At 45.4% G+C, this 576716-nt stretch overlaps 2 protein-coding genes and 1 long non-coding RNA gene across 7 annotated transcripts in view; all 3 read right to left on the bottom strand.

Annotated features, from left to right (window-relative positions):
• Positions 1-25852: 25852 nt before the first annotated feature.
• Positions 25853-58183, bottom strand: LOC134338195 (uncharacterized). The gene is made up of 3 exons (XR_010016165.1): positions 58150-58183; positions 33033-33119; positions 25853-25881 (listed from the first exon to the last, which is right to left on the bottom strand). It is a non-coding gene; the product is annotated as an uncharacterized LOC134338195 (long non-coding RNA).
• Positions 58184-174679: 116496 nt separating this feature from the next.
• map7d1a (MAP7 domain containing 1a) lies at positions 174680-437312 on the bottom strand. 4 transcript variants are annotated; one of them, XM_063033949.1, is made up of 18 exons: positions 436910-437312; positions 263652-263846; positions 240522-240590; positions 233579-233742; positions 230305-230419; positions 225668-225778; positions 214654-214776; positions 213782-213924; positions 209756-209913; positions 207519-207784; positions 201941-202076; positions 198160-198328; positions 196649-196753; positions 194170-194220; positions 187855-187921; positions 182630-182762; positions 176251-176537; positions 174680-174773 (listed from the first exon to the last, which is right to left on the bottom strand). In XM_063033949.1, the coding sequence occupies exons 1-18, from the start codon at positions 437061-437063 to the stop codon at positions 174763-174765; spliced, it is 2457 nt and encodes an 818-aa protein (XP_062890019.1). In that variant the 5' UTR covers positions 437064-437312; the 3' UTR covers positions 174680-174762. The 4 variants fall into 4 exon arrangements, with proteins under 4 accessions (XP_062890019.1, XP_062890022.1, XP_062890023.1 ...); XM_063033952.1 differs by lacking the exon at positions 436910-437312 and adding an exon at positions 337394-337894; XM_063033953.1 differs by lacking the exon at positions 436910-437312 and adding an exon at positions 284347-284476.
• A 28342-nt stretch (positions 437313-465654) lies between these two features.
• Positions 465655-576716, bottom strand: part of si:ch211-1i11.3 (mitogen-activated protein kinase kinase kinase 5) — a 192447-nt gene continuing 81385 nt past the window's right edge. For both annotated transcript variants that reach the window (XM_063033924.1, XM_063033925.1), the window contains 22 exons: positions 552404-552516; positions 545652-545811; positions 543151-543304; positions 541999-542106; positions 540465-540514; positions 537955-538050; positions 529932-530016; positions 526290-526423; positions 520859-520986; positions 518805-518941; positions 517382-517487; positions 513962-514119; positions 511705-511870; positions 510055-510220; positions 509792-509951; positions 508070-508252; positions 506297-506402; positions 498131-498368; positions 494689-494801; positions 486837-486937; positions 482431-482507; positions 465655-466617 (listed from right to left, as the gene is read on the bottom strand). In XM_063033924.1, coding sequence (XP_062889994.1) covers positions 466533-466617; positions 482431-482507; positions 486837-486937; positions 494689-494801; positions 498131-498368; positions 506297-506402; positions 508070-508252; positions 509792-509951; positions 510055-510220; positions 511705-511870; positions 513962-514119; positions 517382-517487; positions 518805-518941; positions 520859-520986; positions 526290-526423; positions 529932-530016; positions 537955-538050; positions 540465-540514; positions 541999-542106; positions 543151-543304; positions 545652-545811; positions 552404-552516 — 2824 coding nt within the window. In that variant the 3' untranslated portion in view covers positions 465655-466532. The remainder of the gene's footprint in view (positions 466618-482430; positions 482508-486836; positions 486938-494688; positions 494802-498130; positions 498369-506296; positions 506403-508069; positions 508253-509791; positions 509952-510054; positions 510221-511704; positions 511871-513961; positions 514120-517381; positions 517488-518804; positions 518942-520858; positions 520987-526289; positions 526424-529931; positions 530017-537954; positions 538051-540464; positions 540515-541998; positions 542107-543150; positions 543305-545651; positions 545812-552403; positions 552517-576716) is intronic.

The following is a 576716-nucleotide window of genomic DNA, read 5'->3' as shown; positions in this document are numbered from 1 at the left end:
CCTGATGAAGGGACTCGTCCTAAAACGTCGACCAGTTGTTCATTTCCATGGATGCTGCTGGCCTGCTGAGTTCCTCCAGCATCTTGTGTGTGCAGCTTTTGTTTACTTTCTCCCTCTCTGATCTCTCTCATGACCCTATCAATCAGTTGGCTTCATTGGCATCGAATCCTCACAGCGACCCTGGCCCCACCCTACTAAAGATATTCCATTTAATTTAGCTAATCCGGCCACCCCACTCCCATCGCCACCACTTTGATGTGTCTTCTATTTCCCAGTTCTGATGGAGAGTCTTCAGCCTGAAGCATTAACCCTGCTTCTCTCTCCTCAGATGCTGCTCGACCCATTGTCTATGCTCCACATCTTCTTCTCCAAGCTCGGGTGTGTGCTTTGTTGGTAATGCCCTTGATTCTTCAGTTGAGGAGTAGGGGTGGTCTGGGGGACAGTGCACACTGCGAGGCCAACGGAGCCACAAGATTCTGTAATGGAACAGAGATAAGAATGATATAAATCCAAAATGACGTCTAAGCTCAGAGCCCCATGCAACACAGGGTTTCATCACCTGAGTGGACGTAAGAACATGAGAAGCAGAAGTGGGTCCTTGTGCCTAGTCAATGATATCATGTTTGATCTTTTATTTCAGGGTCATTTTCTGGCAGTAACCCACATCTCTCTATTCCCTAAATATCAAAAAAAATCTGTTTTGAATGCACGCAGCAAGTGAATTTCTACACCCTCTCAGGCCAGGAATTCCAGGGACTGGATGAAGAAATTTGCTCTCACTTTTGTACAGAATGGTCAAGCCTTCATTTTCAGACTGGGACTCCTGGTGTAGACTTCCCAGCCAGGTTCACGTTGACTCTGCATCTACTTTAACAGGCCCATCCATAATTTTTGTGCACCTCTTATTTTCTCAAACCCGAGAAAGTATTGCTTCTCTCCCCTCACGGAACAAAATTGCCAGCTCAGTAATCAATTGATGAGTCACCTCTCAATGGAAATTATAGTCCTCCTCATGAAGGGGCTCCAGTACACATTGTGTTACGTTATACTTCATATAATTCGAGTGAGATGTCTCTCCGCTTGAACTCGAGTACTCTCTCACTGAAGGCCACCATATTGTTTGCTTCCCTAATAGTTTTCTTTATCTGCAGGTTCACTTACAGAGATTGATGAATAAGGACCCCCAGGTATCAAAGAACATGAACACCTTTCAGTATCTCACCATTTAAAAATCTTCCCGTTTACCAACAGCTGTATTACCATGCTCACACACAGAGGACTAGTTATACACACCCCTCATGTACATTCTCAAAGTCACGGTAAATTTATTATCAGTGTGTCAATATCCTCAGTGGCCACTTTATTAGGTACCTCTTGTGCATAATAAAGTGGCCGCTGTTACGAGAATACACATAAAATTAAGATGTTTGCTGGCCTGGGCTAGCATCAGTGGCATCAGCAGTTGGTCTGCCACCTGCCCTCAGGGGAAGGAGAGATAAGGAACAATGGAGCAGCGTCTGGAGATGTGTAATGAAGGGACGTGGGAGAGAGAGAGCTGTCTGGAGCGGCTCCCCCTTTGAACCCTGAACTGTTTGAAGTGATGGACAGGCGATACCCCAGCAGGGGGATAAAAAGGGACAGGTTCGCTAAGACACACACACACGCCACCCGAGGTAACGAGACCCTGGAAGCGGTGCGCCTCTCACGAGTGGGTGAGAAGTACCAGACAACGACCAAGGTGGAAAGGTACGATCAGCGGGAACCCGGTGTGTGTCCGCCCTTGCCTGGGTGCCGGGTTCACTGCAGAGGATCGACCACATCTGGAGGAGGGGTCACAGTCGGTGACCTCAGGTGACATCACCAAGGACCCGCCCAAAAGCTGCTTGTGAGCCATCTCGCCGGTCTGTGAGTGAAGCCGTGTCTGAATGATCAGTTGTTCCTGTTCCATCTCTCTCTTCCCCCACGTTGTCCATCGCCATGGCAACGATTACTGCGAACTAAACTACTAACTGGACTGAACTTTGAGTCACTTTAAATTTGGTCATTTACCCCTAGACAACGATAGAGCTTGATTGATGCTGTTATCTTAATTCTGTGCACATGAGTGGTTATCATTGCTGAACTGTTGCATTTATTATCCTTTCGATTACTGTGTTGCTTATTTCTTTAATAAAACTTTCTTAGTTCTAGTACTCCAGACTCCAACTGAGTGATCCATTTCTGCTGGTTTGGCAACCCAGTTACGGGGTACGTAACACCGCTAACAGTCTGTGCGTGGTCTTCCGCCACTGAAGCCCATGGCTTCAAGGTTTGACATGTTGCGCGTTCAGAGATGCTCTTCTGAACACCACTGTTGTAACATGTGGTTATTTGAGTTACTGTCACCTTCCTGTCAGCTTGAACCAGTCTGTCCATTGTCCTCTGATCTCTCTCATTAACAAGGCATTTCTGCCCACAGATGTTTTTTGTGTGTCACACTATTCTCTGTGAACTCTGGAGACAGTTGTGTGTGAAAATCTTGGAAGATCAGCAGTTTCTGAGATACTCAAACCACCCCATCTAGCACCAACCATCACTCCATGGTCAAAGTCACTTAGATCATATTTCTTCCCCATTCTTTGGTCTGAACAACAACTGAACCTCTTGACCACGTCTGCGTACTTTTAGGCATTGAGTTGTTGCCACATGATTGGCTCATCAGATATTTGCATCAACGAGCATGTGTACAGGTGTACCTAATAAAGTGGCCACTGAGTGCACGTCACCGTATATTACCTTGAAATTCGTTTCCAGGAGAATAAAGAAATACAATAGTCATGAACCTCAGTAGAAGAAATGAAAGGATTAACTATTTTCTGAATGGAGAGAAGATGCAAAAAAATCTGAGGTACAAAAGGACTTGGAAGTCCTTGTGCAGGATTACCTAAAGGCTAATTTTCAGGTTAAATCTGTGGTGAGGAAAGCAAATTCATTTCAAGAGGACTAGAATACGAAAATCAGGGATATAATATTGAGACTTCTGGTGAGGCCTCTCTTGGAGTATTCTGAGCAGTTTTGGCCTCCTTATCTTAGAAAGGACGTGCTGAAGCTGGAGAGGATTCAAAAGAGGTTTACGACACTGATTCCATGTTTGAGCGGCTTGTTTTATGAAGAGTGTTTGATGGCTCTGGGCCTGTATTCACTGGAATTCAGAAGAAAGAGGAGCGACCTCATTGAAACCTATGGAATGGTGAAAGGCCTTGACAGAGTGGATGTGGAGAGAATGTTTCCTACGGTGGGAGGGTCCAAGACCAGAGGACACAGCCTCAGATTAGAGGGGTGTCCTTTTAAAACGGAGATAAAGAGAAATTTCTTTAGCTAGAGTCTGTGGAATTTGTTGCCACAGGCAGCTGTGGAGGCCAAGTCATGGGGTATATTTAAGGCAGAGGTTGATAGATTCTTGGTTGGTCAGGGAATGAAGTGATACGGGGACAAGGCGGATGATTGGGGCTGAGAAGAAAAATGGATCAGCCATGATGAAATGGCGGAGCAGACTCGATGGGCCGATTGATATAATTCTGCTCCTATGGTCTTATGGTCTTACATGTGATAATAATAAGCAAATTCACAATTTCAACCTACATGAATCAGTCACATGAAGGAATGCTGAGCATGCATTAGCAAAGAACCGATGCAACCTCAGCTTTGAATGTACTGCAACGATGGAAACACTGTATGGAACATTATGTACTGCGATCAGTTCTACACTACACTCCAGTCCAGTAGAAACATGCAACACGTAACTGAATAAGCCAGTAAGGCCCCTACAATACAGTTCACTGCAGTCAGCTACCAAAACCAACTACATTTAAATCTCCGTACTGGCACTTGAACTCATAAACCTTGTGGTTCAGAGACAAGAATGTCACACTGCAGCCAAGGAAATATCACCGGCCTTTTATTTTAATGATTTATGTGCAATTCGTGGAACAAGTCTACATGAGATTACTGTCCTGATATTCAATGAAATTTGAGCTCATTCAGAGTACTCATGAGAAATATTGTGGTGTTTTTGCTCTATTCCTTGAAACAATTAATCTATTATTTGGAATATAGGTAGGTCGTGATTTTTTTAAACTTTCCTTATCCCCCGTTAGAACCATTGGCTTCTTCTGATACTGGCTTGACCGGCATTTATTCCGTAGTCATCCACAAGTTTGAGGCTTTGGAGAGGGTGAAAATCAGGGATAGCAGGACGCTGCCTGGTTCAGAGGACATGTGCTATCATGAGAGGCTGGGTAAACTTGGTTTGTTTTCTCTGGAGTGCTGGAGGCTGAGGGGAGATCTGATTGAGGCTTTCAAGATTATGAGAGGCATAGACAGAATGACAATAGACAATAGACAATAGGTGCAGGAGTAGGCCATTCAGCCCTTCGAGCCAGCACCGCCATTCACTGTGATCATGGATGATCATCCACAATCAGTGCCCTTTTCCTGCCTTCTCCCCATATCCCTTGACTCTGCTATCTTTAAGAGCTCTATCTAACTCTTTCTTGAAAGAATTCAGAGAATTGGCCTCCACTGCCTTCTGAGGCAGAGCATTCCACAGAACCACAGCCCTTTGTGTGAAAGAGTTTTTCCTCAACTCCGTTCTAAATGGTCTACCCCTTATTCTTAAACTGTGGCCTCTGGTTCTGGACTCTCCCAACGTCAGGAACATGTTTCCTGCCTCTAGCCTGTCCAATCCCTTAATAATCTTATATGTTTCAATCAGATCCCCTCTCATCCTTCTAAATTCCAGTGTATACAAGCCCAGTCGCTCCAATCTTTCAACATATGACATTCCCGCCATCCCTGGAATTAACCCAGTGAACCTACGCTGCACTCCTTCCATAGCAAGAATGCCCTTCCTCAAATTTGGAGACCAGAGTGGATAGAGAGTATCTGTTTCCCAGGGTTGAAATGTCTAATACTAGGGGGCATGCACTGAAGGTTCAAGGGGATGTGAGGGATAGGTTTTTTCACTCAGAGAGTGGTGGATGCCTAGAATGCACTGCCTGCTATAGTGGTAGAGGTAAATACATTAGAGGCTTTGAAGTGCCTTTTGGATAGGCACATGGTGAGGAAGGCAAATACATTCCAAGTGTACTAGAGTGTAAAAGCAAGGATGTATTGTTGAGGCTTTATAAAGCTCTGGTGAGGCCTCACTTGGAGTATTGTGAGCAGTTTTGGCTCCCTTATCTTAGAAAGGACATTCCGAAACTGAAGAGGGTTCAAAGTGAGTTCACAAAAATTATTCCAGGATTGAATGGCTTGTCATATGAAGACTGTTTGATGGCTTTGGGCCTGTATTTACTAGAATTCAGAAGAATGAGTGGTGACCTCATTGAAACCTATTAAATGGTGAAAGGCCTTGATGGACTGGATGTGGAGAGGATGTTTCCTATGGTGGGAGAGTCTAAGACCAGAGGACACAGCCTCAGAACAGAGGGGTGTCTTTTAAAATGGAGATGAGGAGAAATTTCTTCAGCCAAAGAATGATGAGTCTGTGGGTTTCATTTCCACAGGCATCTGTGGAGGCTAAGTCTTTATGTAATTTTAAGGCAGAGGTTGACAGATTCTTGACTGGACAGGGCATGAAGGGATACAGGGAGAAGGCAGAAGACTGAGGCTGAGAGGAATAATGGATCAGCCATGATGAAATGGCAGAGCAGACTCGATGGGCCAAATGGCCTAATTCTGCTCCTATATCTTATGGTCTTATGGATGTAAAGAAGATGGAGGGATATGGACATGGTATAGGTAGGAGGAATCAGTGTTTGGGTGTTTTGATTTGCCTTTTAGCTGCTTCGAAACAACATTGAATGCTGGCTGGCCTATTCCTGTGCTGTACTGTTCTGTGTTCCATGTTCTATGTCAATGTCACTAAGCAGACTGTGTTGAACTTCTTCAGCACCCAGAGTCAATGGATGTTTTATTCACGGTCCATCTCAGCAGAATTCTATAGTAGTTTGATTATTAGATTAAAAAGTGTATCCTCCATCTGTTCTGCTAAGTCATGCTTCCTCATTAGTTGGGTATTTAACTTTCAAGAATTACTAGATTCTGGAATGATTCCAGAGGACTGGAAAATTGCAAATATCACTCCATTCTTTAAGAAGGATGGGAGGCAGAGAGCAGCAAAGTAAGAGACAGTTAGCTTTAGTGGTTGGCAAGATGTTGGAGTCCATTATTAAGGATAAGGTTTGGGGTATTTGCAGGCACATGATAAAATAGGTCAGAGAGTGTGGTTTCCTTAAGGGGAAATCTTGCTTGACAAATCTGTTGGCATTCTTTGACAAAATAACAGACAGGATTGACATATAAGAGTCAGTGGATGTTGTTTACTTTGATTTTCAGAAGGCCTTATGACAAAGTGCCACACATGAGGCAGCTTAACAAGATAAGAGCCCATAGTATTACAGAAAAGATACTAGCATGGATAGAAAATTGGCTGGCTGGCAGGAGGCAAAGAATGGGAATAAAGAGGGCCTTTTCTGGTTGGCTGCCAGCGACTAGTGTTGTGTTGCAAGGGCTGGTTTTGGGACCATTTCTTTTCACATTACATGTCAATGATTTGGATGATGGAAATGATGGCTTTGTGGCCAGGTTTGAGGACAATACGAAAATAAATGGGGCAGAGTTGAGGAAGCAGCGAGTCTACAGAAGGACTTAGACAGATTAGGAGAATGGGCAAAGAAGTGGTAAATGGAATACAGTGTCAGGAAGTATATGGTCATGCACTTTGGTAGAAAGAATAAAGACATGGGTTAATTTTCTAAGTGGGGAGAAAATTCAAAAATTAGCAGTGTAAAAGGACTTGGGAGTCCTTGTGCAAAATTCCCTAAAGGGTAACTTGCAGCTTGAGTCAGTGGTAAGGAAGGCAAATGTAATGGTAGCATTTATTTTGAGAGGTCTAGAATGTAAAAGCAAAGAGGTAATGCTGAGGATTTGTAAGGCATTGGTCAGACCACACTTGGAGTACTGTGAACAGTTTGGGGTTCCTTATCTAAGAAAAGTTGGGCTGGCATTGGAGAGGGTTCAGAGGAGATTCACAACAATGATTCCAGGAATGAAAGCATTAACGTATGAGGAAATTGTATGATAAGAAAGGGAGGGGGATCACATTGAAAGCTATCAAATATTGAAAGGCCTCCATAGAGTGGACACAGAGAGAATGTTTCCTATGGTGGCCGAGCCCAGGACCAGAGGGAATAGCCTTGGAATAGAAGGACGTCCCTTTCGAACAGAGATGACAAAGAATTTCTTTAGCCAGAGGGTGGTGAATCTGTAATTCATTGCCATAAGTGGTTATGGAAGCCAAGCCACTTGATATATTTAAAGTGGAGGTTGATAGGTTCTTAATTAGTAAGGGCCTCAAAGGTTACTGGGAGAAGGCAGGAGAATGGGGTTGAGAGGGATAATAAATCAATAATGATGGAATGGTGGAGCAGACTCAATGGGCCGAATGGCCTAATTCTGCTCCAATGTCGTATGATCAAACGTCGCAGTGGTCCCATTCCAGTGGATGTTGTGAGCTATTGTGTCCCAAGGTGTATACCTTGGTGCTTCCATGGGTCAGTTACAAGGCCCAGGAAGGACGAGTGCAGTATTGCACCACAGGTCCTGAGTTAGGATGTTTTTCTCCAATAAATTGTTTCAAGCAGATGATACTCAACAACACAATTTGAAGACACAGTAAAATTTCTATCTCTAAAGGTACAGTTTTTCGGATATAATTTAAAACTATTCGGAATCCAAATCAGGTTTAATATCACTGGCATATGTCATGAAATTGGTTAGCTCTACGGCAGCAGTACAATGAAATACATGATAAATAAATGTAGAGAAAAAATTGAATTACATTAAGTATATACATGTCTATTAAGTAGATAAATTAAAATAAATAGTGCAAAAAAAACTGAAATTAAAAAGTAATGAGGTAGCGTTCGTGGGTTCAAAGTCCATTTAGGAATTGGATGGCAGAGGGGAAGAAGCTGTTCCTGAATCACTGACTGTGTGCTGTCAGCCTTCTGTACCTCCTTCCCGATTCTAACAGTGAGAAGGGGGCATGTCCTGGGTGGTGGGGATCCTTAATGATGGGCACCACCTTTCTGAGTCACCACTCCTTGAAGATGTCTTGGATACTACGGAGGCTGGTACCCATGATGGAGCTGAGTGATTCTACAAGTTTCTGCAACCTACTTCGATCTTGTGCAGTAGCCCCTCCTCCCCCACCCCCCGATACCAGGCAGTGACGCAGCCAGTCCACGGTACACCTGTAGAAGCTTTTGAGTGTCTTAGTTGACCAACCAAATCTCCTCAAACTCCGAATGAAATATAGCCATTGACTTGCCTTCTTTATAGCTGCATCAATATGCTGTGTCCAGGTTATGTCCTCAGAGATATTGACATGCAAGAACTTGAATTTGCTCACTTCTGATCGCTCTATGAAGATTGGTCCTTGTCTTACCCTTTCTGAAGTCCACAATCAGCTCTTTGGTCTTGCTGACATTAAGTGTAAGGTTGTTGCTGCGACAGCACTCATCTAACTGGTATATCTCACTCCCTCATGCCCTTTTGTCACCATCCGAAATTCTGCCAACAGCGGTTGTATCATCAGCAAATTTACTTACAGATGCTATTTGAGCTATGCCTAGACACACAGTTGTGGGTGTAGAGAGAGTAGAACAGTGGGCTAAGCACACATCCCTGTGGAGCGCCAGTACTGATTGTCAGCGAGGCGGAAATGTCATTTCCTAGCCACATAGATTTTGGTCTTCCAGTTAGGAAGTCGAGGATCCAGATGCAGAGGGAGGTACAGAGCCCCAGGTTCTGTAGCATTTTGATCAGGACTGTGGGAATGATGGTGTTAAACTCTGAGCTATCGTATATAAACAGCATCCTGACATAGGTATTTGCATTGTTCGGGTGATCCAAGGCCACATGAAGAGCCATTGAGACTGTGTCTGCTGTAGACCTATTGCGGCGATAGGCAAACTGCAGTGGGTCCAGGTCCGTCTTGCGACAGGTATTGATTCTAGCCGAGGCAGCGTTGCCTCACTACCAGACAAGCTCAACACCTTTTATGCTCCCTTTGAAAGGGAGAATAAAACCACAGTTATGAGGATTCCTGCAGGATCTGATGACCCTGTGATCTCTGTCTCAGAAACCGACATCAGGCTGCCTTTCAAGAGGTGAACTATCACAAGGTGGCAGGCCCAATGGAGTGCCTGGTAGGGCTCTGAAAACTTGTGCCAACCAACTGGTGGTGATATTCAAAGACATCTGCAATATTGCATTGCTACGGTTGGAAGTTCCCAAAGGGGCAACAAATACACCAGTGTCCAAGAAGAGCAGCGTGAGCTGCCTTAGCAACTATCATCCAGCAGCACTCACGTCAGTGGTGATGAAATGCTTTGAGCATTTGGTCACGGCTAGAATCAACACCTGTTTCAGGCAGGACCTGGACCCACTGCCATATACCATCGGGAAGGAGGTACAAAACCCTGAAGGCACACAGTCAGTGATTCAGGAACAGCTTCTTCCCCTCTGCCGTCTGATTTCTAAGTGAACATTGAACCCTTGGACACTACCTCACTGCTTTTTTTCTGCATCACTCATTTTAACTTAACTATTTACTAGACATATATATATACAAACACACAAGTGTGTGTGTGTGTGTGTGTGTGTGTGTGTGTGTATACACACTCACTGTAATCATTTTTTTTCCTCTTTATTTATTTATCAGCTATTTCATTAGTCATAGTCATACTTTATTGATCCCAGGGGGAAATTGGTTTTCATTACAGTTGCACCATAAATAATAAATAGTCATAGAACCATAAATAGTTAAATAGTAGCATGTAAATTATGCCAGGAAATAAGTCCAGGACCAGCCTATTGGCTCAGGGTATCTGACCCTCCAAGGGAGGAGTTGTAAAGTTTGATGGCCACAGGCAGGAATGACTTCCTATGACGCTCTGTGCTGCATCTCGGAGGAATGAGTCTCTGGCTGAATGTACTCCTGTGCCCACCCAGTACATTATGTAGTGGATGGGAGACATTGTCCAAGATGGCATGCAACCTAGACAGCATCATTATGTTGCTGCTGTAAAGTTAATGAATTTCACGACATATGCCGGTGACATTAAACCTGATTGTGATGACCAACTTCTCAAAACGTTTCATCACCATAGATGTGAGTGCGACTGGATGGTGATTGTGTGCTTTTTTTGACACTGGTACAACTGTTGCCCTTTTGAAGCTGGTGGGAACTTCTGATGGTAGCAATGCAATTTTGCAGATGTCTTTGAACACCCCCGTCAGTTGTTTGGCACAGGTCTTCAGAGCCTTACCTGGTACTCCATCAGGCCCTGCTGCCTTGCGAGGGTTCACCCTCTTGAAAGACAGCCTGATGTTGACCTCCGAGACAGAGATCACAGCCTCTAACCTCTCCCGGAGTTGTTTCTTGGCTCGTGAAATAGCTATCCTCGTCATACTTAGTTTTCTTATACAGACCTGGATCACCAGACTTAAATGCCACAGATCTAGACCTCAGCAGACTACGAACTTCCTGGTTCATCCACGGCTTTTGGCTTGGGAATGTCCAGTAAGTTTTCGTATCCACACAGGTGTTAATGAAGTTGGTGACAACTGCGCCACACTCATCCAGGTTCGAAGATGACCCCACCAATTCAAAGCAGCCCTGGAAGCGCTCTTGTGCCTCCTGGTCCATACCACCTTGGTCCTCATTACTGGTGCTCCAGCCCTCAATCTCTGCCTGTACTCAGGGAGTAGACGTACACCCAGTGCTCAGACTTACCAAAGTCTGGGTATAGGATAGCACAGTAGGCACTCTTGAACTTAGTGTGACAGTGGTCCAGAGTGCTATTTCCTCCGATATTCGAGGCGATTTGTTGATAATGCCAAGGGAAGGGCTTAGATTCCCTATTCTGGTGATGATCATCATCTTGTACTATATTTGATGACCACGTTACCTGCCACCTTCAGTCCATACAGGCAGGAACTACTCCATTTGTTCCCGATGTAATTGAAAGTCCCGACTTATGGTGCCAGGAAGCAGCTGATGGTGGTTGGGCCTATGACACAGCCTTGCGGAACTACTGCAGTGGTGTCCTGGGTCTGGGTTGATTGTCTGCCAACAACCACAACCATCTTCTTTCACCTGACGTGTACCTTCAACCAATGCAGTGATTCAACCCTTTGAAGCTCATTGACTTCAATTTTACCAGGACTCCTTAATGCTACTTTTGGTGAAATCATGTCAGAGACAATCCTTGTCACCTCACCACAAACCAAGTTTGGACCAACTTGTGATAACCCAAGTGAACCCAGTGAAAACCAGTTGGGGCACTGATTTTTGAGTAAATACTGCTTCACAGACCCGCTGGTGACAGCTTCCATCAAAGTCAAAGTAAATTTATTACCTAAGTATATATTTGTCACCATATCCTACACTTTGGTGAAAGCACCAATCAGTAGCATTTTAATTAGATTTGTCCTGCTTTTTTTTTGTGAATGGGATATGGCTGGGCAATTTTCCACATTTCTGGGTCTAATAAGTGTGTTGTAATTGGACGGGAATGGATTGCCTGGAGCTGCAACTAGTTCTGGAGCAGGGATCTGCATTTCCACATCTGGGATATTGTCTGGTCCCATAGCCTTTGCTGCGTCCAACACTCACGGCTGTTTCTTGATATCATTTGGAGTGAGTCAAATAAACTGGAGTTTAGCTTCTGTGGTGGTGGCCATCTCAGGGGAAAGATGAGATGAGTCATCTTTTCATTCACTCTGGCTAAGCATAGCTGCCAATGTTCCAGCCTTGTCTTTAGAGCTGGTGTACCTGATCTGGCCAACTACTGGGGCCTTTCTACTGCCAGCTGCTTGGTAATCCACCACCCTTCACAGCTCGATGTGTGCAGTTTCATTTATTGGTTGAAGGGCTGCCCAGCTCTGACTGTTGAATGTTCGTTATTGCTGTTCAGTATACACGGAGTGCAAGTCTTCAATTTGAGACGCTTGACACTTCGATTTTCGGGAGAGTTTGGTGCCTTCTGCTGCATTTTGCTCTGCACTCCTCACTGAACCAAGGTTGATCCCCATGGAGTGAAGAACATGCAGAGCCAGGAGGCCGCAGGTTGCGTCGGTGTACATTTCCGCAGCTGCTGATGGTTCACGGTGCCTCAGAGATGTACAGTTTTGAGCTGCCAGATCTGTTTTTTTTAGATTATGAGGACACGCAGTCCTCTTTTATTGTCATTTAGTAATGCATGCATTAAGAAATGATATAATATTCCTCCAGTGTGATATCACAAAAACACAGGACAGACCAAGGCTAAAAAACTAACAAAAACCACATAATTATAACATATAGTTACAACAGTGCAACAGTACCATAATTTGGTGAAGAACAGGCCATGACAGAGTAAAAAAGTGCAAAGTCTCTCGAAAGTCCCACATCTCACGCAGACGGGAGAAGGAAGAAAACTCTCCCTGCCATGCCCGACCACAATCCGACTCTGAGTCGTCCGAAAACTTCGAGTCTCCGATCAGCCCTCCAGCACCGAGTACCGAGCACCATCTCTATCCGAACAATTCGACCTCAGCTTCGGTCGCCAGCAGCAGGCAAAGCCGGGGGTTTCGGCGCCTTCCCTCCGGAAGATTCTCTACTTAACACGATCAAAGTGACACAAATATAATTTGTGGAAAACGGGATTTTGTCTCTACAATGAATAGGGAGGTAATGATTTCTATCTGTCCTATCACAGCCATTGTTAGATAGGAATGTAAATTACACTTGCTTATAGTGTATGTATAATTACCTGTTTGTACATATTCAGTGGACTTTCAGTCATTTGCAGTATAGCTGGTTCTCTAGTTTTGTAGTTTATTTGCCTGTAAGCCTGTCTCAAACCTGCAGAAACCAGTGGGATCAACTATAGTTCAATGAGGAGTAGAGCAAGATGCAGGGAGAAGCACCAGACTCTCCAAACAGTGAAGCACCAAGTGTATCAAGTTAAGGGCTGTTCTTATCAAAAGAATTTTCTTATCTATCCAGTTTGAGCTGGTTTTCAGTATAAAGACAACCATGAGGTTAGGCTCTTCGTTCTTCTTTTGGGTCTTTCTGTGTTTTTCTTTACTCTTACTCCTCCTTCCTTACAGTAAAGTGAGCTGTTTATTTCTTTGTATGAACATTTAATGGCATGGCTGTACTCACAATATCTGCACCCCATGGTTGACATCTGGTGATCCTCCTGGACGATACATTTTATACTTTATTGTCGCCAAACAATTGATACTAGAATGTACAATCATCACAGCGATATTTGATTCTGCGCTTCCCACTCCCTGGATTATAAATCGATACTAAATATTAAAAATTTAAATTATAAATCATAAATAGGAAATAGAAAATGGAAAGTAAGGTAGTGCAAAAAACCGAGAGGCAGGTCCGGATATTTGGAGGGTACGGCCCAGATCCAGGTCAGGATCCGTTCAGCAGTCTTATCACAGTTGGAAAGAAGCTGTTCCCAAATCTGGCCATACGAAGCTTCAAGGCTCCTGAGCCTTCTCCCGGAGGGAAGAGGGACGAAAAGTGGGAAAAGCTGGGTGGGTCGTGTCCTTGGTTATCCTGGCAGCACTGCTCCGACAGCATGCGGTGTAAAGATCATCTTCAGATCCAACAAAATCTTCCACAGGTATATCAGTGTGGGAGAGATCGAGCAGACTGATGTGCCTGTACGGAGTTTGTACAGTCTCCCCGTGGCCGTGTGGGTTTCCTCCGGGTGCTCTGGTTTCCTCCCACAGTCCAAAGACGTACCGGTTGGTAGGTTAATTGGTCATTGTAAGTAGTCTGGTGATTAGTCTAGGGTTAAATTGGGGGATTGCAGAGCAGTGCAGCTCGAAGGGCCAGAAGGGCCAATTCCACACTGTATCTCAATAAGTAAACACGATTCACTCACTACCTGTCATACCCGTGTCCTTCCATCTCTGCCAGTCTGGTCAGCCATGGTACAACTAGTTGCCTCACTATAGGAAGGATGAAGAAGCTTTCGGGAGGTTGCAGAGGGTATTCACCAGGATGCACAGGTACGGAATGTACTTTGGGTGGGGAACTTCTGGTCCATTACCATCGAATTGTTTTATTGATGAGAGAATGTGGATCCTGCAATTATTTCCTTAAGTGAGTACAGTTTCTCCCCAGGTTACGCCTGTCCCAACACATGATTGAGTGTCCAGGAGGAAGTCAGATGGATTTGCCAGCTGCTGTGGGGGACCTCAATTCAACACAATATCACTGCATCTTGCGGAGATGCACAAGAACATAAGAAACTGAAGAGCTGTGTATTCTCCTCAGTACGTCACAGGCATACCCCTCTCCACTATCAATTGCATCTACATCCATAAGAGCATAAGATATAGGACAGAATTAGGCCATTTGGCCCATCAAGTCTGGTCTGCCATTCCATTATGGCTGATTTATTATCCCTCTCAACCCCAATCTCCCGCCTTCTCCCCATAATCTTTGAAGCCCTTACTGATTAAGAACCTATGAATCATTGCTTTAAATATACCCGATGATTCCACCTCCACAGCTGTCTATGGCAATGAATTCTACAGATTCACCAGCCTTCGTTTCTTTCTTTTTCAATCTTTTTATTAGTTTCATAGAATATAAACATAGCATAGTAATAATATAAAGTTATTGGGAATACATTGTTATACTTAACATGAGTAATTATAAAACCAAATAGTATTTAATTGACAAAACTCCCAATCATATAGGATACCAATGAATAATATAGGACAGAAAGAAAATATCTAGACAAAAATCATGAAAAAAGAAAAAAAAATATATAACCCCCTCAAAAAAAAACCTAATCTAAACAGAATTAATCAACTAAACTAAAAAAAGACCCGGGCTATTTTAACAAAGTAAAAAATGGGAGAAAAGAAAACCTTAGTGTCAACAACTCCATTCCTCTCACCCTTTGGCAAAAGAAATTCCTCTTCATCTCTGTTCTAAAGGGACATCCTTCTATTCTGAGGCAGTGCCCTCTAGTCCTAGACTCCTCACTATAGGACACATTCTCTCCACGTCCACTTTATCTAGACCTTTCAATATTCAATACGTTTCAATGAAATCTGTCCTCAGTCTTCCAAGCTCCAGTGAGTACAGGCCAAATGCTTCTCATACATTAACTCTTTCATTGCTGGGATCATTCTTGTGAACCTTCTCTGGACCCTCTCCAGTGCCAACACGTCCTTTCTTAGGTAAGGGACCTAAAACTGCTCGTAATACTCCAAGTACGGCCTCCAGAAAACCATCTCACGTGCGAGGTGGCAATCCCAGACGGAACTGGAATGACAGAAGGATGCTACACTTGTGGTAGGGCTTGAATGCTATCACATCCTACAAAGTAAAACCAAGCAACATATGTGAAAGCAACACACACAAAATGCTGCAGGAGCTCAGCAGGCCAAGCAGTATCTCTGGAAAAATCAGCGTTTCGGGCCGAGACTCCTCAGCATGACAGTTCAAATGGGACAGGGAATCTAAAGCACTCCAAGCTGCAGCTCCAGCTGCAAACCCACGCAGATTTTCTCTTATTTGTAACATATGTGGAACAAGGCTTTGCTCCCAGATGAGCTCAATGCCTTTCAATCGTGCTTTGACTGAAAAAAAGCACGTAGGTACCTTCATGAGCCCTCACCCAATGATCCTGTGATTTCAGTCTCTTGAGGCCAACGTAAGAGCATCCTTCAGAAGGGTGCGCCCACGGAAAGCATCCAGCCCAGAAGGGGTACCGGGCCGGGTTACTGAAGACCTACGCTGATCAGTTGGCTGGAGTGTTCACCGAACAGCTCGCTTCGGCAGTCTGATGTACCTACCTGCTCCAAGCAGGGTTCAATTATACTGGTGCCCAAGAAGAACGTGGTAGTCTGCCTCAACGACTATCGTCAATTAGTACCTACATGAGCAGTGACAAAGTGCTTTGAGAGGTTGGTGATGAAACATATAAACTCCTGCCTGGGGACTGACTTGGATCCAACCCAGTTTGCCTGCTATCACATCAGGTCAACAGCGGATGCCATTTTATTGGCTCTTCTCTCAACCCTGGAACGTCTACAGAGTGAAGATGCATACATCAGAATGCTGCTAATCGACTACAGCTCTGCGTTCAGCACTACATTCCCTCAAGACTAATCAATAAGCTCCAGGACCTAGGCCTCAATACCTCCTTGTGCAGCTGGATCCTCGATTTCCTCACTTACAACGTGTAGAGTTCCAGTCAGTTTGGTTTGGCAACGGCATCTCCGCCACAAGCTGCCTCAGCACGAGTGCACCAGGAGGGAGAAGTACAAGGTGATCAGTGAAACCGGGAGGGAGAGGGGTGAAGTAAAGAGCTGGGAAGTTGATTAGTGATAGAGATACAGGGCTGGCATGTGGCCATGTGGTTAAGGGGTCGGTCTAGTGATCTGAAGGTCGCTAGTTCTGCCTCAGCTGAGGCAGCGTGTTGTGTCCTTGAGCAAGGCACTTAACCACACATTGTTCTGCGACGACACTGGTGCCAAGCTGTATGGGTCCTAGTGCCCTTCCCTTGGACAACATCGGTGGCGTGGAGAGGGGTGACTTGCAGCATGGGCAACTGCCGGTCTTCCATACAACCTTGCCCAGGCCTCAGTCAACATCGAAAATCGATGGACAGCCAAAGAAGAAGGAGACAGGGCTGGAGAAAGGGGTAATCCAATCGGAGAGGACAGAAGGCCATGGAAGAAAGGAAAGGGGGGAGGAGCACCAGAGGGAGGCGATAGGCTGGCAAGGAGATAAGGTGAGAGATGGAAAAAGGGATGGGGAATGGTGAAAGGGGTTGGGGAGGGGGGGACATTACTGGAAGTTCACAGAATCGATGTTCATGCCATCAGGTTGGAGGCTACCCTGTTGGAATATAAGGTGTTGCTCCTCCAACCTGAGTGTGGCCTCATTGGGACAGTAGAGGCCTCTCATTCAACATCAGCAAGACCAAGGAGCTGATTATTAACTTTGGGAGGAGGAAACTAGAGGTCCACGAGCTAGCCCTCATCAAGGGATCAAAAGTGGAGAGTGACAGCAGCTTTAAATTCCTTGGCGTCATCACTTCCGAGCGTCTGTCCCGGATCCAGCAACGTGCTTCTACTTCCTTTGAAGTTTGTGAAGATTCAGCTTATCATCTAAAACTTCAAGAAACTTCTATAGATGTGCGGTGAGGAGTGTACTAACTGGTTGCGTCATGGCCTGATAGGGAAACAGCAATGCCATTGAATGGAAAAGCCTATAAAAAGTAGTGGATATGGCCTCGTCCATCACAGGTAAAGCCCTCCCTATCAGGAGCACATCTACAAGGAGCAGTATTGCAGGAAAGCTACATCCATCATCATGGACCCCCAACATCCGGGCCGTGCTCTCTTCTCACTTCTGCCATCAGGAGTAAGATGCAGGAACCTCAGCACCCACGTTACCAGTTCAAGGAACAGTTATTACCCCTCAACCATCAGGCTCTTGAACCAGAGAGGATAACTTCACTCAAGTTCACTCGCCCTGTCACCGAACTGTTCCCATAGCATTTGTGCTCACATTCAATGACTCTTCACCTTGTCTTCTTGATATTGATTGTCTATTTACTTTTTTTTCTTCTTGTACGTGCACTGTTTGTTGTCTTTTGCATATGGGCTGTTTGTCTTGGGTGCATTGTGTCCATCTTCACTGACTTTAAGATGTTCATTGTATCTATTGTGAATGCCCACAAGACAATTAATCCCAGGGTTGCCTATGGCAACACATATATTCTTTGATAAAAAACTTACTTTGAACTTTGGTCCCACTCCACTCCACCCAAGGGCAGCTCTTGTCTCGGTTCTGGCACCTCATGGATTTGGAATTCCAGGTGGCATTGTACCAGGTGCCACACTGATGACTGGCATTGAGCATTCCTATCCGAGTGGAGTCACACAAGTTCACCTGAGACTCGGAAAGGCGTTACCTCTGGCTAGTCCCCTACAAGACAAGCACCTTGGAGATCACTAACAATCAGGGAACAAAATGATCCACAGTGCCATGTGCTTGAGTTACTTTCAGAAATACGAGGGGTGATCGATAAGTTCGTGGCCTACGGTAGATGGAGTCAATTTTAGAAAACCTAGCACATTTATTTTTCAACATTGTCCCCTCCTACGTTTACACACTTAGTCCAGCGGTCGTGGAGCATACGGATCTTGAACCTCCAGAGCCGGGGTGATTGATAAGTTTGTGGCCTAAGGTAGAAGGAGATGAGTTATACAGCTCTCGTTACATACACGTGCAGTTCAACTCTTTGAGTGATTACGCAGAAAGTTTGAAGTTAATATCTCATCTCCTTCTACCTCAGGCCACAAACTTATCAATCACCACTCGTACTGTCACATGACTGGCTCTATGTTCCAATTTCAGTGACATTGCTGTAAAAACTCATGTTTCTTATCTGCTCCATGCTACAACCCACGTGGGACCCAATGTAGGACAGAGGCAAGGCAGCTTGTTCAGTATCGGCAAGGGAATGACCTCTGATCTCAGGAAGCTGCTTCTCCATTACCAACGCCAGAGTTGAACACGCGAGAATTCCTTTGGAGATCTATGGACACTGGGAAAAGAAGTCATAAACTCAGGAGATTCTGCAGATGCTGGAAATTCAGAGCAACGCACACAAAATTGGAGGTGTGGTGGGTATTCTGGAGGGATGTCAGAGGTTACAGCGGGACATTGATAGGATGCAGAACTTGGCTGGGTAGTGGCAGATGGAGTTCAACCCAGGTGAGTGTGAAGTGGTTCATTTCGGCAGGTCAAATGTGGAGACAGAATATAATATTAATGGTAAGACTCTTGGCAGTGTGGAGGATCAGAGGGATCTTGGGGTCCGTGTCTGTAGGACACTCAAAGCTGCTGCGCAGGTTGACAGTGTTGTTAAGAAAGTCTATGGTGTGATGGCCTTCATCAAGAGCCATGAGGTAATGTTAAAGCTATGTAAGACCTTAGTTAGATCCCACTTGGAGTACTGTGTTCATTTCTAGTCACCTCACTACAGGAAGGATGTGGATACTATAGAGAGAGTGCAGAGGAGATTTACAAGTTTGTTGCCTGGATTCGAGAGCATGCCTTATGTGAATAACTTGAGTGAACTTGGCTTTTTCTCCTTGGAGCGACAGAGGATGAGAGGTGATCTGATAGAGGTGTATAAGATGATGAGAGGCATTGATCATGTAGATAGCCAGAGGCTTTTTCACAGGGCTGAAATGGCTAGCATGAGGGGGTGCTTGGAAGTAGGTACAAGAGGGATGTCAGAGGTAAGTTTTTCCACACAGAGGGTTGTGAGTGTTCAGAATGCACTGCCAGTAATGGCAGTAAAGGCAGATAGAACAGGGTCTTTTAAGAGACTCTTAGATAGGTACATGGAGCTTAGAAAAATAGAGGGCTATGCGGTAGGGAAATTCTAGTCAGTTTATAGAGTAGGTTACATGGTCAGCATGACATTGTGGGCTGAAGGGCCTGTAATGTGCTGTAATCTATGTTCTCCGATCTATGTTCAAAATGCTGGAGGAACTCAGCAGGTCAGTCAGCATCTGTGAAGAGTAGTGAAGAACCAATGTTTCAGGCCAAGGCCCTTCATCTGGGAAAAGATGTCAGTGTATTTCCAAGGACAAGAACCGGATGCGTCCCCCTATCCAACAAGTGCACTGCTGGAGACACTAAAGATGCTCATTCTCATTCAACGCGATAGTGGGTGCTGGACTGGTGAAGGTTCCTGGTTTAACACTGGTCAGTCACAGAAGTGCTGGTCTACACAGAATGACATAGGCTTGTGGAAGCATCCTCCCCGTAATATGGAAAGATCTCACCCAAACAACCTTAAAAGCCAATGTCAGCTGCTGGCAGTGTGTGAGAACAGCTACAGTCTAGATCCCCAGTCCCACAACATCCACACTTGGAAACGCTTCTACACTTCCTGTGAGGTTACAGCTGGCTGTCATGGCAAGTGTATGAACTTTGTCTGCAACACATTACTAACGTTTGGGAAATAGTCCCATTAATCAGCTGCTCACCAACACCCCCTCCCCATGGTTCCTAACAACTCAGTGCAACTGATTAAAGAAAAGACAGAATACACTCGATGACTTCTCCTCACGACGGAGTTCTCTGTTCAAAATCGTTTCACTGTCCCCTCCAAGTTATGCTCCTGGGCCAGAGATGGATTTATCCTGAGAGTTCCGGGAGGTCGAGTGTGATGAGGGTCTGGCAGGAAATGAGGTCAAACATCAGGTCAGTCAGGGCATTATTAGTTGGTAGAACAAGGTAGAGGGATCCTGGCATCCTCTCCTGCTCCTTATGTTTTTCTGTTCCTGTAACCAGAACCAACTGATTCATCAACACAATCGGTTCTGCAGGTGTGAAAATCTAAGTAAAACACTGAAAATGCTGGAGGTAAGGCAGTGTCTGTGGAGAGGAATAAACAGTCAACATTTCAGGTTGAGACCTTTCAGAAGGATTGTTGAAGGGTCGTGCCCCAAAATGTCAACTGTTTATTCCTCTCGGTAGATGCTGCCTGGTCTGGTGAGATCCTCAAGCATTTTATGTGTGTGTTGACAACTGATTCACCATTAACATTGTCGTGTATGGTATCACAACATTACTTAACACGAAAAGCTCCTGAATCACCCTTATCTATCTCCTTTGTGCTTGGCCTTTAAGTGCCTTTACCGGAAATACTAAATCCCAGTTGTTTTGTCCATGGCCCCAGTGAAGACACTGGATTCAAGTTCCTTGTAGTGGAGGAAGCCACAGATACCTGTCAGAACTGACTACAATCTCCTCTGGTCCTAGGTGAAGTGAACTGTCTATCCATGGGCCTCCATAGTCTAACTCTGAAGAAGCACCACCAGAGTGATGGGGTCACAATTGGCTTGATCCAAGGAGACGGCACCAGATGTTACTCCTCACACCTATCGACATTCAGCCAGTCCCTGTATTTTGTAGACCTACAGTCAGGTGATGCACAGAACCCAGCACCGTGGTACCAGTGTACAGAACCGGGGTGCTTTCCCCTGTAAGCAGAGGTTGGACAAACTAGGGTTGTTTTCGCTGGAGTAGCAGAGGCTGGCGAATTCCTGTTAGAAATTTCTAGAATTATGAAGCAAAAGGTGAGAGTAGAGAGCATGTGTCCTTTTCCCAGTGTTGAAATATCTAATACTAATCTAATATCTAATACTGCATGCATTTGGGATGAGGGAGAAATTTCAAAGTAGATGTGTGGGGCAATTGTTTACCCAGAGAGTGTGTCTGGAATGCGCTACTAGGGATGGCAGAAGCATATATGATAGAAGTTCTTAAGAGGCTCTCATACAGTCATAGACCTGAGTGTTTGGTGGAAACCACCTATGCCATTGGACCTGGACTTCTGAGCTCAAGAGAGTGGGACTGCCCCTCTGCAACAGTGTTTCCACTTTAAAAACGCTCCCGTACAGGTTTCTCTGTGCAATTCAGCACAGCAGAAGAAATGAACAAATCTGTCGTTGGCCATGGATGACCAATCAATCAACACCAGATAGACACATAAATGTGCAGAAAATAGAGAGATATGGAACATGAGCAGGCAAAGAAAGGTTCAGGTACCCATTAGTGTAATTAGTTTAGCACAATGTTGTGGGCCGAATGGCCTGTTCCTGTTCTATGTTACATGTTTTAAAAAACTTTTAGTGACCTGTTATCTGGGAAGATATAAACACAGCAGTAAAAATATTTTCAAGTCAATTTGATTGTCATTTGACTTTTTCCAGACCAGGGTGTAAAGCACAGTATTACACTTAACACATATATAATACAGAATAACTTAGGAAAGCATGAATTAAATCTACAAATGAATTATGCATAAATAAACAAAATAAAGTGCATAAATTAAACATTGTAGGTTACACAACAAATTAACTGGTGACACTTAGAATGTGATGCGCAGGGTGTTCAGAAGCCTAATGGCCGGAGGGAAGAAGATGTTTTGTTTTGCCTTTATGCTGCCTTATGGTAGAAAGCCAAATAGTGAAAAAAAAACAAATGCTGGAAGTTATGCGTAGGAACAGGAAATTCGCACCAGGTCAGACAGCATCCAAGAAGAGAGAGAAAGGAGTTAATGTTTCAGGCTGAGGAAAAGTTGGAGTCAGCCCTGTTTTGAGTTGCAGAAAAAGAAAGCAATGAAGAGCACAAAGGATGTCTATGTTTGGGTGGAGACCAAGGGACATTGGTAGGCACAAGTCGAGGTGGTGCCTGGTGAGAGATGGTGGGGAGGGTTGTTAACTATAGCTGATTTGTCCTGAGGAGGTGTAAATAGAGGGGGATGGATGAAAACAGAAAAACATGTTTCAGTATGAACTTACTTCTGTGTTTAAAACAAAGTGGGTTCTGCAGCAAGGCAGACGTGGAACTCACCTGCAATCAGCTACAAGTTTAACTGAGTAAAGCCTACGCTCAGAGTAAATAGGGCACCTTTAGCTTGTGGTATGCCAAGTATCGGATACCTCCAGCTACACATTGGGGCATGTGCTTGTCTCTTGAAGTGATGTGAAAGGTGCAAGATAGAAGACACAGTAAAATAAGCAAGTGTGAGGCTTTGCACTTCAAGAGATAATAGTACCGTATAAATGGTGAAACAAGATTTATGGTGGTACAGAGGGACCTTGGTGCATTTGTTCACAAAATACACAATGTAAATAGACAATTAGCAAACAATTACGAAACTGAATGTTAGCCTTCACTGCAAGAAGGTTAGAATGCAAGATTAGAGAGGGGCATGCTGAGGTTGTGCAGCAGGTTAGTGACACCAACTTCAAAGCTGTTGTCTATAGTTTTGAGCAACACACACAAAATGCTGGTGGAATTCAGCAGGCCAGGCAGCACCTATAAGAAGAGGTACAGTCGCCGTTTCAGGCCAAGACCCTTCGTCGGGACTAAATTCCCCGTCTCTCCTTCCCCCACCATTACTCTGCAACCCCGTCTCCCTCAGATCCCACCGTTAGCTCCTGGGGCCTCAGAGGCTCCATCTTCCTCTCACCCCAACCCTCCCCTCTCCACTGACACCACCAGCCTCCCTCCCCCTCCCCCCTCTGATCCAGCTGTCAACCGTGCCGGGTCTTTACCATCCCCTCCGACCTTCAACTCTCAGAGGCAGAGTGCTCTGTCCTCAGTAAGGGCCTCACCTTTGTCGCCCTTCGCCCACACCTCAGCAAGTTCCGCGTGCGCCATGACGCTGAACTCTTCTTCCGCCATCTCCGTCTCCGAACCCATTTCTTCGGCAAGGACTCTCCCACCCCCACCGATGACCCCTTCTCCCATCTTCAAACCTCCTCCTCTTCATGGACACCCCGGTCTGGTCTTCTGCCTGCTTCAAACCTCCTCCTCTTCATGGACATCCCGCTCTGGTCTTCTGCCTGCTCTGGATCTCTTCATTGCTAACTGCCGAGAGGATGTCAACCATCTCGACTTCACCACACCTTGTTCCAATTCCAACCTCACTTTTTTTTAAAGCAGTCAGCCCTGACAAAGGGTCTCGGCCCAAAACTTCAACTGTACCTCTTCCTATAGATGCTGCCTGGTCTGCTGCGTTCCACCAGCATTTTGTGTGTGTTGCTTAAATTTCCAGCATCTGCAGATTTCCTCGTGTTTGCATCTGTAGTTTTGATCTCTTTACCTAAAAAAGTTTACCCTGGAGACAATTAGTGGATTCACTAGCCTAGAAAGATTCTGAGGAAGCAGGGGATATCCTTTGGGGAAAAGACTGGGTGAGTTTCATCAATGTTTTCTGGAATTTAAAGAAATGAGAGATGATATCATTGACAAAGACACAATTCTCCATGGGACTCCTGAACTGTTTCCAGTGGCTGGAGATATTTGGAAAAGATTCCTTTCACAGAGTTGGAATTTTCTACTTTGGAGAGCCGTGGATGCTCAGCCATATTGTATATTTAAGAGCGAGACCAACGATTCTTGTGACAACAAGGACCTGAGGGCTAGACAAGGTCTGTGGGATCGGCCATGACCTCACTGAACGATGGTGCAGCCTCAGGTTCAGAATGGTGACTTGGTTATGGTCCATTTCACTTTGGGCTAAGGGAGATAAATCCATGGATTCACTGTAGTGGCCCTACCATCTGGAATTCCTTCCCCTATCTCTCCCTCCTTTCTTAATGAATTCCCTGAAATCCACCTTTCCTGCCCTGATATTTCTTTCTTCACTGTTCTCCTGGCTGTGCTTCTGATCCACTGTTGGGTGCTCTGCAGTTAAAGGAACGCTCCAAATGCAGGCTGATCCGGTGGCTGATTCTGACTCCAGGTCGAAATGTGTTATGAGCTCTGATCATTAAAGTTACCCACACACTGAATGGTCCGTGCATGCTAACTCATTATTGGCACTATTTATTTATTTTGTAATTTGTAGTAATTTTTATATCTTTGGACTGTTCTGCTGCCACAAAACAACAAATCTCACATCAAAAATCAGCGATAATAAACCTGATTCTCATTAGTATTCAATTATATTTAATCTGTTAACACAATGGGTTTGTTGGAATCCACTTATGGGAACATTTCCACTGACAAATTAATTGTATATGCACAGAAGAGCAAGATGTATTCACTTATCAAGTTCCAGCATTCTATTAGATTATTGATTTCCTTAGGGCATAAGAGACCATTCATCCCATTGAGTCTATGCCAGCCTTCAAAGAAATCCCATTAATCCCATGCCACGACTCATTTCCTTGAAACCTATTCTCTTCCACATGTCCATCAACACTACGCTGGGAGGCCTAGCAAGGATGGGAAGGACCCAAGTGCTGGAGGATCCGGGACTAAAATCAAGACGCGAGATTTCAAGACTGAGATAAGGAAAGGGCCCTTGAGTCAATGCTAGACAAGAACCTGATGAGACTAGACGGGAATCCGAACGAGACAGGAATTCTAAACGCAATTGCAGACTGAACCAAAGTTGGGCTGGCGATTGAGTACTGAACGTGAGTTCAAGTGCTCTTTAAATGTCCAAATCTTGGCGCCAGGACATGGCTGCCAATCAACAGAGTGGGCAGAATCTTTAAGGAACCATGCCAGCTATCCATACTATGGAGAATCAGAGCGTCTAAACCTCAGAGGCTGGTCCGGTCAGGTGCATACCACAACAAACATTCATTAAGTTTCCTGCCACCAAACCGAAGTAAGCTGCAGAGTTGTAAAATTGGTCAGCTCCATCATTGGTGCTAGTCTCTGGAGTATCCAAGACACCTTCAAGGAGCGATGACTCAAAAACGATGGCATCCATCATTAAGGACCCCCACCTCCCAGGACATGCCCTCTTCTCATTGTTACCATCAGGGAAGAGGCACGGAAATCTGAAGGCACACACTCAGTGATTCAAGAACAGCTTCTTTCCCTCTGCCATCCGATTTCTAAATAGACACCGAACCCATGAACACTACCTCACTACATTTCCAATTCTGTTTTTGCACTACTTATTTATTTTTACAATTTAATATACACACACATATATATAAAAATATATACTTATTGTGATTCACAGCTTTTTTCAATTATAATATACTGCACGTACTGCTGCCACAAAGTTAACAAATTTCACCACATGAACCTGATTCTGATTCTTACCCAAAAAATACATCTAGGAATAGAGTCAAAGTTAATTTGAAGGTCAAGATTACTCCCCTGTGCACAAGTACATGTGGGCACAGGTGTACTGAGATGACAGCATCGCAGGCTCATGGCGTCAGATGTGTAGCCTGAAATAAAATAAATTATGCAGAAATAATTGGAACAAAAGCAAAATAAGTAAATGATTTAGCACCATGAAATACATAAAATAAAGTACTTTATGAGTTACTTCAATGTTTTCTTTTATATAATAGGAATGGAATTAATTTATTAAGTTTACATTGCAAACTCCCACTTGAAGAGTTCGGGATGCTTTGTGATACTGCTGACCCTAATTTATCAGGATTAAGTTATACAAAAAAAATGTTACCAGATGCTTCGGCACCATGAAATAGATAAAATAAAGTACTTCACAGCAAGTCATTTTTTTGTTCTATTGGCAAAGAAATTAATTTATTCAGTCTACAACTACCCATTTAAACTCTTTGAAAAAGTTTGGATGCTTTGTGATGCTGTTGGCTCTGACTTCTCACAAATAAGTTGTTCAATTAGATCAATGATAACAAATAACTTAGCATGATAAAGTACTCTCAAACAAGTTTCTTCATTGTTTTTTTTAAAATGATGGTAATGGAATGAATTTATTCAGTCTATATTGCAAACTCCTGTTTGAAGAATTTTGGATGGTTTGTGATACCATTGGCTCTAACTTCTCAGGGTTAAGTTAGGATGTGGGAGGGTGCCACAGCGTTCGGGTGAAACTCATGTGCTCATGTGAAGAATGTGCTAACCCCTCAAAGACATCACTGGAGAGGGAACAGTGCACAGCTTATAGAGCCACTGCTTCACAGCTCCAGTGACCCAGGTTGAATCCTGACCCTGGGTGCTCTCTGTGTGGAGTTTGCAGGCTCTCTCTGTGACCATGTGGGTTTCCTCCGGGTGCTCTGATTTACGAACACATTCTGAGGTATATATTTACCGTAATTCATAGTTTTTTTTCTATACTCATTATGTATTGCATTGTACCACTGCTGCAAAGTTAGCAAGTTTCACGACATATGCCAGTGATATTAAACCTGATTCTGATTCATGCAGGTTGGCAGGTTATTTAGTAAGTTGTCCCCAGTGTGGAGGTGAGTGGTAGAGACTGGGGGAGGGGATGTTGAAAGCAATGGGGGGAGAATGGAGTGCAACTAGCAGAGGACTAATGTAACTAGTAAGTACTTGGTATTCAGAAGGACCTGTTTCCACACTGTAGGACTCTGTGGGTCAACATCAAATCTGGGTCAGTGGTGCATTATCTCTGAACCCTTGTGACTCCCCATGCTGACTTACACCTAACTTTTCTTCTCAGACTTAGTATTAATCTACGTCAGTTCTCCTGTCTATGATTTTTCTTTGGAGAACTGAGTGCTGAGATTTCCATGCTTCCACTACCCAAAGGGTGCGGTCACAAGAAACTGCCGATTCTGGAATCTGGAGTGACAGACAACCTGCTGGAGGAACTCAGTGGGTCGCGCAGCATCTGTGGTGGTGGTGGGGAGAGGGCGCATGATAAGGAATTGTTGTTATCCCAGATCAAAACCTTACATCTGCAAAATCGTCTAGAGTATTGGTCAATGACAAATAAAGAGGTGTGATCAGGCCGGGTTCCAGTAGAACAAGCTCCTTGATGCCCAGGTTGACAGCTGTTTTGACCTTAGCTTTCTGTAGTAGGATTACTTTTACAATGAGTAAAAGGCATTATATACAACCCAGTACATAGCACATCACAGCACAATACAGGCCCTTCAGCCCACAATGTTGTGCCGACTTTCTAACCCACTCTACGATCAACCTAACCCTTCCCTCATAGTTTGCCCTCCATTTTTCTATCATCCATGTGCCTCTCTAAGAGTTTCTTAACTTCCCTAATGTATCTGCCTCTTAGCAGGGCATTCCACACACTCTCCACTCTCAGAGCAAAGAACTTACCTCTGACATCCCCCCTATTTTTGCATCCAATCACTTTAAAATTATGACCCCTACTATTAGGGGTTTCTGCCCTTGGGAAAAAGCCTCAAGCCATCCACCCAGTCTATGCCTCGCAACATCTTATGCACCTCTTTCGAGTTACCTCTCATCCTCCTTCGCTCCAAAAAGAAAGGCCCATGCTCACTCAACCTATCTTCACAAGACGTGCTCTCTAGTCCAGGCAGCTTCCTGGTATATCTCCACTGTACCCCCTCTACGATTGTTGATAGGTCCTACCCTCACCCTATTGTAATAGCCTGCACTATTACAATATTTTAAAAAAATTTTTAAATTTCAAGATATACTTTATTCAAAAATAAAATTATATACAATAAACCATTCAATGACTCTGAATCCTTAACATATGTTTCCCTTATCGTCTCTACATATCCATACTTTTGGCCACCCACGTGACACTCCGTTGGTTCACCTTACCACACCATTGTTGAGGGGTATACTCCTCACCACCCGACCCCTCCCACTCCCGCGGGAGAAGAGCTCTAAATCGTGGTCCTTCCCCACCGGGCCCTTGCGGTGGCTGCACCGAGTTTCAGTGCGTCCCTCAGCACGTACTCCTGCAGTCGAGAATGCGCCAGTCAGCAGCATTCTCCCACGGACATCTCCATGTGCTGGTAGATCATCAAGTTTCGGGCCGACCAAAGAGCGTCTTTCACCGAACTGATGATCTGCCAGCAGCACTGGATGTTGGTCTCTGTGTGTGTCCCCGGGAACAGCCCGTAGATCAGAGAGTCCTCTGCTAAGCAGCTGCTGAGGATGAAACGTGACACTAGCCCGTCCATCCTCCTCCACACCCTCTCTGCGAACTTGCAGTGACATTTATTTAGTCAGGGTAATTTCCCAAATTTTCAAAATATTTTGACCCTAAGAAAGAGGAGCACAATTCAGCCCATCAAGTTAGCTCCACCAATCACGTGTGGTTGATTTTTTTTCTCAACCCCCTTTTCCCACCTTTACATGTAGCCCTTAACCCCACCCCCCACCCAGTCAAGAAGCAATCAATCTCTGTCTTACATAATACCAATATGTGGCCTCCACAGACTCAGTCCCCTCCCCCTTCCCCCAGTGGCAGTGAATTCCACAGATTCGCCACCCTCTTGATTGCAATGCTGAGCTTGTAATTTCGCTGTCAACAAAGCAGTGCGTCATCAGAATTAAATCTGCTGGAGGGTCAGCAAATTGCTCCAGGATTGGCAGTGTACATGGGTTGACCTGTTGTTGGTGGTGACTGTATTAAGAGCCCAGACATTAATTGAGTGCCATTCTGGTCATCTATTTAAAGGAAAGATAATAACAAGATTGAAGAAGCATATACAGTTGAAAATGTTTAAGACAGCTGCCGGGACTTGAGGGTCTAAGGAAAGGTTGTATAGGTTGTGACTTTACGCCCTGAGCATTGGAGAGTGAGGGGAGATTTGACGGAGGGATACAGAATTACGAGATAGGATCAGCACAAGCAGGCTCTTTTCACTGAAGTTGGGTGAGACTAGAACTAAGGGTGAAAGGTGAAACATTTAAGGGATCCTGAGGGAGTGCTTCTTCACTCAGAGGATGGTGAGAGTGCCGAACGAGCTGTTAGCAGAAGTGATGAATGCCAGTACGGTTTCAGCAGCTAAGGTAAGTGCATGGATGGGAGGAGTAAGGAAAGTGATGATCCAAGCGTGGGTCAATGTAACACGGCAGGTTAGCAGTTTGGCACAGGCTAGATGGGCTGAAGGGCCTGTTTTCGGTGCTGTGGTGCTCTAAGACGCTATCACTGCATGACCAGAGCTGAAAACAACCCAGTGAGAGTTCTTTCGGGAGGTTTTATACATCAGGTCCTGTCCTCACTGCAGGCCAGCCTGCTGATCTACACGGAGTGACATCCACCATCCAGGCCGAGGTCTCTTCTCACTGCTGCCATCAGGAAGAAGGTACAGGAGCCTCAGGACCCACACCACCAGGTTCAGGAACACTTATTACTCAACCATCAGGCTCTTGAAGCAGAGGGGATGCCTTCAATCAGCTCGCCCTGTCACTAGTTTGTTCCCATGACATATGGAGTCACTTTCAAGGACCCTTCATCTCATGTTCTCAATATTTATTGCTTATTTATTTATTACCATTTTCATTATTTTCTCTCTTTTGTATTTGCAGTTTGTTGTCTCTCGGGCATTGGTTGCTTGTCTGTCCTATTGGATGCAGCCTTTCATTGATTCTATTGAGTTTCTTGGATTTATTGTGTATGCTCGCAAGAAAACGAGACTCAGGGTTGCATGCGGTGACATATACGTACTTTGACGATATATTTAGTTTGAACTTTGAATCTCATGAATGGGGAGCTGTTTACTCGCTGGAACAATCTGATGACATGCGGATCCCATTAGCTGGGCAGGACATCAAAGAAATCCACTAGCATCTGCATGATGACGTGCGGCTGACAGAGCCTGGGGATGGTAGTTTGTTTAAAGCTGGAGCTGTTCCTCTTCTGGAAAATAACACTTGGAATTTAAAAGTTCCCTTTGTACCTTTGCCTGTGCATCTGGAAAACAGACTGTTTCTCTGCACTGGTTATCCCGTGTTGAATTCACTTCGTCCCTTTCAGCAGGTGTATGGAGTGCTTGCTGTTCCTCAGGTTTGTGGACAGATACTTGGACCTTTACAATATCTAATATCGCTGGATAATGGACAGATAGACTGACAAATCAGGCAAATTAGAGATCTCAGGAGATCCGATGGGGAGCTGAGTGTGATGGTCACCAGCACACCTGGAACTGGACAGTGTGATTTGTGATCTACCTGAAAGTGACTCCATATGTTATGGGAACAATTTAGTGACAGGGTGAGCTGATTGAAGGCATCCCCTCTGCTTCAGGAGCCTGATGGTTGAGTAATAAGTATTCCTGAACCTGGTGGTGTGGGTCCTGAGGCTCCTGTACCTTCTTCCTGATGGCAGCGGTGAGAAGAGACCTCGGCCTGGAAGGTGGATGCTGCTCTGTGTAGATCAGCAGGATAGAAACAGGGCCAAGGATATATGCTTGTGAAGCAGTGTTAGTAAGAAAGAGAAGTCCATAAGACCATAAGACATAGGAGCGAAATTAGGCCACTTGGCCCATCGAATCTGCTCCTCCACTCCCCCATCATGGCCGATCCATCATCTCCCTCAACCTCATTTTCCAGCCCTCTTCCCATAACATTTGATGCCCTGATTAATCAAGAACCAAACAACCTCCACTTTAAATACACTCAGTGATCTGGCCTGCACAGTTGCCTGTAGCAGTGAGTTCCACAGATTCACCACCCTCTGGATAAAGAAGTTTTTCCTCATCTCTGATCTAAATGGACATCTTTCACTGTGCCATCTGGTGCCAGCCTTCCCCACAAAAGGAACTATCTTTTGCACATCCACTCTATCCAGACCTTTCAATATTCAAGGAGATTCCCACCCGCCCCACATTCTTCTAAACTCCAGTGAGTCCAGGCACAGAGCCATCAAACACTCTTCGTATGTTAACCCTTTCATTCCCACAAACCTCCTTTAGACCCTCTCCAATGCCAGCACATCTTTTCTTGGATGAAAGGCTTAAAACTGCTTACAAGTGTGGTCTGCCCAGTGCCTTATGAAGTCTCGGTGTTACATCCTTGCTTTTGTATTCTAGACCTCTTGCAATGAATGCTAGCATTGCATATGCCTTCCTTACCCCAACTCAGCCTGCAAGTTAACCTTTAGGAAATCCTGAATGAGAACTCCCAAGACTCTCTGTGCCTCTGATTTTTGAATTTTCGTCCCATGTAGAAAATAGTCCATGTCTTTATTCCTTTTGCCAAAGTGCATAACCATGCACTTTCCTACATTAGATTCCATCTGCCACTCTCCGCGCCCATTCCCCCGATCTGTCTGAGGCTTTCAGCGGACATCTTGCTTCCTTAACACTACCTGGCCCGCCACCTATCTTCGTGTCGTCCACAAAACCATCAATTCCTTCACCCGGAAGAATCAGTCCCAGCCCAACCCCTGCGAAACACCACGAGTCACCACCAGACAACCAGCAAAGCATCCCTTTATTCCGACCCTTTGCCTCCTGCAGACAGCCAATCTTCTGTTCATGTTAGTAATGTTATAGGCTCTTCTTTTTTTAAACAGTCTCATAGTCATAGTCATAGTTTATTGATCCCGGGGGAAACTGGTTTTCGTTACAGTTGCACCATAAATAATAAATAGTAATAGGACCATAAATAGTTAAATTGTAATATGTAAATTATGCCAGTAAATTATGAAATAAATCCAGGACCAGCCTATTGGCTCAGGGGTCTGACCCGCCAAGGGAGGAGTTATCAAGTTTGATGGCCACAGGCAATCAAGAAGTGAGTGTGCTTGGCTATGCCCGTACCTCAGGTTTTACCAGCTTGAGCTGAGAAAACAAATATCATAAATATCGAGAACATGAAATGAAGTGTCTTTGAAAGTTTCAAAGGTTTCAGAGTTTTCAAAGAAATGTATACAATATACATCCTGAAATGCTTCTTCTTTGCAAACATCCAAGTGAGTCCATAGGTTACGGGAACAGTTCACTGATGTGGCAAATGAAGTTGGGATGCTGCTTGACTCACAGATTGGGAATGAATGAGATAAATTTAATTCACGCAAAGATTCTACAATCATAGTGAAACAGATGGGATTTGATATGTTGAATATATGCAATGAGAATATAGTGGGAATAATCCATTCAACTTTATTTAATTACAGAAAATCAGGTGAGGGTTACCCTGATTATTTATGTTGTATTTCTTGGATTTACTGCGAATAGCTTGCAAGAAAATGAATTTCCACATGTAGCTCAAGTACTCTAAAAGAATGTGTTGAGTTCAGCTACGAACATACACAATAACTGAGCACACTTTGGACTGTAAAAGTAGGATGATGGGGAAAACATTCCAAGTAATGAATGTTCTTTGCAACTTATAAGAATTCTATAAAGCAAATTTTCGTTGCCAGAAGCACAAAACGCTAAAATAACTTCACAATATAGTCTGAAGACAATCCCATAGATACAACTTAATTAGGTTTACATATCAATATTCAGAAGTTACATACATTAAATAAATTGATCCATTGTGCTATTTCACAATATCGATCGATTAAAAACTAAATTTAGAATGAAGTTGGTTAGCATTGACCTTAACTGCAACTGGGGGAAAAGAGAAGTTTTGCAAGATGGCAGCCACTCTGATTCTAAGCCAACCTAAATTAAAAGTCAGACGTACATACTTTAATTCTTCAGTTTGCAGATTGATAGGATCATGAGTCTCACTGTCCATGTGAAATCGGACTTCTGGAGAAGATAACGTGAGAACACTGAAAACAAAAAGCAGATCTTATTAAAAGTTCATTTAGATTCTTATAACTCAAAATGGGAAAAAATACAGTAATAAGCCGTGAATGAATTCATTATTTTAATTACTACTTAAATTATTACACCTCAAACAGCCATATAAATTTCTAGTTATAATTCAGGAGCCAAGTTTGGATACTTGGCTGGACAGAGGGAAAGGAAGTGCACTCATTTGTCTTTACTATAACAGACCTTAGCAGGAAGAAAGCTTATCATTGTGCGTGCACAAAAGACATGCAAGGCATTAGAAATGACTGTTATTCAGGAACTCATTATAAGCCAAATAGAACTTGCAGATAAATTCATTAAAAAACTAAATAACCTGCTAATTGTAGTAGAAATTCTGACTAGATATTGGACCATCTTTGCTGCTTTTCTTCATTGTGTCTTGTAAATTTTTAAAGCATGAGACATGGTCCGATTTAATATCGCATTGAAAAGACAGCATTTCTAACAGAAGCACACTCCCTTAGCACAACACTAAAGTAACTCATTGGTTTTATGATGGAATGGAACTTGAGCACATAATTTTTTTATGTCTTACATTTTATGGTGGCATATACAGTACTGTGTAAAAGTGTTAGGCACATATGTATAGCTCTGGTGCCTAAGACTTCTGCACGGTATCGTAGTAATTTTATGTATTGTACCGTATTTCTGCTGCAGAAAAAAATTCATGATGTATGTGAGTGATGATAAACCTGAGTCTGATATGTGGACTGAGAGTGGGAAGGGAGCAGGGAGAGGAAAATCACGGTTGGGGAAAGGGGAAGGGAGAGGGGAGGGAGTACAAAGCACCAGAGAGATATTCTGTAATGATCATTTAACCAATTGCTTGGAATCAAATGACCTTGCCTGGTGCCTCAGAATTGGGTGTGCCTGCACCTGTGCCAACCCCTGCCCCTGGCACTCCTTCTTTGCCACCTGTCCGAAACCCCTCCCGTGGTGCTCCACCCTCAATATTCCCAACATCCATTACCCCTGCCAAATTTACAAACTTGCTCTCTGCTCTACGTTGACAAATATAATACTGTGCAGAAGTCTTAGACACCCTAGCTATATATATATATATATATATACACACATGTGCCTAAGACTTTTGCCCCCCGTATTCTATGTACATTGATAATAAATTGACTTTGAACTTTTTGAGCATCCTTGATCCTTATTACCTCAGTGTAAAAGAGGATCAAATCCCTCGCCATTCATTCATTCATTCTCTCTAGATTTGCTCCCCTATGTCAATAGACTAGATTGTTTCTCTGATCATTAGAGATCATTCCAGATACACATAGCCTGGAGAAATCTGTTGTTTTTGCCTTTAGTCTATATTTCTGTTGCTTCCAGCTTTTATTGGGTTAATAAACAATAAAGGGTAAAGAACATAAATTTGCAAAGTGGATCTTTTTATGCCAAAGCCTGGGGAATGGTGATGCAGGCAGAGCAACTTTTGCCAGTGTAACCATGTGTTTCTCAAAGTAACAACTTTTAACTTCTAGTCCGGAAGCAAATCTCATCTGGTGGGGTCCCACATCGACAATATACTATACAACCACACAGTTCCTGAACTGTTTGAAGCACAGAGCACAATCAAAATCTATTCACTCATTCACCGTTTTTCCCACTTCCAATACTGTATTTTAAGTAGTATCCAAGGTAAAACTTTTCTGATAACACTTCCAAGTTCTTCTGTCCATTGGTCTCACTTCTTTCTCTAGCAGGACTGAAAGACTGCAGGCATACTGATCCACTTAATTTGAGTCCTCAGATGTCCCATTTATCCAGCTACTCAACCCACTTGTCCATATAATCATTCTCATTATAAATATTTATTCTGCTTAAACCTTTTAACAGCCTGTTTGGTTCTCTATTTATTAAGACTGTCTGTTTGTCTTATCCTGAGGAATCAGATTAATTTTGTTGCCAATCTACTTTGTTCAATAATTCCACTTCACTTAATGACCTAACCTAATGAATGGCACTTCACTTTGAGTCCTCAATCTTTTGGACAACAGAACTTTGCATGGCCTCAAGTACATTCTGAAACAAAGGCAGAAAATGAATGCTCAGCATGTCAGGCAGCATCTGCAGAGAGAAATGATCAGTGAAACTTTCACATCAATGACATTCATCACTTTAGATAAATGCTAATGAACCCCTCACACTTACTGGAAAATGTTTTTTTTCCTACATCTCTTGCGACGAGTGGGATGCTTCCTTTACTTCTCAGTGCCCCCTAAACAACAGAAGTGTGGAGGTTGTTTAGGGAGAACTTACATGGGGTTTTGGATAGGTTTGAGGAGGATGGTCGGGTGAGTGGACCATGGTTGACAAAAGATGTGGAAAATCTAGTCAAGAGGAAGAAAGAAGGTTACTTAAGGTTTAGGAAGGAAGGATCAGACAGCACTAGAGAGCTACAAGGTAGCCAGGAAGGCATGAATTAGAGTGAGGGTATATCTCATTTAAGTCAACGCCAAGTTAGACTAGCATTTCACTCTCCTGTGTCTTCCTTTGAATTAGTTTAATGTTTTGAAGCGAGTGCTCGATGGTGGTGGTGCTGGACTGGGTGCAGACTGTGTTGCTGCCTGCTACAGGAAGGCATCAAAGGCATCGAAGTTGGTGCGCAAAGGCTGCGTGCAGTGTAACCATTGTTGATTGTCTTGGACATTTCTTTTGCGATCGTAAGACCCTGTTGGATGTTGATGATGTAAGATGCCGCAGTCCTGATTCCCTTGTTTGGTGGCGCGACAGACGGCGGGTGAGCTGCGTGGCCTCGATTGTAGCGAGGACCAGGCCTCAAGCCGTGGGCTTGGCCTGCTGCTGCAGTCCAGGAGAGGAGATGTAGGAGGTGGTGTAACGTGGCTTCCATGCTTGGTTGGGGGCTGGCCTCTCCCTTCCGTGCTCAATTGGTGGAATGACAGGCTCAATTGTATGCGTATGGTTTGTGCACTGCCAGGAATTGCACCATCAGTTTGCGGGACATGTTGCTCAGGGACTTGGGCTATATATATATATATATAAAATGTGTTGTGTATGTTTTGAACTTAGGCCCAGAGGACCACTGTTTCCTTCGGCCATATTCATGTATGGTTGAATGATAATTAAACAAATTTGATTTGATTTGATTTGATTGAACTGCTGCAACCAAACGAACAGAAATTAGCTTTGCTAATATTGTTAAAGTAATGCAGGAATACTTAAAACTGAAACCCTTATTGATGGCGGAACACTTTAGGTTTCATATGCAGAATCAAAAGGAACGTCTGTCCATTTTTGTGTACGTGGTTGAACTGAAGAGATTGTCTGAACATTGTCAGTTTGGTAATGGGCTTAATGATGCACTGAGAGGTTGTTTTGGTGTGGAATCTTGCATGAAAGCATTCAACATGGCTTCTAACTGAAGCACAACTTACATTTAAAAGAGCAGTTGAAATCACTGTTTCAATGGAAACCACAGACAGAGATATAATTGGGATGAAAGTGAGCAAGGACAAAATTGCAGGGTCTAAACAGAAACCGGCCTGGATGAACAAATTGTGTTACTGTTGCGGCGGGGGCTCACATTCACCAAACAAATGCAGGTTTAAAGGTGAAGCTTGCAGAAAATGCAACAAAGTAGGACACATACAAAGATAAATGGACCTCTCAGGGAAGAGGAATGCTAAAAAGTCAAGTTGCAGTTTCAAAAAGAGCACTAATCTGCACACCGCTGATAATGAGGAGAGTGACACGGGTCTGTGTAGCCTTGAGATTAATGGTGTGAAAACTAGAAATAGACAAGCAATATGGCTTACATGAGAAGTGACTGGAAAATTAATTTAAATGGAATTGGACACTGGTTCTGCTGTTTCAGTCATTCCACAAAATTAGTTTGAATGACATTTCAAAGATACTGAAATGAAGGCTGTAGACATCAAACTAAGAATTTAACTGGAGAAGAGGTAACTCCGTGGGAATGAGAAGAAGGTATGGGAAGGTGAGAGAGGAAAATGGGAATGGGGAATGGTGAAGGGAGGGCATTACCGGAGGTTTGAGGAATCAATGTTCATGCCATCAGGTTGGATGCTACCAAAATGGAATATAAGGTGTTTCTCCTCCAGCCTGAGTGTGGCCTCATCGTGGTAGTAGAGGAGACTGTGTTCTGACATATTGGAATGGGAATGGGAAGTAGAATTGAAATAGGTGGCCACCGGAAGATACTGCTTTTTCTAGCATATGGAGTGTAGGTGCTCGGCAAAACTATCCCCAACCATTGAGTCTCACCAATACACAGGAGGCCACACCGGGAGCACCAGATACTCTAGGTAACCCAACAGACTCACAAGTGAAGTGTCGCCTCACCTGGAAGAATGATTTGGGGTGAGGGAGGAGGTGTAGAGACACTTGTTCTGCTTGCAAGGATAAGGTCCGGGGGGAGATCAGTGGTGAGGGACAAATGGACAAGGGAGTCACATATGGAGTGATCCCTGTGGAAAGCAGGAAGTGGAGGGGAGGGAAAGATGTGCTTGGTGGTGGGCTCCCGTTGGAGATGACTGAAGTTACAACCAATTATGTGTTGTATGCAGAAGCTGGTAGGGTGGAAGGTGAAGACAAGAGGAATCCTATCCCTGGTGGATGGATGGGGCAAGGATAGACATGCATGAAATGGAAGAGATGTGGTTGATGGCAGTGTTAATGATGGAGGAAGGAAAGCCCCTTCTGTTGAAGAATGAGGATACTTCATCAGTTCTGGAATGAAAAGCCTTATCCTGAGAGCAGATGTGGCAGAGACGGAGGAACTGAGAGAAAGGGATGGCATTTTTACAAGTGACAGGGTAGGAAGTGGTGTGATCCATGTAGCTGTGAGAATCAGTGTGTTTATAAAAAGTTATCAGTAGATAAGCTGTCTCTAGAGTTAGAGATAGAGAGATCAAGAAAGGGGAGGGTGGTGTCAGAAGTGGACCAGGCAAATTTGAGGACAGGGTAGAAGTTGGAGGCAAAGTTGATGAAGTGAATGTACTCATAGTGGGTGCAGGAAGCAGCACCAAAGCAGTCGTCGATGTAGCTTAGAAAAAGTTGGGGAATGATACCAGTGTAGGCTTGGAACATCGACTATTCCACATAGCTGACAAAAAGACAGACATAGCCATGACCCATGCAAGTGCCCATGGCTACACCTTTAGTTTGAAGGACGTAGGAGGAGCCAAAAGAAAAAATATTGAGAGCGAGGACGATTTCTGCAGACAGAGGAGAGTGGTGGTGGAGGGGAACAGGTTGGGTCTGCTGTCTAGAAAGAAGCAGAAAGCTTTAAAGCCCTCCTGTTGGGGAATGGAGGTGTATAGGGATTGGACATCCATGGTGAAAATGAGATGATCAGGCCAAAATGAGACCAAGGAAAGACCACGCTCCTCAGAGGAAGTGTGACAGTGACCAAAGCCATGGTCCGACTACAACAAGAAGTTACTTGCAAAATACGGCTTAGTTTTAAGCAAGAAGAGAGTTCAAGGAGCTTCAGGAAAGTTGCAAGCATTCAGCACTTGTGAGTGTAAAGAACCACTGTCTTCTCTGTGTGCATTAAGGTTATTGCATGAACTTCAAGTGGGAGACAAAAAGCTGCTTGTAAAAATAAATGTGACCAAAGGCCAGATGGATGATTGGAAGGACAAAAAGGAAGGTGTCAATAGTGATATGAAAGCAGACGATTCGTCAGACGATGTTTTGGATGAGCAAACCAAGAGGAGAGATCAGATCGCCAAGGGAGCAAAAGAGAATACTCCAATGAACTAAATGGACCTTCCCAAGATGCACAAGCTTGAAGAAGAGAGGTTTCTAGAGCTGTCAGAGCCACTTTCTGCGGTCTCAGAGTCAAATCCTACACCACCATAGAGGAGCCCCCAGAACCTGACATTGCTTTCACAGCCGTTAAGTCTCACCAGTCACGTGGAGTGGTCTCCCTTGTCAGGAAAGCCGCCATCCCACAACAGCAAAACATCCTCCACAGCGATTAAATCTTCAGGCCTGAATGGGACAATTTAAAACTTGCTATGCTGTGAATATCTGTATATAGTAATTGTATTATATGGTATACTGTGTATATAGCTGAGATGCATTCTCTATTGAGCTGGAGTTTATAGCTAAGCAGGGAGTAGTGTTGTGTATTTAATATTTTAATAATATTTGAGCAATCTTGTTTGATTAAGCATCTTTGTTCATTTCACTAATTCTTTACAGGTATAAATGTGTGAATTACATACATCGTCATGCTACCACGTGATACCTGCACGCCTTCCTTAAAGTAGACGCAAAATTAGCTAATATTTCAGACTCTCGTGTCTTCCTTTGAATTAGTTTAAGGTTTTGAAGTTACAATACTTAACAGGACCAGTCGGGGATAGAACAGGAACCTTGGGCCTGGGGTCGGAGGAGGCCGGGGAGGTCCTTAATGAAGACTGTGCTTCAGTATTCACCAGTGGGAGGGACTTCGACGAATGTGAGGACCGTGTTAAACAGGCTGATATATAGGAACATGTCAAAGCTAAGAAAGAGGATGTGCTGGAACTTTTGAAAAAAAAATTAGGCTAGCTAAGTCCCTGGGGCCATTCGGGATTTACCCCAGGATACTATGGGAAGCAAGAGAAAGATTACTGTACCTTTGCTGAGATTGCTGTGTCCTCACAAGCAACAGGAGTAGTACCAGAAGATTGGAGCGAAGAAAATTTTTATCCATTGTTCAAGAAAGTAATGAGAATCATCCTGGGAATTATTGACCAGTGAGTCTCACTTCAGTGGGAAACTATTGGAGAGGATTCTTGGAAATATGATTTTACAAACATTTGGCGAAGCGTAGGCTGGTTAGGGATAGTCAGCATAGCTTTGTGAGGGCAGGTCATGCCTCACAAGCCTGATTGAATTCTTTGAGGAAGTGACAAAACAAATCCATGAACGTAAAGCAGTGAATGTGGTGGATATGGATTTTAGTAAGGTATTTAACAATGTTCCCCATGGTAGGCTCATTCAGGGAGTCATGAGTCATGGGACTGAAGGAAACTTGGCTGTGTGGATTCAGAATTGGCTTCTCCATAGAAGATAAAAGGTGGTATGAAATAGAACATTTTCTGCGTGGACATCATTGACCAGTGATGTTCTGCAGGTATCTATTTTGTTTCCACAGCTCTTTATGATTTTTATAAATGACTTGGATGATGAAGTGGAAGTGTATGTTAGTAAGTTTTCACATGACACACAGGTTTGTGGTGTTGTGGATGGCATAGAAGGTTGTTGTAGGTTACAATGGGACATTGACATGATGCAGAGTTGGGCTGAGAAATGACAGATGTAGTTCAATACTGAAAAAGTATGAAGTAATACACTTTGGAAGACAGAGTATAGGGTTAATGGCAGGATTCTTAGCAGTGTAGAGGAACAGAGGGAACTTGGGGTCCATGCCCATAGATCCCTCAAAGTTACTGTGCAATTTGATATGGTGGTTGAGAGTTGTATGGTGTGTTGGCCTTCACTAGTTGAGGAATTGAGTTCAAGAGCCACAAGGTAATGTTGCAACTCTATAAAACTCTGGTTAGACCACGCTTGGAATATTGTGTTCAGTTCTGGTTGCCTCATTATAGGAAGGGTGTGGAAGCTTTAGAGGGAGTGCAGAGGAGATTTACCAGGATGCTGTCTAGATTAGAGGGCGTGTCTTTTGAGGATAGATTGAGCAAGCTAGGGCTTTGATCTGTGGAGCAAAGGGGGATGAGAGGTGATTTGACTGAGGTGTACAAAAGGCATATATAGAGTTGACAGCCAGGGACCTGTTCCCAGGGCAGAAATTTTAATAGGTGGGGACATAAAATTAAGGTGATTGGAGGAAAGTCAGAGATAGACAATAGACAATAGGTGCAAGAGTAGGCCATTCGGCCATCGAGTTTTTACATAGTGAGTGGTGGGTGCAAGGGTGGTGGTAGAGGCAGCTACATGAGGGACATTGAAGAGACTCTTAGATAAGATCATGGATGAAGGTAAAACGGAGGGCAATATGTGAGGAAAGGATCAGATTGGTGTTATAGTAGATTAAGTGGCTGGCACAATGGTCCAAAGAGCTTGTACTGTGTTGTAATGTTTTAGAGTACGTTTTAAGTTCTAACTAGTGTTGGAAGAGAATAAAGGATTTAAATGCTGAAGGCAAAATGTCATGTATTTCCAACTATTTCACATATAATGAGGGACTCTGTCATGCAGTAACTGTCATAAAGACAATGCCAATATTGAAAATTGCTGGTGAACGCAACAGGCCTGCTGCCTTCACCAGGAATTTTGATGTGTGTTGCCTGAAATTCCAGCATCTGCAGATTTCCTCGTGTTTGCCAATATTGAACTTTTTTTTTTAGTGATCTCAGCTGTTGCTAGCATTTGTGCCTCATTATGGATCTAATTGTCATTCCCTTTCCTGTTGTTCTTTACATTAATTCAGCGGAATTTTTCTGATTGCTGGAGACAGAATGAAAGTGCTGGTCTTCAAGACAGCTGTTCATTGCCTCTGAGAGATTAGCACTGGTGAACCTCCAGCAGTTCCCAGATTTAAACCTGACTAATATCTAACAATTAATGAGGGCCACACAGGCACGAAAGCCCCTGTTCCAAGAATGCAAATTGTCCTATGGCCCTCCCAGAGCAAGGGTTTTGAGAGTATAATGTTTAAAAGCATGAGCTCTGGAAATTTACGGACTGACCCAGAAGGGGAAAGAGATCAAAAGAGAGCAACATTAAATCAATATTTTGCTGCAAAGTGTTCCTTGTTCCCATCTTTGTGGGCATGTTGTGGGCAGCTGGTTCTGTATCAGCAACCTTGCAGCAGCAATATCGACAGTTACAGGTTTCCCCCGCCATCCGAAGGTAGACGTTCCTATGAAACGGTTCGTAAGCCGGAATGTCGTAAAGCGAAGAAGCAATTACCATTTATTTATATGGGAAAATTTTGTGAGCGTTCGCAGACCCAAAAATAACCTACCAGATCATGCCGAATAACACATGTAGCCCCCCTGACCACCCTCAGGGTCGCTGGGCTCGCTGTGGTCTAGGGAAACAGCCTCGGCCCCGCCAAACTGGGAAATTTGTTTGTGTGGATGCTGTGTGAGGTACCCCACCCCGCCCAAATAACAGACAATACACCAGATGCAATTAAATGATATACAGTTTATAGATATTACTGGAACTATATAATTAAAAGAGAATAAAATATAAAAGGAAAATAAAAGGCGCCACACTTATCAAAGTTCAATCTCTTCGTGCACAAAAACCGTTGGAGCTCAAGGACCTTCTTCTTCACCCTGCGACCTCTCGGACCACCTCGACCGGCCGCCTGGGACCAACAACGGTGGTCGACCAGACGCTCCACACGAATCCGTCTCCGTCTCCTTGCCGAACGTCCCGCTCGGGGTCCAACCACGTTAGTGGACTCACAGCACCTCGTCCATCCTCTGTCTCGCTCTCCCGCCTTCTGCCCCCAAAACCCCCTAGCAAACAGTATCTTCAAATAAACCAAAACCATAACAACTATCCCAATTGGTTAATAACGTATTTCTTATCACCCTCTAAACCACAACAAGCTGCTAGCACAAACTTTCTCAGCGTTTAAGACAAGAAAGCCGCATTCCCCAGATTAACATAACAAAGACGCCATTTTAATTAGCCTCCGCAGTAACATAAAAATCGAAACCCCCTTACACATAAAACCTAAAATAACAGTAACATATAGTAAAAGCAGGAATGATATGATAAATACACAGCCTATATAAATTAGAAATACTTGTCTACAACGATTGCCTGCACTGTTCTCCATAGCGAAAATCTCATGCCAGCGCTGTCGGCAGAAACACGGCGCAAGCGCTCTCCAGTAACCTTTAAACTATGAAGCTGTCAAATCATACCAAATAACACGTAAAAATACACAGCCGATATAAAGTAGAAATAATGTATGTACAGTGTAGTATCACTTACCAGAATTGGGACAATGCCGAGCACACTGATGATGGTGTGTTAGGCTGAGTCGCAGGTTGGGTGGTGCAGTGGCCCCCACCCTCCAGGCTGCCGACCGATACCGATCCGCGAAGCATGCAGGAGTACAGCGGTAGCCGGGAGGCACCAAGCACATCTTTAAGAAAAAAACCGAAACAAGCACGCTAATTAATTAGGTGCCGCCCGGCATGTAAATGTCAGCCCAGATCAGAGACGACTGCCGATTACATAGAGCAAGTGAAATTGGCAATTGCTTCTGATGTGGGCCAACATTTACGTGCCGGGCGGCACCTAATTAGTTGGCTTGTTTATTTCGGCTTTTTTCTTAAAGATGTGCTGTGTGTCTCCCAGCTACCGTTGCATTCACCGCGAATTGGTATCTGTCCGCGGCCCGGGGTTTGGGGTGGTGGGACACTGAGGTTTCGATTGTTATCCTTTCCTCTTCCAATTGTATCAGCTCTTCATCTATCAGTTCTTGGTCATGAGATGCCAAAACCTCTTCAACATCATCTTCGTCAACTTCCACAAGCCAAACTCACTTCGTCCTTACTTCGTTCACCACGATCGAAATGCTTAATTACGTCTAGTTTTACGCTAAGTGTAACACCCTTACGAGATCTTCAGGCTTTTCCAATACCTTAGAACTCATCTTGCTAACCTGGTGTCAGATCAATTTAAGGTGGAAGAGAGTTACTTCGATGTAAGGAACATGGAAGTCAAGTAGCTGAAGTCAGTCAGCATCAGAATCCTTCTTTTAAGTGCATCAGGAGTCCTCTCTCTCGAAAGCTTCACAATCTTCTCACTTTGATCATGCTTACAATCTATCTCACATTCCAGAGGGAATGTCGGTACCTTTCAAACCAGCACCAGCTGTGAAACATCTGAAGCTGTACTCTGCTTTGAAGACACAATAGGAATAGATGTCATAGAACACTGAACATTACAGCAGAGAACAGACCCCCGGCCCTCAATGTGGTGCCAATATTTTAACCTACTCTAAGATCAATCTAACCCTTCCCTTCTACATTGCCCTCCATTTTTCTTATCTGTGTAGTTATGTTCTGTAGCACTAAAACATTAAGCTAATTAAAAGGAAGGCACAGGAGTCAGAAATGAGGGTCTAACTTTGTGTTTACTTTATATTACATGGTAGCGTTGTGACATATGCAGTTCACTTATTTTTATATACACCCAGAAATTAATAATTTAAGTGAACAAGAATGCTAAATCAACAACATATGTGCAATATTACTCTAATATTACTGAAATATTAAATGTACAACACTCTTCCCTGCTTTGCTATGAACTCCAACTCAATATAGAATGCATCTTAACTATGTACACAGTACAGGCAACTGCTATACAGACATCCACAGCATGGTAACTTTTTTTTAATTGTCCCATTCAGGCCTAACGATTTAATCGCTGTGCAGGCTCTCTTACTCTTGTTGTATAACATGATTCCTGATGGTGGTGGTTGGGGGGTGTGGTGGTCACTCTGCTTGGCAGGTGAGGCTTCTGGCTGTGAGACAACCTCAGGTTCTGGGGCCTCCTCCTTGTAGTTGTAGGAGTTAACTCTGGGACTGCTGGAAGTGTTTCTAACAGCTCTAAACTCCTTTCTTTTCCTTTTCTTAGCTTTCTGCTCAGGATCTACTTTGATTCTTGCTTCACTCCTGGCCATGGCTTATTTCTCTTTTTTTTAACTTTCTCACATTCCTTCTCTCTTTCATGCCTTTCTCTTTCTTGCTTGTGTTCTCTTTCTCCATTTCTGCTCTTCTTCTCAACTTCCTTTCCTTCTTCTAGTTTGTGCATTTGACCGTGGGAAGATGCATTTAGTTCACTGGCTTATTCAAAGGTTCAAAGGTTGATTTAATGTCAGAGAAATGTATACAATGTACATCCTGAAATGCCTTTTCTTCTCAAACATCCACAAAAACAGAGAAGTGCCCCAAAGAATGAACGACAGCTAAACGTGAGAACCCCAAAGTCCCCCCTCCCGCGGCAGCAAGCAACGAACTCCCTCCCCATCAGCAAAAGAAAGCGCATACGTACCGTCACCGAGCCCAAGCGTGTGCTAAGCAATAGCAAAGACACAGACCAAAGTTACCCCAAAGGCTTCGCATTTCATCCACCACTCGACAAACCACAGGTTCTCTCTCTCCCTGGCAAGGGAGAGCGAGGTGTCCCCCATTTTCACAGTGAGCGGGAGACATAACGACAACCCGCTGGTTTACGATGTTAAAAGTCCGTTTCATTGCTTTTTTCGAGCTCTGTGTCCGAAGACTGCAAAGACCTTGGGTCTTCCGGCTGACAGAGGAAGATGTTCCGGCCTCCTCGACGACACACGAGTCTCCTGCCATGGCACCAATCTTCGATCCGCCCGTCTCCAGAGCCCCGAGATCTTAGGCTTCCGAACATGATCGAGACTCTTAGGCCAAGCCCTTGACATGTCGAATAACAACCATTCGTGGAACCCCGAGAATGGGTCCCATTCCCGCAAAGAACTGAAGCCTGCGTGTAACTGTGTGTAATTCTGTTATTAATCCTACTATTGCTCCCTTCATGATCTGATCTCTCCTCTTGGTTTTCTCATCCACAACATCATAAGACCATAAAATCATAGGATACAGGAGCAGAATTAGGTCATTTTGCCCACCAGGTCTTCTCCGCCATTTCATCATGGCTGATCCATTTTCCCTCCCAGCCCCAGTCTCCAGCCTTCTCCCCGTATCCCTTCATGCCCTGACAAATCCAAGAATCTATCAATCTCTGCCTTAAATTTTTCCAGTGATTTGGCCTCCACAGCTGCCTGTGGCAATCTATTCTACAGATTCAAAACTCTCTGGCTAAATAAATTCCCCCTCATCTCCGTTTTAAAAAGACGCCCCTCTATTCTGAGGATGTCTCCTCTGGTCTTAGGCTCTCCCACCATAGGAATCATCCACTCTGTCGAGGCCATTCAACATTCAATAGGTTTCAATGAAGTCCCTTGTCATTCTTCTGAATTCCAGTGAGTAAAGGCCCAGAGCCATCATATGACAAACCTTTCAATCACTGAACCATTTTTGTGAAACTCCTTTGAAACCTCTTCAATGTAAGCACATCCTTTCTTGGAAAAGTGGCCCAAAACTGCTCACAATACTCCAAATGAGGCCTCGTCAGTGTATAATAAAACCTTAACATTACATCCTTGCTTTTATATTCGAGTCCTCCTGAAATGAATGCTAACATCGAATTTGCCTTCCTCACCGCTGACTCAATCTGCAAGTTAATCTTTAGGGCAGTGGTCCCCAACCACCGGGCCGCAAAGCATGTGCTACTGGGCCGCGAGGAAACGATATGATTTGGCGATATGAAACAATATGAGTCAGCAGTACCTTTCCTCATTCCCTGTCATGCCCACTGTTGAACTTGAACGCACGCGAGGTCATCAGTGACCCAAGATGCAAATGACCCAAGATGTGCAAAAGAATGGGTCCGTGACCCATTTGTGAATGTCCCCGGTGAATCTTCCATGTCAGCGCGGGAAAAAGATCAACTCCTCGAGCTTGCAAATGACGGTGGGCTGAAAAGTATGTTTGACATAACATCTCTGCCGGCATTCTGGATCAAAGTCAAGGCTGTATATCCTGAGAAAGCCATGAAAGCACTGAAAACGTTGCTTCCATTTCCAACATCTTATCTCTGTGAAGCGGAGCTTTCTGCAATGAATGCAACGAAAACTAGATCGCGGAATAGACTGGACATAAGGAACCCCCTTCGAGTATCACTGTCTCCCATCACTTCTCGATGGAATCGTTTTGTTGCAGGGAAACAAGCCCAGGGCTCCCACTGATTCAGCGATATTGGTGCGTTGCAATGATTTTATACGTTCATATGAGGAAAATATGCACTGTGTGTTTAATACCCAAACGTTACTTAAAATATTATGATGCTATTGACTTATAAGTGACTTATAATTCAGTGGTCCCCAACCTCTGGGCCGCAAAGAATGCAGCGGTAGCCAGAATGCACCCAGCACATCTTTAAGAAAAAAGCCGATTTTTCTCTCTATTTACAAAATAGTCTACACTTTTATATCTTCTAACAAAGTACACAACATCAACTCATCTCCTTTGTCTATCCCGCTTGTTATTTCTTCAAAGAATTCCAATAGATCTGTCAGGCAAAACTTTCCCTTGAGGAAATCGTGCTGACTACAGCCTACTTTATCATGTACCTTCAAGTACCCTGAAACCACATCCTTAACAATTGATTCCAACATCTTCCCAGCCACTGAAGTCAGACCAACTGGTCTATAATTTTTTTTTCTTTTGCCTCTCCCCCTTGTTGAAGAGTGGAATGACATTTGCAATTCTCCATTCCTCCAGAATCATGCCAGAATCAATTGAATCTTGAGAGATCATTACCAATGCCTCCAGAATCTCTTCAGCCACCTCCTTCAGAACCCTGGGCTTTAGACCACCTGGTCTAGGTGACTTATCTATCTTCATACCTTTCGGTTTCCCAAGAACCTTCTCCCACTTCACACACTTCTGCCCCCGACACTCTTGAACTTCCAGCATATTGCTCATGTCTTCCACAGTGAAGACTAATGCAAAATATTTATTCAATTCATCCACCATTTCCTTGTTTCCCATTGCTACCTCTTCAGTATCATTTTACAGTGGTCTAATATCTACTCTTGCCTATCTTTTACACTTCATCTATCTGAAGAAACTGTTGGTATCCTCTTTAATATTAATGGCTAACATATCCTCCGACAAATTTTCTATTTTTGTATCTCCATTGACTTCCTTTTTTTTGGCCTTCCTTTCATTCGGCTGAGCTTTGATCTTTGCATCTACTTTTACAAGCAGCTTTTTATCTCCCTTTTGATGGCCATGCAATAACCTTACTGCGCACAGAGTGAATTCTGGTTCTTTATATTCACAAAAGCTGAATGCTTCCAAATTTCCTGAAGCTCTTTGAATTCTCTTCCAGCTTAAAATTAGCTGGAATGTACATACTCACGAGAGCAATTGCTGAACCTCTGGCAGCATCTAGATACCTTGGCAGAGTCCGTTTTTGTCATACATACTCACAAGAGCAATTGCTGAACCTCTGGCAGCATCTAGATACCTTGGCAGAGTCCATGTTTCTCATACATAATTTTTGTATGTTTCCTACCTTTTTTTTGCATTTTCTGCAAGTTTGGCCTTTAAACCTGCATTGAGCCCCTGGCGCAATAGTATCACAATGTTTTCGGCCAGGCCAATTTCTCTCAGTGCATCATTAAGCCCACCATTGAACCGACCGTGCTTAGGCAATCTCTTCAGTTCATCCACATAAACTGAAATGGACTCCCCCTCCTTTTGATTCCACTTTTGGAACCTAACACATTCTGCATCAACAATAGTTTTGGTTCTGAATGAATCTGCCTTACTTTCACAATATCAGCAAAGCTCATTTCAGCTGGTTTGGTTGAAGCAGTCAAACTCCTAAGCAAACTCTATGCCTTTAAATCCAATGCACTTAGAAAAATTAGTACTTGTTTCTCATTGGTTGTGAAGGTACTGCTCAGTTCACTCTGTATACGATACACAGTTATCTGTTGTGCAGTGGAACACATCAATCTTTTCGATGTAGTATGACCTGGAACTCATTGTTTAGGACCCACAAATTCTTCCATTTTCTCGCATTTTTAACACGAGCAAGTGCTGTGCTGCCTTTTTAAAACTTGATCATTTCTCGCTGTGCTTTCTCTTTAATCCAAACATCTTATTGCTCTTCAACTGGTAGGTAGTCGTCTTGGGTTTGTTTAAAACTTTCTCATCACTACTGTTATGTTTTGTCACTCCAAAACGTTAAACTATTTAAAAGGGAGACACAGGAGTTTGAAACGCGAATCTAACTTCGCGTTTATTTTAAGTGAGTTGCGCACGTTCCACATGGTAGCGCCTTGACGAATGCAATTCACTTATTTTTACATATTACCTGTAGCGAATTATTTAAACAAAAATGCTCAATCAACAACATACTTACAATATTATTCAAACATTACTGAAATATTAAATACATAGCACACATGCCTCTCTAATTGTTTCTTAAATGTTGCTAATGTATCTGCCTCTACAATCAGCCCTGGCAGGGCATTCCACACACCCACCACTCTCTGTGTAATGAACCTACCGCTGAGATTCCCTCCTGTACTTCACACCATTTGCGATAAAATTAAGCCCTGTTACGTCATTAACATTCTGCCCGTGTTCCACTTCATCCAGGCACAAGGAAGGTGATTGACAAAGCCCAGAGTGTTAACATATACAAGGCTATGATCATCCTTTACAGGAATATGTGGTGGTGGAGTGGCCAGTGTCCTACTTTGCGAAGATTGGGGTGCCAGATATAGATGTGGAGGTAACATCTCAAGGTCAGCCAGAGTGTAACGTTTCAATGTTTAGTGACTGTAACTGGAGTGGTTTGTTTCGCAAGCTGTGTGAAGGTGTGAAATATGCTGCTCCAGAAACGGTTTCAGCAAATATTTTCCGCGTACCCATTTGCCATTTGTGTTTTAAATAGAGCAGACAATGTAGTGCTCCTTCCTGTGCCGTCACTTAGCGACGGTGGCAGAGAACGGAGCCCAATTTTCCATGGGTTTCTTGTGTTACAATCGCTGCCTCTAAAATTATCCCAAGTTCCTCAAGTAATCCCAAAGGCTGGAAAAAAATCATCGTTTGAATGATGAAGCTTGCAGCTTAAAGCACACTCACATAGCTTTCTGTTCCCAGTCCCTCCATTGTAACCTGGGCAGGACTACCAGTCTGCCCCAAATCTTCTCAGTTCTGGCATCTTTAACATCCTCTGTTCCTTCTCTCCAACACGCTGACAGCTACATTACACACTTCCCTTTACTATATATACAGTATAAACAATATACTTTTATATGATATAGTATGATATACTGTATATCAAAATTATAGTTTATTATGATTATGTGAAGCATTTTGGGATCTTTTGTTAATGTCAATGCAAGTCAACGCTGTGACAAGCAAAATCAGAGAATCACACCGTTCTCTGATTTTGACAAAGGATGGAAGAGACTATGCAGGCCACTTCTGACTGACCTGTTCAGTAAGTCAGCTGACCCATATCACGGCAAACCTTTCCCCTTTAAGTATTTACCCAGCTGTCCTTTGAAGAGCAGGTGGCAAAGTGAAATGTTGAGGAGGATGGAGTGGAGGGAAAAGGAAGAAGATGCAGAGGGGAGGAGAGGAAGTGGAAGAAGGGAGGAGAGATGCAGGGTGAGGAGTGGGGAGAAGAGGAAGGAGAGGAAGGGGAGGAGGAAGAGAGGGGGATTAGGTGGGGAGAAAAGATGGAAGAGAAGGGGAGAGGAGGAAGAGGCAGAATGAAGGAAAAGAGGATGAGGAAAGGAGAGGAAGGAAGAGGAGGAGGCACACAAGGAGGAGGGGAGGAGGAAGAGGTGGATGACTAGGAGAAAGAATTGGAGGAGGAGGACAAGGGGAAGGAAGAATAGGAGGGGTGTGAAGGAGGAGGGAGGAGGGGTAGGAAGAGGAGGATGAGGAAAGGAGATGGAGGAAGAAGAGAAAGGACATGAGGAGGGGAGGAGGAAGAGGTGGATGACTAGGAGAAAGAATTGGAGGAGGAGGAGGACAAGGGGAAGGAAGAATAGGAGTGGTGTGAATGAGGAGGAAGAGGAGGAGGGGATAGGAAGAGGAGGAATAGAAGAAGAAGGAGGAAGAATAGAAGAAGGACTAGGAGGAGGAGGAAGAATAGGAAAAGGAATAGGAGGAGGAGAGAGGAGGAGGAAGGAGAATGAGGAGGAGGAGAAGGAAGTGGAGAAGAGGGAGGAGCGAGTCCAGCTGGAAATATGAGAAGGATTGTTTCTCTAGGTAGCTATATGGAACTGCCTGATGCTGTTTCCACATCTGCACAAACTGGTACCACCACACTTGGCAACTCAACTGGTCCTACGGGTATGAGCAATGGAACCCAGCTGAATCAGAGGTGACAGAGACACTTTACTTATGGACAGGTGGTTTCAGTCTGAAATGCCCGCTTCGCTGCCACTGCTACTGTGTGGTAACCGGAATCTCCGGAGCTCAAGGCCTCAAAATCCTCGGCTTTGCGTGTTTCAGCGGCTGGGGAGAGATCAAAGGCGCTCGGCAGAGGATGGCATTTGGGAGGCTGTATCGGAGAGGCTGCTCGGAAGCTCTGAGTTTTCTGATGGATGGACTCAGGGTCGGCTGTGGTCGGCTGCTTCCAAGGTATCGGCAGTTGGCGGTGCCTGGAGGTTTATGGCAGGGAGTTTCTCCCTTTTGCCGCCTGCTATCGGGGACTCGGGAGTCGATCGACTTGGGACTTTGAGACTATTTTTTACCATGCCCATGGTTTGTTCTTCATCAAATTATGGTATTGCTTTGCACTGCTGTAACTATATATTATAATTATGTGGTTCTGTCAGTGTTAGTCTTTGGTCTGTCCTGTTTTCTGTGATATCACTCCGGAGAAACATTGTATCATTTCTTAATGCATGTATGCATTTCTAAATGACAATAAAAGAGGACTGGGTGTTCTCATAATCTAATCTCCTCAAGGCCCCAGCGCAGAGTGTAGAAGTGCAATGGGTGCACAAGCACTCTCATTCCCTGAATGGCAGTTGTCAGGCAGTACGAGAAAGAAGAGGACAGCTAAGACAGTAGATCTGAGCAGAGGTCCTGACTGGTAGAGGGAGGAACAACATCTGACCATGCTCTTGAGAAGAACTGTGAGACAAGTGATCTGCACTAAGAGTGAAGCTGTCCTTAGCCTTGCAAGAAGACTTGGATCACATTAAACAGCAAGAAAATCTCCTGCTACACCTGTAGTAGGCAATCAACATCTCCATCAAGGGAAACCACCTCCACAAAACATTGATTGATGTCAGCATACACCAAAGCGGAGACAGCTGGAGCCAGGCCTCCCTCGGGCAAAGGAAGATGGTTTGATTGTTGGAGGGCTGCCATTCCAGGGCATCCCTGCAGGAGTTCCTCAGGACAGTGTCCATGGCCCAACCATCTTCAGCTGCTTCGTCGATCACTGTCCTTCCATCATAAGATGAGAAGCGGGGCTGTTTGCTGACGATTTTCAATTCCATTCACAATGGACAGTGAAGCAGCCCATGCCTGCATGTAGCAAGACTCAGACATCATTCAGGATTGGGCTGATAAACGTCTTGCACATCCATGATTGAAATGCGACCATCTCCACCATGAGAGAGGTTATTAATCAAGTCAAGTCAAGTCAAAAGTCAAGTGACTTTTTATTGTCATTTTGACCATAACTGCTCGAGCTGTGTGTTGCAGCGCAGTCGTGGGTCAGCAGAGTGAACAGCAGTGGACTGAGCAAACAGCCCTGGGGGGCCCTCGTGCTCAGTGTGATGGTGATGGAGAAGCTGCTTCCAGTCCGGACTGACTGAGGTCTCCCAGTCAGGAAATCTAGGGTCTAGTTGCAGAGGGAGATGTTCAGGCCCAGTAGGCTCAGATTTCCAATCAGTTTCTGAGGAATGATTGTGTTGAATGCTGACCTGAAGTCTATGAACAGCATTCGAATGTACGTGTCTTTTTTATCCAGATGGGTTAGGGCCAGGTGGAGGGTGATGGCAATGGCGTCATCTGTTGAACAGTTGGGACGGTACGCAAACGGCAGGGGGTCCAGTGAGGGGGGCAGCAGGGTCTTGATGTGCCTCATGATGAGCCTCTCGAAACACTTCATGATGATGAATGTGAGTGCAACAGGACAATAGTCTTTGAGGCAGGACACTGACGACTTCTTTGGCACGGGGACAATAGTGGTGGCCTTGAAGCACGTAGGAACGATGGCGCTGCTCAGGGAGATGTTGAAGATGTCAGTGAGAATATCTGCTAGCTGGTCTGCGCATCCTCTAAGCACCCTGCCAGGAATATTGCCAGGTCCAGCAGCCTTCCGTGGGTTGACCCTGCACAGGGTTCTCGTCACATCGGCCACGGTAAGACACAGCACCTGGTCATTTGGAGGTGGGGTGGTCTTCCTCGCCGCCACGTCATTTTCCATCTCAAAAAGAGGTGTCCTGAATGCCCTTCCACATGCACTGCGTGTCGCCGCTGTCCTGGAAGTGGCTGTGGATTTGCTGGGCGTGTGCACGCTTTGCCTCTCTGATGGCCCGGGACAGATTGGCCCTCGCTGTTGTTCGGGCTGTCTTGTCGCCTGCTCTGAAGGCGGAGTCACGGGTCCTCAGCGGCGCACGCACCTCCACGGTCATCCATGGCTTCTGGTTAGCGTGTGTAGTGATGGTCTTGGCCGCAGTGATGTCATCGATGCATTTGCCGATGTAGCTAGTCACTGATGCCGTGTACTCCTCTAAGTTGGTAGAGTCGCCATCGGTTGCAGCCTCCCTGAACATGTGCCAGTCAGTGTGCTCAAAGCAGTCTTGAAGAGGAGAGATGGCTCCTGCTGGCCAAGTTTTCTCTTGCTTCTGAACTGGTCTGGAGTGCCTGACGGGCGGTTTGTATGCTGGGATTAGCATAACAGAGATGTAGTCTGAGTAACCGAGGTGGGGGCGGGGCTCCGTCCGGTACGCATCAAGAAAGTTTGTGTAAACATGGTCCAACGCGTTCTCCCCTCTCGTTGCAAAGTCCACATTCTGATGGAATCTGGGGAGCACTGACTTAAGGTTTGTGTGGTTAAAATCTCCGGCGACAATAAACAGTCCATCAGGGTGTGCGTTCTGCAGTTCGCTAATAGCCCCATACAGTTCACAGAGCGCCTCCTTAGCATTAGCACTGGGGGGTATGGATATTTGACATTCAATAGCACTATTGCTATTGAATCCCCTCCATCAACATCTATAGGTCACCATTGATCAGAAACACAACTGAACTGGATGCATAATTGCCAAAGTTATAAGAGCGGGTCAGAAGCTGTGTTTCTTGTGGCAAGTAACTCATCTCCTCACACCCTAAAGCCTTTCCACCCTATACCAGGCACATCGGGACTGTGATGAGTGATGTCCAATTGTCTGTATCAGTCGGAACCAACAGCTCTCATGATACTCAACACCTGTGGGCAGCACAGTGCCAGGGCGAATAGACCCACTGTCCTGGGAGCAACCCCGACCTCTGGTGCTGTCCATGTGGAGTTTGAACATCTTCCCTGTGATTGTGTGGCTCTCTGCTGGGTGCTCTGATCTCCTCTCACAGGCTGCTAGTTACATTGGCTGGTTGTAAGTTGTCCATAGCAGTTGGATGTGCGGTAGGATCTGGAAGGGGCTGAAGAAAATGCAAAGAGGATAAAATGAGATTAGTGTAGGCGGGTACTTGATGGATAGCATAGAATCAATGGGCCGAAGGGCCCATTACTGTGCTGTAAGACTCTGTGACCATCCAGAACAAAGCACCTGCTTGATTGATTCCTGTCTACTACTCTAAATATTCATTCCCTCCACCAGCACTGCACTGTGACTGCGGTTTGAACCATCTACAACATGTACTGCAATTCCTTGCCTAGGCTCCTCCGAGAGCACGCGCCAAACCCGTCGGCTCCAAGATGGACGGGGGCAGCGGGTACGTGGAGGATTACCTTCAGCAGATTCTACCAGGTAACAATGGCCATTGGGAGAAATTCAAGATTCAGGTTTATTTATCACGTGTACATTGAAACATACAGTGAAGTGTGATGTATGTATTAACAACTAATGAATCCAAGGGTGTGCTTTGAGCAATCCTAAGTTTTGGCAGCGTACCAGGCCCAAAATGTTCGGCAGAACTGCGCAGTGAACAGCAAAACAGAACACCACAAGCAACAAAACAACAGTAAAATAAGCCCAACAATGACTAGCAACATACATCAAAGTTGCTGGTGAACTCAGCAGGCCAAGCAGCATCTGTAGGAAGAGGTGCAGTCGACGTTTCAGGCCGAGACCCTTCGTCAGGACTAACAATGACTATGTAACTTCAGTTTGTCAAAGGGTGTGGTTTGCTGTTGTACTGGTTAGAGAATGGTGAACTTTTGACTACTTCCCCTCCATAGATGCTGCCTGACCCGTTAAGTTCCTCCAGCATTTTGTGTATGTTGCTGTGGATTTTCAGCACGACGGAAGCTGTTGTCCACACTTCATCATCTATCAATGGTTTCTTTAGGAATACAAACCCTGCACTAACTGGGTAACTTCCATCAGGAGAAACTTCTGAATGTCCCATGGTCGATGAACACTGTCTCACTATTTCGCTTCTGCAATATTTATTTATCATTGCAATGTGGTTCTTTAAAGGTTGTCATAGCCGGGGGGTGGTAGTGGGAATGAGATCCCACTACCTAGACAATGCTCCCAATGGCGTGCGTCTGAAATAGCCTCTGACAACCAAGTCCAGCTCCCGGCCTTCACGTGTGGCTTAGCTACTAAGCCCAGCGGAATCATTTCTACTGATAGGAGAAGGGACAAAGGCGCATTACTGGCACCTTAAAACCAGTCACTTCAGGCAGATGAGACTCTTCAGCCATAGTTGGCAGCTCATCTAGGAGAAGAAAACTCTGATCTTAAACCTCTTCCACTTTGTGCCACTCATGGGGAAGGCGTTGGAAGTAAACGCTGAGGAAAAATCCAGAGCTGGAGTCGCTCAGGCTGTCCTACGTTGAGTTCAATGCTGTCAAATCCTGCGACGCTGCTGGTGCCAGACCGTATTGGTCTCTGCTATATTCATCAGCTGTGTGGAAGGGGAGAGGCCGCTGCATGACAGGCAGGAGAATGGGGTTGAGAGGGATAGTAAGTCAGCCAGACTTGATGGGACGAATGGCCTAATTCTGCTTCTATGTCAAATGGTCTTATGGTTTTACGATCTTGTTTCCGCTGAGGCTCGTTGCTATGAGACTGTAACCGAGGCCAGTCGGCAGGATCACTGGCAATGGCAGACATCCCACCTCTCCTGGAACTTCCAGGAGTCTCCCGCATATTAATAGTGGCTCCCTGATGCCCCCAAATTGTGTACAATATCACAGAAATCAATTTTTTTGAGAGCGAGAGAGAGCACGAGAGCAACCACGAGAGAGAACGAGAGAGAGCGAGAGAGAGCGAGCGAGCGAGAAAGCAAGCGAGAGCGCTTGAGAGCGCGCGAGCAACCACGAGAGAGAGAGAGCGCGTGAGCGAGAGCACGTGAGCGAGAGCGCGTGATTGCAGGGTGTTCCCAAAAAAATAAAACGTACGTCACCCCAGACTACACTAAAGTGTACCCCTGCCTAATAGGTGTCAAAATAATGACAGTGTTGCTCACTGCACTGTTTGCAACAGTGACTTTTCTATTGCCCATGCTGGGTTAAGACTGTAAAAGTCATGTTGAGGTGAGTTTAACAGGTGTCATTCGTTCATTAACATAGCTAACGTTATTTAAACTAGCTGGCTAGCTGCTAAAGAGCTACTCTATTGCAGACATCCCACCTCTCCCGGAAGTCTCCCACAAATTGATGGTGCTACCGCCCTGAAATGAGTTTTTGCAGGGTGGGATGCCTGCAATGGGGTGGTGGTGGAATCGTGAATGCTGCCCTCCTGGAGATGTTGGGGAGCTCAGGCTGGGGATGGACTATTGGAATTCTGGGGCACACTCTAAAGCACTTTATACTGTGGCAGCCAGGTGAGTGACGACAACAGCCGGTGTCTGGGTACCAGAGCCACCCCCCGCCTCATGGCTGTGGACTTTATGAAGGAGCATACTGACCACTCCTCACTGCACGCAAACAGCTCCTCTGGGGAGAGGGTTAGGAGCACTGACCTTCTGGGAGTGCACAAAATGGACGCTCTCACCTGGTCCCTCAACATCACCTTTTTAGTCAAGAAAGCACAGCAGCGTCTCCACTTCCCGAGGAGATTGAGGTGAGTGAGGCCTCCCCCTCCCTCCCATTCCAACCAATGTTTTGCAAGAGCAGTATAAAGAGTGTCCTGACCAGCTCCATCACCAACTGGTATGGGAATTGCAAGGCATCTCACGACAAGACCCGATAAAAGATAGCGAGGACAGCTGAGAAGATCATTGGGGTCCCTCTTCCGTCCATTCAAGGTCTTTATCAGGAGCACAGGGCCCTTCGCATTGTCAATGATCCCTCCCATCCATACAGCAATCTCACTGACCTCCTACCACAGCGTTATGGGAGGTACTGCAGCATTAGGACAAGGATTTTATACATCAGTATAAAGTATAAAGGACTGTTAGGCGGGGAAACTGTTTCTTTCCCCAGGCTGTGAGGTTACTGAACTCCCTGCCACAACCCAAATGTTAGAATTGTACCCAACTTTATCGCCTCCTCTGGCAACTCGTTCCATGTGCTCACCACCCTCTGACTCATTTTTCTCTTCACTGTCTGGTCTAACTTTGTTCTGTGTGTTGTCTGTACCTACTTGCCAGTGATGCTGCCGCAAACAGGCTTTTCACCGTACCTGTCCCTCACCATATACGATGTGATGATAAACCTGGCTTGACTTGACTTCACTGAGCACGCCCCAGCAAACCTCCTTGGTAAGTTACCCTGCCAATGCCCTCAGCTGATTCACCTGGAGGGCGGACCTGTGGGGACCTTGCCAATTCCGGAGATGGCACCTCCCTGACCTGAATCGGTTGCCTTTGGCCATTTGTGTCCTATGACCCATTGTGTAGATCCTGCACCTGGTTTGGTTTAGAACACAGAACAGTACAGCACTGTACAGGCCTTTCGGCCCATGATGTATGCTAACCCTTTAACCTTCACCAAGATCAATCTAGTTCTCCCTCCCACATAGCTCCCCATTTTTTCTATCGTCTGTGTGCCTTTCTAAGAGTCTCTTAAATGTCCCTAATGCATCTGCCTCTCCAGCACCCTCATAGCATGTTCCACTCTCTATGTAAAAAACCTACACTGACATTCACCCTATAATTTCCCCCAGTGATGTCCCCTCATATTAGCTATTCCTGTCCTGGGAAATCAGCACTGGCTATCCCCTCAACCTATCAGGTTTTGCTGTACCTGAGCTGTGGGAGGCCAGTGTCGGGACGAGCTTTATGGCACCCTCCTCGTCCACTGTCCTCTTCCTCACTGGCAAGGCGGGAGATCTAGTAGACCTGAAGAAACAAAAGGGGTCATGCTGGAGTTCCGGGGAAGGGAAGCAATGTATTAGCCGTGCATGGTTGCACCATCCACAGCTGAGGGGTCAGTGAGTGTGTGGTGACATGCGAGAAGGAGGATTAAACAGAAGCATTTATCATCTACAATTATGACTGTGCCAAGGTTAGCCACACATATACACACACACACACACACAGTGGCAGTCACACCATTAATCACCAGCCCTCTCTCTTCTGGGTTGAGAAGATAATGGATGTTTTGTCCTTGAGTGACTTGCTGCGGAGTGGTGCAAGTGAGTGTGTTGCCAGCCTCAGAGTATCAGTAAATGTGGGAATTATGACTGATTGGCTTCGGAAGTGAGTGAAGGGTGTACAACAGCTGGCCAAGGGTGGGATCGATGACACAGTGTGCGGAAACAAAATCTAATAATCATTGAGAGAGATGAAGAATGTGAGATCATAAAACTTATATTGGCACTGTCTTTAGATCCTTGAGCATTGACCTGGAGTCTGACATCCTCCATTCTGTTTAATTATGAGCCTGGGCTCCTTTCTGTCCTTATCTCCACCTTGGTTAAAATAGACCATCTGATCTCTTCTTCAGTCTGCCACATCCTGCTCCAAACCTGAATCCGGTGAGCAACTGTCGAAGCAAAGGGCTGACCACCCTTTCCTTGCAACACAACACACACAATGCACACAATCTAAAGACAGCCCTCGCCAAACAAGACTCATGGAGTAAAAACAGAAAATGCTGAAGAAAAAGACTCAGCTGGTCAGACAACAGTTGCACGAGGAGAAGTCAGTGTTCTTGGTCAAACGCGTCAGATGTGCGTTAGGGCGGCTTGTAGAGTAGTGAGGCATCATTTCAAAATGGGTGCACAAATTTTGAAGAAAGACAAACAGGTGCAGTCTAGTGAGGATTATGATCGCTCCGGTGTGATTTCAAGTGCCGTCCTGTTTACTTTCCAGACCCCTCAATTTCCAACACGTGAAAATACACCATGTAACATTGACCTATTGTTGTGGATGAAGTGCCCAGAGCTATGGATGTAACAGGTCCTTATTCAATACAAGCAAGCACGCAAGGAGAGTTTAGGTGGAAGAATTTCCAAAAAACTCAAGTATATCAAGTGTTACACTTAATAAATACATGTTAGATACTTGTCAGATATGATATGTGATTGAGAGCCCATCAAATGAGACCATAACCATTTTTTTTGGTGAGACTAGGTGGCCAGATAGCCAATTGGAGCATCTCTTTGCCATGTTAAGTTTCAGTCAGCGAGTACCGTCGTGCCAGATTGTCGTGTGGTTTTAATGCCGGGACCAATCATCTATTGTTTCTCTGTGCCAGTGTGTCTCCCAGCCACTTGATACATTAGAACAAAGAACATAGAACAGTACAGCACAGGAACAGGCCCCTCGGCCAACGATGTTGTGCTGAACCAGCTGCAAAGTAAATCAAAAACAATCAAAAACTAGATCCTCCTACCCACACGATATCCATATCCCTCCTTCTTCCTCACATTCATGTGTCTATCTAAACGTCTCTTAAAAGCCTCTAATATATTTGCCTCTACTACGACACCAGGCAGTGTATTCCAACATCCACTGCTCTCTGAGTAAAAAACTTAACCTTCACATCCCCCTTGAACCTTCCCCCCTGTCACCTTCAATGCATGCACCCTCGGGTATTAGACATTTCTGCCCTGGGAAACAGATACTCCCTGTCTACTCTGTCTGTGCCTCTCATAATCTGATAAACGTCTGTCAGATCTCCCCTCAGCCCCCGCCACTCCAAAGGAAACAACCCAAGTGTGCCCAGCCTCTCATTATACCACATGTCCTCTAAACCAGGCAGCATCCTGGTAAACCTCTCCTGCACCCTCTCCAAAGTCTCAACGTCCGTCCTATAGTGGGGTCACCAGAACTGTATGCAATACTCCAGATGTGTTATAAAGTTCCAACATAACCTCTTGACTTTTGAACTCAGTGCGTCAACTAATACAAGCAAGCAGTCCACAAGTCTTCTTCACCACCTTATTGACTGGTGCAGCTATGAACTTGGACCCTAAGATCTCTCTGCTCAGGAACACTGTTGAGGGTCTTGCCTGTAACAGTGTACCGTCTCCTTTCATTTGGAAAAACCCTACCCAGGTACAACACTTCACATTTATCTGGGTCTAACTTCATCTGTCATTTCTCTGCCCATATCTGCAACTGATCTATATCGTGCTCCATTCTTTGCCAGTCTTCTACACTATCCACAACTCCACCAATCTTGGTGTCATCCGCAAATTCACTAACCCACCAATCTACATTTTCGTCCAGGTCATTTATGTACATTACAAACAGCAGAGATCCCAGCACAGGTCCCTGTGGAACTCCACTAATTACAGACCTCCAGCTGGAATAGATCCCTTCAACCACTGTCATCTATCTTCCATGCGCACGTCAGCTCTGAAACCAAACAGCCAATTCGCCATGGACCCCATGCATCTTAATCTTCTGGATTAGTTTCCCATGAGGGATTTTGTCAAACACCTTACTAAAATTCATGTAGACAGCATCCACTACCCTACCCTCGTCAATCTCTCTTGTCACCTGGCCAAAAAACTCATTCTGACCTGATCCACACAAAGCCATGCCGGCTCTCCCTAATTAAGCCATGGGTTTCCAAATGCTCGTATATCCCTACAACTGATATGAGACTTATTGGTCTATAGTTCCCAGGACTTTTTCTTGTTCCCTTATTAAATGAAAGGACCTTGCCTGTACCTAGAGATGACATGAAGGTACTAATCAAGACCCCAGCAATCTTGTCTCTTGCCTCCTTCAATAACCCAGGGTAAATCCCATCAGGTCCTGGGGACTTATCCACCTTAATACTCAATAGGAGACCCAACTGCCTCCTCTTTGGCCTCTAAAGTATTTATACACTCAGCATTGATTTCCTGGTCCTCCATGTCCTTTTCCTTGGTAAATACCGAAGCAAAGCCCTCATTAAGTACCTCACTCACATTCTCTGCATCAAAGCAAATGCTCCCCCCTTTAACCTTGAGTGGTTCCACCCACTCCCTAGTTATCGTCATGCCCTTGATGTATATGTAGAATGCCTTGGGATTCACCTTAATCCTACTTGCCAAGGACTTTTCATGGCCCCTCCTGGATTTCCTAATTCCCTTCTTTAGTTCTGGCTTATTCATACTCCTCGTGTAGTCCATTTGATCCTAGTTTCAGAAGCTTTACATACTTTTCCTTCTTCTTCTTGACTAATTTCATCACCTCTCTGGATGTCCAAGGTTCTCCTATCTTTCCATCCCCTCCTTCCTTCTAACAGGAGCAGGCCTTTCCTGTACTCTGTGCAATTGATCCTTAAACACCCTCCACGTGTCCAATGTGGACTTGCCAGAAAAAAAGGTCTTCCTAATTAACTCTTCTTAGTTCCCACCTAATGCCCTTATAATTTGCCCTACTCCAATTTAAAATTCTCCAACAAGGACCATACCTATATTTATCTATATCTATCCCGAAAGTTAAGGAGTTGTGGTCACTGTTCCCTTACTGATCACCCAGTGAAAGGTCAGTCACCTGGCCAGGCTCACTACTCAACATCAGGTCCAGTATCGCCCCACCTCTCATTGGACCATCCACATATTGATTTAAGAAACCCTTCTGAGTACACTTCACAAATTCTGCCCCATCCAAACCCCTTGAACTAAGGTGGTCCCACTTTATGTTAGAGAAATTGAAATTCCCCCATGACAACAACCTTATTATTTTTACACATTTGCTTAATCTGATTACATACCTGTTCCTCAATGTCTTCAAACTCTCCACCAGAAATTGCTCATTAATCTTAATTGTGTTAGTGTGTCATGGTTTGGGGTTTTGGCTTGAAGGGTGAATACATCTATATCGGAGTTCATTGGAATCCATTGACTTTGACAGGTTACACTCGAACACCAAGTATGAGTTCTGCAGTTACAGAATGGCATGTTCAGTTTCCCTTGGCAAGCCATTCCAAACCCACTGGTCCTCGTAAAAAAAGCAGAAAATACTGAGAAGAATCATTGTGTCAGGCAGCATCTGTGGAAAGAGAAACAGAGTTATTTTTTAATGTCCATGACTCTTCATCAGAATTGGATCATATTCTGGATCAGGAAGAGATGAATAGCTCTTGTATTTTGTGTGTGGATTGAGGAAGAATAATTCCTGTCCCATTACCTAATACCCAAACTAGAATGCTCAAGTTAAATAAGGACTAGGCCCGGCTACAATTTCTCCCACCCGGTGCTAACTAGTCTTCCAGCCCTTAGGAGATATAGATGAAATGTGGCCAGATGAATGGACTGCGGCAATCACTGAATGGAGCCACACTTTTTTCCCCAATATAAATCATCAACTGCAGGGCAATGGAGCAACTGTTGAGAAGAATATAATCTGAGGCAGAACTGTTTTTTTTCAGGTTGGTTCATGAACTTGATAGCAGCAGAGAAGAAGCTTAAGGCACGAGTCTTCAGGTTTCTGTACCTCCTGTCTGAAGGAAACAATGAGAGGAGGTCCTGGCCTGGGTGGCGGAATGACGAATGTAGCCTTCCTGGGACATCACCCTTGTAGATGTCCTCTGCGTGTGGGAAGAGCTGTACCTGTGATGGAACTGGCTGAGGCCTCCATTCTCTATAGCTCCTTGCCTTCCTGTGCCTCAGAGTTCCCATACTAGGCCACAACAGACACTTAATAACAGGACAGCACAGTAGGGTAACACTTCATAGCACCAGCAACCAGGGTTCAATTCCTGCCACTGTCTGTAAGGAGTTTGTACGTTCTCCCCACGGCCTTGTGGGTTTCCTCCGGGTGCTCCAGTCTCCTCCCACGCTCCAAAGATGTGCGGGCTAGGAAGTGGGTGTAATTGGGCGGTGTGGGCTCGTGGGGCCCAGTGAAGCCTGTTATTGTGCTGTGTCTCTGCACAAAAAACACAGGGACAGGAGTGTCCCGCAAAACGAAATGATACCCAGAGCTGCTGCTTGGGGCAGGCAGGCCTGAAGTCAACTTTTATATGCTCATTTCATTGTGTTCCTAAAAGTCTGCGCATAGTTATATTTCTGGAGCCCTTGCACAATATATACGGCTCAGTAAAAATATGCCAATTAGCTAAAGAACAGACTCAGGAAGTTAAACTGTGTGCTCCCCTTCCTGCGATCCCAGGGTTTCAACTCATTCATGGCATCTGGTGCTTTGATGGTTCTTTTACAGGTGCCTCAGACGAAAGGAACTCCTGCTTGTTATCAAGACAGACGTAACCAGTGTCAGCCCAAAGACCTGTTGGGACAAAGGCTTCCTGTCGATGAATCCAGCTGATGTCCTGTCTATGGTGAGGGACCACCAGAAAGGTTAGATACTTTATACTTTATACTTCATTGTCGCTAAACAATTGATACTAGAACGTACAATCATCACAGCGATATTTGATTCTGTGCTTCCCACTCCCTGGATTACAAATATTAAATATTAAAAATAGTAAAAATTAGTAAATATTAAAAATTTAAATTATAAATCATAAATAGAAAATAGAAAAATGGAAAGTAAGGTAGTGCAAAAAAAATCGAGAGGCAGGTCCGGATATTTGGAGGGTACGGCCCAGATCTGGGTCGGGATCCGTTCAGCAGTCTTATCACAGTTGGAAAGAAGCTGTTCCCAAATCTGGCCGTACGAGTCTTCAAGCTCCTGAGCCTTCTCCCGGAGGGAAGAGGGATGTAAAGTGTGTTGGCTGGGTGGGTCGTGTCCTTGATTATCCTGGTAGCACTGCTCCGACAGCGTGCGGTGTAAAGTGAGTCCAAGGACGGAAGATTGGTTTGTGTGATGTGCTGCGCCGTGTTCGCGATCTTCTGCAGCTTCTTTCGGTCTCAGACAGCACAGCTTCCATACCAGGTTGCGATGAACCCTAGAAGAATGCTTTCTACGGTGCATCTATAAAAATTAGTGAGGGTTTTAGGGGACAGGCCAAATTTCTTTAGCTCTCTCAGAAAGTAAAGGCACTGGTGGGCCTTCTTGGCAGTGAACTCTGCTTGGTTGGACCAAGTCAGGTCTTTTGTGATATTGACCCCGAGGAACTTAAAGCTTTTGACCTGTTCCACTTGCGTACCACCGATGTAAATTGGGTCATATGGTCCACTACTCCTTCTGAAGTCAACAACCAATTCCTTCGTCTTGCTGACGTTGAGGGATAGGTTATGTCTTCGCACCATGCCACCAGGTTCTTAATTTCCTCTCTGTACTCAAACTCATTACCCGAGATAGAGCCTACAATTGTTGTGTCATCAGCAAACTTTTTATATTGAGTTTGATGGAAACCTGGCTACACAATCATGGGTGTACAGTGAGTACAGCAGGGGGCTGAGTACACAGCCTTGTGGGGCACCGGTGCTCAGAGTGATTGTAGAGGAGAGCTTGTCCCCTATTTTTACAGCCTGGGTCATGTCTGTGAGGAAGTTGAAGATCCAGCTGCAGATCTGAGCGCTAAGGCCCAGGTTCCGGAGTTTAGGAATCAGTTTATTTGGAATGATGGTATTAAAGGCAGAGCTGTAGTCAATGAAAAGGAACCTTACTTATGCGTCTTTATTCTCCAGGTGTTCCAAGGAGGAATGTAGGGCCAGAGAGATGGCATCTGCCGTTGACCTGTTGCTGTGGTAGGTGAACTGCAAAGCATCGAGGTTGACCGGTAGGCTGTGGTTGATATGTGCCATAACCAATCTATCGAAGCACTTCATAGCAATTGATGTCAGAGCCACAGGTCGATAATCATTCAGACATGCCACCTTGCTCTTCTTTGGCACTGGGATTATCGTTGCCTTCTTAAAACACGAGGGGATCTTAGACTGAAGCGAGGAGCAGTTGAAGATGTCAGCAAACACTCCAGCTAGCTCACTTGCACAGGCCCAGAGAACCCGTCCCGGGATGCCATCTGGGCCCGTCGCCTTCCCTGGATTTATCTTCAGGAAGGCCCTTCTAACGTCCTCCTCGGTGACGATGAACCTCTATGCCACCAGGTCTGGTTCATCCTGAGGGAGCGGGATGCTCCTCTTCCGTTTGAATCTTGCGTAGAATACGTTAAGTTCATCAGGAAGAGAAGCGCCGCAGTTATTGATATTCCCAGACTTTTCTTTGTGCCCAGTGATCTCATTTAGACCCTGCCATAGTCTACTGGCATCCCTCTGGTTAGCCTGGGCTTCCAACTTGGCTCGATATTGCCTCTTGGTGCCCTTAATGGCTTTCTGGAGTTCACGCCTGAGTTCTGCCTGATCCTGGTGTTTGCAGAGTCTATTAAACCCTGTACTGATCTTTCACGGGGTAAGCTGGCCCGAAGAGAGAGCTCTCATAACTCTTTGTCTGTGGCAGACTGAACAGTTCATTCTTTCAGTCTCGTCCCTGCACACATTGTAAGACCTATCCCTTATGAATAGAAACCATAAACGGCCCCATTAGTTTTCTAGCATGAGAGTGGGCTGGAGATTTTTGGTTCTTTTATAATAATTGCGCTGTATCTTTGCCCCAAAACTACTGCAAGAGGTGAGATTATCACCACATCAAACCTGAACTGAACTCAGGTTCATAACTACTTGAAAGACCGAGCTGCTCACTCCCCTACTGTTCTGTAAGCAGATGACTGGCAGAACAGGAATTCTCTTCGTGTTACTGTCTCATTTGCACAAAGCCACAGAACAGTGAAAGAGCAGCATCTCACAGGAAACCATCGCCATAATTAGTATACTGGGCACGATAATGATCTCATGCAATATGCCTGCGAGTCCCACTAAACTTTGACCTGGCTGGAATGTTTCCTCAGATAATCCCATTCCTGTGTTGAGTAAATAGTCTCATCAACATTATCAACTTGGCCAAACTCAAACACTTTGGAAGCACACAAAACTCCGATACAAGAGCTGCGTTTTCAAAATAAAACTGGCTGCCATTTTAGTTTTGCCACTGTCTAAATTTAAAAGATAATTTAGATTAACGTGCAATGCCAGTTCATGTCCAAATGCTATTTTCTTTACGGTGGCCCTTATGAAATTTGGTTCTGGATGCTGGTTAAGGGTTTTCCAGCAACATGGTTAATCAGCCCTTCCTGGCTGTACTACCCTCACATCATAACTTATCTCCACGCCAGTTTCATTTACCCATGTTACTTGATACTCTTTCTCAACATGAGAGGTTACTGATCTAAATTTTAAGACACACGAGACACGTGATTTACCTCATGAATATCTGAACTCAGAACTAAAACACAAGAAACACTGGAAACACTCAGCAGATCAGGTGGCCTCTTCATCAGACCCACCATCTTGCAACTGAAACATTAAGTCTGTTTCTCTCTCCTTGGATGCTGACCATCCCACTGAACGTTCCCAGAATCTTATATTTTATTCTCAGATTTCAAGCATATGCAGCTTTTTGATTTGCACTTACTGTTGAATTCACTGCCACTCAGGATAATACAGCATGTCTTTGGCCCATAACCTGCTAAACCTTCCTATCTGTGTACCTGTCCAAAGACCTTTTTAATTGTTGTTAATGTACTTGTCTCAACCATTTCCTTTGGTAGCTCATTCCATACACTGATCACTCTCTGGCTGAAACAGTTTGAATGAATTTGAATGAGTTTGAATGAAATTGAATGAATGAATGAATCTACTTAAATTTTACATCCATTCCACAACGTGAGGGAATAAAAATCTTTGCGTTATGACTCTGTTGCAATGTACAGACATGTGAATTTAGAAGTCTAATGGCTTGTAATAAGAAGCTGTCCTGTAGCCTATTGGTCCTGGCTTTAGTACTGTGGTATCATTTGCCAGACGGAAGCAGCTGAAACAGTTTATGGTTGGGGTGACTGGTCTCCCCGATGATCTTCCAGGCCTTCTTTACGCACCCGCTGCTGTAAATGTCTTCAGTGGAGGGAAGTTCACATCCATAGATGCGTTGGGCTGTCCGTACCACTCTCTACAGTGCCCAGTGATCAAGGGTGGTGCAGTTCCTGTACCAGGCAGTGATACAGCCAGTCAGGATGCTCTCAATGGTGCCCCTGTAGAAGGTCTTGAGGATTTGGGGGCTCATGCTGAACTTCTTCAGTCGCCTGAGGTGGAAGAGACACTGTTGTGCTTTTTTTTTGCCACGACAGCTGTTGTGTATAGTCAGTGATGTGTTTACCGAGGAACTTGAAACTACTCACCCTTTCAACAACAGTCCCCTTGACGTTGATGGGGGTGAGCCTGTCTCCGTTCCTCCTGTAACCCACAATCAGCTCTTGATTTTTGGACAATGTAGGAGAGGTTGTTATCTTGGCACCACTGTGTCCTGTGTCAGGGTGGTAACTCTGTAGGCTGTCTTGTCATCGCTAGAAATAAGTTGCCACTTAGGTTATTAAATCTCTCCCCTCTCACATTAAACCTATCCTTTCTAGTTCTTGATTGCGCAACCATGGGAAAATGACCAAGTGCATTAACCATGTCTATGCATGGTGATACGCCTCTGTAAGATCACCCGTCATCCTCAAGAGAAAAGCCCCAACCTGCTCAGTCTCTCCATAATTCAATCCCTCATTCCTGGCAACATCTTCATAACTATCTCTGCACTTTCCAAATCTATGGAGTCCGTCCCATAGCAGGGTGACCAAAGCTGAACACACTATTTGAAATGCAGCCTCACCAATGTCATAACACACTAACTTCTGAATCCATTGCCCTGACTGATGCAAGGCAGTGTGCCAAAAGCATTTTTCACCAAGCAGTCTACCTGCAGGGCCCAGTTCAGAGAACCATTTGCTCCTAGGTCCCTCCGTTCTCTGTTTCTGGAGAGTTCAACTGTACACTGTGAATGTCTACCCTCACTTGTCTTCCCAAACTAAAGTACTTATCCAAATCAAACTCCATTTGCCATTCCTCGGCCCATTTCATAGCTGGCCAAAGTCACTCTGTAAATGCTGATGAGTGTCTTCACTGGCAACACCACCATTTATTTTAGTATCGGAAATGCCATCCTTGAAGAAGTTTCACTCTTCTCTGATGGGAACTTCATCTGTCCCAGACAAAGAAAGGGTCATCAAACTGAAAGATAAACTGCTGTTTTTCTCTTCACAGATGCTGCCTGACTTGTTGAATATTTCCTGCATTTTATGTTTTTATTTTAGACTTCTAGCATCTGTATTTCTTTTACAAACAGAAGAAAATCTGCAGATGCTGGAGATCCAGAGCTGGAGGAGATGAGAAGACCAGGCTTCATCGATGAAGAAGAATAAACGGTCAGCGTTTCGGGCCGAGACCCAACATCAGGACTGGGAAGCAAGGGGAGAAGTCAGAGTAAGAAGGTGGGGGGAGGGGGGGAGAAGGAGGTGGTAGGTGATAGTTGAAACTGGGAGGGGGTGGGGTGAAGTAAAGAGCTGGGAAGTTGTTTGGTGTAAGAGATATACAGCTGGAGAAGGGGGAATCTGATAGGAGAGGGTAGAAGACCATGGAAGAAAGGGAAGAGGAGGAGCACCTGAGGGAGGTGATGAGCAGGTAAGGAGATAAAATGAGAGAAGGAAACAGGAATGAGGATAGAAACATAGAAACATAGAAAATAGGTGCAGGAGTAGGCCATTCGGCCCTTCGAGCCTGCACCGCCATTCAGTATGATCATGGCTGATCATCCAACTCAGAACCCTGTACCCTCCATACCCCCTGATCCCTTTAGCCACAAGGGCCATATCTAACTCCCTCTTAAATATAGCCAATGAACTGGCCTCAACTGTTTCCTGTGGCAGAGAATTCCACAGATTCACCACTCCCTGTGTGAAGAAGTTTTTCCTCATCTCGGTCCTAAAAGGCTTCCCCTTTATCCTCAAACTGTGACCCCTTGTTCTGGACTTCCCCAACATCAGGAACAATCTTCCTGCATCTAGCCTGTTCAATCCCTTTAGGATTTTATACGTTTCGATAAGATCCCCCCTCAATCTTCTAAATTCCAACGAGTATAAGTCTAGTCGATCCAGTCTTTCATCATATGAAAGTCCTGCCATCCCAGGAATCAATCTCGTGAACCTTCTTTGTACTCCCTCTATGCCATGAATGTCTTTCCTCAGATTAGGGGACCAAAACTGCACACAATACTCCAGGTGTGGTCTCACCAAGGCCTTGTACAACTGCAGTAGTACCTCCCTGCTCCTGTACTCGAATCCTTTTGCTATGAATGCCAGCATACCATTCGCCTTTTTCACCGCCTGCAGTACCTGCATGCCCACTTTCAATGACTGGTGTGTAATGACACCCAGGTCTCGTTGCACCTCCCCTTTTCCTAATCGGCCACCATTCAGATAATAATCTGTTTTCCTGTTTTTGCCACCAAAGTGGATAACCTCACATTTATCCACATTAAATTGCATCTGCCATGAATTTGCCCACACCCCTAACCTATCCAAGTCACCCTGCATCCTCTTAGCATCCTCCTCACAGCTAACACTGCCGCCCAGCTTCGTGTCATCCGCAAACCTGGAGATGCTGCATTTAATTCCCTCATCTAAGTCATTAATATATATTGTAAACAACTGGGGTCCCAGCACTGAGCCTTGCGGTACCCCACTAGTCACTGCCTGCCATTCTGAAAAGGTCCCGTTTATTCCCACTCTTTGCTTCCTGTCTGCCAACCAATTCTCTATCCACATCAATACCATACCCCCAATACCGTGTACTTTAAGTTTGCACACTAATCTCCTGTGTGGGACCTTGTCAAAAGCCTTTTGAAAATCCAAATATACCACATCCGCTGGTTCTCCCCTATCCACTCTACTAGTTACATCCTCAAAAAATTCTATGAGATTCGTCAGACATGATTTTCCTTTCACAAATCCATGCTGACTTTGTCCGATGATTTCACCGCTTTCCAAATGTGCTGTTATCACATCTTTGATAACTGACTCTAGCATTTTCCCCACCACCGATGTTAGGCTAACCGGTCTATAATTCCCCAGTTTCTCTCTCCCTCCATTTTTAAAAAGCAGGGTTACATTAGCCACCCTCCAATCCTCAGGAACTAATCCAGAATCTAAAGAGTTTTGGAAAAGTTATCACTAATGCATCCACTATTACTTGGGCTACTTCCTTAAGCACTCAGGGATGCAGACCATCTGGCCCTGGGGATTTATCTGCCTTCAATCCCTTCAATTTACCTGACACCACTTCCCTACTAACATGTATTAATCTCAGTTCCTCCATCTCACTGGACCCTCTGTCCCCTACTATTTCCAGAAGATTATTTATGTCCTCCTTAGTGAAGACAGAACCAAAGTAGTTATTCAATTGGTCTGCCATGTCCTTGTTCCCCATGATCAATTCACCTGTTTCTGTCTGTGAGGTGGGGGGGGAGTGCAGCAATTACAGGGTGTTCCAGAAATCGATGTTCATGCCATCAGGTTGGAGGCTACCCAGGCAGAATATAAGGTGTTGCTCCTCCAGCCTGAGTGTGAGGGTGTTTATTTTGTTTATTTGCCATTTACTTCTGCACTCAGACATTTAGTTCTCTTTCAGTTCCTGTCAGAGGCTGTGATTTCAGTGAATCCAGCCTATCATTACAGACAGATATCATACAGTCATTTAAGGGGCTTTTAGACAGGCAATTTGAAAATGCAGAGGATGAAGGGCCAAGGGCTGGAATGAAGGGATCAGGTGCTATTAGCTTAATGAGCTCTGCATTTTGTAGGAACAACATTGTGGGCTGAATGGCCTGCTCCTGCACTGTACTGTTCTGTGTTCTACCTTCTATCGCATTCTGTTACCCCTATAAACACCTTGATCACAGACATCCCACCCTGCAAAAACTCATTTCAGGGAGGTAGCACCCCTGCCCCGGTCAACCTCCAAGGGTGTATGTAATACTTTGTTTAATGATTTTGTCTAATCTGTAAACCAAGTTGGGTGTATGCAGAAAATGTGACATTAAAATATGTACTTATATTATATTATATTATCATGGAGTCTCTTTTTATTCTATTACAACTTTAAGCAAGTCTACAGGGAGTTTGGCCTCATCACGTAGGACATCAATAGAGTAGCTCCTTAGCAGCTAGCCAGCTAGTTTAAATAACGTTAGCTATGCTAATGAATGAATGACACCTGTTAAACTCACCTCAGCATGTCTTTTACATTTTAACCCACCATGGGCAATAGAAAAATCACTGTTGCAAACAATGCAGCGAGCAACACTCATTGTTTTTGAGGTCGACTGTAAAGCCCGCCCACAGAGAAAACTGATAGATCTACTTAGCACGAAGAGAGACCAATCAGGATGCTCCCTCTCACTCTTCCTCTTCCTCTCCCTCTCCCGCTCAAAAAAAATCGATTTTGTGATATTGTATATAATTTGCAGGCGTCAGGGGGGCCGCTATCAATATGCGGGAGACTCCCGGAATTTCCGGGAGAGGTGGGACATCTGTGATCAGGTCAGCTCTCAATTTCTTTAAGGAATGCCAAACAACTATGGTCTAGTGTCATTTTAATATAATGGTGCCTAAATCTAACAAAATCACTGATTGGGATAGTGTATACTCAGAACAGAGAGTGGACCTCCAGACACCAAGCACAGGAAATTCACCAGGATAACTCAGGGGTTGTCCTATCAAGAGAAGCCAGACATCTTGGAAGAAGGATGGGCAAACTTTTTCAAACATACAAGTTCCTAAGGGGACTTGATCGGGTAGGTGTGGGGATGCTTTCACTAGTTGGGGCATCATGAACATGGGGATATCATGGTCACTTGAACTGTGGCATATAAATTTTTTCTCTCAGATAGTAATGAATCCCTCAAAATCTTTGCTTTTGAAGGTGGTGGAGGCCAAATAGTTAGACATATTTAAGCAACATACATCAAAGTTGCTGGTGAACGCAGCAGGCCAAGCAGCATCTATAGGAAGAGGCGCAGTCGACGTTTCAGGCCGAGACCCTTCGTCAGGACATATTTAAGAATGAGATTGATAAATATTTGAAGGATTGGGGAATTGACAGTTACAGGGAACTGGAACAAGAGTTGAGGCCAGCACAGAGAGGCCTGTGGCCTCCTCCTACTCCTATTTTCTTGTGTTCTGTACAACTCAAGCAAAACTGCCTCCTCGTTGCACTCCAGCCTCAGAAGACTGATGTTGTGTGTCGAATGTGCCTGGTTAGGTTGTTAGTGAGGCCATAATTACAGTGAAAATGACAACGTACATCTATATAATACCCTCAACATGGAAACACGCCTGTGCGTTTCTCAGAGGGTGAACAGATGGAGCCATTAATGAGGTTTGTGTCAAGGAAGGGGTAAGGGAAATGTGAGGATAGGGCCAGTAATAAGGAGAAGGTGCTGGGGAAACTGAAAGGCCTGAAGATCTGGACCATTTGGATTACACACTGAAAGTGGCAGCTGAAGAGATTGTGGTATTACTAGTAATCTTTCAAGGAACACTAGATTCAGGGAGAGTTCCAGAGGACTAGAAAAATTGCTAACATAACACCTCTGTTTCAGAAGGGAGGGAGATAATTGTGGTTAGTTAGCCTGATAGGAACGTTGGTAAGATTTTAAGCATGAGATCTCAGTGTACTGGATAACATAATGTGAAGTCAACGTGGTTTTGTTGCGGGGTGATCTTGCCTGACAATCAACTAGAATTATTTGAGGAGGTAACAAGCAGGTTATTTTTTATTTAGGGGGACTGCGTGGAACAGGATCCTCTTGCCCAAGGAGCTGCACCACCCAGCAGCCCACTTATTTAAACTTAGCCCGATCGCAGGACAATTTACAATGACCAATTAACCTACTAACCAGTATGCCTTTGGACTTTGGGTGGAAAATGGAGCACCCGAAGGAAACCTTCACGCTCTGAGGAAGAACACACAGACTTTCTTACACAGGACGCCTCAGAATTGAAGTCTGAATTCTGACGCCCCGAGCTGCTGTATATAAGACTGCTAAACAAGATAACAGACAGTGTTAGAGGCAAAATGCTGGCACGGTTAAAAGATTGGCTGACTGGCAGAAGTAAGAGAGCAGGGACAAAAGACATTCAGGAAATCCGCCCTTGACTCATGGAGTTCCACAGAGGTCAGTATGGGGATTGCAATTTTTCACTTCAGACATTAATTAGATTAGATTAGATTAGATTCAACTTTTTTGTCATTGTGCCGAGTACAGATACAAAGCCAATGAAATGCAGTTAGCATCTGACCAGAAATGCAAAGAATAGTGTTAATTACAAAATAACTGTGAATAAAAAGTAAGTGCTACAGCATACAAATATAAAAGTACTGAGACAATACAATATGGGTGCAATACTGCTTAGTGCTGTGATGTGAGGTTCAGCAGGGTCACAGCCTCAGGGAAGAAGCTCTTCCTGAGCTTACTGGTGCGGGAGTGGAGGCTCCTGTAGCGCCTACCAGATGAGAGGAGAGTAAAAAGTCCATGGTTAGGGTGAGATGCATCCTTGATAATGCTTTTCGCCCTGCCCAGGCAGCGTTTATGGTAGATGTTCTCAGTGGTGGGCAACTGGGTGCCGATAATCCACTGGGCAGTTTTCACCACCCGCTGGAGTGCTTTGCAGTCTGATACGGGACAATTGCCATACCACACTGAGATGCAGTTGGTGAGTATGCTCTCAATGGTACAGCGGTAGAAGTCCGTCAGTATCCTGGGACAGAGGTGAGCTTTCTTGATGCTGCGCTGGAAATAAAGGCGCTGTTTGATGATGTGCATGAAGGAACTGATGGCTTTGTGGCCACGTTTGGAGATGATGCAAAGATAGGTGGAGGGACAGGTAGAGTCACAGAGGCAGAGAGTCTGCAGAAGGACTTGGGCAGGGTGTGAGAATTGGCAAAGAGCTGACAATTGGAATATAGCACTTGGAAGCAACACACACAAAATGCTGGCAGAACTCAGCAAGCCAGGAGGTGTGGGCTGTGCACATTGGTTAGAAGTGTAAAGCTGTTGACTATTTTATAAAAGGGCAGAAAATTCAGAAAGCAAAGGGGCTTGTGATAGTTCAGGGTTCTATCAAGGTCAGCTTGCTGGTTGAGACTTTATAAAGCACTGGTCAGACAGCATTTGAAATACTGCGAGCATCCACATCAGAGGAAAGATGTGCCGGTCCTGGAGAGGATCCAGAGGTGTTTTACAAGAATGATCCCAGGGATGAAAGTATGGGAGAACCAACTGATGGCTCTGGGTTTGTACTCTATACTGAGTTTAAAGGGATGAGGGATGGGGGGAGGGGGGATCTCATTTTAACCTACCAGCTACTGAAAGAACTGGATAGACTGGATGTAGAGAAGATAGTTCCATTAGTTGGAAAGTCTAGGATTCGAAGACGCAGCCTCAGAATACAAGGATGTCCCATTAGAACTGAAATGAGAAGGAATTTCTTCAGCCGGAAGGTGGTAAAGCTGTGGAATTTGTTACCACAGAGGGATACAGAGACCAAGTCATTTGGTGTATTTAAGGCAGAGATTGGTAAGTTCCTGATTGGTAAGGGGGTTGTTAGTGATTACAGGGAGAAAGAGAGAATGGGTTCGGAAAAGAGGAAAAAGAAACAGCCATGGTTGAATGAGAGAGCAGACTCTATGGACAGACTGGCCTAATTCTGCTGCTATAATTTATGGTCGCATGGTCTTAGAGCATAGAAATCTACAGCACATTACAGGCCCTTCGGCCCACAATGTTGTGCTAACCATGTAACCTACTCTAGAAACTGCCTGGAATTTCCTGAGCACATAGCCCTCTATTTTTCTAAGCTCCATGTACCTGTCTAAGAGGCTCTTAAAAGACCCTATTTTATCCGCCTCCACCACCTCCACTGGTAGTGCATTCCGCGCACCCACCACTCTCTGTGTGAAAAACTTACCCCTGACATCCCCTTGGTACCAATTTCCAAGCACCTTAAAGTTAGGACCCCCTCATGTCAGCCATTTCAACCTGGGGAAAAGGTCTCTGACTATCCACACGATCAATGTCCCTCATTATCGTATACACCTCTATCAGGTCACCTCTCATCCTCCGTCGCTCCAAGGAGAAAAGACTGAGTTCACTCAACCTATTCTCATAAGGCATGCTCTCCAATCCAGGCAACATCCTTGTAAACCTCCTCTGTACTCTCTCTATAGCATCTACGTTCTTCTTGTAGTGAGGTGACCAGAACTAAACACAGTAATTCCAAGTGGGGTCTGACCAAGCTCTTATATAGCTGTGAAAAATATAGCTCACATAGCTGTCTTCTGGGCAGATATGAAGTGGGATTTCTAATGAGTGAGATTTAGTCAGTTGAAGGTACAGCTAATTGAAATAGACCACGGGACAGAGATAAGAAATAGACCTACAAAGTTTATAAAATGTTTAATACCGGAAAAAGAAATTGCCTCCATTATGTAGTTCTGTCTCTGAACTCTGGAGGAGGGAGAAGATTAAAAACAAATGTTAGTTCCTTTGATGATGAGGCTGGGGAATTGATAATGCAAAATAAAGGAATGGTTGGAAAATTTGTATCTTCACATTCGTCTGCAGTAAAAACATCCCAGCAACAGCAGAGGACCCAAGAGAGTAGAAAGGGAGGATCAAGTAACAATCATTCCACTAGAGAAAAGGTATTAATTGAGCTATTGAGGCTAAAGGCTATCAAAGCCCTGACGCTGATGCCCTTGAAAGAAAAGGCTGCACAGATGCATTCATTGTAATAACAAATTTCAACAATTAACAGTGAAGTAGGCCATTTGGCCCCTTGAACCAGTACTGCCATTTCAGCAGAATCATGACAGATCCTCTATCTCAGTACCATAATCACAGACTCTCCCCAAATCTCTGGATACTTTTTAACGCCAAGAAATGTTTCCATCCCTTCTTAACTACATTCACATTCTTGGCCCCAGCAGTCCTAAGCGACAAATAATTCCACACGTTCAGCATGCTCTGAGTGAAGAAGTTTTTCCTCCTCTCCAGAATCCAGAAATGCACACAATTCCCCTGGCGTGTTGTCTCACCAATGTTCTGTGTAATTGCATTATGACATCCTGGCTCCTATACTTTAAATCCTGCTTGCAATATCAGCCAGCTATCATTTGCCTTTCTCTCAATTCCTGGAGATTTGTCTGCTGTATAAGGACACCCCCAGGTCTTTTTGTAGCTCAACACTACCTAGTCTGTGATCATTTCTATAACATCTTAGCTTACTCATTTCTTACCCCAGAGAATAATTCATATTTATTTACTCCAATAACACGTTTGTAGTGCCATACTACCAGACTATCAGATATTACTCTGATTAAGAAATCATTTAATTAATTTATTTATTGAGATACAGTGTGGAATGGGTCCTTCCGGTATTTCAAGCCACACTGCCCAATAACCCCCGATTTGATCTTAGTCTAATCACGGGACAATTTACAATGACCAATTAACCTATCAACCACATGTCTTCAGACTCTGGGAGGAACTCAGAGCACCCATGCGGTCACGGGGAGAACGTACAGGCAGTGGTGGGAATTGAACCCGGGTCGCTGGTACTGGAAAGCGTTGTGCTAACCACTATGCTACCGTGGCACCCAATGTTTACGTCACTGCTTTTACATCTCACACAGCGGTGTAACAACTTTCCCAGTCAGCCTTGTGAGTGTAAAGGGAGCAGGAACAACAGCAGCACTGGAGACCTCTGCTCAGGCCAGAGACCCACCCACGCTCCTGACTCCTGGCGTTCCCAAACCGAAGCCCAGTTCCGGCCGCACAGCCAGCCCACAGTCTGGATTCCCAGCTCTGGTACACCGACACTTGCTCATTGGATCCCTGGCCCATGTTTTGGACTAAGGGCTGAGCCATTTGCTGATTCTAAACAATTACACCATCTAAATCCTGCCAAAACACTTTACATTCATCACACAACTCACTATCCCTTCCAATTTTGTGTTGTCAACAGATTTAGAAATATTATATTCAGTTCCCTCACCTAAGTCATTGATATATGTTATGAATAGTTGGCTTAATGCATTTGGTACTATTTCTAATGTGGGACTTAAAGTCTTTCTGAAAATCCAAGTACTCCACATTCACTGATTTGCCATTACATTCTGCCAGTTACAGATTTTTAAAAAACCTTTCGGTTTGTCAAACACAATATCTCTTTCACAAGTCAATGTCAACTTTCCCAGTGTCCTTTGATATTTTGCTTCTGGTCTGTTAACACATCCTTCATAACAGACTACAGTATTTGTAACACTTGAAGTTCTTTATTCTCTCTCTTCCTCATTTTTAAATAATTCTATTAAATTTGCCACCCCCAGTCTACAGGAACTGTTCTGTAAATTATGAAAGTTTGGAAGGTAACAGCCACTGCATTCACTGTTTCTAAGGCTACCCCCTTTAGGATATCAGGTGCTGGGATTAAAACCCACTCAGTCCCATTAACTTTTTTTCAGTAATACTTATTTCCTTTAGTTACTCCTTTGTGACTCTTGTTGTCCTAGTTCTGCAGTGTAGACAGAAGCAAAGTATCTGTTTAAGGGTTTCAACACTTCTTTGCTTTCCACTATAAATGCTCCCATTTGTCCTCATTCCTCCACTGGTAGAAGCTCTAAGAAGTTGTTCTTGCAGGTTTATTCACAAGCTCTAATTTCGCTCTCACCATCAGAGTCATGATCCTTGCTCCTAAATTCTCAACTATTTTAATAATAATTGAAGGAGCTTGCTACTCTTTCTGGCAACTTTTGTTGTTGTTCAGTCATTAAGTCGAGTCTGACTCACAGGGTCCATGGGGTTTTCATGGCAAGATACGGAAGCAGATTGCCAGGCCTTTTTTCTGCACAGATACTGCTGCTGCCCAGGTTGGGACCCGGGTGGGTTTGAGCTCACGACCATCTGCCTTGGAGTCCAGTGCTGATGCCACTGTACCACCAGCCAGCCCTTCTGGCAACTTACTATAGTACAATTATGATAGCCCCCATCCTGTTGTTTGGAAATCCTAATGGTTGGCCTCTGGCACAACTGGCAATGCTTGCTGTGCTCTCTAAACTCCCCAGGACCCTGTTTCCTGTAGCCCTTTATAACTCACCAAATCCCTGTATTCCATACTACCCCCGTAATTCGCAGTACCCTGTTTCCCACGCCATTCCCTTTTCACAGACCAGGTTCACCTGAAGATTTATTAACTTACTCTGCCATTTATTAAGTGAATTAAAAGTGTGTTGGATATTAATATCGAATAACATCGAATAGTCTGTAAAATCTACTAATCCAACATCACCAATGTTCCAATCCTGCCAAACTAATGGAGTTTATTGTATGACTCATTATCGGATCTAACACCAACCAGAACTTAATCTTTGTTGGCTATGCTTTTAGTCCCTGGGACCTCACTCCAGACTTTCCTAAGTTCCTTGGATTCTGGATTGGCCCCCTCAGAAGTACTGCAGGAAACTGGCACTGGAGCGAAAAAAAAATCAGATGTGATCATATTGATGATATGGGCCTAAGAGACCTACATTTGATTCTAATCCTTGTGTTATTAAGTTTCATGCCTGAAGCAGTTCATGCACGGATCGGATATTGGCTAACCTGCAGAGAGTTGGGATGAGTGGGTAATATTCAGCTTGGCCAAGTTTTATCAGTGGAGTTCACAGGGATCATTTCTGAGCCCTCAAAACTTTATATCAATGACATTGTTGAAAAGAGCATATGTATTGTAGCCAAATGTTGTTGAGGACACAAAGATCGGTGAAAGGCAAGTCATGAATTGGATGCAAACACCCAGTGAAGCAATATGTAGTAGATAGGTTAACTGGAAGACAGACGGTTGGAAGCTGGGGTATAATATGAGGAAATGCATGTTAATATATTTTGGCAGAAAGAATAAAAAAGGATAGAAATGTAGAATGTTGGTTAAATGGAGAGAGATTGCAGATGGTGGTTGCCATTCAAGAAGCATTGAGTAACTCTGTACTGTAAAAAATGAAACACGTGAAATGTTCACCTTTATTTTGAAAGGATGTAGCACAAAAGCAAAGAAGTTCAACTAAAACTACTCTGGTCATTGGTGAGACCATACATGGTCACCATGTACAGTTTCAGGCTCAATATCCAAGGAAGAATGTGTGTGCATTGCAGAGAAGATCCACTGGGTTGAATCCCGCGATGAAAGTATCATCTGTGGAGTTGGAATTAGGCTCTTCAGAGTTTAGAAGACAGGGATGATCTAGCAGCAAGGTCAAGATCTTCTGAGGGATTGAAAGGTCAGTATTGAGAGAGTGTTTCCTCTTGTGGTGTATCTAGAACTGGGGGCATAATTTCTAAAAATCCAGTCGCCTGCTTAAGACAGACTCAAAGAGGAACTTTTTCCCTAAGAGGCACAGAAATGGCAGATGCTGAAACCTGGGCCTTCTTCGCGAGGGCTGTGGTTCTTTTGGAGGACTCTACTCCAAGAGACCTTTAGGGGTGGAGTGCTTAAATAGATTCAAGCTTGAATATAGTTTGTCTACAGGAGATTCAGGTGTTCTAGAAACAGACAGAAGAGTGGGACTGAGGTCAAGATGATTATGTTGAATGACAGAGCCACCTCAAAGGACAAAATGGACAATGCTTGTTTTGAATATATTTTATTTTTATGATTGCATTTAACCAATTATCTGCAGATGGAACAGTGTTACATCTAAAGCTTGCCGTCATATATCCACCTACCAAGGCCCTTCCAGCATCAGTGAGATAGAAGCCAGATGATCTTAGCAAGATTGGTGAAGGATTTTTTTTTTTTGCTTTGTTTCTATTTCTGTCTATGTCCATTAAAATAAGGAAGCACCTACTTGGGGAGATGGGAATCTTTGGGATTATCAATACATTGGTCTGAGACAGTAGTGCATAGATGGGGTTAAGGATTCCACAATCCGATGTCACCCACCATCCCTGTACCGATGGACAATTTCTTAGAACTTCACCATGCTTGTGCGGCCAACCTCCCTGGTGACACAGATACAAGGCGTGAGGGATCCCATCACCACGCACTAGCAGTGATTAATGGATTTTAAAAATGGAGCGACTGAACTTAATCAAATCTCCAAATACTTGTCTATCAATTAATATACACGTCTAACTGCCATCCTGTAATTAAGAACACTCCCTGGTAAAGCAGTATTTGATTAGAATCATGTGTAATGTTCTTATTTATGCTGCACAATGTGGTTTCTTCCTTACAGACACGTAGGAGGTACAAGCCTCTGAAAATGTCTTTGGTCAATCATTCATTTATCAGATAAATAAAGAATTGTAGGAGCTATTTCCTCTGAAACTCTCAGGGTTGTTGGGGCTGCTGCATATTTCTGTTCTCTTGTTTTGGCTCTAAGGAGGATAACTCAGAAAGTGAGAGATAGCGGGGGGAGCTGCGGTGTGGAATTAAGCAGTATTAATTCAAACTTTGTGCTGTCTATCTGTTAACACACCTACAGCAGCAACCTGTGTGAAGTGTGTTTCTGTTGACTCATACATCAGGAAGAAGTCTGAATGTTGTGAGTGGCTTGCAGGCAAGATTTACTTCTGTGTGTTGGGCATATGGGCACCGAGGGTAAGGGCAAAATTTACTGCCCATTTCTCATAGTCCTCGGGATGAGAATGGAGAGATGAATCGTTGCTTCCCTTATGGTAAAGGTGCTCTCACCACCCGGTGAGAGAGGAGAGCCAGGATTTAAATCCGGCCCTCGTGGTGATACAGACTGCGACTTGGAGGGGAATCCAGACCAGGTGATGTTGCCATTCCACAGCTTTGCAGGGGTTCGGCAGCTGCTGTTGGACAGGTCTCGGCAAATAATGTACGTGGTGAACCGACAGTGAAGGGAGTGGTGGACGGTGCCGATCAAGGGGGTCGCTTTGAGGTGGATGGTGTGTGGAAACTGCAAGGAAATCTGCTCCTTGCTTTATAGATGGAGCGAATGCTTTTGGGGAACTCAGAAGGCGAGTTCCTCAGAGCTGGTTACCAGCCTCCAGAACGGACTGTAATGATGTGTTTATCCAGCTCAGTTTGTTGTTCAAGGGCATTGTCACGTGCCGTCTCTCACCCATTGCCTCCCCTCTCACCAGAATGAGGGATAAAACTATGGATGTTGACCAGATCTTCATCCTCCTCCTCCTCCAATCCCAACATTACTCTCCTAACAGTCCTTTCTGATCGACCCTTTTACAAGTTGATAGGTATGAACACGTTGTCAGACCCTGGCAATGGAGTCCTTTGCGCTGCTCTAAAGTTATATTTGTGGCTCGGTGAAGACATCATTTTGCCCAAGCTCCTGGAGTCGGTCGGTGACAGAATTACATTATTGTTCATGAACAACTATTTTTCCAATGTTGCATCAATGTTTAAAAGTCAGGTCCTCCTAACTCCGCAATGGCACACAGCCCCCGCCTCCATCCCTTCCTCCCTTCGGATAGCAAAGAACTTCAAACGGCCCTAACATTCTTTGTAAAAGACAATCAAAGATGAAGACACAGTGCTACTGAATTTGACAGGCCCTGACAGCAACACCTGTGTACTTTTGAAGTTAGTTTGTGGGTGGCACTGTGAACTCTCCCCACCCCTACACCTCTCTCTCGACTTGAAACTTGTTTCCTTTTTCCCAGTTCTGATGAAAAATTGCCAGTCTAGAACACTAAACCTGTTTCTCACTTCACAGATGCTGCCTGACTGGCTGAGTATTTCCAGAATTGATTGTTTTTACTTCAAAGGAGCTCTACATTGGTTTCATTCCCCTCGCAACTGCAGTTCCTTCGTTCGTCCGTTCGTTCTTTCTTTCTTTATCTTTTTATTAATCTAAAAGGAGCATAAATACAATCAAGAGGAGAATTATCTCAAATATATATATCAGTAACAATATAAACTGAGATTAAGATAGACATAGTCAGAATCATAGATATTATTAAACTAGTATAAAATATATAATCAAAAAATGAAAATAGCAATTCTTTTCTTATCAGTTTATGAAGAGAAAAGAAAAAACCTTGAGTTTTAAATGAAGAGGAAAAAAAACACTATGTTAAAAAAAAACGAAAAAAAGGGACTGGGCAGTCCATTTTGAGGATACGACCAAAAAAAGAAAAAAAGACTTTCTGTTCAAATCTAAAACTTTGAAAAAAGATTGAAAGAGTAATAAATCAAATTAAATGAAAATATTGGATAAAAGGTTGTCAGATTTGCTCAAATTTAAAGTATTTTTCTCTTTCATTTTTATTGGTATACAGTGTAGAACAGGCCCTTCTGGCCCTTCGAGCCGTGTCGCCCTGTAACCTCTGATTTAACCCTGGCCTAATCACAGGACAATTTACAATGACCAACTAACCTACCAACCGATAGTCTTTGGACTGTGGGAGGAAAGCGGAGCATCTCGAGGAAACTCAGGCGGTTATGGGGAGAGCGTACGAACTCCTTACAGGCAGCGGCGCGAATTGAACTTGGGTCATTGCTACTGCAAACCATTGTGCTAGCCACTACGCTGCTGTATCGCCCGAAGGGTGCTACGTAATAATCCATTCATCTTTTTAATTGTGTCCATTGTGTGTAAACCCACAGGTTGCCGGTCATTAAATGCAATCGTGAGGACTGTCAGTCAGAAGTATGCTTATAGTTGAACATAGAATATAGAATAGTACAGGCCCTTCAGCCCACAATGTTGTGACGACCCTCAAACCCTGCCTCCCATATAAGCCCCCCACCTTAAATTCCTCCATATACCTGTCTAGTAGTCTCTTAAATTCCACTAGTGTATCTGCCTCCACCACTGACTCAGGCAGTGCATTCCACGCACCAACCACTCTCTGAGTAAAAAACCTTCCTCTAATATCCCCCTTGAACTTCCCACCCCTTACCTTAAAGCCATGTCCTCTTGTATTGTGCAGTGGTTCCCCAGTGGTTGACAAGGGTTACTTCAAGCCACTGGATTACATGAAGCTTTTACATAGTGAGATATTGCTCACATCCAGAACACTTCATTACAACTACGGATGCAACGGAATATATTGAAACTCTGCTGGGCAAAGTCATTCATCAAGCAACACCTCCCTCAGTATGCAAGGTGTTCTATTCTCAAAGTCTGTGTTCATGTAATTCATTAAAATCATAATTTGCAGCCCTATAGTTCACTGGTAAAAAGATACTAGTTCAGTAATTCATTTAAATCATAATTTGCATCCCAGAGTGCTTAAGGAAGTAGCCCAAGAAATAGTGGATGCATTAGTGATAATTTTTCAAAACTCGTTAGATTCTGGACTAGTTCCTGAGGATTGGAGGGTGGCTAATGTAACCCCACTTTTTAAAAAAGGAGGGAGAGAGAAACCAGGGAATTATAGGCCGGTTAGCCTAACGTCGGTGTTGGGGAAACTGCTGGAGTCAGTTATCAAGGATGTGATAACAGCACATTTGGAAAGCGGTGAAATGATCGGACAAAGTCAGCATGGATTTGTGAAAGGAAAATCATGTCTGACGAATCTCATAGAATTTTTTGAGGATGTAACTAGTAGAGTGGATAGGGGAGAACCAGTGGATGTGGTATATTTGGATTTTCAAAAGGCTTTTGACAAGGTCCCACACAGGAGATTAGTGTGCAAACTTAAAGCACACGGTATTGGGGGTAAGGTATTGGTGTGGGTGGAGAATTGGTTAGCAGACAGGAAGCAAAGAGTGGGAATAAACGGGACCTTTTCAGAATGGCAGGCGGTGACTAGTGGGGTACCGCAAGGCTCAGTGCTGGGACTCCAGTTGTTTACAATATATATTAATGACTTGGATGAGGGAATTAAATGCAGCATCTCCAAGTTTGCGGATGACACGAAGCTGGGTGGCAGTGTTAGCAGTGAGGAGGATGCTAAGAGGATGCAGGGTGACTTGGATAGGTTGGGTGAGTGGGCAAACTCATGGCAGATGCAATTTAATGTGGATAAATGTGAAGTTATCCACTTTGGTGGCAAAAATAGGAAAACAGATTATTATCTGAATGGTGGCCGATTAGGAAAAGGGGAGGTGCAACGAGACCTGGGTGTCATTATACACCAGTCATTGAAAGTGGGCATGCAGGTACAGCAGGCGGTGAAAAAGGCGAACGGTATGCTGGCATTTATAGCGAGAGGATTCGAGTACAGGAGCAGGGAGGTACTACTGCAGTTGTACAAGGCCTTGGTGAGACCACACCTGGAGTATTGTGTGCAGTTTTGGTCCCCTAATCTGAGGAAAGACATCTTTGCCATAGAGGGAGTACAAAGAAGGTTCACCAGATTGATTCCTGGGATGGCAGGTCTTTCATATGAAGAAAGACTGGATGAACTGGGCTTGTACTCGTTGGAATTTAGAAGATTGAGGGGGGATCTGATTGAAACGTATAAGATCCTAAAGGAATTGGACAGACTAGATGCGGGAAGATTGTTCCCGATGTTGGGGAGGTCCAGAACGAGGGGTCACAGTTTGAGGATAGAGGGGAAGCCTTTTAGGACCGAGATTAGGAAAAACTTCTTCACACAGAGAGTGGTGAATCTGTGGAATTCTCTGCCACAGCAAACTGTTGAGGCCAGTTCATTAGCTATGTTTAAAAGGAAGTTAGATATGGCCCTTGTGGCTACAGGGGTCAGGGGGTATGGAGGGAAGGCTGGGTTCTGAGTTGGATGATCAGCCATGATCATAATAAATGGCGGTGCAGGCTCGAAGGGCCGAATGGCCTACTCCTGCACCTATTTTCTATGTTTCTATGTTTCTATAGTTCACAACTGGTACCACTGCTCTTTATGCTACTCAGCTCGAATTCTGTGGCAATCAAAAGTATTAGCACTGGTGTGCAAGGAAATTTAACAGAAGACTAGGGGAATTAAAAAGAGGAGAATAGGACTGCCCCTATAATTCCACCAGATGTTTTTAATTTAAAAACTACATGAAGACTCAGATAAGGCTGTAAAATTTGACTGACTCGACTCACTGGTATGTCGGACCGTCTCGGTAAGCAAACAGCCTTGAAAACCTTTGCTATCAATTCATTGCCTTGCTGTGATTTAATTCCTGGGTCAGGGAAAAATCATCCATCATATGAGAGATCTGGAATTGGTCAGCAGATTGAAATCTGACCATTGTCGAGCTTCAGCATTCCCTGGCTATTTGTACTATTTCACCTAGTGGACCCACCCAGCTGAGAATACGGTCCACGTCTGATAAGGAAGGAAGAAGGCTGGAAAAAGGCTTCATCTTGCCAAATCAAAAATACAGTAAGCCTGTTTGTGTAACCTTGGATGCAATATTTTATGGCATGAGCTATGTTAAAAAAATTATTCCGTCATCTTCAACAAACTTTGTTTGTGAGCAGCTGCATGTAATTACAAGTTCTTCCTATCTTTAGGTGGGAGGATAAAGGCAGATCATGGTCGAAGCTATTTTAACTCTGGGGATTTAAGGCTGATAGCATTGACTCCAGCTTAATGCCAGATGGGGCAAAGTGGAGCAACAATCAATCTGCTGGAAGAATTCAGCAGGTGACAAGATATCGCTAGGAAAGAGGAATTGCCAATATTTTGAGTTAAAACTCTACTGTTTCAGGATTTTGACCTGAAACATTGACAATTCCTTTCCTTCCACAGATGCTGCTTGATCTACTGAGTTCTTCCAGCTCATTGTGTGTGGCTCCGAATTTCAGCTCCTGCATGGGGCAAAGCAGAGCTTATGGTAGCAGGATTTCAGTACCTGCGGTCTCTTGTGCCTCTATGGGGCAAAGCAGAGCTTGTGGTAGTGGGATTTCAGAAAGCAACTATTCATTGCTGAGGGATATTTAAGAAAACTTCCTTGTTGGAAGGTCTACAAAACTATGCATGAATGAACAGACTGCTGAACGGCAGATACCAATGATGCTTTGCAGTACGTGTGAAGCATTTGCTGACTTTTACAAAACAGAAGTAGAAATGTCGAAACGACAGGCACTGTGTGATTTACTGAAGAGCGTGCGGGGGTGTTGCCTGGATTGAAGGACTTTAATTTTGAAGAGAGTTTGGATCGGCTGGACTTGTATTCCCTGGAGCAACGGAGCCGGAGGAGTCATCTGATAGACATAGGAGAGGCATAGATAAAGCAGGCAGTCAAAATGCTTTTTCATTTCAACATGTCAAACAAAAGAGGGCAGAGATTTATTGTGAGAGCCAAAGTGGTTGGTACGTTGGTGTGGCAGCGTAAAGCTATTATAGTGCAAGCAATTAGTGACTGGGGTTCAATTCCTGGTGCCATCTATAGGGGAATTGTATACCTTCCCACCCACCCCCACCCTTCCGTGACCACTGGGCTTCCCCTAGGTGCCCCAGCTTTCTCCCCCATTCCAAAGACATGCAGGTTAGGGTTGTAAGCTTTGGGCATGCAATGTTGGTGCCACAAGCATGGCAACACTTGTGGGCTGCCCCTGGCACAAATTTGGAATGTGTTGGGCGTTGACGTAAATGATTCATTTCACTGTATGGGGGTGATTGATAAGTTCGTGGCCCAGGGTAGAAGGAGTCAATTTTAGAAAACCTAGCACATTTATTTTTCATCATAGTCCCTCCTACATGTTTTTCTTCGGCAGTTGAATGGGGCATGACTGCGCAAGCGCGTGTAAGTTGGACCGTGAGGCATCGGGAGCGTTTAAGAGCTAGAAGATTAACGGAGCGGGCGATGGAGTAGAGGGAGACAGAGTAGGAAGGCTTTGGCTTGAGAGGCTTCGGCGAGCAGAGGCTGAGGAGGAGCTTCATTCCAAGTGAGGTAAGGCCGAGTAAGTTCCTTTAATAAATCTAATTACCTTAAGAGTAGGTAATGGAGGCAGCAGTTAGGGCAGTTGAGTGCTCCGTTTGCAGTATGTGGGAAGTCAGGGTGGGCACAATTGTCCCTGATGACTACACCTGTAAAAGGTGCATCCAGCTGCAGCTCCTGACAAATCGAGTTAGGGAACTGGAGCTGGAGCTGGATGAACTTCGGATCATTCGAGAGGCAGAGGCAGAAATAAACAGGAATTACAGGGAGATAGTCACCCCTGAGAGTCAGGAGACAGGTAGCTGGGTGACTGTCAGGAGAGGGAAGGGGAATAGACAGAATGAGCAGAGCACCCCTGTGGCCATTCCCACCAATAATAAGTACATTGTTTTGGATACAGTTGATGGCGATGACCTACCAGGGACAAGTTGCAGTGGTCGCGTCTCTGGCACCGAGATGGGACCCTCAGCTCAGAAGAGAAGGAGGGAAAAGAGGCAAGCAGTAGTGATAGGGGATTCGATAGTTAGGGGGACAGATAAGAGATTCTGTGGACGAGATCGAGAATCCCGGATGGTTTGTTCCCTCCCTGGTGTCAAGGTCCGCGATATCTTGGATCGAGTTCTCAGTATTCTCAAGAGGGAGGGTGAGCAGCCGGATGTCGTGGTCCATGTAGGGACCAATGACGTGGGTAGGAAGAGTGAGGAGGTCCTGAAAGGTGAATTTAGGGAGTTAGGCACCAAGTTAAAGGACCTCCAGGATAGCAATCTCAGGATTGTTACCAGTGCCTCATGCAGGCGGGTTTAGAAATAGTAAGGAAGCGCAGATCAACACGTGGCTGAAGACATGGTGCAGGAGGGAGGGCTTCAGATTTGTAGATAATTGGGCAGTTTTCCAGGGAAGATGGGACCTGTTCCGACGGGATGGTTTACATCTGAACTGGAGGGGGACAAATATTCTTGCACATAGGTTTGCTAGAGAGGCTCCAGTGGATTTAAACTAGATACAAGGGGGGAGGGGAACCAGAGTGTAGGAATAGATGTAGGGGAGAAGGAAGAAAAAGAAAATAGTAAAGTTGTTTGCACCGTTAGTGATAAACAGAGAATAAGAGGTGGAAAATTTCTTAAGTGCTTTTATTTTAATGCTAGGAGCATTATAAGAAAGGTGGATGAACTTAAAGCATGGATTGATACCTGGAAGTATGATGTGGTAGCTATTAGTGAAACATGGTTACAGGAGGGGTGTGATTGGCAACTAAATATTCCTGGATTTAATTACTTCGGGTGTGATAGAATCGGAGGGACAAGAGGAGGAGGTTTTGCATTGCTTGTCAGAGAAAATATTACAGCGGTGCTCTGGCAGGGATAGATTAGAGGGCTCATCTAGGGAGGCTATTTGGGTGGAATTGAGGAATGGGAAAGGTGTAGTAACACTTATGGACGTGTATTATAGACCACCAAATAGGGAGTGAGAATTGGAGGAGCAAATTTGTAAGGAGATAGCAGATATTTGTAGTAAGCATAAAGTTGTGATTGTGGGAGATTTTAATTTTCTACACATAGACTGGGAAGCCCATATTGTAAAGGGCTGGATGGTTTGGAGTTTGTAAAATGTGTGCAGGGTTTTTTTTTGCAGCAATACATAGAGGTACCAACTAGAGAAGGGGCAGTGTTGGATCTTCTGTTAGGGAATGAGATAGGGCAGGTGACGGAGGTATGTGTTGGGGAGCACTTCGAGTCCAGTGATCATAGTGCCATTAGGTTCAATACAATTATGGAGAAGGATAGGTCTGGACCCAGGGTTGAGATTTTTGATTGGAGAAAGGCTAACTTTAAGGAGATGCGAAATGATTTAGAAGGAATAGATTGGGACAAATTGTTTTATGTGAAGGGTGTAATGGAGAAATGGAGTTCATTTAAAGGTGAAATTTTGAGGGTACAGAATCTATATGTTCCTGCAACACACATCAAAGTTGCTGGTGAACGCAGCAGGCCAAGCAGCATCTGTAGGAAGAGGTGCAGTCGACGTTTCAGGCCGAGACCCTTCCTTAGGGTCTCGGCCTGAAACGTCGACTGCACCTCTTCCTACAGATGCTGCTTGGCCTGCTGCGTTCACCAGCAACTTTGATGTGTGTTGCTTGAATTTCCAGCATCTGCAGAATTCCTGTTGTTTGCATCTATATGTTCCTGTTAGATTGAAAGGAAAGGTTAAAAGTTTGAGGGAGCCATGGTTTTCAAGGGATATTGGAAACTTCGTTCGGAAGAAGAGAGATATCTACAATATATATAGGCAGCATGGAGTAAATGAGGTGCTTGAGGAATATAAAGAATGTAAAAAGAATCTTAAGAAAGAAATTAGAAAAGCTAAAAGAAGATACGAGGCTGCTTTGGCAAGTAAGGTGAAAATAAATCCAAAGGGTTTCTACAGTTTTAGTAATAGCAAAAGGATAGTGAGGAATAAAATTGGTCCCTTAGAGAATGAGAGTGGACGGCTATGTGTGGAGCCAAAAGAGATGGGGAAGATTTCGAACAATTTCTTTTCATCGGTATTCACTAAGGAGAAGGATATTGCATTGTGTAAGGTAAGGGAAACAGGTAGGGAAGTTATGGAAACTATGATGATTAAAAGAGAGGAAGTACTGGTGCTTTTATGGAATATAAAAGTGGATAAGTCTCCAGGTCCTAACAGGATATTCCCTAGGACCTTGATGGAAGTTAGTGTGGAAATAGCAGGGGCTCTGACAGAAATATTTCAAATGTCATTAGAAACGGGGATGGTGCTGGAGGATTGGCGTATTGCTCATGTTGTTCCATTGTTTAAAAAGGGTTCTAAGAGTAAACCTAGCAATTATCGGCCTGTGAGTTTGACGTCAGTGGAGGGTAAATTGATGGGAAGTATTCTTAGAGATGGTATATATAATTATCTGGATTTACAGGGTCTGATTAGGAACAAACAACATGGATTTGTGTGTGGAAAGTCATGTTTAACAAATCTTATTGAATTTTTTAATGAGGTGACTAGGAAAGTTGACGAGGGTAAAGCGGTGGGTGTTGTCTATGTGGACTTCAGTAAGGCCTTTGACAAGGTTCCACATGGAAGGTTAGTTAGGAAGGTTCAATCATTAGGTATTAATATTGAAGTAGTAAAATGGATTCAGCAGTGGCTGGATGGGAGACACCAGAGAGTAGTGGTGGATAACTGTTTGTCAGATTGGAGGCCGGTGACCAGTGGTGTGCCTCAGGGATCTGTACTGGGTCCAATGTTGTTTGTCATATACATTAATGATCTGGATGATGGGGTGGTAAATTGGATTTAGAAAGTATGCAGATGATACTAAGATAGGTGGGGTTGTGGATAATGAAGTGGGTTTTCAAAGCTTGCAGAGAGATTTAGGCCAGTTAGAAGAGTGGGCTGAAAGATGGCAGATGGAGTTTAATGCTGATAAATGTGAGGTGCTACATTTTGGTAGGACTAATCAAAATAGGACATACATGGTAAATGGTAGGGCATTGAAGAATGCAGTAGAACAGAGGGATCTAGGAATAATGGTGCATAGTTCCCTGAAGGTGGAATCTCATGTGGATAGGGTGGTGAAGAAGGCTTTTGGTATGCTGGCCTTTATAAATCAGAGCATTAAGTATAGGAGTTGGGATGTAAAATTGAAATTGTACAAGGCATTGGTAAGGCCAAATCTGGAGTATTGTATACAGTTCTGGTCACCGAATTATAAGAAAGATGTCAACAAATTAGAGAGAGTACAGAGAAGATTTAGATTATGAGAACACTCAATCCTCTTTTATTGTTATTTAGAAAAGCATACATGCATTAAGAAATGATACAATGTTTCTCCTGAGTGATATCACAGAAAACAGGACAGACCAAAGACTAACGCTGACAGAACCACATAATTATAACATATAGTTACAGCAGTGCAAAGCGATACCATAATTTGATGAAGAACAGACCATGGGCACGGTAAAAAAAAATCTCAAAGTCCCGAGTCGATCAACTCCCGAGTCCCCGATAGCAGGCGGCAAAAGGGAGAAACTCCCTGCCATAAACCTCCAGGCACCGTCAACTTGCCGATGCCTTGGAAGCAGCCAATCACAGCCGACACTGAGTCCATCCATCCAAAAACTTCGAGCCTCCGACCACTCTTTCCGATGCAGCCTCCCGAGCGCCATCCTCTGCCGAGCACCTTCGACCTCTCCCCGGCCGCTGAAACACGCAAAGCCGAGAATTTCGGGCCTTCTGCTCTGGAGATTCCGGTTACCACACAGCAGCAGCGTCAGCGAAGCGGGCATTTCAGAAGTTTTCCAGATGTTCCTCTGTACTCTCACATCCGTCTCCATCAAATCAGAATTGTGCACGGTCCCCTACTTGACAGATAACAGACATCACCACTGAAGTGGCTGCGCGCACTGCCGTCGCACCGACATCTTCTCCCCCGTCCCGGGAGGATTTACTAGAATGTTACCTGGGTTTCATCACCTAGGTGACGGAGAAAGTTTGAACAAGTTGGGTCTTTATTCCTTGGAGCGTAGAAGGTTGAGGGGGACTTGATAGAGGTATTTAAAATTATGAGGGGGATAGATAGAGTTGACGTGGATAGGCTTTTTCCATTGAGAGTAGGGGAGATTCAAAGAAGAGGACATGAGTTGAGAGTTAAAGGGCAAAAGCTTAGGGGTAACATGAGGGGGAACTTCTTTACTCAGGGAGTGGTAGCTGTGTGGAACGAGCTTCCAGCAGAAGTGGTTGAGGCAGGTTCGATGTTGTAATTTAAAGTTAAATTGGATAGCTATATGGACAGGAAAGGAATGGAGGGTTATGGGCTGAGTGCAGGTCAGTGGGACTAGGTGAGAGTAAGAGTTCGGCACGGACTAGAAGGGCTGAGATGACCTGTTTCCGTGCTGTAATTGTTATATGGTTATTTGTACACACTTAGTCCAGCGGTCATGGAGCATACGGATCCATTCTTCGTAGAAGTCGGCATCTTGGACCTCCAGAAAGTGGTCCACAGCAGGGGTGATTGATAAGTTCGTGGCCTAAGGTGGAAGGAGATGAGTTATACAGCTCTCATTACATGCATGTGCAGTTTTACTCTTTGAGTGATAACGCCGAAAGTTTGAAGTTAATAACTCAACACCTTCTACCTTAGGCCACGAACTCATCAATCACCCCTGCTGTGGACCACTTCTACAAGGAAGGGATTCATATGCTCCACGACCGCTGGACAAGCTGTAAACGTAGGAGGGGACTATGTTGAAAAATAAATGTGCTAGGTTTTCTAAAATTGACTGCTTCAACCTTAGGCCACAAACTTATCAATCACCCCTCGTATGTTCCAATGTTCCAATGTTGCAATGTACATGTGACAAATAAAACTTACTTTTATCATCTGTTAGAATTCTGAAGGATAAGTTCTTTTACACACAGAGAGTGGTTGATGATGGATTTTGATAGAATTACTAAACGTAAGGTACATTTATTCAAGGACTTTAAGGTGTAGACAGAAATGGTCCTAATGTGGGCAAACGAGATGAGTCTAGACGCGATGGGCCTAGTATCTGAGTTCTACAACTCGGTGACTGTAAGCAACATCGGGAGGTTAACATTTCGTAGTAAAGATCAGTTCTTGCTCAGTGTGACTCATTCCGAATTAAGCAGTGAGAGATTCCTTTAGGTTCACTAAGAGATATATATAGGGAGATATTTAATGGTTGCCAAATATATAAATAAGTTTCTCTGTTGAATGATGTTTGGAATACTAAACACAGGCATGTTATCATTAAATTACTAAGCTCTTGCGGTTCATGTTCCATTCTAGAGCGGGGAAAGTACAGGTGCGTGATATAGTGTCTGTTGGCGAGAAGGTCGATGTTAATATTAGTAAGGGAGATACTTGGAGAGATCAGAATTACACCGGGTGCTCATGGGAGATTTTCAATTCCGCAAGATGGGCCAAGTGTTGTTAGCATTTTAGCTGGGCTTTGTGTCCAGTGAAATGGGTCTCTTTCTCTGGAATAAAGTGTGGATCGCAAGAGGATCCAGAGAGTGGCAGACTTAGCCGGTTTCATCACTGGTACAGCTCTCCACACCACTGCCGTCTGAGGAAGATGACATGCATCTCTAGGGTCACCCATCATCCAGGCCTTAGGGTGCCAAGCCTTCTCCTTGCTGCCACCGGGTAGGAAATACAGAAAGCTGAAAGCCAATGCCTCAGGGTTCAACAACAACAGAAACTGCCATCGCATTCTTGAAACATTGTGAAAAGCCAATTCTACCTCAGACTATATTACCCCCAGATTACACTAATATCACACACAAAATGTAAGCTTAGAAAAATAGAGGGCTATGGGTAACCCTAAAGTAAGGACATGTTCAGCACAGCATTGTGGGCTGAAGGGCCTGTATTGTGGGGTAGGTTTTCTATGTTTCTAAAATGCTGGAGGAACTCAACACATCAGGCAGTGTCTATGGAGGAAAGTAGGCAAGTTGACATTTCTGGTCAAGACATTCATCAGGAATTCCCTCCATCTATACCCTTCATCATTCCCCACCATTGACACTGCCTGACCTGCTGAGTTCCTCCAGTATTTTGTGTGTGTTTGCTCAAGATTTCCAGCATCTGCAGAATATCTTGCATACACTCATATCATAATGTTTATTTTTGTTTATTTTGTCATGTAAGTTACGTTAATTTATATTAATTTAAGTTTTCATTGATCTTGCCTGTAATGTAGGGTGCTACAGTTCCAAAAAGCTAAATTTCATGGCATATGACAATAAATTTGACAAGGAATTTGAACTTGCACCTCGACTTGAATTTGGCATCAGAATAGTCAATGAGACAAAACAAGCTAGGTACTACAAACACTTATGAGGCCCCTGACATTAATACATACGTTCTGATGTAGAACAACAAAAGGGGATTTTAATGGTGACTGGAGGAAAGTACAGAGAGTGGTGGGTACATGGTTTAATGGTGACTGGAGGAAAGTATAGGGGGGCTGGGTACATGGTTTAATGGTGACTGGAGGAAAGTATAGTGGGGCTGGGTACATGGTTTAATGGTGACTGGAGGAAAGTATAGTGGGGCTGGGTACCTGGTTTAATGGTGACTGGAGGAAAGTATAGTGGGGCTGGGTACATGGTTTAATGGTGACTGGAGGAAAGTATAGGGGGGCTGGGTACATGGTTTAATGGTGACTGGAGGAAAGTATAGTGGGGCTGGGTACATGGTTTAATGGTGACTGGAGGAAAGTATAGTGGGGCTGGGTACATGGTTTAATGGTGACTGGAGGAAAGTATAGTGGGGCTGGGTACATGGTTTAATGGTGACTGGAGGAAAGTATAGGGGGGCTGGGTACATGGTTTAATGGTGACTGGAGGAAAGTATAGGGGGGCTGGGTACATGGTTTAATGGTGACTGGAGGAAAGTATAGGGGGGCTGGGTACATGGTTTAATGGTGACTGGAGGAAAGTATAGGGGGGCTGGGTACATGGTTTAATGGTGACTGGAGGAAAGTATAGGGGGGCTGGGTACCTAAAGTATAGTGGGGCTGGGTACATGGTTTAATGGTGACTGGAGGAAAGTATAGGGGGGCTGGGTACCTGGTTTAATGGTGACTGGAGGAAAGTATAGGGGGGCTGGGTACATGGTTTAATGGTGACTGGAGGAAAGTATAGGGGGGCTGGGTACATGGTTTAATGGTGACTGGAGGAAAGTATAGGGGGGCTGGGTACATGGTTTAATGGTGACTGGAGGAAAGTACAGAGAGTGGTGGGTACATGGTTTAATGGTGACTGGAGGAAAGTATAGGGGGGCTGGGTACATGGTTTAATGGTGACTGGAGGAAAGTATAGGGGGGCTGGGTACATGGTTTAATGGTGACTGGAGGAAAGTATAGGGGGGCTGGGTACATGGTTTAATGGTGACTGGAGGAAAGTATAGGGGGGCTGGGTACATGGTTTAATGGTGACTGGAGGAAAGTATAGGGGGGCTGGGTACATGGTTTAATGGTGACTGGAGGAAAGTACAGAGAGTGGTGGGTACATGGTTTAATGGTGACTGGAGGAAAGTATAGGGGGGCTGGGTACATGGTTTAATGGTGACTGGAGGAAAGTATAGGGGGGCTGGGTACATGGTTTAATGGTGACTGGAGGAAAGTATAGGGGGGCTGGGTACATGGTTTAATGGTGACTGGAGGAAAGTATAGGGGGGCTGGGTACATGGTTTAATGGTGACTGGAGGAAAGTATAGGGGGGCTGGGTACATGGTTTAATGGTGACTGGAGGAAAGTACAGAGAGTGGTGGGTACATGGAATGTCCTGCCGGGGTGGTAGTCTAGGGAGATACATTACTACACTAGTTATGCCACTACAATAGTTAAGGAAGCACAGCAACGCTTGTCTTTCTTCAGAACGCTGAAGAAAGCCGGTCTACCTGAACAGATGCTGGTGACCTTTTACTGCTGCATCTTAACATACTGCATCTCTCCGTGGTATCTCAGTTGTACAGCAGCTGATAGGAAAGCACTTCAGCGGGTCATCTCTAGCGCACAGAAGATCATCAAGACACAGCTCCCAGCCCTGGAGGACACCTACAGCTCTCGCTGCCTAAGGAAAGCTACAAGCATCTGTAAGGACAATACACACCCACGCAATCATCTGTTTGAACTTCTTCCATCTGGCAGACGTTATAAGATTTTCTATGCCCGCACTTCCAGACTGAAAAATAGCTTTTTCCCCAGAGCTATCATTGCTCTGATCAAGCATCATCCATAAATTGTTATATTGCTACTTTAATACTGGTTTTATGGTGGCTGGTTGTCCTGGCTGGTTATTTGATTTTATTTATTGTTTATTTATTTTATTTGTTGTTTTATAGCATTGAGTATGGGAGTTGCAAACTCATTTTTGCTGTATTGGTGCATGACAGATTGTACTATGCAATGACAATAAAGATATTTCATATTTCATTTCATTTGGGACTTTTAAGAAACTTTTAGATGATAGAAAATTGGAGGGCTATGCAGGTGGGAAGAATTAGATTGATCTCAAAGTAGGTTAATAGGTCAGCACAACATAGTGGGCCGAAGAGCCTGTACTGTGTTATGTTCTACGTTCTGGAATTGGGAGATCTGATATGTCTAAACTGCAGGTACAGGGAGGTGAAGGAACAGCAGCGAATGAAGGAATGAAGAAATTATCTCAAAGCATGTAAGGGGCAATGGGTCCTGTACAGAAATAGCCTGAGAGGGTGAGCAGTTAATATGTCAGGGGCAACAGCTTGAACCATGAAGAAAACAAAAAACTGAGGCAATTAATTCGGGCCAAGGGTGGCAGAACGTGTGAGCAGGCCCACGGGGATGAGTGAGTGGGGGATAAATGAAGCTGAAAGATCGATGGTGAAAGCGGAGAGGTACGGCACTTGTGGAACTAGGGTCTCATGTTCACAATGGGCCAAGGATTGAATTACTGTTAAAAACTGCGACCAGAATCTTTTAGTTAATGATAAAGAAAAATTAGTTTTTTTTTAATGTGGTGAAAAAGCTTAACTTGAAGTAGGATGGGTATTGACAATAATTCAGTGAAGCATCTGACAGTAAGGGTCTCTTTGTCTTTCTCTCTGTATGCCTCAGTTTAGCCCAATAATCCAGTATGGTTATTGACCAGGTTATTCTTCCGGCATCTAACCTTGCTGAAACTACTGATGCAGCCTCCTGTCCGTCGTCGAGTCCAGTCGAAGACCACAAGAGATTATTTCGTGGAGTACCAGAGCTCTGTCCTCAACATCCATCATAGCTGCATTTCAACTGCCCTTCCCATTCCCTCGCCAACCTGTCTGTCCCTGACCCTCTCCACTACCGCGGGGAGGCTAAAGACAGAGCAGCACAGCACTAACCCAGATTCTGCTGAGGTAGCCCGCTGCCCAGTGGTATGAGCATTGAATTTTCCAAATTCAGGTAACCTTCACGCTCCATGTTTCTCTCTGATGCACACAACCCCTCCCCTCTCATCTCCCATTTTGCTCCCCCCCTCCAACGGTCCTGCATCCCTCCGTTATCTGGTTCACACATCAGATTCCAGCATCTGCAGCCTCTCGTGCCTCCTCTTATCACCTTCAAGCGTCTGTCACTTCCTCCCCTCTCCCCACCTACTTACTTTTTTCTCTCTCCTTATTTATCTCTACCTATCACCCGCCAGCCGTTGTCTCCTGACTCCACCTCTTTCTCCCTCTGTCTGTCCATCATCTGGTTCCACCTATCACCTGCCACACTCCTTCCCTTCCCCTCTTCAGTCTGGCCACACTCTTAATCCTGATATCCGAATTTTGACCTTCCCTCTGCTCCAGGATGCCGACTGACCAGTTGAGTTTCTCAGCAGTTTGTTTTGTGTTTCTTGTACTCTTTCTGACTCCAAAACTTCTTATATTTTAGTGTAAACCCAACAGAGTCATAGAAAAATACAGTACACAAACAGGCTCTTCTAGTCTGTGCCGAATCATTTAAACTGCCTACTCCCATTAACCTGCCTTCCATACTCCTACCATGTATGTACTTATCCAAACTTTTCTTAAATGTTGAAATCGGGCTTGCGTGCACCACTTGCGTTGGCAGCTCGTTCCGCACTCTCACTACCCTCTAAGTGAAAAAGTTTCCCTCGTGTTCCCCTTCAACCTCTCACCTTTCACCCTTAACCCATGACCTCTAGCTGTAGTCCCACCCAACCTCAGTGGAAAAAGCCTGCTTGCATTTACGCTATCTATACCACTCATAATTTGGTATACCTCTATCAAATCTCCTCTCCATCTTCTGCAATCCAAGGAATAAAGTCCTAACCTATTTAATCTTTTCTTATAACTCAGGTCCTCCAGACCCAGCAACATTCTTGTAAATTTTCTTTATAATCTTTCAACCTTACCTACATCTTTCCTGTAGGTAAATATAGACACCTCCTCTGGCTATAAATTCCTGTACGAGGGGTGATAGATAAGCTCGTGGCCTAAGGTAGGAGTCAACTTTAGAAAACCTAGCACACTTATTTTTCCTACATTTACACACTTAGTCCAGCGGTCGTGGAGCATACGGATCCCTTCTTTGTAGAAGTCAGCGTCTTGGACCTCCAGTATGTGGTCCACAGCAGGGGTGATTGATAAGTTTGTGGCCTGAGGTAGAAGGAGATGAGTTATTAACTTTAAACTTTCTGCATTTTCACTCAAAGAGTTGAACTGCATGTGCATGTAACGAGAGCTGTATAACTCATACAAAGTATGCTCCACAACTGTTGGACTAAGTGTGTACATGTAGGAGGGGACCATGTTGAAAAATAAATGTGCTAGGGTTTCTAAAATTGACTCCTTCTACCTTAGGCCACAAACTTATCAATCACCCCTCGTAATTGTAGCTCGCCTTTGATCCCAGATGAAATCCAGCTGGATGATATCACCCCACCACCGCCCTCCCCCTGCCACCAGCCTCTCCCACACTGATCTGGGCTAACAGCGGTTAGCTCCCTGGTATCTGCGTCAGTTCTTTGCTAGAATTTTTAATGCAACAGAGGCAGAGTTTTGGGAATGTATTCCAGATGGTCAACCACAGCTTCAGGAGTTAACGGTGGAGTACACTTTAGCAAGTTTCCTAGTGAGGGACCAGCTTCAATGGAATTCAACATTAACCATTAGATACATTTTAGGGCTTATATTTGGGTCTAAATCCCATAATAAAACGAAATGTCACACGTAAACTCTATTTCTAAAAGTATTTTCAAGATGCAAGGAGACATTTCTGATCACGTTATTGCCACACTCTAGACAAATACTAAAGGGGATTCAGATACTTGTCTTCCTTCCTCTATCTCTATTCTCACTACTTTCATCTTTGCTGGAACCTTAATTCTCTCTGTGTACAAAGATGCTAAATGTATGCTCAAAGTCTGCAAATCTAGAGCAAAAACAGCACCTTGCCTGTACATGGCCCATTGACACAGGGACAGTTAGTTGTTCCTCCTGGAACATAGAAGAGTACAGCACAGGAACAGGCCATTCGGCCCACAGTATTGTGCTGAACCAGCTGAAAGCAAATCAAAAATACCTAAGCATTAATCGCTCCTACCTACACCATGTCCATATCCCTCCATCCTCCTCACATCCATGCGCGTAACCTGACGTCTCTTAAAAGCCTCTAATATATTTGTCTCCACCACCATAACAGGCAGCTCATTCCTGGCATCCACCACTCTGAGAGTAAAAAAAAACTTACCCCTCACAACCTACCCCCTCCCACCTTCAATGCATGCCCGCTGGTATTAGACACTTCAACCATGAGACACAGATACTCTCTGTCCACTCTATCTATGCCTCTCAAATCTTGTAAACCTCTATCAGGTCTCCCCTCAGTCTCTGACACTCCAGAGAAAGCAACCCAAGTTTCTCCAGCCTCTCGTGATAGCACCTGCCCTCTAGACCAGGCAGCATCCTGGTAAACCTCTTCTGCACCCTCTCCAAAGCCTCAACATCCTTCCTATAGTGGGGCAACCAGAACCATATACCAGTTACAGCACGGAAACAGGCCATCTTGGCCCTCCTAGTCCATGCTGAACTCTTACTCTCTCCTAGTCCCACCGACCTGCACTCAGCCCATAACCCTCCATTCCTTTCCTGTCCATATAGCTATCCAATTTAACTTTAAACGACAACATCGAACCTGCCTCAACCACTTCTGCTGGAAGCTCATTCCACACAGCTACCACTCTCTGAGTAAAGAAGTTCCCCCTCATGTTACCCCTAAACTTTTGCCCTTTAACTCTCAACTCATGTCCTCTTGTTTGAATCTCCCCCACTCTCAATGTATGCAATACTCCAGATGTAGCCTAACCAGAGTTTGATAAAGTTTGATAACATTTCTGCAGGTGTTGCTAAGAAACTTCAGGCAATGGGGTGATGGTCAGCAACTGAAGCCTCTGGCGGACATTAACAGCAAAGGCAGGGGTACAAACACGGTGAAGAATGATAATTTCAGGGGGAGTTTTAGACTAGTGGAAGGTCCAAGCATGTTGAACAGCAGGTCATGAAAGATCTAAAAGTGAGTATGATCGTTTTAAAATGAGATGTTTGGGAGGAAATATGGATACTCAAGGAGAAAGATCGAAGATGCTTGAATCTAGAACTAATAATGAGTTGCTGGAGAAACCCAGTAGGTCAGGCAGCATCTGTGGAGGGAGATGGACTGTCAATGTTTTGGGTCGAGACTCTTTACCTGGACTGAAGGATAGGAAGGAGATCAGCCTCTCAGAAATCCCATTATGATAGTAAAATCCCTGTTTGCTGGAGAAATTTTTTTTAGATTATGAAGACACACAGTCCTCTTTTATTGTCATTTAGTAATGCATGCATTAAGAAATGATACACTATTCCTCCGGTGTGATATCACAAAACACAGGACAGACCAAGACAGAAAAAAACTAACAAAACCACATAATTATAACATATAGTTACAACAGTGCAACAATACCATATCTTGATGAAGTCCATGAGCACAGTAAAAGTTCAAAGTCTCTCAAATGTCCCAAATCTCACGCAGACAGGAGAAGGAAGAGAAACTCTCCCTGCCATACCTGACCATAATCCGACTCTGAGTCATCCGAAAACTTCGAGCCTCCGATCAGCTCTCCGACACCGAGTACTGAGCGCCATCTCTGTCCGAACGATTTGACCTCCATCTTGGTTGCCAACAGCAGGCAAAGCTGGGGATTTTGAGGCCTTCCCTCTGGAAGATTCCTGACGGTGCAATAATGACAGCAGCGAACGAGTGTTTCAGAAATTTTTCCAGATGTTCCTCTGTGCTTTCACGTCCATCTCCATCAAATCAGAATTGTCCACGGCCCCTATGTAACGGATACGATATCATTTTTCACCGGAGGGCTGTGCACACGCTTCTCTCTCCTCCCGCCAGAGAGGAGATCAAAATGCAAACCATTATCGTATTTTCTGGGAATGCCCCGTTATCAAAGACTATTGGAGTGGGATACATAATGCCCTACAAGACATCTTTAAATGTGAAATACCCTTACAGAGTAAGACCATATATTTTGGGTATATACATCAAGAACGGTTGAAAAGAGGTAAATATTTAATGAATATACTGCTGGTGGCTGGTAAAAAGACCCTTACCAGGAAATGGTTATCACAGGAGAGCCCAACTTTAAACACATGGATGGAAATTACAATGGACATTTACAAAATGGAGAAGATAACAGCATGGTGTTAATCATAAGTTGTAAAACTTTGATTCATACTGGGAAAAATGGTTTAACTACATTACACCTCATAGGCCTGATTTTATTCTCACAAATCAATGAATATGTTGTAAAAAAAAATCACTCCCTATCCTGTACATAGTTTTCTTCTTTCGATTTTTCTTTCTTTCCTCTCCTTTCTATAAGTGTATACCTCAGATAAATATTATATGATGTATATGTACAGTATCTGAAATACATATTATGGAAATGTTTGTTTGATCATAACCTTCAATAAAACATAAATTACCAAACAAAAGGGAGATTACAGCCAGAAGATAGAGGTCGGGGGCGGGGTGGCCCAGAGTTGACAATTCATGGATGGATCCAGATGAGGGATGATTGGTGGATGGAGTCAGGAGGGTGACAGAGGCAGGGAAGTTATAGGTGACAAACAGATACATATATTGGAATCTGATGGGAGTGGAGGGCGGAGTGTGAAACCAAAGAAGGAGGTGGGGCGGGCAGTTGGGGAGAGTGGAGGAGGGTGGGGAAGGACTCCCATTGGGAGAAGCATGTAGGTGACGGGCAGATGGAGAGGGTGGGCAGAAACAGATAATACTGGGCTGCAGGTAATCAGAAACATTGGAAGTATCTGAGTGGATCTGAAGAAGGGAAGGGAGGAGCAGTTTACTTGGAACTGGAGACTTCGATGGTCTGGACATCAGGAAAGCAAGCTCATAACCGAGGCCGTGGAGGAGTTCAGCGAGTATTCTGGCCTCGGACGCCACCCCTAAGGAGCAACGTGTAAATGAGACATGGCTGGGACTTCAGGACAACCTTCGGGGTGGTGGTATGACTGAGGGAGAGAGGCAATTGGTAAGGACTTTCTGCTGAGGATCACACAGAAATGATTGGTGTAAAATAGCCAACAGAACTGGACAAGAGAAGGGAGACTGTGTTGACTGCATTGCAGAGGTTTTGAAAAGTGAAGAAGAATGATGCATTATAGACACAGCAACTTTGATTAGATTTTGACCTCAAATCTTCTTTAATTGTAATTTATATAACCATATAACAATTACAGTTCAGAAACAGGCCATCTTGGCCCTTCTAGTCCGTTCCGAACTCTTACCCTCACTTAGTCCCACCGGCCCGCACTCAGCCCATAACCCTCCATTCCTTTCCTGTCCATATATCTATCCAATTTAACTTTAAATGACAACATCGAACCTGCCTCAACCACTTCTGCTGGAAGCTCATTCCACACAGCTACCACTCTCAGAGTAAAGAAGTTCCCCCTCATGTTACCCCTAAACTTTTGCCCTTTAACTCTCAACTCATGTCCTCTTGTTTGAATCTCTCCCACTCTCCATGGCAAAAAGCCTATCCACATCAACTCTATCTATCCCCCTCATAATTTTAAATACCTCTATCAAGTCCCCCCTCAACCTTCTACGTTCCAAAGAATAAAGACCCAACTTGTTCAACCTTTCTCAGATCTAACATACAGAGAGGCTTTGAGGAAAGGGAAGCAGAATAAACGGTGTAAAGACAATAAGGTAGAAGGGCTGAAATGTGTGTACCTCAATGCAAGAAGCATCAGGAACAAAGGTGATGAACTGAGAGCTTGGATACATACATGGAATTATGATGTAGTGGCCATTACAGAGAATTGGCTGGCACCAGGGCAGGAATGGATTCTCAATATTCCTGGATTTCAGCGCTTTAAAAGGGATAGAGAGGGCAGAAAAAGGGGAGGAGGGGTGGCATTACTGGTCAGGGATACTATTACAGCTACAGAAAGGGTGGGTAATGTAGCAGGATCCTCTTTTGAGTCAGTATGGGTGGAAGTCAGGAACAGGAAGGGAGCAGTTACTCTACTGGGGGTATTCTATAGGCCCCCTGGTAGCAGCAGAGATACAGAGGAGCAGAGGGAGGCAGATTTTGGAAAGGTGCAAAAATAACAGGGTTGTTATCATGGGTGACTTTAACTTCCCTAATATTGATTGGCACCTGATTGGTTCCAAGGGTTTAGATAGGGCAGAATTTGTTAAGTGTGTCCAGGATGGATTCCTGTCACAGTATGTGGACAGGTCGACCAGGGGGAATGCCATACTAGATCTAGTACTAGGTAATGAACCGAGTCAGGTCACGGATCTCTCAGTGGGTGTGCATCTGGGGGACAGTGACCACCGCTCCCTGGCCTTTATAATTATTATGGAAAAGGATAGAATCAAAGAGGACAGGAAAATTTTTAATTGGCAAATTATGAGGCTATAAGGCTAGAACTTGCTGGTGTGAATTGGGATGATGTTTTTGCAGGGAAATGTACTATGGACATGTGGTCGATGTTTAGAGATCTCTTGCGGGATGTAAGGGATAAATTTGTCCCGGTGAGGAAGATAAAGAATGGTAGGGTGAAGGAACCATGGGTGACAAGTGAGGTGGAAAATCTAGTCAGGTGGAAGAAGGCAGCAAACATGAGGTTAAGGAAGCAAGGATCAGATGGGTCTATTGAGGAATATAGGGAAGCAAGAAAGGAGCTTAAGAAGGGGCTGAGAAGAGCAAGAAGGGGGCATGAGAAGGCCTTGGCGAGTAGGGTAAAGGAAAACCCCAAGGCATTCTTCAATTATGTGAAGAAAAAAAGGATGACAGGAGTGAAGGTAGGACCGATTAGAGATAAAGGTGGGAGGATGTGCCTGGAGGCTGTGGAAGTGAGCGAGGTCCTCAATGAATACTTCTCTTCGGTATTCACCAATGAGAGGGAACTTGATGATGGTGAGGACAATATGAGTGAGGTTGATGTTCTGGAGCATGTTGATATTAAGGGAGAGGAGGTGTTGGAGTTGTTAAAATACATTAGGACAGATAAGTCCCCGGGGCCTGACAGAATATTCCCCAGGCTGCTCCACGAGGCGAGAGAAGAGATTGCTGAGCCTCTGGCTAGGATCTTTATGTCCTCGTTGTCCACGGAAATGGTACCGAGGATTGGAGAGAGGCGAATGTTGTTCCCTTGTTCAAAAAAGGTAGTAGGGATAGTCCGGGTAATTATAGACCAGTGAGCCTTAGGTCTGTGGTGGGAAAGCTGCTGGAAAAGATTCTTAGAGATAGGACCTATAGGCATTTAGAGAATCATGGTCTGATCAGGGACAGTCAGCATGGCTTTGTGAAGGGCAGATTGTGTCTAACAAGCCTGATAGAGTTCTTTGAGGAGGTGACCAGACATATAGATGAGGGTAGTGCAGTGGATGTGATCTATATGGATTTTAGTAAGGCATTTGACAAGGTTCCACACGGTAGGCTTATTCAGAAAGTTAGAAGGCATGGGATCCAGGGAAGTTTGGCCAGGTGGATTCAGAATTGGCTTGCCTGCAGAAGGCAGAGGGTGGTGGTGGAGGGAGTACATTCAGATTGGAGGATTGTGACTAGTGGTGTCCCACAAGGATCTGTTCTGGGACCTCTACTTTTCGTGATTTTTATTAACGACCTGGATGTGGGGGTAGAAGGGTGGGTTGGCAAGTTTGCAGACGACACAAAGGTTGGTGGTGTTGTAGATAGTGTAGAGGATTGTCAAAGATTGCAGAGAGATATTGATAGGATGCAGAAGTGGGCTGAGAAGTGGCAGATGGAGTTCAACCCGGAGAAGTGTGAGGTGGTACACTTTGGAAGGACAAACTCCAAGGCAGAGTACAAAGTAAATGGCAGGATACTTGGTAGTGTGGAGGAGCAGAGGGATCTCGGGGTACATGTCCACAGATCCCTGAAAGTTGCCTCACAGGTGGATAGGGTAGTTAAGAAAGCTTATGGGGTGTTAGCTTTCATAAGTCGAGGGATAGAGTTTAAGAGTCGCGATGTAATGATGCAGCTCTATAAAACTCTGGTTAGGCCACACTTGGAGTACTGTGTCCATTTCTGGTCACCTCACTATAGGAAGGATGTGGAAGCATTGGAAAGGGTACAGAGGAGATTTACCAGGATGCTGCCTGGTTTAGAAAGTATGGATTATGACCAGAGATTAAGGGAGCTAGGGCTTTACTCTTTGGAGAGAAGGAGGATGAGAGGAGACATGATAGAGGTGTACAAGATGATAAGAGGAATAGATAGAGTGGATAGCCAGCGCCTCTTCCCCAGGGCACCACTGCTCAATACAAGAGGACATGGCTTTAATGTAAGGGGTGGGAAGTTCAAGGGGGATATTAGAGGAAGGTTTTTTACTCAGAGAGTGGTTGGTGCGTGGAATGCACTGCCTGAGTCATTGGTGGAGGCAGATACACTAGTGAAGTTTAAGAGACTACTAGACAGGTATATGGAGGAATTTAAGGTGGGAGCTTATATGGGAGGCAGGGTTTGAGGGTCGGCACAATATTGTGGGCCAAAGGGCCTGTACTGTGCTGTACTATTCTATGTTCTATGTAACTTAGGTGACTCTGTAACCCAGGTAACATTCTGGTAAATCTTCTCTGTACTCTCTCTATTTTGTTGACATCTTTCCTATAATTTGGTGACCAAAACTGTACACAATACTCCAAATTTGGCCTCACCAATGCCTTGTACAATTTCAATTTTACATCCCAACTCCTATACTCAGTGCTCTGATTTATGAAGGCCAGCATACCAAAAGCCTTCTTCACCACCCTATCCACATGAGATTGCACCTTCAGGGAACTATGCACCATTATTCCTAGATCCCTCTGTTCTACTGAATTCTTCAATGCCCTACCATTTACCATGTATGTCCTATTTTGATTATTCCTACCAAAATGTAGCACCTCACATTTTTCAGCATTCAACTCCATCTGCCATCTTTCAGCCCACTCTTCTAACTGTCCTAAATCTCTCTGCAAGCTTTGAAAACCCACTTCATTATCCACCACCCCACCTATCTTAGTATCATCTTATGTCATACAATTCCAGATAAATTCCAAATAAACAACATATAACTCCTGTTAAACTCCACATAAACTCAGATAAACAACATATAACTCCTGTTAAACTCCACATAAACTCATATAAACAACATACAACTCCAGATAAACAACATCAGCATTTGGGAGACAATGTGCTTGCTGGTGCATAAACATGTTCATCTTTTATTCTTCCTTTGAGAATTCAGTCTTCTCTTTGTAAGATGAGCAGAAACAATGATCTTATTTCATCCTGTTAATGTTCATAATCATTAATGTGATAATTAGCTCAGAGAGGTCAAGGTCAAAGTAAATTTTTTATCAAACTACAGATATGTCACCATATACTGCCTTGAGCTTCATTTTATTGCTGCCTTTAACAGGTAAATAAAGAAATACAGTATAACTTACAAAAATTATACATAAACAAAGAATATAAAATAATTCCTGCTTAAGTCATGAATAAATTATTTTTTCAGGCTTGAGAAAATAGGAGGCTAAAGACAACAGTCGACACCGATGGATATTTTCACTCTGGGGTTTACGGTGCACATGAACCTGTAGCATTTCCCAGGTGAAGAAAGCTGTGGACAAAAGATTTCAACAAGCTCTGCTCGATGACATTCCCACACCTCAATGTGATTGGCGCCACCTATAGGTGATCTGTGGTGTCCAGGAACAGGGAGGTTGCCAGGCAGACTGAGCAGTTACTCTGATTGAAGAATTTTCATGGGGCAAACCAGGAAGTAAATTGCACGAATTGTATGCATTGCTTTCAATAATTTTACATAAGGGATGTAAGATATTGGGAATACAGAAATGTTCTACCATGGTCGCTGGAAATGCTGGAACTACTCAGCAAGCCATACAGCTCCTGTAGAGAGGGAAGAAATACAAACCTGCGCCAAACCTACCATGTTGCTTGGCACTAACTTCCTGGCATGTTCCAAGCATGCCATTGATCATACCCATTTGTAAAGCTTTAGAGGTTAATTCCAGTGGCATGTCCCTGAGGGTGGGTCCACGCAGAAGTTTCAGACGAGGCCATTGATAGGCTGATGGTCTATTGCAGGGAGTTGCTTGGGGCAGTGGCAGTTCTGTCATGGAGTACACGTGTAACATCAAGGAACTAGAGAGCAAATTCTGGTTACTGACACAGCCCGAGCTTTCCACAGAACCTGGAGCAAAGGCTGTCACCGTGGAAGTTTGTAGCCAGCTCCATTTCTCAGAGTGCTAACCCATCCATTATCCTTGGTATTCATTCCCTACACTGCTAGCATACAGCAGCTGAAGAGATCACCATCTACAAAATGCACCACAGTTATGTGTCTAGGCGGCTCTATCATCACCTCCCAAATTCACAAACCCTACCGTCAAGAAGGACAAGGGCTTCAGGTGTAAAAGACCACCACCATCAGAAGGCTCCCCTCCATCCTGACTTGAAAGTACAGTGTTGGTCTTTCACTGATACCAGATCTAATCCCGAGGCAACCTCCCCGACAGCAGTGTGGGAGCACCTTCACTACACAGGCTGCCGCGATTCAAGAAGGCAGACCACCACCACCACTTTCTCCAGGGCAACGAGTAAAAACTGTCCCCACCTATCATGCCCTTATCCTGAGTAACAAATAGTCATAGTAGTCATAGTCATACTTTATTGATCCCAGGGGAAATTGGTTTTCGTTACAGTTGCTCTGTAAATAATAAATAGTAATAGAACCATAAATAGTTAAATAGTAATATGTAAATTATGCCAGGAAATAAGTCCAGGACCAGCCTATTGGCTGAGGGTGTCTGATCCTCCAAGGGAGGAGTTGTAAAGTTTGATGGTCACAGGCAGGAATGACTTCCTATGACGCTCTGTGTTGCATCTCGGTGGAATGAGTCTCTGGCTGAATGTACTCCTGTGCCCACCCAGTACATTATGTAGCGGATGGGAGACATTGTCCAAGATGGCATGCAACTTGGACAGCATCCTCTTTTCAGACACCACCGTCAGAGAGTCCAGTTCCATCCCCACAACATCACTGGCCTTACGAATGAGTTTGTTGATTCTGTCGGTGCCTGCCACCCTCAGCCTGCTGCCCCAGCACACAACAGCAAACATGATAGCACTGGCCACCACAGACTCGTAGAACATCCTCAGAATCATCCGGCAGATGTTAAAGGACCTCAGTCTCCTCAGGAAATAGAGACGGCTCTGACCCTTCTTAAGATAAATGGAAAAAAGAAACTGGAAGCAAATTGGAACCTTTAACACCCAAGAAAAGTAAACAGTTTGCTGATTTTGTACTTGAATACAGTAAGGCACAGGTAGGGTGGCTATGACCCTTATGTACAAGTTTAGGACAATAACAAAGGAACAAAATAAAAACAGAATCATTCAAATTGAGATAAAGGATATAGAACATAGAATAGTACAGCATAGTACAGGCCCTTCAGCCCACATTGTTGTGCTGACCCTCAAACCCTGCCTCCCATATAACCCCCCACCTTAAATTCCTCCATATACCTGTCTAGTAGTCTCTTAAATTTTACTAGTGTACCTGCCTCCACCAATGACTCAGGCAGTGCATTCCATGCACCAACCACTCTCTGAGTAAAAAACCTTCCTCTAATATCCCCCTTGAACTTCCCACCCCTTACCTTAAAGCCATGTCCTCTTGTATTGAGCAGTGGTGCCCTGGGGAAGAGGCGCTGGCTATCCACTCTATCTATTCCTCTTATTATCTTGTACACCTCTATCATGTCTCCTCTCATCCTCCTTCTCTCCAAAGAGTAAAGCCCTAGCTCCCTTAATCTCTGATCACAATGTATACTTTCTAAACCAGGCAGCATCCTGGTAAATCTCCTCTGTACCCTTTCCAATGCTTCCACATTCTTCCTATAGTGAGGTGACCAGAACTGGACACAGTACTCCATGTGTGGCCTAACCAGAGTTTTATAGAGCTGCATCATTACATCGCGACTCTTAAACTCTATCCCTCGACTTATGAAAGCTAACACCCCATAAGCTTTCTCAACTACCCTATCCACCTGTGAGGCAACTTTCAGGGATCTGTGGACATGTACCCCCAGATCCCTCTGCTCCTCCGCACTACCAAGTATCCTGCCATTTACTTTGTACTCTGCCTTGGAGTTTGTCCTTCCAAAGTGTACCACCTCACACTTCTCCGGGTTGAACTCCATCTGCCACTTCTCAGCCCACTTCTGCATCCTATCAATGTCTCTCTGCAATCTTCGACAATCCTCTACACTATCTAAGGATAAAACATTAATATTTCTAAGTTTGTTGGTGATACAAAATATGGTGGGTTTTCAAGTAGATGGTATAAAGAGTGAAATAAACAAGAACAAGGCAGATGGAAGGAATGTGCAGCGGATAAGTAGAAGGGATGTTGTTGGTCTTCATTGGGAGAGGAGCTGATTACTGCAGAAAAGACTCCCCACTACAGTTGTGGAGAGACTTAGTGTGACTACATCTGGAGTGTAGCCTCCTTGTCTATGAAAGGCTATGAGGGAGTACAACGAAGATTTACTGGGTTCATTTCCAGGTTGGTGGGTTTGCCATATGAAGAGAAATTGACTGGATTAGCCATGTATTTTCTAGACTTTAAAGGATGTGAGATTTAATTGAAATGTACAAAACCTTCACTGTGCCCATGATAAAGAGAGAGTATTTCCCCTCGCTGAGGAGTCTAGGACCAGGGGTCACAGTGTCAGTAAGGTTATTTAGAACTGAGATGAAGAGAAATTTATCTTGGAGGCTGGTGAATCTTTAGAATTCTCTGCTCCAGAAAGCACATTCATTATATTCAAGCTATTAATAGATTTCTAGAAATTAATGGATGATCAGGCATGATCATGATGAATGATGGATCTGAAAAAAGACCAAAGAAACATCTCCAAATTCTTATCTACTGGCATAATTTTATAGGAACTACTTATGGATGTGAGGAGAAGATGCAACAATGGGAAACTAATAGATATAGTGCTTTTAGATTTCCAAAACTTCTGTGATGAGTTGCTGCATAACATATCATTTCACAATATATGTATTGTGGGCATGTGGCCAAGTGGTTAAGGCATTGGGCTAGTGACCTGAAGGTCGTGAGTTCGAGCCCCAGCCGAGGCAAAGTGTGTTGTGACCTTGAGCAAAGGTCACTTATTCTCACAGTGCTCTGCGATGACACTGGTGCCAAGCTGTATGGGTCCTAATACCCTTCCCTTGGTGTCGTGGAGAGGGCAGATTTGCAGCTTGGGCAACCGCTGGTCTTCCATACAACCTTGCCCAGGCCTGCACCCTGGAGAGTGAAGTCTTTCCAGGCACAGATCCATGGTCTCACAAGACTAATGGATGCCATTATATGTATTCTGATTTACTGGGGTTCTACTTCCTTAGAGGTTAGAGAAGATTCTACATGACATCTAAAACTTTGGCCAATTTCTTAGATGCATTGGTTTCGTCACAGCCTGGTATGGAAACAGCAATGCTCTTGAATGGAAAATCCTACAAAAAGTAATGGATACGGCCCCATCCATCACAGGTAAAGCCCTCCTTACCATTAAGCACGTCTACATAGAGCGTAGTCACAGAGCAGCATCATTCATCATCAGGGCCCCCAACATCCAGGTCAAGCTCTCTTCTTGCTGCTGCCATCAGGAAGAAGGTACAGGAGTTTCAGGACTCACACCACCAGGTTCAGAAACAGTTATTAACCCTCATCTATCAGGCTCTTGAACCAGAAGGGATAATTTCACTCAACTTCACTGACCTATCATTGAACTCTTCCCACAATCTAGGGACTCATTTTCCAGGGCTCTTCATCTCGTGTTCTTAATATTTATTGCTTATTTGTTATTATTATTTTTTTTAATCTTTTGTACTTGAGCAGTCTGTTGTCTTTTGCACATTGATTGTTTGTCCACCCTGTTGGGTGCGGTCTTTCATTGATTCTATTACGGTTTTTGGATTTTCTGAGCATGCCTGGAAGAAAATGAATCTCAGGTTGGTATATGGTGACATATATGTCCTTCGATAATAAATTTACTTTGAACTTTGAACTTTAATCCATCATCATAGTTAACTGGAAGAAAACAGAATCAGAGTATATGAATCATTTTCAGTCTAGCGACTATAACAAGCAGATTGCAAAACCTATCTCATGCTAGTTGCGATTTATATCAATGACTCAGATGAAAGGACCGAAAGCATTATATCACATTTTGCTGAGAGGTGGGAAAGTAAATTGTACAATTGTTAAATATGTTTAGAAAGTGGTAAATATTGGCTAAACAAATGGACAAATAGTAGCTGGATTATCATTCAGGAAAAATGGGAGGTTTTCCATTTTGATAGGAAAAACAATATGGTGGAATGTGTATAAAAGGGAGAGAGTTCATAGAATGAAGCTTTGTGCTGCTATCTGAGTTCCGAGGAAGAGTCATTGACTTGAAATATTAACAGGTTTCTGCTCTACAGATGCTGATTGATCGGATAAGTCCCCCCGGCATTTCTCTGTATGTTTTGGATCTAGCTGTCACGGTACATCGAATACAAAACTTTGGGAATCAGTTTTAGCAAATCACTTGAAGATAAATGAAACATTTGAACTTATTGTGAGGAGAATGAGGTACAACAGCATGACTTTACAGTGGTTAGTGAGACAACACTTGGAGTACTGCGGAGGACTCCGGTCTCTTTATTTGAGGTAGGGCACACTTGCATTGGCGGCAATGCAGAGCAGCTCAAGCTGCAGACAAGGCAGGCAAGGATAGAGCTTACCCTGCTTACGCTGAGAGTGTGGAGGTGAGCCACACTCTCAAATCACTGCCATCCTTCTGGAGAATTTACTATTCTGTAAAAAGCAGAATGCCATTCAAATCGATTCAAAACTGAACGTGTTGTCTTATGTGGAAAGATGTAATAGATTTGCCTGTATTCTCTAGAGCTTAGAATAATGGGGGATGACCCTTATTTCTAGGGCAGGGGTTCACAGACCCCTTGCTTAATGATACTGGTTATTCACATAAACTAGGTTGGAACCTCTGTTCTAGGGGGTCTGTTAACTTGATGTCAGCAAGCTGTTTCCTTAAGAGAGAGCATCTAGTCCAGGGGTTCCTGAACTAGGATGCATGGCCCCTCGGTTAATGGTGGAGGTCTATGGCACAAAAATGGTTTGGAATCCCTGGTCTGGAGCAAAGGTCAAAGATTCGCTCATTTAATTCTGGAGAGAGGAACCCCTCTCAAAGAATTGTGAATCTTTGATATTCTTAAGACATCGCAGTCTTAAATGAGCAAATCCGACCTTTGTTCAGAAGGGGATATGTGAAACCAGGTGGATGGGGGGGGGGAAGAGGGGGCAACGTGAGAAGCTGCTAAGTGGAAAAAGTAAAGGGAGTGGAGCATGGGAGAAAGGTAAGGAGGAGGGATGCCAGGGGAAGGTATAGTCAGGTGAGGAGGAAAAAGGAGGTAAGAATGGAACCAGAGTGGGGCAAAACAGAAATGGGAATGAGAAGGGGGAAGAATTACCAGAAATATGGGAGGGGTATGACTGTGGTCTGGTTGCAGGTTGATGGGATTAGGCAGTGTAATGGTTTGGCATGGACTTGATGGGCCAAAGGGCCTGTTTTTGTGCTGTAGAGCTCCATGACTAAGTTGGAGAAATTGGTTTTCATGCCATCATGTTGGGGGCTAGCCAAACGGAATAAGGCCTGAGTCTGGCCTTATCATGGCAGTAGAGGAGACCACGGACCGACATGTTGGAACGGGAGTGGGGATTGACACTAAAGTGGTTGGCCATCAAAACATCCATTGATGCTGCCTGACTTGCTGAGTTCCTCCAGCAATTAGTTTGTGTTACTCCGGAGTTCCAGCATATGTAGAATCGCTTGTGTTAGATATCAAAGTCTGTTGTCCCTTAGAACCAAAGAGTCATAGAGAAGTACAGCGCAGAATCAGGCCCTTCAGCCCATCTAGTCCATGCTGAAACCATTTAAACTGTCTGCTCCCAAGAACCTGCACCAGGACCATAGCCCTCCATACTGCTACCATCCATGTACAACATACCTATCCAAACTTCTCTTAAACATTGAAATTGAGCTCACATGCACCACTTGTGCCGGCAGCTCATTCCACACTCTCACCACCCTCTGAGTGAAGAAGATTCCCCTCGTGCTCCCCTTAAATTTCTCACCTTTCACCCTTAATCCATGACCTCTAGTTGTAGTCCCACCTAACGTCAGTGGTAAACGCCTACTTGAATTTACCCTACCTATACCCTTCATAACTTAACTAAAACTAAGTTTAACCAAAACCCGCCCAACAGTTCTGGTCAAGTGCAAGTTCAAGTTTGAGTTTGTTGTCATGCAATCATACACATGTATACAGCTAAATGAAACATTGTTCCTCTGGGGCCAAGGTACCAAACACAGTCACATGCAGCACATATAGTTACGATGCAGCAGGTACTATATAGTTACGATAAAACACATACATTCACAAAATAATAAGACCATAAGATATAAGAGCAGAATTAGGCTATTGCCCATTGAGTGTGCTGCACCATTTCATCATGGCTGATCCATTTCGCTCTCAGCCTCAATCTCCTGCCTTCTCCCTGTAACCTTTCACACCCTGACTAATCAAGAACCTGTCCACCTCGACCTTAAATGCACACAGTGACCTGGCCTCCACAGCTCCCTGTGGCTATGAATTCCACAGATTCACCACCCTCTGGCTAAAGAAATCCCTCCTGATCTCTGTCCTAAATGGGCATCCTTCTGCTTATATTATCACAAGTCCCTGAGTGGCAGAGCCGGAAGTTTGATGGTGCATGTGATGTTGTTCTGGAGCCATGTTTCTGCAATACAAGCATGCAGCAGTTCCTCATCTCGTGCTTGGAGGGCCTGGTCTGTGCTGTAACCCAAGTCTACACAGATCCTCTGCAATTGGTTTTGCTAATGAGCCGGCTTATGGTATTTTACATTATTAATAACTACAGGCCTCCTACCTTCAGGAAAGGTATCAATAAGATTGAAAGAGTACAGGGAAAATTTACAAGGATGTTGCCAGGACTTGAGGACCTGTGTTATAGGGAAAGGTTGAATAGGTTAGTGCTTTATTCCCTGGAGTACAGGAGAATGGGGGGAGATTTGTTATAGGTATACAAAATTACAAGAACAGCAAATGCAAGCAGGCTTTGTCTGAGGTTGGGTGAGACGGGAACTAGAAGTCCTAGATTAAGGGAGAAAGATGAAATATTTAAGGGGAAACTGAGGGGGATCTTCTTTGCTCAGAGGCTGGTGAGAGTGTGAAATGAGTTGCCAGTGGAAGTGGTGGATAAGGGTTTGATTTCAACATTTATGAGATATGTAGATAAGTAAGTATATGAATGGCAAGGGTTTAGAGGGCTATGGTCCAGGTGCAGGTCAATGGGACTAGGCAGAATAACAGTTCAGCATCGACTAGATGGGCCAAAGGGCTTATTTATGTGCTGTAGGGTTCTATGACTCTCTAACTCACCATGACTGCACTGAAGTCAGGCTTGGTGATATAATCTGTCTCTGACTGGTGACAGTTCCAGATCCTCCCAACCTCCTGGCACATGTGTTCAGCAGTAATAGGTTTAATTGGCAGCTTGAGTGGCCTCGCTTCAGATGGAGAGCAGGAAAGGCAAATTATCTGTTTCCTCTTCATGGAGGGGACACGAAAACACATGTTTATTAAACTACATTGAATGAGCTGCATAAAACAGGTTACTTAACCCAACAGTGACAATGTTTAATATTTGATACCAACCCTCTTCACCCAAACACGTCAGCCTAGCTTTCTGTTCCTTCATTCCCCCTCTGGTCATTTAGCTTAACCTGAAATATGCATTGTTCATTCTCACAGCTCACTGAGGAAAGAGGTCTCTCCAGGGTCACCTCATTGATTTTGTTACTGTTTGTCCCTGCTCCTGGTTTTCTGCTCCCCGCAAGTAGAAACATCATCTCTGTGAAGACAACAGATGACAGCTGAAGCTTTCAGAACAGGGATGAATGGAGACATTTGGCAAAAAGAAATGTATCAAGGGATGTAGAACAAAGGCAGGAAACAGACCCACCATGTAGATCACCCACAATCTAACTGAACAGGCTTGTGGAGCTGAAAGTCTTTGCCTGTAATATAGAGTACAGTGGCACTCCTGATTTTTTACAAAGTGATTTGCATTTCACGTAATGAACTATGTAATATGCTATCAAAAAAGAAATATGTACCGTTAGTCCTGATGAAGGGTCCTGGCCTGAAACGTCGACTGTACCTCTTCCTAGAGATGCTGCCTGACCTGCTGCGTTCACCAGCAACTTTGATGTATTCACACTTAATATTAATTTTGGTTTAATTAAATACACACTCAGGTATTTAAACATGAATTACTGCTCAGTTAATTAATTAAGAAATATTGCTTAATCTGGGTATGAAGATGTTCCTCTCAGTTTCAAACAAGAGTTAGGAATCACTTAACAATTTAAGATGTTTTTACATCTGTGGATGATTGCAATGCCTCGGTGCCTAGGTGTTCAGCTTCACTGTGATTGGCTGTGCTATGTTGTGCTGTGATTGGCTGTGTTACGTTGTGCTGTGATTGGCTGTGCTATGCTGTGCTGTGATTGGCTGTGATATGTTGTAGTGTGATCGGCTGTGCTATGTTATGCTGTGATCGGTTGTGATAAGTTTCTGCTCTTATGTCTGCTGCGTTTCAGTGACCAAAACAGAACAAGCTCATGTGGATGGATGGAAATTCCAGCTCTCCAAAACCTCACCCAGACACGAACCTCAGCTGCCAACAGCGTAATTCTCGATGTGTCACATCCCAGTATTTGCTTTGCACCTTCTTCGCAAAAGGTTGCAGGATAACAACATGAAAGGCAATTGTTTGTTCTTTGTTCATGCATCCAGAAAAATCAAATGCCACTTAATTCACTTCCACCCAAGACATATATTCCAGAGGCTTTCTCACATTATACATTCCATATCCGCTATTCCCTATTCCATTCCATGTCTAGGTCCACATTCCATATTCAGGACTCCAATCCATTCCTTCTGTTCCATTCCACAAGAAGGTCTATTCCCCTTCATGATTTTGTTCCTTATTCAGGACTTCATCCCGTATCCTTGAATGCATTCCAATCTCTAGTGAATTACTGAAGATAAATTAATGCACTAATAGGAGCTCAATTATTTTAGTTCCTGTTAACACATTAATTTCTCTTTATTTCAATACTTGATATCTGTCCATTTGATTGCATCTCATTTGTCGCCATAGCATTTGTGAACTTTGACCTGTAATCCTACAATCAAATGGTTCTGTTTATTATCAGTGGGACGCAGGGGATTCGTGGCTACATCTACGACCAGTCTATTGAAGAAGATGGGGGTGAGGGGTCACTCCCTCCAACAAGCAGTCAAGTCCTTGTCAAACGCAGCAGAAGAAAGCAGCAATTGGATTTGGATTAAAAGGAAAGACAACAACTGGGCTGCAAGATGAAGACAGGAGGGTATGGAACTGAGGGGGGTGTGTCTGGGACGCCGGGTAGCACCGTTGAGCCCTCTGGAGACGTCGTGGGCTTATCAACGAAACGTCAAAGAAGGAGGGTGCCCACCTGATGACCCTGATGACATACCTACCCTCCCTCCTTGTCACCACTCCAAGCCCACTGCCAACATCGAGAGTGCCAACTTACCATAGGGATTGAAACATCAAGTCCTAGTAGCTCTACTACAAAGAATGTATACAGTATACAACCTGAAAAACTTCGTCTTCACAGACATCCACAGAAAACAGAAGAACCCCAAAAGAATGAGTGAGAGAAAATGGTAGAACCCCGAAGCCCTCTCTCCCCCATCCCACTTCAGCAAAATGTGCCAGCGCCCATTACCCACCAAACATTAGCAGCACCCAAAGAGAGACCATGATCCGAGTCAGCAAAAACTATTGCTGACCCGGCCATTCGATGCGCCATGGGCTCTCTCTCACTGACAGAGGGATGTCACCCGTTTCACAGTGAGAAGGGAGACTAACAGCTGCTGATTATGATGGTACAGTCTCGGCTTTTTATTGCGAGATTCTACAACTGGAGAATCGTCCGCAAACTCTCCCCACCAGTTCATGCGGATATTAGCCCCGACTGCACCTGTGATGGTGTACACAAATCCGTTTAAAAATGCTGAGTGATTCTGGACTGCCGCCTGGGATGTCTTGATCTGCTTGTCTCTAGATCAAACAACAATTGGCATCAAAACAAGGCATTGTGTAACAATTCTATACTTGTAACATATCTGGAGTGACATTGAGCTCAGCATATAGAAGCAGATCCCTCAGGTCCTTTTCCCCTCGTCCATCCAGATCGCCATCTGCCACCTGAGGGCTTGCATCTAAGTTAGGATTAACCTTGGATTTAGGTTCAAAGAAGATGTGCAGGGCAAGACTTCTAAACAGAGAGCTGTGGATGCCAGAGGCACTGGTGGAAGCAAATACAATTGTGGTATTTAAGAGCCTGCTAGGTGGACATGGGAATGAGATACAGATCATATACACAGGCAGAAGAGATCAGTTTCATTTGGCATCCTGTTTTGCATTGACATCAAACGGCTGTTCCTGCACTATGCAGGAACATACGTTCTATCCTCCAAGTAAATATGGTGCAGTTCAAGCAGTTCCAGCCGGAAAAAAAGTTTTTGTCATTTAGCTATGGTTTTGCCCCTGTGCTTGGGGTGGGGCATGGGAGTGCCAAGATTGAGGGGATGGTTATATACAGTATAAACCAAAGGGAATTAACAGCAGGAAACTGGGATGGCAGATGATAAGATCGTCTTTACTGCAGAAGGAATGGATTATAGGAGTATCGGAGAGGCACAGAAGACTGCTGGTGCTGGGATCTGGAGCAGCAAACAACCCCTGGCCAAGCAGCATCTGTGGGAGGAAAGGAATTGTCGATGTTTTGGATCAAAACCCGACATCAGGACAGTGAAACTGAATGAAATTATAGAAGATAGAACATTAGAGCACAGTACAGAAATTTCAGCCTGCAACGTAGTACCGACTTTGTAGACTACTCTAAGATCAATCTAACCCTTCCCTCCTACATAGATCTCCATTTTTCTGACCACTAACGTTTCCCTATACTTTCCTCCAATCATCTTAAAATTACATCCCCTGGTGTTAACTATTTCTACCATGGGAAAACGTCTGGCTGTCCACTTGATCCATGCCTCATTGTCTCCTCTCATTCTCTTCCACTCCAAAGAGAAAACCCTATCCTCATAAGGTCCAGGCAGATTCCTGGTGTTGCATCCTAAAGCTTTTTCATCCTTCCTCTAATGAGGCCACCAGATTATATTATCGTTAACTAATCCACAGAACTTCAAGTTTAGTTTCATGAAACTCAATTGCATCGAAATCACACTTGAAGTTCTGTGGCCGGGTCTTAGGTGACAGGTGATTTATTTGCCTTTAAGAAGAAGTAATAACTGGTCTGCAGATTAACTCCTGACCTGACAGGGTTGATCTATAAGAGAGAATCAGAAAAGCTTCCTTTCTCTAGGGATAAGAGGTTATCATTTAAAATATATACAACTCAAAGGACAGGACAAGGTGGATTTTGAGAGAGTGTTCATCCCAACTGGGAGATTGAATTCGTCACAACCACGGATTCAGCAGCGCAGCAGATACGGCAATTGCACTCGTGAATATGCACGTGTCAGCTAATTATTATTTCATTGTGATAGTAGTTAACTCCATTCCTTCCATCGTAGTCTTTGTCGAGATTTGAACACAGCAACATTTCACTGCCTGCTTGCATTCGGCCTTGCCTGAGAAAATCGGACTGTTCAGCCAACTGACTCTGAAGATTAGCGGCATTCGTTTTATTCTTAGTTATTCCTTTCAGCCGCAGTGTAGACTTCATTTTCCATTTGAGAGTTTTAGTTAACGGCCCTGTTTGGCCTAGTGTTTATTGTTTTCTTTTCCTTCTAACTCTGTTCGCATTAAAGTCGGTGAACTATCGACTCGTTACAGTGCCTCTCGCTCCGCACTTGGACCATATCCGAACCCAGTGACAGAACTAGAGATTAAAACCTCAGGAAAAGCAGTCAGCTGTTCAGGATTAAGAAGGAAGGGAACTTCTCCCCTCAGAAGTTGTGAATCTCAGAAATCCTGATAGCAGTCATTCACTCTGTTCCGATTTTAGACTGTGCGAGAAGTGGATCGAACAGGCGAATGGAGTCACTGTCAGATCCAGCTCCTTTTTCCTTGATGTAGCTTTGGACCACAGCAGATAGGGTGAACCAGACAGCCTGTGATCTCAGTAAATAGCTCGGAGTCTCAAAGCTTCTACTGTTCTCATTCCTTGCCTCATGCTCTTTTGAAGTCTGGAGAATTTCTTTGATATGACTTGGGGCTAAAGTGCTTGGAAGGACATGGCAGGTTGATTCACGTGTGGAAACCAGGAGCAGGAAACCAGATCAGTAACCAACAGCACAGCACTTTCAAAGAGCCAGCATGGTGTATTGGGCTGAATGGCCTCATTTTGCTCTATGGCAGACAGTACCCTGCTCCTAATTTGTCAAGTGTGTTCAAGAAAGTTTCCTTAATCAATATATAGAGGACCCAATGCGACAGAGTGTGATACTTGATCTATTAGGGAATGAGACAAGGCAGATGACAGAAGATTGTGTAGGGGAGGACTTTGCATCTAGTGATTATAATGTCATTAGTTTCAAAATAATTATGGAGAAGGATAGGTCTGGTCCTTGGGTTGAGATTCTAAATTGGAGAAAACCGATTTTGATCGCATCATAAAGCACGTAGCAAGTGTGGATTGGAACAGGTTGTTTTCTGGCAAAGGTGTGCTTGGTAAATGGCAGGCCTTCGAAAGTAAAATTTTGAGAGTACAAAGCTTATATGTGCCTTTCAGAATAAAAGGCAAGGATAACCTTTGTTTCCAAGAGATATTGAGGCCCTGGTTAAGAAGAAGAAGGAGGTGCAAATCGAGTACAAGCAGCAAGGAGCAAATGAGATACTTGAGGAGTATAAGACCTTTTGCATCAATGGAAAAAAGTACACTTGTCGTTTCGGGCTGAGAAACAATGAATGTTTACTCTTTTCCATACATGCTGCCTGGCCTACTGAGTTCCTCCAGGATTTTGTTTGTGTTGCTTGGACTTCCAGCATCTGCAGATTTTCTCTTGTTTAAAATTTTACTCTAATGTAATCTCAGAGTACCCATTTTGGAATAAGAACTCCGTACAGTTGGGCCTGTCACACCTGAAGTGGTATCATGGTTTCTGCTGAAAGTATATATTTCAGACAAAGAATGACATTATCAAGCCACTTAACCATATATAACCATATAACAATTACAGCATGGAAACAGGCCATCTTGGCTCTTCTAGTCTGTGTCGACTCTTACCCTCACCTAGTCCCACCAACCTGCACTCAGCCCATAACCCTCCACATAGCTGTCCAATTTAACTTTAAACGACAACATCGAACCTGCCTCAACCACTTCTGCTGGAAGCTCATTCCGCACAGCCACCACTCTCTGAGTAAAGAAGTTCCCCCTCATGTTACCCCTAAACTTTTGCCCTTTAACTCTCAACTCATGTCCTCTTGTTTGAATCTCCCCCATTCTCAATGGAAAAAGTCTATCCACGTCAACTCTATCAATCCCCCTCATAATTTTAAATACCTGTATCAAGTCCCCCCTTAACCTTCTACATTCCAAAGAATAAAGACCCAACTTGTTCAACCTTTCTCTGTAACTTAGGTAATGAAACCCAGGTAACATTCTAGTAAACCTTCTCTGTACTCTCCCTATTTTGTTGACATCTTTCCTGTAATTCGGTGGCCAAAACTGTACACAATAAAACTGTATACACTTACATAGTTGTCGTAGAAAACTAAAGATGTGAGGTTGAAGAGAGGCGTTTAGTTAATGAAGTCTTCGTTTTGTCTAGGTTATGAATTTTGTTGGACCTGTTACCAGAACAAGTTCTGTGTAACTTAACCGCAGAGCGAGTGATGCTACTTGTCCACATGATTGGCTTTGGTACGTAAATAGAACAATTACAAGAAAGGAGTATCGGGAGACTCATGGACAGATCCAAATGGTTCAAGTGTCACCATAAAATCTAAAAATGAATCTCAAGTAGTTCCTAACTGACATCGCAGTGCTGAGATTATATCACCCTCAAACTTTCCTGCTCTTGCCTACATTTTTTTCAAACATGCATGATTCTGTTGGATTCTTTTTTCGCTCCAGTCCTGATGAAGGGTCTCGGCCCGAAACATCGACTATACTCTCTGCCTGGCCTGCTGAGTTCCTTCAGCATGATTGGGTTTCCTGCAACTGCAGATTTCCTCTTGTTTGCAGTTCTGTTGGTGTATAATGTAATTCTGGATTTGCTTTTGGATTTCACCTGGTTCTGAGTGTGCGGGTGAAGGGCAGGTGTTCCAAGCAACCACACAGTTTGCTCCATTAAAGATAGAATACAGCATCACAGTTTGTGTTTTATGCTGCTTGCTCTGAAGATTTATTTGTCACATGTACATCAAATCATCGAAACATACAGTGAATTCCATTGTTTGCATCAACAACTGGCAAGGTCTGAGGACGTGCTGGAGGAAGCCTGCAAGTGTCACATTTTTCCACCCACAAGTCACCTAACCCATGTGCTTTTGAAATGTGGGAGAAAACCAGAACACCCGTAGAAAACCCACATGGTCATGGAGAGAACATACAAACTCTGGCGGAATTGACCGGGACCATTGGAGCTGTACTAGTATTATACTAACCGGTACACTATCATGCTGACCTCTCAGGGGATTATGGTATAAACTACACAAAGAATACAACTTGACATCATTTATACCACAATCTCCTAATATGAGGGCCGGCTATTATACCCAAGGGAGAAGGATCGCTTAAGGTTGCAAACTCTGTTTAGATGTAAACAGAGAAGTTTCATCACATGACCTCATGTCTCCAATCACCACAACCATGCTCCCCTCATTGGTCATCTATATTGTGTATTTAATATTTCAGCAATATTTGAGTAATGTACTATATATACATATATTTTATTCGATTAAGTATTCTAGTTCATTTAAATAATTAATTATGGGTTATATGTAAATATTCATTTTGCATATGTCACCATGATACCACGTGATCGGTGCACGCTTTGCTTAAACTTGAGCTACACTCGTATTTTCGGACTCCTGTGAGTTTCTTTGAATTAGTTTAATGATTTGAAGTAATAAAACATAACCTTGGCTGCAAGGCAGTTTTAAAACAAACCCGAGACAGCTACCGACCTGGTAAACACAATGAGATGTTCGAAATGAAGTAAAACGCAGCAGGAGCCATCGGCGAGTGACCCCAGCGTGTGAAGAGACGGCCAAGTTTAAAACAAAAGTAGCCAACACATGTTCTTTGGAAGGAAGGCACGATCAAGTTTTTTTTAAAAGGCAGAAAATGGAAGAATTCAAGGCTCATGGACTGTGAGTACTGGGTAATACTAATCATTAAAATAATCAGAAATGGCTGGCTACATCAAAAAGATTGACAAGTTTGATTACACAACAGGTAATCGGCTCATGTATACTGAACTATTGGAACAGTATTTTGAACCAAGTGAAATAACCAACGAAAAGCAAGTACCAATTTTGCTGAGTGCATTAGGTTTAAAGGCATATAGCTTTCTTCAAAGCTGACTGTTCCAATCAAACCTGCAGGGATGAACTTTGGGGATATTGCCAAGGTAATGCAGGAACACAGAACAAAAGTCACTGTTGATTTCAGAACGCTTTACGTTTCATAAGCGGAATCAAAAAGAAGGGGAATCCATTTCAACCTACGTAGGCTGTATTGAAGAGATTGTCTGAGCATTGTCAGTTCAGTAATGGGCATGATGATACACTGAGAGATCATTTAGTTTGTGGAGTCTTAAACAAAAGCATTCAAAATCGGCTCCTAACTGAAGTACAGCTTTCATTTCAAACAGCAGTGAAATCCAGTATTTCAATGGAAACCACAGACAGAGACGCAATTGAGCTGCAGTTGGGAATGAACAAATTGACATCATCTAAACAGAAACCAGCCCCGCCAAGCAAGTTGTCTTACTGTTGTGGCAGACCTACATACACTAAATAAATAGAGATTTAAAAGTGAAACTTGCAGAAAATGCAAACAAAGTAGGACACATGCAAAGGGAATGTCGGGCAGACAAAATAAATGGTCTGCACAGGGAAGAGAAAATGCTAAAAAGTCAAGTTGCAGTTTCAAAAATAGCACTTACCTGCATACTGTTGATGACAAGTCTGATAACGATGAGAGTGACACAGAATTATGTAGTCTTCAGAAGGAGAAAATTAACAATAGACAAGCAATATAGCTTATGCCTGAAGAAAATAGCAAATTAATTAAAATGGAATTGGACACTGGTTCAGCTGTTTCAGTCATTCCACAAAATGAGTTTGAACAGCACTTTAAATATATTAAACTGAAGCCTGCAGATATCCAACTAAAAACATATTGTAGAAAAGATATCTCCTGTGGGAATGACATCCATAACAGTGAAGTACAACAACCAACAAGCCACATTCAGCTTCTTTGTGGTAAAAGTAGAAGGGCCAGCATTGTGGGAGTGTGTTTGGCTGAGACAACTACAACGTGATTGGAGATCCATCCACCATTTTCTTGTCACAACGCTTGCAATGAAGCCATAAGAAAGCAAATTACGAAAGATACTGGATGATGCCACAACCGTGTTCAAGGATGCCATTGGAAAACTCAATTGTATCAAGGGTAAAATAAAATTACATAAAAATGTTGCACCCAAGGCACGTCCGGTTTCTTATACCATCCAAGGTAAAGTAGTGAGCTAGATCGCATGGAAATTGAAGGAATTCTTTCCCTAAGGTTAAGCGAAGCCTGAGGGGAAAACACCAGTGGACCCAGTAGCCAAGAAGAATGGGTCTGTCAGGATCTGCGGTAATTTTTGGGGTTTATCATTTCCGTGGATGACTGGGGGCAGATTTTACAATTAGTCAATACTTCCTCTATCTGAGCTAAACATTCTCTAATTCAATTTAAAGTTGTTCATAGAGCACATATGTCCAAAGATAAATTAGCTCGCTTTTATTCTCATATTAATCCTTTTTGTGATAGATGTCCGGCGCAGATAGCCTCTTTAACTCATATGTTTTGGTCTTGCCCTACTCTGGAAACTTTTTGGAGAGACATTTTTAATATTATCTCCAAGGTATTGAATATAGATATCTCTCCTCACCCTATTACTGCTATCTTTGGACTACCTAAAATCCAGTAATCTTTCTCCTTCAGCCCGTAGAATGATTGCAATTCTTACTTTAATGGCGAAAAGATGTATCTTACAACATTGGAAAGAGCTTAATGCTCCAACTACCTTTTTTTGGTTTTCTCAGACGATATTATGCTTGAATTTGGAGAAAATTAGAAGCAATCTTTATGACTCCTCACTTAAATTTGAACTACCTGGAGATCTTTTATTCAATATTTTCATTTAATGTAATATATACCCTAACAACAGGAATTCTGCAGATGCTGGAAATTCAAACAACATACATCAAAGTTGCTGGTGAACGCAGCAGGCCAAGCAGCATCTGTAGGAAGAGGTGCAGTCGACGTTTCAGGCCGAGACCCTTCGTCAGGATATATATATAATATATACCCTTCTTGTTTTTTTTTACTGTTTTTAATGGAGGTCGGGATTGAGGACGTGATTTTAAGTTTTTTAACTCTGTTTGGTTTCAAGTTAGCCCTTTGCTTTGCTTTTAGTTAGTTGCACGGTGGGTTTCTTTTGGGGGGTTTTTTTTTCCTTTTCTCTATTGATATATATATAAAAATTAGTATACTATTATGTTACCTTGGTATGTTATGTTTAAATTACATTGTTTGTATCATTTTTTTTGTATTAATATCTTCTGTAATTTTATTATATTCTAACAGTGTATTAGTGCCTATATGGCTTACCTTTTTGTATACTTATTCAATAAAAAGATTTAAAAAGGATCTGCGGTGATTTCAAGGTTATCAACAACTCTGGACTGAAAGTAGATAAATACCCTCTGCCCAGGTCAAAGGATATCATCGCAAGCCTTTCTGGAGGAAAACATTTCAGCAAAGTAGACTTAGCAGAGGCTTACATACAGATGGAGATGGAGAAAGAGTCCAAGGTGTTTCTCACCATAAAGATTCACAAAGGGCATTATCCGTATAATAGGCTTATTTTTGGAGTAGCACTTGCACCTGCACTCTGGAAGTAACTATGGACCAGGTGTTGGAAGGCTGCCCAGGTACTCAGTATTACCTGTATGACATCATTGTTACTGGTTAGGATGACAAAGAACATCTCCAAAACCTCAAGACAGTGCTAAAAAGTTTTGAAGATTATGAGCTCAGGGCACAATGCAACTGGTGTAAATTCTTTAAACCAAGCATCACTTACTGTGGTCACCCCATTGATGCACAAGAATTACACAAGTGTGCTGAGAAAATTCAAGCAGTGGTGGATCCTCCAAGGCCAAAGGACCTGTCACAGTTGTGGTCCTTTTTATGATTTGTCAATTACTGTAACAGATATCTGGCTACTGTGCTCCACCCCTTAAACTCATTACTACAGATCAGGAAGAAATGGCAATGGACAAAGCAGTGTGAGAGGGCTTTCAAAAAGGTAATGGTGACATCAGACACTGTACTGACGCATTATGATCCGTATCACCCTGAGAAGCTTGCCTGTGATGTCTTGCCTCATGGTATAGCTGCAGACATGTCATATGTTATGAGTGATGGAAATGAGTACCCCATAGCCCTTGTATTACATTCTCTTACCACTGCAGAGAAAAAGTACACACATATTGACAGAGAGACCTTGAGTCTGGTTTGGGGTGTAAAATGTTTTAGCCAGTACTTGTATGGGAGAGAGTTTACCCTTGTTACTGATCATCAACCACTGGTGTCCATTTTCAATCCGCAGGAGGGTGTTTCACTAACAGCAGCACAAATGCAGAGATGGGCACCTGCTTCTTGGAGGACACAATTACAAAATTCAATTCAAGAGCGTGATTAGTCATGGAGAATCTAGCAGATTGCCCCATTTACCCCTGGAGAAGGAAGTACTGGAAATTTACTGGGAAGGATACTCCTCTTGATATATTCGCCCTAATGAAAATTGAAAGTCTCCCTATTATGGCAGAGATGATCCAAGGGGAAACCAGAAAAGACCCCACTCAGGTCTACATGGGCAATCAAAATGGCTGGAATGGGCAAGAGAAATCCCATTTTCTCCATTTTTACCAACTCTGGGGTGAATTTGCCCTTGACAGGAGTTGCCTTTAGTGGAGATTGACATTAGTTGGACCATCCAAGCTGAGAGCCAAGGTGTTGGAGGAGCTATATGCCAACCATCCAGATGTGGGGAAAATGAAAGCGTTGGCTCAAAGCTTTGTCTGGTGGCCTGGGATGGATCAGCAGATCGAACAGCTTGCCCTACACTGTGAGGGATGCCACTAGAGTAAGAAATCCTCCACAGTGGTTACATCTTTAAGCCTGAATGGGACAACTTCCAATTTACTATGCTGTGGATGTCTGTATATAGTAGTTGTTTTATAGATTCTACTCTGTATGTGGTTGAGATGCACTCTCTATTGAGTTGAAGTTGAAATTTAAGCAGTGAGGAGTGCTGTGTATTTAATATTTCAGTAATATTTGAGTAATCTTGTATATATATATATATATAGTTTGATTAAGCATTCTTGTTCATTTAAATAATTAATTCTGGGTTATATGTAAAAATATGCTAATTGCATACATCATCGTGCTACTATGTGATACATGTGCACCTTGCTTAAAGTAAACTCAAACTACATCTGTATTTTTGGACTCCTGTGAGGTTTTTTTTGTAGGAATTTAATGTTTTGAAGTTACAAAACATAACAGTGTGATCTTTCACTGCTGCACTGTTCCATCGTCCTATTGATCCCAAGAGGGAAGATCTTTTGTCACCCAATTGGACTGTTGTTCAATCAGCCTTCCTTCAACATTTCCAATATTTTTATAATTAGCTTAACATATCAGTTCATTGAAAACTCAAAAATATATAACTTTTGTTTCACTAATGCTGTGGTTTCTTCTCTCCTGGATAGTTGTAGTAGTATTTTAGCGGTAAATTGTAAATTACTGTAGACCAGGATGATTCTACAGATCTTCGAACTGGAGCAGTAGGTCAAGCCAAACACTTCCATCCCAGGAATGGAAAAGTCAAAGTTAATATTTCCCCTAGCACTCTCTTGTATTCCATTACAATTCCGTTAGATCAAGCCTGTCGTTTGCTATGAGCTTGAATGGCTGACTTTTTAGAGAGGAAAAGTTTCCACAGAACTCCTATGGAAATGAAAGGATATACACAAAAAGGGAAAATGGGCTTATCTGCAAAGAGTAAGGAGAAGAGCAATCTGTTTTGCACTGGGGAAATAATAACTTCCCATTTTATTTTACCCTTGTCTGAAGCTGTCTTTACATCATAAAGGCAGTCCAATTGTCCTCTCTGTGATCTGATCGCTATGTCGTAGACACTAACCTCCTCTGAATTGCGCAGTAAGTAGTTTTGATTTTCACATGCTTTCTCGTGCAATGAAACAGCTGTAACTGTTACAACAAACAGTGATGGCTGTATTATGATTGCAGCCTTCCCCTCAGCCACCAATTGCGTATATCTGTTCCATTCCTTTCTCAAATGAAAGCTGAAAACACCCGGCATATCTGGCGTGATCTGTGGAGAGGGGAACAGTACTGACTGACTTTCTACTTCAATACTATCTTGTCAGATTAGGAAATAATCCTCATTGATTAAGTACACTTAGAGTTATCTCTAGCCAATGCAGCATCTTCAAGATGAAGATAAAGATTAGCTCTATTTGTCACATGGAAACCGGCATAAGCACTGGCCTGATGGGCCACAAGGGCTCATGACAGACTTTAATCTATTTGTCACATGGACATCAAAACATATGGTGAAATGCACCCACCAGTTGTATTTAATTAAAACAGTGATCAAAGTGCTGAGCAGCCCACTAGTGTCACCAAGGTAGTATGCCCACAATTTACTACCTGAATAACTTTGGAATATGGGAGGAAACAGAGGAAATCAACATAGTCATGGGGAGAATGCAGAAACTCCTTACAGACATGGAGGGAATTGAACCCCAATTGCGGCACCATAAAGCAATCGTGCTAACAGCTATGCTATTCCACCTGCCTCCTGTACCATTGCTCTGGGAGCGACACAACCGTCCATCAACTAAGTCACGATGCTGCCACCAAAAACATCTCTCTATCCCTTGTCATTTGAGAGAGTGAATCACTTTCTCCCCATGTTCCTAGTCCATTCTTTCATCGGTCCCAACATCACCCTCCCTTCATAAATCACCTTCTCCTCCAAGTGCACACGATGCACTATTTTTTAAACAAAGATACTGGTAACTTGTCTTTGATGCCCTCCTGGATTTCCCTACTCCTATTGCTGTGAAGAATCTGCCACTTTGCCAATTCTGATCGAAGTTCACATAAAACACTAATCTTGTTTCTGTCTGCAGATTCTCTCTAATCCTTCCTTCAGATTTCCAGCACATGCAATATTATATTTATGTAGTCTTCTCTACCTGAGACAGCTGGGAGATGAATTGGCTGCTATAAGTTACCCCCAGACAGTTGTGGTGGCCAAGTTATTGCCTACATTTAATACAGAGCTTGATAGGTTTTTGATTAGTAAGGGTGTCGAAGCTTACAGGGAGAAGGCAGGAGAGTGGGGTTGAAAGGGAAAATAGGTCATCCGTGATGGAATGGTGGAGCACACTCAACGGGCCAAATGGCCTAATTCTGCTCCGATGTCTTATGGTCTTGTTGCACGAATGAAGTCACCAGAGAGAAGTACTGGCAGATATAAAGCAGGCTCTTTATTCAACAAGGTGAGATACAGCAGGCGTCAGAAGGAGACCGTTTCAGGGGGAAAGGTCTGTTTGGCCCAGCCCTACACAACACTTTATGATCAAAGAAAATTCAGGACGATTCAAACAAATCCATATTTACAATGTTTCCTTTGACCTACATGTAACAGTTTCAAATGCCCAGGTCTTCCCACTATACACCCAAAGTAAGTGTTAGTTACTGTTATGTCCATGCAATGGGATATTGATATGATTTGTGCATATGTAGACTATCAGTTAAGTGCCTGTTTTCTGGTCTAACTGGTCCGCACGTTACTGGTTTGAGCTGCATTTTAAATTTAATTTTTATTGCATATTCGAATCTGAACGTTGGTCGCTGAAGTCAATATTTTATATTGCTATATGTCTTAAATCCAAAAATTGCTCTAATTGTAGATGGGTTGTAAAAGAAATGGGTGGCGTTGATGGGAATATGGGAAGAACATAGTATTAGTGTTAATGGGCCAGCAGGAAATGATGGGGCCGAGGGGCCTCTTTTAGCACCATATGACTCTGCGATGGCTATTGAAGAACAGATTTTAGTCAAGAGTCTGAGCAAAGTCCCCACCCTTGCCTTTCAACAAAATGGTGCCTTGGGATCATTTATGGAAGTATAAAAGGATACACAAACACTTTGGTTTAACAGCATTTCCAAGAAACAACCCTGTTGAATTGTCCTTGCTGAGCAACTGAAGTCCAACCTTTATAACGCGCTCATGTCTTTGAATTGGGAATCGAACCCCTGAGATCCTGATGCAGAAGCAGAGTGGGTGATTGATGGCCAGCCTGGAATCAATGGGCTGAAGGGCCTGTTTCTGTGCTGTAGCTCTCCGTGATCCTGTGAGTGCGGCCATGGATCACACGTCCAGCGTGACGTCCCAACAAGGCTAGCTGGTGCAACACGGAGATGCTGAGGAAGACACACGAGACTGCGGATGCTGGAATTGGCAGCAACAAACAGTCTGCAGGAGGAACTCAACGTGTCCAGCAGCATCCGTGGGAGGGAAGGAACTGTCGCAGCCCTGTATCAGGACTGAAAGGTAGAGGGTTAGCCAGTGGAGGGAGGAGATGAAGAAAGAGCTGAAGAGCGATAGGAGGATCTGGGTGAAGAAGGGTGATAGCCATCTGAGGGAAGGGAGAGTGGGAATAGCTATCGAAGGTGGAAGGTGACACATGGCGATTGCGCAGTTGAAGTGTGGGAGAGCGGGAGAAATCACAGAGTATGCAGCGAGATGTTGTGCCCACTCAGCACGTAGTTTTCCATGGTTTCCACCATCTATCACCGATTCCAGCCAATTCAGCTGCACCACGTTAATGCTCCTTTGGTTTCCCTACAGAGTACAGAACGGGCAGTGTACCCCGCGTCGGGATCACGGGCAGTGTGCCCTGCGTTGGGAGCACGGGCACCAGCAGAGCCCCCAGCAAGGTAAGGAGGGGAGGAATGTAAGCAAGTTGAACGGAATCAGAGTCAGGTTTATTATCACTGACTTACGTCAGCAGGTTTCAATACATAAAATATACTATAACTTACGATAAGGAATGTATAGTGAAAACTGCCCAGTGGATTATCGGCACCCAATTGCCCACCATTGAGAACATCTACCATAAACGCTGCCTGGGCAGGGCGAAAAGCATTATCAAGGATGCATCTCACCCTAACCATGGACTATTTACTCTCCTCCCATCCGGTAGGCACTACAGGAGCCTCCGCTCCCACACCAGCAAACTCAGGAACAGCTTCTTCCCTGAGGCTGTGACGCTGCTGAACCTCACATCACAGTGCTAAGCAATATTGCACCCATATTGTACTGTCTCAGTACTTTTATATTTGTGTGCTGTAGCACTTACTTTTTATTCGCAGTTATTTTGTAAATAACACTATTCTTTGCATTTCTGGTCAGATGCTGAATGCATTTTATTGGCTTTGTATCTGTACTCGGCACAATGACAATAAAGTTGAATCTAATCTAATCTAATAAAAAGATTAAATAACTAGTGCAAAAAGAGAGCAAAAAGTAGTGAGGTAGCGTTCATGGGTTCATTGTCTGTCCAGAAATCTGATGGCGGAGGTGGAGAAGCTGTTCCTAAAACACTGAGTGTGTGTCTTCGGGCTCCTGTACTTCCTCCCTGATGGTAGAAATGAGAAAGGGGCATGTGCTGGGTAGTGGGGGTCCTTAATGATAGATGCCACCATTTTGAGGCATCGCCTTTTGAAGCTGTCCTCAACTGTAGTGAGGCTACTGCCTGTGATGGAGCTGGTTAAGTCCACAACCCACTGCAGATTTTCTGATCCTGGGCAGTGCCCACTTCATGCCAGTGACGCGACCAGTCAGAATGCTCTCCATGGTACATCTGTTGAAATTTGCTCGAGTCTTTGTGACATAACAAATCTCCAAAGGAAGGCTTTATAGGGTGCATTCCAGGAATCTTAGGCAGCCTCTGTCAATGAAACATACAGAAGGACAAGAGGCAAGAAGCTAAGGTCAGACTGCTCTGGGGAATGGAATAGGCACAAGAATGTGGCTTCCACTTGGATTTTCCGAATAACTAGCTGAAATAATACTGTTCTGGTACAAGAGTTCAAGTGGCCAGCTGTCTCTCAGATGTTACTGCTCCCCGGCTACCATGAAGCGTCTCACACTGAGTGAAACAAAACCAGACAATGCTGGTAACACTCAGATGTACCTCAGGCAGCCTCTGTGGAAAGAGGAACAGAATTAACATTCCAACACTCACAACACGCTGGAGGAACTCAGGAATTAACATTCCAGTTTGAAAGCAAGGATGGTGCCTTTGACAATTGTTTGTATTGTTGACTACTTTCTGGACTGTCCCACCTCCTAACAGGCACCAAAGTCTCAAACACTGAGCACTCCCTAACCTAGATAAAATGCCTGACCTGGATAACGACGACAACGGCTTAGTCTCCGACACCACGCCCACAAGCCAACACCTAACTTTTCAGCCAACTTTGTAGAAGCTGGCTTCTCTCAGATGTCAGGGCAAGTTTCCTCATGACCAGTACACAGCTCTGCAAGTGTGGGGAGGGGCATGGAGACTCATATGCAACCCATCTTCTGGGTTTGTTTACTTGCCTAGATGAATCCACGTTAACCATACACACACTAGTTCAAACCTAGGCTGAATACAAAACGCTGGAAACACTCTGGTTAGGTAAAAAAAAAGAGTGAAGGAGCTAACGTTTCTGGTCAAAGAATCTTTGTAGGATGTTAAGCAGTTTAGCAAGATCCAAAATCATGTCCATGTTCTAATGTCTCTTCACTATTGATCCTCACCACTATCTCACCAGGACTGCTGGTAGATTATTACAGTCAGAAAATCTAACACCTCTTACCAGTACGGGAGATTTCTTTGGCCTCTTGCCTCTGAGTAAACAGATTTTCTTCACATATTTTTAGCACCTAGTTTTCAATTCATGTTTATTTGCTGCTAAAAAGTAAGTAAACCATCAAAAGATGACAAGCAGGTATCGCAAGCAACTTATTAGGTATACCTGGTCGTTGATGCAAATATCTAATTAGCCAATCACGTGGCAGCAACTCAATACATAAAAGCATGCAGACATGGTCAAGAGGTTCAGTTGTTGTTCAGACCAACCATCAGAATGCGGAAAAAGTGTATCTAAGTGACTTTGACCGTGGAATGATTATTGGTGGCAGCACGTTGGCTTGAATATCTCAGAAACTGATCTCCTGAGATTTTCTTACACAATAGTCTCTGGAGTTTACAGAGAATGGTATGCAAAACAAAAAAAAAAATCATCTAGTGAGTGGCAGTTCTGTGGGTGAAAACACCTTGTTATTGAGAGAAGTCAGAGGAGAACAGCAGGGACTGGTTCAGGTTGATGGGAAGGTGACAGTAACTCAGATAATTGCCCGTTACACCAGTGATGTGCAGAAGAGCGTCTCTGAACACACAACACTTCAAGCCTTGAAGTGAATGAGATTCAGCAGCAGAAGACCACAAAGGTACTCTCAGTGACCACTTCATTAGGCATGTGAGATTCCTAATAAAGCAGGCACTGAGTGTATATATATAGTATAATGACCTTTATTGCAAAGGGATTCAAGGAGTAAACACATCTCAGTATATAGAGATCTAATGAGATTGGATCCAGGACATTGAGTGCAGCTCTTGTCTCAAATCGAAGGAAGAATTTATTTGCAATAGATAGAGACATCCCTGTCACCAGGTTAATTCCAGGGATGGGGTGACAGTCATCTGAGGGAAGATTAAGCAGACAAGCTGTGTCTTCTCTGTGGTTTGGAAGAATGAGAGGGAATACAACAGAAATAGAAAAGGTTCTTACAGGACTTGACAGTGTAAACGCAGGCAACACACATCAAAGTTGCTGGTGAACGCAGCAGGCCAGGCAGCATCTCTAGGAAGAGGTACAGTCGACGTTTCGGGCCGAGACCCTTCGTCAGGACCAACTGAAGGAAGAGATAGTAAGAGATTTGAAAGTGGGAGGGGGAGGGGGAGATTCAAAATGATAGGAGAAGACAGGAGGGGGAGGGATAGAGCCAAGAGCTGGACGGATGATTGGCAAAAGGGATATGATACACCTTCAACGGGATCCCACCACTAAGCACATCTTTCCCTCCCCGCGCCCCCCCCCCCGCTTTCCACAGGGATCGCTCCCTACGCGACTCCCTTGTCCATTCGTCCCCCCCATTCCTCCCCACTGATCTCCCTCCTGGCACTTATCCTTGTAAGCGGAACAAGTGCTACACATGCCCTTACACTTCCTCACTTACCACCATTCAGGGCCCCAGACAGTCCTTCCAGGTGAGGCGACACTTCACCTGTGAGTTGGCTGGGGTGATATACTGTGTCCGGTGCTCCCGATGTGGCCTTCTATATATTGGCGAGACCCGACGCAGACTGGGAGATTGTTTTGCTGAACACCTACGCTCTTTCCGCCAGAGAAAGCAGGATCTCCCAGTGGGCACACATTTTAATTTCACGTCCCAATCCCATTCTGACATGTCTATCCACGGCCTCCTCTACTGTAAAGATGAAGCCACACTCAGGTTGGAGGAACAACACCTTATATTCCGTCTGGGTAGCCTCCAACCTCATGGCATGAACATTGACTTCTCAAACTTCCACTAATGCCCCACCTCCCCCTCATACTCCATCCGTTATTTATTTATATACACATATTCTTTCTCTCTCTCTCTCCTTTTTCTCCCTCTGTCCCTCTGACTATACCCCTTGCCCATCCTCTGGGTTTTTCCCCCCCTCCCCCTTTTCCTTCTCCCTGGGCCTCCTGTCCCATGATCCTCTCATATCCCTTTTGCCAATCACCTGTCCAGCTCTTGGCTCCATCCCTCCCCCTCCTGTCTTCTCCTATCATTTTGGATCTCCCCCTCCCCCTCCCACTTTCAAATCTCTTACTAGCTCTTCCTTCAGTTAGTCCTGACGAAGGGTCTCGGCCTGAAACGTCAACTGTACCTCTTCCTAGAGATGCTGCCTGGCCTGCTGTATTCACCAGCAACTTTGATGTGTGTTGCTTGAATTTCCAGCATCCGCAGAATTCCTCGTGTAAGCGTAAACGCAGGGCTGTTTTCCTGTGTTGGTGGTCTCTGGAACCAGGGTTCACCGTCCAAACTAGGAGGTCATCCATTAAGGACAGTCAAGAAATTTCTTCACTCAGGTTCTTCACTCCGGAATTCTCTGTGCAAGTGAGGTAAGTCATAGAGTCATGATGCACTACAGCACAGAAACAGGCCCTTTGGTCCATCTAGTCCATGCCAGCCTGCTTTTCTGCCTAGTCCCATCAACCTGCGCCTAGGCCATAGCCCTTCATACCTCTCCATACTCCTCCATATTCCTCCATAACCCTCCATAATCTTCCATTCCCCTCCATATTCTTCCAAACCCCTCCATATTCCTCCATACTCCTCCATTACCCTCCATTCCCCTCCATACTCTCCATACCCCTGAATACCCCTCCATACACTTCCATACCCCTCCATATTCCTCCATACCCTCAATATTCCTCCATACTCCTCCATAACCCTCCATTCCCCTCCATACTCCTCCATACCCCTGAATACCCCTCCATATTCCTCCATACACCTCCATATTCCTCCATACTCCTCCATAACCCTCCATTCCCCTCCATACTCCTCCATACCCCTGAATACCCCTCCATATTCCTCCATACCCCTCCATATTCCTCCATACCCCTCCATATTCCTCCATACTCCTCCATTACCCTCCATTCCCCTCCATACCCCTCCATACCCCTCAATACCCCTCCATATTCCTCCATACACTTCCATACCCCTCCATACTCCTCCATACCCCTCCATACTCCTCCATACTCCTCCATACCCCTCAATACCCCTCCATATTCCTCCATACACTTCCATACCCCTCCATACTCCTCCATACCCCTCCATACTCCTCCATACCCCTCAATACCCCTCCATATTCCTCCATACACTTCCATACCCCTCCATACTCCTCCATACCCCTCCATACTCCTCCAAAACCTTCCATTCCCCTCCATACTCCTCCATACCCCTTCATACCCCTCCATACCCCTCCATACTCCTCCATAGCCCTCCATGTTCCTCCATACCCCTCCCATCCATGTACCTATCCAAACTTATCTTAAATGTTGAAATCAAGCATGTATCCACCAACTCCGTAGTAGCTTGCTCCACACTTGCACTAACTCAGAGTTTAATAGATATTTAGATTTTCTGGGGAATGGCGTGTATGTGATAGTGCAGGAAAGTGAGACTAATTGAAAAATCAAATCACTCACAAACCTATGAAATGGTACAGTAGATGGGAGGGGTCGAGTGGCCTACTCCTTTTTCTGTTTCTGATGCTCTGATATATGAGGCAGCGTTGCAAGTTTTGACACCCAGCGGGATCCAGCTTCTGCTCCCGACAGCTGCCAGCACGTCTCAGGCCTGTAGCTTTCTGCCCCGATGTCCGCTCGCTGCTGGGGCTTCACAGCTCTGCCCCGCCAGCTGAGGAAGGTCAGCGACATTGGCCCAGGTAAATGTGGGCAGGTGCGGGGGATATCACCACAACTTTCTGCTTTAGAATGAAGGGAACAAGAGCCGGCACTGGAAGGTGCCTTTGGCGTTTTCGACGCAAGACCGTGCCAGAGGACGGGACTGAGCTCCGATCTCTAGCATGGAGGCATTGCCTCGAACTGATCTGCCATTGCGGCATTCAGTCACAAACCTATGAAATGGCACAATGTTTCAGAAAACTGAATCAGGGACATTCAAATACAAAAAACAATTGGCTTCATTTGTCACATGTACATTGAAACATAGAGTGAAATGCGTCTTTGGCGTCAAATCAAATCAGCAAGGATTGTGCTGCGGGCGCAAGTGTTGCCGTGTTTCTGGCACTTTCTGTTTCAAAACCCGTCCTACTCAGACTGTCTACGGTCTGCAATCCACAATAAAGACCGACAGGAAGATCCAGGAAAACAGGATCGCTTTGCACACCTTGGAAGTCACTTCTCAGTAAAGACAGACATCAACGGTAAAATTCTCCACCATTGTCGATGTTTGAAAATCGAGACCTCAGGCCAGGCTTTAGGCTAATTTTTCCACCAAGCAGCAGTGGTCTCTGCCATTTGGCGTGCTTACAACTTGGGACTACCCCGAGCAGGGCTTACTTCTTCGTGCTTTGTCACTACTGAGCTCGGACTCTTGGACCTCTGGGGCAGCAGCACTACCTGCTGCTCCGACCTGGCACAGTAATTCAGTCAAAACGCCGGAGTGACACCACAGGTCAGGCAGCGTCCATGGAAGTGAATAAAAATCGATGTTTCCGGCCGACACCCTTCGCCAGGACTGGAAAGGAAGGGGGGAAAAGCTGGAATAAGAAGGTGGGGGAGGTGAAGGAGTACAAGCTGAAAGGTGATGGGTGATCTCAGGTGGGTGGGGGAGGAGGTAAGAAGCAGGGAGGTGATTGATAGAAAGGTAAAGGGCTACAGAGAAAGGAATCTGATAGGAGAGGGGAGTAGCCCGCTCCCCCTCACCTCTCCACTTCTCCTCACCAGTCTATCACCTTCCCCTGCTGCCCCATCCTCCTGCCCTTTCTCCCATGGTCCCCCCTCTTCTCCCATCAGATTCCTTCTTCTCCAGCCCTTCATTTCCATCGGTGCTGCCTGACCTGCTGAGTTCCTCCAGCATTTTGAGTGTGTGTTGCTGTGGATATCCAGCCACTGCAGAATCTCTTGTGTTTATGACACAGTAATTGTTACTCTGACGTTTCTGTCTGCACTCTGTCGCAGCCCATGTGTTCCCTTCACCCCTCCCCTACTCTGTAACTGAAGCCTCACTTACTTTCTCTCTTTTCGACTTCTCCTTGCCCGGACATTTCGTCAGTATTCTGCGCCCACAGATACACGGCATCACTCACAAGAAAATTCAACGTAAACTATGCAAACTTACAGAAGAATTAGAGCGCAACTTGAACAAGGTCCATTGTAGTGCAAAGTGCTTGTAGTGTCGGTGTGGAGACAGTGGTTAAGCTGTGCAGGAACGGACTGTTGAAGGGAAGTAGCCATCCTTGAGCACAAGAGCTACTGCAGATGCTGGAGCTTGAGCAATACACAAAAATGCCAGCCTGATGGCATGAAATCTGCCACGATGAGGTCACTCCCGGGTTGGGGGAGCAACACCTCAAATTCACCTCATGTCTGGGTAGCCTCCAACCTGATGGCATGAACAGCAATTTCTCAAACGACAGGAAATTGTTCTCCCATCCCACCCCTCTTCTCTCTTTTTCCATTCCTATTCTGGTTACCCCCTCACCCCTCCTCTTCTCCTCATCTCTCCCTCCTCCCCATCTGCTTCCCTTCCTCCATCCCTTTCTTCACTGTCACCTGTGCTCTGCTGTCAGATTCCTTCTTCTTCAGCCCTTTTGCCTTTTTCACCCGTCACCTGCCAGCTTTTTACTTCACAATGCCTCCCCCACCCACACACCCACCTCCCCCTCACCTGGACTCACCTGTCACCTGCCAGCTTTTTGCTTCACAATCCCTCCCCACCCACACACTCACCTTCCCCTCATCTGTCACCTGCCAGCTTTTTACTTCACAACCCCTCCTCCCCCACCCACCCACCTACCCATCTCCCCGTCACCTGGACTCACCTGTCACCTGCCAGCTTTTAACTACACAACCCCTCCCCCACCCACCCACCTCCCCCTCACCTGTCACCTGCCAGCTTTTTACTTCACAACCGCTCCTTCCCCCCCCCACCCACCCACCCACCTTCCCCTCACCTGGACTCACCTGTCACCTGCCAGCTTTTTACTTCACAACCCCTCCTTCCCCACCCACCCACCTACCCACCTCCCCCTCACCTGGACTCACCTGTCACCTGCCAGCTTTTTACTTCACAACCCTACCTTCTTATCCCGGCTTCTGCCCCCTGCCTTTCCAATCTCGATGATGAGTCTTGGACCGAGAGGTTGACTGTTCATTCCTCCCCATAGATGCTGCCTGACCTGCTGAGTTCCTCCAGTGTTTTTGAACCTGGTGAAGTGGAATTCAGGCTCCTGTGCCTCCAGTCACACACAGCACAGAGTACATACAGTTACAACAGCACATACAGTCACACACAGCACAGAGTACATACAGTTACAACAGCACATACAGTCGCACACAGCACAGAGTACATACAGTTACACACAGCACATACAGTCACACACAGCACAGAGTACATACAGTTACACACAGCACATACAGTCTCACACAGCACAGAGTACATACAGTTACACACAGCACATACGGTCGCACACAGCACAGAGTACATACAGTTACACACAGCACATACAGTCACACACAGCACAGAGCACGTATAGTTACAACAGCACATACAGTCAAACACAGTGCAGAGTACATACAGTTACAACAGCACATACAGTCTCACACAGCACAGAGCACATACAGTCTCACACAGCACAGAGCACATACAGTTACAAGAGCACATACAGTCTCACACAGCACAGAGCACATACAGTCTCACACAGCACATACAGTCGCACACAGCACAGAGCACATACAGTCACACACAGCACAGAGCACATTCAGTTACAACAGCACATACAGTCGCACACAGCACAGAGCACATACAGTTACACACAGCACAGAATAGATACAGTTACAACAGCACATGCAGTCTCACACAGCACAGAGTACATATAGTTACAACAGCACATACAGTCACACACAGCACAGAGCACATACAGTTACACACAGCATAGAATAGATACAGTTACAACAGCACATACAGTCAAACACAGCGCAGAATACATACAGTTACAACAGCACATACAGTCAAACACAGTGCAGAGTACATACAGTTACAACAGCACATACAGTCTCACACAGCACAGAGCACATACAGTCTCACACAGCACAGAGCACATACAGTTACAAGAGCACATACAGTCTCACACAGCACAGAGCACATACAGTCTCACACAGCACATACAGTCGCACACAGCACAGAGCACATACAGTCACACACAGCACAGAGCACATTCAGTTACAACAGCACATACAGTCGCACACAGCACAGAGCACATACAGTTACACACAGCACAGAATAGATACAGTTACAACAGCACATGCAGTCTCACACAGCACAGAGTACATATAGTTACAACAGCACATACAGTCACACACAGCACAGAGCACATACAGTTACACACAGCATAGAATAGATACAGTTACAACAGCACATACAGTCAAACACAGCGCAGAATACATACAGTCTCACACACCACAGAATACATACAGTTACACCAGCACATACATTCTCACACAGCACAGAGTACATACAGTCTCACACAGCACAGAGTACATACAGTTACAACAGCACATACAGTCTCATACAGCACAGAGCACATTCAGTTACAACAGCACATACAGTCGCACACAGCACAGAGCACATACAGTTACACACAGCACAGAATAGATACAGTTACAACAGCACATACAGTCAAACACAGTGCAGAGTACATACAGTCTCACACAGCACATACAGTCACACACAGTACAGAGTACAGACAGTCTCACACAGCACATACAGTCACACACAGCACAGAGTACATACAGTCTCACACAGCACAGAGTACATACAGTTACAACAGCACATACAGTCGCACACAGCACAGAGCACATACAGTCACACACAGCACAGAGTACATATAGTTACAACAGCACATACAGTCACACACAGCACAGAGTACATACAGTCACACAGCACATACAGTCACACACAGCACAGAGTACATATAGTTACAACAGCACATACAGTCGCACACAGCACAGAGCACATACAGTTACAACAGCACATACAGTCACACACAGCACAGAGCACATTCAGTTACAACAGCACATACAGTCGCATACAGCACAGAGCACATACAGTTACACCAGCACATACAGTTATACACAGCACAGAATAGATACAGTTACAACAGCACATACAGTCAAACACAGCGCAGAATACATACAGTCTCACACAGCACAGAGTACATACGGTTACACCAGCACATACATTCTCACTCAGCACAGAGCACATACAGTTACACACAGCACAGAATAGATACAGTTACAACAGCACATACAGTCTCACACAGCACAGAGTACATACAGTCTCACACAGCACATACAGTCTCATACAGCACAGAGCACATTCAGTTACAACAGCACATACAGTCGCATACAGCACAGAGCACATACAGTTACACCAGCACATACAGTTACACACAGCACAGAATAGATACAGTTACAACAGCACATACAGTCAAACACAGCGCAGAGTACATACAGTCTCACACAGCACATACAGTCACACACAGTACAGAGTACAGACAGTCTCACACAGCACATACAGTCACACACAGCACAGAGTACATACAGTCTCACACAGCACAGAGTACATACAGTTACACCAGCACATACATTCTCACTCAGCACAGAGCACATACAGTTACACACAGCACAGAATAGATACAGTTACAACAGCACATACAGTCAAACACAGCACAGAGTACATACAGTCTCACACAGCACATACAGTCACACACAGCACAGAGTACAGTCTCACACAGCACATACAGTCACACACAGCACAGAGTACATACAGTCTCACACAGCACAGAGTACATACAGTTACAACAGCACAGAGTACATACAGTTACAACAGCACATACAGTCGCACACAACACAGAGCACATACAGTTACACCAGCACAGAATACATATAGTTACAACAGCACATACAGTCACACACAGCACAGAGTACATACAGTTACAACAGCACATACAGTCGCACACAGCACAGAGTACATACAGTCTCACACAGCACAGAGCACATACAGTTACACCAGCACAGAGTACATATAGTTACAACAGCACATACAGTCACACACAGCACAGAGTACATACAGTCACACAGCACATACAGTCACACACAGCACAGAGTACATACAGTTACAACAGCACATACAGTCGCACACAGCACAGAGTACATACAGTCAAACACAACACAGAGTACATATAGTTACAACAGCACATACAGTCACACACAGCACAGAGTACATATAGTTACAACAGCACATACAGTCGCACACAGCACAGAGTACATACAGTTACAACAGCACATACAGTCGCACACAGCACAGAGTACATACAGTCAAACACAACACAGAGTACATATAGTTACAACAGCACATACAGTCACACACAGCACAGAGTACATACAGTCACACAGCACATACAGTCACACACAGCACAGAGTACATATAGTTACAACAGCACATACAGTCGCACACAGCACAGAGTACATACAGTTACAACAGCACATACAGTCGCACACAGCACAGAGTACATACAGTCAAACACAACACAGAGTACATATAGTTACAACAGCACATACAGTCGCACACAGCACAGAGTACATACAGTTACAACAGCACATACAGTCGCACACAGCACAGAGTACATACAGTCAAACACAACACAGAGTACATATAGTTACAACAGCACATACAGTCGCACACAGCACAGAGTACATACAGTTACAACAGCACATACAGTCGCACACAGCACAGAGCACATACAGTTACAACAGCACATACAGTCGCATACAGCACAGAGTATAAACAGTTACAACAGCACATACAGTCAAACACAGTGCAGAGTACATACAGTCTCACACAGCACATGCAGTCTCACACAGCACAGAGTACATACAGTCAAACACAACACAGAGTACATATAGTTACAACAGCACATACAGTCACACACAGCACAGAGTACATACAGTCACACAGCACATACAGTCACACACAGCACAGAGTACATACAGTCACACAACACATACAGTCACACACAGCACAGAGCACATACAGTTACAACAGCACATACAGTCGCACACAGCACAGAGTACATACAGTCACACAGCACATACAGTCACACAGCACATACAGTTACACAGCACATACGGTAACAAAAATCAATATCAGCACAAGTCCCTGAGTGCAAAGACCTGAAGATGCATTCTTGAAAATACATATTTTTAATTCTGTATAAGGTTTATTTTGATACTATAAAGAAAGATTTGTCTAAGACATTGGAGCTGTGTGCGTAACAGTACCCTCCTTCAGTCCATTGAAAGCTGGTGAGAGATTGAACAGTCACCATTGCTGCCTAATTACTGGGTATAAAGCAACACATGGGTTCAGTGTTTATATGATATCACCAGAGGCACAGCTAATACAGCATTAGAGGGGAATTTCAATATGGTCACACTGACTCTTATTTCTTCAGTCTCAGCAGAAGTGTGCATTGTCATCTGATAAACTGTAATTAAAGCAAGCTGCATTCCATTAAACGAAGGAAGTGAATGCTTCTCTGCAATCTCTGGACATCTGAAGGAACTGACGTGGAGATGCACCCTCTCTCTGGTGATGGGAGAGGACTGTTCCTCTTATTCACATTTAAAGGAGCTGACACAGGGACAGAGAGAGGCTGGGGATTAAAGGCAAGGATGTACCACTCCTGCTTTGATGTGTATGTGTACAGAAGCCGACATGAGCTGTTCATATCCAGACACAACTTGAGATGTTTGAAGTGACATTCGGCTGGAAAGCAAGAGTGTGGGCCCCACCATGTGGCCCCATTTTAAACTAAACTTGTAAACTTGTAATCAGTAAGAGGCACCAGTTTTCAGTGCAGAATTAAGGCATTCTCCGTTCAGTCAAGAAAGATTCAAATCTAGCTCAACTCATCTCAAAGACAGCTGTCTCATCCAGAATCAAAATCAGAATCCGGTTATTATCACTGACATATGTCACGAAATTTGTTGTTTTGCAGCAGCAATGTGAAGTACGATAATAAGAAATATATGTAAATCTCCATTTTGATGTTGGGTTCCTCGTTGTAGTTTCACTGTAGAAATGCATAAAAAATTAATTAAAAAAAAGAAATATATATAATTAAGGGGAGGGGAGGGAATGTCGACCCAGACCATGAGAGGCCTGTGTCGGGCATTTTCATGCTTTACAAGGTGCAGATTGGAAGTCTGTGTGGGGCACCACTCCTCGCACAGACACTAGAGCAATGTGTGGTTAAGTGCCTTGCTCAAGGACACAAACACGCTGCCACAGCTGGGGCTTGAACTAGCGACCTTGAGATAACTAGACGAGCGCCTTAACCACTTGGCCACGTGCACAACATATAATTAAAACATTTAACAAGTAGTGTAAAAGTAAAGAGGTAGTGTTTGTGGGTTCATTGTCCGTTCAGAAATCTGAGGGCTACATCTAAGGATGAAATTCTGATAAGGCTACAGACTTCTTATTACATTGTCTTGTAGCCAAGGACACCTTCCTCCTTGACCTGCCACCCAATTTTTCTTGGGTTAATTTTGGGAATATATACAAATAAATGGGATTACTGGGAGGTATTCCAAATTTTCCTCTACTGTCTCATTAGAAAATGAATGTGATGGTATTGGAAAACTGAGTAGTCAGTCTTGCAGTTACACCACAAGCAAACCTCTCTCTGCCTGGGATATGGAGCAACAGCATTACAAATGGTGCAACAGAACTGAAAGGTCAACACTCGTTCTTACTATTAAGTTAATGGAAGCAACAGAAATAGTCAATCCAGAAAAGTAAAGAAGACACACCTAGTATCACGAGAGGGCACAGTTTTAACCTGCTTGGAAGTAGGTACAGAGGAGATGTCAGGGGTAAGTTTTTTACAGAGTGGTGAGTGTGTGGAATGGGCTGCCAGTGATGGTGGTGGAGGCGGAAACGATAGGGTCTTTTAAGAGACTCCTGGACAGGTACGTGGAGCTCAGGAAAATAGAGGGCTATGGATAACCCTAGGTAATTTCAAAGGTAAGGACATGTCGGCACTGCATTGTGGGCCAAAGGGCCTGTATTGTGCTGTAATGTTTCTATGTTTTATATTTTCCTGTAATTCCAGTCCTGGAAGTCCTTCACCACTTAGATGTCTCAGGGAACTCTGACCTGTGGTTTGAGAATCTGTGTCTGCCCGGGGATGAAGGGATGAGATCTCTTCTCCCTCTTTGTACGAATGCAGGCCGCTGTTGCTCCGCTCAGTATTTGCAGAGTGCACAACGTGGAGAATTAGCACCACAAAATGACAGCCCCCAGGGGCCGCAGCGAGGCAAGAGGTAATGGAAAACCAGATAGCAGAACAGTAGGGAGTCACTTTTATTAGTCTGTGCCTCGGGCAGCTTGTATACAGGGAGTAAAAGGAGCCTTGTTCTGAGTCTAACCACAGCGTAACTGATCTCCAAATGTTCAGACCAGACGCCGAAGTGTCTGTAACATACCATCTCCAACCCCAGCACAAACACGATCTTCATTGGTGTTAATGAAGCTTGGTGTCTGATCTTTAGCAACATTCAAAGCGGGCGCCATCTCCTGGAGTCACGGAGACCGGGTCATACATTTATACAGCTTGGGAACGAGCTCCGCTGGTCCACTGAATCCACAGTAACATCAAGCTCTGCCCAGTTACACTAGTGCTGCACCAATCTCAAACACGAGGAAATCCGCGGGACGCTGGAAATGCAAAGCAACACACACAAAATGTTGGAGGCGCTCAACAGTCCAGGCAGCATCTAAGGAAAAGAAATAAACAGTCAACGTTTCGGGCCGAGACCCTGAGCCAGGACCGGAAAGGAAGGGGAGAAGTCAGCGTAGGAAGGCGGGGGGAGGGCAGGGAGAAATACAAACTATTATGTGATAGGTGAAACTGGGAGAGGGGGAGGGCTGAAGTAAGGAGCTGGGAAGATGATTGGTGAAAGAGATAAAGGACTGGAACAGCGGGTACCTGATAGGACAGAAAGCCATGGAAGAAAGGGAAGGGGGAGGAGCACCAGAGGGAGGTGATGGGCAGGTAAGGAGATAACATAAGAGAGGGAAATGGGGATGGGGAAAGGTGAAGAAGGGGTGGGGGCAATCACTGGAAGTTCGAGAAATTGGTGTTCATGTCATCAGGTTGGAGGCTACCGTTAATCTCATCCACGGTAATCTCATTTTAATCTCATCAGCTCCCACCACACCTTCCCATCAGGCCTCCACTCCTCTAAATGTGCATTTTACTTGTGTTGCCTACAACCCACTGGTGCGAACACTGAATGTTCGGGTTTTAGGTAGTCCACACCCCCTGGGGTCATTACTCACTCCCTGCGGTCCACCCAGGTTCTCTTCACACCCCCTAGGGTCCTTACCCACTCCCTCTGGTCCACCCAGGTTCTCTCTCCACATCCTGGGGTCATTACTGACTCCCTCTGGTCCACCCAGGTTCTCTCTCCACCCCCTGGGTTCCTTACTCACTCCCTCTGGTCCACCCAGGTTCTCTCCCCACCCCCTGGGTTCCTTACCCACTCCCTCTGGTCCACCCAGGTTCTCTCTCCACCCCCTGGGATCATTACCCGCTCCCTGCGGTCCACCCAGCTTCTCTCTCCACCTAATGGGGTCATTACGGACTCCCTCTGGTCCACCCAGGTTCTCTGCCCACCCCCTGGGTTCCTTACCCACTCCCTCTGGTCCACCCAGGTTCTCTCCCCACCCCCTGGGTTCCTTACCCACTCCCTCTGGTCCACCCAGGTTCTCTCCCCACCCCCTGGGTTCCTTACCCACTCCCTCTGGTCCACCCAGGTTCTCTCTCCACCCCCTAGGGTCATTACTGACTCCCTCTGGTCCACCCAGGTTCTCTCTCTACCACCTGGGGTCATTACTGACTCCCTCTGGTCCACCCAGGTTCTCTCCCCACCCCCTGGGTTCCTTACCCACTCCCTCTGGTCCACCCAGGTTCTCTCCCCACCCCCTGGGTTCCTTACCCACTCCCTCTGGTCCACCCAGGTTCTCTCTCCACCTCCTGGGGTCCTTACCCACTCCCTCTGGTCCACCCACGTTCTCTCTCTGCCCCCTGGGGCCTTTGACAAGGTGCCACACATGAGGCTGCTTAGCATGGGATTACAGGGGAGTTACTAGTGGAGCTTTGGCTGATCATCAGTGGGAATAAAGGGATCCTATTCTGGCTGGCTGCCGGTTACCAGTGGAGTTCCACAAGGGTCGGTGCTGGGACCGCTGCTTTTTATGATGTATGTCAATGATTTGGACTATGGGATTAATAGATTTGTGGCTAAATTTGCCGATGATATAAAGATAGGTGGAGGAGCGGGTAGTGTTGAGGAAACAGAGAACCTGCAGACAGACTTAGGTAGTTTAGGGGAAAGGGCAAAGAAGCGGCAAATGAAATACAATGTTGGAAAGTGTATGGTCATGCACCTTGGTGGAAGAAATAAATGGGCAGACTGTTATTTCGATGGGGAGAGAATTCAAAATTCCGAGATGCACAGGGACTTGGGAGACCTTGTGCAAGATATCCTAAAGGTTAATCTCCACGTTGAGTCAGTGGTGAAGAAGGTGAATGCAATGTTGGCATTCATTTCTAGAGGTATAAAATATAAGAGCAGGGATGTGATGTTGAGGCTCTATAAGGCTGTCATGAGACCACACTTGGAGTATTGTGTGCAGTTTTGGGCTCCTTATTTTAGAAGGGATATGCTGACATTGGAGAGGGTTCAGAGAAGATTCACGAGAATGATTTCAGGAATGAAAGGGTTACTGTATGAGGAACGTCTGGCAGCTCTTGGGATGTATTCCGTGGAGTTCAGGAGAATGAGGGGGGGATCTCGTAGAAACATCCCGAATATTAAAAGGCCTGAACAGATTAGGTATGACAAAGTTATTTCCCATGGTAGGGGATTCTAAGACAACAGGGCATGACTTCAGGATTAAAGGACATCCGTTTAGAACAGAGATGCGGAGAAATTACTTTAGTCAGAGTATGGTAAATCTGTGGAATTTGTTACCATGAGTGGCTGTGGAGGCCAAGTCATTGGGTGCATCTAAGGCAGAAATAGATAGATTCTTGATTAGCCAGGGCATCAAAGGGTATGGGGAGAAGGCAGGGGAGTGGGGATGACTGGAAGAATTGGATCAGCCCACGATTGAATGGTGGATTAGACTGGATGGGCCAAATGGCCTACATTTGCTCCTATATCTTATGTTCTTATGGTCTTACCCACTCCCTCTGGTCCACCCAGGTTCTCTCCCCACCCCCTGGGGTCCTTACCCACTCCCTCCGGTCCACCCAGATTCTCTCTGTCTTTCTTCACCTTTCCCATTTCCATCCACCCACCACCCACATAACCATTTTGTTTCCATTCCTCTAACTTACCCTACCCCACCAGGCTCCACCTGCCCATCTTACCAAACTTACCTAGTTCCATATCACTTTCTGGCCTCTGTCTCTCCCTCCTGCCACCTGACTCCATCTGCCCGATGTCTTTTCCTCATCTTTCCCCTGTAACGCACCAACCTTTGTCTCTAAGCCCCCACCTCTCCCTCTCTGCTATGCTTTGACGGTATTTTGGGTCGAAATCCCATTCTGATGCTGATGCAGGGTTTCAACCCAAACCCTTGCCAATTCCTTATCCCTCATAGATGCTGGATTTGCGGTGATAGCTGTGGTTAGCCGAGCAACCCTTCAGAGAGATTGCCCAGAGTTAGGTCTGGATTCTGCCGCAAGCATTTCTTGAGAAAGTCCCACATGACATCAGAAACTGAGACCCAAAACCTCAGTTATGGAATAAACGCAAGAGATTATGGAAATCTTGAGGAACACACACAAAAACAGTGCTGGAGGAACTCAGCAGGTCAGGCAGCATCTTGGGAAAGGAATAAATAGTCATCGTTTTGGGCTGAGACCCTTCATCAGGACAGCATCACGGCCCAAAATGTCTATTCTTCATTCTTCTCCATAGACGCTGCCCGACCTGCTGAGTTCCTGCAGCATTTTGAGCCTGTTCCTCGGTTCCAGAATGCTGCTCATCTCATCAATATTTCACAGGAATGAAAGATGGCAACCAACACTTCCTGGTTGTTCCACATAATTCTCTACGTCTGACTGCTGGCCTGAGACACACTTTGGGTGTTTCATTTGGACAATTCCTGTGTCAAAGGACCATCAGCTAACACCATTCCTCATTGCCAGGGACTGGTCTGTGCAATTCAGGGAGGAACCATCCTTGGGTGCCTGGTTTTCCTGCGTTACACTGAAACAATTAAACAGCCATTGTAAGTTGTCCATAGAGGGTAGGTGAGTGAGGGAATCTGCAGGAATGTATGGAGAATAGAATAAAGGGATTATTTTAAGTTTGGTTTAAATGGGTGTTTGAAGATCAGATTGGACTCTGGGTCTAGGTGCTGTATCTCTCTGACTCCATTACCCCAAATATTACCACCATCCCTCGTACACTATGCTGCTTATTGAAACCAGTTGGATAAGCAAGGATCACAGATGTTATCCTCCTCATCTGTACTTGCATATATTATAGAGTTTAGCAAATCTGTCTTCATTTTGCAGAGCCATGAATGTTAATTCTTTAGCCAAGAATAACCATGGCAAGGTCTCACATCAATGTCGGCTGCAGCAGGCGGTAAGTTGTACGGAGATTCACCACACTCAGAATCAGAATCACATTTATTACTGTTGATATGCACTCAGTGGCCACTTTATTAGGTACAGGAGTGGAACCCAGTCTTCTACTACTGTAGCTTCAAGTTACGACATGTTGTGCATCAGAGTTACTGTTGTAACGTGTGGTTATTTGAGTCACTGTCACCTTCCTGTCAGCTTGAACCAGGCCTCTGAACTCCCTCAATAACAAGGCAATTTCAAGCATAAAAATGGCATTCACTAGATTATTTGTGTGTTTGCACCACTCTCTTTAAACTCTAGAGATAGTTGTGTGTGTAAATCTCAGGAGATTTCCACTGAGGTTGGCTGGAGCCACAACCAGAGGTCATGGGTTAAGGGTGAGAGGTGAGAAATTTAAGGAGAACCTGAGGGGAAACTTCTTCACTCAGAGTGCTGTAAGGGTGTGGAACGAGCTGTCAGCACAAATGGTGCAAGCCAACTCCATCTCAATGTTTAAGAGAGGTTTGGATAGGTACATGGATGGTAGGAGGGTATGGAGGGCTACGGTCCCAGTGCAGGTCGAAGGTAGAGGCAGTTCAAATGGTTTCAGCATGGACTGGACGGACCAAAGGGCCTGTTTCTGTGCTGTACTTCTCTAGGACTTTATGACAATATGAGATCAGCAGTTTCTGAGATACTCAAACCACCCCATCTGGCACCAACAATCATTCCATGGTCAAAGTTACTAAGATCACATTTTTCCCCCATTTTGATATTTGGTCTGAACAACAACTGAACCTCTTGACCATTTATGCAATGAGTTGCTGCCACATAATTGGCTGAGGAGGTATTTGCATTAACGAGCAGGTGTACAGGTGTAATAAACAGGCCACAGGTAATATGTCATGGAGTTGCTTGTTTTCATGGCGGCAGTGCAGAGCAGTACATAAAAAGAAACACATAAAAAATAAGTGAATAGTGCAAAAAGAGAGCAAACAGTGAGGTGGTGTTCGTGAGCTCATGGTCCGTTCAGAAATCTGGTGAGGGAAGAGAAAGAAGCTGTTCCTAAAACATTTTGAGTGTGTCTCCAGGCTCCTGTACCTCCTCCATGATGGTAGCAATGAGAAGAGGGCACGTCCTGGATGGTGAGGCCCCTTCATGATGGACGCCACCTTCCTGAGGCATCGCCTATTGACGATGTCCTCGATGGTGGAGAGCCCATGCCCCGATGGAGCTGACTGAGTTTACAACTCTCTCTCTGCAGCTTTTTCCAGTCTGTGCACTACTGCCTCCATACAAGACGGTGATGCAACCGGTCAGAATGGTCTCCACGGGACAGCTATACAAACTTCCTAGGGTCTCATCAAACTTCTGATGACACCTAGCTGCTGGTGTGCCTTCTTTGCAATTGTATCAGTATGTTGGGCCCAGCTGAGATCTTCCGTGTTGTTGATACCCAGGAACTCCTGGCTGCTCCCCCTTTCCATGGCTGACCCCTCCCTGAGGACCGGCATGTGGTCTGCATGTGTGTGCACTGAGTTGAGCTTGTTATCAAAACCATAGTAGCATGTCCTTCCAGGTGAGGCATCACTTCACCTGTGAGTCGACTGGGGTGATATACTGCGTCCGGTGCTCCCGATGTGGCCTTTTATATATTGATGAAACCCGACGCAGACTGGGAGACCGCTTTGCTGAACACCTACGCTCTGTCCGCCACAGAAAGCAGGATCTCCCAGTGGCCACACATTTTAATTCCACATCCCATTCCCATTCTGACATGTCTATCCACGGCCTCCTCCACTGTAAAGATGAAGCCACACTCAGGTTGGAGGAACAACACCTTATATTCCGTCAGGGTAGCCTCCAACCTGATGGCATGAACATTGACTTCTCTAACTTCCGCTCAGGCCCCACCTCCCCCTCGTACCCCATCTGTTACTCTTTTTTATGCACACATTCTTTCTCTCACTCTTCTTTTTCTCCCTCTGTCCCTCTGAATATACCTCTTGCCCATCCTCTGGGTCACCCCCCCCCGTCTTTCTTCCCGGACCTCCTGTCCCATGATCCTCTCGTATCCCCTTCTGCCAATCACCTGTCCAGCTCTCAGCTCTATCCCTCCCCCTCCTGTCTTCTCCTATCATTTTGGATCTCCCCCTCCCCCTCCAGCTTTCAAATCCCTTACTCACTCTTCCTTCAGTTAGTCCTGACGAAGGGTCTCGGCCTGAAACGTCGACTGCGCCTCTTCCTATAGATGCTGCCTGGCCTGCTGCGTTCACCAGCAACTTTGATGTGTGTAGCTTGTATGCATCAGCGCAATGGGGAAGAAAAATTACTTGCAGCAGCCTCTCGGGCACATTCACAAAGAAAACATAAATTGTGCACAATGTGTTCAGTGTACATGTAGATATTGGAGACTCGACATGACCTAATGATGGGGATATATACTGTATGTTTATAGGAAATACAGCACTGTATAATTCTACGCACGGTCTTATCCCTCTCTGGTTGGTAACTTCCAACTGACTTACAAAAAATCAGTGTTCATGATTCAGCAAATCTTACTTCTTATAAGGGTTGAGACTTTGGGGTTTATCTTCAGCTGCCTGGGCTGTAATCGTTGAACTTCCTTCATCCCATCCATCCGCACCCTTCTCGCACTCTCGCTGAAGACAGTGGTTCTGATCAAGCTTTCCTCAGGCAGCCCCAGCACCTCCCGCATTAGTTTCTGGACAACTCTGTTCGTGGCTGGCGCTTTGGAACCTTGGTACTGTTTTAAGTACCAGCTTAGATTGTGCGCGCGAGAGCCTGTGAGTGAGGGTCATACAGCGTTCAGCGTAGAAACAGGTCCTTCGGCCCCACTGCGTCCATGACGACCATCACCCTTATCTCCCGCGTGGCTGCATTGACTCTGTGTCCCTTGATGCCAAGCTTGTTCAAATACCTGTACAGATGCCTCTTAAATGCTCCAGAACAAGGTCAGGTGCACACATCCCAGTCCATCACAGGCAAAGCCCTCCCCTCCACCGGGCACACTTACAGGGTGTGCTGCCACAAGAAAGCAGCGTCCACCCCATCTAGGCCATGCTGTCTTCTCACCACTACCACCTGATCGGACGTACCACTGTAGGTCCCACACCAGCAGGTTCAGGATTGGTTATTACCCTAGGCCTCCATCAGCCTCCTGGACCGGTGTGGGTAACTTCACTCTCCTCAATGCTGAACTGATTTCACAACCTATAGACTCACTTTCAATGACCCTACAACCCATAATCTCAGTATTATTTATTCACTTCCTTATTTTTGTTTTAATTTGCCTTCTTTTGCACGCTGGTTGCTGTCAGTCTTTGCGTATATGGTTTTTCATAAATTCTATTGTATTTCTTCATTTTCCTGTAAGTGTCTGCAAGAAAATGAACCTCAGGGTAGTATATGATGACGTATACGTACTCTGACAATAAATTTACTTTGTCAGTGGCTCCAGCACCTTCTCTGACAGCCTATTTAAGATACCGACTATGTGTAGGAAAACTTTCCCCCTCAGATCCCCTTCAAGCCTCCCCAAACCCCTCACCTTAAGCCGCTGCCATCTGGTTTCAGACTCTAGTTCCCACCCTGTCTCAGAATGATATTGTATATAGCTCTGTTATGCAGACATCCCACCTCTCCCGGAAGTTCCGGGAGTCTCCAGCATATTAATAGTGGCTCCCTGATGCCCGCAAATTATATACAATATCCCAGAAACCAATTTTTTTGAGAGCCGGAGAGAGAGAGAGAGAGAGAGAGAGAGAGAGAGAGAGAGAGAGAGAAAGAGTGAGAGAGAGCGTGAGAGAGAGCAAGAGAGCGAGAGAGAGCGTAAGAGAGAGCAAGAAAGTGAGCGCAAGAGTGACCACGAGAGAGAGAGAAAGCACCATGGCAGAGTGTTCCAAAAAAAGAAAATATAAAACATACGTCACCCCAGACTACACTAAAGTGTACCCCTGCCTAATAGGGCTCAATATAATGACAGTGTTGCTCACTGCACTGTTTGCAACAGTGACTTTTCTATTGCCCATGGTGGGTTAAGACTGTGAAAGACATGTTGAGGTGAGTTTAACAGGTGTCATTCATTCATTAGCATAGCTAACGTTATTTAAACTAGTTGGCTGGCTGCTAAGGAGCTACTCCATTGCAGACATCACACCTCTCCCGCAAGTTCCTGGAGTGTCCCGCAAATGGATGGTGCTACCTCCCTGAAATGAGTTTTTGCAGGGTGGGATGTCTGTGTTATGTCATGACAATAGACAATAAACAATAGATGCAGGAGTAGGCCATTTGGCCCCTCAAGCCAGCACCGCCATTCACTGTGATCATGGTTGATCATCCACAATCAGTATCCCGTTCCTGCCTTATCCCCATAACCTTTGATTCTAGTATCTTTAAGAGCTCTATCCATCTCTTTTTTGAAAGCATCCAGAGATTTGGCCTCCACAGCCTTCTGGGGCAGAGCATTCCATATATCCTCCACTCTCTGGGTGAAAAAGTTTTTCCTCAACTCAGTTCTAAATGGCCTACCCCTTATTCTTAAACTGTGGCCTCTGGTTCTGGACTCACCCATCAGCGGGAACATGCTTCCTGCCTGCAGCGTGTCCAATCCCTTAATAATCCTACATGCTTCAATAAGATCCCCTCTCAGCCTTCTAAGTTCCAGAGTATACAAGCCCAGTCGCTCCAATCTTTCGACATATGACAGTCCTGCCATCCAGGGAATTAACCTTGTGAATCTGCGCTGTACTCCCTCAATAGCAAGAATGTCCTTCCTCAAGTTTGGAGACCAAAACTGCACACAGTACTCCAGGTGTGGTCTCACCAGGGCCCTGTACAGCTGCAGAAGGACCTCTTTGCTCTTATACTCAATTCCCCTTGTTATGAAGGCCAGCATGCCATTAGCTTTCTTCACTGCCTGCTGTACTTGCATGCTTGCTTTCAGTGACTGATGTACAAGAACACCTAGATCTCGTGCTTCCCCTTTTCCTAACTTGACTCCATTTAGATAATAATCTGCCTTCCCGTTCTTACCACCAAAGTGGATAACCTCACATTTGTCCACATTAAACTGCATCTGCCATGCATCTGCCCACTCACCCAGCCTGTCCAAGTCACCCTGCATTCTCATAACATCCTCCTCACATTTCACACTGCCACCCAGCTTTGTGTCATTGACAAATTTGCTAATGTTACTTTTAATTCCTCATCTCTCAGCTTCCCTCGCCCCAGGGGAAACAGACCTAGTCTATCCACTCCCTCCTTGTAACTCAAACCTGCCAGTCCCGGCAGCATCCCTCAGAATGTTTTCTGCACCCTCCCTAGCTGAATCACATCCTTCCTAGAGTGTAGTGATCAGAACTATGCACAATACTCCAACAGCAGCCAATTCAATGCTTTGTACTCTCATAAAATCACTTGCCAAGTCTTATACCCATGCCTCTACTGATGAACACAAGCATGCTATAACCTTCCTGCCACACTGTCTATCAGTGTTCCCATTATTGAGAACTATGTACTTGTCTTTCTGTTCAACAATATTTCCAAGGCCCTCCCAATCGCTGTTTACATTCTGGCCTGATTCAACTTATCAAAATGCATCGATTTGTAGCTGTCCGAGGTAAATTCCACCTGCTATCCCTTTCCTACTTTCACAGATGATCAATATCCTGGACCACCTTAGACAACCTTCTTCACTATCCACTATCCCACCAACTTTGGTCACCAGCTAACTTGTTTCCATCGTTATCAACTCATTAATATATATGCCAAACAACAGTGGACCCAGTGCCAATCCCTGCAACACACCCCTGGTCACAGGCCTCCAATCTGAGAAACAACCCTCCACTATCACCCTCTGACTCCTACCACCAAGCCAGTGTTCTATCCAGTTGGCTAACTCATTCGGGACCCATGAGAACCAATGTTCTGGATCAGCCTACCAATGGGACCTTGTCAAAGACCTTGCTAAAATCTAGGTAGACAGTCCTTACTGCCTTGTACTTCGTCACTTCAAAAAAACTCCATCAAATTTATAAGACATAATTTCACACAGGCAAAGCCACGCTGACCATCCTTGATCATCGTTGTCTTTCCAAATGCAAATAATTTCTGCCTCTCAGAATCTCTTCCATTAACTTTCCTAGTAAGATCATCAGCCCATAGATTCTTCAGAATATTTCTTAAATAAAGGCACAATATTAGCCATCCACCAGACATGTGCTACCTCAAGAAGATACAAAAATATCAGCTAAGACCCCATCGGTACCAGTCAGGATAGTCGGCAGGCTTCAGATTGGTGGAGCCATTGGTTTGTGGATTTTGAGCATGCATTTTGTAAAAGCATGTGGGGTCAGTCAGGACACAGCGGGTTTGAGATCATTGCATAATCGGCACTCAGCAAGGGCCAATACAGCTTCATCTTGATGGGGACAGTGTCCACACCAAGGTGAAGCTGTACCGGAGCCGTGTTCTGTCCAGACTCTTGCACGGGTCAGGATGCCGGAGCATGACAGAGAATAACCTTGCCAAGCTGTCGCCATTCCACACCACGAGCCTCCGGAAGATCATCCATAATTTCTGGCCAAAGAAGATCTTCAACCAAGCCCTGCTCATCAAGAGGACATGGCCACAACCATCACTGCAGATGGATTGGACATGTGGTGGGAAGAGAGACCAACTCCATCATCAAACCAACACTTCATTGGGACCCCTGAAGGGAGGAGGAAACACAGGAGACCAAAGACAACTTGGCGCCAACCCGTAGAGGCCGAAGTAAGTACACTGAACCACACCTGGGCACAATAGTCATAGTCATTCTCATACTTTATTGATCCCGGGGGAAATTGGTTTTCATTACAGTTGCACCATAAATAATAAATAGTAATAGAACCATAAATAGTTAAATAGTAATATGTAAATTATGCCAGAAAATTATGAAATAAGTCCAGGAGCAGCCTATCGGCTCAGGGTGTCTGACCCTCCAAGGGAGGAGTTGTAAAGTTTGATGGCCACAGGCAGGAATGACTTCCTATGACGCTCAGTGCTGCATCTCGGTGGAATGAGTCTCTGGCTGAATGTACTCCTGTGCCCACCCAGTACATTATGTAGCGGATGGGAGACATTGTCCAAGATGGCATGCAACTTGGACAGCATTCTCTTTTCAGACACCACCGTCAGAGAGTCCAATTCCATCCCCACAACATCACTGGCCTTACGAATGAGTTTGTTGATTCTGTTAGTGTCTGCTACCCTCAGCCTACTGCCCCAGCACACAACAACAAACATGATAGCACTGGCCACCACAGGCTCGTAGAACATTCTCAGCATCATCCGGCAGATGTTAAAGGACCTCAGTCTCCTCAGGAAATAGAGATGGCTCTGACCCTTCTTGTAGACAGCCTCAGTGTTCTTTGACCAGTCCAGTTTATTGTCAATTGTCAGTTCATATCCCCAGGTATTTGTAATCCTCCACCATGTCCACACTGACCCCCTGGATGGAAACAGGGGTCACCGGTACCTTAGCTCTCCTCAGATCTACCACCAGCTCCTTAGTCTTTTTCACATTAAGCTGCAGATAATTCTGCTCACACCATGTGACAAAGTTTCCTACCGTAGCCCTGTACTCAGCCTCATCTCCCTTGCTGATGCATCCAACTATGACAGAGTCATCAGAAAACTTCTGATAGAGAAGATGACCAAGGACAGAGAGAGATGGAGGACCTTCATTGCTGCCCTAAATGCTAGCAATGCAATAGGCAGAAACTAACTAACTAACTGAGGCCTGATGAAGAGTTCAGTTTCAGTAGAGCGGCCATTGTGTGAGTGTCACAGTGTTAGAGTGTGGATCTTGAGGCTGTGACTCAGGAGGCTTCGGGGTGGAGAGATGAGGCTAAGGTAAGTTTGCAGTAAGTTCCTTTCTTTCTTTGTCTGTTAGTGCCGAGCTAGTAAGGAAATTACAGGGAGGGATATCAGCGGTAAATTTTTTACACAGAGAATGGTAGGTGCGCGGAAAGGACTGCCATGGGTAGTGGTAGAGATGGATAAGAAACTCTTAGACAGGCACATGGATGATAGAAGAATGAGGGCTATGTAAGAGGGAAGAACTAGATTGATCTTAGAGCTGGATAAGAGTTTGGCACAACAACGAAAAAAGCTTGTACTGTGCTGTAATGTCTTTTGTTTAATCCCCTTCCTTGTTTGATGTACCATTCTTGGATACATCTGATGAGGCCCTGGAGATTTGTCCACCTGTGTACATTTTAGGACCTTCAACCCTTTCTCCTTTGTAATATTCATGTGGTGAACTTGTAAACTGGCAAATGGGTTTATTAATGGCACATGGACCGAGATACAGCGAAATAAACTTTGTTTCGCACGCCATCCATACTAATCTTTTAATTGGATCGGTGCATTGGGGAAGTACAAGGGAAGAACAGTAACAGAATGCAGAATAAAGTGTTACAGTTACAGAGAAAGTGCAGTGCAGGGAGACAAGGTACAAGGCTATAATGAAGTAAACAGTGAGATCTGGAGCTCATTTTATTAAACTAGGGGACCATTCAATAGCCTCATCACGGCGGGACTGAAGCTGCCCTTGAGTGTGGTAGTACGTGCTCACGGGCTTTTTTATCTGCCTGATGGGAGAGGGGAGGGGAGAGAGTCCGGGCTGAGTGGGGTCTTTGCTTTACTGAGGTAGTGAGAAGGATCCGTGAACAGCAGCTGGCTGTGAAGTGGCAATGAGCAACCCAGGAAGATCAAGAGGGGCACAAATTCGACTGGCATCAGTGGAAGTGACCGCACAGGCAGACGCACGGCCTGCAAGAGAATTTCTAGAAGTGTGGTTTTCCGTGAACTAAAATCTGTAAACAAACACGTAGACGTCGATCCTATTTATGAGCTGACGTGGGCCAAACTCCCAACGCACAGAGTTTACCACACAGCCGGTCGGTGAGAGATTCCCTCCCCACATCACAACAGAGTTTCTGAAATAACATCCAAGCAGCTGTTTGAAAAGTATATGAAGGCCAAGCATTTATACACACCACAATCGACAGTACACTGATGATCTCTCCTGAGGAGGTAGAGGTGCTGTTGTGCTTTCTGAGCAATAACATTTATATGATGGGTCCAGGACAGGTCCTCTGAGATAGTGACACCCAGGATTTTAAAGTTACTGACCCCATCCACTTCTGATCCTCTGATGATTACTGGCTAATGGACCTCTGGTTTCCCTCTCCTGCAGCTTACGGTCAGTTCCTTGGTCTTATTGACATTGAGTGAGAGGTCCTGTGTGCTGATTTATCACCACTTTTGATACAGCCCACAACAGTGGCGCCATCAGCAAACTCGTGTGTGGCGTTGAAGCTGTACTTAGCAAACTCGTGTGTGACGTTGGACCTGTACTTAGCAAACTCGTGTGTGACGTTGGAGCTGTACTTAGCAAACTCGTGTGTGACGTTGGACCTGTACTTATCCACACAGTCATTGGTGTAAAGCGAGTAAAGTGGGGGGGGGGTAAGTACACATCCCTGTGATGCTCCTGTGTTGCTGCAGACGGGGGAGGAGATGTTTTTTTGCCAATCTGAACTGAGTGAAGAAGAGAGAAGCAGAGTTAATGTTTCAGATCAATGAGGTTCCTTCAGAACGGAGGAAGGTTGTAAACAAAAATGAGTTTGTTTTAGTTACACAGAGGAGGGAAAGTGGAGACTGGGCATCACATGCAGTGAAGGTGCTATCTGACAACATTACTGACAATGGAACATAACGCACCACTTAAATGAAAATACAACATATGTAAAATATAGAACATAAAACATTACAGCACAGTACAGGCCCTTCAGCCCACAATACTGTGCTGACCTTTTAACCTACTCCAAGATCAACCAACCCTTCCCTCCTACACAGCCATTTTTCTATCATCCACTTGCCCATCTAAGAGTTTCTTCGATGCCCCTGACGTATCTGCCTCTACCACTGCTCCTGGCAGGGTGTTCTGAGCCGGGGGGAAGTCTCTGGCTCTTCACTCCATCTACGCCCCTTGTCACCTTGTACATCTGTATCAAGTTACCTTACTAAACAATACAGAATAGAACTAAGAGTCCATAAAAATTCTAAAATTATTGCTGGTCCCCTAAAGGGCAGCAAGGGGAAATAAAATCTGTGAGGCAGTCTAACGCCTTGTTTTCAGAAAACTAGGAATCTATCACACCGAGCGATTCAGGAACAGCTTCTTCCCCTCTGCTATCCGATTTCTAAATGGACACTGAACCCAAGAACACTACCTCACTACCGTTTATATTTCTGGTTTTCCTTTGCAGTTAACTATTTAATAGACATATATATATACTTACTGAAACTCTGTTCGCTTCTCTATTTATTTATCATGTATTTCATTGTACTGCTGCTGTAAGGTTAACAAATTTCACAATATGTGCCAATGATATTAAACCTGATTCTGATAATAAAGCCAACAGCTCAATCTGGCAATATTAAAATTGTCCTATAGAATTGGGTTGAGATGAAGATATTTATTTGCCTTTTTTGAGTGTGAGTGGGAAGAGTTTCAGATTTCAGCAGATTTGCCTAGCTGAGGAAACAAACTGATTAGATTAGGGAAGATTATTGTCATTTACACCATCATATTCCTCGTTTGCATAAACCTCAGAATACAGTTTGCAAATCAGTACTGGAGCTGTGAGCCACATGCTGGAAAATCTGAAATAAAACAGAGAGCTTGAACTACCCAGCTGGACTGGCAGCGGCTGTGGAGAGAAAAACTAGTTTTACAGGTTGATGAATTATAATTATATGCAAATCAGAAAAGGATGGCTACCTGAAATTGGCACTTTCCTGTCAGTGAATTGTTGGTTTCTAACTCTCAAATAACCAGTATTCCCAATTTGTACTAAGGTTGCTAGATCCTGACTCAAAAATGTTACTTCTCCCTCTCCACAGATGCTACCTGATCTCGCCTCCCTTCCTCCCTTTTATTTTGGCGTCTTCCCCCTTCCTCTCCAGCCCTGACGAAGGGCCTCAGCCTGTTTATTCATTTCTATTGATGCTGCCTGGCCTGCTGAGTTCCTCCAGCGTTTTGTGATCTGCTGAGTATTTCCAAATAACTTCTGGTTTTTATTTCAGGTTACTCATACCTGAAGAATTTTGTTTTTGGCTAAGTAGCTCGGTTTTCAATTGGCACGGGGAGGCAGTGCGCCCTCAAGGTTGACATGTCTGAAGGCCAATGGTCACAGAGAAGGGGGTCGGGCAGTTGTCCATGAAGGTCATGTGACAGCACCCAAGCTTTGAGTAATACCCCCAGTACTATTAAAAACCAAATGTGGGCCATATCTCAAATAAATAAATAACAAAGGGCAGGAATGAGATAGGGAGCCCAGTGACGTAACTACAACCTTTCCTCAACGGGCACCATGGTAGCGTAGTGGCGAGTACGACACTATTTCAGCTCAGCCGCTCCGGAGTGCAGAGTTCAATCCCAGCGTCGTCTGTAAGGAGTCTCTGTGGAATGTGTGGGCTTTCCCCGGGTGCTCAGGTCTCCCCCCACAGTCCAATGACTTACTGGCTAGGTTAATTGGTCATTGTCCCATGGTTAGGTTAGGGTTAATTGGGGTTGTTGGGGCAGAGTGGTTTGAAGAGCCTAGTCCACACCGTTTTGCTATATAATTAAATAAACATGTCAGCAAAAGGAAAGAGCTGGCTATCGAGGTCAGGAAGTGATTCACTGCACCTGCTCCTGGTGTGACCGAGTATTGAGAGCTCCAAATTTCTCGGAATGAACATCAGCTGTCCTGCTCCAAACACAATAGATGCCATGCAAGAGAATGTGCACCAGCACCTCTACTTCCCCAGGGGCCTAACGAAATTTGCCGCGTTCCCATCGACCATTATCAATGCACTACAGAAAGCTTCCTCTCTGGCTGCATTACAGCTCGGCAGGACAACTGCACACAGAAAGCTACAGGGAGTTGTGGGCACTGCTCAGCTCATCATGGAAACCAGTCTCCCCTCTGTCCTATCCTTCTCACTGCTTCAGTAAAGCGGGCAGCATAATCAAAGACACACCCCACCCACAACCACCAGCCTGGGCAGTCTTTCTTCTCCCTCTTCCGTGAGGCAGATGATACAGAAGACTGGAAGAACCTACGACCAGGTGTAAGGAGCATTTCTGTCCCACTGTTGTAAGACTAGGTACGATAAGAGAGACTCTTGACCTTGCACTTCACTGCTCACCTGCACTGCACTTCCTCTATAGCTGTTACACTTTATTCTGCACTCTCTTATCGTTTTACCTCAATGCACTGTGTAATGATTGGAGCAAGACAAGCTTTTCACTGTATGTGACAATAATAAACCAAATTCAGATCCACTTCGTCATAACGGGAGTTGCTGACGTGTGCTCACTAGCCAGTTCTGCTTCACTCTACCCCTGAACGTTTCCCATGTCTCTTAAACAGTCTCCTTCAGTCTGCCACTGCCCTCTGGTGGACAGCTGCGTTATCACATCACCCTGTGGCCTGATCATCACAACCCCGGCAAGAGCAGCCCCACCTCGGCCTTGCCAACCATCAAGTATCCATTGATAATAACCCCCATCGCCACGAGTTGATTCATCGTCTTCTAAGCCTTGATGTTTCAAGTGCTTGTCTAGATGCTGTTCTAACGTTGCGAGAGTCTTTGCATTCACCACCCCCACCTCGGGGTTCCGGATTCCAACCCCAACCCGCCTCGGGTGAGAAAAACATTTCTTCAGGTCCCCTATAACCCTCTTACTGTTCACCTTAGACCCTCTATGTCCTGTGGTTTTAGATGTTTCTGTTTTGGAAAAAGGTACAATGTATCCCACTAACCCACACAAAGAGCTGGAGGAGCTCGGCAAGTCGGGCAGCATCTATGGAGGAAAATAAATGTTTTGACATCAACTGTTTATCCCCCTCCATGGGTGCTGCCTGACCTGCTGAGTTCATCCATCATTTTGTGTGTGTGTGTTGCTCCAGGTTTTCCAGCATCTGCAGAATTTCTTGTGAACATGATTTTATATTCTGGGGCCTACAGAGCAGTGACAGCTCCAGGGAACAGACAGATTTGATGGACATTTCTGCCATTTATAACACCATAAGATATAGGAGCAGAATTAAAGCCATTTGGCCCGTCGAGTCTGTTCCATCATTCAATCATGGCTGATCCTTTTCTCCTCCTCCTCAGCCCCACTCCACGACCTTCTCCCTGTAACCTTTGATGCCATGTCCAATCAAGAACATATCAATCTCTGCCTTAAGTACACCCGACAACCTGGCCTCCACAGCTGCCTGTGGTAATAAATTCCACAAATTCACCACCCACTGGCTGAAGAAATATCTCCGCATCTGTTTTAAATGGACACCCCTCTATCCTGTGGCTGTGCCCTCTTGTCCTAGACTCCCCCACCATGGGAAACATCCTTTCCACATCTACTCTGTCTAGGGGTTTTCAACATTCGAAAGGTTTCAATGAGGTCCCCCCTCATCCTTCTAAATTCCAGCGAATATAGAACCAGAGCTATCAAACGTTCCTCATATGATAACCTTTTCACTCCTGGATTCATCCTGTTACAATTTTGTTTTGTTTGGAGTAAGTACAAGAAATACTTACTCTTGTTCCTCTGACCACCCCACCTCCCAAACACAGCTGCACAGTGCTATGGAGAGTGGTTGCATAGGCACGAGGTTTAAAACTCAAGTGGTTTGTTTTAGAGGTGGCACATTCTCCACCATTCAGATGACACCCCTGGAGCAGAGCTAGAGGTGCTGCACTAACAGAGGAGTGGTGGGGAGTAATGGGGGATAAACTCAACGAGTATTATGCGTCAGTCTTCACTGTGCATGAAATATGCCAGCAGTATGCCAGAATTGTGGGAATGTCGAGACAGAAGTGAGTGTAGCCACTTTTACTAAGGAGAAGATGCTTGGGAAGCTGAAAGACCTGGAGGTGGATAAGTCACCTGGACCAGAAGGATTACACTGGATAATCCCAAACGTTTCTATTGAAGAGAAAGGAACCTTCTGTTTCTATAATGTAGAGGCACTGGGGAGGATTCACAAAGGTGTCTCCAGGTAGAGGTCTTATCCCACAGGGGAACTTCCAAACAATGCGGCTGTTTTCTGCAGCGAGAGACAATAGACAATAGGTGCAGGAGTAGGCCATTCAGCCCTTCGAGCCAGCACCTCCATTCACTGTGATCATGGCTGATCATCCACAATCAGTACCCTTTTCCTGCCTTCTCCCCATATCCCTTCACTCTACTATCTTTAAGCGCTCTATCTAAATCTTTCTTGGAAGAATCCAGAGAATTGGCCTCCACTGCCTTCTGAGGCAGAGCATTCCACAGATCCACAACCCTCTGTGTGAAAAAGTTTTTCCTCAACTCCGTTCTAAATTGTCTATGAGAGGTGACTATGGGGTTAACTGTTGGAAGAACATTGAACAGTACAACAAAGGAACAGGCCCTTCAGCCTTCAATGCTCTATGGAATCAAAAAAATTAGTAATCGAACTGCTAACCTCTGCACCATATCCCTCTAGTTTCCTCACATTCATGTGCCTAAACACCTCTTAAGTTTATCTGCCTCTGCCACTACCCCGGCAATGTATTCCGGGCACCCACCACTCTCTGTGTAAAAAAAAAACTTGCCACTTACTTCTCCTTTAAAACTAACGCATCTCACCTTAAATGCATACCCTCCAGTCTTAGACTTTTCAATCCTGGTAAAAATATACTCTATCTATGCCACCAAGAATCTTGCAAACCTCTATCAGGTCTCCCCTCAGCCTCCGCAGGTCGAGGTAAAACAAGACAAGCAGAACAAGCGTTACACTGGCCCCAACACCTCCTCCCTCACTGCCATTCAGCCCCAAAAGGTCCTCCCAGGTGAGGCGACACTTCACCTGTGAGTCTGCTGGGGTCATCTACCATATCTCGTGCTCCCAGTGTGGCCTTCTGTATATCGGTGAGACCCGACGTAGACTGGGAGACCGCTTCCCCGAGCACCTATGCTCCGTCCGCCAGAAAAAGCATGATCTCCCAAAGGCCACCCATTTTAATTTCACTTCCCATTCCCATTCCAACATAGAAACATAGAAAATAGGTGCAGGAGTAGGCCACTCGGCCCTTCGAGCCTGCACCGCCATTCAGTATGATTATGGCTGATCATCCAACTCAGAACCCTGTACCCCCCATACCCCCCGATCCCTTTAGCCACAAGGGCCATATCTAACTCCCTCTTAAATATAGCCAATGAACTGGCCTCAACTGTTTCCTGTGGCAGAGAATTCCACAGCCAGTCAGTCAGTCCACGGCCTCCTCCACTGTTGCAATGAAGCCACACTTAGATTGGAGGAGCAGCACCTTATATTCCGTCTGGGTAGCCTCCAACCTGATGCCATGAACATCGACTTATCCAACGTCTGGTAATGTCCCCCCCTCTTCACTATTCCCCATTCGCATTTCCCTCTCTCGCCTTATCTCCTTACCTGCTCATCACCTCCCTCAGGTGCTCCTCCCCTTCCCTTTCTTCCATGGCCTTCTGCCCTTTCCCATCAGATTCCCCCTTCTCCAGCCCTGTATCTCTTTCACCCATCAACTTCACCCCTCCCACCCCTCCCGGTGTCACCCATCACCTTATGGTTCTTCCTCCCCCGCCCCCGCCCCCGCCACTCATGAGATTCACTTTAACTTACCTGCCTTCCTTGCCACCTCCCCCCACCACCCCCCGTGCTGTTATACAACCACCCAAACACTTGACAACAAGGCCAGCCATAAGGTCATGTCCCAGGCCCTGATGCTGCTCCCATGCATCCTAGGGTTTTGATTCAAGGAACCATACAACCCCCCCCCCACCCCCCGGTTTCTTAATCCCTGCCTCAGTCCACTCAGAGGACGAGTGTAGGTAGAGTTCCCTCCCTCGATGCACCCTTCTCTGGGCTTGTGCCGTGACTTGGAGCTGAAGATATCTTGCCCTCAGTCCACGAAATGCCAGGGATTTCCTGTCAATCAACCCTTACCGGGTGTTTATTCACTAAGGAGGAGACAAATAAACTTCAGTATCACCCAGTTCATCTGTCACTGGCCACGTGTGTCTTACTGGCAGTGTAGAAATAGACAATTGCATAAACAGCAAAAAGGAGCTCATAACCTCACAAACTACCTGCCCATCCATCTCACTGGGACTGTCCTTCCCCATCTCTGAGTAGAAGTAGGAAACTTGTTTCCACTGGTAGGTGAGATTAGAACTAGGGGACATAGCCTCAAGATTCAGGGGAGATGATTTAGGACGGAGATGAGGAGAACCTGTTTTTCCTAGAGAGTGGTGAATCTGTGGAATTCTCTGCCCAGGGAAGCAGTTGAGGCTTCTTCATGAAATATATTGAAGAAACAGTAAGGGAGTTAAGGGTTATGGGGGAAAGGCAGATAGATGGAGCTGAGTTTACGGACAGATCAGCCATGATCTTATTGAATGGTGGGGCAGGCTCGATGGCCTACTCCTGCTCCTATTTCTTACGTTCTGAGAACGCACAGGCCCCACACTAATCTCATTGTTCTCCACAGAACCTGGCTTCATTGATTTCTGTTTAGTAATCCCAGGAGCAAATACTGTTAGCTGATATTTGGTCTCAAAGTATCTGTGAACTTTAACGCTAAATGGGAAATTAGTGAAATGTGGAGCGGAACGGGGAGGTGCTGCCTAATTACTGAGTGCTTTACATCCTTAGTGAATGAATGTTTGTTCAGTAATTGTGTGTCATCTACCTCCCTGTGCCTCTGCAATACAGCCACAGCTGTGACAGCTCACAGGGTACCTCTGGATGCTTCAAAGTTCATTGATTCACATAATACACACGTCTCAACAGTACCAGCTTTCATTGTCCATCCCTAAAGCTGAGGAGTCAGTTGGAGGTAGGTCTGGGGTCAGGGCTTGGAGACACTGGGTAAGGAAGGCACATATCCTCTCATGACAGCCATCGGTGACACAGATGGGAGGTGACAACAGTCCAACAGGGCCATAGTTTCCTGAGACAGGCTTCTCTTTTCAGTTCCAGATCATTCAATTACTTGAATTTAGGGAGTTGAGTGAACTAAGGCTTTTCATTTTGGACGGAAGCAGGATGAGAGGTGACGTAATGGAAGTGTACGAGGGTGACAGAGTGGACAGCCAGCACCTTTTTCCCAGGGCGGTAACGGCAAATAAGAGGGGACGTAATTTTCAGGTGATTGGAGGGAAGTGCGAAGGGATGTTCGATGTGGGTTTTTATTACGCAGAGGGTGGAGGAAGCATGGAACATGCTGCGGTGGTGGGGGGGGGGCGTAAAAGCTGATATATTAGGGACATGGATGAATGAAAAATGGAGAGCTGTGTGTGAGGGAAGTGTCAGATTGATCTTGCAACAGATTAAAAGGTCAGCACAACATCATGGACCAAAGGGCTCATACTGTGCTGTACTGTTCTATGTTGTTCTAAGTCACACTAGATTTCAAACCTGTTTCTCTGGAGCAGGGGTCTAGAACTACAGCTGCCAGGCCGATGTTAATGGCTGGGCTACTGGATATAATGGACTCTGTCACTACCTGAAATGGACGGTAGTGATGGCTTCACGTCAGGGTCATAGTGTGTGGAATACTGTCCGATCCTTGGAACAAATGACACCTCCGCACTCCAGTTCAACTCCGCCATTGACGATCCCAAGCCCGGCTGTGAGACGAGGAGGACTGGGCACAGGGCTAGCAACCCCATCCCGTAAAAACCCAGCACTACAAAACCAGCAACAGAAACTCCCAAGACCTCATCCCTGGGAGAGGAAGGATCTTTGCTCATGAGGTGTATGAAGTCGTGTGGTGAAACCAACAGGGTCATTCATGCTTCTAACATCCAGGACCACCACCACTGCAGCAGGAAATGGAAAGACCATGTGTGAAAGTGGAAAGGCAGCACCAGTGGTGGCTGAAATGAAGAATACCAACCTGAGCCTGCTTGGCATCAGCGAGACAAGATGGACACAGTCTGGGCAGAGGTGGTAGATGACAGGGGAACTGCAGCTTTATTCAGGGTGAGGAAGATAACACACAAGGGATGGCATTCATGCTATCAAAAGCAGCACAGAAGACATTGAGAGGATGCGAAGTCTAAGGTCCCCGCTTCATCCCAGCATCCTTAGAAAAAGATGAAGACGAATGTCAAACAGTGTTATGCGCCAACTAACGACAGCAATGACGAAACCAAGGACGCTTTCTACAACAGACTCCACAACATCCAAGAATTGTATCCTGGGAGAGAGATTACCATTCTCATGGGAGACTTCAATGAAAAACTAGGATTGGATCACACTGGCTACGAAGATGTGATGGGAGCACGTGGACTGGTATGATGAGTGGAAATGGAGAGCGCTTTGCCAATGTGCACACTGAGTAACAAAAGAATTCACACGAACAACTGGGTGGCACCTGACCACGTATCAGAGAGCCAAACAGACCACATCTGCATGTCCAAGAAACTCAGGAGATCATCTCAAGATGTCAGGGTGAGGAGAGGTGCAGATGTCACATCTGACCATCAGCTCTCGGTTGTGAAGCTAAAACTCAGACTGTAGAAGAACTTGATGGAATGAGAGTCAATGTCAACCTTTTGAGAGACATGCAAACCCAAGAAATATTCAAATATATTCTCGGCAACAAGTTCCACGGGCTACAAGAACTGCGCAAGGAAGACGATCTACACAAGTGGCAGAAAGCTAAGGAGACACTAGTCTCGACATGTCAAAAGGTGCTAGGTGCCAAAAGGAACCAGCAGGAAGAATGGATCTCAGTTGATCTCAGAGGCGAGCAGGCAGAACAAGGCAGTCATGAATAACAGCAGGACTAGAGCAGGAAAGGCAAAAGCACAAGAAACGCAGAAGAGCCTCGCAGAGCAGTGAAGAAGTGTTAAAGTAATCAAGTGCAGTTATATGGCGGAAAAAGCAGAACAAGTAGTGGGGTGTGGTACCATGAGGACGCTGTTTGACACCACCAAGAAACTGTCCGGCAAGTACAGAAAGCCTGAGAGGACAGTCAAGGACAGGGATGGAAAGACCACAGTGGGAACAGAGCTTCGAGAAGGTGGGTTACTGCAGGAAATTAAAGGAACTTATCAACCAGGCAGTCTCCGTGAAGTTCCGGGGCAATGGGGAATGCACAGGGCAGCGTGCTGACGTAGAATAGTCAGCACCTTACCCCCTCATCGTGAGGCTAGACCGTAGAGCAGTGTGGGTGTGGGACGCAGAATCAATGGGAGCCGCTCCTGGAGACAGGTCTGAACACACTGGTACTTCAGGAGGAACTACAGTGGTGGACTGGTGATGAAGCGTCTCGGTCCGAAACTGCAACTGTTTATTCCTCTCCATGGATGCTGCCTGGCTTGCAGAGTTCCTCCGGCACTTTGTGTGCATTGCTCTGGAGTTTCAGTATCTGTAGAATCTCTTGTGTTTGTAGCGTGGAGCACAGGCAGGGAGCAGATGATGGAGCAACAGGGGCTGCTGGTATAACACGGAGCAACAGGGTCTGCTGGTATAACACAGAGCAACAGGGTCTGCTGGGATAACACAGACCAATGGGGTCTGCTGGAATAACACAGAGCAACAGGGTCTGCTGGTATAACACAGAGCAATAGGGTCTGCTGGAATAACACAGAGCAGAGCAACAGGGTCTGCTGGTATAACACAGAGCAACAGGGTCTGCTGGAATAACACAGAGCAACAGGGTCTGCTGGTATAACACAGAGGAACACGGTCTGCTGGAATAACACGGAGCAACAGGGTCTGCTGGAATAACAGAGCAACAGGGTCTGCTGGTATAACACGGAGAAACAGGGTCTGCTGGTATGACACAGAGCAACAGGGTCTGCTGGGATAACACAGAGCAGAGCAGCAGGGTATAACACAGAGCAACAGGGTCTGCTGTTATAACACAGAGCAACAGGGTCTGCTGGTATAACACAGAGCAATGGGGTCTGCTGGAATAACACAGAGCAACAGGGTCTGCTGGTATAACACAGAGCAATAGGGTCTGCTGGAATAACACAGAGCAGAGCAACAGGGTCTGCTGGTATAACACAGAGCAACAGGGTCTGCTGGAATAACACAGAGCAACACGGTCTGCTGGAATAACACGGAGCCACAGGGTCTGCTGGAATAACACAGAGCAACAGGGTCTGCTGGTATAACACGGAGAAACAGGGTCTGCTGGTATAGCACAGAGCAACAGGGTCTGCTGGTATAACACAGAGCAATAGAGTCTGCTGGAATAACACAGAGCAACAGGGTCTGCTGGTATAACACGGAGCAACAGGGTCTGCTGGTATGACACAGAGCAACAGGGTCTGCTGGTATGACACAGAGCAACGGGGGCTGCTGGTATAACACAGAGCAACAGGGTCTGCTGGAATAACACAGAGCAGAGCAACAGGGTCTGCTGGAATAACACAGAGCAGAGCAACAGGGTCTGCTGGAATAACAGAGCAGAGCAACAGGGTCTGCTGGAATAACACGGAGCAACAGGGTCTGCTGGTATAACACAGAGAAACAGGGTCTGCTGGTATAACACAGAGCAACAGGGTCTGCTGGAATAACACAGAGCAACAGGGTCTGCTGGTATAACACGAAGCAGAGCAACAGGGTCTGCTGGAATAACACGGAGCAACAGGGTCTGCTGGAAAAACGTAGAGCAATGGGGTCTGCTGGAATAACATGGAGAAACAGGGTCTGCTGGTATAACACGGAGAAACAGGGTCTGCTGGTATAACACAGAGCAACAGGGTCTGCTGGTATAACACAGAGCAACAGGGTCTGCTGGTATAACACAGAGCAACATGATCTGCTGGAATAACACGGAGCAACAGGGTCTGCTGGAATAACACGGAGCAACAGGTTCTGCTGGTATAACAGAGCAATGGGGTCTGCTGGTATAACACAGAGCAATGGGGTCTGCTGGAATAACACAGAGCAACAGGGTCTGCTGGTATAACACAGAGCAATAGGGTCTGCTGGAATAACACAGAGCAGAGCAACAGGGTCTGCTGGTATAACACAGAGCAACAGGGTCTGCTGGAATAACACAGAGCAACACGGTCTGCTGGAATAACACGGAGCAACAGGGTCTGCTGGAATAACACAGCAACAGGGTCTGCTGGTATAACACGGAGAAACAGGGTCTGCTGGTATAGCACAGAGCAACAGGGTCTGCTGGTATAACACAGAGCAATAGAGTCTGCTGGAATAACACAGAGCAACAGGGTCTGCTGGTATAACACGGAGCAACAGGGTCTGCTGGTATGACACAGAGCAACAGGGTCTGCTGGTATGACACAGAGCAACAGGGTCTGCTGGTATGACACAGAGCAACGGGGGCTGCTGGTATAACACAGAGCAACAGGGTCTGCTGGAATAACACAGAGCAGAGCAACAGGGTCTGCTGGAATAACACAGAGCAGAGCAACAGGGTCTGCTGGAATAACAGAGCAGAGCAACAGGGTCTGCTGGAATAACACGGAGCAACAGGGTCTGCTGGTATAACACAGAGAAACAGGGTCTGCTGGTATAACACAGAGCAACAGGGTCTGCTGGAATAACACAGAGCAACAGGGTCTGCTGGTATAACACGAAGCAGAGCAACAGGGTCTGCTGGAATAACACGGAGCAACAGGGTCTGCTGGAAAAACGTAGAGCAATGGGGTCTGCTGGAATAACATGGAGAAACAGGGTCTGCTGGTATAACACAGAGCAACAGGGTCTGCTGGTATAACACAGAGCAACAGGGTCTGCTGGTATAACACAGAGCAACATGATCTGCTGGAATAACACGGAGCAACAGGGTCTGCTGGAATAACACGGAGCAACAGGTTCTGCTGGTATAACAGAGCAATGGGGTCTGCTGGAAAAACGTAGAGCAATGGGGTCTGCTGGAATAACATGGAGAAACAGGGTCTGCTGGTATAACACGGAGAAACAGGGTCTGCTGGTATAACACGGAGAAACAGGGTCTGCTGGTATAACAGAGCAACAGGGTCTGCTGGTATAACACAGAGCAACACGGTCTGCTGGTATAGCACAGAGCAACAGGGTCTGCTGGTATAACACAGCAACAGGTTCTGCTGGAATAACAGCAACAGGTTCTGCTGGAATAACAGCAACAGGGTCTGCTGGTATAACACAGAGCAATGGGGTCTGCTGGAATAACACAGAGCAACAGGGTCTGCTGGTATAACACGGAGAAACAGGGTCTGCTGGTATAACACAGAGCAACAGGGTCTGCTGGTATAACACAGAGCAACAGGATCTGCTGGAATAACACAGAGCAACAGGGTCTGCTGGTATAACACGGAGCAGAGCAACAGGGTCTGCTGGTATAACACAGAGCAACAGGTTCTGGTGGAATAACAGCAACAGGGTCTGCTGGTATAACACAGAGCAATAGGGTCTGCTGGTATAACACAGAGCAACAGGGTCTGCTGGTATAACACAGAGCAACAGGGTCTGCTGGTATAACAGAGAAACAGGGTCTGCTGGTATAACTCAGAGCAACAGGGTCTGCTGGTATAACACGGAGCAGAGCAACAGGGTCTGCTGGTATAACACAGAGCAACAGGTTCTGGTGGAATAACAGCAACAGGGTCTGCTGGTATAACACAGAGCAATAGGGTCTGCTGGTATAACACAGAGCAACAGGGTCTGCTGGTATAACAGAGAAACAGGGTCTGCTGGTATAACACAGAGCAATAGGGTCTGCTGGAATAACACGGAGCAACAGGGTCTGCTGGAATAACACAGAGCAACAGGGTCTGCTGGAATAACAGAGAGCAACAGGGTCTGCTGGTATAACACGGAGCGAGGAGGACATAAATAATCTTGCAGAAATAGTAGGGGACAGAGGGTCCAGTGAGATGGAGGAACGGAGGGAAATACATGTTAGTAGGGAAGTGGTGTTAGGTAAATTGAAGGGATTAAAGGCAGATAAATCCCCAGGACCAGATGGTCTGCATTCCAGAGTGCTTAAGGAAGTACCCCAAGAAATAGTGGATGCATTAGTGATAATTTTTCAAAACTCGTTAGATTCTGGACTAGTTCCTGAGGATTGGAGGGTGGCTAATGTAACCCCACTTTTTAAAAAAGGAGGGAGAGAGAAACCGGGGAATTATAGACCGGTTAGCCTAACATCGGTGGTGGGGAAACTGCTGGAGTCAGTTATTAAAGATGTGATAACAGCACATTTGGAAAGTGGTGAAATCATCGGACAAAGTCAGCATGGATTTGTGAAAGGAAAATCATGTCTGACGAATCTCATAGAATTTTTTGAGGATGTAACTAGTAGAGTGGATAGGGGAGAACCAGTGGATGTGGTATATTTGGATTTTCAAAAGGCTTTTGACAAGGTCCCACACAGGAGATTAGTGTGCAAACTTAAAGCACACGGTATTGGGGGTAAGGTATTGGTGTGGGTGGAGAATTGGTTAGCAGACAGGAAGCAAAGAGTGGGAATAAACGGGACCTTTTCAGAATGGCAGGCAGTGACTAGTGGGGTACCGCAAGGCTCAGTGCTGGGATCCCAGTTGTTTACAATATATATTAATGACTTGGATGAGGGAATTAAATGCAGCATCTCCAAGTTTGCGGATGACATGAAGCTGGGCGGCAGTGTTAGCTGTGAGGAGGATGCTAAGAGGATGCAGGGTGACTTGGATAGGTTGGGTGAGTGGGCAAATTCATGGCAGATGCAATTTAATGTGGATAAATGTGAAGTTATCCACTTTGGTGGCAAAAATAAGAAAACAGATTATTATCTGAATGGTGGCTGATTAGGAAAAGGGGAGGTGCAACAAGACCTGGGTGTCATTATACACCAGTCATTGAAAGTGGGCATGCAGGTACAGCAGGCGGTGAAAAAGGCGAATGGGATGCCGGCATTTATAGCAAGAGGATTCGAGTGCAGGAGCAGGGAGGTACTACTGCAGTTGTACAAGGCCTTGGTGAGACCACACCTGGAGTATTGTGTGCAGTTTTGGTCCCCTAATCTGAGGAAAGACATCCTTGCCATAGAGGGAGTACAAAGAAGGTTCACCAGATTGATTCCTGGGATGGCAGGACTTTCATATGAAGAAAGACTGGATGAACTAGGCTTGTACTCTTTGGAATTTAGAAGATTGAGGGGGGATCTGATTGAAACGTATAAAATCCTAAAGGGATTGGACAGGCTAGATGCAGGAAGATTGTTCCCGATGTTGGGGAAGTCCAGAACAAGGGGTCACAGTTTGAGGATAAAGGCGAAGCCTTTTAGGACTGAGATTAGGAAAAACTTCTTCACACAGAGAGTGGTGAATCTGTGGAATTCCCTGTCACAGGAAACAGTTGAGGCCAGTTCATTGGCTATATTTAGGAGTTAGATATGGCCCTTGTGGCTACGGGGGTCAGGGGGTATGGAGGGAAGGCTGCGGCAGGGTTCTGAGTTGGATGATCAGCCATGATCATAATAAATGGCGGTGCAGGCTCGAAGGGCCGAATGGCCTACTCCTGCACCTATTTTCTATGTTTCTATGTTTAACAGGGTCTGCTGGAATAACACGGAGCAACAGGGTCTGCTGGTATAACATGGAGCAACAGGGTCTGCTGGTATAATACAGAGCAACAGGATCTGCTGGTAGAACAGAGCAACAGGATCTGCTGGTATAACTCAGAGCAACAGGGTCTGCTGGTATAATACAGAGCAACAGGGTCTGCTGGTAGAACTCAGAGCAACAGGATCTGCTGGTATAACTCAGAGCAACAGGGTCTGCTGGTATAATACAGAGCAACAGGATCTGCTGGTATAACTCAGAGCAACAGGGTCTGCTGGTATAATACAGAGCAACAGGGTCTGCTGGTATGACACAGAAAGGTTTATTTACATTATTCACATACATTGTACCCAGTAGCTTTATTATAATTTCAAGTTAAATAAGTACGTGATCACCAGTGATACAATAACCATTGCTCTGCCACTCTCATCATTCCGAGTGCTTTATCCAGGTTAGAGTGTCAGTTCATAAGGTGCACAGCAAAGACCGCGTCGTGTCCGCACGCCGTGTACAGTACAGGCTAAGAGAAACCGTCATTCTCGCGGGCTCTTCCATGACGACACTCCTTACTCTGTCGGGTTTTTAAAAAAACCCCACTGTCGATTCTTGTGGAAGTTACATGTCCGTAAACATTTTTTTCAAAAACATTTAAAATAAACAAGGTAACAAAGTAAAAGGAGTCGAGGTTCGGAGGTGAGGGTCAGAACTGACAAATCCCCCGTCTGTTCTCGTCCACCAGCGACTCCACGTCGGACACCGAGTAGAAAGCCGTGCTTGGTAGCTTGGGGGTAGGGGTGTGGGTCATGGGGGGTGGTTGCCGAGGGGCACGGGGGCTTCTCCCAGCTCCTCAGAGGATTTCTGAAACGAAACGGAAAGCGGCGTTAGCAGAGGCACGGTCGGAAGTTTCAACCGGGCTGCAGGGATGCGGAGACAGTTCTTCCAGCGGGGAGGTTTAGGTGAGGGAAGCAAGGAAGAGGAGAGGACAGTAGGAGACACAACACAGAGGGAGCAGGACATGCAGATCTGGGTGGGGGCTGGAGGTCCAGGGGGCCTGGATCTGCAGTTGCGATATCAAGGTGCCACTCACTGAGCTCTCTGGAGACTCAGGGAGACTGGGAAGGTGTTGAGGTGCCCGCAGGGAGCGACAATAGATCAGCTTATACCATTGTCCACACCAGCCAGAATCAAGCACCCAACAACGGCCTCAAACAGTATCACAGCTCCTCCAACCCCCCCTCACCCAATAACCCATTCATCATTCCCCACACTCGCACTCTTTCACACCGACCCTCTCTCTCACACACACCGACCCACTCTCTTTCTCTCACCGACCCACTCTCTCTCACTCACCGACCACTTTCTCTCACTGACCCACTCTCTCTCTCACACCGACCCACTCTCTCTCACTGACCCACTCTCTCTCTCACACCGACCCACTCTCTCACTGACCCACTCTCTCTCTCACACCGACCCACTCTCTCTCACTGACCCACTCTCTCTCTCACACCGACCCACTCTCTCTCACTGACCCACTCTCTCTCTCACACCAACCCACTCTCTCTCACTCACTGACCCACTCTCTCTCACACACCGACCCACTCTCTCTCACACACCGACCCACTTTCTCTCTCACTCACTGACCCACTTTCTCTCACTGACCCACTCTCTCTCACACCGACCCACTCTCTCTCACTGACCCACTTTCTCTCACACTGACCCACTCTCTCTCACACCGACCCACTCTCTCTCACACCGACCCACTCTCTCTCACTGACCCACTCTCTCTCTCTGACCCACTCTCTCTCACTGACCCACTCTCTCTCACTGACCCACTCTCTCTCACACCGACCCACTTTCTCTCACACACCGACCCACTTTCTCTCACTGACCCACTCTCTCTCTCACACCGACCCACACTCTCTCTCACTCACTGACCCACTCTCTCTCTCCCTCTCTCATACAGACCCCCACAATCTCCTTCAGACCCCTATCGCAACACAAAATGCCCACTCTGACACCACCCTCAATGTTTCCATGAACTCTTTCTCACCTGACCACACACAGTCCTCACTTATTTCCTTTATTACTTACAATGGACTCATCTGCATTTCACAGATCCCAGATTCACTCTCTCAAACCACCTTCTCTCTCACACAAAAACCTTATGCTTCTCCCCCACACAGTAGCTTCACCCTGTCCATCAAACACACAGACCCAACACACTCTCTGTCCTTCTCAAACTGTAACCCCCCCCCCGTCCCCCCCATTCCTCAGAGCCGCTTCTCTGTCCGATCGATTTCCACTGCCCACCACTACAGCACCTGTCATACCTTACCTGCCACATGCTGGGCCTGAATTCCTGTTGTTTTCTTGATGAAGGAGTTCTCCTCCTCAAATGCAATGATGGGATTGACAGGAATCTCGTTGGCTGTCAGGGTGCTGAGACACTCCTTGTCCCCAATACTGTCCACAGTACTCTTGAAGCAGCCCGTGTGATTTGTCAGCTCCAGGATCTCCTCAAATCCTTGTGTCTTGGGGCAGATCCCATTTTCCTGCTTCTTTGGCTGAACCCCATTGGTGAGCACTGCCTGTTTCTCACAGCTGTCATCTTTCACAGTGACCCTATTGAGACAGGGAAAGAAACATTTCTCAGATCTAACTTTCCGTCCCTCATTCCCAGAACTCTGCCCGAGCACAACTCCTCTCTTGCAAACTCCCTGCGGCACAAGGACTTAATTCCTGAGCCTACCTTCCCCGGGGTTCAGAGAGTTAAGAGCTGGTCTAATTGGAAGGCTTTGAGAGCAGAGTGAGAGAAGTTATTTCCTCTGTGTGGGGGAGAAATGGGATATTGAGCAGCACTTGATGTACAAAGGAACACCCCCTACCCAAGCACCTTCCATTTTAACGAGAGAATGCTGGTTTTTATGTATTTTATCCATATGTACTCTTTGACCTCTAACTTTATTTTTTATATAATTCTTTATAATTCTTGAATATCGTTTTTGTTACATGTCATGCCAACATACCACAACAAATTCCTAATACATCTAAGTGTATATAGTGAATAAAGTTAAATTTTTACTTTTGCTGGGCAGGCTGTTGGAGATTAAAGTGGCGAGCGAGCAGGTGGAGTTAGGATGTGGGCCGCGGCAATCCAGGTAACAGTCATGGAGGCACAAGCGTTCGGGAGCCCACCCTCCCGGGTTTGGGTGTCTGAACAGCCACCTTCATATCACCGATCGGGGAACATGGGAGCAAGAAGGGGGAGAGGGGGGAGAGGGGGGAGAGGGGAGGGGGAGGTGGAAAGTGGGAGAGGGGGGAGGGGGAGAGGGGAGAGAGGGGGGGAGGGGAGAAAGAGGGGGGAGGGGAGAAAGAGGGAGGAGGGGAGAAAGAGAGGGGGAGAGGGGAGAAAGAGAGAGGGAGAGGGGAGAGAGAGGGGTAGGGGAGGGGGAGAGAGGGGGGGAGAGGGGGAGGGAGAGGGGGAGGGAGAGAGGGGGGGAGGGAGAGAGGGGAGAGAGGGGAGAGGGAGGGGAGAGAGGGGGAGGGAGGGGAGAGAGGGGGAGAGGGGGAGAGAGGGGGAGAGAGGGGGAGAGAGGGGGAGAGAGGGAGGGGGAGAGGGAGGGGGAGAGAGGGAGGGGGAGAGAGGGAGGGGGAGAGGGAGGGGGAGAGAGGGGAGAGAGAGAGGGAAGGGGAGAGAGGGAGGGGGAGGGGGGAGGGGAGGGGGAGGGGAGGGGAGAGGGAGGGGAGAGGGAGGGGAGAGGGAGGGGGGAGGGAGGGGGGAGAGGGAGGGGAGAAGGAGGGGGAGAGGGAGGGAGAGGGAGGGGGAAGGGAGAGGGAGGGGGGAGAGGGAAAGAAGCCAGTATGAGGAGGTGAGGGATGATACAAGAACTGACAGGTGACTGATGGATGCAGGTCAGACGGGGGTTGATTGGCAGATGGAGTTGGGTGGGGAATGGGAGTGTGGAGATATTAAGAGGAGCTGGTTGAGCTGCAGGTAAGACCATAACACATAGGAGTAGGGTTAGGCCATTTAGCCCATCAAGTCTTTTCTGCCATTCCTCTCAATCCCATTCTCCTGTTTTCGCCCCGTAACCTTTGACACCCTTATTAACCCAGAACCTATCAACCTCCACTTCAAATATACCCAATGACGTGGTCTCTACAGCCATCTGTAGCGTGGTGGAATCTGAAAGGAGAGGAAGTGGACTGTGGAACCAGAGTGAGGAATGGTGGGAAAGTGGAGACAGCGGGGGGAGTTTGCGGTTGATGAGCAGATGGATGAGGAGGGAGAGGAGAGAGAACGTATTGGGGTGATAGGGGGTTGGAAAGAAGGTTGTGTGTAAGCAGGCCTTAAACAGGTGGAGGAGTTGAAGAGAGGGAAGGTGGCCACAGAGTCTCTGGGACCCGTGGTGTTGCGCAGCTGGTGTTTGCTCCAAAGGGATTCTGTGCCCGACTCACCAGGGGTTGTGGAATTAAAAACAGGGGAAATTCAGGAAAGAATTGTTCACTACTACTGAAGTTACACAACTGCACACAATCAGTCCCATCCCTGATCTTGTCTCTATTTCTTGGAGAGGATGAAATGAGGGCCGTGAACTGGGCTGAGAGCTCAGCGGAGGATCGCGTACCTAGAGCATGGCCAATATCCTCTCTTGTTTCAATTTTCACTGAGGCGACTTTTCCAGTTCAGTGATTCAGGCATCACAGGCCAAACTTGGTCTTCTTAGCTCAGTGGTCCATGTTTAGGGATCAATTTTGGTTTATTTTTTGTCAACAGTGAAGGTGGTCATCATAAGTTACAGGGAAGTCTTCATCAGCTGGGTAAGTGGACGAATGACAAATGGAGTTTAAGTGTGAGAAGTTGCATTTTGGAAAGGGTTCTCACAGTGATCAGAGGACCTTGGGAAGGGTTGTGGTCATCAATACCTACTTGTGCCATTGGATCTTCGATTTCCTCACTTGCAGACCCCAGTCATCTCCACCACAATCTCCATCAGAACAGGTGTACCACAAGCCTGTGTTCTTAGCCCCTTGGTCTACTGGCTTAATACTTAGGACTCTGAGACCAAGAACAGCTCCAATGCTGTATTTAAATTTGCTGATGATGCCACAGTTTCTGGCCAAATCGAAGCTGGTGATGAATCAGCATATTGGAGGGAGATTGAAAATCTGGCTGAATGGTGCCACAACATCAACCTCTCACTCAATGTCAGCAAGACCAAGGAGCTGATTATTGGCTCAGGAGAAGGAGACTGGAGCCCGTCCTTATTGGGGGATCAGAGATGGAGAGGGTCAGCAACTTTGAATTCCTCGGTGTTATCATTTCGCAGGACCTGTCCAGGGCCCAGCACGGCAGTGCCCCTATTTCCTTAGATGTTTGCCAAGATTCAACATGACATCGAAAACCTTGATGAACTTCTATAGATGTGTGGTGGAGAGTCTATTAACTGGCTGCGTCACAGCCTGGTACGGAAACACCAATGCCCTTGAACAGAAAATCCTAGTCCATCATGGGTAAAGCTCTCCCCACCAGTGAGCACGTCTACCCAGATCGCTGTGACAGAAAAGCAGCATCCGCCATCGGGGATCCCAAGTACCCAGGGCCATGCTCTACTCCCTCTGCTGCTATCAGCAAGGAATGGTTATTCACACCTCAACCATCAGGCTCTTGAACCAAAGGGCCAACTTCACTCACCCCATCACTGAATTGTTTCCACAACTCGTGAGTTCACACTCAAGGACTCCTCATCTCATGTTTTTGATATTTATTGCTTGCTAGCTTGATTATTTATTTCTCTTTTGCATTTACACGATGTGTTCCTTTTGTAAATTGGTTGTTTGTCTGTCCTATTGGGTGTGGTCCTTCATTGATTCTATTGTGTTTCTTGGATTTACTGTGTTTGCCCACAAGCAAACAAATCCCAGGGTTGTATATGGTGACATACATGTACTTCCATAATAAATTTACTTTGAACTTTGAATAGAGGAGCTCTGCGTTACAGATAGATATGTTGGTGATGGAGGATGCTGGCCTCCTAAGTCAGGGCACTGAGTACAGAGGCTTGCGAGGTTATGGGTCTGTGAGGTTGTGAGGCTGCATGTGGAGTATCGTCTTCAGTTTAATAGCATCTTTCCTAGAGCAGAAAAGTGCCAGGATTTGTGTCAAGTTACACAGAGAGGTTAGGCAGGGTGAGTGCACTCAATCTTTATCCCAGAGTTGGGGAATCACAAACTAAAGGGCATAGATTCAAGGCTAGATGGGAAACATTTAATGGGAATTTGGCAGGTGATTTCTTTTTTACATATGCCAGAGAAATTGGTCAATGCAAATATATTAACAATATTTAATAGGCGGACGGGCAGATACATGGATAAGAAGGTTTTAGAAGGTTATGGGCCAAATGTGGGGAAATGAGATGAGTTTGGATGGATATTTTGGTCACCATGGAGCAACAAACACATAGGTCCTGTTTCCATGCTCCACGGTCCAGGTTTGGGGGATCTGGTTGTTCCAGGCTCCCTGGCTAGGTGAGCTATTCCTGACTCAGTGGGCCAATTGATCTCTTTCCATGACCTTCCCTTGGTCACTCGCCTCTCGGTCATCTCCTTTGAGGAATGAGATTTGGAGGGATAAGGCAGCTTCACAATAGGCTTCCGAGCAACATTTAGCAATGGGGACAAGAGAGAGAGAGCTGCACTTCGTGCTTCTGCTATGTCAACCTGAAACTCGTCACAGTATCTGCTGAACAGGGTATTTAGGTGTTTGCTTGGGTCAGTACCATACAGTGTAAGAGGCAGGTTGAGGGGGTTGGATCAGCCTCAATCAGATAAAACACAAGCCATCACCCAAATGATGTTGAGCCAGAATCTTCTAACTTTAGGACAATTATGAATCTCAGGGTGTTCCTTTAACATTTGCTTTCAGGAGCATGTTGTCACTGTCAAGGCCAGTATTTCTTGCCCGCCCCCACCCAGACTCCGTTCAGAAGGTGGTGGTGAGTCCTCTTGGTGAAGCTGCCCCTACAAGGCAGGTGGGCAGGGAGTTCCAGGCTTCATACTCAGCGATGAACCAGTGATAGTCTTTTGATTTTCTGGAAAAGGTAACGGGTTTGGGAGGTGCCTAGCAAACAACTACAGTGCTTCTTGTAGATGGTGAGAACTGCGGCCAATGTGTGCTGGTGGTGGAAGAAATGGAGAAGCAGACGTGATAGGATAAATGGCCGAATACCGCTCTTGTCTCTATAGTCTAATAGAGCATTCAGGTGATGACCTGGACATTGTACCAGACGTGCACAGACAGCTTGTGTGCACATTATCTGAAATATTTTGGGATTAGCTAGAACATAATGGTGAGCATATTTATATTCAGTGTGGAGAACCAGGCGACACAGGGTGATATCGGGAAGCTTTTACACAAAGGGCGGTGGGCATCCAGCAGCCTATCGAGGCTGGAATGGTGGAGGGGGAAATAACCCGTGTTGGGTAATGATACATAACCAGTAGATAATGGAACAGTTGGGCAGGACCCCTCTTGCTCCCATGCAAAAAGTTTCAATGGCCCAGTGGCTTTCTCCTCTGCCTGTGCAACAAGCTCAAGTGGGTGCACATAAACACGAGATTTTGCCGATGCTGGGAATGCTGAGCAACTTGCACAAAATTCTGGAGGAACTCAGGAGGTCAGGCAGCATCTATAAACAAGTTTCAGGCCAAGACTCTTCAGCGGTGAATGATCAGAAATTAGAGAGAAACTCTACCTAGACACTCGGGAGGTGTGGCGTACTTGAAGTGAGTGGCAGAGAGGAATTTGATTTCACGAGGGAGGAGGGAACAGAACAAACTATTAGTTGTAAAGGTGAGCAGCATTGACCCATCAGAAGCTCCACTGCTACTGCTGAAACAGCAGTTCGCCATTCATGATGTGGTGAACAGTGACTCACTATATCAGTGTCACTTGTGAGAGAAGCCCTACACAAACATGTGACACATGAGACTGGACTACCAGCCTGTTGGGGGAGAGGGGAACTTTGGATGTGACTTCAGACATTGGCAGTGTGGACAACAAGACACCTGAGATACACAGGTAGTGCAGATGAGAGATGGGGAATTGGACCTGGGGTTGGGAAATGGGAAATTATACTAGAGCTGGGGAAGGATTTGAAGCCTCATGCCGGCAGGGAAAGGTGTCGAGAAGAAAATTTGGTGAAGTGGTGGTTCAGAAGACTAGCTGAGCCTCGGTTGGGGCAATGTTGAGAGGACAGCAGTGACATCTGATAGGGTAGGGTGAGGGTGATCGGAGAGTTGAGGGTACTCAATATGTTCAGTATCTGTGCCTGAGAAATAAAGTCAGTTTGAATGTTGGGGTGGGGCAGAGGGGTCTATGGGAGGGAGAAATATAAAAAAATGAGAGAGACAGAGAGATAGAGATAGAGAGATAGATAGAGAGATAGAGATAGAGAGAAAACAATAATGAAACACAATACACCTGTGGTACATTGAGCGAGGCTCAGCAAACTCAATGGTTATTTCTCTTTCACCCAGGGAATTCCAGAGAATAGTCTGAGGGGAGAGGATAAGGAAGCTATCTATAGATTATAATTATTTAGTTTCTAAAGAGCGCTATAACTCTTCTTTAATATCAAACAGGTGTGTGTTTTGAAGTCTCCTGTTTCCAGCCCCTTTGTTGCCAGTATCCACAGAATTGTCTTTGGACTTACCCTGGCTCTTTGAGCGGCAGATCCTGTGACGGACAGATGGTGGCACTGACTGAGACCTTGCCAGCTTCCTCTTTAACCGATGCCTCCGGCTGATCTTCACCAGTGCGATTCTTCACATGCAAGGGGCTGCCATCTGAAAAGGCCACAAGAGCCACTTAACTAACACTGCTAACTGGAGCATCCACTCTCTCTGTGCAGAAAACTTACTGATCGAGGACGTGCGTAAAGTAGGGGCAGCTCAGGGGAACCTTTGATTGGTTTGTATTTGCATTTTGTTGCTAAAAAATATTCAAACTGAACCTAGGCTTCCCCTACTATATTGGTGGGAGTCCAGATACTGTAATAAATGCAGAAAATACTCAACCGATCAGGCAGCATCTGAGGAGAGAGAAACAGAGTTAATGTTTCAAGTCAAAGATCTTTCACCAGAGCTGTAAATATAGGAAAACAAGTTTAAAGATTCAGAACGGTTGGAGAAGGATGAAAGATCTATGAAATATTAACTCTGTTCTTCTCTCCACAGATGCTGCCTGAACAACTGACAAACCTTCCTCACAAACCTTGGGAATTACTGCTCCATAGTCTCTCAGGAATGCTCTACTGGAGTATTTCATGTTTCAGTTTTCTCATGTACAGAATCTCAAAAAACTCATGTCCTAATGTGTCCCCAGTAGCAGAGAACTAAAAGGAAAAACACACTGCTAAAAGAACTCAGCAGGCCATCTGTAAGGGTGGAGCCGGGGGTGGGGCGGGGGGGGGGAGGGGGGAAGTATCATCAACATTTTGAATTAAAGCCCTTCCTCAGGACAGTGAGAACTAAATATAGTGTGCCCCAGTGTTAAGGGAGCCGAGGTCGTGGAAATTCACCCTAAAGGAATTCACAAATTGCAACTGAAAATGAACTTTCAAGGGATTTATGTGAAAAAAAGCTGCAAAATGTATACACAGAACTAAATTAGCTCACCAAGGGCAACAATTCTAGGCCGCCGTTCACAGTGTGAGATTTGCTTTAGAAACTGACAAGGGAATTAATTGATACTTGTGCAATGATACGTTATCAAATAATGCAACATCCATTTCTAGTTAATTAAAGAATCAACACTTCCTCTTCCTTCTACAGTAGAACCAGGATGCCCTTGCCCATAGACTTGCGTATGACGGAGGATAAAATGGAGAATGTTGGCTTGTGCGCACTCTCACTTACCTGCCTGCTTTCATTCACACAATTTCCTCCCTTTCCTACCTGCATCTTCATCTGGTCTGGTATTCTAACACCATTTACTGCTATTTGTTTTTAACCAATTCCTCTCAGAGTTTCACAGTCAGTCCTTCAGCATTCCCATTTGCTTTCTTTCTCACTTTCCTGAATTCAACGCGATGCCCTCTTCCACCATCGTTCCTGTTCTGTATTCTCTCACCTACCTCAGTGTATATAGCTACTTCCTCCAATTTTCTTCATCACAGCTGCTCCTCTTTTCTCAGTCCTTTGCTGCTTTCTTTCATTTCCAACACAAGCTGCTTGGCTTTCCCTTCATGCACGCCATTAAGGTCAGCTACGTTGTTGAAGCCCTCTCTGTGCAAATCTCCCATTTTCTCTAACTTCCAATCAGCTCTCTTCACTTCCATTTGTCCCATGCTCTCTGTCCCTGCATGTGTTCTCTCCCTCTGTCTCTCTTACCCTCTCCCTCCCCTCAGCCTTTCTGTCATATTTAACGCGATTGATCTTCATGCATGGGGCTTTAATGATTGTTCTATAATCCACAGGTGTGAGCCTTTTTGAGAACATGTGCCCAAATTCGTGATGATCTTCTAAAAATTTGTCATGGAAAATTTGCAAGGCTGACCTATGCTGGCCTCAACTCCCCTTCTATGCCAGTTTCCCATAACCCTCAATTGCCAAATCTTAAAATATTCATCTCCACCTTAAATAGATTTAATGATCTTATACCCATCATGCTCAAGGGCAGAGAACTCTGGAAAATCATTGCCCTCCGAGGCCAGAAATTTCTAGCACCTCGGTTTTAAATGAACACCCGTAACTTTGAAGCTGTGTCCTCTTGTTCTCCCACTAGTGAAAACACTGCAACATCTACCCTGTCAAGCCCCTGAAGGATCTTATAGGTTTGAACCCCTCATTCAAGGAATACAGACCCAAAATGCTTAGCCTCCCTTGAAAAGACAACCACCTCATCTCAGGACCGCCTTCAATGCCACAATATACCTGTTAGGTTAAGAGGAATTGGTTTATTATTAGACCATAAGACGTAGGAGCAGAATTAGGCCATTTGGCACATCAAGTCTGTTCTGCTACTCCATCATGGCTGACTTATTATCCCACTCAACCCCATTCTCCATAACCTTTGACCCCCTGACTAATCAAGAAGCTATCAACCCCCGCTTTAAATATACTGAATGACTTGGTCTCCACAATTATCCACCGATTCACCGCCCTTTGGCTAAAGAAATTCCTCCTCATCTCTGTTCTAAATGGATGTCCCTCTATTCTGAGGCTGTGCCCTCTTGTCTGATATTCACCCACTATAAGAAACATTCTCCTCACATCCACTCTATCTGGCCCTTTCAATCTTTGATATGTTTCAATGAGATTCTTCCCCGCCCCCCCATTCTTCTAAATTCCAGTGAGTTTAGGCCCAGAGTCAACAAACACTCCTCATATATTAACTCTTTCAGTCCTGGAATCATCCTCGAGAACATCCTCAGGACCCTTTCCAATGTCAGCACATCGGTTCCTACATAAAGGGCCCAAAACTTCTCACAATACTCCGAGTGCAGTCTACCAATACCTAATAAAGCATCAGTATTACATCCTTGCCCTTATATTCTCGCCCTCTTGAAATGAGTGCTAACATTGCATTTGCCTTCCTTACCACTGACTTATCCTGCAAGTTAACCTTTAGGGAATCCCGCACAAGGACTCCCACCTCTAACTTTTGAATTTTCTCTCTGTTTAGGAAAGTCTACGCCTTTATGCCTTCCACCAAGGTGCATGACTGTGTACTTCCCCACACTATATTCCATCTGCCACTTCTTTGCCCATTCTTCCAATCTGTCTAAGTCCTTCTGTAGCCTCTCTGCTTCCTCAGCACTTCCTGCCCCTCCACCCACCTTCATATCATCTGCAAACGTGGCCACAAGGCCAATTAAATCATCCAAACCATTGACATATAACGTGAAAAGAAGCTGTCCCAGTACCGACCCCCACAGAACACAACTAATCAGTGGCAGCTAACCAGAAAAGGCCCCCTTTATTCCCACTCTTTGCCTCCTGCCAGTCAGTCAATATTCTCTTATTGTCAAATGTACCGAGGTACAGAGTTTTCACAGTCTTAACAGAATGGTTGTCTTGCATTCTGTTCAGACAGATACAGAGTGCACTGAGGTAGAACAAGGGTAAAACAATAGCAATGCAGAATAAAGTGAAACAGCTACTGAGAAGGTAGGTAAACAATGATGTGCAAGATCATAACGGGATAGATCGTGAGGTCAGTAGTCCATTTTATTGAACTAGGGAACCATTCAAAAGTCTTATAATAGCAGGATAGTAGTTGTCCTTGAGCCTGGTGAAACATAATTTCATACTTTTGTATCTTCTTCCCAATGGGAGGGGGGAGAAAAGAGAAGGTCTGGTGTGGGGTCTGGGGTCTTTGATTATGCTGGCTACTTTAGTAAGGCAGCCAGAAGTATAGACAGAGTCCATGGTGGGGAGGCTGGTTCTGGTAATGTGCTGAGCTGTGTCCACACAACTCTCTGCAGATTCTTATGGTCACATGCAAAATAGTTGCCATACCAAGCCATTATGCATCCAGATAGGTTGCTTTCTGTAGTGCAACAATAAAAATCATTAAAGGACTAAAACCCTGTGTAGTATTCCAGGTGTGGCCTCATTACCACCCTGTACAACTGTAACAAAACTTCCATATTTTTAAACTTTAGAGAGAATCTCACTTTAGTTTAAATTATAATCAGCCTTTTGGCCCCTCATACTGAAGGGCACACTTCCCCACAATAAACTCAATTTGCGAGGTTCTTATCCAAACATTCAATCTATCTATAATCCCATTTCAGGATCATGACGTCCTCATTAAAGCACTTAAGAGAAACAGGCTTTTTAGTCCACAATGGCCATCAACCATCCACTTACACAAATCCTGTATTAATCCCATTACTTTAACCTTTGCACATTCCCATGAACTCTCTCCAGGAACTACCACCCACTTTCACACTAGGGAAAATTTTACAATGGCCATTTAATTCACCATTCTATACATAACTGTGCAGTTTATGCAGCCATAACAGCATAGAAATGGGCCTTTGAACCTACCTTGTCTGTGCTGATCATCAATTACCCATATAGACTTATCCCATTTACCAGCACTTAGTAGACATACAGTTAACGTATCAGATGATCTGTGCTGGGCCCGGCACATAGATTCAATCACAAGGAAACCAGCATCTTTACTTTCATAGAAGATTAAAGAAGTTCAACTTGTCATTAAATGCACTGACAAACGTCTACAGACGTTCTATTGAACGTTAGACAGAATGGTTGCATCATGGTCTGATACAGCAACTCGAATGCACAGAAATGTAAGAAGCTGCAGAGAGGAGTGGACCCAATACATCCTTCCCCACCATCGGCAGCATCTACAGGAGGCCCGGCCTCAACAAAGGGAACATCCATCATCAATGATCCCATCATCTTCTCACTCCTACCCCGAGGCAGAAGCCTGAAGTCCCAAATGAACAGGTTCAAGAACTACTTCCCTTCAACCATTTGGTTCTTGAACCAACCTGCACAACATTAATCACTACCTGAGTACAGCAAAACCATGACCACTTCGCTCGACAATCGACAGTTTTTTTGTGTTCTAATTATGTTCTTTCTTGTATAATATTGTTTAATTTATATTTTTCTTATTAATGCAGTTAATATAATGCTATGTGCCCGTGATGCTGTTACGTAAGTTTTTCATTGCACCTGTGCTGATATGTACTCGTGTATAATGAGTCTAACTTTTGCTCTGTGGCTTCCATGGCTTCTTAAATGCTGTGAGAATACTGCTTCCACCACCCCATCAGGCAAGTCTAGAATGATCTCCCTGTGGACCATCTCCACAACTAAACCTCCTCACCATGTTCTGTCTGCCTTACCCACCCTTCCCTCTGTTCCCCTCGGCTTTCAATGCCTCTCTGTCCCACCTTACCTTTTGTCTCTGCCTTGACATCCTTGGTGTCCGGCTCCCCGCCAGAAGCTGATTTTTTCTCATCTCTCTGCAGGGAACGGAAATGGAGAAAATGCGTCAATTTGCGTTGAATTTCCGGAGAAATGGCCAAAAGGGTTATCACCGAGCTGTCACGCCACTCAACCAGCGGAAAGAGAGCCGCGTCAGTCATCAGCATTTGGCTGCACCGGTCGGGAGCCAGCAAGCAAGCACCGTCAGCCAGCCTCAGTTGCCAGTGGCAACCAACCACCACCAGGGCAGCAGGTCTGGCCACTGGCAACCAACTACACCAGTCAGCCATCGCCGAAAAAGCAGTGCTATCACTCCCCAGCTGCTCACACCCACCACGCATCACCGAGAGAGGGGTGATCGACGCCGGCAACCACCCACGTCGGGTAGGCCTCGACAACGCAGCAGCGTCACCATTCGGCAACTGGTTACACCAATCAATCACTTCCGAAAGAGCGCCATTAGCCTACGGCAAATGTTTGCACCAAATAGCCCACACCAAGGCATTAGCCGGCAACCGGTTACACCAATCAGCCAGAGAAAGGGCAGCAGTGGCAGGGATCAGCAAAGAACTTCACCAATCAACCGCAAGAAGGTCACTATCAGACAGCAGGCTCCACCAATCAGCAGTCACCGGGAGAGCAGTGATAGGCCACAGCAGCTGGCTTCTCCAAGCAGCCCCCACCCACTTAACATTGTTAGCACTCAGCAACCGGCTGCCCTCATTAGCCGCCGTAGGGTGAGCCGTAATGTCCCTCAGCCCCTAGCTACTCCGGCAAACAGCCAGCACCGAGTGGACAGAGACAGACGTAGGCCAGTGCCACCACCAGCCAGCCACCACCAGGAGGGCCGTGACAACCAACAAGTGACCCAACAAGCCAGCCAATACCAGAAGGGCAGTGAAAGCCACCAGAAAGATCCTCCACAAGACAGCCAACCCCAAGAGGGCACCGATGGTCATCGGCCAATAGCCCTATCAACCAGCCAATCCCAGGAGGGCACTGATAGACATCCGCGAATATCCTTAACAGCCAGCCAATCCCAGGAGGGCACTGATAGACATCCGCGAATATCCTTAACAGCCAGCCAATCCCAGGAGGGCACTGATAGACATCCGCGAATATCCTTAACAGCCAGCCAATCCCAAGAGGGCACTGATAGACATCCGCCAATATCCTTAACAGCCAGCCAATCCCAGGAGGGCACCGATGGTCATCGGCAAGTACCTCCATTTATCAATCACCGTGGGGACAGGAGTGAGAGCCAACAGCAGTTGGCTGCACCAATCAGACCAAAGGGGAGCAGTGACAGCATTAATCAATGGCCACTACCTAGTAGCCAGGAGGGGAGGAGCCATCAGCACCATGGAGAAAACCTGCAGAACCACTGGAAGCTGTCTCCACTAATAAGCCACCAAGAGACAAGTGATAATGACTGGCAGCCACCTCAACCAATCAACCACCAGCAAGAGATCAGTGAAAACCATCGTCAGCGGCCTCAGTCAATCAAGCACACACAGGGCCATGAGACCCATCGACAAGCAGCTCCACCAGTAAACTGGTACAGAGAGGGAAGTGGTAATCACCAGCAGAGAGTTTCACTAGACAGTCAGCAAAGGAAGAACAATAAACCTAACTGGCATAAAGCTACATATCTCTGCCCGCCCACTCCAGACAGGGAAAATATACCCATCAAAATCGCGTACCACAGGACTGCCTACACCAGCAGAGCATTACTCGATGACAGATCAAGCCAACCAGCTGACGATGGGGCACCACCACCAGCCAGCATCTGGATACGCCGTGCTATCATCCAACCAGAGCCCAGAGGTACAAATCATTCATGATTCAGGAAGTCTGACAGCCACCATTGTCCATCAAATACAACCCATTACGCACAAGGAGAAACAACAATTATTCCAACCGAGGTTAAAATAAATTGCTAAGCTCTCTGTCTCATTGTTACTTCGAGTCATAAAGTTATACAGTACAAAAAACAGGCTCCTTGAACCAACTAGTCGTATCAGACAAGATAAGTTAGTCCCACCTGCCCGTATCCCTCTAACTCCTTTCCTATCTACGTACCAATGCAAGTGTCTTTTAAAAGTTGTAAATATAACTGTGTCAACCACTTGTTCCATATACAGTACTGTGCAAAAGTCTTACGCACATACATATAGCTAGGGTGCCTAAGACTTTTGCACAGCGCTGTATTTGTCAACAGGGAGTGGAGAGAGAGCTTGTAAATCTAGCGGGAGCAAAGAATATTGGGAATGGCAAGGGTGGAGTGCTGTGGGACAGGTGGTTGAGAAGGAGTGTCAGGGGTTCAGACAGACCCAGTCCTGAGCTATCAGGCAAGTTCACTTGATTCCAGACAACCAGCTTATTGACCATTACAGAACATGTCTCTGGTGCCTCCCTCTCCCTGCCCCCTTCTCACTCTCAGTCCATGATAGAGACCCATCTTTTTTTTTTGCGGCAGTGGTACAGTGCAATACATAAAATTACCACAGTTAGTGCAAAAGTCTTGGGCACCCTAGCTATATACAGGATATGTGCCTAAGACTTCTGCACAGTACTGCAGGAGCCACCCTCTGCATGGAGAAGTTGCCTGTCAGGACCCTTGGAAGTCTTTCCCATCTCACCTTAAACATGTGCCCCTTAGTTTTTGGTTCCCTTTTCCTGGCATTTAACTTATCTATGCTCCTCATGGTTACACTCACCTCCTTAAGGTCACCTGTCAGTCTCCTATTTCGCAAGGTAAGATAGGAGTCCGTCAGGACTATCTGACAGTCCCAGACTGTCCAGCCATTCCAATAATGGTCACATCACAGTCTGGTACGGAGTCACGATACACAGGACTGCAAGAGGCTGCAGAGGGTCGTAGACTCAGCAAGTTCCACCACGGGAGCACTTTGTCAAGAGGTGGTGCCCTCAAAAAGCTGGCATCCAGTATTAAAGACCCTCACCTCACCATCCAGGGAATGCCCTCTTTGTATTGCTACCATCAGGGGAAGGCACAGGAGCCTAAAGAACCGCACTCAATCAGCTTATTTCCCTCTACTATCAGATGTCTGAACCCATCACCTCGTTACTTGATTTTAGCACTATTCATTTCTTTTTGTAAATTTTACCAGTTTTTCTGACTTGCACTGTGGTACTGTCACAAAGTAACAAATTTCATGATATAGGTCAGTGATAATAAACCTGATTCTGATCTCACCCCTCGAGTCCTAGCAACACTCTCAAATCTTTTTGACACTCTTTCCAGCATAACAATGTCTCTCCTATAAGAGGATAACCAAAACTGTACACAATACTGTAGGTGTTGCCTCACCAACATCTTGCACAACTGTAGCATAACATCCTAACCCTATATTCAATATCCTGACTGATGAAGACTACTGCTTGTTCACTGCTGCTGGCTTTGTCCTTTACCAGAGCCTGTCAGGTTACACTAACACTACTCTTGTCACCGAGAAATATTGGCCAGGCCTCTGAACCTGCTGACATTTATCTAAATAGTTGGTCACAGATTCTTTGGTCATTGCACAATTTCCCAAAGATGTAGCTTGGACCCCTCACAGTCTAGGATTGTGAATTTGAAGAAATTTCCCCCAAAGGCAAAAGGGAACTTGCTCACACAAACTGCACTAACTTGTTTCAGTGTAAAGACAGCTCCCCTCCCAGGATAATGCCAGTAACAGGTCTGAATATTAGTTTGATAGTTTAATGTTTGAATTCATTTAGGCATAAGTAAATTTTATTGTATTATAGCTACAGTAAGATTTTTGACTAGATTGAATGGTTTTAATAATCTTTTATGTTGTTGACGGCTTTGATGGCTGGCTAAAACAGGCAACATGACTGAATAGGCTGTTAGTGATCTCAGCGGGCTCGCAGGTGGGCAGTGTTCTAGCCCTAGTGTCACTCAGACCCTCACACTGATGAACAAAGCAGCTATCCCTCAGCAAAGTCCCAGCAGAGGGGTCACATGCGAGGAACATGACCACTTCACAGGCAGAGTGGGTGCAGGTGGGAAGTGCAGACACCTCACCTACCAACACAAATTCATGGATATTCCCAATAGGTCCCATTGGTACATTGACACCTCAACTGGTTTCCATTGTTTCTCCCGTTGCTACAGTGATATTCCCAATAATTCAGTGTTACATTGAAATGCCCATTATTATAATGAGACTCACTTTGGTCTTCATTGTACACTGATATGCCTGGGGATTTGTCCACTGTTACACTGACACTCCCAATGGCTTGTAATTCACACTGATACACCTAAATGATTACACCTTTTATACCAAATTGTTACAAATGGCCTACTCTGATTCTATTTCTTATATCCTTTTTCTATACTGATACACCCAATCATTCTCATTGTTACATGGATGGTTCCCACAGATTCAACAGATACTCCTGGGTGATTTCACCCATTGTTTTACTGACTCTCCTAATAGTTTCAATAGTTTCTCACTGACCCTCATAATGGTTTCTCCTACTAATACCCTGATCATTTCTCACAATATTTCTTCTGTAATGTAGATAAATGACTTGTATGAGAATGTAGTTGATCTGATTAGTAAATCTGCAGGTGACAGAAAAGTTGGAGGAAGACTGTCTAAAAGTAGAGCAGGACATAGGTCATCTAGAAAGTTGTGTGGAGCAATGACAGATGGAATTTAATCCAGACAAGCACGAAGTAACACACCTTAACAAGTCCAATTTTGATAGGACACAATCAAAGTTCAAAAATTCAAAGTAAATTTTATTATCAAAGTACATATACGACACCATATACGTACAACCCTAAGGTTCATTTTCTTGTTGGCATATTCAGCAAAACTATAGAATAGGAACTATAACAGAGATCAATGAAAGATCAACCGGAGTGCAGAAGACAACAAACTGTGCAAATGCAAATATAAGTAAATAGCAATAAATAAAGAGAAGGATGAGATAATGAGATAAAGGGTCCTTAAAGTGAGATAATTGGTTGTTGGAACATTTCAATGGTGGGGTAAGTGCAGTTATCCCCTTTTATTCAAGAGCCTGATGGCTCTTCAATGGCACGGACATTAGGAGCATTACCTTACCAAGAGATCTTGGGTCCATAGCTCAGAGCAAAGAAGGTAGTGAAGAAGGCCAAGGTAGTGAACACAAGAGCTTGGGCATCATGTTGCAGTTTATCAGCTATTAATTAGACAACACTAGGAGCAGTTCAGATTGCCACACAGAATGGGGAATGGTAAAGGGGGGGGCAATTACTTGAAGTGGGAGAAATGTTGTGATTTTGATAGATACTTAGATTGGAAGGCTGGAAAGGGATACAGACAAATGGGATTAATGTAGATAAGCATCATGATTGGTATGGGCAAGGTGAGCAAAAGGCTCAGTTCTGTGGTGTATGATTCTATGGGTTACTGATTCTATTATGCTGCTGAAGGCTCAACATTATTGTTCCACTGATACTCACAATGGCTCTCATTGTTATATTGGGATTCACAATTTACCATAATTTTGCAGAGTTGCACCTGAGGACCACAACTCCTGTGCCTCAAGGACCCGGAGAGCTGTGCTGGCTGGAGTCCGGGCTTTGTGCTTTGGCTCTTGGTAGGGTCACCCATGGCAAACAGATCAAAAGGTAGAGGTCAGACTAACAGTGATTCCCCCAGTCCTCCCGGTACAGGGATTCAGCTCAGGGTTTAACAACCGTGATGGGTAAAATAAAACTGTTAACGGAAACAGCAATGAAGAATCCTTCTACATCTGAGTGCGACTGTATTCCTGAGTCTCCAGCCGGTTCTTGCGTGACTGACAGTGGTGAAAACTGAGAGGAAGCTACTGACATAATGAACAAAGCCCTGAACATCGCCAGAGACAGAGGACCTTCATTGCTGTCCTGAACAGCAGCGGTGTAACAGGCAGTAAGTAAGCATGCGCCTGGATATGGCCCCCAGTGTTAAGCACATATAGAACAGTACAACACAGAAACAGGCCCATAAAATCAATGCCATGCATGATGCCAAATTACACTAATCCCTTCTGCCTGTCTGTGTATGATCCATATCCTCCCATTCCCAGCACATTCATGTGCCTATCTGAAAACCATTTTATCTGTTTCCACTGGCAGTGTGTTCCACACCTAACATACCATATGTAAAATAAAACTTACCCTGCACATCCCCTTTAAAGTTATGCCCTCTAGTATACAATATTTACACTGTTTTACCAGAGCAATCATCGGAATGATATAACATTCTAGAGTGAACTGTACCTTATCCATATTATCAGACCTCCTCGTCCTCTGCATAATCTGCTCCAGACGCTGCATAGAAGAGGAAAAAGTACTTCGTTAAAACAGCTGATTTAAATAAAATTATTTTCTCTTCCATCTGCCTTATTCACCAACAAGCAGGCCATCCAGTCAAATTCACAGATTCTGAAAGAATCTAACTACTTCTTCATGTTGAATTACACTTCCCTCCCATTTGATCCACTGTTCTCCACAGCCATCTGCTGAGGCTGATCTTAAACTTCGTAACCCCCAGTATCCCGTCTGGCAGTGGGCAATGGTGTGCAAAACTATTCAGCACAAACTGCTCACAATCACCACCTTTCGGGCAGAAAGGTGTATTCCCAATGTACCCCAGTTTATATTCACCATTAAAACCACGACTTCCCTACACATTTGTCTTATTTCTCATCTGAGCTGCTACCTCATCAAATGCAACTCATCACATGAAGCTTCAATTCTACTTAATTCTACCCAAGATACCTTCATTGCCTACTTCCTGCCTGCGATAACCTTTCACATTACTGAAGTGATTTCTTCCCTGAGTGAGGCTACTGCTCCCATTCGCCCAGCCCCCTAAACGTTTTACATCTTGCAGGTTTATCTCAGTGACGCCTGTCATGTCGAAAGCAACGCACACAAGTTGCTGAAGGAACTCAGCAAATCAGGCAGCATCTATGGAAATGAATAAACAGTCGACGTTTCGGGCCCAGACTTTTCTTCAGGATGGCATACCTCTTGCATTTACAGCTTTTTTTATTAGATGTTCTACACATTTATTGGAATATTCTCACTCCAATCTACCCTTCAGTTTCACTCATTCTTTCTTTCTCTGCCCCACTCTAATAGCTTTGCATCTCTCCTTTTACCTCTGGTGCCTACATTGAAACTTGTGGCTATCATTCACTGTCATTCATATCTCCACCCTTTCCCCCCCCTCCCCAATCCCAATCCTACCCCTACCCCCAGTTTATTCACCTGCTCAAAGTTACCAGTTACACAGGAGACTGCAGGCACATCCGACACACAACCTGCAACACCCCTTCTTGTTACTGAACTGATTTCTGTCCTAAGTACGGCTGCCGCACTCTTTCCCAGCTGCCTAAACATTTTCCATTACCTGGTATGTTTAGTTCCCATTCTGCTGATTTGCCTCCGTAACAGCAATAATATTCTTTAATGTATGTCTAACGTATAAAACTGCGGTTACCAGTTACACAGTGACAAACTTAACCAGGGCTGTGGTGAATCTGTGGAATTTATTGTCACAGATGTTTGTGGAGGCCAAGTCATTGGGTATGCTTAAAGCAGAGGTTTATTGGTTCATGATTAGGAAGGGCATCAACGGATACTGGAAGAAGACAGGAGTATGGGGTTGAGAGGGATAATAAATCAGCCATGATAGAATGTTGAAGCAGACTTGTTGGGCTGAATGGCCTAATTCTGCTCCTATGTCTTATGGAGTTCCAGGTCAAATTTTGTCCCTTTCAGAATTCAGCTATGAAACTTGCTCTTGCCAACTCTGTGGTTTCCACGTGAGAATGGATGTGGGACATAGATGGAATTTCCCATCCAACATTCCCACACAGCATGTGCAGGAAAGTAGGGCTCATTGTTCTGAGATTCAGATCAGTGAATCCCAGGAAACACCATGCCCCAGTCTGATCAGTCCCCTCACTTAACACCCCCCTCTACTCCACTCCCATTGAGGTATCAGCCACCCCACCACTCGCAATTTCCTTTTGACTTTGGTCCCCATCTGTTAGACCCTAACCTGAATCCCAGCCACAACTACGGCTCAACTCCCCGTCATAGATTCTCCATTCAACTCTAGCGAGACATCAATAGATCTTTGGATATCAAGATTAATTAAAGTCTGTCACGAGCCTTGTGGCCCATCAGGCCGGTGCTTATGCCGGTTTCTGTGGCGTGAAGCAACTGAGAGTACGAGACTTCCCCCCACCCTGCCCCCGGGAGAGGACGCCAGTCTATCGTGAGGTTAACCCCCAGCATTTTTGCCGGTACCCGTTATCAGCTGGGTAGCCTGGACTATTGTGTGGTTAAGTGCCTTGCTCAAGGACACACATGCTGCCTCGGCCGAGGTTCGAACCCACGATCTTCAGATCGCTAGTCCAACGCCCTAACCACTTGGCCACATGCCACACTTGGACATCAAGAAAATGATGGGAATTGCTGAGGTACAAGACCAGGGGACCTTACTGAACGATGGAGCGGGCACAAGGGACTACTCATTCTTTGGTCTATGCCGTGACTGGACCTGCTCTTGAACTTACACACTACGTTCCTTCATGCTCCACAGTGGCACCAGATGGTCCTGACCTTGGGTTTGTCTGAATGCTACTGCACAGTAACGACCAAAACAGTCTTTGGCTCATTGTGTAGTGACCCTACCCGGAGACTATTACCATGGAAACGAGGGGTGCTCAAAGAGAGGTGTTACCTTCTTCCTCTCCAAGCGTTCCTGCTCTTCCTTCTGGAAGTGTCGTTCCCGTTCCAGCCGCTGCTTCTCTGCCTCCTCTCGAGCTCGTGCCTCCGCCTCTTCCTTCTGTGTGCAGAAACAATGTTATTCCCACTGAGACAACTCACTTCCTGGTAATTCCTCACAAATGTAGCCTTCCTCATTGAGATTCAACAGGCTGACGTCCAGGACGAGAGGGCTGTCCTATCAAGAGAGGGTTTCCTTGGAGTGTGGATAAATGAGGTGTCCGGGGAGGGGCAACACCTCTGGTGAAGGGGTCCATTCTGGGGCAGCTCACTCACCTTCGGCCCCCATCAGACACTCGGCTCTCACCTGTGGGTCCAAGTACCTGTTTGCATTCGACAGCGGCCACACCTCAGTACACCTCTTCGACAGGCGGGCTAAACCAGGTGAGGGGAGCTGGTGGGCCTCACACCCTGGTGAAAAGGGACATTCCTGTCCTAGCACGCAAAGTCAGCTCTTGCAGACTGGGTGGGTGAGATGAACAGTGAGATCCAAAAGTCAGGAAGGCAGTTCTGCAATGCTTCATGAAGAGTAATGGGCAAGACAAGACACAGAAGTAGTCATGGTCATCCACTGCGCCCAAGGAAGACCCCAGTTTTGACAACTACTCGTACCGCTGGACCCAGGCTTCCAAAGTCGAGAGAGTGGAACTAATCTAGTGTAACAGCTTTTCCACTTGAAAAACTCTCCAGATTTCCCTGTCATTATCAGATACAACAGACAATCCGATGAATACGGGGTGATTTAATCCAAACATACAACATCTTAAGGGGCCCTGACAGGGTAGATGCTGAGAAGTTTTCATTATGGGTAAGTCAATTTTTGGGTAGGTACTAATTTTTACTATTTTTAATATTCAATATTTGTAATCAAGGGAGTGGGAAGCGCAGAATCAAATATCGCTGTGATGATTGTATGTTCTAGTACCAATTGTTTGGCGACAATAAAGTATAAAGTATAATGTTATCACAGCTTTCTGATCCTTGATTTTCACCTTTCCTCTTGACCACCAAACTGAAACAACTCCACCAATGCTTGTTGTCACCCATTCACCAGGTCAACAACTGGACATCTGATGCACAGGAGATGAAGTTATAACGTGTGCTGCCTTTAAATTCAGCTTGAGCCTTACATTCTCCCCTGAGGTCTCAAACATACTCCCCCATTCCCTGCCCTGGTGGCATGGGGCACAACTGTGCGAAGATTAAGCCTGACTCTGATCACGCATATACGTCCAACCGAACGCCACTGTAAATTGCCCTCAGTGAGTGGATGGGTGGCAAAACGTTGAGGGATTGATGAGAATGAGGAGGGAGGAATTTTTAAAAAGGGGGGGGATGAGTGTAAATGGGTGTTTGGTGATTGGTGTGGATTCAAGAGACAATGGGTCTCCTCTGTTTGACTGACTCCATGAATGAAGCCGTGTGGGTGAGTGCTTACTCAATGCCAGTACCATGATGCTGACCAACCTGCTTTTGTAGGCGCTCCATCTCTTCCTGCTCCATCTCGGCCTCCCGCTGCCGACACTCCTCCTCCTTCAGACGCTGCTCTTCCTCCTTCTGCCTCCTCTCCTCCTCCTGCTTCTGAGCTAGGGCTTTCTCCTCCGCCTTTCTCCGAGCTATCTCCTCCTTCAGTTGCCTGAGTGGAACAGAAAGTCTACAGGTCACGTTATGACTGGAGATGAAGGGGGCCGCCTCGTCTTTCTCAGGACTTCATCCACAGGGTGTGAGAGGAGGAGAATGCCACAAGAATGCCATCGGGGTTCTCCCACTGCCTCAGGGACTGGGCTGCAGTTAATGAGATTGTTTTAAAGAAAGCAGAAAAATTCCCTTTATTAGTGACACGTACATCAAAATACACAGTGAAATCCACCAAAAACCGACACAATCCAAGATGCGCTGGGGGCACCCCACAAGTGTGGCACGTTTCTCGCGCCAACATAGCATTCCTAACCCGTACATCTTTAGAATGTGGGAGGAACCGGCGCACCCAGGGGACACCCGTGCAGTACGGGTGGATGTACAAACTCCTTACAGACAGCAGTGCGAATTGAACCCCGATGGCTGGCACTGGAGAGCGTTATACTAGCCGCTACGCCACGCCACTGTGACTCGAACCAACAAAATGGACATCTCCGGCCAGGTTCTTAAGCTAAAAGGACACCATGCTTATTCCACGAATGAGTTATCTCACAATCAGTGAACCTTCAGGAAGCCCATAATCCTCACCACTCTTCAGCTGATGACGCCTGTCGGAGGAAAAGGAAAGAAGGGATGACGCAGTAACACAGTGGTCAGGGTTCAACTCCTGCTGCTGTCTGTACATTCTCCCCGTGACAGTATGCATTTCCTCCGGGTGCTCTGGTTTCCTCCCACATTCCAAAGACATGTGGGTTAGGGTTAGGAAGTTGTGGGCATACTACATTGGTGCTGGAAGCATGAAGACATTTACAGCCGCTCCAAGCACAATCCTTGGACTCTGTTAGTCGTTGATGCGATACGATGCATTTCACTGAATGCTTTGATGTGTGTTGTTGTCCCAGTTAACTGGATTCTGACAAGTTGCACTCACTCTTCAATCACATCTTATTTACCTATGCACAAGGAAAATGACATGGCCCTATCACCAAACTGCCATGGAGTCTGAACAAAAAAAATGACATTTTAATACAGAATTTGACTAGTTGGATATAGATATTAATCCAATAGAAACCTTAGGCTCATTTTTAAGTACCAGTCATAATAAATATTTGAAGTGTCAATAACCAATTAAATCTGCATGTTAAAGATCAATAATACTTGACAACTATTTAAAAAATTGTCCAATGTAAGTGGTACTCCAGAAAACTTTGTTTGCATCTTTATCTTGTCCTGATATGCTTGGTGATCCCGGTTCCCAGGCTTGAACAGAAAGGTTGTGGCTTACAAAAGTGGAGTTGGGCTTACAAGGGCCACGTTCAGCCTGACAAACAGCATTATTTCTCCACACTCTCCGTCTCAGTTTGTCCTCTTGACAGCTGTCTTACTGGACTTCCACACGTACAAAAGGCTGCACCAAGTGTCTGGTCTTTGTTCTATTACCTCTCCATTTTAACCCTTGCTTTGCTGCAACTTCTACAATGTGACAAATGCAGCTGGTCTTTACATTTTCTGAGCATGTGATGAGCAGCAATCTGGGAAACAGATTGCAGCATCAGAGCTGTAGAGGTCAGGGATCTGATCCTTCAGCAGAAAGCTGTGACCTTTCTTTTGCTGTGTTTGTTCCAAACAGCACTGCACAGCCACTGATGGCATCGGTGCACGTTTTACATGGGAAATACCACACGTGTTCTCATGTCATCACACAGACCCATCAGATGAAACACCACAGGGTACGTTAGGTGACCGTCTTCCAGCGATTTATAACATCAGTGAGATTCGATGGCAGGTGCAGCGCTGCTATTGAATGAGTTGTATTTTGTACCCATTAACCCCACAATGTACAGCAGTGTTAACCCATTAACCCCCACAATGTACAGCAGTGTTAACCCATTAACCCCACAATGTACAGCAGTGTTAACCCATTAACCCCACAATGTACAGCAGTGTTAACCCATTAACTCCCACAATGTACAGCAGTGCGATAACCCATTAACTCCACAATGTACAGCAGTGTTAACCCATTAACCCCCACAATGTACAGCAGTGTTAACCCATTAACTCCCACAATGTACAGCAGTGCGATAACCCATTAACCCCACAATGTACAGCAGTGTTAACCCATTAACCCCACAATGTACAGCAGTGTTAACCCATTAACCCCACAATGTACAGCAGTGTTAACCCATTAACCCCCACAATGTACAGCAGTGTTAACCCATTAACTCCCACAATGTACAGCAGTGCGATAACCCATTAACTCCACAATGTACAGCAGTGTTAACCCATTAACTCCACAATGTACAGCAGTGCGATAACCCATTAACTCCACAATGTACAGCAGTGTTAACCCGTTAACTCCCACAATGTACAGCAGTGCGATAACCCATTAACCCCACAATGTACAGCAGTGTTAACCCATTAACTCCACAATGTACAGCAGTGTTAACCCATTAACCCCCACAATGTACAGCAGTGTTAACCCATTAACTCCCACAATGTACAGCAGTGTTAACCCATTAACTCCCACAATGTACAGCAGTGCGATAACCCATTAACTCCACAATGTACAGCAGTGTTAACCCATTAACCCCCACAATGTACAGCAGTGTTAACCCATTAACCCCCACAATGTACAGCAGTGTTAACCCCATTAACTCCCACAATGTACAGCAGTGCGATAACCCATTAACCCCACAATGTACAGCAGTGTGTTAACCCGTTAACCCCCACAATGTACAGCAGTGCGATAACCCATTAACCCCACAATGTACAGCAGTGTTAACCCATTAACCCCCACAATGTACAGCAGTGCGATAACCCATTAACCCCACAATGTACAGCAGTGTTAACCCATTAACCCCCACAATGTACAGCAGTGTGATTAACCCATTAACCCCACATTGTACAGCAGTATGTTAACCCATTAACCCCCCACAATGTACAGCAGTGTGATAACCCATTAACCCCCACAACGTACAGCAGTGTGATAACCCATTGACCCCACAAGGTACAGCAGTGTTAACCCATTAACCCCACAATGTACAGCAGTGTTAACCCATTAACCCCACAATGTACAGCAGTGTGTTAACCCGTTAACCCCCACAATGTACAGCAGTGTGATAACCCATTAACCCCACAATGTACAGCAGTGTTAACCCATTAACCCCCACAATGTACAGCAGTGTGATAACCCATTAACCCCCACATTGTACAGCAGTGTGATAACCCATTAACTCCCCACAATGTATAGCAGTGTGTTAACCCATTAACCCCCACAATGTACAGCAGTGTGTTAGCCCATTAACACCCACAATATACAGCAGTGTTAGCTCATTAACCCCCACAATGTACAGCAGTGTGATAACCCATTAACCCCCCACAATGTACAGCAGTGATAACCCACTAACCCCCTCAATATTACAGCAACGTGTTAACCCACTAAATCCCACAATGTTACAGCAGTGTGTTAAACCACCAAACCCCACAAAGTTAAGGCGTCATGTAACTCACTAACCCCACAATGAATGTTAACAGGTAACGCTCATGATGTGTATGCCCCAACCCTGTAACCGTGTTACATGAGAGTGTTTTAATTAAATCCGACACACACCTCCTCTTCTCTTCCTGCTCCTTCCTCTCCTGCTCCTCTCGCTCCCTCTGCTCTCGAGCAATTCTCCGTTTTTCTGCAAGAAGTCTCACAGCTTCCTCTGGGTCCATGGTGCCTGCGATTGTTCTAGCAGGTGACCCTGAAACAAAGAACGTAACAGTTGTCCAAAGCAAAAAAAAGCAGCACCTTGGTCTCGTACAACACCTAGACCTGTGGGTGTGCTGAAATGACTCTTCTTCAATACATCTGTTATACATTGCTACAACTGTTGTGAAATGGGCAGACATAGCTGCCACAACTTCCCTGTACTGGCCACAATTCCCAACACTGCAGGGCTCCACTTTTGCCCTCAGATGTGCTGCTTGATATCACACTTTGAATGCTGCCTTCAGACCAATGGCAGCTCCTCGAATCAGAGGAAAAAACATCAGTTGGGTTGTACACTTCACTAATAGGCAGCGTGTTAACCCTAACCCCCATAATGTTAAGGCAGTGTGTCCACCAACATGTTAGGGCAGTGTGTTAACACACTAATACCTACGACATTTAGCCAGTGTGTTAACACACTAACTCCTACAACGTTAAGCTAGTGTGTTAACCCAACAAGCCCCACAATGTTAAGGCAGCATGTTAACCACCCCACTAGCACTCACAATGTTAAGGCAGTGTGTTAACCTACTAACTCCCACTACATTAAGCCAGTGAGTTAACCCACTAACTCCTACAACATTAAACCAGCGTATTAATCCACTAACTTCTACAACATTAAGCCAGGGTGTTAACCCACTAACTCCTACAACATTAAGCCAGCGTGTTAACCCACTAACACCTACAACTTTAAGCAGCGTGTTATTCCACTAACTCCTACAACATTAAGCCAGCGTGTTCACCCACTAACTTCTACAACATTATGCCAGCGTGTTCACCCACTAACTTCTACAACATTAAGCCAGCGTGTTATTCCACTAACTCCTACAACATTAAGCCAGCGTGTTCACCCACTAACTTCTACAACATTATGCCAGCGTGTTCACCCACTAACTCCTACGTTAAGGCAGTGTGTTAACCCAACAAGCCCTCACAATGTTAAGGCAGCATACAAACCCACAGCAGAGGTGAAATAATTGTCAGGGGTACTCTCCTGAGACCCCTTACAGGGATTTCTGTTAAATAAGCTCTGTTACCAACAACACACACAAAATGTTAGAGGAACTCAGCAAGCCAGGCAGCATCTATGGAAAAGAGTGAACAGTCAACGTTTTGGGCCGAGACCCTTCCGGGACTCATGCACTGTTACCATGCAAAAGGCTGCATTGTAAAAGGGCTACTTGTCATGCAGGTGATGCCCCTTTCAATATCCTGGGCGATTTGTTGTGTTATCCATTCTACAACACAAGGTAGATACCTTTAACAAGGTGCACAGGAACAGTTCCTGGCCTTTCACATACACACTGCCAGAGGCTATACTTCATTAGGAGTACGAGGAGGTTTGACATGTCACCAAAGACTAGCAAATTTCTGCAGATATGGAAGCATTCTGACTGGTTGTATCATCATCAGTTATGGAGGAGCTGCACAGGATAGGAAAAAGCTGAAGATTGTAAACTCAGCCAGCCCCATCATGGGCACTAGTCTCCCCACTACCAAGACAATATTCAAAAGGCTATCCCTCAGAAAGGAGGCATCCATTATGAAGGACTTCACCACCCAGAACATATCCTCCTCCCAATACTACAATCAGACAGGAGGTACAAGAGCCTGAAGACACACAACTCAATGTTTTAGAAACAATTTCTTCCCTTCCGCCATCAGATTTCTGAATGAACATTGAGCCCATGAACACTACATCACTATTTTTACTGATTTTGCACTACTTATTTTTTATATTTATTTCTTATTGTATTCTATAGTATATTTTATAGTGTATTGTGTATTGTGGTTGTAAACTGGTTGTTGTGATGTGTCTAATGTGGTAGTGTATGTCACTCTCACTTTCAGCTTCCACCGCTGGCTAGCTGCTTTGCGAAAAGGAGAGCTGGTTATGCAAGTCTCTCTCTGCCAGTACACAGCCTCTCCAACAGCAAGCCTCATGTACTGCCTCCTCACTGGTGACACACGGAAACTGAACTCCTTTCGGACTCGGGCTGAACTACAGCTGGCGGGGAGGAGGTCTGGTGCCTTCACGTGGAGCATGCAGGCCCACCAGTGTGTTGACACACCCTGGTGCTCGTAAACCAACTATGGATGAACAGCCCCACTGCCTTGGGGGTAGTCTAGGAAGAGACAAAGACTACGGGAGTAAACCCAGACAGCAAATCTGGAGTGCAGCCCCAAGGGAGTCTGGACATCATTGAACATCCCTCCAGCAGCCAAGCTGGTGCCAAACATATTGTTCATAAGCTTTCCTTTGGACTACATTGGTGAGGCTGAGAGGGGGATCTTGATGACTGGGCATCTCAGCATCTCCATACCTTCCATCCAGGCTTATGATCATGATTATCATCACCCATTATCCTTTGAGACAGACGGATGCCAACCATTGTGTATTGTATATGTATTTTACAGTGTATTGCATTGCACTGCTGCCACAAACCAACAAATACATGTCACGGATAGATGGTGATGCACTCTTTTTGTCTTTTTTAAGTGTATTCTTTACAATCGCAAGACCCTGCTCGACATTAAGAACTTACAGTGCTCAGGTCTGCCCCATCGGTGAGTTGCTTGTTGGTGGAGAAACTGAAAGAGCTGGACTCGGCCGATCGTGATGCTACCCGCAGAGAGGCATCAGTGTGTGAAGGAGGTGTGCAGTCTAACTAACAGCAAGTGATCGTCTTGTTCACTTTTCTTGTGATTGTAAGATCCTGGATGGACATTGGTGGTATGGAATGCTGCAAATCTAATTCATTGGTTTATCGGCGAATGCTAGCAGCGGATGGCGGGGGAGTTGTGTGGCCTTGGGTGTAGCAAGGACTAGGCCTCAAGTCGCAGTGTCGCCCGTCTCCAGCCACCTGGGGGAGGTGTTGGGAGTTGGACGCTCCACCGGAGTGTCAGAGGCAGTGTGGCACGGCATCCATGCTGGAGTCAAGTGTTCACTCATAAGATAAGTTGTATTGTGTTCGATCACAGACTGCTGCAATATTCATGGACTCAGGGGCTTCTACTATAGGTTTTTTTTGTGTGATTGTATTTTACTGATATCTCATATGTGCTTCCTATCTTATATATCTGTGTTATCTTATATGTGCCTTGTGCTGTGTGTGACTGTTGGTGCTGTGTGTTGCTACTTGGCCACAGAGTAACGCTGTTTTGTTTGTCTGTATTCATGGATATTCATGTATGGTTGAAGGACAATTAAACTTGATAATAAACCTGAATCTGATTCCACTGAGGAGACATTCCTGACAGCACCAAGCAGTGCTCAGCCCAGCAACAGGGGGCAGCAGTGTGTTCTCATTTGTATCACTCCCTCTAAAAAGATACCTGTGTTGACAGATTCAAACCCCTCCACAGGACGGGGCAGGTGGAGAACCCTTTCCTCTGTCGACCCCAGTTCGATTTCCACAGCAGATCAACTGACCCCAATGGAGGGACAAGGGAGCAACGATGCAGCTCTCATCAGCAAGTTTAGCAAGGACGCAGTCTCACCTCTTGCTCTCTTATTTATTTTTTATACAGTACTATGCAAAAGTCTTAGGCACCCTAGTCTCTCTCTCTATAATAAAAAAAAAAAATATATATATATATATATATATATATACACACACACACACACACACACACACACATATATATATATACACACACACACATACATACATACACACACACACACATATATATACATATATATACAAACACACATATCTATCTATACATATATATATATATATATATATATATATATGTGAGACTTGGCACAGTAACATATTTCTTACTGTAACTTATTCTAATTCATTGCACTGCACTACTGCTGCGAAACAACAAATTTAATGATATACGTCAGTGCTAATAAACCCAATTCTGATTCTGATTCTGCATCTGATACTGTTATGTAAGAGCTGCATTTATTGCCCATTCCTTAGATGGCACTGAGTTCTTCTGTCTTTCTGATGAAGGTATCATTGGTATTGTTGGGTGAGGTGTTGATAGACAAGGTTACAAGCCTGTACTTGGTAAAGACATACAGAAGGTAATGAAATAAATGGAAGGCAAAAGCTGGTGGCTTGACTCTGTCCAACATCTCAATTATTGGGAGACAATGAGCACCAACTGGGAGTCAGTCAGGGCCCATTGGTAGTGTTTGTCTAATACTGGCAAAAGTCTGTAGTCTGAAGTCCCACTCGGCATAGATAAAAGACGATGCCTGACACTCCTGAGTTGCACTGAAGGAGACTCTTCTGCCAAATCAAGCCCCAGACTACCTTTTTAGATAGATGTTAAATGTTCTAAGACACTATCAAAGAATAGCAAGATAGTTTGATCACATGTCAATATTTAATCCCTTCACGGCACTATGTGCTCATTGGTACACTGAAATTTGTGGCAGAGTATTTGCAAATGGTGGCAGATTGGGAAGTGTTGGTGTTCAAAGGGACGTGGGTGTCACTGGACACAAGTTAACAGTCAGGTGCAGCGGTGGTTAGGGGGCAAATGGTACATTAGCTTTTACTGCAAGAGGATTTGAGTAAAGTAGTAAAGATGCCTCACAGCAGGTAGAAAGGGCTTCAATGAGACTGCTCCTGCTCTATTGTGCAGAGTTTTGGTTCTCCACCCAACAAGGGATATACTTGCCGTAGAGGGAATCACCAGATCAGTCTGTGGGATGGTGGGCTTTTAAATGGGAAGAGATTGACTGAATTCCTTGGGGTTTAAAAGAATGAAGTGTGATCTCCTTGGAACCTCCCAGCTTCTCACTTCATTCCTCTTCCCCACCCACCTTCCCCCTCACCTAGCTTCACCTGTCTCCTACCAGCTTGTACTCCTTCCCCTCCCCAATATCCTTAATCTGGCTTCCTTTCCAGTCCTGATGAAGAGTCACAGCCTGAAACGTCAACTGGTTATTCCCCCTCCTTAGATTTTGCCGACCTGCTGAGTTCCTCCAGCATTCTGCGCGTATTGCTCACGATTCCCAGGTTCTGCAGAATCCCTCGAGCTCACTGAAACGTTAGCGGGTTTCCCAGACTGAGGACACACATACAGACAGGGAAATCAGGAATTAATTGTAGGTCATCGAGCACTGGTTTGAGAAGTTAGGAAACCTATGGGATACTCCACATTGGAGGGATATACTGAGTACATTCAGAAGTTTTCTGGACATTAATGGATATGGAAAATGGTATTGAGGTGCTGATGAATGATGGAGCAAGCTTGAGGGACAGATGGCCAACATGTGCTCATCAGTCTTATGTTTCCCCCATGATGATAGACTTTACACTGAGAGTACTTCATTAGCTGTGTATTGCTCTGAAATGTCTACTTAAATGGAAATACTTTCTTCCTATAGCTGACCGTCATAGTCCCCTCCAATTTAAACCTTACAAATTACCAGGGGCACTACTAAGCGATGTGGTTGCATTACCCTGCGTGGGCTCTGGAGCCTCTGCAGCTGTCTCCTTGTTTCTCGAGCCACCAGCTGACGAAGGCCTCGACGACTCCTTCTCACCCTCCTCCTTCTCCCCTCTCAGCTTCAGCTGGCTCTCTTTCTCCTGGCGCTTCTCGCCTTTAGCTCTTGACTTCTTCACCGGAGTGGCGGTGCCTGCTGCCAGGGGTGGGATGGGTCCCGGACTAACTCCCGAAGTCCTCCGCCTGGGTGAGCTTGGCAAGGAGCGGTTCTTTGATCTGAGGCTGTTTCAAAGACAATGACAGGGCAAGTTAGTAGCACATGGGTCCTGAAGCTGGAGCACCCAATCTCACCGACCAATACAAGCTCTTGATGTGAATCTACAAAGTCCCATTGCCGTGTTCAAACCCCCCATATGCCTGTCTGCCTTTGAAAGAGTCTTCAGCCAGGTCTCTATCCTGGCACTTTGTGTTTGATCCATTTCCTCTAACCTGCTGTGACAGCTGTACCCTTTCACCCATGTAGGCTCTCAGCTCTGAATCTCCCTCTCCAATTCTCCTCCTTAGTTTTGCTCCTTAAAAGGATATAAGGCTCCTGTTGGATTTGGGTGTGGAATGGTTATTTTACTTGTAGTTTAACTTCCCTATGCTTGCTTGTATTCATTATATAATCACCTATATAAATTATTGTTCATTGAATTTTCCTGTTATTATGGTAGAGGTTGTTTCTGTATTTTTCTAGAAATTTCTTAGTTTTCAGTAGGAAGTGTCATGCCATTTGAATCTGGCTCTTTTATAGGTTAATTGGTATCACAGGAATTTTGTTACTTCGAGTCTGAGTATGAGACAAACGAGGTTGCTTTTCCCACTTTCTTTCTTTGTTCTCTTGGCTCCCCTTGTTCGTTTCCCACTCTTGTAACACCTAATAAAATTATCATAATCAATAAGCTCCATGTCTCATTCTTGACTTCTAAAAGACTCTTGATCGCAAAAGTATCAGGATCCAACGTCTCTACTCAAAGTTTTGCTCCTGATAGCTCAGCATGACCTCTATTACAGGTCGACCTTCACTAATCCGACTACATAATCTGGCACTTAATTATCCTTAATGTGATCCTTCAGTAATTCGGCACTTTCACTAATCCAGCACTCCTCAGGTCCCGATGGTGCCAGATTAGTGAAGGTCGACCTGTACTAATTTTCCAAACAGTAGACACTGGAAATACAACTTGGGCAACAAGTTGATGTATAAAAGCATGCAGACATGGTCAAGAGGGTCAGTTGTTGTTCAGACCAGACCACACACCAGAATGGGGAAGAACTGTGATCTAAGCAATGTTGATGGGGTAGTTTCAATATCTCAGAAATTGCTGATCTGCTGGGATTTTCAAGCACAACAGCCTCTAGTTTTACAGAGAATTGTACAAAACACAATAAGCATCCAGTGAGCAGCAGTTCTGTGGACAAAAATGTTAATGAGAGAGGTCAGAGGAGAACGGCTAGATTTGTTCAAGCTGGCAGAAAAGTAACAATGTCTCAAAACAGCACCCTGTTACAACAATGGTGTGCCAAGGGACATCTCTGAATGTACAACACAGCAAACTTTCAAGTGGATGGGCTACAGCAGGAAAAGACCATGAACATGCACTCAGTGGCCACTTTATTAGGTACAGCAGGTTACTAATAAAGAGGCTACCGAGTGTAAGTGACAAGTTTGCGTAACAAATCAATTTGTTAATCATTTTAAAGCTCCTCTGAGCTCACAGAAACTAAATCTGACTGTGTGGAATCAAATATTGACCCTGTGATATTAAACAATAAGCCGGCTGCGTGAAAACACTCAGAGGAAATTATGAAAAAAAAACACAAAACGAAAACAGAACCACAGTTACCTTCATCCTGAAATCTTATCTCCAGTTCTCTTTTGCACAGATCCTGTCTGACCTGTTGTACTTTTGAGTATTTCCTGCTTTATTTCAGATTTCCAGCAGCTGTTCTATTTTATTGATTTTTTAGGGACTAGAAGTGATTGTGGAGCATATCGCCAGCAAAGCCCGATGCAGGCTCACAAAGCTAGTCTGCCTGGGGAGGAACTGAGAGACAGGGCAGCAGATAGTTGGGTAGTTCACGCAAGGATATAATGCTTACAGTCTGCTTCCTGTAGTCAGCTCCAGAAATGACAGAGGTGGAAATGGTATGCTACAGGAGGAAACCCATATCCCACAGAGGGATAAGACTGAAGACAGCAGCACATACCTGACTTCCCTTGCCATCAACTCTTTACTCCTAACAGCCGGAAGAGACTGTCGCTTCCTCATCATCTTGTCGGGTGCCCCGGCCGACTTCAACAGGGCATGCTTTTCTTTTGCATTCTCCCGCTCCTTGTCTTTTTTCTCTTTCTTCTTGTTTTCTACCTGGTGGCCGGATGGAAAGACGGCTCAGTTTAATGCAAGTCCCAGGAAATACAGAAGTCAGCAGCTGAAACATGCACCACACCTATTAATGGTCAAGAGCATAGTGAGGCAAGAAAATGATTTGACAATCGCATACCATGAGACACTCATCCATACTCACAAATCTGGGACATGGAATGCCAAGGATCCAAACCTGCCTTCCTTTTCCATATTTCCAAACAGCAAGTCCATTCAGCCCACTGAGTCTATAACAACTCATAGGGCATTCCATTTTCCAAGTAACTGTTCTCAAATTTGCCTACACAAGGGGCAGTTTGCAGTGGTCAATTACTCTACCAACCTGCAGATGTATGGGACGTGTGAGGAAACTGGGTGTTCTGAGGAATTGGGTATTCGGAGGAAAACCCAGATGGTTCACAGGGAGAACGTGCAGCCTCCTCATAGACAGCACTGAAAGTCAGGATTGAACATGAGCTGCTCGATCAGCTGTGCTACCATGTCACCCAACTTTCTTGCCACCTTCATGATGCTACTGCAAAGAGGCTCTTCCACTAAGGCAAAATGATCAAGCGAAAAATCCAGGAAAACAAACTCAAGGCCAGCCTCTGGTGTGGAAGCTGGTCATGCAACAACTGGATGGACAGAGAGTATCTGGGCAATTCACAGGATGAAGGAATGATATCAAAAGCAAGCAAGAGACACGACAATAGACTGGAATCTGCTGGACAGCCAGAGTTACAGGGACCTGTCTTGCTTTCACAATCAGTCATCTCTACAGCACAAAGACACAGTCACAGAACCACCGCCTCATGGCATCGGAGACCTGGACTTAATCCTGATATTGGGTACCTTATACTTGGAGCTTGCTTGTTGTTTCTGTGACTGTGTGCTCCAGTTCAGATTCAGATCTATAGCACGTGCACTGGAAATACACACTGAAATTGTCATTTGCGTTAATACCAATGATCATGTGCTGGGGGCAGCCTGCGAGTGTCGCCTCACATTCTGGTGCCAACGTAACATGCCCACAATGCATGGCATAACAACACAGAACAGAGTTTCCTCCTGCCTGTAACCTATCCCTAGTGTGGGTGGAGGGAGGAGTCTGGAGAAAGGGGGCAATGAAATGGGGTTGGTGTAGGACTGGTGCAAGTGGGTGGTTTAGATAGACTTGTTGGGCCAAAGGGCCCTCTCTGAATCCGAGATGGGCCAGCCCATGTAGGCCCTGCCACAAGACAGTCGCCCAGTTCAGCTACCTTCCTTACCTATTCTCAATCATTTTATAATGAGAATCGGAAAGGCTTCAAAGCAAAATCAAGTTATTTTTGTTAACACTCAAATTGCATCCTGTTTTTCTAGCAGAGTGGGAGGGATTAGCCGTTAATTCCTGGGTGGAAACTGGGCAGGTTGACAACTGTCCTCCCCCATCCCTCTCTAAGGGTTAAACCACCCAAGGGGATCTGACATAAACAAGTCTCACATATCACAGATAAATACAGGAGATACTAAGACAGGCAATAACAGATAAAATAGGAGCAACTGCCTCATACGTTCAACCGTTGCTTCCGGGAGAAAGTAGGAATGCACTCACCCACTCCACTGGCAACCACCACTGACTGCCACTGGGACGATGCAGTGGGAACAGGATCAATACAATGAGAGATGCATTTCATATTTGCTTACAAAATGGAAGGAAAACATTTGGCCCATCAAGTATGTGCCAGCTCTCATTCCTCCACCTATTTTTCTGTAACCTATTCACTCTCATGTTCATGCTCCTCTTGCACTGGGAGGTAAGACATCGGAAAAGGTTTTGGCCATTCAGTTCATAGAGTCTGCTCCACCAGTGCATCACAGTTGACATATTACCCCGTCAACCCCATTCTCCTGCCCTCTCCTATAAGCTTTCAAGTTCCCATCAAGACCCTTTCAACCTCTGCTTTAAATACATGACTTGGCTTCCACAGCTGTCTGCAGCAAAGAATTCCACAGCTTCACCACCCTCTGGCTAAAAAAGTTCCTCCTCGTGTCTGTTCTACAGGGACGTGCTTCTATTCTGAGGTTGTACTCTTGGAAACATTCTCTCAATAGTTGGGGAGTCTAGATTTTACAGCAACCAATTAACCTACCAATCAGCATGTACAGGGAAACCAGATGGATGACATCCCAAATAAGACTTAAACACCACAGATTTCAGGTGGTGAGATGGGAGCTCTATCACTGAGCCAGGCTACCAGTCTTCCTTGGCCTAAAAAGCAAACCCTCTTGCCTGACCCCAACCTTGCTGGCTATGGTGACTTGGTCCCCTAGGGCTTGCGTGAAGTTGGGTAAATGGGGAGAGGCGATAAATGGAGACGAGTCCTGGCTCTGTTTCTGTGCTCAGACCATGCCCACAGCATTCACAGAGGATCAAGGAAGAGAACAAACCCATCGCTCCTGCCTCTCTGTGCTCCCTGCAGCAACCTGGAAGCTTCGAGGGCAGTTAACGGTCCAAATTCCCATCTCCACTGGGACTAGCTCACAGACCGGAAGGAACGCACAAAATGCTGGGGAAGCTCAGCAGGTCAGGCAGCATCTATGGAGGAGAATAAACAGTTGACATACCGGGCCGAGACCCTTCATTTTCAGTCCTGCTAAAGAGTCTCGGCCTAAAACGTTGAATTTTTATTCCCCTCTGTAGATGCAGCCTGACCTGCTGAGTTCCTCCAGAATTTTGTGTGTGTTGTTCTGGATTTCCAGCTTCTGGAGTTATAGCAGACTGGGGCGAAGTGTTTGAAAGTAACACAGCACTCTTCCCAGTGTAGAGGCCAGGAAGGCACTGCTGTTCGAGCTCTGAGCTGAGTCAGCACAAGGGGGTGCAGCCAGGAGCCTCAGGACCTCTGGAGGTGGAGGTAGAAAATTCTTCAAGATTCAGGCTCGCCCACGCCCCCCCCCCAGCTTGGTGATCTCTGTGGGAGGTGTCAAGAAGATGAAGAGGACAAGGCTGAGAATGACAGTACGATGCAGTTTCTGACAGCTTTGTCTTTGCCCAGGGGGTGGGTAGGGAAGAAGACTGTGGAACCCAAACCCTGTAAGGCATCAAACTTGCAGGGACAAAGGTGAAAACCGGCAAGGAGTGACTGAAGTGACGATGAATAATTCATTCCTTGTCAAGGTAAAAAGAATCATCAATAATTTAGACACAAGGGACAGCAGATGCTAGAACCTGAACAATGAATCCTCCAAGTTCCAGTAATTCTCCCATGTCTCTTTTCTTTCTCCTCCTGATCTACCCAGCCCAATCAGCCTGTCTCCTTCCTCTCTGACGCCCTCTCCATTTGCCCAGCAGCCACACACTCCTCCCCCTGGTTTCCCACCCACTTCACTCCCTCCATTCCACACTCCACATTCCTCTCCTATCTAATTCCATCCCCTTCACTGTCATTCCCACCTGTCGTCTCCCAGTTTCCAGCTCTATCCCCACTCTCCATTCCCTGTCTATCAATTGCTCCCCCCACCCTGATCCACCAATCCCCTGCCAGCTCTTGCTCCATCCAGTCACTTGGAACCACCCATCACCTGCCTGGTCTTGACTCATCCCTCTCACCTTGATCCACCATCACCTGCCAGTTCTTGCTCCAAGCCCCTCACCCCACCATCTCTTCAAACTGGCTGTTTCAGCCCAGATGAAGGGTCTCAACCCAAACACTGAATGTCTATTTCCCTCCACAGATGCTGCCTGACCCACTGTGTTCCTGCAGCATTTCGTGTGGTGCTCATCAATAGTTCAGCCTACTTTAGCACTTGGGAACAAAAATGGCTGGAGGGACATTGTATCTCGCAAGGGACTGCAGCCAGAGTGATGCCAACGGGCAACATGATTACTCACCGGCTGAGCCTCAGTCTTGCGTCGCCCAGGGAGATCTGGGGTGCTCTGTGCCGCCCTCCATTGATTGGAGCACCTGTGGACGGGTTTGCCGCTTCGTGGGGCTATTGGGCTGGATGACGCAGAGCGAGGGCAGAGAGGGACATCTGGCAGAGTCACAGAGAGAGCGAGAGGGAGGGTGGTGGTCCGGGGAGAGCAAGGAGAGTAGAGGGAGGGACAGAGGAGACAAGAAAGGGGAGAGAAATAGAGGGAAAACAAGAGGTGGTAGGCGGAGAGTTGGGGAGATAGGTGGTGTAGAGAAGAGAGAAACGGGCAACGGAAGATCAAGAGATGGTAGGGGCAGAGAGGGAGAAACGATGGGGAGGCAGAGAAAGATGAATGAGTGAGGGAGGCAGGTAAGTGAAAGGATAGAGAAGGGGACGGACAGGGTGAGGCAGGAGGCATTAGGAGAAGGGAGATGAGTAGAAAATAAGGCAGGATTGTGAGGGTGGGTAGAATCGGAAATGAGAAACATAAAGCAGTAATAAAATAGGAGAGGCAGGAAGGAAATTAGAAATGAAAATACACAGAATTGCCGGAATTCGAATGGAGTGGTGGAAAAATGGGGAACCAGAGCATGAAGTCATCCATAGCCAGGGAATGAGGCAGTGGAAAGGGCACGGGACAGGAAGGAGAGGTGCAGCAAGGAGGGTTAATAACCAGGAGACAGCAAAGAGGAGCCGGAAGAGAGAGAGCACCAGGAGTTGAAGGATATGAGTTGCGAGAGGGAAAGAGGGGAAAAAAAGATTAGAAACAAGGTCATTTTCAATTTTTTTTAAACAAGTTCAAAACAAAACCACTCTCCACAACAAACCTGGCAGGATCACCGTACCAACCTGAATCTCGGGCTGTTCCCGTTAAAACAGCAACACTTCTGCTCCTGGCCAGGAAGGAGAGCGTCGGGGTCATCAGCCGTTCCACGATACTGCTCTCCCAGGGACTCAGCTGCAAACGCCGAGCTGCATGGAAACAGAGCAGTTGTTCACTCTCAGTTACCACGGGATGCAAACCAGGACAGGGGCTGGTAGTCCAAACTCAACTCTCTGACTCGCCATACCTGAGCCAGAACAGACCAAATGTTGCCAAATGCTGAAGTTACCTGATCCCATAATTCCAGAAACACCTTGAGAGCATTACCTGGAGGAACTGAACCTCAGCTTGTATCATCTGCCGGCAGCTCTGATCTCCATTGTCACAAAATCATTCTGCACAGAGCAGAGGCCATCTGCTCATTTTGCCTGTGTAAGCTCTTTCAAAGAATTATCTTATTGCTTCATTCCAAAAAGACATAACATATTCCTTTGCTCAAGTACAAATCCAATTCCCTTTGGAAAGGCGCAATAGCAGAGGCTTCCAACTTCTCATCGAGCTAGGATTCCAGATCACATAATCTCTGAAAAACGTTCTCCTCTCACCTGTGTCTTCTGATGCTGACCACGGGAACGAGTTTATGAAAGACTCATACCATCAACATTGTTTGTAACTTTATACACCTCTATTTATGCTCCTTTAATCTCCCTCAATTCAATTCAACACTGCTACATTAACCTTTGAATGTCATCACCGAAACTCTATTACATTTCTGTAATTTATTCCAGGAGCCTTGAAGCCTGTGTGATATATTATACAGGACCATATAATCTAAACATTCTGAGAAACAACCAAGGCTCAAGAGATCATCTCAGCTCAGGCAAAGGCAGACCAGCCCTGGGGCAGTGAGTTAGAAAGACGTGAAACCTTTCCTGGGTAAGCTCAGGTAGGGCTTTGCAGTTTTCAGAATCTGGTGTCATTAGCAAGGTCGTGGTGAGGTGCTTCCTTGGACCAATGCAGTCCTTATTGGTGAAGGTGTTTCCACAGTGTCATTGGACAGATCTCCAGATTTCAACCCAGTGACAATGAAGAATCCCAAGTCAGGTTGATGACTTGGATGGGAATCTGCAGCTTTAATGTGCCATAAGTTTGATGCCTTTGCCCTTCTTAGTGGTAAAGGTTGCAGTAACCTGGTCAGGGTGGTCTGGCCCAACTGTTGTCCCCAGGATGTTAATGGCAAAGGTCACTCCATTTTTTAAGAAGGGAGGAAGGTAAAAGAAAGGAAATTATAGGCCAGTTAGCCTAACCTCAGTGGTTGGGGAAGTGCTGGAGTCTATTATTAAGGATGAGGTTTTGGAGTACTTGCAGACTAATGATAAAATAAGTCAAAGTCAGCATGGTTTCTATAAAGGGTAATCTTGCCTGACAAACCTGTTAAGAGTTCTTCGAGGAAGTAACAAGCCGGGTTGACAAATAAGAGATAGTGGATGTCATTTACTTGGATTTTCAGATGGCATTTGATAAGGTGCCACATGTGAGGCTGCTTAACAAGATAAAATTCTATGGCATTAAAGGGAAAGATAATGGCATGGATAGAGGAATGGCTGACAAGGAGTCAGTGAGTGAGAATAAAGGGGCCTTTTCTGGTTGGCTGCCAGTGACTAGTGGTGTTCCTCAGGGGTCAGTACTGGGACTGCTACTTTTCACATTGTTTGTCAATGATTTGGATAATGGAATCAATGGCTTTGTGGCAAAGTTTCCGGATGATACGTAGATACGTAGAGGAGTAGGTATTGCTGAGGAAGCACTGCAGTTGCAGCAGGAATTAGAAAAATTGGAAGAATGAGCAAAGTGACAGATGGAATACAGTGTAGGATGATGCATTTTGGTAAAAGGAACAACAGGGTGGACTATTATCTATATGGGGAGAAGGTTCAAACGTCAAAGGTTCAGAGGGACTTAGGAGTCCTCGTGCAAGACTCCCAGAAGGTTAATTTACAGATTGAGTCTGTGGTGAAGAAGACGAATGCAACGTTGGCATTTATTTCAAGGGGAATAGAATATAAAAGCAAGGAGATAATGCTGGAGCTTTGTAAGACACTAGTCAGACTGCACTTGGAGTATTGCCAACAGTTTTTGGGCCTCATATTTCAGAAAGGTTGTGTTGTCATTGGAGAGAGTCCAGAGGAGGTTCACAAGGATGATTTCTGAGAATGAAAGGGATAACTTACGAGGAGCATTTGGCAACTTTGGGTGAGTACTCACTGCAATTTAGAAGAATAAGGGGGGATCTCATTGAATCCTGCCAAATGTTGAAAGGACAAGATAGATGGAATGTGGAGAGAATGGTTCCTATGGTGGGGTTATCCATAACTAGATGGAACAGCCTCAAAATTGAGGGATGACCTTTTAGAACAGAGTCAAGGAGGAATTTTTTTAGCCAGAGATCAGTGAATCTGTGGAATGCTTTGCCACAGACTGCGGTGGAGGCCAAGTCTGTGGATATATTTAAGGCAGAAGTTGAAGGATTCCTGATCGGTCAGGGCATCAAAGGATATGGCGAAAAGCCAGGTATATGGGGTTGAGTGGGATCTGGGATCAGCCTGATGTAATGGCAGAGCAAACTCGATGAGCTGAATGGCCTAATTCTGCTCCTATGTCTTACGATGGCCATCTCCTTCATGGGAATGTCACTGAATGTCATGGGTAGGTGGTTAGGTTCCCTCTTGTTGGGGACAATCATTACCTTCATGGCAATGAGTGTAAGGAATGAATTGTGCAAACATGCCTACATCTGACTTTATGAAGGAAAAGAGATTACTGAGGAAGCAGTAGCTGATGACTAGACACTGCCCAGAGGAACTCTTGCAGAAAGAACCTGTGACCGGGCTGATTGGCATCCAATAAGCACAAAAATCACATTTTGTGTGAAATATAACTCCAACTACTGGAGAGTTTGTTCTTTGATCCCCACTACTTTCACTTTTACAAAGGGCTCCTTGGCTCTACACTCGGTCAAATGCTCCATTAGAAACAACAGCTGTCATTCTCACCGGGCCTCTGGAATTCAGCTGTGATGGTCGGGGCAGGGCTGTGTGATGTGGTCTGGAGCTCCACGGCCATGGTTGAACCCAAAATGGCCAGCAGGCAGTTGGGTTGATCTAATACAACTGGATAGCACTGTCAAAGTCAGCTTCCATCTCAGCTGATAACTGAGAACAGACTGACCAGCTTGGATTTGTCCTGTGTATGAACCGAATAGATCTGGGCAATTGTCTTCATTGTTGTGTAGCTAGCAGCAGTGTAAACGTACTTGAACAGTTTGGCTCAATTTCACCTGGTACCAGAGGTTAAGTCTTCTGTATTACATAGAACATAGAATAGTACAGCACAGTACAGGCCCTTCGGCCCACAATGTTGTGCCGACCATCAAACCCTGCCTCCCATATAAGCCCCCACCTTAGATTCCTCCATATACCTGTCTAGTAGTCTCTTAAACTTCACTAGTGTATCTGCCTCCACGACTGACTGAGACAGTGCATTCCACGCACCAACCACTCTCTGAGTAAAAAACCTTCCTCTAATATCCCCCTTGAACTTCCCACCCCTTACCTTAAAGCCATGTCCTCTTGTATTGAGCAGTGGTGCCCTGGGGAAGAGGCGCTGGCTATCCACTCTATCTATTCCTCTTATTATCTTGTACACCTCTATCATGTCTCCTCTCATCCTCCTTCTCTCTAAAGAGTAAAGCCCTAGCTCCCTTAATCTCTGATCATAATCCATACTTTCTAAACCAGGCAGCATCCTGGTAAATCTCCTCTGTACCCTTTCCAATGCTTCCACATCCTTCCTATAGTGAGGTGACCAGAACTGGACACAATACTCCAGTGTGGCCTAACCAGAGTTTTATAGAGCTGCATCATTACATCGCGACTCTTAAACTCTATCCTTCGACTTATGAAAGCTAACACCCCATAAGCTTTCTTAACTACCCTATCCACCTGTGAGGCAACTTTCAGGGATCTGTGGACATGTACCCCGAGATCCCTCTGCTCCTCCACACTACCAAGTATCCTGCCATTTACTTTGTACTCTGCCTTGGAGTTTGTCCTTCCAAAGTGTACCACTTCACACTTCTCCGGGTTAAACTCCATCTGCCACTTCTCAGCCCACTTCTGCATCCTATCAATGTCTCTCTGCAATCTTTGACAATCCTCTACATTATCTACAACACCACCAACCTTTGTGTCGTCTGCAAACTTGCCAACCCACCCTTCTACCCCCACATCCAGGTCGTTAATAAAAATCACGAAAAGTAGAGGTCCCAGAACAGATCCTTGTGGGACACCACTAGTCACAATCCTCCAATCTGAATGTACTCCCTCCACCACCACCCTCTGCCTTCTGCAGGCAAGCCAATTCTGAATCCACCTGGCCAAACTTCCCTGGATCCCATGCCTTCTAACTTTCTGAATAAGCCTACCGTGTGGAACCTTGTCAAATGCCTTACTAAAATCCATATAGATCACATCCACTGCACTACCCTCATCTATATGCCTGGTCACCTCCTCAAAGAACTCTATCAGGCTTGTTAGACACGATCTGCCCTTCACAAAGCCATGCTGACTGTCCCTGATCAGACCATGATTCTCTAAATGCCTATAGATCCTATCTCTAAGAATCTTTTCCAACAGCTTTCCCACCACAGACGTAAGGCTCACTGGTCTATAATTACCTGGACTATCCCTACTACCTTTTTTGAACAAGGGAACAACATTCGCCTCCCTCCAATCCTCCGGTACCATTCCCGTGGACAAACAAGGACATAAAGATCCTAACCAGAGGCCCAGCAATCTCTTCTCTCACCTCGTGGAGCAGCCTGGGGAATATTCCGTCAGGCCCCGGGGACTTATCTGTCCTAATGTATTTTAACAACTCCAACACCTCCTCTCCCTTAGTATCAGCATGCTCCAGAATATCAACCTAACTCATATTGTCCTCACCATCATCAAGTTCCCTCCCATTGGTGAATACTGAAGAGAAGTATTCATTGAGGACCTCACTCACTTCCACAGCCTCCAGGCACATCTTCCCACCTTTATCTCTAATCGGTTCTACCTTCACTCCTGTCATCCTTTTTTTCTTCATATAACTGAAGAATGCCTTGGGGTTTTCCTTTACCCTACTGGCCAAGGCCTTCTCATGCCCCCTTCTTGCTCTTCTCAGCCTCTTCTTAAGCTCCTTTCTTGCTTCCCTATATTCCTCAATAGACCCATCTGATCCTTGCTTCCTAAACCTCATGTATGCTGCCTTCTTCCTCCTGACTAGATTTTCCACCTCACTTGTCACCCATGGTTCCTTCACCCTACCATTCTTTATCTTCCTCACCGGGACAAATTTATCCCTTACATCCTGCAAGAGATCTCTAAACATCAACCACATGTCCATAGTACATTTCCCTGCAAAAACATCATCCCAATTCACACCCGCAAGTTCTAGCCTTATAGCCTCATAATTTGCCTTTCCCCAATTAAAAATTTTCCTGTCCTCTTTGATTCTATCCTTTTCAATGATAATTATAAAGGCCAGGGAGCGATGGTTACTGTCCCCCAGATGCTCACCCACTGAGAGATCTGTGACCTAACCCGGTTCATTACCTAGTACTAGATCTAGTATGGCATTCCCCCCGTCGACCTGTCCACATACTGTGACAGGAATCCATCCTGGACACACTTAACAAATTCTGCCCCATCTAAACCCTTGGAACTAATCAGGTGCCAATCAATATTAGGGAAGTTAAAGTCACCCATGATAACAACCCTGTTATTTTTGCACCTTTCCAAAATCTGCCTCCCAATCTGCTCCTCTGTATCTCTGCTGCTATCAGGGGGCCTATAGAATACCCCCAGTAGAGTAACTGCTCCCTTCCTGTTCCTGACTTCCACCCATATTGACTCAAAAGAGGATCCTGCTACATTACCCACCCTTTCTGTAGCTGTAATAGTATCCCTGACCTGTAATGCCACCCCTCCTCCCCTTTTTCCGCCCTCTCTACCCCCTTTAAAGCACTGAAATCCAGGAATATTGAGAATCCATTTCTGCTCTGGTGCCAGCCAAGTCTCTGTAATGACAACTACATCATAATTCCATGTATGTATCCAAGCTCTCAGTTCATCACCTTTGTTCCTGATGCTTCTTGCATTGAGGTACACACATTTCAACCCTTCTACCTTACTGTCTTTACACCGTTTATTCTGCTTCTCTTTCCTCAAAGCCTCTCTGTATGTTAGATCTGGCTTTACTCCATGCACTTCTTTCACTGCTCTATCGCTCTGGGTCCCATCCCCCTCGCAAGTTAGTTTAAACCCTCCCGAACCATGCTAGCAAACCTACCTGCAAGGATATTGCTCCCCCTCGAGTTCAGGTGCAACCCATCTAATCTGTACAGGTCCCACCTTCCCCAGAAGAGATCCCAATGATCTAAAAATCTAAAACCCTGCTCCCTGCACCAACTCCTCAGCCACGCATTCAACTGCCATCTCCTCCAATTCTTACCATCTCTGTCACGTAGCACTGGCAGCAATCCTGAGAACGTCACCCTTGAGGTCCTGTTCTTCAGCCTTCTGCCTAATTCCCGAAACTCACACTTCAGGACCTCATCCCTCTTCCTGCCTATGTCGTTGGTCCCAACATGTATCACGACTTCTGGTTGCTTTCCCTCACGTACCAGGATGTCGTGCACCCGGTCAGAGACATCCTGGACCCTGGCACCCGGGAGGCAACAAACCATGCGGGTGTCCTTCTCACGTCCACAAAATCTCCTGTCTGCTCCCCTGACTATAGAGTCTCCAATGACGACAGCTCTCCTCTTCTCCGTCACACCCTTCTGCACCACAGGGTCAGACTCAGTGCCAGAGGCCCTGCCACCGTGGCTCACACCTGGTCGGTCGTCCCCGCCAACAGTATCCAGGACGGTAAACTTATTATTCAGGAGAATGGGTACAGGGGTGCTCTGCACTACCTGTCTGCTCACCTTCGCTTTCCCCCCTCTGACTGTCACCCAACGACCTGTTTCCGACAGCCTAGGTGTGACTACCTCCCTGTAGCTCTCATCTATGACTGCCTCATTCTCTCTTATGAGTCGAAGGTCATCCAGCTGCTGCTCCAGATTCCTTACACGGTCTTCCAGATCGCCCAGCCGTAAGCACTTCTGGCAGATGTGACTCTGCGGGAGAGGGGCATTCCCCCAAGACTGCCACATCTCACATGAGAGGCACATCACCGTCTCAGGAGACATTGTAAAAACTAACTGCGAGCTAGCTTGTCCTCCACCTCTTCTCGTCGAAGCCTCTCGAGTCAAAGCCTCAAAGCTCCACTCCTTCACTGGCCCACTCACGCTCTGGCCGCTTTCCACCTGGGATTACATCTGGGATGGTCTCTGGTCTCACAACCTTTTCTGTATCTAGAACTCTCAGCTGTTTCTTGACATCATGTCGAGTGAACTAAACCAGTCCCCAGAAAATTCTCATAATTCCATCTGACGAAGAAGGAAATCACTTGATCTCAGAGCATTCTTCTCTACCACTTTCCCCACTTACCTCCCTGCAATCTGTTTCTCACACAAGCCTATCAACTGCCATCTGTTTCTTCTACCACTTACCTACACTCCAGGGACAACATACAATAGTTAATTAACCTAGCAGCCTGCATGCCTTTGGAAACAAGAACATCCAGGGAGAAACCCACACAGTCACAGAGTGAACATGTAGGTACACAGCAGCACTGGAGATTGGTAATCGTTCCAGATTGCTGGAGTAATGAAGCAAAAAGAAACAGGCCATTCAGCCCACAGACTCCAAGTTAGCTCTTGGGGGAGGGTGGTTGGAAAGTGGCCCTATTAGCTCCAATTTCCCCTCTCCTCATTTCCCTGTACTCTGAAACTTATTTTATCTCATGAATACGCTGGAGACTGGCTTCTGTGATGGTGGGAACCTCCAGAATGACCAATGGCCTATCTGCTTGTCAGTTCTGCACATGGATGTTTCAGTCTTGTCCTCAGCACTCACGCCACTGAGAATGTGGCTATCTCTGGAGCCTGTCCTTCCACTAAGCCACTTAATTGTCTAGCCCCATTCAGAACCGAGTGTGGTAGGACTACTGGAACCTTGATCTGATCCATTGCATATGGGGTTGCTTAGCTCTGTCAGCAGTGTGCTGCCTTTTTCAATTAGTTACACTTTGTGTTTCAGTTTCATAGGTAGCCCCTCATGGCTAGGAACAGCTGGCACTGTACCTGACCCACCCTCCTGCCTTTCTGTCTCCACCTTGTCAGTGACAGTGGGGTGAAGGATAGGCCAGATCATTGGGTTATAGACTGTGCATTTCTGCCACTGCTGATGGTCCATAGTTCCTCATGGATCTCCAGTTCCCAGCTGCAAGCTCTGCCCCAGGTCCAACCTGTTTATCATGGCAGAGGAGTCAGAGGTCACATTGACTTCTTCACTCTGCAGGCACGCACAAGATCACATGTCACAAATGTCACAGGACAAGGGCTAAGGTAAAATCACCATAAAGACTTAAGAACATACGTAATGGAAAATGAAAGACTTTGGGGTGTCAGGAGGTGTATCACAGGAGAACATGCTGTTCTTGTAGCCACGGTATTTAAGTGACTGGGCCAGTGTAGTTTCAAGTCAATGGTGATCTCCCTGTGCTTGTTTTGACATTCAATAAGATCCTGGTTTACCTTTTACCTATGTCACATTTTCTTGCACTAAACTCACCAGCCAAAAAACTAACCCTTCTGCCTTCGGCAACAGAGTCTCCGTGAATTCAGAGCACCAATGAGGCGATGCATGGCTAATGCCACGACCACCCATGGGCCAGAAGCAAGGTGAGTGGCAGCCTCTTCAGCTGGCAAGACTGGCCACAACAAACCAGGGTCACACAACTAGGGTTGGGGCAGCGGCAGCAGGAAGCCCTGGAAAATGGGAGGAGTGCCAGTTCTGCTCGCTTGCAGCAGAATCCAGCCTTGGGCCAGTTCTACCCTCGCTTGCAGCAGAATCCAGCCTTGGGCCAGTTCTACCCAGGTGCTACAGGGTCAGCACCCTGGACAGCTCAGGCAGGGAGCCAGCAGTTGAAGGTTCAGGGGGCCAGTAAGTCGCAGCCAGAGCCAGTTCTGTCCAGGAACTATCGAGACATAGAGCACGACAGCACAGAAATGGGCCCTTCAGCCTACACTGCCTAGTCTCACCTACACGCACCTGAACCATAGCCCTCCATTCCCCTCTCATCCATGCATGTATACAAACTTCCCTTTAAGTGCCACATCTACTACTCCCACTGGAAGCTCCTTCCACACTTGTACCACCCTCTGAATGAACAGGTCTCCCCTCAGGTCCTCCTTACACATTTCACCTATCATCATAAACTTACGAATTGTAGTTCCAGTCTCACACAAGTTGCTGCATACATTCACCCTATCGACACCCCTAATGATCTTGTATACCTCCTTCAGGTCTCCCTCACTCTCTTGCACTCTGGAGAATAAAGTCCGAACCTATTCGACCCAATACCTGTAACACAGCTCGTCAAGTCCCAGCAAAATGCATGTAAATTTACTCTGCACTCTTTCAAGCTTCAAACCTTTCCTATGCATAGGTGAACAGTCTACGATGGGACCCAGTGTGCCAATGGTTCCATTCCATCCAAAAGGCACAGCAGCGCCACCACTGGATTGTGGGGTTACGGGAAAAGGCCGATCACAGCACAATATACTCAAACTCCACAGTCAATTCTTCCACAGAAAAAGCAGTGGGATTTTATCGCAGCTCTCAGTGGATTCGCTCAGTCTGCAGTTACTTCTGGAAGTCTACAATCTTAAACACATTACTGTTTTCAGAAGATCACACCAATCTGTGTGATAGTGCCATTTTGAAGGTGATGTGCAGTAGGATAAGTCTGGAAGACGTGAGTTTGAATGTGATCAAAAGGTAGTGAGATTGGTCACACTGTGACTCCCTCAGGAACTGCAGTGCACTCCACTGGCTGAGCCTGAACGCAAGACTGATCACACTCACACTAACCATAGTGTGAAAGTCCGTGTTTGTGCTTAGTGTGATCCTTACAACGGATCCTATAGAGTTCGTCTGCCCAGAGCACCATCACTGCACAATGGGCCTAAACGTGTTAACCTTAGTAAATGAACAAAGACCCATGTAGAAGACATTGAAAGACATAAACTTCTGCTTATGCACAAGAGGCTAACACGTTGTCCAAGAAAAGCGGGATCCCGTTCAGGGTGGTCATGCTCCCTTGTCTCAGAGCCACAATCCACTACAAGCCAGCATTCCTCATCCCACCATCCTCCCATCATTCAGCATGAATGTCCACCCCCCACCCCAGATTGAATCACAAGGACACACGGGCTGGTGGCCCCCCACATTAGCCGTCCATTGTCTCCCTCACCACCGTCCTCAGTGCCAGCTCCCAGCAACAGCAGCAGTTGCAGCTCCCTCTGCTTAGCGATTAGCTCATGCAACTGGAGTCAGCAGAAGTGCACATTTTGTGTCCCGCACCTCCCCCCAGACCGCCCCTGCTGGAGTCTCTGCTGCTGGGTATAAGCCACCACATCTCAGCCAGCAGGGAGCCACGTCTGTTTCTGACCCTGCACACACAGCAGCAGACAAGCAGAGGGAGACACAGGGCTGTTAATTTTCATCAGGCTGCCACGTAAGGGACAGTAATCAAAGTGGCCTGTGGAGCAGAAGGCAGCGTGGGTTTCTGGCACGCTACCCAGCAGAATACTTCTTAGAGCAGCGTCAGTTTGGATCCCTTTTTCAGCAGGCTAGATGTTGTAAACCACCAAAAATTACGCAACATTGCTCCTTTAAGTCACGGCAGCCCGCAAATCTCTTTTTTCCCCAAGGCAATTCCAAGCCTCAAGTGGGAAAGTTAACAGCCCTGGAGGTGACTAGGGTGTGTAGGATCTAAAGGGGGTGGGGTAGGGGTGGGGAAACGGGGCAATGAAAGATTCCATACTTCTGCTGGGGGAATTCCAGAGCGTGGCTGAGGATTTGGAGAGTCTTTTGTTTAGGATGGAATCCACATGTTTGGGCAGATTGACAGCCGATAAAGAGCAGCCCCCTGGCCCTGGAAGAGAATGGAGAGACAGACAGAAGAGATGAATACAGCTGAGGCTTCCTCCACTCACCAGCTCCAGGTGGACTTCAGCTGCCTCAAGGAGGGGTGGGATGGGGGGTAGGGCTTTGTGGAGTTGTGGAGGGACGGGAGAATTGGGTGCCATTTATTCACGAATAAGCAAATAATGTTTTACAAAACAAGGCCCCCTCCCCTTTTTCATACCATGTAAAACCATCTCCAGTAGTTATCTAAACCCCAACCCCATCTCCCCAACTCCCAGTCAAATCTAGGATATTCAATCAATCCCAGCTTCACAATTCCAACTGAGGCCTTCGACTATTGGCACAGTCTGCTTCTCACAGAAGAATTGGAGCTTGAGAATGCTGATGTCTCATGTATCCTTGATAAAGCCTGCTAAAATGTCACCGGGTCCTCTGTGGGTGTGAGGTACAGAAACATGCAAGAGGCTGGGCTAGTACACAAGGGTGCACAATGTGACTTTGGGCGCCATTTCCCGGAAAGTTAATTGCACATGCGCCACCGTAATAACAGGAAGGAGGGGCTGCCTTTGCAGGAGTCTGGTGCTTACAATCAGCCGCAGGTGAGCGCTACAAACTCAGAACTTACCTTTTGTGATGGATCTGCATCACACCTCACCCCCGGCACATTCTGACCTGGACCACACCACCCTGCCATCACTCCAGTCTCCAGTACTCCTAGTGCAGAGGAATAGCAGTCCTCCGTGCCTCCCTCCTCACGAGTGAGGTCTTGATCCCACCCTGGACCTTAATTGATGCCTCAGTAGCACCTACTCACCAGGAATGGGGGGGCATCTGATCTCACCTCCAATAAATATGGCCTAGAGCCTCCTGACCCCTGTCAATTCCATGTTGTGAAGTAAAGGCCATTCATTTTGTGCCCTAATCAGGGAAGGGCTAATGTGAAAAATGCAAGAAATTGTAGAGACTGGAGATCAGCAGAAAAGAAACAAGCTGTTGGATGAAATCATTGGGTCATAGAAACATAGAAAATCTACGGCACATTACAGGCCCTTTGCCCACAACGTTGCGGCGACCATGTAACCTACTCTAGAAGCTGCCTAGAATTTCCCTACCGCATAACCCTCTATTGTGCTAAGCTCCATGTACCTATCTAAGAGTCTCTTCAAAGACCCTATTGTTTCTGCTTCTACCACCTTCACTGGCAGTGTATTCCACACACCCACCACTCTGCGTGTGAAAACCTTACCCCTGACATGCCCCTTGTACCTACTTCCAAGACAGCATTTATAAAGGCAAAGAGATTCTCAATGGTTTTGGTCGGGGGGTGGGAGGAAAGGTCTCGATCTAAAACATCAACTAGCCCTTTACCTCCACAGATACTGCATGGCCCACTGAGTTCATCCAGAAGTTTGTTTCTTTGCTCAAGAGTTGATGTAGTGCATTTAGCACAATAAAACATTGCTCCAGAGGGACTTATCACACCACTTTATCCAGTTAACCGAGAAGAATTACCAGGCCAACATTCTCCAATACTGTCCCACTCTACTATTACAATCATTTCATTCTCCCATAAATTTAACCTTTAATATGACTCCAAATCAAATAATGAATAAATTATTCTGTAGCTGTCAACATTTCTTGGGCCAATCATCAAGCACTGCATTAAAAGTTCTTGTGGTATTTTGCCTCACTTATTCTTCTAATTCTGACTTCATAAAGCTGGTCCCAATAGATTACAGTTGCCTCTCAAATGTTCCACATAATTAAATATATCTGGGTTGTTGTCTCTCCCAATTTTCTCTCTACAAGTCTTTCCTCGTGAACCCACAGCCCTCATTCCCAGAATAATCGTTTCAGTTTTAGCTTCTCTTCTACGCTTTTATAAGACAAATTAAACAGAATTTCTCCGATATCAGTTTTCTATAATATACTAAAACATCAGCTGTATCATAGGTCCACAGAAATAGGCCCATGTTGGCCAAAGAATAAACTTCAGGTTAATCCCACTTTCCAGCTCTTGATCCACAGATCTGCAGTTACAAAATTTGAAGTGCCCATCCTGGCATTTTTAGATTCAATAATACCTCTGACAACCTATCAGGAGATCCATATCCTCATCCACCACTGAATGAAATGATGTGGCTCAGCACCCCTCCAATCCTGTTGAATTTGTATCTTTGCTCCCTCAATTCTCCCCCTTTCACTGAGAGAACCAGGCTCATTTTGACAGTGAATCAGGTTGCCCCACATTAACTTCAGCCAATGGAACAAGGAATTCATTGTATCCAGCACAGGTATGTAACACCATTGACAATTGTACCACAAGTTTGGTTCACATTGGGTACAATTCTTATTTTGATTTTGATCCTCTCCACTCAACCACTGGCCAAGAAGATAGTCTCCCCAAGCCTCAACATCACTCAGGCTATAACCAGACACAAGGAGATGGCTGAGCACTGCTCAATGCTTACGGTGGTGGGGCAGAGGATGTAGGAGTTGAGGAGGGAGTCCAGCTGGATCAGCTTACACGCTGGACCTTTTGCTACATCTGTTACATCCCCACATGTCCAGTGGGATGATGGCTGGTTAATGACACCAAGGCACCTCATGCCATGCACAACCGATGGACTATAGCCAAGCTGAAAATGGAATGCGAGCACTGTAGACTCCACACCTTCTGTGGTCAAAAGGTCCAAGGATCTCACTAGAAATATTGGGATCTTCATCACAGACTCAAAGCTCAACTGATACCTGGGACAAAAAGGACTACAGCAAAACAGGAATCATGCATTCCTGACCAAATGAGTGGTCGAGATAAAGCAAAGGGCGTTAGTTCCTCAAGGGCTGATGCAGGCACAGCGACATTCTGTGGCTTACAAAATGCTGGAACTATAAAGCAGAGTTAGAAAGAGGAAGATCTTCTGATAACACAGCATGGAATGAAAGTTACCAAAGCACCTGTGATCCCAGACAGCAAAACAGGATCCTCCTGCATCCGTGCATATACACAGACCATACACAGAAGTGGTTTCACCATGGGCAGAATGTTCTATTGATCGTATCAATAATAAACCAATACCAAAATATCAGAGGCCCCATCCACCCTGCATGCTCTCTCTTGTCCCTGTTCCCCTGGGCAGAAGGTACAAGAGCTTGAAAGCACACTCCCCTAGGCTCAAGAAATGCTTTTACTCCACTGTTGTAAGATTATTAAATAATTCCCTTGCATGAGTTGCACTCTTTCCTTCACTGTATCTCGTTCTGATCTTGCACCTTAATATGTTCAACTGCACTGCACTTTCTCTGTAGCTATTACACTTTATTCTGTTATCTTATAATTTTAGATTGTCCATGACCTGTAGGATGATTTGATCTGCATCAGCAGTGTGCAAACGAGGATTTATGCTTAAATCCTTCCCTTCTGATTAAAATAGCTCTTCATCAATATTTCACCAGAAGTATAGATTAACATCCTACTGCTTGTTGACCTTGGGAGCAGGGACCCACAGTTCCTTCATCTTCACTGAGCTTTCGACAGGAGAAAGTTCAGATTTTGCAGCCAGCTGTAAATCATGCCACAGAGTAAATAGGGAGGTCTATCCAGGTCACTCACCTTAGTGCGTCATGAAAGAGGAAGAAAGAAGAAGAGCTTTCTGTTTTGTTATAAAGACAGTCAAAAGTTTTATGTCTGTATTAAAACAAATTCAAGCAATTAAATTCCTGTTAATCATTCAGAAAAGAAGGTGTTGGAAGCATTTGGCAAGTGGATAGTTTTGACGCCAGCATTATTTGCATTATATTGCATTTAAACTCAATCTGCAACAGAGTAAATGGAAGTTGTGTTCTTTGTTTGATGGTACATGGGGCTGTTTCAACTCCTGAGATGAGGTGAAGCGAAATGATAAATATGAAAGGAGCCTTGGTCCACATCAAGTCTGTCTCCAGCTAACAGATTATTAGATGGAATGAGTTGCGGCTAAGCAGACTGCACATTCTTCAAACACCAATTCCAAACACCTTCACCTCAACAAACCCTTCTGAAGCCTCCTCCCAAATGACATCTCCCCTATCTCTGAAACTGCTATGAAATCTCAGAAGATTAATAAAGACCATGTAAATACCTAACAATAATTGTTGTCCAAGTGAATATAGCTATGTTTTCCAGTGGTACACAAGGTGACCCGAGTTACAGAATTAAAAGAGGGACAATTTTCAGTCCAAGCTCCTGATCTCTTTGCACAGGGCAAGGATGAGAGCATCCATCCCATTGGTTGCATGCAACACCCAGTCCTATCAAACCGTGTGTAGCTATTTCTATTTACAAATACGCACACATGTATGCACATAAAGACTCACAGACAAATCTACACCTCCACAAAGAAGATGTTTGCACCTGAACAGGTTCTCAATACACAAGCTGAAATCCATTAGGGACTGGACTTTTACCTTCATGATGGGAAAGGTTATTTTATATAACTGGTGAACCATGAGTTAACCATGGACTCCACTGGAATCCCCAATGAATAAACTCACTCTCTTTATGCACACTCAGGCTACGTGAGAGGGCTCCAGCCCAGGACCACCTCTGCTGACGGATTTCGGCCCAGGTTTTCTTGGTTGATCTCTGCACCACTGATTCATAACGCTCCTGCAGAAACACAATGGATGAGACAATTGATTTGAGCGGAGTGCCCGGGAACAGAGGTGGCTGCCAAGTCTTGTCAAAGCTTAGGAAATGCACTTCCATTCTTTCAAGAAAATAAAAACCTTTGGTTTTGTTTTGATGAAGAAACTGGAACACTGTGTCACAAGGTCTGCTACTTGTTTATCATGTCACGTACCAGGGCTTCATTTGTGACATGATTGGTAGCACTCCTTCCTGAGTTAGAAATTTGAGATTCAAATTCCATTCTTGAGTCTGGAGCACATATCTTAGACAGATGCTCCAACGTACTATTAATGGCTTGGGGCATTTTCAGAAGTGCCATCTTCAGACTGAGTTGTTAAACGAGTTCCTGCTCACCTCCCCCCACCCCACCCCAATTACTTTTGATAGGGAGTATCCCAGATTCCCTTTACCACCAACTCCCTTCTCTCAACACTTTCCTAAGCTTTTTCACAACTGGCCCTTTACCACTTCCCCACAGTCTACCGATGTAGACATCCTTTCAAATATTGCAGCAACTCACTTGCACATTTTCCCCAGACGAGTGAATTCATAGCCTCGGTGACAAGTCTGCAATACCATTAAAAAGGTATGTTTGTACCTGAACCAGTGGGAAGATGTGTCCTGTACCAACAGGATGGTTTGTACCCGAAGTGGAGGGGAACCAATTTCCTTGTGGGAAGGTTACTCTGGGGGTGGTGGTGAATTAGAGTTGCAGGAATGTGGGAAACAGGGTGGCAGGAGTGGCTGTGGGAAAAGCACATGCTAAGTCTACAAGCAAAGACAAAAAACCAACGGTTAAAGCATGCTGGGAATAATGTTCTATGTCTGTTTCAAGTAAAGAAGTACTGCAGTTAAGGGCAGATGAATTTAGAGCATGGATCAGCACAAGGAATTATGATATTGTAGCTATTAGTGAGACTTGGCTCCAGGAGGGGCAGGACTGGCAGCTCAATGCTCTGGGGTTCTGTTGTTTTAGACATGATAGTGGGGAGGTATCTATCAGGGAAAATCTCATGGCAGAGCTCAGCAAGGACTGAAGGTCATGCCAGTGCTCAGAGAGGACATAACTGGAAAGCCCATCTACTGAGGCAAAATGGGTGCAACTGAAGAATAAAAATGGGGTGACTATGTAAGTGGGACTTTATTACAGACCTCCCAATAGCCAGCAGGATTTAAAGGAGCAAATGTAGGGAGATAACAGACATTTGCAAGAAACATACTAAGTTTGTGATAGTAAGTGATTTTAACATTCTACATGTCCACCGGGACTTCCATACGGCAAAGGGACTGATTGGGATAGAGTTTCGTCAAATGTGTTCAGGAATGTTTTCTTCATCAACATGTAGAAGTCCCAACTAGAGAGAGAGAGAGAGAGAGCATGATACGAGATCTGCTCTTAGGGAATGAGACTGGTCAGGTGACAGAAGTGTGATTAGGTGAACACATTGGATCTAGTGATCATAATTCAGGATTAAGTATGGAGAAGGATAGGACGGTGCTTGGGTGGTGATTCTTCACTCAGAGGGTGGCGTGAGTGTGAAATGAGTGGTCGATGCGATTTCAATTGTAACACTTACGGGAAGTTTGGGTAAGTAGGGAGAAGGGGGTGTGGTTTGGAGGGCTACAGTCTGGGTGCAGGGAAAGGGATGAGGTCGAAGACCAGGCTGGCATGCACTAGATCAGGGGTCCCCAACCTCTTGCGCACGGCAGACCGGTTTAATATTGACAATATTCTTGCGGACCTCGCGCGCATTCAAGTTCAACAGTGGGCGTGACAGGGAATGAGGAAAGGTGCAGCTGACTCATTATCGGTTCATATCGCCAAATCATATCGTCTCCTCGCAGCCCGGTAGCACATGCTCGCGGCACAGTGGCTGGGGACCACTGCACTACATGAACCAAATGACCTGACTTCGTGTAGTGTTCAATGAAACCTGAATTTGGTGGTACATTGGAGAAAAATGCAAATTGGTTGACTGCTTTGTAGGACATCTCAATGCAAGTCTAACCTTGAACTTGCAGTGCCTGTCACTTCAATTCATTTTAATTATCCATCCCACTCCAATCCTAAACCCTGCCTGGCGGTGGGTATATAGAACTAGCTGCAAGAGAAAGTGGTGAAGAGGGATATGGTTATATTTAAAAGACAGGTACACGGATACAAAATGCCAGGAGTATGGACCAAGCACAGGAAAATCACACTAGCTCAAGTCGACAACTTGGTTGGCATGGAAGAGTTGGGCCAAGGGGCTATTTCCGTGTGTGTATAATGATAACCCTGTAATTTTTACACTGTTCCAAGAAAGCTCAATGTAAGCTCGAGGAACAGTATCTCACCTTCCATCTTGGCATACTACAGCCCTCAGGATTCAATACAAATTATAATTTCAGATAACCAACCTGTTCTGTTTGCAGAATGAGCCGTTTAAAATACAAGACCATCACATGCATTGTTAAGTCAGTTTTCCCTCTCCACCAATGCTGCCTGATCTTCAGAGTAGTTCTAACATTCGCTTTCATTTCAGACATTTCCTTTGTTCCCCTGACCCCCTCCACCTTCATTGCAACTTGATTCTTGTTCTGAGAAAAGGTTGTAGATCTGAAATATTAACTCTTGTTTTTTATCTCTCTCTATACATGCTGCCTGACCTGCTGAGAACCTCCAGCACTCTCAGCTTTTATTCTTGCCTGCCTGTTAATTGTCTAATAACTTGTCTCAAAACCACTTGAATGGAGAAAAGCAAAATGATTTGGTTTTATCTCATTTATATTCAAAATTATATTTTAATCGTATTGTCGCTTGGAAGCAATTAATCTAGTTTCACAAAAATCTAAAGCTTGTTAGCAGCTATTTCTACTAAGACCAATATATAAAGGGCTTGGTATGGCAGCAGGGCTCACACACTAGAGTTAGCGAACCTGCTGATGGGCACTGTTGTGTCTCAAAAAGAAGCCAACAAGGTAGTTGCATAGGGACCTCGACAATACGTGGTGACCTTCAGCAAGTTACAGCCTGAATACCTGTGGAGGCTGTAGTTCAATCACTGGCTTCAGCCTCTCACGGCAGTGAAGCCATGCTTCCAATTTCAGGTTTTCCAACTACCGCCAATCCTGCAGCAAAACTGCGATCATACACACCTTGTTTTTCTGCAGCTTTAGTCGTTGCTGTTCTTCCAGTAGGGCACGTCGCTTCTCTATTTTCAGTCTTTGTTCTTCTAACCTCCTCCTCCGATCCTCCATCTGCTTCTCTCGAAGCAGCTTTGCCTTTTCTTCCCTTTCCAGCCATATTGATTTCTTCGTAGCTGGGAGGTTAATTGCACAGACAGAAAGATGAAGGCAAGTGGAGAGGTGGAGCGAGGTAGGGGAGGATAGATAAATGGGGGGCCGGCGGGAGAGAGATAAAGAGTGGAATAGAGGGCGGGAAACAGAGATAGAAAAAGTGAGATAGGTACACAGAAAAGATAGATACGGACAGAGAGATAAAGCAAGACAGAGAGGAGAATGAGGGAGTGAGAGTGAGACAGAGAGAGGTAGGTAGTTGAAAAGAGAGAGATACACCATAGAGAAGAAAGAAAGCACGGAGGCAAATGTGGATTAGAGACAGAAAAAGATAGAGAGAGAGTTGGAGAAAGAAAAAATGCAGGCAAGGGGGCAGAAAACAAGATAAAAGGAGAAACAGAAAAAACATAATGGAGAGAAGAGGTGAGCAAGAAAGCAAGGGAGACAGAGGGATAGAAAACAAAGTTAGATGGAGGATAGGAGGGAAGACAGGACCGTGGAAGAGAGAGGTGGAAAAGAAGGAAAGAGGGACACAGGAAGAGGAGAGACCAAGAAGGAAAGAAGAGAGTGCAGGAGGAAGAGATAAAAATGACAAACATGAGCAGCAAGAATTCATTATTTGAGAACCGAATGAAACGGACATTTCACTTCCTTCCTTCCTGCTGACCAAGTTTGTAGGAATCCCAGACCAGAGAACGTGAGAGGGACTAACTTGCAGAAAAGGAAGTGAAAGTGAAACCATCAATCAGCCGTGCAGGGACTGAACGCGTAGTTATCTTATTGCAGTTGATGTAACTGGCTGTAGGTAGCAGGAACCCTGCAGAACCTGGTAAGATGCACAGTAAATGGTAACGCAGTGACACACTCCACACTGCACCAGTGCACCCAGAATGGTGGCGATGTGGCGAGCCAGTAACTGGCCCAGTGCACCATAAGTCATGTATCCATGACCAAGATCCAAGATCGGCAGGTCTGTCATAAGTCCCGGGTGGGGCCAATCTTGGGCTGGAGAGGGACATAAGGGTATTTCATTTACAAGGTTACAGCAGGGGTAGATTCACACTCTCCTGGGAGTGGCTGCTTACAAACATTCCAATACAATGAGGTCCATGTCCCTCTACAATGCTCCAAAAGGATCTCAGACCTGTCCCATCCGTGAAAAGCACTCCGGGGTCACATGGAAGAGTTTGTGTTAAATAATCCAAAGATTATTGATATCAGGTTTCAAAGGGGACAAACACCAAAATTACCTGGCACTGACACAAACACATGGAGTCCACAGCAGGGTGGCGCTGAGAGTCAGCCAAAGCTTTCGGAGTTTTTGTGGGCTACGAAACAACAGCATAAGATACAGATTGGCTGCAATCTCATTTTCTGGAGACCGAGTAGACGTTTGCCCTGTGTATTCCAGCACTCTTTCGAAAGCTGAAAGGTGGAGGAGTTTTTGGGTGGGGGGGGGTAAGGGAGGCATTGGAAGAGAACTGATGAAGCTTATTGATTGGAGAAGGTGACGGGCTAGTAACTACCAGGCCATCTATTGGGTTGGGAACCGGCGTCTCCTTGGTGACGTCCTTTCATTAGGAGCTCAGTTATAGAATCAGCACAGGGAGGGAAATGAACCAAACTGGCCTTTCTGAACGGCTTCCGAAATAATGAATTACTCCCAAAATATAGACACATCTGCCAAATGCTTGTCATTTGACACTAGTTCGAATTCGTGTCAACAAAAAGATTTTTTCAGACCAACTTTCGATTTTTGTCCTGATCCATCATTTAAAGCAGTGGTTCCTAACCTGGGGTCCGTGGACTGCTTGCTTGATAGTGAAGGTCCATGGCATAAAAAAGGTTGGGAACCCCTGGTTTAAAGGATCCTTAGAATCAGCCACAGAAAGGGAATAGTTTAATGTTTCTAATAAGCATTCTGAAATGGCAGATTAGTTTTAATCACTGGCTGAGAGATGACCTTTGGTGATGAACTCAATGAGTTTTTCCCTGGGCGAATGTCTCTCACTGATGATATTTTGCCTCATAGCAATACTAACACAAAATATTTCACTTGTCAGCCTGGAAATTCCAATTATCAGCAGGAGGCTTTACTCCTGACCCAATAAGCTATCCAACAGTCATTTTTATTCTCCCATCGATTTTCCGTGCCAGTAGTCCAATACTTTCTCCTGCCTCACCATCCAATTAAGCTGCAAGAATGGCCACCTACTGGAACCCCAACACAAGGAAATCTGCAGATGCTCGAGTTTCAAGCAACATACATATAAGTTGCTGGTAAATGCCAGCAGGCCAGGCAGCCAGAGAAAGCAGGATCTCCCAGTGGCCACACATTTTAATTCCATGTCCCATTCCCATTTTGATGGGTCTATCCACGGCCTCCTCAACTGTAAAGATGAAGCCACACTCAGGTTGGAGGAAGAACACCTTATATTCCATCTGGGTAGCCATCAACCTGATGGCTAGTACATTGACTTCTCAAACTTCCGCTAATACCCCACCTCCCCCTCGTACCCCATCCGTTATTTATTTATTTATGTGCACACATTCTTTTTCCCTCTTTCCTTTTTCTCCCTCTGTCCCTCTGACTATACCCCTTGCCCATCCTCTGGGTTCCCCCCCCCTTTCTTTCTCCCTAGGCCTCCTGTCCCATGATCCTCTCATATCCCTTTTGCCAATCACCTGTCCAGCTCTTGGCTCCATCCCTCCCCCTCCTGTCTTCTCCTATCATTTTGGATTCCCCCCTCTCCTTCCCACTTTCAAATCTCTTACTAGCTCTTCCTTCAGTTAGTCCTGACGAAGGGCCTCGGCCCGAAACGTCAACTGTACCTCTTCCTAGAGATGCTGCCTGGCCTGCTGCATTCACCAGCAACTTTTATGTGTGTTATTGGAACCCCTGTTGGTCCAGAAGGGGATACAAAAAGAACCCACAGCAGCTTTCAAGCAAGTGCTCCAGAATCCTGTCAACACTTACCCTGTGACCATTATCATTATACGACGCGGCAGTTAGCATAACGCTTTTACAGTGCTGGTGACCTGGGTTCAATTCCCACCGCTGTCTCTGAGCAGTTTGTACACTCGCCCTGTGACCGTGTGAGTTTCCTCCAGGCACTCTGGTTTCCTCCCGCATTCCAAAGACATAAGGTTAGTAGGTTAACTGGCCACTTGGGTGGAGCTCATGGGCTGGAAGGGCCCATTACTGTGCCGTATGCCTAAATAAATAATCCGGAATCTGGTTACTCAGCTACTCGTCGTTCTCTCCAATAGGATATGTAAAGTCTGCCGTAAAGCATTAAAAAGACATCAACTCTGAGAGTGCAGCACTCACTCGGAACTGCACTGTATGACGGTCAGGATCTGCTCTCGGGTCTCAGAGGCAAGTATGTTCCCAGCATAGTCCAGGGCAGCAATTGACTCCTGCTCTTTCCAAGGTCACTAGTACATAAGCAAGAAGTGTCTGCATCTGTACAGAACGGACAGGCCAGCAAAACGATCTCCCTCTTACTCCGATCTAATTACATGTTTCAAAGGGTTTCAAAGGTATATTTAATATCAATGTGAGAGAAATGTACACAATATACATCCTGAAATGCCTTTTGTTCGCAACCCTCCACCAAAACAGAGAAGTGCCCCCAAAGAATAGACGACAGTTAAATGTTAGAATCCAAAGTGCCCCCCCCAGCTCCCCTCCCTCCCGCACGTAAGCGTCAGCAATCAACAATCCCCCCTCCCCCACCAGAAAAAAAAAAGCATCAGCACCCACCACCGAGCTCTCAAGCGTGAGCAAAGCAACAGTAAATACACAGACTTGCAGTACTCCAAAGACTACATTGTTCACCCGGCATTCGACACACCACCGGCTCTCTCTCTCCCTAACAAGGGAGAAAGAGGTGTCTCCGTTTCACATGTCCCACTTTATTCTGTTACACCATCCACACCTTATGCCCACTTCAATCTACTTTATACCACTTGAACAAGCACTGGTCACCTCTTCGCCTTTGACAGACGCTGCCCCCTCACTTTACACAAAGCAGTTAATAACATTTTAACTGCATTTCAATTTGTGTTTTTTTTAAATCAATGTCAAATATTAGAGAGACAAACACTTTATTAGTTATAACTCTAGGCTGAGGTACTGTGCACGTTCAGGATGAGTTTCAGAACTCCTTTTCTATTGACATGTTTAATCAATACTTTATAGTGCTGCACCTTGCGAGTAATAAGGGAAAAGCCCCTTATACTAATTGGATGGAGAACGAGTTGTGGGGTTGGCTGTAAGCAAGATCACACACTGAACCTTGGGTGACTCAGTGGTACTGCTGGAAGAGCCCCTGCCAGGAGACGGCTTCAATCCCTGATCTCTGGTGCTGTCTGTGTAGAGTTTGCACATTATCTCAGTCAGTGACTGCGTGAAGTTCCTCTGGGTGTTCCGGTTTCCTAAGGTCCCAAAGGTGTGAAGGTTGGCAGGTAAATGGGATTAATGTAGGGTTAGTGCAAAGGCATGGTGAGTCAGCACAGACATTGTGGGCCAAAGGGCCTGTTTCTGTACTCTATAGTGGTTGATAGTGAGTGTGGACCTGGACCAGTCTCTCTGTTGTACATCTCTGTTGAGCTAGCTCCCTCTTCTCCATTTTCTGACCCATTCTTCAATGGTTCTCTCACCCATTTAAGCTTCTTATACAGCAGTGCAATGTGCAGTGAGTGCTGTGCCTCGAGTCAATGCCACTCACTCAATCTGCTGGATACGTGGCAGAGTTATCCATGTACCTACAACAGGTACCTGGATTAAACAGTCATTACAAAAATGAACCACTGACCCCCACCATCAGTGAGGAACTTTGAAAGTTTAATCAGCATCCACAAGCAGCCTGTTCCCATGCTACACTGTTCTAATGGCCGACACAGAGCCCCTTGAAAGCTGCTTCAATTATGAAGATATATTTTTTAATTAGTTCTTGTCACATAATGATGTCTTCAGCTTCATGTGGTCATGGTAATCAAGTAAAAAATTCATGAGTTGCTGCCTTCTGCCTAACAAGCCGATGAAATATTCACTAGCGATGAATTTTGCAAAAAACTGGAGAGGTGAAAAGCCTAAAGGTAGCCCTGCAACATTTCTTCAATTCCAAGTTAGACTGTAAAGCTGATAGATGCCCCATGGGTAAGACCGACTTCTTTCAGCATTTTTCGTCTTCCAGTGTACAGTCACCCCACCAACACCATCACCGCATCGAAGATCAAATGCCCTACGTGACAGATTTTTTAACTGCTTTTTCTTTCTGACATACCAACAGTTGTTACCTGTCTAATTAGTCCCAACTGCTGCCTCATCTTTATTTCATTTTATTTAGAGATACAGCAAGGTTAACAGGTCCTTCCAGCCCAACAAGCCTGTGTTGTCTAATTATACACCCAATTAACCTACCAACCCATACGCCTTTGGAATGTGGGTGGAAACCAGAGCACCCAAAGTCACAGGCAGAACATAGAAACCTCTTACACACAGTGGCAGGAATTGAACCTGGATCACTGGCACTGTAAATACGGTTATGCTAACCTCTGTACCACATCTTTTTGCAAGGTAGAGTTTATGATTCTTCATCTTCTTCTACCTCTCCCTTTCGCGGTTCATGAACCACCTGCCACCATCTGACACTTGGAACAAGAACTGAATTCTACTTCTAGTGGGTTGAACCAGCTACTTCTAGGCTGATCTGTCATTCAATATGACAAGCTGCTGTGCAATGAGCCCGCACCCCCTACAGTACACTGCCCCACTGCTGCTCCTGCAGACGTCTGAGGCACAGCTGAACAATATTCTTAAACGCGAGATTCTGCAGTCCTGATGAAGGGTCTCAGCCTGAAGTGTCAACTCTTTATAGATGCTGCCTGACCCGCTGAGTTCCTCCAGCACTTTGTGTGAATGGCATTCAACTGTAAATAACTTCTTATCCGTGACCGAAGTGGTCAGTACAGTTGGTGGTGTTCAACACAATGATGGGACTCCGAAGCGCTCTACAATCTGATACTGATGAAGTTGGAGGAGCTATTACTTCGACTACTGTTTACTGGATCACCTGACAGATTTATCCTCGGATGCCAATCTTTTAAATTAAACAATCGCCATCATAAATTCATTTTATCGTTTACACTTGCTGATCTGAATTTTGCTTAAACATAATCCAATAATCATTTTGCCTGTAGCACTATTTCAACACTGATATACGCAAATCCACATCATTTCCATATTTCCTCATAAAAGTCCTTTGGAACCACTAATAGATGCTATGTTGGCAATTCCTTGAACCTACCAATTTTCCCTGTAACCTATTCTCCCCACATTCTCAACAATTACGCCAGATTCAACCATTCACCTATAGACTAGAGGCAATTGATGGCGGTGGATTAGCCTACCAACCCATATATGGACAGAAGACAGGAGGAAATTGGAACACCCAGAGAAAATCCTCATGCCCACATGGACAGTGTACAAAGTTCACACAGACAGCAGTAGAGGTCAGGATTGTGGCAGTGGCTCTACTGTCTGTGTCATTGTCTCACCCCCTAACGGTAACAGATTTTTAAAAATTGGCCCATTCCAGCTTACAATGATCCCAACAGTGAAACTCTGTCCCATGAAATCTCTTTGACCTGCCAGAAGTATCACACCAAAGTTGAATTTGAGTTTATAGTCATCTGCACAAGTACATGCATATACACAGGTACAATGAGAAGCTTCCTTGTAGCAGTATCACACAGAGCAGAGCAGAATGGAAAAAACTCAGATTACAATTCTTACCGAGAGTTTTGGCCCGTTCCTCCCTGCGCTGTCTAGCAAGTCGCTGCCTCTCCTCTACCTTCAGAGTATCTGGAAGCAGATTGAGAGAGAAGAGTTATTATTGCCCGACGGGCAGCTCCTAGTGGGAACACCGGTTCGTGTTGGGTGAGGAGGGTAGGAACAAAACATGCTGGTCAACAAAACAGCAAAGGGCCAACACCTTCAGATTCCACCAGTCCAGTGAATGGCAGAGCTAGAAAGGAGGTGAAGCTCGTTCTCAATCCTCATCAGCAGAGTTTGAAAATCACAGTGCCAAAGCCACTCTTTCTCTTCAGTCATGCTTCAAAGTTCAAAGTTAATTTATTATCAAAATACATACATATATGACACTTGAGATTCATTTTCTTGCGGGCAATCACAGTAACTACAAGAGACACGATGAAATCAGTGGAAGACCGCACCCAGTAGGATGGACAAACAACTAATGTACAAAAGACAACAAGCTGTGCAAATACGAAAGGGAAAATAATAATAATAAATAAATAAGCAATACATATCAAAAACATGAAGGGTCCTCAGAAGTAAGTCCAAAGGTTGTGGGAACAGCTCAGTGATTGAGTGAGTGAAGCTGAGTGAAGTTATCCCCTCTGGATCAACAGCCCGATGGTTGAGGGGTAGTAACTGATCCTGAACCTGGTGCTGTGAGTTCTGAAGCTCCTGCACCTTCTTCCTAAGGGCAGCCGCCAGAGTAGGGCATGTCCTGGGTGGTGGGGTCCTCGATGATGGATGCCACTTTCCTGTGACAGCACTTCACGTAGATGTGCTCAATGGTGGGGAGGGCTTGAACCATGATGGACTGGGCCATATCCACTACTTTTTTCCACACAAGGGCATCGCCGTTTCCATACCAGGCCATGATGCAACCAGTCAAAAGACTGTCCACCACACACCTAGAAATTTTCAAAGTTTATCATATATCATATTGTGCCATCGTGAGGTAGTATATCATTATATCCCAAATTTACTTAGGGTATTTATGCCTTGGACAAATTAAATGGTGTGTTCCCCGCATTGCTGTATTCTTCAGCCCTTTGCTTCCCCTCCATCCCACCATCACCTCCCAGCTTCATACATTATTCCCTTTTGCCATGCGTATGGTAGCACATTAGCATAGCGGTCAGAACTGAGGAAGATGGCGCCAGCAAACAAGATGACCAAAAGCATCATCCTTTGGACAGTTCACAAAACTACTTCTTTGAAATATGTTTCTAATACTATTGGAACATGGGGTTTACATTTTGATGGCGTGTTTTCGGGCTGATTGAGCGATCTGGCGCTTTGCTGTCTCCCAGGGAATTCAGTGAGAATTCAGGTGGAGAGTGCGGCTTGGAGGCCAAGAAGTCTAGAGACAGGCCGTGAAGCCATGATCAATTTGCTGATCTCGCTGATTAAAGTGTTGAGCAAGACTGAAATCAACAAGGATGGAGTGGAAGGCCAGCAGGTGTCTAGCGCCTTCTGCCTGTACTTGACTGATCTCTCTCTCTCTCTCTCTCTCGCTGCCAGGATTTGGCTCTTGAGCAAGGCTTAATTGATGCAGTTTGTGGATTAGACTCTGTGCTTCATGTTATGATGTGTTTTTTGTTTCTGGTAACTCCTTTTTTGTTGCTATTTTGTGCGATTTTGATCGGAGCAGACTAGCTCTGCGGCCTGCAGTCAATGAACAACTCAGCACTAAATGGAACTTAACCGAACTAAGCTGACTGGTTCAATGACTGTGTTATTCTGTTATATTCTGTGTTTCTCGCCTGTTTTATGCCATTTGTCCAATTTGTTCTTTTTGTTCTCCCATGCTGGGTGTTTGATGTTTTCTTTTAATGGGTTCCAAGTTTTTCTTTGTTTTGTGGCTGTCTGTGAGAAGACAAATCTCTGTGGTGTATACGCATACATACTTTTGTAGCGATGTGCTACACACAGCGCTAGAATAACCACACGGAGTCGGTGAGTTAGAGTTGTGATGAAAGAGATTTATTCAAACTTCGCGGCCCGCTTTAAAGCCTTCCCGTTCCCGCCCTCCCTGGGCGGGACTAATGTGGGGAATGCATATTCCCAGACCCTTTCTGCGCGCGGGATTTTCCCCCTGCTGGTGAAGATGGCCTGGCGCCCTTTTTGCTGCCGGCCCTCTGCCTGCGCGCGCTGTTTCGTGAGCCGGTTCGTGTGTGCCAGAAAGTGGGTCGCCACATAACCCCCCCCCCAGAACCGGCGATACCTCCCCCAATGTCCACAGTCTGGATCGGCCTCTGTTTGGGAGGTCTGCCCCTGCGCCGCGGTGCCTGAGCCTGGACTGGTTGTGCTAAGTCCACATGGGCCGGTTTGAGTCGGTCCACCGTGAAAACCTCCTCTCTCCCCCCAATGTCCAGCACGAACGTGGACCCGTTGTTCCTGATCACCTTAAACGGCCCCTCATAGGGCCGCTGTAGCAGTGCCCGGTGTCCGCCCCGTCGCACAAAAAGAAACTTACAGTTCTGCAGGTCTTTGGGTACGCAGGTCGGGCTCTGTCCGTGCTGTGAAGTGGGTATGGGGGCCAGGTTACCGAGCCTCTCCCGTAGTCTGTCCAGGACTGCTGTGGGTTCTTCCTCTTGCCCCCTTGGGGCTGGTATGAACTCTCCTGGGACGACCAGGGGCGCGCCGTACACCAACTCGGCCGACGAGGTGTGTAGATCCTCTTTGGGCGCCGTGCGGATTCCGAGCAGGACCCAGGGAAGATCGTCCACCCAGTTAGGCCCCTCCAGGCGGGCCATGAGAGCCGATTTCAGGTGACGGTGGAAGCGCTCCACTAGTCCGTTCGACTGTGGGTGGTAGGCAGTTGTGTGGTGTAGCTGTGTTCCTAAAAGTCTGGCCATAGCCGACCACAGGCTGGAGGTGAACTGGGCGCCCCTGTCGGAGGTAATGTGGGCCGGTACCCCAAAGCGTGCTACCCAGGTTGCGATCAGTGCTCGGGCGCAGGATTCGGAGGTGGTGTCGGTGAGCGGGACTGCCTCTGGCCATCTGGTGAACCGGTCTATCATAGTTAGGAGGTACCGCGCTCCTCGTGACACTGGCAGGGGCCCCACGATATCCACATGAATGCGGTCAAACCTCCGGCGGGTGGGTTCGAACCGCTGTGGCGGAGCCTTGGTGTGCCACTGCACCTTGGCTGTTTGGCACTGCATACACGTTTTGGCCCATTCACTGACCTGTTTACGAAGTCCATGCCACACGAACCTGTTGGAGACCAGCCGGACAGTTGTCTTGATGGAGGGGTGCGCTAAGTTGTGAATGGACTCGAAAACCCGCCGGCGCCAGGCTGCTGGGACGACGGGGCGGGGTTGGCTGGTAGCTACGTCACACAGTAGGGTCCTCTCACCTGGGCCTATGGGGAGCTCTTGGAGCTGCAAACCGGAGACTGCAGTCCTGTAACTGGGGATCTCAGCGTCTGCCTGCTGTGCCTCTGCCAGTGCTACATAGTCCACCCCCTGGGACAGGGCCTGTATGGTAGGTCTGGAAAGTGCGTCTGCCACGAGGTTGTTCTTTCCAGAGACATGCCGGATGTCCGTCGTGTACTCGGAGATGTAGGACAGATGTCGCTGCTGGCGGGACGACCAGGGGTCGGACACCTTAGTGAACGCAAAGGTAAGCGGTTTGTGGTCTGTGAACGCGGTGAAGGGCCTACCTTCTAAGAAGTACCTGAAATGCCGGATTGCCAGGTATAGTGCCAATAGCTCCCGGTCGAAAGCACTGTATTTGAGTTCGGGTGGTCGTAGGTGTTTGCTGAAGAACGCCAGGGGTTGCCAGCAACCCTCGATGAGTTGTTCCAGCACTCCACCGACTACTGTGTTGGATGCGTCCACCGTGAGGGCAGTAGGAACGTCCGTTCTGGGGTGCACTAGCATCGCGGCGTTTGCCAAGGCTTCTTTGGTTTTAACGAAAGCGGTTGCGGCCTCTTCGTTCCAGGTAATGTCCTTCTCCTTACCCGACATTAGAGTGAACAAGGGGCGCATGGTTCGGGCTGCTGAGGGGAGGAAACGGTGGTAGAAATTCACCATACCCACGAATTCCTGCAAGCCTTTGATTGTGTTGGGTCGGGGGAAGTGGCAGACCGCGTCTACCTTGGCGGGCAGCGGGGTTGCCCCGTCTTTAGTAATCCTGTGGCCCAGGAAGTCGATGGTGTCGAGTCCGAACTGGCATTTGGCTGGATTGATTGTAAGGCCGAATTCACTCAGGCGGGAGTAGAGCTGGCGGAGGTGGGACAGATGCTCCTGCCGACTACTGCTGGCTATGAGGATGTCGTCCAAATAGATGAATGCAAAGTCCAGGTCGCGTCCCACCGCGTCCATTAGCCGCTGGAAAGTCTGTGCGGCATTCTTTAGACCAAACGGCATTCGGAGGAATTCAAAAAGTCTGAACAGGGTGATAAGTGCTGTTTTGGGGATGTCGTCCGGATGTACAGGGATTTGATGGTATCCCCGGACGAGGTCTACCTTGGAAAAGATCCTTGCGCCGTGTAGGTTTGCTGCGAAGTCTTGAATGTGCGGCACAGGGTAGCGGTCTGGCGTTGTAGCCTCGTTCAGTCTGCGGTAGTCACCGCATGGTCTCCAGCCCCCCGTTGCCTTGGGCACCATGTGAAGGAGGGAGGCCCATGGGCTGTCAGACCGTCATATGATCACTAATTCCTCCATCTTCTTGAACTCCTCATTCGCCAGTCGGAGCTTGTCCGGGGGAAGCCTTCGAACACGGGATTGGAGGGGTGGTCCCTGGGTCGGGATGTGGTGCTGTACTCCGTGTCTGGGCATGGCTACCGTGAACTGCGGTGTCAGTACTGATGGGAAATCCGCCAGGACCCTGGTGAATTCATCGTCGGACAGCGTGATGGAGTCCAGGTGTGGGGCTGGCAACTGTGCTTCACCCAGGGAGAACGTTTGAAAAGTCTTGGTGTGGACTAATCGCTTCCCTTGCAAGTCGACCAGCAGGCTGTGGGCTCGTAGAAAATCTGCCCCCAGCAGTGGTTGGGCCACGGCGGCCAGTGTGAAGTCCCACGTGAACCGGCTGGAGCTGAACTGTAGCCGCACCGTGCGGGTGCCGTAGGTTCGTATTGTGCTGCCATTAGCGGCCCTCAGGGTGGGTCCCAGTTCTCTGTTGCGGATGTTGTAACTCGTTGGAGGTAAGACGCTGATCTCCGTTCCAGTGTCGACCAAAAAGCGGCGTCCCGACTGCTTGTCCCAGACGTACAGGAGGCTGTGCTGATGGCCAGCCGCCGTAGCCATCAGTGGCGGCTGGCCCTGGCGTTTCCCGGGAATTTGCAGGGCGGTCTGCAGCGGCGGGCCTCCGTGCCCCACCGCTGGTGGTAGAAACACCATTGTTCGTTGGGCTCCTCACTCCCGTCGCCGGGTTTTGTAGGCTCTGCTGCCGGGCCTGGTCTGGTCTGTCGTTGGGCACGCGGCTTGGTGATCTGTGCGACGGATGCCCCTCTCTCTTTCCTGGCATTCCACAGCACATCTGCTCGGGCCGTCACCTCCCGGGGGTTGCTGAAATCTGCGTCGGACAGCAGCAGGCATATGTCCTCGGGCAGTTGCTCTAGGAACGCCTGCTCAAACATGAGGCAGGGTTTGTGTCCTTCAGCCAGGGCCAGCATCTCGTTCATTAATGCTGACGGCAGCCTGTCTCCCAAACCATCCAGGTGCATTAAGCAGCGTGCTCGTTCGCGCCGTGAGAGTCTGAAAATCCTTATGAGCAGGGCTTTGAATGCTGTGTATTTGCCGTCCTCCGGGGGCGACTGTATAAACTCCTCAACTTGTGCAGCAGTCTCCTGGTCGAGGGAGCTCAGCACGTAGTAGTAGCGAGTGGACTCCGAGGTTATCTGCCGAGTGTGGAATTGTGCTTCTGCTTGTTCGAACCATAAATGGGGTCGCAGCGTCCAGAAGCTTGGCAGTTTTAACGAAACTGCGTGAACAGATGCAGCGTCGGTCATCTCTGGTCCAAATATCATTTGGGCCGTCGGGGTCACCAATTGTAGCGATGTGCTACACACAGCGCTAGAATAACCACACGGAGTCGGTGAGTTAGAGTTGTGATGAAAGAGATTTATTCAAACTTCGCGGCCCGCTTTAAAGCCTTCCCGTTCCCGCCCTCCCTGGGCGGGACTAATGTGGGGAATGCATATTCCCAGACCCTTTCTGCGCGCGGGATTTTCCCCCTGCTGGTGAAGATGGCCTGGCGCCCTTTTTGCTGCCGGCCCTCTGCCTGTGCGCGCTGTTTCGTGAGCCGGTTCGTGGGTGCCAGAAAGTGGGTCACCACACTTTGATAATAAATATTTGTTGAATCTTTGAATCTTAATGCTTTACAGCACCAGATTATCCCAAATTATTTATCTCAAGCAGTTGTGGATGTTCTGTCATGCAATACACTTAAAGCTGAGAAAAATGGATATTTGAGAAGCTGGTTTGCTGATTCAAATTGATACCAGAGCAATCACATTCTAATTCAAAAGTGGCCCAGGGTCAAGTATCTGTGAAGACAATTAATGCTTCTATTTTTAAAATGTACTTTGACAAGGAAAGAGATCGCTCAGTCCTCCAAGTCCATGCTGGTTCCCAGGGGTACAATTCCATTAATCTCATTTGTTCCTTCCTTATTTATCTGTGATTCTTCAATTTATTCTTCCTCTCACTCATGCTTACCACTCCCTTTTGTTCTTGTATATACAGTGAGGTGTGATGCCAAAGATCAAAGTACATACATGTCACCATATACAACCCTGAGATTCATTTTCTTATGAGCATACTCAAAAAAATTGGCAACAGAATAATAACTATAATAGAATCAACTTGGGTGTTCAACCAGTGTGCAAAAGACAACAAACTGCGCAAAGACAGAAAGAAAGAAATAATAAATAAATAAGCAATCAAAATCGAGAATATGAGACGAAGAGTCCTTGAAAGTGAGTCCATAAGCTGAGGGAACATTTCAGTGATGGGGCAAGTGAAGTGATCCCCTCTGGTTCAGAGCCTGATGGCTGTGGGGAGATTTCAGTGAAGTTGAGTGAAGTTATCACCTTTGGTTCAAGCGCCTGATGGTTGAGGGGTAATAGCTCTTCCCGAACCTGGTGCTGTAAGCCCTGAGGCCCCTGTACCTTCTTCCTGATGGCAGCAGTGAGGAAAGAGCATCTCCTGGGTGGTGAGGGACCCTGATGACGGATGCTGCTTTCCTGCGACAATGCTTTGTGTAGATGTGCTCGATGGTGGGGACTGCCTTACCCGTGATGGACTGGGCAGTATCCACTACTTTTTGTAGGATTTACTGTTGCTGATTGATCTGCTAGCACAACCTTACATAAGGGAGGAAACCAGAACACATGGTGCAAATGCACTGTCACGAGAACGTCCAAATTCCATAGGAACAGCAGTCAGTTCAGGAACGAATCCGAGCACTTCCACTGTGTGGCCTCAGCACTAACGGCAGCACCACTGCACCGTTTCTTTACACTTCTAATCAACTCATCGTGATAACATCATGACATTTCCTTCCCAACATTCTTCCATAAATAAATTAGACATATGTCCAGAAAACAGCAATGGGTGTTCAAATACTGGGCAGAGGCCGACTGAATGAGAAGAGATTGGTACAGGAACTAACACACAACCAGCTTGTTTCCATGGTATCTATTGCACCTCACTTGGATTAAGGAAAAAACAAAAGTCCTTGGAACACTACAGTAGGAAGATGCCAAAAACCTGGAGCTGACATTGATGGAGAAAGATGTGCAAGGAATTGATAGTTAGCTCAAGATGGAGATGGAATGGAATCCATTTAAAAGCAGTGGGCCCTACTATCCTGAGGCACAAACAGGATTGGGATGCACTGAGTGTTTCTGGGATTCACACTCTCTTCCTTGCCTGTATTCAGATCCCACTTACACCAGGACACAGATCACGTAGACTATTTGGCTGAATTTTCTTTGGCTCTAGATTTCAGGAAGCACATCCCCCTGCCCTCCCCTTCCACCAAAGAATTGCTGTAATGGATCGGAACTGGGCTAGGTACTGCAGGAAGAAATTACTTAATACTCAGTCACAAAAATAACTCAAAAGGTTTGTCCCTGAAAACACAAGAGGCAGAGGTTGCAAGTTCATATCCTGTAACCGTGGTTCATCATGAAATAGGTTTGGGATTTGTCCACAAGTAAAGGCCATTTCTGTGTTACTTACTGTTACCTTACTAATGGACAGAGATGGCCCTTTTCAGATCTTCCAAAGAATATACACTCAGTGGCCACTTTATTAGGTACACCTACTTATTAAAGCAAATATCGTACCAGTCAATCATGTGGCAGCAACTCAAAGCATAAAAGCATGCAGATATGGTCAAGAGGTTCAGTTGTTGTTCAGACCAAGCATTAGAATGTGGAAGAAATGTGATATAATTGACCTTCATCATGGAATATTACTGGTGCCAAACGGGGTGACTTGAGTATTTTGAAACCGCTGATATCCTGGGATTTTTACACAGTCTCTAGAGTTTACAGAGAATGGTGCAGAAAACAAAGACTTATAGTGAGCGACAGTTCTGTGGGCAAAAATGCCTTGTTAATGAGAGAGGTCAGAGGTAACAGGAAGGTGAGAGAAATTCGAATAACTACGTGTTACCTCAGTGGTCTGCAGATGAGCACCTCTACGCACAGCATGCCAAACCTTGAAGTGGATGAGCTACAGCAACAGAAGACCACAAGCATACACTCAGCGGCCATTTTATTAATTATACAACATACCAAATAAAGAGGCCACTGAGTGTGTCTTCAGGAAGACAAATCCATTCTCCGAGCCAAAGGCAACTTCGAGCTGCACCAACCTCCACCCTCCCTTCATTGTATTCAGAAGTCTGGGCAATTAACCATGCAGCAATGGCAATGCAGTGAGTGTATGCTTTCAATGGTAGGTGCAGTTCCATGCTTTGTTTCAATGACACTAAGGCCAGGGGACAGCAGGGACTGGGTAGAGGACGTAGAGAGGTTTCAGCAAGATACTTTGTTGGAGATTAAAGGAATGAAGGAATATGAGGCTGGTGCTGGGAAGCAGCACTGAGATGAGAGATGAGCCATGAATTTGCTGACCACTTGACCTGGCCGAATGGCCCACTCCACGATCTATTTCTTATATTCTTGTGTTCTGGAAACCCTGATTTGTGAGCACTACAGCAGGAGTACTGAACCACGCTTTTATACTGGGATAACTGAGCCTGCTGCCCACATGCATGAGGACACAAAGACTGGCCCCTTCATCCCTTTCTATCAGTTTGCGTCATGCTGGATTTTTAATTTCACCACCATTTTCGTGTACATAACCACATCCTTTGATCACTTGTTCATCAGCAACTGAGCATTCACAATCCTCCAGTGCAGAAGTTCCATCAAGGATTCACCAGATTCTCTGAAGAAATCTCTCACCTCCATGCTGAATCACTGAACACCTGATTTTGAGCCAGTGACTCCCTGGTTCTGGACTCCCCAACCAATGGGAACATAGGTTCCACATCTACCTTGACAAACCCCATATGAGATTCACGTCCTTCAATGAAATCTTTGATGGGAAGATTGAAAGGCGAAGCACACTGCCCACCTTGGGTGTAAGAACTTGGGAAACAAGAGCTAAGTGGCCTCATGATCCAAGGGCTCAAAGGAACTCCCAACCAATGCCAAACAGATAGCACTGCCAAATGTAGCTGGCAATGAGAAAGGTGCCAAGAGCCAAAAGTAATGATACGATAAAAAAATTAGCTTTATTTGCCGCATGTACAGTGAAACTTACAGTGATAAGTTGTTTACATCAAAGACAAACACTGTCCAAGGATTGTGCCGGGGGCTGCTTGCAAGTATCACCACACTTCCTTCAACAACATAGCATGTTCACAACTCACTAACCCTAAGCGTACACCTTTGGAACGTGGGAAGAGGTCAGGGCAGCAGGAGGAAGCCCACATGGTCACAGAAAGAACGTACAAAACTCGACAGATAGTATCAGGAATTGAACCCTGGTCAATGATCGCTGGTGCTGTAAAGCAATCGTGCTGATCTCAGGATACAGAGAGATCAGAGCCAAAATAAATTATCAGGGTGACAGTGGTGTGAATGGTAGCCAAATAGTCACAAAGATGGCAAGGACCTTATCTGGTAGAGAAATTCGAAGAGTTGGGGGAGGGGAGAAGAAACAGTTACGAATCTGCATGATCTTTTTTAGGTTCTGCGCTGTTTCAGATTGGTGGTTACTCAGGGTCAAATTCAAAGTGTACTGTTGACCTTGGAGATCTCCCTGTTCCCCAGTGTCATGAGAGCTACAGTGTCTACCTCACCTAGAGTTGGCTCCTCAGTTAAACAGCTCATTTAAGGAATGTGATGACACTTCCAGCAGACTGAGCTCATGTGACAGTGTGGAGAGCCTGTTCCAGAATCCGTAATGAGCTTTAAACCCCAGGGCACTCTCATTCAGCAATGAGCATTATGCCAACCATGCTGTTATCGATATACAGTAGTTACGGCGGCTCTCCTGAAAATGGCCCAGACCAAGTTGCAGGTTCACTGAGCCAGTGGGAGTGTCCTGGCTGCAGAGGCTGTGCTGTGTGTCTGGGTTCTACGCTGGAGAATTTGGCACAAAAATCTAGGTTTACACACCAATGTTGTAGAGAGGGAGCTCTACACTTTCTGCACAGGACATAGCCTAATGATCATCTATGAGGGGTGATTGATAAGTTCGTCACCTAAGGTAGAAGGAGTCAATTTTAGAAAACCCTAGCACATTTATTTTTCCTACATTTACACACTTAGTCCAGCGGTCGTGTAGCATACGGATCCCTTCTTTGTAGAATTAGGCATCTTGGGCCTCCAGAAAGTGGTCCACAGCAGGGGTGATTGATAAGCTCGTGGCCTAAAGTAGGAGATGAGAAACTTCAAACTTTCTGCATTTTCACTCAAAGAGTTGAACTGCACATGCATGTAACGAGAGCTGTATAACTCATCTCCTTCTACCTTAAGCCACGAACTTATCAATCACCCCTGCTGTGGACCACCTGGAGGTCCAAGACGCTCTCTTTACATGCACGTGCAGTTCAGCTCTTTGAGTGATAATGCAGAAAGTTTGAAGCTAATAACTCATCTCCTTCTCCCTTAGGCCACAAACATATCAATCACCCCTGCTGTGGACCACTTCTACAAAGAAGGGTCCATATGCTCCACGACCGCTGGACTAAGTGTGTATATGTAGGAGGGGACAATGTTGAAAAATAAATGTGCTAGGCTTTCTAAAATTGACTCCTTCTACCTTAGGCCACAAACTTATCAATCACCCCTCGTATTGCTGTGAGGCAGCACAGTAGTGTAGCAGTGGAGTTCGATTCCTGTTCCTGTCAGTATGGTGTTTATACATTCTCCTTGTGACCACATGGGTTTCCTCCCAAATTTCGTAGACGTACATTTAGGTATGCTTTGGGCATGCTATGCTGGTGCTTCCCCCTTCCTGATGAAGGGCCTCGGCCCAAAATGTCCACAGTATTCCTTTCCATGGATGCTGCCTGGCCTGCTGAGTTCCTCGAGGATTTTGTGTATGTTACTCTGGATTTCCAGCATCTGCTGAATCTCTTGCGTTCTGCATTTTAAAATCCTTATCTGTTGCCAAATACTTCGCGTTGTCAGAGGCTGTGAAAGGTGTTGCATAAATTAGCATTCATCCTTCAGTCGCTGCAGTTCCTGGTGCTGTTAAAGGCACTGCAGTGATCACAGATGGGACGGAACGGTGGGGGAGCTGAGAGAGTGAGGCAATTTGCAGGCTGCTTAGAATTTGAAACAGAATCAGATTTCTATTATCACTAACTCAAACGATGTGAAATTTTATATAATTGTGGCAGCAAAGCAACAGATTTGATATTGAAATGATTTTTGGTGCCATTGACAGAATGATGTTCAGGTAAGGATTCAAAGTAATGCAAAAATCCAACTCTCAGCTGCAGAGAGAGCTGCCAGCACCTTAGGCACTTCCACCTACCCAAGCACCTAATTGCCTGAAGAATATAGAAGCAAGGGAACGCTAATTTTAGAAATGCACCACTGTATTCACATATGCACACTCTATATTACACGGCTGGCATAATGTAAAGTGGGTTTCCTCCCACATTCCAAAGATGTATGGGTTAGGGTTAGAGAGTTGTGGGCACGCTATGCCGGCGATGGAAGCGTGGTCCAGCACAATCCTCCATTTGGCTTGACGCAAAGCAAAGCATTCTGCTGTAAGTTTCAACATACATGCGGCAAATAGTGCTAATCTTTTTTTTATCTTTAGACAAAGAACGTGGGCTTAAGCACTGGTGCTCAGTGACCTTGAGACAGACAGCACTGCCCTTGTCTCCCAGGTCCGTTCAAACGGGCACAGGGTGTGATTCACAGAACGGGTGGGAGAACCACCTTCACAGCATGTGCTTTCACATCAGCAGCTCTTCGAGCTTGCCCCCCTGAGGAGGCATGTTATTAAAAATACCAGTGCTTTGCTACCTGGCTGCAGCTGACACAGGAGCAGACTGCCTGAATCGGCAACCCTGCTGGCCCCTGTGCAAACCGACAGCTACCTCACCTGCCATTAACTCATTCAGTGCCAAGCACCTCACTCCAGGCTAACAAGCAAGGAAGGCAACACTTTTGTCTTAGCTTACCATCACCCTTCACTCTTCAGGCCACAACGGGATGGGAAGGATTTCAACGGCAGTATTTGAGGGGCGGATAGGGTGTTACATTGCAATAGCTTTCAGAGACCTACCTAGGCTCAAAGATCCCTCGAGTGACTAAGGGACCCAATAACCTACATCTACATGAGGCAGTTTCTGAGATTGATGGGCCTTTACAGGGCCCTGGAGCTTTCTCAAGACCTCCCTCTCAACAGCTTCATAAAGCAGCCCAGAGGAACCTTTTCCAATCCCAGTGACAAATATCCATCCATATCGTAAGGGGATGAAAGATTTTAGAAAGGAAACAGTTTATTTCAGAATCTACTCATTAGAAACTAGTCTTTTATGATAAATCCTACACTGCTGTATCCAAGTTCTGCCTACTACCTGTAAGAATATGGTAGTAATATCAATGCTAGTGTAATAATATTATAATACTCTCCCTCTTTGCTCAGTGTTGTCTCCACTTCTCTTGATTCTAATGGCCTCTAAGACTGGGATCACGGATGGAGCCTCTCAGTCGCTGTTGTTGCTGTTCTCATTATTGTTACTGTTACTAACACAAGTGTTTCTACATCTTTCTCTATTATTTCCACCAATCCTACAGCTACCCTCACTGCTCATATTGATTTATGTTCCTTAAGGTACAGATGTAGTCATTCAGCCCCTTGAGTCTCCGCCAGCTCTGAGAACAATACCATCTCCCTGCAACACACTGATCCGAACTAACTCTCCTACCAACCCACCCTGCACAAGCAGGGGGCAAGGTTTCAAATTCCTGGATCTTTGGAATCTCTTCTGGGGGTGACTGTACAAGAGGGTCGCATTGTATCTAAACTGGAATGCCCTGGGTGGGAGGTTCACTGGTGTTACTCAGAGGTTTAAACTAGTTTGGCAGGGGGATGGAAACCACAGCACCAGGTGAGAAAGTGGAGGGATGGAGAGGAATGTACATGCCAGGGTCAGTAAAAACTTGCCCATCCTCTGGGCTTCCCCCTCCCCCTTTCTTTCTCCCCAGACCTCCTGTCCCATGATCCTCTGATATCCCTTCTGTCAGGCTCTTGTCCAGCTCTTGGCTCCATCCCTCCCCCTCCTGTCTTCTCCTATCATTTTGGATCTCCCCCTCCCCCTCCCACTTTCAAATCTCTTACTAGCTCTTCTTTCAGTTAGTCCTGACGAAGGGTCTCGGCCTGAAACGTCGACTGTACCTCTTCCTAGAGATGCTGCCTGGCCTGCTGTGTTCACCAGCAACTTTTATGTGTGTGTTGCTTGAAATTCCAGCACCTGCAGATTTCCTCGTGTTTGCCTTACTGAGCTAACCCCATTTGCCTATGTTTGACCCATGTCTTTCTAAACCTTTCCCTTCCATGCATCTGACCAAATGGCTTTTATAAGTTGTAGTTCAACCTGCTTCTCCCACTTCCTTTGGCAGCTTGTTTATATACCCAACCATGCTGTGTGTGAAAATCTTTCAGGTCCCTCATAAATCTTTGCCCTCTCATTTTAGGTTCCCTTAATCTGGGGAACAGATTATGGCTATTCAACTTATCTGTACCCCTCATGATTTTATAAACATCTATACAGTTATCCCTGAGCTTCATGTGCTCCAGGGAAAAATATTCATGCTTATCCAATCTCTCCTTAAAATTCAAACCGTACTGTCCAGGTAATACATCATGAATCTTTTTTGTACCCTTTCCAGTTTAATGGCATCCTTTCTGTTGCAAAGTGACCGAACAGTATGTGGTATTCCAAACATAGCCTTACCAATGGCTTGTGCAGCTGTAACATGACATCCCAACTCACGTGCTCAATATTCTGGTCAATGAAGGTAGAAGTGTTATGTCTCCCGCTCACTGTGAAAATGGGGGACACCTCCCTCTCCCTTATTAGGGAGAGAGGGAACCTGCGGGTTGCTGAATGCTGGATGAATTGTGACAGTCTTTGGGGTAACTGCAAGGTCTGTGTCTCTGCTATCGCTTAGCTCACGCTTGTGCTCGATAGTGGGTGTGCTTTTTGTTTTGCCGGTGGGGGGAAGGGAGATTGTTGCTCGCAGCTGCTTACGCATGGGAGAGGGGAGCTGGGGAGGGACTTTGGGTTTTCACGTTTAACTGTCGTTCATTCTCTGGGGCACTCCTCTGTTTTCCTGGATGTTTTGCGAAGAAAAAGCATTTCAGGATGTATATTGTACACATTTCTCTGACATTAAATTGAACTTTTGAACCTTTGAGAAAAGTTAAGAAGGTAAGGAATGACGAATAGCACTCTTAACTACGGATGACATTAGGGCAAGAGTGAGAGATGATATATAAGATATAAAGAACAAAATGTTGAATATATCTGGGTAGAGATAAGTGAAAAAAATCTATGGTGGAAGTTGTCTGCAGACCACCAAATAATCACATTACACAGTGTACCACAAAGAGGAAAATATTTAAAGATATTATTAAGAAAAAAAATTAGCAAGGCCTCTGGCCAGAAGATGTTCCATTAGGTACACAAAGCATGGATTCGAAAAGGGCAGGGTCCTGGTAACAAACTTTCTGGAGTTGTTTGAGGAGATAATGAGCACAGTGGATAGAGAAGAAGAGCTAGAATGATATTCACTGGAATTCAGAAGAATGAGAGGGGATCTTACAGCAACATAAAATTATAAAATAGGTGAGATGGAGGCAGAAAGGTTGTTTCAACTGATAGTTGAGATGAGGACTAGGGAGCATGGCCTTGAGATTTAGAGAAGCAGATTTAGGACGTTGATGAGGAGGAACTGCTTTCCCTCCCTGGAGAGTAGTGAAATCTCTGCCGAAGGAAGCAGTAGAGACTTCTCACTGAATGTATTTGAGAGGCAGTTAGATAGATTTTTGCACAGTAGCGGAATTAAGACTTAGAAGGAAGAGGCAGGTAGGTGGAGCTGAGTCCACAGCCAAACCAGCCATGACTTTCTGAATAATGGATCAGGCTCAACAGGTCTGATGGTGACTCCTGACACCAGAATGCATTTCTTATATTGTCAGTGAACATTGGACCACGGCGGTCAGAGCTCCCTTATCTTAAGTAACCTGGGACATATTTATTTGGTCCAGATGATTTATTTGTCTTTAAAGTTGCTAAAACTTTTAATATTATTCATCTCTTTCTCTCTCATATACAGATTTACCATTTAAAACCCTCTCTCTCTTATATAGATACTTACCATATAAAATATCATACACATTTTCTCTTCAAACAGAAGGCCAAGTATCATTCCTTTCTTGAGAAGATGGAAGCAAAGTACAGGTTTGTGACGCTACTCCATTCATTTTTGCTCCTTAAAATGCCCCACCCTTTCCTTACTGTTTTCTTTATTCTAGCTAGTTATAAAGTGTATTTTTATGATATTACCAAATATACAGTATTTTTTCTTTTTGAGCTTCAGCTTATGCTGGACAAAAATGAATGGCAAGAGAAGGGATACAAAGAAGACCTGCAGTAAGGAGGGAAAGAGAGAAAGAAAGAGGTAATGGAGGAGTAGAGTGATAATTGAGGGACAGAAGGAGGAGGCAGAGATAGGAGAAGAAAAATTGGTGATAGGTACAGAGGTTACAATACAAAAAGATGTATTGGTTTTGTAAATGAGGTCAAGGAGTTGGTGCATTAGCAACAATGAGTAGGCAGTTTTCAGTAAGGAAGGAATGATGGGAAAACAGGTTCAGTGTACCACAAGGAGGAATTTCAGGGAAGTTTGTGGAACCTGCTGCTGAGAAAGTTGACTCCTTCAAAACACCAAAACTGGGTATGGACTATTATAAACAACTCAAAATCTGGCCTACGTTTGCCATGATCTTCTGAAATAGCAGCAGCCAGAATGGTGGTAAGTGAAGTCATGAAATAAAGTTATTCTGATTTGGAGCAGAATGGCAGTGTTTGTGTCAATGTAAAATGATGCTCAAACTAAGCTCCCATTTACTCAGCTAATAATGTTGTTTTGTTCCATTCTGCTTCCATGATTGGAACACAGGGGTTTTGGGGCTGAAGGAAGAACTGTATGAAGAACAGAACTCTTGTGTTTTGATGAGCTGCCACTTTATGAATCAATTGATAGTCCGTGAATATGAGTGCTTTATCAGTCTGGGTTTCGGAATGAACAACTGCAGCTTGGACCGGGTATAATGAAGGTAGAGAGAAACAGTGTGGCGCATTTAACCCAGGAGGGAGACACGCAGCAGCTGGTTGAATAAGGGAAGATGCATAGAGTTGTCTGGTGGCAACAAAGTGACTGACAAACTGGGACAGGAAAACACAGAAGGCGGCTGGGGATAGGAGAAAAGAGGAAAGGTTAAAGAGTGGTAGGAAACGAGATGGTCAGAAAGCTGCAGTTGGAGGCAGAAGCAATGATGCCTGGGGAGGCAGAAAGTGAGGAGAGTACAAAATTCAATGATCAAAAATAAGTGCATCGTTGAGTGAAGTGAATCACCATGAACTAAACTTTAAAAGTTTGGAATTATTCCAGATACTGCACCAAAACAAACCAGTAGCATATTGCTTGTCCTGTGACCACAGTGTCTTTCCTCCCATTAAGGACCAGCCGGCTGTGTCACATAGACTCCTACACTCCTCCCTCCTCAGTCACTCACAAACATGAAGCTACCGATACTTAAGAAGATCTCACGTGGGCTGTACATACTGGCTGTGTGGTGAAAGGCACAACAGCGCGTCTTTCACCTCAGACGGTTGAAGCAGTTTGGTACTGGCCCGCAAATCCCAAGAACTTTCTATAGGGGGCACAATTGAGAGCATCCTGACTGGCCGCATCACTGCCTGGTATGGGAACTGTACCTCCCTTAATCTCAGGATTCTGCAGAGAGTGGTGCGGACAGCCCAGCGCATCTGTAGATGTGAACTTCCCACTATTCAGGACATTTACAAAGACAGGTTTGTAAAAAGGGCCTGAAAGATCATTGGGGACCCAAGTCACCCCAACCAAAAACTGTTCCAGCTGCTACCATCTGGGAAAAGGAACCACAGCATAAAAGCCAGCAGCAACAGGCTCTAGGACAGCTTCTTCCACCAGGCCATCACACTGATTAATTCATGCTGACAGAACTGTATTTCTATGTTATATTGACTGTCCTGTTGTACATAATATTTATTACAAATTACTATAAATTGCACATTGCATCTTTAGACGGAGACATAACATAAAGATTCTTACTCCTCGTGTATCTGAAGGATGTAAGAAATAAAGTCAATTCAATTGTTTAAACACCAATCTTTCTTTTTTCTTTTTAAATCTTTTTATTGAATTAGTACACAAAAGGTAAAGCATATAGACACTAATACACTGTTGCAATATAAATTTGCAAGAGATATTAATACACAAAAAAAAGTTAGTACACAGTGCAGTTTAGATATAAAATAACAAGGTAATATAATAGTATACTAATTTTCCATACATATCAATAAAGAAAAAACCCAAAAAAACCCCCAAAAAAAGACCCACCGTGCAACTAATCTAAAAAGCAAAGCAAAGCAATGGGCTAACTAGGTACCAAGTAGACTTAAACAACTTAAAACAATTACGTCCTCAAACCCGACCTCCATTAAAAACAGTTAAAAAGCAAGAAGGGAATGTAAATATGGTCAAAGAGAAAAAAAAATATTACATTAAATAAAAATGTTGAATAAAAGATCTCCAGGTCTGTTCAAACTTAACTGAAGTATCATAAAGATTACTTCTGATTTTCTCCAAATTTAAACATAGTATCGTCTGAGAAAACCAAAAGAACGTAGTTGGGGCATTAATCTCCTTCCAATGTTGTAAAATACATCTTTTCTCCATTAAAGTAAGAAATGCAATCATTCTACGGGCTGAAGGGGAAAGATTACTGGAAATTTTAGGTAATCCAAAGATAGCAGTAATAGGATGGGGAGAAATATCTATATTCAATACCTTTGAAATAATATTAAAAATGTCTTTCCAAAAAGTTTCCAAAGTAGGACAGGACCAAAACATATGAGTTAAGGAAGCTATCTCCCCATGACATCTGTCACAAAGAGGGTTAATATGAGAATAAAAACGAGCTCATTTATCTTTAGATATATGTGCTCTATGAACAACTTTAAATTGAATTAGGGAATGTTTGGAACAGATAGAGGAAGTATTGACTAGTTGTAAAATATGCGCCCAGTCATCCGCCGAGATAGTAAAGCCCAATTCCTTTTCCCAATCTGACCTAATCTTATCAAATGGAGCTTTCCTAAGTTTCATGATAGTATTATAAATAATAGCCGTTACACCTTTCTGACATGGGTTAAGGTTAATTATAGTATCTAAAATATATGTAGGAGGTAATGTCGGAAAGGAAGAGAGTATAGTACTTAGGAAATTTCTAACTTGGAGATATCTAAAAAATGTATTCTTGGTAAGTTATATTTGTTAGATAATTGTTCAAAAGACATAACGGAGCTATTTAAAAATAAATCCAAAAACCCTGAAATACCATTAGTCTTCCAAATTCGAAAGGCACGGTCCGTGGAAGAGGGGGGAAAGAATATGTTGCCTAAAATAGGAATCACAAGCCCAAATTGATTAAGATCGAAAAATTTTCGGAATTGAAACCAAATACGTAAGGTATATTTAACTATCAGGTTACAAACCTGTTGGTGGCATTTCAAATCGAAAGGAAGAGAAGAACCTAACATGGAGCCAAGTGCATAACCTTGAGCAGATTGTAATTCCAATACTACCCATTTAGGAATGGATAGTGTATCTTGGTCAAGTAACCAAAATTTCATGTGTCGAATATTAATTGCCCAATAATAGAATCTAAAATTAGGTAATGCCAAACCTCCATCTCTCTTAGCTTTCTGTAGATGTATTCTACCCAATCTCGGGTTTTTATTTTGCCAAAGAAATGAAGAAACTTTACAGTCAACTTTGTCAAAAAAGGATTTTGGAACAAAAATCGGTAGTGCCTGAAATACATATAAAAATTTTGGCAGAATAGACATCTTAACAGCATTAATACGACCAATCAAAGTTAAATAAAGTGGAGCCCATTTAAATGAAAGTTGAGTAATGTGATCAATTAAGGGTAGGAAATTAGTCTTAAATAAATCCTTATGTTTACAGGTAATTTTAATCCCAAGATATGAAAAATGGTTATTAACCAATTTAAACGGGAGGTTCTGATATAAGGGAACTTGCTTATTAATCGGGAAAAGTTCACTCTTACTGAGATTTAACTTATAACCTGAAAAAAGACTAAATTGTGCTAATAAATCTAAAGCAGCAGGAATAGATTTTTGAGAATTAGAAATATATAAAAGTAAGTCATCAGAGTAAAGTGATACTTTATGAGACTTTAAATCACGAGTTATACCAATAATATTTGGAGATTCTCGAATAGCAATTGCAAGAGGTTCTAATGCAATATCAAATAATAAAGGACTAAGAGGACAACCTTGTCTGGTACCTCAAAAAAGAGGGAAAAAAAGTGAGTTTAAAGAGTTAGTACGAACTGAGGCCATAGGAGAATGATATTACAATTTGATCCAGGATATAAATTTCGGGCTGAAATTAAACATTTCAAGCACCTTAAATAAGTAAGGCCATTCGACTCTGTCGAAGGCTTTTTCAGCGTCTAAGGAAATGACGCATTTAGGATCATTTTCTGATGGGGTATAGATAATATTTTACAGTGTACAAATATTATAGAAAGAGTAACGACCTTTAATAAAAACCGTTTGGTCTTCCGAAATAATATAAGGAAGTGCTTTTTCTAATCTGTTTGCTAATAATTTAGAAAAAAATTTTAGAGTCAACATTTAATAAGGATATTGGTCTATAAGATGCACAATGAGCAGGATCTTTATCCTTCTTTAATATTAAAGAAGAGATCGATAATGAAAAATGACCAAAGAAAAGTCACTACGTAAAAGAGCCTTAGATTTCACGTGACCAGGTTCAGGAACAGTTATTACCCTACAGCCATCAGGCTCCTGAACCAACGTGGATAACTTCACTCACCTCAAATCTGAACTGATTCCACAAGCTACAGACTCTGTTTCAAAGACTCAACAACTCACGTTCTCAGCATTTGTTTTATATTTGCACAATATGTTTCGTTTTGCACATTAGTTGTTTGTCAGTCATTGTTTATGTATAGTTTTTCTTTATTTTTCTGTAAATGCCTAAAAGAAAATGAATCTCAATGTATTACAGGTGTCCCCCGCTTTTCGAACATTTGCTTTACGAAACCTCACTGTTACGGAAGACCTACATTAGTAGCCTGTTTTCGTTTTCAGAAGGTGTTTTCACTGTTAAGAAGAAAGGCAGCGCGCGCCCCGAGCAGCCACTCTGCCCCGGATTCGGAACGGCATTGCTTAAACATGCTGCATTGAGCAGCCGTTAGCAAGATGAGTTCTAAGGTGTCGGAAAAGCCTGACAGAGCTCGTAGGGGTGTACACTTAGCGTAAAACTAGACATAATTAAGCGTTTCGATCGTGGTGAACAAAGCAAGGACAAAGTGAGTTTGGCTAGTGGAAGTTGACAAAGATGATGTTGAAAAGGTTTTGGCATTCCATGACCAAGAACTGATAGATGAAGAGCTGATGCAATTGGAAGAGGAAAGGATAACAATCGAAACCGAATGAAACTGAATGCAGAAAGTGAAGCAACTGCGTGAAATTTTCGCTGCAATGATAAAGTACGACTTTAATTTTGAAAGGGTACGCAGGTTTAGGGGATATTTGCAGGATGGTTTGAGTGCTTACAAACAACTGTATGACAGAAAAATGCGCAAGGCTCAGCAGTCAAGCAAGCCTTCCACATCAGCCACAGCAGAAGACGAACCTCGACCTTCGACATCGAGGCGGGCAGTCATAGGAGAAGATGAGCTGCCTGCCCTGATCGACGATGAGATGACACCCCCGAGTCCCATCACCCCAACACCCGGGCCCTGGACAGATACTGTACCAATTCGCGAAGAACGCAGCGGTAGCCGGGAGGCACACAGCACATCTTTAAGAAAAAAGCCGAAATAAACACGCTAATTAATTAGGTGCCACCTGGCAAGTAATTGTCGGCCCAGATCAGAGGCGATGCAATCGGCAATCGCCTCTGATCTGCGCCGACATTTACGTGCCGGGCAGCACCTAATTAATTAGCATGTTTATTTCGGCTTTTTTCTTAAAGATGTGCTGGGTGCCTCCCGGCTACCGCTGCATTCTTCGCGTAATGTATCGGGTCGGCGGCCCGGAGGGTCGGGGCCACTGCACCACCTAGCCTGCGACAACTCAGTCTAACACACCATCATCAGTGTGCTCGGCGCTGTTTTCCCAATTCCGGTAAGTGATACTACACCGTACATATACTATTTCTACTTTATATAGGCTGTGTATTTTTACGTGTTATTTGGTAGATTTGGCAGCTTCATAGTTTAAAGGTTACTGGACAGCGTGTTTATGCCAACAGCGCTTGCGTGAGATTTTCTGCCGAGAGCGCTTGCGTGAGATTTTCGCTATGGAGATCTGTGCAGGCAATCTTTGTAGAGAAGTATTTCTACTTTATATAGGCTTTGTATTTATCATATTATTCCTGCTTTTACTATATGTTACTGTTATTTTAGGTTTTATGTGTTATTTGGCATAATTTGGTAGGTTATTTTTGGGTCTGCGAACGCTCACAAAATTTTCCCATATAAATAAATGGTAATTGCTTCTTCGCTTTACGACATTTCGGCTTACGAACAGTTTCATAGGAACGCTCTACTTTCGGATGGCGGGGGAAACCTGTATACCAAATTTGAGGAAAATTGAGGGAGTGCAGCATTGGTTCACAAGGTTAATTCCCGGGATGGCAGGACCGTCATATGTCGAAAGATTGGAGCGACTGGGCTTGTATACTCTGGAATTTAGAAGGCTGAGAGGGGATCTTATTGAAACATATAAGATTATTAAGGGATTGGACACGCTGAAGGCATGAAGCATGTTCCCACTGATGGGTGAGTCCAGAACCAGAAGCCACAGTTTAAGAATAAGGGGTAGGCCATTTAGAACGGAGTTGAGGAAAAACTTTTTCACCTAGAGAGTGGTGGATAAATGGAATGCTCTGCCCCAGAAGGCTGTGGAGGACAAGTCTCTGGATGCTTTCAAGAAAGAGATGGATAGAGCTCTTAAAGATAGCAGAATCAAAGGTTATGGGGATAAGGCAGGAACTGGATACTGATTGTGAATGATCAGCCATGATCACAGTGATTGGCGGTGCTGGCTCGAAGGGCCGAATGGCCTATCCTGCACCTATTGTCTATATTGTGACATATACATATTGTAATAAAATATCAAATCCAAAATGACAGTGGGATGTTGGTGGCTGAAATATATCATTTTACATATAAATACAGAACATGAAGTACAGTGCTGCAGAAGGAGCCATACCTTGCTTTGTCCGGGAGCCTTTGCCCACGCCCGGGGACTTGGATGAGGAAGCAGGTGGCTCATCCTTGATGGGATTCTTTTCTGCTTCATCGTCTTTAACTGGATTTTCTTCTGATTCCTCTTTCTTGACTGGTTTTCCCTCTGTTTCTTCCTCCTTGGCTAAGCTTTCCTCTGCTTCAATGTTAATGTCAGTAGCTGTAATGAGTAAAGAACAATTACATTGGTTCATGATAAATGCAGCCAACCTTCAACAAATACTCCACCGCATACACAATACTTCCAACCTCACTGCAGTCTGCCCACATCACAATTTACTTACCCACTTCCCTTCTATTCAACTCTACCCAGCCACTCACCTTCATCCCGAGTCTACCCAAGTAATCACCTTCATCCCGACTCTACCCATCCAATCACCTTCATCCCGAGTCTACCCAAGTAATCACCTTCATCCCGACTCTACCCATCCAATCACCTTCATCCCGAGTCTACCCAAGTAATCACCTTCATCCCAACTCTACCCAAGTAATCACCTTCATCCCAACTCTACCCAGCCACTCACCTTCATCCCGAGTCTACCCAAGTAATCACCTTCATCCCAACTCTACCCAGCCAATCACCTTCATCCCGACTCTACCCATCCAATCACCTTCATCCCGAGTCTACCCAAGTAATCACCTTCATCCCGACTCTACCCATCCAATCACCTTCATCCCGAGTCTACCCAAGTAATCACCTTCATCCCAACTCTACCCAGCCAATCACCTTCATCCCGACTCTACCCAAGTAATCACCTTCATCCCGAGTCTACCCAAATAATAACCTTCATCCCAACTCTACCCAGCCAATCACCTTCATCCCGACTCTACCCAAGTAATCACCTTCATCCCAACTCTACCCAGCCACTCACCTTCATCCCGAGTCTACCCAAGTAATCACCTTCATCCCAACTCTACCCAGCCAATCACCTTCATCCCGACTCTACCCAGCCAATCACCTTCATCCCGAGGCTACCCAAGTAATCACCTTCATCCCAACTCTACCCAGCCAATCACCTTCATCCCAACTCTACCCAAGTAATCACCTTCATCGCAACTCTACCCAGCCAATCACCTTCATCCCGACTCTACCCAAGTAATCACCTTCATCCCGACTCTACCCAAGTAATCACCTTCATCCCAACTCTACCCAGCCAATCACCTTCATCCCGAGTCTACCCAAATAATCACCTTCATCCCAACTCTACCCAGCCAATCACCTTCATCCCGACTCTACCCAAGTAATCACCTTCATCCCAACTCTACCCAGCCAATCACCTTCATCCCGACTCTACACTCTAAGTGGATACTTTATTTGATACACCTGTACATGGGCACATTATGCAAATATCTAATCAGCCAATCATGTGGCAGCAACTCAAATGTATAAAACCACACAAATGGACACAAGAGGTTCAGTTGTTGTTCAGACCAAACATCAGAACGGGGAAGAAAGGTATAGGAGGAATAGAACCCTGTGTAGTCTTCTGCTGCTGTAGCCCATCCACTTCATGGTTCGATGAATTGTGCATTCACAGATAATCTTCTGCATACCATTCTTGTAACGTGTGGTTATTTGAGTTAATGTCACCTTCCTGTCAGCTTGAACCAGTCTGACCCACACCACCATGTTCAGGTACAGTATTACCCCTCAATCATCAGGCTCTTGAACCAGAAGGGATAACTTCACTCACCCCATCACTAAACTGTTCCCACGACCTATGGACTCACTTTCAAGGACTGTTAACCTCAAGTTCTCAATATTTAATTGCTTATTTATTTATTATTTTTTTCTTTCTTTTTGTATTTGAACAGTTTGTTGTCTTTTGCACGTTGGTTCTCTGTCCGTCCTGTTGGGTGTGACCTTTCATTGATTCTATTGTGTTTCTTGTATTTATTGTGATTACCTGAAAGAAAATTAACCTCAGGGTTGTATATGGTGACATACATGAGCTTCGATAATAAATTTACTTCGAACTTTGTTGTGCATGAAAATCCCAGGAAACCAGCAGTTTCTGAGATACTCAAACCATCCCGCCTGGCACCAACAATCATTTCACAAAGTCAATAGATCCTCCTTTCCCCATTTCCCCTTCATTTTGATGTTTGGTCTGAACAAAAAAGTAGTGGATATGGCCCAGTCCATCAGGGGTAAAGCCCCCTCCCCAACGGGGACATATACACGGTGCGCTGTTGAGGAAAGGAACATCCATCATCAAACCATGATCGCTTCTTGTTGTTGCCATCAGGAAGAAGGGACAGGAGCCTCAGAACCCACACCACCAAGTTCAGGAACAGTTATTACCCTCAACCATCAGGCTCTCGATCCAGAGGGCACAACTTCACTCGTCTCATCACTGAACTGTTGCACACAACCTATGGACTTGCTTTCAAGGACAGTCTGATGTTCTTGATACTAATTGCTTATTATTATATTATTTTTTCTTTGCATTTGCAGAGTTTGTCTTTTGCACATTCATTGTTCGTTCATCCTGTTTGTCCGCCCTGTTGGGTGCGGTCTTACATTGATTGTTATGATAAATGAAATGATAATTAACTTCAGGAAGACAAGAGGTTCCGAACAAACCCCACGATTCATAAATAGTGAGGTCATGGAAAAGATCTCCAGTTTCAAGTTTCTGGGGATGAACGTCATCGAGGAGCTCTCTTGGCCCGTCAACTCAACCTTGATAGAAAGGAAGACACAGTGGCAACTATATCACCTGAGGTGCTCAAGAAGAGCTAATCTGCCTCAAAAATTGCTCGCCAGCTTTTATCCATGTGCAATAGAGAGCATACTGACATAAAAAATGAGAGTGTGGTACTCTAGCAGCAGCAAGGCAGATCAGAAAGCACTCCAACAGGTCATTAAGATGGCTCTGCACATCAGTTGGACTCATCTACCAGACCTGGAGACAATCTACATTTCTGGATACCTACGACGCCCTCATAACATCATCAGAGACACATCCCATCCCAGACACTGTCTATTCAATCTCCTGCCATCTGGTAGGAGATAGAGAAGGACCATAACCAAGACAGTAAGACTGAAAAACAGCATCTTCCTGAGGGCTGTGATGCAGCTGAATAATGCTACACCCCAGCTTGCCAATGGCCTTTGAGTGCTATGGCCCATGGAAGTTACTTGTTACATGTAAATAGGGGCTTTTTGTAAATTTGTAAATATCTGTTTTGCACGGACTGGAGAAGCACCGCAACCGTGTTGTCTTGAGCAATGACTATAAAGTTCTATTCTATGTTTCTTGGATGTACTAAGTATGGCCACAATAAAGCAAATCTCAGGGTTGTATATGATAACGTACATGTACTTTCATAATAAATTTACTTTGAACTTTGAAGTGAACTTCTTGACCATGCCTGCAGGCTATTATGTATTAGTTGCTGCCACATGATTGGCTCATTAGATATTTGCATAAACAAACAGGTGGACAGGTGTACCTAATAAAGTGACCACTGAGTATGTCCTATGATGGGGCCAAGGTCCATAGTACAGAGAACCATTGAATAAAAGGGAGGGAATTCATTGTTAAAGTGGAAAGGTTGTATTTTCAGAGCTGTCCATTAGAGGATAATCTAAGGGGTGCAGAATTGTAAAGTGACACTGTGAAGAGAATTGATCTCAATGCACAGTGCTGAAGGGAAGGGGAACAAAGTGATTATACATCAGGAGCTTTAAAAGAAACAAAAGTCATGAACATATTGGCCTTGGTGCATTTTTAAAACTGATAAATTCTGTGATACTATCCTTGGTAATTCTAAGATTATCTGTTACAGAGCTTAATGAATACAGTAACTTGGTCAAATCCAACTGTTGCAGAACTCCTTGTACTTTTCACTGAAGATAGTTCTTTATGACCTTGGCTGTGTGTTTGGAGTCATTGTCCTGCAGACAATGAAGACACAAGGAGGTCATCCTGCATCAAGAATGTCTCTGTGAGCAGAATTATCACGGCAGTCAGGAGTTTCAAAATGTGCGGCCCAAGCTCTTCTGAAGAAGCACAAAGAAATGGGCAAGATTGAGGACTGAAAATGCAGTGGTCGGCCACAGAAACTGGATGCAGCAGACGAGAGATACATCATACTAACATAGAAAGCCTACCGCACAACACAGGCCATTCGGCCCACAATGCCGTGCTGAACCTGTACTTTCTTAGAAATTACCTAAGGTTACCCATAGCCCTCTATTTTTCTGAGCTCCACGTTCCTATCCAGGAGTCTCTTAAAAGACCCTATTGTATCTGCCTCCACTGCCGTCACTGGCAGTCCATTCCACACACTACCTCACAATTTTGCTTTCTTTTTGAAATTTTTTGCACATTTATATTGTAACTTACAGTAAATTTTGTGTATTTTACTGTACTGCTGCTGTAAAATAAAAAATTTCACAACATACTTGATAATAAACTTGATTCAGATTCCTGCTTCCAATTTGTGATCTGGATGCGAAAATATTTTTTAGAAAAGGAAAAGAAAAAAATCTACACTATGCCTTCAAAAATTATCTTTGAAAACTCTGGCTGCAAGCAAAAGAGAGAAATCATGTTGAATTGTCAGCACTGTCAGATCCATTGGAGATGGGAGAGCTCCAGACACCTGCTCTCAACTGTGAAGCAGCAGGATTCACTCTTAAAAGATGCACCAACAAATTCTTCAAATGAAATTAAAGCAAGCAATGCACCCTCAGGTCTCCAGTGAGGGAGCAGGCCAAGCACTGAAGATTAAACACACTGGTTTTCATGTTCTGACTCTGGTTAAGCACAGAAAGAACATGGAAGACTTCATAGGCAGTAACAAGATGTAAGAATCACTGACATCCACATGGAGATGATGGAGATGTTTCTATGGTCAATATTATGGTTGAGGTGGAATGCTTTGGTGAAAATGCCCGGGTGTTGATGCTGCAGTGAGGGAATGGAAGGATGTGACTGGTGGAATTTGGTCCCAATGCACAGTGCACTCTCTCAAGCTCAGTAGCTTCACAGAAAGCTATGGATGTCTCCATTGTAGAGATGGTTCACAAGCAAGTCCCAGGGGAATGGGAAGGGGTGGGTGGCGAGAGATTAGCGTACCAGGAAGTCATAAAGAGAAGGTCCTCCAGGAAAGCTGAAAGGTGGGGAGATTAAGAGAGAAGACAGAACAGGTGGTTGGATCACAATGGAGCTGGTGGAAATTGCAGAGGTTAATGTTTTAGACATGGAGGCTGGTGGAGTAAAAGGTGAGGACCGGGGAGCTCTACTGCTATTCTGTCAGGGGAGAGGATCAGTGGAAAAACATGCAGGAAATGCAGGGAAATTAATGTCAGGGAACTGTCAGCTATGGTAGAGGGGATGCTACATTTCCAGAAGGAGGACTTCATCTCAGAAGCCTCAGAGAAGAAGGTCTCAGCTTGAGAACTGATATGGAGGAGGAGAAGGAGAAATTGAGAAAGGAGGGATGCATCCTTCCCGCTGGTAGGGTGATGAAAAGTTAGCTTTAGGTAGCTGTGGGAGTCAGTGGGTTTTGTAAACGATGGTCATGGCAGATCTGTATCCTGAGATAGAAACAGGGAGATCCAGCAAGGGAATTATCACAGATGGTCCAGATAAATTTCAAAGTGGGTGGCAAAAGGGATGAAATTGAAGAGTTCTACATGGTTGTAGGAAGTAGTGCTGGTGCAGTTATCAATGCAGCAGAGGAGGAATTGAGAAGTTGGGAGACGTGCTTGGAAGATGGACTTGAGGATAGGCTTGGAACAAGGACTGTTCAATGTAGCCAACAAAGAGGCAAGGTGGGGGCAAAGGCTGTTGAAGGTAACTGGACAGGAGCTCTTTTATTGTCCTTGTCTATTATCAGAAGTGAGAGCTCAGTTTCCACACTGCAACTTGAGACCGAAGATCTCCTATCAACAGCTAATGAGACTGCTCAGTAACGTACAGGTTTCCCCCGCCATCCGAAGGTACAGCGTTCCTATGAAACAGTTCGTAAGCCGAAATGTCGTAAAGCGAAGAAGCAATTACCATTTATTTATATGGGAAAAATTTGTGAGCGTTCGCAGACCCAAAAATAACCCACCAAATCATGCCAAATAACACATAAAACCTAAAATAACAGTAACATATAGTAAAAGCAGGAATGATATGATAAATACACAGCCTATATAAAGTAGAAATAATGTATGTACAGTGTAGTATCACTTACCTGAATTGGTTCACTGCCGAGCACACTGATGATGGTGTGTTAGACTGAGTTGTCGCAGGTTGGGTGGTGCAGTGGCCCCACCCTCCAGGCCGCCGACTGATACCGATCCCCGAAGCATGCAGGGGTGCAGCGGTAGCTGGGAGGTACACAGCACATCTTTAGGAAAAAAGCCAAAATAAACATGCTAATTAATTAGGTGCCGCCTGGCACATAATTGTCGGCCCAGATCAGTGCCGATTTCCGATTGCGTCACCTCTGATCTGGGTCGAGAATTATGTGTCGGCGGCACCTAATTAATTAGCATGTTTATTTCAGCTTTTTTCTTCTCCGCGAATCACAGAGTGGTGGGACACTGGGGTGTCATCTCATCGTCTGTTTCCATTAGAGCAGGCAGCTCCTCTTCTCCTATGACTGCCTGCCTCAATGTCGAAGGTTGAGGTTCGTCGTCTGCTGTGGCTGATGTGGAAGGCTTGCTTGACTGCTGAGCCTCGCGCATTTTTCTATCATACAGTTCTTTGTAAGGACTCAAACCATCCTGCAAATATCCCCTAAACCGACGTACCCTTTCAAAATTAAAGTCATACTTTATCATTGCAGCGAAAATCTCACGCAATTGCTTCATGTTCAGTTCGCTACTGCATTCGGTTTCGATTGTTATCCTTTCTTCTTCCAATTGCATCAGCTCTTCATCTATCAGTTCTTGGTCATGGGATGCCAAAACCTCTTCAACATCATCTTTGTCAGCTTTCACAAGCCAAACTCACTTTGTCCTTGCTTCGTTCACCACGATTGAAATGCTTATTTATGTCTAGTTTTACGCTAAGTGTAACACCCTTACGAGGTCTTTCAGGCTTTTCCAATACCTTAGAACTCATCTTGCAAACGGCTGCTCACAGGCACATGTTTTAGCAATGCTGGTGAGAAAGCCGTTCCGAATCCGGGAGAGAGCGGCTGCTCAGAGCGGGCGCTGCCTTTTACTGTGCGCTGATTTTTCCCGTGCGCTGCTTTTATTTTCGTAACAGTGAAAACACCTTCTGTTAGCGAAAACAGGGTACTAATGTAGGTCTTTCGTAACAGCGAGGTTACAAAAAGCAGGGGACACCTGCATTTATTTTATTTCTATTTATTTAGAAACACAGCATGGAACCTGCCCTTCCAGCCCAACAAACCACACTGTCCAGCAACCTACCTATTTAACAACAGCCTAATCACAGGGAACTTACAATGACCAACCTGTCAGACCGGTGGCACTGTGTGGCACCAAGTTGCTGTGCAAACTAAGCACTAATGCCATAGCACTGCCTGTTGTAGCCGCCCAGGCAATGAGGTGCCTGCAGTAGTGTGGGACAGAGGACAGGTGTGGCCGGTGTGCTGGAGTGCAGACTGGGTTGGGGGCTGGTGCTCGCTTGGTGGAAGACAAGCTGGATTGCGCTGGTCTGCTGCTGCACTAGCTGCATGCTTGTCCTTGCAGAAACAGGGCTCCAGATCAACCTCCGTGTACCATCAATCCTCAGGCCATGCCACTTAGGGACTATTATATTTTTTGGTGACTGTATGCTTCCCTGCTACCATAACTATATATGGTATGTGTGATTGTTGGTACTGTGTTTTGCGCCTCAGCCCTGTTTCATTTGTATGGTTGAATGACAATTAAACTTGAACTTGCCCTGCAACACATACAGCTCTCGGGTAACTGTGAACTGCAGTCCAATGCCAGACAGAAACTCTCTTCGTACTCCTACAGCTATATAGGACCTTGGTCAGACCCCACTAGGGAGTACTGTGCTCAGTTCTGGTCGCCTCACTACAGGAAGGATGTGGAAACTATAGAAAGGGTGCAGAGGAGATTTACAAGGATGTTGCCTGGATTGGGGAGCATGCCTTATGAGAACAGGTTGAGTGAACTCGACCTTTTCTTCTTGGAGCGGCGGAGGATGAGAGGTGACCTGATAGAGGTGTACTAGATGATGAGAGGCATTGATCGTGTGGATAGTCAGAGGCTTTTTCCCAGGGCTGAAATGGCTAACACAAGAGGGGCACAGTTTTAAGGTGCTTGAAAGTAGGTTCTGGACAGAGGAAATGTCAGAAGTTTTTTTCTTTTACGCAGAGTGGTGAGTGCGTGGAATGGGCTACCAGTGATGGTGATGGAGGCAGATACGATAGGGTCTTTTAAGAGATTCCTGGATAGGTACATGGAGCATCGAAAAATACAGGGTTATGGGTAATCCTAGGTAATTTCTAAAGTAGATGTTCGGCACAGCACTGTGGGCCGAAGGGCCTGTATTGTGCCGTAGGTTTTCTACGTTCTATGTTTCTATGCTCCTTGTGTAGTAAAGATCCAGATCACCAGGAACCAAGATGTGAGCTTGTAAGTTGCTCATTTCCAGGGGTGAGTACAGCAACAGACACAAGAGCATAGGTGAGGAAGTTAGCAATGAAAGTAACTGAAAGTTCTTCCCATTACAGTCTTGAACATTTGTTACTAGTAGCACTGTATCAAATACACAGTGCTGGCCACTACCTGAACAATTTGGCACTAGATTACCTTCACCTCTGAAGGAGTTCCAACTGATTGAATAAGCCAGTTAACAGAGTCTGAACGTAACTATAAAAAGTGTAGGCACGTATTATCTTCAAAGCAGTGTATCTGTAACAGGACATTGCAACATCAGCACAAATTTAAGCATCAGGTATAAGAAGTCTCTTGCCTATGGGCACAATATACAGCTTTGTCTGACGATGCTGCACCCTGTGACTGCTACATTGTAAGTGGATGTTTCCACAAAGTCAGCAGCAACTAAGACCCACCCAAGGATACATTACGGCGGCCACACTTCGCTCAGCTTGTTGCAGGCTCGTGAAAGCTTAAAACAGGTGGCAGAGACAACTGGCAGAAAATAAAGGCTTCTCTACTTAAGCACAGATGCAGCCAGTCACAAACAGCTACACAGAGGGAGAGGCAGGCATCTCCAGGCCGCCCCCCCCCCCCCCGGTGAATGTAACTCACACCGCTGGGAAGACCCAAGCCCAGCTACATTGAAGGCTCTCTCTGCTGGGCGATCCATGTTAGTGTGGAGATGCTTAATGGGGCTCAGTCGATTCAACCCCAGCTGATAGCCCTTCTCCCTCACCCCTCCCACTCCCTCGAATTACAGCTTGACCTCCACTCATTCCCCAGTCATGATGCACTTGAAATTGATAGGTTACCAGAGCATCAATGCCCAGCAACTGCTCGCTACAGCAGAAGACCTGAAGTCAAGATGAACTCCTTTGCTTTCTGTCCCAGAGCATCAACCTTGGAGAGGTCTGGAAGCACCAGATGCCAACCTGAAAATAATCACTGATTCCTCTAGCTAGCAATGTCGTGGTTGGGGCAGGAATGATTCAGCTGCCTTCACATGGGTTCAGTTGTCATACACTGTGCTAGCTACAATGTTGAGGTTACTTTGGCATCTCAATAAACCTTGCATCGGCAACTGCTCCAAGAACACAGAACTTCGGTCATGCATAAACCAACAGCAACATTGAGGACAGCAACCTGCAGACCTAAAGAACAAACCAAGCTCTAGGACAAGACCTATGTGGTCTATAAAATCCAAAGTGGTCTACAAATTCCAACGTGGGGACTGCAGCAAACGCTATGTCAGCCAAACTGGGAGAAAACTATCCACAAGGATCCACAAACATCAACTGGCTGTTAAGCTGCATGACCAACTCTCCCTCGTCTCTATCCATGAAGATCGAGAGAGGCACAAATTCAACTGGGCATCAGTGAAAGCCAGGGCGCAAGCCAACACCGTGCATGTAAGAGAATTTCCAGAAGCATGGTTTTCCACAAACAATTCCATAGACAGACATGTGGACCTCAAACCCAATGAGGGCAAAATTCTACACAACGCACAGAGCTTAACATGCAACCACTCAACAAGACACCGTCCCTACTTCACAACTGGGTTTCTGTAATGACGACCAATCAACTGACTGTATAGAAAAGCCAAGCATTTGGAGGTCACAACACAAGTGATGTCTCCTCGTATGGTGCAAATGGTTAACCAAGATCGGAGAGCAACTCAACCCAGCCATAGGGATTGCTGTAGATGTTTATTGTGGTGCATGTCACCTGTATCAACGGCATTCTCAGTATACTTACCTGCATTTTGTACGGTGTGTGTGACTGCCACAGTGAAAATAACATGCAAGGACCCAGAGAACAAGCTCTGTAACCCACATTATTCCACTGTCTTTTTCAAAAAAAAAATCCAATTCCCTTTAGAAAGTCTTGAATCGCTCTGGTCCACCAAAGTTTGCCTTTATGTTCCAACCACTACACAAGCAGGTTTCCAGTCCAGTAGGAATTTGCTGGTGTTCATGTTCTACAAGCCCCCTTCCCTCCTTTCTTCACCTACCCTATCACCATCCACCTGATTCTACTGCCCCACTTTTCTGGTGTTCCCTTATTATGCAGCCAAACTGTCAGCATCATTAGTCCATGTTTGTAATCTTGTATGCAGGATTTCCACTGAATTTATTAGCATCACCCTCACTCATCCTGGTCTTATCCACAAGCAGACACATTTTTGTCTACTTTTACCCTACAAGAACTCGGGTAACCTTAATGATCTCTATGCACTCGGCCCCACACATTCCATTTATTCCAGATAACAGCATCCAACATCCCACAATGTTACTGGTAGAATGACACTTTATTCCTGCATTTGCTTTTTACAATAAGTCGACCAGAACTGTTTGGAACCATCTGTGTGGTTCAGTCAATGCTCTGTATTCCATGCTACTGAAAATAAGCTGCAATGATTTGTTTGTTTTTTTAAATATGTTTTATTAACTGCACCAATATAGTTTATGATCGTATTATCTATGTTTACAGATTCTCCATCACACGTCAACCACACCGTTCCAGAAGCATTCTCATCCTTTTTGTGCACCATTTCACAATTTTCTGTGTTGTAATTCACTTGCTAATTACACTGTTTATGTCTTGTACTTTGGCACAGCTCAGCTCCGTATTATTTACATCCGGCCATCCAAAGATTTTGAAAACATTTATGATTCCTATCCTATTTCCAAATTACCCAACGTTCACAGCGATCACTCTTTTCCATTGACTTAAAACTGGCTTTGCTATGAGTCAACCTCACCCCATACATTCTGCTATTGTGTGGTCTGTGATCAAAGGCAATTTTAATTTGCTCATTCTTTTGGGATCTGGTTGTCACTGGAAAGGAAGGCAGCATTTGCTACCTATTCCTCGTGGGTCCTCAGCCACTACCGACCTTCTGGCTCTCAGTTGCTCCTGGAGTGCCACTGGGCAGGGAGTTGACCCTGAAACAATGAAATGCAGACGGTGCGTCACTCAGAGGAGAGCCTGCAGGGGTTGCTACCACAAGTTCCTGGTGCCCCTCTGGCACAGCTTGCAGGTCTGGGAGATGCCTCTGAAGTAGACTTGACAAGTAACTGTGGTTCGTTCTGTACATGGTACGCACTGCAGCCATGGTATACCATGAATGGAGGAAACAGATGATTAGTGAAATGAACTGGCATGGCAGCATAGGGGTCAGCGTAATGCGACTACAGTGCAAGCTGTGAGATCAAGGTTCAGTTCCTGCCACTGTCTGGACAGAGTTGGTATTCCTCCCTGGGACCGTGTGGGTTTCCCCCGGATGCTCCGGCTTCCTCCTACATTCCAAAGACGTCAGATAGCGTTAGTAAGCTGTGGGCATACTATGTTGGCACCGGAAGCATGGTGACTCTTGCGGGCTTCGCAGCACAATCTTCACTGATTTGATACGACACAAACGATGCATTTCTCTGCACATTTTGATGTGTTGTACATGTACAAATAAAGGTAACCTTTATAAATGAGGTGCCAAGAAGGCTGTTTTATTCTGGATGGTGTCGAGCTTCCTGAGTGTGATTGGAGCTAAATGCATCCATTTCCCAATGCTCCTGACGGTCACTGCCTAACAGTTTTGCAATGTGAATATTTCTTGCCCCATATTAGCCCATTAATTCCATCATTTTCTATGCAATCAACAGCAAATATCTTAATGTCTGATTTTATCATGAAAGAGGGGTCTTTGATGAACCAGCTGAAGATGGTTGGGACCAGGATGCCACCCTGAGGATCTCCAATGGCATCTCCCAAACCTGCAATTTCTGTCACCAGGGCAGCACCATCATGCAGGTTCCCCTCAGAGTCGCACAACATCTGGACTTGGAAATATATGATCAGCCCTTCATCATTCCAGCATCTGAATCCTGGAGCACCCTCACCAGAAGGAGAGTGGTTTAAGAAAGTGGCTCTCCATCATCTTTTGAAAGCCACTACGAATGGGGAGTAAGTGCTGCCTTGCCAGTCATGTCTTGGGATTGGAATGATTGGTTCAACCATCTTCCTTTGTGAAAGTTGACTCCTAGCATTGGAATATTCTCCCTTTGATGCCCACTAGTTTCATTTTTACTAGGACTCCTTGAAGCCACACTCAGTGAGATGCCCTCTTGGCATAGAGAGTAGTCACCCTAGCCTCAGCACTGAAGTTCGGGTCTTTGGTCTGTGTTCACGCAAGATCTCTTCTGAGGTTTGGAGCCAAGTGGTTCAGGGAAAACACAAACCAGGCAACAGTGAGCAGATGATGGGGGAGTAAGTGCATTGTCGACACCATCCATCACTTCACTGACGAATGAGGGCAGATTAGTCAGATTGCTGTTGTCCAGCTTTTTGTGAGCAGGGCATCTTTCTACTTCGTCTTTAATTGTATTGGAACATCTCGGCTGAACGCACAGTGAGATCTGGAGACAGGGCTTCAGAACCACAGCTGGAATGTTGCCAGGTTCTGTAGCCTTAAAGACGTATCCAGTGCCCTCCGCTCTTTCTTAATATTGTGCGTGCATCAAATTGTCTGCTGAATGGCCACTGTGATGGTGGGGATCAGTAGAGAAAGTTGAGGTGAATCGTCCACTCAACACTTCTAGCTGAATATGTCTGCATCCCTACCACTCGCACGCAGAATCCTGCACCATTGTGGATGGTGGTGTTCTTACAGTAGTCAACAATTGAACTGCTTGCCCCATTCACAGATACAGCAAGACTGCCTAGTGTTGATCCGGTTATAGTGACCTTGCTAAGCTCTGTCTATTGCACATTTAGCACAGCTATCTTACAGCTTCATCAGGTTCGCACCTCAGCTTTGTAAGCAGCCTGGCATAACTCCTGGCATGTCCTTCTACATGTCTAGTCAAACCACGACAGACCCTCTGTAATGATCAATTGGAGGATATATTAGGCCATGAGGTTGTACACTGTGTAGATCAGGGGTCCCCAACCGTTTTTGCACCGCGGACCAGTTTAATATTGACAATATTCTTGCGGACCGGCCGACTGGTGGGGTGGGGGGGGATGTTCAAGTAGGGTTAAACTCACCTCAACATGTCTTCTACTGTTAGGGTTGCCAACTTTCTCACTCCAAATAAGGGACAAAAGTAGCAGTCAAATACCTTGTGTTTACCCCGTAAAGACTACCGTGACCATGAAGCCTTGCACAGGCACCTGTGTGCGCATGCATGATGTGCACATGTGTGACGTGTGCATGCGGGACGTGTGCATGCGTGACATGTGCATGTGCGTACGTGTGCATGCGTGACGTGCGCATGCGTGACGTGTGCATGCGTGACGTGTGCATGCGTGACGTGTGCATGTGCGTACGTGTGCATGTGCATACATGTGCATGTGCGTACGTGCCGATTTTTTTTCCACAAATCGGTTTTGGCTTAATCTTCCCAACTACACTGTGCATACATTATTTCTACTTTATGTAAGCTGTGTATTTATCATATCATTCTTGCTTTTACTATACGTGAGTGTTATTTTAGGTTTTATGTGTTATTTGGTATGATTTGGTAGGTTATTTTTTGGGTCTGGGAATGCTCAAAAATTTTTCCCAGATAAATTAATGGTAGTTGCTTCTTTGCTTTATGCCATTTCGGCACGAATGGTTTCATAGGAACGCTCTACCTTAGCAGGGGAAATACAGGACAAGGGTGGTCCCGTATGGGACAAACCAATTTAGCCGAATATACGGGATGTCCCGGCAAATGCGGGACAGTTGGCAACTCTATGTTCAAGTTCAACAGTGCGTGACAGGGAATGAGGAAAGGTGCAGCTGACTCATATCGTTTCCTCACGGCCCGGTAGCACATGCTTTGCGACCCAGTGGTTGGGAACCGCTGGTGTAGACACTGCTGCTCTTGATCCACAGCATCTCACTGATGCCTAGTTTTGAACTGACAGATCTGTTCTGAGACATCCCATGATCGCCAATGTGAATTACAAATTACTCTTGTCTACAGTTCAATTGCATTACTTCTCTCTGTGTTATGTAACTGGTAACCGATTTATTGCCAAACTCAAATTAGATCATCTTCATTTCCATGTTATTTTGCTCCACTACAAGCATAAGGCTCCCTTGTGACCCTGCCGAAACCTCTCTTACAGGGGTGCACATGCGAGCTGGGACCTTTCTATCCTGGGAACACCTGCCATCCCAGAACAACACGATCATCTCTGCACTCTCATGGTAACCTGGGGCCCTCACCCCTACTTTGCACCCGAGTCTGCCCCCACTGGCCTCCACGTCGACTCCGCAATTGCCCAAGTCCCCAACTACTAACCGACCTTACCACAACCCTACAACCCCCACCACCATCACCAAACACAGCAGGTCACCCAACAAGCCCACTCACTGTCACCCTGCATTTGCTGTCCAAACATACACAACACAGTCCCCACTGGCCAGATGACCTGAAATACTAATTCTGTCTCTCCACAGATGCTGCCTGACCAAGCATTTCCAATTGCCTTTCAGGTTTCCAGCATTTACAGTCACATTTTTCAAGTGTAGTGGGCTCCAAGGAACAAAATCTATTGTCACCATTCTCCTTACTCATCCAGTGTGCTCATGAGAGTGAGATGTACTGTTTGAAATATTCATACCATCTACACCACCCTAAAGTATATTTTCCTTTATTTCAAAGAAAGCCTAACGACAGGCTGGCTGCCACTTTCGGAAGCTACTCATGCTAAGTACCCTACTGTGTCGCTTCATCCCTGAGGCCATTCGTCAAGGAGAAGCGTTCAGATAACTCTGCATTTTCTTGATGCACCTGGGCACAGGAAACCTGATGTGCTTATTATAACCTCTCCAAAGGCAATTTGCTGTAAAAAGAGCAAATGACGTCAGCCCTGAAACTCTCCAATGTGGAACACCAAAGCGAAATATTGCAAGTGCTGGAAACCAGGGGATCATATGGAATGGGAACAGACCCTTCGGTCTACCGACTCCATGCAGACAACCAGGGATTCACTTATACTAATCGCACCCATATTCCCACCTGAAACAACAGTTGCTGGGAAACACTGAGAATTTCACAGCCAACACTTCATAAAGGGAGAAACCCAACTCATGTTCCCAATGGATGAACTTTCATCAGAACTGGAGAAAGGTTAAGCTAGGACACATTTTAAGATGCAAGGGTCAAAAAGAGGAGCAAGGAACTGAAGCAAGATAAAGGTCAGCACAACTCTGTGAGCCAAAGGGCCTTTACTGTCCTCTACTTTCGACGCTGACTCTTGAAGAGTTAAAAGGTGAAGAGGTTACCCTGGGACAGTGTAGGTAGTCCAGTGCAGAGAGGTCAGAGAAGAGCAGGACAGCAAATTACAATGAGGTGCAATCAAAAGCCAAGTTTCCATACAAGGATCAAACAGAAGTGCTCACCAGAGCAACCACCCAACACGATCTGGGGGTTTTGAGATGTAGAAGAACTCACAGCATGGGCAGTGAACACAGGACACTCAACTGCAATTGCTATTTTCACCCAGAACCTACTCATTAAGCTAAGGCCCTGTATGTCCATTCAAATGGATGTTACAGATCTTACGGGACTCTTATGAAGAACAGATTTTTTTTAAATGTTTCAGCCGATACATTTTGCTTGCTGTCAAGTGGAACATTGGGTGGTTATGATGTTCAAAAGCAACCTGGATTTCTGTGTACACAAATGACTGAAAGACACCATTTAGGCTCAGCGGTAATTTGTAAGGCAAATGGAACGTTGAACTTTGCTACAAGACGATTTGAATGCCTGAGTGAAGATATCTCACTGTTATAATTCAGGTTGCTGAGACAACAGCTGGAGTACCGTTTATACATGAGTTCTTCCGGGCATAGTGGGTCTATTGTATAGGGTAGGCCTTTGTTCTTTAAGGTTTCTAAAAAGGGTAAGGGATGGTAATCTCACTGAAGTTAGGCGACACACCAGGGGATACAGGGAAGATATTTAAGACCCTAAAACTAGGGCTCACTGTCTCCAAATAAGGGATGGAGCAGTTGGGACAAAAACCAGGAGAAACGCCTTCCCTCTGAAACTGGTGAAGTTTCTCTGAACCTCTGAAAGTGTTAAGCCTAGAGGGTGGTGAAGGTTCAGACATTGGGTTTATCCAAATCAAAGATCAATAGATTTCTAGATATTAAGGGAATCAAAGGCTAGGGGAATGTGCAGAAAAACGTATTGAGGTAGAAGAGCAGCCACTTCCTGGCTGAATGACAGAGCCGGCTTGGGGGGGTGGGGATAGTTGAATAAGCTTCTCCTGCTCCCATTTCTTGTTTGGTTTACATCACTAAAGATAGCTTATTCAGTCACTAATGTTTCATAAGAGTTTCATATATAATATCTGGGATTATAGCTCAAGATGTACAGTATTTTGGAAAGAGGGTCCATGCCCAACATAAACGATAGTTCTTCCTTTTAAAGGTCAACACAAAAATTGGCAGTCTGGTGCAATAATGTTCCAAAGCGATTATTTTGTAAACATATTTCTCCCTTCTCCTTTACAATAGTATTCATGATACAAAGCTCACAAGCCTTCATACACCAGTCTTCCTTCCCTCCCATTTTCTTACTCTGATTTCTCGTCTTTTTTTCCCAGTCCTGCTGAAGGGTCTTGGCCCAAAATGTCCACTGTTTAATTCTCTCCATAGATGCTACCGGGCCTGCTGAGTTCCAGCAGCATTTTCTGTGTGTTGCCACCAGTCAATAATGGATCACTATTATTCATGAAACTCAGAGAGGCAGCCTGTGTTGCAGGCCGATCCCAGGAGTTCGTATCCAATGACATCACTCACCCAACTAGGATCAGCAGCCTTGCCCAGCACTGAGCCAGCTGCTGGAAGTTAGTACCAGCCACCACACTCCACCCGGCTCCCCGATGAGGGGGCCTCAGGGTGACGGACAGGTGCCTGAGACCACAGACATCTCGGCCTGGTGGGCGGCCCCCAGTGGAATGCCAGCCTGGTACTCCTGAGTTGACAGGGCAACTGGCAGGACAGGTGGTCAGTCTGTACTGAAAGGCAGTGTCACAGAAGCTACCATTAGGCAAACAGCAAACATTACCACCCAACTACTGGGGAACCAGCTTCAACACCGACAGTAACTATTGCAACTGCAATAGCTTGCAAACTCCAGCACAGGATCCAGCTTCAACACCAGCAGTAACTAACGCAAAAGTCACCAGGCACTATATGCAATACAATCCGTGACACACTTGCCTTTGTTAGTCGGGGCATTGAGTACGAGAGTCAGGAAACCATTTTCCAGCTGAATAAAACTTTGGTTAGACCCTACTTGGAGGACTGTGAGCAGTCTGGTTGCCCCATTACAGGATGGGTGCGGAGGCTTTGAAGAGGGTGCAGAGTTATTTCCTTGGGAGTGTCAGAAGGTGAAGGGCGACCAGATAGAAGATAGTAAAACCACCAGAGGCATAGTTGGAATCTTCTTCCCAGGATAGGAATGGCAAATGCAAGAGGGTGAGAGGGAGAAAGTTTAAAAGAGACGTGTGGAGTAGTGTAGTGGTCGGAGTAGAAGTGGAAGCAGGTATGACTCCGCCAACGAAGAAGCTTTCAGATAGACACATGAATATGCAGAGAATGGAATGATAGGGATTGTGTGCAGGCAGAAGAGGCTTAGTTTAATTTGACATCATGTTCAGCACTGACATAGTGGGCTGATGGGCCTGTGCTGTACTACAGCGGTCCCCAACCACCGGGCCGCAAAGCATGTGCTACCGGGCCGCGAGGAAACAATATGATTTGGCGATATGAAACAATACAAGTCAGCTGCACCTTTCCTCATTCCCTGTCACGCCCACTGTTGAACTTTAACGCATGCGAGGTCATTATGCACACAAGGTCATCAGTGACCCAAGATGCAAATGACGGTGGGCTGAAAAGTATGTTTGACATAAAAACTCTGCCGGCATTGTGGATCAAAGTCAAGGCTGAATATCCTAAGATAGCCACGAAAGCACTGAAAACGTTGCTTTCATTTCCAACATCATATCATCGCAAAGCGGAGTTTTCTGCAATGAATGCAATGAAAACTAAATTGCGGAATAGACTGGACATAAGAAACCCCCTTTGAGTATCGCTGTCTCCCATCACCCCTCGATAGGACCGTCTTGTTGCAAGGAAACAAGCCCAGGGCTCCCACGATTCAGCAATATTGGTGTATTACAATGATTTTTTATGTTCATACGAGGAAAATATGCGCTGTATATTTAATATCCAAAGGTTACTTAAAATGTTATGATGCTGTTGACTTACAAGTGACTTATAATTCAGTGGTCCCCAACTTCCGGGCTGCGAAGAATGCATTGCCGATTGCATTGCATCTGATCTGGGTCAACATTTACGTGCTGGGCGGCACCTAATCAATTAGCTTGTTTATTTCAGCTTTTTTCTTAAAGATGTGCTGGGTGCGTTCCGGCCACCACTGTACCGCTGCATTCTTCATGGCAATGTATCGGTCCACGGCCTGGAGATTTGGGACCACCATTATAATTGACTTTATCACTATATTCATGTGAGGAAAATATGCGCTGTGTGTTTAATATTAAATTCGTTAGATAAACCCCTTTAGAAACGAAATTGAGTGTATTAGCCAGTTATAAGTGACTTATATTTGACTTATCACCTATATTCCGGTCCTGTTTAACACCCACCCCCCCCACCCCCGTCGGACGGTCCGCAAGAATATTATCAATATTAAACCGGTCCGCGGTGAAAAAAAGGTTGGGGACCCCTGCTGTACCATATTGTTCTATGGTCACGGGTACCATACAGCAGGATTAAAGTTACCACTACTACACCGACACCAGCTACCAGTTTCAAAAATATCCATTACCAGCACAGCATGCAATAACCATAATGAGCCGAATCACAGGAGGATCACCTTTACTACTAACCATAAACAACCATATTAACCAGCTCACCAAAGCCAAGGGCTGTGGGAAACAATGTTTGCCGATAGGTTTCTGCGGGCTCACACTGACCAGGACACCAGACAGTGCCTCCTTATTGTGACACGAGCACGTTTATCGCTGTGTCAGAGAGCTGGTGATTTGCTTGGTTCTCCAACTGCCCTTGTGAACGGGGGAGGGGGTGGTGAGCTGCCCTCTGGGTACTACAGCACTTCTGGTGAAGGTGCTCCTGCAGTGCCGGTGGGGAGGCATCTGCCGGATTTTGACCCAGCACCGATGAAAAGCCAGGTACACATTTCCAAGTCAGGGTGGTGTCTGACCTGGAGGTATTGATACTCTCCTGAAGTTGGCACTTCTGTCTCCCTTTTTGGTAGAGGTTGCAGCTTTGGGAGGTGTTACTGGAGTTGACTAGGATGCCTGCTTAACTACTGAACTGAAAGGCAACTTCTCAAGCGATGCTGAACACCCAGAGGGTTCGCCGGAATGTCAGGCTGGGCTCCCTGCTTACAACTCTGAAATCCAAGTGATACCCAGGACAATCTGACTCGGACACAAATGTTTATCCAATATGGAAAGGTTTTACTAAGTTGCTTACCCCTGACTAATGAGGGATTGGAAATTTTATCAGAGGCTCTTCCATTATCAAGACTGTTTCTATAACCGGAGAAGGGCATTGAGCAGATTCTGAACATCTTCAACTTCTCCCCACTCAAGCAATAACAGAAAGGTGGAAATGACCACAGGCAGTATGTGTGGCCGGACACTGCGATTGTAACCCATGTCTGAGACAATAACTCATTTAAAACAGCCAGATAAATTAGCCCACATTAGTTCAGCAGAGCAGGGAAGGTCAGGTGCATGTCACAATGGACGGCTGAACTAATGTTGCCAAATGCTTTGTAGATTGGAATTTAAATTCAGTTCCCAAATACATTTCCTCCTTAAGCATTGCCATGCTTTTTCAATGAAGTCATATGCACTGTCTCTTCAGCCACATCCAATCACTTACAATTTCCATGGCTCCCGACAACACATACACAGCAAGGCAGAGCTGCACGAAACAAATACAGATCAGGAAACCACCTTCCGAAACAAGAAGATTTGGAGAGATGAGGGGAGATTAAAATGCTCGTACCCATCTAGCCCAAAGTAATCGCGCTCTCCTTCTTCACCCGCCTCATAGCTCCGACACTTGAGACAAAAGCTTGCCGGTCTGCAGAGGCTCGTTGCAGCAGAGATCAGGCAGTGGGGAAAGAATTCAAAGCCTGCAGACTCGATCCCGTTCATGCCAACTGCCATTAAAGGGCAGAGAAGGATCAGTAAAAATAAGCATGGCGTCAGTGCCGGTTCTGAATGGGTTTGTTTATGGGCAGCCCAAATCCACATCACCAGGCCAAGCCCTTCCTCAACAGGCAAAGAGATCTGTTATCGGGGTGGACGATTCCTCACAACGACAGCCAGTTCTGCTTTTCTAATATCACATTCCCCACAATCGATCAATCTCAGCTGCTCTGCAGCCAGCCAGCTTTAACCTCAGGTGACAGAAAGCCTGGCAAAATAAGCCTTACACTCGTAGTTGGCACGGGAGGCACGGAGAGCAGCACAGAGAAACAATGCATGCCGAGAGAAGTAGCAGAAAGCTCAGTGACCACCCACACCCTATTAGCAACCAGAATCTCATCGGATTTCTACGTTCTAGGATTAGAAATAAGATCGAGCTTTAAAAATGATGTTTTTGCAGAGGCCGACACTTTTCCACTGAAGACTCCCCCAGCTGAAGCCTCTCAGGCTCTTCATTATTTTAGAACACTGAACAGTTCAGTGAAGGAACAAATCAGGATCAGGTTTATCATCACTGACGTATATCATGAAATTTGGTGTTTTGTGCAGCAATGGCAAATTAATCGAGTTGATAGTACCTAATCCTTTTTACCTTCACAGGACCCATATCCCTCCTTTCCCTGCACATTCATGTGCCCAAAAGTTTCCCGAATTCACCTATCCTATCTGCCTCGACCACCACCCCGGGAGCACTTTCCAGTCACCACCACTCTCTACAAAATAAAATGCCCCACGCATCATCTTTCTCCCCCCCTCTCCTTAGAGGATATCAGCTATCTATCTATGGCTCTCGTAATTTATACATACTTCAATCTGGTCTCGCCTCTGTTGCTCCAGAGAAAACAATTTATCCAATCCCTCCTTAAAGCATATGCCCTCTAATCCAGGCAGCATCCTGAAACCTCTCCATATCCTCCACATCCTTCCTACAATGGGACCACCAGAAATGAATGCAGCATTTAACACTAACTGTTCAGCAACATGCCTTAGTCATTGATTCTGCAAACCTTACCTCCACAGGCAGACACTGCTCATTACTGCTGGGGTACTAAGGTTATCAAACCTCAACTTTTCAGATGTGAGAAGGACCACAAGAAAGTCTGCATGTTAGAGAGGGGATCACTAGGGCTACTCAGTAACTTCCCAGCTGAGGAGCTGATTGCCCAAACGGGGTTTGAACCAGATATCCTCCTGGTCAACATTGCTCAGCCCCATGTCTCAGACCAGTGAGGTACCTACCCACAGAGGAAGAATAAATAATTCCACTTTCAGGGGCACTTTCTACAGTCACAGCTGACATACAAAACCAAGCCTAGTTCACGGGAGCCACACAAGACCGTGGATGCTGGAACCTAGAGCAACAAACAACCTGCTGGAGGAACTCGGCAAATTCAGCACATCTGTGGAGGGAAAGGGAATAGTCGATGACTCCGGCAAGACCTTGCGCCTAGATTTTAACAGGTTCACAATGTCAGCTATCCTTTGTTTCTGTGGATACTGCTTGACCTGCTGAGTTCGCTGGGGGCCTGTCACAGAGTAAACCGCCCAACTATCTTATTTTTCAGGTGAAAGGCACATTAGCATAATGCTACCACAGTGCCAGTGACCCAGGTTCAATTCCTGCTGTCTGCAAGGAGTTTATGGGCTTCTTCTGGGTGCTTCAGTCTCCTCCCACATTCCAAAAACTTGCGGGCTAGGAGGTTAGTTGGTCACCTGGGTGGAATTGGGGGGCACAGGCTCACTGCACTGGAATGGCCTGAAACCGAGCCATACCTCTAAAAGTAAAAAAAAATCTAGAAGGGCTTGACAATGGCATCACCAACAACTGGCTCTGCATAATTTTCCTTGTGTTAACAACTAAACATCTTAGCCAGGTGTTCCTAGGTGCACACCTTTTAAAAAGTGATCAGCTGAAATGATAGCATAATCCCCTGAGGGACATAAACCTAGTGAATTTCACCATAACTTCAGGGTGGTAATGGAGGGAAGAGGGGAGCACATCACACAGGGTCTCTAACAGTGCTACTACGAGCCAACGCCAGCACAAAGTACTCAAAATCACACTATCAGTCCTCGAACTGCACCATTACACAAAAGATCAGAACTCTCTTTTAATCTGTCATCAGAGACTATTATTTGGTCCTTGTTTGATGCTTTGAAGAGTTAATCAGAATGCGCTATTATTCCTAGCCTGTCTGCACCCCTTCCTACCCTTATTAACCTGCATCCTGAAGCAAAGGGAAAGGATTAACAGCAATAAAAACCAGCAACCAGAGGTGGTAGTGCCAGGACGCTGCCTTAGATCACATTTCTTTCAGCAGGAACTCTAATCTCCATTTGACCAAATCACAGGTTGCTGAACAGAAAAATGAAATGACCAGCAGAGAAGCGCGCAGGGGAGGAAATGACTTTCCACGCTCCAACAGTTTAGGAAATTGAATCGACTCACAGCATGAAGAGGTCAGGATCGGCCAACAGCAAGAGCAGAAGGAATGCCAAACACCCATCTACAAGCAAATGACGGAGGGCTCCGAGAATATCATGGACAGCCGTCAAGAGCACCTGCTTTTGTGTCAGCCTGTAAACACATTGCGGACCTTTGATCTAATTTTCATTAGTGCATCGCTTCTGGACACACAGTGGTGTGGTATGGCAACTGCTCTGCACGTGACTGCAAGAAACTGCAGAGTTGTAGGCACAGTTCAGCTCATCGCTAAAGCCAGCCACCCCTCAATGGAGACTGTCTATACTTGCTCCCTGAGTAAAGCAACAAACACAATCAAAGACCACACCCACCCCAGATATCCTCTCTTTGCCCATCAGGCATAAGATACAAAAGCCTGAAAGCATAAAGGTCAGCTTCCATCCCGCTGTTAGCAGTCTTGAATGGACCTCGTACGATAAGATGGACTCCTGACCTCACAATCTACCTCGTTATGATCATGCACTTTATCGTTTACATGCACTGCATTTTCTCCGTAGCTTTTGCACTTTATTCTGCAGTTACTGTTTTGCTTTGTTCTACATCAGTGCAACGATTGGATCTATATGAACAGCCTGCAAGACAAGCTTTTCACTGTATCTCAGTATATTCTTTGCAAGCAGGATTAAAAACAAACCCAAGAGATTCTATACATACATCAAGAGCAAGAGGATAACTAGGGACAGGGTGGGACCAGTCAAAGGTAAAGGGGGAACAGTTGCTTGGAGGTGAAGGATGTTAGTGAGGTCCTTAATGAGGACTTTACATCAGCATGTAGCAAGGAGAAGAACGTGGAGGACAGGGAGATCAGCACTGAGCATATTAATATGCTAGAATATTTCAAGGTAAAGGAAAGGGTAGTGTTGGGTCTCTTAACGAGCGTTAAGGTGGATAAGTCCCCAAGGTCTGATGGGGTGTATGCCAGGTTACTGAGAGAGACAAAAGACAAGATCGCTGAAGTCTTGATCAGTATCTTCATGTCCTCTATAGCCACAGGCAAAGTCCCAGAGGACTGGTAAGAACTAATGTTGTTCCATTATTCAAGAAGGGAACCATTCATAATCCTGGAAACGATAAACCAGTCTCACAGTGGTAGGGAACAGAATTCTTCGGGATAGGATTTATGAGTATTTGGTAAACCATGGCCTTATTAGGGAGAACCAGGATGACTACACAGGGCAAGTCACGTCTTGCTAATTTGATAAGAGTTTTTTGATGAGGTGACCAGGATAATTGATAACGGTAGCACTGTGGATGTTGTCCACATGCATTTTAATAAGGTGTTTGACTAGGTCCCTTATGGGATGCTCATCCAGAAGATTAAGATGCATGAAATCCAAAGGGAATTGGTCGTTTGGATTCAGAACTAGCTTACTATAAAAGACAAGAGGAGAGTGGATGACAGGACTTGCTCTAGCTGGATGTCTGTGATCAGCCAGATGTCCTAGGATTCCATGGTTTGGGTCACTATGCAGGCAGTCTGCAGGGATCCCATGTTGTGGGCATCACTGTACTGGTAGTTTTCTAAGATTTCGTGGTGAGAGGTCAGTGTGCAGGTAGTCTACTGCGGTGACTCAGATAATTCATTCACCATCTCAGTCCAGAATGTCTGCATTAGCAATGTAAAACAATTGCTGCTAAAATTACATCAACTGAATGTAAAACATGCATCTCTGAATCACTCCAGGACTTGAATACGAATTTAAGCTGCCATTACAAGGTGGAGCCTCTTTCAGCCCAGGCACTTAACACTGACCTTGTGAATGACCCTGACTCGAGAGAATGGTAAGGATCCCATCATTTGTCTTGAAGAACAGGAGATTAGTACCGAGTGTTTTACAGTCAAAGCAGGAGAAGGTGGCAAGTGGACTTCCACAGCGGTCTGTGTTGGGACTGCTTCTTTTTATGTTATATGTCAATGACTTAGATGATGGAATTGATGGCTTTGTTGCAAAGTTTGTGGGAAAAAAACGAAGATAGGTGGGAGGACAGGTAGTTTTGAGGAAGTAGAGAGGCTACAGAAGGACAGAGACAGATGAGAATGGGCAAAGAAATGGCAGATGGAATACAGTGTCGGGAAGTGTATGGTCATGCACTTTGGTAGAAGAAATAAAAGGGTAGACTATTTTCTAAATGAAGAAAAAAATTCAAAAATCTAAGGCAGAAACGGACTTGTACAGAATTCCTTAAAAGGTTAACTTGTAGGTTGAGTCTGTGGGGAGGAGGGAAAATGCGATGTTGGTGTTCATTTCAAGAGGACGAGAATATAAAAAGCAAGGATGTAATGTTGAAACTTTATAAAGCTCTGGTGAGATCTCACTTGGAGTATTGTGAGCAGTTTTGGGTGAGCATCTTGAAAGGGTGTGTTGACACTGGAGAGGGTTCAAAGCAGGTTCATGAATATTATTCCAGGATTGAACGGCTTGTCAAATAAAGAGTGTTTGATGGCTCTGGGCCTGTATTTACTAGAATTCAGAAGAATGAGGGGTGACCTCACTGAAACCTGTTGAATGGTGAAAGGTCTTGATAGTGGATGTGGAAAGGATGCTTCCTATGGTGGGAGAGTCTAGGACCAGAGGGCACAGCCTCAGAATAGAGGGGCATCCTTTTAGAATGGAGGTGAGGAGGGATTTCTTTAGCCAGACAGTGGTGAATCTGTGGAATTTGTTGCCACAGATGGTTGTGGAGACCAAGTTCTTATGTACATTTAAGGCAGAATTTGATAGTTTCTTGATTGGTCAGGGCATGAATGAGGAGAAGGCAGGGGATTGGGGCCGAGAGGAAAAATGGATCAGCCATGATGAAACGGCAGAGCAGACTCTATTCTGCTCCTATATCTTATGGTCTTAAGGCATCGGGCCACAAAAGAGTGCAGCAAAGAGTACCACTGCCTCACAGGTTCAATACTGACTTCTGGTGCTGCCTGCGTAGAATTTGCTCATTATATCTATGACTGTGAGGTTTCGCCAGAATACTCCAGTTTCTCCACACATCCCAAAGATGTGCTGGTCAGTTTGTTAATCGACTGGGCATAAACTATCGCCGGTGTAGGTGGCTAGGTGGAGAATGCAGGTATTCAGGAGACCACTCCTTACAGGGAACCAAGCTGGAGAGCGAGATCAATGGGATAACTAATGGATGGCCTCCTCTCAGTTATAACAAACTACAAAAAGATCTGAATTCATTTCCCCCGACATCCCCAACATTCAACTTTATGCTTAATCTATCTTCACCCTTGTACTGGCTGGTGGTGTAGTGGCATCAGCACTGGACTTCAAGGCAGATGGTCGTGAGTTCAAACACAGCCGGGTCCCAACCTGGGCAGCAGCAGCATCTGCGCAGAAGGCCTGGCAATCTACTTCCGTACCTTGCCATGAAAACCCCAAGGACCCGGAGGTCCATGAGATCACAGAGAGTCGGACATGACTAAAATGACTGAATAATAACAAACTAATCATCAAAACTCTTGATGATCTTAATACCTAAAAAAAAACTGGCGAATATCCAGCAATCCAGAACATCCCTAAAACTATATCATCAGGGCATGGTAACGTTGTTAGTATTAGTATAAACCATGCCATGTTAAATACTAATACTTCTGGACCAACTTTACTTATTAGTTGTGCTTCAGAACATTCTGCAAATCATTTTATATATACAGTTTATTTTATTTTCTCCTTGCACAATCGTTTCTCAACACCCTGAAACCCACAAGGATCTGTGGTTCCTAACAGCGTCAACATACATATCTCCACACTTACAGCACCACTCCTGAGGGAGTCTACAAAAGAGCTGGCATGAAGCAGGCTCGCAGGAAGTTTTGTGCTGGAGCAGATTATTAGAATAAGGAAGGTGGAGCAACCGTATTTGAAGGAGTCAGACAGTCTTTGTTCACCAGTTGCTGACTGTGCAGCAGCATGCTCTCAGACACTCGTTCGTCACAGAAAGGGTGTGGTGCCTTCCGGGGCTTTTAAAAGGAGTAGCCTGCTAGTTGGTATCATCCTCGGCTCTCCCGATGAATCAATGTGCACGGCCAGTCAAAGTCAAAGCCAATCAAAGCACGCTGAGGTCAGCTAGTTTCCTCAGTCGTTTGCACATATTTAACTCTAAAGTGTCCTCACTGTAGGGAGAATGCAAGTGGGTTAGTGTAGTGTTGTGTAAATGCAGTATTGGCATAAATTAGTGTAAATAAGACCATAAGACATAGGAACAGAATTAGGCCATTTGGCCCATCGAGTCTGCTCCGCCATTCAATCATGGCTGATCATTTTTTCCCCTCTTCAACCCCATTCCCCGGCCTTCTCCCTACAACTTTTGATACCGTGTCTAAGACCCTATTAATCTCTGCCTTAAATACACCCAACGACCTGGCCTCCACAGCTGCCTGTAGGAACAAATTCTACAAATTCACCACCCTCTGGCTAACTTGATGATTAGTAGAGGAACCAACAGACAGAAGGGCCTGTTTCCTTTCTCTATGGCTATGACATTCCTTGTTCCTTTTCTCCCACAAATGATCGCCCGGCAGAGTTTCCTCACTTCAATGGAATTTCCTCGGATACAATTGCCTCGCGGCTCCCTCCATCTCGCCCAGCTCCAGTCAGATGAGGCGGGGGGACTGCTCAGCCACCCAGCCCCATCAATCACAGAAGGTTCACGTTGCGGCCGCTGTGCTGGGACACCCTGAGTGACAACGGCACCAGGCAAAACATGCAGTACAGCTGCTGTTATCATAGCCACTAGGAAGCCCTGCCTTACACACAGAGCCCTTCACCCAGTTCCACCTCACCCCACAATTCCCATGACAATTAGATGAAGTCCATATTGCAAAGATTCCTTTGTAAAAAGAAAATTAGTACATCTGAGGAGAAAGTAGGGAGAATAACATGGAGTACAGGCCATTCCCAGGCAACAAATACATTCTGTTTTACAAATGTTCATAAATTTATTTTGTCCCTAAATTGGTCGCTATAGTAACCACACCGCCACAATAATAAATGGCATCAAAGGCACATAAGCGTGAGAGAATAACTATTACTATAAGTGATCAACAAAGAGTGCGCACTAGAGGTATATCAATGCAAATTGAACTTCTGAATGTAATAAAATGGGAGCCTGCTCTAATTGTTCAAAGTGTGGGTGCCCATAACCCAGTGACAGCCTCTGTGTGAAGTGGGTGCTTGATGATTAGTATGGATCCAGTGGGCTGTAGGGTCTGTTCCTGCACTGTATGACTGATTACTTCACTCCTCTGCTCACGCCTTACTCATTTTCTGACTAATGCTGGCAGTCTGTCCACATCCTGTGTCAATAATTTCCCAGTTATCAATAAGCAATTTAGCAATAATCTAAAATACCTGCCCATTGATTGTCTCCCACCTTACCCCACCCCACCATTTCTGCTGCACCAACACGTCCTTTAATCCCATGCACCAAGATTTTATTCGGCATGAGTCAACCAAATCTCATTACAAGTGCTAAAGAATTCCAATTCCTTCCTGTTCCCACAGAGATTCAAGCAGACCAGAGTCGATCTGGAAGATACAAGATTTTACCTGGAGGAACTCAGTGGATTAAGGAAGCACCTCTGTAGAGACATGAAGTCACACGAGGTCCAGATGAAGGCTCTCGGCCCGGAACGTCAACCGTCCATCTCCCTCCGCAGGCGCCACCTGACCCACTGAGTTCTTCCAGCATGTGCAGTCTCTTGTGCATCTATCTGTAATACAGCAGGCCTGTCCAAACCTACCTTGCACATGCACAGCTCTACACCGGGAGAAGGAATCAATGGACTGCTGCTGAACTTGCCCTGACTGATGACCATTGATGCAGGATACTGGAGACTGTCCACCAGCTGCGTGTCAAACAGCTGAACTTGCCCTGACTGATAATCACTGCCGCAGGAGAGTGCCTACCAGTTGGGTGCGAAGCAGCCACACTCAGTTCACAGGAGTGATGCCAAGCTTTTGACTGCCTGCCACTTTAATTCCCCATCCCACTCCCACTCCCACTCTGATCTTGCTGTCTGTGGCCTCCTGTGCTGTTACAACGGGGCGCAAGGAAAGCCCACGGAAAAACACATCATTGTCTGTCTGGGCACGCCACAGCCTGTTGAATTATTCAACTTTAAGGAACTTGCTCCTCCAAGAGGACCATATCCTTGTCATAAGGTTTGGGGGCTTGCATGCCTTAATGACCCAGAGAGTTACGCTGGCTGAAGTCAGGGTTTAATGCTTTGGTTCTTGGTAGGGTCACCCATGCCAAACAGGTCAAAGGGTAGAAGCCAAACTAAGAGTGGTCCACCGGTCCTCCAGGTTCAGGGGTTCAGCTCAGGGCCAACAACCCTGACTAGTAAAACACATTGTTACAGAAACAGCCTAGAAGAATCCTACATCTGTGAGCGATGGTATTCCCAAGTCTCCACCCAGAACCTGAATGACAGTAAACCGAGAGGACGCTACTGACACAACGAAGGAAGCTGTGAACACCACCAGAGATGGAGGACCTTCATGGCTGCCCTAAACACCAGTGGCATCATAGGCAAAAAAAGAAAAAAAAACTAGCTCCTCCTTTCTGACCATATCCAAACTGACCATCACAGCCTCTCATCAGTGCGGCTGCTTTCCCATTGCTTCGTATAACCTAGCCTGTTGGTCATGTTTATCAGCCTTACCATTAGCAACACATTACACAGATAAAGCAGCTCAATATGAAATTAGAGAAACTAGAGAGATTGCAGGCGTGGGAAATCTGGAGCAGCGCGCACACACAAACACGCGTGCACTGGAGAAACTCCGCAGATCAGGCCGCGTCTGCGAAGAAAAATGAGCTGTCGACTTTTCAGGCTTCATCAGGGCTGATGAATTTAACTGCTCCTCCTACTGCCACATTAAAGTCATCTGGTGTCACCCTATCAGATTGTTCCCTTTATCTGAACCATCCTTGCAACCTATTGTTATATTACCACGTGCACAAATGCATGTGTGCCTGCACAGATGCAATGAAAAACTTGCCTGCAGAAACGTCACAGCGCATAGTATTAGACACACAACATTCACAGTAAAGTCTTAAATTAAACATAGATTATGCAAAATTATACAAGAAAGTGCACAATGAGAACAGAAGAAGTCCCCTGCAGTGGTAACTTGCTGCACCATGGTATTGATTGTCACTGTGCACATGGTTCTTCCCCAGGTCTGGTGAAGAGTCCCAGATCTGAAGCATTAACTGGTTCTCTCCCCAAAGATGCTGCCTGACCTTCTGAGTGTTTCCGGTTTTATTTTATAAAAGGAAGTGCGAGTGGAGAGCTGAGCTCCGCTGTCATTCTAAATCTATGCGAAAACAGCAGTCGGTGGTCATAATTAAGGCCGCCATGTTAACATCACAACAGTGGGGGAAAAAGCCTGAGCCAAGCGCACCAGCAGTCCTTTGCAGTGCAGCAGCCCGGTGTGGATCAGCAGGTATCTGGGTCTCTGGAATGCAGAGAGCCCATTAAGTCACCAAGAGCTTGCGAGCAAGCATCACCTTTTCAAAACATCACCAGGAGCACAAGGACCTCAGGACAACACAGCTCAGGGCCCCGGATACATCAGAAGTTGGGAAGCATTAAGTCCACTTTGTGGAGTCAATTCTGCGAACCATTAGCAGAATCTTCATAACTTTTACACAGCTCAGTCAGTGTTGAAGGAACACAAAAAGCAATTTTTAACTGTCACACTACTCCCACGATCACTAGATGGGCTCAAGTTACACATCAGTTATGGATCCAGGACCATGCTGATGGCAGAGAGAAGATGAATTTGGTCCGGGCTGCGAAAAACCTGACAATTCCTACCAGATGTGCACAATTAGTTGTGCCTCAAGGTAGAATAGCCTTTAAAAGGCTCACCAGATCTGGAGAACCACTTAAATGAAGCACAAGGTCATATGTCTGCAGAACAAAGCCTTGGGAATGGATGATAAAGGATAAAAGATTAGCTTTATTTATCACACGTACATCAAAACATACAATGAAATGCATTGCTTGCATCAAATTAAAGCAGCAAGGATTAGGCTGGGTGTCGTGCTTCCTGCATCAACGTAGTGTATCCACAACTCACTACCATAATACGGTGGGGGGGGGTGGTGAACCTGAGCACCCAGAGAAGATCCACGTGTCAACGAGGAGACCAGCCGGAATTGAACCCCCAACCAATGAAAGCTCGCACTATAATGTGACGCACCAAATGCCAAGACCTAACTGGATAGCAGGAAAGGTGTGAAGAGCCGAACGGCCTGCTGTCCAAGGTCTGGAAATTGGTCAGGCCCATTCATTCAGCAATAACCTGGGTTCAAAAATATATGATTACAGTCACAAATTCCTTGCTGTCGATCCCCACTTCACCCCTGTCTGACTCTTTCTCCCCACTCCTCTGTTAACTGCCTTCAGGCTCCTCACAACATTCTGAGCTGTAGCAGGATAAGGGCGCCTTGTGGGCCTCACCACCACAGTACACCAAGGCCAGAGTTTGGGAGCCTGCCTCCAAATGACTAAGTTAGGCTCTCAGAAACAGGACCTGGACTCTCACAGCACAGAGAACTAGCCAGAGGAAGTGGAAACTGGATTACTCAGCATTAAATTACAACCTCTTGCTAGCAGCCAGAGTCTATTTTAATCTCATTCGTTCTGGGCTTCAACCCTCTCAACCTATCATTTCTATAAGAACCACACAGTGCTCCTCCAAGTCCAGCCTCCTACCCAGTACTTCAGCTACATTCCCCTCCTTGAACTCCCAAACTCTTCTTCCAGTCTAAGACACTTTTTAAAACTTTCTGCTCAGCTCAAGCTATTGATAACCTTATCCAAATCTCCTTCCTTGAATTTATATCCTTGTGATATTCTACTTTGTTAACAAAGCATATGTAAATGCTTATCAGTTTAAAATGATACTTGTTCACTGTCATAGGATGGAGTGGTGCCATGGCAACGTCATCAATTCACAGTGCAGCCTGTAAATCACAGCTTGTAATTTAGAATTATTTTCCATTTCAAAGCAAAACTAAAACAATAGAGGCTTGAACTATACAGAGGGTGTCTTACAATCTGCTTTATGACCTAGCAAGGGCACAATTACACTCACATAACATTTGAGCCGGACAATGAAAGCCAAGTAAGTACTGCTCAAGACCAAGGGATCCTATGCTTGAAACACATTCCAGCCCACTTTTCCATCAGCTGAAGACCAAGGGATCTTGGCCTTGAAACACATTCCACCCCAGTTTTCTCATCAGCTGAAGACTAAGGGATCCTGGCCTTGAAACACATTCCAGCCTGCTCTTCCATTCCCAGGCAGTGTGGCAGCCCACAGTGCCTGCCCAGCTACTCCCACTGCTGACATACATTCTATACAAGACTACACACAAATGGCCGCCAAGGCCGAGACCAGGCTGCAGCAAACACAATCAAATGGTAAAGAACAGCAGATGTTGGAAGTCAAAGGTAAAAGCAGAAAATCCTGGAGATAAGCAGCTTCTGCAGAGAGAAGGTACCAACCCCGTTCTCCTCTCTCCACCGCAGATTCCTGAGCTGTTGAATATCTCCAGAACATCAGTGGAGAACAGGACTCTTGTGGATTGCACCCTGGCAAACACTTGCTCATAGTTGAGTTGGTTTGGTCTGAATTCCAAATATGAGGTGGTAAATGCGGGTTCTTTTTTAACATTTAAGAATAAATTGGACAGATACATGGATGGGAGGTGTATGGAGGGATATGGTCCGTGTGCAGGTCAGTGGGACTAGGCAGAAAATGGTTCGGCACAGCCAAGAAGGGCCAAAGGGCCTGTTTCTGTGCTGTAGTTTCTATGGTTCTATCAGTCACCAGTCTTCAGGTGAATGCCACAGGGTAGCAGTTTTCTCAGAGACACACCGTTAATCTCTTCTCTAAGGCTACATCCACACTACGACGGATAATTTTGAAAACGCCAGTTTCGAGTAAAAACGACAGACGTACACACTAAGCGTTTTTCAAAATATCTCTGTCCACACTAGCATGGATATTTGGGTGAATCTCCTCTACCGGGCACGCGGAGGACACACAGAAACTAAACGAAGAGGAAACGATATACTTGGTGCGCGTTGGTCCAGTTACAGAGTAGAAAAACTTAAAAGGAATTGCTCTTGGCTCTCGTGCAGGAGGACGTAAAACTAAAAAAAAAATAGTGGAGCGCATGGAGGCAACTGACAGGGAGTTCACGGACAGTATGACCTGGCTGATGACGAACATTGAAAAACTGACTAACTCTGTTGCATTAATAAAGCACCTTGTTAAATGTATAAAACATGTCTGCATCAGCATTATCTTGTATTTTCATACAATGTTACGTTAGGCTGTTACACATCTATTGTCACAGAAGTACTTGCATAAATAGGTAAACCACCTTCATACAAGCAAGGACAGAAAACAGGGCAAAGTGAGTATACGTATTTATTCAGTAAGCAATGGGTCAAAGTTATTTGGTGAGTACATTTCTAACTCTTCTGGCTTCAGTCTCGTTGCCATCTGTTCTGAAATTGTTAGGTTCTCCGAAGCGTAGAATTAAATATCGCTGTGATGATTGTACGCTGTAGTATCAATTGTTTGGCGACAATAAAGGAGGGAGGAGGGGGGAGGAGGGAGGAGGGAGGGAGGAGGGAGGAGGGAGGAGGGAGGAGGGAGGAGGGAGGAGGGAGGAGGGAGGAGGGAGGAGGGAGGAGGGAGGAGGGAGGAGGGAGGAGGGAGGAGGGAGGAGGGAGGAGGGAGGAGGGAGGAGGGAGGAGGGAGGAGGGAGGAGGGAGGAGGGAGAAATAATAATAATGCCGGGCTGCCGCCGTCTGTTCCGGCACGTCATGACAGCAGTTTTAAAAAGCTCCGGTTACCCCGTACACACTGCAACGGATATCAGGCGTTTACAGATTTATTCACTCTGGAGACCGTTTCTGAAAATCTCCGTTTTTGGGGAATGAAAACGCTGTTTTAGTGTGGACAGAGAGTCAAAACAAAGAGAATAAGCATCATTTTCAAAATTATCTGGCATAGTGTGGACGTAGCCTAAGACACTCTTTAAAACCTTCTGCTTTGCTCGAGGTTATGAAAACCTGATCTGAATCGGTTAACTTTTCCTTCTAGTTCACGGTTCTGGAAATTCTTTGCCAAATACTGTTAGTAGGCACAACGTAAATGCAAGTGGCTGTTAGGTGTAAATAATACCTATTCACTGTCTTCATTGTCACTGACTGACAGCGTAACCTTTGTGGAGTTTGAACAGATGCAGTCTTTTGATACTCAGTGCAACAGATACTCCTGACTCAGCTCTGTCCGTGTGGAGTTCACAGGTTCTCTGTACATCCACATGGGTTTATGCCTGGTGCTCTGTTATTTTTTTCAGCCGCTTGCCAAAGCTGCACGTTTGTATATTTATCGGGGGGAGGGGGTAGAGAGAATATTTTATTTTATTTATGGTAGCAGGCCCCTCCAGCTAATCAATCCCACGCCACCCAATTACATCCACGTGACCAATTAACCTATTAACCCATACATCTCTGGGATGGGGGAGGAAGTCAGAGCACCCAGAGGAAACCCAGGTGGTCAGGAGAAGAATGTACAAACTCCTTACAGTCAGAGGCAGCACTGAACCCTGGTCACTGGCACGGTAATACCATTACACTAACCACTCTTCTACTACCAATGAGAAAGTGGGGAGAGGCAAAAAAAATTAGGACCAATGTAGGATTATTATCAATACTGCAGATGGCTGATGGTTGTGACAGCTCAACAGGCCCATTTCCATGGCATATACCACCATGTCTCCGATAGATGTTGACCCAGCCCTCAATAACATCATAATTATGAGTATTCAGCCAGCGTAGAACACAAGAGCTTCAACCATGGCACCTATTATCAATGTCTCTTTGGGACTTGCCAATTACTTGAATGGGCTACAAATCATAAGGAGTGGCTTGTACTGATGAATTAATCAGTCTGGGCCTGGCTCTGCCTGGAAATAGCTGGACCTATATGCTCAAGGGTTCAAAATGGGAAGACACTTCGTTCTAGATTCTCAGAGGGATCAACAGGATAGATGCTTTCCCTGGCTGAAGAGTTTGGAACTAAAGATTACTGTCTCATTTAGGACCAAAATGGGGAGAAATTAGTTCACTAATGGGACAATGAATAGGTTGTGAATTCTTCCCCTCCCCTCCAAAAAAAAGTGTGGAAACAATCACCGAATTCAAAACTGGTATCAAAAGAGCTCCGATTTCCCTGAATCCAGAATGATATAGCAAACTGGCACTGAGGCCATTCCTGTTGAATAGCAGAGCAGGCTTGAGGGGCTGAATGGCCTCCCATTGCTGTTTTTTTAAAATCTGCTTATCTGAAGGTGTACTGGTGGAACGTGTTTTCTTTAAACATGGGTGACGTATCAATTAACTGTTTTAAATGTAGAATATAGAATGTATACATCCAGTATACCAAAACCCAAAAACTTGAAAGAGAAGATAAAGATCAGCTTTATTTGTTACATGTGCATTGAAACATACAGTGAAATGCATCATTTGTGCCAAATCAAATCAGCGAGGATTGTGTCGGGCAGCCCCCAAGTGTTGCCACGCTTCTGGCACCAACATAGCATGCCCACAGCTCACTAACCCTAACTATGCACCTTTGCAATGTGGGAGAAAACCCACAGCACCCAGAGGAAACCCATGCAGTCACGGAGAATGTGACTGAATGAAACTCCTTATAGACAGCAGCGTAAATCGTACCTCGACCTGCTGTAAAGCACTGCACTAGACCGCTAGGCTACTGTGCTGCGCGATTGTTTTTAAGTTGCTTCTCTCTTTCACACAGACACATATCAAAATTCAAAGCCTGCATTTCACAGCTCAAGGTAAAACTGCAACCTTAAACCAAGCCAATTACACTCACAGCAGACTTCACTGGCTTTCGTCCAGCTACCAATCCAACCACTTTGATTTTTGCTGGAAGCAGTAACTGTGATGGATGAGAAGAGTTCTGGACAGACAGAAATATGGGGAGGGGGAAGGGGAAAAGAGAAAAGAAAAAGTAAAATATATCTGATCCCTTTTCCTCACTCAGTCCCAATCTTCATCTATCCAGTTTCTTGCTAAAGGCAACAATAAAAGTAAAATGGGACCAGGAATCTGGATGAAAGCCACACAAGAAATTATATAAGAGGTAGCGAGCAGGTCAGGAACAGAAGTTTTCTACTAACAAAGGCCTGCTATGAAACAAAGTACGTAGAATATAAAATACACAAACATGTCCTTCAATGCTACCCTAGATCTGAATTTCCTGGGATCTGCTGCTGAGGTCAAGCTCAGAAAGCAGACAAATCCCCTTCTGGTCGCCCTCTTTGCCTGATTTGTACTTGGATAGCAAAACAGAAAAACAAGTTGCTGGAGGAACTCAGCAGGTCAGGCAGCATCTGTGGAGACAGTGGGATGCTTGGATGTGTCAGGTCAAAACCTTACGTCAGGCTTTTGGCCCAGATCCCAGCATCTTTGTCTCTGTATTTAGAGAACAATTTATTAAGTGCCAGAGTTCCTCAGATACTAAAGTGCTGTCACTATTGTTCAGCTTAACTGTTCATTCTGCAAACTCCCATGCCCTAGAGAGAATGTAGCTGTTAGCAGTGCTGAGTGGGTGAGAAACTTTGGCCAGGTCACTAGGCGTTGAATCGTCTGAAGCACCACAGCGAGCTGCTCCCTCTCTGCTCACTGGGACAACAGCCTTCATTAGAGACCACAATTTCTAACCAAGCCAAGGTGGAAACACAGACATCCAGGTGCCAGGGTCAGGGACGTCTTGAATTGTGTCCACAACACTCTAAAGCGGGAGGGTGGCCAGCCAGATGTCTTGGTACACATTGACATCAGACGTTACAGAAGAGAGGTCCTAAAGAGAGAATTTAGTAAGCTAGGGGAAAAGTTGAAAAGCAGGACCTCCAGGGTAACAATCTCTAGATTGCTGCCTGTGCCACGTGCCAGGAGGGGCAAGAATAGGATGAATTGGCAGATGAACGCATGGCTGAGGAACTGGTGTAGGGGGCAAGGTTTCAGATTTATGGATCATTGGGATCTCTTCTGGGGAAGGTATGACGTGTACAAAAGGGATGGGCTACACCTAAGACCGAGGGGGGGTGGGGACCAATATCCTTGCGGGAAGGTTTGCTGCAGCAGTTTGGGGGGGTGGGGTTTAAACTAATTTGGCACGGGGATGGGAACCAGAGTGATAGGGCCAAGGATAGGGATGCTGGTTTACAAGCAGAGGTAGTCTATCGTGAGACTGTCAGGAAGGACAGGCAGATGATTGAAGTCAGTGGGATGGGTTGCAGTGTAAAAGGGGGACAAAATTGAAAAGGATGACTGAAAGTGTTATATTATAATGCATGTAGTATACAAAAATAAGGCAGATAATCTTGTAGCGCAGTTAGAGATTAGCAGATATGATGCTATGGGTATCATGGAGCCGTGGTTGAAAGATGATTGTAATTGGGAGCTTAATATCCAAGGATACACAATCTATCAAAAGGACAGGTAGGTAGGAAGAGGAGGAGTGACTCTGTTAGTTAAAAACTGAAATCAAATCTTTAGAAAAGAGGTGACATAGGATCGGAAACCGTAGAATCCTTGTGGCTAGAATTAAGAAAATGCAAGGGTAAGAAGGACTTGATGAGAGTTATTTATGTGCCTCCAAATAGTAGCCAGGTTTGGTCTACAAACTACAGTGGGAGATAGAAAAAACATGTCAAAAAGGCCATGTTACTTAGTCATGGGGGATTTCCAATATGCAGATAGATTGGGAAAATCAAGTTGATACTGAGAAAATTTGAGTCCAAGAGAGAAATTGTGGAATGCTTTTCAGAGCAGCTTGTGGTTGAGCCAAATAGGGAATCAGCAATTCTGGAACGGGTGTTACGTAATGAACCGGATATGATCAGGAAGATTAAGGTAATATAGCCCTTAGGAAACCATGATCATAATATGACAGAATTCACCCTGTAATTTGAGAGGGAGAAGCTAAAGTCAGATGCATCCATATTACAGTGAAGTAAAGGAAATTACTGGCCAAGTGGTTAAGCCATCGGTCTAGTGATCTGAAGGTCGCTAGCTTGAAATCAGCTGAGGCAACATGTGTTGTGTCCTTGATCAAGGCACTTAACCACACATTGCTCTGCGACGACACCAGTGCCAAGCTGTATCGGCCCTAGTGCCCTTCCCTTGGACAACATCAGTGGCATGGAGAGGGGAGACTTGCAACATGGGCAACTGCTGGTCTTCCATACAACCGTGCCCAGGCCTGCGCCCTGGAAACCTTCCAAGGCGCAAATCTATGGTCTCACGAGACTAACGGATGCCTATAAAATAAAGAGAATTACAGAGGCATGAGAGGGGTGTTAGCCAAAGTGGATTAGAAGGGGCACTAGCAGGGATGACGGCAGAGCAGCAATAGTTGGAGTTTCTGGGAGAAATTCAGAAGTTTCAGGATAGATACAAAGAAGAGGAAGTATTCTAAAGGCAGGATGATGCAACTGTGGCTGACAACGGAAGTCAACACCAACATAAAAGCAAAAGGGAGAGCAAAAATTAGTGGGAATTAGAGGATTGGGAAATTTTTAAAAAAATAAAAAGTAACTAAAAAAAACATACAGGGGAAAAGATGAAATATTACGGTAAGCTAATCAATAACATCAAAAATAATACCAGAAGTTTATCCAGAGTAAAAGAGAGGCAAGAGTAGACACTGGACCGCTGGAAAATGATGCTGGAGAGGTAGTAATGCAGACAAGGAAATGGCGGATTAATTTAATAAGTATTTTGCATCTGTCTTTACCGTAGATGACACTAGTGGAATGATGGAAGTTCAAGAATGTCAAGAGGCAGAAGCAAGTGCAGTTTTTATTACTAGGGAGATAGTTCTTGGGAAACTGAAAGGTCTGAAGGTAGATAAGTCACTTGGGCCTGATGGACTACACCCCAAGGTTCTATTAAAAGGCAGATGAAGAGATTGTGGAGGCATTAGTAATGATCTTTCAAGACTTAAGAGGGTCTAGCATGGTTCTGGAGCACTGGAAAATTGCAAAAGTCACTCCACTCTTCAAGAAGGGAGGAAGGCAGAAGTAAAGAATTTATAGGCCAGTTAGGCTGACCCAAGTGATTGGGAAAATGTTGGGGTCAATTGTTAAAGATGTGGTTTTGAGGTACTTGAAGGCACAAGATAAAATAGGCCATAGTCAGCACCGTTTCCTTAAGGGAAAATCTTGCTTGACAAATCTGTTGGAATTCTTTGAAGAAACAACAAGCAGGATAGACAAAGGAGAATTGGTGGATGTTATACGTTTGAATTTTCTGCTCCTATGTCTTATGGTCTAAGTGAGGGAAATGTGGATCTGCTCAGGATAACAAACCTATGACACTCAAAGGTATCAGTCTCCAATCATCACTGATCTAGGGCAACGCACACACAGTGAACGCTGGTACATAATATTATAGTGCAGCCAGATGGATGACATCAATTATCTCTCAACCACCAACACTGAACAATAATCTGATCAGTTATCCTTCTATTGATGAGAACTTTGTACACCAGGCACTGGCAGCAATTTCTCTATTGCAATTCTATCCTCACTCCCAATAGATTTGGGTGATTGCAAAGCACTCTGGCGTCTGCCTGAATTCTGAGACATGCTGCAGCAAAATCATTTTAGTCTTCTGTGCAACCTACATTTCCAGGCTTACTGGCTCCAACCCTGAAACCTAGCTCACAACATCAGCTGAGGATACACAGAGATGTTGGGCACAGTGAGGGAGCATATGACCAATTCTCTAACTGTACAGTCACGCAGAGAACAACAGCACAGAGGCTGACGCTCCAACCCACCCAGACTCTGCCCTCACACTAAATGGGACGTGAATCCTCATTTCATTCTACCCATATTCTCATTAATTTCACAGTGCCAAGTGCAACACCGGGAGTGTATGCATCTTTCATCAATCCTTCTGTCAGTTACAAGGGCCTGCAGAAAATCCTGTTGAGGTCTGATTGTCCACACAGATCTACACTGGCTTCCACCATCAGAGAGATGACCGTCTCCATTCCTTCCAGCGAATCCATCTGGGTCATTTGCCATCCATCTGGCAACCACCTTTCCTCATTATTTCAGCAAATTACTGTGAAGTTACTGAACAGTTTGCCTTCCAGAGGGTATGACATACCTCCTCAGCCTTTCTTAACTCTAAGAAATAAAGTAACATCAGCAACAATCACTGAACTCCAATACTCTCATGTCTTTGCTCACTCAAAGGAGGACCAACTAATAGTTCTTAAACACTCCTCTGAAGCTCACAACAGACCTATCCAACTCCTATCCAAGAGTCGTCCACCAACCACCGCAAGGCTCAGTGCTGGGACCCCAGTTGTTTACAATATATATTAATGACTTGGATGAGGGAATTAAATGCAGCATCTCCAAGTTTGCAGATGACACAAAGCTGGGTGGCAGTGTTAGCAGTGAGAAGGATGCTAAGAGGATGCAGGGTGACTTGGATAGGTTGGGTGAGTGGGCAAACTCATGGCAGATGCAATTTAATGTGGATAAATGTGAAGTTATCCACTTTGGTGGCAAAAATAGGAAAACAGATTATTATCTGAATGGTGGCCGATTAGGAAAAGGGGAGGTGCAACGAGACCTGGGTGTCATTATACACCAGTCATTGAAAGTGGGCATGCAGGTACAGCAGGCGGTGAAAAAGGCGAACGGTATGCTGGCATTTATAGCGAGAGGATTCGAGTACAGGAGCAGGGAGGTACTACTGCAGTTGTACAGGGCCTTGGTGAGACCACACCTGGAGTATTGTGTGCAGTTTTGGTCCCCTAATCTGAGGAAAGACATCTTTGCCATAGAGGGAGTACAAAGAAGGTTCACCAGATTGATTCCTGGGATGGCAGGTCTTTCATATGAAGAAAGACTGGATGAACTGGGCTTGTACTCGTTGGAATTTAGAAGATTGAGGGGGGATCTGATTGAAACGTATAAGATCCTAAAGGGATTGGACAGGCTAGATGCGGGAAGATTGTTCCCGATGTTGGGGAGGTCTAGAACGAGGGGTCACAGTTTGAGGATAGAGGGGAAGCCTTTTAGGACCGAGGTTAGGAAAAACTTCTTCACACAGAGAGTGGTGAATCTGTGGAATTCTCTGCCACAGCAAACTGTTGAGGCCAGTTCATTAGCTATGTTTAAAAGGAAGTTAGATATGGCCCTTGTGGCTACAGGGGTCAGGGGGTATGGAGGGAAGGCTGGGTTCTGAGTTGGATGATCAGCCATGATCATAATAAATGGCGGTGCAGGCTCGAAGGGCCGAATGGCCTACTCCTGCACCTATTTTCTATGTTTCTATGTTTCTAAAAGAGGAACTGGGGAATGTAGTCCCAAGTGTCAGGGTGTACTGTGAAGTTAGGGTACGTAGCAAATACTAACCATCAGCAACCAATCTTCAGACATGAATGTGGATTGTAGATTGAATTTAAAATGCAGCCCTGAACAATAGTTTTCCTGGAGCAGCGGACTGGAGTTGATTGAAAACCAGACAATGCTGATTAACACTCATTTTGGGTGTCTGGAGTGTGGGCATGAAGAAGCAGGTGTGTGAAGACTATATGTAATATCAGGTCGAGAGGCCTCTTTCTCCAAGAGTGTCCCAATACCACTGTACCACTGAGAGCATACTCACCAACTGCATCTCAGTGTGGTATGGCAATTGTCCCATATTGGACCGCAAAGTACTCCAGCAGGTGGTGAAAACTGCCCAGCAGATTATCGGCACCCAATTGCTCACCATTGAGAACATCTACCATAAACGCTGCCTGGGCAGGGTGAAAAGCATTATCAAGGATACATCTCACCCTAACCATGGACTTTTTACTCTCCTCCCATCCGGTAGGCGCTACAGGAGCCTCCGCTCCCACACCAGCAACCTCAGGAACAGCAACAGCTTCTTCCGAGGCTGTGACGCTGCTGAACCTCACATCACAGCGCTAAGCAGTATTGCACCCATATTGGACTTTGTCATAAAAGTTGCTGGTGAACGCAGCAGGCCAGGCAGCATCTCTAGGAAGAGGTGCAATCGACGTTTCAGGCCAAGACCCTTCGTCAGTCCTGACGAAGGGTCTGAAACGTCGACTGCGCCTCTTCCTAGAGATGCTGCCTGGCCTGCTGCGTTCACCAGCAACTTTTATGTGTGTTGCTTGAATTTCCAGCATCTGCAGAATTCCTGTTGTTTGGACTTTCTCAGTACTTTTATATTTGTGTGCTGTAGCACTTACTTCTTATTCGCAGTTATTTTGTAAATAACACTATTCTTTTGCATTTCGGGTCAGATGCTAATTGCATTTCATTGGCTTTGTATCTGTACTTGGCACAATGACAATAAAGTTGAATCTAATCTAATCTAATCTAATATGATGCCTGTCGCTCATTTCTTGTTGAATAAAACACTTCTGTACCCACTAGCTTCAGTGTCTGTCTGGTGACTTGGTTCGCAGTCAGAGCACCAAGCTTGGCAGTCATCCCTCTCGGAGGAAACGTTGGGGATTCAGCGGAGGCTTGGTAACATGGTAAGTAATGGAGAGGAGTGCCAATGGAACAGTGAACAGTACAGGAGGAGGCTCTTCAGCCCACCATGTCTGACTACGATGCTAATCTAAACCAGCAATTTGCCTACTCACGTTCTGCGTCTCTGTTCCCTGCACCTTCATATGCCTCTCAAAATGTTTCTTTACAACTTCTATCATATCTGTTTCTACCATCTCCCAGCACCATGTTCAGGTAACTACCTCTCTCAGTGTAAAGAACTTGCATTGTAAATCTTTAAACTTTACCCTCTCACCTTATACACATGTTCTTTAGTAATCAGAATTTTCACCCTGGGATAAAGTCTCTGACCATCGGCCCTATATACCTTCATGATTTGATATACTTCTATCAGGTAGCCCTCTGCCACCAGTGCTGCAGAAAAAACAACCTACATTTGTTCAAACTCTGCTTACACCCAATACTATCCAAACGGCAATATTTTGTTGAATCTCTTCTGCACCCTCTCCAAATCCTCAACAGCCTTCCTGTATTGTCGTGATCACAATTGCACATAATATTCCAAATGTAGTCTAACCAAAATTTTAATACATCTGCAACGTGAGTTCACTTCTATACTCAGAGCCCTGACTGATGACGGCAAAATAATGGACACCGTCTTTACCAGCTAGTCACTTGTATTGCCACTTCTAGAAAGATTTGGATTTCCAGTCCCAAACCATTCTGTATATCAAGGGTCCTGACATTTACTGTATACTTCCCTCTTGTACTTGACCACCCCAAATAGAAGCATAGAAACATAGAAAATAGGTGCAGGAGTAGGCCATTCGGCCCTTCGAGCCTGCACCGCCATTTATTATGATCATGGCTGATCATCCAACTCAGAACCCCGCCCCAGCCTTCCCTCCATACCCCCTGACCCCCGTAGCCACAAGGGCCATATCTAACTCCCTCTTAAATATAGCCAATGAACTGGCCTCAACAGTTTCCTGTGGCAGAGAATTCCACAGATTCACCACTCTCTGTGTGAAGAAGTTTTTCCTAATCTCGGTCCTAAAAGGCTTCCCCTCTATCCTCAAACTGTGACCCCTCGTTCTGGACTTCCCCAACATCGGGAACAATCTTCCTGCATCTAGCCTGTCCAATCCCTTTAGGATCTTATACGTTTCAATCAGATCCCCCCTCAATCTTCTAAATTCCAACGAGTACAAGCCCAATTCATCCAGTCTTTCTTCATATGAAAGTCCTGCCATCCCAGGAATCAATCTGGTGAACCTTCTTTGTACTCCCTCTATGGCAAAGATGTCTTTCCTCAGATTAGGGGACCAAAACTGCACACAATACTCCAGGTGTGGTCTCACCAAGGCCTTGTACAACTGCAGTAGTACCTCCCTGCTCCTGTACTCGAATCCTCTCGCTATAAATGCCAGCATACCATTCGCCTTTTTCACCGCCTGCTGTACCTGCATGCCCACTTTCAATGACTGGTGTATAATGACACCCAGATCTCGTTGCACCTCCCCTTTTCCTAATCGGCCACCATTCAGATAATAATCTGTTTTCCTATTTTTGCCACCAAAGTGGATAACTTCACATTTATCCACATTAAATTGCATCTGCCATGAATTTGCCCACTCACCCAACCTATCCAAGTCACCCTGCATCCTCTTAGCATCCTCCTCACTGCTAACACTGCCACCCAGCTTCGTGTCATCCGCAAACTTGGAGATGCTGCATTTAATTCCCTCATCCAAGTCATTAATATATATTGTAAACAACTGGGGTCCCGGCACTGAGCCTTGCGGTACCCCACTAGTCACCGCCTGCCATTCTGAAAAGGTCCCGTTTATTCCCACTCTTTGCTTCCTGTCTGCTAACCAATTCCCACACCAATACCTTACCCCCAATACCATGTGCTTTAAGTTTGCACACTAATCTCCTGTGTGGGACCTTGTCAAAAGCCTTTTGAAAATCCAAATATACCACATCCACTGGTTCGCCCCTATCCACTCTACTAGTTACATCCTCAAAAAATTCTATGGGATTCCTCAGACATGATTTTCCTTTCACAAATCCATGCTGACTTTGTCCGATCATTTCACCGCTTTCCAAATGTGCTGTTATCACATCCTTGATAACTGACTCCAGCAGTTTCCCCACCACCGACGTTAGGCTAACTGGTCTATAATTCCCCGGTTTCTCTCTCCCTCCTTTTTTAAAAAGTGGGGTTACATTAGCCACCCTCCAATCCTCAGGAACTAGTCCAGAATCTAACGAGTTTTGAAAAATTATCACTAATGCATCCACTATTTCTTGGGCTACTTCTTTAAGCACTCTAGGATGCAAACCATCTGGCCCTGGGGATTTATCTGCCTTCAATCCCTTCAATTTACCTAACACCACTTCCCTACTAACATGTATTTCGCTCAGTTCCTCCATCTCACTGGACCCTCTGTCCCTTACTATTTCTGGAAGATTATTTATGTCCTCCTTAGTGAAGACAGAACCAAAGTAATTATTCAATTGGTCTGCCATGTCCTTGCTCCCCATAATCAATTCACCTGTTTCTGTCTGCAGGGGACCAAATGCAGCATCTCAAACTTGCCCGGAGTAAACTCTACCTGCCCTTTCTCTGCCCAAGCCTGCAATTTATCTACATTACTGGAATTATTAGTATGTCTGTCCCCACTCCCCACCCTGCTGAGTGATACACATGCTCCAGCTTCAACAGATCCCACTGATGTTGCTGTTACCACTCATCTGAAATGTCCCAGGCTCACCTTTGACCTTGGATGCTGTCAATGAGGGATCCACACATTCTCTATGTGACCACGTGGGTTGTCTCTAGGGTGCTCTAGCTTCCCGCTACATAGCGAATATTACTGGTTGGTAGGTTAATTGTTCCTGGTGAGAACGTTCAGAAGGTCTGAATGAGAGAGAGTGTCCTTAGGAAATAAGTGGGAGAATGGGATCGCTCTAAAAGCTGGCTGAGTGTCCTCCTGCAAGCTCGTAAGGAAAATGATGAATTAAGGATGATCTCTGCCCAATAAATAGCCAGCCTCTGCATTCATCCGCTAAGTGACATGTTACTCAGAATCTCCCCATTTTAATTTCAAAACCAAAACATCTAAATTTCATCTTTAGCAGCTGGCACTGGGCTAGAATTGGGGCACTCACCAGTGGAAGAGGTTGGTCAGGAAGCAGCGAAGTGTCCTTGACCAAACATGAAGGATTTCCCGAGCAACAGCATAATTCCATTACAGAATCAACAACCCGGGTTCAATTCCACTGTTCTCTGTAAGGAATTTGTACTTTTTCCCCGTGACAGCATGGATTTCCTCTGGGTTCCTCCCACCTTCCAAAGACGTTTGGGTTAGTGGGTTAATTGGTTACATGGGTGTGATTGAGTAGCACACTCCATTGGGCTGGAGGGGCCTGTTACTGCACGGTATCTCTAATCAAAACAAAGACAACTGAAAACATCCACATCCCAAGATCAGAATCCCCAAATTCATTGACTCTAAGTGGAAAAGGATCACATGAAGTTGACCACAGGCTCAGAAGCTTCAGGAGACCCAATCACCACATTCAGGCTGACACTCTGGTGCAGGTCAAAGGATGCGCTACACTGTTGAGTTGTTGCATTTTGGGTGAGATTTAACTGGCAGTGAACATAATACTGTCCCATGGCACAATCCTGGAGAAGAGTGGGGCATGTCCTGACTGATATCCCTCAGCCAAAAACTGAGACAGATTTAGAAGATTGAGACAGCCCAAAATTGGGAAAGGTATAATATAAACACAAGCCATTCTGCAGATGCCGAAAATCCAGAGTAACACACCAAAATGCTGGAAGAACTCAGCAGGACAAGCAACATCAATGGAAAGGAATAAAGAGTTGATGTTTCAGGCTGATACCTTTCATCAGGGCTGAGATATACAACGTTTCCCATGGAAGTTTTTGGGGCAGCATAGTCCGTTAGCAACAGGTAAAGAGATTCTGCTTCTTGGAGTGCTCTCTTGGTGTTCGATAATGTACCACAGCTCAGAATAAAAGCAGGCAGATTGTATTTAAAGAACCTCAGTCACGCCCTGCTAAATTGGGTGGCTCCCAGCACTGCCCTTTGCTCCTGGGTTTGGAAACGGGCTCAGACAGCCGGAATGACACGGACCCACCCTGTTGCCAAGGATAACAAATTCACGTCAGGCCACACTCACCCTTGCACAGTTGCTCACCCAATCAGACATGCAAATTCTTGTCAGCCTTGGAGGAATCTTTGAGTCCCACAGCTATTAGATTTCATATACAGAATAGTGGGTGAGAAGAGAGTGGTTCAAACTGCCACAGAAATCCAGGAACGGGAAGAAAGGTTTTCACCCAATACAAGAAAGCACAAGAGTGGTGTTAACCAAAATACTGAGGAAGAACCAAACCATTTAAATTAAATTTTAAGGAGTTTGGAAAAGAACAAACTCCAGATAGTGAAGACCGAAGAGGCTGGAGTTATTCAACTACCATGGATGGGTTTGACAGGAATGCTCATCTTGCACCTGGCAGGCTGCAATACAGCAGCATGGAATCCATGCTGCAGCTGTCCACGTCCTGGACCTACTGCGGTGAACGTAGTGCAGTGCCAACAATCCAGAGACCTAAGTTCAATTCCCATCACAGCAACTGTGAAATATTCAGTGCCTATAAAAAGTATTCACCCCCACCCCCCCCCCGCCCCGGGAAGTTCTCATGTTTTATTGTTTACAACAATGAATCACAGTAGATTTAACTTGCAAACACGAGGAATTCTGCAGATGCTGGAAATTCAAGCAACACATATCAAAGCTGCTGGTGAACGCAGCAGGCCAGGCAGCATCTCTAGGAAGAGGTACAGTCGACGTTTCGGGCCGACACCCTTCGTCAGGACTAACTGAAAGAAGAACTACTAAGTGATTTGAAAGTGGCAGGGAGAGGGGGAGGGGGAGATCCGAAATGATAGGAGGAGACAGGAGGGGGAGGGATGGAGCCAAGAGCTGGACAGTTGATTGGCAAAAGGGATATGAGAGGATCATGAGACAGGAGGCCCAGGGAGAAGGAAAAGGGGGAGGGGGGGAACCCAGAGGATGGGCAAGGGGTATAGTGAGAGGGACAGAGGGAGAAAAAGGAGAGTGAGAGAAAGAATGTGTGTATATAAATAAATAACGGATGGGGTACGAGGGGGCGATTTAACTTGGCTGTTTTAGACACTGATCAACAGAAAAAGACTCTTTCAAATCAAAGTGAAAACAGATCTCTACAAAGTGATCTAAATTAATTACAAATATTAAACACAAAATTGCACAATTGCTCACCCCCTTCAAGTCAGTATTTTTTGATGCACCTTTGGCGGCAATTAAAGCCTGTGTCCGTGTGGATAGGTCTCTATCAGCTTTGCTCATCTGGACACTGCAAATTTCCCCCATTCTTCTTTACAAAAAAGCTCAAACTCTGCCAGATTGCATGGGGATTGGAGTTAATATCCCTTTACAAGTCCAGCCACATATTCTCAATTGGATTGAGGTCTGGATTCTGACTTGGCCACTCCAGGACATTAACTTTGTTGTTTTTAAGCCATTCCTGTGTAGCTTTCACTTTATGCTTGAGGTCATTGTCTTGTTGGAAAACAATTCTCCTCCCAAGTTGCTTCAGGTTTTCCTCCAAGATTTCCCTGTATTTTGCTGCATTCATTTTACCCTCTACCTTTACAAGCCTTCCAGGGCCTGCTGCAGTGAAGCAACCCCACAGTATGATGCAGCCACAACCATGCTACAGCATAGGGATGGTGTGTTTTTACTGACACACCAGTAGCTGGACCTTCCAGATACAAGTGTATTTGTACTACAATCAAGTGAAACAGCTTGAATGCACACAGGCCTCCAAAAACAGATCTCCATATAACTAACTATGCAGCTTCTAAAACCAATTGGCTGCACCAGTGATGATTTGGTATGTCAAATTAAGGCGGGGGAGTGAATACTTATACAATCAATTCTTTTGTGTTTTATATTTGTAATTAATTTAGATCACTTTGTAGAGATCTGTTTTCACTTTGACACGAGTCTTTTTCTGTTGACCAGTGTCAAAAAAGCCAAATTAAATCCATTGTAATTCAATGTTGTAAAACAATAAAATACGAAAACTTCTGGGGGAAGTGGGGTTAGTACATTCTATAGGCACTGTACCCTCAGATTCGAAAGCTGGACTCAAATGTAATCAGAATGTTACAAAACTCACCTCGTGAGAAACTGTTCAAAAATGCAAGAAACTGTAGATAGTTGTGGACACAACTCAGCACATCAAGGAAAGCAGCCTGCCCTCTACGGATGCTGGCTGCATTTATTGCTGCTCTGTAAAGCAGCCAACATAATCTTGTCTTCTCAACACCACCCCCCAAATCGATAAGAAGATACAAAATCCTGCAAGTGCATACCACCAGGCTTCTATTCCACTGTTATAAGATTATCGAATGCTCCCTTAGTAAGGCAAGATGGACTCTTAACCTCACTAAGGTTAATGGCACCTAACGGTGACTCCTTTACTTGCATCTCTATTTCTAGCTTTAATATCTCTATTTTTCCCTTTCAGGGTTCATTTGAAAACCCTGACCTGGAGTTACACACTGACTACGGTCCCTTGTGGGAATGGGACCTGCTCTCGGGTTTCCATAACTGGCCGTTGTTCAGCACGCCAATGGCTCGGCCTAAGAGTCCAGCTCGGATTCGGAAGCCTAGGATCTCAGGGCTCTGGAGACGGGCAGATCGAGGGTCGGTGTCACGACAGGAGACCCGTGTGTCGCCAGGGGAGTCGGAATATCTGCTGTGTATATGGACACTCGGGATCTTTGCGATCTGCAGGCACAGAGTTTGAAAAAAGCGATGTAATGGACTTTTAACATCGCAAACCAGCAAGTCGTTTGTTATGTCTCCCCTCTCGCTGGGAAAATGGAGACACCCCCCTTTCCCTTATTGGGGGAAAGAGAGCCTGCAGTAAGTCGAATACTGGGTGAAACACCAAGTCTTTGGGGTAACTGCAAGTCTATGTCTTTGGTCTTTGCTACTGCTTTGCTCACGCTTGAGTGCTCAGTGGCGATGCCAATGCCTGCTTTTTTTTTTGCTGGTAGGGGGAGGGGGGAGCTGGGGGGGGTACTTTGGGGTTCTGATATTTAACTGTCGTTCATTCTTTGGGGCACTCCTCTGTTTTCGTGGATGGTTGTGAAGAAAAAGCATTTCAGGATGTATATTGTATACATTTCTCTGACATTAAATTGTACCTTTGAAACTTTGAACTACCTCATTATGGTCTTGCACTGATTGTCTACCTGCACCGCACTCTATAACTCTAACACTTTATTCTTATTCTGTTTTCCCTTGCACTATCTCAATGCACGGTTATGATTTATGCAGTAGTTTATAGCGAGCATATCCAGCTCTATAAACACTGTTATGCACTGATCAGCACAGATGGTATGTAAACAATTTTTCTTAAACTGTACCTCAGTAAATGTAACATAAATAAGCCAATTTACCAACTGACAGACTTGTTCATTACGGTGTGCAGCAAAAGGTGAGGGAAAGGGGTGAAATCATAGGACCATTAGATTGTAAAACAAAGGGCAGAATGTCCTCTTTCCCATCTAATGTCCCTACATGCGTGATGAAAAGCTGAAGATGGTGCACACAGTATTACACACCTCATCTTGCTGGGTGAGAAGGACCGCAGACAAGTCATACACTGTTGAAAATGATCTTGGTGATTTGCTGCAGTACATGAGCCTACATGCTTTGCTGACACACAAATATCGTGGACTGTTTGTTATCACACTCTATGATCAGCAGAAAGCTGATTCTGGGTGTGGCCTCACTGTGGTGTTCAGCCTGCATGTCTGACAAGGACCTGAACAAGTTAAACCTTTACCCGCAGGCATCACATGATCAACTCTGGTTTATGGCAAGAACTTGCAGCTGTATAAAACCCTGGATAGACCACACTTGGAATATTGTCAACAGCCCTGATGAAGGGTCTCAGCCAGAAACGTTGACTGTTTCCGAGACGGAAGTGTGTGTAGGGGAGCACTTTGGTTCCAGTGATCATAACACCATTACTTTCAACTTGATCATGAATAAAGATAGATCTGGTCCTAGGGTTGAGGTTCTAAACTGGAAGAAGGCCAAATTTGAAGAAATGAGAAAGGATCTAAAAAGGGTGGATTGGGACAGGTTGTTCTCTGGCAAGGATGTGATCAGTAAGTGGGAAGCCTTCAAAGGAGAAATTTTGAGAGTGTAGAGCTTGTATGTTCCTGTCAGGATTAAAGGCAAAGTGAATAGGAATAAGGAACCTTGGTTCTTCAAGGGATATTGCAACTCTGATAAAGAAGAAGAGAGAGTTGTATGACATGTATAGGAAACAGGGAGTAAATAAGGTGCTTGAGGAGTATAAAAAGTGTAAGAAAATACTTAAGAAGGAAATCAGGAGGGCTAAAAGAAGACATGAGGTTGCCTTGGCAGTCAAAGTGAAGGATAATCCAAAGAGCTATTACAGGTATATTAAGAGTAAAAAGGATTGCAAGGGATAAAATTGGTCCTCTTGAAGATCAGAGTGGTCGGCTATGTGTGGAACCAAAAGAAATGAGGGAGATCTTAAATGGGTTTTTTGCGTCTGTATTTACTAAGGAAACTGGCATGAAGTCTATAGAATTAAGGGAAGCAAGTAGTGAGATCATGGAAACTGTAAAGATTGAAAAGGAGGAGGTCCTTGCTGTCTTGAGGCAAATTAAAGTGGATAAATCCCCAGGACCTGACAGGGTATTCCCTCGGATCTTGAAGGAGACTAGTGTTGAAATTGCAGGGGCCCTGGCAAATACATTTAAAATGTCGGTGTCTACGGGTGAGGTGCCGGAGGAATGGAGAGCGGCTCATGTTGTTCCGTTGTTTAAAAAAGGATCGAAAAGTAATCTGGGAAATTATAGGCTGGTAAATTTGATGTCGGTAGTGGGTAAGTTACTGGAGGAAGTACTAAGAGACAGAATCTACAAGCATTTGGATAGACAGGGACTTATTAGGGAGAGTCAAAATGGCTTTGTGCGTGGTAGGTCATGTTTGACCAATCTATTGGAGTTTTTCGAGGAGGTTACCAGGAAAGTGGATGAAGGGAAGGCAGTGGATGTAGTCTACATGGACTTCAGTAAGGCCTTTGACAAGGTCCCACATAGGAGGTTAGTCGGGAAAATTCAGTCGCTAGGTATACATGGAGAGGTGGTAAATTGGATTAGACATTGGCTCAATGGAATAAGCCAAAGAATGGTAGTAGAGGCTTGCTTCTCAGAGTGGAGGCCTGTGACTAGTGGTGTGCCACAGGGATCATTGCTGGGTCCATTGTTATTTGTCATCTATATCAATGATCTGGATGAATGTGGTAAACTGCATCAGCAAACTTGCTGATCATACAAAGATTGGAGGTATAGTGGACAGTGAGGAAGGTTTTCAAAGTTTGCAGAGGGATTTGGACCAGCTGGAAAAATGGGCTGAAAAATGGCAGATGGAGTTTAATACAGACAAGTGTGAGGTATTGCACTTTGGAAGGACAAACCAAGGTAGAACATACAGGGTAAATGGTAAGGCACTGAAGAGTGCAGTGGAACACAGGGATCTGGGAATACAGATACAAAATTCCCTAAAAGTGGCATCACAGGTAGATAGGGTCGTAAAGAGAACTTTTGGTACATTGGCCTTTATTAATCAACGTATTGAGTGTAAGAGCTGGATTGTTATGGTGAGGTTGTATAAGGCATTGATGAGGCCGAATCTGGAGTATTGTGTTCAGTTTTGGTCTCCAAATTACAGGAAGGATATTAATAAGGTTGAAAGAGTGCAGAGAAGGTTTACAAGGATGTTGCCGGGACTTGAGAAACTCAGTTACAGAGAAAGGTTGAATAGGTTTGGACTTTATTCCCTGGAGCATAGAAGAATGAGGGGAGATTTGATAGAGGTATATAAAGTTATGATGGGTATAGATAGAGTGAATGCAAGCAGGCTTTTTCCATTGAGGCAAGGGGAGAAAAAAAACCAGAGGACATGGGTTAAGGGTGAAGGGAGAAAAGTTTAAAGGGAACATTAGGGGGGGCTTCTTCACACAAAGAGTGGTGGGAGTGTGGAATGAGCTGCCAGACGAGGTGGTAATTGCGGGTTCTTTTTTAACCTTTAAGAATAAATTGGACAGATACATGGATGGGAGGTGTATGGAGGGATATGGTCCGTGTGCAGGTCAGTGGGACTAGGCAGAAAATGGTTCGGCACAGCCAAGAAGGGCCAAAATGCCTGTTTCTGTGCTGCAGTTTTTCTATGGTTTCTATGGTTTACACTTCCACAGATGCTGCCTGTCCTGCTGAGTTCCTCCAGCATTTTGTAGGTGTTGCTTTGGATTTCCAGAAGATCTGCAGATTTTCTGGTGCTTGGAATGTTGTGTTCGGTTCTGGTTGCCTCATTATAGGAAGAACATGGAAGCTTTAGAGAGGATGCACAGGAGATTTACCACGATAGTACCTGGTTTGGAGAGCAGATCTTATGAGGATAGGCTGAGAGAACTAGGGCATTTCTCTTTGCACCAAAGGAGGATCAGAGGTGACTTGATAGAGGGGTATAAGATTATGAGAGGCACTACAGCCAGTGATTTTCCCAGGGTGGAAATGCCTAACACAAGGGAGCCTTGCATGTGATGTCATAGGTGAAAGTTTCAGAGAGGGTGCGGAGGAGAATTACCAGGATACTGCCTTGACCAGAGGCCATGTCTTACAAGGGTAGGTTGAGTGAGCTCGGGCTTTTCTCACTGGAGCGAAGGAGGATGAGAGGGGACTTGAGAGAGGTATAACATGATGATAAGAGGCACAGACTGAGTGGATAGCCAGAGACTTTTTCCCTGGAATGGAATCGGCTGATATGAGAGATAATTGTGAGATGATTGAAGGAAAATATAGGGAACGAGAGGTAAGTTTTATTTCCCCCACATAAAGAGCGGTGAGTTTGTGGAACACCCTGCCACTGGTGGTGATACATGAAGAGCATTTAAGTGACTTATATAGGCACATAAATGACAGAAAAATTAAGGGCTATGCAGGAGGGAAGGGTTAGATTGACCTCAGAGTAGATTAAAAGGTTAGAACAACATCGTGGCCAAAGGGCCTGTACTGTGCCGTAATGTTCTATAAATGTTCTTCTCCATCTGCATTCCTCCAGCAGGTTGGAAAGTTTGGGAGACACAAGAGACTGTTGGAACCTGGAGCAACAAACTACCTTCCAAATGAACTCAGTAAATCAAGCAGCACGTGTAGTGGGGGAAGAAACTGTCAATGTTTTATGTGGACACAATGCATCCGTCAAACTGGGATACAAGTCAGTACCAAACAGAGGGGCGAGGTCAGTCCAGCTCGTCTGACCTGAGTCTCTCCACCTCGCTGCTGGTTCAGAAGAAATTTCCAATGACCCACAAGAAGCTTTTCATTCAGTGTGGATATGCAGCGAATGTCTGAACGTGGAATGTAAAACAAAGGTAATGAAATGGAAGGAGGTGAGAGTAAGTGAGCAGACTTCTTCCCATGCTAGCAACTGCTCTCGCGGCAAGACAGAACGGACCGGTTAAACACAATCCAAGCTGCATCCTACTGGATAGCTCACTGTCTCTCATCCAACTCACTCACTGGCTGCCTGAAGGTCTCCCTATTTACCATCTGAAGGCAAGTCATTGTGTGCTAAAGAGGTATCCACTTTGCAAGCCAGCATTGTTTGCTATGCATCTGAATACTGAGAGATGCAACTGATGATTTGGGGGGAGGGTGTTGTAGAAATATCACAGATCACAGGAGACAATGTAAAGAACGTAAAGACATAAATCACCTGTAACACACCCTCTGTCATCTGTACCTCTCCTTAAATGAAACGACAGACAGGAAGGCCATTAACAGTCACTGGTGCAGAGTTATAGCTTCACAGGATTTACAAGAAGCTGTAGTAAGAAATTGTTTTCATGCATATTCAACATGAAAATACCATCCCAATTTAGCAGCATGTTCTCTCACCAATCCACATTCATGGACAAGATTAGCAGTTCTGTGAGGCCAGTATTTCACCTAGCTTTGCTTTTTAGTAACTTTAACAGGTTTTCAACCTTCTGTAGTCTAGATAAGTGAGAAAGGTGTACCTCGGTACAGCACATCTCTGATATCCATTAACCGACCTATAGCCCCAATACTACACGCAAGTGAGGTTGAGTGACAGTATAGTATATGCCAGTTCAGTATGTGCCAAAACTGCATCTCAGGGAAACACCATGACAAGACGGAGTGCAGAGCAAAGTCAAGATGGCACTAAACATCAACTCCTTTGCTTGCATCTTCAGAAACAGCTCTATTTCTATCTTTAATATCTCTTTTTCCCCTCTTTTCAAGGTCCTTTTGAAGACCCTGACCTGGAGTTACACTCTGACTTCAGTTACCCGCTCTCAGGGCCTCACGGACGGTCATCTTTTGGTTTTCCCAAGGACTCGGCTTGGAAGATGAGCGTGCCTTCAGGGTGCCGGATCTTCGTGGCTCTGAAGGTGGGCTGATTCAAGGCCAGTGCCCCTGACTGACGCATTGCAGGAGAACACAGAACATCGGAAGCAGCCAGCTAGCCGCTGGCTGTGCGTCCAGAGACCAGAGCCCACTGGGCGCAGGGCTCCAAAAAAGCGACACAACAGGATTTTAACAGCATAGATCAGCGAGTTTATTATGTCTCCCCTCTCGCTGTGAAACGGGGCCACCTCTTTTTCCCTTATTAGGGGAAGAGAGAGAGGCTGCGGTAGGTCGAATTACCAGGTGAGTGAGTAGCTGTTGGGGTACTGTAAGTCTATGTCTTTATTGATGCTTTACTGCACGCTTGAGTGCTCATGGTGGGCACCAATACTTTTTTGCTGGTGGGGGAGGGGGGGACGTTGCCTTCCTGCTGCTTATACGTGGGAGGAGAGCCTGGGGGGGGGGATCTTTGGGGTTCTAACATTTAACTGTCATTCATTCTTTGGGGCACTCCTCGGTTTTCGTGGATGCTTGCAAAGAACAAGAATTTCAGGATGCATATTCTATACATTCCTCTGACATTAAACATACCTGTTGAACCTACTGATAGTGCAGAATACGGGAAGAGGAGTTTTCCCAGCAAGTAATATCGGAAAGGTGTCAAACCCTTCAGCCTTTCAAAGCAGTAACGGCTTAATTTAACATCAAGTTTTTTTAAAACCCAACAATATACCACGATGGGCTCCAAGCTACATTCCAGGGGAACATTACACAATAACAAACCCATGGCTTCCAGTTTCGTGCCTCAGAGATAATCTGGTCAGTGAAAATAAACAGACTGACAATGCTGGGAAAGTTGAAGGCTCATTGTTTGCACGTCCAAGTCCAGAGAAGGGCATTAGGCCAAAAACAGCCTGTCCTGGATGGGAGGGAGAAACAGGATTTGTTTGGTTGTGATCTGTGTTGCTCTGCCAAGCACTGCACACGTGCTATGACGGTGATGGAATGTGCGTGATACTTGCAGGTTGCCCCCAGCATATCCTTGAGTGTGTTGGTTGTTAACGCAAGTGACTCACTTTAACGTATGTTCATGTGATAAATAAATCTGAATCTGAACCCAGACCCTCATGTTTGTGATATTCAGTGACAGACCAACATCTTCCAACCTGTTACTATGGTGTTGGACAATGACAACCCTATAAACTCCAAAACAGGGGATAGGGTGACAGACATACAAGTACACAGTGATGTGCCTATACCCTCTACACCACTACCCAGTAATGGTGACAGGCTGGTATTCTTCAGCCCTGTACTGTAGTGATATACAGCAGCAAACATGTACGACCATACACACTCTACTCCAGTTACATACACCAGGCTCTTCTCAACTGCACTCACTCGCATCCTCCACACCATTCCACAGTGACATACACTGACAATCAGTACGGCTCCATAACATTTTGTGAGGGACAAGTCATTTCTAGGACGGCATTCCCAGTGATAACTTGTGAGAGTCATATCCGAGTATGACACCCCAATGAAACTCAGTGATAAGCCTACATTAATTACCACATTCCCATGATGTGCAGCAAGAGCCCTGTACTGTTGCAAACTAGTGACATATGGCAATGGTCCAGTACCTACCAGTCTGTGACAATCCTGTGTTCTCCTGTATCGCATTCCATGACACATCATAACTCCCTGTTTCTTTCAATACAAACCAACAGGATGGACTGTCCAAAAGTCCAGCCCACTGGAATCTGGAAATCTCTACCACAACATACACAAAATATAGAGACAACAGATTTTGCAGATGCTGGAAGTCTTGAGCAACACACACACACACACAAAAGATGCTGGAGGAACTCAGCAAGTCAGGCAGCACCCATGAAGGGGAATTAATCAGTCGACATTTCAGGCCCAGACCTGCCATCAGCTCTCTTCAATAGGACTGTTTATTTCCCTCCATAGATGCTGCCTGATCTGCTGTGTTCCTCCAGCATTTTGTGCATGATACCAAAGATATATAGTGACACATCATAACAACTCAACATTATCCAGTACCAAATTCTTATAATATACCATGACAGTCTCAAACATCAATAGTGTATGCTCATGTACAATGGCAACTCTGTAACCTCTTGTACAGTGCTTTCCACATACACTTCAAAACATGTAATTGCAACATAACCGTATAAATCAATACTTTTACAAAATATTACCCAGAGCTACACACTCAAATGCAGCAGGAACTCAGCAAGTCAGGCAACATCTATGGAAAAGAGAAAACAGTCAATGTTTTGGCCCGAGATCCTTCATCAGGACTACATGAATCCCGAAGAAGGGTCTCGGTCCAAACTGGTGACTGTTTACTCTCTTCCATAGATGCTACCTGACCTGCTGAGTTCCTCCAGCATTTTGTGCATGCTGCTTTAGATTTCCAGCATCTGCAGATTTTTTTGTGAGTGAAAATAATATACAGTTGTAGATCATTATCTACAGATACAACAATGGACCAGGAAATATGAGGGACATCATTTTAAGGTGATTGGAGGAAAATTTATGGGGGGGGGGAGTGGGGGAGAAATGTCAGAAATAAGTTGCTTTTTTTTGTTACACACAGAGTGTGTGGAATGCTCCACCAGAGGTGGTGATAGACGCAGATACATTAAGGATATTTAAGAAACTCTTAGATACATGGAGGATTTTAAAAAATGGAAGTCTATGTAAGAGGGAAGGGTTAGATTGATTTCAGAGTAAATTAAAGGGTCAGTACAACATTGCGGGCCGAAGGGCCTGTACTGCAATGTGCTTTCTATGTTTCATGTTCCAAATCTGTTACCTCATTAATGTGATACAGAGACAGCCACCATCCGTATACAGTGACAGAACTGTGTGATATCCAGTGCCGACCCTATTCCATCTACACTCCAGTGATTAAAGTGTTACGCAATGAAACGTTTGCAATCCAGTGCTTTAAAATGGAAGCCCTGTACATGCCAACTGTGATCCAGTACGATACAAATACACCCTGCTCATTTTCACAATACTCCATGACAGACTTACACCCACCCACATATTGCTCGCAGTGCTGTCTCCAGACATCGTCCACAAACCTCAGATTGCTGTCTGTTGTCGCAATAAGCCTTGCACCACAATGAGGAAGGGAATCAGCCACTCTGAACAGAGCAGAGGGGAACTAAGAGCCAGTCCAGGTGCAGCCATCGGCTGTCCGACTCCAATGAGATTTGCTCGCGTTATCACAATCGGTCTATCTTTTTGAGGTCATCAGCTGTCACAGTCACTGACCTTCAACTGTTCTGCTCGCTGCCCAAGACCTTGGCAGCTGCGATCCTGGCTGCCGATGGGGGAGGGGCAGCCCAGTCTGATTTCCTCACGGCCCTGCAGAGGCTTCCAAAGTATCAGCTATTGCTTTCAACAGTCACTGCAACGTCAATTCCCCTAAACTGGTCACAACTCTCCTACTGTGCAACAGCTTGTCACTACTGGACTGGAGGGTCTACCTTATGAGAATACGTTGAGTGTACTTGGCCTTTTCTCCTTGGAGCGACAGAGGATGAGAGGTGACCTGATAGAGGTGTATAAGATGATAAGAGGCATTGTTTGTGTGGATAGCCAGAGGCTTTTTCCCCAGGGCTGATATGGCTAACACGAGGGGGCATAGTTTTAAGGTGCTTAGATATAGGTACCGAGGGGATGTCAGGGGTAAGATCTTCCACACAGAGTGGTGGGTGAGTGGAAAGCACTGCCAGTGGTGTTAGTGGAAGCGGATACAATAGGGTCTTTTAAGAGCTTCTTTAGGTGGGTAGGTGGAGCTTAGAAAAACAGAGTGCTATGCGCTAGGGAAATTCTAGGCAGCTTCTGGAGTAGATGGTGCATGGTCAGCACAACATTGTGAGCCAAAGGGCCTGTAACTTACTGTAAATTTCAATGTTCTATGTAAAAAGGGGTGGGCTGGGTATATCCAAGATGAGCTCCTCTCAGTGATAATCCCTATCCCACTGGTTACCATTTTTAAAACATTTAAAGACTGACACATGTACATCAAAACACTGAAACATTTATAGGCAAATGTGTCGTTTGCATCAATTCAAATCTGCAAAGATTACGCTGGGCAGCCCACCAGTGTCGCCGGACTTCCAGTGCCAACATAGCATAACCCTAACCACACATCTGTTTGGAACGTGGGAGGAAACTGGAGCACCTGGAAGAAACACATGGGGTCATGGGGAGAACGTACAAACTCCCTACAGGCAGCAGCAGAAATCGAACCCCGACTTGTGATCGCTGGTGCTGTAAAGTGATGCACTAAACGTTACGCTACTGTGCCACCCATTTGCAGAACTGTGTGCATGTTGTAGAGTGTGGTTTGTACTAGTTACAAATCTGAATCAATTCACAACGGTAAACTTTCTGAAAGCAACATTAAGTTTATAACCTATTGATCTGAGAGGTTAACGAAATAGTGAAACTCAAGTCAGTAGCTAATCAGAGCCTAATGCTCTACCTTGCATCTCAATACTTCTCAAACTACATGGAACAGCTATTCTTTGTAAACTGACTCACAGAGGGCAGGGTGACTGAGAACATACTGGGCACTTGGGACCTGATGATGCTGACCACTATCCTGAAAAGTGAAAAACTGCAAATGCTGGAGATCTGAGATAAAAGCTAAAATAACATTGCACATATTCAGCAAGTCAGGCAGCATCTGTAGAGAAGGCAACAGAATTTTATTAGGCTCATTTGCTCTGATAACAGGGTATCAATTGAAGAGCTTCAAGTCTTGTTTCTCTCTTCACATATGCTGCCCAACCTATGTATTTTCAGCAGTTCTGATTTCGTCACTGGTCAAAATGTGCACTATGACTCTGTTTAAAATGTTCTATTAATATCGATAAGATGGTAAAGTCTACAAGCATCAAAATGAAGATTTTAACCAAAACAAAACACTGCATCTTACGCAAACACGAGGAAATCTGCAGATGCTAGAATTTCAAGCAACACACATAAAAGTCGCTGGTGAACGTAGCAGGCCAGTCAGCATCTCTAGGAAGAGGTACAGTCAACGTTTCGGGCCAAGACCCTTCGTCAGGACTAACTGAAAGAAGAGCTAGTAGCCAGCAACTTTTGTGTGTTACACTGCATCTTACCTTTGCTTTACATGCAAGGAGTATGTGAGAAGGTCCCTCCCAAAAAGACTGAGCCACACCTCCCCTTCAGAATCACTGGCATTGTTCCATTTCTGACAGTAGGTTACAGAGACAGTTTCCAGTCATCAGAACCAACAACCACTGGTATTTGCTCAGTGCGCTCATCAGAACAAAATAACATCAGGCACTTCATAGACCAATTTATGGGACAAATGTCATACCCTAAAGGAGGAAATATTAGGGCAGAAATGGCTCAAGGTTTGGTTTAAGTATCAGGGAGGCAGAGAGGATTAGAGGGTAACATTCAAAATGTTGGAGGAACTCAGCAGGTCAGCCATCTATGGAGGAGAATAATCAGTAGACGTTTTGGGCCAAGACCCTTCATCAGGACTGGAAAGAAAGGGAGGAGAAGGTCAGTATACAGTAGTGGGGCGTGGAGAAGGTGTAGAAGCTAGCAGGTGATACGTGAGACCAGGTGAGGTGGGGAGATGAAGTGACAAACTGGGAGGTGATGAATGGAGAAGGTAAAGGACTGAAGAAGGAACCTGATACAACAGGAGAGTGGACCATTTAAGAAAGGGAAGGAGTACCACCAGAGGGAGGTGATGGGCAGAAGTAAAAAGGGGCAAGAGGGGAGCCAGAATGGGGAATTGTAAAGAGAAAAGAGGGGGAGAAGAAATTAACAGAAGTTAGAGAAATTGATGTTGTATGTTCTCCAGCATCTGTAGAATCTCTTGTGTTGATGTTAGGGATTAGAGGGTTTTGGATCCTAACAGCCAAAAGACAACTTCTGGTTCTTCCAAAGCAGCAAAGCATCCTAACATCCTAATAAAGTATAACATCATTACAGACTAAACTGACAGATGGCTCCCATCAACCCTGCCCTGGGAATATAATAGAGACTGAGAAGAACTGGGATTGAGAGATTAGGCCAAAGTTTGCTCAATGCTGTTTAATACTTGGTTCTGTGACATTACTGAACAGTGACTCCTATCAGGTGACTATCCTTGTAAAACAAATACCAGCAGAAGAAACTTGGATTGAAAACATCTGTATACTTTGTTCCACTGGAGTCACAAATCCATGTCCACCCCCTGAAGGAATGGTTCCCTTCTGGATTCTCTCCACATTCCCACCGACTGCCCTTAGACAGAACTAGCTGTGTACAATCAACCCACGTCTTAGTGATGAGAGAGGAAACAGGAGCTCCCACAGGGACAACATGCAAACTCCACACAGACAGTTCTGCACATCAGGAATGAACGCAGACCACCAGATCTTTGCGGGTACGGGTCTACTTGCTGCATTGCTGGGCCACCATAATTGATTTACTCCAATTAAGGTGATTGTTTGTGCCAATGCTGTTGTTGTATCCTCACTCGGACTTTGAAACAAGAGGTCTCGGGTTCAAATCCAGCCAGATCCTTGCACCTTTTCCATCTGTAGTGGGTTGAGTGTCGAGCTAGCAACTCGGTCTTGTAAAAGAGACAAACACTAAAGAAACAGCAAGGTTGCCTACCTCCCAATGCGCCAAATAAGGTGCAGGGAGGAATTAAGGTGCTACATAAATACAAGTTACTGATTTGCTGCATGAATACCTAGAAGATTATAAACACAAGAGATTCTGAAGATGCTGGAATCTAGAGCAACACACAAAATGCTGGAGGAACCTGATGAAGGGTCTTGGCCTGAAACTTCACTGTTTATTCCCTTCCAGAGATGCTGCCTAACCTGCTGAGCTCTGCCAGCATTTTGGGGTGTGTTGCTCAAGATGATCATGGTCTTGATAAAACAAGAAAAAGATTAGGAAACATATTCAATAATAACTTCACGCCTAATGAGGAAAACCTTGCAGGGCCACAGGAAGGAACTGGAGCACAGTGACCTTTTCCAAAGAACTGATACAGACACAACAGCCAAAGTGACCTCTTTCAGTTCTGTACGCGATTATATAGTACTGCCACACTCTAGGGAGATGATCTATCTGCAGTGACATTGGTGATACATTTTCCTGCATTGTTCAGCAGTGTGCAGTGACACGGTTAACATAATAGAGAGAGAATTCCCATAGATGTTATAAAACCTCACAGAGAAGGAGCTTGCAGTGCTAAGTTTGGGCAACGCAAATCATTAAACATCCATCAAAGTAGGTAGCTTTAGGATATGGTCCTTTAGTGAAGCACTGAGCTTAATCGAAGACAATGGTGGAATAGGACAGGGAGCATAAACTGATGCAGTGCAGGTGGGTGTCAGCAATGCGGCAGAGTAATACTGAGCTCAGACACCTCCCACTCTCTACAAAAAACTTGGGGAGGTGGACCTTCACCTCCTGCTCAGTCTCACTGTATTGATAACACGGCAGCTTATTTCCACTGTCAAATGCAAACTCTCTCAGCTGTGGATAAGCTTAAGTCACATTGCACAGGCCGACAGGATGCGAGTTCCACCTCACCAGGAAGCTCGCAGTGTACCGGGCACAAGCTCACATCCTGCCCTCGCCAAAGGACATCGATCCAATGATCTCGCTCCCCCCACTCTGCTCTGGCTCTCTCTTACAGGAAATAGGATGCAGAGGAAGAATGAGCCAAGAGAAATGGAGAGGGGAAGGAAGGAAAGAAGGACAATGAAACAAGGGAATGTGAAGGAAGACAAGGAGATGGGCAGGACAGGGAGGAAAAGGAAGAGGGAAGGTAAGGGGGGAGATAGGTTGAGATGTGGGGAAGACGGTAAAATTTTACACACAGTGGCTATTTTATTAAGTATACCTCTACAGCAGCTCACTAATGTAAATATATAATCAGCTAATCATGTAGCAGCAACGCATTGCATTAAAGTATGCAGTCATTATCAAGAAAATCAGTTATTGTTCAGACCAAACACCAGAATGGGGAAGAACTGTGATCTAAGTGACTTTGACAGTGGGTCGATTGTTGGTGCCAAATGAGGTGGTTTGAGTATCTCAGAAACTACTGATATGCTAATGTTTTCAGGCACAACTGTCCCTACAGTTTGCAGAGAATAATGCAATAAACAAAAACATCCAGTGAATGGCAGTTCTATGGTTGAAAATGCCTTCTTAATGGGAGAGATCAGAGAATGGCCAGACTTTTGGAAGGCAACAGTAGCTCAAATAACCACACATTACAACAGCAGGGTTCAGAAGAGCATCTCCAAATGCACAACATGTCAAACCTTGAAGTGTATGGGCCATAGAAGCGTGAACATACACTCAGTGGCCAATTTATTCAGTACAGGAGGTACTCACCAAAGTGGCCACTGAGCGTAGGATCCCAATGGTGAAACATCACCAAAAAAAAAGATTGTTTTGCTTTGAGCATTCATTGGGAGATCTTTGAATGTTACCAATGAGCTTCTTGGAGCATTGGGTGGGTGAAAGCAGAAGATCAAACATTCTGGATAAAATATTTCTGCCACTCTCTCTGTACATTATCATGACTGGAAAGAAGTAAATTCTGTAAATACTTTGATTGCAAGATGCTATTTTATTCACATTATTTCAACATCATTATATATGGTTTAATGTAAGATTATAGAATATTTTGATTTGATAATGATTCATCAACCTAGAATTTCTTATCAGCAATTTACATTTCCTTATTCCCTACAGCAATTGCACAAGACCACAGATTAAATGGAGGTAACTTTAGGTCAAGCAACCAAAAACTCAAAGTAGGAAGTTTTAAGAAATCATAAAGGAGCATAGAGACTAAGAGGGAGTGTTGAGTTTTGGATGGAGATGACTAATTACATGAGGAAGGAAACTCAAGACCCATAAGAGGCCGTTGCTATCAGAGGATTGTAGACTGCAGGAGACTGATGGAGTGATCATGGAGGGATTGGGTAACAAGGGTGAGAATTTTAAGATTTAGAAGTTGGTTTACAAACCAGTGTAGACCAATAATAGAGATGATGAATGAATAGAACATGGTGCTAATTAAGATACTGGATCAAGAGTTTTGTTAGGTTCTGTCATTTGACAGCAATGTATTATCAGACAGGCATCAGAAAATGCTAAGCAGATGGTACATTATTACTCAGCTTGGTATTGATGGGGGATTCCACTAGGATCCAACCAATTCATAGACAGGCACTTACACTTTGTCCTTTGTCTAAGATTCACTTGAAGAACCATTGTACATCACCTCACTCACTCTAACCACCAATCTCAACTTCACACTGTGTGCATCCAATCAGATCCACTATGGGACCAACAAGAGTCCCGCTACAGGATATTGAAATGGGACACATCTAATTGGTTGCTACTGTGAAATCTTAGGTCAGCCACTGTATGCTTGCCAGTCCAGCAGAAATTCTGAACTGCATTTATGGATATTAACTATTCAACATTAGCATCCATATATTTAGGCAGGTGCTTTAATGACTTATAGCAAGATGGCACCAATGACACTGGGCAACAAAGATTTTACTTCCTGAATACTTCAGGTGTATCTTGTGAATTTTGGGCTGCTGATCATGAAAACCATCATGAAATTTCCTTATCATGCACCATTTTTCAAAAAAGATCACCTATAGTCGTTATTTCAGTTCATAATTCAAGTCCAAATAACTAATGCCAATATTAAGGAAGGTATTTTTGTTGGTCCACAAATCAAACAGGTCATCAATGACAAGTAATTCAAAGAACTTCTAGTGGGACCAGAGAAAAATCGCATGGAAGACATTCGGGGATGTTGTTGAAAATGTTCTTGGCAACTACAGAGCACCAAACTACGTGCAGCTGGTTGACAACATGCTTCAAGCATACAAAACAATGAAGAGCAACATGACACTAATGATTCATTCCCATTTAGTCTTCTTCCCTGAAAATCTTGTCAAGATTTCACCAGAACATTGTGGTCATGGAGAAATGGTATCAGGGCAACTGGAATCCATCAATGCTGACTGATTATTGTTAGGCGCTTAAGCAAGAAGACTCAGACACTGAATACAAATGAAAATTAACTAAGCTAAAAATATTTTGTTGAACTATTGCAAAGTGTCAGCACTGTTATGCAACTGAATGCCTAATGTTCGATAAAAGTTAATTTCGTGTTCTCCAAATTCCTACATGATACAAGTAGTCTGAAATTCTATTTGTGTTCAGCATCAAGCGGTCTATCAAAGCATTTCTGAGGAAGCAACACTTCCAAACAAATTTGTTCTCCTGTGTGAGCAACAGCAACATCTTACAAAACTACTGGCTACTCCTCTACTTCTTCTGAACAGGGATCAATTGCAGCCTGCAACTTCCTTCTTAAGAACGTGTTTGTGGGCTGACTGAATGATCTGGCACTTCTGTGACCTGATGTCGAAAGGGGTGCATGCCGCATCAATTCCTAATGGCGAAATACAAACCTGTGGTTGGCTCCTTTATTCTATGCCAATTAAAGCATCGAGCAAGATTAAAATCGACGAGGACAAGAGCAGAAAATGAACGGGTGTTCAGTGTTGTCTGCCTGCATTTGACCAGTTTCCCCCTCACTACTGCCAACAGAAGGTACAGGGATCTTGGGTCCCATGCTGCAAGGTTCGATCGTCTCGGCAGCTCATGGCTGTGGACTCACTTTCGGCCATGGCTCGATGTTTCTGTCCTCAGTGATGCTTTTGTTTTACTATTTGCAAGAATTGATCAGGGCGGTTTAGCGTGGAACTGGATCTGCAGCTGTGGTCTGAAGCCGTTGACTCGCCTCAGCAGCTCATGGCTGTGGTATCACTTTTTGAGAACTCTACTGCTTGATGTTTAATGTTTTGTGTGTTATTTGTTCTCTTTTTGCTGTTTGCGTGACTAGTTCTGTTTTTTCCCCACGTCTGATGGCCTTGTTGTGCGGGGAGTTTTCTTTAAACAGATTCTATGGTGTGTCTTTGTTTTGTGGCTGCCTGCAAGAAGACCATGTAGACTGTGTACATGGCTTGATAATAAATGTACTTTGAACAGAGCAAAACATCCCAAGAATCCAGCAAAAGAGGACCAAGATATTAAAAAAAGAGACAAGATGGAATATAAGAGCAGGCTGACTACAAAAACTTTAACACAGTGATACAGGTCGAGTACCCCCTTATCCAAAATACCTTGGGCCAGAAGTGTATTGGATTTTGGATCATTTTGGATTTTGGAGTATGTAATGAGATAGCTTGGGATCGCCATCATTTCCAACTCTGAATCTATGTGCTACCATTAAGCATTCTGTCTTACACTTGCTTATCACACATATGTGCTCATCAACAGAAATTATTACATATCATTAATCTAATGTGTTCAGGGTAACAAAAGCAGCATTGGTTGAACACCTGAATTAGCTGTTGTACAACAAACAACAGCAGGCTTTCTGTACAGGTATCCCCCGCTTTATGAAAGTTCACTTTACGACACTTCGCTTTTACGAAAGACCTACATCAGTACCTGTTTTTGCTAACCAAAAGAAATCAAAGGAGGATTTTTGCTTTTACGAAAAAAGGTGCCCGCTTTAAACTTGTATTTACCCCGAGAAAGATTACCATGACCGTGAAGCCTTGCGCGGGCAGGTGTGTGCGCTGTGTATGTACCAATTTTTTTTCTACAACTTGGTTTTGGCTAAATCTTTCCGATTCTGATAAGTATTTCTACACTGTACATACATTACTTCTACTTTATATAGGCTGTGTATTTATCATATCATTCCTACTTTTACTATATGTTATGTGTTATTTTAGGTTTATGTGATATTTGGTATGATTTGGTAGGTAATTTTTTGGGTCTGGGAACGTTGAAAAATTTTACCCATTCACTTTACGCCATTTCGGCTTACGAAAGGTTTCATAGGAACGCTCTACCTTCGGATAGTGGGGGAAACCTGTATTTTAACTTTTTTTATATATATATATATATAGGCTTTATGTAAGGTACAAAAACAATCAGCATCGTAGACTTGTTCTGGTGCTAGATTGTCGTTGCTTTAAATATGTAATGCCTTGATTTTTCTTAAATTTCTGCAGCCAGCCTGCTGAATTTTCACAGCTACCTTCAATGTTCAGTTCACTCTGATAGGTCTTTGCTTGTTTCATGATCAACATACCGTTAAGCGGCATATGTTCATTCCAACACTGACCATACCCGACAAACATCTTCATTTATTGCTTTCGGCAGTGTTTTTCTATTTTTCATTAACTTCTGTTCAATACACATGAGGTCATTTCTCAGAATTGTCTGTGGTGAACAGAAACCTGCACATCACCCAGGAACCCTCCCAGCATCTTGTGCAATTTTCCAATTGTAGCATCACGCCAACACTCTAAAAATAGTCGGATTTTGGATTTTGAAATTTCAGATAAGGGCTAGTCAATCTGTACAAACATTAAAAAGGACAAGCAAGGGCAAGTGGGTGCTCCTTACAGGCAGAAAGCGGAGGATTATTAACGGGAAATAAGGAGGTGGCAGAGGGACTGCCATTCATGGAAGATTCACAAAATCTGCGATACATATTTTTATTTGGAGAATTCTGGATCGAATGAGAACAAAGAACTGAGGAAACTGGTGAGTGTAAAAACTGGTAAATCCCAAGCATCCAAATATCTACAGGGTTTTGAAAGATAGCTTCAGAGGTAGCAGAATCCAGGTATCTTTTTCCAAAACTCTATAGATTCTGGATTTGTATCTGACGACTGGAGGCTAGAAAGTGTATCTCCATTATTTAAGGAGGGAGAAAGAAAGCCAGGAACTACCAATGTTATCAAGCAACAGTCATAGGGCAAGTACTGGAATACAAGAATGTAATAACAGAACATCTTGAAAAGAATATGACTGAACATGTATTTATGAAGAGAAAATTATGTTTGACTAATCTGCTGGAGCTCTTTCAAGATGTGACTCACAGTACAGATAAAGGAAAACCAGTACATACAATGTATTTGGGTTTTCAGAATGTCCCACAAGGAAGTCTGATCAAGAATGTGTGGAATTGTAATACAAGAGGTGATTGATAAGTTCGTGGCCTAAGGTAGGATTCAATTTGAGAAAATCTAGCACATTTATTTCTCAACATAGTCCCCTCCTACATTTACACACTTAGTCTACTGGTCGTGGAGCATACGGATCCCTTCTTTGTAGAAGTCGGCATCTTGGACCTCCCAAAAGTGGTCCACAGCAGGGGTGATTGATAAGTTTGTGGCCTAAGGTAGAAGCAGATGAGTTATACAGCTCTCGTTACATGCACGTGCAGTTCAACTCTTCGAGTGATTATGCAGGAAGTTAATAACTCATCTCCTTCCACTTCAGGCCACAAACATATCAATCACCCCTGCTGTGGACCACCTCTGGAGGTCCAAGACACCGACTTCTACAAAGAAGGGATCCGTATGCTCCACGACCGCTGGACTAAGTGTGTAAATGTAGGAGGGGACTATGTTGAGAAATAAATGTGCTAGGTTTTCTAAAATTAACCCCTTCTACCTTAGGCCACAAACTTATCAATCATCCCTCGTATACTGACCAGAAACTGAGAAATAATTTTCAGACAGAAGGCAAATCAAAGGATTAATTCAATCAACAAACACAAAACACTGGAGAAGCTCAGCAGGCCAAGTAGCATTCACGGAGGGAAATAAATGGTCAACATTTCAGGGTGAGATGCTTCATTAGGACTGGAAAGGAGGGGACAGAGGCCCGAATAATGCGGCGGGGAAGGTGGAGGAGTACAAGCTAGCAGATGATAGGTGACCCCTATCATCTGATGAAGGGTCTCAGCCCGAAACGTTGACTGTTTACTTTTTTTCCCCCCATAGATGCTGCCTGGCCTGCTGAGTTCCTCCAGGATTTTGTGTGTGTTGCTTTGGATTTCCAGCATCTGCAGAATTTATCTTGTTTGAGATGATAGGAGAGATCAGCTGATGGATATTATGTGAGAAGCTGGGAAATGATTAGTGGAAGAGATAAAAGGCTGAAGAAGGAGAAATCTGACAGGACAGGGGAGTGGACCATGGAATAAAGGGAAGGCGGTTAATCAATCATTCTGAAGCTGACAGGCTATGACCAATAAGGTACGAGTGATTCCAGAATGGGCTCCAACTAATCACAATCTCCTGCTCCTATTTCCTATATTGAAAGCATTTAACAGGACCACAGGAGAATAAAATTTGTTTGAGAAACAAGAGGAGATATTGGGGAAGATTGTTAAACATTCTGTTAAGCAGGAAGATGTCTAAGTCTTTGAAGGGCAAGGAGATAAGGAATAAGAGCAGGAAGTAGACTATCAGGCCCCATGAACAGTCCTGGCCATATTCTGCCTCAGAGACATTTTACTGCATTATACCAGAACCCTCAATTCTCTCAATATTCCAGAATTCAAAATCAGTTTTAAATGGTCAATGAGGGAGCCACAACAGACCTCTAGGTCAAAAAAATTCCAAAGGCTCACTACCCTCTCAATGAAGAGATTTCTTCTCATTTTAGTCCTAAACAGCCTGCCCTTTCTTCTGAAACTTTGCTTCCTGAGCTGCAGAAACTTCTTCCTTACGTGCAGCCCGTCCAACAATTTCAGAATTTCTTAAGTTTCAACAAGATCTTCTCTTATTCTTCCAAACTCCCAGTTGACCCAGCAGCTCCATAACCACAAAGTCGCCATGCCTAGAACCCATCTGCTGAATCCTCACTGTACTCCCTCCATGTCAAGTACATCCTTTATAGCGTAAAAGCCAAGACTGTACACAGTAGTTCAGGGATGGTTTCAGGAAGGATTAATTGCAGCAAGTCATCTTTACTCCGGCACCCAAAACCCAATGGCTAAAGTTCCATCTGTTGGCCTTCAATGACCCATATACAAATATATTTAGATCCTTTTGAACAACACCACCACTCAATCTTTCTCTATTTAACATTTTTCTGCACTGTCTTCCATCTGTCATGTTCTCTTCTGTTCCCACAACTTGTCCATGGCATCTTGAAGCCTTTTTTACATTCTCCTCTGTACTCAGTCTCAACTAGTTTAGCTTCATTAGCAATCTTGGCAATATGACATTTAACCCCTTCAGCCAAATCTTTGATGAAGGTGGGAACAAACCATTGATGCCCGTGGCCCCCCAGTAGACACAGCCTGCTAACCCAAGAACAATCCATTCATTCCCAATCTTTGCTCATTAGGTGAAGAATGTCAGAGTTGGTTGCGGTCATGCAACCTGGCAGTTCAGAGGCAGTATCATAGACTCAAGAGATTCTGCAGATGCTGTAAATATTGAGCAACAGGCACAAAATGTTGGAGGAACTCAGCATCTACAGAAGGGAATAAGCAGTTGACATGTTGGACTGCAGCCCTGAGCAGAAGCCAGAGGGTGGAAGGGAGGCCAGCGGCAGCATGGAGATGGAGCTGAGTACCACCAGCACTAACATAGAAACTGATGCTCTGGTTTCAATAATGTTGCCAAGGACCAGTTTGTGAATACAGTCTGACTGCAACACCGCCTGATCCAATGTGCAGGATCAGAAGAGACCACAGAGAATTTTATACTCAGCCAGTTTCATCATGGGCACCACCTTCCCTATGATGGACAGTTTCAAGAGGCTATGCCTTAAGGGGGCAGCATCCATCACTAAAGACTCACACCATCCAGGACATGCCCTCTTCTCATTACCACAGGAGCTTGAAGACCCACACTCAACATTTTAGCAACAGCTTATACCACCCTCCCCCCCCCACCCTCAGACACTCAGGTAGCTGAGTATCATCTTTTACCAGAGCGAGTGGACTCAATGCATTTCTTGCAGTTATTCCGTGCTTTTTAATATCATAGAATCAGAGAGTCGTACAGCAATGAAACGGGCCATTTGGCTCACTTCATCCGCATCAAACCAGATACCAACCTCAGCAAGTCTCATTTGTCCAAGTTTGGTTGATACTCCTCTGAACCCTTGCTTTCCATATACTTATTGATGTATCTTACAAAGGAGGGCCATCTCTTTCCTAAGGTGTCAACACATTAAAGTAGACGGTAATATTTACTGGACCAAGCATGAAGGTCAAAGGGATAATTAAACAGCGTGGTAAGCCCCAGTTCAAGTGACTAAGCTGGAAGGACAGGTGATGATGTGTGGACAATACAATCGTTTTGGAAAGTCATCATGAGCAGTCGCTCAATTAACATCAGTCATGGGTGCAGGGTAATAAATTCAACTCTGAGTCAGAAGGCTGCACTAGTAAAGGGGCCATCCTTCAGGTGAACCAAGTCCTGCTCATCCACCCACTTGAACACAAGATAGTCCACAGCAATACCAGAGAAGAACAAGGGGGCCTGGCTGGCTTCACTCTACACTGCTGGGATAGATTACCTGACCAAGACCATGCTGCTATTTCTAGGATCTGGTGTACTTTCTGGATCTCCAGCACTTCAAATAGACTCAGAAAACACTTCACTGGTTGGAAAAGCTCAGGGCTTTGAGAGGTCTCAAGATCAAAATAATAGGCCCTCCAAAGACCAACAACCCTGTATTAATGCACTAAAGCACCAGATCCTTCTTCAACCCTGTTTTAATGCTTTTGAAACTACTCCCCAAATCCGAAGTCCCTTACTTCATGATTTGACAAGACAGTCGATCCCACTGGGTGAGGTGGAGATGTTGATCCCAGATAGCTGTCTGCAGGCTCATTCACAACTGTACATCCCATAGTGTTTTGATGACCTTCAGCTCATATACAACTACAAGCATGGACTTAACATTCTGCTCACACTGTGCATGTAACAATACAGTAAAACAAGGTTTATAGAAACTTGTTAAATGTCCTTGTCCCACCACACCCCACACCCCACACCCAGAGTAACAAAGGCATTTCCATTACGGATACCAGGAGTGAGGAGTCTGAAAAGCAAAAGGAAGTCCGAGCAGGGAGAGTGAGGAGGGAAGAATTGTTTTTTTTGGGGGGGGGAGAGGAGAAGAAGAGCCTAACCACTAAGAGAAGGGGGGGAGGGAAGAAGAAACAGAGACAAAACGGAACAGAGGGGAGGTGAAAACGACAGGGGAGGGGTCTATGGGCAAGAAGAGAAAGGGGGGATAGGGGCAAGAGAATAGAGGTAACAGAGAGAGGAAGATGAGGAGGAAGAAACAGATGGGGAGAAAGGCTGGGGACTGCGGAGAAGAACGACGAAGAGGTCAGAGGGTTAGTGGGGTTGGAGATCCTGAGAATGGGGTCGGCGGGGTAAAGAGCAGGGTGTGGTGACAATAATAAAGGCCGTGGAGAGGGTGAGGAGAGGAGGGGTGGTTGATAGGTTTGCGCCCCGGGGTTCTGAGGGGATCAATGCCCGGCTGCTCTTACACGTGCAGGGAGGCTTTCATCGAGAGGCACGGGGTCCGGGAGAGCGCTTACATCCTCGGCGCTGGGAGTTCTAGATACGTTTTACGTGGTCACGGCGGTGTCTGGCCGGCAGCTGTGACCCAGGAGGGCTCCGGGCTGTGGCCTCGCAACGCCACATCGGCCTCTCATTGTGGCGAGACCGGGGATTAACTGCCCTCCCCTTCACTCCACCAGGCCGTGCGGGTAGGGGCTGCTGCCTCACTCTGAATGAACGCCCGCTGAATTCCGATGCAATGACCGAGAAAGTTTAACGAGGCGAGAGGGCGGGGCAGCGGCCGAGGCCGTAACGGAACGGAACAGGGATAGGGACAGGCGACTGGGCAATGGAAGTGGTCAATCTTCCAGCCGCATTCCTATCCTTTCCCGTACACAGGGATCGTCGGGTAGACTCGCTCCCTAACTGTAGTAATTTCCACAGTATGCACGTCCATCGGCGGAGGGGGAAATGAAGGGGAAAGAGGAGAGTGAAGAAAGGGGGAAAGGAGAGAAGGGGGGGAAGATGCAAGGTAAAGTCAGCCCATCCCAGTCTTTCCACCACCGGATAACCCCCTCGGTCGCCAGCTCCCGGTCAGAACCCCCGAGTGGAGCGGCGCCGAGCACGGATCCCATCGCGTTGACCCGGGTCGCCCCAGGCTGAAGCCGAACTTACACTGCGACGGGACTTGTTGGCTCTCCATGTCGTGCCGACCGGCTGGCGTTCACACCGTCCGCGATCCTCCCGCTCCCGGGCTCATGCCTAACCCCCTTCAATCTCCCGGATTAAAAAAAAGCGAACCACAAGGGGTTCTTCGCTCGTTCCGGCGCTGGCACCGACGGTCCACGGGCTCCAGTTCTTCCCACACCCCGCCCCCCGCCAGGCAAAAAAAAACTGGGATGACAAAAGATTCCGCAGCCCAACCAGCTCCTCGCTCGCCTACCCCCTCCTCCCTCTCAGACCGCCGCGGCTCCTTCAAGCAGGAAAATAAACTTGTCCGCTGGTGGAATAAAGGAGCACGCCGCCGTGCTCTTTAATTCTTGCCCAGCTCCAGAGCCGAATGAAACAGTGACGCAGCCGGGCTGAATTCCTGCACAAGGCAAATTCCTATCTCCTCCCGCTTCCCTCGTGGTTATCTGCGTTGGTGCAGGCTCCCTGGTGGCGCACTCACGACCCAGCTCTCCGCTGCCCTCCTCCCTTTGCTCGCAATCTGCCCGTGCGACGTGTTACAAAGAGCCGCAGGGAAGGTAAACTTGTTGAGTCTACAGACTGCAGAGAACAACGCGGCTGCACTCTGCGCGCTCCCGGCTCCCTTTCGCTCTAGTCCCAGCCATAACTTCTCCATCCTGATGACACGATTATCCCACATCCCCCGAAGTTTTCGCTGTCTTCTTTCCTGATCAGCTCTTCATTAGACGACGCCGCACCTGCTAATCTAGAAATATCTATGGAAATCAAGCGGGAATTGTTTACTAGTTAGTCCACGTTCGTTGATGATAATTTTAGTTAATCGGTAATTTACAGATATATGTTATCGGCGTCTGTTTGTAAAGATATGCGTCGATGTGATCGAATGTGTTACATGCCCCGATATGGTTTGATTTGATATACAGTGAAATCTGAAATTAAAACATAAAATGAAGAAAATTCGACGCGTTGACCTATTTTGAGAAAAGCAAACTGCAGGAAGAAGTCGGTCACACGGCATCTGAACGGATCGAGGGTCTCGATCCGAAGCGTTGGCAATTCTCCTGCCCCACAGATGCTGCTCGACTCGCGGAGTTCCTCTCGCAGTTTGTTGTTCCAGATTCCAGCATCTGCAGTCTCGCGTCTCCGAAATGCTGACCGTTTCCCTTTAAACAGATCAGCTGATTTTTATCTCTCCCAGCATTTGATATTTTTGTGTGAGCGTAGCTCAAGAGTGTTGCATGGCGAGGCTCTTCCCCAGTGTGACAGCTGGTGAGTCACAAACAAGAGAAAACCTGCAGATGCTGGAAATCAAATCACCACGCACAACTTGCTAGAGAAACTCAGCGGGCCAGGCAGCGGCTATGAAAAAAGTACAGCCAACGTTTCGGGCCGAGAGTAGTACCGCGCTCGAGGGTAAATTACCCATAAAAGCACACCGTCCCGAGTCAATGTATTGCATCCTGACGGTGTACCTGTCAAACCGTGGAGACAGTGATAAGGCAGGAAATGCGGTTTACATTTAGGATCTGCATCCATGCAGAGGGAACAGAGTCAACGATTGCAGCCTGTGAGCACTGGTCATTGACAGGCCCAAGTCTCCTGTACAGGGGTGGTGAACCTATGGCACATGTGCCCAAGGTGGCACACGCAAAAATTTTGCAGGCACATGCGGTGCCGCCCTTACGTTCTTTAAACACCACCCCTAATAAAAATATTCATGATGATTATCTTTACTGCCAAATGAAGCAGTGAATGATTTTGTTACAGCCTGAAGGCAGTGAGATAGTAAATGGTTACAATTATATTACTATTTAGATATTATGTTATTTTCCTATTGTCTTTTTTAAAAATTACTATTAATGGTTTTAGCAGGATTTCAAAGATGCTTTATTTATTTCAATCTATCTCTGTTATACTTTCATGAATAATAAAGCAATGAATGCACGTAAATAAGCAGCAGAACTCATTTTTTCCTTTAAAAATAATTATTGTTACTAATTCATTAATCAATGATAATCTCTACTCAAAATTATATAGCTTGTGAGAGAATTTTTAGATTGTCACTAATTTGGGCAGATGCTGTCATAAAGGTTCACCATAGAAGATGATCAGATCAAAGTTATGCTGTTTTACCTTGTTTAGATGACTAACAGGATGACGGAGTAGAGATACGTCTCTCCAAAGGAGGTATAAGGCACTCCTTCCCTCCACTAGCCTGCAGGTTACTCTTGGACAAGGTGTAGCACCTGCTTAGCTCCCCGATCAGGGTCACATGGAGCCATGGGAGCAGGTGGTGGATGGTCATATAAGCAGCAGGTGCATACCCATAAATCCTGGGTATGTGACCACTGATAACTGGCAGACAGTCTCTGAAGAATATTGATAATGGCTGGGATCACCTGTCTTGTAAAGACACTGCCCGGAAGAAGACGATGGCAAACGATTTCTATAGAAAAAAATTGCCAAGAACAATCATGGTCATGGAAAGACCATGATCACCCACATCATATGTCATGGCACATAATGAACAAACAAACAAACAGGGAAAGGAAACAATCTGGACCTAGCTATGTTCAGTCTGTCTGACATGCTGTGAACAATCCACCCCAGTGTCCTTCTGATGTCCCCACCCTTGTGGGTGATCGCTGCTGAGAGTGCTGCATACAGCAAAGGCCCCCAGGCAATGGTGGGTTGGGGTTAACAATAACCCTGCATCATTATTGTAGGAACAGACGCTTCTTTCCACTGAGATCCCACCAACCATCAAACTCCCATTTCCACCAATGTTACATTTTATTCTCCCCAGATTCTGCCACTCAGCTGCAAAATAGGGACAATACACAGCAGCCAATTAACTTACAAATCCCCATGTCTTTAAGATGCTGGGGGTGACCAGAGTCCGGGAGGGAACTCATGATGTTATACAGAGAATGCACAAACACCACACTGGAGGTCAGGATTGAAGCCAGGTAACTGGAGCCGTAAGGCAGTTGTTCTACCAGCTGCACCACTCTGCTGCCTAGTCTAGTTTCTCCAGGAGAAATGTATACCTGATGATAATAGACAATAGGTGCAGGAGTAGGCCATTCAGCCCTTCGAGCCAGCACCGCCATTCACTGTGATCATGGCTGATCATCCACAATCAGTATCCCATTCCTGCCTTATCCCCATAACCTTTGATTCCACTATCTTTAAGAGCTCTATCCATCTCTTTCTTGAAAGCATCCAGAGACTTGGCCTCCACTGCCTTCTGGGGCAGAGCATTCCACATATCCACCACTCTCTGGGTGAAAAAGTTTTTCCTCAACTCCGTTCTAAATGGCCTACTCCTTATTCTTAAACTGTGGCCTCTGGTTCTGGACTCACCCATCAACAGGAGCATGCTTCCTGCCTCCAGCATGTCCAATCCCTTAATAATCTTATATGTTTCAATCAGATCCCCTCGCATCCTTCTAAATTCCAGTGTATACAAGCCCAGACGCTCCAATCGTTCAACATATGACAGTCCCACCATCCCGGGAACTAACCTTGTGTCAAACTTTTCCTGACAACAGCAGGACAAAAGCATTCCAACCAGTTCCCATCCTGTCAGAACAGCCCCAGTCATGGAACACTCACCAACAGTCTCCCTTTCACTCGGTTTGGATGTCACCACCACCACCCAGCTCCAGGCCTCTTTGCAGCCTTAATCCAAACATTGACAAAAGTCTGAATTGCAGAAAGTGTCGTACCTGACATCAGTTCACCAAGTGCAACATGAAGACGTTCTTGTAAATTTGTTTCAGTGGAAATTAGGGGGAAATCCCCATGCAGCATAGTCATTTCTATATTGTCATCATTGTTCAGGGCCAAAGACCTCAATCCCATTGCATCATTACATGAGATCTGTTAGGCCCAAATAAATACCTTTAATTCCTTCACCACTGGTCTTTGTTAGTTGTTCTTAAATGACATTTCCTTTAACTCTTCTTACCGTCTCCAAATCAAATGAACAGCTATGGAAACTTACTTGCACCATCCTTAGAAAAGTCTATATTACAGTCCCACTCCAGCCTCCTCTTTTCTATGTAATTGCCTTTGTACTTTACTTGCATACCTAGACCGCAGTTTTTCTGTATCTATATCATTCAGTGTTTGGTTATCCTTTTCCCTTTGTACTACCTCAATGTGTGGAATGATTTGTATGGATAGCGCACCAAAAAAAAAGATTTTCACTATATCTCAGTACACATGACAACATCAAACAATTAATTAAAAAAATCATGCAACTTTATCCATTCATAACTGTATTGCTATACTTGCATGGAAATCAATAATTCCATTATTTTTGTTGCCAATATCTGCCCTGCTCTCATATAGGCATTGTCCATCTTTGAACTTCCCCTTCCCTTCCTGGATATCCAACAATCGATGCATTTACATCCTTGGACTCCCTGACCTACCTACCTGACCTTTCTCCTACCTCGCTTACTGGAAGGATGCCATTCTACTCTCTCCATTTCTCTGTCTCCTTCATATCTTTCTGATGACAAATATGTCCAGTGTCCCTGAGATGTCTTACTTTTTCCTTATGTCCGTCTTCCCCTCTACCATAGCACAAGGCTCTCCTCTTTTCTCCCCACCCTTCTGCTCACACCTGCTTTCCTCCCAGCCACAGCAAGGGTGGGACTCTCATCCTCACTTTCCACCTCATCATGTTTGGTGGATCATCCTGCGTAATTTCCACCTCTTTACACTGATTCCCTTCTCTTTCCCTCTCAAAATTCTGAGGGGCTGTTCCCTTTGAGAATTCCTGATTTGTTGTTGCATCTCTACCAACCAATTCCCTTCTCAAGGTACTTTCTCAATCCAATCAGGAGAAGCAACACCTCTCCTTTTACCTCCTCCTGTCCCATCTCCAGGGACCCAAGTAAACAATACTCTTGTTCTCCACCTTATTATAGACATTTCATTTGTTCACCCGTCCCACTCCACAGTTCAAAGCACACCTATTTTCTCATTGCTCCCTTTCTGATTGGCCATTGCTCTGTAACATTAACTCTGTTTCTGCCTCACCTATTGAGTATTTCTGATGTTTTCTGTTTTTATTCCTTCCACCCACCTCAGGTTCAGCTCCATATATTTCCTGTATGTCAATTCAACATATAGTAAGACATAATGCTCCAGATTAGGATAATGTGGCAGCATCCCGTACTATTCCAGATGTCTGTAAACTATAATGCCATGTACTTTCATCATAGTGATGATGGCGTAACATTCACGTCCATTTGAAAATATAGTGCTCAATGCTCATGGGCAGTGAGACTTGCGCAGCAGTCCAGCCAAACTGACAAGATGTCCTTTCATGTTTTTGCCACATGACGGCCAAGCAATGTCCAACTTCACTAAGAGAAAGTCTAACTAAACCCACCTCTCCCAACTTTACCTAGCACTCTCATTGCTGAATTCCCCACCGCAGATCAGCAATCTAACTGTAATAGTCACACAAAGGCAGGTCAAAGATTGGGTGTTCTTTATACAGCAATTCACTTCTGAGTCCCACAGCTTTTCCATCAACCACAAGGTCAGGAGTGTGCTGGAGTACCACCATAACTGGAATAATTTAACCCATCGGCTCTCAATATCATTGAAGACAAAGTAGCCAGGTTGGCTGTTACCAATCCACGCCCATTAATACTCATTGCCTCCACACCTTATCACCCTGGCTTCAGTCTGTTCCATTCAGAAGACACATCTCAGCAACTCACCAAAGACCCACAGGAATAAGACCATCAAGTTCTCCTTTGCCACATGCTGCTTGATTTAAAAAATATATATATTTGTCTACTTTTTCAATCTCAATATCCTGGAATACACATACAAAAAGAACTTTGGAAGATGTTGTGACATGAATTTGCACAAGGTTGTCTTCTTTTTTACACTGGTTGTCAGGCTTTTTTTTGTGTGTAGTTTTTCATCAATTCTATTGTATTTATTTGTTCTACTGTGAATGAATCCCAGGGTAGTATATGGTGACATACACTATAAGTACTTTGATGATAAAATTACTTTGAACTAGATTCAAGAAAAACATTCATTATGACCTCCTAAATGGAAATTGGTGAAATGCAAAAAAAACTGACTTGCCATTATTACAAAGAACCTGTGAGAATAACAAAAAATAATCAATGGATCATGCAGTTTTCTAGATTATAATGAGATCTTACAGTGGATCAAAATGTTCCTGTTTTGTTTTGGTGTGCTAACAAAAAATGTGTTCCAGGTCGGTGTGACAGTGCAGCATATTGTCTCTGATCAATGTGACTAGAATAGGACACATCTCAGACAGGTACTGATTGGGAGCTCCATCTGGAAGATGAACCCAATTGAAATGTATTTATTTGTTTGTTTGTTTGTTCATTGAGATTGTTGTTCCTGTCCGCACATCGGGTGGCATCTTTGCCGTTTCTTTGGCATTTGTTTTTATAAGGCCGAGTGGCTAGCTCGACGCTCAACCCAGCACAGATGAAAAGCGTGCAATAAACCGACCAGGTGGAAACCCTGGACCGCTCGCCTCGAAGTCCAGTCCGAATGCCTCTACACCACTGGCCAGCCTTGTTCATTGAGGTACAGCACAGAAAAGGTCCTTCCAGCACCCTGGGACGTGCCACCCAGCAATCCCCTGATTTAATCCTTGCCTAATTACAGGATAATTTACAATGACCAACTAAACTTCCAGCTGGTACATCTTTGGAATGTGGAAGGAAACCGGAGTACCCGGAGGAAACCCACGCATTCACAGGCAGAGCGTACAAACTCCTTACAGGCATGAGCAGGAATTGAACCCAGTGCGCTGGCGCAGTAAAGCGATGTGCTAACCACTATGCTACCATTAAATTGAGAAACGATATTCCAAGTGAGTGATAACATAGAAACCTCAGTGTTCCAAATCAGAATGATACAATGTTGCAATTTTTAAATCGGTATATTGAAACACTGCTCCATATCATTGTGAAATAGTGCAGGCAAAATGTTCCAAAATAGCTTGAAACAATGTTGCAAATCAGAATACTATTGAGTGATGTACTAGAACATAGTTTTAATCAATGCATTATTCATTGTTCAAATTCAACCTGAGTCAACTGAATCAGGTTTGTGTGCATTAGTTATGTATTGCAGCCTTTCCTGCCAGTCCTGATTCCAGGTCTCAACCCAAAATGTCAACAGTTCCTTTCATTCCTCAGTGTGTCAAGTTGCTGTTTGACTCACTGAGTTCCTCCATCCAGGCGATTGTCTATTGCTCTAGATTCCAGCATCTGTAATCTCTTGTGTTTCTGACAATTTTCTACATTAGTGGCAAATTGCTCCGTCTTAAGATAAACAATGAGCCAGATGCTCCAGTTCAGTGGAACATCGTACAGCAAGTCTCAGAGATCCAAGTATCATAGAATATGGAGTTGTAGAGGCATACAGCTTGGAAACAGGCTCTCGACCCATGGAGTATGTGCTCAGCATAAGCACCCATCTACTCCAATCCTATATTTATCCCATTTTATTCTCCCCACACTCCCATCAATCACCTACTAGCCCCTTGCACACACTAGAATCAATTTACAATGGCCAGTGAACCTCCCAAGCAGCAAACATTTGGGATGTGGAAGCACATGGACAATACCAGAGTTCAAGATCAAACCCCAGGCACTGGAGCTGGGAGGCAGAAGGTCTACTGGTGGTGCTGTAGGGTCACTATGTGACCTGCAGTGAAACACTCATCATTGTTGCTGAACTGTGAGTGAGATGGCAATACCCTGTTCGGACCATTCGTTACACAACTTCTCGTATCACTGTGATAAGTGTTCTGTACCCAGCATTCCCCATCAAATTCCAGAAATATGTAATGTTTTGGATCAGAGTAGAGTACAGTGCGGCAAAAAAGCTCCAGTTTGACACAATATACCAGGGAATGCAGATCAGAGTGACTGTGGAGTGTGATAAGGTTTAAATCAGTGTAACACAGTGCTCTGAGAAATGTGATCATCAGTGAGGGGTCATGTTACCACACTGTGTAATACATTATTCCTGATCAGTGTGATATAATACATTGTAACAGATTTTTTCCAGATCAGTGTACTATACAGTAGTACACTGTTGTGATTTAACTCGCAGAATGTCTAGAGCCACCTGAAACATGCTAGGACAACATTCCAGATCGATGTGAATTTGTCCAGTGTAGCACCATGTTACAGATCTGTTTTCCATGCAGTGAGACCTAGTGCTCTTGATCAGCATGCCATAAGTATAAAGGAATGTAATGCATGGCTTTCAATCAGTACTTCCAGCATAAGGTGGCACTGGTGAAGCCCAGTGATGACTTACTGGCAGCAAACAAAACAAATAATACAACTAAATTACTAACAACAACTTTTTCTTGTAAAATTTATGGTAAACGATCTCCGCAAACAATGGAGTGACGAGCAAAGGCTAGGCTGAGTTGGGGGTCAAAGCCAGTGGTGGTGAGGCTGAGTCAAGGGTCAAAGCATGAGGGTGTGAGACAAAATCAAAGCAAAGTCGGGGCGAACGGAGCAGGGCAAAGTCGAAGTGGAGGAGAGGCAGGTTCGAAGCCTGTCCACCTAAAAAAAGAGAGAGGTTTCATCAATCTGAGCACCAGACCGATTTGGAAAGGTCAGGTAGGGGCTGAAACATGGCGGCGAGATCCAGGCCCAGAGCAAATCAAAGCAGCAGGGCCCAAGTCCTGGTGCGAGGAACAACCCAATGTTTGGACAGCTCAGACACCGGGCCAGTTGGATTGAAAAGGCAGAATATCAGGACAAGAGGCAAGGATCGGGCCAGTTCTGCTTGCTACTCAGTGATATTCACTCAGCTCTGCACTGAACTGAGGCTGTGGCTTTGGCCTGCTCCAGCTGCTGTGGACTTCATGCCTGTATACTCACTTCATGTCTATATACTCACTTCGTGCCTATATACTCACTTCGTGCCTGTATACTCACTTCGTGCCTATATACTCACTTCATGCCTGTATACTCACTTCGTGCCTATATACTCACTTCATGCCTGTATACTCACTTCGTGCCTGTATACTCACTTCGTGCCTGTATACTCACTTCGTGCCTGTATACTCACTTCGTGCCTATATACTCACTTCATGCCTGTATACTCACTTCATGCCTGTATACTCACTTCATGTCTATATACTCACTTCGTGCCTGTATACTCACTTCGTGCCTATATACTCACTTCATGCCTGTATACTCACTTCGTGCCTATATACTCACTTCATGCCTGTATACTCACTTCGTGCCTGTATACTCACTTCGTGCCTATATACTCACTTCATGCCTGTATACTCACTTCATGCCTATATACTCACTTCATGCCTGTATACTCACTTCGTGCCTATATACTCACTTCGTGCCTATATACTCACTTCATGCCTGTATACTCACTTCATGCCTGTATACTCACTTCATGTCTGTATACTCACTTCATGCCTGTATACTCACTTCATGTCTCTATACTCACTTCGTGCCTGTATACTCACTTCATGCCTATATACTCACTTCATGCCTGTATACTCACTTCATGCCTGTATACTCACTTCATGCCTGTATACTCACTTCGTGCCTATATACTCACTTCATGCCTGTATACTCACTTCGTGCCTATATACTCACTTCATGCCTGTATACTCACTTCATGCCTGTATACTCACTTCGTGCCTATATACTCACTTCATGCCTGTATACTCACTTCATGCCTATATACTCACTTCATGCCTGTATACTCACTTCGTGCCTATATACTCACTTTGTGCCTATATACTTACTTCATGCCTGTATACTCACTTCATGCCTGTATACTCACTTCATGTCTGTATACTCACTTCATGCCTGTATACTCACTTCATGTCTCTATACTCACTTCGTGCCTGTATACTCACTTCATGCCTATATACTCACTTCATGCCTGTATACTCACTTCATGCCTGTATACTCACTTCATGTCTCTATACTCACTTCATGCCTGTATACTCACTTCATGCCTGTATACTCACTTCATGCCTGTATACTCACTTCATGCCTATATACTCACTTCATGCCTGTATACTCACTTCATGCCTGTATACTCACTTCATGCCTGTATACTCACTTCATGCCTGTATACTCACTTCATGCCTATATACTCACTTCATGCCTGTATACTCACTTCATGCCTATATACTCACTTCATGCCTGTATACTCACTTCATGCCTGTATACTCACTTCATGCCTGTATACTCACTTCGTGTCTCTATACTCACTTCATGCCTGTATACTCACTTCATGCCTGTATACTCACTTCGTGTCTCTATAAGTGAAGCCAATGGGCTGGTCCTGGACTTATTTCATAATTTACTGGCATAATTCACATATTACTATTTATTTATTACTATCTTTCTGTTACTATTCTATTACTAGTTATTATTTCCATGACTATTACTATTTACTAATAGTAGTATTACTATTACTATTTCTATTACTATTTATTATTTATGGTGCAACTGTAATGAAAACCAATTTCCCCCGGGATCAATAAAGTATGACTATGACTATGACTATACTCACTTCATGCCTCTATACTCACTTCGTGTCTATACGCTCACTTCATGTCTATATGCTCACTTCATGCCTATATGCTCACTTCATGTCTACATACTCACTTCATGCCTCTAGACTCACTTCTTCTGAATGCTATTTGTTTACTTTTGTGAACAGTAAGAATTTCAGGTTACATACTGCATACATTCTCTAATATTAAGATGAACCTTTGAAACTTTATAACCCTTTTATTGTTCGCGCGGTTTGTTTTTTTCTCTGTCTCTGCATATTGGGGATCACCATAAAGCAGAGCAAATTGTTACAAGTGTTCCAATCACTTTGATATAATGTTGTATGACACATTGTGATCCTGCAGCACAGGAAACAGGTGTGTAAACACTTAGTCAAAGTCATCTCCATCTACTTCTTCAAAACTTACCCCACTTCTGCAAACAAGTGATTGGGGCTTTAAAGCAAACAATTGCTGGGGTTGTAAAGCAAACACTGTCGGAAGTCCCCATTATAAGTGCCTAAAGAGCAGATCTATTAATACTTGCCAACCGTTGCTCCACTGATCTGACTGCTTGTGGGAACTGAATACAAAATCCAGGCCAGCAGTGATGTGGAAGCGTGGGACTGTTGCAGATGGAGTCCCTCAGATGGGTCTAATGTAAAATTAAAATATTAAATGCTGGAAACAGATGCTGGGTCAGCCTGCATCCGTGGAAAGAGAAACAAAGTTGATATTTGACCAGAACCATTAACTCAATTGAACTCTCTGCTGATGCTGAATGTTTCCAGCATCTGCAGTGTTGTGATTCTCACCTACTATCTCTCTGGTTAATGTACAAAGTTATGAAATCTCTTACCATCCTGACCCTCATACAACGGCACAAGTAGAGATTCTCCAAGCAAAGTTCAAAAGTTCAAAGTAAATTTATTATCGAAGTACATATATGTCACCATATACAACCCTGAGATTTGTTTTCTTGCAGGCATACTCAATAAATCCATAATCGAATAATAACCATTAGAATCAATGAAAGATGAACCAGCTGGGCTTTCAACCAGTGTGCGAAAGACAACAAACTATTGAAAGAAAGAAAAAAAGGGAGAAAGAAAGAAAGAAGCAATAAAATATTGAGAACGTGAGATGAAGAATCCTTGAAAGAGAGTCCATAGGTTGTGAGAACATTTCAAAGATGGGGCAAATAAAGTTATCCCCTTTGGTTCAAGAGCCTGATGGTTGAGGTGTAATAATTGTTCTTGACCCTGGTGGTGCAAGTCCTCAGGCTCCTGTATCTTGTCCTTAATGGCAGCAGTGAAAAAACAGCATGCTGTGGGTGATGAGGGTTCCCGATGATGGATGCTGCTTTCCTATGACAACACCTCGTGTAGATGTGCTCAGTGATGGGGAAGGCTTTACCTGGGATGGAATGTGCCATGTTCACTACCTTATACAGGATTTTCCATGCAAGGGCACTAGTGCTTCAACATACTCTCCACTGCACATAAGTTTCTCAAAGTTTTAATTGTCATGCCGAATCTCCACAAACTCCTAAGGACATAGAGGCACTGCCATGCTTTCTTCATAATTGCACTTGTGTGCTGGGCCCAGGAAATTCCTCTGAAATAATTACACTGAGGAATTTAAAATTGCTGACCCTCTCCAACTCTGAACCTCCAATGAGGACTGGCACATGGACCTCTGGCTTCCCCCCCCCCCCTTGGTCAATAGTCAGCTCCTTGGTCTTGCTGACATTGAGTGAGGTTGCTGTTACGACACCACTCAGCCAGATTTTCCATCCCCCTCCTATATGCTGATTCATCACCACCTTTGATTCAATACACAACAGTGGTGCCGTCAGCAATCTTGAATATGGCATTGGAGCTGTGCTTAGCCACAGTCATAAGTGTAAGGTGTGTAGAGTGGGGGGGAGTGGGGGGTGAGTAAAGCCTTATGGTGCACCTGTGCTGATGGAGATCGTGGAGGAGATGTAGTTGCCAATTTGAACTGACTGGGGTCTGTAAGTGAAGAAATCAAGGATCCAATTGCACAAGGAGATATTGAGGCTCAGGTCTTGAAGCTTATTTATTCGTTTTGAGGAGATAATAGTATTGAATGTTTAGCTGTAGTCTATAAAGAGCACCCTGATTTATGCATCTTTACTGTCCAGATGTTCCAGGGTTGAGTGAAGAGCAAATGAGACGGCATCTGCTATGGGCCTGTTGCTCTGGTAGGCAAACTGGAGTGGATCCAAGTCGTTTCTCAGGCATGAGTTGATATGTTTCATCACTAACCTCTCAAAACACTTCATCACTGTGGATGTAAGTGCTACTGGGCAATAATCATAGAGGCAGGTTATCACGTTCTTCTTGGGCACTGGTATAATTAAAGCTTGCTTGAAGCAGGTGGGTACCTCAGATTGCCAAAGTGAAAAGTTAAAGATCTCAGTGAGCACTCCAGCCAGTTGATTAGCACAGGTCTTTAGTACTTGTCCAGGTACCCTGTCTGGGCTGGATGCTGTTTGAGGGTTCACCTTCCTGGAAGCTACCCGCACATTGGCCTCAGAGGCTGAAATCACAGGATCATCGGGGGGCTGTGGGAGATTGTGATGGTACCTCCCACGTTTTTACAGTCAAACAAGTATAGAAAGCATTGAGCTCATCTGGAAGGCAAACTCTGTTGCTGCTTATGTTGCTTGACTTAACTTTATAAGGGGTGATAATATTCAAGCCCTGCCACAACTGTCGAGCATTCTTCATTGATTGAAGTTTAGTTCGGCGTTGCCACTTTGCCCATGAGATGGCTTTCCAGAGATCATACCTGGACCTCTTGTAACTTTCTTGATGACCAAACTTGAATTTGTCTGATCTGGCTCTCAGCAGATTGCGGATCTCATGGTTCATCCAGAGCTTCTGGTTGGGGAAGATGCTGAATGATTTTGTGGGGACACTCTCAGTCTACAATGTTTTTGACAAAGTCAGTGACACCAATGGTGTATTCATTCAGCACGGCAGCACCTGTGGCTATAAGATTTAGGAGCAGAATTAGGCCACCCGGCATATGAGTCTGCTCTGCCATTCCAACATGGCTGATTTATTATTCCTCTCAATCCCATTCTCCTGCCTTCTCCCTCACATCCTTTGAAGCCTTGCTAATTAAGAACTTATCAATCTCCACTTTAAATATACCTAATGACTTGGCCTTCAGAGCCGTCTGTGGCAATGAATTCCACAGATTCATCATGCTCTGACTACAGAAATTCCTCCTCACCTGTTCTAAGGGCATGTCCTAGTCTGAGGCTATGCCCTCTGGTCCTAGACTTACCCATTATAGGAAACGTCCTCTCCACATCCACTCTCTCTCAGCTTGTCCTTTTCAATAGATTTCAAACCAGCTTTGTTGCTGCCTTTCCTATAAGAATGACTACAGCTTAATCAGACTTTATTGGGCAGACTTTAAAAAACCCTGAGAACATGCAGGTAAGAAATAGAGGCAGAGGCACACCATTCAGCCACTTGTTCCCACTCCAGCATTTGGTAAGATCATTGTTGATCTTTACCTTCGTTTATTTTCCTGTGCTAACCCTATAGCCATAGCTCCACTTCATCCATTCATGATGACTGAGCCTCCATGTCCATTTGGGGTAAAGAATTCCAAAGATTCACTAATTTCTTGGTGAGGTAATTTGTTCTCACCTCTGTCCTGAATGTGACTCCAGAATCAAGCCAGATAAAACATCAGCAGCCACACTGTCAGGTTGTCAAACATAGGAAATAAACCAGTACCACACAGGCCCTTTGACCCACAACGTTGTGGCTGTCGTTTAGCTTATTCCAAGATCAATCTAACCCTTCCCTCCCACATAGACCTCTGTTTTTCTGTCACCCATGTGCCTATCTAAGAGACTCTTAAATATCTCAACTATATCTGCCTCCACCACCACTCCTGGCAGTACATTCTAAACATGCAGTGCTCTCTGTGTTTTAAAAGACATATCTGAAATTCACCCCCATTACCTTAATTTTATGCTGCCTCGTATTAGCCATTTACATTCTGGGAAAACGTCTCTGGCTCTTTGCCTCTAATCTTCTTGTACACCTCTATTAAGTCACCTCTCACCCTCTTTCTCTTCAAAGAGAAAATCCTCAGCTCACTCTAACTATCCTCATTCACTTCAAACCAGCCAGCATCCTTGCAAATCTCCTCTGCACTGTCTCTAAAGCTTTCACAGTGTATGAGAACACTTCACACTGTCAGGAGGATGCAGGACCTGTCTACTTCATCTCTCCTCAAAGGACAACACCCCCCCCCCTTTTCCCCCTTCCCAGGGATCCAGCTGGCGAACCTTCAGTAGACTCCCCCATCACAGGCACGTCCTGTCTTAGGAAGTGATGCAGAAGGAATGAGGGGAGATCATTTAGGACCAAGATAAGAAGTTTCTTCATTCGGGGGTAGTGAACCTTCAGATTTCTCTACTCTTGGTAGCCGTGCAGGCTCAGTTAAAACAGAGTTCATTCAAAACAGGGATGGAGATATTCCTGGAAATTAAGCTGTTGGAATGTGGAACTAAGGTTGAAGATCAGCTGTGATATTAATGAATAGCAGAGCAAGCTCGAGGTGCTGAATGGCCCCGAGGGAGGGGAGTGCAGGGGGGACACAGCACTGTAGCAGCTAGTGTAACACCTTACACTGTCAGTGCTCACCAATCAGAGTACAATTATCGCCACTGTCTGTAAGGGGTTTGTACGTTCTCCCTGTGACTGCATGGATTTCCTTTGAGAGCTCCTGTTTTCTCCCATATTCCAAAGACATACGAATTAGGGTTAGTAAATTGTGGGCTCGCTATGTTGGCTCTGGAAGGATGGCAACACTTGCAGATGCCCCAGCGCATCCTCAGGCTATGTTGGTCGTTGATGCAAAACGACACTTTTCACTGTATGTTTCGACATTTCGAAGTACGTGAAACAAAGAAAGCTAATCTCTTATTCTTTAATCCTTTCTGTTCCTATTTCCTATGTACTTGTGTTTTTGTATTGCTAAACCTGAACACATTATTCCAGGTAATGGAACACAGTTACCATGTTTCCAGAGAAGGACCAGGTCATCATGTAATTGTCGTGTGGAGAGGATGGAAGTAACTGAAATAAGTCATGCAAATACATTTGCAAAATATATAAATTCAATTGAAAATCTTTCCTTCACTGTCAGAATTCAGTGTTACAAATGGCAGTGTGTTTGATCTAGAAAAGCTATGGCATTGTTAGCAAACAGGGCAATTCTGGCAATTTTCCAATCTTTCTGTGACACTGCTGCAAAGCATGTGCTTAAAATGTGTGCACAAGCTCACTCATCTACGAAGCTAGTACCTCCGACAATCTCCATAGCAACACCCTTTCTGCTTCTACTAAGTCAAGCAAAGGCACAAGAGGATCAATGTTTGAAGAAACAGCTGACCTCCTCATCCAGATGGTGAGTGAGCACACCTGCTTGTAGTTTGCACCCTGCCTGAGCACTACTGCCTGGAGCTAGAAAACAACACAAGGGTCCAGCACAGCAACAGGGACGGCTGTCAGTCTGCGTAAAAAGTTATGCTGGATGCAATTGTGGGAAATATTGAAAATCCCCTGATAAATAACAAAAAGAGACAGCCAGAAAGGAATAAACACTGTTTACTCCTTTACACAGTAAACTTCCTCTGTGCCTTGTCTGCTGCCATAGAGGTTTCTGGTGAAATGGTCACAGCATGTTGGAAGCATTCTGAGGAAATTCTTAATCAGATAAAAGCGACTGACAGCTCAAAATGGTCATTATTATCATTATGCACCATACGCAAGAGAACCCAAAGAATTTACACAGTATTTACAGTTTATAGACTTTATTGAAGTAAAGAGTAATAACAGAGATACAGCACAGAAATAGGCTATTCGGCCCATTGAGTCCATGCTGATCATCAACCTATATACACTAATCCAGTATTAATCAACTTTTTTATTCTCTCCACAATCCTCCAACTTCCCCCAGATTCTACTACTCACTGACTCACTGGAGGCAAATTTACAGAGGCTAATTAACCTTCCAGTTCCCTGAAGTATTTCACAAAGTATTCAAAGGAGGAGGGAGAATCTGAGAACAGGCAGGTTTAGAAAGGGAATGCTGATCTCAGACCCCGGGTCTGTGAGGTAGGGCTGCTCATGGTGGCATAACAGGATGACCACCAGACCACTGCAGGAGGAACGCAGAGTTCTGGAAGATTATAGACACGAAAATGACAACAAGAAAAGAAAATGGTGATGCCAGAGGGTGAAATTTAATACAAGGCTGTTACCAATTTTATAGAAAGTTTAAAGTAAATTTATTACCAAAGTACATATATGTCACCATATACTACCCTGAGATTCATGTCCTTGCAGACACTCACAGCAGAACAGAGAAATACAACAGAATAAATGAAAAACTACTATCAATGAAAGACTGACAAAGAAAAACAATGTGCAAAAGAAGACAAATAGTCCAAATGAAATAAATACATATATAATACTGAGAACATGAGTTGTAGACCCCTCGAAAGTGAGTCCATAGGTTGTGGAGTTAGGTCAGCATGAGGTAAGTGGTTCAAGAGTCCAATGGTAGAAGGGTTCCTGAACCTACGGTGTGAGAACTAAGGATCCTAAGCCTCCCTCCTGATGGCAGCAGCTAGAAGACAGCATGGTCTGGACGGTGGGGGTTCTTGGCTATGAATGCTGCTTTCTTGTGGCAGTTCTCCTTGTAGAGGTGCTCAATGGTGGGGAGAGCTTTGCCTGTGATGGACCGGGCTGTGTTGAATGCTGTTTAGCTGAGTAATGGGAAAGATGATCATGTTGCTCGAACACTTGCAAACCCAATAACAGGTACAAATGATTTCCTTCAAATACAGTGGTTACACTTCTTGTGTCATGTAATCCTTGTAAACCCCCTTCCCATTCAAACGAATTCACTGGCCAGTCACAATCGTTGTACAAGTGACTCCATAAGTTTGGGTGTCAATATTTCTGAAGATCTAACCTGGTCCCAACATAGCAATGCAGCTATAAGGAAGGCAAGATAGTGGCTATATTTCATTAGGAGTTTGACAAAATTTGGTTTGTCATCCAAGACACTCGAAAACTTCTACAGATGTACCATGAAGAGCATTCTGACAGGCTGCATCACCGTCTGGTATGGGGGTTGGGTGGGGTGGCAACTGCACAGGACCGAAAGAAGCTAAAGAAAGTTGTAAAATTAGTTAACTCCATCATGGGTACTAGCCTCCATAGTATCCAAAACATCTTCAAGGAGCGGTGCCTCAGAAATCAGCATCCATTATTAAGGACCCCCAGCATTCAGGACATGCCCTCTTCTCATTGTTACAGTCAGGAAGGAGGTACAGAAGCTTGAAGGCACACATTTAGCAATCAGAACCATTTATTCATTGGATAAATGTCTCTGGAATGGTACAGTCTTTCTCAATGTATCTCTGCCCCACTGGACTGTAACATAGATCAATGCAGTCATGATTGCAGGCTATTCCACAGAGCCCCCATAACTCAGCGTAGATAACAAATGATCATCATCCAAACCACAGAGCCAACAATGGTTTTTAGGATGAATTTTCAGGATATTCAGGATACATTGCTGACAGTGCCACAGATCAGGAGCCCCATCCTTAATCCCAGTGCATTACAAGTGAGAGAACTGCCCAACCTTTCCTGATTAATATTTCAGTAATACTTGAGAAACATTATAAATATATTGTTTGATTAAGCATTGTTTGTTTAAATAGTTCATTATGGGTTATATGTAAAAATATGTGAATGACATACGTCATTATGTCACCACATCATAAGTGGGTGCTTCACTAAAGTAAAAAAAAAATAGACTCACAACACCCAGCTCCATGTTTTTTTTGATTAGTTTTTCAAGTTACAGAATATAACAGTTGTGATGAGCAAGTTTTAAAATGAAGCAGAGACAATTACCTACCTGTTGAAGCACAGTGAGACATTCAAGTTAAAATAAAAAGAAGCACATCATGTTTTTATTCCCTTTGGAAGGGTGAAGAAAAAGACAGCCAAGTTAAGAGAAAAGTAAGTAAATGGACAAAATTCATGTGTTCATAAACAGTGAAAACTGGCTGATGATAATAATAAAAAAAAGAATAAATGGCTAGTTACATCAGAAAGATCGACGTGTTCGATTGCACAGAAGTCAACTGGCTGATGTACAGTGTACTGAGCAGTATTTTAGAGTAAATGGAATGGCCAATGAGAAATGAGTGCCAGTTTTGCTGAGTATGATAGGCACAAGAGCACAGTTTGCTTAGAAGTTTAAAAGCTCCTACCAAACCAGCAGAAATGAGCTTTGCTGATATCATTCACTCTGAACATTACTGGAGTCACACGAGGACACAGTTGAACAATCTATGTTTTCACCACAATCCAGCAACTTGAAGCTTTTATTGACACCAGACATTTATTACAGAATTTTTAAGTTCAGATTCAAATCTTTGAACAGCCATGTTGGTTATTTGAACCTACCATTGTAATGCAGTAACATTATGTCTATAATACTTTACCTCATGGTACCTGTATTGTATTTTCTCTGTAATGTAGCACTTCACTCTGCACTCTGTAATTGTCTCACCTCACTCAATGCACTTTTGCAATCTAATCTGTATGAATAGTGTGCAAGACAAGTTTACTGATCCCCAACCACACCTTTCCCTGACCTCTGTATTTATGAGGGAGGGTGTCATTAGCCCACAATTCAGAGGAAGATCCTTGGTCATATTTCTTCCTTCCTTGTGCTCAATACACGCAGTACCATTGCTTGCTTGTAATTGGCTAAGACTCAGAGGGACATGTGGAGGTGAGTGGATTCCTCGGTGGCTCAGAGGAGAATAGTAACCGTGATGGTCATGGTGGTGGGCCCTGCCTTGATTCCTTTGGCAGCACCGCAGCGTTGCCGTTAGTGTAACACTTTACAGTACCAACGATCATGGTTCAATCCCCACTGTAAGGAGTTTGTACGTTCTTCCCATGAACACACCCCAGATGCTCTGGTTTCCTCCCAGATTCCAAAGAAGTACCATTTAGTTAGACATGGGTGTACCATGTTGCCACCAGAAGCGTGGCGACACTTGTGAACTGCCTCCACCGCATCCTCAGATTATGTCGGTCGTTGATTTCACTGAATGCTTCAATGTTTCGATGTACATGTGACAAATAAAACTAATTTTTATCACCTTCTAGTCAGCTGAGCTTTACACATCTTTCGGCCTTCTAAAGCAGCACCTTGAATGGGGGAACTGAGCTGTATCGAGCAGCAAGGTTGAAGAGTGTGTACCTCGGGTTATACTGTGTTAGCTGATCTCAAACTCAATGACAATTGGATTGATGGGAATCCCACTGGATTTCAAGGAGCGCGAATGAGACTGGGTGAGGATTCTAATCCCCTGAAGAGTAACTCACCCACTGGAACAAGATGACAGTATCCTCAAGAAAGAAAAGAATGAATCAGCACCATACATTCTGTAACTTAATTGTAGAATTATCAGGACCTTATTACTGAACAAATTAGTTCTAAAGCGTCTAAAATTTGAAAAAGATTTCATCAATTATCCACATTGAAGGTGTTTTTTCTGTTGCTGATACAGTGTACTTTTAGGACAGGATGAACTTGTGTACAACGTGTTCTTAGTCAGCCACTTTTAATGATCTTGTCAGTATTATTGCTGTTATCCTGTTACAAGTGCTGGATGGTAAATTCGTTGAAGTGGTGAAAACAACTGTGGCAGGAGCTAATTTGGCTCCACCTAGTTTATATTTGATAATGAAATATAAATATTTTACATAATAAAAGAGCAAAGAGGGAGACCATGTCCAGTGAAACCTGGGCCGGGTTTTCAAAACATCCATTGAGCTGATTCCTCTTTAATCTAATTTGTTAACAGTGTCTCTCTCTACAGATGCTGCCTGACCTGCTGAGTATTGCCAGCATTTTTCTGTCTTAATTTTCAGATTTCTGGCATCTACAGTTTTTCTTTTGATTTTCAGTGAGTTGTTTCCCGTGTTCTTTGTCCAGAGTCCTGCAATTCTTCCTCTTTCTGTATTTAGCCCATTCCCTATCATAGACTGTTATTTGAAATGTTTCCTCCACAATAGCAGCGGATGTTTCTTGATTGTAACAGCCTGCTGTGTTTTTCTTTCTCTCCTTGTCACCTCTGGCTCTTCGTTCACCAGGAGAGTCATTCCGTGCTTGGAATAGCAATGGAATTTTGAAGGCTAAATGATGGGTCAAATGCTTGTAATCCTGTCACTTAGTTACCATCATTATGATTCTAAACATAAACACTGACACACAACAGTGTTGAGGCATTGCTACTCAGGTGTACAGTTGACATTAATAATCCACTTTAGCAACGTCTAAAAGGCTTATTCAAATGCAAAAAAATAGTCAACATCACAAACAAGAGAAAATCTGCAGATGATGAAAATATACCAGCTAGTTGAATGGTGTCGCAGCAACAACCTTGCACTAAACATCAGTAAGACCAAAGAACTGATTGTGGACTTCAGAAAGGGTAAGATGAGGGAACACACACCAGTCCTCATAGAGGGATCAGAAGTGCAGAGAGTGAGCAATTTCAAGTTACTGGCTGTCAATATCTCTGAGAATCTATTCTGGACCCAACATATCGATGTAGCTACAAAGAAGGCAGGACAGTGGCTATATTTCATTAAGAGTTTGAGGAGATTTGGCATGTCACCAAAGACACACAAATTTCTACAGCTGTACCATGGAGAGCATTCTAACTGTCTGCATCACCATCTGGTATGGGGGGGAGGGCTACTGCACAGGATTGAAATAAGCTGCAGAGAGTTGTAAACTCAGTCAGTTCCATCATGGACCCAAGCCTCTGTAGTATCCAGGACATCTTCAAGGAGCAATTCCTTAGAAAGGTGGCATCCATTGTTACGGATCCCCATCACCCAGGTCATGCCTTGTTCTCATTGGAACCAACAGAAAGAAGGTACAGGAGCCTGAAGGCACACACTCAACAATCCAGGAACGACTTCTTCCCCACTGCCATCTGATTTCTGAATGGACACTACCTCACTGCTTTTTATTTCTATTTTTGCACTACTTATTTAATTTTATTATATATATAGTTTACTGTAATTCCTGTTTTTTTCTATTATGTATTGCATTGTACTGCTCCTGCAAAAACAAATTTCACGACATATGCCAGTGATATTAAGCCTGATCCTGATTCTGAAAGCAAATCACCTGTCATTGTTTGGTAGAAATCGGGCTGTGATTAGGTTTACTTGCTGGAACTCGGTCGTATTTCCTTGTGACAGAGGAGAATGCAATTTGGTCCATTAAGTCTATGCTGGCGATGAGCAATCCCATTGCCCCACTTATTTCCTTCTAATCTATTCTCTTTCATACGCCTGTGAATGCTCTTCTCATCTTGCTGCCATCACCGTACACTGGGGGTGGTTACAATCCCAAAGCTCGTGTCTTTTGGATAAGCGAGGAAACTGCAGTACCCAGCAGAAACCCGCATTGTCACACAGAGAGAGCGTGCAAGCTCCACATGGGCAATGCTGAAGGTCAATACTGAACCAGGATTGCAGGAGCCAAGAGACACCTCTCTCTGCGACATTACTGCAACACTACATATCAGTAGTTTTTCTGCCCTTGATCTTCTGACAATCAAACATCATAGGGACAAAAATCTAACATATGGTTAAGTTCTTTAAACCATATTCAGAGCAACACCAAGCTCACAATGTCGACGTAAACACAAGAGATTCTGCAGATGCTGGAAATCCCAAGCAACACACACAAAATTCTGGAGGAACTCAGCAGGTCTGCCACTGTGGCCCATCCACTTCAAGTTTCAACATATGCATTCAGGGATGATTTTCTGCACACCACTGTCGTAAAATGTGAGTTGCCTTCCTGTCAGCTTGAACCAGTCTGGCCATTCTCCTGTGACCTCTCTCATTAACAATACATTTTTGCCCACAGAACTGCCCCCCACTGGATGATTTTTTTTTTGTTTTTCGCACCATTCTCTGTAAAATAGAGACTGTTGAACATGAAAATCCCCAGAGATCAGCGGTTTCTGAGTCTCAAACCACCCCGACTGACACCAACAATCACTGCACGGTCAAAGTCACTTAGATCACATTCCTTCCCCATTGTGATGTTTGGTCTGAGCAAAAACTGAAACTCTTGACAACGTCAGCATGCTTTTATGCACTGAATTGTTGCCACATGATTGGCTGATTAGATATTTGCATTAACGAGGAGGTGAACAGCTGTACCTAATAAAGGGGTCACTGAGTGTAAACACCTTACAGACAGCGGTGGAATTGAACCCTGGTCACTGGTACTACAACAGTATCATGCTAACTGCTACACAACCACGACACCCCAATGTTAACCCACAGATAATCCCAAGGATCCCACAAAAATGTTGGGATATCTCAGTCAAAACAGATCCCTCAATCTTACAATACACTAAAAAGCTGGTTAGTTCATCCGTCTCCACATTGCTGTTTGTGAGGTCTCGCTCAGTATACAATGACTAGTATTTGTCCCTTATTTTCAAGTGGCAAAAACGTATCAAACCTCCATTGATTGAGAAGCTCCCAAAAATGTCATGACAAGAGTCCTAAGAATGCAAGTCCTTGTTTTTCTGTCGGCTTCCCAGTGACTGCCTGGGGTTCCTTAATGCTGCTTTACCACTGGAAACAAACAGCAGTCCAAAACCAACAGTGCTTATCTTATGTCTAGAGGTGATCCCATACAAAGAGGACATGGCAGCAAAGCACTGGAATTTGTCGGAGGGTCTGGAGCCAAAATCTGAAGGTCCAGCACGTCTACAGTGCAGAGTGGGGAGGAAAGGTGGGATAAATGAGTCAAAGAGATTGGATACAGGCCCCTCGGCCCACTGAGTCCATGCAGACCATCAGTCATACATTTACACTAATCCCATCCTCTTTATGCCGGCTGGTGGCGTAGTGGCATCAGCGCTGGACTTTGGGGCAGAAGGTTCCAGGTTCAAGTCCAGTCGGCTCCCGTGCACGCTTTCCATCCATGCTGGGTTGAGCATCAAGCTAGCAACTCGACCTCGTAAAAAGGAAATTGCCCGCTACAGAAACATCAACAGCAAAAAAAGTTGATGGCCTATGCTCTCTCGTGAGTTTAAAGGCAATTTCTATTTTTCCTTCTTTCTATGCTCTTTATTCTGCACATTCCAACCAACTCTCCCCAGATTCTACCATTCATTAACATGCCAGGAACAAGTAATTAACCTACCGACCAGGGTATGTGGGAGGAAATCAGAGAACCTGGAAGAAATCTGAGTGGTGACAGGGAGAGCCTGCTAACTCCACACGGACAGCATTAGAGTTCTGATTTGAACCCAAGTCTCTGGAGCCGTGGGGTAACAGCTCTCCCAGTTGTATCAGTGCCACCTGATCACTTAAATGCAGAGAGGCTACAGAATGTTGTTATACAGGAGGACCTGGTGAAACCTGAGCTACAGGCAGAGCCAAGCACTCTATTTCTCTCATTTGCTAGAAGCTTTCAGACTATTCTAGTGGTGTTTAGTATTGTGGCTTTCTGGAGATTCACATAAATATTGCTGTATAGGCCTAATTGTTTAATGCTATTGTGCAGTGAATTTGGGATGATACCAGTTGTAGATATTATGGTTGGGACAATGTACCCTGCTCACATTCCAAAGTCTTTCAATTTCCTCTTTTAATTCAGCATATTTCTGGTGTTTTTCACTTATTGATTTCTGTAGTTATGTGTGCTTAGAATGGCTATATTTATTAAGTAAGTTGTTCTTGCTTGTTTATCCTGTAATATTATATCTGGGTGGTTATTATGGATTATCCTATCTGTAATAATTTGTAGGACTGACTCTAAAATTGGATCAGGCTTGTATTTATAGTAAGGCATGGTGTCTTTTATGAGCTATTTTAAAGCACGATTTTAGTGAATGATGTTTGCCACTTGATTGTGCCTGTGTAAGTAATCAGATTGAGTTAAACTGCTGCAGGATCCTGTAATGTGTTGGATTTTTCCGGTTGCTCTTGGCATTTTCTGTATTTATCGTCTTGAATTTGTTGGTCTTTTATTATGTATTTTTGATCATTTATTGTCTTAGCCAGCTGGTCCTGTATTGCCACAAGGGACTCTTCTGTTTCTGGGAAGATGCCACCAACTCTGAGCCAGGCATTTGACACTTTCTTGTTGACATCTAGTCTGCTCAGATCGTGGGGATGTCTTCCATGGTGGGTTATCCTCTTCCATTGGTTAACTTTTTCTTCGGTAGTGATAATTTATTCATTTTTCTAGGTTATACTTTCATTTAAGTTTAGTGGTGTGCACTTCTTATCGGAATGGTATCTGCTCACATAGAGTGCTGAATCCTGTTTTCATTAAAAATACATCCTTTGAAGTTTTATCTGATTGTTGTGTAATTTTTTTATGTCTGTTAGTCCTCTTTCTCCTTCTTTCCTAGGCAGTGTCAATCTAAGTGCATTCGGGTGTACATAGTGGTTTCTACAATGTCGTTTCATTTCTCATTTTCCTTTGACAATTTTCCAGATCAGTTTCAGACCAACATATTGTCCCAAAAGAATACGTTAATACAGGTATGGTTCCTTAGGGTTGTTATAGCCAGGGATGGTAATGACGAGAAGCCCCCACTACCTCTCAAATGTTCCCAATGGCGTGCACCTCAAATAGCCTCTGAAAACCAAATGCAGCTCCTGGCCTTTACATATGGCTTAGCTACTAAGCCCAGCAGAACCGTTTCTACTAACAGGAGAAGGGGCAAAGGCAGGTTACTGCTGCCTTACTACCAGTCGCTTCGGGCAGATGGGGCTCACCAGCCGTGGTTGGCAGCTCATATAGGAGGTGGAAAACTCTGATCTCAAACCCCCACTGCCCTGCGGCTATACCCACTCATGTAGAATGCTTCAGGAGGAAACCCCAAGGGAAAAATCCAGAGTTGGAGTCCCTAAGGCAGTCCTGGATTGAGTCCAAAGCTGACTGATAACTCCTGTGACACTTCTGGTATCAAACTGTAATGGTCTCTGCCATTCCTTTGGGTGCATCAGATGTATGGAGATGGGGAGCTTGCTACATGGGCAACAGCTTGCTCTCCATATCGTACTGCCTAGGCTTGTGTATCTGGATAGCTAGGACACAATATCCACTGACGGAGGCCTCAATATGGGTATAGCAAAATTGTTTATTGCCCTTGTTATATTTTACTATTGAGCTCTGTTTGCCAGATTCCCTCAAGCCTTGAGGTAAATTCTGTCAAAAGTTTTCCCTCTAACACACTGGGATCTAATTTCTTTGCTTGTTGCTATCTCAGATACTTAAATGTTTCATATTCATCCAATATTATTATTATTATTATTATTGGTGTAGTATTTAAGGAATGGTACCCTTGCATTGGAAGCAATTTAGTGAAGATTCCTTCAGTTGATTCCTGGAGTGAAGGCTCTCTCCTGTGAGCAGGTTGGCTCTATAGTCAACACACACAAAATGCTGGAGGAACTCAGCAGGCCAGGCAGCATCTATGGAAAAGAGTACAGTCAAGGTTTTGGGCCAAAACATCAACTCTACTCTTTTCCATAGATGCTGCCTATCCTGCTGAGTTCCTCTAGCATCTTGTATGTGTTGCTTGGATTTCCAGTATCTGTAGATTTTCTCTTGTTTGCGATTGGCGCTATACTCAATATAGTTTAGAAGAACAGGAGATGATCTTATAACTTAAAAGAATATGAGTGGGCTTGGCAAATGTAGATGCTGAGAGTACATTTGCCTTCATGGGAAGAATTTAGATCTAGATGTAGGAGCCACACTCTCAGGAAAAAGGGGGTTTCCCATTCCCCATAAGATGAAGATAAATTTGAATTTCAGATGGTCCACATTCCTTGGAATTCTCTACCCCAGAGGGTTGAGAGGCTTGACTTTGAATCTGTTCAAGGCAGAATGGAAGGATTGTTGGTCAACAGGGGAGTTAAGGGTTTTGAGGACATTGGAGCTGAGGCTAGATCAGCCAAGATGTCATTGAATTGGATCCAGGGCATTATGGCTGTCTCCTGCATCTGTGCCTTGTGTTCTTATGGGATCAATAGCCCACACAGTTCAGGGATCACTCAGCACTGAAAGCTGCTGGTTACATGGGCAGTGTGTTGTATACGCTTCAGAAAGCTGAATTACCACAGAGTGCACAAAAGCTTTAGCAAAGGAATGAAGGATACCAGCTGAGCACCCTGAGTGACTCTGCTGGAATCGTGCTGGACTCCCGTCAATACCCAGTGCACAGGCTAAGGTAAAGTTCAGGCTTATTAGAACATACCATTCTCTCCCTAATAATAGCTTCTTGATTGACAAGCTCTCCTTCCATATCATTAATCCAGAGCGACTGGGCTGTGGGGTGAGTTTCTTCTGCACCAGAGGCTTTGTTCCTTCCTGCATGGCTGTCAGAAGATCCAGAACCTAGAAGTCACGAAGCAGCTCAGAATCAGGTTTAGTATCAGTGGTATAGGTCGTGAAATTTGTTGTTTTGCAGTAGCAGCACATTGCAATACATAATTTAAAAAACTATAAATTATAATTAAAAATTTAAAATTAAATTAAGTCATAAGAGAGCAAAAAACAGGAAAAAGTACTGAGGTAATGTACATGGGTTCATTATTCATTCAGAATTCTGATGGTGGAAGGGAAGAAGCTGTTCCTAAAACATTGAGTGTGTGTCTTCAGGCTCCTGTACCTCCTCCTGATGGTAGCAATGAAAAGAGAGCAGGTTCTGGCTGATGGGGGTCCTTAATGATGGATAATACCTTTTTGTAGCAATGCCTTTTGGAGATGTCCTCGATGCTGGGAAGGCTGGTGCCCATGATGGAGCTGGCTGAGTTAGCAACTTTCTGCAGCTTTTTCCGATTCTGTGCGGTGGCCCCTCCACATAAGACAGTGATGCAGCTGCTGTAGTTAGAATGCTCTCCACGATACATCTGTAGAAATATGCGAGAGCCTTTGGTGACATACCAAATCTCCTCAAACTCCTAACGATGTACCTTCTTTGTAATTGGCCCAGTGTAGATATTCAGAGATGTTGACACCCAGGAACCTGAAACTGCTTTCCTTTTCCTCCGCTGATCCCTTGATGAAGATTGGTGTACGTTCCCTTGACTTGCCCTTCCTGAAGTTCACAATCAATTCCTTGGTCTTACTGTCATTGTTGGTGTGACACCCCTCAACCAGCTGATCCATCTCATTTCTGTACTCCTCGTCACCACCTGAAATTCTCCCAACATTTGTTGTGTCTTCAGCAAATTTATAGATGTGTTTGAGCTGTGCCTAGCCACATAATTGCGTGTGTGTGTTGAACTGAACTGTAGGCAGGGTTGGGCTGTAAACAGGAGCAACACAGAGCTCAGGAAGTGACATGGAGTTGGGTAGCTAGCACTCTGGGATGCCCTCATACTGAAGTGAACAAGGCCAGTACTGAGGGATAGCCATATTAGTGGAGTTATTATCTCTTGAAAAATATATTAAACCCAAGGCCCATCTCTCTTTTCTTCTGGGATGTAAAGATGCCTTGGCGCCTTCTGAAGAAACTCCGCATTCTGCCCTATGTCAATTGTGAAAACAATCCCTGTATGAATTCGGGACAGAAGTGGGCCCCTCAAAATATAGACATCTATATTGTACTTGTTTAATCATTTACTGTAGGCCATTTGGCTTATTAAGTCCATCCCATCACTTAGGGGTACAGTCTCATTAATCCCACCCTCCCTCTACATCCCAGCAAATGAAACGTTTGGCTTGTGGTATCTTGCTAAGCACAAACTTGCGTTTCCTGCACTACAATGCAAAGCCATACTTCCGGAAGTCACTCATAGATTGTGGAGAGCTTGAGATAAGCCAAGGCCTGGAAAGGTCCCGTGTAAATGTAACCAACATAAAAGTCAGTGACATGGACGTGTGACAAAGGACATCCAGAGATGATGGGCTGTCGCAGGCCGGTGGTGCACGGGGTCAAATGTCTATGCAAGCTGGAGGTGTAAGGAGGCAGGAGGGCCGAAGAGCTGGTGAGCCGGAATTAGACTGAAGATCGAATGCCGACGGCTGAAGCCAGGAGAGTGGAGGCCTGACCTGGGTTTGGAGGAATGTTCGAAAGTGGGCTTGAATTGCTGCTCACAAACACGAGAAAATCTGCAGATTCTGGAACTCCAAAGCAACACACAAAATGCTGGAGGAACTCAGCAGGTCAGGCAGCATCTATAAATAACGGTAAGGAGTTGACGTTTCTGGCCGAGACCCTTCATCAGGACTCATTTGATTTACTGTCATTGACTTGTCACTTCGTGTGTCCTGTGTTGTTCTGCTGAGCATTGTGGGCATGCTATGTTGGCACTCGAATGTTTGGTGACACTTGTGGGCTCCCTCTAGCACCTCCTTCGGTTGTGTTGGTTGTTATGGTATGCTTCAGTAAATAAATAAATCTAATTACGTAAATGCATCTAAATCTAAGCTCCCTCTGCCACATCCTCGCAGAGAATCTGTAAGGTGATTGGTTCCTCGTTCTGTCAGCAGGCCTCAGCTCTCTTTCGTATTTGCACACTGCTGCTGTCCCAATCTGGTTGCAAATGAAAACTTCAACTGATTTTTTTTTGGGTGGCCTCGGTGAAGGGAGCACATTCCTCTGCTGATCTGATTGTCTGAGGCGGGCACTCTGCATGAGACGTGTTTCAATGTGGTCTCGTCATGTGAACAATGCCTGCGCCTGTGATGAATATGCAGAGCGGCAGCTGCTGCCCATGTGTCCGTCATCTCAGTGTTTCAAGCAAGGGACCCAGCCTCGCTCGCTCGATCGGGAGGCATTCTCCAGTCCCGGCAACCTGTCTCCACAGCACTCCCTGAGTTCTGTGATATTACTGCGGCCGGCTGAGACCCTCTTTCACTTCAGGTGCTTTCCTCACTCTTAAAGAGAACACTTAAAAGAAGCCAACCTATTTTGGAATCTCTTGTAGTTCAATTACAATGCAAAATCTCTTGCATTTTGGGACCAGCCACAAAGCTTTTCAAAGACGATGGCAAATACTCCCTTCATTACCATGACAATAGGAAGCCCAGCAACACCAACCCCCAGCTTCTCTGCGACACAGGACCTCACGCCTGACCACACAAGGCATCTGCGACTTTCAGAGGGCACTTATCAAAGTAACGGTTCCGCGTCGCTCCGTTTCATCAGCACTCTCATTGGCTGTGCTCAACAAGTCTAAATCGGCTCTTTCTGTGTCCAAGTCCATTGTTTCAAATGCGGTATCAAGGTGAGCACTGCACTGCTGACCCGAATGTAACATTTGAAATGATGAGCAGCGAAATTCTTCCCGTTGCTGAATCTTGCCTTCGAACACACACAGGGCAGTGGGAAATGGCGAATACTGGCAGCACAGGGCTTGCTCTGCACTGTCCTACCAAGGGATGGCTCAGTTAGGTACAAAATAGGCTACGAAGACAAAAAAAACTTCATAAACGTAAGAGGTGCTGCAGATGCTGGGAATCCAAGCAACACACGCACAAAATGCTGGAGGAACTCAGCAGGTCAGGCAGCATCCGTGGAAATGAATAAATCGTCGAAGTTTCGGGCCAAGACCCTTCATAAAGTGTAGCAATTAAAAGAGACCATACAATTTATTTATAGTTATTGAATAGACTTCTTATATGTTAAAGATTAACTGCAGCTCGCTCAGTCGACCTGGCTACTGCCCTTGCACTTTATTCCTGTATCTGCAGTGCACTTTCACTGTACTGCAACACTCTACTCTGCATTCTGCTTTAATGCTTTTGTCATATGGGAAAGTACTTATCCACGGAATAGTTTGTCTGGGCAGCATGCACACAAAGGTTTTCACTGTAACAGTACATGTGACAATGATAAACCAATTAATCATTTTTACTATCACCAGCGTATGTCGTGAAAGTTGTTGCTTTTGTAGCAGCAGTACAATGCAATACATCATAATAAAATCTGTGAATTACAGTATATATGTATATAAAATAGTCAAGTTAAATAAGTACTGCAAAAAATGTAGTGAGGCAGTGCTCATGGGTTCAGTGTCCATTCATAAATCAGAGGGCAGAGGGGCAGAGCTGTTCCTGAATTATTCAGTGTGTGCCTTCAGGCTTCTGTACCTCCTTCCTGATGGTAGCAATGAGAAGAGGGCATGTCCTCTTCTGAGAGTCCTTAATGATGGATACTACCTTTTTGAGGCTTCTCTTCTTGAATATGTCCTGGATGCAATGGAGGCTAGTGACCACGATGGAGCTGACTGAGTTCACAAATTTCTGCAGCTTCTTTTGATTCTGTGGCAGTAGCCCCATACCAGATAGTGATGCAGCCAGTTAGAATGCTCTCAGCTAATATTACGTTACTCTTTCAGAATCTTGGGGCACTTCAAACACTTTACTGCCAATTACAGAGCTGCAGGTTGGGCTAATAGGCCAGAGTGTTGGCATATGGTAAAACCTGGGAGTGGGGAGGGGGATTGTTGTTGGGAACCTGTGAAGGAAAAAAATTGGGATGAATGTAGGATTAGTATAAAGGCCTGGTTGGGTCAGCACAGACACTGAGGGCTGAAGGGCCTGTTTCTGCGCTGTGTGACTCTAAGGCTTGTGATTTGAAATGTTGTAATGTGGAAAACAAGAAGTGATAATTCAAAATATCCAACCGAAATGCCAAATGAGCAATAAGTATAGAACAGGACACCAGAGATAATCCCCCTGTTCTCATTTGGGATAATGTGGTGGAATACTTAGCATGTCTGGGAGTGGAAGTAAGAGAGGGTCCGACAGGAGAGCATGGTCTCAGCACTGTACTGAAGGGTCAAATCTCTACAACAGGGCTTGAATCTTGAAATAGCTACCTCAGGATTACAGAATATCCCATCAAATGCACCAAGGTTAACTATAGTGGAAATCAATAAGCATGTGTCTGTTGGAAATATGAAATAACAAATACTTGAAATATTCAGCAGATCAGACAACAACCGTGAAAAGGGAAATGGTTTAACACAAATTGGATGCAAAGTTCCATCTACCTCGTCTCATTTAAAATAGATAGGGGATATACAGCACAGAAAAGTCTGCAGACATTAAATATTGAGTAAACCTTCCTCTCTCACTGATAGAATCTATGATGCTGAGCTGTACATAAATACCTTGCTGCCATTTTCTCCTTAGTAATGTATCAGATAATTAATAATGAATTGTTTGCCATTCATAGGCAATGTCTGTAAAATATCTGTGAGCATGCAGTTAATTTCTCTTTAGCGTCCTATTAAAACAAGGTAAAGCACAATAACAGACACCACTGCCCACTGCAATTTCCCTACTGCCACAATTAATCCAGAAGAAGATGCCACTAGTGAACAATGCAACCAGGGTAGCATCTTTCAGATGGTTCACAAGACTACTTTTTTCAAACCTTTTACGTCTTCTTTTCCTTTTAAGTGTAGTTCTGCCGCTGTTGGAGCCTGCGATCCACATTTTGATGGTGCGTTTTCAGGCCGATCGAGCCAACTGGAACTCCAGGAGAGTTCCAAGGGGCTCCGATCGAAGCATGTGGCCTCGAGGCCGATAAGCCTGGAGATCAGACGTGAGCCCATGAACGACTCCATTTCTCACTCATCTCACCAATTAAAGTGCAGGGAAAAACTGAAATCATTGAGGCAGGAGCGGATGGCACGTGGGTGTTCAGCGCCATCTGCCAGCCTCTCGCTCTCTGCTGCCGGAGGGAAGTGTCTGTGTGTGACAGTCTTTCCCTCCCTTTTTGCTCACCGCTCCTGAAGGAAGGTCCTTGTATTCGAATGGTCTCTCTCTCTCCATCCCTCAATGCTGTTGGAGGATGGTGCCGGGCTTCTGAACCTTGGGCAGGATTTAATCAACACGGTTTGTGGATTGGACTCAGTGGTTCATGTTACAATGTGTTTCTGGTTTCTGACTGCTCCTTTTACTGTCTATTTTGGGTGGTTTTGATCGGGGCAACGAACACTGAACTGAACTGAATATGCCATATTCTTTCAATTTTGTGTTTTAAGTTCTGGGTTTCTCACTCTTTTTTTTCTTTTTGCCATTTGTGTAATTTGTTTTTTTTGTGCATGTTGATGTTTTTTCTTTGAACTGGTTGAATGGTTTTCTTTGCTTTGTGGCTGTCTGTGGGGAAGACAATCTCAGGGTTGCTTACTGCATACATACTCTGATAATAAATGTACTTTGAATCTTTGAATCTTGAATAGAACTACAGCAGACACAATCTCACTGACTCACCACTTAGCCTTCAACTGTCTGGACACAGCAATACCTACGTCAGGCTGCTGCTTATTGACTACAGTTGAGTGTTCAACACCATCATCCTCTCAGTAATAATAAACAAGCTTAAAAACAAGGCCCTCTCTACCTCCCTCTGCAACTAGATACTTGACTTCCTCATTGAGAGACCACAGTATGAATCAGAAATATCATCTCCTCCTCTCAGGCAATCAATAATGGCACACCTCAAGGATGCGTACTTAGCCCAGAGCTCTACTGACTCTACGCCCAGGACTGTGCAGCTAGCCACAGTGCAAATGCCATCTATAAATTCCCCAGTAATACAACTGTTGTTGGCAGAGTCTCAGATGTTGACGAGGAGGCGTACAGGAAACAGCTTGACTATTTGAGTGGTGTCGCAACAACAACTTCGCATTCAGCAACAGTAAGACCAAGGAATTGATTGTGGCCTTCAGGAAAGAGAAGCTGGGAGAACACACACCAGTCCTCAGCGAGGGGTCAGCAGTGAAAAGGGTGTTCAGCTGCAAATTCTTGGATATCAACATCTTGAAGATCTATCCTGGGCCCAACGTATTGACACAATTGTGAAGAAGGCACTCCAGAAGCTATATTTCATTAGGAGTTTAAGAAGACTTGGTATGACACAGAAGATTCTAGCAAATTTCTATAGATGTACCGTGGAGATCATTCTGACTGGTTTCATCACCACCTGGTATGGATGAAAGCCAATGCCTAGAATCGGAAAAAGCTGCAGAGAATTGTAAGTTCAGCCAGCACTGGACTCCCCAACATCGAAGACAACTTCAAAAGATGATGCCTCAAGAAGGCAACATCCATCATTGAGGACCCTTATCATACAGGACATGACCTCTTCTCATTACTAATTTCAGGGAGGAGATACAGGAACATGAAGACACATACTCAAAGTTTTAGGAAAAGCTCCTTCCCCTCTGCCATCAGATTTCTGAATGGTCCATGAACCCATGAACACTATTTCAATATTGTGTTCCCTTTTCACACTATTTATGTATCTAACTATTTATTTATTGATTGTAACTTACAGCATTTTTTATTCAATGCACTGTACTGCTGCTGCAAAACCACATACTTTATGACATATGTTGGTGAAAATAACCCCAATTCTGATTCTGATTTTGATTCAAAGGCAATCCCTGTGATTGTGGATGACTTGTGTCCACTCCAGGATTGTTGGCATTGGAGAAGGTTCAGAGGCTGTTCACGAGAATGATCCTGGGAATGAAAGGGTTAACCTATGAGGAAAATTTGATGACTCTGGGCCTGTACTTGCTGGAGTTTAGAATAATGAGGGGGGGATATTGAATATTGAAAGGCCTAGACAGAGATGGCGTGGATAGGATGTTTCCTGTAGTGGATGAGTCTAGGACCAGAGGCCATAGCTTCAGAATAAAAGGACGTCCCTTTAGAACAGAGATGAGGAGTAATTTCTTTCGCTAGAGGGTGGTGAATTTATGGAATTCAATGCCAAAAAGGATGTGGAGGCCAGGTCATTGGGTATATTTAAGGTGGAGGTTGATAAGTTCTTGATTGGTAAGGGTATCAAAGGCTATGGGGAGGAGGCAGGAGTAGCTTTGAGAGAGATAATAAATCAGCCATGATGGAGTGGCAGAGCAGGCTCAATAAGTGGAATGCCTGATGTCTTATGGCCTTCTGGTCTTCTATGGTTCTTGGGGTGGATGATGGGGTTAAAGTGAACATTGTAAGACTCTGGTGACAGGTGGGAGGAGGTGTTTTCTGGAATGGGAAGGTGGGTAGTTGGAGAAGCTATGTGTTCCTTCTGCCACTGATGTGAGTGACCCATGTGCTCTCGGGGAATGGACTCAGACTCTCCAAATTGCGCTCTCATGGGACATGGTTGCTACAGATTCACCAGGATCGGCATACATTTTCAAGCCGGCTTTAAGAACATCTTTGAATTGTTTCCTTCATTCACCTGGTAATCTCTTCCCATAACAGAGCTGGGAATAGAGTGTGCTTCAGGAGACTAGTGTCAGGCATGCAAGCATAATGCAATACCCATTGGAACTGGCTGAACATAATTAGGTATTTAAATATGGGTTTATTGAGTTGGAATGAGTGCACTTGTCCTGCCAATGGATTTGGAAGATGTTCTGAAGATAATGCTTTTGGGAATTCTCCATTTCACTAAAGTCCCTGTTGTAGGTCGTCCATTTCTCAGAAGCACATAGGAGGGCAACAATCACTATTGCCCACAGAACAATGAGGTTTGCGCTGGAGCAACACACAAAGCACAGAAGGAACTCAACAGGTCAAGCAGCATCTATGGAGAGAAATGGGCTGTCAATGTTTCCAGTTGAGACCCTTTATCCGGACTGAATTTTGACAGAATATTGACTGATGCTTTTGTTTGTCACTCCAGATTCCAGTATCTGCAGTCTTTTATGTCTCAGGCTGAGTATGGCAGTTGACAGTGTTGTTAAGAAGGCGTCTGGTGTGTTGGTATTCAGCTAAGGGATAGAGTGCGAGAGCTGTGAGGTAATGTTACAGTTATATAAGATCTTGGTTAGAGCCCACTTGGAGTACTGAGTTCAGTTCTGGTCACCTCACTTCAGGAAGGATGTGGATACTGTACTATAGAGAGAGTGCAGAGGAGATTTACAAGGATGTTGACTGGATTGGAGGGCATGCCTTATGAGAATAGGTTGAGTGAACTTGGTCCCTTCTGCTTGGAGCAACGGAGGATGAGAGGTGACCTGAGGGATGTGTATAAGATGATGAGAGGCATTGATCGCATGGATAGCCAGAGGCTTTTTCCCACGGCTGAAATGGCTAACATGAGGGGATATAGTTTTAAGGTGCTTGGAAGTAGGTACAGAGGGCATGTTAGGGGTAAGTTTTTCACACAGAGAGTGGTGAGTGCGTGGTATGTACTGTTGGCGACGGTGATGGAGGGGGATACAATAGGGTCTTTTAAGAGACTTTTAAATAGGTACATGGACCTTAGAAAAATAGAAGGCTATGTGGTAGTGTAATTCTAGGCAGTTTCTAGAGTAGGTTACATGGTCGGCACAACATAGTGGGCCGAAGGGCCTGTAATGTGCTGTAGATATCTGTGTTCTATGTTCTATTTGACTTCAACGCTCCTTCTTATTTTGCTATGCAGCTGCGCAGACCAACCATTGCTCTGAGCAGGAAATTTTTACACAGCCTAAAAACTGTGCAGCACTTTAATAAAACATTATATAAAAGAAAATTACAGCTAAGCATCAACCAAGGTATTGTGCACAGGAGCATTTCGGTTACAGCGCGGCCATGCACCCACACAGCTGAGAGGGGACAGTGTTTGACTTCATAGTCTTCAATCACTCATCTTCCTCAGGTAGCCACGCTCTGTGCAGGCATATTCAAGGCAATGGTGAACCTCATCACTCTTTCATAAAGAGATGGCTCCCAAGGGGGGGAGGGAACGTCGACTCAAGACCATGAGAGGCCTGCATCGGGCATTGGAAGATTGGAAGTCTGCGTGGGGCGCCACTCCTCACACAGACTAGAACAATGTGTGGTTAAGTGCCTTGCTCAAGGACACAAACACACTGCCACAGCTGAGGCTCGAACAAGCGACCTTGAGGTAACTAGATGAACGCCTTAACCACTTGGCCATGTGTTCCCAAGGCATGGGAGGTAGTCCAGGTTTCTCAGGGTCTCATTGTGGATTGAGCACTGTTGCAGAGTGGTGATACCTACACTTTGAGGATGTTCTCACCCACACCTCAGCGAACGAGGGATGATGAAGTGGATCTTGGCACCATCTGTGTTCTTCAGCGTCATCGGCTCCATTCCCACAGGAAGGTGAAATGTATTCCATTGAGGAAGACGCTGTGCACGCAAATCATTTGCACTATGTGATTTTGAGCATAAGTTGTTTCTTTAACGTAAAACTATAAATTTTATTCATAATAAATAATTATTTACAAAAATAAACCTTGAAATGCCTTTTCATTCATTAAGTAGTGTTCTATTACATTCCTTAAGACCAATAGCACTGTTGCCTTGTGTGGCCCCTGGTGTGGTTCACTCTATAATATCTGAGGGGCTTCCTCACCCGATCTGGCCCTTCCCTGTTCAGTAGTGGGAGAAACCTATACTGAGAAACCACAACAAGCCCTTGCGGTGGCCACACTAAGCTTCAGTGGGTCCCTCAGCAGTGTGGAACATGCCAGTTCCTCTACAGACACCGCAATGTACTGGCAGACCAACAAGTTTCGGGCAATCAAAGGGCGTTTTTCACCCCAGCTGATGATCTGCCAGCAGCACTTCATGTCTGTCTCTGTTTGTGTCCCTGGGAACACACAGAGACAGACATGGATCAGAGAGTCCTCTGTGACGCAGCCTCTCGGGATGAACTGTGACACAGGCCTTTGCATCTTTCTCGACACCCTCTACACCAACCCACAGACCACAAAGAGGTGAGCAGCAACCTTGTCCCTTCTACAGTCATCCTGCAGGCAGTGTGCACTAGGAGTGATGGTCGGAGCATGCAGGAAGGATCTGACTGGGTGGGCCCCTCTCACTTCCAGCCAGGCCAGGGCTTGGTGAGATCTGGCAATGAAGCATTCTGTCAGATTCTCCGGACATCTGCTAAGGGGACCCCCCACTGTGTCCATCGAGTTTCATCGAGCTGGACTTTCAGTGCTGATGGATTTGTGGTCAAAGATGTCGGTCCGGAATAACCTTTCCATGAAGGATAGATAGTGCGGTAGTGTCCAGCTGACTTGGAAGTTGCACAGCAATGGTGGCAGACCTATCCTTCGCAACACTGGGGACAGATAGAACCTCAGCAAGTACAGGTTTCCCCCGCCATCCGAAAGTAGAGCGTTCCTATGAAACGATTCGTAAGCCGGAATGTCGTAAAGCGTAGAAGCAATTACCATTTATTTATATAGGAAAATTTTGTGAGCGTTCGCAGACCCAAAAATAACCTACCAAATCATGCCGAATAACACATAAAACCTAAAATAACAGTAACATATAGTAAAAGCAGGAATGGTATGATAAATACACAGCCTATATAAAGTAGAAATACTTTTCCACAATCATTACTGAACTGTTCTCCGTAGTGAAAATCTCACGCAAGCGCTGTCGGCACAAAATCTCACGCAAGCGCTGTTGGCAAAAACACGGCGCAAGCGCTCTCCGGTAATCTTTAAGCTATGAAGCTGCCAAATCATACCAAATAACACGTAAAAATACACAGCCTATATAAAGTAGAAATACTTTTCCACAATCATTACTGCACTGTTCTCCGTAGCGAAAATCTCACACAAGCGCTGTTGGCAGAAGCACTCTCTCCAATAACCTTTAGGCTATGAAGCTGCCAGATCATACCAAATAACACGTAAAAATACACAGCCGATATAATGTATGTACAGTGTAGTATCACTTACTGGAATTGGTTCAGCGCTCAGCACACTGATGATGGTGTGTTAGGCTGAGCTGTTGCAGGTTGGGTGGTGCAGTGGCCCCCACCCTCCAGGCCGCCGACCGATACCGAACCGCGAAGCATGCAGGGGTGCAGCGGTAGCCGGGAGGCACACAGCACATCTTTAAGAAAAAAGCCGAAATAAACATGCTAATTAATTAGGTGCCGCCTGGCACGTAATTGTCGACCCAGATCAGTGCCGATTTCCAATCGCGTCGTCTCTGATCTGCATTCTCCGCGAATCGGTATCTGTCCGCGGCCTGGGGGTTGGAGTGGTAGGACACTGGGGTGTCATCTCGTTGTCTGTTTCCATTAGAGCAGGCAGGTCATCTTCTTCCATCTCTGCCCGCCTCGATGTCGAAGGTCGAGGTTCGTCGTCTGCTGTGGCTGATGTGGAAGGCTTGCTTGACTGCCGAGCCTTGCGCATTTTTCTGTCATACAGTTCTTTGTAAGCACTCAAACCATCCTGCAAATATCCCCTAAACCAACGTACCCTTTCAAAATTGAAGTAGCACTTTATCATTGCAGCGAAAATCTCACGCAGTTGCTTCACGTTCAGTTTGCTACTGCATTCGGTTTCCATTGTTATCCTTTCTTCTTCCAATTGCATCAGCTCTTCATCTATCAGTTCTTGGTCATGCGATGCCAAAACCTCTTCAACATCATGTTCGTCAGCTTCCACAAGCCAAACTCACTTTGTCCTTACCTCGTCCACCATGATCGAAACGCTTAATTATGTCTAGTTTTATGCTAAGTGTACACCCTTACGAGCTCTTTCAGGCTTTTCCGATACCTTAGAACTAATCTTGCAAACGGCTGCTCACAGGCATGTGTTTAAGCAATGCCGTTCCAAATCCGGGGGGAGAGCGGCTGCTCGGGGCGCGTGCTGCCTCTTATCACGTGCTGATTTTTTTTCGCGTGCTGCATTTCTTCGTAACAGTGAGAACACCTTCTGAAAGCGAAAACAGGGAACCATCTTAGACCCTTAGTTATTTCTTCCCCTTTGATAACGTGCCTGTTTTTGTGCTGCTCAGAATTAAGCACCACGATGAGGATCAATGGCCCAAGTTTCCCACCACAATTAAATTTTGCATCTGGCTGGTTATAAAACTGAATTTAGCCCCGGGACCTGGATCAATGGCACACATTGTATTTGTAGCTGGCAGTAAACAACAGCTACATTAAAGAAAAGACACAAGCCACTTTATTGCCAGTATTCTGTGACATCACTGTGCCACTGCACCAATGGAGGTACCTCCGCAACTGATAATTTTACACTGCTTTCTGGAAGGAATAGGTCTCAGACGTATCTGCTAGTTCCTCCTTTTGTTCCTTTTGCAAATGAGGCATCAAGACTGCAAGTTTGACATGCAGCTTTTATAAACAAAGGAGATTGTGCAGATACTGGAAATCCAGAGCAATACACGCAAAATGCTGGAGGAACCTAGCAAGTCAGGCAGCAACAGAGGAGAGGAATATACAGTCAACACCTCAGTCCTGATAAAAGCTCTTGGCCCGAAATGTTGTCTGTTTATTGCTCTCCATAGATGGTGCTTTACCTGCTGAGTTCCTCCAGCATTTTGTGCTTTTTTTTCAATCTTTTAGGCATTTAGCATGCTGGCCTTCAATACTCAGCGCACCTTGTATAAGAACTGGGACATTACGTTGCAGTTGTAAAAGTAGATGGTGAGGCCACACTTAGGATGTTGGTGGTTCTGTTATAGAAAAGACATGGTTAAACTGGAAAGAGCCCAAAGAAGATTTACAAGGTTGTTAACAGTATGAGAAGCTGTGAATCACAGGAAGAGGTTGGGCAGGGCAGGTTCGTCGTCCTTGGAACGAAGGAGAATGAGGGACAACCTTATAGAAATGGTCAAGATTATAAGAGACATAAATAAGGTGGATGGTAATGGCCTTTTCCCCAGTACTAGAGAGAGTAGACTTAGGGTGAGAGTGGACCTGAGGGGCAGCATTTTTGCGCACAGGGTGGCAAGTGTATGGAACGAGTTGCCAGAGGAAGTGGGTGATGCAGGTATAATAATATTGTTTAGGATGCACTTGGATAGATGCATAGAGGGGTGGGTCTTAACAAGGGATGTGAGCAAGACGCAGGAAATTGGGTGGGCACCATGGATTTGATAGGCCAAAGAGCCTGTATCTGTGTAGCATTACCTTATGGCTCTATGAGCTCAATGTGCAAGGTGCGCTGCTGGAGTTGAAAGGTGGAGGCCGTTGCATGGTAATAGTTTGCCATTGCCCTTTGCAATGGACAATAGATGATTGAAACTATTTAGCTTCTCACTGGTGTACTTGTGACAGTTTATCATGGGGATATGGGGTGGGCTGTTCATGGAGAGTGCCCAGCTATTAAATTGTTGCGATCTTATGCCCAGCTCATTGCCATAATGCTGGGGACTGCACATACGGTACCTGATTCTGAGCTCCCTCTTCCTCCTCAGGCTTAAACTACTCATTAAGGACAATGGTACAGCAGGCTGTACCCAGATTCAATCCTGACATCCAGTGCATGTTCTGCCTGTGACTGCCTGGGGTTTCTCCAGATGCTCCAGTTTTATCCCACATACCTAAGATGAGATAGCTTAATTACCCACTGTAAATTGTCCCTAGTGTCAGTGAGTGGTAGAATCTGATGGCAGTTGATGGGGCTGTGTGGAATATAGGTTATGGACATAATATAGTGGGAGAATGGGTTTGCTCAGTGAGCCGGCATAGACTTGATGGGCCAAATGTCCTTCTGTGTTATAAAGAAATATAGACATTTTCTTGGGAATTTTCCATTTCTAATGAACTTTAACACATATATAATTTTATACCAATATATACAAGTTAATTGTACATACTATTTTACACATACATAATTTTATACCAATATCATCATCTTCTTTTTCATGTGCCTTGCACGTTACACGCTTGGGCAATCATGGATCTCCACATTGAACGATCCCTCGCAGCCTCAATGATATCTTGCACACTTAGATCTGTTCGTTCCTTCACAGTGTCCATATAATTTCTTCTTTGCCTTCCTCTATCGCGTTTCCCAGGCATACAGCCTTGTAATGTAAGGCATTCTATTTCTCCCTTTATGATGACATGGCCCAGGAATTTAAGTTTCCTCTCATTTAATGTTCTCGTTAAAGACCTTTTTGTATGGGCACACTGGAGTACTGTCTCATTAGTTACCCTATCTCTATATGATATTTTCAGCATTCTTCTAAGAATATACCAATATATACAAGTTAATTGTACATACTATTTTATTGTTTTATTTTTGTTTTATAGAGATACAATGCAGAACAGGCCCTCCCCCCCCCCCCCCAGCAATCCCTCAATTTAATCCGAGCCTAATCACGGAATAATTTACAATGACCGATCAATTAACCTGCCAACTGGTACATCTTTCGACTGTGGGAGGAAACATACAAAGTCCTCACAGGCAGTGGCGGGAATGGAACCTGGCTTGTCTGTACTGTAAAGTGTTGTGCTAACCATTACACTGCCGCACCACCCAAACATCTTTGCATCTCTTCTAAATATACATAGATGCATTCCCAGTAGTCTATCCTCCCATACTCTTGACTATTTCATGAATTTCATCATTCTTTTTCTCTCCTTCAAAGCCTGTGTGCCACTGAATTGGTTTCCTGGTAACCGCTGAGGCAAGAAGGTGATTTATTACCCCTGCCACTTCTCTGTTATTACCTTTGAGCTTAGCATTAAACCTCACTGATTCGATCCTATCGCAGTTTCTCTTTTGTTATTTGAGTATCTTGGCTGTTTTAACATAAATTAATTGTTAGGCAGTTTCATTTTCTTATCCTTTTCCAATGTTTTAATTCCCTTTTACCATCCTGTATTTTGTCATCTCAATATGTTTTGTTACTATTTAGTTTAATTTTTGCCTGTCAGCCATGTTCATTATTTGCCAATTTGCTTGTGCTTTTTGTGGTCTATATTTATCATAAATTCAGTTATTCACTTCCAAATTGTTTCCTGCTGACATTTGCTTTCTCTCTCAGCATTTTTTTTTGTTTTATTTCCACGTTTATCCCTTACAATCCACTCCGTTCCCAATTCACTACATTGGTGTTGATATTGTACGGAAGCAGTATCTTTCAGTGTCACAGAGCTTTGTAGTATTTGTATTTCTCCCAGCTGTGAACTTCAGCAAATTAGGAAACAGAAATGGATCAGTTATGACCTTACTGAATGGTGGGACAGGTTCAGGGGCTGAAGACCATTGGGTAGAGGAATAACTCTAATTTTCATGATTTCATCGTTGATAAGATATCTGCTATCTCTTTCCGATCTCATGCCCACTATATTAGTACATGCCCTCTCCAGGCTACAGCAGGGTTTTTCATCCCGTGAACTTTCTATAGCCAAAACAGTTCCCAAGTTTGAAATGGCGCTGCGAACTGAGTTCCCGGGTGACAGAACATGCCTACAGCCCCACAAATCCATCCCTCCAGTCTCACAAATTCTCACTCCTGTATGCATATTTAAAGTGAAGTTTGATAGGTTCTTGCCTAGTAAGAACATCAAAGGTTACAGACAGAAGACAGAGAATGAGGTTGAGAGAGAAAATAAATCAGCAGACTTGATGGACCAAATGCCTAATTCTGTTCCTATGTCTTGTTGTCTTATAGTCTTATGCTTAGACTGTATATAGTTGTGTGTTCATAAGATGGAGAGGACCTATATTCCAATAACCATTGAGGAAAAGAACACAGGAGCAGGAATGGGCCACTCAGCCCATGTAGCTTTCCCCACTCTGTATGATCATGGCTAATCCATGCTGGTCACAACTGTGCCAGTTCCCCAATTTCTCAATCTTTCATATCTTTATCAATTTCTCAATCTTTCATATATTTATCTACTTTCACTAAACATGTCTAAATGATTAAGCCTCTATCACCCTGGGGACAAATAATTTCAGAGATTCATCACTCTCTGAGAGAAGAAATCTCTATCTCCTTATTTACCAGCTATACCCCCTTGTCTGTGACTGTCGTGCGTGAAGGCATCACAACATAATCAAGGTCCGTATGGATCCCATATGTTTGAATATGATCACCCGACATTCTTCTCAACTCCAATGAATACCAACCCAAACCGCCTAGCCTTTCTTGATAGGTGAATTATTATTTCTGCTACTTTCCTGTCATTACTGTTGATTCTCTACTCCAAATCATTTCATTTCTAGCTATCCATTTTCCCCAGATGCTATCTACAAAATGCATTGCTGTTACTTGTCTGAACAATTCCTGAATGTATTCATTTACAAAGAGGACAAAGGCATCAGGCATGGGAGCACCACCACTTGCAGGTTCCCCACCAAATCACACCTCATTCCAACTTACACCTAAGTTAGTAAATTGTTTACTAGAGTATTGTTAAAGGTACCAAGGTAAAGTGAAAACCTTTGTTTTGTATACCGTCCATGCAGATCATTTCACAATGACAGTGCATTGAGGTCGTACAAGGGAAAACAACAACAGAATGCAAAATAAAGTGTTACAGTTACAGGGAAAGTGCAGTGCAGGCAGACAAGTAGGTGCAAGGTCTTGATGAGGTAGATTGTGAGGTCAAGAATCCTTCATGATGTCTAATGCTCAATCATCTTATAAAAGTGAGGCAGAAGCTGCCTTGAACCTGGTGGTATGTGCTTTCAATTTTCAGTTCGATGGAAAAGAGAAGAGAGAATGTCTTGGCTGGGGGATGTTCTTGATTATGTTGGTTGCTTTGCCGAGGCAGTGAGAAGTGAGAGTGTGGAACGAGTTGCCAGCACAAGTAGTCCATGCAAGCTCAATTTCAACGTTTAAGAGAAGTTTGGATAGGTACATAGATAGAAGGGGTATGGAAGGCTATGGTCCTGGTGCAGGTCAATGAGAGTAGGTGTGTAAAATGCTTTTGGCATGGACTAGATGGGCCAACGGCCTGGTTCTGTGCTCTTCTTCTCTATGGCTCTATGACTGTAAGTGTAGATAAAGTCTATGGAGGGGAGGCTGGTTTCCGTGATGTGCTGAGCTGTGTCCACAACTCTGCATTTTCCTGCGGTCTCAGGCAGTGCAGATGACACATCAAGCTGTGCTGTGTATGAATAAAAACTGATGAGGGTCAGAAGGAAGGTCAAATTTCTTTAACCTCCTGAGTAAGACGAGGTGAACTATATCACCGTCTGGGTCTAAATCCTGAAACGGCCTCCCCCTCCTCACTGTGGAATCACGTCCATCAGAGGGGCTGCAATAGTTCAAGGAGGAGATCACCTCGACTTTCCCCAGGGCAGTTAGAGAGGGCAATAAGCATCGGCGTTGCCATTGATAGCCAGATCCCGGAAATACACTGTTATGTCTCCTCTCTCGCTGTGAAACGGGGACATCTCTTCTTCCCTTATTAGGGAGAGAGTAAAGCCTGTGGTATGTCGAATTACTGGGTGAACGAGTAGTTTTTGGGGTATTGCAAGTCTGTGTCTTTACTGATGCCTTGCAGCACACTTGGGTGCTTGATAGGGGGGTGCCGATGCTTTTTTGTTGGTGGGGGTGGGGGGAGGGGTCATTGCCTTGCTGGTGCTTTGGGGTTCTAACATTTTAACTGTCATTCATTCTTTGGGGCACTGTTTTCGTGGATGCCAGCGGAGAAAAAGAATTCCAGGATGTATATTGTATACGTTTCTCACATTAAATGTACCTGTTGAACCCATTATATGACACATTTAGAAGCCTGCGGATGCGGATTCCCATTATAAGATGAATGGCAAGAACATACTGTCTGTGACCAAGACAGCAGTACCATGGGTCTCACTGGGTTGGCTTTATTACCTGGGAAATGTGAAGGGTGCCCAACTTCAGCTGTGTGGTGACCATCCTGTCGTTGGAGCTGACTGGAAGTCCCTTTTTCTAAACCAACCAAGCAACGCACACGAAGTGCTGGAGGAACTAGCCAGGTCAGGAGAGAAATAAGCAATCGACATTTTGGGCAGACACTCTTCACCAGGACTGGATGATACCAAATCACAATGAGGCCAAATTCAGTTTGGAGGAGCAACACCTCATATTCTGTCTGGATAATCTCCAACTTGGTGGCATGAACATCAATTTCTCTAATGACTCCCCATGTATCCACTTTTTTTTGGTTGTTTTTTCCGATTGTGATGATCCTCTCAACCCTTCTCATGTCCTCCCCTGCCCTCGCGACCTGTCCATCACCTCCCTCTGGTTCTCCTCCTTCTTCTGTTTATTCTATGACCACTATGCTCTCCAATCAGATTCCTTCCATTTCAGCCCTTTACTTCATCCACCTATCACCTGCCAGCTTCTCAGTTCATCCCTCCACCCCCACCGACCCACCTTCCCTTCACCTGCTCTCAATGATCACCTGCCAGCCTGTACTCCTTCCCCTCCCCAACCTTCCAATTCTGGCTACTACCCCCTTCCTTCCACTCCTGATGGAGGGTCCGTGCACAAAACACTGATTGAATGTTAGCCTCCACAGATGCTGAGTTCCCCCAGTATTTAGTGTGTGTCACTCAATATTTCCAGCACCTGCAGAATCCCGTGTGTCTCTAAGACAACTGAGCTGGATGCTCAGCCAGCAACTTGGATGCTTTGCTGTCTCTCTGTCTGGGCTCCCTTGCCGGGAGAAGTAAGGATGAAGTGTCCCTTTTTCCTGGCTGCCTAACCTGGGCATGGTCTGCAGACACAGACACGCCATTCTCTCAACCTCACAGACTGGAACAGAAGAAAGGCAGTGTCCTAAATATCGAGCGACAGAGTCCAACCTGCTGAGGAAAATGGAAAAGGAGAGGGGGGAGAAAACCCTGCAGCATGCACAGGCTCTGCAAATCTGTTCAAGTGCCTGTCTAGTGAGTAATGTGAGTAAATTCTCATTACCATCCAGCTCACACACCGCTCTCAGAAACATTGTTCCACTGTTTAAATGTAATGTAGAATGAGCATCAAGGGCAAAAAGCAATAACCAGCCTGTGTCCCGGGACCACTGAATAAACAACAGTCACTTGATAGAAATATTTTCCCATTAAACCAGAATAAAGGATCTGGGTACATTAATATAAAGAAGCTGTCATTTCTCATCCAGCCGTGCTGAGTTTAGTCCTGCTGGTGGAGGGTGCCGATAGCCATAGCCACAGCCACACATGGTAACTGCAACCTTGGAGGAACCTCAGTTCCCAAACATGTATTGTAAGGTTCAGGAGAATGTAGACCAGTTCTGACATCCAACAACCAGATCCCAGCCATGGGTTAAACAGCACCCACTACCTCGCGGGTCTGGTTTAGGAGACTCGGGGGCAATGGAGTCCCAGATATGTAAATACTTCTGCAGCCGGCACCTGCCCTTCCTCTGGATTCGATCTGAGACTAAGAGAGGGATGTAGGTACAATTCCTCCTCCATCCATACAGGCTACTAAAGCTTGTACTGGTTGGAGGTGAGGGAAGCATCACGGGTCTTCCAATGTTACCTTCTTCTTCCCCATACCTGCCTCACTCATAGGCAGATTCCCCACACCTTTCTCTTTAGACTGAGCAACTCTACAGTCAAAACCTAAGAAGTATGACTTCTTCCTGCCACTGACGAATCACGTGTCTGAAGCTCGGACTCCAATTCATCGACTCATCTGTGGTTTCCTCCAGCTGTGGGCAGTTCCTGCAGATATGGTTTTCATCAGCTTTTGCAGCACGTCTCCTGTCATGCCTTGCTTGTCTTGAACTAATTTCATTATTTAGTGTAGACACTCTTTAAAGTCACACCATTGCCCCTTACTCACCAAACTCCAAACTCCATGGGCACTCAGTGGTCACTGCGGTCTGTGCCCGACCACAGTGAAAGGAAGGATAAGCCACAGTTCAGACAGTCTGACTCTCCCCACAGCTACACCTTTCTAAAAAAAGGAATCTACATTATACTGCCATGCATAATTATAGACTATTGATATAATTAAGGCTGATGTTTAATTATCCAGTGATGTCACTTTGATGCTAAATCTGCTTTCCAGTTATTTAGAGCATTTAGAATTGGAATTATTCTTGACCAATTATAATCTGCATCATATTATGCAGATGCAGTGCATTTCACACTAGGTTCCGGTGTCATGGAGTGGTGGGAAGGTGGGGGAGGAGTTTCAACAGCTTGTTGTAACCTAATTAACAATAATAGTTGGAAATAATTTGGAAGATATGTAGCTCGGGTGGTGATGGTTGGATTGAGTTTTCTCCAATCATGCCAATTTACTTGCAAACGTTTCATCCCCATGCAAGGAGACATCGTCAGTGTACTGTTGACTGTTGAATGCTTGGCCTTTTATATACTTTCCAATCACCTATTGGATGTCATTTTCGAAACTCACTTGTGATGTGGGGAAGAAATCTCATCGCCTATTGGCTGTGTGGTGAACTTCGTGCATTATGGTCAGGATCAGTTCATAAGTATAATTGAGGTCTATGTGTTTTAGCAATGAGATTTTCTCCCCACATCACAACTGAATTTCTGAAATGACGTCCAATTAGCTGATTAACATTGAGATGAAACATTTGCAAGTAAGTTGCCATAATTGGAGAACAACTCAACCCAACCAACAATAATAGTATAATGAAATGGTTGTGTTGAGAATTGGTCCTGTTGCAGGAGACAATTTCCATCTTAAAAACAAAACAGATTGATACGTGGCAAATTGTAAATGTGTCACACAATTACCAGGCAATGATCAGAAAGTGTCTGACCACTTACCCTTGATATTAAATGGCCTTACCATTGCCAGGTTCCCCATTAGGTGTCATTATTGACTAAAAGCTGGATAAACCAAACCATGGCTACAGGAGCTGGTTATCCCACAGAGTATTTCACCTCCTGACACCTCAAAGCCTTTTCCCCACCTGCAAGGCACAAATCAGGAGTGTGATGGAATAGAGCAGAGAGATCATTAAATGATGTAAAATTACTTTTTATAATGTTGTTTACATTGTAAATACATACTGGTATTTACGTATTTATGCACTTTATTCCATATCCATACATTAGCCTCCCTTTATAGCTTGTATAATTCTTAATTCTTTATTGTTGAATATTGTTGTTGGAGTTGCATGTTGCACCATATACCACAGCAAATTCCTAATACGTGCAACTACCTACAGAAAATAGTTGATCTTTGATTCTTGATCCTTGAAGTATGTAGGTATGTATTGGTTTATTTGTTTGTTTATTGAATGAGATACAGCATGGAACAGGCCCTTCGAGCCACGCTACTCAGCCACCCACTGATTTAACCCTAGCCAAATCACTGGACAACTTACAAATGACCAATTAACCTACCAACCGATACGTCTTGGACTATGGGAAGAAACTGGAGCACCCGGACGAAACCCACATGGTCCGGGGAGAACATGCAAACTCCTTATAGTGGAGGCAATAATTTTCTGATCGTTGGGCAATTGAGGACCCTTTGGAACAGACACAGGAGGTGTTAAAGCCTGATGATATTGAATGGATGGGCCAGTTTTGAGGTCCATTGCTGCCCCTATTTTCCTGTGTTCTTGTTCTGCAGGGAAGACTCCAAGCACACAAGCATAGACCTCTGCTCTAAACTTCCTCACCTCTGAATCACTCCAAATGGCAATAGCTGATCAATGCCATGTTTTCCCTAGTTCACCTGTATCACTTGCAACATAACAGACTTTCTTTTGACAAGGTAGTTGAAGGGGGCTTCCCCTCCTCTTCCTTGGAGGGAACCAGGCAGCATTGTGAATAGATTTGTATGATTTTTGGCTTCTACAGTTACACACTACACCTAAGACTCCAGACTCTATATTTGTGAACCCAGACTTCTGCAAGAATCCCAGTGCTATCACCTCCTGAATGTGCAGACTATATGATAGTCCGACCGTGTATCCTGGATGGGCGATATGGGCATTAGAGTCAGTTTCTTACTGTCACATGTACCAAGATACAGTGAAAAGTTTGTCTTGCTTACTGTCTTACTGTTAATACAGATCGATTCTTTACACAATACATTGAGGTAAAACAAAATAAACCAATAAAAAACGCAGAATAAAGTGTAAGAGCTACTGATAAAGTGTGGTGCAGGTAGGCAATAAGATGCAAGATCATAACAAGGTAGATTGTGAGGTCAAGTGTGCATCTTACACCAGGGAACCATTCAATAGTCTTCTAACAGCAGGGTAGATATTGCCCTTGAGTCAGGCAGTAAATGCTTTCAGGCTTTTGAGTGTTCTGCCTGATGGGAGAGGGGAGAAGACAACTGTCCAGGATGGGTAGGGTCTTTGATTATGTTGCCTGTTTACTGAGGGAGTGAGAGGTATAGACAGTCTGCAAAGAAGGGAGGCAGATTTCCGTGATGTGCTAAACTGTGTCCATAACTTTGTTATGCAGCCAGGCAGAATGATTTCTATAGCACCTTGATAACAATCAGTAAAGGTCACCAGGAGCACACCAGATATCTTTAGCCTCCTGAAGAAGTATTTTTTTTTTTTTTTTTACTTTATTTATTTAGAGATACTGCACACTAGCAGGCCTTTTTGGTATGATGAGCCTATGCCACCCAGTTACATCCATGTGACCAATTATGCCTTCAAAATGTTGGAGGAAACCCATGAGGTCATGGGGAGAACATACAAACTCCTTTTAGACAGTGGTGGGAATTGAACCTGGGTTGCTGGTGTTGTAGTAGCATGACACCAACCTCTAAGGTAATGTGCTGTCATCTCTCATTGCAATCAGTGTAACATAAATATAGCGTTAGAGGAGTTGGTGAGTTTTCTTGGTAGACGGGCCAGGACAGGCTATCGGTGATATTCACTCCTAGGAACTTGAAGCTCTCAACTTCAGTACTGTTGCTGTAGACTGGACAGGCCCTCTTTCTGAAGTCAATGATTAGCTGCTTCATTTTACTGGCACTGAGGAAAGCAGTTGTTATGACACCATATCCCTAAGCTCCCAATCTCCTCTGTGTACTCCGACTCATTATTAAAAGAGATACGGCCCACTGTGGTGGTGTCATCTGCAAAAGTGCAGAAGGAGTTGGAGCAGAATGTGGCCACACAGTCATGAGTGTGGAGGGAGTGAGGAAGGGGGCCGAGGACTCAGACTTGTGGAGGTTTATTTATTTATTGAGATACAGCACAGAATTGGCTCTTCCAGCCCTCTGAGCCGCATCCCCCGGTAAACCCCGATTTAACCCTAGCCTGATCACAATAACGAATTAACCTGCCAACCAGTACATGTTTGGACTGTGGGAGGAAACCAGAGCACCCGGAGGTAGCCCATGCAGTCACAGGGAGAATGTACAAACTCCTTACAGACAACGATGGGATGTCCTGCCGAAGGGTTTCGGCCTGAAACGTCGACAGTACTCTTTTCCTAGGTGCTGCCTGACCTGCTGACTTCCTCCAGCATTGTGTGTGCGTTGGCGGGATGTCTCTTCTGGCAGTCCATGGTGCCTGCACTATATCATCTATTACACCATTTGGTGGGTTAACTCTACAGAAGCAGGTTTAAGCTGTCCCTCCCTGGCTCCTTGCCTCTTTATGACCCAGTGAGTGCTATGGTCAATAACTGATACCCCACTGTGGAACATCAGGTTGCACCCACAGAGACTGGAACATTGCAACACCGTCTGCTAGACTGGGGGCATATCTGCCCCCTGCTGGAGAGTAGCTGGAGCAGTGGAGTGGAATCCAGGGCAAGGTTACAGCACAAGTCACATGCTCCTAGAAACTCTCACAGGCTTTCAGGTTGCATTATAGTGCATCAGGTATCTTAATCGTGGTGGGTTATCTCATTAAAGTCTTCATCTGCGTCCCCAGATCAAAGCTGGCGGGTGATAATCTCTGAGAAGTTACAACATGCGCAAGCCAAGCATCTTGACCTTTCTGCAGGTCAATGGTGTCATGAGTCTCAACACTGGAGGTCAACCCAGATAAGAGTGAAGTGGTTCATTTCGGTAGCTCAAATGTGGAGACAGAATATAATATTAATGGTAAGACTCTTGGCAGTGTGGAGGATCGTGTCTATGGTACACTCAAAGCTGCCGCACAGATTGAAGGTGTTGTTAAGAAGGCGTATGGTGTGATGGCCTTCAAAACCATGGGAATGAGGATTGAGTTCAAGAGCCGTGAGGTAACGTTAAAGCTATACAAGACCTTAGTTCGACCCCACTTGGAGTATTGTGTTCAGTTCTGGTCACCTCACTACAGGGAGGGTGTGGATACTATAAAGAGAGTACAGAGGAGATTTACAAGGATGTTGCCTGGATTGGAGAGCATGCCTTATGAGAATAGGTTGAGTGAACTTGGCCTTTTCTCCCTTGAGCGACGGAGGATGAGAGGTGACCTGATAGAGGTGTATAAGATGATGAGAGGCATTGATCATGTGGATAGCCAGAGGCATTTTCCCAGGGCTGAAATGACTAACACGAGGGGGCATAGTTTTAAGGTGCTTGGAAGCAGGTACAAGAGGGATGTCAGGGGTAAGTTTTTCACACAGAGATTGGTGGGTGTGTGGAGTGCACTGCCAGTGACAGTGGTAGAGGCGGATACAATACGGTCTTTTAAGAGACTCTTGAATAGGTACATGGAGCTTAGAAATTCTAGGCAGTTTCTAGAGAAGGTTACGTGGTCGGTACAACATTGTGGGCCGAAGGGCCTGTATTGTGCTGTAGATTTCTATGATTCTATGATTTATTTTGCTGGGGTCCAAGCCGGTGGACGGGAGTGGCAAATAAGGTATTGCAGTGCCCCCCCCCATCATCTTTGTTAGCTAATTCGCTACCCTGTTACAAACTAATGCTATTAAATAACAGACAGCATACTACATGCGATTAAAGGAATTATATTTATGAATCTTAACTAAAGGGTTAGTGAAGAATAACAAAAAGGGTCCATTCTAATTAAACAGTAAAACGTGCACAAGCTGGAGCTCATCTTGAACTTCTCTGTCACTCGCATGCTGCGCCCTCAGTCAACGTGAAAGCACACACCACCTTCCAAACTTCGCTCGCAACCCATCTCAAACAAACAGGTCTCCCACCGGATTGTTTGTTACGACTGGTCCTCCCCAGCATCTTCTCCCTTTATCTCTTCTCGAGCAAAAGCCCAAGACCAGCCTTATTGTCCCTCACCAAGAAAAACCTCCCGCTAATCGGATGGCACATATTCCACATCATCGCTTAGCTTCAATAACCCAAACAGGCTGAAAGCAGAACAAACAGCTCCTACAGAGCTGCTAAATGAAATACCTATAGCATAACAGTAAAGATGTGAACCAGGGCACTACACAGGTTACGTTCTTCCTAGACACGAGTCGAATTGAAGCCTGCTTGAAGCAGTTGGGCACCTCAGATTGCCAAAGCAAGGGGCTAAAGAGGAGATCATTGTGGACTTCAGGCATGCTAGGAGTCACACTCACGTCCCCATCTACATCAACGGAGCTTTAGTGCAGCATGTATCAAGCTTCAAATTCCTTGGTGTCCATATTTCCGATATCTCACCTGGTCCTTGAACTCCTCCATCCTGATCAAAAAGGTGCAACAGCGCCTTTATTTCCTGCGGAGCATCAAGAAAGCTCACCTCTGTCCCAGGATACTGACGGACTTCTACCACTGTACCATTGAGAGCATACTCACCAACTGCATCTCAGTGTAGTATGGCAATTGTCCCGTATCAGACCGCAAAGCACTCCAGCGGGTGGTGAAAACTGCCCAGTGGATTATTGGCACCCAATTGCCCGCCATTGAGAACATCTACCATAAACGCTGCCTGGGCAGGGCGAAAAGCATTATCAAGGATGCACCTCACCCTAACCATAGACTTCTTGCTCTCCTCCCATCCAGTAGACGCTACAGGAGCCTCCACTCCCGCACCAGCAGGCAGAGGAAGAGCTTCTTCCCTGAGGCTGTGACCCTGCTGAACCTCACATCACAGCACTAAGTAGTATTGCACCCATATTGTACTGTCTCAGTACTTATATATTTGTGTGCTGTTGCATTTACTTTTTATTCACAGTTATTTTGTGAATAACACTATTCTTTGCATTTCTGGTTAGATGCTAACTGCATTTCATTGGCTTTGTATCTGCACAATGACAATAAAGTTGAATCTAATCTAATCCAAATCTAATCTAAAGATATTGGCAAATACTGCAGCCTGTTGATCAGCACAGGTCTTTACTACTCAGCCAAGTACCCCAACTGGACCTGATGCTTTCTGTGGGTTCACTCTTCTGAAGGATGCTCTCAAGTCGGCCTCAGAGCCTGAAATCACAGGGTCATCGGGGGCTTTGGTAGTTTGTGAAGATTCAACGGTCAAAGTGAGCACAGAAGGCATTGAGCTCATCTGGGAGCGAAGCTTCGCCATCTGTGTCGCTTGATTTCAATATGTAAGATGTAAGAGTATTCAAGCCCAGCCACAGTTGAGCATTCAGACTAACCAACAAGAGGAAAAGTAACACAGTGACCAACAGAGAGATACATTTGCTTATAGGAAGGCACACTGATAGAGAAAACACAAAGACCAACAGAGAGAAACACTGCTTAAGAGATTGAACGTATGCAGAAATAGACAGAATTGGCCTGGTTAAACTCATGATAGAAAAAGGAATAAGACTAGGATAGGTAGAAAGGGGCATTTAGAGCATGTAGGGGATAAATGTTGGTCAGTCTCTGTTGTCCATCTTATACAATTCTCAGTAATACACAAGGCAAGAGAGCTAGAGAACATTTAATCTCCAAACCAGAAACAATAAGGTGATACACATTTACAAAGACACAAGCACACATACAGCTCACTATGTCAACATGATTTATTGGCTCAGAGTCCATAAGACCATAAGACAAAGGAGCTGAAGTCGCCATTCGGCCCATCGAGTCTGCTCCACCGTTTTATCAGGAGCCGATCCACTCTCCCATTTAGTCCCACTCCCCCGCCTTCTCACCATAAGCTTTGATGCCCTGGCTACTCAGATAGCTATCAATCTCTGCCTTAAATACACCCAATGACTTGGCCTCCACTGCCACCCGTGGCAACAAATTCCATAGATTCACCACCCTCTGGCTAAAAAAATTTCTTCACATTCCTGTTCTGAATGGGCATCCTTCAATCCTTAAGTCATGCCCTCTCGTACTAGACTCCCCCATCATGGAAACAACTTTGCCACATCCACTCTGTCCATGCCTTTCAACATTCGAAATGTTTCTATGAGGTCTCCCCTCATTCTTCTAAACTCCAAGGAATACAGTCCAAGAGCGGACAAACGTTCCTCATATGTTAACCCTCTCATTCCCGGAATCATTCTAGTGAATCTTCTCTAAACCCTCTCCAACGTCAGCACATCCTTTCTTAAATAAGGAGACCAAAACTGCCCACAGTACTCCAAGTGAGGTCTCACCAGCACCTTATAGAGCCTCAACATCACATCCCTGCTCCTATACTCTATTCCTCTAGAAATGAATGCCAACATTGCATTCGCCTTCTTCACTACCGACTCAACCTGGAGGTTAACTTTAAGGGTATCCTGTACGAGGACTCCCAAGTCCCGTTGCATCTCAGAACTTTGAATTCCCTCCCCATTTAAATAATAGTCTGCCCATTTATTTCTTCTGCCAAAGTGCATAACCATACACTTTCCAACATTGTATTTCATTTGCCACTTCTTTGCCCATTCTTCCAACCTACCCAAGTCTCTCTGCAGACTCTCCGTTTCCTCAGCACTACCAGCCCCTCCACCTATCTTCATATCGTCCATAATCCAAATCGTTGATGTACAATGTAGAAAGAAACGGCCCCAACACAGACCCCTGTGGAACACCACTGGTAACCGGCAGCCAACCAGAATAGGATCCCTTTATTCCCACTCTCTGTTTCCTGCCAATCAGCCAACGCTCTATCCACGTATGTAACTCTCCCGTAATTCCATGGGCTCTTATCTTGTTAAGTAGCCTCATGTGTGGCACCTTGTTCAAGGCCTTCTGAAAATCCAAATATACAACATCCACTGCATCTCCCTTGTCTAGCCTACTGGTAATATCCTCACAAAATTGTAATAGGTTTGTCAGGCAGGACTTTCCTTTAAGGAATCCATGCTGAGTTCTGCCAATCTTGTCATATGCCTCCAGGTACTCTGTAACCTCATCCTTGACAATCCACTCCAACAACTTCCCAACCACTGATGTCAAGCTAACAGGTCTATAATTTCCTTTTTGCTTCCTTGCCCCCTTCTTAAATAGCGGAGTGACATTTGCAATCTTCCAGTCCTCCGGAACCATGCCAGAATCTATCGACTTTTGAAAGATCATCGCTAATACCTCCACAATCTCTACAGCTATTTCCTTCAGAACACGAGGGTGCATTCCACCTGGTCCGGGAGTTTTATCTACCTTTAGACAATTCAGCTTCCTGAGTACTTTCTCTGTCGTAATTGTGACTGCGCGCACTTCTCTTCCCTGCCACCCTTGAGTGTCCGGTATACTGCTGATGTCTTCCTCAGTGAAGACTGATGCAAAGTACTCGTTCAGTTCCTCCGCCATCTCCTTATCTCCCATTACAATTTCTCCAGCATCATTTTCTATTGGTCCTATTGTCTTTTACTCTTTATATACTTGAAAAAGCTTTTAGTATCCTCTTTGATATTATTTGCTAGCTTCCTTTCATAGTTAATCTTTTTCCTCTTAATGACCTTCTTAGTTTCCTTTTGCAAGCTTTTAAAAACTTCCCAATCCTCTGCCTTCCCACTAATTTTTGCTTCCTTGTATGCCCTCTCCTTTGCTTTAACTTTGGCTTTGACTTCTCTTGTCAGCCACAGTTGCATCCTTTTTCCATTCGAAAATTTCTTCTTTTTTGAAATATACCTGTGTTGCACCTTCCTCACTTCTCACATAAACTCCAGCCACTGCTGCTCTGCTGTCCTTCTCACCAGTGTCCCTTTCCAGTCAACTTTGGCCAGTTCCTCTCTCATGCCACTATAATTTCCTTTCCCCCACTGAAATACTGACGCATCAGATTTCGGCTTCTCTTTTTCAAATTTCACAGTGAACTCAATCATGTTATGATCACTGCCTCCTAAGGGTTCCTTCACCTCAATCTCTCTAATCACCTCCGGTTCATTACACAATACCCAATCCAGTACAGCCAATCCCCTAGTGGGCTCAAGAACAAGCTGTTCTAAAAAGCCATCTCGCAGACATTCTACAAATTCTCTCTCTTGAGATCCAGTGCCAACCTGATCTTCCCAATCCACTTGCATGTTAAAATCCCCCACAATTATCACAACACTGCCCTTCTGATAAGTCTATTTTCTATTTCCAGTTGTAATTTGTAGTCCACATCCCTGCAGCTATTTGGAGGCCTATAAATAACTGCCATCAGGGTCCTTTTACCCCTGCGATTTCTGAGCTCAACCCATAAAGATTCTGCACCTTCCGATCCTACATCACCTCTTTCTAATGATTTAATATCATTTCTTACCAATAAAGCCATGCCTCCCCCTCTGCCTACCTTCCTATCCTTCCAATACACCATGTATCCTTGGACGTTCAGCTCCCAGAGACATGCATCCTTTAGCCACGTCTCAGTGATGGCCACAATATCATACCTGCCAATCTGTAGCTGTATGACAAGATCATCCACCTTATTCCTTATGCTGCGTGCATTTAAGTATAACACCTTAAGACCAGTATTTGGTACTTTTCGCTTTGATTTCACTGCAACTTTATTGCACTGCAACTCATCCCAATGGCTACAAATTTGTCCCATCACCTGCCTGTCTTTCCTGACATCTTTACTGCTCACTATCTTAGATTTATTTCTGATTTCCCCTTCCTCCGCTCTATCATTCCGGTTCCCATTCCCCTGCCAAATTAGTTTAAACCCTCCCTAACAGCTCTATTAAACCTTCCCGCCAGGATATTGGTCCCCTTCGGGTTCAGGTGTAACCTGTCCATTTTAACAGGTCATACTTCCCCCAGAAGAGATCCCAATTATCCAAGAATCTGAAGCCCTGCCCCCTGCACCAGTCTCTCAGCCACGTATTCATCTGCCTGATCCTACTATTCTTGCCCTCGCTAGCACGTGGCACAGGTAGCAATCCCGAGATTACTACCCTGCTTCTCAGCTTCCTTCCTAACTCCCAGAAATCTCTCTTCAGGACCTCCTCCCTTGTCCTATCTATGTCATTGGTACCAACATGTACCAAGACAACTGGCTGCTCGCCCTCCCCCTTCAGAATATTCTGGACCCGATTCGAGATATCCCGTACCCTGGCACCTGGGAGGCAACACACCATGCAGGTATCTCTATCAGGCTCACAGAATCTCCTGTCCGTACCCCTGACTATGGAATCCCTTATGACTACTGCATTTCTCTTCTCCCTCCTTCCCTCCTGCACAACAGTGCCAGGCTCAGTGCCAGAGACCCGGTCACCGTGGGCATCCCCTGTCAGGTCATCCCCCTCAACAGCATCTAGAACAAGATATTTGTTGCTGAGGGGGACAGCCACAGGGGTGCTCTCCACTATCCGGGCATTTTCCTTCCCTCTCCTGACAGTCACCCAGTTTTCTGACCCCTGTAGCCTAGGGATGACTACTTCCCTGTAGCTCCTGTCTATCACCTCTTCACTTTCCCTGATAAACAGTAGGTCATCAAGCTGCAGCTCCAGATCCCTAACACGGTCTCTGAGGAGCTGCAACTCGGTGCACCTGGCACAGATGTGGCCATCAGGGAGGCTGGAGGTCTCCCAGCATTCCCACATCTGACACCCTGAACAAAGCACTAACCCTGCAGGCATGCTATCTAATTCTACAGGAATGAAACAGGAAAAATAAGTCTACTCACCCACCTACCTCGCCAAACAGACGAACTTTTTAAACCGTTAGCTGTGAGAGCCCTGCTGTTCCTGTCTGTCCAGGCCGATTCGCCAAGGGGGTAAAAAAAGAGTTGGTGCTTTGCTCTCGTCTCTTCCCGTTTACCGCCAAAACCCGTTGAAGCCAAAGCCCTACACACTGCTACCACTCACTCCGCTGCCCGCTGTATAGGGTGGTCCCCTTTTTAAACTGTCCGCGCTGTCCTGTTACGCCACACGCCTGCGCAGTCTCGTCCTTCTTGCACTCGAAGAAGTTTTTTAAAAAACTGCCTTCCTTCAGAATTCAGCTCCCACGCCGCTCTGTTGTCCCGATCCGTGGTTGCTGCATGGTGGCAAAGTACCTCTGCCCTCTTAACTAATAGGGACCTTTCAGTTGTGGAGTGATCATATGTAATGATCCAGATGTCCTAGGCGGTGGCACAGCAGTGTAGAGGATAGCACAGCGCTTTACCGTACAGGTGGCCTGGGTTCGATTCCCAATGCTGCCTGCAAGGAGTTTTTAATGTCTTCCCTGTAACTGCGGGGGTTTCCTCCAAGGATGCCGGTTTCCTCCCAGAGTTAATTGGTTAATTGGCTAGGGTTAAGCTCGTTGGTTGCTGGGCTGCGCAGATCGAAGGGCCAGAAGGATCTATTCCGTGCTGTATCTCAATAATAAATAAAAATTAATATTTTGATAAAGAAACACAAGACTCCAATTTTATTGGAAACGGCTCCTCTATCTCAGCGACTATGGAATCTCCCAGTTGACTTGTTCTACGTAACAGACTAACAGCAGAGTATAGAAATTACATCATTTTATTTGTGTTGTCCACATTCAACCAATGATCTATTTCCGAACTCTATTATTTAACCAGGTCATTTTAATACAATTTAGTATCAGTTTTATCCAATTATCGCCTTAAAAATTGGAAAGAAACAAGTAAGTAACAATGCAGAGTAGAAACACCAAGAGAGATTAATAGCTGAACAATCTTTTTCTTACTTGAGTTAGTCAGGTTGTGGAAAGCCATGTTTGATTGGAGGTATTAGCCTTGGATTGTTTAGGTGTGGTTGTTTAGTAAGGAGGTGGGTTGGTCATTGTAAGCAGGCTCCAGACTGTTTGGTGTCGAAGTTCTGGGCAGGAGCCAATTGCCACTTAGTTCAACTGGGTACGCCTACAGGGAAACGCAACTCCGTGCAACTGGGAAATGTTTGAGACGAAACAATAAGTGGGCTGTGGTGCTGAAGATATAGTCCAGAACAAGCAGCTGCTTCAGCCGGTTCTCACGATGTTCAGAAACTGGAAAATTGGGCAGGTATATCCTATTTACAAAGATCAGGAAAAGACCAGTTTATTTCATTACTGCTCCCTTGGATCCTGCCCAGTTGTCAGTATGGTAATGGTTAGAGTCACAGACTGTTACAAGCTGCACTTACCCAACAACTTCCCATACTGGGACCTTCAGTTCCAGACATCATTCCAAGCCTGAATAAAAGCAAACAATCAGAATTCCACCAGTCCTGAACTGGCTGCTCTATATAGAAACAATATGGAGTGCACCATTTCTCATTCAACTTTCCAGACCTTGGCACTTTCTGGGCAAAGAAGAAGGGAACAGTCAGGAGCCTGCAGGAACACCATAGGTTCTTGCTGACATCTGAAATAAGTAGGATCTTACCCTGGAGCGATTCTGTAAGCTTCTGCTTATTCATTTATTGTTATTATTTCTTTTGCTTTGTATTTGCGCAGTTTGTTGTCTTTTGCACACTTGTTGAACGCCCAAGCTGGTGTGGTATTGATTCTATTATGGTTATTATTCTAATATGGAATTATTGAGTATGCCCACAAGAAAATGAACCTTGGAGTTGTTTATGGTGACATATAGGTACATTGATAATAAACTTTGAACTTAAGAGATAGGGAGGATAGTGCACGATCCACACAAAGCCTAGTATGTACTTTGAGCAATGGCCAAACGATGCTGGAGGAACTCAGGAGGTTAGGCAACATCGATGGAAATATAAACATTTGACATTTTGGACTGAGACCGTTCACTACAATTTCCCTCCATTAGGTGCTGCCTGACATGCCAAGTTCCCACAGAATTGTGGTTCTAATATGCAATTTTGTGCCTTTACACTGCAGTGTTGTCACCAAATAACAAAGTTCACGGCATCCTAGCCCTGATTCTGATTCTCCAGTTGGGACAGCTGTTTTAATTGCTGGGGGGGGGGGTATTGAACAATTATGGGTAGATTGTATTTCACTTTCACAGGGCAATGGTGAGACCAGGTATGGAATACTCTGCACTACCAGTCTCCTTGTTTAAGGAAGGATGTTTGTGTATTGAAAGCAGTTCAAAGGGATGAGGGATTGTCATGGCGAAAGGTTGGACAGGCTGGGATAGTTTGTTGCAGGATTTGAGAGAGAGTCGAAACACACAAAATCCTGCAGGGTTTTGGATGTGGTGAGAATGTTTCTTCTCGGGAAATTTTGGATGAAGTATTGTTATTTAGGAATAAGGGACAGATGGAGATGAGGCAGAACTTCTTTTCTCCAAGGGTGTTGGAAGCAGAGTCAGTGAATACTTTTAAAGCAGAGGGAGATGGATTACTGGTGAACAAGTTAGGGGGTGGGGGTGAAGGTTTATCTGGTGGATTCAACTGCAGGGCTAAGGTTGGAGTGAGACCAGCCTTAATCTCTCTGACTGTGGGAGCAGATTCAGAAATGGAATCAGGTTTTTAAAATCGATGAATCCGTGGACTTTGTTGCCACAGGCAGCTGTGGAGGCCAAGGTTCTTGATTGGTCTGAGCATGAAGGCAGGAGATTGGGGCTGAGAGGAAAAATGGATGAGCCATGATATAATGGCAGAGCAGACTTGTTGGGTCAAATGGCTGTTTCTGCTCCTATGTCATATAGTCTGCAAGCAGACGTCATTGGGAATCCTTTCCCCAGTGAGGCCTAACCTTGCCTGAGTACCAGGCCTGCAAGAAGCCCCACCCACAATCTGCCTGCTATATTTGGCAAATAATAACCTAGATTTTCATCAAAGAATAATGGTTTCCAGGCTGTTAAGTGTCACATTGCAAATTAGAGTGGAGTTTGTGCTATGCTTGCCAGCCTAAACCAATTTCTACATTTGGAACACAGGGGAATAATGCAATGCCATCTGTAACACTTTATTAATAGCAATGTGAGGAATTGAGACAAAACTATCTCAGGATCGTCTGCCACTAGCCACTCCCAGGACAGCAAGCTGCACTTCACAGCCATCTTAGGGAATTACTTACCAGCTTCCTCTGGGCCTTTGTTCTACACCACACAGATCCCACCTCCATCCTCACTGGCCCACCAGTTGTCAACATTGCAATCGCCTCAGTGCCAGGCCTCAATCCCCAGACTTCTACCTGCTCAGCCCAGCCCTGAATCTTCCATCTTTGATCCACTCCTTAGGATGGCCATCTCTTCAACTCTCTCACCCACCAACAAATTCTGGCATTTGACTGTCCATCCCAATCAACTCCCAGTCTCAAACTTCCAAACTGTAAGGACACTTTGTCATCTATACCATTCTCTCCACCCACTTCCCACCACCACCTCTATCCTATCATAGTCTCTAAACGGATGCATCACACATTGGGATAGCAACTGCTCTATCCAACACTACAGGAAATTGCAGAGAGTTTTGAACACAGCCCAGTCTATCTCGAGCAACACTCAAAAAGCTGGGCAAACTCAGAGGGCCAGGCAGCTTTGTTGGAGGGAAATGGACAGTCAATATTTCAGGTCGAGATCTTTCATCTGGTCCCATCAGTCCAGAGGAAGTGTCTCAACTTGAAACACTGACAAACCCATTTTCCTTCATAGATGTTTCCTGACTCATTGAATTCCTACAGCATCTTGTGAGCTTCTCAAGATTCCAGCATTTGCAATCCCTTACGAATTTCACAAAAACTAGTTTTCCTTCCATTGACTCCATCTCCATGACCCACCGCCATGAGAAAGCACCCATCGTAATCAAAGAACCCTTCTTTTTTTTTTATTAATTTTTCATGAGTTTCTCCAATACAACAAAAAAACCCACCAGCAAAATAAGGATTTATACGGTGCAAAACAAACGTGTAATATACAATTCATAACAGTAAAGAAAAAGCACCCAAAATAAAAACATATATAGTTAGTATCCTCTCCACCCTCCAACTACACAACTCCAAGCCAACCATTTCGATGTAAAGTTAAAAAGAGATTTTGTCACCAGAGCTGTAAATATAAAAAAAGTATATTGCCTACTACCTAAACTATAATATTTCACCTGAAAAATACTGTAAATCTTAACTAGAAAAAAAAATGAAAGTAAGGGAATAAAATACAAAAAAGGATAAACCTTTATTCTAAAGGGAAATAAAGACCCCTTCTATGCAATCATTTTCTCTCTTCCCCTCTCCCATTGGGCAGTTTCTAAGTTAACAAATTTCACGACACATGCTGGTGATAATAAACCTGATTCTGATTCTGAGAAGATACAAAAGATTGAAAATATATACAGTACCACCGATCTCAAAGGCCCACTGTTATAAACTCTTGAACAGACCCCTGGAACTATAAGCATAAGCTCCTGATCTCTTAATCTACCTTGTCCTGGCCTTTGCATCTTACTATCTCCTGCATTTTCTCTGCTTCCTATATTCTATTGATCTATTATTTTCCTTTTGTAATACCTCGATGTACTTATGTATAGAACGATCTACGTATCTGGATGGCATGCAGATAAGAGCTTTTCAAAGTGTCTTGATACATGTGACAATAATCAACTGATTACCAATTATGAACACCATTTATGTTGCATCCAGGCCATGGTGTGTTCATGTTGCCTAGCACTATACCAGTCAATGGGTATTTATCAAGAGGATACAACACTCCCGTGTTCTTCCACAGATATAGTCTGGGTTGTGAACACCCTAAAAAGGGAAAGCAGTCACATACACGAAAACTGAGCTGAACTGAAATCTGCCTTTTGATTTTGCGTTTTATATTCTGTGTTTTCACTCATTTTTTGTTGCAGTATTTTGTTATTTTTGCGTAATGGGGGTGGGGTGGGTTGATGGTTTTTCTTTGAATGGGTTCCATGGTTCTTCTTTGTTTCGTGGCTGTCTGTAAGAAGATGAATCTCAGGGTTGTATACTGTATACATACTATGATAACAACTGTACTTGAAATGTACTTTGCTGACCTTCCTTCCATCATAGAATAGGAGGTGGGGATTTTCACCGATGATTGCATTTTGATTCTAACGTCAGCTCCACAGATAATGAAGCAGCCTTGTGCCTGGGCATGGGTTGCCAAGTGGTAAGATTGGCATCACACTGTGCCAAGTGAGGACACTCTCCAATGAGAGAGAATCCAACCACCTCTCCTTGGCATTCACAGGTGAGCATCCCCATGGGACACTGCTGATAGAGCCTCTGCCTGTCAGTGCTAAAGCCCCAGGTTCAACCAGGACCTCAGAGGGTGGTGGATGCCTGGAATGCACTGCCTGGTATGGTGGTAGAGGCAAATACATCAGAGGCTTTGAAGAGTTGTTAAGATAGGCACATGGATGTAAGGAAGACAAAGGGATATGGCCAAGGTGTAGGTAGGAAGGATTTGTGTTTGGGTGTATTTTATTTGCTTTTTAGCTTGTTCAGCATAACACTGAGGGCCGAATAGCTGTACTGTTCTGTTTTCTATGGGTCTCTATTTTGCACTGACAGTGGGAAGGACGCAGGAAGAGGAGAAGCATAATTGGGAAAAGGGGAAGGGAGCGGGCAGCACCAGAGAGACATTCTGTAACAGTAAACCAATTGTTTAGAATCATACGACCTTGCCTGGCGCCTCTGTACCCGTGCCACATCCCCACCCACCAACCCCAGGCACTCCTTCTCTGCCACCCCTCCCATGACACTCCACCCTCATCATTCCCAATATCCTTTGCTCCTGCCAAATTTAGAAACTTTCTCTCTGCTCCACATTGACAAATACAGTACTGTAGAAAGGTCTTAGGCACCCTCGCACCCTTGGTACCCAAGACTGTACATGGGAACATCACTACTATAAACTTCCCTTCCGAGGCACCGCCTAGACTTGGAAACATTTCAACATTCCTTTATTGTCATTCCTTCTATCTCCACAGCAGTGCAGTGGTTAGCACGACATTCTTACTGCTCTGGGCTTCAGAGTTCAATTTCAGCGTCCTCTGTAAGAATGTTTGCATGTTTTTCCTGTGTGCGTGTTGGTTTCCCCCAGGTGCTCCAGTCCCCCCCCCCCACCCCACCACAGTCCAAAGACATAGAGGTCAGTAGGTTAATTGGTCATTGTCAATTGTCCTGTGATTAGGCTAGGGTTAAATCAGTAGGTTGCTGGGTGGTCGATGGGCCAGAAGGGCCCGTTCCCATTGTATCTCCAAATTGCAATGGACCCTCAAACACTACCTCACAACTTTTGCATGAATATTATATATATATATATATATATATATATATATATATAGATAGATAGAGAGAGAGAGAGAGAGAGAGAGAGAGAGAGAGAGATAGATAGGGGGAGAGAGAGAGAGAGAGATAGTGAGAGATAGTGAGAGAGACAGAGAGAGAGACAGAGAGAGAGAGACAGAGAGAGAGAGATAGAGATAGAGAGTTAGAGAGAGAGAGAGAGAGACAGAGAGAGAGACAGAGAGAGAGACAGAGAGAGAGAGACAGAGAGAGAGAGACAGAGAGAGAGAGACAGAGAGAGAGAGACAGAGAGAGAGAGACAGAGAGATACGTACATAGACACACACACTCTGGACAGCCTATCTGGACAGATAGGCTGGTTACGATTAACAAGTTGTTTCATGGGAACATGTCTGGCAAAGTATCTATTGGAGGAGACGTCAGCGAAGCCTTCACCATCAACCATGGGGTAAAACAGGGATGCGTTCTTGCTCCAACTTTGTTCACACTATATCTTGCTGCAGTTTTGGAAATAATGGACCATAATTTGGATAAAGGTGTATACATCAGGACTCGCTCAGATGGAAAATTGTACAACCTGTCAAGACTCAAAGCCTCAACCAAATCAAGAGAGATAGGTGTCAGAGAGCTTCTGTATGCAGACGACTCAGCCCTGGTTACTGCTGATGTTAATGTGATTCAAGAAATTGTAGACCGCTTCTCATTTGCTGCCACTCCTTTTGGCCTAAGAATCAATGTCTCCAAAACCGAACTTCTGTACCAGCCTCCTCCTCTGGGTAGTCCCAGTGAGACCCAACCACCAGTCATATCGGTCAATGGGATAGCGCTGAAATGTTCTGACTCTTTCACATACTTAGGAAATGCTGTGACCAACACCAACTCATCAGATCTGGAAGTTGAGAGGAGAATTCAATCAGCTACAAAAGTCTTTGATGCTTTGCAGAAGCAACTTTGGTCTCGCTACGACATTAAAATGGCAACCAAGGTCAAAGTGTATAACACAGCTGTTTTGCCATCTCTGCTTTATTCAACTGAAATGATGACATTGTATCGGAAGCACATCAAGAAATTGACCAAGGCACAACACAGGCATTTTCGCCAAATATTACACATCAAGTGGCAAGAGAGGGTACCAGATGTGAAGGTGCTCAAACGTGCTGGGACAGTCAGCGTAGAATCACTCATTACAGCTTCTTAGCTGCGCTGGACTGGTCATGTCACAAGAATGAGCGATGATCGTTTACCCAAAGCTGTTTTCTCTGGCGAGCTACATGAAGGAAGGAGGTCAGAAACTGCACTACAAAGACGTGCTCAAGCGCTATATGAAGAACACCGACATGAATGTCAACACCTGGGAGAAAGGTGCTTCGGACAGAAGAAGTTGGCACTGCATTGTCAAGAAGTCAATCCCAGCTACCGAGGAGAAAAGGCAGAAGAAATATGAAGCACGTCATGAACGCAGACATTCGGTGCTAGACCAGTCAAATCACAAATGCAACCGATGTGGGAGACAGTGCCGATCCAGTGCTGGTCTTGTGGCCCATAAACGTGCCTGCAGAGACTAATTTCCCAGCACAGTCAACATCGAAATCGATGGACAGCCGAAGAAGAAGAAATACACACACACACACTACAGTACACTGAATATATGTCTTATTGTTCTTTATAGTATATTTTGTGTATTGCACTGTATTACTGCTACAAATTTTACAGCATACGTCAGTGATTTTAAATCTGATTCTGATTCTGTTGAAAGTCTTTCACTAACAACTCCATGGATCTGCCTTTACCATGAGTGCTGTAATTCAAACAGGTGACTCCCACCATTTTTCCAAAGGAAAACTAGGTTAGGGAATTTCCCCATTCCAACACTGGATACAGAAGAATCATCCTTTTCAATTCTTTGTTAAAATGAAGTCATTGAAGGCTGACTAGGCCAGCCCTTGCGTTGCTGACATGCAAAACTAGCTTCAAAAACCACAATCCATCAGGGGACGGCTCAGGGTAGAAATAAAAGGATGGTTTTATTTCATGTTAAGGTGAATTGGCAGTCAGTCCAAAAACAATTTCAATATTCACTTGTCACTTTATTAGATTAAGGCACCAGTTCAATTTCTCGTATGCTGTCTCAGATTACAAATCTGGTGCATGCAGATAGAATGGCCACATTACCTGGCACATCATCAGCCCTATGTTCAGCTCAAGCTCCCAGACAGGCTGCTGAATTTAATTTGACCCTGGGTTAGAACCAGCCAGCCACCAACAGAATAGCTCCAAAATATTTCTGGTTATCACTGGTGTAGTCAAGATACAGCTGCCAGTCTAAACCATTGGTCGTAAGATCTCAGTTCCGGAAGGTGTTCGGTGCCTGATTCGTTGGTTAATGCTGTTGCTGGACAGATCTCCATCCAAGTAAAGGCAAGCAGTTAAGGCGAATTCAGGGCTTCCTGGTCTGAACACTGCCCTCTGTCTTGACCCAGTGTAACTGTCGTGAAAGGAATTATATAGTGTTATATATGAATAATTATAATTATCATAATATAATTATATAGGAATTATATTATAAGCTCAGGACTCCCATTTCAGGATGGCGAAACATTTCACCAAGATGTGTGTGTTTGGTCACAGATATCAGTTTAATGTTGTTAAGTAGCATGTGAGAAGCAGAATTAAAAAACAAAGAATTCTGCAAATACTCAGTGGGTCAGGCAACAAAGTTCAAAGTACATTTATTATCGAAGTATGTATACATTATGCAACCTTGAGATTCATCTCCTTACAGGCAGCCACAAAACAAAGAAGCCTAAAAGAACCCATAGACTGTCAAAGACTCATTATGCAGAGAGAGAAAAATCAAATGGTGCAAACAATTAAAGTAAACAAATTGCGTTCAGAACGAAAGTGCGTCCACAGCAATGTTCCCTCTAAGGTGTGTAGGTGTGCGCACACACACACCTTTTGCTACTTGTGCACAAAACAATTTATACTGCGCACAGAAGCTTCTCACCATCTACCTCGTTGGCATGTTAAGTATGTTTCATGATCGTACACAATCACGTTTCCTTTTCTGGTTTCTGATGCGGATGCTGTTGACAACATGGAGTTTGCGATGATTTGTCTGCAGATTTTAGAACTGGCCTATTTATTCTGTTTTTATTGAAGAAATTATTGATTCACAATGTTGAATTCCAGAGAAGCAAAGGGCATGAAGCGGAAAAGAACTGTTAGTTCATTTAAAGTGAAATGGCTTAATGAAACAGCAGAAACTGCTACACCGAAAGCTCATGAGGTCAGGAACGTGCAGCTGCACGAAATATTGATGTACAATAATGAAACTGGTTTTACCTGCGTGTATTGTCACGATCCAAAAGTTGCTGGAAAATTTGTAAGTGGGAAAAAGTGGAGTAATATTTAGAAACTTGACTTTTTAAAAGCATCATTTAGCAAGCAAATCACATATGGACGGTGTGCAAGATCTCTAGTGAGAAGATCTTCCATTACCCACTACAGGCCTGCTACATTATGTTTTGTGAGAGTGCAGAAGAACGAGAGCAAAAATGATCAAACCCAGAGGAGATCAAAGTTCTTATTGACAGTGTTTTGCTAGCTGTTAAAATGAATACCTCGCCATATAAAATTCAGTGTGTACATGTTGTCACCAGGCAAAAAATTGCACAGCACAAGATTTTTGTGCACACTGGTCATTACAAGTTAGACGGAACATTGGTCCACAGACACAAAACCTGGATCAGCCAGAGCAGGCCACAGCCACAGCCTCAATCCAGCGCAGAGCTGAGTTAACATCACGGAGCAGTGTACAGAATCAGCTCAACCCTCACCTCTGGTCATGACACCCTGCCTTTTGAATCTGGCCTGGCGTTTAAATTGTCCAAACATCGGATCGTTCCTCGCTCTCGGACCTGGGCTCTGGTGCTTTGATACACTCTGACCTTGAAACCTGCCACATTTCAGCCCGTATCCAAACTTTTCACATTGGCCTACTGCTTTAGATTGGTCAACCTTCAGGATTTTCCATGGTTTAGGTTGACGGGCAGCCACGAAACAAAGAAACACCAAGAAAACATCAAAAACCCAAAGCGTAAGAAAAGATCAAATTGAGCAAATGGCAAAAAGAAAGCAGACAACACATAGAATATCAAATATCAAACCAGGAGTCTAGTTGTATTCAGTTAGGTCAGTTCAGCGTCACACTCCTAGCCCACTGCAGGCCATTGAAGCGCCCCAAACTGCATCAATCACCCTGATCAAACCCCTCAGAAACAGCAAAATTAGAAGAGTAAACATGAGAAAGTCTGCAGATGCTGGAAATCCAAAGCAACACACACAAAATTCTGGAGGAACTCAGTAGGTCAGGCAGCTTCTTTGATTGACGTTTTGGGCCAATACCCTTCCTCAGAACTAAGAAGGAAGAAGGAAGATGCCAGAATAAAAAGGTGGGCGGGAGATGAAGGAGGCTAGCTGGAAGGTGATAGGTGGGTGGAGAAGAAGAAATTTGATAGGCAAGAAGAGAAAGAGGAAGAAGGGACCCGGGGGAAGTAATAGGCAGGTGAGAAGGTGGTATAGGTCCAAGTGGGGAATAGAGGAGAGTTGGGGATTGATTGCTTACCAGAAAGAAAAATCGATATTGGTTGGAGGGCACCCAGATGGAATACAAGTTGCTCCTCCACTCTGAGGGTAGCCTCATCTTGGCACAAGAGGAGGCCATGGGCTGACATGTTAGAACGGGAATGGGAATCGAAACTAAAATGTTTGGCCATTGGCAAGAACCGCTTATGACGGATGGTGCGGAGGTGCTTGATGAAGCGTTCCCCCAATTTACAATGGGTTTCACCAACGTAGAGAAGGCTGCATCAGGAGCACCGCACACAAAAGGTGACCCCAGCAGATTCACAGATGAGGTGTTGCCTCACTTGGAAGGACTGTTTGTGGCCCTGAATGGAGGTGAAGGAGGAAGTGAATGGGGAGGGATGATTGGACAAGGAAATCACAGAGGGAGCAATCCCTGCAGAAAGCTGGATGGGGGTGAGGTAAAGATATGTTTATTGGTAGGATCCCTTCGGAAATGGCAGAATTGCAGAGGACAATATATTTGATGCGGAGTGGTAGGTAATTACAAGAGGAAGTCCATCACTATTAAGTCAGCAGGAAGATGGGCTAAGCTTGGATGTTCCGGAAATGAAGGAGATGCAGGTGAGGGCAGCATCAACAGTGAAGGGGGGGGGGGTGGGGAAATAACCAGATTCCAGGAACACATGCAACATGAACCCCAAAAACCCCCAAAACGAGTCCACAGCTTCTTTGATCAATCCTTGCAATGTGAGTTCCAAGATTCCTGTACTTCCTTTTGATAACAGCTAGTGAGAGGGAGACGAAGACCGTACAAATGTGGGCAGACGGCATCGATCACCAGCCCATCTTCCACTCTCATCCTTGTTGACTTCAACCATGCTCAACACGTTAACTGAGAGAAGCAATGGAGCTGATAATGGGCTTGTGACCTCGATGCCTCAACTGAGAGAGGCAGCGGAGCTGAAAATGTCTCATGCTCTGTCTCCATGCTCCTAGGCTACACACGGTAAATTCACCAGAACAAGCCTTTAAGAACTTTTCAGTTTAGATATAAAGCATTCTGTGGCACAGTTTCACAGAAGAGATCTCCCAGATTACCGAGTTTAGGATGATGGTGCCTAACGGCGACTCCTTTGTTTGCATCTTTGGAAACAGCTCTATTTCTATCTTTAATATCTCTATTTTTCCCTTTTCAGAGTTCTTTTGACAACCATGACCTAGAGTTACATGCTGATTTTGGTTCTTTGCAAGAATGGGACCTGCTGTCAGGGTCTCACGACCGGCCACTTTTCAATATGCTAAGGACGTGGCCTAGAAGACCACCAGGTGCCGGATTTCCGTGGCTCTGGAGGCAGGCAGATTCGCGGTCGGTGCCACCACCTGATGTGTCGTGGGAGTATGCAGAAGATCAAAAGCAGCGAGCTGGTTGCTGGCTGTGTGCCCAGAGACCCAAGTTCTTTGGGCACAGAGCTCGGAAAAAGCGACGCAACAGACTTTTAACACCATAAATTGGTGAGTTGTTTTGTTATGTCTTCCCTCTCACAGTAAAATGGGGACACCTCTTTTTCCCCTTATTAGGGAGAGAGAAAGCCTGTGTAATGTTGAATTACTTGGTGAAGGAGTAGTCTTTGGGGTACTGCAAGTCTGTGTTTTTATTGATGCTTTGCTGCACGCTTGAGTGCTCGGTGAAGGGTACAGATGCTATTTTGTTGCTGGGGGAGGAGGGTCATCACTTTGCTGCTGCTTATGTGTGGGGGGAGCTGGAGGGGGGGCTTTAACATTTAACTCTCATTCATTCTTTGGGGCACTCTTCTGTTTTCGTGGATGTTTGCGAAGAAATAGAATTTCAGGATGTATATTGTATACATTTCCCTGACATTAAATGTACCTATTGAAACCTATGGAATATTTATCTCACAGCTCTCATGTGATAACTCTAAAATAGATCAGCAGATCACTATTTCACTGCTGTTAGTAATACCCCAGTAATCCATCACCCTTGGGTCATTGGATGCTGGACTCTGGACCAACGAACAAGATGCTGGAGGAAATCAGCAGGTCAAGCAGCATCTGTGGGGGAAATGGGCAGTCAACGCTCAGACAGAGAGGAGGTAACCAGTATAAAAGGGGCAAGCAATGGATGGACCCAGGTTGTATATTTAATATTTCAGTATTATTTGAGTAATCTAGTAGATTATATTGTTTGATTAAGCATTCTTTGTTGTTTATATAATTGAAAAGAAAGTCTTCTGGTAAGATGGCAGCATGTTCAAACTCAGCAGCCTTCTCAGGGGCACACTAAAGATGCACATATCTTTTTAAAGCGTGTTTTTTTTAATCATCAAACTACTATACTGGACTCCAAGAACAACGGGTACAGCAGGTCTACCATATTACTGATCTGCTTGTTGATCGGAGCAGCCAGCAGGGTGTTGAAGGAGCCGGCGGATGGGCCGGAGAAGGAGAGGCCGGCGGACGGGCCGGAGAAGGAGAGGCCGGCGGACGGGCCGGAGAAGGAGAGGCCGGCGGACGGGCTGGAGAAGGAGAGGCCGGCGGACGGGCCGGAGAAGGAGAGGCCGGCGGACGGGCCGGAGAAGGAGAGGCCGGCGGACGGGCCGGAGAAGGAGAGGCCAGCGGACGGGCCGGAGAAGGTTCAGAGGAGCTGACATGGGTGCAGACCGTGTTGCTGCCAGCAACTCAAAAGGCATGGGAGTTGGTGCACAAAAGCAGTACGTAGTGTAACCATGAGTGACTGTCTTGGATGTTTCTCCTGCGATCACAAGACCCTGTTGGACATTGATAATGTAAGATGCCACAGGCCTGTTTCCCTTGTTTGGTAGCAAGATAGGTGAAGACGCAGCATTGTGGCCTCGGCTGCAGCAAGGACTAGGCCTCAGTCCAGATGAAGAGACACCAGAAGCGGTGTAGTGTGGCATCTGAGCCGAGCTGGGGCCTGGCCTCTCCTGTCAGTGCTGCTCTCCAGTCTTTGGCCACTGGAATGACAGGTTAGATTCCTGGGAGCTAAACCATCAATTTGCATGTCATTCAGGGACATGCGTTTCCTTGCATATAATATACATGTTTTTTTCTCTCACTATTTTGAATGTACATAATGTACATAATGCACCTTGGCCCCAGAGGAACACTGTCTTGTTTGACTGCATTCATGCATGGTTTGAATGATCATTAAACTGGATTTGTTTTGATTTATGGTTATATGTAAAAATACATGAATTGCATATGTCATGAGATACATGAGTGCCTTGCTTGAAGTAAATAAGAAGTTAGACTCACGTTTCAGAATCCTGTGTCTTCCTTTGAAGATACAAAACACAACAATGGCGATGGGGTATTTTTAAAACGAACCCGAGATGTTTATTGACCTGCTCTAGCACAGCAAGATATTCAACTAAAAAAAACTTGCTTGGGGAATAGCAAGTGAAAAATGCAGTGCAGCATGTGCAGAGACTATTGAGTTAAAAATAAGTCAGTAAACAGAAGAATTTGTGGGTTCATAAAGAGTGAGTACCAGGTGAGTAATAATCATTAAAAAAAGAGCAGAAATGGGTGGCTACATTGGAAAGATTGACAAGTTTGATTCCACAAGAGATAACTGGCTCATGTATGCTGAACTAATTGAACAGTATTTTGAAGCAAATGAAATGGTCAATGAGAAACGAGTACCAATTTTGCTGCGTGCATTAGGTTTAAAGACATACAGTTGGTTTTCAAGTTTAACTGCTCCAACCACACCAGGAGAAATGAGCTTTGCTGATATCGTGAAAGTAATGCAGGAACATCTTGAACCAAAGCCACTGTTCATTGCAGAATGCTTTAGGTTTCATAAGCAGAATCAAAAGGAGGTGGAGTCCATTTCAGTGTATGTGGCTGAAGTGAAGAGATTGTCTGAGCATTGTCAGTTCAATGATGGACTTAATGATGCACTGAGAGATCAGTTATTTTGTGGAATCTTAAGCATTCAAAAATGACTCCTAACTGAAGCACAACTTACATTTACAAGAGCAGTTGAAATTGCTGTATCAAAGGAAACACAAATGAGTTGCAGTCAGGAATGAAAGTAAGCATGAAGAAGATTGTAGCATTTAGACGGATGCCAACCTGATTGAAGAAATGGTGTTACCGTTGTGGCAGGAGCTCACATACACCAAATCAATTAAGATTTAAAGGTGAAACTTGCAGAAAATGCAACAAAGTAGAACACATACAAAGCCACATCAAGCAGACAAAAATAAGGAAGAGATAAAGCTGAAAAGTTGCAGTTTCAAAACGAAACTGCATCCTTTTGATGAAAGATCTGATGAAAGTGACACAAGACTGTGTAGCCTTGATATTTAAATGTGAAAACTAACAATAGACAATTACACCGGAAGAGAATGGCAAATTAATTAAAACTGAATTGGACACGGGTTCAGCTGTTTTAGTCATTCCACAAAATGAGTTTGAATGGCATTTCAAAGATACTGAACTGAAGTCTGCAAATATCCAACTAAGAACTTATACTGGAGAAAAGAAAACTCCTTGGGAATGACATTCATGACAGTGAAATACAACTAACAAGCCACATTGAGTTTGTATGTGTTAAAAAAAATTAGGAGGACCACCATTGTGGGGGCTTGATTGGCTGCTAAAACTACAACTTGATTGGAGATCCAGCTACTATTTGCATGTCACACCCCCAACAATAAAGTCAACTGAAAGCGAATTAAGAAAGGTACTGAATGGTGCCTCCATGCTGAACACAATTAACCGTTGTTCAAAAGAGGACAAATAGGTGTTGGTCCCTGTGTCTCTGGTTGGAAACCATATTGGACCAAGGAAGGACCACGCTGTTCAGATGAGTCGTGAAAGCGATGAAAGTAGTGGTCTGACTGCAACATATTTGAGAAAGCTTCTGATTTGTTATTCACACAGTTACTTGCGAAATATGGCTCAGTTTTAAGCTGGAATAGAGTTCAAGGAACTTCAGGAAAATTGCAAGCATTTAGCCTTTTGAGTGTGAAGAACCAGAATCAACTCTGCATGTATTGAGATTATTGCATGAACTTCAAGTGGGAGACAAAAAGTTGCTTGTAAAAACAGAAGCAAAGACCAAAGCCCACTTGGATGAATGGAAGACTGAAAAGAAAGGAGTCAATGGAGATACAAAAATAGAGGATTCATAGATGATGTGGTGGATGAGGAAATCAAGAAGAGAGTTCAGCTCGTACAGGGAGCAAAAGAAGGATTAATAAGAGAATGTTCCAGTGAACTAAATAGACCTTCCAAAGTTCATGATGCAGAAATTAGAAGAAAAAGGAAGAAAGGTGTCCAGAGCTGTCAGAACTGCTTCTTACAGTCTCAGAGTGAACTCATACAACCACCATGGATGAAGCCCCAGAACATGAGATTGTTTTCACAGCCACAAGTCCCACCTGCCAAGCAGACTGATCCCCCTTGTCAGGAAAGACGCTATCCCACAACAGTAAGAAAACCTCCACAGTGATTAAATTTTTAAGCCTGAATGGGGCAAATTAAAATGTACTATGCTGTGGATGCCTGTACATAGTAGTTGTATTATATAGTATACTGTGTATATTATATATATATATAGTTAAAATGCATTCTGTATTGAGTTGGAATTTATAGCTAAGCAGGGAGGATTATTGTGCATTTAATATTTCAGTAATTCTTGAGTTATCTGGTAAATATATCAAATAAACATTGTTGTTTATATAATTCATTACGGTTATATGTATAGTTATGTGAATTGCATACGTCATGACATGAGCACGTGATACATGCGCGCCTCATTTAAAGTAAACACAAAGTCAGACCCATATTGTCGGACCCGTGTCTTACTTTGAATTAGTTTAGTGTTTTGAAGTTACAAAACATAACACAGGTGAGGAGGAACAATGGATAGATGAAGTCAAGATAACATATGGCTTCAGATGATGGATTCTGATAGTAAAGGAAGGCCAAATAAGGGAGATGGTGAAGGCAGATGATGGGCAGATGGAGTGAGTGGAGAAGGAGAAAGAAACTGAGTGATAGGGAACTGAATATGTATGAAAGGAACTGGGTAAATCAGGAGAGGGACAAGGGACCAATGAATGAACATTCTGGGCTATTAATACCTAAACACACTTTTATTTTGCTTATTTTTAGACACGCAATGCAGCAGTGTAGTAAATTGTCCAGTAACCCAGTGAGTTTAAATGGGAAACAAGAAAATCTGCAGGTGCTGGAAATCCAACTAACACACGCAAAATGTTGGAGGATCTCAGCAGGCCAGGCAGCATCTATGGGAAAAAAAAGAGTTCAGTCGCCGTTTCAGGCTGAGATCTTCCAGCAGGACAGTTTAAATGGAACAGGGAATGAACAAGCACTCGCTACTGCAGCTCCAGCTGTAACTCTTACCCAGGTTCCTGATGCTCGAAGTTCCTGACCACGCCCCCAGCTCCTGCCATACACCCGACCCACAGTCCGCTTCCCTGGTACTGACTGCAACACACTTGCACTCTGGACCACAAGTTCATACTTTGGAGTACTGACTGAGCCGTATACTGGACCATTAGGATTTCCAGATAATTGGATGTTGGATTACAAAAAAGTAGTTTGCTTTGCCCAACTTAACTGTCTTAGTTCTTAAGTTACAGAGGCGACCAAAACTACTTCATTTGCTATAATGCTCTTGGGCATGCTTGATACAAGGAAAGAGACTCTGTAAATGAAATTCTGCCTTTTCTTTTGCCCAGGAAGCTAAACACCCCAATAAAAATCCACCACCTCTGATAACTGGGAACAATTTTTCAACAGGTGCTCTGTGCATTTGTTGTTTTGAAGAACTTTTATTCAATTCATTTTATAGGTCCTCTACAAAATATTCATCTGTTAATACAACCCATTCTGTGGTTGTTCTATTTAAGGGAACATTGTAGGAGTGAACTTCTAGAATAAGGACCACACCGTATCTTACACAGACCATAACCCTCTATTTTTCTCACATCCATGGGCCTACCTAAGAGTTCCTTGAATGTCACTGTTGTATTGCCCCCTACCACTAGCACCGGCAGGTGTGTTCCAGGCACCTACCACTAAGATAATCACATTTCATTCTTGAATTCTCCTGTCACTGTACCTAGTGTTTCCAGGTCAATTTTTGAGGTAAAACCCAGTTTCACCCAATAACTTGTTCACTCCTGTAACAGAAATGAATGACTAGTGGCATTCCATGGAGTCCATGGATCATCGATTTAAAGTAATTGGGAGGATTTGAGGTGCCTAGCTCCCCAGTTTGCCTCAAACAGTAATGGTACAACCCGCTGAGTGAACCTATTTGCCACTTAGCCTACTTGTGGTCTTGCAGGCTGAAGAAGAGAAACCCAGGCTAATCCCACCGAGCAATGGATCCGTGGCCCTGAAAGTCACACACCTTCATGTACATCTCCAGGCATTGCTTAAATGTGCTGAAAGTTTCTGCTTCTCCTACCCTCTGAGTTCCAGACCCCACCACCCTCTCGATGGAAACATCTGTCCTTATCTCACCATGAATCCCCCCAATTACTTCTCAGCCCAAATCATCGAGTCTTTATTCCGCTCCATAGATGCTGCCTGACCAGCTGAGTTCCTCTAGTATTTTGTGCATTTTACTCTGGACTTCCAACATCTGCACAATCGCTTGTGATTAAGTCCATGATCCCTGGTCTGCTAAGGAAAATAGCTAAATTTTAAACACCTCAATCAAGAACCCTCTCAGCCTCCTGTCTAGCAAAGAAAACAAGACTAGCCTTTATAATCATTACATTTTTACTCTACTGTGCAAAAGTCTGAAGCACATATTGTATATATAGATAGGATGCTTATGACTTTTGCACAGGACTGTAGTAATTTTATGTATTGCACTGTACTTCTGCCACAAAAAAAAACAAAATTCATGACATGTGAGTGATGATAAACCAGATTCTGATATGGGTCTCGGCTGTGGACTGAGAATGGGAAAGGGGCACAGTGAGAGGAATCATGGTTGGGAAAAGGGGCAGAGAGAGGGGAAATTATGGTTAGAAAAAATGGAAAGGGAGAAGGAAGGTCCAAAGAGATATTCTGTAATGATCAATAGACCAATTATTTGGAATCAAATAACCTTGCCTGGTGTCTCAGAACTGGGTGTGTCTGAATCCAGCACCCCACCCCCCCAACCCCTGGCACTCCTTCTCCGTACTTGTCCCACACACCTCCACTACAAACTCACTCTCAACTCCACAATGACAAATACAGTACTGTACAAAAGTCTTAGGCACCCTAGCTATCTATGATACCTATTTATACCTTTGCACAGTACTGTATACTTACTGGAAAATGGTCACTTTACATTGATTTATATGTGAAGGTAAGTACAAACAATATTCTCACATGAGTGGCAACCAGAGCTGAACAGTTTTTCCATTTATCTTGTGAGTACAGTCTGGTGGGGAGGAGTGACGTCCACTACAAAAGAAAAGCATTCACATTTACCAGTTCCACCTAGTTCCACTGTAAGGTGTTGCTTAAAATAGGCATACCTGAGAAATCGCCTGTGGTTATTATAGTTGGACCCTGTGATCTGAATGCTGACCTCAGCAGACTTCCTCCAGACAAAACACTTGGAGCACTGTCTTGTCATGACCAACACTTACCTGTCTCATCAGAGAAACAAGTACAAGACCTTGCAGCAACACCTGATTCAGACATGAAAACATGTCAGAGTTTGTCATTGTCTAATTAAGAAACTGCAGGGAAGATGACACTAACATCCGCAATCGCTTCACCAAGTGTTGTACTGATCATTGTTCTATCTGCTCTCTTATTTCCCTCCACCTGACTCCAAAGGAAAATCGCTGTTAATGATCCCACAAGGAAGGCTTTTAATGGGCAACCCGACAACCCCAACTAAGAGGGGACTCAGATCATCATAGTATTATGGACCTGTGAATAGAATAATAGAAACCCTGCTGATCAAAATAAATTGCTGACAATAATACTCAATTGACCTCATTATGCCCCTGATTACCGTACTGGTTGTGTCCTGGCCCAGAGTTACTAATGTTTCACAATTTTACATACCTATTCTCCAAACTAAAGAAACAAAAACCTGAACAATCCCTTGACTACTTGCAATTAATGAACGATGTTTGAAAGCAAAGGATGGTACCATTATCATGGAAAAAGATGAGATTATGAACAGATGGACTGAGTATATTCAGGAATTGTTTGAAGACGATCGAGGTGAAAAACCAGAAATTAAGAAAAACATTGAAGGTCCAAGTATTTTAAAATCTGATGTTTGTAATGCAATAAATAAGATGAAGAAAGGAAAGGCAGCATGTCCTGATGAATTAGTAGCCCTTGAAGATTATGGAATTGAAAAACTTATTGATTTAATCAATGACATTTATGAGACTGGAATAATACAAGAGATGAAAAAAAATCAGTATTTATCACTCTTCCTAAGAAACCTGGAGCAATGGAATGTGAATTACATAGGGCCGTAAGTTTAATGAGTCGTATCACCAAGATACTTCTAAGAATTTTGATGACAAGAGCTAAAAGTAAGATACAAGCTGAAATAGGTAAAGAATAAGCAACACACATAAAAGTTGCTGGTGAACGCAGCAGGCCAGGCAGCATCACTAGGAAGAGGTGCAGTCAACGTTTCAGGCCGAGACCCTTCGTCAGGACTAACTGAAGGAAGAGTGAGTAAGGGATTTGAAAGTTGGAGGGGGAGGGGGAGATCCAAAATGATAGGAGAAGACAGGAGGGGGAGGGATGGAGCCAAGAGCTGGACAGGTGATAGGCAAAAGGGATATGAGATCATGGGACAGGAGGTCCGGGAAGAAAGACAAGGAGGGGCAGGGGGGACCCAGAGGATGGGCAAGAGGTATATTCAGAAGGACAGAGGGAGAAAAAGGAGAGTGAGAGAAAGAATGTGTGTATAAAAATAAGTAACAGATGGGGTACGAGGGGGAGGTGGGGCATTAGCGGAAGTTAGAGAAGTCGATGTTCATGCCATCAGGTTGGAGGCTACCCAGATGGAATATAAGGTGTTGTTCCTCCAACCTGAGTGTGGCTTCATCTTTACAGTAGAGGAGACCATGGATAGACATGTCTGAATGGGAATGGGATGTGGAATTAAAATGTGTGGCCATCCTGCTTTCTCTGGCGGACAGAGCGTAGGTGTTCAGCAAAGCGGTCTCCCAGTCTGCGTCGGGTCTCGCCAATATATAAAAGGCCACATCGGGAGCACAGGACGCAGTATATCACCCCAGCCGACTCACAGGTGAAGTGTTGCCTCACCTGGAAGGACTGTTTGGGGCCCTGAATGGTGGTAAGGGAGGAAGTGTAAGGGCATGTGTAGCACTTGTTCTGCTTACACGGATAAGTGCCAGGAGGGAGATCAGTGGGGAGGAATGGGGGGGATGAATGGACAAGGGAGTCGCGTAGGGAGCGATCCCTGCGGAATGCAGAGAGGGGGGGGAGGGAAAGATGTGCTTAGTGGTGGGATCCCGTTGGAGGTGGCAGAAGTTATGGAGAATAATATGTTGGACCCGGAGGCTGGTGCTCTTAAACGCATCTCCCCCATTTCACGTACTTCTGCTCTCACTCCATCCTCCTGCCACCCCACTAGGAATAGGGTTCCCCTGGTCCTCACCTACCACCCCACCAGCCTCCGGGTCCAACATATTATTCTCCGGCTGCTCGCCCTCTCTCCTCAGAATACTCTGGACTCGATCTGAGACATCCCGCTGGCACCAGGGAGGCAACACACCATCCGGGTGTCCTTGTGCGGCTCGCAGAATCTCTTGTCCGTCCCCTTTATGATGGAATCCCCTATAACTACCGCATTTTTTCTTGCTCTCTTGATTTTGGCACTGGGCAGAATGCCAGAGTCTCATTCACTGTGGTCCTCCTCTGTCAGGTCTGCCTCTTCAACAGTATCCAAAACGATATATCGATTTCTGAGGGGGATGCCTGCAGATGTTCTTTTGGCAGGTATTGGTTTCTCCCCAGCTCTGACAAAGGCAATGGTCTGCTTGGAGGGTCGGGACCGCTTCGCCCACTCAACTCCTGCACTGACGGCTTCAGCGATGGTCTTCAGGACCTGATCATGCCTCCACCTGTACCGTTCCTCACCAAGTGCCCTTGCGCAGCCGCTGAGGATGTGCTCCAGGGTTCCTTGCTCTGCCTTGCCCCACGTGTGCAGGTTTGATGGGCTTGGAAACACATCATACACTACCTGGGTGAGAAATTGGATGCGGTGTGGTTCGGCTTTCTAAAGATCAGCCCAGGTCACTTTCCTCTCAACCGCATTCTCCCATCTTGTCCAAGCTCCCTGTTGCTTCATTCCCACCGCCTTGCAGGCTCTCATCTCCTCCACTACTGCTCTCACCTCCTCCTGAATTAGACGACGCCTTTCATTCCTTCGGGTGTCCATTTGGGGAGTTGGAAAGGATCCTAGCCCAGCTCGGCCTCGTGTGACCACTCCCTCCAGCCTCCTGTGTAATTGATGTGTAAAAAAAGTAAAGGCAAGGTTCCTCCCCACACCGTGTTTGGTGTGTCGGGCAACAACCTTGCCACTTATTTACTGCTTGTCTGTTTTGTGAGGTCAAGTTGCTAGCTTGATGCTCAACCCAGCACAGACAGAAACTGGGCAAGGAGCTGACTGGATTCCAAACCGGGACCACTCGCCCCAAAGTCTGGTGCGGATGCCACTAACCACCAGCCAGCCAATTAATGTGTAGAAGACTCTAACTATGAGTGAGCTAAATCCAAATCTTGAGGGAAGAATGGAAGAGAAGTTCAGACAGAAATGAGATTATGTCTCAAGACATGAGAGAAAACACTTCAAACAGGATAATAACGTTTACATGTCAGCACCACCTAACAAATGCAACACTTGGTGAGATAGGTTGTGAAAATAGGAGATATAATTAGAAGTGTAAATGTAAATCAAAAGGGATGTAAGAGAATATCAGAGAGCTATGAAATCATGAGTATACTGCTGAAACTGATCCAGTGAAATGGTACACAGACTCTATTGAATTGAGTCAGTGAGAAGTGAAAACGACACGAATAATATAACTGCATAAAGAGACACAGAAAACAGGTGGACGGAACAAAACCTGTAAATAATATAAATGCCTGACTAGCCTTTCCATTTCTAAAAGGTGTGGCGGGGGGGGGGAAAAGCACTATCGGGTACTTAAATGTGTGACATGAACAGTGCCGTTGGAGAAAACAGAATAAATAAAATGCAGCTCTCAGTATCTTATAGTGAATCATTGCAGTCCTGGCACTGCTTGCAGTTATAATTAGAACTCACACTTACGTAATAATACCTAGTTCTGTAGCTGACTGGAGTCTTGGCCATGTCCATCAGTTTTCAGACATCTCTGCTCCAATCCATGTCTATCTACCCTTTTGCCCATAAGACCATTAGACTATAACACAGAGGAGCAGAATTAGGCCATTTGGCCCATTGAGTCTGCTCTGCCATTTCATCATGGCTGATCCATTTCCCTCTCAGCCCCAATCTCCTGCCTTCTCCCTGTATCCCTTAATGCCCTGACTAATCAAGAATCTATCAACCCCTGCTTTAAATATAGCCAATGACTTGGCCTCCTGTGGCAACAAATTCCACATTTTGCCACTTTCTGGTTAAAGAAATTCCTCTTCATCTCCATTCTAAATGGACATCTCTCTATTTTGTGGCTGGGTCTTCTGGACTTAAGATTGCCCACCGTAGGAAACAGGCTCTCCACATCCACTATAAAGACTGTTCAGCATTCGATAGGTTTCGATGAGATTCCCCCTCATTGTTCTGAATTCCAGTGAGTACAGGCCCAGAGCCATCAAACGCTCCTCAGATGACAAGCTTTTCAATCGCGCAATCATTTTTGTGAACCTCCTTTGAATTCTCTCCAATGTCAGCACATACTTTCTCAAATAACGGGCCCAAGACTGCTTACAATACTCCAAGTGAGGCCTCACCAGTGCTTTATAAAGCCTCAACATTACATAGAAACATAGAAAATAGGTGCAGGAGTAGGCCATTCGGCCCTTCGAGCCTGCACCGCCATTTATTATGATCATGGCTGATCATCCAACTCAGAACCCAGCCTTCCCTCCATACCCCCTGACCCCTGTAGCCACAAGGGCCATATCTAACTTCCTTTTAAACATAGCTAATGAACTGGCCTCAACAGTTTGCTGTGGCAGAGAATTCCACAGATTCACCACTCTCTGTGTGAAGAAGTTTTTCCTAACCTCGGTCCTAAAAGGCTTCCCCTCTATCCTCAAACTGTGACCCCTCGTTCTAGACCTCCCCAACATCGGGAACAATCTTCCTGCATCTAGCCTGTCCAATCCCTTTAGGATCTTATACGTTTCAATCAGATCCCCCCTCAATCTTCTAAATTCCAACGAGTACAAGCCCAGTTCATCCAGTCTTTCTTCATATGAAAGACCTGCCATCCCAGGAATCAATCTGGTGAACCTTCTTTGTACTCCCTCTATGGCAAAGATGTCTTTCCTCAGATTAGGGGACCAAAACTGCACACAATACTCCAGGTGTGGTCTCACCAAGGCCTTGTACAACTGCAGTAGTACCTCCCTGCTCCTGTACTCGAATCCTCTCGCTATAAATGCCAGCATACCGTTCGCCTTTTTCACCGCCTGCTGTACCTGCATGCCCACTTTCAATGACTGGTGTATAATGACACCCAGGTCTCGTTGCACCTCCCCTTTTCCTAATCGGCCACCATTCAGATAATAATCTGTTTTCCTATTTTTGCCACCAAAGTGGATAACTTCACATTTATCCACATTAAATTGCATCTGCCATGAGTTTGCCCACTCACCCAACCTATCCAAGTCACCCTGCATCCTCTTAGCATCCTCCTCACTGCTAACACTGCCACCCAGCTTCGTGTCATCCGCAAACTTGGAGATGCTGCATTTAATTCCCTCATCCAAGTCATTAATATATATTGTAAACAACTGGGGTCCCAGCACTGAGCCTTGCGGTACCCCACTAGTCACCGCCTGCCATTCTGAAAAGGTCCCGTTTATTCCCACTCTTTGCTTCCTGTCTGCTAACCAATTCTCCACCCACACCAATACCTTACCCCCAATACCGTGTGCTTTAAGTTTGCACACTAATCTCCTATGTGGGACCTTGTCAAAAGCCTTTTGAAAATCCAAATATACCACATCCACTGGTTCTCCCCTATCCACTCTACTAGTTACATCCTCAAAAAATTCTATGAGATTCGTCAGACATGATTTTCCTTTCACAAATCCATGCTGACTTTGTCCGATCATTTCACCGCTTTCCAAATGTGCTGTTATCACATCCTTGATAACTGACTCCAGCAGTTTCCCCACCACCGACGTCAGGCTAACCGGCCTATAATTCCCCGGTTTCTCTCTCCCTCCTTTTTTAAAAAGTGGGGTTACATTAGCCACCCTCCAATCCTCAGGAACTAGTCCAGAATCTAACGAGTTTTGAAAAATTATCACTAATGCATCCACTATTTCTTGGGCCACTTCCTTAAGCACTCTGGGATGCAGACCATCTGGCCCTGGGGATTTATCTGCCTTCAATCCCTTCAATTTACCTAACACCACTTCCCTACTAACATGTATTTCGCTCAGTTCCTCCATCTCACTGGACCCTCTGTCCCTTACTATTTCTGGAAGATTATTTATGTCCTCCTTAGTGAAGACAGAACCAAAGTAATTATTCAATTGGTCTGCCATGTCCTTGCTCCCCATAATCAATTCACCTGTTTCTGTTTGCAGGGGACCTACATTTGTCTTTATCAGTCTTTTCCTTTTTACATATCTATAAAAGCTTTTACAGTCCGTTTTTATGTTCTCTGCCAGTTTTCTCTCATAATCTTTTTTCCCCTTCCTAATTAAGCCCTTTGTCCTCCTCTGCTGAACTCTGAATTTCTCCCAGTCCTCAGGTGAGCCACTTTCTCTGGCTAATTTGTATGCTACTTCTTTGGAATTGATACTATCCCTAATTTCTCTTGTCAGCCACGGGTGCACTACCTTCCTTGATTTATTCTTTTGCCAAACTGGGATGAACAATTGTTGTAGTTCATCCATGCAACCTTTAAATGCCTGCCATTGCATATCCACCGTCAATCCTTGAAGTGTCATTTGCCAGTCTATCTTAGCTAATTCATGTCTCATACCTTCAAAGTTACCCCTCTTTAAGTTCAGAACCTTTGTTTCTGAATTAACTACGTCACTCTCCATGTTAATGAAGAATTCCACCATATTATGGTCACTCTTACCCAAGGGGCCTCTCACGACAAGATCGCTAATTAACCCTTCCTCATTGCTCAAAACCCAGTCCAGAATAGCCTGCTCTCTAGTCGGTTCCTCGACATGTTGGTTCAAAAAACCATCCCGCATACATTCCAAGAAATCCTCTTCCTCAGCACCTTTACCAATTTGGTTCACCCAGTCTACATGTAGATTGAAGTCACCCATTATAACTGCTGTTCCTTTATTGCACACATTTCTAATTTCCTGTTTAATACCATCTCCGACCTCACTACTACTGTTAGGTGGCCTGTACACAACTCCCACCAGCGTCTTCTGCCCCTTAGTGTTACGCAGCTCTACCCATATCGATTCCACATCTTCCCGGCTTATGTCCTTCCTTTCTATTGCGTTAATCTCTTTTTTAACCAGCAACGCCACCCCACCTCCCCTTCCTTCGTGTCTATCCCTCCTGAATATTGAATATCCCTGAACGTTGAGCTCCCATCCCTGGTCACCCTGGAGCCATGTCTCTGTGATCCCAACTATATCATAATCATTAATAACAATCTGCACTTTCAATTCATCCACCTTATTACGAATGCTCCTTGCATTGACACATAAAGCCTTCAGGCACTCTTTTACAACTCTCTTAGCCCTTTTTAATGCTTGCCCTGGATTTGTCGGCCTGCCACTTTTACTTTTCCCCTTTGTACTTTTTGCTTCTACGCTCACTTTACACCCCTCTGTCTCTCTGCACTGGTTCCCATCCCTCTGTTGTGAACTAACCTCCTCACACCTAGCCGCTTTAATTTGATTCCCACCCCCCAACCATTCTAGTTTAAAGTCACCTCAGTAGCCCCCGCTAATCTCCCTGCCAGGATATTGGTCCCCCGAGGATTTAAGTGTAACCCGTCCTTTTTGTACAGGTCACACCTGCGCCAAAAGAGGTCCCAATGATCCAAAAACTTGAATCCCTGCCCCCTGCTCCAATCCCTCAGCCACGCATTTATCCTCCACCTCATCGCATTCCTACTCTCACTGTCGCGTGGCACAGGCAGTAATCCCGAGATTACTACCTTTGCGGTCCTTTTTCTCAACTCCCTTCCTAGCTCCCTATATTCTTCTTTCAGGACCTCATCCCTTTTCCTACCTATGTCATTGGTACCTATATGTACCAGGACCTCTGGCTCTTCACCCTCCCACTTCAGGATATCTTGGACACGATCAGAAATATCCCGGACCCTGGCACCAGGGAGGCAAACTACCATCCGAGTCTCTGGACTGCGTCCACAGAATCGCCTATCTGACCCCCTTACTATCGAGTCCCCTATCACAACTGCCCTCCTCTTCCTTGCCCTACCCTTCTGAGCTACAGGGCCAGACTCTGTGCCGGAGGCAGGGCCACTGTCGCTTCCCCCGGGTAAGCTGTCCCCCCCAACAGTACTCAAACAGGAGTACCTGTTGTTAAGGGGCACAGCCGCCGGGGTACTCCCCATCACCTTCCTTTTCCCCTTCCCCCTCCTAACTGTGACCCACTTGTCTGCCTCCCGTGGCCCCGGCGTGACCACCTGCCTTCCACTCCTCTCTATCACCTCCTCACTCTCCCTGACCAGACGAAGGTCATCGAGCTGCAGCTCCAGTTCCGTAACGCGGTCCCTTAGGAGCTGCATCTCGATGCACTTGGCGCAGATGTAGACGTCCGGGAGGCTTGGAGACTCCAGGGCCTCCCACATCCGACACCGAGAACAGCAAACCATCTTTTATATTCTAGTCCTCTCGAAATGAATGCTCACATTGCATTTGCCTTCCTCAGTACCAACTCAAACTGTAAATTAGCCTTTAGGGAATCCCGCACGAAGACCCCCAAGTCCCTTTACACCTCAGCTTTTTCAAATTTTTCTCCATTTAGAAAATAGTCTATGCTTTTATTTCTTCTACCAAGGTTCATGACCGTACACTTCCTGACCCTGTATTTCATCTGCCATTTCTTTGTCCATTCTCCCAATCTGTCTAAGTCCTTCTACAGCATCTCTGCTTCCATAAAACTACCTGCCCCTCCACTTATCATTGTATTGGCTGCAAACTTGGCTACAAAGCCAACAATCTCATCACCCAAATCATTGACATAAAGCTTAAAAAGCATTCCCAACACAGACCCCTGTGTAACACCACTAATCACTGGCAGCCAATGAGAAAAATCCTGGGGTGTAGACCATCTGGTCCAGGTGACATATCTATCTTCAGAACTTTCAGTTTCCAAAGCACCTTCTCATTTGTAATGGGAATTTCAAGCACTTCTGCCCCGACACTCTCGAACTTCCAGCATACTGCTAGTGACTTCCACAGTGAAAACTGATGAAAAATACTTATTCAATTCATCCACCATTTCTTTGTCCCCATAACTACCCCTCTAGCATCATTTTCCAGTGGTCCGATATCTACTCTCAGCTCTCTTTCACACTTTACTTTTGGATGAGGCAAGGTGTATAGCTGTTCTTCAACCACCAGGTTCTGGACAGCTACTTCCCTTCAGACATTTGATTCCTGAACTAACCTGCAGTATCCTAATCACTACCTCAGTGTAGTAACACTTTGACCACTTTGCACTGCAATGGACTTTGTACTCTTTGTTCTAATGGTGTTCCTTATTGTAAAAATTGCATCCAATTTATGCTTCATTTGTGCCCGTTGCTTCTCTAATGCTGGGTTTGATCCTGATTTTTGGTGCCAGTTGTGCAGAGTTTGCACGTTCAACATGGGACTATGTGTGTCTCCTCCAAGTGCTCTGGTTTCCTCCCACATTCCTAACAGGTGCTGGTAGGTTAATCTGTGAAAGCTGCTTATCTGATGCTATGTGTTAATGAAGCTGTTGCAAGTTTTTCATTGCACCCCTGCACACAAGTTCTTAGGCTTTTGGCAATAAACTCAACTTTGAGTTTCAGCTTGCAGTGTTGGGTGGGCAATGTAGTCAATGCCTCAGACCAGTAAGGTACAGCTGGAGAAGACTCCATGAAGGGAAGGATCGAGCCAGGACGTAGGATGCGATGGGTTACTGACAAGAGAAAGAATGCACCCCAAGCTTAAACCTTGAACAGGACAAGCTGCTGGAGTGGGGAGGGGCCCAGACGGTTCCATGTCACTGAAGAGATGAAGCATTCAGAAGGTCTAGGCAAAGTACGGAAGATGGAAACATACCTATACCCCAATGAAGGCAAATGCAAATGTAAGGATAAATCTATGCACTTCATGACAATAAACTACTATCCGAACACAGCAGAGAAAGCATGCCAGACAAACAGTGACACAGAAACATAAGAACAAAAGGATTGGTAGGTGGAGAGGTACGGACATTGTGTAGACAGGAGGGATTCGTGTTTGGGTGCTTTTGACTTGCTTTTTAGCTGGTTCAGCACAATATTGTGGACCGAAGGGCCTGTTCCTGTACTGTACTGTTCTGTATTCACAAGGAGAGCACAAGATAGGAGCAGGAGTAGGCCAATCAGCCTGTCAAACCTATCCCAGCATTCAAAGTTGATCATGGCTGACCTGCCCCAGCCCCCAACTTTTCTTTGGTACCTGTTTCCCATACCCTCAGTACCCCAAGACTTCCAAAAAATCATCTACCTCCATCTTAAATACCTCTAATGATTTGGTATGAGATAAGCAACAGACAGGAAATTTCAGTTTCTAACATACATCCCAAACCTCATGTATCATTGTTGACGATGGGTTGAAGGATCTTTTTCTTTTAAATTTTCTGTGGCAAGGCATCTCTCCCTCAATTTCCTGTTCTCTTCACACCCTTTCTTTGTTTTTTTTTATCAATCTGCTTCCCCCTCTCTTGACCCCTGCTTTGGAATTGGTTTATTAATGTCACATGTACCAAGATACAGTGAAAAGCTTGTCTTCCACATGGTTCGGACAGATCAGTTCATTGCACCACACATCAAAGTTGCTGGTGAACGCAGCAGGTCAGGCAGCATCTCTAGGAAGAGGTACAGTCCACATTTCGGGTCGAGACCCTTCATCAGGACTGGTTCCGAAACAGGGTCTCGGCCCGAAACGTCGACTGTACCTCTTCCTAGAGATGCTGCCTAGCCTGCTGCGTTCACCAGCAACTTTGATGTGTGTTGCTTGAATTTCCAGCATCTGCAGATTTCCTTGTGTTTGCGTCAATTCATTGCACAGTGCATTGAGGTCATACAAAATAAAACAAAACCAGAATGCAGAATAAAGTGTTACAGTTACAGAGAGTGTGCAGTGTGGTTAGACAATAAAGTGAAAGGTCATAACAAGATACAGTAAGTTGTGAGGTCACAGTAATTTACATCATACTAGGGAATTGTTCAATTGTCTTATAACAGCAGGACAAATGCTCTCCTTGAGCCTGGTGATAGGTGCTCTCACGAGTTTCAAGGACAGTTTCCACCCAGCGGTTTTTCTGCTTGAAGGGAGAGAAGAGGGGATGTCTGGAGTGGGTGGGGTCTTTGATTATGCTGACTGCTTTACTGAGGCACTGAGATCCTCCTTCAGTACATTCTCTCCATTCTATTGTTCTGACCTCCCTTGTTGAGTCCAATGTAGTGATGCAGAGACTTCGTGGGTGTGACCACAGAGGCAGGATGTGGTAGGTGCCAGGTTCCCTCTGGAGAAAGGGATCTAGCCAGAACCACATGCTATGCATTTTGATTGTGCACACTGCTTCATCCAATGAAGAAAACAAGCTGAGAATGCAGAATTGCAAAAATCCATGCTGCAAGGCAGAGGTCAGACCAAAAAAGTGTAAGCTTAAAACCAGCAACAAGACATGACTCCCTGGTGTGAAGATAGTAAATGATATGTACTGTAAATCTCAGTACACACACAGTTCAGCTTTTCATAAGACATTTGAGTAGAATTAGGCCACTCAGCCCATCATGTCTGCTCCACTATTCATCCATGATTTAGTTTCCCTCTCAACTCCATTCTCCTGCCTCGTAAACTTTGATGTCCTGACTTATCAACCTTCGCTCTTAATACACTCAACGATTTGACATCCACGGCCTTCTGTGACAATGAATTCCATTGATTCACCACTATCTGGCTGAAGAAATTGCTCTTCATCTCTGTTCTAAGGGGATATCCTTCTATTCTGAGGCTGTGCCCTCTGGTTCTATACTCTTCCACTAATGCAAACATCCTCTCCACGTCCACTCTATCTAGGCCTTTCAATATTCAATAGGTTTCAATGAGATTCCCCCTCTTTCTTCTAAACTTCATCAAGTACAGGGCCAGAGCCATCAAGTGCTCCTTATATGTTAACCCTTTTATTCCCAGGATAATTCTCATGAACCTCGCCTGGACCCTCGCCAATGCCAGTACACCCTTTCCTAGATATGGGGCCCAAAACTACTTACAATACTCCCAAATCTGGTCTGACCAATGCCTTATAATATCTCAGACTTTGAATTCACAGAATAAGATGGAAATATAAAGGACATACTCCTTTCGCAATGCACTAAGAATGTGAAGCCTATAAATATCAGTTACATTATTCATAACCTCAATGGTTATGTATCAGGTTGCTTTTCCTGAACAATGTTGACACATAATCTCTTCCAGTTTATTTTGCCACAGGAATTATTAGAATTGCATAAGATGTAAATTAGAGCAACAGGCTCTCTTCCTACTCCTCATTCTGCTCTTTTATCCTATCATCCTCTTTATCTAGTTTCCTTTAAATTAATCTGTGCAATTTACATGGTCATGGTGTCATACCACACAGAGAGAGGCCCTTCAGCCCACCAGTCTATGCTATCAACTTTCCATGGCTACTCATCTCTTTTACCAGCACTTGGTCGATAGCTTTCTATGCATTGATTCAAGTGTTTATCTGTCTATTTCAAATACTGTTGGAAAATTTCATCATCCCCTCAGGCAGTCCAGCCACCCTTCCGGTGAAAGAGCTCTTCTTCAGATACCCATTAAGTCTTTTACCCCTTACCCTAAACTTCTGCCCTCTCATTTTAGATAGCCCCTTCGCTGGGGCAAAGTCTCTTATTACCTACCCAACCTATTCCTCTTCTTAATTAAGTACACCTTAATTACATCCCTTCTGAATTACCTCTGCAGCAAGGAAAATAATCTAGTCTATCCAGTCTCCCCTCCACACGGTAACATAGGGGTCAGTACATTGCTTTACAACACCAGTGATTAGGGTTGAATTCCTGCTGCAGTCCATAAAGAGTTTGCACATTCTCCCCATGACTGCGAAGCTTTCCACCAGGTGCTCATGTTTCCTACCACAGTCCAAAAACATGCCGGTTAGCAAGTTGTTGGCGTACTTTGTTGCTGCCAGAAGCGTGGTGAGATTTGCGAACTGCCCCAGCATATCCTCGGACTGTGTTGGTCAATGATAAAAAAGGATGAATTTCTCTGGATGATTCGATGTTTCGACATACATGTGACAAATAAAGCTAATCGTTCTTTCTTTCTTTACCATCCCAGGCAACATCCTGGTCAACCTGTACTGCACCCTCCCCAGTATAATCATATTCTTCCTATAGTGAAGTGGCAGAACTGCACACAGTACTCCAGCTGTGGTCTAACTATCATTTCATGAAACTGCCCCATTAGTTCCCTATTTTATACCACAGACATTGGAAGCAAGAATCCCATACACCCTCTTCACCATCTTACCTACCCAAGCTGCCACCTTGAGGAATCTTTGGACTACAAAGTTCAAAGTAAATTTATTATCAAAGTACATATAGGTTACCATATACTGTACTACCTTGAGATTCATTTTCTTGCAGGTATATACAGAAAAGAAATATAATAGGATTTTATGGAAAACCTTACATAAAACAAAGACTGATACACAACAAATGTATAAAAGACGACAGACTGTAAAACAACACTGAGAAGACAAGTTATACAGAATCATTGAAAGTGAGTCTGTAGATCACAGAATCAGCTCAGTGTAGTACGATTGAAGTTGGCTATAAGACTGAACAACTCCATAACACTAAATTGGTCCTTAAGCCTGGTGGTTATAGGGTACACTCTGTTCCTCAATCAATCTTTCTGTTCATTTTGTAATTCATCTTACCTATTCCATATGTTACCAAGTTCCACATTTTCATCACCTGTCTGTATGATGTCTTGGCTATATTAAAGATCTAGTGTATATTTTATATTTATGGCTCCTGTTTCATTCTATCTCATTAGTGAAGCTATATGTAATGACAGGCTCATTCATCAAGTGAAGTTGTATTCACACCTCTTCCTGAAAGAGATTCTGCCCTTCATTAAAGACCATCTCCTCACAGAATTGCACTTGCGGCTAAATAGATTGACAGCTCTTTAATTCTCCACCATCTCCATGAGGACAGGAGCCTGCACCACTGCGTCTCATTTTGCTGAGACTGAAAATGAAAGAATGACCTTCAGTTCTCACACCTCATCTTCACAAATTTTCCAGTGCTCCCACTTCATGCTGAGAAGACTAAAATCTGGTCCATATTCACCACAAAGACCATGAAGGAACAAGTCTCAGAAAATCACTTATCAAAGTTCAAATACTATATTTGATATAAGTCACAGGATCCAACAATTTTTTTGGGAATATGAAGGCGAGTTACAAAAGGACACTAAGATCTGGATCTAAATTGCTGTTACATGAAAGGGATACTCAGGTGACCTAGTGACCTTGCCTCCTGAGTCTGGAGAGGTGTCCCTGAGATCTCTGCAAGATCCTACACATCAAAGGGGAAGATTTACAAAAATGTTGCCAGAACTTGAGGGACCGAGTTAGAGGGAAAAGTTGGAAAGGGTAGACTTTATTCTTTGGAGCATAAGAAGCTGAGGCAGGGGATGCACTCGGCTTTTTTCCCCAAAGTTGTGGTATGAAGAAATATAGGGCATGGGTTTATGGTTCAAAATTCAAAGTTCTAATTTATTATCAAAGCACATATGTGTTATCATGTACAACCTTGAGATCCATTTTCTTGCAGGAAAAAAGAAATAGAGTACAATTTTACAAAAATTATACATGAACAGACAAAGGCTGACAAATGCCAATGTGCAAATGAAGACAAACTACAGATAAAAATAATACTGTGAACATTCATTGTAACATCCTTGATAGTGAGACTGCAGGTTGTAAAAGCCTAATGGTTATAGGGTAATAACTGTTCTTGAACCTGGGACCCAAATACCTCCTTCAGGATGGTAGTAGTGAGAAGAGAACTTAGAGCAACTTTTTTACCCAGTGAGTGGCATCAATGTGGAATGATGAGAGGAGTACATCAGAGCTGATACACTAACAATTTTTAAACGAGAGCTTGGGCGTGTAACTGAATTGTAAAGGTTTATAAGGTTATGAGCCAAACGCTGGCAAATGGACCTAGCTTGGATGGGTCATCTTGGTTAGCATCAAACAGCTGAGCTGAAGGGCCTAATTCCCTGCTGTACAGCTCCTTGACTCTATTACACACATAAATGGCACGGTACTCATGGAAGCTAATGTCATCAGTAGAAAGAATCTTCTATCTGTTAGATTCTCATCTCCCCAGAAAAGCTCCCTACTTCAACTCAGTCATGGCCACTGGTTCTCCTGGTGCTCAGAAGACACCAGGATGTGCTAGACAAGAATCCCCAGCAAATGAATGGCAGGATAAAGCTATCAACAGGCCACAGAGATGCCATGTCCTGCATTAGGTATTGGCCACTTGCAGGAGGTCCACCTGGTCCACAGATGTGATCTTGACTGGTGAGGAAGCATCTATACTTCTTGTCGTTATGCTTATGGAGCTGGGATTGGACACCTGAGTCATCTCAGAAGCCTTAGTAAATCCACAGCAGAGGAAGTCCTTAAGTCAAGAGATTGATAGCAACATTTATTCGTAAGACACGAATAAACACCCATAATCTTACCAAACTAGGAAAAAGGAGAAGGTGAGTAGAGTCTTGTCCACAACCTGTGGAAGTGTGAACATATATGTTAAAGGTTTGGTTTGACTGTACGCAATTCTAAAGCAGGGAATTTTATAGTCAAAGGTAGGATTCCCACCTGTAACTCAGATAAGAAGTCAATGTGAACTCCGAAAACTGCACTGACCTCCATGCAGGTACAGCTGGATAAACTGACCAGACATTCCCACCACTGGATCTGGAGGGTTGTGCTTATGCTCTCCCCAAGCTAGTCGTAACAAGTGTCACTAGAGCAACACTGTGTTGACACCTGATGAGTGCAAAGAATGACAACATAACCGTGAACAGTATTCTAACTGCTTGTATCACCACCTGGTATGGAGCTATGGAGGGGCCACCGTACAGGATTGGAAAAAGCTTCAGATGGTTGTAAACTCAAGCCAGCTCCATCATGGGTACTAACCTTCCAAGCTTCAAAGACAGTGTCAAAAGGCAGCATCCATCATTAAGGACCCTCAGTACCCAGGAGATGCTCCCTTCTCATTACCGCCATCAGAAAGGAGGTACAGGAGCCTGAGGACACACTCAACACGTCTTCCCCTTTGCCATCAGATTTCGGAACAAAGAACCATCCCTGAACACTACCTCAGTATTTTTGCTCTCTCTTTGAACTACTTATTCAGTTTTTAAAATTTATTTCTGGCTGAGCTCAGAAGAAGGGTCTCAGCCCGAAATGTTGACTGTTTACTCTTTTCCATAGATGCTGCCTGGCCTGCTGAGTTCCGCCAGCATTTTGAGTGTGTTACTTGGATTTCCAGCATCTGCAGATTTTCTCTTGTTTGTGATTAAATTTCAAGACATCCTGATCCTGATTCTGATTCTGAATTAGAGAGGTTTGGCTGCAGTTTACATCAAAGGTAAGGAATATAATGAGATACCATCAGACAACCCTTAATTCAACCTCTTCTGTTAATGTCATTGTAGCATTTCTCTCTGCTCTACTTCACTGCTGTGCTTTGGAGTAGATTATTGTTTTTGTGATCAGCACTGTATTTATAATTACCATGAATTCTGTTTACTCTGTGAGTCAGCTTCATGGCAGCATTGCACCCTGGTGTGTTTGACAATTAACTAATCTGAGTTACAGATCCACCCCACATCCATAATCTGCTCCCATTCTTCTTTCTTCCCTAGTAAGTACATACAACATAGAGCATAAAACTTTACTGCACAGTACAGGCCCTTCATTGTGATGACCCTTTAACCTACTCCAAGATCAATCTAACCCTTCCCTCTTGCATGGTCCTACACTTTTCCATCATCCATGTGCCTATCTGCAACACGAGGAATTCTGCAGATGCTGGAAATTCAAGCAACACACATCAACGTTGCTGGTGAACGCAGCAGGCCAGGCAGCATCTCTAGGAAGAGGTACAGTCGACATTTCGGGCCGAGACCCTTCGTCAGGACTAACTGAAAGAAGAGCTAGTAAGAGATTTGAAAGTGGGAGGGGGAGGGGGAGATCCAAAATGATAGGAGAAGATAGGAGGGGGAGGGATGGAGCCAAGAGCTGGACAGTTGATTGGCAAAAGGGATATGAGAGGATCATGGATACAGTCCACCCCAGCATTCTCTGTGTAAAAAAAAAACTTACCTCTGACATCCCTTCATACTTTCCTCCAATCAACCTTTAAATTATGCCCCCTGATATTAGCCATTTCCACCCTGGGAAAAAAATCTCAATGCCTCTTATCATATTGTACACCTCTATCAAGTCACCCCTATCCTCCTTTGCTCCAAAGAGAAGAGCCCTTGCTTGCTCAACCTGTCCTCCTAAGATATGCCCTCCGATCCAGGCGCCAAGATGCTATATCTCCTCGGCACCTTCTCTATCGCTTCCACATCCTTCCTACAATGAGGCAACCAGGACTGAACACATAGCTCAAGAATCTGGTGTCTGAGATATCTCAAGGCCTGAGCTGGGAACGGAACATAATATTTTCCTGGTCTTGTGGGATACTAGCAACAGTTGAAGTTAGAACCTACAAGGTCAGCAATTCTGACAAAAATGAAACGCCAAGAAATCTTTCAATCTCCTTGGAAGTCACCGATAGTCAGAGTTGGGACAGTGAGTGGGGTGATTCGGTTTGTACAAACCTTCTCCCTCACCCCCTCCCATTCCTCTTCTAATTAGAGCGATCACTTGGAAGATCTGTCAGTTCACGTGCCGTCCTCACACTCTTAACTGTGCACAAGCTGTGTTCAAGAGATGACACGATTCTAACCAGATGGAAGGATTGCATCGCAATCTGTTGAAAGACAAGGATTCCTGTGACAGGTTTAACCGTGTTTACTCAATCTTGTTTTCCTTCAGCATTTATACATTGTAAAATTCCTACAGCCCCCAAAACCTTCAGTAGACCCTAACTCTTACAATCCCAGGGCACACCTTCCCTGTATCCCCGATCAGCAGAGATCCCGCAAAGCCTGGACCTTCACCATTGTTCCTAGTATCACAGTATCCTGGCTATTATCCTCAATCGAGCCTCCCTGTAACATTGTACCCATACCTATACCCTCAGTATCTACACTGGAATCACAATAACCCCAACAGTACTGCAGAACTCCTACTAGTACCCACTGCACCCATACCAAAGCCCCTGTATGTATAATAACACCCCATCAGCAGCAACCCTATCCCAGCAAAGCCAGCACCACTCTAATGCCCAACGGTCATAGTCATGGAGCACTAGAGCACAGAAACAGGCCCTTTGGCCCATGTAGTCCATGCCGAACCATTACCCTGCCTAATCCCACCGACTTGCAACCAGACCACAGCCATACCCCTCCCATATTTGTACTTATCCAAATTTCTCTCAAATGCTGAAATTGAACCCGCATTCACCATTTCCACTCGTTCCACACTGACATCACCCTCTGAAGTAAGAAGTTCCCCCTCATGTTCTCTTAACTATTTCAACTTTTACCCTTCACCTATGATCACTAGTTCTAGTCTCACCCAACCTCAGTGGAAAAAGCCTGCTTCAATTTACTCTATCTGTAGTCCTTATACAGTATCTCTAGCAAATCTCCCTCATTCTCTTTACCTCCAGGGAATAAAGTCCTAACCTATTCAACCTTTCCAGGTGCCCAAGTCCCGGCAATATTTCCTTCGAATTTAAATTTCCTTTGTACTCTCTGAATCTTATTGATGCCTTCCTGTAGGTAGGTGGTCCTCCCAGATACTGAGCCAGCCAGGTCCACCGATAGCCCTGCTCAGGGCACGATGTTAAAAATAACCCTAAATAACTGGTCCACTGTTCAGCTCTAAGCCCTAAAGCCCCCAGCCCACGGTCTGAGACTACTGACCCGCCATCGCAGGGCAGCCACCAGCCGGATCAGGGCACCCACTGACTGAATCAGGCACACCCCAGCAGGCCGCAGCCCACCTCTGCCAGTCAGGGGTCACATCCATCCACCCCTCCGAACACTTGGCAGGGGACAAAGCACTCCCCTCCCCTCAGCATGTTCATCCCCACAATCCCCCAGCAAGAGCTCTGTTCCACCCTGTCCAACCTTCCCTCAGCACGCCCATTTTTGTCCCATTAACTACCCAGCAACCAAACCATCTGCCAAGGAATCACCCCATTTTGAACAGTCCATGAACACCACCTCCCAATTCCTCTTTCACATTATCTTGTTTGTTCATCTATTTGTCTACTTATTATAACCTAGAGTTATTTTTATTATTGCACATTGTATTGCTGCCACAAAACAACAAATGTAATGATATATGTCAGTAATAACAAACCGATTCTGATTCTCCAGTGAACAAATCTGGAAGGCTATACGACATACTCCATGTGCCCACCATCCTCGCAGCACAATAAGGTCTATCACTCTGTGTGCCATCGCTGAGAGCATGTGAGCCAACATCCCAGAGGATGTGCAACAACCGAGAGACATCTTCTGAGGAATGGACACATCATAGAGGGATTTGCTTCTTCACAGCGGAGGCCGATAGGTTCTGATTAGCAAGGGTGTCAAATGCTACGGGGATAAGGCAGGAGAATGGGGTGGAGAGGAAAAGTTAGAGCAGAATCAATGGGCCAGATGGCCTAATTCTGCTCCTATGGTTTTATAGACTTCTTTCTAATCTCCCGCACCCTGCCAGTTCTCCTCTTCCTGAGCGACCATTTCCGCCGCATTACCCTAGACAGTGAATGCTGGCTGAAATTCAGGAATAAATGCCTGTGAGGGTCAATACAATTTAGGAAAACCATCAGAAATAAGGCTTGCATTCATACAGCACCTTACAGAATGCTGTGCAGCTAAATGGAACTGTTGTAATGAACTTCACAGGCAGTTGACACCCAACTAAGCAATGTGGCAAAGAGCAGCTAATCCGTCTGGGTGACACTGATGGATACCAGGGAGAATTCTCCCATTCATCACAATCACTTCAGCTGAAAGGTCCTCAGTTTAACACGTTACTTGAAAGAACCATTGTCAAGTCAAGTCAAGTTTTTTCATTTAACTATATACATGTAAAACACCAAACAGGACAACGTTTCTCCAGAGCAGGGTGTAAACCACAGTATAACACATAACACACAATAACTCAAGAAAGCAAGAATTAAACCTGCTAATGAATTATGCGTAGATGAATAAAGTGCATAGAGTAAATATTGTGGGGTACAGTAAAAATTGTCCAATGACACTTCAAATGCAATGTGGCAGGAAGTTCAGAAGATTAATGGCCTGAGGGAAGAAGCTGTTTCCCATCCTGACCATTCTTGTTTTTAATACATCGGAATCTCCTGAATGTCAAAGAGGATGCTGGATGGATGGGTGGAATCCTTGATAATACGTATGCAGCACTCCTGATAAATGTCGCTGATGGATGGTAGGGAGACCCCCTATAATCCTCTCAGCCATTCTCACAGTCCTTCATAGGGACTTTTGGCCTGATGCTGATTTCTGAACACTGATTATCCTTGTTCTACACTGAAATTTTATGTTCAGAGTTTTAGAATACAATTTGAACCCACAGCCCTCTGGCTCAGGCGCAAAACCCCTATCATGTCTCATGAGGAAAGGTTGAGTGAGCTGGGGCTCTCCTGTTTGGAGTGCAAAAGCTGAGCAGCAACTTGATAGAGCTGCACAAAATTATGAGAGGCATAGATAGCATGGACAGCCAGCGGCTTTTCCCCGAGAGTGGCAAGAGCTAATACCGGTTTAAGGTGAGTTAAGGAAAGTTTACGTGGGGAGGGGGGGGATGCTAAAGGTGTTGTTTTTTTTACACAGAGAGTGGTGGGTGTCTGGAATGCACTGCCAGGGTGGTGGTAGAGGCTGATACACTAGGGTCATTTAAGAGACTCTTAGAAAGGCACATGGATGTAAGAAAAGAGGAGGCTGTATAGAGGGGAAAAATTAGATCGATCATGGAGTAGGCTTACACAGTTTGGCACAATATTGTGGGCTGAAGGGCCAGTACTATGCTCTACAAACCAAGACCAAGGCCTTATACTCTTACCTCATAGTGCATATTTTAGCTAATATTAACCACTAATGGTTGGAAAACAAGTTATTTCTGCCTCTGACAAGTGTTGTGGTGTTAGCACCCATAATGACACAAGGCAGACGACGTTAGATGTTGCTTTGGTATCAACACCAAGAATTGAAAGTCCTTCACAGGATATCTCACCCAGAAAGACTTCCAGAGGATGTAAAGGAACCCTGCCCTTGGTCATGAAGAAAATACACCGTTAACAGGAGACACGCTGACCGGCAGAATACTGAATGAGGGGTTTTTTTTGCCACTCTGGTGATTTTAACTAGGCTGTACTCACCACTCATCCTCCTGAGGGCTGCATCCTTCCAGCGCTCCTCCTCTTCACAGATTGTAAACAGGCCTCGCAGACTCGGAGTGGACAGGTAGTGCCTCTCGGATGTCCGCCTCAGTCTCCTTCCCCGCCGGGCTGCTGCTGAGCCGAGGGGCTGCATCTCGGCTGAGCGGGAGGGAGGGATGATTCAGGCGTCAGCGCAGCTTCGCCGAGTAAACAGAAGAACCCATGGCGAGGGGAATAGAGGCAGCGGCCAGCTAGCACACGAGAGGCAGAGCAGTCCGTCTCGCCACCCTGGGTTGTTGCACAGACGTCACGCCTGCTGTTTAAAAATTCACCTTCCCGTTTGCTATCAGTGGGCCCAGCTGACCATGAAATGCCTCCAGCCGGCGAGGCATTTCAATGCGACCCTCCTGCTTTTCAAACAGACGCAGGCAGCAAACGCAATTTACACCAACCGAAGGAGGTTACTCCACAGGTTTCCCTGGCAACACCACTCCGAGCGGTACACTTGCACAGATCTTTCTTGCTGTATCTCCGTGTCTCTAGAATATTCCATTGCTGACTGGGGCTCTCCGTCCACCCCAGAAACATGCTGCAACTTTAGTTTGGAGTTGAAGTTCGCTTTCCGGGTTGTTGGCCTTGGCATGAGGAGGATGGGTTAGGCCAGTGGTGCAGGAATGATGGGGAGGCTGGCTGGTTGCCAGGGGTATGGAGGGTACCACAGCGGGTTGAGGCTGTTCACCCATCTTCCTCAAGCACACGCCCTAATTACAGGGAATAATGGCAGAAATCGCAATTAACTAGGCCCCATGCAGCACCAAGAGGGGAGACAGCAATCCCCCCCCCCCCAACTTGGCAGCATGGACAATGAATTCTGGTAACTGCTCCCACTTTGACTGTTCTCTCTCCCCTCCTTGTCCCTTCAGCCCCCATCACCCCCACCCTCTCCATCTGCCCATCACCCAACCACTCCTCCCACCCGTTTCCCCTCCCCTGGTCAATTCCACCTACCACCTCGCAGATTATGGCATCATTCCCACTCGGCCCTCTCCCTCATCTGCCGGTCACCCCCTCACCTGGATTCACCTACCCCCTGCTCCACCCTTTTGCTCCCCCGCCCCCGCACGTTTTAATACTGGTCGTCTCCTCACTACCTTCCAGTCCAGATAAAGGGTCTTGGCCTGAAATGTCGATTGTTCACTTCCCTCCACAGATGCTGCCTGACCAGCTGGATTCTTCCAGCTCTCTGCTCTGCCAGATGTGTCTCGTAAACGGGCCCTGTGACACACCCTTGTCGGGACTGGTACAGTACATGCAGAGCCATGGGGAAGGAAGACTGAAGTGATTTAAGATGAGGTTAGCATAATTTGTCACATATACATCGAAACATAAAACAAAATGCATCGTATAAAGCAACGGTCGACGCAGGCCGAGAGTTGTGCGCTGGGGTCAGCTTACAAGTGTCGCCACATTTCTGGCACCAATGTGCAAAGCCCAGAATTTACTAACCCTAACCTGTACGTCTTCGGAATATGGGAAGGAGTCTGGAGCACCATGCAGTCACGGGAAGAACGTGCAGGTTCTTACAGGCGGGGGAGTAGTTGATCCTCGATCGGTGATCACTGGCCCTGTAAAGCGATTGCATTAACTTCTACTGCGGCACCGTAAGGAGAATGACTGTTATCTGAGCCAACTCTTTACGAAATGGGAGGGAAAGGAAAAGAGGCGTCAAGTTCGATTCATAGAGACATACAGCACAGAAACAGGTCCTACGGCCCCACTCGTCTTTGCTAACCAATGTACCCATCTCTGCTAATCCCATTTGCCTGCATTTGGACCATTTCCTCTAAAAGTTTTCCTGCTGTTCCACCCTGTGTGTGAAAAGCATACCCCTCAGATCCCATTTAAATCTTTCGATAGATACATATACTTTATTAATCCCGAGGGAAATTTGGTTTCGTTACAGCCGCACCAACCAAGAATAGAGCGTAAATATAGCAATACAAAAAACCCCAACAATCAAACACCAAAATGCAAACTATTCCAGATGGAAAATAAGTCCGGGACCAGTCTATTGGCCCAGGTTGTCTGACCCTTCACGGGAGGAGCTGCACGTTCAATGGCCACAGGCAGGAATGACCTCCTGTGCCGCCAAGTGTTGTATCACGGTGGAATGTGGCTGAAGTCCAACAGTAAAAAGTTCAATATCCAGTCTGCAAACACGTTCCTCGATCGTAATATACCCCGGATTGCACCATCTGTTGTTAGCCAGAACAGTAAGCACTGAACTCCTTTACACTTACTGCTCTCAGTGCACTTCCGGTCAGTCGGAACGGTATTACCCACCGAACTCCTCTTCTCCAAAAGTCTCTCATCTTAAACCTGTGCCTTCTAGTTTTAGACTTGCCTATCCCGTGTGGTGCGTGGCCAAATGGTTAGGGTGTTGGGCTCACAATCTGAAGGTCGTGGGTTCAAGTCTTGGCCAAGACAGCATGTTGCGTCTTTGAGCAAGGCACTTAACCACACACTACTCCAGTCCACCCAGCTGGAAATGGGTACTGGCAAATGCTGGGGGTTAACCTCGCGATAGACTGGCGTCCTATCTGGGGCGGGGGGGGGCGGGGGGGGGGAGGGAGTCTCACACTCTCAGTCGCTTCACACCACAAAAACCAGCATAAGCACCGGCCTGATGGGCCACAAGGCTTGGGACAGACTTTAACTTTAAAATCCTGTGACCATTTAGACTAGAGACACACAAGGCCTGAGATATTCACTGAATCCTGGACCACACTAACCTTACAGAACAATGTCAGCTTATCATCAGGAAGGAATCCATTGGCCTCATCCAAAAGGAAATCCCTTCAAATAAATTTCTTAAAACCCCAGTCTTTTCCTTGCACAAATCAGTATGCCCTTTGACTTTCCATTGCCTGAGTTTCTTCACCTTTTGCGTTCAAAATGGAGAATTTAAATTTTGCTCTTACTTCACTTTTTGGACAGCTGACTAGCAGCAGGTACAGTGATAGGTAATCTTTACTTTCCTCAGCTAAACCTTTAGGGTTCACTCAGAGACACCATGTCAATTTATCATTTGCTCCAGAGGAGAAAGTTGAACTTTTGATAACTTCTCCCATTTCCTCCCGGCAAGAACTAAAATTGTTGATTGTCCACATATAGGAGAACTTCACCACTTTTATATTTGATCTACCCATGAGGAAAAACCACCTAATAATCTCCTGCTGCTGAACCAAGAACCAATCCACCATACAAGCCATCAACCGAAGAACCAAATGACAGATAGCTTCGTGTAGCACCAGCTCTCTGCCACAAGCCCACTTGACATTTCAGCTGGAGGTGGAGGACTTGGTACTCTTGACGTCGCCAGTTTGACTATTCTGCAGGTATTCACAAGGCAGACGGAAAAAACCTCAGTAGAAATCTCTATCTGTTACTTATCCTGAAGCTTGTTCCGTCTGCTCAAAGCCTATGGTAATTTTCATTTTCCTTTCCACTGTTGATGCTTCAATTCTTTATTCTACATTTCTTCAAACTTGTGTGTTTGCTGCGGTCTGTAGCCACCACTCTTTCCGTGGTAACGGCCGCCAATTCCGACCTGGTACTTTACAAAGATAGATACTTTGTTGATCCCAAAGGAATCTACTGTGTCACAGTAGCATTATAAGTGCATAGATAAACAACTATTAGAAGAGAAGTAAGAAAGAATAAAAAATAAGTTACCACAAACAGTCTAACGGGGGGGGGGGGTGGTCATCACCTCCCTGGCTATAGGCTGGCTCATTATAGAGCCTAATGGCCGAGGGTAAGAATTACCTCATATGGTGCTCTTTGTAGCAGCACAGTTGTCTTAATCTGTTACTAAAAGTGCTCCTCTGTTCAGCCAAGGTTACATGCAGTGGGTGAGAAACATTGTCCAGAATTGCCAGGACTTTCCGTAGGGTCCTTTGTTCTACCACAGCCTCCAGTTGTCCAGTTTGATCCCTATAACAGAGCCAGCCTTTCTAATCAGTTTATTGAGCCTGTTCTCATCACCCGTGTTGATGCCATTGCTCCAGCAGACCACTGGATAGTTGTACGAGAGCTGTATAACTCGTCTCCTTCTACCTTAGGCCACGAACTTATCAATCACTCCTGCTGTGGACCACCTGGAGGTCCAAGACACTCTCGTTACATGCACGTGCAGTTCAACTCTTTGCGTGATAATGCAGAAAGTTTGAAGTTAATAACTCATCTCCTTCTACCTTAGGCCATAAACTTATCAATCTCCCCTGCTGTGGACCACTTCCACAAAGAAGGGATCCGTATGCTCCATGACTGCTGGACTAAGTGTGTACATGTAGGAGGGGACTATGTTGAAAAATAAGTGTGCTAGGTTTTCTGAAATTGACTCCTTCTACTTTAGGCCACGAACTTATCAATCACCCCTTGTATACACAATAATCTCAATTTTTTTTTACCATGCCCATGGTCTGCTCTTTATCAAATTACGGTATTGCTTTGCACTGTTGTAACTATATGTTATAATTATGTGGTTTTGTCAGTTTTAGTCTTGGTTTGTTCTGTGTTTCTTGTGATATCATTCTGGAGGAACATTGTATCATTTTTTAATGCATGCATTTCTAAATGACAATAAACGAGGACTGAGTGTCCTCATAATCTATATATATATAAAAAAAATTTGACTTCACTTCTTACCCCACTATTCTTGGTGCTCATTCAAAAGTTATCAGACTCCTGGAAGCCATTCTCTTCCACTTAAGCCTCGCAACATATGTTTTTAGATGTGGTTGCCATGCAAATGGCCTCCTTAATTAGATTATCAGAAACTCCAAGGAATGCAGAACTATTCCCTTTCACAGCAAAGAAATTACTTTTCAGACTTACAAAAGATGCTACTTTCTGCTGGTGAACCATCTCAACACGACACTTAGGCCCGTAATATTTATGTTGTATTAATATCTCTAATACACCTCTTTATTCTTGGACTCTTGTTACAGAGCACAGGCCTACACTTGAAACTGATGCCCTTAGGTACCTGCCATTATATGTCAAACAGATTTCCTTCCAAGCATCAATGCACCCAGACCTCTGGTAGCCGGCAGTGCCATGTTAATTCTTCTTGGAATGTGAACGTTTTTCTTGAACTGCTGATCAGACTTCACTATGTCGTTATTTCTTAGACAGCAAGCGGGTCCACTCCGAAACACATGAACTGAAAGCCGGGTGGAAGCTTGCAATTTTCAAAAGGAAAAAGAGAAAATCTGCAGAGGATGGAAATCCGAGCAACACACACAGAGTGCTGGAGGAACTCAGCAGGCCAGGCAGCATCTCAGGAAAAGGGTACAGTCGACCCTTCAGTCCTGCCGAAGGGTTTCAGCCCAAAATGTGACTCTACTTTTTTCCATAGAAGTTTCAAAAAGAAATTGTATACAAAAATTGGAAAGGAGGTTTTGTATGGTGTGAGGTCAAACTAGAAATCAGGTTCCACAAGATATCTCTTTCCACCCTCATGGCATGATATTCCAACATGTCGATCCATGGCCTCCTCTTGTGTCCCTGTGAGGTCACTCTCAGGCTGAAGGAGCAACACCTGATATTCCGTCCTGGTAGCCTCCAATCTGATGGCATGAATATTGATTTCTCCTTCCGGTACTTTCTTTCCCCACCCTACCCCATCTTCTATTCCCCGGTCTGGCCTCTTACCTCCTCTCACCTGCCTATCACCTTCACCTGAATCCCCCTCCTCCTTCCATTTCTCCTATGGTCCACTCTCCTCTCCTATCAGCCCTCCCTCTCATCCATAGATGCAGCCTGACCTGCTGAGTTCCTCCAACGATTTGTGTGTGGAGCTCTTTCAAGGAGCTACCAAAGGTAAACTGACACAGCAGAAGAAAGGATAGAGGACTGGGAATATGATGAGATCTTGGGAGAATTGCAGACCTGAGGATTGGAAGAATTGGCAGTGGTGTTGGGAAGGAAATTAGTGCTGAACAAGCGGCCAGACTTTTGAGTAGTGCAGAGACTCCGGAGGGTTGTGGAGCTGGAAGAAGGCTACAGATGTTGAATGGGTGAGCTTATATGAAACTGAGGTGAGAATGTTTCAGATATAATGAATGACAACTTGATGCAAGTGCCCTTGAGACAGGGTCCAGGAGAGGGGATTTTATATGGTTTTCTCAATGTGTCTGATCTTGTCCCATACCCTGGGGTTCAGCTCACACTGCTACAGCCCCTGCCTCTCTGCTGAATGAGATAGGGCTTTTCTCTCTGCGGTGAAGGAGCATGAGAGGTGACTTAATAGAGGTATACAAGATAATAAGAGACATTGACCGAGGGAATAGCCTTTTTTCCAGGTGACCTCTGGCCACCTGGTGCTACGGTCCAGTATGATAAGAAGATGTATGAAACCATGGGGGTGGGGAAGAACCAACAAGATCCACATTGACATTGCTAAGCTGTTGCTCAGGGGCCTCAAAAGGTGCCAATGATGCCTGAACATGACGGTTAATTTTTGCCTACTGGCACTCCACACACACTGCAGCCAATCACGCAAGTCTTTTCTGAGGATGAGCCAAACAAACTTTATTGCAATTAGTTTCTGTGAGGTCTTCTGGCCCAGATGCGAGAGGCCACGTATAGAGTTGAAAACAGTCCATCTCCAGTTTGCGGGCACAATGGGGCAAGGGCAACTGCTTGAGACGTCATACAGGAGAGAAACCCCAGGGTCATTAACTTGGTTGGCCACCATGCCACCATAGTTAATTCCTATGTGTATGGCCTCAATGGCCAGCCATGAGGTGCAATCAACCACAACATTCTTTTTCTCCTTGATATGTTGCATGTCAGTTGTGAACATGGATAGGTAGGCCAGTTGGAGTTGCTATTCTGCAGACCACAGGTCAGATATTTTGGCCATCACCAGCACAAAGGGTTTGGGGTCAATGAACGCTGTGAAATGGCAACCCTCTAAAAGAAAACAAAAATGGTGGACAGCCAGATAGAGACTCAGAAGCTCACGGTCAAACGTGCTGTACTTCCTTTCGGGGGGATGGAGCCGCCAGCTGAAGAAGGTGAGCGGCTGCCACACACCTCCGATCAACTGTTCGTGCACTGTGCCCACAGCATCGTCTGAAGCATCAGTAGTAATGGCTATGGGTGCATTGGGGAGCGGGTGTGCCAGTAAGGTTGCGTTAGAAAGAGCTCGTTTGGTGTCATTAAAAGCCCTGGTCATGTCCTCTGATCAGTCAAGCACTAGATTAGGTGTATCCCCTGTAAGCACACTATACAGGGGGAGAATAAGTTCAACAGCTCACAAAATGAAACAGTGATAGAAATTTACCACTCCTAAACACTCCTGTAGTGCAGGGTGGTGGGAGTTCCATTATAGCGACTACTTTTGATGGGAGGTGTTTTGCACCTTCTGCGGAGATGTGATGACCAAGAAAGTCAATGGTTGACAACCCAGACTGGCATTCAGCAGGGTTAATAATCAGCCCGTGTTGGCTTAAGTGCTGAAAAAGTATGCAGAGATGAGAACCGTGTTCGGATTTGGACACTCTAATGACAAGTATGTCATCCAGGTAAACAAAATGAAAATTCAAGTCTTCTAATACAGAATCCATCAGCCATTGGAAAGTGTGCGCTGCATTTTCAGACCAAATGGCATATGCAGAAACTCAAAGAGGCCAAATAGGGTTACCATAGACATTTTGGGAATGTCCTCCGAGCACACAGGCACCTAATTGTAGCCCCTAACTAGGTCGACTTTGGAAAAAACTAACTTTATAGCTGAGTGTGCTGAAAAGTTTCAATGTGCGTGACCGTGACATGGTTGGGGGTGGTGGTCTCATTAAGGCATCGGTAGTCGCCATGTGGACAGCAACCACCATCAGACTTAGGAACCACATGGAGGGACAAAGCCCAATTCCAAAACTTTCCCTGTTGGCAATCTCAGCCTTCATAGTTGCCAGTTTTTCTGGATCCAGTCTGTGCGCAGGGCATGGTCTGACGGGTCTGTTGTGGGAATGTGGTGTTTGAACCCATGTTTTGCAACTGTAGTGGAGAATGTGAGCTTGAGGAGATCTGGGAATTTGCTCAGTAATTGAGTGAATTCGTGTGGAGTGGTGCATGCACTTGACAGAGTTGTTGTGAGGAACTAACTAAGGGAACAGGGTAACGACACAAAGTCCTTGACATCCACAAGCCAGCAGTTCTTAAGATCGACTCACAGTCCTTGGGCACACAGGAAGTCTGCACCGAGCGGAGGTCTAGCCACCTTAGCTAGGATGAAGTCTCGTGTAATATCGCCCACTGAAGCAAAGCATCACCCATCGTGTCCCGTAAGTCTGGATCTTGGTGCTGTTGGTAGCCTCCAGTGAGGTTTCGTCACTTTTTGCCTTCTCATCAATAGGCAATGCTGGCAGCACACTCGAGCACCTGTATCACACAAGGAGCGTCGCCCTGAAAGTGTGTCCATAATGAACAGTGGGTGTCCCTGGCAGCTAGAACCCACCATGTTGACAGACCGCCGACATCCCGATGCGCTGATACTATCGAAGCTGCAAGGCGTTCAGCACTTCCTAGCATTCCTACCAAAGCGAGCATGGTAAAAGCACAGGCCTGTCATCATCTGTTTCGCAGGCACGGGCGTCCTTATGTTGGGGCCTTGCTGACTGGGCTTATTGAGGTAGAGACAGGAGGTGGAATGATGCACTGCTGCCTGGATGAGTGTAGACTATCAGCCATTTTAGCAAGCTCCCTATAGTCATTCATGGGTGCACAGTGAGGTCTATGTGAACTTGATCAGCATTTGCTGCTTAAGAGCTCTTTAAAAATTAAAACAAAGGTGATGATTTCCAGGAGAGACAGCATGTGATCCATTAGCTCTGATAGCTTAGCATCGCCAAGACCAGATAAGGAGTGCACACACAGACTCCAATAGTCCAAAAGTCTAAGAGGTGAGTTTTCAACGATCAGTATTTATTGTGTTCAGATTGGTGCTCAAGCAGACTCACCACTTTTGCAGGCATGGAATTGCTGAGCGATGCTACCACATAGTAGAATTTTGTGTTATTGGAGGTAATTTCTTGCAGAGCGAATTGGGCCTTGGCTTGTACAAACTGAACGACAGCATTTTGCCCCCAAAACTCCAGCAGTTTCAAAGCGACTGCATTAGCCAACATGTCCAATAACTCTGGAATCATCCTAGAGCATTAGTGTCAGATTTTCACAAATAAAACAAAGTGAGGCATTCTACGTTTAATGAAACCTGCAACATATTCTATTGAACTCCAAAACCAATGCACTAAAACTCTTTAAGTAATAACTTCATCATGTCAGAGGAGCCTCTTAAAGTGAAACCCCAACTCAATGTCGGTGGCTGTGAATTACGTACATTTCTCTCAATTACGTTACCCTACACTATATTGGCTTCTGGTACTCCAAATTTTCTAACCTAACTTCTTTAAGAACACATATAAACTCATCTCTATGACCATGATTTTCCTAATTAGCAATATTTTAATCTTATGCACATGGACATTTTTCTGCACTATGTACTGTAAGTAGAAATAAGTTGTATTTTCTGATATCTGAAAGGTTCTTGTACATTTAGTACAACAACAGGCCTTCCAGCTCACCATATCTCTGCAGATCATTGTGTAATTGTCTACATTTATGCCGTTTACTATCATTTGATCTGACTTCTACCCCTTGGCATTTCAAATGCTAACCCAGATGCTTCATAAATGCAACAAGAGTTTCTGCTTCCACAACCTTCTCGGGCAGAGCATTATAAACTTCAACCATCCTCCGGGTGGAAAAAGTCTTCCTCAGATCCCCTCTAAACCTTTAACTCCTTACTCAAACAAATGCCTTCTGTTCGCTCTCTACAAGTACTCTCGACCACGGGGAAAGCTGCCCACTGTCTACCCAATCTATGTCCATCGTTATTTTGTAGACCTCATTTGAATCCCTCAGCCTCCTCACCAAAATAACCAACTGTCCTTTAAAATAAAATATTCCCAAGAACCTACCAATCTCCGCTTTAAATATACTCAAAGACTTGCCATCCACAGCCATTCTTAGCAGTTAATTCCGCAGATTCACCATCCTTTGGCTGTTCTATCTCTGCTCCAAATGGATGTCCCTCTTTCCTAAGGCTGTGCCCCCTGGTCCTAGACTCACTCACTACAGGAAACATCCTCTTCACATCCACTCTGTCTAGGCCTTTCAATATTCGATAGGTTTCAATCATTCTTCTAAACTCCAGAAAGTACAGTCCCACAGCCATGAAACACTCCTCATATGTTAACCTTTTCATTCTGGGAATCATTCTCATGAATCTCCTCTGAACCCTCTCCAATGCCAGCACATCTTTTCTTAGATAAGTGGCCCAAAACTGCTCACAATATTCCTAGTGCCTTATAAAAACTCAGCATTACATCCTTGCCCTTGTATTTTAGTCCTCTCAAAATGAATACTAACATTGAATTTCCCCTCCTTCCACTGATTCAACCTGCAAATTAGCCTTTAGAGAATCCTGCACAAGGACTCCCAAGTCCCTTTGCACCTCTGATTTTTAAATTTTCTCTGCATTTAGAAAAGTTTGTGCCTTTATTCTTTCAACCAAAGTGCATAACCATACACTTCCCTGCACTATATTCTATCTGCCACTACTTTGCCCATTCTCCTAATCAGTCCAAGTCCTTCTGCAAACTCCCTGCTTCCTCAAAATGACCAGCCCCTCCATCTATCTTTGTATCATCTGGAAATTTGGCCACAAAGTCTTCAATACTGTTATCCAAATTACTGACATATAAGATGAAAAGAAATGGTCCCAATATCAACTCCTGTGGAACACCACTAGTCACCCACTAAAATAAGGCCCCCTTTATTCCAAGGCTTTGCCTCCTGCCAGTCAGTCCTATTCATGCTAGTATCTTTCCTGTAATATCATGGGCTCTATTCTTGTTAGGCAGCACAATGCTATCTTGTCAAAGGCCTTCTGAAAATCCAAGTAAACAACATCCACCGACTCTCCTTTGTCTATCCTGCCTGTCATTTCCTCAAAAAAATCCCACAGATTTGTCAGGCAAATCCCCTTTAGAAAACCATGCTATTTTACGATGTTCCTCCAAGTACTCCAAAACCTCATCCCTAATAATGCACAGCAACATCTTCCCAACCATAATATCCTTTCTTCTGCCTCCCTCCCTTCATAAAGAGTGAAGTGACATTTTCAATTTTCCAGTCCTCCAGTACCATTCCAGAGTCCAGTGATTCTTGAAAGATGATTACTACTGCCTCCACAATCTCTGCAGATATCTCTTTCAGAACCCTGGGGTGCAGTCCATCTGGTCCAGCTGACTCATCTATCTGTCAGACCTTTCGGCTTTCCAAGCACTTTCTCCCTAGTAATGGCAACTGCATTCACTTCTACCCCCCCCCCGCCCCCCCCACACTCTCGACTTTCTAGTCTTCCACGCTGAGGGAAAACACTTATTCAGTTTGTCTGTCATTTCTTTGTCCTGCAATACTATCTTCCAGCAGCCCAATGTTCACTCTTACCTCTCTTTTGCTCATCATATATCTTTTAAAAAACTTGTTTTCTTCTTTTTTTTATTATTGACCAACTTACCTTCATATTTCACCTTTCCTTATTGCTTTTTCAGTTGCCTTCTGTTCATTTTGAAAGCTTCCCAATCCTCTAACTTCCCTCTAATTTGTGCTATATTATATGCCTTCTCTTTTGCTTTTATGCTGTCTTTCACTTCCCTTGTCAGCTATTGTTGCCTCATCCTCCCTTTATCTTTGCCATGTATCTATTCTGCACCTTCCAAATTGCCCCCCAGAAACTCCAGCCATTGCTGTTCTGCTATCATTCCTGATAGTGTCCCCCTCACAGACAACTTTGGCCAGATGCTCTCTCGTGCCTGACTTTATCTTCTCCCTCTCAAACCGCAGGACCCCACATTAGCGTAGGTGTTAGTACAACGCTATCACAGCTCGCCTCGGGCGTTTCAGAGTTCATTTCTGGTGCTGTCTTGTGAGGAGTCTATGTCCGATCTCCCCGTGGGATGCGTGGGTTTTCTCCAGGGCCTCCGGTTTCCCCCCGTCGTCCGAAGACATACAGGGTAGGTTAATCGGTCATTGTAAGTTGTCCCGCAATTAGGTTAGGGTTAATCGGGTTTGTCGGGGGTTGCGGGGGCAGCTTGGCTCAGTAGCTCAGAAGGGTCTACTCTGAGCTGTATCGCTAAAAATAAATATGGTGACGCTCTGGGGGTCGACAGACTGCCCCTGCATTTCTAATGACCAACGCTGTTTATAGTTCTTGTGTGGAAAGGCTGTCGTGGGATGTTCAAGTTAATTTATTGTTACATTTTAGCTCGGGTTATACTTGTGTGCTGGTGGGTCACTCTGACAGTAACCGGGGTATGTGATCATCACCTGCCCGTCTGTATGTGATTGAATGGGTTCTCTCTCTGGGTTATGGCACCCGGTGATTTTTTTTTTGTTTACAATAAAATAGTTGAGCTTAACGAGCTTTCCCGTCTGTCATCGTGAACTGAATATTCGCTACATTGGTGTCAAGAGTGGGTTCCGAGAATGACGACAAGATTAAAGAACTACGATGTCGCATAGAGGGCCTTAAGACCCGGGGAATAAGCCGAGGGACCGAGCAGTATGCCACCCCCGGGCCAGGCTCATGAAGACAAGACCCGGAGGGAGGACCTGGGGACCGAGTATCGTGCCTTCCCAGGGAGCCCCGACGGAGCGGGCGTACCCAGGCTCCCCAATCCGGGGGACAGAGTGTGGAGCGCATCACTCGCTTCCGTAGTGACCCGCACCGGAGAAACCAAGACGCCGTAGCCAATGGAAGATAGGCACCACGGCAGACGCCGCCGGGGCAAGAGGAAGATCAAAGGGTCTCGACGATTAGCGCCGCAAGGTCCACACTGAACCTCCCCAGATACGACGGTACCAGCCGTCTGGAGCCTTACCTGGCGCATTAGGGTCAAACTTGCCGGTGGTGCACCTTCTCCGTGGATTGTCACCTTGCCGCGGTGGAGAAGCTTGTGTGGTCCTGTGATCCCAAGAGCAATGCCATCTGGAGCTAAGCTCCTGGTAGGGTCACCCATGGCGGTAGGGTCGAGGGTGAGGTCCCTGACAAAGAACAATCCAACCAAGACCTCAATGGTGGACAGGCGGATGAAGTTATTTTGAACTCAACGGCTGTGAAGGCGAATGAAGGCTGCAACAAATCCATCAGCTCCAATCGTCGTGGTTTCCATGCCATTGGAATCAGTTGGTTGATTTGTGAAGTATCGTGTGCTTCTTGGAGTGCAACATCAAGTACACGTTAAACAAATACACGCACACGCACAGGCGGCTTCGCTCTATGAGCCATTTCTTCTGGTGCACCTTGCCCTGGCACTGGAGGGAGATGCCCTATGGGCCCGCCTCCACCTAACGCCGGCGGAGCAGCGTGGCCACGGGGCCCTCGCAGCGGCGCTGGAGCGGCGTTTCGAGCAGAGGCCGTGGGCGGAGGCAATTGGGGAAGAACTATGCCAGCAGATGGCGCCTCATGAGAGAAAGCCTGGGGGTATTAGCAGCTGAGCTCGGCATAGCTACCCCCAGTTCCTCCCAGAGCTCGCCCTCCACGTCTTTGTAAAGGCGCTGACGCCGAGCGCCTTCGGCAGAACGTTCGCCTGACATTACCATCATCGCTGGCCGAGGCGGAGAGGGAAGAAGCAATTTTAGCCCCCAAGGTGTTCCAGCATCGCCCCGCACGGGCTTGTGTCACCGAGGCAGAGAAGGAAACTGGCCAGCAGGAGCCCGTGAGACAGGTCCGACCAGCACCGCGCTGAACCCCTCCACGGGCCACGAAACGATCTCCTGTTACCGGTGCGGTGATGACTAGGCTGGCAGGTAGCTCGGGGTGGTGTAGACGGTGCCCCGCTAGTTGCTGTCTTCTCACCTCGATTTTAGTGGTGAGCATCGGTAGGTCACCCCCCCCCCCTCCCCGCCAGATTAGTTTAAACCCTCCCCAACTGCTCTAGCAAATATCCACAAGGATATTGGTGCCCCTCGGGTTCATTTATAGCCTGACATTTTTGTACAGGTCATACCTTCCACAGAAGAGAGCCCAGTGGTCCAGACCCTGCCCCCCTTCGGGCACTCATTTGATGGCTGTTTTAAAAAGGGATGAGACTGTGCTCTCCCTCCCTCAGCCGCGCTCTCATTCCCAGTAGCATGAGCACATGGGTGACAGATGGAAGCAGATGATCCACACATATTCATTAACAGCATTACAGCTTGTTCTCAGCTATATTTTTATATCATACCTCACTGCTCCTAACAAGTGCATCCTTTTGGAGTCCTATTTATGTTGACTGCATGCTTGAGAAAAATTATGGGCTGGCCTGTCTGAGCAAACGTACGCTCGTAATTTACAGCTTAGTTAGAGAACCACAGAGTCATACAGTACAGGAGCAGGCCATTCAGCCCAACAGGTCCATGCCAGCCAATAGTTCAATCTAAGCTAGTCCTATTTCTCCACCCTTGGCTCATAGACCACAGAGCATAGAACAGTACAGGAACCGGCCCTTTGGCCTGCAATGTTTTACCACACCAATTAAATTACCAATCAAATGACCAACTGAACTAATCTCTTATGCCTACACACTGTCCATATTCTTTCATTTTCCTCACATTTATGTGCTTATCTAAATGTCTGTTAAAAGTCTACAATGTACCTGCCTCTACCACCACCACAGGCAGAAAATTACAGCCACCTACCACTCTCTGTGCAAACAATTTGACCCTCATACCTCCTTTGAAATGACCTGTTCTCACCTTAAAAGCATGCCCTCTGGCATTAGATATTTTAACTCCGGGGGGGGGGAGATATTGTCTGTCCACTCTATCTATGCCTCTCATAATCTGCTTGACCTCTAAGTCCCAGCTATATCATAGACCTCTATTAAGCCTCCCCTCAGCCTCCACTGCTGCAGAAAAAAACAACCCAGGTTTGTCCAATCACTCATGACAGCAAATGCCCTCTAACCAAGCAGCACCCCCTGGTAAACCTCTTCTGCACCCTCTCCAAAGCCTCAACATTCTTATAATGGGGCAACCAGGTCTGTATGCAGTATTCTAAATGCAGCTGAACTAGAGATTTATAAAGCTGCAACATAACTTCCTGACACATCGAGAGGTCTACCTGCCTACCTGTGACAGCACTTTCAGAAGGAACTATGTACTTGTTCTCCTCGGTCCTTCTGTTCTACAACATCCCTCAGGGTCCTTCCATTTACTGTGAAAGTTCTACCCGCTTTTGTCTTTCCTTACACTTATCTGAATTAAACTCCAATTGCCATTCCTCATCCCACTTAGCCAGCTGATCAAGATTCCTCTGTAAATCCTGACAACCATCTTCACTCTCTGAGGCACCACCTATTTCGGTGTCATCTGCAAACTTGCTAATGATACACTGGGCATTCTCATCCAAATCATTGATACAGGATCATATATATTTACATGTATTTATTTTAATTTGAATTTATTTATTTAAATCTTCCATCCATCCCACAATGTGAGGGAGTAAAAATCCTTGCATCTTGACTCCATTGCAGTGTACAGACATGTGAATTTATAAGTCTAATGGAACAGTTTATGGTTGGGGTGACTGGTGTCCCCAATGATTTTCCAGGGCTCCTTTATGCATCTGCTGCTGTAAATGTCCTCAGTGAGGTTCATGAGGAAGACAGATGGTCTGGGCTGTCCGTACCGCTCTCTACAGTGCCCAGCGATCAAGGTTGGTGCAATTCCCATACCATGCACTGACATAGCCAGTCAGGATGCTCTCAATGGTGATTGTGATTCTGAGTATCCCAAGTACATGGGCTGATCTTTTAGCTTGTTAAATAATCCTTTGTTATTGTACAAAATTAGATCTAAGTTAGCTTAATGTGTCTCTTTGATCCCCATTAAGTTGATCCAGTAAATCACCTTTGTTGATTGTTCTTGATGGAAACAAAGATACCGAGGCAATTTAGTTGGAAGTGGCCTCGTGGCTAATCTTTTCATTGTCAAATATGTAATGTTGAACTGCATTGCCTTCTCTCCCACGCACAAGCACGAGACCTTATGAAATTAAGCCATCTTCTTATTTCCTCACCGTGATGATCACTTTCTACTGAAAAATAAAGACTGGCTTGCAGGATACTAGGAACATAGCCGTGTTGGACACAGGTAACCAGCTCGACCATAATAGAACATAGAATATAGAATAGGGACAAGCCCTTCAGCCCACAATGTTGGACTGACCAACATACTAAAAGATCAATCTAAAACTCAACCGTAGATGGTCCCAAGCCTGTTTGCAAAAGGAGGAGGGTTGGGCCTGGGGCCAGCAATGCCATCCCATAAAATCTCAGAGCTACAGAAATGCCAACAGAAGCTCCAAAGTCCTCATTCCTGGGAGAAGAATGACCTTTGCCTGGAGTATGTGTGAACTTATGTGGTGAACGTGGGCCAACCAACCTTCGGCCCAGGACAAAGGACTCTGGTGAGCTGCTGTCAGTGGCCTACGCCCCAGTAAGGGTGATGGGCTACAGAAGAAGATCAATATAACCCTTCCTTCCAGCATAGTCCTTCAATTTTCTTTCATCCATGTATCTAAGAGTCTCATAAATGTCCCTAATGAATCTGTCACTACCATCACGCCTAGCAACGCATTTCGTGTACCGATTACTCTCTGTGAAAAAAAACTACTTCTGACGGGCTCTCTATACTTTCTTCCAATCACTTTAGTAGTATGTCCGTTTGGATTAGCCATTTCTGCCTTGGGGAAAAAGGTGCTGGCTCTCCATTCTATCTATGTTTCTTATAATCTATCCCATCGCATCCTCTTTTGCTCCAAAGATACAAGTCCTAGCTCACTCAACCTTTCCTGAGAAAACACAAACTCTAATCCAGGCAGCATCCTGGTAAATCGCCTTTGCACCCTCTCTAAAGCTTCCACATCCTTCCTGTAATGATGCAGCTAGCAGCAAGTTCATGATCATGAAGGCCAAGTGGTCAGAACTGAGAGGCCTGGTTCTACTGCAGGCACCGTGGGTGCACATAAAGGCGAGTCAACTGACTTCTCCCACATGACGATCAGTGTTGAATGGTGCACAGTCTGCCACAGGCTCAGCTCCAGTGAACAATGACCAGCAGATTATTGTGACCCATGACTAATGGCATCTCCCAAGGGCCAGTGCTGGGCCCATTGTCATCTGTATTGAAAGCTTCCTTATGGAAAGCACCATAGGGCTATTAAAACAAAATTGTCACGTCATCTTAAATTTCTTCCCTCCCCCCAGCAGTCATTCTGATCAACCATTCTAAATACCCCCAGCCCCCTCTGTTTCCCATCCGAGCAGTGCACCTTAAGTACTTTAAACCACTTGTTATAATCCTATTATAAATACATGCTGCTATTTATGTTTTTTGTGCACATTTTAATCCATATCCATACCTTAACCTCCAACTTTAATTTTTATAATTATTTATCTTTATTAGCTGTAATTCTTTATTCTTTGCAAATGTTGAATGTTGTTTTTGTTGCTTGTTGCATCAACATACCACAGCAAATTCCTAATACAGAATAGCGCTTCACGATGGTGCCGTGGACGGCAGCTGTGTTGTATACTCCAAATCGGCATTGCAATTTTCTGCTCATCTCTCTACTCCTTTCTGCACCTCTCTTACAAGAAGCTGGAAGTCACATCAGGTATGATCGAATGACTCTTTTGAACACCGGAAAGACGGCATTCAGTCATAATGTGCCGCCTTTCTTCCACTAGGACCCCCTCTGCTCGCATGGACCACAGGAGGTTCATTCACCTCACTGGCATTACCAAGGAAGCATTGCCAGAGGCAAGGAAGAAGAGCTGGCATCTTGCTTAGGTTAAAACAGTACACAAATCGGCCACCGCTTCCTCGCATACTCCTGGCCAACGTACGGTCCCTGGACAAGATGCTGTGCGAGCTGAGAGCTAGAACCTTCTACCAACGGGAAACAAAGCACTGTAACATCTTATGCTTCACCGAAACCTGGCTGTCGGAGGAGATACCAGACCAAGCCTTCGAACCCATCGGGTTCTCTGTGTTCGGAGCGGACAGGTCTAAAGACCTCTCTGGGAAAAGTAAAGGTGGGGGAGGATGTTTCATGGGGAACAATGCTTGGTGCGACGCAGGTACGTGTATGCTCTCAAATCCTTTTGCTCTGGAGTACCTTATGCTGCTAAGTCAACCTTTCTGGCTGCCTAGAGAATTCACATCTGTTATTATTACAGCTGTGTGCATCCCACCACAAGCCGATACCAACCTCTCAATGAACTTTGCAAAACCATCAATATCCATGAAACCACACACCCAGAGGCTGCTTTCATCATCGCTGGAGACTTTAACCAAGCGTCACTGACCAGAGCCCACCCGAAGTTCTGCCGACACAGCAAGGTGTGCACACGGGGAGGAAGCATACTCAACCACAGGAAGCGACCATAGTGAAAACCATCCACCACTGGTCCAACCACTCAGACTCAGTGTTACAAGACTGGACTTCGGGATGAAAGGTCCCGAGTTCGAATCCAGCCGGCTTCCCACAGCCTCTTTCACTCCAATGTATTGGAGGCTCTTCATTTCTACATTGTAATCATTCTGTACATGTCAAAGTCCCCTCTCCATCAACTCTCTTAGTTTTTCCACATAAAAATAGAATGCTACAGCACAGGAATAGGCTCTTCATCCCACAATGCTCTGATTAAGCTAATGACACCTATTTAGACTGATCCTATCTGCTTACATATGGTCCATATCCCTCTATTCTCTGAAAATTGATGTGCCTATTGAAAAAGCTTTTAAATGCCTCTATCACATCTGCCCCCACCCCCACATCACCCTCTCTCCAAAAAACTTGCCTCGCTTCTCCTTTGCCTCTCATCTTAAATGCATGTCCCCAGAAATTTTGACACTGGGAAGTAGATACTGACTGTTGACTCTCATAATTTTATGAACTTCTATCAAGTCTTCCCCCCACCCAAAGTTCTGCTGATCCAGAGAAAACAACCCAAGTTTGTCTAAGCCCTCCTTATGTAGGTGAACAATGGGTCTAAATGACATGATTAGGGCCTTCACATTTTCAATTAGTTCTCCAGGTGGGACCTTTTCAGGGGCTTTGCTAAAGTCTGTGTAAACCACATCTACTGCCTTGCCCTCATGATACACTGTTATATCTTCAATAAATTCAGTCAAATTAGTCAGACGGTATCTGCCCATGACAAAGCCATGTTGGCTATCTCTAATGAGTCCCTGCTTTACCAAATGATTGCCAATCTGCTCCTTTAGGACTTTTCTCCACTGCAGATATCTTCCCTACCGTTGACGATAGGCCCACAGCTCAGTGATTAACAAGCTTTTCTCTGCTGCCTTTTGTGTCCTCCAGTACCTCTCTTATGTCTAGTAAAGATTTAAAAATCTCACTCAGAGCTTCGGCATTCCCTTCTGGGATACTGTACATCCCATCTGGTCCTCAGCAGTTATCCACCTTCAATCCCACTGAGGGCATCAAGCACCTCATCTTTATTTATGGAGACTTTCACCCAACCCTTCACTAAATTCTCCTACAAGGAAGTCTGTTTAATTTGTGGATATCGATGAGAAATACTCATTTCGGACCATTCTAATATTGTCTGGCTCGATGTACTGTTAGCCTTGTTGGTAACGGGCTGGACGTTTCCCTAGTTATTCTTTTGCCCTGAATATTTACCTGTCTGCCAGAGATTTTTCATGACCCCTCTTAGCTTTCCTCATTTCCTTCTAAACACCTCTCTATCATTAGTGCCCTAGGCCTCCCCCTCCCTCCATTAGCTCGCTATACCTGCTGCATGTTTCCTTTTACCTCTTTGTCCAATACTCATTATCCCTCCGCATCTGTTCTTTATCCTCACCGGAACATCTTGCCTTTGATTCCTTGCTACTTCTCCATCCGGTGTTTCCCACTCCACAGGTGCAGACTTACCTGCGAATTGGTGCTTCCATCCGACCTCTGTCAGGACCATTCCTTCTTCGTCAGCATCATTGTGTGCCACGTTGTATGACGCGGGCGATCATGGACTTTCCCCTGGTTTCACCTAACACGTTGCACCTTGAACTTCTTCCTCCCCTCCCCCCACATTCTTGCTCCGACTTCCCATTTTTTCCCCCCCAGTCCTGAGGGCGGGTCTCGGCCCAAAACACCGACTGTTTACTCTCTTCCACTGATGCTGCCTGGCCTCTGAGTTCCACCAGCATTTTGTGTGTGTGCTGCTTGGATTTCCGGCATCTACAGTTCTTCCTGTATGTGCTCTTTCCATGACCATGATTGTTCTTGGCCGTTTTTCTACTGCAGTGGTTTGCCATTGGCTTCTTCTGGGCAGTGTCTTTACAAGCCGTTATCAATACCCTTCAGAAACTGCCCGCCTGGTGTCAGTGGTCGCATAACCAGGACCTGTGACATGCACCTAACTGCTCATACAGCCATCCACCACCTGCTCCCGTGGCTTCATGTGACCCACTTGGGGTGGGCTAAGCAGGTGCTACACCTTGCTCAAGGGTTACCTGTAGGCTAGCCTGGGGAAGGAGAGCCTTACCCCTCCTTTGGGAGAGTTGCAGCTCCACCCAGCCACCCACCCTGCCCACAATTCCTTACGTTAGTTAAATTGGTTTTCCCTAAATTTTAGACCCTTACTACTGGTCTGTCTGTATCCTATGCCACCGATATTTTAAAATGTATGGAGTTATGGTCACTGCTTTCAAAATGTCTCCACTCACAGTCCCTTTATTGACCAGATCAGATCCAGTAATGTTCCTTCGCTCACTGGCCTACCTACTGCACATACAGTGTCAAAAAGCTCATCTGGACACACCTCAGAACATCTGCCCCATCACAGCCTTTAACACAAAGACTGTCGCAGGTAATATTTGGAAAACTGAAGTCCCCTGGTAAAATAAAATCTGGGGTGAGATCAGTGAGATATAATTTTTATTGCATCCCAACGACCCTGTTGGTCAATGAGTCTGTAATAAACCCCCAGCAAAGGGACCACATCCTTTCAGTTTCCCGTCTCTACCCATACGGCCTCATCTGAGAAACTTTCTGGACATTATCCCTCAATTCTCATCAAAGGTCAAAGTCGCAAGCTTTATTTCTTGGCCTGGTTTGAACTAGTTTGCCTGTCCAGCCAAGAATTGGACTGATCTAAAGATCTCCTGGATATGAAATTCACACTCATGCCTGGAAAGTTGATAGAATAAAATAACTTTGTTCAGCAGAGTGCGACTGACAACCCTCCTCGAGCGGGCAGGGTGACAGGGTCTGAAGTGGCGTTGGTACATACGGGGAATGAGAGGTAATCTAATGGGCTTCTCCTGTGTTTTGCAGGCTGATGTCTAGGCCTCTGCCCCGTGCTCTGTGTTCTAAGGCTGCGATGTGGATGGCTGATGGAGAACATCAGCAATCTAGGCCTCTGCTCCACACTCAGAGACCAGCGATGTGGATATGGGAGCAGAATATGTTGTGACACTTGTCGGCTACCCCCAGCACCTCAGGTGTGCGACTTGTTCATGCAAATGACACATCCGACTGTTTGTTTCAATTACTTACTTACTGCCCATTATGCCACTGGCGTTTAGGGCAGCAATGAAGGTCCTCCATCTCTGGTGGTGTTCACAGCTTCATCATGTCAGTAGCTTCCTCTCAGTTTTCACTACTGACAGTCATGCAAGTCCTGGGTGGAGACTCAGGAACACATAGATGTAGGAGGATTCTTAATTGCTGTTTCCATATAGGCATCCGTTAGTCTCGTGAGACCATGGATTTGCACCTTGGAAGGTTTCCAGGGCGCAGGCCTGCGCAAGGTTGTATGGAAGACCAGCAGCTGCCCACGCTGCAAGTCTCCCCTCTCCACGCCACCGATGTTGTCCAAGGGAAGGGCACTAGGGCCAATACAGCTTAGTGCTGGTGTCGTCGCAGAGCAATGTGTGGTTAAGTGCCTTGCTCAAGGACACAACACGCTGCCTCAGCTGAGGCTCGAACTCACGACCTTCAGATCACTAGACTGATGCCTTAACCACTTGGCCACACGCCAACTGTTGCCATAACAGTGTTGTTAGCGCTGAGATGAACCCTCAACCTGGAAGATCAGTGGACCACTCATAGTCTGGCCTCCATCCTTTCACCTGTTTGGCATGGATGACCCTACCAAGAGCCAAAGCATAAAGCCCTGACCCCAGCCGACATAGCTCTCCAAGTGATTGAGGAGTGCAAGCCTCCAAACCCAACGAGAAGGCTGTGGTCCTCTTGTGGGATGTACATGTGATAAATGAATCTGAATCTGATATTGTCCCCCAATGTGTAACACGATGCAGACTGTCTCCCTGGTGTTCAACTCCTGTCTGGAAATTCAGATACTTCTGATTTGCCCTTTGACCCCACGTAAACCTGGTGTGATCACCATGGCAAGGTGCAAGGCAAAGTGTGCACAACTTGCCACGTTCCTTTTGCAGGTGAATCTGGACCGCAAAAGCTGTGTGCGGCAGGATCACAGTCTCCCCAGGATACTGAGGGAGAAGGCTCTGTTTATAAAGCGACTTTAACACACATTGGACTCTTTGCTTAAGAAGAAAGTATGAGGGGTGGTGTAATATAGCACATTGAATTGATGCTGCAATGAACCTTGAAAAAGAGATGTTTCTGTTGTATTTATTTTATCTCATTTTTAGGGATAAAATGTGGTAACAGGCCCTCAAAGCCCGACAAGCCTCTGCCGTAATAGGAACATATACTGTATGTGTCATGACCCCTGTGGGACTTTGCCATGGGCGTTGGGTTTCTAGGTTTCTCAAGCACCTGCATCTCATTGAAACCTTTCGAATGTTGAAAGGCCTAGACAGAGTAGATGTGGAAAGGATGTTTCCCATGGTGGGAGAGTCTAGGACGAGAGGGCACAGCCTCAGGATAGAGGGGCGCCCTTTCAAAACAGAGAAGCGGAGAAATTTCTTCAGCCAAAGGGTGGTGAATTTGTGGAATTTGTTGCCACATTCAGCTGTGGAGGCTAGGTTATTGGGTGTATTTAAGGTAGATATTGATAGGTTCTTGATTGGACATGGCATCATTGGTCAAGGGGCAAAGGCCGGGAACTGGGGTTGAGGAGGAGAGAAAAAAAGGATCAGTCATGGTTAAATGGTGGATCAGACTCGATGGGCCAGATGGCCTTATTCTGCTCCTATGTCTTATGGTCTTAGGTACTAATTGTCTTAATGAGAGTTATTAAGCCCTTGTGCTTTCTGCTTAATCTTGTCAGGTTAACCGTGATGATTTAATTCGGGGTCTCGATTAGCGCTGCCCGCGGAGTCCTATGCTGAGTATGATTTGTTTTGCGGTGCCTCTATGTATAACCTCCTGTTTTTGTCTCTACATGGGAGTCTGCCGTACCTCCGTACCGGGGTTCAGACACTGCCAACGCTCACCATGACGATAACGTGGGCGTTATTGATAAGGCATTGGGTACAAAAGAAAGGAAGTCAGGCTGAAACATGAAATGCTGATCCAGCCTCAGCTGGAGTCTTGTGTTCAGTTCTGATCACTGCATCACAGGAAGGCTGTGGTGACATGCGCTGGGCAAGAATTCCAACAATAGTTCCTGCAGTGACGGACTACAGTAACAAGACTAGTTTAGTGAGACTGGGGCTGTTTTTATTTCATACACAAGGCTGCAGAGAGCTGTGGTTGATGTTTATGCAATGATGAAGACTCCGGATGGAGTGGGTGGTGGGAGTTTATTCCCTCTGGGGGAGTGGTCGACACCTAGTGGCCACGGGGGGGGGGGCGGGGGAAAGATAACTGATGGTGATGCGGGGAGCAGCGTGTGGTGGGGTCAGGCTCCACTGTGGTCTTTAGCTGGGACTTGCAAAGAGAAGTTTTCAAGGTCATGGAAAAGGGGGCAGAAGATGGAGGTGGAGAGTTGCTTTCATAAAGAGCAGGGGATGGAACCAGTGAGTCACAAGCTGGCACGGATGAGATGGGCAGAATGGCCACCTTCTGGGCAGTATTTGTTCTGTGGGCCTTTGAGTTTTTAAATCATACTCTTTGCCAGGACTCCAACCTTTACTGGCCACCGTCAATGAAGATACATCAGTTAACAGTCAAACCCATTGCTGTAAATCAGAGTCATAAACCAGACCAGCAGGAGCCAGAAAGGTGTTTTTCCCTAATCAGCATTGGTGAGCCAGGCGGGTTTAATGACAATCTAATAGCTTCCAGGCTACTTTGCTGATCGCTGTACTTGATTTCCTTGGCCTAACTTCACATTCCGTTCAGCCACTTAACCTCATATTCTGTTACAGTATTAGACTGCGCTTTGGGGTATTCGCCCAGGGAGGGGACCAGTACGTTACTCTATCTATCACCATTGCTTGTGTGCTGTTTTTGCCATTCAATTAGTCGGTGACACACTTCCCCGAGGTCACGACTCCCCTACGACTAAAGACAACTGATGCAGCTCCAGACGGGGCAGATATGAGCACGAGTACCAATTCCAATCCATGAGACTGGCCCCACTGACACAGTACCTCGCTTTATAAATTCAGCTAAACCAGAAATAGGAAAATAATTTTATTTACAAAACATTGTGTAATATAAATTTGATATTTTTACAGTAAATAGGGGCGGCACGATAGTGTAGCAGTTAACAATGCTATCTCAGCACCAGCTATAAAATCGGCATTCAATTCCCACTGCTGTCTGTACTTTCTCCCCATGACTCTGTGCATTTCCTCCAGATGCTCTAGTTTCCCCCCACATTTCAAAGGTTTTCGGTTCGGATTAGTGAGGTGTGGACAGTGCTGTGCGGACGACGGAAGCATGGAGACACTTGCAGGGAACCCAGCTCAATCCTCGCTGATTTTGTTCGATGCAAACGACCCATTTCACTGTATGTTTCAATGCAGCTACGGCCAATTTTTAATTTTTCTCTCTCTTTATAAAGAAAGGCAAAAAAGTGACATTAGCAATGACCTTTTGTAGAGATTTAATTTGTGCTTAATGCCAGCTTTCATAGGAATGTTCACCCACATTGGAAACACGAGTGTAGCTTCTCAAACCTGCTCCACTATTAGATTGTAAACTCCATTCTACTCTTGGCTTCAGAACCTCGGGATGTCTTAAAGTGCTACTGAGGTTCTGACACTGTGAAACGTAGCAACAAATTTTTGCACAGTAAGCACCCACAAACAGCACTGAGGTAGCAATGGAATTGTTTTAAATGTTGGCCAGGGGATAGGAGATGCTTTCTTGCTCTTGCTCAAGTAGAGCTATGAAATTATTTCCATGGTTGTGAAAGGAATTTAATGCAGACAAGTGTGGAGTGTTGTACTTTGGTAGGACTAACCGGGGTAGGTTTTACACAGTGCACTGAGGGGTGTGGAAGAACAAAGGGACCCTAGGAATACAAGTCCATAATTCATTGAAAGTGGCGTAGCAGGTTGAGAGGGTCGTAAAGAAAGCTTTTGGCACATTGACCTTCATAAATCAAAGTATTGAGTACTGAAGATGGGATGTTATGTTGAAGTTGTATATGAAGTTGGTGAAATGTAATCTGGAGCATTGGGTGCAGTTTTGGTCACCTACCTACAGGAAAGCTGTAAATAAGGTTGAAAGAGTACAGAAAAAATTTACAAGGACGTTGCCAGGTCTGGAGGACCCGAGTTATATGGAAAGATTGAATAGGTTAGGACTTTATTCCTTGGAACATAGAAGACTGAGAGATTTGATGGAGGTATACGAAATTAAGAGGGGCGTAGATAGGGTAAATGCACGCAGGCTTTTTCCACTGAGGTTGGGTGGGACTACAACTAGAGATCATGGGTTAAAGGTGAAAGGTGAAAAGCTTAAGAGGAACATGAGGGTTGTGAGAGTGTGGAATGAGCTGCCAGCACAAGTGGTGCATGTGAGCTCAATTTCAACGTTTAAGAAAAGTTCGGACAGGTACATGGATAGTAGGGGTATGGAAGGCTACGGTCCTGGTGCAAGTCGATGGGGGTAGGCCTCTTTCTGTGCTGTACTTTTCTGTGAGTCTGACAGTAAGCTTGATTCAGTGTTTCATCAGAGGGTTTATCCTATAATAGATGGGACTGTGTGAAAGAAGTTAGTTTGGGTGATGGCACAACTCAGTTTAAGCACCAAGCCATAACGGGCGGCTCAGTAGCGTAGTGGTTTGTGTAATGTTACTACAGCACCAATGACTTGAGTTTCATGGCCACCACTGTGTGTAAAGAGTTTGTATGTTCTCTCTGTGACCACAGTGCTCCAGTGGGAAGTCGCAGTACAGCATGGGCTAAAGACAACTGCGGCGATGTGTGGTGAAACCCAGACAAGGGAGACCCATGATGTGAGAGCGCCAGAGTTAGTCTTGCTGACCGTAGACAGATAGGTGAGATTGACTGTGGCAGTGCATAATCAACCTAGAAGAAGACAGCAAAACACACAAAATGCTGGAGGAACTCAGCAGGCCAGGCAGCATCTAGGAAAAGAGCACAGTCGACGTTTCAGCCCGGATTTCCACCATCTGCAGATCTCCTCTTGTCATGGGTTCCCTTTACACAGCAGGGGGTACCAGAGACGGACGAGAAGGAGATAACGGAAAGATGTGAAATATACCCAACAAGTAAGGGACAATGGCTTTACTAACTTCAAAGTGTCAGACTGTAGCTTCTTTTGACCGCTAACATCTCTGTTGTGAATGGCGATTGATCCTGCAAATAAGGATACAATTTACCAAAATGGCCAGTATCTGTAACTGATAAGACAATTGTGCATAAAAACAGCAGCTTCCTGTTCAGGCTTGGTAAAAGTATGGGTGGCACAGGCCATGTTGTTATCCTTGTGCCCAAGTAAAGAAAATACGTTTGATTCATAAGAGTACGCATGTTCTGGCCCCACTTATTTCATTTATTATTGGTGATGGTATCGGTTTCTTCTCACACTCTAAAGATGTACAGGTTAGTTGGTTAACTGATCTCTGCATACTTAGTAAGGCGCTGCAGTGCATTGCTGTAGAATGCAATAAGTCTTGCCTGAAGCTCTCCGTGTAAAGGATATCAACACGTGGCAGGTCACCCCTGTTGAAGAGCCAACCTGCGATTGTTCTTCCCATATAGTTTACTATCTATACTACAATTAAAAAGAGGACGTCAAAATTTGGAAGAAAATTAAAAGTTCTTCACAGGGTGAACTGTGAAAATGTTAATTTGCAGTTGCTAAGGGAACGGAATTGGAATCAGTTGAGGTGCTTCGATAGAAAATGCGGATTTATCTGGGAAAGATGGATCAGTCCAAGAGTCAAAACCAGTCATGTATTGCCCTAGACCTCGCCAGCTGTGAAGTTAAGGTGATGCTTTGCTCGTACCGGGCTTCAGTTAGACCCAGGTGGCAGGATGCACAATCCATCCTTCAGAAAGGGTCCACTGGTTTGGGACAGGGTGATGTAGAGAGTCACCAGGATTTTATAGAGGCACAAACAGCTAAGTCATGAAAGCCTGGATCAACTTGATTGGTTTTTGTCGTCTTGAGTTGGAGATGACCGGGTGATAACATGACTGAGGTACTGAAAATAGCAGATAGCAAGATTTCCTCTGGTGGAGGGATCCTGAACAAGAGAATACAATTTAAACACAAGAGATTCTGAAGATGCTGGAAATCCAGAGCAACACACAGCAGGTCAGCCAGCATCTAAGGAGAGGAATAAACAGTAGATGCTTTGGGCCAAGACATCTCCATAGGTGCTGCCTGACGTGCTGAGTTGCTCCAGCATTTTCTGTGAATGCAATCTAAATATCAGACCTAGAACAATCTTCATAAAAGGTGGGTGATAACCCTGGAGCTCGCTTCCCTAAAAAACAATGGGTTCTATGCTGATTAGGAGCTTGGAAATCTCAGGCCAATAGGTCTTTTTTGAGGAAGAATATCGAGGGAAGTGGAGCTAACGAGTGGAGTCAAGTTCAAGTGCCTGAGTGCCCTACTCACACTCATATCCAAGTACTACAGAGACAGAAATGAATCCTAACCAAGTGCCAGTTCGGGTAAAAACTGTTGGACAAACAAATCCCAACGCTGTATAATGTTGTCTAATATGCTAACGAAGATATCTCAATGAATGCAAAAGGAAACTCAAAATACTCCGAAGATAGTAAACGTGCAACAATCTGAGATTATGGACTGAAATCATTCTGAGTTCAACCTAAACTAGTGCCGGATTTGAATTCCAGCTCTAAGTTATTGATAATACAGCTGGTTTAATATTCTAGGCTTGTTTGATTAGAGGGACTTTGAATTGTCCCCAATTAGCTATTGGATGGCTCTTCAGTACTCTGCCAATGCCCAGGAATTGCGGAGCTCCCTTCCCCCCACCACCCCTTTGTGATCCCTCGGGCAGGACAACCTCCCAGCTTACTCTGAATGCTAGTCAACACTTCCCCTGCTATGAGAGTATTAAAGTAACAAACAGTTCATTATCATGACAGCAAAACAAATGATTGTCCATATTTGTATAATTTCCATTAAAGAACATTTTTATTTAAAAAATATTTGGATATATATATATATATATATATATATATATATATATATATATATATACACACACACACACATATATATACATGACTCTATATATTTTCTAAAAATAATTTTCTTCTATAGAAACATCTCCTCCCATGAGAAATAGCAGTGCAAGGTTTGCCAAAAGATTCGACTTATTAAAAATTAATCTCCCAAACACTGGCGGGTGTAACTCAGCCAAAGAACAAAGGATCACCAAACAGGGGCTATCTTTTCAATTTTGTTGAGCTGTGCTCTCTATTAATTATTAATCTCAGATCACGCTGACAGAGGCAGCCTGACTGCACACACTGGCTGTACGTCCTTTGGTGAAATCCTCAGGAATGCACCCAATCTGACCTGGGAAGCTGACATCTGATGCAAGCAAGCTAGAAATCAGATCTTGAAACATATTTAGGAAGTGATTTTCCCCAATGAAACAGAAATAAAGTTTTCCTCCATCCTCTATTTAGTGGAATGACTTGGATTGTGTGTGTGTGTGGGATTTGGATGTCAGTGAATATTCTCAGACCGCAAGCATCTGTCTTGTGACAAGGTTTGTCGATTGTCATGTCAACCATTGCACCCCCATCCGCAAGCAAGTCCGCCGTGAACCCTGACGAGCATTGGACAGGAGCAGAAGTTGTATCATGTGTCAGTTGTGAACATCATGTCCTTCAATCTTGTGATCCACATCTGACACTTTAAAACTTAAACAATCCCAGATACAAACACTTCCTGATGATGGGAGGTGAACGGCTGGAGATGAAGTTACTGGAGATGCAGACTGCAGCTATCCTTTAATCAGTTCACCACTGTTACGTTGCAGCAGCACGAGATTTTTTTTTTTGCTGGTGTTTCTGTCCGTTCTGCGCTGTGCCATTACGTTTGAACAGTGTCTGCTTTCCAACAGCTTAGCAGGTCATTTCAACAGGCATCTGGTTCCTTCTGTGTCCCATTCATCATCCTGTGGGCACTGATGGCAGCCCAGAGTCTGCACAGCATTCCACCCCTAACACAGGAAGAAACTGTTAGTGGCTGCTAGATCAGGTCCCCTCCCGCCTCACATCAATGCACGCCGCTCCCTCTGGAGAGGACACACACTTTTCACAATAGAAATATGCACAGCATGAAAATCAGTGAACTGCAAGTACTTGAAAATGAAAACAGATATCAGAAAATTCTCAGCACAGGTAGCACGAGTGGAAAAGGAAACAGTTAATGTTTCAGGTCAAAGGCAGGAACGAAGCGGGTGCATGGGATTGGAGAGATGAACTTTGAGCAATAGATTTAAGTTCCTGTGACTGCTCTGTAATTCCTTGGTGCTTTTAATGCTACAGCAGAATTCACAAAGGCGCAGTTGAGGTCTGAGTGAACTTCAATGGACCAATGTGCAAATATGTTTTAACTACCTCTACTACTTTGATCATCCACATGGCCCATTGAAAATTTCTTTAGCCAGAGGGTGATGAATCTGTGGAATTCATTATCACAGACGGTTGTGGAGGCCAGGTCACTGTGTATATTTAAAGTGGAGGTTGATTGGTTCTTGATCAGTAAGCGTGTCAAGGGTTACAGGGAGAAGGCAGGAAATTGAGACTGACAGAGAAAATAATTCAGCCGTAATTGAGTGGTAGAGCAGACTCGATGGGCTGAATGGCTGAATTCCACTCATATGTCTTGTGGTCTTAGATGTACATGCCCCATACATATTAACCCAGGTCAGGCCATCATAAGTGAGCCTTCCTTGTATGTCCCTCAGCTAGAAAGCTGATGTTTCCCCTCAGTCGCATAATTTGCTGGGTTATTTATCCATGAATAATCATGTAACCATTCCATAACCAATCCAGATACCTTATAAATTACTTTATTCCCCATTAATCACTCCTCCCCAATACTCCAGGCAATCTGTAATACATTATTGATGCTGCTCACTTTTCATTAGAATAGCCATTAATTATAAGGGCACTTCTGAAGCAGTAAAATTCTGGCTGGATACTTTGGGGGCTTCAAGCAGCTGATCAGCTAAAGTGCACCCACTTGTCAGTTAGTCCCTTCTCCTCACTGGGATGTCCCAGAGTCTCTGATGTTGCTGGAAGTGATTTTCAAATGGTACCTCCGCAGCCTTTAAAACTACCGAGCATTGAATTAAGTTACAGACGTGTGCCGTCCCAACTCCTAACATAAACAAAGACCGACAGACAACCCATATGATAAAGAGGTCAAACTGTGCAAATAAAACATCATACTGAGAACGTGAGTTGTAAAGAGTCTGTAGGTTGTAACATCAGTTCAGAGTTGTGGTGATTGAAGTGATGAGCATCGGTTCAGGAGTCTGATGGTTGTAGGGTTGAACCTGCGGCTTCCGTACCTCCTGCCCGAGGGTGGTAGTGGGAATGCAGTATGGCCTGGATGGTGGGGATCTTCCATGATGGATGCTGCTCCCTTGTGGCAGCATTCCATGTATATGTACTCAGTGACGGGGCAGGGCTTTGCCTGTGACGGACTGGGCTGCATCTGCCGGACAATGCTGAGGATGTTCTACGAGTCTGTGGTGGCCAGTGCGATCATGTTTGCTGTTGTGTGCTGGGGCAGCAGGCTGAGGGTAGCAGACACCAACAGAATCAACAAACTCATTCGTAAGGCCAGTGATGTTGTGGGGATGGAACTGGACTCTTTGATGGTGGTGTCGGAAAAGAGGATGCTGTCCAAGTTGCATGCCATCTTGGACAATGTATCCCATCCACTACATAATGTACTGGTTGGGCACAGGAGTACATTCAGCCAGAGACTCATTCCACCGAGATGCAACACAAAGCGTCATAGGAAGTCATTCCTGCCTGTGGCCATCAAACTTTACAACTCCTCCCTTGGAGGGTCAGACACCCTGAGCCAATAGGCTGGTCCTGGACTTATTCCCTGGCATAATTGACATATTACTATTTAATTATGTATGGTTTTATTACTATTTATTATTTATGGTGCAACTGTAATGAAAACCAATTTCCCCCGGAATCAGTAAAGTATGACTATGACTATGATTATCTTTCTGGTCGTGGGCATTGGTGTTGCCATACCCCGCCATGGTGTAACAAGTTAGGAGACGCTCCACTTTGCAGCTGAAAGTTCCTGGTGACCTGCCAAATCTGCACAAACTTCTGAGAAAGTAGAGGCACCGTCATGTCTTCTTTGTGTTGGTACTGGTCCCAGGAACAAAATGTAGCAAACCTGGGAATTCAGCATGTTGACCAATGCCCAAGGTGGTACAGGCATTAATCCGACTACCCGTAATCCGGTTCCTTCGATAATCCGGCACTGATTATGCTTAATGTGATCCTTCTGTAATTGGGCATTTTCACTAATCCGGCACTCCTCAGGTCCCAGTGGTGCTGGATTAGTGAAGGTCGACATGTACCAAAGAAATGTTTACATTACAGTGGGTGGCTCATCCCAGCCCTTCACAGACTGACAGGACAGCAAATGACTGACTCATTCTGGTTTGTTTTGTGGATGGTACATGCCCGGACAGCCAACTACGTTGTTGAGCTGCTGGGTTGGCTGGGGGAGGAGTTGGCTCCACCACAGAGTTTAGTACATCTGAGAGATTGCTGATGGCCTGCGGTAGAGCCCGTTCACAAACAGTGTCTATCAACCGTTGCCCTGCTGCGGGTGACACTCGCCCCGGCTGAGTCAGAACACCGCGAGCGTGTTGCCAGCTGAGCTGCAGCACACTGTACACGTTGTGTGTGTCCACGTGTGCGCGCACACGCCCTACCTGCACACACCTGTGCACCGCCAAGCACTGCAAGCACTGCACTGGAACCCTGAGCCGGCCGAGACCCCGATTTCCCTCCCCTCCGCTGGCCCTTCCCGCTGGGCTGAGAAGTATCCCTGCTGTCCTTGCCCACATTTATCCCCAGTGGCGCAGGCAGAACTGGTGTTACAACATTGGTGAAATCTCAGAGGAACTTCATTCGCTGTATTGGACTTTACAATCATATACTTTGCTTATTTTAAATGAGTACATTAAATTATTTATTAAAAAGTAAACTGTTAAATTTGTACAACAGTAACAAATCAAATGAACTGTGACTTCACAACATTAATTTGAGCACTGAACGCAGTGGGCAGCATCGCGGTTAACATCAAGACACCTACAGCACCAGTGACCCAGGTTCAATTCCCACCGCTGTCTCCGCAGAGTTTGTACATTTACCCCGTTACCCACCGGGCACTCCGGATTTCCCCCCACGCTCCAATGATGTACGGTTTAGTAGGTTAACTGGTCACACGGTGTAATTGGAGATTGCGGGTTTGTTGGGTCGGAAGAGCCTGTGACTGTTATATCTCCAAATAAATAAACAAACAGTGGATGACACACACTCATACACTCACACACACACACACACACACACACACTCATACACACACACTCATACACACACACACACACACTCATACACACACACACTCTCACACACATACTCATACACACACACACACTCATACACACACACACTCATACACTCATACACACACACACACTCATACACACACACTCATACACACACACTCACATACATACACACACTCATACACTCACACACACTCATATACACACACACTCATATACATACACATACACACACTCATACACACACACTCACACTCATACACACTCATACACACACACACACTCATATACATACACATACACACACTCATACACACACTCACTCATATACACACACACTCACAGACACACTCATATACATACACACACACAGATACACGCACATTCAGAGATACACACACACACACACACAGATACACACTCATATACACACACAGAGATACACGCACACACACACACTCTCACACACATACTCATACACACACACACATACACACACACACACTCACACACACTCACACACACACACTCACACACACTCATACACACACACACACTCATACACACACACTCACATACATACACACACTCATACACTCACACACACTCATATACACACACACTCATATACATACACATACACACACTCATACACACACACTCACACTCATACACACACACACTCATATACATACACATACACACACTCATACACACACTCACTCATATACACACACACTCACAGACACACTCATATACATACACACACACAGATACACGCACATTCAGAGATACACACACACACACTCACACACACAGATACACACTCATATACACACACAGAGATACACGCACACACACACTCATATACACACACACTCAGACACACACACACAGATACACGCACACACACACACACACTCATACACACACACACACACTCATTCACACAGACACTCACACACCCACACACACACACTTAGAGATACTCACACACACACTCATTGACACAGAGACACTCACATAACCACACACTTAGAGATACTCACACCCACAGATACACACTCACATACTCGCACACACAAACTCACTCTCACACTTACACACACACACACACACACAGCCACTTACTTGCACGCACACTCATAGAGATACACAAACACACATGCACACGCTCTCTCATACAAGCAGGCACACACTGACACTCACACCCACACAAATCCTGTTAACACATCCCTGTTAGCACAGAGTGAGAGAGGGGACTACAGCACAGAAACAAGCCCTTCAGCCCTTCTAATCCATGCCAAACACTTATTTAGCCTCGTCCCATCGACCTTCACCTGGACCATATCCTCCACACCCCTCCCATCCATGTACTTTTCCAAACTTCTCTCAAATGTTGACATTGAACCTGCAATCCACATGTCCTACATAAGCACACTCTCTGGAAATAGATATTGCATGCGTACAAAGCACAGACATACATGATTATGGCAGTGTGATGGTCGAGTTGCTTGCCTAACAGAGAGAGAGCTGGACCACTGATTCAGAGACATGAGTATGAATCGCACCACGGCAGCTGGGGAGTTCCAGCTCATGTATTAAACATGCCAGAATAACACTGGCATTCATGTCGATGATTAAACTATCTGATAAAAACACATTAGGTTCCTTCGGGGAAGAACTCATTCATCCCGCCCCAGTCCCCAGACCCACCCAGAAAGCAGACTCTAAAATGCCTCTTCAGTTCAAGGGCAGTTAGATATTCAGAGCAAAATGCAGTCTGCATCCTGTGAATTAAAATGCACACACTATACATACTCGCACGCGTGACACAAACATACACCCTCACACATGCAAGCTCGGGCACACTCGGAATGTAGAAACAGAGATGTGTATTTGCTGACATTGTAAATTAAAGAGCTTTGCCCAACAATTTTCTCAGCAAGCACAGTAACTGAAACAAAACAGCAGAAACAACAAGTTGCCACACCAGTTAATTCAGCACAGCATTTAATAACAGCGCACACATGCTATTCAGTGAGCAGCCAGACATAGCTCTGCATTGTTTCCATGACAACCGCGGAGATTCAAGGCTGCACTGCAGTCGAAAGGATGAGAAAGCAAGTTGGAGAGAAGCAAAGGGAATCAGTCCAAGCAGGAAGGAGGTGTGTTGTAGGTCAGGAATATCTTCAATCACACTTAAAGAATATCTGAGCTTACTTTGTACCTCACTCTAGGGAAGGGGCACAAACAGTGGAGATGGAAGGGGAGATCACTGCGTGGTGTACCGCACAGCCGGGTAACCTACTCTGAATCGCGGGGCACTTCTCTTTACCTGCACATCACCTCCCTCTGGTGCCCTTCCTCCTTCCCTTTCTTCCATGGTCCACTCTCTTCTCCTATCCCTTCTTACTTCACTCCCCCTCCCCTACCCATCCACCTTCCACCTGAGCTGGTCTCACCTTCACCTGCCAGCTTATACTCCTTCCCCGCTTCCACCCCGCCACCTTCTCACTCTGGCCTCGTCCCCCTTCCTTTTCAGCTCCCATGAAGGGTTTCAGCCCAAAGTGTCAACGTTTTTTTCCCCCTTTCCACAGATGCTGCCTGACCTGCTGTTCCTCCAGGTGTGTGTGTGTGTGTGTGTGTGTGTGTGTGTGCTTGTGTGTGGGCTCTGCCATCTCTGTGCGGCTGCCCCGCGTGCTCCTGGTGCCGAAGGGAAGGAGTCACAGTTCACTAGATGGCCCAGCTACCGAGAGAAGTTGATCTTCCCATTCTGCCCCCGCCACCAAGGCCTCAGCGGACGGGTCCAGAGTAGGGCCCTCCCGATCAGGGACCTGCAACACCCGATCCCTGCCAGTGCTCTGAGCCGTTGCTTGCAATTGGCAGCCCTGCCTGAAGAGGGAGCTACAGCTGGAGCTGCCTTACAAACTGGTTTAATAGCCCCCTGATGTTTATAATGATTGTTTACGCAGGTATAAAGGCCGCCCTGCTTAGTAACTTTAGCAATGGGAAAGAGAAACACTGCAAACATCATCACAGCAGTGTGTTGGTATGCAGAGGATGTAAGAAATAACTATAGTCTGAAACTGAAGAGGTGCCACCTTGGGTGGACAGAGAGCTCTAGTCTGGCACTGGCGGGTTCCCACCACACTGCCAGGAGAGTCCCAGCAACCAGAGTCTGGAACGTCACTGCACCATGTGCAGTTTCAGTTACATTGGCATCAGCTCCCATACACAGCAAGATCTTTGTCCTTAGCGTGAGGAGGGGTGCAAGGTAACTGGAGACTAGCTGCATGAACATTAACGCAGTAGGGCTCAGCTACAGCCCCCTTGCCCAAAATAACTCCCCCACCCCCCACAGGTAGCTGAAGACCGACGTCTCACAGATAACCCATGATCTGAAGAACACACGGTGGGCAGGGAGAGTGCAGCAACACCAGAAACTCACTGGCAGCCAGGTTCTTCAACCGTCACCAACACTGCACCTCTACTGACATGGGTAGTGGTGAACCTACACAGCACAGAAGCAGCAGGTGGCTGTCGGAAGGAATGTGTCGATAGCTACCGGGCACCCTTCACTCAGTACAACAGCAAGCCCGACACACTACCCCCAAAGGGCCACGAGTTACAAAGTTCACCTGCCAGCCACAAACAACCACCAGGTCCCAGTGGCAGACAGTAACCCCATCAAATCTAAAACGTTGCAGCAAGGAACATCAGTCACAAGTGCACAGCCTTCATCCGGGAAGAGGAGGACATGGGTAGGAGGATCACAGCAATGCCATGATCGTGACCCGTCCAGTAAGGAGCAAGACCCAACTGCTGGAAATAAAAGCCGTTTCCCAGTTGTCTGCCACAGGGAAAGTCTTCAACACGTTTCTCCTCAACCATCACCTCCCACTGGCCAAAGAACTGCTTCCTGAATGGCAGCACTAGCTCTGTCCATCCATTCAAAGGCACAGTGGAGATGACTGTCGCTCTGGACTAATGCCAAGATGAAGGCAGGGAGAAGCACCAACCACCAGCACATGACCTTTATCAACTTGGCAAGAACCTTTGACTCTGTCAATTGAAAGGGACTGTGGAGAATCTTCCTCAAGTCAGGCTGCTACGTGATAGCATGCAAGCTGTGATCTTATTCAACAAGTCCACAGCAGGTCATTCTCTCAATGCAAACAATGCTGTGCTATCACTCCAATGTTACGCCGCATCTCCCGCAAGCTCTTGCTGGAGTGAAGCTTATTTACGGTACAAATGGAAATCTGTTCAAGCATTGTCTCCTCCACTCTAGAAGCAAAGCTGCCCAGACTTCAGCCATTGGGCTACACGAAGACAATTAGTGTGTCAGCATATTTCCAGAGACTGACCTCCAAATCTTCATCGACTCATTCACTGAAGCATACACCTTATACTTAACGTCCACAGCATGTGGCTCCTCTACCAACCCGTCTCCACTATACAACTCCGTTCCTTGGAAGTAAAGGTCCAGGAACTTCAAACCGTTTCATCTTTTCACAACAAGGCCCAGAAAAGTGGATCGTTTCCCCCACTAGATACAGGGCAGTTCTTGGCTTGATCCTGGGAAATAAATACAGGCAGGTGGTGGAAGTGGGAACACTTTGGGATCAGTGACCCACAATTCCGTAAGTTTCAAGGTAGTTATGGCAAAGGGTTAAGGCTGGCTCTCAAGCTAAGGTCCTGAATTGGAAGAAGGGAGTAGATGCGTACAGGTAAAACATCTGTGACATGGGAATCTTTAGGAAGTGGAATAAGAAGAGTTCAATGCTAGCATGTAGGGTTGAAGGTTGTGATGGCAAGATTAGGGAACTCTAGTTGATAAAGAATATTGAAGGATTAATCAAGAAAATAAAAGAAATATATGACAGGTATGGACATCTGCAGTTAGGAATATGGATGTATTGGAGAATACCAAGAAAGGGGCACAAAGGGGTCGTGCGTTATTATTGATAGATTAAAGTGAATCATAAGACATTCTATAAGTATACTGGGAGCAAGAGGGTAGCTTAGAGACCGGGGGTTAATCTATGTATTGAGTCACAGGAGTGGGGCTACATCCTAAATAAATACTTCACCAAACAGAAGAAGGTAGTGTTGTCAAGGAGGGATAACTCCTTGAAGATTCTCATGATCGAGGAGGATGAGATGTTAAGTGTCTTGGAAAGCATGAAGGGCGATAAAATCCACAGGGTCTGATAAGTTCCATTCCAGGTTGTTATAGGACTCTGTTATTGTTGGACTCTGACGGAGATCTTTACGTCATCGTTAGGCAGTGGTAAGGTGCCAGAAGAGTGGGAGATAGCTAATGTTGTTCAATTGTTGAAGGAGACTGCTGTGATAAACCAGGCACTACAGATCTGTGAACTTTACACCAGTGGGAGGGAAATTATTATATAACATCCAAAAAAGATAAGATTTATGTGCCTTTAGAAAGACAGGGACTAGTCAGGAATAGTCACCATAGCATTATACAGAGGAAATGCTCTCTCACTTACTTGATTGAGTTCTTGAGGTGATAACCAAAACTAATAAAGACAGAGAAGTAGACGTTGTCTACAAAAGGCTGGTGCCCAAGATTAAGGTACATGGGATGAATGGCCAGCTGGAAAATTGGATCCAGAACTGGCTTGGTGTATGACACAGTGGGTGATGGCCGAAGAATGCTGGTCTGTGTAGCACAGGGACAAATGCTGGCACTTTTGCTGTTTGTGACGAATACAAATAAATTGAATGTGATTTTTGAAGGCACTGTTAGTAAGTGTACTGACAGTGGTTAGTGGTGTGGCAGATACTGAGGAAGGTTTCTAAGGTCACCTGAAAAGCTGGGCAGACTACTGGCACGTGGACATTAATCCTGACCAGTGTGAGGCAATGCATTTACACCATCAAAAAAAAAGGAAGAAATATACAGTAAACAATAGGGTACTAAGGAAATGTTAATGAACAAAGTATGTTAAGAGTAAGAGGGTTACTTAGAGACCAAAAGAGTAACTAATTTAATGAAAACAACAGGAATTCTGCAGATGCTGGAAATTCAAGCAACATACATCAAAGTTGCTGGTGAATGCAGCAGGCCAAGCAGCATCTATAGGAAGAGGCGCAGTCGACGTTTCAGGCCGAGACCCTTCGTCAGGACTAACTGAAGGAAGAGTGAGTAAGTCTATGGTTACCCAAAACATGGCCACACAGGTTGACAGGGCAGTGAAAAAGGCATATGGCACATCTGCCTTCAAAGACAGTGAATGGAATATAAGTGTTGGAATATTATGTCACAACTTTACAGAACAGTGGTTAGTCCACACTTGGAGTAATGTGTGCAGTTCTTGTAGAACTACATACTATGGAGGGATGTAATTGGGCTGGAGACAGTGCAGGGGAGTTCCACCAGGGTGTTGCTTGGTTTGGAAGACTAGAGTTCAGGTTGTGACTTACTGTCGCCAATTTTCTTCACCTTTATGAGCCCCTCGGGATCAGAGATCCTTTAATGCCACTCAGGACGTGTAGGTTGTGAGGGGGGGGGCCCCTTGAGGCCAGTGTGGGAACTGCAGACGGGGCAGGAGTGGCTGGGCAGTGACACCCTTCCACCTCCTGCACAGGGTCTCTGTAAGCACCCGACGCAAGGGGTGCACCTGTACAGGTGTTGCAAGGGGCAGTGAGGTAGTGTGGCATTTAGTACGACGCTGTACAGCGTGCCAGCTGCAAGGAATTTGTATGTTCTCCTCTTCACCACGTGAGTTTCCTCCAGGTGCTCCGGTTACCTCCCACATTCCAACGACGCACAGTTAGGGTTAGTGAGTTGTGGGCATACTACGTTGACACTGAAAGCATGGCGATACTTGCAGGCTGCCCTCAGCACATCCCTGACGCAAGTAATGCATTTCTCTGTATGATTTCAACGTACTTGTGACAAATAAAGCTCATCTTTCTCTCTTTATTTCTAATCTTCCTTCTCCGGTGAGTGGTGTAGGGGCAATGTAACTGGTGGAAATGTACACCGACTTCGAGCTGAGGTCCACAGAGGCTGCTCTGACGCGATGATGTAGTTACGTGAAGTTCTCTTACTGCGCTTTCTGTTCAGTGTTTGGAGTACAATAGATGAGCTGCTATGGTTTCTCCTAAACATAAAACCCCTCGCACCATTTGATTTTGCAAAAACATACATTGGTGATCCTGATGCTCTAGGACAATTTCAGAGTTTTGGAACATGTCGGCCAAAACAGTCACTTTGAAGCTACCTGCAAAAATGCCATTGTTTGGTTTGTACAAGCAGAGGCCCAATTGGCACGGTGAGAAATCACCGCGGACGATTGTAATGAGTGGTAGCATCGCTCAGCAGTTCCACGGCATCGAGAGTGGCGAGTCCACCAGCCGACTCGCCTGAACATGGTAAGTAGCAATTGCTGAAAATTCACCTTTTACAGACTTTTGGACTGAGCGCGCCAAGCAGTTGCTCTCTCTGCCCGGTCTCGGTGATGCTAAGCCACCAGAGCCAATGGGCAACATACTGCCTCTCCTGGGAAATCACCATCCTTGTTTCATTTTTAAAGAACTCTTCCTGCAGCAAGTGCCTGATCAAGTTTGCATAGCCCTCGCTAATGCACCTGTGAAGGCCTGTAGGGAACTTGCTAAAATGGCTGATAGGCATCGCTCAGCCAGGCAGTGATGCCTCATTCCTCCTCCCTCCTCTACCTCAATAAGCCTGGTCAGCAAGGCCTCTAAACAGACAATGCTGGGTCTGTGTTTATACCACCCTCACTTTGGTATGAACGCTAAGAAGTGCTGACCGCCTTGCAGCTTCGACAGTGCCAGCACATCAGGACGTCAGATGTCTGTGAACAGCGTGGGTTCCAGCTGCCGGCGACGTCTACTGTTCATTATGGGCACCCTTTCAGGGGAATGCTTCCTGTGTGACACGGGTGCTCAAGTGAGGGTGCCGCCAGCATCGCCTCTTGATGAGAAGGCAAAGAGCAACAAAACCTCACTGGAGACCGCCAATGGCAGCAAGATCCAGACTACAGGACCCTGTGGGTGACACTCTGCTTGAGTGGATAATGTTACACACGGGACTTCGTCCTGGCTAAGGTGGCTAGACCTCTGCTCGGTGCAGATCTCCTGTGCGCCCAAGGACTGTGAGTTGATCTTAGGAACTGCCGGCTTGTAGATGTCAAGGACTTCATGTTGTTACCCTGTTCCCTCAGTTAGTTCCTCACAACGACTCTGTCAAGCACACACACCACCGTGTGTGAGTCTACTTGACTGCTGGGTGAATTCCTAAACCTCACCAAGTCCATATTCTCCACTATGCTGACAAAACACGGGGTCAAGCACCACATTTCCACCACTGGCCCGCCGGTCCGTGTCAGTGTGTGTAGATAACACCCAAAAAATCTCGCATCCATGAAGGCTGAGTTTGCCAAGGTGGAAAGACTCAGAACTGTATGCTGGTCGACTAGCCCCTGGGCTTCACCCTTCCACATGGTCCCCAAGTCCGATGGTACTTGCTGCCCATATGGCGATTAGCAACACCTTAACGAGGTCACCAGCCCCAATTGTTACCCAATCTCACACATCCAAGACATTTTGGCACATTTAGCCGGACAGCTATTTTTTTCAAAAGTCAGTCTGGTTAGGGGCTACCATCAGTACCTGTGTGCTCGGAGGACATTCCCAAAACAGCTCTGATAACCTGGTTTGGCCTCTGAGTTTCTGTGCATGCTGTTTGGGCTGAAAAATGCAGCACTGGCTGACGGACTCTGCATTAAAAGACTTAGATTTTCTTCCTGTTCACCTGGCTGACATAATTGTTGCCAGCGCATCCAAATCCGAACACGTATCTCATCACCACCCACTTTCCGAGTGTTTGAGCCAACATGGGTTGATTATTAACCCTGCTAAGTGCCAGTCTGGGTTGATTTTCTCAGCCATCGCATCTTCGCAGAAGGTGCAAAACCCCTTCCATCAAAAGTAGCTGCTATTAAGGATTTCCTACCACCCTGCACCACTAAAAAGCAACAGGAGTTTTTAGGCATGGTGAATTCCTATCACTGCTTCATTCCGCAAGCTCTGAACTTATGTATAGTGCGCTTAAAGGCAATGTCTCTTATCATGTGCTTGACTGGTCAGCAGACATGGGCAGGGCATTTGATGATACCAAGCGAGCTCTCTCCAACACGACCCTACTGGTGCACCCTCTCCCCAGTGCACCTGTAGCCATTACTACTGACTCCTCAGACTATCCTGTGGGTGCTGTGCATGAACAGTTGTTCGGAGGCGTGTGGCAGCCATTCGCCTTCTTCAGCCGCCAGCTCCGTCTTCCCGAAAGGAAGTGCGGCACGTTTGACCGTGAGCTTCTCGGTCTCTATCTACCTATCTGCCATTTTCATTTTCTTCCAGAGGGTCGCCATTTCATAGCGTTCATTGATCACAAACCCTTCGTGCACACAATAGCTAAAATATTCGACCCTTGGTCTGCACGGCAGCAACACCACCTGGCCGACATATCCAAGTTCACAACTGATATACAACAAATCAAGGGGAAAAATAATGCCGTGGCTGATTGTCTCTCACGGCCATACGTTGAGGCCATACACATTGAGGCTGACTGTCAGCATGGCAGCCGACCAACCTACTGACCCAGAGGTCCAGGCTTACCGAACAGAGGTCACGGGCCTGCGGTTGGCTGACGTTAAATTTGGGGAAGCTGGGGTTTCTCCCCTGAGTGGTGTCTCTACTGGTCACCCTCGCCCCATCGTGCCCGAAAACTGGAGGTGCCAGAAGGCCTCACAGAAACTGGTTGCACTAAAGTTTGTCTGGCACGGTTTCAGAAAGGACATGCGTGATTGGAGAGCAGCCTGTGTGGAGTGCCAGTGGGCAAAAACTAACCATCATGTTCAGGCACCATGGCACCTTTTGAGGCCCCTGAGCGATGGTTTGACCATGTCAACGTGGACCTTGTTGGTACTCTTCCCCCCTCCTGCGGTTTCACACACCTCCTTACCATGGTGGACCGTACCACCAGGTTGCCAGAGGTCATCCCCCTAGCAATGACAATGGCTGCAGAAGTGACTCTTGTGTTCATCAGCACCTGGGCTGTTCAGTTTGGTACCCCGTCTGGTAATTCCTCTGACCACAGCCCCCAATTTATATCAGACCTCTGGGCTGCGATGGCCCCGAACGTCAGTGTTAGGCTATATCACACCACAGCGTACCACCCGCTGTCCAATGGCCTATGTGAGCAGTTTCACCGCTCCTTAAAGGCTGCTCTGAGGGCTTCCCTGACAGATGAGTGTCCCTCGTGGACCCTGCTGGGACTCTGTGCAACTCCAAAAGAGGGCCTGCAGTCGTCCGTGGCTGAGTTAGTATACGGGCAGTCAACACGAGGCTGGGTGATTTTATTCCTGACGCCACCACCGATTGTTCGGCCTCTCAGCAGCTTTCCGCCCTCCACCATGAATTCAAATCCTTTTCACCTATTCCTACCTCCTATCATGGTACTGCCCAGCATTCCTGAGTTCCTGTTGGCCTACATTCCACCTTGTTTGTTTTCATCCGCCATGATGCACACCAACATCCCCTTAGGCCCCCTGACGACGGCCCGTTCTGTGTTTTGGAATGGAGAGGAGAGACTTATCATTGACAAGAGGGTAAAGCTGAATGTGTTTCGGTAGATCATCTGAACCGGGCCCACCGAGATTTGGAGGAATCTGCTACCATGACCCCACTGTCGCAACATAACCATGAAATTGTCAAGACAACTGAGGCAACTGCTGTTCCTGCACCCACGGAACATGGGACCCGAGCCAGGCGGCTTGTCCAAGCTCCGGACAGGCTCTCAATGCTGGTTTTAGTGAATTCTGGGGGGGGCCTGCGTAGGGTAACGTAAAGGGTGGAAACACACATAACTCACAATGACCAACAGTGAGCTGGGATTCGGTTTAAGAGGCTGGTCTGATGTGATGATGTAATTACATGAGGTTCTTTTACCGCGCTTTGTGTTCAGTGTTCGAAGGACAACAAATAAGTTATTCATGCCATTTGATTTTCGAAAGCCTACAGTGATTATGGACCAGAGGTTCAGTGGGTCTGTTCCATTTCATGAAGACTGAATGCATCCTTGAAGTTTTTTGACTCTATCCACATCGTTAATGCTTTCCATGAGAGAGAGCTCGGAATAGACCTCTCGTTTTAGGAGACTGGTGTTCAGACACGTGAACAACATGGGTCCAGTGCAACCAACTAGTTACACCTGGAACTTTAAGGCTGGGGTTGTTGGCCGGGGAGATGATATGACATGAGATGAGGAGGAATTTATTGAGCCAGAGGGTGGTGAATCTGTGGATTCATTGCAAAAGACAGCTGCGGACGCCATGTCATTGGGTACATTTAAAGCAGAGATTGATCGGCTCTTGATTAGTAAAGGTTATGGGGAGAAGGCTGGGATTTGTTGAGAGGGTTAGTAAATCAGCTGTGCCAATTGGCGGAGCAGACTCGATGGGTCAAAGGGCCTCAGTCATCCGGTTTTATTAGATATTGACGCTGGTTTGTTTGACCAACCGGTGAATTTGGACAGCTGTGCAGAAACTGATGTAGCTGAAACAAATCCAAGTGTCAGACCCTAAAGGAGGGCAGAGATGACTTCTATCCAGATGGTCATATACATCGGGCCGTGTACGAGATCCTGATCGTCAATTACACTTTCCCTCCATTGATCAGAAACTGGATGTGTTGAGCTGCATCTGCCTTCACGGTAAGGGAAGCGGCAAACGCTTTCCAGGGTCCTGTTGTAACCCTTCATTTTGAAGGGCAGTGGGGGCAGCTGGTCAAGGAAGTTGCCTCGGTCTCAGCAAGCACGAGTCTGCATTCTACACCCTGACGACTGAAATTTGTCTTACGCTAATTGAAAAAGCAGTTTAACTCCATTATTTGTAAATGTTTTGTGACGCACAGTGGGAAGAAAGAACTTCACATTTGCTGTACCTCATGCCCTGAGGACCTCCAAAAGTGCCACACAATAAAATAATTACTTCCAGAGATGGAATCACCACTGTGATAAAAATGATGGCAGTGAACTTACACACCACAAACAACAGGGCTGTAAAAGACCTGCTTTAGATGGTGTTGGTTGGGAATAAACAGCATGCTCAGAGGCTGGGTGAACTCTGCACCCTTCTGATAAAGCTACAGATTATATTATATCAAACTAGACAAGGGTTTAATGTCCCAGGTGAAAGATGGCGATGGCTCTTTGGTCCCTCACTGAGGCACAGAAATCTCAGGGTAGATGATGGGCAGAAGTCTCTGGAGATGACTCCCACATGGCAGCTGACCTAGAACATAGCCGAGAAACAGAAAGCTAAATCCGGATAAAATACAGAATCCCTCAGTAGTTACCTTATTTGGGTATATTTCAAGTCATCCTTTGTAACGTCGATCAGAAGATCCTGCAGTGTGTAGCCATTGGCTATAATCTGTAACAGTAACAGAACAGGCATCATGAGAGTCATTGCAGAACCTCAAAATGTTGGAGGAACTCAGCAGGTCAGACAATGGGTGTCTCAGGCTGAGACCCTACAGCAGGACTGGTGAGGAAGAGGGAAAAATCAAATTATGAAGGAGGGGAAAGAGAACAGACTAGAAGGTCAAGACAGGTAATTGGGGTGGAATGAAGCAAGAAGCTAGGAGGTGATAGATGGAAAAAGGCTGGAGAGGAAGAAATCTGATGGGGGAGGAGAGTGGACCATGGAGAAAGGGAAGGAGGAGGAGCACCAGGGGAGGTAATAGGCAGGTGAGGAGAAGAGAAAATGTAAGAGGGGAGTCAGAGTAGGTAATTGAGGAAGACAGGAGGGGGCAAAGTTACTGGAAGTTGGAGAAATCACAGACAGAATGTGAGGCATTGCTTCTCCAACCTGAAAGTGGCTTCATCATGACAGTAGAGGAGACCATGGACAACATGTCAGAATGGAAACGGGGTTTGGAATAGAAAAGGCTGGCCTCCAGGAAGCGCTGCTTTTTGCAGATAGAGTGAAAATGCTCGACAAAGCGATTCCCCAATCTACATTGGGGCTCACTAATATCAGGAGCACTGGATACAATAGATGACCCTGAAAGGTTTGCAGGTTAGGTGTTGCCTCACCTGGAAGGACTATCTACATCTCGAATGGAGGTGAGGGAGGAGGTGAACGGGTAGGTATAGCACTTTTTCAGCTGGCATGGGTAAGTGTCGGCAGGGAGGCTAGTGGGGAGGGATGAATGTACGAGGAACCACGGAGGGAGCGATCCCTGCGGAAAGCAGAGAGAGGGGGCAAGGTAAAGATGTGCTTGGCGGTAGGGTCCCATTGAAGATGGCAGAGTCGCAGAGAATGATGAGTTGGATGCGGTGACTCACAGGGTGCCAAGTAAACCAATTACAAACAAGAGAAAATCTGCAGATCTGCGAGCAACACACACAAAATGCTAGAGGAATTCAGCAGGCCAGGCAGCATCTATGGAAAAGAGTAAACAGTCGGCATTTCTGGCCTGCGGAGTCCTCCAGCATTTTGGGTGCTAAGTAAAGACAAGAGGAAGCCTATCCCCGTTAAGATGGCGTGAAGGCAGATATCCAGGAAATGGAGAAGATGCAGGTGAGGGCAGCATCAATGGTGGAGGAAGGGACACCCCGTTCTTTTAAGAAGGAGGACAGCTCTGTTGTGCTGGAAGGGAAAGCCTCATCCTGGGGACAGATGCAGCAGAGTCGAAGGAACTGAGAAAAGGAATGGTATTTTTACAGGAAGCAGGGTGGGAAGGGGTAATCAGAATATCTATTGGGAATTGGTATGGTGTATATAAGATATCTTTAAACAGTTTGTCACCGGATGTGGAGACAGAGATCGAGAAAGGGGAGAGTGGTGTCAAATATGGGATAGTTTGTCCTCAGAGACAATTCTTCTTCACCTGCGTACCAATGGGGTCGTCTAATAAATCCGATGCTCCCAATGCGACCTCCTCTACACTGCTGTGTCCAACATAGATTAGGGGACTGCTTTGTCGAGCACCTCCATTCCATCCGCCAAACAAAAAGCAGGATGAAACCAATGTAATTCCAATCCCCATTCCCATTCCAACGTGTTGCTCCATGGCCTCCTCTACTGCCACGATGAGGCCACTCTTATGTTGGAGTAGCAGCACCTCATATTCTGTCTAGGTAGCCTCCCACATGAAGGCATGAACATTCATTTCCCCAACTTACAGTAATCTTTCCCCCTTCTCCTTCCCCTCTTCTTCAATTCCCCTCCCTTACCTCTCCATTTCACCTGCCTATCATTTCCGGCAGATGCCCCTACTCCATCCCTTTCTCCCATGGTCCACCCTCCTCTCCTATCAGATTCTTTCTTTTCCAGCCCTTTACCTTTTCCACCTATCACCTCCCAGCTTCTTACTTCATCCTTCCACCCCCACCCATCTGGCTTTACCTATCCCCTTTTAGCTTGTACTCCTGTTCTCCCACCCCACCTTCTTATTCTGGCTTCTTCCTCCATCCTTTCCAGTCCCGACGAAGGGCCTCGGCCCAAAACAGTGATTATTTTTTCATTCCCATAGAGGCTGCCTGGCCTGCTGAGTGCCTTCAGCAGTTTGTGTGTGTTGCTCTGGATTTCCATCATCTGCTGACTCGCTTGAGTTTATCACCCTCTCCACTCCCCTTCCACCCTGAATGCGCCAAGTCTTCGCTGGGATCTGAATAAGTTCAGCATTTACTTGCATCCCCATTTTCTATTAACTGAGTTAAGCCAGCAGCGTCAATGGCCAATGCGGGGCCCAGCTGACCCCGTGTCCTCACCTGGTACCTGCTGAAGAGGCCTGCCTGGCTAGCCCCAGCCACAGCTAACAGCAGAAGCTCAATTCTCTCTCTGCCTGACGCGAATCGAGGTGGGTCAAGAGTTGAAGTGGGCTGGGTGGGAGACGGGTCAGGGTGAGGGTGGGGGTTTGGCCTCTGTATTCATGTTGATCAGTAGGTCAAGGCTTTGGGAAAAGAATAAAATCATCAAAAGGATGACACAGATCAAAGACTATTGGAGTGGGATATATAATGCCCTACAAGACATCTTTAAATGTGAAATACCCTGACAGAGTAAGACCATATATTTTGTGTATGTACCTCAAGAATGGTTGAAAAGAGATAAATATTTAATGAATGTACTGCTGGTGGCTGGTAAAAAGACCCTTACCAGGAAATGGTTATCACAGGACAGCCCAATTTTAAATGTATGGATGGAAATTACAATGGACATTTACAAAATGGAGAAGGTAACAGCATCTGTTAATCATGAGTTGGAACAATTCTATTCATACTGGAAAAAAAGATTTTAACTGCCTAACACCTCATAGGCCTGATTTTATTCTCACAAATCAACGAATATGCTGTAAAAAAAAGATCACTCCCTACTCTGTACATAGTTTTCTTCTTTCGATTGTTCTTTCTTTCCTCTCCTTTCTATGAGTGTATACTTCAGATAAATATTATGTGGAGATTTGTGACAAATATGATTATATGATATATATGTACAGTATCTGAAATACATCTTATGGAAATGTTTGTTTGATGATGAAATTCAATAAAAAAATAAATTACAAAAAAAAGGATGACACAGCTAGACCAGGCCGATCAACACCGATATGTCACTCTTCAGGAGTTAGCTGAATGCCACTATTCTCAAATAACTTCCCCACCTTGTATTCACCTTCATCATCAGCCCTAATCTTCATTGTCGGGAGATCTTCCTCCACGGACTGGGTGAGCTGGGGATCTGTGAACATTGGACCAGGCAAATCTGAGCTAAAGTCGAGGGCCTTCCTGGGCTCTGTTGTGCACATTTTGAACATTAGGAGGTCCATACCAGTGAGAACAAGGCTCCCTAAAGTACAGCTGGGCCTCTTGGAGCTTCCCAGCAGCATTCCCAGCTTCAGCACTTGACAAGAGCAGAGTTCGGGCAGTTCAGGACCTGTTACCAAGCACTGTCAATGTCTGATTTCTAGCAGCTACCATGAAACCATGGTGGACATCCAGAAATCTGCAGGTGGGGAGTGTAAACACTGATGATATTCAGGTAGATGTTTTCAGAATGGATATACCAACTAAAGAAGTTAATGGCTGATGGGCAACTTGTCAAAGAAATTAGCAGCTCAAGAGGACATCATGGCTCCATATAAGATGGCTGCATTTCTCCTTTCTCCCCTTTGCTTGTCTTGAGCAAGGGACTGAGAATTACGACAATGCTCCCAAACCTTTTCTGGAAGTAGCCTGCCCTCCCCTTCATACGTTACTTGGTAACATACAATAAACACAAGAGATCCTGCAGATACTGAAATTCTGGTGCAACACACACAAAATGCTGGAGGAGCCCAGCAGGTCAGGCAGCACCTAACGGAAATGAATAAATAGTCGACCTTTCGGGCCGAGACCCTTCAACAGGAAGATGATAAACACATCTTCATCCCTCCCTCCAGTTCTCAATGCATCATATTGCAAGGAATGCCTTTAGCAATCTCACTTGAATTGACACCCACTATAAGTCTACAGCACTACACCTCAGTGCCAGCAGGTGGTGCAGTGACATCTGCACCAGACTTCGAGGAGAGTGGTTCTGGGTTCAAATCCAGCCAGCTCCTTGCACGCTTTTCACCCACGATGGTTTGCGTGTCGAGCAAGCAACTCTGCCCCGTAAAACAGACAATAGCTGAAGAAACAGCAAGGCTGCTGCCCGATGTCCCAGTGAGGTGCGGGAGAATACTATTATATACTATTCCTCGGCACTTTATCCTACCTTGTCAATTGTCTGTTGGTCAACTTGCGTTGTTAGTAGCCACTCTGTGAGTTCTTCAGTTTTGGAATTGGCAAGTGTTGATTGGAAGCTGCACTGGACACCTAAGCAGGAACATTGCAGGAGAAGGTTTATCAAGTGTTATTGCAGGAATGTTGTTTTCAATTTCAAGACACACAGAGATCATATTCTGTCTGAATTAGAACAGGAAACGGTTAACAAGCCCAGCCTTGTCCAATCAGTGTCTAAGCAATTCATCTCTCATTCCAATCTCACTCCAGAAAACATGTTCAATGTTATTTGAATCCAAATCCAAGACTGGCTTATTTATTGCACTTTATATTTTGAAAAAAAGTTCTGCGGTTGTTATTTTGACTCCTTGGGAGCCCTTGTCATGAGCAAACAGTCTACTCACTCAATCATAAATCTTGTTAACTGGAACTCTCTTTCACATAGAACTAATCTGGCTCTTAATATCTCTAATTTCTGACATTTGGGATCCTGTGGGATGTCAGCACCTTCCTCCCCTAAAATTAACTCAAGGGCAGTGTTACCAATATCATTCTCTGCACTTCCTTCCCTTCAATGAGTATACAGCATTCCAAATGGAATAAGGAAGCTCCAGGGTATTGTTGGATTGGGGTTATTTTTCTTGTTGCTTAACTTACCGAGGCCTGCTTGTTTTTGTATATAATAACCCATATACATGTACTCGTTCAGTGAATTTTCCAGTAATTATGACACAACTGCTTCTGTGTTTTCCTAGAAACTTCTTAGTTTTCACTGGCAGTTTCAAAACCACTCGAATCTGACAATTTTATATGTTAATTACATTTAATGAAATGGCCGTAAGCCACAAGCTTTATGCCTCATTCGTGACTTCTAAGAACTGTCTGAACAGTCTAATGGCTGTACTGTGGCATGGCCAACTCTCCCTGGTCTCTACTTATGAAGATTGAGGAGGGGCACAGATTTCAGTGCAAGCGAGGGAATTCCTCGAAGCCTGGTTTTCCGCGAACAATTCTGTGTACAGACACGTAGAACCTCGAGCCTATTTATGAGCCAGTGTGGGCAAGATTCCAGACCACAACGCACAAAGTTCGCCACACACCCATTCAGTGATGAGAGTTCCTCCCCACATCACAACTGAGTTTCTGTAACGATGCCCAGCCAACTGATTGAAAAGTATATAAAGGCCAAGCTTTTGGAGAACACTCCACAATCAACAGCGCTCTGACAATGTCTCCTCGCATGGTTTGCAAGTTGCCAAGAGCGGAGAACAACTCAACCCAATACCATGTTTTTAACAGGCAGTTAGACTCCAAGTAAACTTGCTACTGAAGGTGTAGAAGAGGGACTCCAGCCTTTCTGCTCATAACACCTGCACAGCCCCCAGTGCCACATCATTGAAAATGTTAAATCTTGAACAGCAGGTACAATTGCTTAGCGACCGAGTCAAAACTCATCTCTCATTCAATGTGACTGAACCACATTTTAAGGCCTCTTCTGCTCCTGGGACTTGGTGAGAAGAATTGACTTGAGTTCAACAGTAGTAATATAAAAGAAGAAGAGTATCGTTGGCTGTAAAGCCCACCCTGATGTCCTGTGGTTGTGGAAGGCACCCTATAGATACAGGCCGTTTTAGTTATGAGCAGCTGGGAGATCCCTGATGGAATCCTTTTGACATTGGATGTCCTCTGTCCCACGAACTGGACCAGCTTACAACCTGCTCAGTGATATGACCAGCTGATTCACCCCGGAGAATCAAATGGGAAAAGACCTGCTGGCCAGAGTTGTAAAGCATAGAGTCAGAGCTTTCGGCCCACCGTACCCATACTATCCCTTTAACCCAGCTGCACAGATCCTATTTGCCTCCATTAGGTCCATGTCCTTCGGTATCATGCCTGTTTAAAAGCTTATCAGAACTCTTCATTAATATAATCATTGTATCTGATTCCATCACCTCCTCTGGCAGCACATCATAGATATCAACCACACTCTGTTTAAAAAAATTCCCTTCAAAACAACTTCTTTCACCTGAAAGACAATGCCCTCTTGTTTTCGATACCCCCTACCAGAGGAAAAAGAAATTTGACTCTCTACCCCATCCTGACAAAGATTAGATTGGAGTAGCGATGTGCGTATCAAAACATCGAAACATACCGTTCGGTGTACAACAGATGCGTGTCGCTTGCGTCCAATAACCAACACCGTTTGAGGATATGCTGGGGCAGCCTGCTAGTGTCCCCATGCTTCTGATGCCAGCTTAGCATGCCCACTACTTACTAACCCTAACTGATGCAACACACATAAAAGTTGCTGGTGAACGCAGCAGGCCCCTAACTGATGCCAGCTTTGCGCGCCCACTACTTACTAACCCTAACTGATGCCAGCTTTGCGCGCCCACAACTTACTAACCCTAACTGATGCCAGCTTCGCATGCCCACTACTTACTAACCCTAACTGATGCCAGCTTCGCATGCCCACTACTTACTAACCCTAACTGATGCCAGCTTCGCATGCCCACTACTTACTAACCCTAACTGATGCCAGTTTAGCATGCCCACTACTTACTAACCCTAACTGATGCCAGTTTAGCATGCCCACAACTTACTAACCCTAACTGATGCCAGTTTAGCATGCCCACTACTTACTAACCCTAACTGATGCCAGCTTCGCACGCCGACAACTTACTAACCCTAACTGATGCCAGCTTAGCATGCCGACAACTTACTAACCCTAACTGATGCCAGCTTCGCACGCCCACAACTTACTAACCCTAACTGCACGTCCTTTCAGAATGTGGGAGGAAACCCACAAACAGATATCGTCACAAACTGAACCCCAATCTTATGATCACCATCACTGTGAAGCCTAGCACTAACCACTATACTACCGTGCCACACGCCCACCTTTAAAGGTACCTCCACCACAACATCCCTTAGCCTCCTTCACAAGGAAAACAATCAGCCCATCCAAACAATCTCTTCCCTCCCTCATTTAACTAAGTTCCTCCAAATCACAGAACATCCTGCTGAATCTCCCCTGCACAGGCTCAGCCTCCCTGTCGTGTAGCGGCCGAACTGCACACAGTACACCAAGTGCGGCCGACCCCAGTGTTTTGTAAAGTTGCAACATAACGTCCCAGCTCTTCTCTTCTATGCCCCGACTTGTGAAGGCAAGCAAAGCAAATGTTTTTGTCAACCCCTTATCAGCCTGTGTTGCTGCTTTCAGGAAACTCTGAAAGGTCTCCATGAACCGCTGCAGTGGATCAGATCAGTTGGAATCAGATCGAGCCTTCCTGGTATTACAGGAATCCTAAGGATGCTGGCTGCAGGCAGCGACAGGCCCAGCTCTCTCCTGCAGGAATTCATTTGATCAGCAATCACCAACCCAGCTTGCAACCTGCTCCAAGGCTCCAGTGTCTCTGTAAGAGGAACTGCCCAACATCCAGCCAACTTCTGAATTTACTTGGCTGACAGTGCCCCAAACATTTTCTGATAAAAGAACTGGTTGCCATAAGCAAGATCTAAAGCCATCAGCCTCGGCGAAGGTGCACACCTCCCAGAAGTACGGATACCCAGCAAATTCCAGGTAAAAAGGGTATTTAAACCAGGAATGAATCCTCTCATTCCTCTGCAGCACCCTTTCTAAAATCTCAGCATCTCTACAGGCAGAGGAGTGTAAAACTCGGCCTAAGCAAGGCTGTGCAGAAGGGTAAAATGGTCCGGTTTTAGACGAATATTGAAACCGTATTCTCACACTGGCCAAGGAAAAGGCATTTGCCCCAGAGTGCAGCCCGACGGTTACTGCTTAGGATACCAGTGACTGTGGACCTGGCATGGGACACCCAAGCTGTGTGAGGTTATGGGGTCATCACTGCACCTTCACTCTGTGCACGATAACTTTGCACATCCTCATACTGAACCAAACCCTCTGTACCGTAATACTCTATAAACAATCACTCTGTATCCTTCCTGTCACCACTCCACCTTACTTCATTCTGGACACTGACACTCTCACCTATGCAACTAGTGCCCTAATCCCACACTCTCTACCCCTGCACACTAATATTCTATTCACACTCTCTACCCCTGCACACTAATATTCTATTCACACTCTCTACCCCTGCATACTGGTATTCTTCCCACACCTCTCTACTGGGTACACTAATACCCTGCACATAGATACACCGTCCTGCACACTAATAATCTACCCCGCACACTAGACCGCATTCCTGCGCACTCTCCAGCTTTCACATTAATGTTCTGTGCACTGATATTCTGCACACGACAGGATGTTTAAAACAATGCCATATTTGGAACTGGGTCAGGAAGGAAGGGGTTGTGGATTTGAGGGCTAAATCAGGCTGGAGGGGAGTTCAGGTGTTTCAACAGCAGTGGCTGACCAAACTGGTGAACGGGGCCATGAGATGAGGAAGTGAGTTATGGTGGATGACTCTAGGAACAGAGCATAAAGCAAAAACCCTTTATCAGAAAGACAAGAAAATCTGCAGATGGCGGAAATCCAAGCAACGCACACAAATTGCCGGAGAAACTCAGCAGGCCAGGCAGCATCTGTGGAAAAGAGTGAACAGTCGACGTTTCGGGCCTCCAGCGTTTTGAGTGTGTGTTGCAGAACTGGGAAAGAGGGAAAAAGGAGATAGTTTTATGTTGCAGAGAAGGATGAACAGGATAAAGGGAATATTCTGTGATAGCCTGAGACCCAGTCAAATGGGTTAATACAGTGCAGTGAGAGGGTGATGATGCTTCTTTGTCACAGTTTTGTGCAGATAATCGCTGGGCTGTCAGACAACCCTGCAGGTCAGACTGTACCAACAGATAGGGAAGAAATGACCCATTATCACAGACAGATGTTGCACAGTAGAAAAGGACAGTCCTAACACAGACAGGGAGAGCTGTTTATCTAAAGTTGGAGAATTCAGTATTAAGGCCAGAAAGTTGCAATGGCCTTATTGTAATAGCACAGCAGACACAGAGAGATCTGAGTGGGAGGAGGATGAAGACTCAAAGTGGCAGGCTACTGGAAGCTTCGGGTCACTCCTGTAGACTGAAGTGACAGCCACCCAGTCAGTGCTTGATTATTTCAATGTGGAGGAGAGCACAGTGTGATCACCAATTGCAGTAAGCTGGAAGAAGTCCGAGGCCTGCACCTGGGAGAAATGTCCAGGATGGTGGGAAGGCAGGCGATGTTCCTCCTGCAGTAGCACGGAAAGGTGTGATAAAGCAGGGAGCTGTTGGTGGAGGCAGAGGAGAAGATCAGGGAAATGGCAGAGGGAGTGATCTTCCTGAGATGGTGAAAGGGGAGAGGAAAATGTGCAGAATCTTGTTGGAACAGGTAGAAGTTGCCAAACAATCTGTTGAATGCAAAGGCTGGTGGACCCAAGGTGAGGACTGGGGAATGACGTCTTGGCTCAGTACAAAAGGAGAAGGGTTGAGACCAGACACATTGGAAGTAGATGAGACGTATTCTCAGGGCTAAGGGCTCAGTATACTGTGGTGGAGGGGTAGCAAAGGTTCAGGAATTCGGAAGACAGCACAGAGGCAACTGCGTGGTGGGTCTCATCAGTGAAGCTAAGATGGCAGAACAGGAGGAGCTGGGAGACTGAACATTACTCGTGCTCAGGATCGTCCAACTTCCTCTATATGTGCCAAACATACACTAATACAATTTAAAGTAGTGCATAGGGCCTATATGACTAAAGATAAACTAGCTCGTTTTTATTCCCATATAAACCCTATCTGTGACAGATGTCACTCTGAGGTGGCTTCCTTGACTCATATGTTTTGGTCCTGCCCTCGCTTGGAAAAATTCTGGAAAGATATTTTTGATATTATTTCAACAGTTTTGCATTTTGACTTACAACCCCATCCTATTACGGCAATTTTTGGTTTGCTAATGTTGGAACATAGATTTTTATCCTCTTCAGCCTGTCGGATGATCGCATTTGTTACATTAATGGCCAGAAGATCCATTTTATTGAACTGGAAGGAGACCAATCCTCCTATTACATTTCAATGGTTTTCCCAAACTATATCATGTTTAAATTTAGAAAAAATTGGAAGTGACGTCTTTGATCCTTCGGTTAAATTTGAAGAGACTTGGAAACCATTTATTCAACATTTTCATATGATGTAACTTGACCTTTTCCGAATCCTTCTTATTAACTTAAAATGTATGAATAGAGGAGCGGAGTTGACGACATTATTGAATGTATTCGATTTAAGATATTGGTCCAGCCTTGTTTTGTTCCGTTTGCTTTCTTTTTGGGTTTAGTATTCAGTTTTTTTTTGGGGGGGGGGTTCTTTGTATTTTTTTTCTTTTTATTTCTTTTTTCTCTATGATTAACTATATTAAGAGTTTGGAAGTCTATTACACCTGTATTATTTGAAGTCTTTTTTGTACATGTTTATCAACAATAAGATTATTCCAATCTCTCTGTATCAATATTGTTATTCTGTTTATAATTTTGGAAAATTAATAAAAAGATTTAAAAAGAAAGAGAGGATCGTCCAGCAACAGCTCTCCTCGGCATAACTGAGGCCCCCTTATTTTTGAGTCATCACAGATAATATTCCACGTGCTGCCTCTCAACTCAACCTGTTCAGCAAACGCAACACACAAAATGCTGGAGGAGCTCAGCAGGCCTGGAGGGGGATACGAAGGGACTCAGCCAAAACGCTGACCACATATTCTCCTCCATTGATACTGTTACGAGAATACACATAAAATTAAGATGTTTGCTGGCCTGGGCTAGCATCAGTGGCATCAGCAGTTGGTCTGCCACCTGCCCTCAGGGGAAGGAGAGATAAGGAACAATGGAGCAGCGTCTGGAGATGTGTAATGAAGGGATGTGGGAGGAAGAGCTGTCTGGAGCGGCTCCCCCCTTTGAACCCTGAACTGTTTGAAGTGATGGACAGGCGATACCCCAGCAGGGGGATAAAAAGGGACAGGTTCGCTAAGACAGACACACACGCCACCCGAGGTAACGAGACCCTGGAAGCGGTGCGCTTCTCATGAGTGGGTGAGAAGTACCGGACAACGACAAGGGTGGAAAGGTACGATCAGCGGGAACCCGGTGTGTGTCCGCCCTTGCCTGGGTGCCGGGTTCACTGCAGAGGATCGACCGCATCTGGAGGAGGGGTCACAGTCGGTGACCTCAGGTGACATCACCAAGGACCCGCCCAAATGCTGTTTGTGAGCCATCTCGCTGGTCTGTGAGTGAAGCTGTGCTGAATGATGAGTTGTTCCTATTCTATGTCTCTCTTCCCCACCTTGTCCATCGCCATGACAACGATTACTGCGAACTGAACTACTAAACTGGACTGAACTTTGAGTCATTTTGAAATTGGTCATTTACCCCTAGACAACGATAGAGCTTGATTGATGCTGTTATCTTAATTCTGTGCACATGTGCGTTTATCATCGCTGAACTGTTGCATTTATTATCCTTTCGATTAATGTGTTGCTTGTTTCTTTAATAAAACTTTCTTAGTTCTAGTACTCCAGACTCCAACTGAGTGATCCATTTCTGCTGGTTTGGCAACCCAGTTACGGGGTACGTAACAATACCGCCTGACCTGCTGAGCACCTTCAGCGTTTTGTGTGTTGTTCTGGACTTACATCGTCTGCATGGTCCCTTGTGTTTCCGTTAAACAAAACCGAGGCCGATCAGGCTGATGGACAGTGCTTGTATGGGAAGGCTGGGTGGGGTGGAGTGGAGGATGGGACTAGAAGATGCGAGTATAAACAGTTGTGAAGCTGGAAAAGACCAAACATTTTATTCTCAGCTCACCGGTTTTCTGCTAGTCCTGCTGCTGCCTCCCTCACTTACCCACAGATTCTGACCCCTCTCGCAGCAGGCTGATGACGTGGTCTTTCTGATGGAGAAGTTGCGACAGTAGTTGTTGGTACTTGCACTCTTTCTCCGCAAGGTTTTCCAGAAGCCTGTAAAGCAGAAGTTTAATACAGGTGACCCACGTAGTTAATTGTCAATCCCTCCCCTCTTCAGCCCATAGCCAGGATCAGTCCACAGGCCAATGCACATCCACGTTCTCTCCGGACAGGGAGGAAGCTACATATACACCCAGTGGACACTTTATTAGGTACTGGAGTGGAACTGGTTGTGGTCTTCTGCTGCTGTATCCCATCCACTTCATGGCTCAACGTGTTGTGCATTTGGAGATGCTCTTCTGCACACCACTGTTGTAACGTGTGGTTATTTGTGTTACTGTCGCCTTTCTGTCAGCTTGAACCAGTCTGGCCATTCTCCTCTGACCTCTCTCATGAATAAAGCACTTTTGCCACAAATGTTTTTTTTTGTTTTTTGTATCATTCTCAATGAACTTTAGAGACTGTTGTGCATGAAAACACCAGGAGATCAACAATCTCCAGAGTTTACAGAGAATGGTGCAAAAAACAAAAAACATCCAGTGAGCGACAATTCTGTGGACAAAAACGCCTTGCTAATGCTACAGGTCGGAGGAAAATGGCCAAATTGGTTCAAGCTGACAGAAGGCAATGGTACAAAAGAGCATCTCTCGACACATAACACATCGAACCTTGAGGAGAAGGATTACAGCATATGGAGACCACAGCCCTGCACTCAGTGGCCACTGTATAGGTACAGGAGGCAGATATCCCACCTCTCCCGGAAGTTCCGGGAGTCTCCCGCATATTAATAGTGGCTCCCTGATGCCCGCAAATTATATACAATATCCCGGAAATCAATTTTTTTGAGAGCGCGAGGGCGAGAGAGCACGAGAGTGAGAGAGAGAGAGAGAGCATGTGCGCGCGCGAGAGAGCGCCATGGCAGAGTGTTCCAAAAAAAGAAAATATAAAACGTACATCACCCCAGACTACACTAAAGTGTACCCCTGCCTAATAGGGGTCAAAAATAATGACGGTGTTGCTGGCTGCACTGTTTGCAACAGTGACTTTTCTATTGCCCATGGTGGGTTAAGACTGTAAGAGACATGTTGAGGTGAGTCTAACGGGTGTCATTCGTTCATTAGCATAGCTAACGTTATTTAAACTAGCTGGCTAGCTGCTAAGGAGCTACTCTATTGCAGACATCCCACCTCTCCCGGAAGTTCCGGGAGTCTCCCGCAAATTGATCTCCCTGAAATGAGTTTTTGCAGGTTGGGATGTCTGAGGAGGTATCTAATAATGTAACCACTAAATATATCAATCACTGCATAGTGTACTCAAGGATGAACAGCTCTTGACAATCAGTGAAAATAAAAATAAAACACAAAAATAACAGTTAATATCTCAGGCTTAACATCAGGAGAGTTGCCACAGTGACTGGAATATCTGTCGCCTTCTGAAGGAGATCAGAGTGAAGAACGTGCTGTTGTTGGGGGTCACTCCAGGTCATTTGTTCTTCCTGACATCCCACTGAGGAAACCCACTCCAAATGGAGCTCCTAACCCCCAGACCTCTCTTGACAAGGTCCCAAGCCAGCTGGGTTTACAGGATAAATCACAAATACAGGCCTTATAGTTTTAGCATAGACAGGTTCAACCGGGCTGTTTAAAATGGGGCAGATGTGGAGGAGTTGTTCCATCTAGAAGGTGAGTTCAGTATGAGGAAGGATAAGCCTGAAAATTTGACTCACATCACACACAAATGCAATGCAGAAGCATTTTACCATGCAAAGAGAGGTGGAGACCTGGGGCCTTCTCTCAAATGGCTGCAGGTGCCATGAGAACATCAAGACAAAATCTAAGACAGGGAGAACATTTGGACACTTACATCATGGATAGAGGTGAGTAAATACAGATGGGAATTGGCCCGAGTAGGTGGAGGAGGATCACACAGCTCCTCCTGATCGCTTAGAACACAGAACATACAAGAGTACAGACTTTACAGCCCACCATGCCTGTGCTGAACGCAATGGCAAATTGAACTAAATCTCTTCTCCTTGCACATGATCCGTAATCCTCCATTCCCACCATATACATATGCCTCTCCACAAGCCTCTTAAACACCACTATCAAATATGCTCCCACCGCCATCCTGGCAGCTCATGCCAGGCACCTCTATGTAAAATACCTCTCCCGAACATCTCCCTTAAACTTTCCGCCCACCCACCTTAAATGCATGCCATCATATGCTTTGCATTTCTGCCTGGGAAGTGGATTCTGGCCGTCTACTCTATGCCCTTCACAGTTTTATAAATGTCTATCAGGTGTAGGGACATTTAAAAGACTCTTAGGAAGGCACATGGATGAAAAAAATGAGCTCTGTGGAAGGGAAGAATTAAATTAATTTTAGAGTAAGTTAAAAGGTCAGCACAATATTGTGGCTTGAAGGGACTGTACTGTTCTATAACACCACAAGATCATAAGACATAGGAACAGATTTAGGCCATTCAGCCTATCGAGTCTGCTGCACCATTCCATCATGGCTGATCCTGGATCCCACTCAACCCCATGCACCGGCCTTCTCCCCATATCCTTTGATGCTCTGACTGATTCTGCCTTAGATATACCCACGGACTTGGCCTCCACCGCAGTCTGTAGCACAGCCTTCCACAGATTCACTACTCTCTGGCTAAAAAAAATTCCTCCTTGCCTCTGTTCTAAAAGGGTCGCCCCTCAATTTTGAGGCTGCGCCCTCTAGTTATGGATGCCCCCACCACAGGAAACATCCTCTCCACATCCACCCTATCTAGTCTTTTCAACATTCGGTAGGTTTCAATGAGATCCCCACACATTCTTCTAAATCCCAGTGAGCACAGGCCCAAAGCTGCGAAACACTCCTCATATTCTAACCCCTTCATTCCCGGAATCATCCTCATCAACCTCTTCCAGACTCTCTCCAATGACAACACATCCTTTCTGAGATATGGGGCCCAAAACTGTTGACTATGCTCCAAGTGCGGCCTGACTAGTGTCTTATAAAGGCTCAGTATTATCTCCTTGCTTTTATATTCTATTCCCCTTGAAATAAATGCCAATGTTCCCCTTAGCCTCGAACATTCTGGAGTAAACAATCTGAATTTGTCCAACCTCTCCTTCTGGATCATACCGTTTAATTCAGGCAAAATCCTGGTAAACCTCTTCTCTACCCTTTCACATCTGTCCTGCAACGGGAGGCCAGAACGCTGCACAGTTCTCCAAGGGTTGCCCAGTCCATTTTAAACAGCCGTGACAGACCATCCTGACTCTTACACTCATTGCCCCGACCTACGGACTTGTTGGTGGGGCGGCCACCCAACCTCGACAAAGGTGTGTTGAGGAATATGCACTTTGCCTTCCACCACTTCATACCGGTTTGTTTCCGCCCTCAGTCGGCTGAGCTGCAGGACGCGAGGGCAGGTGTTCTGCTGGGAATCGTACGACATTGAGCGACTGAGAGTGCTCACGCCAGAGGTCCCCGCGCCGTCGTTCTGGAGCTCCATCGCCTCCGTCTCCCCCACGTCACTGAGACTCCCGTTGCACGGAAAGTCAGCTGTGCCTCGTTCATCTGTCTCCAGGTCAAATGAGCTCTCAATCTGAAGCTTCAGCTCTGAAGGAAGGAAAAGAAAGTGTCTGTTAAGCTAAACAAATCGCTGGAAATCTGAAGTAAAAACAGAAAATGCTAGAAAAGCTCAGCTGGACAGGCAGTACCTGAAACAGTTTCTCTTTCCACAGATGCTGCTTGCCCTGGAGGGTTTTCCAACATCTTTTATTTTCTGTCTTTCTGTCGTGTTGGATCAGTTTTTCTTAACCTACTTGTCTAAAAGTGTAGCCTGCCACCTTACCGGCAATAGCACATTACTACTACTACGTTGACTCAGGCCTAGGGGGCCGGCATCGGGCAGAATGTGTAATGTGCTATTGCTCATTGTAAGGCAATAGCACATGACAAAGACCAAAAGCTGTCTATGATAATTAAAGTTCTCATCAAGCCATTCCAAATCTATTTGTAGGCATTCTCTTTGTTCAACACATCTCTCCTATTTGCTTCTCACTTTTTCCCACTGTTTCTCTTTCCTCAGATGCCACCTGACCTGCTGGGGGTTTCCACCATTTTCTATTTTTGCTTCAGAGTCTGCTGTGGAATGTTGTGCTCAGTTCTGGTCGCCTCAGTGGAAGCTTTAGAGAGGGCACAGAGGAGATTCACCAGGACCCTGCCTGGATTAGAGGGCATGTCTTATGAGGATAGGCTGAGCGAGCTAGGGCATTTCTCTTTGGAGTCAGGGAAGATGAGAGGTGACTTGATAGAGGAGTATATGATAAGAGGCATAGATCGAGTGGATATCCAGAGATCCTTCCCCAGGGCGGAAATGGCTAATATGAGGAGACAGAATTTTAATGAGATTGGAGGAAAGCATAGCGGGATGTCAGAGGTAAGTTTTTCACACAGAGAGTGGTGGGTGCGTGGAAAGTGCTGCCAGGTGTGGTGGTAGAGGCAAATACTTTAGGGACGCTTAAAAGGAAAAGGATCTAGTGCTTTCCCAGCGCATAAACCCTTCTCGGACTTCCATCTGGGAACAGGTGTCAAGTTTAACCGAGGTTCTGATGACAAACTCCGCCATCTTCATCAGGAATGATGCCAAGGCATGGCTAGTCGGGTGGTATATACATGCAACTTCCGTCATCTGTCCCTTGATTGGTTAGTCCTCAACCAATCAGGTTTCCGCTCTCCCACTTTGTTTAAAATTGTATTCCAGTTCTTATATAGAGCGAGACCTTCGTCTTTGTTAAAGTTCTTATTCTATGGGGTGTATGGGGTGTCAGGGAGGGGTAGCACCTCTGGTGGGGGAACATGTCACGTCCTTTTCAGGGCGGTTTGTCCACATTTGGTCCCCACCTGGCACTCAGCTCTCACCTGTGGCTCCACGTAGCTGTTTGCATGTGACAGCGGCCACACCCCGGGCAACGGCTTCGACAAGCCGGCTAAACCAGGTGAGGGTAGCCGACGGGTCTCAAACCCTGGGTGAGATAGGGAGTTGTCTATCCCAGCCTGTGAAGACAGACTCCGGCGGATTGAGCGGACGAGACCAATGGAAGGTCCGTCGGTCAAGAAGGCGGTCTCTGCAAGAGTCGTGGAACGTGTAGAGCAGGACAAGACACAGAAGACGTCCTGGTCATCCACTGCGCCTAGTCCCATCTCCAGCCGTCTCGACTCTGTCTTGCCACTGGATCCAGATGGGAATTGGGAAGAGAGAGTGAGGCCGATGCTGCACAACTCTCCCTCACTTAAATCCAAGTCACGCGCTAGTCTCGACACCATCATAATGGTGTAAAGGTCCTCATCGACGTTGACGATGGACGAACACATTCCCTCACCAGGGTCCCAAAAGCCATTGGCATAGCACAATAGTTCTGTGCCACCGGAGTCAACCCTGTGGTCATTGCGGATGCAGTGCTCTGCTATCACCGACTTCTCCAGGTAACCCAAACGGATACACCTCCTGTGCTCCTTCATGCGGGTTTCCACCGTGTGTCCCATTTGCCTGATACATGATGCTCCGCATTCACAGGAAATCCCATAAACGCCCGCCGTCCTGAGTCCTATGTCAACTTTGACCCGAATAAGCTGCATAGAAGCATCAGAGGTGTATCCATTTGAGTTTGCCAGAGAAGTCGGTGGTAACAGAACATTGTATTGCAATGACCACAGCATTGGCATCGACGGCAGAAAACTATTGTGCCAGGACGATGGCTTTTGGGACCTCCGGGTGAAGGAAGCCATTGAAATAAAACTAGAGCATAAGAATTTTAACAAAGACGAAGGTCTCACTCTAAGTAAGAACTGGAATACAGTTTTAGACAAGGTGGGACAGCAGAAACCTGATTGGTTCAGGACTAACCAATCAGGAGGGCCTGACGACGGGTGCTGAGTATATATTCCACTACACTGGATATACCCGGGCATAATTCCTGATGAAGATGGCAGAGTTTGTTGCCAAAGTGTCGGTTAAAATTGACAGCTGTACCTGGCTGGAAGCCTGAGAAGACTTTATGTGACACGTAAGAGACTCTTAGAAAGAGACATATGGTTGAAGGAAAAATGGAGGGCTATTTAGGAGGAAAGGGTTAGGTTAAAATGCCAGCACAACATCGTGGGCCAGGTGGCTGTAGTGTGTTCCATGTCATTTACCTGCTACCTGTTTCACTTTGCCTCCCACCTGTCATCAAGGTGTTCAGCACAATTATACCTGCATAATGGCCCCACATCTCTTTTCTATTTCCTGCCTCTCTGAGAAAGTTACGTGGCTGTAGGAGAGAAGACAGAGAGTGCAAGGATTTGGGAGAAGGTGGCTGGCTGATAGGTTATATCCTTCAGTGTTGGCAGCACAGATGATCCAGTAATCCAAAAACCTGGATACGTTTCAGAGACTCCGGTTCAAAGCCTTCACACCAGCACAGGGATGTAATTTGAGTTGATGAATAAAACAGAAACATTAATGATGACAATATGGGAACTGCTGTAGGGAAGGAAACTTGCATTGGTCACACATGACTCCTGAACCACAACAATGTGGTCAATCATCAACTACGCTCTCACAAGCTGCCTCAGTCCACACAACACTGCAGGAATTGTTGAGTTTGCAGTCTTCCTCACTTACTTCCGGTGAAGCGGTTGGGCTAAAATCCCCCACAGCAGTTTCACAAACCAGGCTGCAGCTTCAGGGCAGGACAGACCCAGCAAGGGTGACAGTGTGGTCAAGAAGAGATATTAAATCCCAATGTTAGTGATAGACCTGCGTCCTGCAGTATTGTGTTCCAGTGTCATAGTGACGGACCTGTGTCCTTCAGTACTGTACTCACTGTCATAGAGCAGCAAGCTGAACTTTGGCCCTGGCACCCTGACCTTTGCTATCCGGACCGGCACTTAAATCAGTCAATCATTAGGTTGCTCCTCGCTCCTGGGCCCCGCTGTCTTGATTCTGCGCCGCCTCAGCTCTGCAGCTCTGAATCGGCTCCAAGTCTGCTCCAACAATGGCTCGTCCCTCGCCCTTGAGCTCGGCCTCCACCACCTCAGTTCAGCCCGTACTCTCCACAACCATCCAGCATCCTCTAGACTTTGGTTCACACCGCATAAATGCCAGGTTGTATGGGCGGTTCTGAACCTCAACTCCGAAGGGAAAGTTATAGGCTATGGACTGCGGTGATCGCCGCCCAGAAAAAGTGTGAGTAATCAAGTCGTTCGAGGTTTTGTTTGCTGCCAGCAAGGCGTCACCGTGTTTCCCCAGCACCATCTCAAATCAGAAGCCAGGCAGACCTGCGTCCTTCAGTACAGTGTTACAGTGCAGACCCACCAGTTCCGAACCTCACTCCTCCCACCTTGTACCTGTCTTCAATTAAGTGGACTCACTCTATGTGATACCAAGAAACAGCTGTGGGCACTGGATAGAGTAGGTGCTGTGACCACAGCAGATGCTGACTGCACCGCAGAACGTTTCTGCTCCAGAGAAAGCCACAACCCGAGCCAGACAATTGTGGAACAGGACTTCCCCTGCCCTTTCCCCTGCTGTCGGTCATCAGCAAGCAGATGGGAGGACATTACTGTGGTATATACCCACCAGCAAACTTCTGACTGACACTTAGTTTGGGGTTCTGTTGGTGCACAGACCACTTTGACACAGACTTCACTACAGCCCTGATCCAGATGTGGAGAAAGAGCTGTGCTTCACAGAGTGAAATACCAGGGACACTGATTAACACCAGAGATAGACCATCGAGTACTCAGCACAATACAGGCCTTTAGGCACACAATGTTGTGTCGACCCTTCAACCCACTTCAGGGTCAATCTAACCCTTCCCTCCCACGTAGCCCTCCATTGTTTTATCATCCATGTGCCAATCTAAGAGTCTCAAATTTCCCTAATGTATCTGCCTCTGTCATCACCCTCCAAGTGCATTACACACACCTACCTGCCTCTTACATCCCCGCTCTGGGGTAGCCCCTCTGGTGAAGGAGCTTGTCACATCCATTCTGGGGCAGCTCACTCACCTTTGGACCCCGCCAGACACTCGGCCCCTCACCGGTGGCTCCAAGTAGGCAGGCTAAACCAGGCGAGGGTAACCGGGTGGGGGGGCCTCATACCCCAGTGAGATAGGGACATGCCTGTCCTAACATGTGAAGTCAGCTCTGGCACACTGGGTGGATGAGATCCAACGACCAGGAAAGTGGTTCTGCAATGCTTCTTGGAGAACAAAGGGCTTGACAAGGAACAGAAGTAGACATGTTCATCTACTGTAACCAAGGACAACCCCAGTCTGTGATGTCTATTCGTACCACTGGACCAGGACTTCCCAGGTCGAGAGAGTGGAACTGACCCAGTGCAGTGGCTTTTCTGCTCCTAAAACTCTCCCGCACATTTTTGGATACAATGGCCAGCCAACACGTGCCCACTATACTTTCTGCCCAACAACTTAAAGTTATGCTTCCTTGTATTGGCCATTTCTGCAGTGGGAAAAAGTCTCTGGCTGCCTTGTACACCTCTATCAAGTCACCTCTTATCTTCCTTCTCCCCCAAGGGAAAGGCCCCGGCTAGCTCAACCTGTCCACATAAGGCATGCTTTCTAATCCAGGCCTCATCTTGGTAATCTCTTCTCCATCCTCTAAAGCTTTCACATCCTTGTGGCAACCAGAACTGAACACGATACTCCGAGTGCAGTCTAACCAGAGTGGAGTAGAGATGCCTTATTATCTCGCTGCTCTTGAACTCAATCCCCCGACTATCAAAGGCCAACCAGCATATCAACTTGCTCTGCAACTTTGAGGGACCTATGTATGTGAACCCCAAGATTTCTCTGTTCCTCTACACTGCTCAGAATGCTGCCACTAATCCTGCCCTCTGCCATCAAGTTCAACCTTCCAAAGTGAATCACTTCACACTTTTCAGGATTGAACTCCATCTGCCACATCTCAGCCCAGCTCTGCATCCAGTAACATCCCGTTGCAACCCTTCTACATTATCCATTGTACCACCAACCGTTGTGGTATCTGCACACTTCCACATCCTCATCCAGCCATTTATAAACTTCACAAAGGGCAGGGGTTGCTGTGACTTCCCTATGATATTGGGAAATGCTACCAAAAAGAAGTGTGAGAACATTGCGGCAGGAGTTCTCCAGAGCAGTGTCCTAGGCACAACCATCTTCAGCTGCTTCCTTCCACAATAAGTTGTGATGTTCACCACTGATCACACAGTGCTTAGCATAATTTATACATCTTCAACGCAGCTCTTGGTCCAGCTGTGGATCTTCAGATAATGTGGCCGTATTCAGCAAGTTCTGGGCAAAGTACAGCTTTGGGCTAATAAATGACAAACAACACTTGCAGGTAACAAGTGGCGAGGACAAAGTGGCCTGGTATAAATGCGTTGGGGCAGACTTAGCAGGCCGAAAGAGCCTACTTCCCTACTGTAGAACTCGACGTGACAACCCAAAACTATCTCCAAGAAGATAGTCTCCAAAACGTGTACAGGACTGCACGATGGTTATAGCGTTTAGTGCAAGGCTAGTACAGCCTAGTATGGGTTCAATTGCGAATCTGTCTGAAAGGAGTTTGTGCATTTCCCTGTAGGTTTCATCCCACATTCCAAAAGATGTACGAGTTAGTTGGTCAATTGGTTACATAGTGTAATTGAGCAGTGTGGGCTCGTTGGGCTGTTACCATATTGTATCTCTAAATAAAAATAAAGAGAGTCCGACCAACTTGACCTGATATTAAGCGACATTACCACCCCTGTTCATCATGACATTGGCTACTTTAGGGATCAATATTGACTGGGAACACAAGTGGGCTGGATGTTGCTAGGGAAGGATGGGTATGGTGTGGTCAGTGAGTCCTCAGGGCCTTCAGCGGCTGCGAGCAATCCGAAAGGTCACGCAATGCTTTGTGTGCATCAGGCAGTTTCAGTAACACTCAGAGGGTTTGATGGCACCCAGAGCAACTGCTAGATCCGATGCCCTGTCGCTCCAGTGACCTGGGTTCAATCCTGCCCTCTGGCGCTGCTCGTGTGGTGTTTGCACGTTCTTCCTGTTACCACTGGGCTTCCTCTCGTTTCCTCCCACCGCCCAGAAATTTAGAGATGCAACATGGTAGCAGGCCCTCCCGGCCCAACCAGCTCGCGCCATACAATCACGCCCACGTGACCAATTAACCTGCTAACCCGTCCATCTTTGGAATGTGGGAGGAAACCGGAGCACCCGGAGCAAGGGTTCCCAACGTTTTTTTATGCCATCAGCCATGTGGACCCCAGACTGGGAACCCCTGACCAAGAGGAAGCCCACACAGTCATAGGGGAGAACCCACAAGCTCTGCACAGACGGGTAGAATCGAACCGGGGTCACTGGCGTTGTAATAGTGTCACACTAACCACTACACTACTGTGATGCTCCAAAAACGTGGGAGGGGGGTGACGCAGTAATTGGCACTCTAAATTGTGTAGGTATAGGTGAGTGGTAGGAACTTGGAGAGAGTTCATAGGAATGTGAAAAATAAAGTGGAATTGATTAGTGTAAGTGGACGGTTGATGATCAGCATGGACTTTGTGGGCCGAAGGGCCTGTTTCTGTGCTGTACTTCTCTATGAGGCTATAAAGTTGGTCACCTTCCCATGGCGAGCAGTTGGACCCTCATCGTCAACTAGGAGGGGAGGGGAAGATGGCGGTGCAACGCAGCGCGCAGCCGCTCCGAAATGATATCGTATTTGTAAGTAGGATGCCGTGCACAATCCTGATTTGATGGAGACAGACGTGAGAAGCACGGAGGAACATCTGGAGAAACTTCTGAAATGCCTGCTTCGCTGCCGTTGCTACTGTGCGACTGAGAATCTCCGGAGGGGAAGGCCCCAAATCCTCGGCTTTGCCTATTGCCTGTTGCCGGGGCGGAGTCAAAGCGCTCGGCAGAGATGGTGCTCGGTGTCAGAGGGCTGGTCGGAGGCTCGAAGTTTTCGAACAGACTCAAGAGTCAGCTGTGGTCGGGTGCTTCCAGGGTGCTGCATCGGCAAGTTTGCGGCGCTGGAAGCTCATGGCAAGGAGAGTTTTTCTTCCTTCTACTATCTGCGTGAGATGATGGGACTTTGGAGAGACTTTGAGACTTTTTTTTTTTTACCTTGCCCATGGTCAGTTCTTATCAAATTACGGTATTGCTTTGCACTGTTGTAACTATATGTTCTAATTATGTGGTCTTTGTCAGTTTTTCAGTCTTGTTTGTCTTGTGTTTCTGTGATATCATTCTGGAGGAACATTGTATCATTTCTTAATGCATGCATTACTAAATGACAATAAAAGAGGACTGTGTGTCCTCATAATCTAACTCCAGCGGATCTGACCAGTTGAACAGGCATTTGAACTTCTAACCAGCTTACCTAAGCTTACCTAACTAGGAGTAGCTTCAATATAAGATCTATATTCAGTTATGCTGTTGGGAAATACTTGCTTGCTACGGAGATGCTGATGGAAGATACTTGGGAACACTGTTCCCGTTACACACCTGGGATTAGAACAGCAAAGGTTATCTGCATGGCCTTGCGAATAATGTTGTCCAGGGCAAACATCAGGTGTGGTCTAATCTGGCGCTGTCGAAGAACTTTTCTCATCTAGAAAGAAAAGCCTTATTAATAAGGGCTAATAATTTTACTAAGAGCTACAGAGAATTCCTCCCCCACCCTTCAGCCTCCTCATCTCAAGAACAGTGTATTGGGCAGCTGGCCGGCCTCCCGCTTACGTCTTCCATAAATCATGCAGAAATTCAGGTGCCTGCATCTTAACAAACATTGTCCTAGACATTATATCACAGAGTGCCATGTACTTCAGCATTTTGCAATTGGAAATGTACCTACCTGGGTTGTTAGGAACTTAAATAAGATCGGGACTGAACCATTCAGCTCTTTAAGCAAATCTGTGGGCCAACGCTCTAAAAGCCTGATCTGATGCAGTGAAGGTAATATAAAGATGTCCGAGACTATAATTGAAAAGTATGGTGAGCTGTTGATCATAGAAGTTCTGAGCCATCTCTTCCAGTTATGGCTCATCTACCAACATTAGAGTGGAGGACTTTACTGGAATGACAGGCTTCTGTCATGCCCAATACTGTCTTTAGTTATCACTAACAACCTCAGAGGAGAACTTTGAGCCAACCACACTGTTGTCAGTCTCAAGCCTCATGCAGGTCAAATCAGGCTCAGGATGGCAGACTAAAATGAACCAGAGGACAATAAACCATTACCTTAACGATCATTCCTGATACAGTTAAAATACTAACAGTGGCAGAACTTACATTATCAGACACTCCGAGTGTGTGGGCGTCTCGTGTTTTGTGCTTGGAACCCTTCAGACCAGCCATGGGCATTTCAAACATACACCAGACACCCAAAATATACCTCTTTTGTTACACTGTTAATGCTGGCACCCGGAATATATAAACAGCCAGGATATTAGCTAACAAAACGACGTATTAAATGGCAATGATATGTCTTCAACACAACGTGTTAACACAGGAGATGGTCACGTAATGGTTTCCCTGATCTGATCATGAAGTAGGAGCCAATTACCATGAACATTGGGAGAGAAACAGAATATCTCTCACCCAATGACTGTTTGGATGGTCTTTAAGTATCAGTGGAAGTTAAATTATGAACAGGCTTTTGTTTTGAAGGCCGGTTCTCACTTTAATTAATGCCTGCTTTGTTCCGTCAATCCAGAAAAATTGCTGATAATACACCTGGTTTAAACAGAGTGGCTCTGGACATGGGGGTATCCATGTGGAAGTAGCTAAAATTAACGCAATCCAGCATACTGCACTCCCGTTGTTATATGACAGTGCACACAAGATGCTAGAAGAACTCAGCATGTCAGGCAGCATCTATAGAGGGAAATAAATGCTCGACGTTTCAGGCTGGGACCTTTTATCATGTGTTGATGAAGGGTCTTGGCCCAAAGAGTCGACCGTTTACTTCCCTGCATAGATGTTGTCTGACTTGCTAGTTTCCTCCAGCATTTTGTGTGTTGCTCTGGATTTCCAGCATCTGCAGAATCTCCTGTATTTACCCCTTGACATACGGTCCACTATACAGCCCCTGACTACACCGCGCCACATCACTACTCCCAACTAACACATACCTGTAGGTCTTACTCACTGAACCATAAGGAACTTTTGAAAGTCAGTGTGGAATACCAGTGAGCTGGGCCCACTGGCTCCAGAGGGAAAGACCCAACCATCAGCTAAGAGTATCCATCACAGCCAGCTCATCATGTTTTAACTTACGGCATCCTGGAAGGTGAAGAGGACAATCTGGATCTCGTTGAGCGCTCTCTTGTCAAGGCGCAGCTCTGCCTTCAGGCAGGACAGTGCTTTTATGATGGACTTGCGGTCCGCAGAGCGAATGTAGTTCTTCAAGCAGATGACCAGATGCTGGGTGTGTTCACGTGTAAACTTACAGTTGGAGATCTGGTCCCAAAAGAACAAAAACAAAAAGTGATGTTTAGCGAATCATATGGGAGCGATGTAAGAGATAACACAAGAAGAACCCCAGAATTATTTTTTCCACCAGAAGAAGCGGTTGAACAGCAGAAATTCCTACAGATGTACCGAGGGGAGCATTCTAACTGGCTGCATCACTGTCTGGTATGCGGGGTGGTTGCACAGGATCAATATAAACTGCAGAAAGTTGTGAACTCAGCCATTTCCATCACGGGCACCAGCCTCCCCAGCATCCAGGATATCTTCAAGGGGCGATGCCTCACAAAGGTGGCATCCATCATTAAGGACCCCCATCACCCAGGACGTGCACCCTTCTCATTGCTACCATTAGGAAGGAGGTACAGAGGCCTGAAACAAAACACTCAGCAATCTAGGAACAGCTTCTTCCACTCTGAATGGACATTAAACCCACAAACACCACCTCACTACGGACACTGTAACTCAGTTTTTATTATTCTGTATTGCAAAGCACTGCAGCCGCAAATCAACAAATTTCACAACATATGCCACTGATATTTAACCCGATTCCGATCCCACACTCAGATTCCTCCCCCCCCATAGATGCCATCTCAACCCCTGATTTCTTTCAGAAGACAGATTCTCATTTCAGATTCCAGCAACTACACTCTCTTGTGTCTCGTCAAGAAGTTGATAGGTACAGTAAGAGGAGGAGTGGGGACGAAATGTTGCCTGTCAGACTCGATGCACTGAATGGTCTCATGTATGATAAAAAAAAGGTTCACATCAATGAATTTTCATCAGTTGATCAGGGATGACCTGACTTGGTCCAACCAAGCAGAGTTCACTGCCAAGAAGGCCCACCAGCGCCTTTACTTCCTGAGGAAACTGAAGAAATTTGGCCTGTCCCCTAAAACCCTCACTAATTTTTATAGATGCACCGTAGAAAGCATTCTTCTAGGGTACATCACAACCTGGTATGGAAGTTGTCCTGTCCAAGACCGGAAGAAGCTGCAGAAGATCGTGAACACGGCGCAGCACATCACACAAACCAATCTTCCGTCCATGGACTCGCTTTACACCGCACGCTGTCGGAGCAGTGCTGCCAGGATAATCAAGGACACGACCCACCCAGCCAACACACTTTTTGTCCCTCTTCCTTCCGGGAGGAGGCTCAGGAGCTTGAAGACTCGTACGGCCAGATTTGGGAACAGCTTCTTTCCAACTGTGATAAGACTGCTGAACGGATCCTGACCCGGATCTGGGCCGTACCCTCCAAATATCCGCACCTGCCTCTCGGTTTTTTTTGCACTACCTTACTTTCCATTTTTCTATTTACTATTTATGATTTATAGTTTAAATTTTTAATATTTACTATCAATTTGTAATCCAGGGAGCAGGAAGTGCAGAATCAAATATCGCTGTGATGATTGTACATTCCAGTATCAATTGTTTGGTGACAATAAAGTATAAAGTATAAAGGATCAGTCCATTGACCTTCAACCCAGATTCCACAATTACCACCCCACAGCAGGGCATTTTGCGTACCTGAGCCAGAGCTTCTAGAATGTTCCAGACCACAGTTTCACAGTCCTCTGTCAGTATCTTGAAGAGCGTGGCCCTGCACTCACTATCCTTCTTCAAGAGGAAGAGGGAGGCATTTTCTTCAGGTGAGGAAGGGATGTCGTCCATCTGTTCCTCAAGCACACTGTGGGGGCGGTGGGGGGGGAGGGGAACGAGGACGGGGACAGTGATTAAATCAGTCCCAGCAAAAAGAAGAATGAGAACCCATACCGGTGAGGACGCATTACCTGACGAACTCCTGCTGCGGCGAGCCGCTCTTGACGGGCAGCACGGGGATCGAGCAGCTTCGGGAGAGTACGGGTTGGATGAGTCTGAAGTCCAAGGGTTGGTGGATCTCGGGCCCCTCCTTGAGGTTCCCTGTTGTGGGGACCGACAGACTGTGATAAAATTCACCTAGAGAAAGAGGAGGAATCATCAGTTTTTATGAGGTATTCGTAGGGGAAGCATGTACTCTGCGGCAAGCACTGGCGAAGTTGGGGGGGGGAGGTGAAAGGCCAAAGGTCACAGCCAGGGAAAGAAAACTTAACTCCAAGATGTCTGGAGGTCAGTGGGAATAGGATGCACAGTGCTATGGTGTGCTGTGAGAGAGGATTTGCATCTATTTTGCACCCCTCATATCTGTAAGAGGTGGCACAAGGGTGCAGAGAGGACCTCCAGTGACCTGGATTCAATCCTGACCAACCCCTCCGGTTCTGTCTGTGTGGAGTTTGCCCACTCTCTCCGTGACCATGCAGGATTCAGAGAATCATAGATTCATGCAAATAGGCCCTTCGGCCCATCACATACATGCCAGGCATCATCTACACCAATACCATTCAATCCCTCTTCCCAACTGTCAGCATCATTTCTTACCTCTTCCTTTCCCCATTATTTCATTCCCCCTCCCTCTCACTCACACTGCTTCCTCCCCGCTTTATTTTCATTTAGTTTCCAGTTTCTGCTCCCCCGCCATTCCTCCACTTCCTTCGGCATTCCTTTAACTCCCATTTAGTGTCCATTCCGGGTCGTTAAGAGGGCGTATGGTGAGTTACCCTTCATTAGTCAGCGGGTCGAGCTCAATGGCCACGAGGTGGCATTGCAAGACCCTGGTTAAACCACACATGGAATATTGTGTTCAGTTATGGTCGCCTCATTTTAAGAAAGATGTGGAAGCTTTAGAGAGGGTGCAGAGGGGATTTATCTGGATTAGAGAACATGTCTTATGAGGGGAGACTGAGTAAACTAGGGCTTTTCCCTTTTGGAGTGAAGAAGGATGAGGGGCAACTTGACAGAGCTGTACCAGCTGATAAGGGGCATAGCTAGAGTGGACAGCCAGAGACTTCCCCAGGGTGGGAATGGCGAATAAGAGGGGGCATAATTTTAAGGTGTTTGGAGAATAGTATGGTGGGATGTCAGATGTTAAGTTTTTTTTACACGGAGAGTGGTGGGTGTGTGGAACACCCTTGCAGGGGTGTTGGTAGAGGCAGATACATTAGGGGCATTTAGGAAACTCTTAGATAGGCATATGGATAATAGAAAATTGGAGGGCTATGTAGGAGGGAAGGGTTAGACTGAATTTAGGGTAGGTTAAAAGCTTAGCCCAACACTTTGGACCAAAGGGCCTGGACTGTGCTGTGGTCTTCTATGTACTATGTTCAGTGATTTACCCTGGTTCCCTTTTCATTCTGTCATATTGATTTCTAGTCAGCTCACCGTCTCTTTCTGCTTCGATCCAATTCTTCGCCAATGCCACCTGACCCTATTCACCTGCTCCCCATTCCACTGTTCTCCAGTTCCTCTGTCTCACGTTTTCAAGCTCCCCCCCCTCACTCACTGTAACCTGTCCCTCACCACCTCCCTCAGCCGCATTCCCACGGCACTCGCAGTCATTCCCGTACCCGGCTTTGGGGGCGGTTTCCTCTTCCGGTTCAGGAACGCGTCCTTGAGGAGCTGTGAGGCTGTGGCCCGCTTATCAGGATCAGGCTCAAAGCTGTGCAGAAGAAAGGTCTTTGCTTCCAGAGACATCGACTCCGGAATCTCTGGGTGGATCTTAAACATCCCCACCTACAGTCGAACAAACAGGAGGTCAGAGCTTGGGAACAGACTCATCACTCGGACAGTCAGGAGAATGAAACGTCACACGGGTGACTTGCGATACAAAGTTATCACATTTGACACCAGTTCACCGTGCTCCAATGCTGCGACAGTCAAACGTGACACATATCTGCAGACACAAATCCCATCATTATATAAGATGCTTACACCCTTTTCTGCCACTTGTCAGAACACACGCAGTGTCAGACACCCAGCCTTGTTCCAGAGAGATGGTAGGGTTTCCCCCTGATCTATAACTCATCCCATACTACAGGCAAGAACCAGTTTTACACCCACTAATGTACTTGGATTCAAAGATCAAGCGACCATTGATCACATCACACTCCCCTGAAAGTGTTGGAGTGCAGACATGCGACAGGATTCAGGTATACATTATTCCAGATGGAACATTGCTTTGGGACATCCAGCCATGGTTGAAGGAGGGGGTGGATAAATGCACTTGTGAGGTCTGAATTTCATATATCAAAATATCCTAACACCAAACACATCTTTTCCTCCCCGCCCCCCCAATTTCCACTTTCCACAGGGATCGCTCCCTATGCAACTCCCTGATCCATTCGTTCCCCCCCCCCACTGATCTCCCTCCTGATACTTATCCTTGCAAGTGGAACCAGTGCGACACCTGCCCCTACACCTCGCCCCTCACTACCATTCAGGGCCCCAAACAGTTCTTCCAGGTAAGGCAACACTTCGCCTGTGAGTCTGCTGGGGTCGACTACTGTATCCAGTCCTCCTGGTGTGGCCTCCTGTATATCGGTGAGGCCCAACGTAGACTGGGAGACCAGCTTCATCAAGCACCTTCTCTCCATCCACCGCAAAAAGTGGGATTTCCCCAGTGTCCACCCATTTCAATTCTACATCCCATTCCCATTCCGACAGTCGGACCATGGCCTCCTCTACCGTCGTGATGAGGCTACACTCAAGTTGGAGGAGCAACACCTTATATTCCATCTGGGTAGTCTCCAAACTGGTGGCATGGACATCAATTTCTCAAATTTCCAGTAATTGGCCCTCACCACCCTCCTTCACCATTCTCCATTTTTGTTTCCCCCTCACACCTTCTTTCCTTACCTGCCCATCACCTCCCTCTGGTGCTCTGAGGATCATTCATGGTCCTCTGTCCTCTCCCGTCAGATTCCTCCTTCTCCAGCCCTGCATCTCTTTCACCAGTCAACATCCCAGCTCTGTACTTCACAGCACCTTCCCCCACCTGGTTTGACCCATCACTTGCCACCTTGTACATCTTCCTCCCCTCCCGCCCCCTTCTTACTCTAACTTCTTCCCCCTTCCTTTCCAGGCCTGATGAAGGGTCTTGGCCCAAAACATCGACTGTTTACTCGTTCCCATAGATTCTGCCTGGCCTGCTGAGTTCCTCCAGCATTTTATGTGTGTTGCTATTCAGTACAGGAGTTGGTGTGTTATGTCGAAGTTGCACAAGATATTGGTGATCCTTAATGTTGGAGTCACAATCCAACAGGAAAAAGAGCAATAAGATTGAAAGAGTACACAGAGAATTAACAAGGATGTTGCCGGGACTTGAGTTATAGGAAAAGTTTGAATAGGTTAGGACTTTGTTCCCTGGAGCGTAGGAAAATGAGGAGAAATTTGATATACATATTTATGAGAGGCAGAAATTATGTAAATGAATGCAGGCTTTTCCCTCTGATTTTGGGTGAGACTAGAATTAGAGTTCATAAGTTAAGAGTGAAAGGTGAGAAGGCTAAGGGGGACATCTTCACTCAGAGGGTTGTGAGAGTGTGGAACAAGCTGCCAGCAAAAGTAACAGGTGCAGGTTAGATTTCAGCATCTGAGAGAAGTCTGGATAATTAAATGGATGGGAGAGCTATGGTCTATTTTCAGGTTGATGGGACTCGCTAGCAGAATAATTGTTCAGCAACGACTCGATGGGCCAAACGGCCTGTTTTTGTGCAGTAATACTCTATGACCCTGAACAACTCCACACACAAAAGTCACAGAAGTTCCAGATCCGTCTGCTTTGCTCGTCTCTAGACGACTAGATCCCATCATCGGTCTGGTTACCTTAAACATGGCAGCCTGGGGCTCTCCCAGTTCAAAGAAGGGTGGCTTTCCTGTGGCCATTTCAATGACGGTACAGCCCAAGGACCAGATATCCGCAGGTTTGCCGTAACCTCGCGGTCCCTTGTCGATGATCTCAGGGGCCATGTACTGGAGAGTTCCTGGAGCCAAAGAACCGACACAGAAACAATTCATAAACTGAGGACGTCACACCCAGTGTCAGTCCCAGACCCCGATATACCCAGTGTTGTCACTCCCAACACCCTGACTCACCCAGTGTCAGTCCCAGACCCCTGATACACCCAGTCTTGTCACTCCCAACACCCTGACTCGTCCAGTGTCAGTTCCAGACCCCGATATACCCAGTCTTGTCACTCCCAACACCCTGACTCACCCAGTGTCAGCCCCAGACCCCGATATACCCAGTCTTGTCACTCCCAACATCCCGACTCACCCAGTGTCAGTCCCAGACCCTGATATACCCAGTCTTGTCACTCCCAACACCCTGACTCGTCCAGTGTCAGTCCCAGATCCCCGATATACCCAGTGTTGTCACTCCCAACACCCTGACTCACCCAGTGTCAGTCCCAGATCCCCGATATACCCAGTCTTGTCACTCCCAACATCCCGACTCACCCAGTGTCAGTCCCAGACCCTGATATACCCAGTCTTGTCACTCCCAACACCCTGACTCGTCCAGTGTCAGTCCCAGATCCCCGATATACCCAGTGTTGTCACTCCCAACACCCTGACTCACCCAGTGTCAGTCCCAGATCCCTGATACACCCAGACTTGTCACTCCCAACACCCTGACTCACCCAGTGTCAGTCCCAGACCCCGATATACCCAGTGTTGTCACTCCCAACACCCTGACTCACCCAGTGTCAGTCCCAGACCCCTGATACACCCAGTCTTGTCACTCCCAACACCCTGACTCACCCAGTGTCAGTCACAGACCCCGATATACCCAGTCTTGTCACTCCCAACACCCTGACTCACCCAGTGTCAGTCCCAGATCCCCGATATACCCAGTCTTGTCACTCCCAACATCCCGACTCACCCAGTGTCAGTCCCAGACCCTGATATACCCAGTCTTGTCACTCCCAACACCCTGACTCGTCCAGTGTCAGTCCCAGATCCCCGATATACCCAGTGTTGTCACTCCCAACACCCTGACTCACCCAGTGTCAGTCCCAGATCCCTGATACACCCAGACTTGTCACTCCCAACACCCTGACTCACCCAGTGTCAGTCCCAGATCCCTGATACACCCAGTCTTGTCACTCCCAACACCCTGACTCACCCAGTGTCAGTCCCAGATCCCTGATACACCCAGTCTTGTCACTCCCAACACCCTGACTCATCCAGTGTCACTCCCAACACCCTGACTCACCCAGTGTCAGTCACAGACCCCGATATACCCAGTCTTGTCACTCCCAACACCCTGACTCACCCAGTGTCAGTCCCAGACCCTGATATACCCAGTCTTGTCACTCCCAACACCCTGACTCGTCCAGTGTCAGTCCCAGATCCCTGATACACCCAGTCTTGTCACTCCCAACACCCTGACTCACCCAGTGTCAGTCCCAGATCCCTTTTACACCCAGTCTTGTCATTCCCAACACCCCGACTCACCCAGTGTCAGTTCCAGATCTCTGATACACCTAGCCTTGTCACTCTCAACACCCTGACTCGTCCAGTGTCAGTCCCAGACCCTGGTATACCCAGTCTTGTCACTCCCAACACCCTGACTCTTCCAGTGTCAGTCCCAGACCCCGATATACCCAGTCTTGTCACTCCCAACACCCTGACTCACCCAGTGTCAGTCCCAGACCCCGATATACCCAGTCTTGTCACTCCCAACACCCTGACTCACCCAGTGTCAGTCCCAGACCCCGATATACCCAGTCTTGTCACTCCCAACACCCTGACTCACCCAGTGTCAGTCCCAGACCCCGATATACCCAGTCTTGTCACTCCCAACACCCCGACTCGCCCAGTGTCAGCCCCAGACCCCGATATACCCAGTCTTGTCACTCCCAACACCCTGACTCTTCCAGTGCCGTCACTCCCAACACCCCGACTCATCCAGTGTCGTCAGTCCCAGCACCCCGACTCACCCAGTGTCGTCAGCCCCAACACCCCGACACACCCAGTGTCGTCAGTCCCAGCACCCCGACTCACCCAGTGTCGTCAGCCCCAACACCCCGACTCTCCCAGTGTCGTCAGTCCCAGCACCCCGACACACCCAGTGTAGTCAGCCCCAACACCCCGACTCACCCAGTGTCGTCAGCCCCAACACCCCGACTCACCCAGTGTAGTCAGCCCCAACACCCCGACTCACCCAGTGTCGTCAGTCCCAGCACCCTGACTCACCCAGTGTAGTCAGCCCCAACACCCCGACACACCCAGTGTCGTCAGTCCCAGCACCCCGACTCACCCAATGTCGTCAGCCCCAACACCCCGACTCACCCAGTGTCGTCAGCCCCAACACCCTGACTCACCCAGTGTCGTCAGTCCCAGCACCCCGACTCACCCAGTGTCGTCAGTCCCAGCACCCTGACTCACCCAGTGTCATCAGTCCCAGCACCCCAAGACTGAAGGATCTCAGTTATATGTACAGACATATAGGCTGGACTTGTTTACCCTGGACAGTGGAGGCTGAGATGTGACTTGGGAGGGCTGAACAATATCACCCGGGGGATAGATTAAGTCGTGGGTAAGAAACCTTTTTCTCAAAGTGGGGATATCTAAGACAAGGGTGCCTAGAATTAGGGCAAGAGGTAGGTTTAGAGAAAACCTGAGGTGGAACTTTTCCACACACAGAGTGATTGGAGTCTGGAACACACTCCCCAAGGGGTGGCGGAGGTAGGTATTGTTGCTTGTTTTTATTGGTTGCATGATTTGTGTTTCTTTTTCTGTACGCATTTTGTGTTTGTTGGTCTTTTTTTAAAAATTGGTTCTTTCGGGTTTTTTGTTTCGTGGCTTGCCTGTAAGGAGATGAATCTTGTATAATTTATACACACTTATATAATAAATGCACCTTGAACAACACATTTAAGGCATCTAGACAAGTACTCGAATCGCCAAGACCTAATGCAGGTAAATGGGATTAGGGTAGTTCAGTGCAATATTCAGCATGGGGTTAGTGGGCTGAATGGCCTGTTTCTGTGATATAGAATTTGGTAATGGTCAGAACCGACACCAAGCTATTCAACGCTACAGGCAGTCGGCACCGAACCCTGGCTCAGACACCAACACTCATCGGGACCAACATGGAATCCTATCACTGACAAACTTTGCCATTGCTGAACTGCTGTTGGCGAGCCGCCGGAAACCAGGCCCACACGTACCAAGACCCGGAACACACACTCCACTGGTGCCATGAACTAAAGACCACCCTGTGCTCTGGCGCTCGGTCACCTGTGAACGTTTCCGTGCAAGGATTGATTCCTGCGAGCCTCTTCGACGTCCCAAAGTCTGAGATCTTCAGCACTCCACTGTAGGTGTTTATTAGTACGTTATCCCCCTTTGGAGAGAGATTTTGTTTCAATAAAACTCAGCGCAGAACCATTTCCCAGAACTATAGCTAGTGAAAACAGCGGTGAAGACCAGGAGAGACACTTGTCACAACCACGGATTCAGCAGCGCGGCAGGTATGGCAATTGCACTCATAAATATACAGCATGTGTCAGCTAATTATTATTTAATTGTGACGGTATTTAACTCCATTCTTTTTGTCGTAGATTTGAGCAAACCACAGCAACGTTTCGTCACCTGCTTGCATTTGGCTTTGCCTGAGAAATTGGACTGTTGAGTCAACTGACTCTGAGGACTAGCGGTATTCATTTTATATTTAGTTATTCCTTTAAGCCGGAGTGTTTGTCTTCGGTTTCCATTTGAGAGTTTTAGTTAACAGCCCTGTTTGGTCTAGTGTCTATTGTTTTCCTTTCCCTCTGACTCTGTTCGCATTAAAGTCTGTGAACTACTGACCTGCTTCAGTGTCTCTCTCTCCCTCTCTCTCTCAGCACTTGTGTCATATCCAAACATACCGACACAGCACTGCTCTCCTGGCTGACTGATTCTCCCCTCCTTCCTCATTGCGAACTTTCTCATCATCATCTGATACGCTGGGGGGATTAAACGCTCATCAGGAAACCAGTGGCATGATCAGCCGATCGGCAGCCGTCTGTGCCACTGAATAACACTGCGAGCACAGCCTGCAGCTTCTGTGACGACAGGACAGAGATTGAGTGCCCGGAAGGTACAGAAGGGGCTGGGGTGGTGGATTCGGAGGCTGGCATGACTGAACGAAGAATCAGTGGGGAGAGCGATGGGACAGCAAATTCATGCAGCAGCCTACGTAGAACAGGCTTCCTAGAAATCGGAAGAGGCAGGATGAAGACCGTGACACCCTAAGACATAGGAGCAGAATTAGGCCATTCGACCCGGAGTCTGCTCCGCCATTCAATCATGGCTGATTTTTTATCCCTCTCACCCCCATTTTTCTTGGATTAGTGCCAATGCTGCAGCCACTACTTCACAGCAGCTTCCACTGAGGGGTGTGGATAGACCAAGGCCGAGCTCTTTCCATCAGCCTCACACCCGACTACAAATTGTGTGGTATTAATTTTCTCAGTAACTCTTCTATCGATAACCCTCCAAACCTCTGCTACCGCCTAGATGAGCTCTAACTTTCTCCTGCTAATGTGTATTATTGTTATGCTTTGGAGTCAACACCATTTCTCCGTTAGCAAGGCCAACATCACTCAGCCAGCAGAAATGAGTGATGGCTAGGTTTAGTCACACTGTCTCATTACTCATTTCTGTCTCATTTCTCCATTACCTTAATGTCTCTGTGCACGATCTGATTCTCATGCAGGTACTTCAAGCCTTCCAGAATCTGCTTTGTGTAGAAAACAATCGTGGCCTCGTTGTCTTTAAGTGGACCCCACTTGGAGTGCAGCAGAGCAGAGAGGCTTCCTGCGTACAAAGTGTCACATGGGCGATCACTGTATCGTCACTTAACCAAACAGAAAGACTACCAAGGTGGGGGTAGAGAGCATGGACTATGCAACACAGAGGCAAAATGTTAGGGTGCAAGTCTACAAGAAACTGGGAAGACTGCACGCAATGGGCAAGCACTTACGGAAACTTATAGAAACACACAAAATGGTTTGGGTTAGTGAATTGTGGGCACGTCATGTTGGTGCTGGAAGTGTGGCGATCCTTGTAGGAGGCCCAGCACAATCTTCAGAACGTATTAGCCATTGACGCAAATGACACAATTCACAGTATGTTTTGACATTTCAATGTACATGTGACAAATAAAGCAAAACCTAATGTTACGTGCGTGCGTGTAAGATTAGGTCTACACCCCACACACACAGACACTGAAAATCATTCACAGAAAGTTTCTCAAGCCCACATCCATGAGTGATATCTGATTAAAATAATGAATGCAAGGGCTTAATTTAATCAAATCAATTAATTAATTTTTTTAAAAGATTCAGCATGGTCCTTACGACCTTTCGAAACGCGCTGCTCAGCATTCCCCGGATTTAATTCTAGCGCAATCACGGGACAATTTACAATCACCAATTAAACTACCAACTGGTACACCTTTGGACTGTGGGAGGAAACTGGAGCACCCAGAGGAAACCCACGTGGTCACGGGGAGAACGGAACCCGAGTCGCTGGTACCGTAAAGCGATGCCACCCCATGGTCCTCAGAGCTCAGGTGAAACGGTCACAAAGTCACAACTCCTTTATAAGAACTGGAGTACCAGCTCTCAGTTTAAATGTGTAACAGAACTGTGACCAATTCATAACACAGGTACTGTGCCACAGCAGGTACTGACACACTGCCACGATTTCAAAACAATCACACTTTGATGACTACAGGAAATGCATGATACAACTTAATAAAAATGAGGTATGACAGGTTAACCCAGCTTCTGATAGTCAAAACGAAGTTACTGACTAACCAGAGTAATCAATCTCAGTCAATGAGCTGGCAATGAGCTTTCCTCCTGCTCTGAGGAAAGAAATCTCCACTGACGGGGAACTTTGGAAGCACAGATCCGAAGTGAGTTGGTAAATGCTACTGGTTTACTGTTGTCGCATACTGAGGTGCAGTGAAAAACGTTGTTATGTATGTCATCTGTGCAGATCATTTCATCACATCTGTACGATGAGGTAGTAGAAGGGAGAAGCAATTATAGAGTGCAGAATGAAGTGTTACATTTACAGGGAAAGTGCAGTGCAGGCAGACAGTAAGTATAAGACCTTAGAGCCCACTTGGAGTATTGTGTTCAGTTCTGGTCACCTCATTACAGAAAGGATGTGGATACTATAGAGAGAGTGCAGAGGAGATTTACAAGGATGTTGCCTGAATTGGAGGGCGTACCTAATGAGAATGGGTTGAGTGAACTTGGCCTTTTCTCCTTGGAGCGACGGAGGATGAGAGGTGACCTGATAGAGGTGTGTAAGATGACGAGAGGCATTGATCGTGTGGATAGTCAGAGGCTTTTTCCCAGGGCTGAAATGGCTAGCACGAGGGGGGCATAGTTTTTAGGTGCTTGGAAGTAGGACCAAGGGGATGTCAGAGGTAAGTTTTTCACACACAGAGTGGTGGGTGCGTGTGGTGGAAGTGAACACAGTAGGGTCTCTTAAGAGACTCTTAAATAGGTACATGGAGCTTAGAAAAATAGAGGACTCTGCGATAGGGAAGTTCTAGGCTGCTTCTAGAGTAGGTTATGTGGTTGGCACAACATTGTGGGCCGAAGGGCCTGTGATGTGTTGTATTTTTCTATGTTTCTGTGATGCACCACTTTCAATCCTAAATCACTCACACATTGTATTCCAAAGTGTTTCATTCTGGAAAACAAAAGTCCTCACCTCCTGGGACCTCTTCCATGAAGATTTTGATGAAGCCATCCTGACTAACTGACCCCAGGTACTGGACAATATTCCGGTGTTTCAGCCGCTTGTGGAGAGCGATTTCTTCGTGAAGAGGCTGTGAGTATCTGAGTATGGAGTAGTAAAGGAAACAGGGTCAACAAGGTCTGGAAAAGGGAGAATGGGGATGGAACCAGCTGTGTGTTGCTAACGGTGTAGCAAGCAGAATCTTTCACTTCATGATCACTCCTACATCGCAGAAAGACAGGAAAGCAATAGGGTTACTATGGTGGGGATTTTAACTTTCCCAATATTCACTGTGTTTGCCTTATTGTGAAGATTAGAAAATTTAGCTTCATTTGTCATACGCACATCAAAACATACAGTGAAATGCATCGCTTGGCGTCAACGACCAGTGCAGTCCGAGGATTGCACTGGGGGCTGCCCACTAGGGTTGCCAACGTAGCATACCCACAACTCACTGATCTGTACATCGTTGGAATGCAGGAGGAAACTGAAACACCTGGGGGAAATGTGGATGGTGTACAAACTTCCTACAGACAGCAGCAGGAACCGGACCCCGATCGGTGATCGTTGGTGCTGTGAAGTGTTGTATTACCACAAAACTACTGTGCCATCCTCGGGTAGGATGTAACTTCTTAAGTACATCCAAGATAGTTTTTTTTTGGGACAATATGTAGATAAGGGGCTGTTTTTCATTTCATCCTAAGCAAGTGGTGGAAATGTAAGCTGGGGAATAGTTTGGAAGAAGTGAGCACAGTTCTATTTGTTTCAAGGTAGTTACAAAAAGGGGTAATTTCGTTCGCATGTTAAAGTCTTGAATTTGGAAAAAGGCTGATTCATGAGAGAGGACCTGACCAATGTAGACTGGGAGCAGAGTTTTGAGCATAAAATGACATCTGACAGGTGGGAGGAGAGAGAGCAGCGCGCCATGCGTGCGCAGCCCTCCAGTGAAAAATGATATCATATCCGTTAAATAGGGGCCGTGGACAATTCTGATTTGATGGAGACGGACATGAAAGCACAGAGGAACATCTGGAGAAATTTCTGGAACGCTCGTTCACTGCTATCGTTACTGCGCGGTCGGGAATCTTCCGGAGGGAAGGCCTCAAAATCCCCGGCTTTGCCTGCTGTTGGCGACCGAGATTGAGGTCGAATCGTTCGGACAGAGATGGTGCTCAGTACTCGGTGTCGGAGAGCTGATTTGGAGGCTCGAAGTTTTCGGATGACTCAGAGACGGATTGTGGTCGGGCATGGCAGGGAGAGTTTTTCTTCCTTCTCCCATCTGCGTGAGATGTGGGACATTTGAGAGACTTTGAACTTTTTACTGTGCTCATGGACTTCTTCATCAAGTTATGGTATTGTTGCACTGCACTGTTGTAACTATATGTTATAATTATGTGGTTTTATCAGTTTTTTCAGTCTTGATCTGTCCTGTGTTTTGTGATATCACACCGGAGGAAATATTGTATCATTTCTTAATGCATGCATTACTAAATGACAATAAAAGAGGACTGTGTGTCTTCATAATCTAAAATCTTTTTCAAAGAGATTCCAGGGATAGCATCTTCACACAAGGGTGAAAGGAAAAAATGATAAGATTAGGGAGCCTGGCATGACAAAGGTTGTGGAAGATTATTGAAGGTTTGATCAGTAAAAAGACAAATGAGAGAAATTGGATTGGGAACTATAATCAAACAAGTCCTTTGAGGAACATAGAGGATGTAGGAGAGTACCTAAAAATGAAATTAGGAACACTATAAAATATTCTGGGCAGGTAACATTAAGGCGAATCCTTAGACATTATATATTAACAGCAAGTGTGCAGCCATGGACCAAAAGGAGCCTGGAATGTATGCGATGCCCAAAATGAATGTTTTTCTTCTATTTTCACTAAGAGGGATGTGGATGATAATCTATTTGAGGGAGGGGCTGCTCGACAAAGAGGTCCTATAATTTACGATGGGTCTCACTGATACAGGGGAGGCTGCCTCGGGAGTCCCAGAGACAAGAGACAGATTTGCAGGCAAAGTGATGCCTCACCTGGAAGGACTGTCTGGGGCCCTGAATGGAGGTGAGGGAGGAGATGTATTGGCCGCTTGCAGGGATAAGTGCTAGGAGGGAGATTGGAGGAAACTCGAGCACCTGGAGGAAACTCATGCACTCACAAGAAAGGCATACAACTTCTTACAGAGAACGCTGGAATTGAACTCAGAACTCCAGAGCACCCCAAGCTATAATAGTGAGGTACCAGCTGCTGCGATATCATAATGGACTAGCAGCACTTCCACATTCCAGCCGCGCTCCACCAGGAGTGTCCGGAATTGCTGCGTGTAATCCAACACCGAGCGTGAGCCTTGGCACGGGCGAAGTATCTGATCTGCTGCCTCCCTTCCGCTTCCCAGGTGGTCAAAAACCCGGCAGGCCTCAGCGGTGGATTCCTTACATTTATTGCAAATGGTGGTTTTATTGTCGCGGTTAGCAGCGGCTCAGATCAGCACTTGCCCAGTCAGGAGAGAGACGACGAAGGCAATCTTGGCTCAGTCCGTGGGATACAGGGATGGTTGGAGCTCGAAGTTTATAAAGCTCTGGGACAGGAAATTGCTATATCAGGTTGGGGATCTGTCAAACTATCCTGGCACTGGAATCCAGGACTCCTAGGGAGGAGGCTGACAGGGGCAGGGCTGCTGTACAAGATGGAGGAGACTGGCTGACAGATGGTCAATGATTCCTGGCTACTTCTGGATCATATGTTCGTGCTGGCGGTCAGTCTACTTTAAGCAAGCATGCTCTGCTGGGTCAATCATTGGTTCACTTATCCTGTCAGGAAATATTGAGGAGGCTTAGCCCAAATGCAGAACAGTGGTGATGACTGAGCAGTGAGCAATAACTTTAATATTAAACTGCAGAATAACAAGCCACGAGAGTCCAGAAAACAAGGGAGAACAGGTACTAAGCACAACGTGGCAACAGGGATCACTAAAGGCTAGGAGCAACTGGTTGAGGCTGACTGGTTCAAATGCCTGACGGAGGACTGTGGATGAGAGCTGGGTTTAAATAAGCTGCAGGTGACGAGCTAGAAACAAGTGGCAGGTGACTCCTTTGAGCTGAGTGGCGACTGGGAGGCGTCTGCCTGTGCAGGCCAGATGTATGGTAGATAAACCGCGATCTCCCAGTGTTTTACCCATGATGGGGTGGGAGTGGGGTAACAGAAGGGCAGAGGTTCAAAGTTGAAAGTACATTTATTATCTAAGTATATACACTGTATAGAACCCTGAGATTCGTCTCCTTATGGGCAGCCACAAAAGGAAGAAACCCAATAGAACCCGTTAAAACAAAGGAAGTCTGTCGAACACCCAATGAGCAGAGAAAGAAGAGGGCAGTTAACGTCTGGGATATGTTGCCCAAGGAGGGGTGGGATCTTATGCAATCTCTGTGCTAAAGGGGTAAGCCAGGTACATAAATAGGCAAAGATGGAAGGATATTGTCTCAATGCAGACAAATGCAATTAGCGTAGATGCGCGAAAAGGGTCAGCATGGATGTAGTAGACCAAGGAACCCATTTCTTTGCTGGATGACCTATGACCTCTAACCTTTCTTAACTTAAACAAATGCAAGCCCTGGCTGCCATATCTTCTCTCAACGGACAAATTCACCTCCCCAGCAATCCCACTTCCCCACACCTTGTAATACATTGTCGGCACCACAATAAATCACCCCAAAGTCCCCAAATGACTGCCCCCCCTCACCAACCTTCCCTCTGTTATCTGTTACACGTCAAATCCTGCTGATTCCCATAGCTCCATGTCCAAGGCTCTCCAACGAAGTGTCTTTCCCCACCAGAACCCCTTCCATCCTGATCTCTGTAACCTCATCCACATCACAGACATCTGAGATCTCTGGGTTCCTCTCGTGCTCCCCTGCTCTATGCTGATCCTCCTAGACATAAGCTTTGGAATTCCCTCATTAAACCTCTCCAACTCTCTGCATCTTTCTGAAACTTACTGGAACTCCTGCTCCACTAACTTTACACTGATGACTGTGAGGCTAAGCAGGGCTCCAGTGCCATATTTCAATTTGCTGATGAATCATCTCTCGTTGGCTGAAACCAAGCTGGTGATGAATCGGCATATAGGTTATTTGAAAATCCGGCTGAACAACCTCTTACTCAATGTCAAGCAAGACCAAGGAGCTGATTATTGAATTTAGGAGGAGGTTCTCATAAGGGGAGCAGAGGAGGAGAGGGTCAGAAACTCTAAATTCCTCAGAGTTATTATTTCAGAGGATCTGTCCTGGGTCCAACACACAAGTGCCAATATGCAGAAAGCACAGCAGCACCTCTTCTTTCTTAGAAGTGTGCAAAGGTTCAGCATATCATCTAAAACTTTGGAAAACTTCTATAGATGTTTGGTGGAGAGTATATTGACTGGTTTCATCATGGCCTAGTATGGAAACATGAATGACCTTAAACAGGAAGCTCTACAAAATGTAGTGGATATGGTCCAGTCCATCACAGCTAAAGCCCTGCCCACCTTTAAGCACATCTACACGAAGCGCTGTCACAGGAAAGCAGCATCCTTCATCTAGGACACCCACCATCTCTTCTCGCTGCTGCCATCAGGAAGGAAGTATAGGAGTTTCAATACACCACACGGTTCAGGAACCGAACCCCCCTCAGCTCTTGAACCAGAGGGGATAACTTCACTAAACTTCACTCGCCCTATCACTGAACTGTTCCCACAGCCTATGAGCTCAATTTCAAGGACTTTTCATCTCATGTTCTTGGTATTTATTGCTTACTTCTTTATTATTATATTTTTTCCTTTTGTATTTGCTCAGTTTGTAGTCTTCTGCACATTGGCTATTTGTCAGTCCTGCTGGGGGCAGCCTTTCACTGATTTTACTGTGTTCCTTGTATTTTCTGTGAATGCCTGAAAGAAAATGGATCTCAGGGCTGTATATGGTGACATTATGTATTTTATTAATAAATTTCAAAGTTTGAAGTACATTTATTATCAAAGTACATATATGTCACCATATACACCCCCGAGATTCATTGTCTTGTGGTCATACTCAATAAATCCATACAATAATAACCATAACATAATCAATGAAAGAATGCCCAACTTGGGCTTTCAACCAGAGTGCAGAAGACAACAAATGGAACAAATACAAAAAGAAATAATAATAATAATAAATAAACAATAAATATTGATTTACTTCGAACTCTGAGAACCTACCTCCCACCAAGCTTCCGAGTGTCCACCCTAATCTCTCCTTGTGCAGCTTGAAGTGCAAATTATTTTCAGAAGAATCCTGCAAGTGTTTACGGAGTTAAAGGTACAAAATAAATGCAACACACAGAGTGCATGGACAGTCCCAGTGACATGTTGGCAGCAGCTGTAATTACCTGTTGTCCCTTTCTGGAATCTCTTTGATTGCAATGCGGACTTGTCTGCTGAGGTCCCGGCCAGCATACACCACTCCATACGTTCCCTTCCCGAGAATCAGCCGTTCTCCATTCTCCGCAAATTCATAGCTGTACTGCACAGTGAACAGGACAGGCTGGTTTACAAAGGGCCTTTAACAATCAGGTTACCCCATCACATGGTGCAGCCAATTAAATATCTCCAGGGGGTGGGCACAGATAAAATGACAGTCAATCTGCACACAGCAAGATCCCACATATGCGATACAGTTTCACTATTGTCCCTAGCCTCACGAGACCAAACTAAATGCATCAGTTTCAGACCTATAAAACTCATACGTCCTCTGTGGTTAGGGCAGCTTCTATTTCTGTAGTCAAGTAAATCTACAATGTGTTATAGTGACCAGGTGAACTGTTTGTAATGATACAGCTTGAATACCACTTATCCGAAATTCCAAAATCCAAAAACCCTCCAAAATCCAAATTTTTTTCTGGGCACTGACCTAACGTCACAAATAGAAAATTCTGCGAGGCCCTGGGAAGGTTTTTAGGCGATGCTGCACACCATAGTCACTTCTGAGAAGAGACCTCACATTTGTAATGAAGAGGAGTTAATGAAAAATGGGAAAACACTGCATAAAGTGAGAAATGAAGATCTTGATGGTGCATTGAAAGAGTGGTCTCGTCAGTGCCACAGTGAACATATGCCGCTTAATAGGATGATCACGAGACAAGCAATGGTGACCTGAAAACGGAAGGTAATTGCTTCATAGAATAGTACAGCACATTACAGGCCCTTCAGCCCACAATGTTGTGCCGACCCTCAAACCCTGCCTCCCATATAAACCCCCACCTTAAATTCCTTCATGCAAAAAAGTATTTAAAATATTATATAAAAACTACCTTCTCCCCTCTAATCATAGTTGCTCTTAGAAATCTATGGCGGATATGAAGCCAACCACCAAGCTGAAACCCAGTTAATTATGCAGCCGGGGGGGCGGTCATTCAACGCTGACACACTGTGGAGGGCTAAGCTCCATCACGTGCTCCAACAGCAGACTGTTCACCCTGTGAGCTTCACTCCAGCTGTACACAAGCTACATATGCGATGAAAATGGATTTTGTGTTTAGAATGGATTCCACCCCCAAGGTATCTCATCATGGTGCAAATATTCTGAAATCCAAAAAAAAAATCCCAAATCCAAAACACTTCTGGCCCCAAGCATTTCAGATAAGATATGCTCAAAGTGTACGGTATGGTCAATTCACTTTCTCTCTTTCCAACTGGTTCCCAGTAGAGTGGACCTCAATTTAACATCTCTCCTGAAAGAGAGCACTTTAGGTTTGACAATGAAGCTGCCACTTGAACCCTGAGGTCAATTCCTGGCTGGCAGTCACAGCTGACAGGACATGATATCGTCTCTCTCCGTCTCCTTCCTCTCAACCAATACACTCCTTTAAACTCACCTCCTCAGCACAGCTTCCTTAGACCATAAGACATTGGAGCAGAATTAGGCCATTCAGCCCATCGAGTCTGCTCGGCCATTCCATCATGTCTGATTTATTGTCCCTGTCAACCTCATTCTGCTGCCTTCTCACCAGCTTTTGTTTCAAGAACTTCTGCCTTTGTTGTAAAGGGACTCTGTTGTAAAGGGACATCCTTGTATTCTGAGCCTGGGCCCTCTGGTCCTAGAGTCTCCCATGACAGGAAACATCCTCTCCATGTTCTCTCTATCTAAACCTTTCAATATTCGATAACTTTCTGTGAAATCCCCCTTCATTCTCATGAAGTCCAGCGAGTACAGGCCCAGAGTCATTAGACGCTCCTTAGATGCGAACCCTTCATTCGCAGTATCATTCCCATAAATATCTTCTCGACCCTCTCCAAACTCTTTGTGAATAACACGGCTTGGTGTCAAGTTTTGTTGATAACCTTCCTGTGAGCTATGTACCAATGATGTTATGTAACTACAGGTTGATGCCCTTTTTGTTTTGCTCCTTTCTGATGTGGGATCTATACAGTTTATATATCAAGTTAAGAAAGAACACAGAACACAAAACAGTATTGCACAATACAGGCCATTCAGCCCACAATGTTGTACTGACCTTTTAATCTACTCCAAGATCAATCTAATCCTGCCCTCCAACATGGCCTTCTATTTTTCTTTCATCCACATGAGTATCTAAAAGTCTCTTAAACAACAATAATGTATCTGTCTCTACCAGCACCCCTGACTGCACATTCCAGGCACCTTCTAATCTCTTTGTAAAAAACTTACCATGACATCCCCCCCATCCTCCAGTCAGCTTAAAGTTATGTCCCCTGCCCTTGTATTAGACATTCCACCCTGAAAAAAACTCTTTGGCTGCCCACTCTATCTATCCCTCTGATCATCTTGTACCTCTGAACGGATCCTGACCCGGATCTCGGCCGTACCCTCCAAATATCCGGACCTGCCTCTTGGTTTTTTTGCACTACCTTACTTTCCATTTTTCTATTTTCTATTTATGATTTATAATTTAAATTTTTAACATTTACTACCGATTTGTAATCCAGGGAGTGGGAAGCACAGAATCAAATATCGCTGTGATGATTGTATGTTCTAGTATCAATTGTTTGGCGACAATACTTTGGTGGCAAAAATAGGAAAACAGATTATTATCTGAATGGTGGCCGATTAGGAAAAGGGGAGGTGCAACGAGACCTGGGTGTCATTATACACCAGTCATTGAAAGTGGGCATGCAGGTACAGCAGGCGGTGAAAAAGGCGAATGGTATGCTGGCATTTATAGCGAGAGGATTCGAGTACAGGAGCAGGGAGGTACTACTGCAGTTGTACAAGGCCTTGGTGAGACCACACCTGGAGTATTGTGTGCAGTTTTGGTCCCCTAATCTGAGGAAAGACATCCTTGCCATAGAGGGAGTACAAAGAAGGTTCACCAGATTGATTCCTGGGATGGCAGGACTTTCATATGAAGAAAGACTGGATGAACTGGGCTTGTACTCATTGGAATTTAGAAGATTGAGGGGGGATCTGATTGAAATGTATAAAATCCTAAAGGGATTGGACAGGCTAGATGCAGGAAGATTGTTCCCGATGTTGGGGAAGTCCAGAACAAGGGGCCACAGTTTGAGGATAAAGGGGAAGCCTTTTAGGACTGAGATTAGGAAAAACTTCTTCACACAGAGAGTGGTGAATCTGTGGAACTCTCTGCCACAGGAAACAGTTGAGGCCAGTTCATTGGCTATATTTAAGAGGGAGTTAGATATGGCCCTTGTGGCTACAGGGATCGGGGGTATGGAGGGAAGGCTGGGGCGGGGTTCTGAGTTGGATGATCAGCCATGATCATAATAAATGGTGCAGGCTCGAAGGGCCGAATGGCCTACTCCTGCACCTATTTTCTATGTTTCTATAAAGTATAAGGTATCTCTATCAAGTCAGCTCTCATCTTCCTTCGCTCCCAAAAGATTAGCTGTAATTTGCTCAACCCATCCTCATAAGGCATGCTCTCCAACGCAGGCAGCACCCTCGTTGGATGTTGCCAGCACAACGATAATCAAAGGTCGTGTTCATGCTGTTAAACACTGAAGGGCATTATGTGGCCACTCTCCGTCTCATTTACCTCCAAAAGCTCCTCCGTCGGTCTCATCCCATCATCTGTGGTCGGCTTGCTTTCATCCGAGAACGGATTCAGCAACTCGCAGAACCTGACGGAGAAGAACGAACACGCCAACGTCAACAGAGAGGCACCAGCACAGACCCCAGCTCACCCTACCACTGCCACAAGCACAGCTATTGAGAGTGTTTTGAGGACAAACGATATTGTGGAAGATGCACAGGATCGACAGAAGCTCGAGTGTTGTACACTCAACCAGCTCCATCACGGGCACACCCCTCCCCACCATCATCAAAAGGGGATGCCTCAAGAAGGTGGCATGTGTCATTAAGGACCTTCACCATCTGGAACATGCCCTCTTCTCATCACTACCACCAAGGAGGAGATACAGGAGCCCAGAGACCCACACAAAAGGATTTCCCCTCCACCATCAGATTTATAAATGGTCCATGATCCCACGAGCACTACTTCACTATTCCCTTTTCGTGCCTTTTTTATTTATACATCTTATAGTAATATTTTTATACCCGGCACTATGCTGCTGCCACAAAACAACCAATTTCACGTCAACCTCATTCTGGTTCTGAGAGCTGTCAGTCACACTGCTAATTCACAGAAATGCCAAGTATCTCAGTCTGGGTCAGACATTTTAGCCCTGAACTGTCAAGGCAGGTTCAAGTGCTGGACGGCAGGCATGACTTAAGGTGGGCTTGTAAGGACCTACTGTCCACAGAGAAGTCCCCCTTTTTGCAAAGAGTTGAGAATGTCAGGATACGAGAGGTTGGCGAGTGCGTTGAAGAGGGCTGGTGAGAGTACTGACCAAGAGTTTTGCATGAAACACCCATTTGAGTTGGATGGATGGTATCTGATGTGATAAACATAAGAGATTCTGGAGATGCTTTAAATCCAAAGCAATACTCACAGAATGTTGGAGGAGCTCAACAGGTCAGGTAGCATCTATGAAGGGGAATAAACAGTCGGCATTTTGGGCCAAAACTATGCCTCAGCTCTACATGCTTGATTTTATTGAGACCTGAGAGTGGATTTAACTCCTGTTCTTGAAGTGGGATCAGAACAGCTACGACCAGCGATGCACTGCAAGAACAGGCTGACCACCTCTGATCAGGTTTAGCAGGCAGCACAGACCCCCCCGTGCTCTGATCTTCTCAAGCGGAGGTTGCTCTGACACCATGGAGTCCTGACCTCCCACAAACAAACTGGCATGTCCTTGCAGGCCTGTTCACTCTACCAGGAATGAAAGCTACCAACACCACGAACTTGAATCAGAGGCATTTTCTTTGCATGAAGGGTATCGGAGATCCAGAACCCTTGCCTCAAAATGGTCAGCCTCCCGAGAGGGAATGGAGCACAAAACAGACTGCTGGAGTAACTCTGCGGGCCAGGCAGCGGCTGTGGGATGGAAATGGACAGTCGGACTTTTGGGGTCAAGACACCGCCGGACCTGCTGAATTCCTCCAGCAGTTTGATTTACAGCTTCAGATTCCAGCATCTGCAGCCTATTCTGTCACTGCTGAGGGGTAACAGTAGTCTTCAATGTCGTGGTCACTACATTAGTGTCACGTACGAGAATAGCAAGGAACATTAAGCTGAGACTCAAATCAGACAAGCTCAGACTGGAGGTGGAGCAACAACTTGGAGTTACAAGTTGCAATCTGTTTGAGAGTGCCTTGAGCTTCAGCTGCAATACTGGAAAGAGACTACAGGTAGCGATAGATTCCAATTCAATAGACAACAACCCCCAAGCAAGCAAGTCTTAATGAAGTGTCTCCACCCGAAATGTCAAGTGTTTGTTCCTCTGCAGCCTTGCTACTTGACCTGTTGAGTTCCTCCAGCATCTTGTGTGTGTTGCCAAACAACTGTGGAGCTTTATGAGCTAAGATAAAATGACATGTAATTTCTTATAGGGCAGCAAGTAGTTCACGTTATCTGATAAAAAAAAGTGTCTGTTTAGATTCCTGGAAAGAGCTATTGAAATCAGGAACACCACATATGCTAATTTGTAAATTCTTCAACTCTATTTGCGGCATTAATCTCTAATTCAGTCTACTATTACTACTACTACTACGTCGACTCAGGCCTAGGGGGCCGGCGTCGGGGACGATGAGGGACTCTCCACTTCTCCCCCTCCCTCATCAGTGTGTCCAGTTCATCTACATTAGCCGCGCCGCTGTCTTCTAGGAGCGTGTTGACCATAGTCTTGGGAGGGCGCCCAGGGTTCATCCTCCCGTGCTTGGGCTCCCATATGATGACTAGACTGGCAGGTAGCTCGGGGTGGCGTAGACAGTGCCCCGCTAGTTGCAGTCTTCAGTCATGATGTGCCAAATTTTCATGAAAAGGTTTTTCACTGAGAGAAAGATGGTCACAAGCGACCAGGCAGTGAGGTATCTCTTGTAGGCTGACTGCGTGCATCTGAAGGCCGGTCAAAGGATTGAGTCTCTTAGATTGGGAATGCAGTGTGGGACAGTGGAGTGACAGCTGTTTACAGCTTCTGGAATGCAGATGATGAAGTTCAAGGTGACCTGCTGTTTGGAATGGAAATGATATTATACCAGAAGCCACACCTGGAGTCTTGCGTACATTTCGTGCATATATTGAAACCAAACGACCAGTCAAATCTAGTCAGCCTCATGAGCTGCCTTGAGGACAAAAAGTGTCGGCGTGTAACATCACTTACACCGTCATAGCCAGATTACAAACCCAGCACCCGACTGCCCTCATTACCATCTCGGGTGACTTCAACCAGGTTACCATGGCTAGAACACTGCCCAACTTCACGCAGTATGTGAGCTGTACAACCAGAGGGGAGAGGACTCTGGATTTGATGTACGCTAACGTTAAGGATGCATACAGCTCCTCTCCCCTCCCCCCCCCCCCCCCACTGGGAAGGTCAGATCACAACCTGGTGCATCTAAAACCCTGCTACGTGCCTCTGGTGAAGAGTAAACCTGGAACCTCGAGAACAGTGAGGAAATGGTCGGAGGAGGCTTATGAGGCGCTCCAGGGTTGTTTTGAGATGACAGACTGTCAGGCACTCTGTGAGCCACATGGAGAGGATATTGATGGGCTCACAGAATGCATCACTGATTACATCAACTTCTGTGTGGACTGCAATGTTCCAACAAGAACTGTCCTTTGTTATTCAAATAACAAGCCATGGGTGACAAAGGACATTAAGGACATCCTGAACGCTAAAAAGAGGGCGTTTAGAGATGGAAACAGGGAGGAGCTGAGGGCAATACAGAGGGACCTGAAAGCCAGGATCAGGGAGGCTAAAGACAGGTACAGGAGGAAGCTTGAGTGGAAACTCCAGCAGAACAACATGAGGGAGGTCTGGAGGGGAATGAGGACCATCACTGGGTTCTGGCAAACTAGCAACAGAGGAGCTGAGGGCAGTGTGGACAGGGCCAACGAACTTAACCTGTTCTTTAACAGATTTGACATTGTGACCCCTGCCCATCCCCCACATGAGCCATCTGTTGTCGGCCCCCAACCAACACATATTCCACTCTCCCCTCCTACCCCTCCTCACAGTCCCCCACCCTGCTCTCATGACTATACCCCTCCCCCACACGAAACCACCACGGTGGCCTTCACAGCTGAACAGGTGAGAAGACAGCTGAAACGTCTCAATCCAGGCAAGGCGGCAGGACCAGATGGTGTCAGTACCAGGGTGCTCAAAGCCTGTGTCCCTCAGCTATGTGGAGTACTTCACCATGTATTCAATCTGAGCCTGAGGCTCCGGAGGGTTCCTGTACTGTGAGAAACGTCCTGCCTCATCCCTGTGCCGAAGACGCCACACCCCAGCGGCCTTAATGACTACAGACCGGTGGCATTGACCTCCCACATCATGAAGGCCCTGGAGAGACTTGTTCTGGAGCTGCTCCGGCCTATGGTCAGGCCACACTTAGATCCCCTCCAGTTCGCCCACCAGCCCCGACTAGGAGCTGAGGATGCCATTGTCTACCTGCTGAACCATGTCTACGCCCACCTGGACAAGCCAGCGAGCACTGTGAGGGTCATGTTTTTTGACTTCTCCAGTGCGTTCAACACCATCCGCCCTGCTCTGCTGGGGGAGAAGCTGACAGCGATGCAGGTGGATGCTCCCCTGGTGTCATGGATTCTTGATTACCTGACTGGCAGACCACAGTACGTGTGCTTGCAACACTGTGTGTCCGACAGAGTGATCAGCAGCACTGGGGCTCCACAGGGGACTGTCTTGACTCCCTTTCTCTTTACCATTTACACCTCGGACTTCAACTACTGCACAGAGTCTTGTCATCTTCAGAAGTTTTCGGATGACTCGGCCATAGTTGGATGCATCAGCAAGGGAGATGAGGTTGAGTACAGGGCTACGGTAGGAAACTTTGTCACATGGTGTGAGCAGAATTATCTGCAGCTTAATGTGAAAAAGACTAAGGAGCTGGTGGTAGACCTGAGGAGAGCTAAGGTACCAGTGACCCCTGTTTTCATCCAGGGGGTCAGTGTGGACATGGTGGAGGATTACAAATACATGGGGATACGTATTGACAATAAACTGGACTGGTCAAAGAACACTGAGGCTGTCTGCAAGAAGGGTCAGAGCCGTCTCTATTTCCTGAGGAGACTGAGGTCCTTTAATATCTGTGGGACGATGCTGAGGATGTTCTACGAGTCTGTGGTGGCCAGTGCTATCATGTTTGCTGTTGTGTGCTGGGGCAGCAGGCTGAGGGAAGCAGACACCAACAGAATCAACAAACTTATTCGTAAGGCCAGTGATGTTGTGGGGATGGAACTGGACTCTCTGACGGTGGTGTCTGAAAAGAGGATGCTGTCCAAGTTGCATGCCATCTTGGACAATGTCTCCCATCCACTACATAATGTACTGGGTGGGCACAGGAGTACATTCAGTCAGAGACTCATTCCACCAAGATGCAACACAGAGCATCATAGGAAGTCATTCCTGCCCGTGACCATCAAACTTTACAACTCCTCCCTTGGAGGGTCAGACACCCTGAGCCAATAGGCTGGTCCTGGACTTATTTCATAATTTACTGGCATAATTTACATATTACTATTTAACTATTTATGGTTCTATTACTATTTATTATTTATGGTGCAACTGTAACAAACACCAATTTCCCCCTGGGATCAATAAAGTATGACTATGACTATGTCTATGACTATGGGATGGCACAAAACTTCCTACAGCTGAATGAAGGCAAGTCTGAAGTTGTCCTATTTGGCCCCCCTTGACTCCATCAAAGTGATTATCAACAGTCTTGGTAACCTGTCCACCCTTGTCAAACCCCATGTCAAGAACCTTGGTGTGATATTTGATTCCACCTTTAAGTTTGACAAACAAGTTAATGCAGTAGTAAAAGCCAGTTATTTCCAGCTTCGTACTATTGCCAAAATCAAGTTGTTTCTCTCTTTCAAAGATCTTGAGAAGATCATCCACACCCTTATATCCTCCCGCTTGGACTACTCCAACTCCCTGTATACTGGGATTAGTCAGTCGCCCCTGTCCCGCCTGCAGCTGGTCCAGAATGCCACAGCCAGGCTCCCGACAGGTGCCCGGAAGAGGGACCATATTACTTCTATCCTGGCCTCTCTCCACTGGTTTAGAATTGATTTTAAGGTTGTCCTGTTTGCTTACAAAGCACTAAATGGGCTGGCCCCCTCCTATATCGCAGACCTTATAACCCCTTACTCTACTTCCAGGTCCCTCAGGTTGGCTGACCTGGGGCTTCTGGCTGTCCCACAATCTAAACTTAAGTTCGGGGTGACCGCGCCTTTGCTGTTGTAGCCCGTAGACTGTGGAACAGCATTCCCCTCCCTATCAGATCTGCCCCCTCCATCGACTCTTTTAAGTCAAGGCTCAAAACTTACCTTTATTCACTAGCATTTGAATCTTCCTGATGTGGCTGATTTTTGGCTTGTGCTTAGGCTCATGTACTGTTTATTTTGTGCCTATAAGCTGTGTCTTGTTGTTTATATCTGTGTTTCTTGTATTGGTGATTTTAGCTACCTCTTATGGCTTGTACAGCACTTTGGTCAATATGGGTTGTTTTTAAATGTGCTTTATAATTAAACTTGACTTGACCTGACTAGACATTTCTGGTCATCCCACTGTAGGAAGGATGTTGAGGCTTTGGAGAGAGTACAGAAGAGGTTTACTAGGACCTGCCTTGTTTAGAGGGCATGTGCTATCATGAGAGGCTGAATAAACTTGGGTTATTTTCTTTGGAGTTGAAGAGGTTGAGGGGAGATCTGATAGAGGTTTATGAGATTATGAGAGGAATAGATAGGGTGGACAGAAAGTATGTGTTTCCCAGTGTTGAAATGTCTAATACCAGAGGACATGTATTGAAGATGAGAGGAGGTAGGTTCAAAGGGGATATGAGGGGTAAGAGAGTTGTGGATGCCTGGAATGCACTGCCTGGTGGTAGAGGCAAATAAATTAGAGGTTTTTAAGAGATGTTTGGAAAGGCACATGGTTGTGAGGAGGATGGAGGGATATGGACATAGTGTAGGTAGGAAGGATTAGTGTTTGGGTGTTTCTGACTTGCTATTTAGCTGGTTCAGCACAACACTGTGGGCTGAATGGCCTGTTTCTGTGCTGTACTCTTCTATGTTCTAAGCTCTGTAGTGTCACGGGCCGTGAATATTTTTGTTCAATCAGAGACAATGGTCAAGGCAGAAGCAACAACAGTGACAGGTAACAGTAGTGACAGGCAGGAGGAGAGAGAGCAGCGCGCCGCGCGTGCACAGCCCTCCGGTGAAAATAATATTGTATCCGTTAAATAGGGGCCGTGGACAATTCTGATTTGATGGAGATGGACGTGAAAGCACAGAGGAACATCTGGAGAAATTTCTGAAACGCCCGTTCGCTGCTGTTGTTACTGTGTGATCGAGAATCTTCCGGAGGGAAGGCCTCAAAATCCCCGGCTTTGCCTGCTGTTGGCGACCGAGATTGAAGTTGAATTGTTCGGATAGAGATGGTGCTCAGTACTCGGTGTCGGAGAGCTGATCGGAGTCTCAAACTTTTCGGACGACTCAGAGTCAGAGTCTGGTCGGGCATGGCAGGGAGAGTTTTTCTTCCTTCTCCCGTCTGTGTGAGATGTGGGACGTTTGAGAGACTTTGAACTTTTTACTGTGCTCATGGACTGTTCTTCATCAAGTTATGGTATTGTTGCACTGTTGTAACTATATGTTATAATTATGTGGTTTTGTTAGTTTTTTCAGTCTTGGTCTGTCCTGTGTTTTGTGATATCACACCAAGGAAATATTGTATCATTTCTTAATGCATGCAATACTAAATGACAATAAAAGAGGACTGAGTGTCTTCATAATCTAAAAAAATTGTCAAAAAATTGCTGGGGATATCGAATGTCATTCTGATAAAGAGTTGTTGATCTGAAACTCTGTCTCTCTTTTCACAGATGCTGCCTAACCTAATAAACCCCCCCCCACCATGTTCTGCTTTTATCTCCTAACAAATACCCCCACCATGTTCTGCTTTTATCTCCTAATAAATGCCCCCACCATGTTCTGCTTTTATCTTCTAATAAATACCCCCACCATGTTCTGCTCTTATCTCCTAACAAATACCCCCACCATGTTCTGCTTTTATCTCCTAATAAATACCCCCACCATGTTCTGCTTTTATCTCCTAACAAATACCCCCACCATGTTCTACTTTTATCTCCGATTTCCAGCATCAACAGATATCTGCACTTTGACTCGAGGAATGAGCACACAGTAAAGATCAAAGAGAATAGACAGCCCTCTGAGTGTCTCATTAGAAAAAATAATGCATTAGCTAATAACTGTGGTGAAAGAAGCAAGCTTACAACATGGGCAAATTGAAAGATGTGATAGAAGAGGAGAGACAGGTATTGTCTGCACGTGCATGTGATAATGTATACAAGAGAACTGTGTACAGTATAGTTGAACAAGAGGAGGAGCTACAGGCAGGCCAGGAAGTCCGGTAACACGTTTTAATAATTTATCACACAGTTGATCTTACCTTTTGCAATGCAGCTCTGTTGGAAAGTACAGCTGAAAATCGTCAGAGTTGTGCAACACATACAGGAAGCAACAACGCTCGTTGAACTTTGAGACACTGGAAAAGAAGGGAGATCATGACTCGGGTAGTGTACGGGCAGCTTCTCACAACTACCACTTGTGCAAGTCTGCCTGAAGGAAAGCTGAGACACCTCAGTGGTGGAATGGGTGGCCACAAGCTAAAGCAAAGTCGGTGCTTATAACTTTTAGACAAATAAAGCACTGACCTAATAGTTACTCACAAATTCTGTACTAAATCAAGTACCGACATTTTCATCTCTCATATGTTCGCAACCAGCCCTTTGTTTCTGCTTTATGCTACAATCAGCATCCACTTTCAATGAGAAATTTCCTCATCTTAAACTAGGTGTTAACTACAAGGAGTTAACAGCTGGCTCTGCATGTTTGACATTTCCTTTCCTCCGAGCTTTTATCTCCCCTTCAAGGTCAAAAGAGCTCTAATTTCTTTGCAAAAAGTTTGGATCTTCCAGACTCTGCTAATTAATGATTATGAAGATTAATCATTAATCTACTAGACGTCGCTGCAAGCAATCCTGACAGAAAGGTCACTGTATCAATTAGAATTTTCCAAAAATGCTCATTAAGAATAAAACATCTGGAAATGGGCTCTTTGAGGAGGGAGGCTGTAGAGATTGGTGGCTACATGATGGGACCAGCAAAAGTACTGGTTGACCACCCTATCTGAATTGTACTTACTGTAGTACTCACTGCAAGACCTATAACTTAGATGTAACAACTAAAGCATCCATTTATATAGCATGTTTCCTAACACTACATCCTAAAGTATTTCACAGCTTCATCAACAAAAGTGAGACCAGGCTATGTGGAGATTTATTCAAGCAGATGGTCAAAGTTTTGGTGTCAGTCCATGGCCTCCTCTACTGCTACAACAAGGCCACACTCAGGTTGGAGGAACAACACCTTGTATTCTATCTAGGTATCATTTAACATTGGTTTCTCAAATGTCCGATATTGCTCACCATTCCCCCATTCCCATGTCCCTCTCTCACCTCATCTCCTTACCTGCCCATCACCTCCCTCTGGTGCTCCTCCCCCTTCCCTTTCTTCCACGGTCCTATCAGATTCCCCCTTCTCCAGCCCTTTATCTCTTTCACCAAACTACTTCCCAGCTCTTTACTTCACCCCTCTCCCCGTTTCACCTATCACCTCAAAGAACCCAGCAGGCCAGGCAGCATCTATGGAAAAGAGTACAGTCGACGTTTCGGGCCGAGACACTTCGGCAGGACTGGAGCAAAAAAGATGAGGAGTAGAGTTAAAACGTGGGGGGGAGGGGGTGAAGTAAAGAGCCAGGAAGTTGATAGGTGAAAGAGATAGAGGGCTGGAGAAAGAGGAATCTAATAGGAGAGGGCAGAAGGCCATGGAAGAAAGAAAAGGGGGGAGGAGAACCAGAGGGAGGCAACGGGCAGGCAAGGAGATCAGGTGAGAGGGGGAAGAGGGGATGGGGAATGGTGAAGGGGGAGTAAGGGGCCATTACCAGAAGCCATCAGGTTGGAGGCTACCCAGACAGGATGTAAGATGTTGCTCCTCCAACCTGAGTGTGGCCTCATCACGACAGTGGAGGAAGCCACAGATGGACATATCGGAAGGAGAATGGGAAGTGGAATTAAAGTGGTTGGCCACAGGGAGATCCCGTATTTCCTGGCGAACAGAGCGTAAATGCTTGGCGAAGTAATCTCCCAATCTATGTGGGGTCTCACCGGGAGTACCGGACGCGGTATATGATCCCAGCAGACTCACAGGTGGTGTCGCCTCGACTGGAAGGACTGTTTGGGGCCCTGAATGGTAGTTTCAACTTCCCAGCTCTTTACTTCACCCCTCCCGCTCCTGGTTTCACCTCTCACCTTGTGTTTCTCCCACTTTCTAACTCTACTCCTCATCTGGTTTCCTCCTGCTGAAGGGTTTTGGCCCGAAATGTAAAATATACTCTTTTCCATAGATGCTGCCTGGCCTGCTGAGTTCCTCCAGCACTCTGTGTGTGTGTGTGTGTGTGTGTGTTGATTGAATTTCCAGCATCGGCAGATTTTCTCATGTTTGGTCAAAGTTCTGCCCAAGGCAGTTCTTAAAGAGCATGCTAAAGGCCAGAAAGGGATTACAGGGACAGAGATGGAAAGAAGGAATTCTTTAGGATGACAGCAAATGTAGATCCAGCCACCATCGCTGGACTGATTAAGTGCAGATATCTGAGTGGATTAAGGAGAAGGGAAAGTAGGAATTTTAACATCAGGGAATGATCTGACTGAAAGGCAATATAAGCTAGCAGGCACTGGGGTAGTTGGTGAATAATGGTGTTAGTTGGAATATTGACTGCAGAGTCTCTGGAGAAGATAATGGGGGAAGGTGGTCAGGAGTTTGCTAGGATATTCTCTTCAGTAAGGTAAGCATGGAAAATCATTTCCAAATTCATGCCAGTAACTGGCTCCTTTTCCTCACCTCACTCCACGGATCGATGTGGCGCTAAAGGTCCACGTGTGGATTCCGCTCTGTCAAAAGAGCAAACTTTGTCAGTGACTCTGCTCAGCACCGATTAAACCTTGTTACCTATTCATGCAAACGCACAAGTGAGTACTGAGCAAAGTGGACTCTCATTGTTACTAGTACAGCCCCAAAAAAGGAGAATAAAACGGAAAGGTGTTGGTACGTGGATGGTTCTTTGAAAGGTCAGCAAAGGCACGACAGGTCAGGGCTGGGGTCCGCACACCAGGGAGGGGAATGGAGTTTCCAGTTGGAGATGGGTTCCAGGGTTTCAGCTGGTTGAGAAAATGCAAACGTACATACAACTCAAACTTACAATCAAAGTCTCACCGGGTTCCATTTCCAGCTCTCTGCTCACGGCCTCTCAAACTCCAACCCTGCACCCCCGTCGTGAGAGGTAGAAATAGGTAAGGTTGGCCAACAGGGTTCTGGTGAAGCTAAACCCCTGTACAGTGGGTAAGGTGGATTACAGCAACACTGATGAGCTCCAACCGTACCATCGTCCTTGGACGGTGGGAATGGGAGATCATCAATGGCCTTTGTTCCACTGGAAGCTAAAGGCCAGCATGAAGAGGAAGTATCCTCACAGGGCCTCAATTTCCTGCTGGCCTTAACCACACATAAAATGAATGAAAAAAACGTGTGCAAGGGTGTTAAAAGAGTGACATCCAATCATACAGAAAACTGTTAAGTTCTGGTACCACCAGAGTTCCAAGGGTACTGGATTATCAGATTACCTAAGGCACTGGAGTTCAGCAAAGATTCATGAGATGGATTTCTTGATTCAATAGAGTTGAACAGGTTGGGCCTACGCTCAATGGACTTGCAAGAGGTGATCGTAATGAAGTATAGAAGATTGCGGGGTGGGGGGGGGAGTTGATATGGTGGGTTCTGAGAGCTTGCTCGGGATCTCTGCATCAGTAGATCCAGTTGCCAATGCTGGACTGTTTAACCATACTGAAAATTAGAGCAGAGCGATATCTGAATGGATTCCATGATCTGGACTGTTTAACCATACTGAAAATTAGAGCAGAGCGATATCTAAGTGGATTATGTGATCTTCTCAAGGGAAGACTCTGGGATGAGGGGGGCACCATTTAAGAAACAAGAGATTGCCCCCTTCAGGCCGGGATGAGCAGGAGTGTTGACTTTGTTCTCTTTGGAATTCTCTATCTCAGAAAGCCCATGGACCCTGATTATTGAAGCTATTCAAAGCAGACATTATTTTGGTTTATGAGGAGTCAAGGACAATGGGGAATAGGCAGGAAAGTGAACTAGAGGCCTAGTCACCCATGGTGTTACAGAATGGCCGAGCAGGTTTAGTGAGTCACATGGCTGGTTCCTGCTCTTGTTTCTTATATTCAGTATAACTTCCAGACGGGTCCATTCAGCATGTCTCACAGTTCACCAATACTTCACAGGGCTTTGGCCAGGTTCACGCAGTAAACCTCAGCGCTGTCCCGCGACCAGTGGAACGGAAGGGATCTCATACCTTCTCACTGGGTGAAACGTGACAGATCTTCACAACCTTGTCTGTGTCACTGGTGTTCACGAGGAGACGGGCAGGCTGGAAGATCTTGCTCGGTTCCAGGATGAGAACCTGTCGGCACAAGTAACGGCTGGGTTATCAAACAGAGCGTGGCAGTCCCTCCTCCGCGAGGCGGCCACCTTGTCAATATTCATAATGCCCTCCCCCTGGGTCTAATTCCAATCCACAGAAAGTATTTCTACATGGGAGCATGGCTGATAGCAAACACTATTACAGTGCCAGCAAAGTGGGTTTAATTTCTGCCGCTGTCTCTGAGGAGTTTGCATATTCTCCCCATAAATATGTGGGTTTCCTCCGGGTGCTCCAGTTTCCTCTCAAATTCCAAAGACATACAGGTTAGCAGGTTAATTGGGCACGCAGGTGTAACTGGGTGGGTTGAGCCTATGGGCTGGAATGTGCTGTATTTCCAAATAAAATTTCCATCCCCACCTAGGACGTTTCCAGAGCAGGCGGGCTCCAGCTATTAGGAGAGACCGGATAGTTTGTCTTCTCTGGAGCAAAGAGGGCTGAGTGACCTTTCAGGGGTTTATAAATCATGAGGAGCACAAATACAATGGACCGTCACAGTCTTACTCCCTCTCGGAGAGCAAATCTAAAGGGCAGAGGTGTAAATTGAGAGATAAAAGATATAAAGGGGACCTGAGGGACAAATTTTTCCTCACAGAGTTATATTGACTGAGCAGGCAAAAGTGGTGGAGCTCAGTACAGTTCCAACATTTAAAAGATATTTAGATAAAACCGCGGATAGGAAAGGTTTAGAGAGATGCGAGATACAGAGAGTGGTGGGTGCGTGGAATGTGCCTCCAGGGGCAGCGGAAGAGGCAGATACATTATGGACATTTAAGAGACTCTTAGTTAGGCACATGCATGATAGAAAAATGAAGGGCTATGTAGGAGGGAAGGGTTAGATTGTTCTTAGAACAATATCTGTACTGTTCTGTACATGTCTATGACCTCCACCACTTCTATTTCCTGAGATAAAGTCAGGGTACTGCCCCATCTCTCGCACGAACAAGGTTGGCCATCGCTCTGTCTCGAAGAGTGTGCCCATGTCCAGATGGAAGTCGGAGGATTGTGCCCTATGGTTTCCCTCACCAGGAATTTATCCATGGGTGCTTTATTTCTGCAGATTGACAGCAGGAATTCCATCCAGAAGTCTACCAGCTCCTGTTTGTCACTGTGCTGCTCACTGATGTCAGTTTTGAAACGCCGGTAGAGGAGGTACGTTTCCATCGCCGACGCCAGGTACCTTAGGGGAAAGAGACAGTTGTAATATGGGATGATCAAAATCACAGGGCTACCTTAGATCATAAAACTCTTTCACAAGGTGCGAGTGTTGGGACTGGCTACATTGTGTGGTTCTAGGTCCAGTTATTACATCACACTGTGGGGCTGCCCAATGCCTGCTTGGCTGGTGACACTTTAGGGAATAGAGAATAGCTGTTGGATCCTAATTCAAAACATGGACATTCAAGTTAAGGTCAGTCTCTGAAACCTACGGTATCATTTATCAAAATCAGTGTTGATCTGATACAAATCTCAGCTCCATGTCCCCGCCTACTCCGATAACCTTTCACACCCTTGCATATCGAGTATCTACGTTTGCCTTAAAAATATTCCATCTCCTTCTGCCACCCAAAGACTCACAACCCTCTGGAAGAAAACAAAATTCTGCAGCTCTGTCTTAAATGAGTAGAGGCCCTAGTTCCACATTTTCTTACAAAGGGAAGCATTGTGTGCACATCTATGCTGTCAACACCCCTTTGGATCAGATCTGTTTCAAAGTCCCTTCTCATTCATCTAAACCCCAGCAGATAAAATTCCATCCTGTCTACCCTTTCTTTGTAAGACAAACTGCCCGAGTCTTCATCCAGTAAACCTGCTCTGAAACTGCTTCCAATGACAAGGGTCTGGGGCAGTGACTACATCAGAGTTCTAGGGAGCAGGGACTAGTTCATAGATCACAGTATGACTGAGCTGGGTGTGGCTTACATAGAATGTTGGAGGAGCAAAAATAATCTCATGGTGGGACCAGAGAGATTATTCCCTGAGAGTTCTAATCCATGTTGATGTTTCCTGCAAATGATAAATGCTAGCGATTCTGCAGATGCTGGAAATCCAGAGCAACGCGCACAAAATACCAGAGGGGACTCAGCACTGGCAACATCTATATAGAGGAATAACCAGTCCGATGTCTCAGGCTGAAAGCCTTCCTCAGGACTGGAAGGGAAAGGGGGAGGAAGTCAGAATAAGGTGGTGCGGAGAGTCGAAGGAGTAAAAGCTGGCAGGTGATAGGTGAAGCCAGGTGAGGGGAAGGTGGGGAGGAGGCTGGGTGGGTGGTGAAGTGAGATGATAGGTAGAAGAGGTAAAGGGATGAAGATGAAGGAATCTGATGGGAGAGCAAGAGTGGACCATGGGAGAAAGGCCACCAGGGGGGAGGTGATGGGCAGGGGAGGACCAGAGAAGGGATAAGAGGGGAGCCAGAATAGCTTCCTATGAAGCAGTTTTATCCAGTTGTGACTCATCTACTACACCCTCATACAGTCCTTGCAAGCAGCACAGCCACTCTCCTCTGCTGAGTTTAGGAAGCTCACCTGACTGAGCCAAAGGCCATGGAACCGAGCAGTGGGGAGGTAAGTGCGAGGCTCTGAGCCACTGGCCTGGATTTTGGGCAGTGGCCTGGGACTCCAGGTTTCAGGGAGTAGGTGAGACAGGTCAGTACATGCTGGTGGATGGGGTGGTCCAAGGTGTGGCCAGGTGGGCAAGACTGGGGATTGTGGGAATCAGATACTTGGTGCTTTGAGGAGCTCAAGGATTTAGCAAAGTGGTTTACTTATCCTCAGTCAGTGCGTCAGTTCTAGGGCCACATTATCCTGGGAATCTCCGATGGTGGGCAGCATAATACTGTGTGGAAACGCCCTACGGGGGAGTTTGTATAAAGGGCGCTGTCATCACCCGTGGTCGCTGGGGCCACACAACATGACCCACAGTGGCAGTAAATGTTCCTTCCTTGGGTTTAAATCGATCTTTAGTCACTCGGGGCTGCAGTACAATTACTAGCCACATGTGACTGATGCCTCTGCCAGGTGAAGGCAATTATCAAATACAGTGTGCAGTTGCAGAGGAGTGCCACAGGGGGGCACTGGTGTGGGCAGGGGAGATTCGCTGAATCGCTATTTGCTTCCTCTGCTTTCTATATGACGCCATGACGATGCAACTTTGAAATCCAGCAGTCATCTTTTCATGCGGGCAGCCCGGTAGCGCATCGCTTTACAGCGACGGCGAATACCGGTCAGGGTTCAATTCCCGCCAGTGTCTGTAAGGAGTTTGTACCCTGTGACGACATGCATTTCCCCAGACACTCCAGTTTCCTCCCACATTCCAAACACGTACAGGTTAGTAAGGATTAGCGAGTTGCAAGCGCGCTCTTTTGGCGCCAGAAGTACAGCGACACTTGCAGGCTGCCCAGCAGAATCCTCGCTGATTTGACCTGACACGCGTCAATGCATTTTACTCTATGTTTTGACGTTTTCGAAGTGCATGTGACAAATAAAGCTAATCTTCCACCTTTAGTCTCAATCCAGACGCCACCTTACCAGACGGGCGCATTCAGTCTGTAGAGCTTTTCTGAGGCCTGGATGATTTTGGTTTGGTCGTTCAACAAGATGCAAGCCCCAAAGTAAAACCCCACATCCCAGTAAAACTGTATCTTCTCCAGGCTTCCCTTCCGTCCCAGCAGGCTGCTCAGTTTGACTCCTGTGCAAAACCAAAAGAAGTTTTCTTAGGACACCAAGCAGCAATAGATATCCTTAGAGTACACTTTTATTTATTTAACTATTTACTTACTTACTTATGGACACAGCAAGTTTTGAGCCACAGTGGCTAGCAATCCCCTGACAATAACCTACCAAGCAGTAGGTCTCTGGAGACCTATGCAGTCGCGGGCAGAAGACACAAACTCCTTACAGGTCGCAGCGGGAATTGAACCCCGGGTCACCTGCACCGTAAAGCTTTGTGCTAACCACTATGCCACCGTGCCACCCCACGATATTGTGCCTCTTACAGTGTACTTGCCCAGAACCCACTGATGACGCTGGAGACAGCAGACTGCAGAAGGCAGCAGCAGCTGCTGGAATCTGGAGAGATACACAAATTGCCGGAGTTAGTCGTCAGCGGTGTGATGGTTAGGATAACTCTACTACAGTGCCAACTTTAAGATCAGGGTTCAATTCCCACCCCTGTCCGTAAGGAGTTTGTACGTTCTCCCTGTGACCGCGTGGGTTTCCTCCGGGTGTTCCAGTTTCCTCCCACATTCCAAAGACGTATGGTTAGGGTTAGTGAGTCGTGGGCGTGCTATGTTGGCGCCAGAAGCATGGTGACACCTGTGGGCTGCCCCCAACGCGACGCTCGCTGATCTGATTTGCTACGTTTGACTGTTTGTTTTGATGTAATTGCAAACAAGTAAAGCTAACCTTCCAAATCCCTGAAGACAGCAGGTCAGGCGGCATCTGTGGGGGCAGATGGATAGTCACAGTTTCAGGACGGATGCATGATCTTGGCCCAGAACATCAACAGTCTCTCTACCTCCATAGACGCTGCCTGACCTGCCGAGTTTCTGCAGCAGTTTGTATTTCTGTTTTGCTGCTGTGGATGTAACTGTGCAAAATGAATGTGTGTCACTATTCTCAGAGGATGTACTGTACCAGACAGTTCGTGGCAAGGGAGAGGCATAATAGGAATCAGCCGTGGTAGTTCAGTGAAAGCATCATCTCAGCCTTTACCTCAGGCCTCTCGTGATGGTACTAGATTTGCATGTTAATTACTCATTAATCTAACCAAATGACTCTGTTTAATTGATCACATCCCTTAATGACACATTAACTGTTAATGGCTGCCAACTGATCCCTGTCCTTCAGAAAGTCGACAATTATATATAGACATGGATGGTAGGGATATGGTCCCGGTGCAGGTCGATGGGAGAAAGCAGTTTACGTGGTTCGGCATGGACTAGATGGACTGAAGGGCCTGTTTCTGTGCTGTACTTTTCCATGACTCTATATCTCATTCCTGTAGAATGTGAGCTGCTGTTAGAGACTTTTAAAACAGCAAAACATATTTTTAAATTTCTGATCCTTCCTTTCCATCTCTTTATCTCTTTTAATCACGTATTAGTATCTGATTTGACACTGAATTCACCCATTTCTTTTTCAACCGTTCCTCTAAGCCCATTTGCTGCTCCTCCCATTCATCAAACTGCTGCCGCGTGATCAGGTAGGGTCCCAGGACTTCGACCTAGTGACCCAGTTCTGGATATTCATAGAATCAAGGGTGCTGAGGCAGGAGGTCAGCCCTGACTCTGGTGGAGCAGGTCTGAAGACCTGACGTCATCGTCCTCATCCTAATTCTTCTGTTCCTACAATGAAGGAGTAGCAGTTATATCCAAATCTGTCAGGAGTGAGATTTGGAGGGGGCGGGTGGGAGGAGACATTTGTTCTGATTCACCTCCTGCCAGGCAGGTTACCAAGGTCACAATGCTACCTGGTGTGGCAGAAGTGACCCCAGTGAGGACTGAAGTACCTCATTAAACGGTACACCCTCCCCGCACGTGTTACAGACACAGGAGGTTCTGCAGATGCCGTAATCTTAGGCGTGTCCCATACATGTTGTAATGCTGATGGAGTTTCTTAACCTTTGATAGTGGTGGAGGATTTGCCAATCAAACTGGCTGATTTGTCTTGAATGATACTAAATTGCCTGAAAAATCTGCGATTTGAAATAGTATGTTTTTCTCCCTCCTTACATGCAACCTGATTTGTAGAATGTTTCCAACATTTGATGTTTCTATTGTAGATCTCCAGTGCCAATTATGTTTTAAAACTGTTAAAGTTGTTTTAGCTACGTTTGTCAGGATGGGTGGAAACTTTTCCACCATGATCCTGTCAGGCTTTGTAGATGGTGGGAAGACACTGGGAGGTTCAGAGATGAGCTGTACCACAGAATACATTTGTTATTCATGACGCTGGCCCAGCTAAGCTTCTGATCAGTGGTAACCCTCAAGGACATTGACAGGTGGCTGTTTGGAAGCATCACTGGATATCCAGGGAAGGCGGCCGGACCACCCTGTGGAAAATGTTTGATGGCTCTGTTTGGGTTCTGCAAAACGTTCCTGACAACCACCAGCCGACCCCTGAATATTGCTTGGATCCATTTGTCCGTGAACCGCTTTAATGGGTTGTGAACGGAAATGAAAGGTGTACAATTGTTATCCGACATTGCCATGACAGAGAGATGTTTATTAATAGAGTTGAAGATGACTGGGTCTAGGACACTGCCTTAAGGAACTCTCAAAGGCTGTACTGGAGACCTGCGACCATTTGGTAGAAACCTCTCCTCCCTGACTCCCATTAATTTCAATGTTATCATAGCTCCTTTATATACAAACTGTAGATAAGATGCTGATGGAGTCAAACCCACTACTCTCACATGACTTCTAGGGCACAGCTCCCTTGACCAGGCTTGGTCTAAACTGGTAATGAAATGTGGTTCTCAGTAATGTTTGCACAGCCCAAACCAAACATCACTGAGCAGGTTACTAGAGTGAGTATTGATAAATAACTTCACATGAATTCATTGCATGCAAAGGAAGTCACTTAGCACATAACAGATAACTAAATAGATTTCACTGACAACTGCCACAAGATATGAGGGATAAACATTGACTGATAAACTTTCCACCCACTCACCTATTGTGCAGAACTACAGAGAAAATCTGCACAGCTTTACTAGTCTCTTTCAATCCACAGAAATTTTGGGGCAGCACACCAACGCAGCTGGTAGAACTGCAGGGGTATCATGATAACATAGTGGTTAGCACATCGCTTTACCGTGTCAGTGACCGGGGTTCAATTCCCACCACTGCCTGAAAGGAGTTTATACTGGTTTCTTCCGGGTGCTCTGCTTTCGTTTCACAGTCCACAGATGTACCATTAATTGTTCATTGTAATTTGTCCCGTGATTAGGCTAGGGTTGAAACGTAGACCGTACTCTTTTCCATAGAAGCTGCCTGGCCTGCTGAGTTCCTCCAGCGTTTTGTGTGCATTGCTTAAATAGGTGGGTTCCTGGGTGGTGTGACTCGACGGGCCCATTCTGCACTGTCTCTCAATAAATAAATACGACTGACTCGCAACTTCAAACACCTGGGCTGAACCTGGACCTCTGGTGCTCTCTGTGCGGAACGTGCGTGTTAACCCCATCACTGTGCGAATTTTCTGCGGCTGCTCTGCTTCCCAAACCCATGCGAATTGGTAGATGATGGAGCACTGTAAATTTCCCCTGGTGTGCGGAAAGAATCGCGGGGGGGGGTTGTTGATGAGATTGAGGAGAGAATAAAATGTAGGCTTAATGTAAATGGGTGCTTGATGTTCAGTGTGATCTCAGGGGCAGAGAGCAGAATGACTTTGTGATCTCTCTCTCTCTCTCTCACTCACTCTAAATACAAAATGTGCATCCTTCCATTCTCCCTGATGTACTCCTCATAATGGTGGAAAAAATAAATGTGTTTTCTGTGAGATATTTCATTTCATTTATTGTCATTTAGAAATGCATGCATTAAAAAATGATACAACGTTCCTCCAGAATGATATCACAAGAAAACACAGGACAGACCAAGACTAAAACTGACAAAACCACATAATTATAACATATAGTTACAACAGTGCAAAGCAATACCATAATTTGATAAAGAGCAGACCACGGGCACGGTAAAAAAAAGTCTCAAAGTCCTGATAGACTCATCATCTCACGCAGGCGGCAGAAGGGAGAAACTCTCCCCGCCATGAACCTCCAAGCGCCACAAACTTGCCGATGCAGCACCACTGGAAGCACCCGACCGCAACGGACTCTGAGTCCGTCCAAAAACTTCAAGCCTCCGACCAGCCCCTCCAATACAGCCTCTGCGAGCACCATTCTCTGCCGAGCGCTTCGACCCCGCCCCGGCCGCCGAGCAACAAACAAAGCCGAGGACTCGGGCCTTCCCCTCCGGAGATTCTGAACCACACAGTAGCAGCAGCAGTGAAGCAGACATTTCAGAAGTTTCACCAGATGTTCCTCCGTGCCCTCACGTCCGTCTCCATCAAATCAGGATTGTGCACGGCACCCTACCTGACAAATAACAGACATCACCACCGGAGTGGCCGCTGCGAGCTGCTTCACGCCGCCATCTTCCTCCTCCTCCAATACAGATATACAGATATCTGTATATTTCTATACAAACTTCCATTGGACAACATGTTGGTTGGAAAAAATTGACATAAACATGGCCCCTGCAGAATTACTAATTGGTACTCTCGCAATGTTCCGAGTTAAGGACTGAGGAACAGTCCGACTTTTATGAATAAACGTAAGAGATTCTTCAAATGCTGGAAAAGAGGGGAGCCACAATGTTGAATGAGAAAACAGGGATGGGAGAGGGGTGGGTACATTACTAGAAGTTAGAGAAATCGAAGTTCACGCCATCAGGCTGGAGGCTATGATGTGAATGCCGGGCTGAGACCCCATCTGCTCTTTGAGGTGGGAGTAAGATGGAACTGACTTGGAGAGCCAACACCAGGCAACCTGCTGGGAGAACTCAGAGGGCCAGACAGCGTCTGTGAGAGGCAAATTGCCATAATTTCAGATTGAAATTCTGCATCGGGGCCCGATGTCGGGTTTTGATCTGAAACGTCGACAATACCTTTCCCCCCACAGACGCTGCTCGACCGCCTGTCTTTACTCCTTCTCTGTTAGTTAGATTGAGTGAAGTAGGGCTTTTCTCTTTGGAGCGAAGGAGGATGAGAGGTGACTTGATACAGATATACATCATGATAAGAGGCATAGATCAAGTGGAGAGACAGAGGCTTTTTCCCAGGGCGGAATTGGCTAACACGACGGGGCATCATTTTAACGCAAATGAAGGGAAGTATGCAGGGGAAGGATGTCAAAGGTAGTTTTTATCCACACAGAGAGTGGTGGGTGTGTGGAATGGTCTGCCAGGTGTGGTGGTAGAGCCAGATACATTAGGGACAGTTAAGAAACTCTTAGTTAGGCACAAGATAGAAAAATGGAGGAAATATGTAGGAGGGAAGGGTCAGATTGATCTTATAGAAGGTTAAAAGATCAACACATCATTGTGGCTCAAAGTGTCTGCACTGTCCTATAGTGTTCTATGCTCTATGTACGTATATACAGAGGATTCCAGTTAATTGAGACACATATAAACCAGTACATTTTGGCCCAATTAGCCAAAATTTCATGAAAATAGTTTAAAAGGTATAAAAAAAGACAAACTACCATTAAACTGAGTAACACATTGTGTACATATTTAAATGAAATACAGAACAAATTAGAACACTATCAATACTACTATAAAACTGTATATTAATTCCTAATAGTCATTGACAGAGGAATTTATCCAATGTATGCTTCTGTGTACTTTAAATTGACTGTAAATGAACAAAATTAGCACAGACACCTAGTGTAGATAATGGACTGCCTTCATACAATCCTTTTGACGAATGCATCCTTCATATCTTCAATTTCATTGTAACATTCAAGGTGATTCTCAGTACCTTCAAATTCTTCATAGTGCCTAACTTGTTGAAGTAGTGAAATTGTTTCATCTTCACTCTCAGCCAGTTCTGGCATTTCCAAGCCTGAGTGCTTGAAACCATAGTGAGCAAAACAGTTCCGAATTGTCTTATTGCTTATTTCTCACCAACTATCAGTGACAAAAATTACCACTTTTGAATACAAACACACATAATTGATGCTATTTAAAAAATGTTTGCTCTAAGTATATACATTTGGATATACATGGGAATCTGAGGGAAAACTTAACAGAGCAATAATGCTGTGGAATTCACGGATGGATATTGGAAATTAGAATTAGGTGCATGTGACTGATGATAGTTAGAAGCTGTTCAGCAACCGTCTTCTGCCCCAATTAAGTGGCATAGTGCCCCAAATAGACGAAGTGAATCCCGGTCATTTACTTGATTAGTGTTTGTTCTTTAAGAGTTGCCCCAAATAAGCAGTGGCTGCCCCAGTTAACCGATGGCCTAATTAACCAGAATCCACTGATAATGTTTTTGTTTGTTTTATGCTCCTTGGGGATGGAATGGCCAGAAGGAAGAAAACTATCTGAGCTACGTGTTGGTAGTGCCATCCTCAATGTGCTCCCAAACACCATAGAAATAGCCCTTGTGCTTCTGTTCAACTAACTCAGAGCAAACTAGGTCATGCTCATTTATTGCAAGTCATTCACTATTGACAAATTCTGCTCTACAGAAATGATCAATGCAAGTAATGTTACCTATTTTCTGGAGATCCGTTGACGTTTCAAACCGGTGCCCTGCTGCCATGAGGAACACAGCAACATTAATGCCCGAATGTAGAGTAGGCTCGTGCTCGAAAGCCATCCGATACCTGCAGGGGAACAATAACCATACTATTCACCTGTATTTTTTTCCTTTCTGCCCAACTCACCCCCAGGCTGTAAAGAAACTTTGCTTACAGATGTACAAGTGTGATTAAGAAATGTATGGATGATATAACAATAGTCTAGATCGGTGGTTCCAAAACTTTTCTATGCCATTGACCAATATCGTTAAGCAAGGGGTCCATGGATGTCAGATTGCAAACTCCTGGTCTCGGATGATGGTGAGGGAACTGTTGACTGAAAGAAACTATCAATATTCTTACCAGTGAACCAGAAATAGACTCACACAGTCATTGGAGCACAACACACAGTCAGCCCTTCAGCCTATCTAGTCTATGCTGAACTATTTTTCTGCTTAGTCGACCCTGCATATGGTTCTCAGTAAAGCGTTAAAGCAATTAAATGCAATTGATCATATGAATGTAAAGTTTGCACTGCGTTTCTTTTCGTAGCTATGTTTTATCATGAGTAAAGGCCAGCTTAGGAAACTTAACACCTCAGAGCATATTCTGATAAAGTTTTACTCTGCCATCATTGAGAGTGAAATGACCACTTCTATCACCGTTTGGCTTCTCTCTCCAAGTCCAGGTCGCAGCGAGCATCGGCTACCGACCTCAAAAGACCTGTTCATCACCAGAGCAAAGAGGTGAAAAAATTACCACCGACTCCCCCCGACCCTGTAGCGCTCACCTATCCACCAAATCGCCGACAGGGAGATGCTACAAGTCCATCACCACCAGGACTTCACATCATCTCCAAAGCTTCTTTCCTGGAGCGACGCAGCTTCCCAACAAAACTCACTCAGATGTAAAATCTTAAATGCCCCTGCACAACATCCATTAAATGGTCTTTCCTGCTGTCCCTGTTCTGTTGATAATTACTGAGTCTGTTCATACGTTCACATTTATTTAAGTTTGATTATTGACATTTGTGCATGTGACTGTTCTGCTGATTGTTGATTGCTCGTGGCTGTTTGCATTATTGTCTTGTAAACTGTTGGTTGCTGTTGTGCTGTCTTTTATGGTATTGTCCTGTGTTTTATGTTTGGCACCGAACCTCTATCAATTCTGGTATGTTTCACACACTGGCAATAAAGTGATTCTAATCCAAAAGAAAAGCTGTAGTAAGTCACCCTTGTCTCTGTACTCAAATCCTCTTGGCATTAAAGACCAAAAAACAATTTGGCTTTCTAACTGCTTTTAGTAGCTGCTGTACAAACACTAAGTCTCACGGTACTTCACTTCCCAATCTAACAACATTTCAATCATTTGCCACCTTTCTGATTTTCCAACTGAAATACATAATGTCACATATATTTGTGCTGCATTACACCTGCCAAGCTTTTGTCTGTTTTGTCAATCTATTTCAGTCACTTTCAAGCCTTACACGAGGAATTCTGCAGATGCTGGAAATTCAAGCAACACACATCAAAGTTGCTGGTGCTGATGAAGGGTCTCGGCCCAAAACGTCGACTGTACCTCTTCCTATAGATGCTGCCTGGCCTGCTGCGTTCACCAGCAACTTTGATGTGTGTTGCTTTCAAACAATTCGTAATCCCACCCAGTTAGATTAGACTTAGATTAGATTAGATTCAACTTTATTGTCATTGTGCCGAGTACAGATACAAAGCCAATGAAATGCAGTTAGCATCTAACCAGAAACGCAAAGAATAGTATTATTTACAAAACATCTGCGAATAAAAAGTAAGTGCTACAGCACAAAAATATAAAAGTACCGAGACAGTACAATATGGGTGCAACTGCTTCCAATAGATGCTGCCTGGCCTGCTGCGTTTCACCAGCATTTTGTGTGTGTTGCAGTATGGGTGCAATATTGCTTAGCGCTGTGATGTGAGGTTCAGCAGGGTCACAGCCTCAGGGAAGAAGCTCTTCCTGTGCCTGCTGGTGCGGGAGTGGAGGCTCCTGTAGCACCTACCCGATGGAAGGAGAGTAAAAAGTCCATGGTTAGGGTGAGAAGCATCCTTGATAATGCTTTTCGCCCTGCCCAGGCAACGTGTATGGTAGATGTTCTCAATGGTGGGCAATTGGGTGCCGATAATCTGCTGGGCAGTTTTCACCACATGCTGGAGTGCTTTGCGGTCCAATACGGGACAATTGCCCTACCACACTGAGATGCAGTTGGTGAGTATGCTCTCAATGGTACAGCGGTAAAAGTCCATCAGTATCCTGGGACAGAGGTGAGCTTTCTTGATGCTCTGCAGGAAATAAAGGCACTGCTGCGCCTTTTTGATCAGGACGGAGGAGATCAGGGACCAGGTGAGATCCTCGGAAATGTGGACACCAAGGAATTTGAAGCTTGATACACACTCCACTACAACTCCGTTGATGTAGATGGGGACGTGAGTGTGGCTCCTAGCATGCTTGAAGTCCACAATGATCTCCTTGGTCTTCTGGGTGTTAAGGGCCAGGTTGTTGTTGGCACACCACGCAGCCAGGTGCTGGACCTCGTCCCTGTAGGCCGTCTCGTCATCCCCTCTGATCAGACCAACCACCATGGTGTCGTCTGCAAACTTGATTATGCAGTTAGAACCATGTACAGGAACGCAGTAATAGGTGAAAAGGGAGTACAGAAGAGGGCTCAGCACACAGCCTTGAGGCACGCCGGTGTTCAGGGTGAGAGTGGAGGAGGAGAGGTTGTCTAACTTAACTGATTGGGGTCTGTTAGTCAGAAAGTGGAGTGATAAATTGTGAGAGACACTGCTTGATAAGTGCAAGTTCTCTGCCTAGGAACTGCATTTCTGCCACCAACAGTGCATTGTCGGTCACATCCAGATATCTGATAAAAATGAGAGCATCATCTGTGCTGGTGCAAGACTCTCCACTTTGTCACCAACTCTGACACGACCACTGAAGCGGCTTTCTGCCTCGATACAAATACCTATGATGCTGTGTCCGTGCCCTGTGCTACCAGAGATCTCTCTGAGGCAGCCAGACAGCCTGTTGGCATTAAGGAATTGGCGCATTGTTGTCACTGAAATGTAATGTGTGCTTGGTCTAGGGAACATTGGGAAGGTTCATACATCAGGCCTGTTAGTTCCTGCATGAGGTTTAAGGATGCTCGAAATCGGGGCTTCCCAACTATATATTTTTCATGCCACGGAGCCTTACCATTAACCGAGGGATCCGTCGACCCCAGGCTGGGAACCCCTGATCTAGATGAGGTCAGGTCCTAGTGTCTGCGAATCCTAGTCATAGTCATAGTCATGGTCATACTTTATTTATCCACGAGTCCGCTGGAGGTCAGAGAAGAGAAGTCAGACCTTCTGAGGGTCAGAGAACTGTGTATGTGCATGGGTGGGGGGAGTGGGAGGGAAGAACGAGGCTTGTTTCACTGCTGTTGCTTTACTGCTTGGTATGTTCTGGATAATTGTGCCGGGCATTGCAGGCATGCTAAAATGGTGTGGATTGGGGCCGGCTGGTGGCGCAATGACATCAGCGCGGGACCCGGGAGCGGAGGTTCCCGGGTTCGAAACCAGTCGGGTCCGCTCCCGGGCACGCTTTCCATCCGTGCCAGGCTGAGTGTCGAGATCGCAACTCGACCTCGTAAAATAAAGGGAAAATACTGTGAAAATGTCTGCGTGAGGAGTGGCGCACCACACAGTCTCTCTCTCTCGCTTATAAAAAGCCATGAAAAAGACATAGTCACGGACGGACACACGCACGCGGGCGCATGCCAAAAAAATATGGTGTGGAATGTGCAGCGACACAGGCAAATTCCAGCAACCTACCGTTTCAGTGAGTAAACCTGAATCTGAAATATGAATCACTTGAATCGTCAGTGCACTGAAGGGTACTGAGGACGCGCCGTTAAATGGGATTAGTACAGATGGTGAGCTGAAGGTCAATATAGATGTAATGGGCCAAAGGGCCTGTTTGTGTGCTGTTTATCTCTGTGAATCCATGAGGTATAGATGGCAAAATCAATACCATCCTTCCATTGTGTTTTTGAATAAAGTGTGGCGTGTGTTACACCAACATAGATGATATGAAAGTTAGGCAGACAGCACTAATGTGCCCTCAAATGCTGCTTTGACAGTGTTGGCAGCAGAAATGCAATTCCTAGACAAAGAACGTGCATTTATCAAGCAGCAACTTTCACAGCCCCTTACCATTTCACGTCGTTGCTGAACACCCCTCGGATAAGGTCTGCCTGCTTGATGAACTGCACTGCAATAAGTTACATGCAAAGTAATGTGAAACGTGGTGGCCGGGACGTAGGTTTGTTATTAGAAGGCGGAAGTCAGAGGTAAATATCCAAGGGAAATGAGGGGAAATGGTTTTATACAGTGAGTTACCATCTGGAATGGACTGCTTGAGATGTGGGATTGGAATGCCAGCATGAACTCAATGGGCCAAATGGCCACCTTCTGAGTGGATAAATTTGCCTGGCGAAAGGAATACGCACACCGATCAAAAACACAAGAGATTCTGCAGATGCTGGAAGTCCAGAGCAACACACACAAAAATGCTGGAGGAACTCAGCAGGCCAGGCAGTACCTACGGAAATGAATGAACAGTCGGCGTTTTGTGCCGACACCCTTCATCAGCACTGGGAAGGACAGGGGAAGAAACCACAATAGGAAGGCGGAGAGAGCGGAAAAGGGAAGCAGAGATCATGGGGGGGAGTAGTGACAGCAGGGGGGAGAGGCAGAGAGAGAGAGAGAGAGAGAGAGAGGGGGGGAGGGGTAGAGGGGGAGGGGGAGAGAGAGGGGAGGAGAGAGAGGGGAGGGAGAGAGAGGGGAGGGAGAGAGAGGGGAGGGAGAGAGAAAGAGGGGAGAGGGGAGAGGGGAGGGGGAGGGGAGAGAAGGGAGAGGGGGAGGGGGAGAAAGAGGGGAAGAGAGAGAGGGAGGGAGAGAGAGAGAAAGAGAGAGGAGAGAGGGGAGGGAGGAGGGGTAGAGGAGAAGGGAAGGGGAGAGGGGAGGGGGAGAGGGAAGGGAGGGGGAGGGGAGAGAGAAGGGAGGGGGAGAGGGGAGGGGGAGAGGGGAGAGGGAGAGGGGAGAGGGAGAGGAGAGGGGAGGGGGAGAGGGAAGGGAGGGGAGGGCAGGGGGAGAGGGAAGGGAGGGGCAGGGGAGGGGGAGAGGGAAGGGAGGGGCAGGGGAGGGGGAGGGGAGAGGGGAGGGGGAGGGAAGAGGGAATGGAGAGGGGAGGGGAGAGGGGAGGGGGAAAGGGGAGAGGGAGGGGAGAGGGAGAGGAGAGGGGAGGGGAGAGGGAGAGGAGAGGGGAGGGGGGAGAGGGGAGAGGGAGAGATAAAAATGGAAAGTGTGCAGATTGGTCTGTGCTCAGCCTTAGCCACCATGGAACTAGTGTAAGTGCCTCTGCTAATCAAATCTGGGCAGAGGTGTGAACTGTTTTATTAATGTGTGATGTATTTCATTACATAATGCACATTACATATAGGTGATGTTTTGAACAATTAAGTGAAGAAGTGAGTTGTATAAACTACTTCCTATCCAGCCTATGGGCTAGATATTGCATTTCCATTTTTGACTGGCATTCAAATCCTTTCACAAGCAAATGAAGCCAGCTGTAGCCGCATGAAGCAAGACCGGGACAACATAACGACATACGCTAACAATATGCACACCACAAATGTACCAGGTGATGACCATCACCGGCGTGAAAGACCCAGACACCTATCTGTGACATTTGACGGCATGACAGCTCCAAGCCCCCGTCAATATTCAGCAGGCCACCATAAGTATACTGGACCAGTCACAAAAATATTATGGCTGCAAGAACAACCCTTCCCTCATTGCCAGCCAAACAAAGAGCTGGTCACTGACTTCAGGAAACAGGCTGAGTACTCGCTCCTGTCTATGTAAATGGTGCTGAGGTGAAGATCATTGAGAGCTTTAAGTTCCAAGGTAAAAATATCACCAGCAATTTGTCCTGCTCCAGCCATGTGGATGCTATGCCTGAGATAACTCAGCAATGCCTCTACTTCCTCAGAAGGTTAAAGAAATTCAGAATGTTCCCAATGACCAACACCGATTTTTAATGATGTACCACAGAAAGCATCCTGTCCGGGTGGATCACAGCTTGGAATAGCAACCACTCTGCCCTCACTCATTCTCTCTTCCCCGCCTCTCATCTGGCAGAAAGTACAAAATCTTGAGAACACGTACCACCAGAATCAAAAGAACTTCTGTCCTCTTACATGTTAAAGATAAACTGTTCATCTCACACTCTACCTTGTCATGGCTCTTGCACATCGTCTACCGATGTTTAGGGCAGCAGTGAAGGTCTTCCGTCTCTGGCAGTGTTCAGGGCTTCCTTCATCATGTCAGTAGCTTCCTCGGTTTTCACTACTGTCAGAAATGAAAATCCCGGGTGGAGACTCAGGAATGCCGTCACACACAGACGTGGAAGGATTCTTCATTGCCGTCTCTGTAACAATTTTGGCTTACCAGTCCGGATTGTTAGCCCTGAGCTGATCCCCCGAACCTGGAGGACCGGCGGACCACTCTTAATCCGGCCTCTTCCCTTTGACCTGTTTGCCATGGGTGACCCTACCAAGAGCCAAAGCACAAAGCCCTGACTCCAGCAGACATCGCTCTCCGGGTGATTGAGGGACGCAAGTCTCAAAACCCAACAACAAGGTTGTGGTCCTCTTTGAGGGTCCTGATGTATGGAATGATCTATCTGGATGGCACACTAACAAAATCCTTTCACTATAACTCAGTATAAGTGACAATAGTAAATCAATTGCCAATTACCAGAGGCAGGGCGGCTTGCTACAAGTAACTTACCATCTGACACCCTGAACACTTTGCACTTACTCAGGATACACTTGAGGAGTGTGTCTAGAATTAACTCCTGCCCAAGCGAGGACCTGGACCCACTGCAATTTGCCTCCCGCCACGATAGATCTACAGCAGATGCAATCTCACTGGCTCTCCACTTGGCCTCGGACCACCTGGGTATCAGCGGTACGTACATCGGGCTGCTGTTTATTGATTATAGCTCAGCGTTCAACACAATAATTCCTTCGGTACTAATCAATGAGCTTCAAACCCTGGGCTTCCGTACCTCACTCTGCGACTGGATCCTTGACTTCTTCACCAGGAAACCACAGTCAGTGCAAATCAGAAATAACACCTCCTCCTTGCTGACAATCATCACTGGTGCACCTCAAGGATGCGTGATTAACCCACCGCTCCACTTTCCCTTACCTTCATAACTGCATGGCTGGACCCAGCTCAAATGCCATCCATAAATTCGCCAATGACACAAATGTTGCCAGCAGAACCTCAGATGGTGCCGAGGAGGCATACAGGAGAGTGATGGATCAGATGGTTGAGTGTTGTCACAACAACCATCTTGCACTCAATGTCAATAAGGCCAAGGATTTGATTGTGGACTTCAGGAAGGGGAAATCGAGGGAATACACGCTAGCCCTCATCGAGGGAGCAGCAGTGGAAAGGGTGAGCGTTTTTAAGTTCCTGGCAGTCAACATCTCTGAAGATCTATCCTGGGCCCAACATATTGGTGCAATTACGAAGAGGGCACGCCAGTGGCTATATTTCATCAGGAGTTTGAGGAGACCTGGTACGTCACCAAAGACTCTCACAGGTTTCTGCAGATGTACCATGAAGAGCATTCTGTTGTCTGGAATGGAGACGCCGATGTGCAAGATCAGAAAACGTAGCTCTGGGTTGTCAGCTCCACCATCTCCATCGTGGGCACTTGCCTTCCCACCATCAAAGACAGCTTCAAAAGGCAAAGCCTGAAAAAGGCAGCCTCCGTCACTAAGGACCCCTGCCCCTCAGTTCATGCGTCCTCTCATTGCTACCATCAGAGAGGAAGAATTGGAAGACACACGCTGATCAGTCTCGGAATAACCACTTCTCCTCTGCCATCAGATTTCTGAAAGCGGACAGTGAACAAACTCAGAATTTTTTTCTTCTTTTTTTTTAACTGATTCTGATGAGGTGCCCTCCACTTGCCTGGATGAGTACCGTTCCAACAAAACTTGAGAAGCCCGACACCAGCAGAGAAGCCCATCAAAGGTCATTAAAGGTCCAAACCCCATTAAAGGTCATCTGTTCCTTTAACCAGTTTGCGTGCAGTGGCTGCAGCGTGTACCATCTAGAAAATACACTTCAGTTACTCATCTCAGCCACTCCAATATCAACGCCCAAACCCATGACTTGTACAGCAGCAGATACACTAGAACATCCCCCACCCCCCACCCGCAGCCTCCCCTCTAAGCTGCTCCTCAGTCCTGTTGTGGGACTCTATCATCTGTCCTTCACCATCACTGCAGCTCCCTCCCTAACAGCATGGTGGAAGCACCTTCTTCAGAGATCCTACAAATGCTGGACACCTTCAGCAACACACACACACACAAATGGTCGGAGGAACTCAGCAAGTCAGGCAGCATCTGTGGCAGGAATGAGTGGCATTTCAGGCCAAGATGCTCCACCTGTCCTCGGTGTCCCCCTCCATAGATGCTGCCTGACCTGCAGGGTTCGTCCAGCGTTCTGCATGTGTTGTTCATTAGGAGGACTTCAGAAGTCCCAGAAGTGGCCCACATCCAACTTCACAAGGGAATTAGGGCTGGACCTTGTTCTGATGCACGGACTTCAGAAAAATGTAATAAAGATCGAACAGTCTTTCTGCGTTCGGCTCAAGCTGGCGACTTTTCGTTCCGATTCATGCTTGCAACATTTCCCGGAAGAATTTGGATCCACGCTGGATCCATGAAGGGCCAGCATCATTTTAACACGGCATCCAGACACAAAGTCTTTGCAGACCGAAGAACTGCCACTCAAGCAACAAAAAACTGCTTCTCCGTCCTTGCGTAACTTGGAAAATCAGTCATTAATTGCAGGAGAATTTGCTTTTTGAAAGCAATACTGCTTTAAGCCTTGGTTTGTGTAGATTTAAAATAATCTGCAGCGTGGGTGTTTGGGGGCGGAGGAGCATGAGTCAGTTTAAGAATATTTATGTTGCATCAAATGGTACTCAGCTGCATTTCAGGATGTGGAAAATAGCAATCAGATACGATTGAGATACAAATCAGATCACTTCCAGAGTGACTGGAAAGTAAGTGTGCAATCTACGCACTTGGACAAACATTAGCCTGTGCGGATGTAAGATGTTGTACATTCAGTCTATGTAAATACATTAATAACATGCATTAGCTCGACTATTCTGTTTACAACAAAATTCCAGATGTCAGCATGTGGGTGTCTCTCTCAACCTGCATCAGAGTTGTAGGTTTATTCCTCCCTCCCCACCCAACCCCACCCAACCCCACCCAACACCAATCAGCAATAGTGAGTGAAACAGATCATCTGGAGATTGTCTACTTTTTGTTAGCATTTGGATTTGGCAAATAGTTTGCTGCATTTCCTACGTTACAACAGAGACTATTTTCAAAACTACTTAGCCAGTGCTGAGGAGCTTTGGACCTTTCAACGATTGTGAAAGGCACTTCACAAATATAAACTCATTAATCATTTTCATTGTCGAGAAATTGCAATTGGCACTCCACTCTTTAAGAAGGGAGTGGGGCATTATAGGCCCTGTGGTTGGGAAGATGTTGGAGTCCGCTATTAGTGATGAGGTTTTGGGGTACTTGGAGGCACATGAAAATGTAGGCCAAAGTCAGCATGCTTTCCTTAAGGGGGAATTTTGTCTGACAAATTTGTTGGAATTCTTTGAGGAAATAAAAGACCGAACAGACAAAGGAGAGTCAGTGGATTTTTTTTTTTTACTTGGATTTTCAGAAGGCTTCTGACGAGGTACTGAACAAGGTATTACAGGAAATATGCTAGCATGGATAGAAGATTGGATGCCTGGTAGGAGACAAAGAGGGGGAATAACGGGGGCCAATTCTGGATAGCTGCTTATGAATAGCGGTGTTCTGTACAGTTCAGTACGGGGACCACTTCGTTTCACATTATATGTCAATGATTTGGACGACAGAACTGATGGCTTAGTGGCCAAGTTTGCAGATGATATGAAGGTAGGTAGAGGGGCGGGTAGCGCTGGCGAAGCAGGAAGTCTGCAGAACGATTTAGAGAGATTAGGAGAATGGATAAGGTGGCAGATGGAATACAGTGTTGGGAAGTGTATAGTCACGCACTTTCTATAGACCGCACTTAGGAGTGCCCCAGTGAAGGGAAGGACAGGATGACTTGGCAGATGAATGTGTGGCTGAAGAAATGGTGCAGGGAACAGGGAACACACATCAAAGTTGCTGGTGAACGCAGCAGGCCGGGCAGCATCTCTAGGAAGAGGTACAGTCGACGTTTCAGGCCGAGACCCTTCGTCAGGACTAACTGAAGGAAGAGCTAGTAAGAGATTTGAAAGTGGGAGGGGGAGGGGGAGATCCAAAATGATAGGAGAAGACAGGAGGGGGAGGTATGGAGCCAAGAGCTGGACAGGTGATTGGCAAAAGGGATATGAGAGGATCATGGGACATGAGGCCCAGGGAGAAGGAAAAGGGGGAGGGGGGGAAACCCAGAGGATGGGCAAGGGGTATAGTGAGAGGGACAGAGGGAGAAAAAGGAGAAAGAGAAAGAAAGAATGTGTGTATATAAATAAATAACGGATGGGGTATGAGGGGGAGGTGGGGAATTAGCGGAAGTTAGAGAAGTCAATGTTCATGCCATCAGGTTGGAGGCTACCCAGACGGAATATAAAGTGTTGTTCCTCCAACCTGAGTGTGGCTTCATCTTTACAGTAGAGGAGGCCGTGGATAGACATGTCAGAATGGGAATGGGATGTGGAATTAAAATGTGTGGCCACTGGGAGATCCTGCTTTCTCTGGCGGACAGAGCAGGAAACAGGGTTTCAGATTTCTGGATCACTGGGATCTCTTCTGGGGATGGTTCATTAACTCTGCCTTGGACACCATTATTTACCGACCTTCCTGTTTACTCCTTTACTTTTTCCCATATTTAATTGCAACATCTTCTGCATCAGGTACAATGAACCAAAATCCAATCTTTTATAATACTGGTTTCAATCATTGTTGGAAAAGAATCCAAGAAATAAAAAACACAGTATCCCAAGTTGTTAAACAACCACCTGTCTAAAGTTTTCCCATTTAAAGCACTTGGCTTGAACTGCAGGTCCATTTCTGAGCTAGTTGTTGGGTTTGGCCAATGATGGTGCTGGTGAATCTCAGCGAATTCTGGCTGGTGACTGATCGAACAAGGAAAACAACTAAATATTTTGCTAATCACTCTTGTTCTGGCAAACGATCATTGCAAACAATAGCCTGTAACTTCCCTTTGGACTTGGAAGCAATTCAATGTGGTGGAGCTAAGGCAAGGTGAGGTAGTGGGGCCCAGTGCCGAGAATGAGGAAGACTCGAGGTTCGTTCGATCTCAGCACTGGGCCAAATCGAGGTGGCAGGGTCCAGGCCCAGAGAAGCTGAAAGCGACAGATTTTTGGGTGGCGATTTAAGTGCCTGGCCGGAGAAGGTCAGGGTGTTGGGGCCCAAGGAGAGGGGCAGGCCAGTTCGGCTCACCGTTCCACCCTGTGCTGAACTAACGGTCCTGTGGATGATCTCTCTGTGGAATTCAGTTCAGAATGCTATTTGCTTGTGTTTATTGCTTACACGATTTGTTTTTTTTCTCTCTGTCCATTGGGTGTTTGACGGTCTTATCTTTTCATGAGTTCTTTTGGGGGTTTCTTGGTCTTGTGGCTGCCTTTAAGGAGATGAATCTCAGGGTTGCATAATGTATACGTACTTTGATAATGAATGTATTTGACTTTGACTTTGAGGAAGATGTCAGATTCAGATTCATTAATTTATCGCATGTACATGGGAACATAAAATGAAATGCATCATTTGTGTTAACAACCAGCACAATCTAAGGATGTGCTTAGGGTAGTCCACAACTATTGCCACACATGCTGGCACCAACATCACGTGCACACAATGCTTGGCAGAACAACACATAACACAACCAAGTGGGACACAACTGGCAACAAAATAACAAGCCCCTTTCCTACCTTCCAGCCTCCCCTCAACGCACCCACACATACATGGACATTCCTCCAGCCTCAGCCTCGAGGCGTCAGCCATCAGGTTTCGACTTCCGGACTACCAATCAACCTTTGGTCTCCGACCTTCGGTATCAACCCCCGGACTAGCCGACGGCAGGGTCGCAAACTGCGGGCACGGTGACTGACTGGCGCCCGTGCTTCCCCGTGCCCCTTGCTTGCGCAGACTTCTGGTCGTTGGCCTCGAAACAGGGAGTGGAGGCCTGGACTGCAGATATCCCCGTTGCAGGACTTCCAATGCGGACCACGTACTGGAGGCCTAACTTCTCCTAACCAGACCGCTAACTCCCCTCTCTATCCCCAAAACTATCCCCCTACAAACTTTAACAGACACGATCTCGACAGAGACCACAGATCAGCACCGTCTTGAGAAAAAATTGGGCAATAGTTCAATGTGTAAGGGAGACAATAAAGATGAGATAAAACTTTATTTATCCCAAAGGAAATCATTGCTGCAAGGTTGCTCAGTCAGTATGTATACTTCAAAATACAAAATGTAAGCATTAAGATAAGGGTACAAAACGTGCATTAAAAAGTAACGGTGTACAATACAGATGTGCGATGAAACCAAGTATTTATACACTTAAAGAGGAGGAGTTGCAGAGTCATATAGACACAGGGAGAAAGGATCTCCCGTGGCGTTCAATGGTGCATCTCGGTGGAATCAGTCTGATGCTAAAGGTGCTCCTCTGTTTGTCCAGTATGTTATGGAGGGGGTGAGAGGGATTGTCCATAATGCTCCGTATCTTCTGCAGCATCCTTCTCTCCGACACGACCACCAGGGCATCCAGTTCCACCCCCTTCCTGTCGAGCTTATCCACCTGCTCGTTGTTAGCTGCTCTCACCCTGCTGCCCCAGCAGAGCACAGCGTAGAATAAAATGCTGGCCACCAACGAGCCGTAGAAAATCCGCAGCATAGCACTGCAGACGTTGAATGAAGTGCAGTATTGTAGTTTATTGAATCAAGGGTGATGGACGGGAGATAGGATTGAATACTTACCTAAGGGCCTACTAAAGATTTGAAAATCTGTTTTCATTCCAGGGTATTAATTGAAGCTCAAGGTGGATGAAACTATGTACAGGGAGGAGGTCAAACACCTAGAGAGCTGGTGCAGTGATAACAACTTGATGCCTAACGTCACCAAAACCAAGGAGATGATCGTCGATTTCAGACGGTCTCGGCCTGAGCACACACCCCTCAGCATCAGCAGCTCCACAGTGGAGAGAGTGGAAAGCATCAAGTTCCTTGGGGTGCAGATCTCGGACAATCTCACCTGGTCCAGGAACACCACTGGGACTGTGAAACTGGCCCAGCAGAGATTGCACTTTCTGAGGAAGCTTAATCAAGCATCACTCCCCACTAACATCTTAACTACATTCTACAGAGGCGTGGTTGAGAGTGTGCTGACCTCTTGCATCACAACCTGGTACTCCAGCTGCAGTGCTGTCGACAAAGAAGCCTTGCAGAGGGTGGTTAGGGGAGCAGAGAAGGTTATTGGGGTCTCCCTACCTTCTGTCCAAGACCTTTTTCAGAGTCGATGCCTCCAGAAGACACGGTACATCATTAAAGACCCCTCACACCCTCTCCATGAACTGTTTGTTCTTCTGCCATCAGGCAAACGTTACAGGAGCATCAAAACTAAAACCACAAGGCTACTAAACAGCTTCCTCCCACAGGCAGTCAGACTGCTAAATAGCTGCTCCACCTGACTCTGCTTTGGACACTTTTAACTCGCACTGGACACTTATAACTTGATTTTAACTGACACGTGGCTGTTGTGTTTTACTATTTATTGTTATGTTTATTATTTAGTGTTGTGTTTGTTATGTTATGATTGCACTGCCCCTGAGAAACGCTGTCTCACTCTGCCCTGAAGAGCTGATGTATGGTTAGAATGACAAAGTTTTTTGAATCTTTGAATCTTGAATAAGATAGATAGATAGATAGATATTAACCCTAAGGAAATTACAGTGTCACCGTAGCATTACAAGTGCACAGATATACAAATAGAAGAGAAGTAGAAAGAATAAAATACAAGCTACCTCACACAGTGTAACAGGAAGGGGTCATTACTTCCCTGGCTATAGGTTGACTCCCCATAGAGCCGAACGGCCTAGGGCAAGAATGACCCCACATAGCGCTCCTTGGAGCAGTGCAATTGTCTTAGTGGGTAAGCGTGACGACATTCTTATTTTTCACACTGCACTGTAAATGTTTTGATTAGCTAAGGGTTTACTGCAATTTTATGAAATATCATTTGCTAATAGTGTGATCAGTATGGTCAAGGATATTCTCCAGGGACTTTGCCATTTGTTTGCCCATACTCCAGTGGATCTCAGAAACCATGCTTAAGGGTCCCTTCCTCATCACACACTCCATTTACGAACTCATTTAAATCCAGGATAATATTAGCTAACATTTAACTGGCGATGTGGTGGGCAAGTTTCCACATTTCCACTAGATCTTGTGGAACCTGTCTGCACTGACTGGCATCTGCGTCACTTGGGCTAATTTTGAAATAGTTTATCTGCCAGAACCACATTGTTTTTCAAAAGATGTTTGTTTTGTTTTGTTTTTAATGACTAGAAACACAGTGCAGTTTGCAACCATATGAATTACCCACATTTGACGATATGGATGACACTTTATTAGGCATTCTGTTTTATAACGCACAGAATCATAGCTTATTATGACACTTGTGTGTGACACAGCCTTGGCTCCAGTTGAACTATGTGAAATGCTGGAATATAATGTTCTGAACATGTCTCCTGAGGCAAATTCTTGTTGTCAGTTTTCTGACAACTATCTGAATTTCCTCGTGCTTTGCTGTTAGCTCCATGAGCACAGTACTCCCACTTCACAGGTTAGATCATGCCTTTGTCTGTTGCCTCTAAACAAGTGAAACAAACCGACTTCTTCAAAGCTCAACGGGCAATCAGCTCTCAAAGGTCAAAGTGCGCTGTAAATTTATTATCAAAGTGAGCATCCATCACTGTACACTACCCCAATATTCATTTTCTTTCAGGCATTCGCAGTAGCTACAAAGAAATACAATAGAATCAATGAAAAACCTCACACAAGCAAAGACAGACAAACGACCTATGTGCAAATGAATGCAACTAGAAATCACTTCACACCCCTGAAGACACTCAACAGTTTCCTCCCCTCTGCAATCAGATTTCTGAACAGTCAATGAACCTATGAACACTGCCTCACTACTTTTGCAGTACTTCCTTTATTTATATATCTTGCTGTAATTTATAGCATATTGTACGTACTGTACTGTACTGTCACCTCAAAACAACAAATTTCACAGCGCACTGTACGTTAGTGATAATAAACCTGATTCTGATTGGTCTCTGTAGCGTTGCTCTGTAAAGTCGAATAGACGGAGTGAACGTCGATGGCGAGATTTACGGGACGATGTTGTGTGGTTCCCCTGTGTTACCGTAGGCAGAACCCGACACTCCTTATTAACAGGCCACAGTCCTCTCACTTGCCTATCAAGGGGTCCCTCAAAGAGACATGTCACAACAGAAGGAGAACACTCTACCAACCACAGGAAAGCGTTGCTGAAAAAAGTAACAGAAAGGGTGAGACAATGATCCCATGAAGTTGGAGGTAACGAGGTAACCGAGTGAAGGACAGAGTGCCCAGGAGGGCAGCACAGTTCTGCAGCAGCTAGCGCTGCTGATGCACAGCTCCAGTAGCTGAGAGTTGATTCGATCTGGACGCTCCATGGGGAGTTTGCACCTTCTCCCTGTGGGTTTCCCAAAGACTCACACATTCCAAAGATGATCGGAAGGCAGGTCTATTAGCTGTTCCAGGTTACCTGTCCCTACACCTCCTCTCTTGCCACCATTCAGGGCCCCAAACAGTCCTTCCAGGTGAGGCAACACTTCACTTGTGAGTCTGTTGGGGTCATCTATTGCATCCAGTGCTCCCGGTGCAGACTCCTCTACATCGATGAAACCCGACGCAGATTGGGGGACCGCTTCGTCGAGCACCTCTGCTCCGTCTGCCACAACAGACATGATCTCCCGGTTGCTACCCACTTCAACTCTGCTTCCCATTCCCATTCGGATATGTCCATGCATGGCCTCCTCTACTGCCTTGATGAGGCTAAACTCAGGTTGGAGGAGCAACACCTCATATACCGTCTAGGTAGTCTCCAGCCCCTTGGTATGAACATAGAATCCTCCAACTTCCGGTAATTCCCTCCCCCTCCCTTCCTCTATCCCTATTTCACTCTGCCCCCTTCCCCAGCTGCCTATCACCTCCCTCATGGTTCCACCTCCTTCTACTACCCATTGTGTTTTCCCCTATTCCTTCTTCACCTTTCCTGCCTATCACCTCCCTGCTTTCCCTCCCCCACCCCTTTATCTTTCCCCTTACTGGTTTTTCACCTGGAACCTACCAGCCTTCTCCTTCCTACCCTCCTCCCACCTTCTTTATAGGGCCTCTGCCCTTCCCTCTTCAGTCCTGACGAAGGGTTCTGGCCCGAAACATTGACTGATCGTTTCCACTGATGCTGCCCGACCTGCTGAGTTCTTCCAGCGTGTTGTGAGTGTTGCTTTCACCCCAGCATCTGCAGAGTATTTTGTGTTTATCCTTAAGGAAAGGTGGCCGGTTGGGGAAAATTGACAGGCAGAGAGAGAGAGAAGGAATAGGTTATGGGCAAAGAGCATCAGGCAGGGAAAAGTTGGTTACTTTCTCCAATTAAAAACACATGGCAAGAGTTGTTTCGTGTTGTACTAAGTCTCCAAGTGTAAGTGTTGCCAAGAGCAGTTGGCGGAGGGAAGGGGCAAAGACTGACACCATGACGACGGGGGTAAAGACCTACCCTGCCATCGTCCAGAGCCTCCAGCACATTAGCTGCACCAGTCCCAAAAGGGGCATTTAAGAAACTCTTAGATAGGCACATAAATGATAGAAAAATGGAGGGTTATGTAGAAAGGAAGGGGTTGATTGATCTTACGATTAGGTTAAAACTACATCGTAGGCCAAGAGGCCAATGTTTTATGTTCCACGTTCACAATCAGTATTCAGAAGTCTCTGGACCTTCCTTTGTTGAATAAGTTACCAATTTCAAGATACTCTTTACATTGATCACCCTTGTAAATAACTAACAGGTTTCTGAAGCTGCAGCTGATTCTGCACACCCTCATCAATGTCCAGTGATTCCCAGACGGTGTCAGACATCCCATCACTCTCGGTCGCACTCAGCAACGGGCCTCCTGATTCCCACCTACCATCATATCCCCAGTGACCTGGCTGTTCCCTCACTGTCCCTGGTCATTTACCATCACACTGTTCCCTCTTTGAACTGCCCACTCCCCCTACAAGCCTCACTGGAATCTCCCTCCTACCCTCTGCTCACTACCTCACAATAAAAACATTTCCTCACGGCAGCTCCTGGATAACACGTGGGGGGTTATGTAACAGATTTCATTACTTCTGAGTTTCCTCAGTGACCTGTCCAGGTAGGCACACTCAAATGTTCATCTCCGAGACGGAAACTTGGATATACCGAAACCACATCTGGCGAGGCTACAAAGCAGCAGATTAACAAAGCAAATCTGTGCTCGAAGGATCACGTGTAAAGGAGCAGAAACTTTCTCTGCCTGTCCACACTCTCCCTTTGGCAAGGCACGTACCGAGGTTTTAGGCTGTTATTTACCTTTAAGGAAATCTGATCCCTGTTTCAGAGCCAATAAACAAGCAATCCTTGCTTTGACTTGTTTTCTTTCCCTTCAATGTTTCATGTCAGATTTCCTATCATAGCAGGTCTTGTAGTATGCTTCCTGTTCACCTGCCCCTCATGCCAGATTACAGGGTATTAATACTAAATGGTAGGAACCCTGCTGAGTTCCTTCGGTGTTTTGTGGCTGTTGGCAGAAATGATCATAAATCAGTGGGTTTAAGGTGAGAAATGTAAAGTGTCACCTGCAAAGGATTCAGCAGAGTGACGCCTGCAGGTCACGGCATGGTTTGCGTGGAAAAAAGGCAGCTGGTTTCTGTTGACGTCTCACCCCTTTTGCCTCCTGATTTGGGTAGTTTCCATCCCACAACAAACACAGAGAAGGGAAGAGGAGAGCAGGGCAGGGCTCATTTACTCAGTCTTGCCTTTCTGCCCGCCCCCAATCAGTTTTGGATTCTGCCAAACTTATTAACATGTGGAAGAATAAAATATTAAAATATGGTCCAATTAGTAAGCTTAACAGGAAAGTTGGTGGAGTTGTGGTTAGTGAGGAAGACAGTCAAAAGCTACAACAGGATATTGGTCATTTGGGAAGTTAGGCAGATAACTACAGATGGAAATTAATCCAGACAAGTAAGAGTTATTGGACTGGGAAGTCAAATGTGAGAGGAAAGTTTGCAGTAAATAGCAGCACCTTTAAGAACGTTGATGTACTAAGGGATCGGGGTGCAAGTCCATACACTAGCAGATAGGGTGGTAACGAAGGGGTTACAGCAGCCTTAAGTTCTTTGTCAGGGTGATAAAAACTGCAAAGTTAATTTACAGCTTTGGCTAGGTCTCAGTTCCAGTTCTGGTCCCAATATTATCTGAAGGGTGTGAAGTCTTTGGGGAGAGTGAAGAATGGGCTCACTGGAATGTTGTCTGGTTTGGAGTGCGATGGCTTACATGAGAGATTAGACACATTTGGATAGTTTTCTCTGGAGTGTTGAAGGCTGAGGGGCAATCTGATAGAAGAATATAAAACTACGAGAGGTTCAGATAGGGCAGATAGTCAAGTCCTTTTCCCGGAACATTAAAGTCAAATACTAAAGGTTGTAAGTTTAAATGGGATGTGCGGGGCATGCTTAGACAGAGTGCTAGTTGCCTGGATCTCACTGCCAAGGGTCAGGATACAAGAGGACTTTACAGGCACAGGAATAGGCAGTAAAATAAATGACGCAGTATTAAAGCAAAAGGTAATTTGAAGATCAGGATTACCCTTGAAGACTGAAAGGAGGCACCCTAGAAATGAACACCCAGTCTGCTTTTAGTTTCTGCATTGTGGAAGGAACCACACTGTGATTACACAATGCAGTACAGGAGATGGCTACTTCAACAGGAAAGACCTGGGTCCCTGAGTGGTTGGAAGGGAAGCCGTAAAAGAGAAGTGTTGCACCTCCTTTCTAATGTTTCCGTTGATAGGAGAGCTTCAGATATGAGGGCACAGCCTCAGGATAATGGGGCGATGAGGAGAGACTTCTTCAGCCAGAAGACGGTGAGTTGGAGGAACTCATTGCCACAGGGGGCTGTGGAGGCCAGGTCACTGGGTGTGAGATTGATAGGTACTTCATTGGTAAGGAGTTACAGGAAGAAGTCAAGAGTTTTTGAAAAATCAGCCGGGATTGAATGGCTGAGCAGACTTGATGGACTAATCCTGCACGTATAACTTGTGGTCCTACAGTGCATGGGAATGTGTCATCACAACTGTTGCTGGAGATGGAAAGACAAAACAGGGTTTCTGCTGGGCTGAAATATTTCCTCTTCGATATGCTGAACGTGGAAAGGAAGGTGCATTTGGTGCTGGTGTCTCGCGGAAGGCAACGAAATTTACAGAGAGTTTGAAGGCTGCTGAGAAGGAAGGCAACGTCAAAGGGGAATTTCTTGCTCTGAGTGTGTGGAGAAGGGCAGAGAAAGGGAGTGTGGTGAGAGAAAAGGAGACTGCAGGTGCTGGAATCTGGAGCAAAATCAAACTGCAGGAGGAGTTCAGTAGGTCTACTGCTAGTGTCTTCTACAGTGAAGACTGATACAAAATACTTTTTCAGTTCACCTGTCATTGCCTTGGCCCCCTTTACTGCCGCCCCAGCATCATTTTCCAGTGGTCCAATATCCACTCGTCTCTCTTTTACTCTTTATATCTCTGAACAAAATATTTGATCTCCTCTTTGATATTGTAGGTAATGTAATGGGTGACAGATGACACATATTGCTCATTATAGAAACTGTTCTACATAATTCACAAGCACAGTCTCTTGAGTTGTTGTGTTCACTTTAAGAGAAAGTGTCTGGCATAATGATGTCAGTGTACGCAACAGCTTTTGGTTTGTTCATAATGAAAGTAAAGGGCTGTGGGCTTTTGTTAAGCACATAAAATGACTCTTGCATGTTTTATTCACAAAATCCTACAATATTATTAGCTAGTTTACATTTATATTTCACCTTTTCCCTCCTTATGGCTTTTTACTTGCCTTCTGTAGGTTTTTAAAAGCTTCCCAATCCACTAACTTCTCATTAATTTTTGTCCTATTATATGTCCTCTTTTTGCTGTTATGTTGGCTTTGATTTCCCTTGTCAGCCATAGTTGTGTCATCCTGCCTTTAAAGTACTTCTTCTTTGGGCCGCCTCTAGTGCACCTTTCAAATTATCCCCAGAAACTCCAGCCATTGCCTCCGCAGCAATCTTTGCCAATGAATTCCGCAGATTCTTCCTCATCTCTGTTCTGAAGGCAGTGCCCTCTCATCCTAGACTCCCCAACCATAGGAAACATCCTCTCCACATCCACTCTATCTAGACCGGGGGTTCCCAACCTGGGGTAACGTTCATCGGCATAAGACAGGTTGGGAACCCCTGATCAGACCTTTCAGTATTCGATCGGTTTCCATGAGATCCTCCCTTGTTCTTCCAAGCTTCAGCAAGTACCATCAAACGCTCCTCATACTTTAACTCTTTTGTTCCTGGAATCATTTTGAGAACTCCTCTGGACCGTCTCCAATGCCAGAGGATCCAGAGGTGGTTCATGAGATAGACACCCACGCCAAAGTTTCTACATCCTTCCTGTGATGAGGTGACCAGCATTGTAACTAAGACTCCAAATGCACCCTATCCAAAGTTTTATACAGCTGTGACATGCCTCCATTACTCAATGCCCCAATCATTGAAGGTAAACATGCCAAGCATCTTCTTTACCACCCTATCTACTTGCATGGCCACTTTCAGAGACCCCAAGGTCCCTCTGGACAACAATGCTGTTAAGGCTTCAGCCATTAAATGCATACCTTCCTTTTACATTTGACATCCCAGACATTTGCTTGGATTAAGTCCCAGCTGCTAATTCTCCACCCATAGTGGTAACCGATCCTTTGGCAACGTTCGTCACCTTGGCAACGACTCCACCAATCTTTGCAGACAGCACAAAGATTTGTGGAAAACTACATCTGCCTATCTACCTGTTAAAAACGCTCATGATTTTGATAAAGCCCATTAAATTGGCTCTTTATCTTTCCCAGCTTGTGTGAGGAAGACTCTTTATCCCACCAATGCTTCCACCATTCATTGGAGGGCTCCTTTGTTATCACTCCCATGCAAAGTAACTGAATTGCTCAAACACAAGCTTAGCACTTATGGTTAAGGAAGGGCAGCTTGTAATTAAAATAGCTCAGTATCAATCCAGGATTGTAAAGTAACACAACATATCATGTGATTCACTGAGTGATTCATCAGAGTGCCTTCTCGTCCAATGATTGCACAAAGTGATAATGAGCTAGTCATGATCACAGGCTGCAGTAACAAAGCACTATCCTATGGTGTTAAAGGAGAGAATTGAAAAAAAGGAGAGAATATTAGGTCTCATAACCCAATTTAAACAGGAGGTGTCCGACTCAATTCCTAGCTGTTACGGGTTTCCTTGACAAAAACTGCAGCAATGGTGGTCCTGCAGTAGCATTCTCTGGGTTCTAGGCCTGGTCGGGGTGCAGAGTTGCTCATCACTTCTGTAAAAAGCTCCAAATCTCTATCAGTCTTCAGCGTGCTATTACCACACCATTGCAATTCAATTCGATTCAAGTTTAATTGTCATTTAACCATACACGAAAGCAGCCAAAGGAGACAGCGTTGCTATGGGGTCAAGGTTCAAAGGCACATGACCAACAGTCACGCACAGTAAGCACACACAAGATCACAATCACATAATTAGAGTCCTGAGGCCCACCTCACCACCACCACCCCCCACCACCCCATGGCTTGATGAGTACAAAACAAACCAACACAGATGATTAATAAAAATATGGCACATAATATACCTCTACGTATATGTAGAGCAAGCCCACCGATACCATCTGTTGACCTATCCCCAAAACCCTCTAGGTGACACAGTGGCTTTGAGAACCAGTCCTCACATATACAAAATATAACCAGACAAATATCTGTATATAGTCCAGACCCCTCAGTCCATTTTAGCCCTTCAGTCGCCACAACTGCTCTCCACCGTCCCCGGTAGAGTGCGGTGGCTCGGACGCCTCACCTCTGGTGGTTGAAAAGCAAGCGACCCCACAGCCTGAGGCCCGAGTGCTGCGAAAGAAACTAGCATCGGCCACAACAGAGCTTGTCTTCTGCCGAGTGAAGCCCTGTGAGGGCTCCTTCGACTCCCGTCTGGACGCCACGCCACACTACCCACCCCTCACCCCGCAGTGAAGCACAGCAGCTTTGCCCGCCCCCCCCCACTCCAGACAGCCGCAAACAGGCGACACCGTGGCTTCTGGCCTGGTCCTCCCTACGACCAAGGACTCGGGCCTAATCCTCCCTACAACAGAGGACTCGGGCCTAGTCCTCCATCCGCCCCTGCTCACATCCTATAAAATCAGTGAATCGAACTTGCGGCAGGCCAGATTAACAACGTCCAAAGGGGGTCTTGCGATCACAAGAACAACAGTCGTGACGACCACTCACTGTTGGACTGTGAGCCTTCATCCACTCAAGGGGCAGCTCAATGCATGGCCTAGTGGTCATTAGATGTACGTTTAAGTACACTGGTGGCACCTTTAGCTGGCCCCGTTGAAGCCGCTGTGAATAGACAAGTCGCTGTCTTGTCAGAAGCAAGGCTCATGGGAACCTCTCCTCGTACGTGTCACAATAACGGTGGCACGGCAGCACAGCCGTTAGCGTGATCGCTTTGCTGTCAGCACCGATCGGGGCCCCATTCCCACTGCTGTCCCCAAGAACGCATGGGCTTTCTCCAGGTGATGCAGTTTTCTCCAGCATTCCAAAGATGCACAGTCCGGGTTAGATGCAGAACAGAAACGAGGCCCCTGACCTTCTAAGTCCACACTGGCCATCCAAATCATATTCTTCACAAACCCACTTTACCTTCCTCACATTCCCATCACTTCTCTCCAGGTGCTACCACATATAGACCATAGAGAGTACAGCACATGGACAGGCCATTCGGCCTGCAATGTTGAGCCAAACCAGCTAAAACCCAAATCAAAAACACCCAAACACTAATCCCTCCTACCTACACCGTGCCCATATCCCACCATCTTCCTCACATCCATCTGCCTATCCAAACGTACATTAAAAGCCTCTGATGAATTTGCCATACCAGGCAGTGCATTCCAGGCATCCACAACTCTCTGTAAAAAAAAAACAACTCCCACATCCCCCTTGAACCTACCCCCTCTCACCTTCAAAGTATTAGACATTTCAACCCTGGGAAACAGATCGTCTCTGTCTGCTCTATCTATGCCTCTCAATCTTGTAAACCTCTATCAGATCCCTCCCTCAGCCTGCGGTGCTCGCCAGAGAAGACAGCTCAGCCTCTCATGATAACACGTTCTCTGAGCCTGGCAGCATCCTAGTAAACTTCTCCTGCACCCTCGACATCCTTCCTCTAGTGGGGTAACCAGAACTGTACACAATACGCCAGATGCAGCCAACCAGAGTTTCACATGTACGCTCCAGAGATATCTCATGGTTACCAATTAACTTATCGACCCGCAAGCCCTTGGGGAGCGAGGGGAGACCAGAGCACCCAGGGAAAGTACGAGCATGCGAACTCCACACAGACAGCTCTGGGGGGGGGGGGGTCAGGATTGGGCCTGTGTGGCCGACGCTGTTGAACAGCAGCTCTGCTGGCTGCCCCGCTGTCTAGGGTTAGCGGACTGAGGATGGGTGGGAGAAAACAACACGGCCTGTTTCGCTGATGCTGTTCTGTTGCTTGTTGTGTCGTGTGTTGTTCTGCCGAGCACTGTGGGCATGCTGTGTTGGCACCCGGATATATACTGACACCTGTGGGCTGTCCCCAGCTCATCCTTCTACACTGGTTGATAACACAAATGATGCATCTCACTGTACATTTCAACGTAAAAGTCCAAAGTACATACTGTACATGTCTCCATATGCAATTCATTT

Source organism: Mobula hypostoma, chromosome 26 (genome assembly GCF_963921235.1).
Source record: "Mobula hypostoma chromosome 26, sMobHyp1.1, whole genome shotgun sequence".
NCBI classification, from domain to species: Eukaryota; Metazoa; Chordata; class Chondrichthyes; order Myliobatiformes; family Myliobatidae; genus Mobula; species Mobula hypostoma.
Note: the sequence above shows the minus strand (reverse complement) of the source record. Positions and strands in the feature narration are given on the sequence as shown.

Coding starts and splice junctions, on each gene's coding strand:
- map7d1a (XM_063033949.1), bottom strand. CDS start 437,063: ATGCAGCCCCTCGGCTCAGCAGCAGCCCGGCGGGGAAGGAGACTGAGG. Junction 194,221..196,648: donor AACGCTTGGAGAGGAAGAAG/GTAACACCTCTC, acceptor TCTTCTATGCAG/CGTCTGGAGCAGATTATGCA. Junction 176,538..182,629: donor CTGCCGCTCAAAGAGCCAGG/GTAAGTCCAAAG, acceptor CTGTCTCAATAG/GGTCACTGTGAAAGATGACA.